Below are 576,716 nucleotides of genomic sequence, written 5' to 3'. Positions count from 1 at the left end.
GGAATGCAAATGCAAATAGAAAATAAATTATTATAATATGTTTAAGAGCATAACTCCAGGTCCTCAAGAAGCCCATATTGGGACCACATAGCTCCTGATTTATTTTAATGGTGTAAAGGAAAAGTGGAGCAACTGGACAATCCTATAATAATTAGATTCCACCTGTCAGTTGTTTATGAAAGCTGGGGGCGCTGTTGCATTAGATTCTATTGCACCTCAAAAACATTTCTAGAATTCGACCTTTTCTTACTTTTGACTCTGCAAAAACTCTTACTGTTTCTCTTATTCATTCTCGTCTCGACTATTGTAACTCTCTTCTAATCGGTCTCCCTCTTACAAAACTCTCCCCTCTCCAATCTGTCTTGAATGCTGCAGCCAGGATCATATTCCTCACCAATCGTTACACCGATGCCTCTACCTTGTGCCAGTCATTACACTGGCTACCCATCCACTCCAGAATTCAGTATAAACTTATTACCCTCACCCACAAAGCCCTCCATGGCTCAGCACCACCCTACATCTCCTCCCTTGTTTCAGTATACCACCCTACCCGCGCCCTCCGTTCTGCTGATGACCTGAGGTTAGTATCCTCAATAGTCAGAACCTCCCACTCCCGTCTCCAAGACTTTACACGTGCCGCGCCAATTCTTTGGAATGCACTTCCCAGGTCAATACGATTAGTCCCCAATCCCCACAATTTTAAGCGTGTCCTGAAAACGCATTTATTCAGACTGGCCTATCGCCTCAACACATTAACCTAACCTATCCCTGTGTGGCAGAGCCAAAAGTTTTACCATAACCAGGTTCTCAGCATCATGTTCCCACATGCTTTATGCATCCATTAGCCCTTTGTGTCTGTACTGTTACACACTTAACATTATGGCTGGTCCATACAATCAGGGCAACTGTTACCACCCACCTTTCGTGTCTACCTCTTTCCTCATAGACTGTAAGCTTGCGAGCAGGGCCCTCATTCCTCTTGGTATTTGTTATAATCTACTGTATGTGATTATTGTTATGCTGTAATGTCTATTGTCTGTACAAATCCCCTCTGAAATGTAAAGTGCTGCGGAATATGTCGGCGCTATAAAAATAAAATTTATTATTATTATTATTTTATTATTATTCTATGAAAAGGTTGTTGTTGTTTTTTTTCCACCAGCTGTGGTGAAAATCGGTACTGCAAGTGACAGCAATAAATGATAACAAGATACAAATGAATCTTCCTTAGAAATGTCTTATGTCCTATTGTAGTCAAGTGCAGATCTGCATCAATGTATATTAGATTATGTAAGAGATCAATTTTCCTAGGATGTAATATATTCTGTTTAATATTCTAGACGTGAAAAGCTTCTATAAATCTCAAGTGTCAGAGAGTGGGATGGCTGCTTCTACACTGCCTGCAACATTTACAAATACATAGAGCAATCATGTCATATTTCTAATAACATTAAAATACTATTCCTGGAGCGAACCTAAATTACAGCGACGGATTATGGATGATGGCAACCTTGTAGTAGCAATCTACGGAAAGATCAGCTGTGTAAGCACTGGGCCTGAAACGCGCAAGCCCTCACTCGTGTATCGACTGAAGTAACAGTGTGTCCGCCTCATTACAATCATCGAAGGGTTATGTAGCGGTGCAGTGAGGCACAAATGTATCACAGGAACACTGATAATGGTGAGTGTGAGTTAGCTGGCCTGAAATGCGTTTCTTCTATCGTGGTAAATTAATTTTTGAATAGATTCCGAACACAACAAATATCATAAAGAACATGATGAAAAAAGTTTCTAGAGAACGCCGCAATATGGCGTCTTAACCTTACCTGGATTAATGAAAGTTGTTTTCCATCTCTTGCTGCCTGAGGATGAGAGAACTCTCCCAAGTCACATTCTGTTCTTCTCACATTGCAAATTTATTAAAATAATAAAACTCTACAAGTACAGAATTTACATAGGAACAGTCGTTTATTGCATTTCAGATCTGCCGCACGGTGTCTCGCCTCCGGTAACGCCAAACATTAACGCGTTTTTTATTAGCAATTTAATAAAGTTGTTGTTTGATCTGCTAATTGCACGGGGCATAATTGGCATCTTCCTCCGCAGCTGATGGCTGCGCCCTCCATAAAGTAGCGTCACGCGTCCCGCTGTGCGCCCTCGTCATTCCCGTTTATGTCTCCTTCTATTAATGTAAAACGAAGGAAAAAGCCATTGGGTGGAATTATGACAATCATAAAGTAATGGTTTATTTAAGCTCGCTGAGCGGGTGACTATTTTCGGCGCGTAAGCGCAGAGATTTGTCATTCTGCTCCACTCAAATCTAGGAACAAACGTAACAGATTGCAGCTTAATAAGCTTTAAATGTGAACTTCAATTCCTTCCTTCTGCAGAATACTGAGTCACAAGGTCTACGTTATAGCTCAGCATTATGGATAATGACCTATCTCACTGCGATAAAAAAATCAATTAGTATCATTTAGCATCGTTCTAGAAAGAGATTTTTTTGTTTTATATATTGTGGGGTAGTAACCACTGTGACCGATAGGGGGCGCTGTGTGGAGGTTCCAGGGAAAAGGATGAATGGCAGAATATTGAATGGCCGTTAGGTATCTCAAAGTGGGTGGCCTTGAGATGGAGACTTATATGTGTGTGATCAGCAAGGTCTTTGCTGAGATGCTGATTTAATATGAAATAGGGAGAAGTCTCCAGGTAACTAGAGAGTTGGGTGGACCTGGTTACCTACAAACCCACCCAGGGGGTGCGTTTAAAGCACGGTTGTAAAGAGTGTGAAAATGCCTGAAGGACCTGTGATGAGGTCAGAGTCATGTGACCCAGTGGGCGTGGCTATTAACGATATAATGTGGCTGGGGTGAGTCACAAGGGGTGAATGCAGGGACGTGGTTGGTCCAGAGCAGAAGGTCCAGTGCGCAGGATTATCTCCTGGCTAACAGCCTGTGTGTGGCTGGGTGTAATGGCTGCCAGAGCCTGAAAGTTCCCAGGAGTGATATGGCCGTCTGCAGCCTGAATGAAGGAACCATGTGGAGACCCTGACGTGGGTGAGATAAATGAGGCTAGAAAGCCTCCTAAGCATAACCTGTATGATTACAGGCTTAACAGAGGGAAGCTCTGTAATGGACGCTATGCTGTGATGAACTTTATGCTGATTGCTTTGGATTATGCTACGGATAGGAACTGTATAGTGCTGCTGTGGCTCTATGATGGTGAATAAACTGCAAGGACTATGTTTTGAGTTTATGGAAAACCTGTGCCGGATCTGGTTTTGTTAGCTGCCTAGCGAGGATCCCCTAAGTAAATGACAGCACTACCTCACAATATATATAATTTCTAAACACTGTTTTTTGGTGATTCCTTTGTATCCCTGTTCATACTGCACCCACACACACACAAATGATACACCATTTGAAAGGTAAACTTGCCCCCTTCAGCAAGAAAACAACCAAACAAACCACAAATCCACGATATGATCACAAAATACAGTTTAAACATTAATTTTCATAAACCTGCAGTAAGGAAAAATGACCTGCAGGTGGCACCACAGTACCCCAAAGCACACTACCAACACATTTGTAAGCATAAATGAAAAGCTAGGTCTGAGCTGAAAAAGTAAATTAATGTGTATACAAAATGTAAATACATATAAACACATGACCTGCACACAGAGAAAACAAAAAGCAAAAAAACAAATATCCCAAAATAAAAGAGTAAAAAACAAATTGCAAAAATTGCATGAAGGTAGTAATAATAATAAGGGTATTTAGTAAACATAATTTTGATCAAAAGAATGTACAAGCCATCCCGCCTCGTCACGGCAACCCTTGTGGGACAGTCCAATTTTTGCAATTTGTTTTTTACTCTTTTATTTTAGGATATTTGTTTTTTGCTTTCACATTTGTAAACATGCACTGCTTTTTCACAGTTTACTTCGCCACACACACGATACACCATTTGAAAGGTAAACTTGTTCCCTTCAGCAAGAAAACAGCCAAACAAACCACACATTCACGATTTTATCACTAAATGCAGTTTAAACATTAATTTTCATAAACCTGCAGAAAGACACAATGACCTGCAGGTGGCACCTCAACCGGAAGACATTTTTGGCCTTTGGTTATACAATAAATTGGTTTGATAAGTAATCTACATATATAAATCCCTGTCTGTGTTCATCATCTCATGAAATACATTTACATTTGACCAGCTTGCTTTTTCTGAAATTGCCTGTGCACCCGACGACCAATGTGCAAAAAGTTTGCACTTGCCAAGCTAATATATATATATATATATATATATATATATATATATATATACACACTGTATATATCAAAAATAGGGCCCATTAAATGAATGTACAGGTGCACAAATACGCTGTGTGGCCAATGTACAAACATACACTATTTGTCCGCACACTGTGACTTAGGCCAGGTTCACATATCACGTTTTAGCAGCCCGTTCAATGCATAACGCTGACGGGCTGCTAGTGGTATAGCATAACGCGATGGCGTTATGCTATACCCGCTAGCGCAGATGAACCTAGCATCTGCGCTATCTGTGATGGAGCCTCAAACGCTGCAGGCCACGTCCGAGGCTCCATCAGCGAATGACGGCAAATCGCGAACACGTGCCACTTTACGGCATGCATCGCAATGCGCCCAACAATGGGGCTCAATGGCGGCGTTAACGGACTGCGTTATACCGCGGTGTAATGCAGTCCATCAACGGACTGCCTATAACGCAGTGTGACCCCGGTCTAATAAATACATGAACTTAATTTACTTTTTTTTTTTTTATCAAAAAGCTTAAAGCAGTCTAACCACAACAAGGTGACCCCAGTCTTGATGAATCAGGGTCTATGAGTTCTGTACAGTGGTATTATTAGAGTGTTGCTGCTTTATTTTGGGATCTGCATTGCTTTATTAGTTGAACACTATACAGAGGCATTATTTGAGTTATTTAAGAATATATTATAATAATGCTATTGTTGATCTACAGTCTATTGATTGAACATCACTTTGTCACTATATGGCGGCACTCAGTTCTGTGTAGTAATGTTATTGGTACTGTATGTTGGTATTCTGAACTCGATTACTTTTCCTTTGAAGAAGTATGGTTGTATTAGCTGGGTACTATTTCACAGTATTAATGTTGGCTCTGTGTGGAGGTTTTTGAATTATACTGTCTAGTAATATTTGAGCAGAGTATTATGGTACTAATATGTGGTCTTTGGTCACCATAGTGAAGTATAAAGCTCCATTTGGGAAGAGTGTAGTTGTATTTGCCAGCATTATTTTTGAGAATGAAGGTATTATTTGGCCACTTGGATTTGTATGAGGGTGTTATTTCAGCACTGTTGGCTTTATGGGGTTGTCCGGCCTTAAACTACAAGTCTGCAGTCCCTCTATGTGACTGCAAACTTGTGAATACTCACAGCACACGCACTGCACTCTGTGAAGATTCTTTGGTGCTGGAAGCAGCACATGTGTGACTGCACGAATGCGATTTGCATACAAGCGGTCATGTGCCGACTAGACGTGCGCAGAACTTAATGCAGGTGAATCGATAGAGGTCACGTCTAGTCGGAATGTGTCCCAAAGTATGCAAATCACACACTTGCAGTCACATCACTGTCCACCCCCAGCTCTGAAGACTCGCCGCATGCTGCGAGGATTTATAAGTCTGCTTTCACATAGTGACTGCAGACTTGAAACCTAAGGCTGGACAACCCCTTTAAGGATTGTATAGCAGGATCAGGCACTGAATAGCGGTGTTATTCAGATACTGTGCAGCTTCTTTTCCCAAGTTCTTTTTAGCTGAGGAATTTCCAATGACCTTGACTTAGTCTTTTAAATAATGTAAGAAAGTAAAAAAAAAAAAAAACTCTGCTAAAAAAAAAAAGTACACTGCGGCTCCAGGATGTGTCTGATTGGTTAACTTGTGTGATGGATTCTGGCACCTTCTGTCTGTATCCAGCCTCGTGCAGCCTGGTTCTCCTTATTCTTAAGTTATTGGATTTACTGCTCTGTGTAAATATTACAGCACTTACTATTCCTCGCGCTCACAGCTCAATTACTCCTGGTTCAGCGCTCGTCCTGACAGGCACCTTAACCAGACGTTCAATAATATATTAAAATATGAGAAGCCGTAGCAGCCGCAATCTATGGACGTTGTAAGAGTTTATTATACGGCAGCATCAATCAGCGCAGAAAAGCTGACTCTGGTTCTCCACGTAAAATGCAGATATTTCTTGTTCTACTGTTTGTTTGTTTTTTTTATTTTTTATTTTTCATGCCTTTAAGTTTCCAAGAAGTGACTCCATCTGCAAATATAATCAAGAAAATGACCGTGAGATGCCTGAATTCCTGAGCCTGCCTTTGAATAATGCTGATGGATTTTCTCTATGGTGCTGTAAGACATCCAGATATTAGTGTATCCCACCTCCATGCTCTAGTCACATCCAGAGCTGCATTTACTATATTACATGTAGCTACTTAGAAGCCACCGGCATTATACTGAGAGATGTCACTAATGGATTGGCAGAACTCCCATAGTGCACTATGAAGCAATGCATTGTGGGTATTTTAATTTTCTTTTTTTTTTCCTTTTTTCTTTAACCATCTGAATCCAATGTTACAAATCACCCATAACATTGTAAAAGAGAGCGCTGTACATTTCCTAAAGCAGCCTGGAGGTGTGAGACCTTAGGAGGTTATAGGTTTAGAAATCATGGCTGCATTCTTCCAGAAACAGCGCCCCACTTGTCCATGTGTGGTATTGCAGCTCAGTTACATTAAAGTTAATGGGGCTGAGTTGAATTAATTTATCTAGAGGGGTTAACCGGTCTTCTAATAAAATTCTACAATCACTCTATGTGGCTGCAGACTTCTGAATCCTTACAGGGTGTGCACTGCCCACTGTCAGGATCCTCCAGTACTGGCATCGAGAGTGGGCGGTATGGGGAATGTAAATATGAGATTTACCTGCACGTTGTCACATGCTCACTAGACGTCCTCGCTCAATACAAGTGAAATGAGTGAGGATATACACGTCTAGTTGGAATGCGGCCTGAAGTTAGCAAATCACATACTTGCAGTCACGTGACCACCCACTCTCACCTGACATTGTGCGGTGCACACACTGTAAGGATTCAGAAGACATAGAGGGACTGCAGACTTTTATTACAAGATCAGATAACCCCTTTAACCTGTAGACAGCTGAATCTCAAAAGCAGTCATGTTTTCTTAATCTCTGTCTCAAAAATCTTCCAGCAGTACACAGGAGAGCGGCAGGTTTGAGGTCCGCAGAATGTCATTTCATGCTGCGGATGTCAGGTTGAATTTCACCCTTTGCATTGCAAAGGGGAAAAAATGTATTGCTCATACTACAGCGGGAGATTTATAGTGAATACTTTCCGAGGGATTGTACACTTAACAGTCTGAGAGATAACCGACACGCTGCTGGATAGAGATGAGCGAATTTCCTGAAATTCAATTTGGAAGGCAGATTTGATTCGGTCCATATATATTTGGTATGCCTCGAAACCGACCCAATTCCCATAAAGAAAGGGAAGGGGTTAAAAATCAAACATAAAAACCCAAAAAAAACTTTATATTCACTTTTCCTCAACTGTTCTGTGGCAGCTCCAATCCTCCCCACCGGTCTTCTTTCTTCCATCACTTTGTTCCGGGTCTGATAAAAGCTGCAGGATAGGAAGAAAAGAAGATTGGTGAGGAGGAGCTCTGCGGTGCTGGAAAGGTGAATACAAATTCCGCTTTATTTCCATCCTTTTTAAATCAGAGTCCCCCCAAAAAGTCAGATTTTGCGGAATCCAAATTTTTTTTGAGATTTGTTTATGAATTGATTCTATCATCTCAACGGCTGGATTGTAAATGCAGCTCAGGGGGTTGCTAAAGGATAAAACATGATATGACTCTATGCAAGAAATGTTAAGTAATTGGAAGCTCTTCATTATTTTTTGAAGATTTCAATGGTAAAATGACATACATATGCACTTGGAGCAAAGGCACATTAGTGATCAGCAGCACAAACTATGGGGATGGAGATGTGACATTATTTCTTACTGATGAAAAAGGTCCCCAGAAATAGAGAAAAATAATTGATAAATGATCACAGTAGATCTAGTGGAAAAGTCTGATTACCATGTAAATGAGTCACAAAATTGAAATGATGACACAAGAGGGCATGATGAATTTTAGGTGGAGATGCCCTTTAATTATTTTTCACTGTGAGATTTCACCAATGTAGCTGATTTATGATTGATTTTGAAGGTTGCATCCAATTTAGGGAAGAATAATGCATCACAAAGGAGAGAATAATCTCTGTGGTTTACAATAAATGTGTCCAGTTCTCCAATGTCTCTGTTCTAATATTAATTATATAAAGCATGGATAAACAGAGAAGTAGCACAAATATCTTTTCTGTCGTGCTGATATTTCTTACATAAGCTGATGCATCGTAAGGCCCCCTTCATACGCCGGCTTAAAATAAAACATTCGCTTGACGAAGCCTGTTTTTACTATCCATGTGGTTTTCTGTAGGCCGTCTGGCTGTACGTGCATACTGTAATAATACTGCAGTGCAGTATAGCGCAAGCTCCACCAGGGGGAGCTGGTGAGGGAGGAGAGGCTGCACTCACAGCGTAGCACCACAGTGCGGCAGCACAGGGGCCACTAGGTGGTGAGAGAGTGGTCAGACGAGCCGGATCAGCAACAGTCTGGAAACGCAGTACCAGAGGGAAACAAACACAATACACATGGTCAAGTACAAGCCAGAGAAGTCAGAACCAGCCGGTAGCAGAGATATCAGAGAAGTTAGACAGTAAGACAGGTCAGAGGGCTAGCCAGGCCACATACCAAGAAGTCAAAGCACGGCGAACAAACACTAAGTCAAGCAGGGAAGCAGGAGTAAATGGGCAGAAGACAAACCAGGGTGTAACGGGGTCAGCTGCTCAAGCCTGGGGGCAGGAACTATAACTGACGCTGCCTGCCGGCTGCAGCTGACAGAAGTAGTAGCACAGATCCCAAAATGAGGCAGAGAAAGTTAACACTAGCATGACCAGACCAGGGAGAGGATACCAAGAAACAAACCCCAGCCTTTATCACGACACATACCATCCATGTGCCATCCGTGTGTACATGCGTACCATCCGTGTTCCATCAGCGTGTACATGTGTGCCATACGTGTTCCATCAGTGTGACACATACCGGAATAGAAATTACAGATTTTTAGGTGTTAAAGATGTGCAAAGACATAGATACTGTAGATATAAGGTAAATAGAAGATAGATAGATAGATAGATAGATAGATAGATAGATAGACAACTAGATGCCTTGCAAGTGTAGCTTACTTTACATGTATTAACCTAAAAAAAAAATAATCTGGGTTCCCAGCAAAGGTAAAGCAGATGTCAGGAACACCGCACTGCACTTGCTCACTAAGCCAGTGCGCGTGTCCTGAGTACAAAAACAGTGCTCAAAAGATACCTGTGGAGCAGGGCAGCAGCGGTGACGATGCATGCTCCAGGACCTGAACCACATGACTGCTGGGGGCGTGGCCTAAGCTCCACAGAGCTAGGAGCTGCAGGGAAACTCCTAGAAAGGTAACTACAGGACAATGTTACCAAGGGGAATAGACAGAGACAGAAACCAGATCAAGCCGGGTCAAAGCACGAGATAGCAGGACAGTACCAAAGGGTTAGACAGAGCGAATAGTCAGGACGTAGCAATAGATCAGAAAACCAGAACAGGCAATGGACGGTACAATAGGGACAAGCTGCAACGGAGTAACAATAGCCAAGCCAGAAGGTCAGAACCGGAGAAGACAATAGTACCAAAACGAGAGACGGAATACAGAGTGAGGGAACAGGCCGGGTCATACACGGGAATCAAACAAGCAATGCAGAATACACGCACACCAGGGGGGTCGGTCAGACACACAGCCAGAATAACAGTATAGCTGACAGAGAATGCTAGTCTGGAGTGAGTATAAATACCCCTCCCAGATCCAAAGAGAGGCCGGCAAAAGTTAACCCTGTGAGAACAGGACATTAACCATGTCCTAACCATGACAGCAGACATCTGAGAACTGATATTATCAGGCTGGGAAGGTCCATGGATATTGGCCCAATCCCAGCCTAAAAATACCATCCCATAGACGTCCCAGAAATAGTGCATCACATTAGATGCACCAATTCTAGTCCTTCGCCTTCGCTCTTCCCGATGCCCTGATGTATTAGCAATCAAGGTAGTGGTAGTTGGAGTTCATGTCAGCTGTGAATAGTTGTAATTATTATGAAGGTTCTATGGATTCTGATTGCATGGGATAAAACGAATCTGAGACCAAAGTTGAGACAAATAAACTGTATTAAGAAAGCAAAGAGTATAACGTAAACTAACAGAGTAATTTCTGAAATTACAGCAAAGTGCAACCAGCACAAATGGAAATGTCCAGCAACTATGCATGTGTCCAACCTCTATCATTCATCTTTGCAACATATATAATGGTATTTAACTATTTCCAGCAACTTCACTGAATCCTGTATGTGTCCAACCTCTATCATTCATCTTTGCAGCATTTATAATGGTATATAGTTATTTCAACTCACCCTGCTTGTCCCTTTATGCTATTGAGGTCAAGTAACTTTTCAAAGTGGTTTATGATCCATGTAGGCCTGGACACTTGTTTATCTGCTAAATACATTTATTGTGTGCTGCTGTCCTAGCTTAGTTTGATTGATTGCTAACGAGTAAGGAGAGAAAAAAAAGGAAGATCTTAGAACTGGCCTTCTATAAATTCAGAGCTAGCCTGCAGGGGGGCATTTATGTACATTTAATCGAAGTACATGTATCAAAGTACGCTGGCAGTTATAACATGGCAGTAAGACAGGGCAGGAGACAAGTAAGACAAATAAATAAATCTATTCCCTGTACATTTGGGCTACCGCACATATTTACCATATGCATTTGTATAATTTATATCCTGGCCGCTGCATTTACACACATCCGCTGCCCTGGCACTAACTCTCTACACTCCGTCCATATTGGCCCCTCACTCCTTTCCTCTCCTATGTATAGCACTCACACTCTTTTCACATTGCTAAACAGCACTGATCCATTCAGTCCCACCATTCAACATCAGAGACGCTTTCACAAATCACTTAACCATCTGCTCACTAATTCTATCCTCCTTCTCCTAGTCGCAGGAGACATTGCTCCCAACCCTGGTCCCCCATGTTATAGAAAGTCCAACCCCCCAACTGCTACACTCAGAAACCCCTCTAATATTATTAATATTCCCTGCCTGCCATCTGTCTCTCTTAATTGTGCCCTTTGGAATTCTCACTCAGTGTGTAACAAACTCTCCTTCATTCATGACTTTTTCCTTTCTAATTCTCTTAACCTTCTGGCTCTTACTGAAACCTGGATCCAGCGGTCAGACACTACCGCTGCTGCTGCTCTTTCATATGGTGGATTACACTTCTCTCATACCCCAAGATTAGACAATAGAGCAGGTGGAGGCGTTGGTCTGCTCCTATCACCCAAATGTACTTTTCAGGTTATCCCTCAAGTACCCTCACTTGTCTTCCCTTCTATTAAGGTCTATGCCATCAGACTCTACACCCCCTTTTCCATGCGAGTGGTGGTGGTATATCGTCCTCCCGGCCCCTCCCATCAGTTCCTGGATCATTTTGCAGCTTGGCTTCCACATTTTCTCTCCTGTGACATCCCTACCCTCATCATGGGCGATTTCAACATCCCCATTGCTCTTCCCCTCTCCCCATCTGCTGCTCACCTTTTATCTCTAACCTCCTCGTTTGGCCTTTTGCAGCTTACTAATTCTCCAACACATGAAGACGGAAACTCTCTCGACTTGGTCTCTCAGCTTTGTGCAGTGGATGATTTTGCAAACTCCCCTCTCCCACTCTCTGACCACAACCTTCTTTCATTCTCTATCAAGAACTGCCAGGCTGCTCAAGTCACCCCCACTGTCCATACTTATAGAAACATACAGGTCATTAACACCCAGAAACTTATGAAGAACTTGCAGTCTTCATTGGCCCCTATCTCCTCCCTCTCATGTCCTGATTCTGCATTGAATCATTACAATGAAACACTTCAAAGTGCCCTGGATGAATTTGCACCTCCTATACATAGAACACCACAACACAGACGGTGACAACCCTGGCACACCCTGCAAACACGTTTCCTGCAGCGGTGCTCCAGGTGCGCCGAACGTCTGTGGAGAAAATCCAACCTACCCGAAGACTTCATCCATTATAAGTTTATGCTTCGAACACACAACACTGCCCTTCACCTCTCAAAACAAACCTATTTTAACACCCTCATCACCTCACTGTCCAATAACCCTAAACGTCTCTTTGACACTTTTCATGCTCTACTAAACCCAAGAGTACAGGCCCCAACCACTGAGCTTCGAGATGACGATCTGGCCAATTACTTCAAAGAAAAAATTGACCAGATCCGACAGGAAATTATCTCCCAATCCCCTCATACCATGCACTGTCCTCCCTCCCCCACTGCATCTAGCTCACTCTCTGATTTTGAACCAGTCACAGAAGAAGAAGTAAGCAGGCTCCTTGCATTTTCTCGCCCAACCACTTGCACCAGTGACCCATTTCCGTCACATCTACTCCAGCCCCTTTCCACTGCTGTCACCACTCGCCTAACTAAAATATTTAACCTCTCTCTCTCTTCTGGTATCTTTCCCTCCTCAATTAAGCATGCCGTCATACATCCACTACTTAAAAAACCATCCCTCGACCAAAACTGTGCCGCTAACTATAGACCTATCTCTAATCTTCCCTTCATCTCTAAACTCCTGGAACACCTGGTCCACTCCCGTCTTCTCCGCTATCTCTTTGATAACTCTCTTCTTGACCCTCTCCAATCCGGTTTCCGCTCTTTACACTCTACTGAAACTGCCCTCACTAAAGTCTATAATGATCTAATAACAGCTAAATCAAATGGTCATTACTCCATGCAAATTCTCTTGGATCTCTCCACAGAATTCGACACTGTGGATCATCAGCTCCTCCTCACTATGCTCCGTTCCATTGGCCCAAAGGACACCGATCTCTCCTGGTTCTCCTCCTATCTCTCTGAGCGCTCCTTTACTGTATCTTTTGCTGGCTCCTCCTCCTCTCATCTTCCCCGTACTGTTGGGGTTCCTCAAGGATCAGTCCTAGGCCCCCTCCTCTTCTCTTTGTACACTGCCCCTATTGGTCAAACAATCAGTAGATTTGGTTTCCAGTACCACCTCTATGCTGATGACACCCAATTATATGCTTCTTCTCCTGACATCACGCCTGCCTTTCTAGAAAACACCAGCGATTGTCTAAACGCTGTGTCTAACATCATGTCCTCACTATATCTGAAACTGAACCTGTCAAAGACTGAACTCCTTGTGTTTCCTCCCGCTACTAATGTACCTATACCCGACATTGCCATTTCCGTGTGTGGTTCCACTATTACTCCCCAGCAACATGCCCACTGTCTTGGGGTCATGCTTGACTCTGAGCTTTCCTTTGTCCCCCACATACAATCACTGGCTCGGTCTTGTTATCTGCACCTCAAAAACATTTCTAAAATTCGACCTTTTCTTACTTTTGACTCTGCAAAAACTCTTACTGTTTCTCTTATTCATTCTCATCTCGACTATTGTAGCTCTCTTCTAATCGGTCTCCCTCTTACCAAACTCTCCTCTCTCCAATCTGTCTTGAATGCTGCTGCCAGGATCATATTCCTCGCCAATCGTTACACAGATGCCTCTACCTTGTGCCAGTCATTACACTGGCTACCCATCCACTCCAGAATCCAGCACAAACTTATTACCCTCACCCACAAAGCTCTTCATGGCTCAGCACCACCCTACATCTCCTCCCTTGTTTCAGTATACCATCCTACCCGCGCCCTCCATTCCGCTGATGACCTGAGGTTAGCATCCTCAATAATCAGAACCTCCCACTCCCGTCTCCAAGACTATACACGTGCTGCACCAATTCTTTGGAATGCACTTCCCAGGTCAATATGATTAGTTCCCAACCCCCACAATTTTAAGCGTGCCCTGAAAACTCATTTATTCAGACTGGCCTACCGCCTCAACACATTAACCTAATCTATCCCTATGTGGCACAGCCAAAAGTTTTACCATAACCAGCTTCCACGCATCATGCTCCCACATGCTTTATGCATCCATTAGCCCTCTGCATCTGTACTGTTACACACTTAACATTATGGCTGGTCCATACAATCAGGGCAACTGTTACCACCCACCTTTCGAGTCTCCCTTTTTTTCCTCATAGATTGTAAGCTTGCGAGCAGGGCCCTCATTACTCTTGGTATCTGTTATGATCTATGTGATTACTGTTATGCTGTAATGTCTATTGTCTGTACAAGTCCCCTCTGAAATGTAAAGTGCTGCGGAATATGTCGGCACTATAGAAGTAAAATTTATTATTATTATTATTATTATTATGCTAGTGGAGCGCAATCATTAATACAAGCAAGTTGAGAAATTATATGTGGCAAGAGTGTGACCTGCACGTGGTAGCAGGCTCTGACTGGCACACAGGGTAATAGGGGAATCCCCCGGTGGGCCCTTGATGCAGATTTGGGCCCCAAACCCCACTGTATGGGCAGTACTTGGCATAATTGACTTGATTCACTCTGTACAGAAAAAAGCAGCATCTCATCATTCATTAACGAAACTGCCCAGTTTATTATATAGAGGTAAATTTGTGAATGAGGGTAATGGAATATGTGTATGCAGGTGAAAAGTGGGCCCCCAAAGTCAGTCTTACTGGTGGGCCCTTGGCATCCCAATCCGACACTGTGTGGTAGTCCAGAAATATGCAAACAGTGAAGCCAGCACTTTTCATGGAAGTCCAGAAATATGCAGATGGTAAAAAACAAGGAGGTTTTCCAGTGTACTTTTAGGGCTGAAAAAGTCCTGCTAAATTCCAGCACCACAGCCAGTGTTGGTCTGGGGTGCCAAGCGCTCACCAATAACACTGACTTTGAGGGGCCCTCTTTTCACCTGCATACGAATATCACACTATCCTCGTTCACAAATTTACTTATATTTCTATGTAATAATACACTGTATAGTTTGGTTAATGAATGATGAGATGCTGCTTTTTTCTGTACAGAGTTAATCAAGTGAATTATGACAAGTACTACCCATATAGTGGGGTTGGAGCCCCAGATCTGCATAGGTGCCCACCGAGGTATTCCCCTGTTACCCTATGGGCCAGTCTGAGCCTGACCACAGCCTGCACAGACACAGTCCAGGAGTTAATACTCAGATAATAATGTCAAAAAGTGTTACGGACCACAGCAGTTCCAGAGATGTATAGCTCCTCTCCTTAGAAGTCTGGACAAAAGGTAAGCACAGCCTGGATCAGGAAGCAGTGCAGAGGACTGAAGGAAGCTGGAAGTGATGAGGCAGGGCACAGAGTAAACGAGCAGCAGTAGGAACTCCAGAAGCAAGGCAGGAGGAAGCTCAGAAGCCACCAGCAACAAAATACTCAGGCAAGGAATATTTCCCGACCCGGACTTAAATAATAGAACAGACAGGAAGTTCAAGGACAGGGTGAAGCACCAGACTCCATCTTGGACGAGGGCAAAACAGGCTCCATGGAACATTCGGAAACCTTACAATAGTCCAAAACACGGCCAGCTCCAGGTTTTTGAGGGCCCCGGGCGAAAGAGTCTCAGTGGGCCCTCCCCTTTAACACATACCACGATTCATGATGCACAGATGCAGCAGAGAAATACCGGTATAGTACAATGCCAGATTTCACTTCTTACATGAGTGATAGCTATTGTAAATTCTACAATACCATGCAGCAGAGGGGCTTTATATAAGTCAACCCCTTATATGCCAGGTTCCGCACCAGCTCCGCCTCCACCGTCCCACTGCCCACTCTTTGAAAAACTCACCACCACATCCTCAATGATCAGACATTAACAGTTCCCATCAAACACCAGATCACATTCATAACCAGCAGCTTTTGTTCTGGCCAAAATAATTTTTAAGCTGATAGCATGACATGGTAGACCCTTTCGGCTGGGCCCTACTCTACTCTAAATTATTAAAAATAAATATATACTTATGTATTTTTCTTTAAGGGAATGAGTCACATACTTTTACTTTTTTACACAACCATTAATACCACATACAAGGGACAAATATCATCACACCATGGCTAGACCACATATTACCACCACATAGTGACTGAATAATACCACATACAAGGAATAAATAGCGCCACACCATGAACAGACCACATATTACCACCACATAGTGACTGAATACTACAATACTGATCATTAATTAAAAAATCACAATACTAAGGGCCATTGTACACAGGAACTCTGTATTTACTGTCAGTGTACAGGTAACACACTGACTCACCAGTGACGTCTCTAGCTGAAGTCCTTCATCTTTGCTTTTCTTTTTCATCCAGCACAGACCACCATCACGTCTTCCAGCCATGTCTTGTCTCTGCATAAAATAACACAGTTACCTAAAGCACCACTTCCAGAGCACATTCCCCACTTTTTCCCTTTCTTCTACACTACACATCTGAAAACAGAGGTGCACACACAATCAATATATAATTGGTTATTATGCAACCCAACATTCCAAATATAAATTATTATTTTCCCAGAGGAGCATTGCACGGCGAATAAGCCTCCTTACCTTGACAAGCCAGAGCTGGCATGTCACTCTCCACAAAGAAAAACCTTACCCCTTAAGGTACTGTCACACTTTGTGATGTACCAGCGATCCCGACCAGCGATATGACGCGGTCAGGATCGCTGGTACATCGCTAAGTGGTCGCTAGTGAGCTGCCACACAGGCAGATCTCACCAGCGACATAGCAGCGGTCGGGGGTCGCTACTTACCTGTCACACTAGGCGATCCTGCGTCCTCCCGCCCGGCTCCACGCTTGTCGCTCGTCTCTCCACAGGAAGCCCAGCAGGAAGCTGACGACGAGAAGCGGTCCTGAACGTTCTCGCGCGATCAGGGGAGCGGGTCGTTGGTAAGTATCAGACACAGCGATATCGCTAGCAATATTGCTATAACTTCACAAGTTATAGCGATATTGCTAGCGATATCGCTTAGTGTGACAGTACCTTTAGACCTCAGTCCAGAGCCTCTCACCTAGCCAATTCAGTTCTCATACTTTGCACTGACGAAAGCCAATAGCTCGAAACACTGTGTCTGCAAATTGAGATTCTGATTTGCTGATTTGGCTTTTATCCTAAGTCATATTACAAGACTCGCTAAAGGGTTGATTGTGACTTGTAGGATCGCTACTACCAACAGGTGGCGCTATAGAGTTCAAGTCCTCTTTTTCTCTGAAGAGGCAATTTGCATATAATCCACCACTGTGCACCCACTAACTATAAATGCCACTTTCCCCATTTAAAATATAAATGAATTAGCACCTGTACTATTTCCCCCATTCATTACCAGGCACTTTAGCCTCAACGCCCCCCACTATGTACCACCCGCTCTAACCCTAACCCTGATTCATTATATTTACATGCCCCTCCCGCCTCAATTCATTGTCATGTCTTTCTCTCCCACCCTCTATTCATTATCAGCTGCTCTACCCCACATTCAATACATCACTTACTCCCCCACACTCAAAATTCTTTATTTGTTCTCCAGATAGATCATTTGCTCTCCCCAGCCCCCACCTTCAATTCATCATTTGCTCTCCTCACCCCCTCACCTTCAATTAAATTGCTGTGCCCCGTCCCTCACACTGAATTCATTATTTGCAGTCCTCCGTCCTCTCCCCCACATCATCATTTGCAGTCCCCCACTTTAATTTGAAGTCCTCTTACTTCATCCGTTGCAGTCCCCCATCACCCCTCACTTCATCTGCAGTGCCCCTTCATTATTTGCAGCCCCCATCCCCCTTCCATTTCATCATGTGCAGTCCCCCTTACCCCCCACTTCATCATGTGCAGTCACCTTTACCCCCCACTTCATCATGTGCAGCCCCACTCCCCGCCATCATGTGCAGTCACTCTTACCCCCACATCATCATGTGCAGTCCCCTTTACCCTCCAATTTATGATGTGCAGTCCCCCTTACCCCCTAATTCATCCTGTGCAGTCCCCCTTACCCTCACTTCATCCTGTGCATTCCCCCTTACCCCCACTTCATGTGCAGTCCCCCTTAACCCCACTTCATCATGTGCAGCCCCACTCCCCCCACTTCATCATGTGCAGTCCCCCTTACCCCCCAGTCATCATGTGCAGCCCCACTCCCCCTTCATCATGTGCAATCCCCCTTCATCATGTACAATCCCCCTTATCCCCCGTCATCAAGTGCAGCCACACTCCATCATGTACAGCCCACTCTCCTCACTTCATCATGTGTAGCCCCATTCCATCATGTGCAGCCCCACTCCCCCCACTTCAACACGTGCAGCCTCCGCACCCCTCTCCATCACGTACAGCTGTCCCATTCACCCCCTCCATCATGTGCTGCCCCCTCACCCACCGAATTCATTTAAAAAAAAAGTTTCCCATACTGTACTTACCTCACAGCCGCTCCCCAGCAGCGCCTCTCTGCATCCAGCGTCCAGGTACATGTCGGCGCCTGCGTGATGACATCGCGCAGGCCCGACACCTGACCCGGAAGTAGAGAGGGAGCGTAAGCTGCCCAGCCGTCAAGGTGACGGCCATGCACAGCTCCCGGCCCCGACTACTTATCTTGTGGATGTGTATACACTGTGACGCGGGCAGCTGTGTCTGCTGCCGGCCGCGTCACAGTACAGAGGGCACGGCCGTGCACAATTTGCTGTGCGGCTGGGCCGGCCATGTACAGGTGCTGGGGGAGCAGCCCAGGGGGGCATTTGCCTCTCTGCCACCAAGCCCAGCCTGTCCCTGGTGGGTCCCCCCCGTCTCGCCAGGGCCCCGGCGCTTGCCCGGGTGCTGACACTGGCCCTGGTCCAAAAACACAGCTGACATCTATCTTTAGCATAGGGTGCGCAGACTGTGCGCTGGCCGTGCGCTAGTAGGATTTTAGCGTGCGCTGCGCACTTTTGAAGGTGCGCCGAGTGTGCCAAAATGCAACATGGTGCATTCGGCGCACACCGGCGCACCTTCAAACTAGCCTTAGTAATGGAGAGGCATCTATCAGACACCCCCATTACTAACCCAGTAATCAAAAATAAAAAAATACACAAAAATATGTTATATAAATAAACACTCCCCAACACTTTCTCTGGTTCACCAGTTTATAAAAAAAAAAAAACAAATCCTCCACAGATCCGACGTAGTCCAGGGAATCCAACATAGTTCACAATGGAATACTGAAAAACATAAAAGAGAAGTAAAAGCAAGACATGGCTCAACACAGCTGTGGCTACGCTTCCAATTCCTGAATACAGGTTTTTACATTTCAGGTGAAGGCACTGTACGAATGAACCAATCCTTTAACTGAAGATTTCATTCTACAATTAAGTTTTCATTAAATAATATGTTTGTTTGCTTGTTTCAACCTCTGAGTATGGGTTTTAATATTTTTAAAGAACATATTTAAGGGTGTCCATGGATTTTTGTAAAAATCTCACGTTTTACTTGACCCCTGGATGACACAATGTTTTCCTTTTAGTTTGGTCGTCGTTCTTATTTCTTGCCTCTATCCCCTTCTTATATTACATTAACAGAACACATTTGAATGAATCCATCACTGCGACGCAGCAGAGAACATTCAGAATGGTGGCATTAAAGCGTATTTATCTGTGTAGTAAAGGCAGCGGAGGCGGTAAACGTAGCGCTAAATCTCCTTGTGTACATTCACACTAAATCACCACAACTGCCGCAAAGAACAAACTGTGTGACAGCTACATTCACATTAATGTGTTTCTTCATCGCAGGAATTAAGAGAAGTGTTGTAGCTGCGGAAATGCTGGTGGCAAGTGCCCCACAGCAACGTCTATACAAGTAGGATCTCAGTCAGACACCTATATTGAAAACGCATTTTAGACTTCATATCTAGCAAAATCATGGGTCTAATAACCTAAACTTGGAATATCATATGGATGTAGGATACTTCTAGAGTGCATTTACACTTAAAGGGGATATCCGGGACTTTACAAAACACAAAAAATGTACCCAAAGCACTAACAGGAGTTAATTGTAACTTATCTGCCTGTTGTGCACGACGCTGTTCCTCCTGGCACAGAGTGGTCACAGACCGCTCCTGCCAGAGATTCAGCTGCCTCCACTGATGCGACTGGGTGGGACTTTTGATGTCATTCTGACTGACAGCCAGTTAGGCAGCCAGGATCCGGTTGTCAATCAGAATGAAGCTGTAATTCCCGCCTGTCGTGCAATACAGGGACAACCACCAGAGGGCGAGGAAGGGAGGTAACAGGAGCTCACCTCAAAGTGAAGACCTGTAGAGCTGAGCAAACACGGCTAGGGGGCAGTAGAGAGGTCATACAAGCCAAGTCAGCAACAGCCAGGAACACAATGTCAGAGGGGAAGGCAGGAGCAAGGTCTGAAGCAAGTCAGAGGTCAAAAAGTCTGTCAGGAGCACGGTAACAAGAGGATGAGACGAAAGCACAGCCAGAAACACGCCAAAGGTCAAAGCCAGACAGAACAATCCAAAACAGGAACGGAAGACGGATGAGCAGATCAGAAGTCAAGCCGGGTCATACATTGCGGGGAACAGTAACACTGATAACACCAAGTCAGAGATAGGGAACGGGGCAAATACGGGCAGACAGGAAGCAAAGGACACACTCAGGGTACGCTAGGTCAGCTGCTCTCGCTGAAGACATGAACTATCACTGACATCAGTTGCCAGCCACAGAGCAGGGAAATAGCCACCCACACACCAGAGAGAGGCAGAGATTATCCCCTTCCTGACCAGGTTGGAAAGCAGAAAGCAAACCCCGACCTGGATCATGACACCTGCCCAGTCGACAGAGCAGAGCGGAAAAGAAGCCTACGTTGTGTAGACGTGACGTCACCAGAGGCTTCTGAATCTCCGGCAGGAGTGGTCTGTGACCGGCGTAGAATGGCGCCGTGCACAACAGGTAGATTAGTTGCAATTGCCTGCCTGTTAGTACTTAGGTACATTTTTTTTGTAAAGTCACGAATACCCCCTTTAACGACTTACATCTTTTAACAAACTGCCAATCAGCTATGTTTTCTGATTTACGGTCATATAATAGTTATTTTAGCACTTCCAATACACACAGAACAATCAGTAAAATATAGTTCTGTGCGCATAGGTTACCACTGTTTTCGGCATCGTGAGTCCTGTTTATACAGCACAATGTCCTGCTGAGAGCATTGATTTTTCGACAAGCTTAAAAAGTTCACCCACCAAAAGTACATTTTTTGCTAAGGCTAGTTAAACACTAGCGTTTTTGAGTGCAGCGACGGCCTGCGCACGGCCGCCGCTAAGCCCAGACCCCTGCCGCGCCTCCGCCGGTAGCTCCGCCTACCGGCGCATGACGCTGCATGCGCCCTGCATCCCCTATCTTTATCACTGGGGGCGCAGGCCGTGCGCAGTATGCGTTTGGCGGCGCATGCGCCTTTTTGACGGTGCGCCGGCGCAACCAAACTGCAGCAGGTTGCGTTTGGCGCAGATCGGCGCACCGTCAAAAGGACGCATGCGCCGCCAAACGCATACTGCGCACAGCCTGAGCCCCCAGTGATAAAGATAGGGGACGCAGGGTGCATGCAGCGTCATGCGCCGGTAGGCGGAGCTACCGCCGGAGGCGCGGCAGGGGGCGGGGCTTAGCAGCGGCCGTGCGCAGGCCGTCGCTGCGCTCAAAAACGCTAGTGTGAAACTAGCCTAATTTGTCTGTTATACTAGAATACCTATACTAAGAAACACAACTAACAATTAGAATAAATATTAATTTATTAGCATGATAGCGCATATAAGGACAGTAGCAATTAAAATCTCTCAACAGAATGAGGCGGGAGATAACAATATATAATAATTCAAGATAATGGACTAACGCAGCAGTATGAGGTGTAATTATACAGTAATTATACAGTAATGCCCAATAGGATAAATAATAAAGCAGAGGTTCACTAGAGGATATAACAGTAATGATAATTAAAATTATTTCATGGTACAAGAGATCAGATATATCCAAAGTGCTGGGGTTCAGTACTTGAATCCTCAGTGAAATAACCTACTGCAGAGCATAATACAAGCACATATACAGCAGCAGGCTAGGAGGAATAATGATGATAAACATGTAATGTGACTAGTGCAAAAGGATGGCAATGTAAAAGTGCCAGATAGTGCAATGGACTGCTTACCCGCTTTCACCGCCGTGCGTCGCAGCTTTGACCATGGCTCTGATCTCTTGTACCATGAAATAATTTTAATTATCATTACTGTTATATCCTCTAGTGAACCTCTGCTTTATTATTTATCCTATTGGGCATTACTGTATAATTACTGTATAATTACACCTGATACTGCTGTGTTATTCCATTATCTTGAATTACTATATATTGTTATCTCCCGTCTCCCGCATCATGTTCGGTTGAAAGATTTTAATTGTTACTACTGTCCTTATATGTTCTATCATGCTAATAATTTAAACTTTATTCTAATTTTTAGTCATTGTTCTTAGTATAGGTATTCTAGTCTTTAAAGGTCACACGACAATCATAACCTTGGTACCAGGGCTGGCCCGAGAGATTACGGCGCCCTAGGCGAAACTATTTTGTTGCGCCCCTACTATTCTTGGCAGTAGATGAAAACTTGGGATATAAATTTAGAAACAAAATAAACCACAACAACAATGATTACTTAACTCTCTCCTAACTCTTTAATCTTCTGAGAAGTTGTACAGGACAAATATATACAAAGTAATCAATAACACAAAACAAAAACGACCATAGGTAATTAAAATTTTTGTTTCCTTGCCTTTTTTTTTTTAAAAGGATGACACTAAGTCACCGAAATTAATTTGTTTAGCAACTTCAGATTCTATCGAAATTGTTGCCAACCCAACCAACCTCTCTTGCGTCATATTTGCCCTTAAATATGCACACTTTTCTTTCCATGCCTAAAACTTTTTGCCTTTTGAAAAGATTTTTTATAATTTTTTCTATTTTTTCTCTGGCGCCCCCTTTGGGTCGGATCCCTAGGCGGCCGCCTAGTTCGCCTATACGTTCGGGCCGGCCCTGCTTGGTATATATGCTTGTCTGTTGATTGGCAGCCAGTTTACACTGCCCCACTGTTGTAAAAAAATATATTATAAAAACCTAGTGTTGATCGAGCAGTGAAATGCTGGAGTGCGTGGTATTCGAATCGAGCATGTCAGACGCTCGGACGTGCTTGTCTTGAGTAGCGAGCATAATGGAAGTGAATGGCAAACAGGAGCATTTTTCTGGAAGATGGAAACATGTTCTCTCAGATAATTCACTTATGAGGATTCAAGCACCACGCGATACTCGACAATGCTCACTACTCGATAGAGCACCCCGATTCTCAATCAAGTAGTGTCGAGCCCGCTTGCCTATCACTAAAATAATATTCATGGTAATCCCTCAGTATAAATGCACCCTGAGATGTCCCTTTTTCACAGGTACAACCCACATGTATTATCATTGTGTTGTTGTTTTGCTGCCTTGCAATAGGGTTTGTCCTTTTTGGAAGTTGCCCTCCGTCTCTTTATGTGACGCTGATGTAGCTCAGATGTCAGTAACCTCTCTTCTTCCTCCTCATTCTGTATGTCAGACATGTTATGAAGCACACGTGTCTGCATCTCTGGTTCAGAAAAAGTTCTTTTAGTCTACTGTATTTGTGCATAACAACAAGGATTCAGCTGGAAAATAAATCTTCTGGACTCTTCATAGTTCCCTCCTGTAGTCGAGTTCAAGCTATTATTACTATTATTATTATGCATTTATATAGCGCCATTTATTCCGTGGTGCTTTACATGTGAAAAGGGAAATATAGACAAGTACAATAACGTGTAGGACAAGGGACACAAGTACAGAAGGAGAGAGGACCCTGCCCGCGAGGGCTTACAGTCTACAGGGATGGGTGAGGATACACTAGGAGAGGGTAGAGCTGGTTGTGCGGTGGTTCAGTAGACTGAGGATCATTGCAGGCTGTAGGCTTGTCGGAACAGGTGGGTCTTCAGGTTCTTCTTGAAGGTTTCCATTGTTGGTGAGAGTCTGATGTGTTGGGGTAGAGAGTTCCAAAGTATGGGGGAAGCACGGGAGAAGTCTTGTATGCGGTTGTGGGAATAAGAGATAAGGGGGAGTAGAGAAGGAGATCTTGAGAGCATCGAAGGTGGCGTGTAGGTAAGTACCGGCAGGCATATCATTGATGTATGGAGGAGACAGGTTGTGGATGGCTTTGTATGTCATAGTTAGGGTTTTGAACTGGAGCCTCTGGACAATATGAAGCTAATGAAGGGCTTGGCAGAGGAGAGGTTGGGAAATAATGGGGACACAGGTGGATTTGTCGGGCAGCAGAGTTTAGGATAGATTGGAGTGGTGAAAGAGTGCTAGAGGGGAGGCCAGAGAGTAAGAGGTTTCAATAGTCGAGGCAGGAGATGATGAAGGCATGCACGAGCGTTTTTGCAAATATTTTTGAGTTGGAGTCGGCTGGAGGTGGCAAGGGCTTGGATATGTGGTTTGAAAGAGAGGGCAGAGTCGAGGATCACCCCAAGGCACCGAGTGTGCGGGATTGGGGAAAGTGAGCAGCCATTGACATTGATGGATAGGTCTGGTGGAGGAGTAGAGTGAGATGGGGAAAGATGATGAATTCTGTTTTGTCCATGTTCGGTTTGTGAAAGCGAGCAGAAAAGAAGGCTGAGATAGCAGACAGATATTGTGGGATTTTTGTCAGTAAGGAGGTGAGGTCAGGTCCAGATAGGTAGATCTGCGTGTCATCGGCATAGAGATGATGTAATACCATGGCCGCCGGGGGGTAGCTTGTGCGGCCGCTCCAGTACTCACTGTGCTGGAGGCTGTTTCATCACCCGTATGCTGTTCACTTTGGGGACCCAATTGACTGCAGACAGAGGCTGGAAACAACTTTAACAACTCAGCTTTATTCTCTTCAGGGCACAGTATCTCCACAATGGATACAGGACACTTCACTTGATAACAGCAGTACATCTTCATCTACAGCAGTATGTCACTTCTTCCTTCACTTCACACATATGCACCACACAGGCAAGCTGACACGGAGCACGATGAACACGGAACACTTCCCTTCTTCCTGAGACCGACTTCAGTCCGCGAAGGTACCTGACTTTTCCGTTACAGCTCACCCCTTTACGGCACTGTTGCTGGAGCGCCCCGCAGGGCCTTAGGTCACTCGGTACCGGGCCCGTTGACTTCAATGGGGGATGTCACGGCGGCGGTGACCCGGTCCGTGGCCCTGGGCATCCAGTAATAAAATAGGGGAAAGTTGTGTGGTATTTAAATGTGACGCCACCCGTGATGTTTGGCAATGAATGGCCGACGCTGCGGTTTTGGTCCTCGGGGGCTGATGGTGACGCAGCAAAGAATGGGTCAGCTCCCCACGGGTAGAGTGGGGGCCCCAGGGCAAAGATATTTGATTAGTAGTTCAGATGGCAGTGAACGTTGTGGTGCAGAGAAATAAGAGGACACAGAGAGGTGCAGTTTCTTTACCTTTTACTGGCAAGTGGTTGCAATCCGGAGTACCACATACAGGTGATTGAGTCTGGCTCGCCTGGAGGCAATCAGGGGATCCACCCTGCCAGGTCGGGGTTTGAGACCTTCCTTCTGCACTTTGTGTGCCGGTCTCTGCTGTTTGTAACTAAGTTGCGACCCTCAATTGCGTGATGGTTTCTCTAACCTGTATGACTATCAGCATGAGCTTATTCCACGGGTACTGTCCTTTTCACAGTCAGCCCTGCGCTCCTGATCCGCTGCCGTGCCCTCAGGTGTTCAATGTCGCTCGGGAACTTGCAGTCCCCTGTACTCTCAGATTCGGCGGTCAGGACATACAGCTCCTGCCCACCCAGGACTCTGGCGTCCCTTTCTCTCTATTAGCGCTTCGCTCTGGGGTCTGCTATATGCAGTTTTTCGCTTCCCCAGAGCCTCTCTGTCTCCGCTCGTGTCCTTTCCCTCTTCACAGATCAGCTCCCCCTCACCAACTGACTGGATCTTCCAGAAAGATCCTTCACCTCAGGCTTAACTGACTTGTCATCTGCTCAGCTGGTCTCATTTCCATGACAACTCCCTGTTTACTCTCTCAGCTGACTACTTGCTGACTCACTAACCCCATCTGCTGGACAGAATTTATAAGGAAGCTCCCCTTTCTGACCTGCAGCAGGAATTGTCATGTAATATGTGTTACCTGACATGGGGGCCCCCCTCCTGCCTCCAGGCATGATTTTACCCCTTAGAGGGAGGCAATGTCACTGTGACAACCGGACTCTGGGGTGTCACATTCCCCCCCAGTGAGGTTCAGTACTCCCGGACTGAGGAAACATAACAAGAATTGCTAACATCAACAATTAATGAAAAGCTACAAAGTCTTAAAAAATGTAAAAAATATCAAAACCAGAAAACAAAAAGAAACAATAGCACAGTTACTGCAGCGCCAGTCCTTACGCTGCCATCAAGGAATTGTCTTTGTCCTTGTACCTGGAGTTTGGTTGGTGGGAACCGCCTTAGCCCACTTTGTGTGTCGTCCCTGGGCGTGGCTACAGGGGACTCTGCAGATGGGCCTGTTTTTTTGGCCACCCCGGCGGCTTATTTTCAAGGCCAAGTTGGAGTAACTATTTACAAATAAAAGTGCTGACCACACATAGTCCTGTGGCCCAACTGTCCTTTAACTGGTTATTATGAATACTTAAAAAGTTCATACAGTAAGTCTCTGCAGGCTCTCATGCTTAACGGTTACAACTATACATTCTTATTAACTTATTTACATTATGTATTCTCTATAACGGGCAGGGATCTGTCCTCTGGTACTACGAGTGGATCTACGCAGTATAGGTATCTCCTATGACCTGACCTGTTCTCTTATGTCTATTGCTGGTGCACTAGTCACTACGCTATAAGTGGACTTGTGTAATATTGGTATTCTGGACTGCCTTCTCCTGACTCTTAGACTCAACATGAGATTGACAGATTCGCTGCTAGCAGGGGACAGATTTCCGCATTCCACTGCAGATGTGGCATCTGTTACTGGAGCCCATTTCATTAAGAGTCTCTGCTTCATCCGGTGCAGTAGGCTGGTGAAAGGTTAGAACTGGTACTACGATAGTCTAATACACTTTTGTCCTCGTCCGAGGAAATTCTCCAAGGATAGTATGGATCTTCTCTTCCACCTCTACTGTGGGCCGTGGAGTGTCTTGGACTTCCTCTTTGTCTTTCAATTGATCAGGGCACAACTTTAGATGATCTCTTGAGACTGCCTCTGAGGTTTCTCCTCCATACTTGCTGATGAGGCATACCTTGGTGTTATTAAAGTCTGAAGGTATAACGGTGTATGGCTCTGCCTCCCATTGGTCATCTAGTTTGTGAACTCGTCTCTTTCTTTTGAGTACTTGTTCTCCTGGTGTCAAGGGAACTGCAGGGGCGTGTTGATTGTAATTCCTTTCCTGCCTCTGTCATGCCTGGGACAAACTTTTCTCCACACATTCTTGCACTTTGCGTTATTGTTGCTGCCGCTCTGTTTCCCAGTCTGCATCTGGTGATGTCGTCTCAGGTGTTAAGACTCCCATGTCTAAATCAATGGGTAACTTGCCAGGTCTTGCCCTCATCAGGGAGGCCGGAGTGCAATTGGTGGCGTTTACCGGTATATGATTATATAGATCTACCAGATCTGGCAACTTCTCTGGCCAATAAGTCAATGACCACCTAGTTCATCTTCTGACACATGCCATTTGTCTGTGGATGGTACGGTGTTGTCCTGATTTTCTTGCAACCGTACATGTTACAGAACTCCTGGAACACTTCTGCCTCAAAGGCTGGACCTTATTCGGTGAGCACTTGTTCAGGGTATCCGTGCGGTCGACAAAAGTGTTGCCGAAATGCTTTGGCTGCTGTCTTCGCTGTTTGGTCTTTAACAGGCACGACTACCAAGAACCTTGAGTAATGGTCGACGATGGTCAGAGCATAGGTGTAGCCATTCCTACTCGGAGGTAACTTCACGTGATCCAAGGCTACCAGTTCAAGCGGCTGTTTTGTGATAATCGGCTGTAATGGGGCTCGCTGGCTGCTACGGTCTTTCCTGCACAGGTTGCATGGGCCACATTCTCGGCACCACTTCTCAATGGCCCTCCTCATGCCAACCTAGTAGAATCTTTCACGAAGTAGGACCTCCAACTTCTTCCACCCGAAGTGTCCTGCTCCATTGTGGTACACCTCCAAGACCATTGGCGCATCCCGTCTCGGGACTACTACCTGCCAGACCAGTTCGTGTGTGCGCGAGTTGATGTTCCTCCGACACAGTTTACCCTCGTAGATGAACAGCTTGCCTCTCTCCTTCCATAACTGCTGTGCTTCTTGTGGGTCATCTGGACTAGGGTGTGAATCAGCTTGTGCCAGTCACTCCTTTACTAGGCGAACAGCTGGGTCACTATCTTGTGTCTCCGCCCACTCATGATGGGGTAATGGGTTCAACTTTACCTCTTGTACGATAAAGCGCTTATTCCTCACCCCTTGGGAGCGCTGGGCTGCAACTGGATGGTGGAAGGCTGGTAACTCGATTTCTTCGAGTTCTTCTCCCCTGTCTGGTGAATTGGACATCCGCATTAGCATTCTTATGTCCTGCTCGGTACTTGATGGTAAACTCGTAGTTGGGCATGCATCGCTGCTCAAGTGCCCCAAGCTTTGCCGTTTCAAGGTGGGTTAGCGAATTATTGTCCGTGTAGATGGTAAACTTTGCTGAAGCCAAGTAGTGCTTGAAGCGCTCTGTTACCGCCCAGACTATGGCGAGGAACTCCAGTTTAAAGGAACTGTAGTTGTCGGGGTTCATCTCAGTGGGATGAAGCTTCCTGCTGGTGTAGGCAATCACTCTCATTCTGCCTTTCTGCACTTGTGACAGTACTGCTCCCAATCCCACATTGCTGGCATCAGTATAAAGTACAAATGGTTGGTCATAGTCAGGGTAGGCTAGGACCTCATCTCCCGTGAGGGTCAATTTAAATCTGATGAAGGACTCTTCTATCCTTTTGTTCCACTCGAACGGAAGACTCTTGTTCTTGGCTTTCTTGGATTTGCCCACTAGAAGATCTTGCAGGGGTGCAGCTATTTTGGTGAAGTCCTTGATAAATCTTTGGTAGTACCCTACTAACCCAAGAAACTGCCTTCATGAATAGTGCTGCGTCTTTGCCAGTCCCGGATAACGGTGACTTTGTCAGGATAGGGTGCCACACCTTCCGCGCTCACCATATGGCCTAGGTACTGCACCTTGGGTTTCAAAAGGTGACATTTAGACGGCTTTACTTTCAAGCCAAAGTTGGACAGGGCTTCGAATACCTCGGCTAGGTGCTTCAGATGGTCTTCGTAGGTTTTGGAGAAGACGATGATGTCCAAGGCAGCATTCCATTAACCGCTGAAATGTTCCTGGCGCATTGCTGAGCCCGAACGGCATGTAGTTAAACTCGCAGAGGCCCATTGGTGTTGTAAACGCTGTCTTCTCTTTGTCTGCCTCTGCCACTGGAACCTGCCAATACCCACTGGTGAGATCTAAGGTAGAGAAATAGTTAGCAGTTCTCAGTGCAGCTAGTGATTCCTCAATTCTAGGTAATGGGTAAGCGTCCTTATGTGTAATGCTGTTAATCCGCCTTTAGTCTACACACATTCTCATAGTACCATCTTTCTTTTTAATGAGGACTAATGGAGCTGCCCAGGTGCTACATCTATCTCTGATTACCCCAGCCTTCTTCATCTCACGTAACATACTCTTGGCACATTGATAGTGTGCTGGGGGTACAGGCCGGTACCTTTCTTTAATGGGTGGATGATCTCCGGTAGGGATATGGTGTTGGACCCCTTTTGCCTGCCCAAAGTATAGAGGATGTTTGCTGAGACCCGTTCAAATTCTCGAGTCACCCTGTAAGCCCCATGTTTTTGGTGCGAAGGGGTGGAGTCAGTGCCTACTTGTAGCTGCTGACACCAATCCTCCTTCAGAGCCATTCTCTTCCACCTTGTCAGACGGATGTAAGGGTTCTAGTACCTCTATTGCATTGTTACTGACAGTGAACAGCTTAGCAAGGGTGGCATACTGGGGTAAATGGACCTCTCTCCCCCCACAATTTAAGATGCGTATTGGTACTCTCCCCTTGCGGACATCAACTACCCCTCTAGCTGTCAGGATAGTGGGCCTACTTTCAGAGTACATGGGTTCTACCAGGGCTTGGTAATCTTGACCCCTGAGGCCTATTGCTGCCCGACACCAAATTAACATTTCACTTCTGGGATGTACTGCAATGGGGAAAGGATCACTTACTCTGACACTGCCGACTTCTCCACCAGACAGCTCTATCTGTTGTTTCTGCATCAGGGCTCTGATCTCATTTTGCAGGACCCATTGCTGACTGGAGCTGGCGGTCTCGGCTACCTGTTGTAACAAAACAATAATTTCTCCGAGACAATTTTCAATTACATTAGTGCCTAAAGTGATCATAGGATGGCATTCTCGTTTGTCAATGTCAACTATAATCAAACCTCGCGATTGCAATTCTACTCGGCCAATCTTGATGGTCACCTCTTTATATCCCATTTGAGTCAAGGGCTGACCATTGCTGGCAAGTATGGCAAGGTCTTTATCTGGGCTGTGAGTAATGTCTGAATCAGTCCAGTACTGCTTAAATAGAACATATGGCATCATTGTCACCTGGGAGCCGGTGACCAGTAAAGCGTTCATCGGAAAGCCATCAATCACGACGGGCAGGACTGGCCGTCCTCCTACGTACTTGTCTCGCCAATTTGGTGGGCCTGGTCATATTACTCCTGAGGGTTGGCCCTTTGCCCCAGGGGTTGCTTGTTTAAATGACAGAATCTTGCTAGGTGTCCCGCCTTGTTGCAGCAGCGACAGATGGGCTGTGCATCCTCGTTGTAACGATCGCTATCTCTCCCTCTGGTCGGTGGGATTCTCCTCTGCTGTCGCCACGGGACATCATCTGGACTGGAGGCCAGCTGGATCTTTTTCTTTGGAGCCACTTGTAGGGACTGCACAGTTTTTGTAAGTGCAGCCACAATTTTGGTTAGTTCCTTGACTTGGAGAAGTAAGTCTGCAGCAGAGTCATCATCTTGAAACAGCGTGTCAGTCTCAATAGGGGTCTTTGGAAAGGATGCTGCCTCCTGCTGGTATGAAATTGCTGGATGCCTAGAGGGCTCTGTGCCGATAGGATTTGGTTCACGCAGCACCTGGATGGCTCTATCCTTAAATTGTGCAAAGTCCAATTCAGGATTTTGTAGGGCCATTATGCGCGGCTGTGTCCTTTGATTGTTAGACTGGAGTCCCTCTATAAACTGCTCCGTTAGTAATCTATCTTCATCTTGCACGCTCTCAGGGTCAACCTGCTTTACGGCCCGTAGTGCCTCCTGAAGGTTAAGAGCATAGTCCCGTATACTGACCTGCACCCTCTGTTTGCACCCAAAGAATCTCATTTTTATCTCTGCTGCAGTGCGCGTGTCAAAAGTGTCCTTCAGTCTGGCCAAGATTTGTTTGACAGCTCCTTTATCAGTGTCCGGCCAGGACTTTACTTCCCTCTGGGCAGCACCAGTTAACTGGCCAAGGAGGATACTGACTTTTTGACTCTCAGACAGGGGGTACACTTTGAACAAACTACATAGTCTTTCCTTAAAATCACTCAGGGTGTGTGACTCCCCTGAGTACTGTGGTAACCAGGCCCCTCCTGGTATATATGGCATTGATAGCGGCATTATGGAGGCTGCGGCTGCGACCGCCGCTGAATCTCCACCCTAGTTGGGCATTTTCTTCCTCCCTCAGTGTACCTTTAAGCGCCCGTTACACACAGCGATCTCGCTGCGAGATCGCTGATTTTGTGACACATCAGCGATCTCTCCAGCGAGATCGCTGTGTGTGACATCAAAGCAGCGATTGGCCCCCCTCCCTGATCGTGCTGGATCGTCCTGGCCCATTTTTTCATCGCTGGTCTCCCGCTGGCCAGCGCGCATCGCTGCGTGTGGCAGCGGGAGCCAGCGATCACCGACGCTGCACGCTGGTTACCAACGTAAACATCGGGTTTCTAAGGGCCGCGGGGCCCTTAGAAACCCGATGTTTACCCTAGATACCAGCGTGCACTGCAGGCAGGGCGGGAGGTGAAGGCAGAGCGGCGCACAGACCGGAGTAGCTCTGCTACTCCAGTCTGTCAGACCGGAGTAGCAGATAGCAGGGCTACGCCGGTCTGTCTGCGCCGCTCTGCCTCCACCTCCCGCCCTGCCTGCAGTGCAAGCTGGTATCTAGGGTAAACATCGGGTTTCTAAGGGCCCCGCGGCCCTTAGAAACCCGATGTTTACGTTGGTAACCAGCGTGCTCTCTGGTCCTGATCACTGGAGGGGCTGTCTATGTGACAGCTCACCAGCGATCAGCTAACAATATCCCAGTGATCCCATCCACGTCGGATCGTTAGTGGGATCGCTGGGACATCGTTATGTGTAACGGTACCCTTACTATTGTCAGCAGCTGCTCTCTGACAGGCTGAATTGAGCTCTTCCTGATCTCCAAATCCGATTTTCCTGCTTTTCACTTGCTCACAATAGAGCGCAGCTCCAGCTTCACTTTGCCGACTCACGTCAGAGCGTGGGCAGGGCTCCGCCCACAATGGCATGCCCCTCTCTGCTCGCACGCACTGTGTGACGTAGTTATGGCGGTTATTTGAAAGCTCATTAAAACCTCTAGCACTCAATTTAGTAAAGTCTATGGCACACAGTACCCAGCTTTGCTAGGCTCGATAAATCCTGTTTGTGACGCCAGTTGGAGCGCCCCGCAGGGCCTTAGGTTACTTGGTACCAGGCCCGTTGACTTCAATGGGTGATGTCACGGTGGCGGTGACCCGGTCCGTGGCCCTGGGCGTCCAGTAATAAAATAGGGGAAAGTTGTGTGGCATTTAAGTGTGATGCCACCCGTGGTGTTCAGCAATGAATGGCCGACGCTGCGGTTTTGGTCCTCTGGGGCTGAAGAATGATTCAGCTCCCCACGGGTAGAGCGGGGGCCCCAGGGCAAAGATATTTGATTAATAGTTCAGATGGCAGTGAATGTTGGGGTGCAGAGAAATAAGAGAAGGACACAGAGAGGTGCAGTTTCTTTATCCTTTACTGGCGAGTGTGTTGTGAGCTTATTTTTGGGTTTGCCTCTGGTTTCTGGTGAGGGTTATGGAGCTGGCTGTGCTGACAGAGGAGTAGTGAGTTCTCTATCTGGACTCCCTCTGTTGGTGAAGGGAGGTAATGAAGCTGATCTAAATGGCAGAGACCGGCCACCTGAAGATGAGGACTGCGATTGGACATCAGGAGTTTCTGATTGGATTTAAGGCAGCCGACTCCCTAGTTTCTTGCTGTTGATTTTTCCTGACTGTGGCTTCTGGTTTCCAGTTTGGTTCCTGCCTTCCTAAAGCTGTTTTCTCTGCTATTGTTCATATGAGTTTTGTCTGGTTTACTTAGTTTTTGCGTTCAGCCAGCCCTGGCTGGGGCTGGGCTGAATCCCCATTTTGTCTCTGATCAGTTGATCTCTTTTGCTCTGTCTTCAGAATATACCTGAGTACTGATATAGTGATTTGAAGTCTAGCGACTTCAGGGCCTTTTTCTATCAGACGTGTTGGACATTTTTTTTGGCAGGGTTTTTGCGTGATTGCAGACAGTAGCTTTCCTTTCCTGTCCTTTCTAGTTAGTGAGGGCCCCATTGTTTGCTCAGCCTATCTTTCTATCTGTGTCTGTGTTTTCATCTTGTTTCACCGACAATACATGTTGGAGGCTGTCTATTGCTTTGGGGTCTGCTCTGGGGCAGTTTAGATTTTCCCTTTCTTTCTATAGGCTTATTTAGTTCTCCGGCCATGACGATGCATCTAGGACCACCGTAGGCACGCTCCACGGCTACTGCTAGTTGTTGTGGATAGGATCAGGGGTCTGCAATCCGCTAATTACCAACCTCTCCGGTTTTCTGGGCTTAGCTTGCTTTTTTTTTTTCCTCCTCGGTGACTCATTCATAACACAAGTGGTTGCAATCCAGAGTACCACATACAGGTGATGGATTGAGTCCAGCTCGCCTGGAGGCATTCAGGGGATCTACCCTGCCAGGTCGGGGTTTGGGACCTTCCTTCTGCGCTTTGTGTGCGGGTCTCTGCTGTTTGTAACTAAGCTGCGACCCTCTAGTGCGTGATGGTTTCTCTAACCTGTATGGCTATCAGCGTGAGCCTATTCCACGGGTACTGTCCTTTTCACTATCAGCCCCGGGCTCCTGATCCTCTGCCATGCCCTCAGGTGTTCAATGTCGCTCAGGAACTTGCAGTCCCCTGTACTTCCAGATTCGGTGGTCAGGACATACAGCTCCTGCCCACCCAGGACTCTGGCGTCCCTTTCACTCTATTAGCGCTTCGCTCTGGGGTCTGCTATATGCAGTTTTTAGCTTCCCAGAGCCTCTGTCTCTGCTCGTGTCCTTACCCTCTTCACAGATTAGCTTCCCCTCACCAACTGACTGGATCTTCTAGAAAGATCCTTCACCTCAGGCATAACTGTCTTGTCATCTGCTCAGCTGCTCTCGTTTCCATGACAACTCCCTGTTTACCCTCTCAGCTGACTACTTGCTGACTCACTAACCCCATCTGCTGGCCAGAATTTATAAGGAAACTCTCCTTTCTGACCTGCAGCAAGAATTGTCATGTAATCTGTGTTACCTGGCATGGGAACCCCCTTCCTGCCCCCAGGCATGACTTTACCCCTAGAGGGAGGCAATGTCACTGTGACAACCAGACTCTGGGGTGTCACATTGCTCCTGTTCGTGTCCTAGGTTCGCAGCTCACTAAACTCTCCACAAAGCCTCCATACTCCAGCTGCTACTCCCACATGGGCTCTTCCATGGACCTCCCTGGCTTGCAATTCTCCAGACACGGGCTGGACTCAATGGACTGGCTTGGGTTGTCACTTCAGCTCTTCCTTGCTAGCTGACTTGACCGACGAGACACCTTCTCCTGTCTCTCTAGCCTTACAGTCCCCAGTCCCCGACTGCAAGGCCTCCAGCACCACTTCCTGCTGGCTACTGCTGTAGGCACTATGCTGTTCTTCACGTCTGTCCTGTTCACTTCTGTCCTGCTCGCTACCCCCAGCTCAACTCACTTATTGGAGGGAAAACTATCTCCATTCCTCCTGTCTAGCCACTCCCCTAAGTTAACCCCTCAGCAGTCTTCTCACTAGTTGAGCTCAGTGCCCCCATCTAGTGGCCCTTTTCTAATCCTACACCTAACTATATAACTAATGTTGTGTGGACGCAAACACACCCAAACAACATGTATACTGCACACAGAATATATAACAACATTTGCAGGGCGAAGCCCTTGACCTCCTTACAGTGGTACTGCAAACCGTGGGATTCTATGAGCTGTCCCAAACCGAAGGTGTAGATGGAGAAGAGTAAGGGTCCTAGGACTGAGCCTTGAGGAACACCGACATACAGGGGGCGAGGTGAGGAGGTGGTGTGTGAGAGGGAGACACTAAATGTTCGGTCTGTTAGGTATGATGAGATCCAGGATAGGGCCAAGTCTGTGATGCCAAGAGATGAGAGAATCTGTAGCAGGAGGGAATGGTCTACGGTGTCGAAGGCAGAAGACAGGTCCAGAAGAAGAAGGACAGAGTAGTGTCGCTGGCTCTTGGCGGTTAGTAAGTCATTAGTGACTTTAGTTAGGGCAGTTTCAGTTGAGTGATGCGGTCGGAAGCCAGATAGTAATCGGTCAAAGAGGGAACAGGAGGAGAGGTGGGAGGACAATTCAAGATATACATGCTGTTCCAGTAGTTTTGAGGCATAAGGGAGAAGAGATATCGGGCGATAGTTCGACACAGAGGATGGGATGAGGGAGGGCTTTTTGAGGATGGGTGTGATTGAGGCATGTTTGAAGGATGAGGGAAAGACATCTGATTATATATCTACATTTGAGTGACGGTACATAGAGGCAGCCTAGAAACGATGTCTCAACGCCCTACACTTACAGCCTATTTATGGAGTCAGAATACATGCCCTTTATAATCTGTGGTCGTTCACATCACTATGTTTTTCTCTGGGCACAGTGGTCTACAAAAAATATAAAAAGTCCAACCCACCCTGCCCCCCGAGTCACGTATCATAATCGTCCATACAACTCTATGGGTTTGTGAAAATCGCAGACAGCATATGGATGCAATTCATTTACTGTCTGTTTTTAACCCCTCATCGCAAAATTACATAATTATACATCATTTCTGGGGTGTCCGTGTTTGAAGATGGCCCAGAAGCTGAGCTCTCCCTCCACAAGAGGTAGATAGGCGGCATCTGTGTCTAACAGCAGTAGTCAATGCTGCGCTGTTAACCATTTAAATGCCACTTATAATTTCAGAGAACCTCAATACAAAGTAGAAGCAAGTCCTAAGGGGACTAAAAAATTAAGTAAAATAAAGTTTAAAAAAAAAAAGTCTAGTAGGTGCAGTACAGTCCCTGCTCTCTTCCTTTCTGAAGAGTCTACCTGTATATTTATAAAATATACCATATATATAAAATAAATATTGCTGCTGCGTCTGTAAAAGATAGGTCTATCAATATATAAAATTTAGTAACCTATAGGATAAAATGAGATACACATGAACTGCAGTCTTTCGGTTATCACTCCTCTAAAAATAAAGTACAATAAAAACCAAATAAAATGTCTTATTTACCCCATATTGGTATCAATAAAACCATCAGCTCGCCATGGAAAAAAAAGAAGCCCCCCTACAGCTCAGTTGATGGAAAAACAAACATTATGATTATGAGTCTCATAAAATGGCAACACAAACCAAATTTTTTTCACAAACATCTACAAAAAAAAGTTGTCTCTTGGAAAAAGGGAGAGGAAAAAAACCAAATCGCAAAAATGAAAAATTGTAGGAGCCCTTAAGGGATTGACATAATGGATAGGAGAAGCTTTGCAATTTCTTTTTTTCTATTAGCATATGAGAAAATCGCTGATGAAACGCTGATGGTAAAGAATAAATCAATGATGAAAATCGGGCCATTTTTGAATCCGAGAAAATTTAGACGTCTGATTGAAGACTTAGTTTGGACCATTAGAGCTACGGTTTATCCTAAAATTCCACTCATTAAGAATGGTTGTAGAAATCTTTAGCATAAGTTTATCTGCCACGAGAAAAAAAGGATAGGGTGCTGAAATTTTAGATGCTCTATCGTTCTTTTCCTCTGATATTATCAGTAATCATGGCAGTCGTCTGGGTCCTTTCAAATCGACAGGTTCAGCTGACTTTGTTCTAATGTGCAGGAATCTCTGATCACAGCTGTACGTCATGGATCACTCTCACTCATTTATTCTTCTTAGCCTAGAATAAATGTAATCTGAGAACAATAAAGTATGTTCACCTGTATAAGGGCTCGTGCAGACAACTTTTATTTTTGGTCCAACAAAACATCGGAACGCACCCGGACCAATGTTATTCTACGGATTCGAGCAAATGTCCAATTTTTTTCCTTGGACAGAGTTTGTGGAAAATATTACAGCATGTACGATTTGCAGCCAATTATCATGTCGCCCTTAGCCATGCAAGTCAACAAGTCCGTAAAAATCATCGAACTGCACTCAGAAGATATCCAAGTGTGGTGCGATTTTCACATTGGAGAAGATAGAGACTTTTCTTTTACATCTTCCCCTCATCCGAGAAACTTGGATCAAACTCTGATCAGAGGTTGATCAGAGTGGAATGTGCATTATCAACCTGATTCTCTCGAATGAGAGAAAATATGGTGATGTTGTGGTGTTTGCAGGTACGCAGGATGCAGTGACGAGTCGCGAGACAATTAGGTGCTTTCTATAATAACTAGTGTTGAGCATTCCGATACCGCAAGTATCGGGTATCGGCCGATACTTGCTGTATCGGAATTCCGATACCGACTTCCGATATTTTTTCAATATCGGAATTCGGCATCGGAATCGGAAGTTCAGTTGATTGACGGCCTGACGTCATCATGATGCGCGGTGTGTGCGCATCATGATGCGCCGTCATTTCGGGCCTTCCGGGGGTCTCTGCCGGCCTGCCGGGGGGCTGTGCCGGCCTGCCGGGGGGCTGTGTGGACTGCCCGGGGTCTGTACCGGCCTGCCGGGGGGCTGTGCCGGCCTGCCGGGGGGCTGTGCCGGCCTGCCGGTGGTCTGTGCACCCTGTGGGGGTCTGTACCGGCCTGCCGGGGGGCTGTGCCGGCCTGCCGGGGGGCTGTGCTGATGTCCGGGGGTCTGTGCAAGCATCGTCCGATGGGACTACAAGTCCCATCTGGCGATGCCTGCTACCATGACAGTGATTGACACATTAGCCAATGATGGGACAGTAGTAGTCCCATCATCCGGCTAATGTGTTAAATGTTAAAAAAAAAAAAAAATACTACATACATACTACATGCATGCTACATACATACTGCATGCTACATACATACCACATACATACTACATACATACTACATGCTACATACATACCACATATATACTACATACATACAATACATTCATACAATACATACATAGACATACAGTACATATAACATAGAGTAACATACTTACCAATACTTGTCACATTGTTCCCCGAAGCCATTGTCGTCTACGGAATAAATATTAACATAACAAACCACAAAAATACTCACCCACGATCCGAAGCAGTCCACGAGTGTGTCCCACGACGATCTTGGGTAGAGAACTGCAGCATCAGATGATGCTGCCGTTCTCTACGGGCTGCAGGAATCCAATGACGGAAGGTAGGTATCCTTCCGCACTGTATTCCTCCGCCACTTAAAAAAAAAAAAGTCCCTAGTCTCACTTTATGCCATTGCTGCGTGGGAATTTCCCACACAGCAATGGCATAAAGTGAGACTAGGGACTTTTTTTTTTTAAGTGGCGGAGGAATACAGTGCGGAAGGATACCTACCTTCCGTCATTGGATTCCTGCAGCCCGTAGAGAACGGCAGCAACAGCTGATGCTGCAGTTCTCTACCCAAGATCGTCGTGGGACACACTCGTGGACTGCTTCGGATCGTGGGTGAGTATTTTTGTGGTTTGTTATGTTAATATTTATTCCGTAGACGACAATGGCTTCGGGGAACAATGTGACAAGTATTGGTAAGTATGTTACTCTATGTTATATGTACTGTATGTCTATGTATGTATTGTATGAATGTATTGTATGTATGTAGTATATATGTGGTATGTATGTAGCATGTAGTATGTATGTAGTATGTATGTAGCATGCATGTAGTATATATGTAGCATGTATGTGGTATGTATGTAGCATGTAGTATGTATGTAGTATGTATGTGGTATGTATGTAGCATGCAGTATGTATGTAGCATGCATGTAGTATATATGTAGTATGTATGTAGCATGTAGTATGTATGTAGCATGTATGTAGTATGCATGTTGTATGTATGTAGCATGTAATTTTTTTTTTTTTTTTTTTTACATTTAACACATTAGCCGGATGATGGGACTACTACTGTCCCATCATTGGCTAATGTGTCAATCACTGTCATGGTAGCAGGCATCGCCCGATGGGACTTGTAGTCCCATCGGACGATGCCTGCACAGACCCCCGGAGCCTGCACAGACCACCGGCAGGCCGGCACAGCCCCCCGGCAGGCCGGCACAGCCCCCCGGCAGGCCGGCACAGCCCCCCGGCAGGCCGGCACAGCCCCCCGGAGCCTGCACAGACCACCGGCAGGCCGGCACAGACCACCGGAGCCTGCACAGACCCCCTGGCAGGCCGGCACAGCCCCCCGAAAGGCCCGTACAGACCCCAGAGAGGCTGTACAAGGGCAGGAAAGGGTTTTTCTTATTCCAATACCGGAAGTCCCATAGACTTGAATGGGACTTCCGGTATCGGAATCGGCGATACCGATACTTTTTTTAAAGATCGGCCGATACCATCCGATACGATACTTTGAAGTATCGGACGGTATCGCTCAACTCTAATAATAACGCTTTATAAGACTAGAGGGAACCTTCCTCAGTCCCGGCCTGATCACCAAAGGGGTAACAGGGGTTGCCTTTGCAGGGGTTCTATACAAGCACACACAAACGGTAGAAGACGACTACTTCCGGCAACAGCCGGTCACTAAAGGGCCGCAGTATGGCCGACTATGGGTCCTTAATTATAAAGTCAACTTAGCCGTCTAGACGTCCCTCGCCGTTCGGGTTGGTGGTCTTTCGGCGTAGTAGTTGCTGGGCCCAGTTGCTGAGGCGATGACGAAGTCTTTGCGCACTCCGGCGCGCTGATGACACTGGAGCCCAACAGGCTCCGGCTGAGTCCTTGGACGGTTGGGCCGCAACCCCTGGCCTGGGGCAAGCGGCAGCGAAGTGCGGTGGTGAATGACAGGCCACCTGCACAGCTAACGGCTGTGACGGGGAGTCTGCGGTCAGCAGAGGCCCGGCCCCTGCTGCGGACCAGAGCGGGTCAGTGGTGGCCGCCGGCTGTACAGTCATGGCCAAAAGTTTAGAGAATGACACAAATATTATATTTTCACATGATCTGCTGGCCTCTGGATTTATGTGTGTTTGTCAGATGTTTTTATCACATACAGAAATATAATTGCAATCATATTATGAGTAACAAAAGGTTATATTGACAGTTATAATGAGTTATTGCAGCATGTCAATATTTGCAGTGTTGACCCTTCTTCTTCAGGACCTCAGCAATTCTCCCTGGCATGCTCTCAATCAACTTCTGGATCAAATCCTGACTGATAGCAGTCCATTCTTGCAAAATCAATGCTTTTATTTTGTCTGAATTTGAAGGTTTTTGTTTGTCCACCCGTCTCTTGAGGATTGACCACAAGTTCTCAATGGGATTAAGATCTGGGGAGTTTCCAGGCCATGGTCCCAAAATCTCTATGTTTTGTTCCCTGAGCCATTTAGTTATCACCTTTGCTTTATGGCAAGGTGCTCCATCATGTTGAAAAAGGCATTGTTGATCACCAAACTGCTCTTGGACGGTTGGGAGAAGTTGCTCTTGGAGGACATTCTGGTACCATTCTTTATTCATGGCTGTGTTTTTAGGCAAGACTGAGAGAGAGCCCATTCCCTTGGCTGAGAAGCAACCCCACACATGAATGGTTTCAGGATGCTTGACAGTTGGCATGAGACAAGACTGGTGGTAGCGCTCACCTGGTCTTCTCCGAATAAGCCGTTTTCCAGATGTCCCAAACAATCGAAAAGGGGATTCATCAGAGAAAATGACTTTACCCCAGTCCTCAGCAGTCCACTCCCTGTACCTCTTGCAGAATATCAGTGTGTCCATGATGTTTTTTCTGGAGAGAAGTGGCTTCTTTGCTGCCCTCCTTGAGACCAGGCCTTGCTCCAAGAGTCTCCACCTCACAGTGCGTGCAGATGTGCAGATGCACTCACACCTACCTGCTGCCATTCCTGAGCAAGCTCTGCACTGCTGGTAGCCCGATCCCGCAGCTGAAACACTTTTAAGAGACGGTCCTGGCGCTTGCTGGTCTTTCTTGGGTGCCCTGGAGCCTTTTTGGCAACAAGGGAACCTCTCTCCTTGAAGTTCTTGATGATGCGATAGATTGTTGACTGAGGTGCAATCTTTCTAGCTGCGATACTCTTCCCTGTTAGGCCATTTTTGTGCAGTGCAATGACGACTGCACGTGTTTCTTTAGAGATAACCATGGTTAACAGAAGAGAAACAATGATGCCAAGCACCAGCCTCCTTTTAAAGTTTCCAGTGGTGTCATTCTTACTTAATCATGACAGATTGATCTCCAGCCCTGTCCTCATCAACACCTACACCTGTGTTAATGGAGCAATCACTGAAACGATGTTAGCTGGTCCTTTTAAGGCAGGGCTGCAATGATGTTGAAATGTGTTTTGGGGGATAAAGTTCATTTTCTAGGCAAATATTGACTTTGCAAGCAATTGCTGTTAAGCTGATCACTCTTTATAACATTCTGGAGTATATGCAAATTGCCATTAGAAAAAATGAAGCAGTAGACTTTGTAAAAATTAATATTTGTGTCATTCTCTAAACTTTTGGCCATGACTGTACTGTGCTTGCCGCGGCCACTGGTGAGAACAGGGCGGCTGCAGGTGGCGGGGAGCAGGCCGCAACCACGGGCTGGAACGAGATGGCAGCGGCCGTGGGTGACCGCGGGTAGGCCGCAGCCGCGGGCTGAAGGGAGGCGGCAGCGGCCGCGGCTCGAACTGGAGCTGCAGTGGCCGCGGGCTGGAGCGGGGCAGCAAGTCCCGGATAATCGCCTCGGTACCGTCCTTCTGGAGTCCTCGGTGAGCGTCCTCCCTGGCACTGGTGAGTCGCCCTCGCTTTCAGCCACTCCCGCCGTCTCCAGCTGTCTCTGTGTCGGTCTGCTGACTCATCGTCCCGGGAATTCCCCGCCTCCTTTATACTGGTCCCTCCCCCAGCCCACCTGTCAGTCACAACGGTCCATCCCGACGGCTCCCTTGGTTCCGGCCCGGACACTCGACGGGGGCCGTTCCTCCCACACTCCCCCGCCCTGTATGCTCACCAGTCCTCGGGCGAGGGTTTTTGTAGATTCGGGTTGGTTTTTTGGGACGACAGTCCTTGTTGCCATACGAACTGGTTCTGTTCGTAACGTTCGGGGGTTTGCCAGCTGTTGCCCACTCGGAGAGTCGAAGCTCGGGTGTAGTGGAGTCTTCTGGGGTGGTGGAGGGTGGTTGAATAGTTGGTTCTGGTGGGATGTCCAGGTGTACTGTAGTGCCACTACTAGGTGTCAGAGACACCGCACTGAACTTGCTCACTGAGCCAGTGCACGTGTCCTGAGTAAAGCGAACAGTGCTCAAAGCTACCTGTGGAGCGGGCAGCAACCGAATAGATGCGTACTTCAGAGCTGCAGGACCTGAAGCACGTGACTGCTGGGGGCGTGGCCTAAACTCCACAGAGCTAGGAGCTGCAAGACAATTCCTAGCAGAGTAACTGCGAGACAAAGTTACCAAGGGGAATAGACAGTGAGAATAGTCAGGACGTAGCCAATGAGTCACACACAGAGATAGCTGTAGGGTACCAAAGGGGGCGAGCAGAGAGTAGTCAGGTCACATGCAATGAGTCATACACAGATAGTTGCAAGGTACAAGAGGGACGAGCAGAGAGTAGTCAGGTCACATGCAATGAGTCATACACAGATAATAACGCAGTACAAAATCAACAGGCAAACTCACAACGGGAAACAGAATCGGGTCAGAACCATATAAACAAGCTATAGCAACAAACAGGCACACGGGGTCAGCACACTAGGCCAATGGCAAAAGTATAACTGGCAGGGATTGAAGCTACCTAGGGGTTTATGAAGCTCTCCTAGAACCAGAAAGAGGCCACAATCATTAACCCCAAGTGTGCAGGTCAAAATCTGCACAGAGCTCCAGACATTAACCCCCGGTGTGCAGCTCAAAAACCCGCACTGGGATCATGACAGTACCCCCCTCTCAACGGGGGGCCTCCGGACCCCCAGGCTTCCCCGGGTACTTGGCATGGAACGCCTGAACCAGGCGATCTGCATGTACCAAGCGAGCAGGGACCCATGAGCGCTCTTCTGGTCCATATCCCTTCCAGTGGACCAGGTACTGCAAAGAGCGGCGCACCCGCCGAGAGTCCACAATATGTCCGACCTCATACTCCAATTGACCCTCCACCAGCACTGGAGGAACATCAGTCTCAGAGTTCTCTTTGACAGATCCTGCTGGTTTCAACAGAGACTTATGGAACACATTAGATATTTTTAAGGAGGCGGGGAGACGCAACCTATATGCAACTGGGTTGACTATCTCCATAATCACGTACGGACCAATGAACTTTGGTCCCAACTTAACTGATGGTACCTTTAAGTTGATGTTACGCGTGGAGAGCCAAACCTTCTCTCCCACCTGAAACATGTCTCCCGAGGCTCTCTTTTTGTCCGCAAAATATTTGTATCTCCCCTGGGCTCGAGAGATATTACGCTGGACCTCAGCCCAGAGGTCTTTTAACCGTTGAACGGACCCCTCTGCTCCTGGACAACCGGAATCCACCCGAGAAAACTCCCCAAAATTTGGATTAAAGCCATAGTTAATCAGGAATGGGGACATGTTGGTGGACTGACTCACCCGGTTGTTAAAAGCGAATTCAGCCAACGGTAAAGCATCACACCAATCATCCTGTCTGGCGGAGGTCAGACACCTGAGAATTTGTTCCAGGGATTGATTGGTGCGTTCTGTCTGACCATTACTCTCCGGGTGATATGCCGACGAGAAGGAGAGTGAGATGCCCAATTTCATACAGAACGCCCTCCAAAATTTGGCTACAAACTGCACACCTCTGTCAGACACAACATTCAGGGGTACCCCATGCAATCGGACCACATGCTGCACAAACAATCTTGACAACGTTTCCGCTGAAGGTAATGCTGCCAAGGGAATGAAATGGGCCTGTTTAGAAAACCTATCCACCACCACCCAGATCACGGTATTGCCCCTGGAAGGTGGAAGGCCGGTAATAAAATCCATGGAAAGATGAGTCCATGGCCTATCAGGAACCGGTAAAGGTATGAGTTCCCCAGCCGGTCGGTTATGCGAGCTTTTGGAACGGGCACATATGCCACAAGCAGAAACAAATTCCTTGACATCGGACCTTAATGAAGGCCACCAAAAACCCCTGGCTACTGCCTCTCTAGTGGCCGTGATACCTGGATGAGCACTCAGCCTAGAATCATGAATCTCCTGCAGAAGTCTAGGCCGCAATGAGTCTGGAACAAACAGTTTATCGCTTGGCCTGGTTGCCGGAGCTAGGGCCTGAGCCCTTAGGATTTCTTGTTCCAACTCAGTTGAGACCCCCGCCACTACCACCCCTGGGGGAAGAATGGAGGACGGCGGCTCAGGGGGAGACACTGGATCAAAACTTCTGGACAGGGCATCCGCTTTAACATTTTTGGACCCCGGTCGAAAAGTAATTGAGAACTGAAATCGTGAAAAAAAAAAGTGACCAACGGGCCTGTCTAGGAGTAAGCCTCTTAGCAGATTCAAGGTATGCCAAATTTTTGTGATCCGTGACAACCGTGATAGGGTGAGCCGCCCCTTCCAAAAAGTGCCTCCATTCCTCAAACGCCAGCTTGACCGCAAGAAGTTCTCTATTGCCTACATCATAGTTTTTCTCAGCTGAAGAGAACTTCTTGGAGAAGAAGGCACAGGGTTTGAGATTGGTAAGGGTGGCCGGACCCTGGGACAGCACAGCCCCCACCCCCACTTCAGAAGCATCCACCTCCACAATGAATGGTTTGGACGGGTCAGGTTGCACCAACACCGGGGCAGACATAAAACATTTCTTAATCGCTGAGAAGGATTCCTTAGCGAGTACAGACCAATTTTTTACATCAGCTCCCTTCTGGGTAAGATCTGTGAGTGGTTTCACCACTTGTGAGAAACCTTTAATGAATCTCCGGTAATAGTTCGCAAATCCTAAGAAGCGCTGGAGCCCCTTGAGATCTCGAGGCTGAACCCAGTCAGCGATCACCAGCACCTTCTTAGGATCCATACGAAACCCCTCACAGGACACAATCAACCCCAAAAAAGACAGCTCCTGTACAAAAAATGAACATTTTTCCAATTTGGCGAACAATTGGTTCTCCCTGAGTCTCTGGAGAACTGTCTTTAGATGTTGCAAGTGAGATTGACTGTCCGGGGAATACACCAAAATATCATCCAAATAAATAATAACAAAACGGCCTATCAGATCAGAAAACACAACATTGATGAAATTTTGGAAAATAGCGGGTGCATTAGTTAACCCAAATGGCATTACCAGGTTCTCAAAGAGTCCTTCTGATGTGAGGAATGCTGTTTTCCACTCGTCCCCTTCCCGAACCCTTATCAGATTGTAGGCCCCCCGCAGATCTAACTTGGAGAACCATTGGGCCCCAGCTAACTGGTTACATAAGTCTGGGATGAGGGGAAGCGGGTAAGAGTTCCTTACCGTTATCTTGTTCAGTTCCCGAAAGTCGAGGCACGGCCGCAAACCACCATCTTTTTTCTTCACAAAGAAGAACCCTGCTGCCACAGAAGGCCTGATATGCCCTTTGCGGAGACTCTCAGCTATGTACTCCTTCATGGCTTGGCGCTCAGGCCCAGACAAATTGAACAATCGAGCCTTAGGTAACTTGGCTCCGGGTACTAAATCAATGGCACAATCATAGGGTCTATGCGGTGGCAGCGCCTCAGCCTCACTTTCGGAAAACACGTCTTCGAAATCTTTCAGGTACTCCGGAATACCTTCCAGATCAACAGACGACACAGACACGGATTTAACAGCGTTAACAAGATGTCCCCGGTTACCACATTTATTATTGCATCCCCATTGAGTGATTTCCCCTGTAACCCAATCAATGGTAGGATTATGGCGTTGAAGCCAAGGCATCCCCAGTACCAGTCCTGCAGGCAAGTTATCTAGCACCAGACAACTTAGTTTCTCCACATGAGTGGAACCCACTTTTAGAGAAAAAAGTTCAGACCTGCAACAGATACCGTCTTGGTTAAGAGGAGATGAGTCAATTGCCACAAGTTTAACAGGATCATGAAGCCTGACTGTCCCTATCTTATTAAGAGTCATAACCTTGGTATCAATCAGGTTCACAGCCGAACCGCAGTCAATAAAAGCAGTAGTCTGAACAGGACCATAACCAAGTTCCAGTTCCACATGCAGCACCATTTTTGCACATGAGGAAAATTGTACCTGAAGGTCTGGGTAGCATCCTCGATTACTACCCAGACCTAGTCGTTTCCCGCCATCTTGGAGGATGACGGACAGGAGGGGCAGTCCTTCTTCCAATGTCCAGATTTCCCACAATAGAAGCACAACTGCTTTTCCCAGCGGCGTCTTCTTTCCTTTCCCTCACAGGTGACAGCGCTCACCTCCATAGCCATAGGAAGAGACTGGGTCTCATCTCCACTGAAGAATAAGGGCGATTCCCGTTGCATAATGCCTCTAGCCCGCAGCCTGCGATCCATGCGAACCGCTTGGACCATGGCATCCTCCAGGGAGTCAGGCGGAGGATGGAGTGCCAAAGCATCCTTCAGACGTTCACACAGGCCTCTGTGGAACAGCCCCCGAAGGGCAGCATCACTCCAGGAAATCTCCGCTGCCCAACGTCTGAATTCAGTACAGAACCATTCGGCCGAGTGCTCCCCCTGACAGACACTCATTACTTTGTCCTCAGCCAACCGCACTCTATCAGGCTCATCATAAATAAGCCCTAAGGCTTCAAAAAATGCATCCACAGACATTCTCTCAGGGGCAGAAGAGGAAAGCGAGAACGCCCAGGCTTGTGGGGACCCCCTAAGCAGGGACATCACCACCCCCACCCTCTGTTTCTCATCCCCAGAGGAGCGGGGTCTCAAAGAAAAAAAAAGCTTACAGCCCTCCTTAAATGCCCTGAACTCATCCTTGTTACCAGAAAATATATCTGGCAATTTAACCGGGGATTCAGGTGGGATTAAAATGACATCTCTATTCCCCACCTGCTGGAAGCCTGCGGAAAGTACCCCCTGAACTGAGTCCTCAACCCGCCGTTGGGACTGGGCCAGAGCTTGGTGTTCCAAACAAAGCTTCTGCAGTGACTGAGTCAAGCTTTTCACCTGCTCAGATAAAGCACACATTGGGTCCATGCTGCAGAAGTGAGGAGAGAAAAAAAAATTGTAGGCCAGTTATAATGTCAGAGACACCGCACTGAACTTGCTCACTGAGCCAGTGCACGTGTCCTGAGTAAAGCGAACAGTGCTCAAAGCTACCTGTGGAGCGGGCAGCAACCGAATAGATGCGTACTTCAGAGCTGCAGGACCTGAAGCACGTGACTGCTGGGGGCGTGGCCTAAACTCCACAGAGCTAGGAGCTGCAAGACAATTCCTAGCAGAGTAACTGCGAGACAAAGTTACCAAGGGGAATAGACAGTGAGAATAGTCAGGACGTAGCCAATGAGTCACACACAGAGATAGCTGTAGGGTACCAAAGGGGGCGAGCAGAGAGTAGTCAGGTCACATGCAATGAGTCATACACAGATAGTTGCAAGGTACAAGAGGGGCGAGCAGAGAGTAGTCAGGTCACATGCAATGAGTCATACACAGATAATAACGCAGTACAAAATCAATAGGCAAACTCACAACGGGAAACAGAATCGGGTCAGAACCATATAAACAAGCTATAGCAACAAACAGGCACACGGGGTCAGCACACTAGGCCAATGGCAAAAGTATAACTGGCAGGGATTGAAGCTACCCAGGGGTTTATGAAGCTCTCCCAGAACCAGAAAGAGGCCACAATCATTAACCCCAAGTGTGCAGGTCAAAATCTGCACAGAGCTCCAGACATTAACCCCCGGTGTGCAGCTCAAAAACCCGCACTGGGATCATGACACTAGGGCGACCTGCAGATGCGACGGGGAAGTCCTCTTCGTCATCCAGGTCCCAGACCAGGAGCAGGGGGTCGGCGACCTGGAGGGTCGGTTCGAGCCGCGTGGGGTCGGTAGACGTACAGGGTCGTAAAATGTTATGGTGCACAACCCGAGTGAGAGGCGCGTTGTTTCCTTCGGATTGTATTTCGTACACAGGCCCGTCGGGGCTTATTCGGCGCAACACTCGGTACGAGTTCACTTCCCACCGTGGTTCTAACTTGTTTTGGGGGCGTTGATCAAGCACGAGTACCTGATCCCCAGTCTGAAAGTCAATGGGTGGGGGCAGTGCTCCCCCCTGGTGTTCTTGATTCTGGAGCTTTGTATGGATGATACGGTGGAGGGTTTGCAGCCGGTGCCGGTGGTTTCGGACCCACGAGGATACCCTGGTCCAGGGTTGGGGTTCTTCCGGGTTCAATTCCACCTCCGAAATTCCTTTACCTTTCCGTCCAAACAGCAATGAGTAGGGGGTGTAACCAGTCACTCGATGCACCCGATTATTGTATATCCACACCAGCTCGGAGACATATTCAGGCCAGCGGGCCTTGCGGTCGCTCTCCAGGGTGCGCAGCATTTGGATTAGCATATGATTGAATCATTCGCAGGCTCCGTTTCCCTGCGGGGGGTATGGCGTAGTCCGCGATTTATCGATACCGTAAAGATGTTGCAGCTCTTCCATGACTTTTCCTAGGAAGCACGCCCCTTGGTCCGAATGTATTTGTTGTGGACAGCTGTATACTTGAATAAAGTTTTAACAAATCGCATAGGCGGCCGACTCCGCTGTTTGGTCTCGGGTGGGGGTGACCACGGCAAACTTGGTGAAATGGTACACCATAAAGGGACAATGTTCATACCCCTGATAGGCAGGGCCTATGGTTAAATAGTCCACCGTAAGAAGCTACAGAGGGGCTGATGTTACAATAGTTTGCACCAGGGCTCGTTGCGCGGGGGGGTTTAACGAGCTCAGACGGGCAGCAGGTTCGACAAACTTCTTCTACAGCAGCGTGCAAGCGTGGGTGGTACACTATCTGCTGCAGCCATTGTGAAGTCTTCTGAGCACCAAAATGAGCCCCCTTTTCATGGGCTTCCCGGGCCAGTTGGTTGAGATAGGCTCCGGGCACGATCACCTGCCATATCGTAGCTGACGTGGTTCGTGACATGGCTTTCCGATATAAAAGTCCCTTTTTGATGGCTAGTTTTTCCCACTGGCGCAACATCAGCAACATATCTTGGGTCAAAGTCTGTCTTTGTGAGCCCGTGGGCAATTTACCAGTGGTCACCCATCGGCGCAGGAGTCCAATTTCTGTATCTTCTTGTTGCTGCTGGATCCAGTTGTCACAGGGCTGTTCCAGCATCCCTCCTAGGAGTCTCGGACGAGACGCTTCTTGCGTGTGGACTGTAAGCGCGGCGGTGGTGAGGGCGAACGACGTCTCATCTGCCTCTAATTCGTCGTCTCGACTTCTACCTGGGGTGGTGTGTCGGATTCGGGAGAGCGCGTCAGCGTGCACGTTTTCAGCTCCCCGTTTGTAGATGATCTTATACTTGAATTTGGCCATCCGAGCCACCCACCTCTCCTCGAGGGCCCCCAGTTTGGCATTCTCCAAATGGGCTAACGGGTTGTTATCGGTCCGCACTACTACCTCGGAGCCCGCCAGGTACTCTGCGAACCGCCCACACTACCGCGAGGAGCTCAAGCTTAAAGGGGCTGTAATTGTCCGGGTTGTGTTCTGAGTCGTGCAGCGACCTGCTACCATAGGTGATCACTTTCTCCCGGCCGTCCTGCACCTGTGACAACACAGCTCCTAGTCCCTGAAGGCTCCCGTCAGTATGCAGGTTGAACGGTTGCGAGAAATCCGCATATGCCAATACCGGGGCGTCCGAGAGAGTAGCCTTGAGATCTTGAAACGCATCCTCTTGCGGTTGCTGCCACTGGATCTTCCGTCCATTCACCCCGGTGGGAGCTCCCTTCAGCAGGTCTTGCAGGGCTCGAGCTCGGCATGCAAAATTCTTCACAAACTGACGGTAATAGCCGACCAGCCCCAAGAAGGCCCACACGTCCTTCACTGTCTCGGGGGTAGGCCACCCCTGGATGGCAGCGACCTTTTCCAGGGATGGCCAGACGCCCTCTGCCGAAATGGTATGCCCCAGGTATTCGATTTGGGTGCAGAACAGGTGGCATTTCTGGGGCTTTACCTTTAACCCGTACTTCTGCAGCCGGCCGGGCACCTGCCCCAACCGCTTCAGGTGGTCCTCAAACATGGCGGAGTAGATGATGATATCGTCCAGGTATATCAACGTGGCTTCAAAGTTGAGGTCTCCTAGACACTGCTCCATCAACTGCTGGAACGTTCCTGGGGCGTTGGCCAGCCCAAACGGCATCCGATTGAACTCGAACAGTCCCATGGGGAGGATGAATGCCGTCTTGGCCCTGTCTTCCTCCGACATCGGCACCTGCCAGTACCCACTGGCCAGGTCAAGCGTTGAAAAGTACGTCGCGTTCCCCAGGGCGGACAGAGACTCTTCTATGCGGGGCAGTGGATACGAATCCTTGATGGTGAAGGCGTTCAACTTCCGAGAATCCACGCAAAACCGCAACGTGCCATCTTTTTTCCAAACCAGGAAATAGGGGCTGCCCAAGAGCTTTGGCTTTCTCGTATGACCCACTTCCGGAGCATTTGGGCTAACAGAGTTTTCACTTCCTGGTATAGCTGCGGTGGTATTTGCCGATTTCGCTCCCGGATGGGGGCCGCTCCTGCCGTGGGGATCCCATGGGTGATGGCCGTGGTACATCCAAAGTTGTCCTCGTGGCTGGCGAAGACACTGTAAAATAGTCTAAGAAGTGTCTCTACTTGGAGAAGCTGGGCTGGCGCTAGGCCGGAAAGTTCGGCCCGCATTCGCTCCAGGATGACTCAACCTTTTCTTGGGCCAAGGATGTGGCAGCCTGTTGGGTTCATACCGTCACTGCCCAGGGATCTTCGGGTTGCACCCTCAACTGGACCGCGGGGTCCGGCAGCATCTCCTTCAATGGCCTTACTAGTTTGGCCATTTCGGCCCGGGGCTTCAGGGCGATATCCTGATCTTCCAGGTTGACACAACGTACCAAGACGGTCCCCTCCCGCACTGTGGCCAGGGAGCAGGCCACCAGGATGCCAGGGTGCAGGCGCTCCGAGTAACATGGTTCTACCTGCACCTCCACGCCCTCCAGTGGTATCGGGGCGTGGATTGGCAGAGCCACCACGAGGAAGCACGAGCGAAGGGCCCGTTGGTGCGATGACCTTGCCCAGCGCCTCACCCTCCTGACACTCCTGGAGCAGTCGCGCCTCCCGCACCAACCGCTGGAAGACCTGCCCCTGGGCCGTGCGAGAACCCCACTGACTTAGGGTCTCCTGTGTGGTATCGTTGAGGAGTAGATTGCCGAACTCCCGCAGTATGTTCATGCCCAAGATGATCGGGTGACGGTCGTTAGTCTCTCCTTGGGTTAGGACCACTCCCCGGCGGCCGAGGGATTTACCACATAATGTCATCTGAAGCCACACCACTCCGGCGACCGGTACCGGCAGTTGGTTTGCGGCCACTAGTCGTATCATGGGCCCCCATTGGGGCCTTGCCGCTTCCGGAAAATGCTGCCAGAAGAACGTTGCTGGCATGGTCGTTACCTGTGACCCTGTATCCACTAAGCACCGTACAGCACGACCCTCGACTTCGGCCCATACTATTGGGCACTTAGCGACCAGTTCTTCGGGACTTCCACCACCCCTCATTGTGGCTTCCGGCTCTGAGCGGCGTCCCCCATGCCCGGAGCCCTCTAGTTTAATGTCTGCCGAGGTGGGTATTTCCCATGCCGCAGACACTCCCGTGCGAAGTGGCCCAGTTCTCCACACTCATAACACCGGGGCGGTGAGGCTCGGCCACCCCGGGTATTGCGAGGCCTCCAGGGCCCGGAATTGTAGCCAGGTCGGCCGGGCGCGGGCTCCGTTCTTTTCTTCACTTCAGCCAGCTCGCCCCGGATACTCTTCAGTTCTTGTCTCATTTCCTCGATCCATCGAGGTTCTTCGACACCGCTTACGGAAGACTCCAGGCTCCGGGCCTTCCCCACAGGAGGCGTCATCCCCTGTTCTTGCTCTCGCACCCGGGCCTGACTCCCCACTTCGGAGAAGGCTAAACATGGGTTCACTCAGACCTGTTCCCGCAATGCCTGCTTGATTAGCGGGTCCCGGAGTCCAGTCACTAACAGGTCACACAGGGTAATGTCGATGGGCCCTACCCCTATTCCGTCCTTCCTTTCTATGGCGGTGTGTAGCTCCTGGAGGGCGTTCATATACTGGGTGATGGCCTCCCCCTCCCCCTGCATCCGAATGAACAACTGGGTTCTCAATTCCCCCATGTCTGTTGGATCCCCGTGGGTTTCTTCCAGGATCTGTAAGACCCTGGCGAAGGTGTTGCGACGCCCCGGGGGTCTCAACATAACCGACTTCCGGGCTTCCCCATCTAGCGCCATAAGGGCCACCTCAGCCTCTAAATCAGGGGTCATGGGGTGCATACGGAAGAGGCCCTGCATACGTTCGGTCCAGCTCCACAACAGGGTATCGGAGCCAGAAAACCGGGACAAGTTACTTAGCATAGCCCCCAGGGAGCTGCTGGAGCGGGGACCCCCATCATCAGCAGTGCCGCAACCCCACTCTGACCAGGTGCACCGCCGTCTGCGCTCGGAGACTGCATCCTGCCAACTACGCCAAATGTGGTGTTTGCAGGTACGCAGGATGCAGTGACGAGTCGCGAGACAATTAGCTGCTTTCTATAATAACGCTTTATAAGACTAGAGGGAACTTTCCTCAGTCCCGGCCTTATCACCAAAGGGGTAACAGGGGTTGCCCTCGAAGGGGTTCTATACAAGCACACACAAACAGTAGAACATGACTACTTCCGGCAACAGCCAGTCACTATAGGGCCACGGTATGGCCGACTACGGGTCCTTAATTATAAAGTCAACTTAGCCGTCCAGACGTCCCTCGCCATTCGGATTGGTGGTCTTTCGGCGTAGTAGTTGCTGGGCCCAGTTGCTGAGGCGATGACGAAGTCTTCGCGCACTCCGGCGCGCTGATTACACTGGAGCCCCACAGGCTTCGGCGGAGTCCTTGGACGGTTGGGCCGCAACCCCTGGCCTGGGGAAAGCGGCAGTGAAGTGCGGTGGCGAATGACAGGCCACCTGCGCAGCTAACGGCTGCGACGGGGAGTCTGCGGTCAGCAGAGGCCCGGCTCCTGCTGCGGACCGGAGCGGACAGTGGTGGCCGCCGGCGGTACTGTGCTTGCCGCGGCCACTGGTGAGAACAGGGCAGCTGCAGGTGGCAGGGAGCAGGCCACAACCGCGGGCTGGAACGAGACGGCAGCGGCCGCGGGTGACCACGGGTGGGCTGAAGGGAGGCGGCAGCGGCCACGGGTCGAACTGGGGCCGCAGTGACCGCGGGCTGGAGCGGGACAGCAAGTCCCGGATAATCGCCTCAGTACCATCCTTCTGGAGTCCTCGGTAAGCGTCCTCCCTGGCACTGGTGAGTCGCCCTCGCTTTCAGCCACTCCCACCGTCTCCAGCTGTCTCTGTGTCAGTCTGCTAACTCATCGTCCCAGGAATTCCCCGCCTCCTTTATACTGGTCCCTCCCCCAGCCCACCTGTCTGTCACAACGGTCCATCCCCGAATTCTGCCCCACGGGCACAGTTTCCCCTGGAACCCGGATGACGGCTCCCTTGGTTCCGGCCCGGACACTCGACGGGGGCCGTTCCTCCCACAATGTGACCCCAGCCTTAGAGTCGGCACCTTGCAACCTGAAATTGGAAATTTAGTCTACAAAAATGAAGACCTATCCACTAGATAGGTGATGTTAGATTGGTGTGGCTCCCAGCGCTGTGACCTCGCCTGTTTCCAAAAGGGTGGACTTTTGACCCCAGTTTTCATCCATGGCTGCAGCCTGGAGTTGTATGGACCTACAAGTCACGTGTGTGCCCCCATGATGATAGCTGAGCACAGCATCTGGCCCCTATGTAGCTCTTCCTGGCTGGTGCCAAGGGAGATTGAGGGACACAAGTCCCTATTCTGGCAGTAAGTGGAGGTCCTAGATGAGGGACCAGACTAATTTCCAATGGATAAGAGAATTTTGGTAAACTAGAAAACTCCTTTAAAGTCCCATCTTGGGAGTAGCCAGGCCTCCCATACTACAGAGTTTAGTTAGTAGTGGTATTAGTCTCCTGTCGTGCCCCTTGACGTCCGTTATAAGAGTACACCTCCCCCGGCATTGCTGCCACATTGAATTCCCATCTCTGGTTGCCTCTTTCCAGCTCGTTGTCACAAATTCTCAGTGTCAGATTTCTTTATATTTCGGTTTTCCCTCCCTCTGGCACTACAGAACTGATATTTACTCACAGAAAACAACCTTGATGAAAAACAAAGAAGTAAGCGGCGGGGTCTGTTCTCTTCCTGGAGGCGTCTCCTGTAATGTCAGGCCTCCAGCTCCCCTTTCCAACCCACATAAATAGATGTCATGTTGTGGGGGGCATGTCCATGTGGGGTGTTTGTGTTTTCTGACAGATATGAATTGCTTTGTAAACCTCTTTATTACATAGTTAATGGAGTCGCACGAACGCCACTGTATCCAAGGTAAATGCAAGACACACCGTAGAATAATGTGCAAATCTGATGTGAAGGAACAAACGTCCTGTCAAGTAGTGACAGCGCCCTCCAGGCTCAGCGTGACGACGCGCTGTAAATAATGGCTGCGCATTTATTTCATCAGAATAAACAGAGAAAAGTTAAAGCAATTTGTAATTTTTTTTTTTTGTGTTTTTAGAGCAGAGATTCAAGACTAAAGATTAAGATGGAAAAATTATTCCTGAGGTGACAGATCTTGGTGCCACATAATACTACTCTAAATACAGGGTGGTCCACGAAAAAAAGCCCCCCCCCCGCTTGTGTAGTTTTACAAGATAACTCTTACTGAGCCTCATTCATCAGAACTCTCTTAAAGTAAAACTGTCTTTGCAGAGCTTCCTCTTCCAAACTTTGCCTAATTGCTCCACATTTAAAGTAACCTAATGATTGATAAAAATGGCGTTATACAATGTCCTTACAAGGGTGGTCCGACCAAGACTGCCTTCTCCATGACTCCGTGACTGCAGACTTGTGAATCTTCATATCATGAGCTGTGAGGATTCTCGGTGCTGACGCCTCGGCGGTCATGTGTCTGCAATCTGCATAATTTGAGCCACATTCCGAATAGACTGTGTCCAATCTCGCTCAATATATATGCATTGAGCAAGGTCGCTTACGTCTAATCGGTGTGTGACCGCATGTATACAAATTGCATATTTGAGGTCACACACCACCTCCCCCTGCACTGGAGAAACCTCACGGCAAGAGATGTGAAGATTCACAAGTCTGCAGTAACATAGAGTGATTGCAGACTTGTAACCTGAGGCCGCACAGTTTCTTAAACTGTGCCAGTCATTCAACCCTGGTGCCAAAGGGAAGCAGAGTACACTCTGTGGTATGGCGACTGGTCATGTGGTTAATGGGCGGTATGTATCACAGAGATGAGTGGCCCTGTATTGAAAGCCTGGGTTTTTCTCCTTCGTCTCATTGGGGGACACAGAGACTGTGGTGTGTGCTACTGCCGTCTGGAGGCCGACACTAAGTATAGAAAAAACAAGTTAGCTCCTCCTCCGCCGCATACACCCTCGCCCCGATAGCAGGCGGAAACCAGTTTTTGCTTAGTGTCTGATGGAGGCACACGCAGTCTGGGTCTCCCCAGACTATTTTTTATTTCTCGCTACGAAGAGGAGACAGGGGCGACGGACCCTATTGAAAGGGTCCGATCTCCCCCAAACATCAACGGGCGAGCACGCGCGAGTATCGCCTCCGCGTATCCTTTCCCGCGCCAAGGGACATCTCTGGGACTTTTCCCCAGACATCTATTTTTTCTTTTTTATTTTGAGAAGATATGACAGGGGCAACGCATCCTATTGAAAGGATCCGATTTCCCCAAACCATCAATGGGCGACCACGTGCGAGTGTCCCTCCACGTTTCCTCTCCCACGACGTGGGACATTATGCCAGACTTAGCCCTGTCCACCCCTAGGTAGTGAAACCATGGGCTTGCACAGAGGCACAAGACTAGTCTGTGCGCCCCCACTGCTCCACCAACGTATGACGGCGGTGCTGCATGGCGGCGGACGGTCCCTCTCCTCACCCCCTGAAGGGGTTAGATGGAGCTAGGGTGCCTGCACCGTCCGAAGATGGATTACCTCATGGCCTCTGGGCAGAAGACAGCAGAGTGCAAGGAGGTATGGCTGGGCTGGGAGAGCGGCAGCGGCAGCTTCAATTTTTCTCTTCCTCCCTCCTCCCTCCTTCCGGGCAGCGCGCCCATACCTGTGGCCAGTGGGTTCCCAGACCGGGAAGGAGCGCGCCTCAGGGGGGTAGGGAGAAGCGCCAGGGTAGTGTGCCCGGCCGCGGCGGGCGGGCAGTGCCTAAATTTAGCCCGCGGCTTCGGCCTAGGCCGCGGGGAGAAGGCCCGCCCCCTGGCGTGACGTCAGATCCGGCGCCGCCCCCATGTCCAGGGCGGGCGCTGGATAAAATTGAAGCCCCAGCTTCAGAATGGGGTAGGCCGCTGTCAGGAAAGCATCGCAGCCTACCCAGAGAGAGCAACAGCAGGAGCAGGAGCATGAGCACGGGGAGACAGCAGGAGCTGGGTAAGTGCGACCCCGTCTCGGCCACACTAGGGCAGTTGTCCTCCTTCTCCTCATACCCCTGTATGCTTCGAAAAAAAAAAAAAAGAGAGAGGGAGAGAAAATTGGCTGTTTCTGCAGTATGTCTGGAAAAGGGAAAAAGCACACTTTCCTTTATACCGCATGCATTTCCTGTGGGGCTGTGTTCACGCGAGCGCAGACTATTAAGTTATGTGAAGCCTGCAGTTCCGAACGCGCCCAGGAGCCCTCCCCTCCAACGGAGCCCAGAGGGTCGGATCCCCCAGAATGGGCGTTATCACTTTCTCGGTCTATGGCTTCACTTACGAAGGCGATCGAGACCCTTCAGGCCCCGGATAGGGGTAGAGACAACGGCTCACCGGTTGGGGAAGGTTCATCCACCTCACAGGAGCCGCCGGCCTGCAGGGGCCGCACTCTCTCCAGGCAGACGTACAGGGAAAGATCCCATATGGCGTCTCCGGGCCCCTCCGGTGCTTCGGCATTCGTGAGTGCGGCGTCTCGCTCACCGTCACCATTGTCTGGGAGCGAGCAGAGTTCGGATGAGGATATGAAGGAATCCTTGGACCTGGATACCCCCGGGTGTCGGGAGACGGTAGACAGTCTCATTGAGGCTGTCAAACAGACTCTAGGTATTGAAGAAGATGTCTCTCTAACCGCAGGGCATAAAATATCTTTTAAAAAGGCCAGGCGACCACATAGGGTGTTTAGCACTCATCCAGAATTCGAGGACATGGTGCAACGGCACAGGGAGCATCCAGAAAAGCGTTTTTCGGGACAAAAAACGCTAGAAACGAGATACCCGTTTGCACCAGAACTCTGTAAGAGATGGGCGGAATCTCCGATTGTTGATCCCCCAGTGTCACGCCTGGCTTCAAGATCATTGTTGTCAGTACCTAGTGGTTCTTCCATTAAAGACCCCACGGATCGGCTCATAGAAGGTTTAGCCCGCTCGGTGTATGAGGCATCGGGGTCAGCGCTTTTGCCGTCATTTGCGGCAACATGGGTGGCCAAGGCCATGATATCATGGTCAGAGTCTTTGAATGGAGTCCTGCAAGATAGAGACTTGCCGATAGAGGTGTCTGAGATAGCAAAGCAGATCGCTATGGCGGGTGACTATCTAATTAATGCATCCTTGGATGCGGCGAATTGCGCGGCACTAGCGGCGGCAAACGCTATCGCCATTAGGAGAGCCTTGTGGCTAAGGCTATGGCGGGCTGATTCAATTTCTAAAAAATCGTTAACATCCCTGCCATATCAGGGTAACCGGCTTTTTGGAGAGAAGTTAGACAAACTTATTTTGGTTGCCACAGGGGGAAAGAGCAGCTTTCTCCCACAGCAGAAGAGTAGACCGCCTCTTCATCAGCCGCAGGCGCGCTTTCGAGCATTTCGCACCCCAGGATGGGCAACAGCGGCCAGTTCTACCGCCCCAGCTCACTATAACCAAGACAGAGAGCGCCAGGTCACGTATAGAGCCAACCCGCTGGGGAGAGGGCGGGGCCGTCCACCCAGGTCAAGGGGAGCCAGGCCCCAGAAGCCCTCAGCAAAATGACTCGAGGCATCAGGTACCCGAGGACAGCAGAGTAGGCGGTCGTCTGCTCAGGTTCCGCCACGTCTGGGTCAAGGTGGCACACGACGCATGGGTGGCGGAATTAGTGTCATTCGGGTACAAGATAGAGTTTATCGGACACCCTCCAAAGCGATTTTTTCGTTCCCGGCTTCCCAAATCGGAATCCCAGGCAGAGGCGTTGCTAGGAGCCATCAGGATTCTTCAGTGCAACGGGGTCATTGTTCCGGTACCAGAGGGCGAAGAGGCTCAAGGATTTTATTCCAACCTGTTCGCGGTCCCCAAGAAGGATGGAACAGTAAGACCGGTTCTGGACCTAAAGCTCCTAAACAGGTTCATCAGAGTCAGGCACTTTCGGATGGAATCCCTCCGGTCAGTGATATCGGCCATGGAGCAGGGAGAATATTTGGCCTCAATCGATGTTCAGGATGCCTACCTGCACATCCCTATTTTTCCCCCGCATCAAAACTTCCTTCGTTTTGCGATCAATGGCCGGCATTTCCAGTTTGTGGCTCTGCCGTTCGGGTTGGCCACGGCGCCCAGGGTATTCACGAAGGTAATGGCGGTCGTTATGGCCATTCTTCATTCTCGTGGCATAGTAGTGTTGCCGTACTTAGACGACCTTTTGTTAAAAGGGCCGTCCTTGTCCTTTCAAGCATGCGAGGAGAATGTCAGCATCACGCTGGATACCCTATCTCGCCTGGGATGGTTGGTCAATGGGAAGAAGTCATCTCTTACCCCGGCTCAGAGGATTCCATTCCTAGGGATGATTTTCGACACCTCCCGAGGGTAGGTAATTCTCCCTCAAGACAAGGCTCATGCGCTCCGGCAGGGAGTTCGGAGTCTTCAGCAGCCAGGCCCTCACACGATTCGATTTGGGATGAGGGTTCCAGGGAGGATGGTAGCGGCAATAGAAGCAATTCCGTTTGCGCAATTTCATCTGCGTCCCCTGCAGCACGCTCTTTTAGCAGCATGGGACAGAAGTCTGTTCTCCCTAGATCATTAGTGCAGGTTGTCCTTTCAGGTCCAGCGGGCACTTCAATGGTGGACGCACGACTCCTCTCTCCTTCAGGGGAAACCCTTTCCTCCAGATCATTGGTTGGTGGTCACAACCGACGCGAGTCTTCTCGGTTGGGGAGCAGTATTTCGTCATTACACGGCACAGGAGCAGTGGTCCCCCCAGGAGGCTCATCTTCCAATCAACTTGTTGGTGATTCGAGCAGTGCAGTTGGCGTTGCAGCATTTTCAGCACTGGCTAGCGGGTCGCCCAGTCCGGGTCCAGTCAGACAACGCCACGGCAGTGGCGTACGTAAATCACCAGGGAGGCACGCGCAGCAAGGCAGCCATGCGCGAGATAGAACATGTACTCCGTTGGGCCGAGAAGCACCACTCAGTAATCTCAGCGGTTCATATACCAGGGGTGGAAAATTGGGCAGCAGATTTCCTGAGTCGGCAGGGGGTCGTGGCCGGAGAATGGTCCCTACACCCCGAGGTATTCCAGCAGATTTGCCACTGGTGGGGAACTCCGGATGTGCATCTGATGGCCTCCAGGGAGAACGCCAAGGTGGGCAGGTTTGTTGCCCGGTCCCAGGACCCGCAAGCAATCGCAGCGGATGCTTTGGTTCTTCCATGGAGCCAGTTTCGGCTCCCATACCTGTTCCCCCCTCTGCCTCTTCTCCCGAGGGTAATCAGAAAGATCAAGATAGAGAGGGTCCCGGCAATTCTGCTGGCTCCAGACTGGCCCCGTCGAGCTTGGTACGCGGATCTAGTACAGCTCCTCGCAGACGTGCCATGGCGTCTACCGGAATGGCCAGACTTACTGTCCCAGGGGCCGATCTACCACCCGAAATTAGGGGCCCTGTGTTTGACGGTGTGGCCGTTGAATCCTGGGTTCTGACCCAGGCGGAGTTTGGGCGTGAAGTGGTGGCTACAATGGTTAGCGCCCGGAAACCGGCCTCGGCGAGGGTCTATCATAACACTTGGAAGGTTTTCTTTCTCTGGTGTCAAGAGCACGGGGTTGCGCCCTTGTCCTTCTCGGTTCCCAACATTCTGGCTTTTCTGCAGTCAGGCCTAGACGCAGGTTTGGCCCCGAGTTCTCTGAGGAGACAGATATCGGCCTTGTCTGTCCTTTTCCAGCGAAAGATTGCTACCAATATGCAGGTCAAGACATTCATTCAGGGGGTCTCGCATTTGGTGCCCCCCTTTAGGGCTCCCTTAGACGCCTGGAACCTTAATCTGGTTCTGGGTGTCCTGCAGGAAGCTCCTTTTGAGCCGTTGCAGGAAGTCGAATTGCCATACCTTACCAGGAAGGTCGTATTTTTGGTAGCCATAACTTCTATTAGGCGGGTTTCGGAATTGGCAGCCCTATCCTGTAGGGCGCCGTTTCTGACCTTTTTTAAGGATAAGGTAGTCCTGAGACCACTGCCAAAGGTTGTGTCCTCGTTCCATATTAATGAGGACATTGTTTTGCCTTCGTTTTGTCCAGCTCCGGTACACAGAATGGAGAAGGCGCTCCACACGCTGGACCTAGTAAGGGCCCTCAGAAGGTATGTGTCGAGGACAGCACCTTTTCGCCAGACAGATTCGTTGTTTGTGATCCCCGAAGGGCGCAGGAAGGGGATCGCAGCCTCACAGTCGACCATAGCCAGATGGATTCACCTTACTATTCAAGAGGCTTACCGTATTAGAGGCGCGCCGGTTCCAGCTGGAATAAGGGCGCACTCGACTCGGGCAGTGGACGCCTCTTGGGCGCTTCGGCATCAGGCTTCGGCAGAGCAAGTATGCAAGGTGGCAACTTGGTCAAGCCTGCACACGTTCTCTAAGCATTACAATGTGCATACTCAGGCTTCGTCGGATGCGAGCCTGGGTAGGAAAATTCTCCAGGCAGCGGTGGCACACCTTTAAACAGGTGGGCATGCGGTGTGGATTGGTGAGTTGCTCCCACCCAGGGACTGCTTTAGGACATCACACAGTCTCTGTGTCCCCCAATGAGACGAAGGAGAAACATGGATTTTTGTGAGTACTCACCGTAAAATCCTTTTCTCCGAGACGCTCATTGGGGGACACAGCACCCACCCTGTTAGCCAAGTTGGCTCTTGTTTATTTAGTATAATTCCTTATTTAAGGTAGGGTGGTCCTTTTTCAGACATATGATTTTCTGCGTTAAGGCTAATTTTTTGTTATGTTCTCCTACTGCTTTTGCACTAAACTGGTTTCCGCCCGCTATCGGGGCGAGGGTGTATGCGGCGGAGGAGGAGCTAACTTTTTTTGTATACTTAGTGTCGGCCTCCAGACGGCAGTAGCACACACCACAGTCTCTGTGTCCCCCAATGAGCGTCTCGGAGAAAAGGATTTTATGGTGAGTACTCACAAAAATCCATGTTTTTTTCCTCAGCAGATCTACTGCTGGGGGTTTTGCTATACATTGGGAGGCTTCCAGGTGACTTGGAGAGATGGGTGGGTCCAGTCACCTACATACCCCACCCAAGGGGGTGTGTCTGAACACCCAACATGGAGCCTGTGTGTTTGGCACATGGTCTGTGTGCAGAGATGGAGAAGCCTTCCTGTCTGTGGGGCTCCAGACCGAGCCTGCATGCTGGACATTGCCAAGCCTGTGTGCCCACAGGCCTGGGGGAGCAGAATCCGGCTAATGACATTTGTGTTGTTTTGCCTGCTCTGAAGGCCGGTTACCATTTGTTGTTACTGCTGGGTTTATGGAGTAAATAAACCCACATGGACTTTTAAAAGAAGCACGCCTCCTGTTTTCCTCGCCACCTGAGTGAGTACAACCCCTACAATTCATATTAGTGCCAAAATAATACTGCCAGGAAGAATAGTGCTACAATAATACTGCCATGAGGAATAATGCAAAAACAATACTGTCATGAGTAATAGTGCTAAAATAATACTGTCAGAAGGAATAGTGCTGCAATAATACTGCCAGGAGGAATAGTGCTACAATAATACTGCCATGAGGAATAGTGCTACAATAATACTGCTATGAGGAATAGTGCTGCAATACTACTGCCAGGAGGAATAGTGCTACAATAATACTGATATGAGGAATAGTGCTACAATAATACTGCTATGAGGAATAGTGCTGCAATACTACTGCCAGGAGGAATAGTGTTAAAATAATACTGCCAGGAAGAATAGTGCTACAATAATACTGCCATGAGGAATAATGCAAAAATAATACTGTCATGAGTAATAGTGCTAAAATAATACTGTCAGAAGGAATAGTGCTACAATAATACTGCCAGGAGGAATAGTGCTACAATAATACTGCCATGAGGAATAGTGCTACAATAATACTGCCAGGAGGAATAGTGCTACAATAATACTGCCATGAGGAATAGTGCTGCAATAATACTGCCAGGAGGAATAGTGTTAAAATAATACTGCCAGGAAGAATATTGCTACAATAATACTGCCATGAGGAATAATGCAAAAATAATACTGTCATGAGTAATAGTGCTAAAATAATACTGTCAGAAGGAATAGTGCTACAATAATACTGCCAGGAGGAATAGTGCTGCAATAATACTGCCAGGAGGAATAGTGCTGCAATAATACTGCCAGGAGGAATGCAACACTTGCAGCTTCTATGAGCCTCCAAAATAGTGATCTGATCAGCAATGATTTGTGAATAATATAGCCTGGACACCAAAATTATACGTTACCTTCACTGATGCATTGCAAGGCATGAACAGGAGTAAAATGGATGAGACGACATTGTTACTGGACAACAGCTTATTGATGTTACTCACCTGTTCCTAGTGCCAGCCTCTCCGTTCTCCTCCTGTTCTGGTTAGTTTTCTGCTTAATATTACCTCCTGATCTCTCTTGTCAGGTCATGCTCTGAGGGTAAGTGCACATGTAGTTTTTAGGTTGTGCGGATTTTGTTGAAAAATCCATAGGTAAATCCTCAGGACAAAAGTCCTGCGGTTTATCTGCGGATTAGCCTGCGGTTTTGCCCTGTGGTTTCACACCTTATAATCGATGAGGTGTGAAACCGCAGCGGAATCCGCACAAAGAATTGACATACTGCGGATTGTAAGCCGCAGCAAATCCACGTGGAAAAATCTGCAGCATGTGCACAGCGTTTTTCAGTTTACCATTGAAAACAATGGTTCTGTACAACGCACCTAAATCTGCTGCGGACCCACAGGGCCAAAACCGCTGCGGATCCACAGCAGAATCCACACCGTGTGCACATGGCCTGAGGTCTTGTAGGTCGACTCATGCAGAAACTTGCTGCCGGAGTATACAGGTAGTTAGTGTTCTCAAAACTACTTAGGACTATTATACAGCTTATCCTCTGAACACTAAGCCTCCTGACATACCCAGCTTTTCTACATTGCTGGGCTATACTACATCTCTCGACTCCTCTAAATATATTCACATTCAGCCACCATACATACCCAGCTCTGCTACATTTTTTGGATCTGCTGGATTGCATATTTCTACATTAAGCCACCTGACATACCCAGACCTTTTACATCACTGGGCTCAGCACTACTACTTCTCAGTATAGGACTCAGGCATTCTCTGTCTACTCTGCCGTGCAACTAATCTCAGCTCTGCTTCATCAGTACCCCTGCGCTGATTGCTGCTGCCTAGTATAACTTCAGTCCTAGCCACCTGGCAGAGCGTACCATGCTTGTTTGCAATTTTTGCTAGTAGCAGGAGAAGTAAAAAAAGGGCCAATAGCAAAGATCATTGTAGGCCCCCATTATGGTGCTTGGGCACGCTCTTCATGTTCCCCTGAGCAGCTGTATGGTTCAAGGATGCTTTGGTAGTTTGTCCACCCTTGTACACAAATATAAAGATACTTCTGATCCCATGTGTCAAACCGGTTAAGCATTCTTCATTTTCTATCCCTAGCACCACATCCCCTCACCCCCATATAAACCTTTTATTTGCTTGGAAAGTTGACCGGCGCAGTCAGGTTCCATGGCGAGAATCCTCAGGAGAATAAAAAGAGTGATACCTTCACAGTAAACAGTGCAAATTTCTGTGAATTTATAGAACCTTCTAAAATAATCTACGTCCTGAGAAATGTAAAGGGAGACTCTGGTCCTACAGCTAGACATTGTCCTGATGATGATATGACCATGGAGAATGCGACCCATGTCATGATAAATTGGCTGGAGACATCACTATAGATTCCTAATATGAAAATCAATATTAATAAAGTGGAATGGCATGCTCTCATTACACATTAGGGGTCAGAATAATGGATGGTTTACTAATGGACCGAGAGGATAAAACAATGACACTTCTACTCACCATAAAATGTCACTAAGGATTCATGGAAAATGTGAGTAACATAATTTTTGCCAGAGCTGTATATATTAAGAGACCACCGCAAAATTTTCAGCTCGTCTGATTTCTCTCTTTATAGGTATATTTTTGAGTAAAATGTAAATTGCTCTTTTATTCTATAAACTACTGACAACATGTCTCCGAATTTCCAAGCACTGAATTTTGTATTTATTTTCAGAAAATGAGAAATGGTCAAAATAACAAAAAAATGCAGAGTGATTTCAGACCTCAAATAATGCTAAGAAAACAAGTTCATAATCATTTAGAAACAACAATACTAATGTGTTAATTCACATATACCATAGAAGAGAAAAAGCAGGACAAAGGCACAGCTGTATGACCTCTGGTTAATGAAGCTGCACACACATCAGGGAACACGGGTGCCACTTCCAAGGAAAATAGTCTGTATATCCATAGAGAAGAACGTGGATAGGCACATTCCGTCCCGTGCAAAATAATCCTTTATTGTGGCATCAAGTTACCAACAGCAGGCAGATAAAACCATGGAGCAAGTACAGACGACGTGTTCTAGTAGTTATATTCTTGCACATAGGGGGCAGTATTATAGTAGTTATATTCTTGCACATAGGGGGCAGTATTATAGTAGTTATATTCTTGTACATAGGGGCAGTATTACAGTAGTTATATTCTTGTACATAGGGGCAGTATTATAGTAGTTATATTCTTGTACATAGGAGGCAGTATTATAGTAGTTATATTCTTGTACATAGGGGGCAGTATTATAGTAGTTATATTCTTGTACATAGGAGCAGTATTATAGTAGTTATATTCTTGTACATAGTAGCAGTATTATAGCAGTTATATTCTTGTACATAGGGGGCAATATTATAGTAGTTATATTCTTGTACATAGGAGCAGTATTATAGTAGTTATATTCTTGTACATAGGAGCAGTATTATAGTAGTTATATTCTTGCACATAGGGGTCAGTATTATAGTAGTTATATTCTTGTACATAGGAGCAGTATTATAGTAGTTATATTCTTGTACATAGGGGGCAGTATTATAGTAGTTATATTCTTGTACATAGGGGCAGTATTATAGTAGTTATATTCTGGTACATAGGAGCAGTATTATAGTAGTTATACTCCTGTACATAGGGGGCAGTATTATAGTAGTTATATTCTTGTACATAGGGGGCAGTATTATAGTAGTTATATTCTTGTACATAGGGGCAGTATTATAGTAGTTATATTCTGGTACATAGGAGCAGTATTATAGTAGTTATACTCCTGTACATAGGGGGCAGTATTATACTAGTTATATTCTTGTACATAGGGGCAGTATTATAGTAGTTATATTCTTGTACATAGGGGCAGTATTATAATAGTTATATTCTTGTACATAGGAGCAGTATTATAGTAGTTATATTCTTGTATATTGGAGCTGTATTATAGTAGTTATATTCTTGTACATAGGAGCAGTATTATGGTAGTTATATTCTTGTACATAGGGGCAGTATTATAGTAGTTATATTCTTGTACATAGGGGCAGTATTATAGTAGTTATATTCTTGTACATAGGAGCAGTATTTTAGTAGTTATATTCTTGTACATAGGAGCAGTATTTTAGTAGTTATATTCTTGTACATAGAGGCAGTATTATAGTAGTTATATTCTTGTACATAGGGGCAGTATTATAGTAGTTATATCCTTGTACATAGGGGCAGTATTATAGTAGTTATATTCTTGTACATAGGAGCAGTATTTTAGTAGTTATATTCTTGTACATAGGATCAGTATTATAGTAGTTATATTCTTGTACATAGAGGCAGTATTACAGTAGTTATATTCTTGTACACAGAAGCAGTATTATAGTAGTTATATTCTTGTACATAGGAGCAGTATTATCGTAGTTATATTCTTGTACATAGAGGCACTATTATAGTAGTTATATTCTTGAATATAGGAGCAGTATTATAGTAGTTATATTCTTGTCCATAGAGGCAGTATTATAGTAGTTATATTCTTGTACATAGGAGCAGTATTATAGCAGTTATATTGTACATAGACAGTATTATAGTAGTTATATTCTTGTACATAGGGTCAGTATCATAGCAGTTATATTCTTGTACATAGAGGCAGTATTATAGTAGTTATATTCTTATACATAGGGATCAGTATTATAGTAGTTATATTCTTGTACATAGGATCAGTATTATAGTAGTTATATTCTTGCACATAGGGGGCAGTATTATAGTAGTTATATTCTTGCACATAGGGGGCAGTATTATAGTAGTTATATTCTTGTACATAGGGGCAGTATTATAGTAGTTATATTCTTGTACATAGAGGCAGTATTATAGTAGTTATATTCTTGTACATAGGGGCAGTATTATAGTAGTTACATTCTTGTACATAGGGGCAGTATTATAGTAGTTATATTCTTGTACATAGGGGCAGTATTATAGTAGTTATATTCTTGTACGTAGGAGCAGTATTATAGCAGTTATATTCTTGCACATAGGGGGCAGTATTATAGTAGTTATATTCTTGTACATAGGAGCAGTATTATAGTAGTTATATTCTTGTACATAGGAGCAGTATTATAGTAGTTATATTCTTGTATATTGGAGCTGTATTATAGTAGTTTTATTCTTGTACATAGGAGCAGTATTTTAGTAGTTATATTCTTGTACATAGGAGCAGTATTATAGTAGTTATATTCTTGTACATAGAGGCAGTATTATAGTAGTTATATTCTTGTACATAGAGGCAGTATTATAGTAGTTATAGTGTTGTACACAGAAGCAGTATTAAAGTAGTTATATTCTTGTACATAGAGGCAGTATTATAGTAATTATATTCTTGTACATAGGAGCAGTATTATAGTAGTTATATTCTTGTACATAGAGGCAGTATTATAGTAGTTATATTCTTGCACATAGGAGCAGTATTATAGTAGTTATATTCTTGTACATAGAGGCAGTATTATAGTAGTTATATTCTTGTACATAGGAGCAGTATTATAGTAGTTATATTCTTGCACATAGGGGTCAGTATTATAGTAGTTATATTCTTGTACATAGGAGCAGTATTATAGTAGTTATATTCTTGTACATAGGGAGCAGTATTATAGTAGTTATATTCTTGCACATAGGGGTCAGTATTATAGTAGTTATATTCTTGTACATAGGAGCAGTATTATAGTAGTTATATTCTTGTACATAGGGGGCAGTATTATAGTAGTTATATTCTTGTACATAGGGGCAGTATTATAGTAGTTATATTCTGGTACATAGGAGCAGTATTATAGTAGTTATACTCCTGTACATAGGGGGCAGTATTATAGTAGTTATATTCTTGTATATAGGGGCAGTATTATAGTAGTTATATTCTTGTACATAGGGGCAGTATTATAGTAGTTATATTCTGGTACATAGGAGCAGTATTATAGTAGTTATACTCCTGTACATAGGGGGCAGTATTATAGTAGTTATATTCTTGTACATAGGGGGCAGTATTATAGTAGTTATATTCTTGTACATAGGGGCAGTATTATAGTAGTTATATTCTGGTACATAGGAGCAGTATTATAGTAGTTATACTCCTGTACATAGGGGGCAGTATTATACTAGTTATATTCTTGTACATAGGGGCAGTATTATAGTAGTTATATTCTTGTACATAGGGGCAGTATTATAGTAGTTATATTCTTGTACATAGGAGCCCGATTATAGTAGTTATATTCTTGTACATAGGGGCAGTATTATAGTAGCTATATTCTGTACATAGGAGCAGTATTATAGTAGTTATATTCTTGTACATAGGGGTGGTATTATAGTAGTTATATTCTTGTACATAGGAGCAGTATTATAGTAGTTATATTCTTGTACATAGGGGCAGTATTATAGTAGTTATATTCTTGTACATAGGGGCAGTATTATAGTAGTAGTTATATTCTTGTACATAAGGGGCCGTGTTATATTGGGTATATTCTTCTACATTTCAGAATTATTCTGATTTCTATAAGTGGCGTTTTCCCCTAAGAGCTGTATACAAGTGTGATAAAATGTTGAGGATTACAGAGAAGCAGTCAGGGGATTCATAAGTTTATGTGCAGCTTAACACTTTTCTGAGCTCCTGGTCCCCAAGTTATGTTATTTGATGTTTAACCTTCTACCCTTCCCAAGGAAATCTCTCATTCTTCTTGCCATTGGCAAAGGACACAGATAAAAGCTTGTTGCTTTCTTCACATGAATCCCTTTGATCCTTTCTGTAGGATAATTAGTAGTCTGTTGAAGTGGCACATGATAACACTGGGTAATTGGCACATTACATGTAACTCAAAATCTCATATTGTATAAGACTCCCACTTCTAAGATGAAGCATTTACCTTGGAACATAATAAAAGAAAATGTTCTCCTTCGTTGTTCGATCATTAAAATGAAACACATTAATATTGAAGAATGGATCAAATTAAGCATTAAAGTTACTTTTCAGTACATGCTGATACTTGTCATAAACCAATTATAAAGTTGGATTTTACAGTAGGTCACAATGTGACTCTTCGGTTTTTGAACAGAGTTGATGCTGGCAGAACCATTGACCGCTCTGTGGCATTATCGAGTGTCAGATGCCCCCAGAGTTGCCCCCTGAAGCAATGTACTAATTTTGACAAGCTATAAATCGATAATCTAAAATTTAAAGGGACAGCATCACATAGCAAAGGGCTGCATTTAATGAGTGGGAATAGTCAAGGAGGCGGGGTTTGACAACAGTTGAGCATACTAATAGATTGGAGCCGCAATTGATCAGCTCCTGCTGCATTAGATGACCTTTGAGGGTTAAACTACTTGACCATGCTTAAGATCCTTAATATAAGAGGATCCTCAAAAAAAAAAAAAAACGAAAAAAAAAAAATCTGCTGTGGTTTTTTTCCCTGTTGCTTTTTGTATATCGGTGCACATGTCTACTTTCCAGATGCATCCATCAGGATAGGGCATCAAAAGTTTTGGCGCCTTAAACTTTGACCAACGATATTGAACCTGCACCAACTCAATTGACTTTGTTGATGTTGTGGGTGCTGACATAATGATGATATTTTGTCTGCCATGTTTTCTTGGAGTTGGATATAATATTTTTTTGTGGTTGGCGGCCCTGGAGTTACAGATGTTTTTAATTCAGAATGTCTATGGTGTGAAAAGAAAAATGCAATGTCTGCCTCTGCTGTATGTCCCCGTCCTCCAGGACTCCGGGCAGGAGCAGCCTGTTGTACGCTCTGCCTGGGGAGGATTGGATTATTAGGAGTAGATCTACAGTTATTGCTACACATCCCACAGGACACTGTAACAAACAATAAATTCTTGTAAAAATTGGATGTTTTATCAGATTTTTGAGATTTTCACTCCAAGGCTGCTGCAGATCACACACTGTGTTGAATGCAATAAGGACATATTCAGACATCAGAGGGTTTTTTAAAATACAAAAAAATAGACCAGTTTCCGTCAGTGTTTTGGATCAGTCTTTCATCAGTGCATGATCTGTGTCAGTTTTATACACAGAATACGAGAAGGTTTCACAAGCATCTGCCAAATAATCATGAAAACAGGACCCCATCGGGCGACATGTGAGCGCTGTCCAAACTTTTAACTGACCCAAATGGGGAATTTGATCCATAACTTGGGTAAACTGGATACGTCAACGTGTTTTGGACCACAAAAACACACGGACATGTGAACAATCCCATAGACTATAACAGGTACATGTTCTATCTGTGGAAAGTACGTGAAAAATTTACATCTCAATGAGCCCTCAAACTTACAAGGAGAAGGGGAGGAATAAGCAGAGGCGATGCATTTCTATGGCGCTCAGATGACTCTGTGACTTAAGAAGAACTCTACACAGGCTAAAAATGAAAACAACTTACGGTAATAATTTCCTGTATTCTGATAGAAGACGTCAAGAATATAACTGACTGACAGAAGAAGATGATAGCAAAGAGTGATTGCTCAAAAAGTAGGAGTACCCTCTTCTCTACCACATAAAAGGTCACCACTATTATAAACGGCATGCAGAGTATAGGGGGCTTATTACAAATTTAGAAGAGGAGTTCAGGGTTTTTTATGTTACATCAATAGTCAGAAGACTAATCAGATAGGCTGGTCCCTGGTGGCTTCTCCTTGCCCTCTGCCAATGACTGACAGGTCTCTCCCTATACATGCACACAGGGAGATACTCATCACTCAAGGAGAACAGGCGAGGAGAAGTCGCCTTTTTGACAAGTTTTCTGCGTGGCTCGGTCTCTGGCAGCTTTTAAAGCCTATTTCTCACTGAAGCGCTGCATCATTTCAGAGTCCAATAAGTGTAAGGGAGGGCCAGAACCATAGTTGTGACCTGTACTCTGGTGGCTGCTGCATCCAGTCCTTCCCCTACATGAAAAATACTATGCTCCTCGGCATACCTGCATCTCCAGATTCATCTTCACCAGGGCACTTCCCAGGCCATAACGGTCCCTCTTCTAGGCGACCCCCATCAATGGAGACAAAATCCGAGACAACGTTAACACTTTTTTACTTAGGATTTTAGACATTACATCCACAGTTGTTACATCATAACATTTGCTTGCTTCCTGATCTTTCTCTTGCTTGTTGTCAATTCTGTGCAGTACACGCCCGGACTGGACTGTACTAGACTGCTTCCCAGTTCCTTCCAGGTCTGACCTCACTACAATGACATTTCGTTCAGCCTGTTTCACCCCAGACATGAATTCATCAATCACTTCGTTTGGTGACCCCCGGTGAAGCTTCCGGCCCGTCTGTACCAATCTCGTTGATGTGCCAACTTCTTTCATCTCCTTAGTCCAGCCAGCTTCTGCCCTAAAAGCATTGGCCCAGGCGGCGAGATGCCACATCTTCCTTTTCCTGTTATGACCCACTGCTAAGACCTGCAATGGCCGTGGGTAACGTGGGCAATAACGACTTATGTCACGTGACTGCCAAGATGTCCGGGCCTATAGCCCATGTGGACTCTTGGGCGCCCTGGCCCTGTCTGACTAAACCGTTCTTCAGCACTAACCTTAACTCTCAACAGCCCCTCCTACAATTAACCCTCTATGAACCTCCTATCAGATCCCACTAGTATGCCCCAATCTAGTAGCCCTGCAACATAATTGCAACTACCTAACCTATGGGGAACTATATACTAAAACTGCCCTCCTCTACTGTCCCAAGAAGGATGCACTAACTTTCCCTGCTATACATACACAAACGACACATAATATACATGCAATATTATCATACAAGAACATGAGGCAATATATACAGTTGTCTATACAATGGTAATACATTCAAGTGGCAATACCATATGCAATGAGCAGTAATACATAATTATAAATATAGAAGTACAGCAGGCAATAATCATAAAAACACGTCTGTATACATTAAGAACTGGAAGACACTCAGAGGGAAGGAAGACATGAGAGACATAATATCTTACCCTCCTACACAAGCATGGACTGAAATCATACAGCCAGTTTGAGCAACTTGTAGCCGCTGTTAGGTTCCCTTTAAGGTGTCTGCTTTGGAGTCTATTTTAGTTTAGGAGTCTGGTCTAGGTTCTGTATTTAGAGAATTTGGTCTAAGGTCTGTTTTCAGTATTTGGCCTGGGGTCTATATCAACTTTATTAGTTCATTAGGTCTGATCTGGGATCTGTATCTATTTTAGAGATTTTATTTGTATGCGGGGTCTAGAGTCTGTTTTTATTTAAGAGGTCTTCTCTGGAGAGTTGCATCGATTTAGAGGCCTTGTCTTGGGTCTGTACTTATTTGGGTTGTGATAAAGGGGTCACATATGAAATGGGGTACAGAATTGGTTGCTGTGGCTGGAACCTGGTTCTCTTCACCCTGAAACCCCTCTACTAAATAGGAGTTTGACTTGTGTGTAGTGCTGTAGGATGCATTCTGTTACCTCCCCATCCGGATACAGTTCAACAGGTTCTGTTTTACTGTACAATTCAGGTACATTAGTCCTACAGTTTGTGACAGAGTCCCCTTTGTTTGATGTTCCCTTTGCCTGGTGTGCTAACGGTTCTTGCCTCCTTTCTGCCAGACCTGCCCCGACCTCAACAGCTCCTGTTGGTACCAGGAACTCCCTGTTCGGCAGCCCAGTTTTCCTGAGGCTCACCACCGTTTCCCCTGGTTCTTCCCCAACTGGTTCCTTCCTCTTTGGAGAGAACGAGACATGCACTTCAATGCCTCTTCTGAGCCTTATGCCCCGGACCATCCTGAGATATTTTCTAGACTCTCTGTGCGCTCTTGCTGGTTGGAAGTTTGGTACTGTTAGGGCCCATCGCAGTTTGTACTTGAACTTGAACCCTTACACTGTCTGAGACTTTCACTGACTGAACCTGACTTAACTCTCTCACATTCCTATTCAACTAGGAAGTAATTCCCCTTTTAATCTGATCTAGCCCCTCCACATATGTGGGCTATTCCCAAGCTGTTAACTATATACTACCCAAAGTGCTGCAACTACAGTGTTGTGAAAAAGAGTTTGCCCCTTCCTGATTTCCTATTTTGCATGTTTGTCATAATTTAAATGTTTCAGATCACGAACAAAAATTTAAATATTAGACAAAGAGAACACAAGTAAACACAAAATCCAGTTTTTATATGAAGACCTTTTTTATTAAGGGAAAAAAGAATCCAAACCTACAGGGCCCTGTGTGAAAAAGTGATTGATCCCTCTTAAGACATACCGTAAATTAGCTGTGGTTTATCACATCTTTGGGAAGCTGAGCTTAAATTCCCTAGCCACACCCAGGTCAGATTATGGCCACACCTATTCTTAATCAAGAAAGCACTTAAATAGGACCTGCCTGACAAAGTGAAGTAGACCAAAACTCAAAGTTAGACATCATACTGTGATCCAAAGAAATTCTGGAACAAATAAGAAACAAGTAGTTGAGATCTATCAGCCTGGAAAAGGTTATAAAGCTATTTCTAAAGCTTTGGGACTCCATCAAACCACAGTGAAAGCCATTATCTACAAATGATTAAAACATGGAACAGTGCTAAATTATCCTAGGAGTAGCCGGCCAGCCAAAATTAACCCAAGAGCACAGGGATGACTCATCCAAGAGGTCACAAAGGACCCCACAACAACATTCAAAGAATCTCATTTGCCTCAGTTAAGGTTTGTGTTCAGGACTCCAGCATAAGAAAGAGATGGGCAAAAATGGCCTGCATGGCAGAATTCCAAGATGAAAACCACTGCTGAGCAATTAGAACATAAAGGCTAGTCTCAGTTTTGACAGATAATATCTTGATGATCCTCAAGACTTTTGGGAGAATACTCTGTAAACTGACGAGACAAAAGATGAACTTTTGGAAAGCGTCACCTCACCTAACTAAAATATTTAACCTCTCTCTCTCTTCTGGTATTTTTCCCTTCTCATTTAAGCATGCCATCATACATCCACTACTTAAAAACCATCCCTCGACCAAAACTGTGCCGCTAACTATAGACCTGTCTCTAATCTTCCCTTCATCTCTAAACTCCTGGAACGCCTGGTCCACTCCCGTCTTATCCGCTATCTCTCAGAAAACTCTCTTCTCGACCCTCTCCAATCCGGTTTCCTCTCTTTACACTCCACTGAAACTGCCCTCACTAAAGTCTCTAATGATCTGCTAACAGCTAAATCAAATGGTCACTACTCCATGCTAATTCTCTTGGATCTCTCTGCAGCATTCGACACTGTGGATCATCAGCTCCTCCTCACTATGCTCCGTTCCATTGGCCTCAAGGATACCGTTCTCTCCTGGTTCTCCTCCTATCTCTCCGACCGCTCCTTTACTGTATCTTTTGCCAGTTCCTCCTCCTCTCATCTTCCCCTTACTGTTGGGGTCCCCCAAGGATCGGTTCTAGGTCCCCTCCTCTTCTCCTTGTACACTGCCCCTATTGGTCAAACAATCAGTAGATTTGATTTCCAGTACCATCTCTATGCTGATGACACCCAATTATACGCTTCTTCTCCTGACATCACGCCAGCCTTTCTAGAAAACACCGGCGATTGTCTAAACGCTGTGTCTAATATCATGTCCTCACTATATCTGAAACTGAACCTGTCAAAGACTGAACTCCTGGTGTTTCCTCCCTCTACTAATGTACCTATACCCGACATTGCCATTTCTGTGTGTGGTTCCACTATTACTCCCCAGCAACAGGCCCGCTGTCTTGGGGTCATACTTGATTCCGAGCTTTCCTTTGCCCCCCACATTCGATCACTGGCTCGCTCTTGTCATCTGCACCTCAAAAACATTTCTAGAATTCGACCTTTTCTTACCTTTGACTCTGCAAAAACTCTTACTGTTTCTCTTATTCATTCTCGTCTCGACTATTGTAACTCTCTTCTAATCGGTCTCCCTCTTACCAAACTCTCCCCCCTCCAATCTGTCTTGAATGCTGCAGCCAGGATCATATTCCTCACCAATCGTTACACCGATGCCTCTACCTTGTGCCAGTCATTACACTGGCTACCCATCCACTCCAGAATTCAGTATAAACTTATTACCCTCACTCACAAAGCCCTCCATGGCTCAGCACCACCCTACATCTCCTCCCTTGTTTCAGTATACCACCCTACCCGCGCCCTCTGTTCTGCTGATGACCTGAGATTAGCATCCTCAATAGTCAGAACCTCCCACTCCCGTCTCCAAGACTTTACACGTGCCGCGCCAATTCTTTGGAATGCACTTCCCAGGTCAATACGATTAGTCCCCAATACCCACAATTTTAAGCGTGTCCTGAAAACGCATTTATTCAGACTGGCCTACCACCCCAACACATTAACCTAATCTATCCCTGTGTGGCAGAGCCAAAAGTTTTACCATAACCAGGTTCCCCGCATCATGTTCCCACATGCTTTATGCCTCCATTAGCCCTCTGTGTCTGTACTGTTACACACTTAACATTATGACTGGTCCATACAATCAGGGTAACTGTTACCACCCACCTTTCGTGTCTCCCTCTTTCCTCATAGACTGTAAGCTTGCGAGCAGGGCCCTCACTCCTCTTGGTATTTGTTATAATCTACTGTATGTGATTATTGTTATGCTGTAATGTCTATTGTCTGTACAAATCCCCTCTGAAATGTAAAGTGCTGCGGAATATGTCGGCGCTATAAAAATAAAATTTATTATTATTATTAAAGCGTATGTTCCATTATATCTGGTGTTGAAGTAACACAGTATTTCAGAAAAGGAACATCATACCAACAGTAAAATATGGTGGTGGCAGCGTGATGGTCTGGAGCTGTTTTGTTGCTTCAGAACCTGGAAGACTTGCAGTGGTAAATAAAGCCATGAATTCTGCTGTATACCAAAAAATCCTGAAGGAGAATGTCCGGCGGTCTGTTTGTGACCTCAAGCTGAAGCGCACTTCGGTCATGCAATGTAAAAATGATCCAAAACACACCAGCAAGTCCAGCTCTGAATGGCTCAAGAAAATCAAAATTAAAACGTTGGAATGGCCTAGTCAGAGTCCTGACCTTAATCAAATTGAGATGCTGCGGCATGACCTTAATAAGGTAGTTCATGCTCAGAGAACCTGCAGTGTGGCTGAATTACAAAAATTCTGCAAAAATGAGTTGCTAAATTTCCTCCAGAGCATTGTTAAAGACTCATTGCCAGTTATCAAAAACTTTTGATTGTAGTTGTTGCTGCTAAGGGGGGGAACAACCAGTTATTAGGTTTAGGGGGCACTCATTTTTTCACACAGGGCTCTGTAGGTTTGGATTTCTTTTTCCCTTAATAATAAAGACCTTCATGTATAAACTGCATTTTGTGATTACTTGTGTTATCTTTGTCTAATATTTACATTTGTTTTGTGATCTGAAATATTTCAGTGTGACAAACATGCAGAAGAATAGGAAATCAGGAAGGGAGGAAACAATTTCTCACACCACTATATATCCTCATGCCTTGTAATGGTTCTCCTATGGACAGATCTCCCCAATCCCCTGGAAAAGCCTTGAGGTAGAACCTCCAGGGAAACCAAGACCCAAACCGGCCATAAGGATAAAATGCAAATTCTTTATAAAAACAGATAACCATAAAACATTCATATTCATTACTGTTCACATTAACTTTTCTTGACTCGACATCTTCTATCCCCCTATACATATACTATTTGATTACATGATTAAGTGCCTTGGGTGGTAGGCATGGCCTATAGAAATGGAATATATGTTTAATAAGGCAAGTTTGAGAGATTGGGCTATATTCACACTTCTATCTGCATATACATTTGCTTTCTGTTCCAGGTCGCTGATCCCCATCTGATAAGCATATTGGGGTCCTGTGTTGTTGGTTTGAGCTGCACTCCTTATAATGGAGACACAAAGAAACTGGCCGAAATCTGAGGAGGACAAAGCTAAACAGGATGCATTTTAAAATCACTGGGTCTTTATGGTGTCTACCATGAAGGAGGAATGCGTTGGTCCCATAGGAGTGGATTTTCTGCACGTCCTAGCAGTAAATTTTTGGGGGAGTTGAGTGACACTTTGGAAAAACTGCCAACAGGAAAACAAAAGAAAAATCTCCTACAGGGGAATCTGCTTTGTTATTTTGACATCTCAATAAGAAAAACACGGCGGCTGTAATTTCCTGCGCGCAGTTACCTTGTAAGATAAATAAATGTGAGCGAGCGCACACAGAGAGGCCTCCCAGCCAACGCTACAAGTTAATTGATAACTCGTTCTGTACTTTGCCGGTTCTCACAATGTGACATTTCCAGGTATTGGAGCTGCCACCAACATAATGACTTCTTATATCTGATAGCAATTGTCCTATTGCCTCCGTTTAGAAAAAAAAAAGCTCCTGACCTTATGTGACCCACCAGATTGGAGAATCTTCATCTCTGGTTAGCAATAAAAGTTTAGTCCAGCGGTTCCAGAAACCGGAGATGGCAGTAAGAAGGGATATCTGGTATCCGAGTTACTGCTTGCATTACACTAAAAGTGCATTTGCTTACTTTGTTAGGGCTCATTCGGGAAACTGTGATTTTTCTCATACGAGAAAAATCAGTCTTTTTCATCATAGTTTTCCATATGCAAATTGTCTTTCCAAAGAGCAAGAGGACTAGAAATGTAGAGCCACCTATTGGAAGCAACAACAATTTCCATAATTTCCCTGAGGAGCATGCATGGCTGATAAGTCTCCTCACTCTTGACATGCCAGTCTTGGCTTGTCACTCTCTACAAGAAGAAATGTTACCTCTTAGATCATAGCTTTCCCAAGCTCTGATGGGAAAAACTGACCCTGACCGGAATTTCAGCAATTTTTTTCAGATGGAAAGAAAAACAAAAGAGATTTCTCCAGCTTCTCCTATCAAACAGTCTGGGAAAATCAGACAACACACAGTTGGCATCTGAGTGCTGTCTGATTTTTCTCACTGATCCATACACCTGCTTTGATCATTTTGATCCGAGACCCAGATCAATATCGGACAAGTCTTCGCAATTTTGTACAGATCACTCAGTCGAAAGAAAAAAATAGTGAACTACCCCTAGACTATCATAGGTATGGGTGCTATTCATGAAAAAAAAAAAAAAAAACAGATAGTGCTTGTACGAGAAAAACTGATGTCTGAAGGAGCCATTACTTCTCAGGTTTAATGGCATCGCAGCTCCTTTCTGCCCCCTTCTGGTCCAGTTTCTGTATTGCAGAAGATACTATCAGACTCAGGGTTGGACTGACTAACCAGAAAAACCAAGGTTCTACCACAACAAGGCCAAGAAGGATGAACATAGACAACCCCATGGGCAGATCAAGGGATCTATTATATTCTAGGATTGAACAACTGTCTACTTAATCAATAATGGATTGTGGAAGGTGATTAATGTATTAGACGGGATGTAATTTAGGATTGGAACAAAATTAAAGGGAATCTGTCACCCATATTTAGTGATATCATGTAAAGATATCACCCAATTGTGCGTCCCATAAGGATTCTATTCGGGCTTTTGACTCCCCCCGACCCCGCACCTTTGAGGCATAAATACCTTTTTTATCTTGTTGGGGATGTATGCAAATCGCCGCGGTCCGGTCCGATGGGCATGCCTTAGTCGCCTTCTCCCCCCCTCCTCGGCTTGCTGCACGCAATCTTCATCTGTGAATATCACTAATAACGCTGGTTTCCGCGCTTGCGCATTGTAACGCCTCCGGCGCCTGCGCAGTATGTTTTGCCCAACTGTGGACGAAGCATATAATCGCTACTGCGCATGCGCCGGTATTTTCCAGCGTGGTCTATGCCCCAGGAGTCTTCACATGCAGGACACACTTCCTGGGCATAGACCGCGCTGGAAAATACCGACGCATGCACAGTAGCGATTATATGCTTCACCCACAGTTGGGCAAAACATACTGCGCAGGCGCCGGAGGCTTTACAATGCGCAAGCGCGGAAACCAGCGTTATCTGTGATATTCACAGATGAAGATTGCGTGCAGGAGGGGGGGGAAGGGGACTAAGCCACGCCCATCAGACCGGACCACGGCGATTTGCATACTTCCCCAACAAGATAAAAAAGGTATTTATGCCTCAAAGGTGCGGGGTCGGGGGAGTCAAAAGCCCTAATAGAATCCTTATGGGATGCACAATTGGGTGATATCTTTACATGATATCACTAAATATGGGTGACAGATTCCCTTTAATAGTAGATAGTTATGGGCCCTTTACACCTTGGGACCAGTATCATTCTAGCAGAGTCCATTGCTGTCTTGTAAGTGAGTTCAAGGTTATACAACTCCTTCTTGTAAACCTCCGACGTGACATGAAACGTCTGATGCTACGACACTTGTCAGTCATAATTCACAGCTTCATTGTGTAGAATAAATGAAGACTGATTGCTGCGACTTCTAATTAACGGAGAACAATGCGCATTATTAAACCTCATCAGCCAATTAGTGCAAATTAGAATAGAATTACGGAAAGGAAAATATTGATTATTTCTCTGCAGCATCATTGCAAATTGAAATAAATGGTCTCTGCATTCTGTCTGTACGAATGATGAGAGTTCATCACTACTCTTTGTATATAGAGTCTAAAAGTAGACCTTCCCTATATCTGATATTTAAAGAAGACCTGTCACCAGGTCAAAAGTGGCCAGTTTTTGCTCTTCTTTTATTCCTTTTTTTTTTTTTAATCTGCCATACAGCTTCACAGTTATGGATCTTTTTAGTTAGTGCTAATTTTAATGAAATGTCCACAGGATAATAATGCAAATTAGTCTAAATACACGCCCGCCCCAGAGAATCCTATAATCCATGCCCCCTTGGTAAAGACCATAAAAGTTCTTAACACCATAGGGAGGGAGAAGGAGCTACTGGATCCTAGGAGACTCAGGCAGATCTGTTATGCAGCCACCACTGTAACTGGGGCTAATGTACCAACCATAGTTACAGGGGAGATCAGAGTTAGATAAAGTGTGTTTAATTGTTGAAATGCCCCCCAAAGATCTTTTACAACCTTATATAAAATAAATTAAAAATAAATACAAGAAAAAAAATAAAGTAGGAAATAAATAAAAAATTGTTGGAAACAAATGTGAAGCACACACTCATTTATTTTACAAAATTAAAAATAGAGTGTATGACATTAACATAAACATTAGGCCTCAAGATGCAGAAACTATTTTAATATAGAAAATAAAAACATTTTTTTACAGCTCCATTAAACCACATGAACAAAAAATGTGTCTGGTTAGGATCACGGGGGAAATGACCTGGAGCAATAAAAGTTTATTCTCCCTTTAATATTTTAATAGTATTTCCTTTTATTTAATACTTGCTGGCTCACAACCTGAGCTAATGCAATAGGAAATGTACTGTGAATTGAGCATGTACAATAGGCACAATGTGACCTAACACTAGATGTGAATCCGTCATGTGAATCTATGGCAATGTTCTGCAGGTGCGATTATCGTCTGACTCCATTATGTGGATTTTAATTCCCGTCATTTTCCTGATGTTTTTTTCACAGATGATTGTAAATCTCATTTTCGGATCTGTAATTACATTATACCAGGAACTTGGATTTTATAGAAAAGCATTGCCTGTGGTTAGAAGACTCCTCCGCTGGAATATTCATCCACCTCTGCCGGGAAGGACGCTGCACTCTACGTCGGATCGGCACATCTCGGCAGGTAGGGTGAAGCAATTCTGCAGAGACTGATACAAGACTAAAACGATTGGATAGAAAATCCAAAAAGCAATATTTTCAGTGTTGGGAAAGAACATTGCACAGTAGTGGTCGGGTTCACACATGAGGCTGAGAACTGCACCACTGCAGCGCAAAGAAAACGCCACCGTCCACCTGCAGAAAATCACATTTACTGACCTGCAGGAAAAAAATTCTATTCTAGGTCACCAAATAATATTTTGTGCCCCATAATGACGTTCTGGATCACAGAATGGGGTTTTGAATCCTGGTGTAGCCTCGTAGCAAAGACCTAACTGTCGTGGAGTCACATATTTCCGGCAATGACAGATCCCCCAATATTGTCCATCCATTCCAGCCCCTATAATGAGGAGTGTGTCAGGGGACAATTACCCCCCCCCTCTCAAACCTAAACCGACTCCCCCCCAGTAGACAAAAGCACCAATATCATAGATAGTGACAAGTCTATGGAACATTAGGAGGGATGATATTTTAGAAGGGAGATATTAAGGGAATTATTGGGACAGTGCTATCACTCAGGCAGCCGCAGAAAAAGGTTTTTGTAAAAGTCAAGAGAAGATTTGTTACAGCCGAGAAGAAATAAGATAATGCTCTGGAGGATGAAGCTAAATTCATTACAGGTTACAAGCGGCAGATAGATCCAACAAAAGCCGCCATCTGCTGCCGCTCTGGTAATATCGTCTTTGCCGTGTCAGTTTTCACGTCTTCATACACTCATCAGCCATAACACGAAGGCTAAGTTCACACCTCTGATTTTTCCACGTACAAGAAAAACGGACCGATTATTTTGATCAAAGTGCGGTCCGAGTGTCAACTGTTTTTCTCGTACGTGGAGAAATAAAATGAAAAATGTCTCCAACACCTCCATTCTGATATTCTTTGACAAGCAGACCGCTCTTGTATGCCATCCGAGTGCAGGCAGATTGTCACAATTTGATTGGCGAGTGACCTGGGACCAGGGGGCACCTTTCCTGTCCCTAACACTAGGGTGTGCCCTAGCTCGCCCTGTTCCCCGGGATACTTCAGATGGCGAAGATGCCGAGGCCTCCACCCTAGCCATATCTCCTACAACAGCCCTGCATCTGTCCCCTTCCCCCACCCGGGGAAGAGAGGTGCTACTGTGTAAAGCAGTACACCAACCCGACAAAATCAAGGGTACAAAGAAAACTCCACACATAAAATACACACTCACATATAACAGAGGAATTCACCAGGTTGTTTGGGGAGGGGGGAAGAAAGTAAGACGGGTAATGATGAGGAATTTCCAAGCGTACAAACCAAGCAACAGTTGCAAATAAACTCCGCCAGCTTTCCAAACACCAGCTTCTCCCACTCCAGATCTATGTAGCAAATGCTAAATTAGACAAGGACCTGGTAAACAAGCCTAGCTTTTATAGGGGAGAGCAGTGGCTAACCAAGCACAGCTGAATGCAGGAATTTCCCACATAGCTGATTAATCCCTGTTCTGCTGAAAGAAACAAACACGTTTAATATACGGGAGAAGTGCTTCTCCTCAGCGGTGGAGCAGGAGCCAACAGACTCTGCGGTCTCCTGGCTCCGCTCTGTTGCGGTAACCTCATGACACAGATTTTTTCACAGACCCATTGACTTGCATTGGTTATTTTGAATCGACCCTAGGATCAAAATCTGACAGATCCCCACGATTTTTAATTGACCTATCTGTTCACAAAAATCACGGCCAAGTGAATCCCATAGCCTATCACAGGTACCTGTGCTCTCCATGAAAACTACAGATAGCTCTCGTTTGTGAAAATCGGACGTGTGAATGAGCCCTAAGGCTAAGTTCACACTTTTAGGATTTGATGCATTTTTGATGCTGCAGATTTTCTGCATCGATTATATAAATCAGTTTACTTTATCATTTTTTAAATGGGTTTTTCAGCTGCTGTTATCATCTCCTTTTTGGTATTAGTGTTTTTGTAAAATGGTTTATACTGAACTTTTTATTACTTATCTTCATAAAACTTTATTTGTACAGTCATGTCTTTATGATGCATTTTTTATCTGCATATTTTCCTCATCTTATTCAAGTCTTTTGGGGAAAATCTGCCAAAAAAAACCTTGTATATGCCCTTCTGGATATTGATGTCCAAGAAATTAATAGACCATGGGTTGATCTCTGAGGTAAACTTCAGACCAATGTTATGCTGATTCAATTCTCGGACAAACCTAATGAAAGAGAGGACGTCTTCTGTCCAAAATATCAGAAGGGCATGGAGGGTGTTTTGGGGACCAAAATCTTTAGAAAAACAAACTCTACCAATAGTTTGTTGGACTTGGAACAGCAATCATCCCTTGAACTTAAGGGCATCCCTAAGGGACAATACTTTAGGGTCAAAAGGAACTGCTCCAATACATCAGGTTTTTACACGCAAGCCAGAGAGCTTAGGGATAGATTTCTTGATGGGGCATACCCCAGGAATGTACTCCAAGGGACAATACAAATATCTCTTCGATGATCTGTTTATACCAAGGAAGGTGACGGTCACAAGGGGGCATTCTCTGCGTCTGGAGGAGAAAAGGTGTTTCCACCAACATAGAAGAGGATTCTTTACTGTTAGAGCAATGAGAACTGGAATTCCCTGCCTGAGGAGGTGGTGATGGCGAACTCAGTCGAAGGGTTTAAGACAAAAGTTGCAGCAAAGCGGTCTATAGGAGCGCTAAAGGAGAGGCAGAAACTATAAAAAAGGTTTTAAAAATCAGCTTTATTTCTTCCTCCAATACCCTTCCTCCAATAGTGGGTATTGGAGGAAGAAATAAAGCTGATTTTTAAAACCTTTCTGCCTCCCTTTTAGCGCTCCTATAGACCGCTTTGCTGCAGCTTTTCACTTATTTTCCTCTCCTTGAGGACTAGCGGCAGGAGCAGCTTGGAGGGCAGCCGCTTGCGGGAGGGCCTGCGTTTTTTTTTGGCGACGCTGAGAAGCTCCAGGACCTTTGGTATCGCACTTACGGCTGTGGCCGGCTACAAAATATATCCGGAAGCCGATGAGAGAAGGACCGAACAGGAGAGCGGAGGTTGCCAACAGGCACGTGCAGTGCCCTCCTGGGGTGAGAGGACACGCTCCCCACCCACTACTAACATTCACACCGTGGTTGTGCAAGGGTGGCACAACCCTCTAAGGTGAGCACCCTGTTCATTTAGTTAGGGAAATCGATTTTAATACAGGTACACTCATTGCTCCTCTCATTTTATTTTTTCCTTATGAAGGGTTCAAGAGAGGCCTGGATGTCTTCCAGGAGCGTAACAATATTGTATCTTACAGTGATTAGGTTCTTTAGAATGACGTAGATCTGGGGATTTATTCTGAGGGAATATAGGCTGAACTGGATGGACACATGGCTTTTTTCGGCCTCACTAACTATGTTACTATGTTAAAAAGCTGAAATCTGTACAAGAACTAGCCTCCTGCATCCTAAAGAAAAGATATTGGATAAACATCTACGCATTATTGGCAATTATGGCAGATGCTCTGGGGAGGTTAGAAAGATTATCAGTAAGTACTGAGGGATATTGAAGGCGGATAGTGAGATATGGGACTTTGTACATGAATCACCTGTTATAACATACAGGAGAGGAAGAACAATTGGGGACCAGTTGGTGCACAGTAATTATACTCCACCACCTAAAAAGGGCGCATGGTTGGACAGGATGTTGGAACCTCTAAGGCCTCTTTCACACATCAGGTTTTCTGCTTCAGGCGCGATCCGGCGCTTTTGACTAAAACCGGATCCGTCGAAATGCAATGCCGGATCCAGTTTCCCCCCCATTGACTTGCATTAGAGCCGGATCGAGCCGGATGGCCATGCGTTTCATCCGATTTTCACCGGATCCGGCAATGTGACGCGATCCGGCGTCTGGAAAAAACGGTGACTGTAACGTTTTTTGTATCCGTCGAAAAAGCCGGACACGCCGGATCCGGCGTGTCCGGCTTTTTCATACAATGAAAGCCTATGAGCGCCGCAATGCGCTGGATCCGGCGACAGCCGGATCCGGCGGCCGGATCCGGTTTCTTTGGTCTGAGCATGCTCAGTAGCTCTGCCCACAGGACATATATAAAAGCAAGACAATGGGACCCTCAGCCACACTCAACATGCCACCCAAGCCAAGAACCAGGAGCAGGAGAAGGCAGCAGACATCTGCAGCAGCAGCACCATCAGCACCACCCCAAATGGAGCAGCATGCTGAACAACGGGAGGGGAGTCCAGCAGCAGATGAGAGACGGTAATTATCAAATCCCCCATTCCTCCAAACTAGGGCTATGGAATATCAAGATATTCATTGGCCCTTTGTTTCTCTTTATTCAACATCCGCCCAATAGATGCAGCAGCAGCAGCAATGGCAGCAGCAGAAACACCACCCACAGCCATGGAGTCTGGCCATGAGGAAGACAGCACATCTTCTGGGAGCCCTCCCTCGCATCATCAGCGTTTGACGGTAAGTTTTTATTTCCAAAATCCATCATCTCTGTAATATATGTGTATTCATTGCCTTTTATTTCAAAACAGGAATCACAAGATGAAGAGGAGCTCCCAGAAGAAGAAGGAAGGGGTGGACAGACACTTGGAGTGGGCTCACAATTAGTAAGTTTTTTGCATCAAACGAAGAAACACAACATCACACTACACACAACACATAGAAAACAATGTTCTGCAGACCACACACAGCAAACAAATGCCTACATCCAAAGACATAACATTTTTTGTTTTCTTCTCTAGTCTTCCCAATCTGGTGCTCGGCCAAGAGGTCCTCGCAGTGCTTCCCAGGGTCGTCGGCGACAGCAACGCGGCGGTCACCAGCGTGTAAGTATAAATATTTTTGCTTTGTTTTTTTTGCACTTTTTATTTCATTTCTTTTGTGGAGGCTAATTATGTTATTTTTGTCTTTTTCTTTAACAGCCTTCACAGCGTGCTCCCGACTCTGACGGTGAGGATGGAGGGATTGATGTGGACCGCCTCATCGATCTCGTCAGAGAAAGGGAGCCGCTCTGGAATATGGCTGACCGACGCCACGCTGACCTGATCGTTACCCGACGACTCTGGGAGGAAATCTGTTCGCTCCTTGTGGACCGCTGGGAGGACCTCGAAGCTCGGGCCCAGATTAAAGAGCGTAAGTATATACAGTACCGGTTGCTTGATTTAAACCAGTGTTTCCCGAACTCCAGTCCTCGTGGTCCCCACGGATCATGTGTTCAGGATTTCTATTTACTTTGGAAATCCTGAAAACATGACCCCTGGGGACCATGAGGACTGGAGTTTGGGAAACACTGATGTTGTATACTAACCACTTTGTCCTTTCTCGTTTCAGGGGAGAGAATTGTGAAGCGGTGGCGGTCTGTGAGGGATCGTTTCAAGAAGGAGTTCAATAAAGAGATGCGGGCCCCGAGTGGATCTGGAGGACGCAGGAGCAAGTACAAGTACGCACGAGCCCTGTCGTTCCTCCGGGAGACAATGCTCACCAGAAGGTAAATATTACACACCACATGTGACAAAAAAATGTTTAGATGTAACTTTTTTTTTTCAGCCAGTGCCATACCATGTCACTATTTTAATTGTTTTTTTTTCTCTTTATTCCACAGCACGGTGAGCAGCACTCGGGAGCCTGCACGATTGGACCCTTCTGAGGCGATCCCTGAGGAGACCGGCACCGAGGGACACTTCGACCGCCCCGGTACATCTGCACCTTCCCAGCCTTCCCACACATTCGACCCATCTGTCCCATCCACCAGCACAGGAGCATCGTGGCCGCCTACATTACATGAAGCTGCTGGTGAGGAGATCGCTTTCCCTTTACCCCACCCTTCTGCCCCTGCCACCTCTAGTACACCTGCGGGTACTGGGCGGCAGCGGCAGAGGGGTCAGGAAAAGACTTATGCGCCAGAGTTCTTGCATCTGAATGCATCTTTCCAGAACTGTCTAAAAGTCTTGTCAGAGCAAATCTCCGCAGGCTATCAGCAGATCAACTCCAGCATTCTGGAGGTGAAGACACTTCTGCAAACCATGCATTCAGAAGCAAGATCTTCCCCAAACCACACCTTTTTCAGGTCTGTTGTGGAGCGCATGGAAATGCTCTCTCCTGCCCAGCAGATGCATGTAATGCATTCATGCCACGCTGCTCTCCAGCAAGTTACCTCCCAACCTCCTCCTCCCACCACAGTAGTTCCTCCACCTGCACCCCCTCCAGCCACTTTCCATCCTCCCCCTCCTATTACATCTACACCCTCTCCAGCCACTTTCCATCCTCCTCCTCCTATTACATCTACACCCCCTCCAGCCACTTTCCATCCTCCCCCTCCTATTACATACCATCCACCTCCCCAGCACCATCCACCTCCCCAGCACCATCCACCTCCCCAGCACCATCCACCTCCCCAGCACCAGCAACCTCCCCAGCACCAGCAACCTCCCCAGCACCAGCAACCTCCCCAGTACCAGCAACCTCCCCAGTACCAGCAACCTCCCCAGTACCAGCAACCTCCCCAGTACCAGCAACCTCCCCAGTACCTGCAAACTCCCCAGTACCAGCAACCTCCCCAGTACCAGACATCTCCCCACTTCCAGCAACCTGCCCCGTACCAGACATCTCCCCACTTCCAGCAACCTGCCCCGTACCAGACATCTCCCCACTTCCAGCAACCTGCCCCGTACCAGACATCTCCCCACTTCCAGCAACCTGCCCCGTACCAAACTCCTTCCCCATACAACTTGCCATCAACATCATCTGCTCCTACAGTCCCTGCCCAACCCTCCACTCCACCACTCACCACCTCTTCTGCTTCCCACATGTCCACCCATTCTGTAGTTTTTTCCACACCTTCACCTCTAACTGTTCCTTCCCCACCACGATCCCAGTCCTCTCTCCACACTCCTAGTGTCGAAGTGTCCCGCAGCCCCTACAGCAGTATTTCCACCACACACTACACAGATTTATAATGTGTGTATTTAAATAAAAATGACCAGTTTTATGGTTTCAAAGCTTTATTAAACAAGTTTATTAAAATTTTAAAAAAGTTTACTAAAAAAAACATTTTTCAATAAAAGTTAAATTATTTTACACTGGTTGTCTGTCATTTCTTTCTGCGGCGAAAAAGGTTAAATACAGGGTATTTAAAAGGTGAAATGGTATTCAAAACTAGGTATATAACTGTGGGTAAATTTTAGCTTTTTGCCACAGTTGTGTTCCTGGTTGTGTTTGAAGCAAAGTATTTCACCTAAAAAGTTGTGTTTATTGTTGGTGATTTCCTAACAATGTACACAACTTTTGTTACAAGGTGAAATACTTTGCATAAAACACAACCAGGTACACACCTGTGGCCTAAAGCTAAAAATAGAGACCATGACAAGATAGCCAACTTTGGTTGGCAAAGGTATATACTGTTGGTACAGAAGGTACACAAGTTTGGTTGGGCACAAATCTTTCACACTCTGTCATCCTGCCAGTGTACTCTGCCTTGAGGTGACATAAAGTATAGTGCAAAATTGTCCCTCATTACTGAAACCGTCACAGAACTTCTAGTGGTAATGTCATGGTAATCTTGCAAGGTGGATTCTTCAGAGGTGTCCTCAATGGAAATGGGTTCCTTGCAGATAACAAAATTGTGGAGTACCACGCACGCTTTGATCACCTCGTCCACAGTTTCTGTCTTGAGGTTGATCGCAGTCAATAGGACCCGCCATTTGGCTGTCAGAATACCAAAGGTACATTCAACCATTATTCTTGCTCTTGTGAGGCGGTAATTAAAAATGCGTTTTGGTCTTGTCAATCCTCTGCTAGAGTACGGTTTCAAAAGGTGTTCTGACAGCTGGAAGGCTTCATCCCCTACACAGACAAATGGCATAGGTGGACCAGATGTTTGCGGCAGCGGTCTAGGTGGTGGGAACTGGAAGGTGTTTCCATACAGTTTACGCCCCATGGCAGACAGTTTGAAAACTTGAGAGTCATTGGAGCGGCCATAGGTCCCAATATCAACCGCAATAAATTTGTATTCCGCGTCAGCGATGGCCATGAGGACAATTGAAAAATATTTCTTGTAATTGAAATATTCCGATCCCGATCCAGCTGGCTCTACAATGCGGATATGTTTCTCGTCCACAGCGCCCAAGCAGTTGGGAAACTGACATATCTGTTGAAACTTGTCAGCAATTTCAATCCACCTCTCTGTTGTGGGCTCTGGTAAAAACTCTTCAGCTAAGGAGTCCCACAGTGCACGGCATGTGTACTTCACTATTCCAGATATGGTGGAAATCCCGAGTCTGTACTGGAAATGCAGTGACGAAAGGGATTCTCCAGTTGCAAGAAATCTGTGGGGAATTAAAAAACAATAAATTAGTTTTAAATCACAGCATTACATACCAAAACTGAGCTATAACACTTGGAGATACAAACTACCACCAACAAGATTGCAGTGAAAGTGTGCTCTGATGCGATCACATCCAATAAATGTGGCTTACCTTAAAGTCACCATCAGACGCTCTGTGGGTGAAACGGAGAAGCGGCAATAGGTATCCGCTTTTCTTATGAGGTGTGCAATGCACTCCACCAAGTAATCAAAATTCTCCATTTTCATCCTAACATATCCAAAAAATTTTTCCGGGTTTCGTCGAAGGTCCATGCAGAGTGTAGAATAGACCCCACGCGTCATTCTCTTGGCTGTGATGGGGTGGATCCACAAACGTCGTCTACGATGCCTGATGCGCTGCTGTCTCGCTCTCTCCTTCTCCAGAACAATCACCCTCAAACGATTCGCCTCCGCTATAAAATCCGCCAAATTCTTCAAAATATTTCCAATGACAACATCCATCTTCGCCAGTAACTTGCTCTTCTCTCCAACCTGCACTTTCTCCTCTACAACCTGTCAAAGAAGGGCTGTAGGAACATGCTATATATAGTTTTCCAGTAGCCAATCCCGTTCGGAAGGCCACAAGGGTCAATTTTAAAAACCGGATCCGGCGTAATCCGTCGAAAAACGGATAGAAAAACGGATGAACCGGATGAGACGGATCCGGTTTTGTCACATCCGGTTTTACTAAACATTTGCCGGATCCGGCGTTCCGGCACGACGCCGGATCGCGCCTGACGCCGAAAACCTGAAGTGTGAAAGTAGCCTAAGTGTGGTAGCTGTTCCTTCTGCAAATTCATTGAGGTTGGGAAATTTTGTAGCGCCTCGACAGGTATAATTTACCAGAGTAGACATTTTGCCAGTTTACCTGCTTAGATGCTCCTGCCCGCTAAATTATGTGGGAAATTCAAAAAGGGAGCTAAGGAGGCATATTGGTGACCATATAGGTGACCTTCGTCACGCCAGAGATACACCCATATCTAGACATGTCAGGGAAGTACATCGGGGGGGGGGGGGGAGTATCTGGAATCCTTTTCTTTTTGTGTCATTGAGGTCATCTCTCCATCAATCCGTCGCGGGAATTGGAACAAAAAGATATTGCAAAAGGAATTGAGATGGATCTGTAGGCTTGATACAGTATCCCCGACCGGATTAAATGAACAGATGCAGTTCAATTGTTTTCTCTGAGATTTCTGTCATGTTTTCTTTACTGCATTCGTTGATTGACACAGCTCTGGTGTCCTTAGGGCACTCTAAATAATGAATCTGCAACATCTAAACCTACCCGCCTATATCGGGACCAAAGGGCTATTGTGGGTTTCATCTTATTTTCCCTATCCAGGGCAAAGTGTATCCTTTCCCCCCTATTTAAGGGGACTGATTTATATATATGTAAAAGGAGTCGATGAGGCAATTTTTTATTATTTTATCTTCTTGTCTAAGCCATACAACTGTTGATATGTTTAAGTCTTATGTTATATACCGATTATATGTAGAAACTGAGGCAAGAACATATGAGTTATATCTATTTATAATGCACCTCCATTTTCAAGTGGGAGGTCCTATGGGCAGGTGCTGAGACCTAGGCGACCATTAGGTGATGGTGGAACACATGTTTTTTGTGGATGCGCAGTGATCACAGCTTTGTGGAACTCATGGCATATCCGGTCATGCGCACATACTGCCTTCACTCACTTTGTATACCTACACATATGTTCTTTTGGGTCCTTGGGAACCGTGTTCCGGTCTTTGGAACGCAGGGATGACACGTACGCAGCCCAATGGCAGCACGCTATGGATAACACATGTGAGTGTCTGATGTTATAAAGGGCAGGCATTGCCTCATTAACTCCGAGCATCATAGCGGAGAGGGGATTGACCCAGGATATCTAATACCTTTTGTCTGCCTGGCTATTCAGTATCTGGATTGGAACAACATTTAGCTAAGTACTCTGTGCTTATATCTTACTCCTGATGAACCTTGGAAGAGGGGAAACGCATTGAGTTGTAATATAGGTTGGGGTGTCGTCTAATAGACTGTAAGCTTGCGAGCAGGGCCCTCATTCCTCTTGGTATCTGTTATGATCTATGTGATTATTGTTATGCTGTAATGTCTATTGTCTGTACAAGTCCCCTCTGAAATGTAAAGTGCTGCGGAATATGTCGGCGCTATAGAAATAAAATGTATTATTATAATGTGAATTATTTCTGAGGCGGTATATTGCATTGTCAGAGGGGCCCGTCTAAATAAGAATGAGCTCTTTATTATTTGAGAAGATATTTTGGAGTGCTTCATGGTTGGAAAATGAGATTGGGGGATGATTATAGCGAATTGAGGCTGTTCCATACAATTTAGTATAGTAAAAAAAATAGACTATTTTAAAATTAATCAATTTTGTGATTTTTTTTTTTGTATATATGTCTGTGTTTATGTTTGTCGCTCCATTATATGATCACCCTATTTCTTTCACATTAGTTAAACTCACAATGAACTGAGCCAGTCTTAATGTTTGCCGTCTGTAGATTAAGAGGAGACTGTGACTCTTTATCACAACTGGAGCATAGGCGAAGATTAATAACAATGAAGAAGAATTTTTGCAAACATATGTTAGAAGATGTATATGTATACACTTACATACATTTCTTGTAGTACCTAACCACTTAACCTCCCATTATATTCCTGTTGAGAATAGTGTATAGGATTATATTCATCTTTTATAATTAGTGGGGACTCCAATCACATGGTCCCAGGGGGTCTATTCCCACGTTCAAGTACAACTGAACAGAGGTGAAGATGATCAACCAGGAAGGAGAATCGGTACTAACATAGGTATGCCTAGTGAAAGAAGTCTATGCTTACATATACAAATTTGATACTATCAATTTAAGAAGTTTAGACACCTCTTACATATACCTTCTTTCTACATTCTATCCACCTACCTAACACCTCATCACTCCCTTGTAAAACAGGGCCGTATAGGGTGAGCAGGGAGAGCCGTCATCGAGCAGGGGCGCCACTGCGCAGGTTCTAGGGTGCCAACCTCCGCTGGTAGGTAGGGAGGCTCAGGCCAGTGTAGGGACAGGCACCTCCCTATGGTGATCATCTTTGTTTGTTTTTCTGGTGGTGGTATGATGTGGTAATTTTTTATATCATTTTTAAATCTAATATATAAAGCTCAATGTGGATGTGTATGTATGTATGTCCGGGATTGGCAACTACAGCCACAAAATCTGGCACAGTCACACATCTGGACCCCGAGAGCGTCATAGGCTATGTTGTGAGGCGAAATTTTAACCCTGCGCGTTCCAATTCACCAATTTTACCCCTATCTACATAATGGGGAAAAAGTGAAAGGAGAAGTGTTGGAGGCAAATTGACAGCTGCCAGATGTGAACAAGGGGGACTTAAAGAATGAGAGCGATGGCGCCAAAGAGTATATACCGTACAGTTGCTAAGGTGGGGCCCTGACATGGGATACTCACCACACACGGGGATATGAACATACACACACACAAAAAGCGCCACACACTACCACGTGCTTCAACACATATACCACCCTCAGCACACATTTCACCACACATACACCAACCTCGCCACATCAAAGTCGAAACACAAAAGTCACCACTCAAAACTCGCCACGCTGTCCCAGAGCTGTTTAAGAGATGAAAATTGAGCTGTGATTGGTTGCTGTCAGCAACAGTTTTCTTTGTAGACAGTTGTGGTAACTGAGGCCTATTATTCTTATAATTTCTATGGTGTTATCGTCCTTCTGTAAAGCTGGAAATAGCACAATTTATTACCGTGCCAACACAGACCACCCTCTGACACAGACTGCAGGGAGAGCCCAGTATCACACAGGATAGGATTAGATACCCAGCTCAGCAGTCAGTATCACACAGGATAGGATTAGATGCACGGTTTTTATGGGCAATATAATCATTATAATTTGCTATAACTAACCACAGTTGGTTACTATGCCTAGGCAACGCCGGGCTCTTCAGCTAGTATATTATAAGTGTAAGAATATACGGTAAGCCTATTTGAAATCATCTTATGTTCTATCTTTCTAAACTGTGAAGTCATTCATTGCACCTATCAGCCTCCATGTTACTGTTGCCATTCTCCTACAATCTTTACTAAAAGATGTAAGCAAAAAAATCCTGTAAAATGTAAGGGAAGGCCTGCATGGATTGTTGTTTTTTTAGCACATTCCACAGATGTTGACCTGGATTAAGATTTGAAGAAATTGGAGGCCAAGACACTATATTGAACTCTTGTTTCTAAAACCATTCCTGAAGGACCCAAGATTTCCCTGCAGAACATTGATTGACCAAAGCATCATGCTGCCTTCACCAGCTCGTCTCCTTCCAATTATTGTATCCCGGTACCATCTACTCTGCACTGACATTCACAGCTCCTGTCCATCCACAGATGGATAGACATGGACACTTGCTCTGGTCCGTGGCTCCATACACTGTGTCCTGAGAACTTTCTATCATAGTTGTGAAAAGAGGTTTATCAATCCAGGAAAGCAAATTAAATCAAAAATGCTTTATTATGACCTAATAGTAGCATGGGCATAAAAAATATATCGAGTCTAGCTGATTCTTAATAGTTGATTTGCTAGACTCGAAACGCGTCAGATATATTTGTTATGCCCTTGCTACTATTTTAATGCAGTCATAATAAAGTGTTTTTGTTTTTAATTTGCTTTGCTGGATTGAAAGTTTGAACAGAGCTGTTTGATATCTCACAACAAGCTTTATCTGTGCATAGTGGAGTGGATTGCCCAGGAACCCGGCTGAGCAACATGCATACAGTATATAGGATGGGGTGAGCTTTAGCTACAAACTTTTTTATATAACTTTCTATCATAACCAGTTGTAAGTTGTTTAGCAATTTGTACTAGAGTAGCTTTATTTTGTGCCTTTACTCCCCATGCACATCAGTGATCCTTGGATGCCTGTGTCGCTTATTCACCAGTTGCCTTTCCTCGAACCACTTTTGATAGGTAATAACTAGTGTTGAGCATTCCGATACCGCAAGTATCGGGTATCGGCCGATACTTGCTGTATCGGAATTCCGATACCGACTTCCGATATTTTTTCAATATCGGAATTCGGCATCGGAATCGGAAGTTCAGTTGATTGACGGCCTGACGTCATCATGATGCGCGGTGTGTGCGCATCATGATGCGCCGTCATTTCGGGCCTTCCGGGGGTCTCTGCCGGCCTGCCGGGGGGCTGTGCCGGCCTGCCGGGGGGCTGTGTGGACTGCCCGGGGTCTGTACCGGCCTGCCGGGGGGCTGTGCCGGCCTGCCGGTGGTCTGTGCACCCTGTGGGGGTCTGTACCGGCCTGCCGGGGGGCTGTGCCGGCCTGCCGGGGGGCTGTGCTGATGTCCGGGGGTCTGTGCAAGCATCGTCCGATGGGACTACAAGTCCCATCGGGCGATGCCTGCTACCATGACAGTGATTGACACATTAGCCAATGATGGGACAGTAGTAGTCCCATCATCCGGCTAATGTGTTAAATGTTAAAAAAAAAAAAAAAAAAATACTACATACATACTACATGCATGCTACATACATACTACATGCTACATACATACTACATATATACTACATACATACTACATACATGCTACATACATACTACATGCATGCTACATACATACTACATGCTACATACATACTACATGCATGCTACATACATACTACATATATACTACATACATACTACATACATGCTACATACATACTGCATGCTACATACATACTACATACATACTACATACATACTACATGCATGCTACATACATACTACATATATACTACATGCATGCTACATACATACTACATACATACTACATGCATGCTACATACATACTACATACATACTACATGCATGCTACATACATACTACATGCTACATACATACTACATATATACTACATACATACTACATGCTACATACATACTACATACATACTACATGCATGCTACATGCATGCTACATACATACTACATGCTACATACATACCACATACATACTACATACATGCTACATATATACTACATGCATGCTACATACATACTACATGCTACATACATACCACATACATACTACATACATGCTACATATATACTACATGCATGCCACATACATACTACATATATACTACATGCATGCTACATACATACTACATGCATGCTACATGCATGCTACATACATACTACATGCTACATACATACCACATACAAACTACATACTACATATATACTACATGCATGCTACATACATACTACATGCTACATACATACCACATACATACTACATACATACTACATGCTACATACATACTACATATATACTACATGCATGCTACATACATACTACATGCTACATACATACCACATACATACTACATACATGCTACATATATACTACATGCATGCTACATACATACTACATATATACTACATGCATGCTACATACATACTACATGCTACATGCATGCTACATACATACTACATACATACTACATGCTACATACATACCACATATATACTACATACATACAATACATTCATACAATACATACATAGACATACAGTACATATAACATAGAGTAACATACTTACCAATACTTGTCACATTGTTCCCCGAAGCCATTGTCTTTTCCGGAATAAATATTAACATAACAAACCACAAAAATACTCACCCACGATCCGAAGCAGTCCACGAGTGTGTCCCACGACGATCTTGGGTAGAGAACTGCAGCATCAGATGATGCTGCCGTTCTCTACAGGCTGCAGGAATCCAATGACGGAAGGTAGGTATCCTTCCGCACTGTATTCCTCCGCCACTTAAAAAAAAAAAAGTCCCTAGTCTCACTTTATGCCATTGCTGCGTGGGAATTTCCCACACAGCAATGGCATAAAGTGAGACTAGGGACTTTTTTTTTTTTAAGTGGCGGAGGAATACTGTGCGGAAGGATACCTACCTTCCGTCATTGGATTCCTGCAGCCCGTAGAGAACGGCAGCAACAGCTGATGCTGCAGTTCTCTACCCAAGATCGTCGTGGGACACACTCGTGGACTGCTTCGGATCGTGGGTGAGTATTTTTGTGGTTTGTTATGTTAATATTTATTCCGGAAAAGACAATGGCTTCGGGGAACAATGTGACAAGTATTGGTAAGTATGTTACTCTATGTTATATGTACTGTATGTCTATGTATGTATTGTATGAATGTATTGTATGTATGTAGTATATATGTGGTATGTATGTAGCATGTAGTATGTATGTAGTATGTATGTAGCATGCATGTAGCATGCAGTATGTATGTAGCATGCATGTAGTATGTATGTAGCATGCATGTAGTATATATGTAGTATGTATGTAGCATGTAGTATGTATGTAGCATGCATGTAGTATGTATGTAGCATGCATGTAGTATGTATATGGTATGTATGTAGCATGTAGTATGTATGTAGCATGCATGTAGTATATATGTGTTATGTATGTGGTATGTATGTAGCATGCATGTAGCATGCATGTAGTATGTATGTAGTATGTATGTAGTATATATGTAGTATGTATGTAGCATGTAGTATGTATGTAGTATGTATGTAGCATGCATGTAGCATGCAGTATGTATGTAGCATGCATGTAGTATATATGTAGTATGTATGTAGCATGTAGTATGTAGCATGCATGTAGTATATATGTAGTATGTAGTATGTATGTAGCATGCATGTAGTATATATGTGTTATGTATGTAGCATGTAGCATGCATGTAGCATGCATGTAGTATGTATGTAGTATATATGTGGTATGTATGTAGCATGCAGTATGTATGTAGCATGCATGTAGTATATATGTAGTATGTATGTTGCATGTAGTATTTATGTAGTATGAATGTAGCATGTATGTAGTATGTAGTATGAATGTAGCATGTATGTAGTATGTAGTATGAATGTAGCATGTATGTAGTATGCATGTTGTATGTATGTAGCATGTAATTTTTTTTTTTTTTTTACATTTAACACATTAGCCGGATGATGGGACTACTACTGTCCCATCATTGGCTAATGTGTCAATCACTGTCATGGTAGCAGGCATCGCCCGATGGGACTTGTAGTCCCATCGGACGATGCCTGCACAGACCCCCGGAGCCTGCACAGACCACCGGCAGGCCGGCACAGCCCCCCGGCAGGCCGGCACAGCCCCCCGGCAGGCCGGCACAGCCCCCCCGGCAGGCCGGCACAGCCCCCCCGGCAGGCCGGCACAGCCCCCCGGCAGGCCGGCACAGCCCCCCGGAGCCTGCACAGACCACCGGCAGGCCGGCACAGACCACCGGAGCCTGCACAGACCCCCTGGCAGGCCGGCACAGCCCCCCGAAAGGCCCGTACAGACCCCAGAGAGGCTGTACAAGGGCAGGAAAGGGTTTTTCTTATTCCGATACCGGAAGTCCCATAGACTTGAATGGGACTTCCGGTATCGGAATCGGCGATACCGATACTTTTTTTAAAGATCGGCCGATACCATCCGATACGATACTTTGAAGTATCGGACGGTATCGCTCAACTCTAGTAATAACCACTGCATATCAGGTATACGCCACAAGGCTGGACATTTTGCAGATGCTCTGACCCAGTTGTCTAGCTATCTCGATTTGGCCCTTATCAAAATTTGCTTACATCCTTACACTTGCCCATTTCTTTTGCTTCCAAGACATCAACTACAAGAACTGACCGTTTACTTACTGGCTAATGCAATACACCCTTTGACAAGTGTCATTGTCGCCAGAAAATCAATGTTATATAAGCTACGTCCCGGAGGGTTTACTATTTTATGAAGAGTCACACCAATAACTAAATTGAAGTCAATAGAGAAAATCTGCAACAAAGAGTATGGGGCGTGCCGCTGAGAAAAATACTGCAAATTGCCGTTATTGTACCCTTGTGTGGCCGTTTTCAAAATCTCATTCAAGAAAATTTTATGTAAATAAGTAAATTAAAAATCAAAAGCGGGGGCACCACGGTTAAATACAGAAAGCAGGATCCAACCCAGGCCTATATATGAAGACTATAACAAAAACAAAGAAAAAGATAGGCCATAAAAGGGGGATCACCACAAACCAGGAGATAGCGTTTAGAAGCAAATTTTATTGGACATGAATGCACCAACACACACATTTAAAAACATTTAAAAGTCATCCATGTGACATAGCTATAACAACCCTAGGCTCATAATACAGCCTGCAACCTATAGCAATACTCCAAAAAAGATTGTGCAAGTGTCAGCCAAATGATCATAAAAACAGCATAACAAATAGTGATTAACAGTATAAAATGCCCTACCAAGGATACAAAAAACCATATATTATATCTGATCTGAACCTCTGAACCCTGCAAGGCAAAAGTCAGCAAGATGACAAATAATCACAAGAGCCATACACACTAGAAATATATATGAACAGTGACAAAATGGAACAATGAGTCACTGAGATCACAAAGATACATGCAGATGGAGTGCATATGGGTTCAGGAATGAGGTCATGATAGTTAGTTACCACTAGGATAGCTATTCAGATATACAGGTGTTAGAACCACAGGCTAGAAAAAACACTCATGTTAGATTCCATGAGGGAAATAGTACTACATATAAAGACCCATATGGAGTAGAGCCAAGTGCAATGTATGCCCGACGCGTGTCGCCACCCCTGACGAAGCCACTGCTTGACTGCTTGACTTTTAAATGTTTTTAAATGTGTGTGTTGGTGCATTCATGTCCAATAAAATTTGCTTCTAAACGCTATCTCCTGGTTTGTGGTGATCCCCCTTTTATGGCCTATCTTTTTCTTTGTTTTTGTTATAAATAAGTAAATTATTGGCGAGATGGATTCCCAAAGCTTTCGGTTTGGTTGAGAAGTTCAACAGCAGCACCGATGACTCTGGAGCAATTACCTCAGTGTAGCCGGATATTCAGTGAAGCAAGACAGATTAAGCACATGAGAGAAGCCCAGAAATGCCGCAGAGCTGGGAAGATTAGGATATTGGCTATAGTATACAGTCATGGCCAAAAGTTTTGAGAATGACACAAATATTAATTTTTACAAATTCTACTGCTTCATTTTTTCTAATGGCAATTTGCATATACTCCAGAATGTTATAAAGAGTGATCAGCTTAACAGCAATTACTTGCAAAGTCAATATTTGCCTAGAAAATGAACTTTATCCCCAAAACACATTTCAACATCATTGCAGCCCTGCCTTAAAAGGACCAGCTAACATCGTTTCAGTGATTGCTCCATTAACACAGGTGTGGGTGTTGATGAGGACAGGGCTGGAGATCAATCTGTCATGATTGAGTAAGAATGACACCACTGGACACTTTAAAAGGAGGCTGGTGCTTGGCATCATTGTTTCTCTTCTGTTAACCATGGTTATCTCTAAAGAAACACGTGCAGTCATCATTGCACTGCACAAAAATGGCCTAACAGGGAAGAGTATCGCAGCTAGAAAGATTGCACCTCAGTCAATAATCTATCGCATCATCAAGAACTTCAAGGAGAGAGGTTCCCTTGTTGCCAAAAAGGCTCCAGGGCGCCCAAGAAAGACCAGCAAGCGCCAGGACCGTCTCTTAAAAGTGTTTCAGCTGCGGGATCGGGCTACCAGCAGTGCAGAGCTTGCTCAGGAATGGCAGCAAGCAGGTGTGAGTGCATCTGCATGCGCTGTGAGGCGGAGACTCTTGGAGCAAGGCCTGGTCTCAAGGAGGGCAGCAAAGAAGCCACTTCTCTCCAGGAAAAACATCATGGACAGACTAATATTCTGCAAGAGGTACAGGGAGTGGACTGCTGAGAACTGGGGTAAAGTCATTTTCTCTGATGAATCCCCTTTTCGATTGTTTGGGACATCTGGAAAACGGCTTATTCGGAGAAGACCAGGTGAGCGCTACCACCAGTCTTGTCTCATGCCAACTGTCAAGCATCCTGAAACCATTCATGTGTGGGGTTGCTTCTCAGTCAAGGGAATGGGCTCTCTCTCAGTCTTGCCTAAAAACACAGCCATGAATAAAGAATGGTACCAGAATGTCCTCCAAGAGCAACTTCTCCCAACCGTCCAAGAGCAGTTTGGCGATCAACAATGCCTTTTTCAACATGATGGAGCACCTTGCCATAAAGCAAAGGTGATAACTAAATGGCTCAGGGAACAAAACATAGAGATTTTGGGACCATGGCCTGGAAACTCCCCAGATCTTAATCCCATTGAGAACTTGTGGTCAATCATCAAGAGACGGGTGGACAAACAAAAACCTTCAAATTCAGACAAAATAAAAGCATTGATTTTGCAAGAATGGACTGCTATCAGTCAGGATTTGATCCAGAAGTTGATTGAGAGCATGCCAGGGAGAATTGCTGAGGTCCTGAAGAAGAAGGGTCAACACTGCAAATATTGACTTGCTGCTTTAACTCATTCTAACTGTCAATATAACCTTTTGCTACTCATAATATGATTGCAATTATATTTCTGTATGTGATAAAAACATCTGACAAACACACATAAAAACCAGAGGCCAGCAGATCATGTGAAAATATAATATTTGTGTCATTCTCAAAACTTTTGGCCATGACTGTAGTAGAAGGACTCAACAAAAAGCAGAGTTGAGCTGTCCAGTCACTCACAGGAATGATGTAGCAGAGCCTGGCAGTGTAGCAGAACATTGGTGCAGTAAACCTTAGTAGTAGCTAGAACTCCAACTACTTGAATACCCAGGCGGGGCACTGCCACCTGAGCTGGCCTGTAAGGATGGGGACTTTGACCTCTGAAGACTGCACCAGGTTATTTCAGTAATCTGAAGTACAGAAGAACCAAAGGAGTTGGGCGAAGCAGTAGATGAAGTGGAAAGCCAGCGCTCCAGCCGGGCAGGTGAGTAAGATAAAGTTTAGTTGTAGATATTTTTTGCAGGGGCACGTACACAGATTGGATGGTCCATAGCCAGATTTATAAAGGATCTCAGATCCTGATGATTGAGAAGCAAAATATCTGCACAGCTCCAAGCACACAAATACAGCCACATACTACCCTGTTGTGAATTCGCTTTCTGGCCTACCTCTGGTTACTAGTGAAGGTAGTGGAGCTGGTTATATTGACAGAGACAAAAAAAAAACTGACTGGCACATCCAAACTAATGTGAATAGGTGCATACCAAAAGGAGCTACCCCCATATACAATATACAAAGAATGGTTGCACTCTATCATGCTAAGGCATGTCAATGTGGAATATATGTAATTAGAATTGCAATACAGCTTTAGAATTAAAGATAAAATATATGAGACTCTTAGCATAAAATTTGGCCAAATATTATCTGCCCACCAGCCAACGTCAAGGCGGCCTCAAATCTGATGGGTACCTACACAGTGGCACGGGTTGGATTTGAATAGGAAGAGCAGACTAGGAAGTAGCCAATAAAAAAAAAGTTAATCAGGGGAGGGACTAAACAGTAGCCGTGACCTTCTCTGTCCCCTCCTTCAAGGGTCTGAACTAAGAGTGCTGCTTATCTTTCTGACCAACATTTCTATATGGAGCTTTGTACTTCAGCAAGAAATTGCAACAATTATTCTTTTCTCGATCACTTACAGGTAAAACTTGAAAAGACCAACACAGTAATATCTTCATGATCCGGCATAACTTAAGAGAATCCCCAGCCTTTCTATCTACATGTTGACACCTGGGCTGCAGACGCTGGGAGTGTGCCTGTACATCCTATTACCTCCTCTCCCGTCTCCTACTTGTTCCATTAAGTGACACTGACCCCATCACCGTCCTGGACTGCATTCTCGATATAATTCGTATGACAAGCAGCAGGCTGCGCTTTTTTTTTTTCTTTTTTTTTTCCATTTTTTTTCTTCTGATAATAGGACAGAATTTAATTCAGCTTCTGCAAGCACCAAAAACCATTCCAGTCCATGACCTCGATTCTGCCGCTCCATAAATATAATGAATTCATCCGATCAACTGCAAAAAATAAAAAAGGCGAAACAAATAAAATACATATGTTAAAACTTGAAAAACATGCATCCAGGAGAACGGCCTGACCTCATTCCTGCAGCCGAGGAGCGGCTTACAGACCTGGTCTGCCGGCATGTATTTAATCTACATCCTACTCTGTGCTGCAATGAAATTATGCTGTCATGCACAACATATCTGCATTGTCGTTCAAGAAAAAAATGGAATTTACATAAAATATATATATATAAATAAGACAATGAACAGTTCCTTACCCTGTTCTATGAGACATTTTGTCAAGGATCCTTGAAAACGAAGAGAAATCTTAGACCTGTTTCACACTTCAGTTTTTTCTGTCAGTTAACCCCTTCACCCCCAAGGGTGGTTTGCACGTTCATGACCAGGCCAATTTTTACAATTCTGACCACTGTCCCTTTATGAGGTCATAACTCTGGAACGCTTCTATGGATCCCGGTGATTCTGACATTGTTTTCTCGTGACATATTGTACTTCATGATAGTGGTAAAATTTCATTCAAATAACTTGCGTTTATTTGTGAAAAAACGGAAATTTGGTGAAAATTTTGAAAATTTCGCAATTTTCCAACTTTGAATTTTTATGCCCTTAAATCACAGAGATACGGCACACAAAAAACTTGATAAGTAACATTTCCCACATGTTTATTTTACATCAGCACAATTTTGGAACCAAAATTTTTTTTGTTAGGAAGTTATAAGGGTTAAAAATTGACCAGCGATTTCTCATTTTTGCAACACCATTTTATTTTTACGGACCACATCACATTTGAAGCCACTTTAAAGGGTCTATATGATAGAAAATACCCAAAAGTGACACCATTCTAAAAACTGCACCCCTTGAGGTGCTCAAAACCACATTCAAGAAGTTTATTAACCCTTTAGGTGCGTCACAGGATTTTTTTGAATATTTAAAAAAAAAAAAATGAATATCTAACTTTTTTTCACAAAAAAAATACTTCAGGTTCAATTTTTTTTATTTTACCAAGGGTAACAGGACAAATTGGACTGCAAAAGTTATTGTGCAATTTGTCCTGAGTACGTAGATACCTGATATGTTGGGGGGAACCACTGTTTTGGCGCATGGCAGAGCTCAGAAGGGAAGGAGCACCGTTTGACTTTTTCAATGCAAAATTGGCTGGAATTCAGATCGGACGCCATGTCACGTTTGGAGAGCCCCTGATGTACCTAAACAGTGGAAACCCCCCACAAGTGACCCCATTTTGGAAACTAGACCCCCCAAGGAACTTATCTAGATATGTGGTGAGAACTTGGAACCCACAAGGGCTTCACAGAAGTTTATAACGTACAGCAGTACAATTAAAAAATCATATTTTTTCCACAAAAATGATCTTTTCACCCTCAATTCTTATTTTTCTAAGGGTAACAGGACCCTAAAAGGTATTGTGCAAATTTGTCCTGAGTACGCTGATACCCCACATGTGGGGGTAAACCACTATTTGGGCGCATGGCAGAGCTCGGAAGGGAAGCAGCGCCATTTGACGTTTTTGGCTGGAATTGAGATCGGACACCATGTCGCGTTTGGAAAGCCCCTGATGTACCAAAACAGTGGAAACCCCCCAGAAATGAAACCATTTTGGAAACTAGACCCCCCAAGGAACTTATCTAGATGTGTGGTGAGCACTTTGACCCCTCCAGTGCTTCACAGAAGTTTATAACGCCCGGGCATGAAAATAAAAAATTTGTATTTTTTCCACAAACATGATCTTTTAGTCACCAATTTTTTTTATTTTCCCAAGGGTACCAGGAGAAATTGGACCCCAAAAGTTGTTGTCCAATTTGTCCTGAGTACGCTGACACCCCATATGTGGGAGAAAACTACTGTATGGGCACATGTCGGGGCTCGGAAGGGAAGTAGTGACGTTTTGGAATGCAGACTTTGATGGAATGGTCTGCGGGTGTCATGTGCTTTTGGAGAGCCCCTGATCTACCTAAACTATTGAAACTCCCCACAAATGACCCTATTTTGGAAACTAGACCCCCTAAGGGACTTATTTAGATGTGTGGTTAGCACTTTGAACCCCCAAGTGCTTCACAGAAGTTAACGCCCGGGCGTGAAAATAAAAAAAATCATTTTTTTCCACAAAAATGATATTTTTGCCCCCAATTTTTTATTTTCCTAACTGTAACAGGAGAAATTGGACCCCAAAAGTTGTTTTGCAATTTGTCCTGAGTAGGCTGATACCCTACATGTGGGGGTAAAACACTGTTTCGGTGCATGGCAGAGCTTGTAGGGGAAGGAGCACCATTTGACTTTTTCAACTCAGAATTGGCTGGAATTGAGATCAGATGCCATGTTGCATTTGGAGAGCACCTGATGTGCCCAAACAGTGGAAACCCCAAATTCTAACTCCAACCCTAACCCCAACACACCCCTAACCCTAATCTCAGCCCTAACCCTAGCCCTAACCCTAGCCCTAATGGGAAAATGGAAATAAATACATTTTCTTTTAATTTTATTATTTTTCCCTTACTAAGGCTAGTTTCACACTTGCTTTTTTTTGCAGCGCGTTTTTCCCGCAAAAAAACGCATTGAAAAAACGCATACATAAGCATACAACTGCTGCGTTTTTTTCAAGCATTTTTATGAGCATGCATGAAAAAAACGCAGCGTTTTTATGCGTTTGTATGCGTTTTTAGTGCGTTTTTACCGCGTTTGCGTTTTTTTCCAACATTTTTAGGTGGCCCCTCACACTACCCAAACCATGACTTTACTAACCCTAACCCTGACCCTAACCCTAACCCTGACCCTAACCCTAACCCTAACCCTGACCCTAACCCTTAACCAAATCATACTTAACCCTAACCCAAACCCTAAACCCTAACTAACCCTAACCCTAACCCTGACCCTAACCCTAACCCTAACCCTGACCCTAACCCTAACCCTAACCCTGACCCTAACCCTAACCCTAACCCTTAACAAAACCATACTTAACCCTAACCCTGACCCTAACCCTAACCTTGACCCTAACCCTTAACCAAACCATACTTAACCCTAATCCTGACCCTAACCCTGACCCTAATCCTTAACAAAACCATACTTAACCCTAACCCTGACCCTAACCCTAACCCTGACCCTAACCCTAACCCTAACCCTGACCCTAACCCTAACCCTGACCCTAACCCTTAACAAAACCATACTTAACCCTAATCCTGACCCTAACCCTGACCCTAACCCTTAACAAAACCATACTTAACCCTAACCCTGACCCTAACCCTAACCCTGACCCCAACCCTAACCCTAACCCTGACCCTAACCCTAACCCTAACCCTGACCCTAACCCTTAACAAAACCATACTTAACCCTAATCCTGACCCTAACCCTGACCCTAACCCTTAACCAAACCATACTTAACCCTAACCCTGACCCAAACCCCAACCCTAACCCTGACCCTGACCCTAACCCTAACCCTAACCCTAAACCCCCTTAACTAACCCTAACTCTAACCCAAACCCCTAAATTCCATGGTTAAAAAAAAAACGCATATGCAAAAAAACGCATACATGAGCATGCCAGTGCGCACATATGCGCATCCATAGGCTATAATGGCCATTTTTAGCGCAAAACGTGCGCATATGTGCGCATGCGCTTTTTTGCAGGGCCAAAAAATGCAACATGCTGCTTCTGGAAAATACCAACGCACACCCCAAAAAAACGCAGCGCATGAAAATCGCATACATGCGCTTACCAGCGCGCAGGTATGCGCACCCATGTTAAATATAGGGGAAAAAACGCATGCGCAGGTATGCGTTTTTTTCCAGCGCTAAAAAACGCAAATGTGAAACCAGCCTCAGGGGGTGATAACGGGGGGTTTGATTTACTATTTATGGCGGTATTTATTTTTGGCGGCTGTCGCATGCTAAAAGACGCTTTTTATTGTAAAAATAGTTTTTGCATCACCACATATTGAGAGCTATAATTTTTCCGTATTTTGACTCACTTATTTTTTGCGGGACGAGTTGACATTTTTATTGGTACCATTTTCGGGCACGTGACATTTTTTGATTGCTTTTTATTCCGATTTTTGGGACGCAGAATGAACAAAAACCAGCGTTTCATGAATATCTTTTGGGGGGATGCGTTTACACCGTCCCGCGTGCGGTAAAATTGATAAAGTGGTTTTATTCTTCGGGTGAGTACGGTTACAGCGATACCTCATTTAGGTCGCTTTTTTATGTTTTAGCACTTTTATGCAATGAAAACTATTTTATATAAAAAATAATTATTTTTGCATCGCTTTATTCTGCGAGCTATAACTTGCTGTATGGAGGCTCGTTTTTTGCGGGACAAGATGACGTTTTCAGCGGTACCATGGATATTTATATGCGTCTTTTTGATCGCGCGTTATTACACTTTTTGTTTGGCGGTATGATAATAAATCATTATTTTTTGCTTCGTTTTTTATTTTTATTTTTTAAGGGGTTCGCTAAAGGGGTTAACTAATGGGATAGTTTTATAGGGCAGGTCGTTACGGACGCGGCGATACCTAATATGTGTACTTTTATTGTTTTTTTTTTTATTTCCAAAAAATGGATTTATTGGGGGAATTTTTTCTAATTTATTTGGCGATTTTTTTTTTTTTAATTATTTTAACACTTTTTTTTTTTTTAACTTTATTACATAGTCCCAGGTGGGACATCACTGTCCTGTGACAGATCGCTGATCTGTCACATCACAGATCACTGTGACAGATCAGCAATCTGTCACAGGCAGTTCTGCAGACTTCCTCATGCCTGCGCTTTGCAGGCACTGAGGAAGTCGGCTCCCTACAGGCCCCCGAAGGCCCCCGTCGCCATCTTGGATTCGGGGGCCTGTAGGGAAAGAGACCCCCGCAGCAGCGCTGCACATTGCGCTGCCGTGGGGGGCTCAGGGAAGCACGGAGGGAGCCCCCTCCCTGCCGATGCTTCCCTTTAACCCCCGGTACACCGCGATCATGTTTGATCGCGGTGTGCAAGGGGTTAACGTGTCGGGGGCGGTCCGTGACCGCCCCTGACACATTGTGCCGGGTGTCAGCTGTGATAATCAGCTGACACCCGGCCGCGATCAGCGGCGCTCACCACGTGGGCGCCGCTGATCGCGGTAGACGTACTATCCCGTCCATGGGCATAGGGGCCCGGGTCCCATGGACGGGATAGTACGTCTGATGTCAGGAAGGGGTTAAAATCCGCCAAAATAGCGGAAAACGGATCCGCAGGCGGACCGACAGAAACGGGGGTGAGTGGATTGGCGGATGAACGGATCCGCCGAAGGTAGAAATTTAAAGAGAGAGAGAGAGAGAAAATTTTCTTCCTGCAGCCAGAAAAGATTCAGGGTTAAAAAGGGAAAATGCGGATCCGCAGGGCAAAAAAAACATTACAGGCTCCGTTCGATGATCTCAGCGGACGGCAAAAATTTGGCGGATCCGCCGGTAATGCAACTCAATGGGGAAAAAAACGGCGGATTTTGACTGATGGTGACAAACGGAAGTGTGAAACAGGCCTTAGTCATCCTTATCCTTTAAAAGAGATCTGTCATGGCAATCACATCCCCACCCCCCAAAGCCACTTACATTGTCATGCAGCTTCTGGAAGGATGAGATACTCTATACCTTTATTTATAAAATTCACCGTTCAACATCTGAAAAATGCATGTTGTAACGCATATGCAAATGAGGTTGAAGTGCTCTGGGCATGATTGGAGCATTTCCTGAGACTCTGCCTCACTGCGCCTCTATTCTCCAACTGGCACCGCCTTCAGCCGCAAGCTGAGAAGGAAGAGGTGCAAGCTGGAGAAAAGAGCTGCAGAGTGTTCTGGTGATACTCAGGCTCATTTGCATATGGATTAAACGTTTAGGTTTTTTTTACCTATGAAAAAGGAGATTTTATAAATATTAATTGATTGACCCATCTTTCAAAGAGCTACATGGCAATTTAAGAGGTACACTAGAGTGCTTATCTATGCTGATAGTTAGATCCTGTATTATTTCACAGAGCTGCACTCACTAGTCTGCTGGTGCAGTCACTGTGTACATACATTACATTACAGATCCTGAGTTACATCCTGTATTATACCCCAGAGCTGCACTCACTATTCTGCTGGTGCAGTCACTGTGTACATACATTACATTACAGATCCTGAGTTACATCCTGTATTATACCCCAGAGCTGCACTCACTATTCTGCTGGTGCAGTCACTGTGTACATACATTACATTACAGATCCTGAGTTACATCCTGTATTATACTCCAGAGCTGCACTCACTATTCTGCTGGTGCAGACACTGTGTGCATACATTACTGATCCTGAGTTACACCCTGTAATATACCCCAGAGCTGCACTCTCTATTCTGCTGGTGCAGTCACTGTGTACATACATTACTGATCCTGAGTTACACCCTGTAATATACCCCAGAGCTGCACTCACTATTCTGCTGGTGCAGTCACTGTGTACATACATTACATTACATTACTGATCCTGAGTTACATCCTGTATTATACTCCAGAGCTGCACTCACTATTCTGCTGGTGCAGTCACTGTGTACATTACATTACTGATCCTGAGTTACATCCTGTATTATAACCCAGAGCTGCACTCACTATTCTGCTGGTGCAGTCACTGTGTATGTAAGAAAAAGTTCTATTGAGAGCTGGAAGAGTCGGGAAGAAGTTCCACAGACGATCTCTTATCAAGCTGAGGTTGAAGGTTTATTCGGAGATACACGGCAAAACAGATACAGAATAACAGAGGAGTTGGAATATGCGGGCAAAAACAGGAATTCAGACAGGCAGAGATTCGCTAGGAGGTCTAGCGGTGATAAGGCTCTGTGCCCTGGCCATGGTGAGGCACAGTGGCATGATGGCGATGGAATGGCCCCGATCGACAGTAACAGGGGCTTCTTATACATTATCAGAACAAAGAAAGCTGCATTTTGCCGCAGAGGGGTTAACATTATAATTCTAAGGCGTTTTCATGGTAATCTACAGAAACGTGGTTTAGAAAAGAGAATATAATGACATAATACGAAGATATTAATTAACATTTCTTCAAGCAACACTAAAACCCATAAGTCATTGGTATTTATGGCTACTGTCCTAAAATCTTATCATTGTCTCCAGTCTAGGTCCCTAAATTCTTACATCCTGACACTTTAACTACTCTACTCTTCGCTACCACACTATCACGTATAAGCATACTGACCATATATTTGTTAACCTGTGACCCTATTGATTGATCCAATCTTCCTCTACGCACATCGGCTGAGGTTGCTAGGAGACATGATCTCATTTTCCATCCTCCATTTAATACATTTTATCAGCTCTTTTGTAAAAGTTGAATCTTCTCTAACTTTCAACAAAATGGCTGCTAGAGACAACATGGCCGCTCAGTATATTATGACTGACCATTCTCTTACAAGTCCCCCTCTTGTACTCTATCCAAAGTACAACATACAGTACTGTAATATTCATGGGTGAATTACTGAAAATAAGAATATTGAGGTAATTCAGCACTTTATGCACGTGTGTGTGTAAGGCAAAAGTCCCTAAAAATAGCACAAACACATAATAAAAAAATAATTCAAATAGTCCCGAAAAAATAAGTTGCACAAATAGTCAATTCTTTTGGTCTTGTCAATTCTTTTGGTCTTTTTCTTCTCATTCTTTGTCTTCTGGATTTTCCTTATCTTCTCCCCCTCTCACACTATCAGAGTCCCACTGTATAGTGTGAAACATCTTCTCCTGATCATCCAATAGGTTCATGGTCCCAGGAGTCGAATATGAAAATCTTCAGCTGACCTGGAGAAAATAGAAAAAAAAAAAAAAAAGTGGAGTATCAGTCCTTACCAGAAATCTCAGTAAAATAATTAAGAAGTCTACACTGATTGATATGAACCATTTTAATCACCTTTTTAGCTTGAAAATTTGAGCAAAGACTTAATCATTGTTGTTGGGATGTAAAGCACTAGTCTATCATTAACCTGTTTGTAGTACAAGCACTCCCCCTCAATGGGCAGGGACTCAAGGGAATTGAACAGAGATGAGTCTCCATCCTTCTCCTGTGCTTTTACGAGATCTTGAAGAGAAGAATAAACAAGGGGGGGCTCTCGGGGTTTTTTTTAGTAACTGCAGCGATGACTTCTTGGGGATATTTGTCATCGCCTGTGAGTGCAGCCTCCTTGGCCGCGTGATCTACATATGCATTGCCAAGGATGTGAGGGTCAGGAATTAGCCTCTGGTGTCCTTTAATTTTGCAGAAGGACCATAATTTTGGAAATTCTTTACCCCGTTGCTCAATTTGTTTTAGAATGTCTGCATGCTGCAAGGGCTTGTTCTGAGAATCAACCATCCCCCTAAGGGCCCATACATTAAGATATAGAGTGAGTGACGACACGACATATGCGCTATCACTGAAGATATTCATTGGCTCTGGACACACGAGAATGACCTGTAAAGCTGCTTCCAACTCAGCTCTTTGAGCGGAGAAATGACCAGGGAGTTTATACTGCAGCAGCAATGGCTTAGCTGGAAACCACACAGAGAAGCCTGTGACGTAATGCCCCTCATGCCAATAGCGAGCTCCGTCAATATAGGCACAAGGGATTCCCTCTTGAAAGTCTGCTCGGAAGGGAGAGGGAGTAACATTAGCCTGTTTAATTCGACAATCGTGACTTTTTCCTGCATACTGCATCATCTGGGCTAAGTGATATTTCTCACCCACTTCAACTTGTAAGTCTCTAGTCTCAAAATCAATGATCCATTGGGCCATTCTCTGTGAATTGATACCTGAAGCTTTTCCTTTCAGCAAATTTTTTAAGGTGACATGTGGGGTCTGTAGAATTAAAGGAGCAAATCCCACTATATGCTTCACTTGATTCATAGTCCAGTGCACGCCCAGTAGGTGCTTCATGCACTGAGTGAATCCTTTTTCCACGGGGGTCAGCAACCTGGAGTAATAACCTAGGGCATACAACTGACTAGACACTTCTGGGCTTTCTTTGGGCCATTTTTGTAGGAGCACAGAAGAAATAGAGATATCGCCGGTGTGAGTCTGAATGTAAAAAGGCTGGGAAGGGTCAGGGTTAACCAATGTAGTAGCTGCCGTAAGGGCGCGCTTCAATCCCTCAAAAGCCTGTAAGGCGGTTCCCTCTACATTAACAGGGTCAAAGTCATTGTCAACATTTTTCTATAAATCATACAGTGGTTTAGCCAAATAAGCAAAATCTTCAATGAATTCTCTGGAAAAATTTATAAGACCCAAAAATGTTCTGAGTTCAGTAATGTTAGTTGGTATGGGGACAGCCTGAATAGCTTTAACCCTATCATGCATGGGCTTCTTTCCTTCTGCTGAGACAGACACACCCAGAAATGTAACCTCTGATTTCATCAATTGTACTTTATCTAGACTCATTTTGAGTCCTGCCTCTTGTAAAGCCTGACAAACATTTTCAAGGGTTTCTCTGTGTTCACATTCATCGACAGTTTGAATCAATAAATCATCCCCATACTGTAAGACTTTGTCTCCGTAACCAAGGTATTCTAACATCTGAGCCAATGCCTGATGGAAATACACAGGAGAACTGTGAAATCCCATGGGCAACCGCGTGCGAAGCGGAGGGCAGATTCAGGTGTTAGGGGTACTGAGAAAAAGCCATTTGCAATATCCAAACAAGAAAATACCTTACAATCACTCCTCAGCTGCGACATAACTTCAGGGACAGATGCAACAAGGTGATCAGCTGAGGGAGTGTACTTATTTACAAGTCTCAGGTCTACTACCATTCGAAAACTGCCATCTTCCTTTTTTACAGGTAGAATAGGACTGTTACATGGAGAATTTCCTTTCACAACAACACCTTGTTTCTCCAATTCACTGACTGCTACCCTTATGTAAGGGATTGCGTCCTCCGGAATACGGTACTGACGCTGGAAAGGTGGCAGTTTTTCACCATCAATTTTAACCTGAGTTTGCATTAACCCACAATCAGTTTTCTTTAAGATCCACAATTCAGGGAACTTTTGCTTCAATTCATTCTTTAAAGCATCATTGTCAGCATTTTCAACATTTTCACCAGTACATACTCTGAAACTAGCAATGGGTAATTTATGACTCTCCTCCTCCTCCTCCACAGGGACAATTACAGAACAGATAGTGGCTTCTTTGTTCCGCCACAAGACTTTGTTACATAAATCAACAACAATTCCCATTGCTCCCAAAACATCAGTTCCCAAAATAGTGTACCGTAACTGTGGGTTTACCCAAAAAGCGCATCGAAGACCCCTTTGCTTCGATCCCCCTGTGTCCTGAAATCTCAGGTTCACTGGACAACTTTTTTACTGCTTGAATACAGGAGCCCCCAAATTCTACCCAAAATGGTAGTCTCAGGCAGTCCAGGGGGTGACTGCAATTTGTGTCTTTTTTACTGAAACTGAGGCTTCTATATCGATGAGGATGTCCTTCCAAGGCAGCCCCCCTATTCTCCCTCTGACATAAGGTCTACCGTCCCCGCCCAGGGAAAGGGGGGCAAGGAGGGTAAGGGGAACAGGGGGAGCACTCCATCAATCAGTGTTACCTGCCGTGGGAAGCCCGAAAAATCCATCATCCCCATCTGGACACGGCTTCCGTCCAACAGCTGCCACCTCCGACCCAAAGAGATCCTTAGTCAGGGTCCGGTCCCCATGTTCCCGTAGCTCCTTAATCAGCGGAGCATAGGGACGAGGAGTGACCCCTCCCTGAATAGCATGGACCTCCGGGCGCGGATGAGTGAAAGCTATTGGGGAGGGAGCAGAGCAGAAGGCTCCTGTGAGACTGGGTTAACCATTTGAAGAACGTTGTACTGCTGATACTGCCTAGGGTCATTCACTGCTGGATACGGAGGTCTAACGCCGAAAGGTGGTCTAGAGAACTCCCGGGTCTGTTGGGGGTTAAATGGTGCCCGGGGTTCTCGGAGAACAATCCCTGGCACAAGGCTGGGACAAAAACGTCTAACATGTCCCAGATGTCCACAAAAATAACACAAGGGAGGACCTCTCATGGGATCCCGTGGGGGCTCTGCCGAACGGGACCTGCCCATTCTCGGCAGCTGGCCGTACACCCCCGGAACTCCTGGCCTCCCGGAATCAGCAGATACACCCCGAGGTGAATGGTATGCAAAAACATTAGACTCATCACCCCTCACCTCGGATTGCATCGTCCTAACAAAACACTCACTTACTTTCCTCCCAATTAGGCAACATTTTTTTAATAAATTTAAGATGGACCAGGAACATTTGGCCTGGGATTTTTTCTCTCGGGGTAGAAGCAGCATCACACCTAACCTAGGGTCTGCATGTGCTGGAGCTGTCGGAACAATATATCTTTCCTCAACTGTGTCTGCATAAGCTGGAGCTGTTGGGACACTATATCTTGTTATGTACTACTTCACTCATTCTCCTAACTCTCTTCTCCAGTCTACAACTGTATTTACATCAGCACTGTGTCTCAAAGCTGCAGTGTCCATCTGTGACATAACTGCTCTCAGCTGCTGCTGCTCGCACCCCTCCTCTCTGTGCTTCCGTGCTAGCTCCAGAATCTCACTCAGCTTTTCTGATCTCTCCCTATACACTGCCCCTCCCCGGGTGATCATGTTAACATATTGTTGTGTAGACTATTTATCAAGAGCCTGATCAAAGGTTATGACTGTCTTACACAAAGCCACTACTTGGCTATTAGCTTAACCTAGTGAATTCTTTCTATCCAGTTCCCTGTGGTAAACCATCGCATACAATTTAACCACGTGGTTTCCACATTAACCCCCTCCAGCTGGGGTGTGCCAGCATATTTCTCTGCCTGCTTCCGTAACCACTCCATATTTACAGTGGTCTACAAGGACGAGTTTTACTCTGTCCTAGTATCAACAAATGCAATTTAAGCAAAGTTAGATACTCACACCTCTCAGATGGAAGACCTCGCTGCAGCTGTTTGGGGTCGACCAGATATCAAAAGAGGTGCAGCCGTGATTCCAGCCTCACTCGTTACGCTTGCCAAGCGTCTCCCCACGCCCTTTTAAAGCTTCTTGCTACCCGGCACAACAAATTCTCACGTCCTTGTAGATAGCTTCTTCTTAGTTACTCATCTTTTTATAGTCTTTTTCTTTGTCCGTGGTTTTATTATAAAAAAATCGGGCAGGCGGTTTCAGAGCGATCACGAGAGGTTCTCCTTCAGGCTGGCTTCCTTTGACCGGTTTAACGTATGGCCACACGCGTTTCTTTTATTTTTTCTCTTTCTCTTCCCACCTCCAAGCCCTCATCTGCGGCTTCTTCCGGTGGTTCTTCTGGAGGCAGCTCTCCGGAGCCGCTCCTCCTGGCTGGCTCGCCACTTGTAAGAAAAAGTTCTATTGAGAGCTGGAAGAGTCGGGAAGAAGTTCCACAGACGATCTCTTATCAAGCTGAGGTTGAAGGTTTATTCGGAGATACACGGCAAAACAGATACAGAATAACAGAGGAGTTGGAATATGCGGGCAAAAACAGGAATTCAGACAGGCAGAGATTCGCTAGGAGGTCTAGCGGTGATAAGGCTCTGTGCCCTGGCCATGGTGAGGCACAGTGGCATGATGGCGATGGAATGTCCCCGATCGACAGTAACAGGGGCTTCTTATACATTATCAGAACAAAGAAAGCTGCATTTTGCCGCAGAGAGCGTTAACATTATAATTCTAAGGCGTTTTCATGGTAATCTACAGAAACGTGGTTTAGAAAAGAGAATATAATGACATAATACGAAGATATTAATTAACATTTCTTCAAGCAACACTAAAACCCATAAGTCATTGGTATCTATGGCTACTGTCCTAAAATCTTATCATTGTCTCCAGTCTAGGTCCCTAAATTCTTACATCCTGACATTTTAACTACTCTACTCTTCGCTACCACACTATCACGTATAAGCATACTGACCATATATTTGTTAACCTGTGACCCTATTGATTGATCCAATCTTCCTCTACGCACATCGGCTGAGGTTGCTAGGAGACATGATCTCATTTTCCATCCTCCATTTAATACATTTTATCAGCTCTTTTGTAAAAGTTGAATCTTCTCTAACTTTCAACAAAATGGCTGCTAGAGACAACATGGCCGCTCAGTATATTATGACTGACCATTCTCTTACAGTGTACGTACAGTGGGTAAAATAAGTATTTGATACAGTGACTATTTTGCAAGTTTTCCCACCTACAAAGAACGGAGAGGTCTGTAATTTTTATTGTAGGTACACTTTAACTGCAAGAGACAGAATCTAAAAAAAAAATGCAGAAAATCATTTTGTATGATTTTTACATAATGAACTTGTATTTTATTGCATGAAATAAGTATGATACAATAGAACAACAGAACTCAATATTATTGGTACAGAAACCTTTGCTTGCAATTCCTGTAGTTTTTGACCAAGTTTGCACACACTGCAGCAGGGATTTTGGCCCACTCGTCCATACAGATCTTCTCCAGATCTTTCAGCTTTCAGAGCTGTCGCTGGACAACATTGAGTTTCAGCTCCCTCCATATATTTTCTATTGGGTTCAGGTCTGGAGACTGGCTAGGCCACTCCAGGACCTTGAAATGCTTCTTATGGAGCCACTCCTTAGTTGCCCTGGTGGTGTGTTTCGGGTCATTGTAATGCTAGAAGACCCAGCTACAATCCATCATTGATGCTCTTACTGAGGGAAGGAGTGTCATGGCTCTGTTATTGGGTGTCCCAGGACCAGGAGCTCCTACCCTGTCCCTAGTGCTAGTGGCACCCTATCTCGTTCTGTTCCCTGGATTACTTCTGATGGTGAAGATGCTGGACCACAAACCTTGCCTTAGCTCCTGAATCCGCCCTCAGTCTGTACCCTTCCCCAACCCAGGGAAGAGGGGAGTAGTAGTGTACTGTAGTACACTAACCAGACTAACAGGGTAGTACGAACAGGGGTAATGGAAGATAATAAACATACAAATATACTAAAACAAACAACAGAGGAATGCAGCGGGGAGTGGAGGATGGGGTAAAACTAAAGTAGAAGGAGGGGAAATAAACACACACCCAAAACCTAGCAACAGTCACAGATAAGTTCAAACGCCTTCTCAAATAACAACCACCAACCAACAACCTCCCACCATGCAGCAAAAGCTAGCTCTGACAATGAGTGCTTGTCAGGGCCCAGATTACATTGGAGATGGGAGTGGCCAACAGTGAACAGCTATGGGCCTTAATGCAGTAAAGCTTCCAAGAGCTCTCAACTGAGCAGATTAACACCTTAACTGCTAAAACAAACCTGTACTGTTTAATATGATGGTGAAGTGCTTCTAATAAGATAAGATAAGATAATCCTTTAATCGGTGCTTTAATCGGTAATCCTTTAATCAGTGCAGGAGTATGAGAAATCAAACACCCCTGTCTTCTAGTTCCTCTCTGTCTCAGTAAACCCGTGACAAGGAGGTTGTTGGCCAAAATCTCACGATACATGACCCCATCCATCCTCCCTTCAATATGGTACAGTCGTCTTGTCCTCTTTGCAGAAAAGTACCTTCAACGCATAATGTTTCCTCCACCATGCTTCATGGTTGGGACAGTGTTCTTGGGGGTTGTGATCATCCTTATTCCTCCAAACACAGCGAGTGGAGGTGATGCCAAAAAATTCTATTTTGCTCTCAGCTGACTGCATGACCTATTCCCATGTCTCCTCTGGATCATCCTGATGGTCATTTGTGAATTTCAAATTGGCCTGGACATGTGCCGGCGTGAGCAGGGGGACCTTGCAAGCCCTGCAGGATTTTAATCCATGACGGCGTAGTGTGTTTTTAATGGTAATGTTTGAGAATGTGGTCCCAGCTCTTCCATGTAGTTCTGGGCTGATTCCTGACCTTTTTCAAAATCATCCTTACCCCACCAGGCGAGATCCTGCTTGGAGTCCCTGACCAAAGAAGATTGACAGTCATCTTGTGTTTCTTCCATTTTCTTATAATTGTGCCATCAGTTGTTGCCTTCTCACCAAGCTGCTTGCCTATTGTCATGTAGCCCATTCCAGCCTTGTGCAGGTCTACAATTTAGTCTCTTGCCTTCTTAAACAGTTCTTTGGTCTTGGCCATGGTGGAGAGGTTGGAGTGTGATTGAGTATGTGGACATGTGTTTTTTTCATACAGGTAATGAGTTCAAACAGGTGCAATTAATACAGGTAATGAGTGCAGAGTAGGAGGACTTCTTAAAGAAAAAAATAACAGGTCTGTGAGAGCCACGATTCTTGCTGGTTGGTAGGTGATCAAATACTAAATTCATGCAATAAAATGCTATTTAGTTATTTAAATAACATGCAATGTGATTTTCTGGTTTTTATTTTTAGATTCTGTCTCTCACAGTTGAAGTGTACCTACGATAAAAATTACAGACCTCTCCATTCTTTGCAGGTGGGAAAAATTGCAAAATCGGCAGTGGATCAAATACTTATTTTCCCCACTGTACATGACACATTGACCTATTATACTGGAGAACAATAAAGGATCTAAAACTCAATTTGCAGAACTTGTAGTTGCATAAGGCTAGTTTCACACTAGCGTTTATGAGCGCAGCGACGGCCTGCGCACGGCCGCCGCTAAGCCCCGCCCCCTGCCGCGCCTCAGCCGGTAGCTCCGCCCACCGGCGCATGACGCTGCATGCGCCCTGCGTCCCCTATCTTTATCACTGGGGGCGCAGGCCGTGCGCAGTATGCGTTTGGCGGCGCATGCGTTCTTTTGACGGTGCGCCGACCTGCGCCAAACGCAACCTGCTGCAGTTTGGTTGCGTCGGCGCACCGTCAAAAAGGCGCATGCGCTGCCAAACGCATACTGCGCACGGCCTGCGCCCCCTGTGATAAAGATAGGGGACGCAGGGCGCATGCAGCGTCATGCGCCGGTGGGCGGAGCTACTGGCGGAGGCGTGGCAGGGGGCGGGGCTTAGCAGCGGCCGTGCGCAGGCCGTCGCTGCGCTCATAAACGCTAGTGTGAAACTAGCCTTAGAACTGCGTGACTTTTTAGAATTTTAGGCCAGCTCTTCTCATTTTTGGAAGTGGTTGGAGCTTAGAGAAAGAGGCATGGCCACACACAGCTGGTCAGATCCATCCAAATTTTTACGTTTTTCGCAGTGGTGCACAGCAGGTAAAAGAGGCGCTGGTGGCGTCCCAATGACAGTTGTGATGAATTGGTCCCTTTGTTTCAATATCTATAATGATCACTAATTGCTTACATCCAGAACCTGTACAGACCTTAAATGTCTCACAGCTAAGGGTTTGTTACAATTGCATCCAGGATAGACAATCCACTAGTAACTAAATAAACGGAATCCTTCCTGATATTTTGTACGAATATATTAGGACTTGTGTGAGATTGGTGCTGCTGATGTTTTCAGCTCACAGAAGATTGTAAAGATAGGATACAGTTGTATCAAACGCCTCTGATGTGACAAGTAGTGTTGAGCATTCCGATACCGCAAGTATCGGGTATCGGCCGATACTTGCTGTATCGGAATTCCGATACCGACTTCCGATATTTTTTCAATATCGGAATTCGGCATCGGAATCGGAAGTTCAAAGTTGATTGACAGCCTGACGTCATCATGATGCGCGGTGTGTGCGCATCATGATGCGCCGTCATTTCGGGCCTTCCGGGGGTCTCTGCCGGCCTGCCGGGGGCTGTGTGGACTGCCCGGGGTCTGTACCGGCCTGCCGGGGGGCTGTGCCGGCCTGCCGGTGGTCTGTGCACCCTGTGGGGGTCTGTACCGGCCTGCCGGGGGGCTGTGCCGGCCTGCCGGTGGTCTGTGCACCCTGTGGGGGTCTGTACCGGCCTGCCGGGGGGCTGTGCCGGCCTGCCGGTGGTCTGTGCACCCTGTGGGGGTCTGTACCGGCCTGCCGGGGGGCTGTGCCGGCCTGCCGGTGGTCTGTGCACCCTGTGGGGGTCTGTACCGGTCTGCCGGGGGGCTGTGCCGGCCTGCCGGGGGGATGTGCTGATGTCCGGGGGTCTGTGCAAGCATCGTCCGATGGGACTACAAGTCCCATCTGGCGATGCCTGCTACCATGACAGTGATTGACACATTAGCCAATGATGGGACAGTAGTAGTCCCATCATCCGGCTAATGTGTTAAATGTTAAAAAAAAAAAAAAAAAAAATACTACATACATACTACATACATACTACATGCATGCTACATACATATTACATGCTACATACATACTACATATATACTACATGCATGCTACATACATACTACATGCTACATACATACTACATACATACATACTACATGCTACATGCATGCTACATACATACTACATGCTACATATATACTACATGCATGCTACATACATACTACATGCTACATACATACTACATGCTACATACTACATATATACTACATACATACTACATACTACATACATGCTACATACATACTACATACATGCTACATACATGCTACATACATGCTACATATATACTACATGCATGCTACATACATACTACATGCATGCTACATACATACTGCATGCTACATACATACTACATACATACTACATACATACTACATGCTACATACATACCACATATATACTACATACATGCTACATGCTACATACATACTACATACATGCTACATACATACTACATATATACTACATGCATGCTACATACATACTACATATATACTACATGCATGCTACATACATACTGCATGCTACATGCATGCTACATACATACTACATACATACTACATGCTACATACATACCACATATATACTACATACATACAATACATTCATACAATACATACATAGACATAAAGTACATATAACATAGAGTAACATACTTACCAATACTTGTCACATTGTTCCCCGAAGCCATTGTCTTTTCCGGAATAAATATTAACATAACAAACCACAAAAATACTCACCCATGATCCGAAGCAGTCCACGAGTGTGTCCCACGACGATCTTGGGTAGAGAACTGCAGCATCAGATGATGCTGCCGTTCTCTACGGGCTGCAGGAATCCAATGACGGAAGGTAGGTATCCTTCCACACTGTATTCCTCCGCCACTTAAAAAAAAAAAAAAGTCCCTAGTCTCACTTTATGCCATTGCTGCGTGAGAAATTCCCACACAGCAATGGCATAAAGTGAGACTAGGGACTTTTTTTTTTTTTTAAGTGGCGGAGGAATACAGTGTGGAAGGATACCTACCTTCCGTCATTGGATTCCTGCAGCCCGTAGAGAACGGCAGCATCATCTGATGCTGCAGTTCTCTACCCAAGATCGTCGTGGGACACACTCGTGGACTGCTTCGGATCGTGGGTGAGTATTTTTGTGGTTTGTTATGTTAATATTTATTCCGGAAAAGACAATGGCTTCGGGGAACAATGTGACAAGTATTGGTAAGTATGTTACTCTATGTTATATGTACTGTATGTCTATGTATGTATTGTATGAATGTATTGTATGTATGTAGTATATATGTGGTATGTATGTAGCATGTAGTATGTATGTAGCATGCATGTAGTATATATGTAGTATGTATGTGGTATGTATGTAGCATGTAGTATGTATGTAGCATGCATGTAGTATGTATGTATGTATGTAGCATGCATGTAGTATATATGTAGTATGTATGTAGCATGTAGTATGTAGCATGCATGTAGTATATATGTAGTATGTATGTAGCATGTAGTATGTATGTAGCATGCATGTAGTATATATGTAGTATGTATGTAGCATGTAGTATGTATGTAGCATGCATGTAGTATATATGTAGTATGTATGTAGCATGTAGTATGTATGTAGCATGCATGTAGTATATATGTAGTATGTAGCATGTAGTATGTATGTAGCATGCATGTAGTATGTATGTGGTATGTATGTAGCATGTAGTATGTATGTAGCATGCATGTAGTATATATGTGTTATGTATGTAGCATGTAGCATGCATGTAGCATGCATGTAGTATGTATGTAGTATGTATGTAGTATGTATGTAGCATGTAGTATGTATGTAGCATGCAGTATGTATGTAGTATATATGTTGCATGTAGTATTTATGTAGTATGAATGTAGCATGTATGTAGTATGTAGTATGAATGTAGCATGTATGTAGCATGCATGTTGTATGTATGTAGCATGTATGTAGCATGTAATTTTTTTATTTTATTTTTTTTTTTTACATTCAACACATTAGCCGGATGATGGGACTACTACTGTCCCATCATTGGCTAATGTGTCAATCACTGTCATGGTAGCAGGCATCGCCCGATGGGACTTGTAGTCCCATCGGACGATGCCTGCACAGACCCCCGAAGCCTGCACAGACCACCGGCAGGCCGGCACAGCCCCCCGGCAGGCCGGCACAGCCCCCCGGAGCCTGCACAGACCACCGGCAGGCCGGCACAGCCCCCCGGCAGGCCGGCACAGCCCCCCGGCAGGCCGGCACAGCCCCCCGGAGCCTGCACAGCCCCCCGGCAGGCCGGCACAGCCCCCCGGCAGGCCGGCACAGCCCACCGGAGCCTGCACAGACCACCGGCAGGCCGGCACAGCCCCCCGGCAGGCCGGCACAGACCACCGGAGCCGGCACAGACCCCCTGGCAGGCCGGCACAGCCCCCCGAAAGGCCCGTACAGACCCCAGAGAGGCTGTACAAGGCAAAAACAGGGTTTTTCTTATTCCGATACCGGAAGTCCCATAGACTTGAATGGGACTTCCGGTATCGGAATCGGCGATACCGATACTTTTTTTTAAGATCGGCCGATCCATTCCGATCCGATACTTTGAAGTATCGGACGGTATCGCTCAACTCTAGTGACAAGTATCAGATGAAATCAAGTATTTTTTGCCACTGGGTATAAAAAGAATATTCCAAATTATTTCCTGCAAGCAGATATCTTATAAATGGGTGAAAAATCAGAATATCCCCTAAATAGGAGTTCTATAAAATATTCCCTAATGGTAGCAACTAGTGATGAGTGAGTAGTATTGTTGCTCAGGTTTTCCCGAGCATGCTCGGGTGATCTCCGAGTATTTTGGAGTGCTCGGAGATTTCGTCTCAGCTGCATGATTTGCGACTTGTAGACAGGATGAATACATGTGGGAATTCCCTAAGAATCAGGCAATCCTCACATGTATTCAAGCTGGCTAGCAGTCGCAAATCATGTAGCTAAGGCGATGAAAACTAAATCTCCGAGCACTCCACAATACTCGAGACCACCACCCGAGCAACGAGTTTACTCGCTCATCACTAATATCACAAATATCATCACAAATATGGAGCTGTGGACAGGAAATATATTTTTTTCAATGCTAACAAACTGGAAGTGGGAAAAATGTTTTAAATTTACTTTTAAAGTTACAAATATTAATGGGAGTCTATTAACTCCAATTATTATTATTATTATTTATTTATATAGCACCATTGATTCCATGGTGCTGTACATGAGATGGGGTTACATACAAATTACAGATATCACTTACAGTAAACAAACTAACAATGACAGACTGATACAGAGGAGAGAGGACCCTGCCCTTTCGTGCTTACATGCTACAGGATGGTGGGGAAGGAGACAGTAGGTTGGTGGGTTGCAGCAGTTCCGGTGTTAGTTGAGGTGATATCACCGGTAGTGGTGATGAGGTAGTGGTGAGAGAGAAGGAGGTAACGGGGTCATTGCAGGCTGTAGGCTTTCTTGAAGAGGTGGGTTTTCAGGTTCCGTCTGAAGGATCCACATGTGGTTGATAGTCGGACTTGTTGGGGCAAAGAATTCCAGAGAATAGGGGCTATTCGGGAGAAGTCTTGGAGGCGGTTGGGTGAGGAGCAAATAAGTGTGGAGGAGAGAAGGAGGTCTTGGGAGGACCAGAGATTACGTGAGGGAAGGTATAGGGAGATTAGTTCAGAGACATATGGGGGAGACAGGTTATAGATGGCCTTGTAGGTCACAATTAGTAATTTGAACTGGATACGCAGAGGGAATGGGAGCCAGTGAAGAGATTTGCAGAGGGGAGAAGCGGAGGAGTAGCGAGGAGAGAGATGAATTAGTCGGGCGGCAGAGTTAAGGATGGACTGGAGAGGTGCGAGGGTGTTAGCAGGGAGACCACAGAAAAGGATGTTGTAGTAGTCGAGGCGGGAGATGATGAGGGCATGCACAAGCATTTTAGTAGATTGAGGGTTGAGGAAAGGACGGATTCTGGAAATATTTTTGAGCTGGAGGCGACAGGAGGTTGAAAGAGCTTGGATGTGCGGTTTGAAGGACAGGGCATAGTCAAAGGTTACTCCGAGGCAGCGGACTTCTGGTACTGGGGAAAGTGTGATGTCATTAATTGTTATAGCTAGGTCGGGTAAAGATCTGTGAGATGGAGGAAAGATGATGAGTTCAGATTTGTCTACATTGAGTTTGAGGAAGCGAGAGGAGAAGGAGGAGGATATGGCTGATAGACACTCTGGGATTCTGGACAGCAGAGAGGTGACGTCCAATGCCTAAATTAGGCCACTTATACATTTAATATAGCAGAATTAGTTTGGAAATGGCTACCTGGAAGTAGGAAGTATTCATTTGTATTCCGAGACTGTGGAAGCTATAACAGATGTATTTTATCTCTACCCTGACCTAATCTACTAGAATTACAAAGGTAGCAGCTTCTTCTTGATATGCAGGGGTGTAGCTATAGTGGCACAGAGGAACCAGTCCCACCCAGGAAATTCTGCCTGCTTGTGTCCAAAGTCACCTTGGCTGCATAAGAGTACACCAATGCTGTAAGTGGCACGATAGGTGTGATGCCCTGATATGCAGTCATTACCTATACTGAGATATGTGACAGCCTCAGGTCAAACAGTTTGGAAGCTCAGTGTTTGCTCCCCTTGCTTTTGTAAACTTTCATTTAAAGTTGAGTAGTTTTCAAGTCACTTCGGCGCTCTGTCTCCTGAGAATTGTTCAATGACTGGTGCTATAAATGTCACAACGACTTCAGCTTCATTCCATTGTCTCCGTCCCTCCAATTAATATCAATCTGCAATAAATCTCCTGGCTCCGATACATTAAACCTCTCTTCAAAAAAAGAAGACCGTGCCAGGATCAACTGGTGGCCAATATCTATTTTATGCATTGTGTACCTGATCTACAACACAAGTCAATGACAAGCGTCTTTCCTGCAAACCTCAAGGACAAATTGTGATTTACTGTGAAGGTAGAGGGTTTATGGAGTGAACACCAGCGCGTTTTACTGCTCCAGACTTTATTTGAATTAAGCATGCTCTTGAAAAACAAGGAAAGTTTCCACGGTGAGGATGTGCGACCGACACAGGGGAAAAGTCTCCAAAGTTTCCATAAACAAGTCTAAAATAAAGGATGAGGAGGTGTGATCGCAGCGGGCTGGGGGAGCAGCCATGGACAAGTTCAGCTCACACATCTAAGTAACTGGAAGAGTGAGTGCTTACTCCCAAGATAAAAGCATTTTAAAGTGCAATTACTCTGCCGAACTGGAGGTGACCTCAACCTCGACCTTCACAAATATGGAGGCTTTTTAAGAGGTTGGGGAAATCAAAATATCCACATAGCTGAAGTAAACTGCGATGGCGGATGTAAACAGCAGCATTTCGAAGGGTAACCTGTATGGTGATAAAAGTGATAAATGTACTGGTGCAATGGTATTGCAAAGGTCAACAACCCATAAGGGTCCTGGCAGGGAGGACACACAACTATAGGGGATGAAGTGCTAGCAGTCGCACCTAGGGCTTTTGTGTACGTGGGTGCATAAAAACCATCTACCACATAGGAATACCCCAGTAGGTGGGGGTGTAAGGGGGTAAGATATGATGTCTCTCATTCTTCTCTTCCCTCTGTCTTCCAGTTCCTAATGTTTACAGATGTGTTTTTATGATTATTGCTTGCGGTACTGCTACATGTGTAATGATGTATTACCGCTCGTTACTTATAGTATTGCCACTTGAACGTGTTACCATTGTATGGATGATTGTATATATTCCCTCATGTTCTTGTAAGATAATACTGCATGTATATTATATGTCATTTGTGTATGTACAGTTAGGGAACGTTAGTGAATCCTTTATTGGGACATTGGAGGAGGGCACTCTTAGTACATAGTTTCCCCATAGGCTGGGTAGTTGTAATTATGTTGCGGGCCACTATGTGGGGGTATACTAGTGGAGCCTGATAGTAGGTTCTTAGAGTGTTAATTGTAGGAGGGCCTGCCGAGAGTAAGGTTAGTGAGGATGGGTGGTTTAGTCAGATGGGGCCAGGGTACCCAAGAGTCCACATAGGCTATAGGTCTGGACAGCTTGGCAATCACGTAACATTAAGTCGTTATTGCCCACGTTACCACGGCCACTGCAGGTCTTAGCAGTGGGTCAGAACAGGAAAAGGAAGATGTGGCGCCTTACCGCCTGGGCCAATGCTTTTAGGGCAGAAGTTGGTTGGACTATGGAGATGAAAGGAGTTGGCACTTCAACGAGATCGGTACAGACGGGCCGGAAGCTTCACCGGGGGTCACCAAACGTAGTGATTGATGAATTCATGTCTGAGGCGAAACAGGCTGAATGAAATGTCATTGTAGTGAGGTCAGACCTGGAAGGAACTGGGAAGCAGTCTAGTACAGTCCGGTCCAGGGGTGTACTGCACAGAAGTGACAGCAAGCAAGGGAAAGATCAGGAATCAAGTAAATGTGATGATGTACCAACTGTGGATGTAATGTGCAAAATCCTAAATAAATAAAGTGTTAAAGTTGTCTCGGACTGTGTCTCCCTTGATGCGAGTCGCCTAGAAGAGGGACCGTTATCGCCTTGGAAGTGCCCGGGTGAAGATGTATCTGGTCCTGGCCCTCCCTTACAAGGGTCTCATACAGACTTTGCTTTGGGGCACAAAAGTTTCAAGTTACACCCTTGAGTCATCTTAGCTCTCTTTTCCATGGGTGGCGTGTTCTTGTACCAAACTCCCTTTCTTCTCTGACATTGCAATATTCAAAAGAGGGTCATGGTGGGAACCAGTATCAAAGATTACGCACTACATATACACACAGGGAAAAAAGCATCCTGATTCAGGTTAGTACATACCTCCCAACTTTTGAAGAACATAAAGAGGGGTAGATGATGCGGCGCACCGCAGCAAATTTTGACCACGCCCTTAGCCACACCTATTTACCATTTATTTCTCCTCCGGAAAGAGGTGTTGTCAGAGACGCGGTGGTAGTGAGGGAAATTCAGCAGGCTTCTGTTACTGTAGGGCATAGACCCAAATCAGGGACTGTCCACTATATCTGGGGCAGTTGGGTCTAGAGGTGAGCGAATCCATTCAGAAGTCTCTGGTCCAGAGTCCTGGTCAGTGCTACCTGGCAGCTTAAGGGGAGGCTACAAATCTCTTACCTTCCAGCGCAGCATCATCTGTGCATCCTGCTCATCTTTAGTTGGGACCTGTGGATTTAGTTATTATTCCTTCATTCACAATCAGAGCCGCCAGAACTTTATCATCTTTAAGTAGCTTTACTTTATGCCATCTGGCTTTTTGTTTCTGTAAGGTCGTGTTCACATGTTGCAGAAATACTGTATTTTCTGTTTTCTGCAGACGTCTGCACCAAACTACTGTGAGAATCATGTGGGAATAGTGGATGAGGGCAGGTATATCTCGCCCAGATTCCTTTCCTATGTGGCCTAGTCTGGTCAGTATCGCACCTGCTTACTAATGAATAATGGGAGGTGGATATAAAAGGATGCCAGGTGGTTGTGTGAGTGTCTCAGCCTGGGAACACAGAGAGCTTGTCTGTGTGAGAGACACACGTGAGTGGAAGCAGTGCCCACTGCAACTGTGGTTTGGCTGGACGGGAGAAGCCCGCCAGTTGGTAGTTAGGTTGTCCATTGTTTAGTTAGTGCCGGACAGGCAAGGATTTGTTTTATGTTTTATTTCCTTTTTTGCATTGCTTTCACCGTTAATAAACCTGACCCAGGGTCCGTTTCACCCGAACCCCAGCTCTGCGCCTGAGTTTCATGCTGAACGCATGTGACCTTTGACCCCAGCAAAGCCGATCCTGGAGGGTTTTATCACATTGTGGTGGAGAACGCGGGCATCACGTTGCAATCATGAGCATGGAGGACGTGGTGAAAGCGCTGGTACAGTCCACCGCCGTCCAGCAAGAAGCTAATCGGGTGATGATGGCCCAGCTGAAGGAGTTGGTGGACATGACAGCTACCGATCGTTCGCTTCTCCAGCAGGTGGCGCAGCGCCTGGCAAGCTTACCTGATGTTAACCTGGAAGCAGAGTCGAGAGTGATTCACGTGAGTCGGTACTGGCAGAAGATGACGACCGAAGATGACGTCGAGGCATACCTGACCACGTTTGAACGGACGGTGGTGCGAGAAAAATGGACGAAGGCACGATGGGCCGGCCAGATTGCCCCGTTTCTTTCCGGTGAGGCCCAAAAGGCTTATTATGACTTAGAGCCTGAAGCCGCGCAGGACTTTGACAAACTGAAAGCCAAGATCTTGGCCCGGCTGGGAGTGACGACCGCTGTCCGTGCACAGAGAGTGCATCAATGGACTTATCAACCGGATAAACCACCGCGGTCCCAGATGTTCGACCTGATCCACGTGACGAAGAAGTGGCTACAACCCGAGGTGTTGACAGCGCCAGAGATAATCCAGAGAGTCGTCATGGACAAGTACCTGAGAGCTCTACCTCCAGCCCTGAGGAAGTGGGTAAGCCATGGAAATCCTACGACGGCAGATCAACTGGTGGATCTGGTTGAACGTTACTCCGTGGCGGAAGGACTCCGAGACGACGCTACCCCACCTCGTTCTTCATCATCTCCACGTGGAACCGGTAAGACTGTTCCAGGGAGTAGGGGAGATGGAAAAATCCCTAAGACAGTGGGGGAGGAAAACGGGACTGCCCGCACTGTGAGGCCGAGAGTAACGAACTATGGTCTAAGCAAGGGGCCCGTTAGGTGTTTCCGCTGCCAAGAGATGGGACATATTGCTGCGAACTGTCCGGTCACTACTGAACCCATGCAGTGCGACGTCACAGACTCTAAAAACTGCATGTCTATGGTTGCACGGGTAGTGAGTGTGAATGCCGGTCAAAAGGATGTGGAAAAACACCTGTGTGATTTAACTGTTGATGGCAAAAATGTGGTGGCATTGTTAGACTCGGGAAGTGTGGTGACTCTTGACTTCCGCAGCGAGTTTGTGGTACAAACGGATGCCTCTGATACCGGTATCGGGGCCGTACTCTCACAAGTGAGGGACGGAGTGGAACACCCAGTCCTCTATCTCAGCAGAAAGCTGAATAAACACGAGCAAAGGTATGCAGTCGTAGAAAAAGAGTGCCTCGCCATTAAGTGGGCTCTAGAGGCCCTCAAATATTACCTGGTGGGCCGAAAGTTCAGGCTGATCACTGACCATGCCCCTCTCAAGTGGATGCACTTGAACAAGGAACGGAATAGCCGGGTGACCCGGTGGTTCCTTGCCCTGCAGGCCTACACTTTTACGGTGGAGCACCGCCCAGGGGTACAGATGGGGAAATGCAGATGCCCTGTCCCGAGTGCACTGTTTGGCGGGTGTCATTGCTCGACCGGAGTGGTCTGAGCAGAGGGGGGGGATAAGTGAGAATCATGTGGGAATAGTGGATGAGGGCAGGTATATCTCGCCCAGATTCCTTTCCTATGTGGCCTAGTCTGGTCAGTATCGCACCTGCTTACTAATGAATAATGGGAGGCGGATATAAAAGGATGCCAGGTGGTTGTGTGAGTGTCTCAGCCTGGGAACACAGAGAGCTTGTCTGTGTGAGAGACACACGTGAGTGGAAGCAGTGCCCACTGCAACTGTGGTTTGGCTGGACGGGAGAAGCCCGCCAGTTGGTAGTTTGGTTGTCCATTGTTTAGTTAGTGCCGGACAGGCAAGGATTTGTTTTATGTTTTATTTCCTTTTTTGCATTGCTTTCACCGTTAATAAACCTGACCCAGGGTCCGTTTCACCCGAACCCCAGCTCTGTGCCTGAGTTTCATGCTGAACGCACGTGACCTTTGACCCCAGCAAAGCCGATCCTGGAGGGTTTTATCACAATACACAATAATAATCTTCCCCTTATTTGATGCATTTTTGGTGAAGTCGTGTGTTGAATGTGTTTTTTTTTGTAGTACTTAAATGCTTTGATTTTGCTGTGGGAGGAACGGCCCCTGTCGAGTGTCCAGGCCGGAACCAAGGGAGCCGTCATCTGGGTTTCGGGGGAAACTGTCCTCGGGGGGCAGAATTCAGGGACGGACCGTTGTGACAGACAGATGGTCTGGGGGAGGGACCAGTATAAAGGAGGCGGGGAATTCCCGGGACAATGAGTCAGCAGACTGGGACAGAGACAGCAGGAGACCGTGGAAGTGGCTGAAAGCGAGAGCGACTCACCAGTGTCAGGGAGGACGCTCACCGAGGACTCCAGAAGGACAGTACCGAGGCGATCACCCGAGACTTGCTGCCCCGCTCCAGCCCACGGCCACGTCATCACCTCAGCAACTGGGCCCAGCAACTACTACACCGATAGACCACCAACCCGAACGGCGAGGGACGTCTGGACGGCTAAGTTGACTTTATAATTAAGGACCCGTAGTCGGCCATACCGCGGCCCTATAGTGACCGGCTATTGCCGAAGGTAGTCGTGTTCTACCCATTTGTGTGCGCATATAGAACCCCTGCGAGGGCAACCCGTGTTACCCCTTTTTGGTGTTCAGGCCGGGACTGAGGAAAGTTCCCTCTAGTCTTATAAACGTTATTATAGAAAGCACCAAATTGTCTCGCGACTCGTCACTGCATCCTGCGTACCTGCAAGCACCACACTGCTATTAATGAAGTATCTGCAGTTTTTTACCTACTTTTTTTAAGCTTCACATAAAAGACAAGAAAGAAAATCACCTAAACCGCACAGTTCTGCAACCTCTTTAAATCACAGGGGGCGCAGTTCTCATGAAATCACATCTTTGCTTGGACAGTTAAACAGCAGAATTGTGCAACAAAACCAGCAGAAGATACAGAGCATTTACGCTACATGTGATTCCATGAAATCGCCACCCTCTTTGGTCAGAAGGTGCTGCTGAACTCTGGTTTTGGTGCATCAAAGCTTTTCTATGCTAGTAAAAAAGTCTAAAAATTCTGCTTCATATCTTCCCCCAAATTGCATGAAATAAGTGGGAAAATGCATAAGGGTATGTGCATACGTTCAGTAATTGGAAGCGTTTTGGACAAAGCACATTTGCTGGCGGCTATTGAGCGCAGGTGATTCCGCATGTGATCACTGAACCATGTGGATTCACCGCATCCAATACATTGTACGGGTGAAATTTATCTTGCGGAGGCTCACATCTCCGCAAGATAAATAGACATGCGGTAGGAAAGACGCTGCATGTCCATCTCCGTTGGTGAGCCGTGGACCTCACACTTTGCAGCACTTGGGATTCGCGGCGGATACTGCGTCCACACTCCACAAACCACCACGCAGTGGGACGGCTTCATGTGCCTCCTCACAGGATTGGTCTATCTCACAAAGCCCAGTCACTAAGAAGTACAATATATCGTACATTGATGAAGGTCCTAGACCAAAACGTCTGTGTATGTATGTACTGTTGTATAATTAAAAATCACCTTTCTGCATCAGAAACCTTTGGTGTGTGCCAAGTTTATATATATCTGGACGCATAGCGGGCATGGGGTTTCTTGAAATCCCATCCACTATGCTGTAACATCTGGTCTCTGCGGGTTGGACGCTGCGGATGTACGCAGCGTGCAACCCGCAGCATTTGAAGATTGTCATTGTGTTCTATGATGCAGACACCTGCAGAAAAAAAGCAGGATTTATGCTACACGTGAACACAGCTTCAGCGTTAGTTTTATTACATTTTTATAGGGGTTTAATAGAGAAATAATATTACTCACGCTAATTTTTATGTCATTTACTGATCCTCGTAAATAATCTGATCTCTGTGTTGTACGGGTTGTTACGATTACAGGGACGCAAATATGTGTGTGTAATTTGATGATTTGTGATGCTTATTTTTTTCGGTAACCATCAATGAGTTTCTTACAATGCTCTGCTGGAATTTTAGACCATTCTTCTTTGGCAAACTGCTCCAGGTCCCTGATATTAGAAGGGTGCCTTCTCCAAACTGCCATTTTTAGATCTCTCCACAGGTGTTCTATGGGATTCAGGTCTGGACTCATTGCTGGCCACCTTAGAAGTCTCCAGTGCTTTATCGCAAACCATTTTCTAGTGCTTTTTGAAGTGTGTTTTGGGTCATTGTCCTGCTGGAAGACCCATGACCTCTGAGGGAGACCCAGCTTTCTCACACTGGGCCCTACATTATGCTGCAAAATTTGTTGGTAGTCTTCTGACTTCATAATGCCATGCACACGGTCAAGCAGTCCAGTGCCAGAGGCAGCAAAGCAACCCCAAAACATCAGGGAACCTCCACCATGTTTGACTGTAGGGACCGTGTTTTTTCTTTGAATGCCTCTTTTTTTCTCCTGTAAACTCTATGATGATGCCTTTGCCCAAAAAGCTCTACTTTTGTCTCATCTGACCAGAGAAAATTCTTCCAAAATGTTTTAGGCTTTTTCAGGTAAGTTTTGGCAAACTCCAGCCTGGCTTTTTTATGTCTCGGGGTAAGAAGTGGGGTCTTCCTGGATCTCCTACCATACAGTCCCTTTTCATTCAGATGGCGACGGATAGTACGGGTTGACACAGTTGTACCCTCGGACTGCAGGACAGCTTGATCTTGTTTGGATGTTAGTCGAGGTTCTTTATCCAACATCCGCACAATCTTGCGTTGAAATCTCTTGTCAATTTTTCTTTTCCGTCCATATCTAGGGAGGTTAGCCACAGTGCCATGGGCTTTAAACTTCTTGATGACACTGTGCACGGTAGACACAGGAACATTCAGGTCTTTGGAGATGGACTTGTAGCCTTGAGATTGCTCATGCTTCCTCACAATTTGGTTTCTCAAGTCCTCACACAGTTCTTTGGTCTTCTTTCTTTTCTCCATGCTCAATGTGGTACACACAAGGACACAGGACAGAGGTTGAGTCAACTTTAATCCATGTCAACTGGCTGCAAGTGTGATTTAGTTATTGCCAACACCTGTTAGGTGCCACAGGTAAGTTACAGGTGTGGTTAATTACACAAATTAGAGAAGCATCACATGATTTTTCGAACAGTGCCAATACTTTTGTCCACCCTCTTTTTATGTTTGGTGTGGAATTATATCCAATTTGGCTTTAGGACAATTCTTTTTGTGTTTTTCATTTAAGACAAATTAAATGAAGATAATAATAACAAAGAATGTATTTTCAATCATTTTCAGGAAGAAACTGAGTATTATCTGACAAAATTGCAGGGGTGTCAATACTTTTGGCCACAACTGTAGGTTTGAGACTGGGGCAAGACTCATTGAAAAAAATTGACATTTTTGTAATTGCTTATTAGTTTTACTACTTTTATAGGAACAAAAAAAAAATCTTTTTTTTTTTACCTCAGTATACTGGGACCATAGAAATACATTGTTATATAGACAATGAATCTCTATGACATGTATAATCTGTTTTTGTGTTCATTTCCTGCAATAGAGGTCAAGATTACCAAATTATCCTGTCTACAACATTATAATCTGTGGCTCATTGGTAGAGCTGCAGCTTGGAAGCATGAGTTTGAGTCCCAGGTGAGACCTGATCACAGGAGGGGGAAGCACTGAACAGAGATTTGTGGCCCTACCCCCCATTGAGAGGAGCTACAGAGAGGTGAGTATAGAAGCAGAGAAAAAAAGCTCTGATGGGATGCAAGACTGAGTCCTCAAAGTGTGACATTCCTGCAGAATCTGGGAATTCAGTCCATAACCACAAAAGCAGGCTCCAGTACTCAGGAGGGTACAAAAACAACATTGCCTTTGAAAGTAAAAGGTGACATCTTTTAATGTAGCCCAATCTATTGTCTCTACTTCCAGCATCGGTCAATGTGTAGCACCACTAGTTGACGCTGTGCCTATATTATATGTTTGAGATAATTCACTCTCCGGTTCGCCTTCTTCTGGATAACATGGTTGTTATACAAATCTAGCACTAATCTATACAAATCTAGCATCCTGGGCCGTCTCACCACTCACAAGGCTTACAGCTCTCAGGTGGAGTGACCTTTTCTCTGATCTGTTTTCGCTCCACTCCAGAACACACCACAAACACATCTTTTCCCTGCTACATATCTGTCCTGATAGTAATGCACGTCTGGCAATCTTCTGTGGCGTACTCCGTTACCTACCATGTGTCAGTCCCTCACACCCAGGCAGTGGTCTATAGACTCCCTCTGATGTGAGGACTCGGGAAGAAGTCTTTTGCCTTCCTATACTGTTGCAAGTCTTCTCTCTATGGGCTCATACTCACATGTGAGAAACGCATGTATTTCTATGCAGCTAAGCGCTCCGATCCGAGTGCCGGCGGCAGTTCGGGTATTGACGTTCGAGACTCATCCGAGTTTCTCGCATGTGAGTATGAGCCCTAAGGCAGATGCACTCATCTCTGGCAGGAATTAAGGGAGTTTGTCAGCACAAAACTACTGTCCAAAGCACAGGCGCTATGTGCACCCTTGGTATAGCTGATCAGTTCAGTGCACCTAGTTGTTTTACCGTCTATCTCTGCCCGTTTCCTGATTGACGGCTCTGACTATACAGGAGTCAGAGAACAGAGATATTTGAGCCGCTGCTTCCTCAGGCCCTACACATCGATTGACTGTTCAAACCAAGCTCAGATGCTACGTTTACCCTTAGCTGCACAGTTCAATGATTAAAATGATACGATACACTTTATTGATCCCAAGGGAAATTATCGAAACGAGTGGATTGGAATTGAACTGCTCAGCTAAGAGTGCACGCAGCATCTGAGCTTGGTCTGAACAGTCATTTTGTGCTGACAGACTCTTTTTAAGTTTCTCCACTAACTTCTGTAGATACAGGTGCTTCTCACAATATTAGAATATCATCAAAAAGTTACATTTATTTCAGTACAAAAAGAGAAACTCATATTCTATAGAGTCATTACAGAGTGATCTATTTCACCTGTTTATTTCTGTTAATGTTGATGATTATGGCTTTGGAGTGTGTGAGGAAACCCAAGAACGTGGAGAAACACGAGAACAAACAAACTCCTTGCAGATGTTGTTCTTAGTGAGGTTGAACCCAGGACCCCAGTGCTGAAAAGCAACAATGCTAACCACTGAGCCACTGTACTGCACAGTGTGAACCACTGAGCAGGGCCGGTTTTAGGCAAAGTGGGGCCCTAGGCAAAGTTTAAAATGGGGCCCCAAATGCTGACACATTGCCCATCACACAGAAGCATTTCTTTTGTATTTACATGCGCTGAGTTCAGGACGCTAAGTGAGTGTGATCGACAATACTGAAGTCGTTCAACGTTTGTTTCCCGGCCTGATCCATCATCTGAGGAAGAATGGTGGGGACAGAACGATCACTAACAGATCACAGTATACATGATACAGTATCATGTTATCAAACAGATTTAGGAGAAAAAAAGGAACAAACAAATCCAAGTTGTATAAAAATATCAAAATCCTTTAATATACATAAATAACCAGCAAGGTTGCAGATGACAAATAGACACCAATATTAAGAAGGCAGGTGGGGATGAAAAAAAAAAATGACTGCACAACATTAGCCAGGATAGTTTGTAAAATATGCCGACACAAGGGCTGTTACAAATGCCAAATAATCGCCATATAGGCTGGACAAAATATCCTCAGGGCAACCAGCCGATGTGCAATCAGGCAAGCAGAATCCATAACATTCATCATAAGTTACATCATATATCAGCGACAGTCATATGGAAAAAGCTTACCAGGTGGTGCACAGTTACCCCCAGCCGTGGAACAAGCCTCTGACGTACGTTTCGCGCTCAGGAGGCGCTTTCTCAAGGAGATGAGGCTATAATGAACTGCAGGACCTTATGTAGTCCTAGTAATGGTCACATGCAGAGTCACGTGACCCGTATCCACCAATGAGAGCGGCCATAGCGGCGCATGTGCCGCGCTGCCACCAGGTCCTCCACCATGAAACAGGCATCCAAGCGCACGCGCAGGAGGATTAACCCCCCCGCGCGAGCATCCGAGGCAAATGGACACCGGTCGCATGAAGAGGGCAACTGGGGGGCACAAACCATATGCGCACGGCCGAAATCTAAGGGCACACCTCACACTTCTGATAAAAAATATACTGGTGCATGTATGGCAACATAAATATATAAACAAAAAAAAAATTTTTTAAAACATATATAAACGCACAATTATAATCATATAACAGGTGTAACACTGAGACCACGTAATATGACAGATGGCACAGGCATATTCAGATAAGACTCAAAAACGGAGACAATGGCTGTTAATAAGCATATCTTCAAAAATCCCCAATGAGTAGAAGGTATATATGGAAATTGTCCATACACCTACAGGGGACACAGAAATAAGTTCATATCCGGAATATCATCTTCACTAGTATGACATGTCAGCCCCGCAACGAGTCCAGAGGAAACATCCACAATATAGGTCCCAGGAGGATCCCAGTAATCCAAAATAGCCACAATTAAAAAGTGACAGTGTGGGGACAGGAAGGGGACCTATCAGGGTATCCTCAGACCCAATGACTGTGTCAGCCGCAGCTGCAGTATTTGGTGGTTTGACCTGCTGTGACTCCCATCCTCCTACCATGGTCAGAGACAGATCCTGGAGCTCCTCTGCATAGAGGGTTTTATTCTCTGCTCTCAGGCTATTGCCTCCTTCTGCATCATACCTTGCTGCTGCCATGTTTATTGCTCTGTCTCCCGTGTTCTTCCTGCTCACCCCAGACATCTTCCGGGGGCTGGCTTTTCTCAGGTCTTTATGCCTATCAAAGTAATACAGGAGGTTGGTCTTTTCTCCTGACAGACACCTTTGCATCACATGCTGATGTTGGTGGTGGGCGGGCATCATCATTGCGCCCACTCTCTGGCCCCGCCCACCGCAGCACATTCCTCTCAGCTGGCTGTAATTTGACAAGCCCACACAGCCTGTGACGCAGCTATTTAACCAGCACTCAGTAACAGTGACACAGTAACCAATGGCACAGTGAGGCAATGATTTAACAGCCTAAGGCTGGGTTCACACGTAGCGGAACTCTCGCGGAAATTACCGCGAGAATTCCAGAATTCCATTCCGCGGGAAAGTTGCATTTTAAATTCCCGTGATTTTCCCACGGAAAAACTAGCATTTTGCAAGTGTAATTAGCTTGCAGAATTGCTAGCGTTTTCCAAGCAATCTGGAGCTTGGAGAACTGATTGACAGGTTGGTCACACTCGTCAAACATAGTGTTTGACGAGTGTGACCAACTTTTTACTATTGAGGCCGCCTATGCGGCGTCAATAGTAAAAGATAGAATGTAAAAAATAATAATAAAAAAAAAATATTGTTATTCTCACCTTCCGACGTCCCGCGCAGCCTTCCCGCCTCTCTCCACGCTCCCGGCCCCAGTAATCCTTTGCGACAATTACCGCGATGACGTCTGTTCTCGCGGGATCGTGAGACTTCGCGATCCCACGAGAACGGACGTCATTGCTCGCAAAGGCTTACTGGGACCGGGAGCGTGGAGAGAGGCGGGAATGCTGTGCGGGACGTCGGAAGGTAAGAATAACAATATTTTTTATTTTAAATTCTATTTTTTACAGGGATATGGTACCCCAAGCCCAGAGGACAGTCTCCTCTCCTCTGGACCGTGGGTACCATCCGCAAATGTTCTGCTTACTTTTCGCATGGTGTGCACAGCCACATGCAGAAAGTAAGCAGAACAATGCATTCCTATGGTTGCGGGATCACCGCGATTCAGCGAAATTAATGAGCATGCTGCGTTTTTTACCGCGAAGCGATTCCACTGCGGTAAAAACCGCAGCATTAGCACAGCATTGCAGAATCCCCTAGATATGCATGGGATGCTTATTTTTTGCGTTTTCACTGCAAAATCGCGCGGTTAAAACCGCCGCGGAAACGCGAAAAAAATGCCACATGTGAACTCAGCCTTACAAATTCACTATTACTCAATACAGATAATCCTTTTAGCAATGCCACAAAATCTCTTTTACACAGTATAGTAAATTTCTGTCACACTATATGTTAAAGCTTCTGGCACTCAGTATGTTACACTCTCTGGCACACAGTACTCAGCTTTGCTAGGCTCTAGGTACCCATCTTTGCCGAGCTCCAAGTACCCAGCTTTGCTGAGCTTGATGATCCTGTTCGTGACGCCAAAATGAAACACCCCCCAGGGCCAGGGGTTCTCGGTACTGGGCCTTTCAGGCTCTTTGAAGGGGAAAGTATGTCACGGTGGTGATAGTGACCCGGTCCGTGGCCCTGGGTGTCCAATGTCAATGATGGAATTGCAGATGAAGGGGAAGATTGTAGGATAGTTGCAGGGGAAAAGGGGATTCGTGACGCCACCTGTGGTATTCGGCAATACAGGTGTTAAGCCGACGCTGCTCTGCAGATCCTCTGGGACGGTGTTAGGGCAGCGGGGATGGTAAAGCTCTCCACAGGTAGAGCTGTGTCCCAGGGCAGTTGAGCCGGTGACGTGATGGTGTTTGCAGTGTGAGGCAGGCAGTTGTAAAATAACTCAAAGGACACGGTTGGGTGCAGTTTCTGTTTTTTTTTACTCACAAGTTTCGTGTACACGTTGGTCCACTTAGTGCTGCGTCCTCCGAGGGAGGGGTCCGGCAAACTTCCAGGCAGATTGGGTACACCTTTCAGGACTCCTTGTGTCTCTCTCAAGGCCATGTCTCTGCGCTGAATTCTCCTTACTTTCCCTGCCCTGCGCCTTCACAAGTAGTGCCCCCAGCTGGCAGCCACGGATCTCCTCAGGTGATGTGGGTAAGGCTCCGATGTCCGTTACTCATACCGCTGCCTTTTGGAGGGTGCTTGTGGCAGTGGCTGAGGCACTTAAAGTTACCTCAGCCTCCGGCTTCCCAGCTGAGTCCTGTAGTCCTCCACTAGCTTCAGGGGCCGGCTCCCTCGTTCTGGCCTGGTCCTTCCCTTCCAGGATGCGGGTCCCACGGGTGGCCAGTCGCACTACCCGTGCTCCTAGGACCCCTTCTTCCCAGTCCAGGAGCGTGGTTAAAATGTTTCTCTCTTTTCCACCCACAGTCCTCTACAGCAATCCTGCTCTCTCGCTGGTCCTGTCACCGACTGACTAGTTTCTGGAAGGATCTCTTTACCTCAGAACTAGCTTCTCCCACCAACTGTCACCTGTCTCACTCTGATTGGATGCCTAACTATCACTCCACTACCTAAGCTTCTCCCACTCTACCTACCTTCTACACTAACCCCCCACACCCTTTCCTAACCAGTCTGGGATGAGGCCATCCTCCCGAAGGGTACACCCAGGTGCCCTGACTAGCTAGTGTGTGTCTTGAGTGCAGTGTTAGGAGTCCTGGGTGGTAATCCTTCCTTACCTGAGGGTGGGATACCACACCTCTGGATGAAGTGCAGTACCTCTGTGGTGACCCGACCCTCAGGGGGGCCACACTAATGCTACCGGCCCCGCTGTAAACCACTGCAGAATGAATTAAATCATGTCTGCTCAGGTGCCCCGGCTGACTGGAGATGAACTGATTACCTTGGGAAAATTTCTGAACTTTTTCCCACACTGTCAGTTCACCTCAAGTCAGCCAGGAACTCTGCGCAGCCTCACTGACTTCTGCTGACGTCACTGAGGCTGCGTGGAGTCCCCGGCTGATTTTTGTTTTTCTTAAAGACATGTGGTGGCTGAAAAAAACAGCATTTCTGTTGTTTTGGATTTTCTGTATTTTCATGGCTTTTACTACATGGGTTAATTCATTTTATATATTGCTACAGCAAACTTTTACAGACAAAATGGGTCATTACAATTGTTATATTGGTATTATGATTAGGTAACCGAGGAGGATAGCAGGTGAATAGGCTAGGTAACCAGAGAGGTTGGTAGCTTAGTGGATTGCAGACTCCTAAACTGATGACACAACTAGAATTAGTCGTGGGACGTACCTACGATGCCCTAGACGCCTCGGCACAGCCAAAGAATTAACTAAGCCTAAAGAGAGAAATGGGAAAGCTAAACTGCCCTGGAGTAGAACCCCAAAGGAATAGATAGCCCCCGAACATATATTGCCAGTGAGATAAGATGAAGCACAAACACAGGCAGAAAATAGAGTAAGCAAATGATGGGGCCCAAACTGTCTAGATAGAACAGGATAGAAAAGGATACTGTCTGCAATCACGCAAAAAACTCTAAGAAAAATCCAACACGTCTGATATTCAAAAATACTGAGGCCACACAACCTCTCCCCCACTAAATCAGAACACTGGTGTGAACTGGACGCAAAACAAAGATACTGAAATAACAGGGGATTAGAGATACAGAAAAGACGGACCCAAGCTGTGGCATATGAAACAGAGTCCAGCACAGGTTCCAACAGGGAACCCGGCTGAACTCACACCAGCAGAGCAAAAATCAGAGAACAGCAAAAATGAATCAAAATGCAACCACTGAGGGAAGGTTGCTCACTTAAATGTCTCCAGTCTGTAACACCTGACCTCCAGTCATTATCCTCAGGAGGATAATTCTTGGGTGTTTGCTTCTGACATTCATGCCGAGAGATTGGTTTGCGCCTTTCACCGGGCCCATCCTGATCGGCCTGGTGGCTTGGGTGAGGGTTCGGTGACCCCTCCTCAAGGGGGTACTGTTGTGAACACCTTGGACCTGGCTTCTGAGTGTGGGCTCCCTCTGGTGGCTGCTGCTGGTAATGGAGCTGGTCTGGCTGACAGAAGTCAATCACCTGACCATAACCTTTCCACTTGACCAAGTACTGGAGTCTCCGTCTAGCCAGACGAGAGTCCAATACCTTCTCTACTTCATACTCCAGATTACCCTTAACCAATACAGGATCAGGGGGTGCAGCCATGGGAACTACTGGCTCCACAAACCTTTTCAACAAAGATTTATGAAAGACGTTATGAATATTGAATGTTCCTGGAAGAGCCAAACGGAAAGAAACGGGATTAAGGATTTCCAAAATCTTATAAGGTCCAATGAACCTTGGCTTAAATTTTGGAGAAGCATCTTTCATAGAAATATTTTTTGAGGACAGCCAAACCATGTCACCCACTTTAAACCGGGGACCAATAGTCCTATGCCGTTTGGCAAACCGTTGGACCATCTCCTGAGAGTGAGACAACTTATCCACTACTTGATTCCATATCTGCTGCATTCTCTCTACCACAGAATCAACACCTGGACAGGCCGAAGCCTCCACCTTCCCTGAAGAAAACCGAGGATGAAACTCGAAGTTGCAGAAAAAAGGAGACATCAAAGTGGCATAACTAGCCCTATTATTAAGAGCAAATTCAGGCAAGGGCAGAAAAGAGACCCAGTCATCTTGATCAGCAGACACAAAACATCTCAAATAGGTTTCCAAAGTCTGGTTTGCTCTCTGTCTGCCCATTGGTCTGAGGGTGAAATGCAGAGGAGAAGGACAACTGAATTCCCAGTTTAGAACAAAAAGCTCTCCAAGATCTGAAAACAAACTGGACTACTCTGTCAGACACAATGTTCTCCGGAATACCATGTAAACGAACCACCTGCTGTAAAACCAAGGGCACCAGCTCAGAAGAGGATGGCAACTTCGGCAGTGGTACAAGATGGACCATCTTGGAAAATCTATCACAGATCACCCAAATGACAGTCATCCTCTGAGAGACAGGGAGGTTAGAAATAAAATCCATTGAAATATGGGTCCATGGCCTCCTAGGCACCGACAGTGGCACTATCAATCCACTAGAACGAGAACAGGGTTTGGACCGAGAACAAGTCCCACAGGATCGCACAAAATTCTTGACATCACGAGATAAAGCAGGCCACCAAAAAGACCGACTCACCAAATCTCTGGTACCAAAAATACCAGGATGCCCAGCTAACGCGGAGCAATGAATTTCAAACATTACTCTTCTCCTCCACTGGTCGGGGACATACAATTTCCCCATAGGGCATCGTTCAGGTTTGTGTCCTCCTGAAATTCCTCCAGGGCAAGTCTCAAATCGGGTGAAATAGCGGAAAGAACCACACCCTCATCAAGAGAATCTGCAAAGAAACTCGTAGAGAGGGCATCCGCCTTAATATTCTTAGTGCCAGGAAGAAAGGAGACCACAAAATTAAAACACGTGAAAAACAAGGCCCACCTAGCCTGTCTAGGATTCAATCGCTTGGCTGAGATAGATCAAGTTCTTGTGATCGGTGAGGACCACAACTTGATGTCTGGCCCCCTCCAACCAATGTCTCCACTCTTCAAATGCCCACTTCATAGCCAACAATTCTCGATTCCCCACATCATAATTACGTTCAGATGGGGAAAATTTTCGAGAAAAGAAGGCACAAGAATTCATCTTAGAGGTTACCGGATCTCTTTGAGACAAAACGGTTCCTGCACCAATCTCAGAAGCATCTATCTCCACTTGAAATGGGAGAGAGACATCAGGTTGCCGTAGAACAGGAGCAGAAGTGAATCTCCATTTAAGCTCCTGAAACGCCAAGACTGCTTCTGGAGACCAATTCACCACATCAGTGCCCTTTTTGGTCAAATCCCTCAGTGGTTTAACAATACCAGAAAAATTACTTATGAATTTACGGTAGAAATTAGCAAAACCCAAACATTTCTGGAGAGCCTTCAAGGAAGTGGGCTGAACCCAATCATAAATGGCCTGGACCTTGACCGGGTCCGTTTCAATAGCAGACGGGGACAAAATGAATCCCAAAAATGAAATTTTTTGTACGCCAAAGAGACATTTCGATCCTTTAACATACGGAGCATTTTCTCTCAAAATCCAGAATACTGTCTGAACATGTTCCACATGAGAATCCCAATCATTGGAAAAATCAAAATATCGTCCAAATAAACGATCAAAAACTTGTCCACAAAATCCCAGAAAATATTGTTCATGAAAGATTGGATGATGGAAGGGGCATTAGTGAGCCCAAAAGGCATCACCAGGTACTCAAAATGCCCCTCAGGAGTATTAAATGCCATCTTCCATTCATCTGCCTGCTTGATGCAAATAAGATTATACACCCCCCTAAGGTCAAGCTTGGTAAACCAACTAACACCTTTCACTCTGGAGAATAAGTCGGAAATCAGGGGTAACGGATACTGATATTTAACAGTGATTTTATTAACAAGATGATAGTCAATACATGGCTCAATGAGCCATCTTTATTGGCCACAAAGAAAAAGCCAGCACCTAAAGATGAAGAGGACGGTCTGATATGACCTTTCTCCAATGACTCTTTAATATAAGATCGCATAGCATCATGTTCAGGTACAAATAAATTGAAGAGCCGACCCTTGGGAATTTTACAACCGGGCACTAACTTGATCGCGCATACATAACGCCTATAAGGAGGCCAAGACGCGGACTTACTCTCACTAAACACATCAGAGAATTCAGCCAAATAGTCAGGGACATCATGAGACTGGGGAGAGGTGGAGAAAACAGGAGTGTCACTAAGAATACATTGACAATCCCAACTAACCACAGACACAGATTTCCAATCAAGAACAGGATTATGGGTTTGCAACCAAGGAAAACCCAGTACAATAATGTCATGTAAATTATGCAACACCAAAAATTTACAATTCTCTTGGTGGTCCGGGGCTACCCGCATTATCACCTGGGTCCAAAACTGGGGTTTATTCTCAGCCAAAGGGGTTGCATCAATACCCCTCAAAGGAATAGGAGTCCGCAGGGGTACCTTGGGAAAACCACAACGTTTGGCAAAGTCAAAATCCATCAGGTTCAGGGCTGCTCCTGAATCAACAAAGGCTTTAGCAGAAAATGAAGATAAGGAGCAGGTCAAGGAAACCTACAAAAGGAATTTAGGCTGTATATTGCCCAAAACAAATGAGTGAGCAAAACGTTTCTCTCGCTTAGGGCAGACGGAAATAGTATGAGAGGCGTCCCCACAAAATAAGCACAAATTATTACACCTCCTAAATTCTTGTTGTTGAGCTCTAGAAAAAACCCTATCACATTGCATGGGCTCACAAGCTTGTTTGAAAGGCAACACCGCCTCTCGCATAGTTTTACATTCACGTAAACGTCTGTCAATTTGAATGGCTAATGACATAGAGTTGTTAAGACCAGAGGGGACAGGAAATCCCACCATAACATCTTTTACAGTCTCTGCCAGACCCTTCCGAAATAGATCCGCTAGGTCATCATCGTTCCATTTAGTAAGGACCGCCCACTTTCGGACTTTCTGACAATACAACTCTGCCGATTCCTGACCCTGGTTCAATGCCAATAAGGTTTTCTCAGCTTGAGCAATAACATTAGGTTCATCATAAAACAACCCCAGAGCCTGAAAAAACGCATCCGCATTAGCCAGAACAGGATCCCCAGGTGTCAGGGAAAAAGCCCAGTCCTGAGGGTCGCCGCAAAACAGGGAGATGACAATTTTAACCTGCTGCACCGAGTTCCCCAAGGAATTAGGTTTCAAGGCAAAAAACAGTTTACAATTATTCTTAAAGTTCAAAAATTTAGACCGATCCCCAGAAAATAAATCAGGAATAGGGACTTTAGGTTCCACAGCAGATGATTGAGTGAGATACTCAGAAATTCTCTGAACTTCAGCAGCGAGCTGCTCAACACGATCAGACAATTGGTTAGCATCCATTAGATAAAAAAATCCTCCTACGGCCTCCAGAGAAAAAGAGGAAAAAATATATAAAAAAAATTCTAACACTTTTTTTTACTATTCTTTCCTTCTTTAGAGTACCCTAGAATCTACAGTTAGGCCGGTGATTCTGTTATGATTAGGTAACCGAGGAGGATAGCAGGTGAATGGGCTAGGTAACCAGGTAACCAGAGAGGTTGGTAGCTTAGTGCACTGCAGACCCCTAAACTGACGACACAACTAGAATTAGCCGTGGGACGTACCTACGATGCCCTAGACGCCTCAGCACAGCCAAAGAATTAACTAAGCATAAAGAGAGAAATGGGAAAGCTAAACTGCCCTGGAGTAGAACCCCAAAGGAATAGATAGCCCCCGAACATATATTGCCGGTGAGATAAGATGAAGCACAAACACAGGCAGAAAATAGAGTAAGCAAATGATGGGGCCCAAACTGTCTAGATAGAACAGGACCGAAAAGGATACTGTCTGCAATCACGCAAAAAACTCAAAGAAAAATCCAACGCGTCTGATATTCAAAAATACTGAGGCCACACACCTCTCCCCCACTAAATCAGAACTTTGGTGTGAACTGGACGCAAAACAAAGATACTGATATAGCAGGTTATTAGAGATACAGAAAAGATGGACACAAGCTGTGGCATATGAAACAGAGTCCAGCACAGGTCCCAACAGGGAACCCGGCTGAACTCATACCAGCAGAGCAAAAATCAGAGAACAGCAAAAATGAATCAAAATGCAAAAAGGACTCAAGCAGACAAATAACTTATCTGAAAGATGCAGGATGGAGCAGGAGGCAAGCTGACTTCCAAAATGCTCAGGAAGCAAACCAAATCACCGGCAACTACTGAATGAAGGTTAGTCACTTAAATCTCTCCAGTCTGTAACACCTGACCTCCAATTATCATCCTCAGGTGATTGACTTCTGTCAGCCAGACCAGCTCCATTACCATATATACATATTAGTCCTTAAAACCCAAAAACAACTATGGGTATATTCCGTAATGATTAATTAACACTAAATGCCAAATAAACCATTAAATGGCACAAGGAATGCGAAGTACAAAGTATAAATATTTTTATTTTTACTGAAATTCGTATTACATACAATAACATATAGTAGCCTCCGGGCCCCCGGAAGAAGAACAGGCGAAACGCGCGTCGGGGTAGGTCGCGGTAACAACTTGGACACACATTCAGGTACTAATCATTTATATTTCAGTAGCGCTTTTATGGTTTATTACCCACCACATGGATAAGACCTTGTCCGCAGTGTAGGGATCCAGGCACTACGCTTAGGATACGAATTGCCATTGTGGCATTGTATATTATATGGATTTCTTAGCGGTATCATTTCTTGATTGAATGGGTAATCCATTTATGCACTGGTTTAATGTTTTTATGTAGTGAACACAGAAGTGTTTTTTGTCTTAAGCTGCCAGCGATTTTTTGATATTTTGAGACTACTATATGTTATTGTATTTAGATTAAAAAAAATTTTATTCCTTTATTCCAAAATTTAAAAAAATCATAAGATTCTCCATCATGATAAGAGAAGCATCAGGACGTGTAGTTGGACGCGTTTCGGACAAAAAACCAGATAAGAGACGCATCAGGGCGTGTAGTTGGACGCGTTTCGGACAAAAAACCAGTCCTTATTCTAAGACAACACATAACACATCTGAACACATGCTTATAAAGGGAAACAAAGGAAGTCAAGGAACAATCAAGACTAAACATAGCCAGCTGATTAATAGGAGGTAGTAAGTCAAAATCACACTTACAAAACACTCAAAATCTCACTCCTAATATTCATACCCGTTGGAACTCTGCTTTGTAACAATAACATCCATTTTGCCTCTCGGCGTAATAATAAATCATTTAAATTTCCACCTACCCTTTTTGTCTGCACCTTCTCTATGGCATTAACCCTAAAGTTGCTGAGATCTCCTTTATGTATATGCAAAAAATGTCCGAAACGCGTCCAACTACACGTCCTGATGCTTCTCTTATCATGATGGAGAATCTTATGATTTTTTTAAATTTTGGAATAAAGGAATAAAAAATTTTTTAATCTAATTACTGATCTGGATGCTGGAATTTTTTTCCATATTACGCTTTGCTGCAGAGGGATCCTGTTTCCACATTCCGTGCACCGATCGGACTTATAGCTGTCTTCTTTGGGGTGAGCTGAAAAAATTTTCTTTTTTTACCTTACTGTTTGGATTCCCTATTTTTCATGCTCCCCTTAATTTGATTGTGACATATCCATTATTATTCATAAATATGAATTTGGAGATAGCTACCAATATTTCTGATGACATTATCAGTGATGATTTTTTCAATGTGAACAGTCGGCAACGACTAGACAAGGCTGCCAACATTTTTTCTACTATCCATGCCTTTACACCTGAGGATGGAAAGGATTTGAAACCACTTATGTGGGAACTTGAAAAACTTATGTCATCACGACTCAGGGTGTGGTGGGACCACAAAACCTTACAGGCTTATATAAGCAGCAATATGATTCCAAGAGGTTTGCGCATTAAGAAGCGCCCTACTACGGAATATGACCCTGAATTTGTAAAAGAATGGGACAATATTCTTAGTGACTGTTCTACTAAGCTGATGAATTTGATTGTGAAGAGAGAGGAAGCCAAGATGTTAACTTTGGAGGAATCTATTAAAATGATTGAAAGTGATTTGGTGAAATATAAAGATTCTTCTTCTTTTATAATGGCTAGAGATAAAATTTATGACAATCTGAGCAAAATGGAGGACTCTATTACAGTGATAAAGGAAAAGAAATTCAGAAGAGATAAAACTGATTACCAGAATAATCATATTTATGACTGGCATGATTATAGAAGAAAACGTAATAACATTCACCCTTCCATTCTCAAACGCAGAGATAATAGGGTAAGCTTTTCCTCAACGGATATGGATAATACGGATGTTAATACTGACACTTCTGATACTGAGAATTTACCATCTAACAGTTCCATGTGTGCACGGGATGTGGGGCAGCGGATTTCACAAAGCAGCAGTTTTTCAAAAAACTGTTCAGGAAAAAGAAACGTCAGAGGAGATCAGGGAGGAAACACTCCCATCATAAGAGAATTCAGGAGATCAGCGCGGAACAAGCATGCTTAGATACAACTGATAATTTTACAGTCCTGAACCTTTCTGCATCGATTTTATCGAATGATCAAATTAATATCCTTGAAAGGGGTCTTAATTTTGTGCCTACAGCGAAAATGGACTTATTCAACACTATGCTTGATGTTAATCACTTTATGAGAAGATTGACTCTTAGGAGACATTTTTTTGCAGAAGATGTGGAACGTGAAAAAACTTCCAATATCAATGATGAATATGTTGATAAAGTTCCTGAGGAATTTATGCCTACTTCTTTCCAGGAGCAAGTTACCCTAAAGAATTTGAGGGACTTGTCTGAATCTGGTTCTAAGTTAATGTATTTAACTGATGTTAATTTTTCCTCTAGAGTCCCTAATCCTAGATATTATCCTGAGCAGTCAAAATTGCAAGTTATGGATGATTTTCAATTTCTTGTTGAGGATGAACTTATGAAAATCTATAATGCTAATCAGAATGGTCGTTCTAACATTTCTCGTACTGAGAAACAGGCACTTGATTTGTTATCTGCTAATGTCAATATCGTGGTAAGAAATTCTGACAAGGGGGGATCTGTGACCATATTAGATACTGGGCTGTATGAAAGAGAGGTGAGGGCTATGCTTTTTAATAGTGAGGTATACAAGGGAATTAATTATAACCCTACAGATAACATCAGAATGGAATTACAGGAATTGTTACATAGGGGTTTTAGTTTGGGAATTATTAATCAAAAACAATGTGGATTTTTCTGTCCTTTATATCCCAGAGTTCCTTTGTTACATGCACTTCCAAAAGTTCATAAGGAAGTTTTTCCACCTTTGTTTCGTCCTATCATGTCGGGCATAGGATCTCTTAATGAAAATTTGTCAGAATGGTTGGATGCAAGATTAAAACCTCTAGCCACTATTTCACCTAGCTATGTGCAGGATTCCAAGCATGTTCTCAGTATTTTTTCTCAGGTGGAATGGCGAAGTTCCTTTTGTTGGCTTACTTGTGATGTACAAAGTTTGTACACTTCCATCCCACACGATTTGGCTATTTTGGCTCTTACTACTTATTTACAGAAATACAGTAATTTTTCAGAAGATTTACAGATGTATTTGATTGAAGTGACCTATTTTTTGTTAAAAAACAATTTTTTTTCTTTTTTGGATGATCTTTATTTACAGGTGCAAGGCTGTTCCATGGGTTCCAAGTTTTCACCGTCTCTTGCTAATATTTTTATGGCCTGGTGGGAGGAGGAGTATATTTTTTCTGAAAAAAATCCTTTTTCTTCTGATATTTTTCTTTTTTTGAGATTTATTGATGATGTTATAATTGTGTGGTATGGTGATGTATTTAATATTGAGAATTTCATGTTCTATATTAATAATAATCCATGCAATATACGTTTCACATATCAATTTGATGCCAAGACAATTTCGTTTTTGGATATTCTTTTGTCGGCAAATTTGGAAGAAAAAAAGATTGATTGTGATAGTTTTAGAAAACCTACGGCAGGCAATTCACTGTTACACGCATCTAGCTGCCATCCACGTCATTTTATAGCTAATATACCTACAGGGGAGTTTGTAAGAGCAAAAAGAACATGTACCACGCCTAATTTATACGATAAACAATGTGAGATCATTGGTGAACGTTTTATAAAGAGGGGTTATACTAAGGTAGACATTCAGAAAGCTAAGCATAGAACGGATGAAAAAAGTAGAGAGGATTATTTGCAGAAGGAAAGCAGAAAAACACCAAATTCTGTGGAGGGTCGGTCACCTATTGTTTTTTCAACTAATTTTAGTACTGACTACTACAGGATTGTTCATATTATTAAAAAATTCCTCCCTATTTTGTATGTTGATGATACATTGAAGAATATACTGAAGGATGAGATTAGATTTGTTTCAAGGAGGAATAAAACTATTGCTAATAAGGTATCTCCAAGTGATCATACTAGTGCCAATAGACATGCTAATAAATTTTTTTCAGACAGTTCAGCAAGTATAACTAATTGGTTACCCACTTGTGGATCTTTTAAATGTGCTCAGAAAAACTGTGGGCTATGTAGGTTTATGTGGAACACAGAAAAAATAGTATCTTCTGTTAATGGAAAGGAATTTAAAATAAAATCTTTTTTGAACTGTGGTTCTACTGGTGTGATCTATGTCATAACATGCGTGGATTGTAATATTCAGTATGTGGGAAATACTTCACGCACCTTGAGACGTCGTATTTCCGTGCACGTTTATGACGTAGGTCACACTACCACACGCAGTTTGTCTGCTGCTTCTCGACATTTTTTGCATATACATAAAGGAGATCTCAGCAACTTTAGGGTTAATGCCATAGAGAAGGTGCAGACAAAAAGGGTAGGTGGAAATTTAAATGATTTATTATTACGCCGAGAGGCAAAATGGATGTTATTGTTACAAAGCAGAGTTCCAACGGGTATGAATATTAGGAGTGAGATTTTGAGTGTTTTGTAAGTGTGATTGTGACTTACTACCTCCTATTAATCAGCTGGCTATGTTTAGTCTTGATTGTTCCTTGACTTCCTTTGTTTCCCTTTATAAGCATGTGTTCAGATGTATTATGTGTTGTCTTAGAATAAGGACTGTTTTTTTTGTCCGAAACGCGTCCAACTACACGTCCTGATGCGTCTCTTATCATGATGGAGAATCTTATGATTTTTTTAAATTTTGGAATAAAGGAATAAAAAATTTTTTAATCTAATTACTGATCTGGATGCTGGAATTTTTTTTCCATATTACGCTTTGCTGCAGAGGGATCCTGTTTCCACATTCCGTGCACCGATCGGACTTATAGCTGTCTTCTTTGGGGTGAGCTGAAAAAATTTTCTTTTTTTACCTATGTTATTGTATGTAATACGAATTTCAGTAAAAATAAAAATATTTATACTTTGTACTTCGCATTGCTTGTGCCATTTAATGGTTTATTTGGCTTTTATTGTTAATCAGATCCATTACCAGCAGCAACCACCAGAGGGAGCCCAAACTCAGAAGCTAGGTCCAAGGTGATCACAACAGTTTTTTTTTTAATATATACCTTTGAATTTTTTTTTTTTAACTTTATTTTTAAGTCACCTGGAATAGTCAGATTGCTTATACTGTATCCTGCAACATCACCTGGCCGGGCTTCACCACAATAGCAGCCACGGGGGCCTGCTGAAGAATCCCGTGGTACCCTATTGCGGTGCCCCGTGAACACATCACGGGATGGCCGATGGGAGCCGGTATGGCTGACCTATCCTTTTAAATGCAAGCAGTATTGACAGCAGCATCTAAATGGTTAACAGCAGCGATCAGTGCTTGGCTGCGTGAGGAGGGAGATCGTCTCCTGAGCCACCTCTACTCTTGCAGACCCCAGTACAGACATATAGTTACGTTATTTTGCATGAACTGTTTAATTAGTCGTCAAGAATTTTTCCATGTAACATGGATGCACAATATAAAATACATTTGCATTGTGATAAAGCAACAGGTTCAACATTTACCCAAGAAAAGGAGTATATCCCATAACAAAGAATATGTAGCACAAGACCTCAATTCTTGTGAGAGGTCGTCAGACTCCTTTTCAACCCTCTTACAAGTGGATGTAGTTGCAGACCTGACAGCTTTTGATAAAGTAAAACATATTTGTATCCAGAGGACACAGAGTTCTGGAGCCGCAGGGTCTCGCTCCGTCACACATTACTTTCTGAGGAGCGTCTAAGCATCTGCACCACAGGAGGAGACTTTTAATGCAACAGAAGGATTATTTGTATATGCCGCCCTGCAGTGACTACAGATTGATTCTGGGAGAGGGAATGTTTCATTGTACAGGTCACGGATTCATCTCTTTAACAAAATGTTTCCTTTTGTTGAAATCTCATCTTGAATCCTAACTCCAGGTTCGCACTTTTCCATTATTATGTGCTGGTGCTCGAGAGGCAGCGACTTCATTAGTAAAGAAGCTACAGGAGGGATGCGGATGGTTCCATCATGTTTTCTATGATGCATAAAGGTCTCGTTCACACCGCACTGACTTCTGTTGTACAAACATTTGGAATTTTTGGCTCCTGTTATTAAACAGGGCAGGAAAAGAGTAGCATTGTATCGTAATATCTTCTGCACTTTGCCACTTCTTGTTTTTATAGTAAATTTGTATAGGAAAATAAAATAACATCTATCAACATGATGCAAAAATCAGATGAACCTAATCCATCAGGATAAGCATAATGTGAAGCTCTCCGAGCTTTGTGTAGAAACTAGACCTCTAGGTAGACTTGGACTGGCACACAGGAGAATCCTCCGGTGGGCCCCTGTGCAAGAGTGCACCACCACCCTCTTACATGAGCAGTACTCGGCACAATATACTTGAATCGCTGTACAGACAAATGAAGCATCTTATTCATTAAACAATCAACCCAGATAATTGTTATAATTGTTATATCAATTTGTGATTGAGGATAATGTCACATTTGAATGTAGCTGAAAAGTGGGGCCCTACAGTTGGTTACTTGTGGGCCCTTGGCACCCCAGTTTGACGCTCTAGGGAACCTGTTCTATCAGCTACAAGGTGGATCTGGAAACTATTGATTTGGCAGTATAACAGCTGTAGAAAATCCAACAAACAGATCCATAAAATCCATGATTATTGAAAGTCCATAAAAATACCTCCAAACTCTAGAAAACCGCAGAGGCGTTTCAAGTTACATCTTTACTCATTGGATTGTTTCATACAATGCCTAAAGATATACAGTGGCATGTAAAAGTTAAAAATTCGGGCACCCCTCGTCAAAGTTACAGTATCAGCTGGACATGGGAACAAAGTGATAAGGGGAGGCTGACATGACGCTGGGAGGGCGGGACGACACAGGTACAGCTGAGGGGGGGAGTGTGTAAGATGAGCCTAAAGGTGGGGGTCATAGGTAGTAGAGGTGGGGTTAGGCAGACGAAAGGACTGACCAGGGTTAGTGAAGCCCTCTTTGACCTCCGGACGACGGGACAGCAAGACCTCACCAGCCTCTCCCACCCAGAAGCCACCCATAGGACTCACCGGTATGGAGGAACTCTTAGGGAAGCTTCAGCAGGCAGCCAGCATGCATCCTCCGGGCTGGCTGGAGGATTCCATAAATAGGATCATAGGCAGCAGCGGGGGTCCCATCAGGTTCTTTGAATTTTAGGCAAAACAATATATTGCCATTTTAAAAATTACAAAAAAGAAAACGTGCTGATGCAAAAGTTTGGGCATCGTTGGAGATTTGTGTGCTCAGATAACTTTGACCAAGATTTCAGACCTTAATTAGCCTGTTAGGGTTATGGCTTATTCACTATCATCGTTAGGAAAGGCTGGGTGATGCAAATTTCCAGCTTTATAAAAACCCAGCCTCCTCTAACTTTGTGTCTAAAAACAGCAGCCATGGGTTCTTCTAAGTAGCTGCCTAGCACTCTGAAAATAAAAATGGGGGAGGTCCACAAAGCAAGAGAAGGCTATAAGAAGATAGCAAAGCATTTTCAAGTTTCCCTTTCTTCAGTTTGAAATGTAATTAACAAATGGCAGTTACTGGAGCAGTGGAGGTCAAAAAATGGTCTAGAAGACCAAGCAAAATTTCAGTGAGAGCAGCTCGTAGGATTGCTAGAGAGGCAAATCAGAACCCCTACTTGACTGCAAAATACCTTCAGAAAGATTCAGCAGATTCTGGAGTTGTACATTATTCTACTGTTCAGAGATACAGTGGGGAAAAAAAGTATTTAGTCAGTCAACAATAGTGCAAGTTCCACCACTTAAAAAGATGAGAGGCATCTGTAATTTACATCATAGGTAGACCTCAACTATGGGAGACAAACTGAGAAAAAAAAATCCAGAAAATCACATTGTCTGTTTTTTTTTCATTTTATTTGCATATTATGGTGGAAAATAAGTATTTGGTCAGAAACAAAATTTCATCTCAATACTTTGTGATATATCCTTAGTTGGCAATGACAGAGGTCAAACGTTTTCTGTAAGTCTTCACAAGGTTGCCACACACTGTTGTTGGTATGTTGGCCCATTCCTCCATGCAGGTCTCCTCTAGAGCAGTGATGTTTTTGGCTTTTCGCTTGGCAACACGGACTTTCAACTCCCTCCAAAGGTTTTCTATAGGGTTGAGATCTGGAGACTGGCTAGGCCACTCCAGGACCATGAAATGCTTCTTACGAAGCCACTCCTTCGTTGCCCTGGCGGTGTGCTTTGGATCATTGTCATGTTGAAAGACCCAGCCACGTTTCATCTTCAATGCCCTTGCTGATGGAAGGAGGTTTGCACTCAAAATCTCACGATACATGGCCCCATTCATTCTTTCATGTACCCGGATCAGTCGTCCTGGCCCCTTTGCAGAGAAACAGCCCCAAAGCATGATGTTTCCACCACCATGCTTTACAGTAGGTATGGTGTTTGATGGATGCAACTCAGTATTCTTTTTCCTCCAAACACGACAAGTTGTGTTTCTACCAAACAGTTCCAGTTTGGTTTCATCAGACCATAGGACATTCTCCCAAAACTCCTCTGGATCATCCAAATGCTCTCTAGCAAACTTCAGACGGGCCCGGACATGTACAGGCTTAAGCAGTGGGACACGTCTGGCACTGCAGGATCTGAGTCCATGGTGGCGTAGTGTGTTACTTATGGTAGGCCTTGTTACATTGGTCCCAGCTCTCTGCAGTTCATTCACTAGGTCCCCCCGCGTGGTTCTGGGATTTTTGCTCACCGTTCTTGTGATCATTCTGACCCCACGGGGTGGGATTTTGCGTGGAGCACCAGATCGAGGGAGATTATCAGTGGTCTTGTATGTCTTCCATTTTCTAATTATTGCTCCCACAGTTGATTTCTTCACTCCAAGCTGGTTGGCTATTGCAGATTCAGTCTTCCCAGCCTGGTGCAGGGCTACAATTTTGTTTCTGGTGTCCTTTGACAGCTCTTTGGTCTTCACCATAGTGGAGTTTGGAGTCAGACTGTTTGAGGGTGTGCACAGGTGTCTTTTTATACTGATAACAAGTTTAAACAGGTGCCATTACTACAGGTAATGAGTGGAGGAAAGAGGAGACTCTTAAAGAAGAAGTTACAGGTCTGTGAGAGCCAGAAATCTTGATTGCTTGTTTCTGACCAAATACTTATTTTCCACCATAATATGCAAATAAAATGAAAAAAAAACAGACAATGTGATTTTCTGGATTTTTTTTTCTCAGTTTGTCTCCCATAGTTGAGGTCTACCTATGATGTAAATTACAGACGCCTCTCATCTTTTTAAGTGGTGGAACTTGCACTATTGCTGACTGACTAAATACTTTTTTTCCCCACTGTATCTGCACAAGTATGACGTTTATGGAAGTCATCAGAAGAAAGCCTCTCCTGCGTTCTCACCATAAACATCAGCATCAGAAGTATACAAAAGAACATCTAATCAAACCTGGTGCATTTTGGAAACAAATCCTGTGGGCAGATGAGGTTAAAATAGAACTCTTTAGCCACAGTGATCAAAGGTATGTGTGAGGAAAAAAGGACACAGAATTTCAGGAGAAGAGCATCTCGACAACCATTAAGCACGGGGATGGATCAATCATTCAATCATGCTTGGGGTTGTGTTGCAGCCAATGGCACGGGGAACATTTCACGGGTAGAGGGAAGAATGGATTCAATGAAATTTCAGAAAATTCTTAATGCAAACATCACACCATATGTAAAAAAAACCTGAAGGTGAAAAGAGGATGGCTTCTACAAATGGATAATGATACTAAACACAAGTCAAAATCCGCAATAGATGACCTCAAAAGGCACAAGCTGAAGATTTTACAATGGCCCTCACAGTCCCCTGATTTGAAAATCTGTGACTACACCTCAAAATAGCAGTGTATGCAAGACCACCCAGGAGTCTCACAGAACTGGAAGAATTTTCCAAGGAAGAATAGATGAAAATCCCTCAAACATCAATTGAAAGACACTTGTTTACAAGCTGTGATACTTTTAAAATGGTACTAGGTACTATCCATGCAGGTTGCCCAAACTTTTACATTGACCCATTTTTTTTTTTGTAATTATTAAAATGTAAAAAATTGCAATAATGTTTTTTCGCCTAAAATACAAGGAAATGTGTCATCTGTAACTTTAGGCCTTTTAGAGATCACATCATCTTCAACTCACTTAACAGTTCATGATGACAGTAATTTTAACCAGGGGGGCCCAGACTTTTACATGTCACTGTAGTCTGAAACGTGACTGCGGTTTTGGATCGTTTGGATGGATTTTTAATGGACATTCAATAAACATGGATTTTATGGACCCTTTTGCTGAATTCCTCACTATTTCCTTTTAATGGAATTGTCATACCACAAGGTGTTTTCTGTGCAGCTAGGATTTTCTTTCTTTGGGTGAACTGAGCACTTTTTTTTTCTCCAACCAGGAATTAATCCGCACAGCAAGAAAATGCATTCATTGTGCATGTCTGTGTGAACTGCCGCCTAAGAGTGCGTGCAGTATAAGAAGTTCTCCATAGACCGGGGTGCCACTCCAAAGCAATAGGCACAGCAACTTCACCAGAAAAGAAATAGAGATGGCACTCACCGGTTAAAATCTTCTTTATGCCATAGGGAGGATGCTCCCATCCTCCCTATGCCGATGTTTTAAAGAAATAGAGTAAAGAAGATTTTAACCGGTGAGTGCCATCTGTATTTCTTTTCTGGTGAAGTTGTTGAGCACTTTTTTTTCCTTAGACTATTTGTAGACCTGATCAAACCTTTTTTTTTAAATCTGTGTGGCCATTGCTGAGCATCGTGCATTGATGGTATACATACATTTGCTAGAAGCGCATTGGGACATATCAGTCCACTTTCAGTTCACCAACCCTCATTCCTGTTATCCCACCTGGATCAAACTCTGATTATAATAATCTGTCCGTTTCTCTCATATGTGGAAAAATCAGACGTGAATGAGCCCTTATATTGATAAATGGTAAATTTTGGGGTCATACATCTGAGTTGGATGTTTTTGTAATACCAACGGAGGTTTCAGTCCTCGTTTTTTAAAATTGTCATTGTTCCTTTGCTATTTCAGCACTTCTTCACTTCTTTTAATAAAAATCTCTGTTACCTGTTGCCACCAGTAGAGGTCAGTGTGGGTAAAGTAGTATACAGCTTATATTACCCTGAACAGAAGGTGGCAAGAGGTCACCCCCTAGTGGTAGTAACGAGTAGCAGAGATTGGGATTGGAGGAACGGCACTAAAGAGACAAACTAGCAGCTGCTGGTCACTGTGAGCTATCGCACATTAGTCTACAGGTTTGTATTTTCAAGGTACTGATGTAAGATTTATAAAGCGCCCACAAAAGTCAGGTGCATTGCTGACCCTTATCTAGTAGGGGAGCAGATGTTCCTTTTGTTCCTGCAACATTCAAGACAGACGTTACTGTTTTACAATTTAAACAGCGACCCTTGTGTTTTTCCTCCATGGATGCGGCTCCAATACGCGTAAGGGGAAAATTTTCTGTAATTTATTGGTAAAAGGCATATAAGAGTTATCTGCACGACTGCGGCAAGGACTTCATTACGGGTTGATGCTTCTGAAACGTCTTCTTCTCCTTCACCTACATAAAAATATAAGCCACTTAATGCACATCCTATGAAAATTTAGAATGACTCACATTTGTACAAGGTTAAATACGAGAAAGAGTTGACAGCTCTGAGCTCAGTTGCCAGAGAAACTGGTTACATTTGCAAATGTAATTTTTAAGAAAAACACAGCTGCTGCCGCTATACGTTCTGCAGTCGTCACGCGGCAGACGCGGGTCTGAAAACATCTCAAGGGTTAGGCGAGACGGGACCAAATGCCAAAGGCTGCCAGGCAGAGAGGTTATGGTGACTTTTCGCCTTTTTCTCGAGAGAAGAAAAAGCAGATGGGTTAGCCATATCATTCTCAAATAACCTACCCATACAGGGTAATAAATTAGTGCAGTACAGGAACTATAAAAAATACCGTCATACAGTGCTTACAGTCGCAGTCAATTTTCATTTTTTTTCTTTCAAAGTTATAACTTTTTTTTTTTTCAATTTTTTTTTCAATTTCAATATTTTTATTGAAAATGTTTTAACATACTGAGAGAGAAAAACAAAATACAGATTAACAAACACCGTTGAGGTCGCAGATACACTAAGTGACCTAGCCAGGTCTAACTCTTCAGCACAAAAGTAGAAAAGTCCATGACTCCGCTATGATTTTCTTTTCTATACTTTTTGAAAAGGGCTTATTTTTTTGGCAAAACAAATTGAAACTTTGAATGACCATTCACTTCACCATATAATGTCATTTCTTTTACTCTGTTTATTGTGCAGCAAATATGATCTGGCACATCACCTATAGAAAGAGGCCAAACTTACCAATCATGTAATAATTGAAGGAAGGATGAATGGACAAATGTATCGAGACATTCTTTATTAAAATCCGCACCCATCTACCAGGATGATGAAAATGAAACAGGGTGGACATTTCAGCAAGACAATAATCCCAAGCACACAGCCAAGGAAACTCTCAATTGGAAAATAAAGTGGCTAGAATGGCTGAGTCGATCACTGGACCTGAATCCTATAGAAAATGAATGGAAGGAACTAAATCTTAGAGTTCATAAAAGGAGCCCACAGGACCTTCAGGATCTGAAGAGTGTTTGTGTGGAAGAATGGGCCAAAATCACACCTGAGCAATGCCTGCGACTAGTTTCTCCATTCAGAGGGGTCTTGAAGCTTCATCACCAACCAAGGCTTTTGTACAAAGTATTAACTATATTTCAGTAAGCGCATTCAATACCGGTTCCCTGTGTCATTCCTCATTATTACAAATAATTTATGGACGTCTATGGTGATTTTTTTTGCCTGTCTGGATTGGCTGGGTTGTTACCAAGATCTGATGAGAATTTGATGTTAATAGCCCCTTTAGAAATATATTTACTTAGAAAATTGGTGATGTGTTCAATACTTATTTCACCCGCTGTAGTGCATATATTCCAAGGCCATAATAACGATTGCACCGTAATACTGCTATAGAGTGCATATATACACAGCCTAAACAAAATATTTCCACTTTAAAACAAGAATTGTGTCAAGGAAGGATTAAGCAGTTCCTACAGAAATTCAGGCCCCATGATCCTTTTCAGCAAGAAAACTTTCTCATCCTTGTATTCTGGAGTTGTCTAATGCCCATACTAGAAGAAATCATTTTTTAGCCATCAGTGGTGGATCTATACGTGGGGCAGAGGTTGCAGTCACACCATCGCCCTATGGTCCAGATGGGCCAAGACAACAACATTAAAAGGACCATAAACACACACAAAAATGTTCTGCTTCGTTTTACTAACTCCCTTTGTCCTTCAGCAGAAAGGCGATCAATCACCGGACGCGGTCATTCCATCCTCTAAATGGAAAAAAAAGTAATTTTCCATCTTCTTGTGAAATCACCGCTAAAGGTCAGGACTGATCTCTCCTCTTGCGTCCGTTTCCCCTCACGGGCCGAGTCGCTTTCCTCGGATAAATCTACGTCTTGATTTTAAAAGGTTACATTTAATTAGAATAGATTGTTCCTGGCTCCACGTGCCGCGCTCTACAAGCGTTCAATTAGCTGCGCAGGATGTCAGAAATGTGAGTGTTTAAAAATCTATCTTCCATGTTACTCCGCCGTCCCGGCTCACTCATGTCTCCAAATCTGAAGTTTAAATTATAGTTTGGCAGGCGCATGAAGATGATGAGACGCTTAATATTCTGACACATGGAAGAGGTTTTGCTGTTCCGCTGCTCGGAGCTGTCAATAATGTTTTGACTTCGAGCCTATAACACATGAAGGATGTGGCAGAAACACTTGTCCGTAAAACTGCCGCCGGCGAAGAAGCCAAAAACGTGCAGGAAAAATAACCACAAAAACAAGATTATTCAGGAGAGACCCATAGAACGGGATGTAAATGGGCTCTACATTATGAGGACCCTGCAAACAGTTTCAGATATCTATATTTCCTGTACTCATGATTTAGGGGCCTTTAAATGATCGCCTGAATTATCTTTTCTTTAAATGATCGCCTGAATTATCTTTTCATTTAGGCAGGTCTATGTAGGGACATAACTAGCTGACATTTTTTGCTTCCTGCAGTCACCCCTAGGGGGAGTCATCTGCATACTGAGTAGAATGTATAACTTGTATGCATTAAACTCTTGAGCTCCCCCTACTGGTAGCTGCATGAAGCCTTTATGTGATTTCAGTATTCCGGGAATTTGGAGCTTCGTATCAGAAGGTTTGAGCTTCTATGTTCAATAACGATTTAGCTAGGTGGACATTCACTTTAAAGGGAAAAACCATGTTATGTCATATTATGAGTAGTCATAGAAAAAGAAAACAGTGGCGATGTTGTAAGGTAGAAGCCAAATCAAGCTACAGAATGAATACCACATGGTCACCACATCCCAACCATCAGCACAATATTTGCAAATAAGGGCTCTGAACAGTTGACAATGATGTCTTTGAGAATCAGATGCGGGATAGGGGTGGTGACCCAGTGGCGGAAACATCATTCATGTAACCCGGGCAGCCACACAGGGGTGCAAGAGGTAAGGGGCAGGGGCGTAACTCCAATAGGTGGAGTGGTTGCAATAGAACCTGAGCTCTGTTGCTTAAGGGGCCCAAAAAGTCCCTTTGACCTACAGTTGTGGCCAAAAGTATTGACACCCCTGCAATTTTGTCAGATAATACTCAGTTTCTTCCTGAAAATTATTGCAAACACAAATTCTTTGTTATTATTATCTTCATTTAATTTGTCTTAAATGAAAAAACACAAAAAGAATTGTCCTAAAGCCAAATTGGATATAATTCCACACCAAACATAAAAGAGAGGGTGGACAAAAGTATTGGCACTGTTCGAAAAATCATGTGATGTTTCTCTAATTTGTGTAATTAACAGCACCTGTAACTTACCTGTGGAACCTAACAGGTGTTGGCAATAACTAAATCACACTTGCAGCCAGTTGTGAAAAATGAGGATGAATGAACTCATGGAGATCAACATCCAACACTGCGGAGACACCATCACATGTTTCTCAACGCAGTGATTCTAGAGCAATGCCCCCATCCCTTATGGGAAATATGCAAAAACATGCAAAACACAAGCCGCGGAGGCACCATCACATGTTTCTCAACGCAAGCAATGGCTAGCCAGGTCTTTCCCCGGGAAGGAACAACCACGGAAAGGGCAGTCTCCAATTAAGGAAACCACCTATGCCAAAACATGGTATCCATCCACAGACAGCTGTTTCGGGGTATTACCCCTCATCAGTGTGGAGTAGGAAACTGGCTAGCAGGAGCAATGCCTAGTAAAAGACTGTGAAAAATAAGGATGAATGAACTCATGGAGATCAACATCCAACACTGCGGAGACACCATCACATGTTTAACAACGCAGTGATTCTAGAGCAATGCCCCCATCTCTGTGGCTTGTGTTTTGCACCCCGAAACAGCTGTCTGTGGATGGATACCATGTTTTGGCATAGGTGATTTCCTTCATTGGAGACTGCCCTTCCCGTGGTTGTTCCTTCCCGGGGAAAGACCTGGCTAGCCATTGCTTGCGTTGAGAAACATGTGATGGTGTCTCCGCGGCTTGTGTTTTGCATGATTTTGCATATTTCCCATAAGGGATGGGGGCATTGCTCTAGAATCACTGCGTTGAGAAACATGTGATGGTGTCTCCGCAGTGTTGGATGTTGATCTCCATGAGTTCATTCATCTTCGTTTTTCACTGTCTTTTACTAGGCATTGCTCCTGCTAGCCAGTTTCCTACTCCACACTGATGAGGGGCAATACCCCGAAACAGCTGTCTGTGGATGGATACCATGTTTTGGCATAGGTGGTTTCCTTCAATGGAGACTGCCCTTCCCATGGTTGTTCCTTCCCGGGGAAAGAGCTGGCTAGCCATTGCTTGCGTTGAGAAACATGTGATGGTGTCTCCGCGGCTTGTGTTTTGCATGTACTTGCAGCCAGTTGACATGGATTAAAGTTGACTCAACCTCTGTCCTGTGTCCTTGTGTGTACCACATTGAGCATGGAGAAAAGAAAGACCAAAGAACTGTCTGAGGACTTGAGAAACCAAATCGTGAGGAAGCATGAGCAATCTCAAGGCTACAAGTCCATCTCCAAAGACCTGAACGCTCCTGTGTCTACCGTGTGCAGTGTCATCAAGAAGTTTAAAGCCCATGACACTGTGGCTAACCTCCCTAGATGTCGACGGAAAATAAAAATTGACAAGAGATTTCAACGCAAGATTATGCGGATGTTGGATAAAGAACCTCGACTAACATCCAAACAAGTTCAAGCTGCCCTTCAGTCCGAGGGTACAACAGTGTCATCCCGTACTATCCGTCGGTGTCTGAATGAAAAGGGATTGTATGGTAGGTGACCAAGGAAGACCCCACTTCTTACCCCGAGACATAAAAAAACAAGGCTGGAGTTTGCCAAAACTTACCTGAAAAAGCCTAAAATATTTTGGAAGAATGTTCTCTGGTCAGATGAGGCAAAAATACAGCTTTTTGGGCAAAGGCATCAACATAGAGTTTAAAGGAGAAAAAAAGAGGCATTCAAAGAAAAGAACACGGTCCCTACAGTCAAACATGGTGGAGGTTCCCTGATGTCTTGGGGTTGCTTTGCTGCCTCTGGCACTGGACTGCTTGACCGTGTGCATGGCATTATGAAGTCTGAAGACCACCAACAAATTTTGCAGCATAATGTAGGGCCCAGTATGAGAAAGCTGGGTCTCCCTCAGAGGTCATGGGTCTTCCAGCAGGACAATGACCCAAAACACACTTCAAAAAGCACTAGAAAATGGTTTGAGAGAAAGCACTGGAGACTTCTAAGGTGGCCAGCAATGAGTCCAGACCTAAATCCCATAGCATACCTGTGGAGAGATCTAAAAATGGCAGTTTGGAGAAGGCACCCTTCTAATATCAGGGACCTGGAGCAGTTTGCCAAAGGAGAATGGTCTAAAATTCCAGCAGAGTATTGTAAGAAACTCATTGATGGTTACCGGAAGCGGTTGGTCGCAGTTATTTTGGCTAAAGGTTGTGCAACCAAGTATTAGGCTGAGGGTGCCAATACTTTTGTCTGGCCCATTTTTGGAGTTGTGTGAAATGATCAATGTTTTGCTTTTTGCTTCATTCTCTTTGGTGTTTTTTCATTTAAGACAAATTAAATGAAGATAATACCAAAGAATTTGTGATTGCAATCATTTTCAGGAAGAAACTGAGTATTATCTGACAGAATTGCAAGGGTGTCAATACTTTTGGCCACAACTATATATGAAAAGTCCAATACTTTTAAAGACTTACATTAATTGTGAGCCCCGTTGGAGTTTTTGCATTGCTGCCCACAAGATTCAAGTTACTTCACTGGTTAGGGGGCCACCCACTATCAGTGGCGGATTATAATGAGGTCAATTTGGGCAGTTGCCCCGGGCCCAGTGGGGTTAAGGGGCCCACAGCCCAGGCCAGTAAATTGCCCCATTATAATCCGCCACCGCGCAGGGCCGGATTATAGGCAGGGCAGGCGGGGCTTCAGCCCCGGGGCCCCCACCACAAGAGCTTCTAAGGGGGCCCCCACCACATTCCTGCTGGCTGCTGCAATGGCTCTCCATCTTCTCCCCACCTAAAAGTGAGTGACTGTGGGGGCGGCATTATGTGCTCTGCTACCAGCAGCATCTACAAGTAGCGTGAACGCTGGTGCTGCTGGTAGCGTGCAAAGGCTTGTGATGAGATCACAGGAGGTAAGGTGTCAGGGCCCCGATCATGTGACCCCTGTCTCCTCCCCTCCTGTGACCTCATCACAGGTCCTGTGCGCACAGCACTGAGAGCAGCCATGTATGTGTAGTGTTCGGCTCAGCGGGTGGAGGTCGGTGCTGGAGGCCCCATTATTCTCTGTGTGGAGTGCGGCTCTGCGGGTGGAGGTCGGTGCTGGAGGCCCCATTATTCTCTATGTGGAGAGTGGCTCTGCGGGTGGAGGTCGGTGCTGGAGGCTCCATTATTCTCTATGTGGAGTGTGGCTCTGCGGGTGGAGGTCGGTGCTGGAGGCCCCATTATTCTCTATGTGGAGTGCGGCTCTGCGGGTGGAGGTCAGTGCCGGAGGCCCCATTATTCTCTATGTGGAGTGCGGCTCTGCGGGTGGAGGTCGGTGCTGGAGGCTCCATTATTCTATATGTGGAGTGCGGCTCTGCGGGTGGAGGTCGGTGCTGGAGGCCCCATTATTCTCTATGTGGAGTGCGGCTCTGCGGGTGGAGGTCGGTGCTGGAGGCTCCATTATTCTCTATGTGGAGTGCGGCTCTGCGGGTGGAGGTCGGTGCTGGAGGCTCCATTATTCTCTATGTGGAGTGCGGCTCTGCGGGTGGAGGTCGGTGCTGGAGGCTCCATTATTCTCTATGTGGAGTGCGGCTCTGCGGGTGGAGGTCGGTGCTGGAGGCTCCATTATTCTCTATGTGGAGTGCGGCTCTGCGGGTGGAGGTCGGTGCTGGAGGCTCCATTATTCTCTATGTGGAGTGCGGCTCTGCGGGTGGAGGTCAGTGCCGGAGGCCCCATTATTCTCTATGTGGAGTGCGGCTCTGCGGGTGGAGGTCGGTGCTGGAGGCTCCATTATTCTCTATGTGGAGTGCGGCTCTGCGGGTGGAGGTCGGTGCTGGAGGCTTCATTATTCTCTATGTGGAGTGCGGCTCTGCGGGTGGAGGTCGGTGCTGGAGGCTCCATTATTCTCTATGTGGAGTGCGGCTCTGCGGGTGGAGGTCGGTGCTGGAGGCTCCATTATTCTCTATGTGGAGTGCGGCTCTGCGGGTGGAGGTCGGTGCTGGAGGCTCCATTATTCTCTATGTGGAGTGCGGCTCTGCGGGTGGAGGTCGGTGCTGGAGGCTCCATTATTCTCTATGTGGAGTGCGGCTCTGCGGGTGGAGGTCAGTGCCGGAGGCTCCATTATTCTCTATGTGGAGTGCGGCTCTGCGGGTGGAGGTCGGTGCTGGAGGCTCCATTATTCTCTATGTGGAGTGCGGGTGGTGGTCAGTGCTGGAGGCTCCATTATTCTCTATGTGGAGTGTTCGGCTCAGCGGGTGGAGGTCGGTGCTGGAGGCTCCATTATTCTCTATGTGGAGTGTTCGGCTCAGCGGGTGGAGGTCGGTGCTGGAGGCTCCATTATTCTCTATGTGGAGTGTTCGGCTCAGCGGGTGGAGGTCGGTGCTGGAGGCCCCATTATTCTCTGTGTGGAGTGCGGCTCTGCGGGTGGAGGTCGGTGCTGGAGGCCCCATTATTCTCTATGTGGAGAGTGGCTCTGCGGGTGGAGGTCGGTGCTGGAGGCTCCATTATTCTCTATGTGGAGTGTGGCTCTGCGGGTGGAGGTCGGTGCTGGAGGCCCCATTATTCTCTATCTGGAGTGCGGCTCTGCGGGTGGAGGTCGGTGCCGGAGGCCCCATTATTCTCTATGTGGAGTGCGGCTCTGCGGGTGGAGGTCGGTGCTGGAGGCTCCATTATTCTATATGTGGAGTGCGGCTCTGCGGGTGGAGGTCGGTGCTGGAGGCTCCATTATTCTCTATGTGGAGTGCGGCTCTGCGGGTGGAGGTCAGTGCCGGAGGCTCCATTATTCTCTATGTGGAGTGCGGCTCTGCGGGTGGAGGTCGGTGCTGGAGGCTCCATTATTCTCTATGTGGAGTGCGGGTGGTGGTCAGTGCTGGAGGCTCCATTATTCTCTATGTGGAGTGTTCGGCTCAGCGGGTGGAGGTCGGTGCTGGAGGCTCCATTATTCTCTATGTGGAGTGTTCGGCTCAGCGGGTGGAGGTCGGTGCTGGAGGCTCCATTATTCTCTATGTGGAGTGCGGCTCTGCGGGTGGAGGTCAGTGCCGGAGGCCCCATTATTCTCTATGTGGAGTGCGGCTCTGCGGGTGGAGGTCGGTGCTGGAGGCTCCATTATTCTCTATGTGGAGTGCGGCTCTGCGGGTGGAGGTCGGTGCTGGAGGCTCCATTATTCTCTATGTGGAGTGCGGCTCTGCGGGTGGAGGTCGGTGCCGGAGGCTCCATTATTCTCTATGTGGAGTGCGGCTCTGCGGGTGGAGGTCAGTGCCGGAGGCCCCATTATTCTCTATGTGGAGTGCGGCTCTGCGGGTGGAGGTCGGTGCTGGAGGCTCCATTATTCTCTATGTGGAGTGCGGCTCTGCGGGTGGAGGTCGGTGCTGGAGGCTCCATTATTCTCTATGTGGAGTGCGGCTCTGCGGGTGGAGGTCGGTGCTGGAGGCTCCATTATTCTCTATGTGGAGTGCGGCTCTGCGGGTGGAGGTCGGTGCTGGAGGCTCCATTATTCTCTATGTGGAGTGCGGCTCTGCGGGTGGAGGTCGGTGCTGGAGGCTCCATTATTCTCTATGTGGAGTGCGGCTCTGCGGGTGGAGGTCAGTGCCGGAGGCCCCATTATTCTCTATGTGGAGTGCGGCTCTGCGGGTGGAGGTCGGTGCTGGAGGCTCCATTATTCTCTATGTGGAGTGCGGGTGGTGGTCAGTGCTGGAGGCTCCATTATTCTCTATGTGGAGTGTTCGGCTCAGCGGGTGGAGGTCGGTGCTGGAGGCTCCATTATTCTCTATGTGGAGTGTTCGGCTCAGCGGGTGGAGGTCGGTGCTGGAGGCTCCATTATTCTCTATGTGGAGTGCGGCTCTGCGGGTGGAGGTCAGTGCCGGAGGCCCCATTATTCTCTATGTGGAGTGCGGCTCTGCGGGTGGAGGTCGGTGCTGGAGGCTCCATTCTCTATGTGGAGTGCGGGTGGTGGTCAGTGCTGGAGGCCCCATTATTCTCTATGTGGAGTGTTCGGCTCAGCGGGTGGAAGTCGGTGCTGGAGGCCCCATTATTCTCTATGTGGAGTGCGGCTCTGCGGGTGGAGGTCGGTGCTGGAGGCTCCATTATTCTCTATGTGGAGTGCGGCTCTGCGGGTGGAGGTCGGTGCTGGAGGCTCCATTATTCCCTATGTGGAGAGTGGCTCTGCGGGTGGAGGTCGGTGCTGGAGGCTCCATTATTCTCTATGTGGAGTGCGGCTCTGCGGGTGGAGGTCGGTGCTGGAGGCTCCATTATTCTCTATGTGGAGTGTTCGGCTCAGCGGGTGGAAGTCGGTGCTGGAGGCCCCATTATTCTCTATGTGGAGTGCGGCTCTGCGGGTGGAGGTCAGTGCTGGAGGCCCCATTATTCTCTATGTGGAGTGCGGCTCTGCGGGTGGAGGTAGGTGCTGGAGGCTCCATTATTCTCTATGTGGAGTGAGGCTCTGCGGGTGGAGGTCGGTGCTGGAGGCTCCATTATTCCCTATGTGGAGAGTGGCTCTGCGGGTGGAGGTCAGTGCTGGAGGCCCCATTATTCTCTATGTGGAGTGCGGCTCTGCGGGTGGAGGTCGGTGCTGGAGGCCCCATTATTCTCTATGTGGAGTGCGGCTCTGCGGGTGGAGGTCGGTGCTGGAGGCCCCATTATTCTCTATGTGGAGTGCGGCTCTGCGGGTGGAGGTCGGTGCTGGAGGCCCCATTATTCTCTATGTGGAGTGCGGCTCTGCAGGTGGAGGTCGGTGCTGGAGGCCCCATTATTCTCTATGTGGAGTGCGGCTCTGCGGGTGGAGGTCGGTGCTGGAGGCTCCATTATTCTCTATGTGGAGTGCGGCTCTGCGGGTGGAGGTAGGTGCTGGAGGCCCCATTATTCTCTATGTGGAGTGCGGCTCTGCGGGTGGAGGTCGGTGCCGGAGGCTCCATTATTCTCTATGTGGAGTGCGGCTCTGCGGGTGGAGGTCGGTGCTGGAGGCCCCATTATTCTCTATGTGGAGTGCGGCTCTGCGGGTGGAGGTCGGTGCTGGAGGCTCCATTATTCTCTATGTGGAGTGTGGCTCTGCGGGTGGAGGTCGGTGCTGGAGGCCCCATTATTCTCTATGTGGAGTGCGGCTCTGCGGGTGGAGGTCGGTGCTGGAGGCTCCATTATTCTCTATGTGGAGTGCGGCTCTGCGGGTGGAGGTCGGTGCTGGAGGCCCCATTATTCTCTATGTGGAGTGCGGCTCTGCGGGTGGAGGTCGGTGCTGGAGGCTCCATTATTCTCTATGTGGAGTGTTCGGCTCAGCGGGTGGAAGTCGGTGCTGGAGGCCCCATTATTCTCTATGTGGAGTGCGGGTGGAGGTCGGTGCTGGAGGCTCCATTATTCTCTATGTGGAGTGCGGCTCTGCGGGTGGAGGTCGGTGCCGGAGGCTCCATTATTCTCTATGTGGAGTGCGGGTGGAGGTCAGTGCTGGAGGCTCCATTATTCTTTATGTGGAGTGCGGCTCTGCGGGTGGAGGTCGGTGCTGGAGGCTCCATTATTCTCTATGTGGAGTGGGGCTCTGCAGGTGGAGGTCGGTGCTGGAGGCTCCATTATTCTCTATGTGGAGTGCGGCTCTGCGGGTGGAGGTCGGTGCCGGAGGCTCCATTATTCTCTATGTGGAGTGGGGCTCTGCGGGTGGAGGTCGGTGCTGGAGGCTCCATTATTCTCTATGTGGAGTGCGGCTCTGCGGGTGGAGGTCGGTGCTGGAGGCTCCATTATTCTCTATGTGGAGTGCGGCTCTGCGGGTGGAGGTCGGTGCCGGAGGCTCCATTATTCTCTATGTGGAGTGCGGCTCTGCGGGTGGAGGTCGGTGCTGGAGGCTCCATTATTCTCTATGTGGAGTGGGGCTCTGCAGGTGGAGGTCGGTGCTGGAGGCTCCATTATTCTCTATGTGGAGTGCGGCTCTGCGGGTGGAGGTCGGTGCTGGAGGCTCCATTATTCTCTATGTGGAGTGCGGCTCTGCGGGTGGAGGTCGGTGCTGGAGGCTCCATTATTCTCTATGTGGAGTGTGGCTCTGCGGGTGGAGGTCGGTGCTGGAGGCTCCATTATTCTCTATGTGGAGTGCGGCTCTGCAGGTGGAGGTCGGTGCTGGAGGCTCCATTATTCTCTATGTGGAGTGCGGCTCTGCGGGTGGAGGTCGGTGCTGGAGGCTCCATTATTCTCTATGTGGAGTGCGGCTCTGCGGGTGGAGGTCGGTGCTGGAGGCTCCATTATTCTCTATGTGGAGTGGGGCTCTGCAGGTGGAGGTCGGTGCTGGAGGCTCCATTATTCTCTATGTGGAGTGCGGCTCTGCGGGTGGAGGTCGGTGCTGGAGGCTCCATTATTCTCTATGTGGAGTGCGGCTCTGCGGGTGGAGGTCGGTGCTGGAGGCTCCATTATTCTCTATGTGGAGTGCGGCTCTGCGGGTGGAGGTCGGTGCTGGAGGCTCCATTATTCTCTATGTGGAGTGCGGCTCTGCGGGTGGAGGTCGGTTCTGGAGGCTCCATTATTCTCTATGTGGAGTGTGGCTCTACGATTCGTGACCCCCGTCACGTGACGAGGGGGGCCCACAGAGTCTGAACTGCCCCGGGCCCTGGCTACCCTTAATCCACCCCTGCCCACTATCACCTCCAAAGCAGGTGGAATTGTGCATTACAATGGGCTATCGGACTGCAGAGGACCCATATATTGCTCTTGCACAGGGGCCCTTTTCTGTCTGTGTCTTCTTCTGTGGTGACCTGAACTGACTCAGAAGTCAGGTGTGAACAGGTGCTTACTAAGAGTAGCCATCGCTAAATATAACCAACAAATAAAGTAGCACTCAGCCCTATAGCATGAAATATATAAAATTTGAATTGCATTACTACTTTAGAAAATTTGAAAAATTGAGAATATTTAGCGCATAAATTGGCCAATTCATGTGTACCCAGCAGCCATGATAAGGCGATTCTCATTGCTGGGAACCTGCCTAATGTGAATCCTCTCTTGGACTAAAGCCTACATCTATATGGGAACTGACTCCAGACAAAAGCCCCATTTTGATCCTTCCTAAGTGCACCCCATAACTTGCCTTGTGTACCTACCTCTACGAATACAAGGAGGAGATTGTTTCTATGTGACTACTTCCTTTATCGTCAGCTACATTAATGTGAGCCATGGTAACAGCGCTCTGAATCCCGACTAATTGCAGGTTCTCACATCTTCCCTTTCTGCTCTAATAGACAGATAGCGCTGATTCTTAGGGAACATTTCTTAAATAATTACCTGCGAGTGAAATGTTTAGTTTCAGGTCATTAATCAGAATAATATATTAATTATTAAGTGTTTCACGTTGACTTATAACAATGGTTGGGCTGCGGTTGGCGCTCAGCGGGCGCCACGTTCTATTGTGGAAACAGCAGGTGGATTTTAAATTGATCGTGATAAATGAGTTTCCGGAAAATAATGAGGATATTTTAAGGATTCTTCTCTTTTACATTATTTTCAACTTTAACAGGTGAACGGCACTGAGTACATGGGGCCAATAGCTGCTTCACCTGGTTCACGGCTGAAGAGGAGGCTGGTCACCGGTGGACAGATATCAGAGGGCACCTGCACAGAAAGAGGCTGGAACATTGACCTGTAGGTAATTATCATTAGCTTATGGTCTGACATGAACAGCTGCAATCAGACTTATTCAACCTCCTCTGCAAATTCAGTTATTTATAACATTTACCAACTTTCATCTGTTTGCAATAAACCAATTAAACGCAAACAGTTTATATAGCTGAACACAACTAACAGGACAAGTGGTTTCTCTAAATTCAGCAAAATTTGCCGCCTTTACTGACTGCTGCAGCCTCAGAATTATTTATCCCTATCATGACATGCCCCTTTAGCACTTAGTTCTTAGTAGAGGACCTGAGAGCTGTTAAGACCTTCTGCAAACGTGATGCATGGCAAGACACTGGCTACTGGTCGCGTTCCTGAGAAGTCTTATCCCATTCCTTATGGGCAATGGCTTCCAGGTAATTAATACACTAGGGTTTGCATGCTCCAACCACCGCCTTCAGATCTCACTAAAGATTTTCTATATGGGTTCAAGGTAGGAGAGTGTGACAGCTACTACAGAATCTTCTCAGACTTCTTCAGTAACTAAGCCTTGGTAGACTTTGAGGTGTGATTGGGATCATTGTCCTTTTGGAACGTACAACGGCATCCAAGTTTAAATGGAGGAATGATGAGTTCTCCTAGGTGGTCCTCATACTTGATTGAATCCATCTTGCCTTCTACACTCTGCAGTTTTCCAGAACTAGAGGAATCAAAGAAGCCCCAGAATATCTTCAAGCTACCATTATGCCTCATTGTAGCCATCATAGAGCCACCACCATGCTTCACTCTAGGCATCACCAAGCCCCAACCATACTTCACTTTTTGCATCACTGAGCCACAACAATACTTCACTGTAGGCGTCACCAAGCCAAAGTCATGCTTCACTGTAGACATCACAGAGCCACCACCATACTTCACTATAGGCATCACCGTGCCACCATCATGCTTCACTGTAAGCATCACGGAGCCACTGCCATGTATCACTCTAGGCATCACCGTGCCACCATCATGCTTCACTGTAAGCATCATTGAGCCTCCGCCATTCTTCACTTAAGGCATCACCAAGCTACCAACATGATTCAGTTTAGGCATCAACGAGACACCACCATGCATACCTGCTTACATGCAGTCATCACTGAGTCACTTACAATATTAATCAATCTGGCTGATATTAATTTGGAGCTGATGCGCAGACATCACAGTGATGTGAGTAGATGTGTTATGTTTGCCACTTCGTCACAATGCCAATAATAAGTCTCACATAACTGTAGAACCTATGCCTGACACAAAAAAACAATATTCATAACTGGACTTTGGTGCTCTAATGTTTGATATAGTTCCTTTGGAGACCAGAAGGGTTTTCTCCGGAGATGCTAAATTTGTCACCTCCCAGCCTCTAATATAGGCCGGGGTCACACTTGTGAGTGCATTGCGAGAAACTCACATCAATACCTGGCACTGACGCCGGCACTCGGGACTGGAGTGTGCGGCTGCATGTATTTCTATGCAGCCGCACACTCCGGTCCCGAGTGCCGGCAGCAGTGCCGGATATTGATGCGACAGACTCGCTCGAGTTTCTCACATTGCACTCGCAAGTGTGACCCCGGCCATACACTGAGTCCAGACCTTCTGTCTGTTTTCCAGCAGATAGCCTACTTCAATTACCTATTCATTGCAGGAGGTCATAAAGCAACCGGGGTCATGTGAAGTGCTAGCTCTTGTTCCTTTCCCAAGTTATAATTAAGCCAGGCTTCAAAGTTCAATATGAGGGTGACACATACCCTTTTAAGAGATGGCTTTCTAGATTTTACCATTAGATCTATGACACGTGGCCTTAAAGAGACGCTCCACCTTATGTTCCGCCATATGATCTGCTGATGAGCTGGTTTTAAAGTAATCAGTTAATGTAATGTGACTTCACTTAGTTATTGTCTAAATGTTTCTAAATTCCAGATAATTATAGATTCCTGAGGACAGTGATGTAGCTAAGAGAGGGGTAACAGTGGCTTTTACCCAGATGCCTCATGTCATGGGGCACCAACAAATCACTTTACCTGGTATTTAGATGCCGGGATAAGAAAACGCTTATTTTCTCCATAATTTCTGACTTTTATGTGTTTTTCATTGCTCTTGTCAATTTATTGATTGATTTAAATAACGGCTGGGGCTAAGCTGGAAAGAGATCTCCCGCTGTATGACAAACCTACACCACAATCTTTTTTTTAAAAGTTCATCAAATGAAAGTTATATTTTTTTTACTTTTTGTTATTTTGTTCGGAAGTATAAAGGTTTTTTTTTACCCTTTGTCAGTAAAAACAATGCACAACATACGGAAGATTTCAATTCATTGCTGATGAATGCAATTCATACAATAATCTGTTATTTTTTTCTGCAGCGGATTGGAGGTGCAGTATGTCACATGGTACAACTCAATGCCAATCTTTGACACGTGGAATGGCAACTGTATTGGACCAAACTCGGAAAGAAAATCAGATCCGTCCATGGTGCTGCGGGAAGCTCCGGCTTCCATAATGAGTCAGGGTTTCATAAGGAAAATGTAACATGTGAACCTGGCTACGTTCACACGTTGCATTTTTTTCCGCAGGCAAAACCAGCTCTCTTGGCAGTAAAGAAGCTGCTTACAAAAATCAGGTTTTGTTGACTTTTTAATGCATTTTTGTTGTCTCTTGTGCATGTTGATAAAGTTTAGTGGCCCCCCCCCAAAAAAAAAAATCCTAATTTAACTTCCTTAAGTTTTTGCGCCAAAAAAACAGCAAAAACTAACGCCTGCATTTTTTGCTGCGTTTTTGCATTTGCCCATTATTTCCTATGGGTGTAAAAAATGCTGCGAATATTCAGAAAAACGCTGAAAGAAGTGACGTGCTGCAGTTTTCCAAATCAGTCAGGAAGATAAAACCCAATGTGTGTACATGATATTTCCAAAATCTCATAGATTTTGCTGGCCTGCGTGCCCAATGCTAAAGATAGGGTACGCAGGTCGCATGCAGCGTCATGTGCTCATGGGCGGAGCTGACCGGAGGAGGCGCATCAGGGGGCGGAGCTTCACACAGAGCGTACACTGCGCCTCCTAACACAAGTGTGAAAGTAGCCTTATCCCGACATTTTGCCATTTTTCTGTCATTCTTGTGTCACTTTACAATGTGCCCAAATCCACCCTTATTACAATGTAGCCGCTGTGCGGAATCAGTCACAAATGTCGCCATCTCGCCCCAGCCTGCAGGGTCAGTCACTGACTTATTAGGCAGCACTACAGAGACAGCTTTTCTCATCCTGAAGGAGATCTAATTTGCATACTTTTTTACCCAGGGAGCATTGCATCATGGTCTGTAAGGGTAAAGGTAAAGCATTAGAACCATGGACATCACAGGGGTGAATGATATAAAGTGCCCCATACACCCCTCCTTTAGGGCTGAGAACCTCTCGAGACGTCTAATGGCGCTGATTGAACACAAAGACCGGACGAAAAAAACTCAGGGAAAATAAGACAACTCATACACATTTATAAGCGGCACCCTTCAGGGTTACTGGCCCTTTAAGAAGTCCCAGATGGACAGGACACACCTGACAGGTAATAGCCCTGAGCTGAAGCAGCCGCAGGCATCAGACCTTCCAGGACGTTATATACAGGAGACCCGGAGCAGCGACAGGACGACAAAACCGTAAGTGCCCTGATATTACTGCACTTATTATAAAGCTGTATTGGGGTCTAGGCGGCGGCACAGGGATGAGGCCTGGGGGGGCCACGCAGTAGGATTTAGAAGCACTCGTTTCTCTCCTGAAATACTCTGTGTTGCTGATGAATCCGCTCTTTCCTCTTTTTAACTATGTCTCTTCCAAAAATCATGGATGGTATTAGGGTTAGCAAAGTTGGCATTTACTCTAAAAAGCAACCTATCAGGCCAGGTTCACATAGCGTTATGGCAGTCCGTTTAATGCATGCGTTAATAAACGGACTGCGCTAACGCTACTCTTTTTTTTTTTTTTTTTTCTGATCGTGTTATGTGATCGCGTTAGCGCAGCTGCTCCATCTGCGCTAGCAGTGACGGACCCTCGAACGCTGCAGATCGCGTCCGAGGGTCCGTCACATCATGATGGCACATCGCTAACACATGCCGATTATGACATGGGTTAGCGATGCACCACGTTATGGCAGTCTATGGTTGCGATAATGGATGCGTCACATCGCGTTAATGCCGCTTTGCATTGCAATCCGGTAAATGGACTGCCATAACGCTATGTGAACCTGGCCTTAAGTTTCCTGATCTTGGACCCCCTAATATCTGTGAAATTAGCTCCGACAAAACGGATATATTTTTTTAAATACTCTGTGCTGCTGGGGGATTCTGCTCCTACCACTGTATAGAAGCACCCTTACTGAAATGTTCCATGCTGCTGAAATATTGTACGACGGGGTGATGAGTTCATCCTCTAATTCAGATGTCAGTTTTCCACATGCGTGTCACATGCGTGTTCTTCACAGACTATAAGTGTTGTCAACATGTCCATATATTTTTGCGGGACGCGTCTGATTTTCATCCAAGTCACCAATGGACGTTTATGGGTCTGTGAAGAAATTGCACTGCTCTTGAATGTTTGTTTGATAGGAGCTTGAGAAAACTTCTCATAAGTAAAAAAAACAAAAAACAAAAACGAACCAAACGCTAACGAGAATAATGGGGAAAAATCACTGCAGTGTGAACGAGCCCTTAGGACGATTGCTGGAGCAGATGTCATGGGTTTAATCAGAGATCATCGTCTTGCGTCCTGATCACTGATATGGCACGTTTTACGATTCGCTGGTGAGTTATGACTTCTTGTATTGCTGAGTACTCAGCACGACAGATGGCGCCGGAAGAATTTACAGGGTTTCAGAAAATTAAACTTCCAACTTGGCGGTAATGGAAGCATATGCGCGAGGATCGGTGGCCCGAGAAAGTGCTGGAGGGCGATCTGGGCTTGTGGAGCGACTGGATTAAGAGAAGTTATGTCGCTGCTAAATTTCCTTAATCCGGGATCTGATCGTCTTGAACATCTATTGTCGCCTTTCTCAAGCCGGGCCCATTTTTTTTTTTTCTGACATAATCACTAATGTCTGTGGGGAAAGAATTGCACAATGGTTTTATGAAAATCCCAAATTGCCTGAAAACTTGAAAGTGGTTTTTAGATACCTGTACTTTTCAGCTATCTGATTATTTGTGTAATTGATGCAGGAAAGATGTACCGTATATACTTGAGTATAAGTCGACCCCCCTAAATTTGCCTCAAAAACCTGGGAAAACGTATTGACTCGAGTATAAGTCTAGGGTGGGAATTGCCGAAGATACTGGTAAATTTAATGCTGCACAACATACAGTATGCCCCCAAAATGCTGCACAGTGAATGCTGGCCCAAATAATGGTGCACAACATACAGTATGCCCCCAAAATGCTGCACAGTGAATGGTGGCCCAAATAATGGTGCACAACATACAGTATGCCCCCAAAATGCTGCACAGTGAATGCTGGCCCAAATAATGGTGCACAACATACAGTATGCCCCCAAAATGCTGCACAGTGAATGCTGGCCCAAATAATGGTGCACAACATACAGTATGCCCCCAAAATGCTGCACAGTGAATGGTGGTCCAAATAATGGTGCACAACATACAGTATGCCCCCAAAATGCTGCACAGTGAATGGTGGTCCAAATAATGGTGCACAACATACAGTATGCCCCCAAAATGCTGAACAGTGAATGCTGGCCCAAATAATGCTGCACAACATACAGTATGCCCCCAAAATGCTGCACAGTGAATGGTGGCCCAAATAATGGTGCACAACATACAGTATGCCCCCAAAATGCTGCACAGTGAATGCTGGCCCAAATAATGGTGCACAACATACAGTATGCCCCCAAAATGCTGCACAGTGAATGCTGGCCCAAATAATGGTGCACAACATACAGTATGCCCCCAAAATGCTGCACAGTGAATGGTGGCCCAAATAATGCTGCACAACATACAGTATGCCCCCAAAATGCTGCACAGTGAATGGTGGTCCAAATAATGGTGCACAACATACAGTATGCCCCCAAAATGCTGAACAGTGAATGCTGGCCCAAATAATGCTGCACAACATACAGTATGCCCCCAAAATGCTGCACAGTGAATGGTGGTCCAAATAATGGTGCACAACATACAGTATGCCCCCAAAATGCTGCACAGTGAATGCTGGCCCAAATAATGCTGCACAACATACAGTATGCCCCCAAAATGCTGCACAGTGAATGGTGGTCCAAATAATGGTGCACAACATACAGTATGCCCCCAAAATGCTGCACAGTGAATGGTGGCCCAAATAATGGTGCACAACATACAGTATGCCCCCAAAATGCTGCACAGTGAATGCTGGCCCAAATAATGCTGCACAACATACAGTATGCCCCCAAAATGCTGCACAGTGAATGGTGGTCCAAATAATGGTGCACAACATACAGTATGCCCCCAAAATGCTGCACAGTGAATGCTGGCCCAAATAATGGTGCACAACATACAGTATGCCCCCAAAATGCTGCACAGTGATTGCTGGCCCAAATAATGCTGCACAACATACAGTATGCCCCCAAAATGCTGCACAGTGATTGCTGGCCCAAATAATGCTGCACAACATACAGTATGCCCCCAAAATGCTGAACAGTGAATGGTGGTCCAAATAATGGTGCACAACATACAGTATGCCCCCAAAATGCTGCACAGTGAATGCTGGCCCAAATAACGCTGCACAACATACAGTATGCCCCCAAAATGCTGCACAGTGAATGCTGGCCCAAATAATGCTGCACAACATACAGTATGCCCCCAAAATGCTGCACAGTGATTGCTGGCCCAAATAATGCTGCACAACATACAGTATGCCCCCAAAATGCTGCACAGTGAATGGTGGTCCAAATAATGGTGCACAACATACAGTATGCCCCCAAAATGCTGCACAGTGAATGCTGGCCCAAATAATGCTGCACAACATACAGTATGCCCCCAAAATGCTGCACAGTGAATGGTGGTCCAAATAATGGTGCACAACATACAGTATGCCCCCAAAATGCTGCACAGTGAATGGTGGCCCAAATAATGGTGCACAACATACAGTATGCCCCCAAAATGCTGCACAGTGAATGCTGGCCCAAATAATGCTGCACAACATACAGTATGCCCCCAAAATGCTGCACAGTGAATGGTGGTCCAAATAATGGTGCACAACATACAGTATGCCCCCAAAATGCTGCACAGTGAATGCTGGCCCAAATAATGGTGCACAACATACAGTATGCCCCCAAAATGCTGCACAGTGATTGCTGGCCCAAATAATGCTGCACAACATACAGTATGCCCCCAAAATGCTGCACAGTGATTGCTGGCCCAAATAATGCTGCACAACATACAGTATGCCCCCAAAATGCTGAACAGTGAATGGTGGTCCAAATAATGGTGCACAACATACAGTATGCCCCCAAAATGCTGCACAGTGAATGCTGGCCCAAATAACGCTGCACAACATACAGTATGCCCCCAAAATGCTGCACAGTGAATGCTGGCCCAAATAATGCTGCACAACATACAGTATGCCCCCAAAATGCTGCACAGTGATTGCTGGCCCAAATAATGCTGCACAACATACAGTATGCCCCCAAAATGCTGCACAGTGAATGCTGGCCCAAATACCGCAATGCTGCCCCCAAAGTGATAGGATTACTGGTATTCCTATCATGTTGCTGCCGCTGCCCCTGCTGGAATTAAAAAAAAAAAAAAATACACTATATACTCACCTACGCTGATGACAGCTGCTCCTGAGCGTCGCCGGCTCTTCAGTGACTCAGGCAGAGGGCGCGTGCTTTCCACGTCATCGTGCCCCCTGCACGTCACTGCCAGAGGACGGGAGAGAGCGGTGCGCAGAGATTTTGAACGCCGCCGCGGCCCTATTATCACCCGCCGACGCTACCGGGGACCGCGGAGATGACTGGGACCGCGGAGACGACGGGGTAAGTTGGCACCATGACCCAAATATAAGTCGAGGGGGGTCTTTTTCAGCCCCAAAAGGGGGCTGAAAAACACGACTTATACTCGAGTATATACCGTATATCTTTGTACCGTGTTAGCCAGTAGATAGAAGAATCTTCAGAACTGAGAGTCCTCAGTGGTTGATACCTTTTAATGACTAACTGAAAAGTTGGTAACACATTGCAAGCCTTCCAGACTACTCAGGTCTCTTCATCAGGCAAAGACTAATACAAAATCTGAAGAATCACATATATATGCACAACACAGAACAGAAATAAAGCAATAGATAAGACAAGTGACGTCAAGCAGGACTATCATTATGGGAGAGGGAGAAACATAAATATAGGACCAGTTCATAGATAAGGCGTCCGGATGTTTTATTAAATTTTCTCATCTTTATGTAACTTCACTATATGACATCCGGCTTCTAGTCTCTGTAAGGTGGTGTTCACACGTTGCAGAAATACTGTTTTCGATAACAATCTTTTCCCCTTTATTTGATGCGTTTTTAATGTGTGTTTTTTCTTTTTAAATCCTAAAAAGCTTTGATTCTGCAATTAAAATCGTATATGCAGTTTTTTTTACATAGAAGACGAGAGAGAGAAAAAAAAAAGCTTCAAAACTGCACAGCTGAGCAGCGTCTTTAGATGCACAAAGGGGGGGAAGTTTCCATTAAATCTCATCCACTTTGCTTGAACAGTTAAACAGCAGAATTTTTGTGCAGATAATGCACAGCACTTGCGCTACATGTGAGCAAGGTCTAAATTTTCAAGCAAAGTGGATGTGATTCCATGAAATCTCCGCCCTCTGTGGTCTGAATGCGCTGCTGAACTCCGCGGTTTTGTTGCTTTTTTTTCTCTATGGGCTTCTATGTTGCCTGCAATACATGGCAATTTCTACCAAATTCTCCTGTGTTTTTCATTATGAGCTGCGGTTCTTCCGTAGGGCTGCTGCCTGTGAACATAGGGATGCGAGTTGAGAACTGAACACAGAAGTGAATAAAATAATTTATGCAGAGAACAGCCCCTCCTAAGGAGAAGCTAGGGAGCAATGAAGACGTTGGAGAAATATGAGCATAAAAGCGGGGACGAAAGATCTGATGTGCCAGGATGCAGAACTAAGCCCTCAAATTGGGACAGTTGGGAGCTAGGCAGTCATCATATTGCATAGCACTGTGTACTTACAGTTGCTCATTTTGCATTTCTACCCAGTTAATTCTTCTCCTTTCTATTAGATCTACAGTTGTGGCCAAAAGTATTGACACCCCTGCAATTTTGTCAGATAATACTCAGTTTCTTCCTGAAAATTATTGCAAACGCAAATTCTTTGGTATTATTATCTTCATTTAATTTGTCTTAAATAAAAAAACACAAAGAATTGTCCTAATGCCAAATTGGATATAATTCCACACCAAACATAAAAAAGAGGGTGGACTAAAGTATTGGCACTGTTCGAAAAATCATGTGATGCTTCTCTAATTTGTGTAATTAACCACACCTGTAACTTACCTGTGGCACCTAACAGGTGTTGGCAATAACTAAATCACACTTGCAGCCAGTTGACATGGATTAAAGTTGACTCAACCTCTGTCCTGTGTCCTTGTGTGTACCACATTGAGCATGGAGAAAAGAAAGAAGACCAAAGAACTGTCTGAGGACTTGAGAAACCAAATTGTGAGGAAGCATGAGCAATCTCAAGGCTACAAGTCCATCTCCAAAGACCTGAATGTTCCTGTGTCTACCGTGCGCAGTGTCATCAAGAAGGTTAAAGCCCATGGCACTGTGGCTAACCTCCCTAGATGTGGACGGAAAAGAAAAACTGACAAGAGATTTCAATGCAAGATTGTGCGGATGTCGGATAAAGAACCTCGACTACCATCCAAACAAGTTCAAGCTGCCCTGCAGTCCGAGGGTACAACAGTGTCAACCCATACTATCCATTGGTGTCTGAATGAAAAGGGACTGTATGGTAGGAGACCCAGGAAGACCCCACTTCTTACCCCAAGACATAAAAAAGCAGGCTGGAGTTTGCCAAAACTTACCTGAAAAAGCCTAAAACGTTTTGGAAGAATGTTCTCTGGTCAGATGAGACAAAAGTAGAGCTTTTTGGGCAAAGGCATCAACATAGAGTTCACAGGAGAAAAAAAGAGGCATTCAAAGAAAAAAACTCAGTCCCTACAGTCAAACATGGCAGAGGTTCCCTGATGTTTTGGGGTTGCTTTGCTGCTTCTGGCACTGGACTGCTTGACTGTGTGCATGGCATTATGAAGTCTGAAGACTATCAACAAATTTTGCAGCATAATGTAGGGCCCAGTGTGAGAAAGCTGGGTCTCCCTCAGAGGTCTTGGGTCTTCCAGCAGGACAATGACCCAAAACACACTTCAAAAAGCACTAGAAAATGGTTTGAGAGAAAGCACTGGAGACTTCTAAGGTGGCCAGCAATGAGTCCAGACCTGAATCCCATAGAACACCTGTGGAGAGATCTAAAAATGGCAGTTTGGAGAAGGCACCCTTCAAATATCAGGGACCTGGAGCAGTTTGCCAAAGAAGAATGGTCTAAAATTCCAGAAGAGCATTGTAAGAAACTCAATGATGGTTACTGGAAGCGGTTGGTCGCTGTTATTTTGGCTAAAGGTTGTGCAACCAAGTATTAGGCTGAGGGTGCCAATACTTTTGTCTGGCCCATTTTTGGAGTTTTGTGTGAAATGATCAATGTTTTGCTTTTTGCTTCATTCTCTTTTGTGTTTTTTCATTTAAGACAAATTAAATGAAGATAATAATACCAAAGAATTTGTGTTTGCAATCATTTTCAGGAAGAAACTGAGTATTATCTGACAGAATTGCAGGGGTGTCAATACTTTTGGCCACAACTGTATGACATCATGTAATTAGAGCTGACTAGCTGAATCGTTCTAAGCTCTATGTAGTAACAGGAGGTGAATTTTCCCTGTATGAGTCATGAGTCACTGCAAAAGTCCCTGGTTTTGGGAGCAGCTGGGTCAGGAGTTGGAGGGGAGGAGTCATACAGGGACATGAGACTTCCTGTTTCTACATAGTGCAGAGAAAAGAGAATTATCTGGGTAGAAAGGCAAAATGAGCAATTGTAAGTACACAGTGCTGTATATTATGATGACTTCAATATATTAAGAGGATAGAAACTTTGATCACAGGAGGAGGAGGAGTGCTTCTTGAAACAGTTGTAATAATATGTTGCTATTATATTTTATACAATCATGAACCGGATTATCAGATTTTTTTTTTTTCTGGATGATCAAATGCAAGAGTAAAATAATTTTATTCCTGTCTATTGATTCAAAATATATTCTTAGAGGTTTCCCTTCTCCGGTCACTACTCATAGCGGTTCTCTCATAATTAGTCCAATACTCTAATTTTTCTTTTCCTCCCCCGCACTTTTCTTCTTATGCACCTGAATTGAGGTTAAAACGGAGATAAAAGAATTCTTAATAACACTTGGAAAGACGAGAGTCTGTTACCATAACGACAGTCGCACGTCTTCCAAAATACAAACCTAAAGTCTGCGGAATCTCCATTTGTGGGGAAAGTTCTCGAGATTGTACCAAAGAGAATTATCAGACTTTTTTTGTTTGTTTCCTTGTAAAATCAGATTTCTCGTCACTGTTGAACAGAGTAATTACTGGCGTCGTCTTTACTGTCGCGTCTCCTGATCTCCGGCCTTTGGGGATGTAAAAGATGTCTATAAAGGATGATGACTAGAAATGAAAGGATACAGATGGGTTCATGTAGGACGAGGAGCGCACCCGTCTGACAAGCTTCACATTTTTTTAGATACCATAATGGTCCAATGGTGAACACGTTGCGCCTATTTTTTCTTTAGCATGATAGAAAAAAAACGCCATTTTTGCCTTGGTTTTTTTATTTTTGAAGGTTTTTGCAGTAGAATTGTCAAAAAACACACTTTTACTACACCTCATACTATAATTGAAAATGCATCAAATACGTTGGTGAGATGGGATCACAATGAGGCCTCGTGCAGGCCACCATATTTTTGGTCCGAATACGATCCAATGTTTTGTCCAATGTTATTCTGTGTGGCCGTGTACATTTATTTATTTATTTTACTCATTTATATAGCGCCATTAATTCCACAGCGCTTTACAGACATTATTGGCACTGTCCCCGATGGGGCTCACAATGTAAATTCCCTATCAGTATGTCTTTGGAATGTGGGAGGAAACCCACACAAACACGGGGAGAACACACAAACTCCTTGCAGATGTTGTCCTTGGCGGGATTTGAACCCAGGACTCCAGCGCTGCAAGGCTGCAGTGCTAACCACTGAGCCACATGTCTGATTATATTTTACTTTTTTTTTTTTTTCTCGAACAAAGTCTGACCAAGCAAAAAAATCACAGCGTGCACGATTTGCATCCGATATTCAGATTACACTCGCCCGTGGAAAAATCGGACCGCACTCGGACGACATGCTAGTGTCATTTTCACGTACTGACAGAATGAAGAAGATGGAGATTTTTTTCCCCCCATCATCTTCTTATCCAAGAGAGTGTGGTCGGATCGATTTTTCTCAGATCTCACCCTCGGATGTGGGAATAGATCCATTCTACTCTACGGGTCTGAGTGCTTTCCAATGAAAAATCGGACAGCAAATATTTCATGTGGATGTGTGAATGCAGCCTAAGGCTAGTTTCACACTAGCGTTTTGAGGTGCAGTGGCGGCAGCGCCCCCTCTAGTCAGCTCCTCATATGGTCGCATGACGCTGCATGCGACCTGCGTACCCTATCATTAGTATTGGGTACGCAGGCCGTACGCTCGTATGTTTTTGGTGGCGCATGTGCCCTTTTGACAGTGCGCTGACGTGTGCCAAGCGCACCGTCAAAAGGGTGCATGCGCCGCTAAAAACATACCAGCGCTCGGCCTGCATACTCAATGCTAATGATAGGGTACGCAGGTCGCATGCAGCGTCATGCGCCCATAGGAGGAGCTGACCGGAGGGGGCGTGGCAGGGGGAGGAGCTGCACGGCGGCCATGCGCTGCGCCTCAAAACACTAGTGTGGAACTAGCCTGAGGGAGCGAGTAAAAAAATCCCAACTCTCAAGATGCCAAAAATATATTTCTAAGATAATAGTTACAGTCTATAAAATGTTAGCCTGCCCCAGCGAGACGCCGTTCAGAATACCTTCTAGTGTAATAGTCTACAGCACAACTATGGTACCTAATTATGCACAAGATTGAAAAAAAAAAAAAAAAAAAGAAAACCTCAAAATCGCCTAATAAAACCAGCATTACAAATGATAAAACGCCTCATTCCACGTTTACTCCACTAATAGATTGCTCCTCCAGTTGGATGGTCATTAAATGGAGCGGCAATGTTATTTTAGTGGGCGTAAATGTAAGATGAACGGTTTTATTGTATGTGCTGCTATTTTTATTCGAGGATATTGGCGCATTTTTTTTTTTTTTTTAGGTGACTTTGGTTTATTCCTATTGAGCATCATTAGTTTACTGTGCAGTGTACAATTATCCTTTATGGTATCTGCCATAGAAATCATGCTGGGGACAAACATTTTACAGATTTACAATGTTTCATATTTTTGCAGTAATATATGTTTGGATTCTACAAGGTCGGTGTTTATCTATTCTTAAAAAAAAAAAAAAAAAAAAAAAAATATCTATTGGCGTTGGCAGGTACCTGAAGTCATCACACCTCATACCTGCTACTTACAGATTTGTTTTTTGTATTAAATAAATATTACAAAATGTAAAACATTAATTATTTTGAGCTGTTGTTCAGTGTTTGGGCAGAATATACTTTGGTGATTTGCATTCTAGAAATGTGATCTATACAGTCAATCAGCAGAATAGCGAGTGCAGCTCTAGGGTGTAATACACACGATAAGTAATAGAGAAAAGAAAAATAATGAAGAGGTAGGATATTCAGGGGTTAGTGACCATTCATAATAAATGGTACAGCTTGACATGGATGGAAATCCGGCTTTTGCGCTCTTTGATTAGAAAATGCTAACTACAGACCTTACGATTTTAACATTTACATATTGGAGTTTGTGTATTCATTAATCGCAGTGTGCTGATGCATTGTGTATTTATATACACTGACATAGTGAGTGCAGCTCTGGAGTATAATACAAGATGTAACTCAGGATCAGTAATGTATGTGCACAGTGACTGCACCAGCAGAATAGTGAGTGCAGCTCTGGAGTATAATACAGGATGTAACTCAGGATCAGTAATGTAATGTATGTACACAGTGACTGCACCAGCAGAATAGTGAGTGCAGTTCTGGAGTATAATACAGGATGTAATTCAGGATCAGTAATGTAATGTATGTACACAGTGACTGCACCAGCAGAATAGTGAGTGCAGCTCTGGAGTATAATACCGGATGTAACTCAGGATCAGTAATGTAATGTATGTACACAGTGACTCCACCAGCAGAATAGTGAGTGCAGTTCTGGAGTATAATACAGGATGTAATTCAGGATCAGTAATGTAATGTATGTACACAGTGACTGCACCAGCAGAATAGTGAGTGCAGCTCTGGAGTATAATACAGGATGTAACTCAGGATCAGTAATGTAATGTATGTACACAGTGACTACACCAGCAGAATAGTGAGTGCAGTTCTGGAGTATAATACAGGATGTAATTCAGGATCAGTAATGTAATGTATGTACACAGTGACTGCACCAGCAGAATAGTGAGTGCAGCTCTGGAGTATAATACCGGATGTAACTCAGGATCAGTAATGTAATGTATGTACACAGTGAATGCACCAGCAGAATAGTGAGTGCAGCTCTGGGGTATAATACAGGATGTAACTCAGGATCAGTAATGTAATGTATGTACACAGTGACTCCACCAGCAGAATAGTGAGTGCGGCTCTGGAGTATAATACAGGATATAACTCAGGATCAGTAATGTAATGTATGTACACAGTGACTGCACCAGCAGAATAGTGAGTGCAGCTCTGGAGTATAATACAGGATGTAACTCAGGACCAGTGCAGGATTAGTAATGTATGTTCACGTTGACTCCACCAGCAGAATAGTGAGTGCAGCTCTGGAGTATAATACAGGTTGTAACTCAGGATCAGTAATGTAATGTATATACACAGTGACTGCACCAGCAGAATAGTGAGTGCAGCTCTGGAGGATGTAACTCAGGACCAGTGCAGGATTAGTAATGTAATGTAAGTACACGGTCACTCCATCAGCAGAATAGTGAGTGCAGCTCTGGATACAGGATGCAACTCAGGACCAGTGCAGGATTAGTAATGTAATGTATGTACACAGTGACTCCACCAGCAGAATAGTGAGTGCAGCTCTGGAGTATAATACAGGATGTAACTCAGGATCAGTACAAGATCAGTAATGTATGTACACAGTGACTGCCGCAGCAGAATAGTGAGTGCAGCTCTGGAGCATAATACAGGATGTAACTCAGGATCAGTAATGTAGTGTATGTACACAGTGACTGCACCAGCAAAATAGAGAGTGCAGCACTGGAGTATAATACAGGATATAACTCAGGACCAGTGCAGGATCAGTAATGTATGTACACAGTGACTCCACCAGCAGAATAGTGAGTGCGGCTCTGGAGTATCATACAGGAGGTAACTCAGGATCAGTAATGTAATGTATATACACAGTGACTGCACCAGCAGAATAGTGAGTGCAGCTCTGGAGTATAATACAGGATGTAACTCGGGATCAGTAATGTATTTACACAGTGACTGCACCAGCAGAATAGTGAGTGCAATTCTGGGGTAAAATACAGGATGTAACTCAGGATCAGTAATGTATTTACACAGTGACTGCACCAGCAGAATAGTGAGTGCAGCTCTGGGGTATAATACAGGAGGTAACTCAGGATCAGTAATATAATGTATGTACACAGTGACTGCACCAGCAGAATAGTGAGCGCAGCTCTGGGGTAAAATACAGGATGTAACTCCGGATCAGTAATGTATTTACACAGTGACTCCATTCTTCTGTCTTGGGATAAGTAGAAGATAAGTGATATAGAGTATTCTATAGAATGACAATTCTATTCTTTTCTTACATTAGAGTACCTTATTTGTGTTAGTAAAATTTGACAGAATTATGAGCTTGCATTGGTGGTGAGATGGCCTCATTTTGCTTTTGAGGCTCAGCACCATGCAACAGTGATTTGGGTCAGTAATATATTTTTATGTTCGGTTGGCGCTGGCTCCTCTAATACCTCACAATCCTCCCGATAGATAAGAGATGAGAATAGTTTCCTGGATAACAATACTTAATCTGACACATTGAAGAAGTAAGGTTTGGGTTCAGGCAGCAGTGACACGAGGCGCTTGTCATGCATCTTGGATGGTGGCGCAATAATCCTCTAAATGTACAGAAGTTTCTCTGTCTCACTACAAGTATCTAAAAATGAACTATGATCGCTAATATTTTGGATTATAGTTGTGTGGGGAATAGAGGAAATGATTTTATTTTATTTTCTTAAGCTATAACTAAGATATCATATGTAAACTGTTGTAGGTGTAAGCTACTGTTCGGTATAAGGGTGTCAGTGGGTCTAATAGGAGTAGGATCACCATACTAGTACATTATAGCATCGCCTACCTGCAGCCGCCAGTAGGGGGAGCATCCTTCATATTGATTATACATTGATTTCAATAATAATATACAATGTGCTCCCCCTAGTGGAGGCTGCAGACAATGGTACATTTTACTCTTGTCTATATAGGGAATTTAGCGCTGTGTATCAATGTGATGACATACTAGAAAACATGATCAGAGTCAATTTGCACTAACAATAATATTGTCTACTTGTGGACATTCCCATTTTTCTTTAGTCCAGAGATAATTGTTAGAATTAATTAAATAAATATATTGTTGAATACATATCCAGTCCCTACTGTTTGGGATTTGGAGGTCACATCATTACGGTAGACATATTAGGTGTTTTATATTCTTCTTACTGGTTCCTGAATTGTTTTCCGGACGGCGCCACGTGCTCAAGATCCATACTTCACCTCTATTTCACTTTCTTCTTGTCATCCGGGTGATTATTACAGATGACTGAAGTTCTCCACTAATCCATGTCCAATCTGAGGAGGTAATAATTTTGGATTCGACGTGTTCTCTGAGCCCGGTGTCACCCAGTCGTCGCGAGCCGCCAGGCACAACCACTTTTATTGATCGTTGCAAAATCTTTTTAGGAAACGTCTCTTCAAGAGTGAATTTTGGGAACTTTGTGGAGGTAATTGGCAGGAGCGCTCCAGCACTCAGGCACCTCTCGATGTTAACCTGTTCATTGCTGATTCTAAAAGCTCTTTACAGGTGGGAGAAAATGACAAAAAATTGTACTCAATAAAAACTTCATTTAAATAAAATTTGTCACCAGGTTAATAGTGGCTTTTTTTTCTCTTACTTTATTCCTGCCGCTCCCATGGATATTTTGTTTTTCTAAGGGTTCGCTCACATTTGCCTATTAGAATTTGCTCCGAAGTTCATCCTGAAAAGTTGGTAGAGTGTCATGCTCATATCATTCCATACATCATGCAAGTGTTTGTTTTTTTTCCTTCACCTAGCATTCGTAGGATAGATATCCTGCAGATATATAACTTCACAAGCCCCCTACATATAAACTTGCACCCTTTAGTGCCTTTCACATGAAGTTTATTGCTGAGCTATTTATGCTTGTTTAGCCAAATAAATGAAAAAAAAACAACATGGGGTCACCGCATATTTTTTGTATAACCGGCAAAGCAGACAGCTGTCTGCTGATATTATTAGGCTGGGAAGGTCCATAGATATTGGCCCCCTCCCAACCATCAGCCACCTAAGAAGTAGAGCATCAATAGATGCGCCAATTCTGGTGCTTCTTTCCTCTTCCCGGTTGCCCTTGTGCCTTGGCAATCTGGGTAATGGGGCTTGGGGTTGAAGTCAGCTGGGAATTGTGGAAAAATACAGCTGACATAAAGGATGGGTGTTAGAAATAGAAAGGTGTCTATCAGACACCCCCCATTAATAGCACAGTAATAAACAAAAAAGAGAACTAATACTATATTTGAATAAACACTCCCCGACTCTTTCCCTGGTTCACCAATTTAATTTAAAAAAAAAACAAAACAAAAAAAACACATGCAGTTGGGGTTTTTCCTTGGTTCATCAATTTATTGCAAAATAATGGTCCCACGCAGATCCGACGTAGTCCTGCACATCTCTGTGCAACTCGGCAACTCTGAGTGTTATCATTACTAATGTCACCACTGTTCGGTTGCCAGGTCTCGTGGAGCGCAGCATGAGGCTGGAGTGGCTGCTGCTAAAAGCCTATGGAGACTCGGGACAATTCTCTATAGGCTTTTAAAAACAGAATCTGAGAACGTCAATGGGAGCGCTGGATTACGTCGGATCTGCGTGGGATCCTTATTTTCTAATATATTTGTGAAAGAGGGACAGAGGTTTGCTTGTATTTCTCTCCTTTTATGGTTTTCAGGTTTCCATTTGTGGACTATGTCGGATCTGCGTGTTGTTTTTTTTTTAATAAATTGGTGCACCAGGGAAAATGTCGGGGAGTGTTTATTCATTTTTATCTAGTGCTAATTTTTATCACAATTTCTGTGTTTTTGTCTTCCCCACTTTTTGAGGACTTGCCACAGGTTCTCAATGGGATTGCGATCTGGGGGATTCTCTGGCCAGAGACCTAAAATTTCAATGTTTTGTTTACCGAGCCACTTAGTTATCACGTGCCTTGTGTCATGGTCTCGATGTGCATCACCATAATGCTCATGGATCATTGGGAGACATTGGGATCTAAACATCCTCCTACACCATTCTTCATTCATGGATGTGTTCTTGGGTAAAATTATGTGCGAGACCCCTCCATGGATGAGAAGCTCACACACCTTAGTGGTCTGAGGATGCTTTTCTGTTGGCATGACACAGGACTCATGGTAGCAATCACCATTTCTTCTCAGGACAATCAATTTTCCAGATGTCCCAAATGGTTTAGATGGTCCTTCATCAGAGAAAATAAGTTTACCCCAGTCATCTACAGTCCAATTCCTGTACTTCTGGCAGAATGTCAGTCTATCCCAGATGGTTTTCATGGAGTGAAGTGGCTTATTGTTTCCCTTCTTATCATCAGGCCAGCCAAAAGCCTTCGCCTCACTATGCATCCAAATGCAAACATCTACCTGCTGCGATTCCTGAGCAAGCCCTGCACTGGTACTGAGCTGATCCTGTAGCTGAATCTTTTTCTAGGAGACATTCCTGGCAATTGCTGAACTTTCTTGAGCACCCTGAAGCTTTCTTAAAAGCAATTGAACATATATCTTTCAAGTTATTGATGATCCGGTAAATGGTTGATTTAGGAAATTATACAAGCAGCAATGTCCTTGTTTGTAAAGCCCTTTTGATGCAAAACAATGATGACTTCACCTGTATCCTTGGAGATGACCACATTTAACTGAAGGCAATGATTTCAAGCACTTGCCCCTTTTTAAAGCAACCAGTCTGCTCTATTAATTAAAGCAACATTACATCTCTAATTATTACATGACATATCCAGAAAGAAAAAACAAGAATCATTCTCCTGTGGACTCTAGTGATGATTACAAAGCCCTGAGTTAACACAAAACAGCAGACAGTCAATTGCTGTCCATGGTCCTGAAGGCGGCTAGTATTACTGCAGGATCTTCATCTGAATCCTCCACCAGTTTTGTATCTTCTCAATACAACTCATAGGTTGGCCAGTAAAACGTCCTCTTAAGTGACAGTTTCAAGACTAGTTTGCCAATATTGAATGGAAGGTCCGTGTAGGAGCAGCTTACAGATACATTTCTATCGCTATTAAATTTAAATCACATGTCATTGTCTTCCCAAACTTCTGAATGCTAGTTTGTAATCGATCTCTTGTTTATGTATTACTGCAAAGTTGTCATCCGGATTCCAACACATTATTCCACAAACACATTTTAGCAAATAAAGTCCGTGGAGCCATGTTTAAGAGTCTCAAACACAGGACTAGCCAGATCTTCCTCCAGGGAAGGACCCAGCCAAGGAGTGGCTCCTTTCGGAAACCACCATTACCACCATATTAAGTGGCCCTTTAAGTCAATATCCAGCTCTTTACGAGTTTACAGATATGACAAGGGAAATACCAAGGCCAGGTATCCATCCACAGACAGCTGTTTCGGGGTGTTGCCCCTCATCAGTGTGGAGTAGGATTCTGGCTAGGTGGGAGCAATGCCTAGTAGACCAACATCACAAAACAATCACTGACCTCAGGGAGACTAGGGAGCATTGCACCTAGGATTTCACTGATTGAGCGCCCTTGCCGGCTGCTGCAGTGTTTTCTTTGACTGGTCTCCCTGAGGTCAGTGATTGTTTCGTGATGTTGGTCTACCAGGCATTGCTCCCACCTAGCCAGAATCCTACTCCACACTGATGAGGGGCAACACCCCGAAACAGCGGTCTGTGGATGGATACCTGGCCTTGGTATTTCCCTTGTCATATCTGTAAACTCGTAAAGAGCTGGGTATTGACTTAAAGGGCCACTTAATATGGTGGTAATGGTGGTTTCCAAAAGGAGCCACTCCTTGGCTGGGTCCTTCCCTGGAGGAAGATCTGGCTAGTCCCGTGTTTGAGACTCTTAAATGAGGCTCCACAGACTTTATTTGCATATTTGTATTTCCCAGGGAGCAATGCACCTAGGATTTAACTGATTGAGCGCCTTTGCCGGCTGCCGCAGTGTTTTCTTTGACTGGTCTCCCTGAGGTCAGTGATTGTTTCGTGACAAACACATTTTACTGAGACATGCAAGATTTGTTCTTGCTAATTAAAAGAGCCAAATCCAAACATTACCTAGGCAGTATTATAGTAGTTTCATTCTTGTACATAGGGGGCAGTTTTATAGTAGTTACAGTTAGGTCCATATATATTTGGACAGAGACAACATTTTTCTAATTTTGGTTCTAGACATTACCACAATGAATTTTAAACAAAACAATTCAGATGCAGTTGAAGTTCAGACTTTCAGCTTTCATTTGAGGGTATCCACATTAAAATTGGATGAAGGGTTTAGGAGTTTCAGCTCCTTTACATGTGCCATCTTGTTTTTAAAGGGACCAAAAGTAATTGGACAGATTAAATAATTGTAAATAAAATGTTCATTTCTAGTACTTGGTTGAAAACCCTTTGTTGGCAATGACTGCCTGAAGTCTTGAACTCATGGACATCACCAGACGCTGTGTTTCCTCCTTTTTGATGCTCTGCCAGGCCTTCACTGCGGTGGTTTTCAGTTGCTGTTTGTTTGTGGGCCTTTCTGTCTGAAGTTTAGTCTTTAACAAGTGAAATTCATGCTCAATTGGGTTGAGATCAGGTCACTTGGCCATTCAAGAATATTCCACTTTGCTTTCATAAACTCCTGGGTTGCTTTTGCTTTATGTTTTGGGTCTTGTTCATCTGTAGTATGAAACGATGACCAATAAGTTTGGCTGCATTTGGCTGGATCTGAGCACACAGTATGGCTCTGAATACCTCAGAATTCATTCGGCTGCTTCTGTCCTGTGTCGCATCATCAATAAACACTAGTGACCCAGAGTCACTGGCAGCCATGCATGCCCAAGCCATCACACTGCCTCCGCCGTGTTTCACAGATGATGTGGTATGCTTTTGATCATGAGCTGTACCACACCTTCGCCATACTTTTCTCTTTCCATCATTCTGGTAGAGGTTGATCTTGGTTTCATCTGTCCAAAGAATGTTCTTCCAGAACTGTGCTGGCTTTTTTAGATGTTTTTTAGCAAAGTCCAGTCTAGCCTTTTTATTCTTGATGCTTATGAGTGGCTTGCACCGTGCAGTGAACCCTCTGTATTTACTTTCATGCAGTCTTCTCTTTATGGTAGATTTGGATATTGATACGCCTACCTCCTGGAGAGTGTTGTTCATTTGGTTGGCTGTTGTGAAGGGGTTTCTCTTCACCATGGAGACTATTCTGTGATCATCCTCCACTGTTGTCTTCCGTGGGCGCCCAGGTCTTTTTGCATTGATGAGTTCACCAGTGCTTTCTTTTTCTCAGGATGTACCAAACTGTAGATTTTGCCACTCCTAATGTTGTAGCAATTTCTCGGATGGTTTTTTTCTGTTTTTGCAGCTTAAGGATGGCTTGTATCACCTGCATGGAGAGCTCCTTTGGCCGCATGTTTCCTTCACAGCGAAACCTTCCAAATGCAAGCACCACACCTCAAATCAACTCCAGGCCTTTTATCTGCTTAATTGAGAATGACATAACGAAGGGATTGCCCACACCTGTCCATGAAATAGCCTTGGAGTCAATTGTCCAATTACTTTTGGTCCTTTTAAAAACAGGGTGGCACATGTTAAGGAGCTGAAACTCCTAAACCCTTCATCTAATTTTAATGTGGATACCTTCAAATGAAAGTTGAAAGTATGAACTCCAACTGCATCTGAATTGTTTTGTTTAAAATTCATTGTGGTAAAGACTAGAACCAAAATCCGAAAAATGTTGTCTTTGTCCAAATATATATGGACCTAACTGTACATTCTTGTACATAGGGGGCAGTATTATAGTAGAATCATAGAATCATAGAATCATAGAAACGTAGAGTTGGAAGGGACCTCCTGGGCCATCTGGTCCAACCCCCTGCTCAAAGCAGGATTCGCTAAATCATCCCAGTCAGATGTCTGTCCAGCCTCTGTTTGAAGACTTCCATTGAAGGAGAACTCACCACTTCTCGTGGCAGCCTGTTCCACTCATTGATCACTCTAACTGTCAAAAAGTTTTTTCTAATATCTAATCTGTGTCTCCTCCCATTCAGTTTCATCCCATTGCTTCTAGTCTTTCCTTGTGCAAATGAGAATAAAGTTGATCCTTCTACAATGTGACAGCCCTTTAGATATTTGTAGACAGCTATTAAGTCTCCTCTCAGTCTTCTCTTTTGCAAACTAAACATTCCCAAATCCTGCAACCTTTCCTCATAAGACAGGGTTTGCAGACCGGTCACCATTCTGGTCGCTCTTTTCTGAACTTGCTCCAGTTTGTTGATGTCTTTTTTAAAATGTGGTGCCCAAAACTGGACACAATATTCCAGATGAGGTCTGACCAAAGAGGAGTAGAGGGAAATAATGACTTCACGTGATCTAGACTGTATGCTTCTGTTAATACATCCTAGAATTGCATTTGCCTTTTTTGCTGCTGCATCACACTGTTGACTCATATTCAGTCTGTGATCTATTAGTATACCCAAGTCTTTTTCACATGTGCTGTCACTTAGCCCTATTCCTCCCATTCTATATATGCTTTTTTCATTTTTATTGCCCAGATGTAGTACTTTGCATTTCTCCCTGTTAAAAACCATTCTGTTAGTTGCTGCCCACTTCTCCAGTTTATTTAAATCTTTTTGAATCCTCTCTCTCTCTTCTCTAGTATTAGCTATCCCTCCTAGCTTTGTGTCATCAGCAAATTTAATCAGTTTACCCTCAATTCCTTCATCTAAATCGTTGATAAAGATGTTGAACAATACAGGGCCCAGGACAGAGCCCTGTGGTACCCCACTTGAGACATTCTTCCAACTGGATGTGCAGCCATTTACGACCACTCTTTGGGTCCGATCACTAAGCCAGTTATGAATCCACCTAACAGTTGCCTTGTCCATTCCATACTTAGTCATTTTATCAATAAGGATTGTATGAGAGACTTTGTCAAATGCTTTGCTGAAGTCGAGATATACTATATCTACAGCATTTCCTTGATCCACCCAATCAGTGATACCGTCATAGAAGGAAATTAAGTTAGTCTGACATGACTTATTAGTTACAAACCCATGCTGACTCTGTTTAATCACTTCATTCTTATCCAGGTATTGACATACATGTTGTTTAATAATTTGTTCAAAGATCTTTCCTGGTATAGAAGTCAGACTCACCGGCCTATAGTTGCCTGGGTCCACCTTCTTCCCCTTTTTGAAGATAGGAACAACATTTGCTCTTCTCCAGTCTTCTGGCACTTCTCCTGTTCTCCAAGAATTTTCAAAGATTATGGAGAGGGGTTCAAAAATTTCTTCTGCTATCTCCTTCAGTACTCTGGGGTGTAATTCATCTGGACCTGGAGACTTGAATTCATTTAGGTTAGCTAAGTGTTTCCTCACTATCTTTCTGTTTATAGATATCCTGGATTCTTCTATTCCCTTAATAGGACAGTGAATAACAGTTGATGTTACATTTCCTTTCTGAGAGAAAACAGATGCAAAATAGGAATTTAAAAGTTCAGCCTTCTCAACATCCTGTCTTACCATTTCATCATTTTCATCCTGTAAAAATCCTATAGCATCTTTGACTTTTCTTTTACTTTTGACATATCCCCAAAATCCTTTATTATTGCTTTTGACATCTCTTGCAAGCCTCAATTCATTTTCAGCTTTAGATAATCTGATTTGTGCCCTGCAGGTTCTGCAGACAGCATTATATTCTTCTTTAGATATGCCTCCCTCTTTCCATTTTATAAACATTTTTTTCTTCCTTTTTAGCATGTGCTTAAGTTCTGTGTTCATCCATCCTGGTTTCCTTAAATGCTTCCTATTCTTCCCTCTTTTCGGAATTGTTAACAACTGTGCTTTGAGAATTTCATTTTTCAAGATTTCCCATCCCTCCTGGACATTTTTGTCTTTTAGGATATCCAGCCATTGGATCCCTCCAATTCTCTTTCTGAATCCCTTAAAATCTGCCTTTCTGAAATCTAACCTTGACGTCTGAGTCTTCACAGGTCTTCCGCCTCTAGTTATCCAAAATTCTAAAATAGCATGGTCGCTACCTCCTAGGGTCCCAGCCACTTTTACCTCCTCAACCATTTCCTCCCTGTTTATAAGGATTAGATCCAAGGTAGCAGTTCCCCTTGTTTTCTCCCTTACCTTTTGGAAGATAAAGTTGTCAGCAAGAGAGGATAAGAATTTCCTTGACCTGTTAGTTTTGCCTGAGAGAGATTCCCAACAAATGTCTGGATAGTTGAAATCTCCCATGACAACTATGTCATATTTTTTGGAGAACTTGGCCATTTGATGCATAAAGAGTTCATCCATATCTTCAGCTTGCACAGGCGGCCTGTAGTAAATGCCTGCAATGGTGTCCTTTCCATTGTTCTGTCCTTGTATTCTTACCCAAACAGTTTCCACAGAACTCCCAGTCTCTGAAGCTTCAATCTCTGTGCATATATACTTGTTTCTAACATACAATGCGACACCCCCTCCTCGTTTATCAAGTCTGTTTCTTGCAAATAAGTTGTATCCTTCTAGTCTTGTATTCCAATCATGTGTATTGTCCCACCAAGTTTCAGTGATTCCAATGACATCATATTTCTTTTCCTGTGTTAGTAGTTCCAATTCTCCTTGTTTGTTGCCCATGCTTTGTGCATTAGTATAGAAACATTTTAGTTTGTGATTGGTTTCTCTTTCTCCAATATTTTTATTAATTAGATTCTTTCGTCTTTGTTCTTCCTTTCCACTTCTAATAGCAGAGTTCTCGATAGCATTTGTCAGGTGTATGGCTTTTTCTGGTCTTTTGCTTCCCTTCCCATGTTGTTCTAGTTTAAAGCTCTCCTTACAAGTGTAGCAAGGCGACTTCCAAATACATGCTTTCCAGTCTTCGTAAGGTGCAGCCCATCTCTAGCAAGTAGTCCATCGTATAAGTAGTTCACTCCGTGATCCAGAAATCCAAATTGTTGCTGACGGCACCATCGATGTAGCCAGTTGTTCACCTGCAGAATCTTATTCCACCTCCTTGTTCCATGGCCATCCACTGGGAGGATGGAAGAGAAGACCACCTGCGCTCCCAGTTCTTTCACTTTCTTGCCTAAGTCTTCAAAGTCTCTGCAGATGGTTTCCAGGTCGTTTCTTGCGGTGTCATTTATCCCCACATGTAGTAGCAGGAATGGGTAGTCATCTGTAGGTCTGAAGAGTCCTGATATCCTGTCAGACACATCTTTAATTTTTGCACCTGGAAGACAGCACATTTCTCTTGAAGTTATATCCGGTCTGCAGATAGCGGCCTCTGTTCCTCTCAACAGGGAATCCCCCATGACCACCACTCTCCGTTTCTTCTTCACAACATTTTTCTTTCTCCATCCGGGAGGACTCTGAAGGCGTACAAGGTTGTTGTTTGTTGGCAAAGTCTTATCCTGATGTATTTCTTCATCGTTTTCCTGCGTGAGAGCCTGGTACTGGTTTCTGAGAAGTATGGGTGCTGACTGCCTCCTGATCCTCCTGCTTCTCTGGGTCACATGTCTCCATTCCTCTGTTTCTTCAGGTGCACTTCGAATTTCTTCTCTTTCTGTAACATGAAGAGATAATTCTGCTCTGTCCAAGAACTCTTCACCTTCCTTAATGATCTTCAACGTAGCTAACCTCTCTTCGAGATTTTGCAACTTTTCCTCCAACAGGGACACAAGCTTGCATTTGTGGCATGTGAAGTTTGGCTTTTCCACTGGTAAATCTGTGAACATGTAGCAAGAAATGCAGCTCACCAAATGGCTCCTGGCCTCTTCGATCTTGAGATTTCTTAAAAACGATCAAAGATGAGCCAAAATTCCGATTTCCTCTTTTCAGCTGCAACGGCCAAAACCCAGTGATCGTTGAGCTCGCGGAGACTCTTCACTTATCCCAGAAGGCACTGGGAATATGCAAATGATCTCAAGACTCTTCCCCTGGTTATATTCTTATACATAATGGCAGTATTATAGTAGTTATATTCTTGTATATAGAGGGCAGTATTATAGTAGTTATATTCTTGTACATAGGGGGCAGTATTATAGTAGTTATATTCTTATACATAATGGCAGTATTATAGTAGTTATATTCTTGTACATAGAGGGCAGTATTATAGTAGTTTCTGTATATTCTTCTACATAGAGGGCAGTATTATAGTAGTTATATTCTTGTACATAGGGGCAGTATTATAGTAGTTATATTCTTGTACATAGGGGCAGTATTATAGTAGTTATATTCTTGTACATAGGGGCAGTATTATAGTAGTTATATTCTTATACATAATGGCAGTATTATAGTAGTTATATTCTTATACATAATGGCAGTATTATAGTAGTTATATTCTTGTACATAGGGGCAGCATTATAGTAGTAATATTCTTGTACATAGGAGCAGTATAATAGTAGTTATATTCTTGTACATAGGAGCAGTATAATAGTAGTTATATTCTTGTACATAGGGGCAGCATTATAGTAGTTATATTCTTGTACATAGGAGCAGTATAATAGTAGTTATATTCTTGTACATAGGGACGGTATTATAGTAGTTATATTCTTGTACATAATGGGCAGCATTATAGTAGTTATTTTCTTGTACATAGGAGCAGTATAACAGTAGTTATATTCTTGTACATAGGAGCAGTATAACAGTAGTTATATTCTTGTACATAGGAGCAGTATAATAGTAGTTATATTCTTGTACATAGGGGCGGTATTATAGTCGTTATATTCTTGTACATAGGGACGGTATTATAGTAGTTATATTCTTGTACATAATGGGCAGCATTATAGTAGTTATTTTCTTGTACATGGGAGCAGTATAACAGTAGTTATATTCTTGTACATAGGAGCAGTATAACAGTAGTTATATTCTTGTACATAGGAGCAGTATTATAGTAGTTATATTCTTGTACATAGGGGGCAGTATTATAGTAGTTATATTCTTGTACATAGGGGCAGTATTATAGTAGTTATATTCTTATACATAATGGCAGTATTATAGTAGTTATATTCTTGTACATAGGGGCAGCATTATAGTAGTTATATTCTTGTACATAGGAGCAGTATAATAGTAGTTATATTCTTGTACATAGGAGCAGTATAATAGTAGTTATATTCTTGTACATAGGGGCGGTATTATAGTCGTTATATTCTTGTACATAGGGACGGTATTATAGTAGTTATATTCTTGTACATAATGGGCAGCATTATAGTAGTTATTTTCTTGTACATAGGAGCAGTATAACAGTAGTTATATTCTTGTACATAGGAGCAGTATAACAGTAGTTATATTCTTGTACATAGGAGCAGTATAACAGTAGTTATATTCTTGTACATAGGAGCAGTATAATAGTAGTTATATTCTTGTACATAGGGGCAGTATTATAGTAGTTATATTCTTGTACATAGGAGCAGTATAATAGTAGTTATATTCTTGTACATAGGAGCAGTATAATAGTAGTTATATTCTTGTACATAGGGGCGGTATTATAGTCGTTATATTCTTGTACATAGGGACGGTATTATAGTAGTTATATTCTTGTACATAATGGGCAGCATTATAGTAGTTATTTTCTTGTACATGGGAGCAGTATAACAGTAGTTATATTCTTGTACATAGGAGCAGTATAACAGTAGTTATATTCTTGTACATAGGAGCAGTATAACAGTAGTTATATTCTTGTACATAGGAGCAGTATTATAGTAGTTATATTCTTGTACATAGGGGGCAGTATTATAGTAGTTATATTCTTGTACATAGGGGCAGTATTATAGTAGTTATATTCTTATACATAATGGCAGTATTATAGTAGTTATATTCTTGTACATAGGGGCAGCATTATAGTAGTTATATTCTTGTACATAGGAGCAGTATAATAGTAGTTATATTCTTGTACATAGGAGCAGTATAATAGTAGTTATATTCTTGTACATAGGGGCGGTATTATAGTCGTTATATTCTTGTACATAGGGACGGTATTATAGTAGTTATATTCTTGTACATAATGGGCAGCATTATAGTAGTTATTTTCTTGTACATAGGAGCAGTATAACAGTAGTTATATTCTTGTACATAGGAGCAGTATTATAGTAGTTATATTCTTGTACATAGGGGGCAGTATTACAGTAGTTATATTCTTGTACATAAGGGGCAGCATTATAGTAGCTATATTCTTGTACATAGGGGCGGTATTGTAGTTATATTCTTGTACATAGGGGCGGTATTATAGTCGTTATATTCTTGTACATAGGGACGGTATTATAGTAGTTATATTCTTGTACATAATGGGCAGCATTATAGTAGTTATTTTCTTGTACATAGGAGCAGTATAACAGTAGTTATATTCTTGTACATAGGAGCAGTATAACAGTAGTTATATTCTTGTACATAGGAGCAGTATTATAGTAGTTATATTCTTGTACATAGGAGCAGTATTATCGTAGTTATATCCTTGTACATAAGGGGCAGCATTATAGTAGTTATTTTCTTGTACATAGTGGCAGTATTATAGTAGTTATATTCTTGTACATAGGGGCAGTATTATAGTAGTTATATTCTTGTACATAGGGGCAGTATTATAGTAGTTATATTCTTGTACATAGGAGCAGTATAATAGTAGTTATATTCTTGTACATAGGAGCAGTATAATAGTAGTTATATTCTTGTACATAGGGGCGGTATTATAGTCGTTATATTCTTGTACATAGGGACGGTATTATAGTAGTTATATTCTTGTACATAATGGGCAGCATTATAGTAGTTATTTTCTTGTACATAGGAGCAGTATAACAGTAGTTATATTCTTGTACATAGGAGCAGTATAACAGTAGTTATATTCTTGTACATAGGAGCAGTATTATAGTAGTTATATTCTTGTACATAGGAGCAGTATTATCGTAGTTATATCCTTGTACATAAGGGGCAGCATTATAGTAGTTATTTTCTTGTACATAGTGGCAGTATTATAGTAGTTATATTCTTGTACATAGGGGCAGTATTATAGTAGTTATATTCTTGTACATAGGGGCAGTATTATAGTAGTTATATTCTTGTACATAGGAGCAGTATAATAGTAGTTATATTCTTGTACATAGGAGCAGTATAATAGTAGTTATATTCTTGTACATAGGGGCGGTATTATAGTCGTTATATTCTTGTACATAGGGACGGTATTATAGTAGTTATATTCTTGTACATAATGGGCAGCATTATAGTAGTTATTTTCTTGTACATAGGAGCAGTATAACAGTAGTTATATTCTTGTACATAGGAGCAGTATAACAGTAGTTATATTCTTGTACATAGGAGCAGTATAACAGTAGTTATATTCTTGTACATAGGAGCAGTATTATAGTAGTTATATTCTTGTACATAGGGGGCAGTATTATAGTAGTTATATTCTTGTACATAAGGGGCAGCATTATAGTAGCTATATTCTTGTACATAGGGGCGGTATTATAGTAGTTATATTCTTGTACATAGGGGCGGTATTATAGTCGTTATATTCTTGTACATAGGGACGGTATTATAGTAGTTATATTCTTGTACATAATGGGCAGCATTATAGTAGTTATTTTCTTGTACATAGGAGCAGTATAACATTAGTTATATTCTTGTACATAGGAGCAGTATAACAGTAGTTATATTCTTGTACATAGGAGCAGTATTATAGTAGTTATATTCTTGTACATAAGGGGCAGCATTATAGCAGTTATATTCCTGTACATAGGAGCAGTATTATAGTAGTTATACTCTTGTACATTGGGGCAGTATTATAGCAGTTATATTCTTGTATATAGGGGCATTATTATAGTAGTTATATTCTTGTACATAGGGGCAGTATTATAGTAGTTATATTCTTGTACATAGGGGGCAGTATTATAGTAGTTATATTCTTGTACATAGGGGCAGTATTATAGTAGTTATATTCTTGTACATAGGGAGCAGTATTATAGTAGTTATATTCTTGTACATAGGAGCAGTATTATAGTAGTTATATTCTTGTACATAGGAGAAGTATTATAGTAGTTATATTCTTGTACATAGGAGAAGTATTATAGTAGTTATATTCTTGTACATAGGGGCAGTATTATAGTAGTTATATTCTTGTACATAGGAGCAGTATTATAGTAGTTATATTCTTGTACATAAGGGGCAGCATTATAGTAGTTATTTTCGTGTACATAGGGGCAGTATTATAGTAGTTATATTCCTGTACATAGGGAGCAGTATTATAGTAGTTATATTCCTGTACATAGGGAGCAGTATTATAGTAGTTATATTCCTGTACATAGGGAGCAGTATTATAGTAGTTATATTCTTGTACATAGGGAGCAGTATTATAGTAGTTATATTCCTGTACATAGGGAGCAGTATTATAGTAGTTATATTCCTGTACATAGGGAGCAGTATTATAGTAGTTATATTCTTGTACATAGGGAGCAGTATTATAGTAGTTATATTCCTGTACATAGGGAGCAGTATTATAGTAGTTATATTCTTGTACATAGGGAGCAGTATTATAGTAGTTATATTCCTGTACATAGGGAGCAGTATTATAGTAGTTATATTCCTGTACATAGGGAGCAGTATTATAGTAGTTATATTCCTGTACATAGGGAGCAGTATTATAGTAGTTATATTCTTGTACATAGGGAGCAGTATTATAGTAGTTATATTCCTGTACATAGGGAGCAGTATTATAGTAGTTATATTCCTGTACATAGGGAGCAGTATTATAGTAGTTATATTCTTGTACATAGGGAGCAGTATTATAGTAGTTATATTCCTGTACATAGGGAGCAGTATTATAGTAGTTATATTCTTGTACATAGGGAGCAGTATTATAGTAGTTATATTCCTGTACATAGGGAGCAGTATTATAGTAGTTATATTCCTGTACATAGGGAGCAGTATTATAGTAGTTATATTCTTGTACATAGGGAGCAGTATTATAGTAGTTATATTCTTGTACATAGGGAGCAGTATTATAGTAGTTATATTCTTGTACATAGGAGCAGTATTATAGTAGTTATATCCTTGTACATAAGGGGCAGCATTATAGTAGTTATTTTCTTGTACATAGTGGCAGTATTATAGTAGTTATATTCTTGTACATAAGAGGCCGTATTATAGTAGTTATATTCTTGTACATAGGGGCAGTATTATAGTAGTTATATTCTTGTACATAAGGAGCCGTATTATAGTAGTTATATTCTTGTACATAAGGGGCAGTATTATAATAATAGTTCGCATAGCAAGGTTCAAAGATACCTGTGTGCAGTGGATCGTCCTCCAAGGTAGTTGCTATGCGAACTATTATTATATATTTCTGTGTCTTTGGTGCTTTAGCAAGCCGGGTAATATTATTGGTTAAGCTCAGTTCTTACATGCAGTGCATTATATATGGGTTTGGCTATGTGGATACCTTGTCTCCTACGGTCTAGCTTGCCCAGGGTATGTTAAGTTGATGCTGACATCATCACTTCCACCTTTTAGCCCTGTATGTCCGTATGTCTTTTTGTCCTTGTAAATTTTTGATACAATTAATAAAGATGTCATGATAATTTGAATTTTGACTGCTTGCCTCAATGGTTATTGCATTTCTGTGCAGTTGTTCACATGATAGCCATATCATGGTGGTTTGATATAATTTGCCATAAAGATCACTTATTTATTTGATGCTCATCAGTAGTCTTATATATTTCGGCTTAATTGTAGAATCTTGGTGCATGACAAAACATTCACTATTTTTTTTCCTTTCTTTAACAGATCTAGAATAAGGCACTTTCCTCTTTTTTCCCCATTGCACTTTATTGCTTCATACAGTAAAATTTGTAACTCGCTTCATTGGGAAAATTTATGCTGTGTGAATCCAGCCTGGAGTTGCGTGTGGGCGGTGTATTCGCTGCAGGCGAGATTTCCAAGACTCTTAGTAAGGAGGCATTTATTCTGGCCAATGGTCAACCTGTTTAAACAGGCTGCCAATCACCTAGCGAATATAATATATAGCACTAGTTATATATGTAACAGGGGTGATCCTGACTATCCAGGGGGGAAGTACATGGGCTATCTGGCTTCTCTGTCTGACTTCTTCTTATGTCTGGGGGGTAAAGAGAGTTTGTAGGATGAGCTGATGCCCAATCGATCATGAAGGGTCCGCCAGGGGGGAGCAGGCAGTAATTCTGCCACCGCAGTGCTTGAGAGTCTTGGAAGGCTCTTGCATTAAAGACGCTGCTCACGCTCAGCTCCAAGCCATCTTCGCACAGATTACGATTCATTAGCCGATTTAACAATTTTCTGTGTGAAATTCGGCGAGTTAGTTATTTTTGCAGTTAACGGTCCAGTGCAATAGCGAAAAAGTAAATGTGAAAGAGCAGTGATTCCTTATCCGCAGTCACAGGTCCTAAAAACATCTGCAAATTATTTTTGCTGATTAATTTCCTAATATCTATATGAGAAAAATAGAATCTGCAAAGCTCCTAATCAACTGCACGACTATAAGGGAATCGGTCACCAGGTTTTTGCTACTTCATCTGAGAACAGCATAAGTTTTCTTATGAGGAAGGAGTTCTGTGAAACTCTGGAACACATTGAATAAAGACCACTGTATTTATTAAATCCTTGATCTAGTGATTTGCAGCGCCGATTGTCTAACCACATTTGTCCTGTCCTGTATCTTCTACGCCGGCATGTTGTGAATTCGCTTTCTGGCCTACCTCTGGTTACTAGTGAAGGTAGTGGAGCTGGTTATATTGACAGAGGGATCGAGAGTTCTCTTTCTGGGCTCCCTCTGGTGGTTACTGTAGGTAATGGAGCTGATCTGATTAACAGAGGCTTGCCACCTGATAATGAGGAGGACGATTGGAGATCTGGAGTTTCTGACTGGATTTAAGACAGCCGACTCCCTCTATCCCTGCTGGTGATTTTTTCCTACCTCCTGAGGTCTTAGTTTCCAGCTCAGTCCCTGCATGCTCAGCTAAGTGTTCTTTTGCTATTCTGTTCACATTTGATCTGGTTTTGTCTATTTCAGTTTTGTGTGGGTCAGCCAGCTCCGGCTGGGGCTGTGCTGAATCACCATCCATATGTTACTGCTTGTGCCAGTTTGTTTTTGTCCCTTATTAGATTGGCCTCTTTTTGCTCTGCTTTCAGAATATACCAGAGTGCTGATATAGTTGGCGAAGTCGTGCGACTTCAGTATTTTTCTCAGACGTGTTGGACATTTTTTGCAGGGTTTTTTGCGTGATTGCGGACAGTGTCTTTCCTTTCCTGTCCTGTCTAGTCAGTGTGGGCCCCATCGTTTGCTCAGCCTATTTTTCTACCTGTGTTTGTGTTTCATCTTGTCTCACTGACAATATATGTTTGGGGGCTATCTATTCCTTTGGGGTCTGCTCCGGGGCAGTTTAGATTTCCCCTTTCTTGCTTTGGGCTTGGTTAGCTCTCCGGCTGTGCTGAGTGTTGTGAGTTCATTTTCCCCCTTCACCATTGAGGTCTGATGAACTCCCTCTTCTGGTGAAGGAAGGTAGTGAGGCTGATTACCAAGCACCTGAGCAGAATGATGATGACTGGGTGACTGGAATTGCTGACTGGATATAAGGCAGCCGACGCCCTTCTGCCTTGCGGGTGATTTCTCTGAGGGATTCTAGGAGACCAGTCTGATTCCTGCTCCTCAAAAGCTAAGTTTTCTGCTCTGCTTTTTGCATTTGTGTTTTGGTATTGCTTTGCCTTGTTTTTCTGGATTTCTGCCATTCCCTGCTGGGGTGAGCTGAATACCTTTTTGCTCTGTCTTCAGAAAATACCTGAGTACTGATATAGTCTTTTTGAAGCATAGCGTCTTCAGGGCTTTTTTCCCTATCAGTCTGTTGGCTCTTGTTTTGATAGGGTTTTTGGCAGATTGCAGACAGCAGCTTTCTATCCTGTCCTATTTAGTTAGCTTGGTCCCCATCATTTGCTCAGCCTATCTTTCTATCTATGTGAGTGTTTTTTCATCTTGCTTCACCATCATTATATGTTGGGGGCTGCCTATTGCTTTGTGGTCTGCTCTGGGGCAGTTTAGATTTCCCTTTCTGTCTTTAGGCTATTTAGTTCTCCGGCTGTGATCGAGGGGTCTAGGGCACCGTAGGAACCCCCCACGGCTACTGCTAGTTGTTGTTGATAGGTTCAGGGGTCTGCAATCCGATAGCTGCCAACTTCTCTGGTTTTCTGGACTTAGCTAGTCTTTCTGTTTTTGCCTCCTACGGTGACTCATTCATAACAGCCGAGGCGTCTAGGATCATCGTAGGTACGCTCCACGGCTACTTGCTAGTTGTATGGATAGGATCAGGGGTCTGCAATCTGCATAGTTACCAACCTCTCTGGTTTTCTGTGGCTTAGCTTGGTCTTGCTCTTCTCCTCGGTGACCCAATCATAACACCGGTCCCTCGTGGATCAGTGGTTCTGCAGTAGCGAATCCTCAATGTTTGTTACATGCTCCATCTGGTGAATGTATTACTTACAAATTGATATCTACACACTGGATAATGCACTATTGAGCTATTTCTCTTCAATAGTATCAGCAGCATAAAGGTGGTACTGGAATCCATGGGACTTTGAGTTCTCACAGGCCAAGTGTATAGAGCTGAAACGTGTTGTGTAATATTCTAAAACCTTTGTATTATATGTCATTAAGCAGTCTTATTTTTTATTGTAATCACAGCCAATAAATTCCACCATTTTTTTATCAATTTGTGGTCCGATGTTCAATTATCATCTTTGACAAACACGCTGCCAGTCGACTCTAGAGGCATTGGGAACCCCTCATCAAACAGAAGCACCTTCGGATATCCATTTTTTTTTTTCAAAACTGCTATTATGCAAGGGATCTGGAGCTCTGGCAAATTTAAAGATTTAGGAAGAAATTAAACAGCACTTATTGTAACCCATTTAAAAAAACAAACAAACAACTAAATGGTGTTCACATCCAGACGCTCACTTTCAGACTTTTATACAGTAAATTTTTAATTGCTCCAATTCATTTAGAAATAAAGCAACTTCTCAAATGGTCTTGAGACAAACTTTCCTTGTTTTATGCTTAATTCTCTTATAAAAAACCCCCCAAAGTTATGAAATAAGATATAGAGTGGTGTGCATGCAGTGTGTAAGCGCACGTTCACACTGGCTACTAAACAGAAAAAAAATAAAGACAGAAACAGAATGATTAAATACCCTGCAGTAAATAAACAGCATAGTGCATGAAAATAATATAAGGTACTTGGTTAACATGATTTTTGATAAAAAAAAAAAAATGCTAAAGCCATCCTGCCTCGTCACGGCGACCGTAATTGGAACACACCTCACTCTTATATTAAAAAACTTAAGGGGCCTTTACACATAGCGATTTCGCTAGCAATATCGCTAAAGCATCACTGATTTGGTGACGCAGCAGCGATATCGCTATGTCTGATACTTACCTCTGACCGGCTCTCCCGCTGTCTGTCGTTGATCGCACAGCTCCATTTCTCGTCAGGCGCTTCCTGTTGGCGCTGACGAGCGACGCGTGGACGCGAACGGGAGGACGTCAGGATTGCCGCGTCTGAAAGGTAAGTAATGACCGCTGTATCGCTGGTGAGATCTGCCTGTGTGGCAGCTCACTAGCGACCATTTAGCGATGCACCGGCGAGCCTGACCGGGTCGTATCTTTGTCGGGATCGCTGGTGCATCGCGAAATGTAAGGCTGAGTGCAGACGGAGTTTTGAGCCCTGCGGATTTTTCCGTGCAGAATGGAAGAAAACCGCAGGTCAAATGACCTGCATTTTTCCTGCGGATTTCTTCCATTTTTCACGCGGTTTTTGTGCGGTTTTCCATTGCGGTCTTCCCCCTGCGGATTTGGTGACAGGGGAGATAGAAAACCACACAAAAGAAGTAACATGCTGCGGATTTTGTACCGCAGGAAAACCGCGCGGAAAAATCCGCAGCGTCTGCACAGCGTTTTTTTTTTTTTTTCATTCATTTTAAAGGTACTGTACATCATAATGCGGATATGCAACGTTTCTGCGCGGTAAAATCCGCTGCGGAAACGCTGCAAATCTGCATCGTGTGCACATGGCCTAAAGGGGCCTTTACTGATTGTCAAGTGATGTTCATGTAGATAAGGGCTGAACCCAATTAGTGGACACACAGCCAAGGGAGACCACATCAATATAATGTCCAGCTCAAGGAAAGGCAGGCCACACCTTTAGGCTATGTGCACACGCTGCGGATTCACCTGCGGATTTTTCCGTGCGGATCTGCAGGCAAAACCGCACATAAAGTGATCTGCGGTTTTCCTGCGGATTGGCCTGCGGTTTTCCCCCACGGTTTGACACCTGGACAATGGAATAGATGTCAAACCGCAGCGGAATCCGCAGAAAGAATTGACATGCTGCGGATTTCAAACCGCAGCTTTTCCTCACGGAAAAATCTGCAGCATGTGCACTGCGGATTTGAAAACCCATAGGATAACATTATACTGTACACTGCCTGCGGAACTGCTGCGGATCCGCAGCGTGTGCACATACCCTTATATGCACATGATGCAAACAGACTGAAAAAACCTAAAGGTATGAACTGGGATATAAACTGGTGTGCATGAAGTGGGTAAGCGCACGTTCACACTGGCCATTGAACAGAAAAAAACACTAGTTGGGCCCAGTACTTATCCACATGCATGTCACTTGACAAACTGTAAGGTTTTTAATATTGGAGTTAGGACTATCCCAATTACGGTCACCATGAAGTGGTGGGATGGCTTTCACATTTAAAAACATGAAAAACATGTTAGCTAACTAATGTATATTATTTTCATGCACTTTGATATTAAGTTACTGCAGGGTAACTAATCATTATGCTTCTGTCTTTTTTTTTCTTTCTAATTTTCTTATGCTGAACTATGCCTTTCCATGGTAAGTCTATCAATGAACAAACCCTGCGTAGTTTGATCCTGCCGCCATGCTACATCTGCCTCCTCTTCAACTATTTGCAAGAAGGGGCAGACGGGAAAGACATCGTTGCTGCATCAGAATACACAGGGTTTGTTTGTAGTCTGTAACCATGGAGACACATAGATTCGTGTAGGAGCTGCATACACAAAATGGTAGAAAGTGTTTTTTGTAATTTAGACTATTTCAACTCAGAAAATTATTGGATTTAAATATGGTTGTGGCGAAATTCAGTTAATTCCTGACTGTTTTGCCCTTTTTTGCGCCAATGCTCTTTTCTTCTCCCTGCATTTTCTTCTTTGGCGGAATTTCCTTTTGTTTTAGACTTCGTTCTGTTTTGGCTCGATGCCATAAAATGCTCCTGAGCTCAATCTCTAACGAAGAAGAATGGAAACTTCTAAGCATTGATCATTTTGTAATTTATTTAGCCACTACAAGGAAATCCCCGGGTAACTTGACTGTTGTAAGGATCGCAGCTGCGGCGCTGGAACTCGGGAGCCATTTACGAAATCATTTAGAAATGCATAAGTACAATACATCAAGGGAAGCTAAACACATCTGCTTTACAATTACTGCTGATTCGTACGCAGCGGGAGACGGCGCTGGCACACGCCCCAGTACACGCGCCTTTCATTTTAATTTTTTTTTTTTTGTTTTAATGCGTCTCATCCATACATAATCAAAAAAAGGCAAAAAAAATAATAATTTTGTAAGAAGTAAAACGCTGAAGGGTTCACTTTGCCGCTAATGCCTGTTTGGTGTTAGGGAAGGAAAATATAAAGTGATTATCTGTAAGACGACAAGAAGGATCCTGTTAATGTGTCAATTAAATTTCCATTTTGATTCCTCAATTAAATTGCAGGGGTGTTAAGTGTAAACCTGCCGCACATCATTTTCTATTTCATGAGGGAAGAGCCACAAACTTCTAATGAGATTTGTTTGGAAGTTGGCGGCCGTTTACATAAGGGAGAGGAGGAATAAGGCGCGTAACGGAAATAACCAGTGTTATAACCAGGGCATTGCATGACAAAGATTGTACAACTTTCTGGCGAAACGCAATGTATTCATTTACACCATGCAAGCAATGGGCTTAGAATATGGTCATTATTAGTTTTCTCTATGACATAGATGTACAATTACATTTTACCTTCAGCCACCAATAGGGGGAGCTCACAGCATACACACGTATACAGCTCTCACTGAACTGTATCATGAAGCCATCTGCAGTGAGCTACCTCTAGTGGCTGACGTAGGAAGCACATTTTTCTTTATGGCTGAACAGACTCTCATAAAAAAACTTCTTTCAACAGCTCAGATACTTCAAGTTTACCATTCCCTACCAGGGCAGTCGTTTTACTGATGACTAGTGCTCATTTGGAGACGTCAGATGGATGCTTGTGCAGCTAGACATTACATTTGGTAGTATTTTTTTTTATGAGGCTGAACACTAGTCCCCTGGTATTGCGAGGTACCGATTCCAGTGAAGACTCCCATCATGGAGGGTAATGACTGGAGCTTGCGGCGACATGTAGTCTGGAGATACTGTCGTAGTTCTGTGCAGTTGAAAACGAGGAATCAATGAGGAGGTGAATGAGAAGTGACGAAGCTGCCAGATGTCAATGGCTTAATCAAGCCAAGCACTCGTCTTCCTCTGTAACCCTGCGACGCTCTCCCAGAACGCCACAAGTTTGGACAGCAGCACATTAATGGGATTTGACGTGACGCCTACGATGAATCTGCCGCAATTTCGGAGACCGCTGCAATCAATGTCCCGTTTTCCTGTTAATGGGATGCTCGCTCTTTGCAGACGAGGTAATGAGTATTGATTCCAATTTCTCGTTAAGAGACGTAGACGACTTCTTTACTGCAAATGAGAAAACATACGGCGTGTTCTGTTGTAGCGACAATCCTCCCCACACCGGACGCTGCACGTGAGTACTCCAGGGTCTATAGACTCGTGATGGTCACATGCATAATGAAGTCACTCTGGAAATGAAGCGATCAAACATGAATGATAGGAATTGTGACCTTACACCGATCACTCTTGTTGGTTCTATATTTGATTGTTACTGCTGTAGAAATTTGGCTAGATTGTCCAGGATTATACAAAAGGTTCAGGCCCTTCTGGCTCCTCAAAAGTGGAATTCTTGTCGGTTTGCACCTGAAATTTTATGTAGCTTAGAGCCCCCATTCACTTGCATAGACCTAGAGTTACAAGATTAAATTCTGTGTTCCTGCAGCTACCACTGCAGCAAGCTCCCCCTAGTGGTGACGGCAGGCAGACAGAATTCAGTCATTTAAAGAGGACCTGTCACCAGGTCAGTTTTTTGCCCTTATTTCATTCCTGCTGTTCCATTTAGTATTCATTTTTTTTTTAAATTTCGTCATGTGGTTCTAGTTATATTGGCTTTAGCAGGAATTTTTATGGCCCTTTCAAGGTGTGGCCCACAGGATCCTTTGGGGTGTGTATTTGGCGGCTCTGCATTATCTCGTGAGCAACACCCCCCTTGTACAGACCATAAAAACAGCACTAAACAAAAAGAACCATATCTCTGCAAACATATGGCAGTTTTAACCCCCCCCTCCCAAAAAAAAAAAAAGGAGGTACAGCGGGAATAAAACTAGCCACTTTTGTCCTGTTGATTGCTCCTATTAAATATGTAGGTCAAAGTGTTAAAATGGTTTCAACAGATGCTTTAAAAATAATAAAATGAGACCTACCAGCCCTAACCCTCCTGGATCTAGCACTGTCAACTCTTGTGGTCCACCTTGGACAGGAAGTGATTGTCACTGGATGTACGTTGGATGATGTCCTGTCTCAGGCCAATCACAGGCATCATCGGTTGGTGATGTGAAGTATGTGATGTCACCACTTTCTGTGCTGGTGCCCAGAGGTGACAGAGCCATAGTTTTTTATTTTATAAAACCATCTGTCATGTGTCCAATCTGCTTTAGGACTGATAATTCATGTGCTTTAAAAAAAAAAAATCCATTACATTAAAAGGCTCATATGAGTAGGTGTAAAGATTTGTCAGAGTTTGCCATAAATTGCCTGTTTGTTGGGCCATCCCTGCATGTGTTGCGGCTGTCGAGCATTTTTTTCGAACACGCCGAACATACTGGATTGGGACATGAGTGTGCTCGGAAAACACCTCATCACTACAGGGGAAGAGCTCTACGAGGAGCCACACAGACAGATACTTAACTCTATCATGTAGTATCTATAGGACGCGGCTTCTGCTTGTGAAATGCTCTCTCTGGGCTTCCGGCGATGCTCGTCATTAATATCCGCTCTGCCAGTTAGGTAGGCGCTAGGAGGACACATTATGGGTTTTATGACTCGTTTTCTGAGCTCCGTGTCGGATTTACTAACCAGATAAGTTTCTGCTCACAGACTGAGCGATACAATGTAACATCACAAATAATACAAAACAAGTTCCAGTTGTTACATTTCCACATAAAGGCCTCGGCTCTGAGCCAATGAACGCACAGAGATCAGATAGGGTGGAAATATCCGGCCTCTTATTAATATTCTATCCAGAGATCTGCACGGAGTTTTCCTTTATGAGAAATTACTGAAAGACCCTCTGGCGTCGTGCCATACACTGTAACAGATCTGTGCAGAGCCCATCCTTATACCTCCATATATAAAAAGCCCCTTCCCATCAATTTTATTAAGACATTTTAGTCCTTCCTAAGTGTCCGTTATTGCTCGATGTTTCCACTTTCTGCTCAGTCTATGTACAGATACTGAAATGTCACTGATGCAACTCCCGCGGCCTCTGGATGATGTCTCTGCTCCCGCGATCCGTGGTCCTTTGTATATATCTTCACGCCACACCGTCATTTCCTCTAACAGTGAGGCTCGCAGACTGTAATAGATTTCTTCTTCTGATCTATGAAGCCACCGGGGGGAACATAAAACGGTCTTCAAACATTTTATCTCCAATCATAAAGAATAATTATCTGCTCGGATTATTGCTTCCGCCACTTTCCGCCTCAGAATTGAAAAGTTCTCACTGGAGATTTGCGGCGTTCGAAATGCAACGACTCCGGGTCCATCGTTCCGGATGCTCCGTCCTCCACAGTCGCTTTGTTAGTAAACATTACAGGATGTCACACGCTGATTATGATTCTTAGCACATTTTTTACATTTGGAGCGAATACTGCACCAAATAATTCTGTAGCCTCAGAGCTGAAATCACCGCCACCTTTCCAGAGCTTGATCTGATGATTTGCATTTGCACCCGACTTTCACTCTAGAAGCTCCAGTAAGCTGCTAGTTGTGTGCCTGTTGACATGCTTGCTGACAGTTTCCAATGACGGCTACACATTTAAATTAGAGGTATTCTTCGAGTCAAAAGATTGGTGATAACTTGCTGATCACTGGGGATTCAACTGCTGTGATCCCCTCAGAACCTAGCAATGCAAGTGCTCCATTTTGGATGGAACAAAATTGTACATTCTCCACCTCCGCTCCATTCATTGTCTATGGGACTGACTATAGTGCTCCACCATTTCCAGCAGTCATATAGACAATGTATCAAGCCTGCACATTTACTTTCCATTCAAGATGGGGCTGTTCAGATCTCAGTTCTCAGGATCCAGACCCCCTTTTTCCGAGCAGTCGGACCCTTGGTGATCAGTAAGTTCTCTTCTAGCCTATGGATGAGAGTTTTCTATTCTCTGAACATCCCTTTTAAGTTCTTGACTTCTTGCAACCTGTAAATTGATCTTTGAAGTTAATCTGGCACCATGCTTTTGCTGCGCCATCTGCAGCATAAAGTAGGGGCATTGAAGACCCTGCTTCCAGTATTGTTCCTTAATGGGCTTCTTGCTGTAGTTTTGATAAGATCACTGTTTGCGCTGCAGCTCTGCTAGTCCTCTCAGTGTTGTAGTCCAAGATATTCATCAGCTGTCGATCTCTCGATCTCCGCTCCCAATCTGACCGCTTTCTGCCGCTAAAGTATAAGAAGAAAGCTGTCAATTGTGTGGGTGATGTTAGACAGAGCTCGTCATGGAGAGGACTAGCAGAGCTGCAGCAGATATCAATTACAGCAAGAGTCCAATAAGAGACCTAGCGCTGGATCCCAGGGTCTCGGTCCCGATTTTATGCTGCTCTCGGGTCGGGAAGCAAATACACTGGAGAGCGATTCCCAAAACCTGCTTGGCCACTCCAGGCATCCTTTGATGGTTTTTTTTGTAGGTAAGGACATGTGAACAGACACCATTTTTTTTAAATAAAGGTAACGTAATAATTTCTATGCAGATAAACCTCCCCAAACTAGTGTATAGGGGACAGGTTCAGTGAAAAGAGGATGACACCCCCAATTCATTGCCCTTTGTAACGTTTATCTCTATGGAGGTTGTCAGTTCCTGGATCTGTCTGTCTTATCTATGTGAGTGGCTAATAGCAGAGGTTGTGGCTCCTTGGCCTTGCTTCTTGCCAGCGTACATAGCTTAGATCATGGTATTTTCTGTTTCAGCAGCTCTGGGACTCCTCCTGTGCTGCACCTTTATCCTGGACATCTTTTATCCTTTGCGTTATAGACCTATTCCCACGTTGATCAGGGCTTGTTGCAGTGTAGAAGTGTAGTAACAGCGTTGTAAGACGCCCGCAGTTCTGGGGTCTGGGTTGCTTTTGTACTTTTGAATGTCATCAGTAATCGGTGGCGTTGGGCGTTTTTAGGTCTCTTGAACAAAGTGGCTGAATTGCTAGGAAAGTGTTTGCGGCTGCACAGACAGCACTTTATAGTCAGTGACCAAGTGCAGCAGGCACAAGGCTTTCCTACATATGTCAATGTTTTTTGGTTTCTCTGAGTTTTGTAACATCAGACTGTGAGACTTTTCAATGTTGCTCCAGATTTTCTGATTCGCCAAAGAAATTCTCAGAGAAACTTGTCAGCAGCCACCGGGGGTGGAGCGCCATGGGGGAAGCGCCAAGGTTTAAGTTTTACTGGTAAACTATGATAAATATCTAAAGAAAGATAAAGATATTGTATCTGCTGCGAGGAGCATCAATTACAGGAGAGTCGGCGGAGATCACAAGATCAATTAACATCTAAATGTATCTACCATTGTGCACTAAGGTGACATGAGTAATGGGGACATATAATGTCACACAATTCAGGGGGAAATGTTACTTATTTCAGTATGGCAGCTAGATTGTGCTCTTCCCCGCAGGCAGCCTTTATACCAGCGTCTCACCAACTCTTCAAAACTACAACTCCCAGGATGTTAGGCGTCGGGTTCCTGCCACTGCACAGCAGGAATCCAGAGCCTTGCACCCAGCGGTCTCCCATTTTTCTTCGGCCGCAGTGGAGCCTGCTCAGCAGATTCGTCGGTCCCGGCGCTCTGCCCAGGCCAACTCCGTGGGTTTGCTTGCTGCTGCCACCTCTGGCACAGCTATGACAATGCATGCTGCTCAGCAGCGAGATTCTCCAGGGACTAAGTCCTCATGTTGGGCCACTGAGCATGCCCGTGGAGTGATCTCCCATTGGAGATCGAGGGTCACGTGCTCAGGTCCTGCTCGTGTTCGGCTTGGCCCATCCGAGAAGCCAGGAAGGTCCCGGACGCCCGAGGCTATAAGGCTGTGTGCACACGCTGCGGATTTTGCTGCGGTTCCGCAGCGGTTTTTGCTGCGGTGTACAGTACCATGATTCCCTATGGGAATCAAAAACCGCAGTGCAGACGGTGCGGAATTTTCCGCGCGGATTATCTGCGGTTTTCAATCCGCAGAAAGAATTGACATGTCAATTCTTTCTGCGGATTCTCCTGCGGTTTGCCATCTCCTCCATTGAGGAGATGAAAAACCGCAGGGCAAAACCGCAGAGCAATCCGCAGGTAAAACCGCAGGTATTTTGACCTGCGGTTCCACCTGCGGATTGTACAAAATCCGCACGGATGAATCCGCACCTTTTCCGCAGCGTGTGCACACAGCCTAAAAGGTTCGCATGGCCGCTCGGCCATGCACTAGGATAGACTGTATTTACAGACTATGAGGAGTGAGTGATGTATGCACGTATGAATGTCTCTGGTGAATGACTCATTAAGAAACCCCTACCCTTGGTACACATGTGTTGTGCAGCCTAGCCTGCTAGCGCCCAGGCTTAGGTGTAGGTAGGTCTGAGGTTGAGTCAGGCATCTGGCCTCACCAGGGACACGGCACGCCTCAGTGCATGTGCTCCATAGCCAGCGTCTATAGCGGTGCTCGCGGTAGCGACGCCACGCGTTCAGTGGGCCTAGAAGGACTCTAACCCCGTATCCTTGGGGTAGAGTTCTGTGGCTGTACACTCTGCGCTCTTTTGGCCGGGCTCTGTGAGTTAACAGGCTCCGGCATCTACTTTCAGCGGTGGTGCGGCTCTGTGCAGTAACAGAGTTCGCCCTGTTCACATTGGGTGACGTAACTCACGTGTGACTGGTTTCGCACCGCTTAATTCTTCTGCCATTACTTAGCAGCAGTGTACCACCTCTGCACGGTGGACCCCGGGCTGCGAACGCACCTACTATTATTTTATAATTTGGTGCGTTCCGCCAGCCCTAAGACAGGATTTCTTGACAGTCACTGGTCTCTACTAATATCATGGATGCCCTGCTATACAATGCAACTCCAACTCCATACCCAATTATAACACTTCTTCTAATCCTAGCATCCATCTAAGGCTGGAGTCGCACACAACGTATAAAAATACAGTCCGTTTATCACGGACGAGAATCGCCCAGTGATCCGTATGTCATCTGACTGTAATGCGAGGATGCGATTTTCTCGCATCTAAGCATCCGTGTGGCATCCGTATGATGAGACTTTCTCGCCGGCTTGCAAAATGGACATATAATGGATCCAAATGACAGGTTAAAACACAAACGAAAGAATATAGACTCATAGAATACATATATATATCACACACATGTCATTGAGACACATATATATAGTTCATAAGAGTTCTACATAGCATAATAGCCGCTAGATCAATTGCTGGCTTCTGTAAAATCATTACAAAACCCGACATGAAATGATACATGGTTTACATATGGTAAACCATTTCATTTAGTTTTTTTAGGTCTTTGACTAATAATTAGATTAGGGTATGTGTGTAAAATTTTGGACATGTGGGTGTTAAATTAACGGGTAAATTCGTTGAAAAAAATTGCATGGGCTCCCATGGTATTTTCACCGCCAGAGAGGGAAAGCCAGTGAGTGCAGATATTAATAGCCTAGGGAGAGACCATGGTTATTTGCCCCCCTCCAGCTACAAACATCTGCCCCCAGCCAACCCAGAAAAGGCGCATCTATAAGATGCACCTTTTCTAGCACTTAGCCTCTCTATTCCCATTGCCTTTAGCGGTGGCTCATGGGTTAATAATGGGTTAATATCACCTTGCTATTGAAAGGTGACATTAAGCCGGGTTAATAATGGAGAGGTGTCAATAAGACACCTCTCCATTATTAATCCTATAGTAGTAAAGGGTTAAAAAAGACACACACATTAATTAAAAATACTTTTAATGAAATAATGACACCAAGTTTTTGACAATTTATTATGCTGCCAATCCAAAAAAGCCCTTGTTCTCCTGTAACAAAAAAAACCCAAAACAATATCCATACCTCTCGGCAGTTCAGTCAGGTCCATCGCTGCAATCCATCACAAGGGGTTAACTAGTTTACAACCGGGACCAGTGATAATGCTACAGGCCCCTGTTGTGAATTCCTTTGCTCGGATTTCTGTGCCGAAGCTCCATCTGGTGGTTACTGAGAGTAGTGGAGCTGGCCAGGTTGATGGAAACCTGGGATTACTGGCTGGGAGCATATAACTGAGCTGGCTGCTCTTGGTGGTTGTTGGTGATTTTTCTCCTTGTGCATTTGGAGTTATTTTGTCCCATGCCTCATCTGCATGGTTCAGTTAAGTGATTCTTTTGCTAATCCTTTGCATCTAATCTGGTTGTGCCTTTTTTTTGCTTTCTGCTTTGTTGCTAGGGTTCAGCGTACTCCCTGCTGGGGGCAGCACTGGGCCCTGCTCCATATGTTACAGCTTGTGTCAGTTTATTCAGTCCCCTGTTATGTTAATATCTTTTGTTTTGCTTCCAGTTTATACCAGAGTACTGATCTAGCGGGGGTGAGGTCGTGTGGCCTCACGTTTTTTGTATATCAGAAGTGTTGGATTTTTTTAGGGTTTTGTGTGTGATTACAGACAGGATCTTTTCTGTCCTGGCTAGACAGCTTGGGCCCCACTGTTTGCTCAGTCTGTTTTCTGCCTGTGTTTGTGTCTCATCTTGTCTCACCGACAATATATGTTTGGGGGCTGTCAATTCCTTTGGTGATCTGCTCCGGGGCAGTTTAGATTTCACCTTTCTGGCTTTAGGCTTAGTTAGTTCTCCGGCTGTGACGAAGCGTCTAGGGCATCGTAGGAATGTAGGTATGGTAACCGACTGGGGGGGTGACCCACTTCTTGCCGCAGACAAACACAAGACTGAGACAGAATTTGTATTCAACAGGTCTGATTTTATTGGCTGTCTGTCGACCACCGCAATTCACCACAGCAACTTTACACTTCTCTTGTACACAGACCCGGGTACCTTCACTTCCTTTGTTACTATAATCGTGGCGTCCTCTGTGGCTCTTTTCACTGTGGCTGCCCTAGGCCCATCCACCACAGCGCTTCACCAGTCTGAGTACACCGTCCGTTCAATACATTCAGGCAGCCTTCTTCTGTGGCTACCGTCCTCTGGGCCACCCCCCCGTGACCGCCTCAACTGTCAGTCCTCTCTGGAGCCTTTCTACTGTCTCTATCTCCTCAGCAGAACTTCCTCTCTAGTGTGCTCCCCTAGCTGACTGAACCTTCCAGAACCTTCCCTCAGCCTTTTATACTCCCAGTCCTGGTAGCTCCACCCACTATCACCTGACAATTCCTCTGACCAATGGCAGTTATTCAGTCCCACTCTTACACTCTCCACTGCCCTCTAATGGTCAAACTATAATATGGCACCCTTTCTCATTATCTCGGCGCTTTCACACCTACACTGCACCACCCCTCTGCCTCTCACCACAGGCATGTCTGTCCGTCAGTCCAATTTCCGTACAGGAATGCTCTACGGCTACTGCTAGTTGTGTTGATAGGATCAGGGGTCTGCAATCCGCTTAGTTACCACCTCTCTGGTGGCTTAGCCTGTTCCTGCCATCCTCCTCGGTGACTCATTCATAACAGGCCTGGCTGTAAACCACTGCAGAATGAATTAAATCATGTCTGCGCAGGCGCCCTGCCTGACCAGAGATGACCTGATAAGCGTGGGAAAGTTTCTGAACTTTTTCCCACGCTGTCAGATCACCGCGGGTCAGGCGGAGAGTCTGCGCAACCTCAGTGACTACCGCTGACATCACTGAGGCTGCGCGGAGTCCCCAGCTGACCTGGGGTGAACTCAGGCGCGTGAGAAAAAGTTCAGAAAGTTTCCCACGCTAATCAGTCAGCCGGGGCGCCTGCGCAGACATTTCATTCATTCTGCAGTGGTTTACAGCCAAGCCGGTAGCATTAGCACTGGTCCTGGTTGTAAACTAGTTTAACCCCTTGTGATGGATTGCAGCGGGGGGCCCTGACTGAACGGCGGAGAGGTATGGATATTGTTTTTAATTTTTTTTTTTTTTTACAGAACAAGGGCTTTTGTTGGATTAGCAGAATAATATATTTTGTCAAAACCTTGGTGTCATTTCATTAAAATAATTTTTAATTAACGTGTGAGTCTTTAACCGTTTCAGACTAGTGGATTAATAATCGATAGGTGTCTTATTGACACCTCCTCCATTATTAACCCGGCTTAATGTCACCTTTCAATAGCAAGGTGACATTAACCCACTATTAACCCATGAGCCACCACTAAAGGCAATGGGAATAGAGAGGCTAAGCGCCAGAAAAGGCGCATCTTATAGATGCGCCTTTTCTGGGGGTGGCTGGGGGCAAATGTTTTTCGCCAGGGTGGGCCCAATAACCATGGTTCCTCTCTAGGCTATTAATATCTGTCCTTACTCACTGGCTTTCCCTCTCTGGCGGTAAAAATACCGTGCGAGCACACACAATTTTTTTCAACGAATTTACCCGTTAATTTAACACCTACATGTCCCAAATTTTACACACATACACTAATCTAATTATTAGTCAAAGACGTATAAAAAAATAAATGGAATGAAATGGTTTACTGTATGTAAACCATGTGCCATTTCATGTCGGGTTTTGTATTGATTTTACAGAAGCTGGCAATTGATTTAGCGGCTATTCGGCTAAGTAGAACGTTATGAAATATACCGAATAAACTTGAATATAAGCCAAGATTTTCAGCCCATTTTTTTGGGCTGAAAGTCCCCCTTTCGGCTTATATTCGAGTCATATACGCCAGGGGGACAGAGGGGGAGCGGGGGTGTCAGTTCATACTTACCCCTCCTGGCGCGGTCTCTGCAGCCCCCCTGCTTGTCCCACGGTCTCCCTTCCTTCCTTCAGCGGTCACAGGGTACTGCTCATTAAACATGAATATGCGCATATTCATGAGTTTAATGAGCAGTACCAAGTGACCACTGAAGGCAGATAGGGAGACAGTGGGAGAACGGAGCTGCAGAGACCACGCCAGGACTGGTTGATTGGGATGATGTAGGACTGGGATGATTTAGCGCCAGGACTGGGATGATTTAGCGAATCCTGCTTTGAGCAGGGGGTTGGATCAGATGGCCCAGGAGGTCCCTTCTAACTCTACGATTCTATAAGTATAGGCTATATCACCTGTCCCCGGTCCATCGCTGCTTGCTGCTGTCTGATGTGTCTTCTGTCAGTGACATTCAGACAGTAGATGTGGCAGACAGCGGTGAGCAGCATAGATGGACGCAGGACAGGTGAATGTCTCAGGTGCCGGGTCCTGAGCCAGCAGCGACACTGGCACCTCACACCCAGCGACAGAGAGGGGAGTATGTCTTTTTTTTTTTTTATTTGCAGCAGCAGTGGCAGCATATGGGGGCATAATGTATGGAACATCTAATGGGGACAGCATATGGGGGCATGATATATAGAGCATCTTATGGGGGCATAATATATGAGGCAGCATATGGGGGCATAATATATGGAGCATCTTATGGGGGCATAATATATGGAGCAGCATATGGGGGCATAATATATGGAGCAGCATATGGGAGCAGCATATGGGGGCATAATATATGAAGCAGCATATGGGGGCATAATATATGAAGCAGCATATGGGGGAATAATCCATGGAGCAGCATATGGGGGCATAATATATGGGGGCATAATATATGGGGGCATAATATATGGAGCAGCATATGGGCACATAATATATGGAGCAGCATATGGGGGCATAATGTATGTAGCAGCATATGGGGGCAGCATATGGGGGCATAATCTATGGAGCATCTTATGGGGGCATAATCTATGGAGCATTTTATGGGGCCATAACCTTTATGGAGCAGCATATGGGGCATATTATTCTAGGGAGCATCTTATGGGACCATTATTAACCTTTCTGCATTATATGGGGTGTATTTTGTATGGAGCATCTTATGAGACCCATCATGAACTGTATGGAGCATTATATGGGGCTCCTGTTTCAATATGGCTATTCAAAAACATTTATCCTACTGATGTCTCAATTAATTTTACTTTTATTGGTATCTATTTTTATTTTTGAAATTTACCAGTAGCTGCTGCATTTTCCACCCTAGGCTTATACTCGACTCAATAAGTTTTCCCAGTTTTTTGTGGCAAAATTAGGGGGGTCGGCTTATACTCGAGTATATATGGTATATGTGTGTATTCTGTGTGTCTATATCTATTCTTTCTATTCTTTATTAAACCTGTCAGTGTGATTTTACTGTATCGCGCTCTGCATTGCCGGCTTTTGTAAAGGACACCGGTGCATATTTCTCGCAAGTCACACGTATGCTCCGATTGTAATCCGTATTTTTCTCGCCCCCATAGAATTGCATTGGTGTTTTATGGGCGGAATAGTTTTCTCAGCACATATAATACGGCCGAAAAAAAAAAGAAAAAAATCGGCTGATGGGACCTGCCCCATAGATTAACATTGGGACGAGTGCTATGCAATTTTTTCTTGCATAGCACTGGTCCGTATTTCTAGCTAGTGTGACTCCGGCCTAATGGCCACTCCCCCTCTTCCCAATACACTCTGCATCCAATCACAGCCATCTCTTATTCTCCCGCCACACTTCACAGCCAATCACAACCCTTCCTTCTCCTCCCGGTATAATCCACATCTAATCACAATACTTTCTTCTCCAGCTACCACACTCCACATCCAATCACAACCCTCCTGCCTCTTCCCACCACTCTGTCCAATCACAACCTTTCCTTCTCCTCCCGCCACACTCCACATCCAAATGCAACCCTCCTTTCTCCTCCAGTGACTCTACAGCCATTCACAATGCTCCCTTTTCCTTCACCCACAACCTACATCCAATCACAATCCTTCCTTCTACTCTTGCCACACTCTACATCCAATCACAACCCTCCCTTGACCCCATCCCACCGAGTCACATAATATAACTCACAGGCAGTGATCTTTGTATCCATAAAATTTATTGTCCATTATAAATATTTAGAATTTTTTGTAACTTATTTACACTTGGATGTAAAATGTTCCCCCCTTCTCCGTCGTCCCCCCTCCACCATTCAGCAGCTTTCTAAAAACCATAAAAATATTCCTAAATAAAAAGCCTACATCCCAGTCCACATACTCACGCCATAAAAAAAAAAGTAACAACCAAACAGCAGGCAAAGTTTTATCATTTGCTACACAGTAGCAAAGGAATCAAGTAGTGTAAGGAGAACCTGTGCTGAGATTCGCTGTGAAGCCCCCATGATGGACAAGGCAGGTTTTACAGCATCCACTTCTTGCATTAGGTTGAGATGTTCTTGTGAAAGTTTGTTATACTCCACTTCTGTCCGCTGCACTTCTGAAGCACCAGCTGATAGCCAAACTCATTGTCACTGTTTTCCTGCAGCTCCAGGCAGCGCTTGGATTTCTTGTTTTGTATCGCGCCTCCCTGTGAGAAAAGAAAGGTCAGTATAACACAAAACTGGAATACATATCAATTTTTCATATGAACTAGAATAGTGCAAGTTCTGACAACCAGCTCCTGCATCTGTACTTGATGACGATCCTTTCAAACAGGATTCCAGATTAGGTTTTCCCAATTCTTCCTCCTTATGGAAGGTGAACTTTACAAGGTTCTGCCCCAGCTCAAGCCCCTTCTTGATTCCTCATGGGAGGTGTAATTTATAAGGCTCTGCTCATGCATGAGCCCCTTCATGATTCCTCATGGGAGGTATAATTTATAAGGCTCCGCCCCATCCATCGCTATAATAGGGTGTGTAACTTACAAGGGCTCCACCCCTGCACTTCTTTTTATACCTCACATGCCACCATTGTAAGTCAGGGCCAGTCTTCACAGCAGTCCTGGCTTCTGCAACAAGAACATCATCCTAATGTGTGAATAGTTGTAGATTATCTATACTAGGTATATACATATATATATATATATATATATATATATATATATATATATGTTAAAATTTATCTGTTAGCAAGGAGATAGTGCCCCTCCTGCAGGACTCTCTTGGGGCAGGGGGTGTAAGAGAGTATGTATGATTTCTAATCATCACCACTGGGCTCAATTATTTACATAATTTGCATATGTAACTGGGACAACATATCGAGAACATGCGAAGTAGTGAGAAAAAACATTTCTCATCTTGCTTGATTCTTGAAGGGTTGTTCCAGGAGACCCCACAGACTGCAACAATATTCCTGATTATAGCACTGCTCATCCTAAGCTGCAAGGCTCACAAATGCCATACCATACAGTAATATAGTGAAGACTGACACTGTTCTGTCCGTAAGAGGAAACAAGTATAGAAAAGATTATTAGGAGTCCAACCAAGAGGATCTGAGTTGTAAATCATATATTGGTGGGGTGACTCAACACAGCACTTGCTCCAGTTGTGGCCCCCCCGAGATCTCTGCTCGTGGACCGAACTAAAACATGGGGGAATATGTATGCATGGGTTACACAAAATAGCATTACATGGACCAGGCAGGAGATGAGACACATCTCTTCTTTATACCTGATCCTGAGTTACATCCTGCATTATACCCCAGAGCTTCACTCACTATTCTGCTGGTGCAGTCACTGTGTACATGCATAACAGATCCTGAGTTACATCCTGTATTATACTCCAGAGCTGCACTCACTATTCTGCTGGTGCAGTCACTGTGTACATACATTACATTACTGTTATGAATGAGTCACCAAGGAGGAAAAAACAAAAAGCAAGCTAAGCCCAGAAAACCGGAGAGGTTGGTAACTAGCGGATTGCAGACCCCTGATCCTATCCACACAACTAGCGGTAGCCGTGGAGCGTGCCTACGGTGGTCGTAGACGCCTCGTCACGGCCGGAGAACTAAATAAGCCTAAAGAAAGAAAGGGGAAATCTAAACTGCCCCAGAGCAGACCCCAAAGCAATAGACAGCCCCCAATATGTATTGTCGGTGAAACAAGATGAAAACACAAACACAGATAGAAAGGCTGAGCAAACGATGGGGCCCTCACTAACTAGAAAGGACAGTAAAGAAAAGCTGCTGTCTGCAATCATGCAAAAAACCCTGCCAAAAAATGTCCAACACGTCTGATAGAAAAAGGCCCTGAAGTCGCTAGACTTATATTCCCTATATCAGCACTCAGGTATATTCTGAAGACAGAGCAAAAGAGATCAACTGATCAGAGACAAAATGGGGATTCAGCCCAGTCCCAGCCAGGGATGGCTGAACACAAAAACTAAGTAAACCAGACAAAAACTCATATGAACAATAGCAGAGAAAACTTAGCTTTAGGAAGGCAGGAACCAAACTTAAAACCAGGAGCCACAGTCAGGAGAAATCACCAGCAAGAAACTAGGGAGTCGGCTGCCTTAAATCCAATCAGAAACTCCTGATGTCCAATCACAGTCCTCTTCCTCAGGTGACCGGGCTCTGCCATTTAAATCAGCTTCATTACCTCCCTTCACCAACAGAGTGAGTCCAGATAGAGAACTCACTACTCCTCTGTCAGCACAGCCGGCTCCATAACCCTCACCAGAAGCCAGAGGCAAACCCAAAAATGAGCTCACAACACATTACTGATCCTGAGTTACATCCTGTATTATACACCAGAGCTGCACTCACTATTCTGCTGGTGCAGTCACTGTGTACATACATTACTGATCCTGAGTTACATCCTGTATTATACACCAGAGCTGCACTCACTATTCTGCTGGTGCAGTCACTGTGTACATACATTACTGATCCTGAGTTACATCCTGTATTATACACCAGAGCTGCACTCGCTATTCTGCTGGTGCAGTCACTGTGTACATACATTACATTACTGATCCTGAGTTACATCCTGTATTATACCCCAGAGCTGCACACACTATTCTGCTGGTGCAGTCACTGTGTACATACATTACTGATCCTGAGTTACATCCTGTATTATACCCCAGAGCTGCACTCACTATTCTGCTGGTGCAGTCACTGTGTACATACATTACTGATCCTGAGTTACATCCTGTATTATACCCCAGAGCTGCACTCACTATTCTGCTGGTGCAGTCACTGTGTACATACATTACTGATCCTGAGTTACATCCTGTATTATACCCCAGAGCTGCACTCACAATTCTGCTGGTGCAGTCACTGTGTACATACATTACTGATCCTGAGTTACATCCTGTATTATACACCAGAGCTGCACTCGCTATTCTGCTGGTGCAGTCACTGTGTACATACATTACATTACTGATCCTGAGTTACATCCTGTATTATACTCCAGAGCTGCACTCACTATTCTGCTGGTGCAGTCACTGTGTACATACATTACATTACTGATCCCGAGTTACATCCTGTATTATACCCCAGAGCTGCACTCACTATTCTGCTGGTGCAGTCACTGTGTACATACATTACATTACTGATCCTGAGTTACATCCTTTATTATACTCCAGAGCTGCAGTCACTATTCTGCTGGTGCAGTCACTGTGTACATACATTACATTACTGATCCTGAGTTACATCCTGTATTATACCCCAGAGCTGCACTCACTATTGTGCTGGTGCAGTCACTGTGTACATACATTACTGATCCTGTACTGATCCTGAGTTACATCCTGTATTATACTCCAGAGCTGCACTCACTATTCTGCTATTTGTACCCAGGGCCCCTAGTGACTGCCCTTCTTACCATCCAGCAACATTTACTTTCTCTCGCAGTAAGATGTGTTCAGGGTTATGTGCACAATGCAACCACCAATAGGTTCAGTAGCCGACACCCCGGTCCCATGTCAGAGGATCTCTTTTTCCTAGTGTCTATCACTTTTTGGGTTATGTGGCATCTAGCCCTCCAATTGTTATTGATGAATTCTGTTTACCATTATAGGGGACACTCTTGGTCTGTGCTGCCGGGGGATGGGCGCCGGTAAGCCGGGATCTCTGGTGGTGTGTAAGTGACAGCGGGTATTCCTGGCCGCAGCAGAAAATAAGACGGTGCAGAATAATGAGGCTGCACTACCAGGAATTACACAGATGTCAGAGAAATGTCAATTATCAGCCGCATGTAAGAGCAGAGCCTGCAGTGCAGCTATAAGGGGTTAATGCTTCATCCATTGTGCAGCACCGAACGCGGGGGGCAGTGACGTGTCAGAACATGGGTCTCCCCCATAGCAGCCTGTTCAGTGACCACATGCAGCGCAGACATGGCGCCCCTGGCTCTGGGCTTTTACACAACTCTGCAGAAAAGTGATGAAATTCACCGCAGATCCCAGCCAGTGTAGTGCAGCCGCTCACAGCGTGTCCGCTCCGGGCAGAATTAGGCGGATTTCACACCGATAAATGATTAAAATTTCATTGCGCCAATCTGCACCGAAATTTGCTTCCTTTTAATGTCAGGAGTGGAGAGTAAAGCCGCATAAAATATGTATGTCAGCCGTCTGCTGCGGAGAGCGGAGGCCGTCTCCTGGATCATGTGAGCGAGGCGAGCGGTGGTATCCTGGTGTATCGCGTAGCAGCTGCATGAACCTGCGGTGCTGCGCTCCTGTGATCCGACAGATGAGTTCCTCATAGATCTCATGCCGGATTAACATGAATTAACTTGATAATCCAGAACTCGAGCACTGGCGTGGTGGTGGAGCATGTGCACGTTGATATTCACACGGCCAGCTCCGAACATGGGGATTAGTGGGGTCTCCCGTCATCTCATCGCCGGTCATCTTCTCCAATCAGGAGCATCTCTGTTATTCACTTGTCTAATTCTTCACCATGGACCATCCCAAAAACAGGGCCCCCCCCCTTATCTACAAGCTGTGTCTGGTACTGCGCTTTATCCTCCCGTATTATCTGACCAGCTCCATTTAATGCACCAGCTTAATACAGATAGTATATAGGTCATTTTATTCCTGGACATAATATCCGAGGACTGAGCGCCGTTCTGATGCGAGGAGATCGCTGTCTATAATGAGCTGTTAGCGCTCGCCGGTGGCCGCAGTTTAATTAAAACAAGAAAGGTCAATGGATTCTTAATGGAGGAGCTTAGATTAGGCTGAAACGATCATTATACGGCCCATCATTGCTTTATAGCCGCAGAACTGAGGCTGAGTGACAACAGTATGGCCGCCATTACAGCTCCAATCGCAGGGGGGGTGTCATCCTTTTTTGTAGACTTCTTATAAACGCTAGTGATGAGCGAACATCACCACTAGGACATCCGACTCCTATATCCAAGACTTCTCCTGTGCTGCACCTGTACTCTGGCATGGGCGCTCTACCGGTCATCCAACTCCTATATCCAAGACTTCCCCTGTGCTGCACCTGTACTCTGGAATGGGCGCTCTACCGGACATCCAACTCCTATATCCAAGACTTTCCCTGTGCTGCACCTGTACTCTGGCATGGGCGCTCTACCGGACTTCCGACTTCTATATCCAAGACTTCTCCTGTGCTGCACCTGTACTCTGGAATGGGCGCTCTACCGGTCATCCGACTCCTATATCCAAGACTTCCCCTGTGCTGCACCTGTACTCTGGAATGGGCGCTCTACCGGACATCGACTCCTATATCCAATACTTTCCCTGTGCTGCACCTTTACTCTACAATGGGCGCTCTACCTGACATCCGACTCCTATATCCAAGACTTATCCTGTGCTGCACCTGTACTCTGGAATGGGCGCTCTACCGGACATCGACTCCTATATCCAATACTTTCCCTGTGCTGCACCTTTACTCTACAATGGGCGCTCTACCTGACATCCGACTCCTATATCCAAGACTTATCCTGTGCTGCACCTGTACTCTGGAATGGGCGCTCTACCGGACATCGACTCCTATATCCAATACTTTCCCTGTGCTGCACCTTTACTCTACAATGGGCGCTCTACCGGACATCGACTCCTATATCCAATACTTTCCCTGTGCTGCACCTTTACTCTACAATGGGCGCTCTACTGGACATCCGACTCCTATATCCAAGACTTCTCCTGTGCTGCACCTTTACTCTACAATGGGCGCTCTACCGGTCATCTGACTCCTATATCCAAGACTTCCCCTGTGCTGCACCTGTACTCTGGAATGGGCGCTCTACCGGAAAATAAAAATCCACAAATATCTGCCTCTGAGAAAACTAGCTGGATATAAACATGTCCTCTACCTCAGCTGCTGTAGACCTTTTTCACCCAGCTTTCCAAAACACAGTAAGCCTGTAGCTGTCAGTTTTTCAATACTTAATGCCTGCAGTGGTTAAAGAGCTGCTTCTCACATGCAGGGGCGGCAGGCCAAGGTCGCACAGCAGAGCTGGATCAGTGGATAGCCCACCTTAATGGATGTATTAATTAGCAGCAGGTAATTACCAGCTCGCCGTCCGCAGCACAAGACCTGCTCATAAGATGAACTTACCGAGTCATTAATCAAATTACACGTAGCTGAGAATTCTGTAACAAGTGCCGAGAGGCCACGACATCGGGGAGGACGGTGAGAGCAGGAAAATAAAGGGGCATTTACTAGCTATGAGGTTATCCAGAGTTGTAAAAATGTGGATTAAACAGCGCCACACCAGGCATGGGTATCTGGGATTATTGCAGCACAGCTCTATTGCAACGGATGCGACAGATCTGCAATACCACATACATCCTGTGGACAGGAGTGGCGCTTTTCATAGAAGTAACAAAGCTTGCTCCTTAGAACGGAAATTTTAATGAGCTGTACAGCAGATGAGAACAAGACACCAATGAATGAATTCTATTAACCCAGGGCTGGTGTCCGGCAACAGCTCCCAGACCCAGGAACCGCCGTCTCAACATCCAGGCTGAGAGGAGAATAGCCAAAATTCAGCGAGGATATGCTAGGTCAGAGTCGCTCAGAATATCTCCTCCTCCATGATACAAAAACTTTGTCCTGTTACTTTGTTGCATTTCATAGTATTGGTTTGGTCTTTGGCGCTGTTCACACCACTATTGGGTTTTCATGTGGATGCCTCGATGTGCAGCACTCAGCCTCTGGCTGTAATCAGGATTCACCGACACCAAGCAGCGATCTAGAAAACGGTAATGAATTCAGGCCAATCTCTTTCCAGTCCTCAAGACTGACATTGGCGCTAGAGAACAATGTGCATCTCCCAATAGACTTGGCGCATCTTGCCGCCGCCGTAAGACATTTACTCTGGAGACTGCAGTACATATCCATCATAATTCTGGCATAAATTCTGAATTTGTCGACCAAGCCCCACCAGCTAAACGCTGTCCGCTTAAAAAATGATTAGAACCTGGCCTGTTAATGCCAAAAGTTGTGTGGGAAAAAATATGTTGTGACATTTCACACGATTGTACACCAGAGTTCTGCCTAAAAACTGTTTGCTGCATCGGAGGCTAAAGTCTATAAGAAAGTGTCAGAACTTTTCGAAACATAGTGATAAAAAGATACCGACATCTTTTGGGGGTAATTTTTTTTCTTAACTTTTGCAATGGGATTTTAATAAAAATATAGAACTGTGTGACTTCTGCAGCCTCTGTGTATCATAGTACTCTGCAAAGTGTAACCCTACCCTTTCCTTGCAGCTGCTTTATGACCGGCTGAAGGCTGAACTTGTGTGGTCACAAATCGGCTTAGAAGAATCAGGAGAAGACAGACAAGGGTTACAGGCGCTGCTCTCAGAACGAGCTCACTGATTTATTCAGCAGCATTTACGCTGGCTGACTGCGGCTTCTAAACAGAAACCGATCCGCCGTCGTTTAATGGCCTCTCTCGGACTCCTGAACTGTAAAACGGACTTCCAGGAGAAGTCCATGTTCGGAGTTCAGCACATGTGCACAGAACGATCGGTAATATGACTGTTCTGTGCGAGTAGAATATCAATCTTCTCGGCAGCACATCTGTTCACACAGGACAAGGTGCTGCTGAGACTGATTTTTAAGTGAGTTCAAAGATCGTTTTACACTTGCGTTGGGAGCTCTTGCCTGATAAATTTGGAAAAAAGAATTCCTGGGAACGCTCGCTAACGATAATCCGCCAGTGTGAATGTCACTTGATTCTGCATGCACTGTGATACATAGAGGCTGTAAAAACCAAATGATCTAATGTTTTAATGAAACCCTATAGGAAAAAAATTACGGTATCAATTTTTTTTTTTTGCCAAAAATAAAATGTGTCCATAACTTTTCAATCTTTATTTACAGACCTTTTAAGACCAGTAGGGAAAATGTATTGGACTGTAACTCGTGTAAAGGATGATCTGATGAGAGACGCGCCTACATAACATGTAGGATGACACATTAGGGTGCTTATTGCTTTCCTCCCGGGACTCCGCAGTATTACGCTCCTCCGTCTCGATAACCTCATTTATGTGATGTTATGATGCAATTTTATACAATATAAACCTCCAAATATTATACCGCCCCCCCTCTCTGCGGTGATCTCCCCACGTCTTACATAGGTATTTTCTGTCTAGAAGTCGAGATTTCTAAGTGCAAAATGATTCTGTTGAAGCAGAAAATGACAGCGGATAACAAGGCGCCAAGTGGTTTGTGGCTTCACAGCTGCAAGCCGATTGTTTCCCTGAACACGAACCGAATAGAAAATCATCTGCCACTATTTCTTTCTTGTTTGGTCTCTTAAGCCGAGATATTGTGATGCGCTGACCTCCCGCAAACAGACAGCCCGGACCGCAGCCGCCAGATGAGCCCAGATCTGGCAATTTGTCACTTTCAATATCTCCAGTCAGACGACGATCCACAAAGTCCTCCATCTGATGAGACTCGGGGAGATTTGTCCGCTTCTATTTTCAGGATATGGGAAATGGCTTCCTGCATGTGACAAGCTGTGAAATATAGGGGAGTCTACGGAGAGATGACCTGAAAACGCCGGCGTGGTGCACGGCCACCGCCACCACCGAGGCTCAATAACAGCCCAGTTATCGGGATATTGAATCTGTTAGGTCAGATAATGCACTCGTCTGTCAGGCGGAAAATCAGCAGCCTCGCAAGAGAGGCACAAAAGCGGGAGGTATATCACCTACAGACAGTGTGTGTATATGTATGTATGTGTATAGATATATGAATTATGTACAAAAAATGATCCTGAGTTACACCCTGTATTATACTCCAGAGCTGCACTCACTATTCTGCTGGTGCAGTCACTGTGTACAGACACAGTAACTGCACCAGCAGAATAGTGAGTGCAGCTCTGGAGTATAATACAGGATGTAACTCAGCACCAGTAATGTAATGTTTGTAGCAGTGACTGCACCAGCAGAATATTGAGTGCAGATCTGGAGTATAATACAGGATGTAACTCAGGATCAGTAATGTAATGTACACAGTGACTGCACCAGCAGAATAGTGAGTGCAGCTCTGGAGGATAATACAGGATGTAACTCAGGATCAGTATTGTATGTAAACATTGACTGCAGCTCTGGAGTATAATACAGGATGTAACACAGGATTTGTAATGTAATGTATGTACACAGTGACTACACCAGCAGAATAGTGAGTGCAGCTCTGGTGTATAATACAGGATGTAGCTCAGGATCAGTAATGCAATGTATGTACACAGTGACTGCATCAGCAGAATAGCGAGTGCAGCTCTGGGGTATAATACAGGATGTAACTCAGGATCAGTAATGTAATGTGTGTACATAGTGACTGCACCAGCAGAATAGTGAGTGCAGCTCTGGAGTGTAATACAGGATGTAACTCAGGATCAGTAATGTATGTACACAGTGACTGCATCAGCAGAATAGTGAGTGCAGCTCTGGGGTATAATACAGGATGTAACTCAGGATCAGTTATGTAATGTATGTACATAGTGACTGCACCAGCAGAATAGTGAGTGCATCTCTGGAGTGTAATACAGGATGTAACTGTTACACCCCAAGACTCTCACCTGGCGACGGCCTCATCCCGGCGCCCTCCCAGTCTGCTCTCACGCCGTTCCTCGTCTGGCTTTGCAGGGTCACGGCGCGTCAGAGGTCCGCGCATGCGCGCTCGCTCTTCCCCGGCCACCAGGCATCCTGGGAGCTCGTGACCCGCTGGCTCCGCCCCATCATTGCGACGCCCACCGGGTATTTCTGCTTGGCGTCTTGGCAGGTAAGACACCTGTTTGTCTATAGCTGTGGCGCTAAGCATTCTTTGCGCAGCGTCACCCCCGACTCTCAGGTCCCTGTGCACCCTCTGTGCTGCGGTCAGCTTTCTGCCTTGTTTCTCGCCTGGCTTCCCAGTCCTGTGTCTCCCTCCTCTCGCTCCCTCCTCTCGTCCTACCTCCGTCTCCTGTTCCTCCGCTAGCCATCCTGTATTACTACCGTGCCTGTTTCCTCGCCTGTACCGCTGCCTCTGTAGTTGTCTGTGTATTTCGCCTCTTCCATCTTATCTTGTGTTCTGCCAGTACCCCTTGGCCCATTGTCTCTTAGTCTCCTTGTGTCCCCCTTCTATTTCAGCCATTGGTCTTTGCTCGTCCTGATCCATCCCGGACCGCTCAGTCTTTCTCCTCCTGCCTTGGGTCCATACCCTCTCTTGTATGCTCTCCTGCACTCTGATCTTCTCTCCTGTTAACACCCCGGGTCATCCCTTTGGTTCCGGCTGTCGCGGTTCCATCTCCCTTGGGCTTGCCCCTAACACTCCCTGTATAGGGGGTGGTCATCACCTGGTCCGCTCGCCCTTGGGGGCTCTGGAGCCACGACGCAGAGGGTCCACTCTCGGGTCCCCATCTAGAACCCTAACAGTAACTCAGGATCAGTGAGTGCAAGGTCATGTGACTGCAAGGGGGCGGGGTTTAGCGTCCTGCTTTCAGAGATGGCAGGACACTATACAGAAATACTCAGTCAGGCAAAACGGAGGTGATACACAGAGATATCAGTAAAGTACCAGGGATGAGACAGGATGGATAGTCAGGGCCAGGCAGAAGTCAAAACCAAACAGACATAGACGGTACCAAGCAGAATCCAAAGCAATATCCAGACCGAGTCATACACAGAGAATCAAGCAACCAGAACACAGCACAAACACACTCAGGGGTCACCACACTATGCCAAGGACGAAAGTATAACTGATGGGGATGGGAGCGTCCTGAGGCTATAAGAAACCTCTCCCAGAACCAGGGAGAGGCCAAAATCATAGCCCCAGGTGTGCAGGTAAGCCTGCACTGGGATCACAAGCTTTAACCCCAGAAATGCCAGTCATCAGCACTGGTTCCAGACATTAACCCCACGTGTGAGAGTCAAACCCGCACTGAGATCATGACAGTACCACCCTCTCAACGGGGGGCCTCTGGACCCCCAGGCTTGCCCGGGTACTTAGCATGGAAAGCCCGCACCAGGCGATCAGCATGCATCAACCGGGCCGGTATCCAGGACCTGTCTTCTGGTCCATACCCCTTCCAATGAACCAGGTACTGTACCGACCGCCGTACCAACCTGGAATTGACGATATGACCAACCTCGTACTCCACCTGCCCCTTGACCAAAACAGGAGGAGCAGCGGACTCTGAGTCTCCCCGGACTGCTTCAGAAGGTTTCAGTATAGATTTGTGGAAGACGTTAGGGATCTTGAAAGAGAGTGGAAGGCACAGCCTATACGCCACTGGATTGATTTTTTCCACAATCTTGTATGGGCCAATGAATTTGGGCCCCAACTTGGCTGAAGGAATCTTCAACTTAATGTTTCGCGTGGAGAGCCAAACCTTGTCTCCAACCTGAAACGTGGGACCTGGTGTTCGTTTCCTGTCTGCGAAACACTTATACCTGCCCTGAGACCTATAGTAGATATACTCGGTTGAACTTCTGCCCACGTATTCTGTAATTGCTGAACAGAGCCCTCAGCCCCGGGACACCCCGAATCCAGACGAGAAATCTCACCAAAATGAGGCTGAACCCATAATTGATCAAAACAGGAGGAGTCATACCCGTGGATTGACTCACCTGACTATTGAAGGCAAATTCAGCCAACGGCAGTGCATCGCACCAGTCACTCTGTCTAGCAGAGGTTAGACACCTGAGGTTCTGTTCCAGGGACTGGTTAGTGCGCTCCGTTTGACCATTGCTCTCAGGATGGTATGCAGACGAAAAGGACAGAGACATCCCTAATTTTTTGCAGAAAGCACGCCAAAACTTAGCCACAAACTGCACACCACGATCAGACACCACATTCAGGGGTACCCCATGCAACCGGATCACATGCTGCACAAACAACCTGGACAACGTCTCAGCTGACGGTAGTGCGGACAGGGGTACAAAATGAGCCTGCTTAGAAAGCCTGTCCACCACTACCCATACCACTGTATTACCCTTAGATGGAGGGAGATTGGTAACAAAATCCATGGATAAGTGAGTCCATGGTCTTTCGGGCACTGCCAAGGGCATCAGCTCCCCTGCCGGCCGGCTATGAGAGCTTTTAGAACGAGCGCAGACCCCACAACCAGCAATGAATTTTTTATGTCCGAAACAAGGGTAGGCCACCAAAAGATCCTAGCCACCGCCAGACGCGTGGCTGAAATACCAGGGTGAGCACTCAGCTTCGATTCATGGAACTCCTGCAAGAGTTTCAGGCGAAGTTGCTCTGGGACAAACAACTTCCCCTCCAGCTTGGCCGCCGGGGCCTGCGACTGGGCCCCCTGAATCTCCTGTTCCAATTCAGACTAGACCTCTGCTATCACAACCCCAGGGTGAAGAATGGCGGACGGTGGCTCAGGGGGCGACACCGGCTGAAAATTGCGCGATAAGGCGTCAGCCTTGACATTCTTAGACCCTGGACGAAATGTAATCAAACTGAAAGCGGGAAATAAAAAGTGACCAACGGGCCTGTCTGGGCGTTAGTCTTTTAGCAGACTCAATGTATGACAAATTTTTGTGATCCGTGATCACCGTAACCGGGTGATTGGCCCCCTCCAAAAAGTGCCTCCATTCTTCAAACGCCAATTTGACCGTAAGAAGCTCTCTATTGCCTACGTCGTAATTTCTTTCGCAGCAGAGAACTTCTTGGAAAAGAAAGCACATGGCCTGAGGTTGGTTAGAGTGGCAGGCCCTTGGGACAACACCGCCCCCACCCCCACCCTCAGAGGCATCCACTTCCATGACGAATGGTTTGGAAGGATCTGGCTGTACTAACACGGGCGCAGACATAAAGCTTCTTTTCAGGGTCGCAAAGGCCTCTTTTGCGAGAGAGGACCAGTTTCTCACATCCGCACCTTTACAAGTAAGATCTGTGAGTGGTTTGAACACCTGTGAAAACCCCCGATTAAATTTGCGGTAATAATGGCGAACCCCTTGAAGCGCTGAAGACCTTTAAGGTCTCGGGGTTGCACCCAATCCGCAATGGCCCGCACCTTCTTGGGGTCCATGCGAAAACCCTCACAGGACACAATCCCAAAAAAGACAATTCTTGAACAAAAAACACACATTTCTCCAATTTGGCATACAGATGATTTTCCCTCAGTCTTTGGAGAACGGTTCGTACATGATTCAGATGAGTGACTATCGGGAGAGTATATCAGAATATCGTCTAAGTAAATAACAACAAAACGACCAATGAGATCCGAGAATACCACGTTGATGAAATTCTGAAATATGGCTGGGGCATTGGTAAGACCAAACGGCATGACTAAATTTTCAAACAGTCCCTCGGTCGTGAGGAACGCGGTTTTCCAGTCATCCCCCTCCCAGACCCTTATCAAATTATATGCCCCCTGAAGATCCAGTTTGGAGAACCATTTTGCCCCTGAAAGTCGGTTTCACAAATCGGGAATCAATGGAAGGGGGTACGTATTTTGTACAGTAATCTTGTTGAGCTCACGAAAATCGAGGCATGGACGTAAACAACCATCTTTTTTTCTTTACAAAAAAAAACCCTGCCGCCACAGGTGAGACTGAGGGACGTATTTGTACTTTGCGAAAACTCTCAGCAATGTAATCTTTCATGGCCAAGCGCTCAGGGCCGGATAAATTAAACAGACGGGCGTTAGGCAATTTAGCCCCCGGGACTAACTCGATAGACCCTTTGACTGCGCTATGTGGCGGCAACGTCTCGGCCTCGCTTTCAGAGAACACATCTTCGAATTCTTTCAGGTACTCCGGAATACCTTCCAGCTCGACAGATGACACAGATACAGATTTAACAGGTTCAACCAATAGTGCAGACTTATCACATAATATCGAATCATTAAACCCCCACTGAACAATCTCCCCTGTTTTTCAGTTAATGACTGGGTTATGGCGTTGTAACCAGGGCATGCCCAACACCAATCCTGCTGGTAGATTGTCCAGAACCAAACAACTAAATTTTTCCACATGTTTTCGCTCAAAGTGGGCGCTACCCAAGTCAGACATAAAGAGAATTCCCACTTTAGTGAGGGGGGGGAGGAGTCAATGGCCACCACTTTGATTGGAACCTTAAGTCTAACTGTCCCTATCTTACAGCGTGTGACCAATTGGGAGTCAATGAGACTGATGGATGATCCACAGTCCACAAAAGCTGTAGAGGGAAAACAACAATCGTCCACTAACAGTTCCACATGAAGCAACACCTTAGAAAATGAGGAAAAGGGTACCTGAGGGTCTGAGTAGTCTCCCTGCTGACTACCCAGACCTGGTCGTTTCCCGTCGACCGGGTTGAGGATGGACGATCAGGACACTCCCTTTTCCAATGTCCCGTTTTACCACAGTAGAAGCATAACTGCTTTTCTCTCCGGCGTTGTCTCTCCTTTTCCTTCAGGGAGAGAGCCCCTACGTCCATGGGCACAGAAACAGTCTCTTTTCCACTGGGGAACAATTGAGTCTCTGCCTGCATCACCCCCCTGGCCCGCAGCCTGCGGTCTATCCGGACGGCCTGGGTCATGGTGTCCTCGAGTGAGTTAGGTGGGGGATGTAATGCCAAGGCATCCTGTAACCGCTCGGACAAGCCTCTGCGAAAGAGTCCTCGGAGTGGGTCTTCGTCCCAAGAGACCTCTGTGGCCCAGCGGCGGAATTCTGTACAAAACCACTCAGCCGAGTGTTTCCCCTGACAGACACTCATCACCATGTCCTCTGCCAATCGCACTCGGTCCGGCTCATCATAAATGTGCCTGAGGGCCTCAAAAAACGCATTCACAGACACTCTCTCTCAGGGGCAGTGGGAGGAAGGGAGAAAGCCCAAGCTTGTGGGGACCCTCTTAACAGAGACATAATGACCCCAACCTTCTGACTTTCGTCCCCAGAGGAACGTGGCCTCAAACTAAAGAGTTTGCACCCCTCCATGAAGACCCTGAACTCCATTTTGTTCCCAGAAAAGAAATCAGGCAATTTAACAGGTGGTTCTGGGGACACCAAAACAATATCACTCGCCCCAGCCCCCAGAGACCCCCGCACTGTCTCAGAAACCTGCTGCTGAGAACGAGCCAGAGCTTGCTGCTCCAGAGATAAACCCGGAAACATCTGACTCACACTTTTCATTTGCTCAGCAAGAGATTGTATGGGATCCATATTTCTCAGCAGAGAAGGGAAAAAAAAAAAACCCCAAAAACTTAACGGTCAGTTATGATGTCAGGATCCTGTCAGCGCCGGCGTGCAGCCTCCACTGAGCAGGGACTCACCCGCACTGTAGGGGGATCCGGGGTCAGGTACAGCCGGAAAGTACAGATAAACAGGACCTACGGTGATGTGACTGCAAGGGGGCAGGGCTTAGCATCCTGCTTTCAGAGATGGCAGGACACTATACAGAAATAGTCAAGAGTCAGGCAAAACGGAGGTCATACACAGAGATATCAGTAAAGTACCAGGGATGAGACAGAACGGATAGTCAGGGCCAAGCAGAAGTCAAAACCAAACAGACATAGACGGTACCAAGCAGAATCCAAAGCAATATCCAGAGAACAGGCCGAGTCGTACACAGAGAATCAAGCAACCAGAACACAGCACAAAGACACTCAGGGGTCACCACACAATGCCAAGGGCGAAAGCATAACTGACGGGGATGGGAGCGTCCTGAGGCTATAAGAAGCCTCTCCCAGAACCAGGGAGAGGCCACAATCACAGCCCCAGGTGTGCAGGTAAGCCTGCACCGGGATCACAACCTTTAACCCCAGAAATGCCAGTCATCAGCACTGGTTCCAGACATTAACCTCACGTGTGTGAGTCAAACCCGCACTGAGATCATGACAACAGGATGTAACTCAGGATCAGTAATGTAATGTATGTACACAGTGACTGCACCAGCAGAATAGTGAGTGCAGCTCTGGTGTATAATACAGGATGTAACTCAGGATCAGTAATGTCATGTATATACACAGAGACTGCACCAGCAGAATAGTGAGTGCAGCTCTGGTGTATAATACAGGATAACTCAGGATAAGTAAAGTGTTGTGAGCTCATTTTTTGGGTTTGCTTCTGGTGAGGGTTATGGAGCTGGCTGTGCTGACAGAAGAGGAGTAGTGAGTTCTCTATCTGGACTCCCTCTGTTGGTGAAGGGAGGTAAAGAAGCTTATCTAAATGGCAGAGACCGGCCACCTGAGGAAGAGGACTGTGATTGGACATCAGGAGTTTCTGATTGGATTTAAGGCAGCCGACTCCCTAGTTTCTTGCTGGTGATTTCTCCTGACTGTGGCTTCTGGTTTTCAGTTTGGTTCCTGCCTTCCTAAAGCTAAGTTTTCTCTGCTATTGTTCATATGAGTTTTTGTCTGGTGTACTTAGTTTTTGTGTTCAGCCAGCCCTGGCTGGGACTGGGCTGAATTCCCATTTTGTCTCTGATCAGTTGATGTCTTTTGCTCTGTCTTCAGAATATACCTGAGTGCTGATATAGGGAATTGAAGTCTAGCGACTTCAGGGCCTTTTTCTATCAGACGTGTTGGACATTTTTTGGCATGGTTTTTTGCGTGATTGCAGACAGCAACTTTTCTTTCCTGTCCTTTCTAGTTAGTGAGGGCCCCATCATTTGCTCAGCCTTTCTTTCTGTGTTTGTGTTTTTATCTTGTTTCACCGACAATACATGTTGGGGGCTGTCTACTGCTTTTGGGTCTGCTCTGGGGCAGTTTAGATTTTCCTTTTCTTTCTTTAGGCTTATTTAGTTTTCCGTCGTGACGAGGCGTCTAGGACCACCATAGGCATGCTCCACGGCTACTGCTAGTTGTGTGGATAGGATCAGGGGTCTGCAATCCGCTAGTTACCAACCTCTCCGGTTTTCTGGGCTTAGCTTGCTTTTTGTTTTTTTCCTCCTCGGTGACTCATTCATAACAGTAATGTAATGTATGTACACAGTGACTGCACCAGCAGAATAGTGAGTGCAGTTCTGGGGTATAATACAGGATGCAACTCAGGATCAGTAATGTAATGTATGTACACAGTGACTGCACCAGCAGAATAGCGAGTGCAGCTCTGGAGTATAATACTGGATGTAACTCAGGATCAGTAATGTAATGTATGTACACAGTGACTGCACCAGCAGAATAGTGAGTGCAGCTCTGGGGTATAATACAGGATGTAACTCAGGATCAGTAATGTAATGAATGTACACAGTGACTGCACCAGCAGAATAGCGAGTGCAGCTCTGGAGTATAATACTGGATGTAACTCAGGATCAGTAATGTAATGTATGTACACAGTGACTGCACCAGCAGAATAGTGAGTGCAGCTCTGGAGTATAATACAGGATGTAACTCAGGATCAGTAATGTAATGAATGTACACAGTGACTGCACCAGCAGAATAGTGAGTGCAGCTCTGGAGTATAATACAGGATGTAACTCAGGATCAGTAATGTAATGAATGTACACAGTGACTGCACCAGCAGAATAGTGAGTACAGCTCTGGGGTATAATGCAGGATGTAACTCAGGATCAGGACATAACTGTGCACAGAGGAGACACAGTTGTGTGTGATATGTGACAGTCAGACTTTGTGTTTAGGTCTCTCTTTTGCCCCATAGACTGTTGTTTATATGTTATAATGGACGATTACCTGATTAAATTGCCAGTACAGTTTCATCCTCTTGGCTCTGGCGTAGTTGCATTCGATCAGTCTCGGCCGGCTGTTCACATCCACCAAGCAGCGGTTGTCGTCGTCATCCATTGTTGGACTTAAGACGCCGACGTGAAGTTGCTGGGAGCTGGAGTAGTAAACGTTCTGCAGATGGGAGCAGACAGGACTTCAGTATCGCGAGGATCTCATGCTGATCACATTCTAATGGAGTTACAATGTTTTTCTAATCTACAGTGTCTGACAATTCCTTGGTATTTCTAAGATCTCTACTCGCCAACAGTGGAGATTTCTTGATAACAGAGCGCTTGTCTTTTCTTGCTTACACGTCTGAAAATCTGATAGCGAATCTTCTGGTTTAAATGGAGACTGTCAGCACAAAATGACTGTTCAAATCAAGCACAGAGCAGTTTGCATATTCTCAGCTCTCTGACTCCAATCTCCTCTGGATTCTGTATAAATCGAGGAAGAAGAGGGCAGAGCTAGGTGGAAAACAGTAGAAGGAAGGTGCACTGAGCTCTTCGGCCACACCAAGGGTGTGCCGACCACCTCTGCTTGGTTTGAACAGTCATTTTGTGCTGACAGATTTTCAGTCTTTGAATATTTACAGATCTTGAGAATGGAACCACATGGTCTATTAGAAAATTGCCGAATTCTTCACGGCACAATCTGCAAGGTTCATTTACATCACCCCTTTAATAGAGCGAGCGGGGGGACAGGTTTACATCTTTCTCTAGATAATCTGGTTTTCTTGAGTCTTCATCTCATATCTAGTTTTTACTTTCATGTCTTTCCTGATTTAAGTGATCTGGCGCCCGGCACTCGTGTTATTCATTTTTTACCCGTCAGCGGGTGTCAGGTTTGTCACCTGAACCGTGCTCCTGGCGCCCCGGCCCCCTCCGCGAGCCTCCATCAGCGCTGTAACCGATAGAATACAATTTCCGAACAGTCACCTTTGATTCGCAGGGCTCATTAGGCAGGAGTCGGCGGGCGTCTGCACCGCGCATATTAATGACGGCGCTATGCTTTTCGTTATTGTTATCATTGTACAAAAAAATGGAGGCTGATTGCGGTACTCCATCACTGTCGGCGGGGTTTTGTATTTTTTTAAAGGGGCCATGTAGGCTTTTACGCACAGAAGCTTAGATTGCTCTTCTACATATACTCTGGGGTTTCTGTCAGGGATTTGCTTACTGCAGCACCTTCCCCGGCTCCCAGCTGATCCTGATGATGAATGTCCTCCTTTGACACCTCCTGATTTAGATGCCTCTCGTCTGAGCCATGTGACCCAATTAAAGCGACTTCTTTGCCGGCAAAGCTCTCTGTGATTTAGATAGCAAGGTTTCGATGAACATCGGGGTCCCTTTAAGAGCGCGTACTGATCGTGTTGACAGCTAGGTGCACAGACAGACGTGCAATGTGCTGCCGTATAGCTGCATTGGCAAATAACGGCATCGGATTAAAAAGTGCCGAGTCCAGAAGTTAATTAACATTTTTTTTAAAAATAATCCTAATAAAAAAAAGTAATTGCACATGAATGTTATGGACTGCAGCTCATCAGCGGCCATAGTTAAATGTCTAGATCGGCTCAGTGTGCGGGTGCATGCACGTGCGACATTTCCGCAGCAGTAAGTGCAGCCGGGGATTTCGCTGCCGGGGCGGCGCGTTTATGCTGCACCTCTCACCATTTGCACCGCAGAGACTGAAATCTGCAATGACAACTGCAGCATAAATTGCCGCTTAACATGTCCCACTCCCCGCAGGGTGCACGAGAGATTTCTTTAAAATCTCATACTAACTGCTGCTACTGTAATGTGCTGCTAATTTTCTATCTACTAAATCAGGACGGAAAATCCGCTGTATATGCACTTTACATTAACCCCTGGGGGGGGAAGCGACTCACTGCAGATTAGCTGCAGGGATTGTGCCCTTTATCTGAAAAAATATCCATGAACTAGCAGCACAAACCGGGATAATGCTATGCTTTTTTTTTAAACTTTTTTTTTTTTATTTTTAAATAAAAAGACAAATTTTTTTTGGATACATTTATGGTATGTAGAAATTAGCGAACCCAAACCGTAAAGTTCAGGGTTCGTACCGGTGTAGAATTCTGAACACGGACTTCTCCTGGAAGTCAGTTTTACAGTTCAGGAGTTCGATAGAGAGAGCGAGGACTCTAAAGTTTGGGTCCCCATTGATTTCAATGGGGTTCGGGATCAGGTTAAAGTTCGGGTACACTTCAGAGCACTGGACTAAAGGGTACCAGTACCCGAAGTTCCAGGGGTCCGCTCATCATGGAGAAAATCTGCAGAAGAAACTGAGTGGCGGCTCAGATCCTCTATGCACACGCTGTTAAAAGCAAAGAACTGCAGAAGTGACCGTTTCGTGCCGGAGGCCAGGTAACCCAAACTCTGCAGTTTTCCGCTGCATTATTTTTTTCTGCAGAAAATTTGCTGCATTTAACAAGTCAAGGACAGTTAATGCGTTTTCAAGACTCTGCCGTCCTCTGCGTCTCATGGATGACTGTTCTTTCCAGTAACTTTTCAGAATAAATGTTTACATGAGGAATAACAGGGTTTCTGCTCATTAGATAATTTTCACTAGTTTTCCCCTCGTCAGGTTCTCTTAATTTGCTGCTGGGAGGAGACAAGCTGCTATGATGATTCCCCTGCACAGGACGCAGAGACAAGAGGGATTCCTGCTCTTCATTCCTTTGTCAGACAGAGAGAAACAGCAGCAACATGGAGGACGTTATAAAGCAGTAGGGATCTGTGTACCTCAGAATCCAGCTCTGTAATGAGGGAAAAGACTTGTTGAGAGCTCAGTATGATCTTTCTGTGTCTCCCTCTGCCTGTTTCCTCATGCTGCTCCTCTCTTCTCCACAAAGTATAATGAATAGGAGGTGCAACCTGACCCCGCTCTGTGCGGACATCCACCTTGGCTTGACCAAGACAGATTTAAGCTGTTTCTTGCAGTGGATGGTGAGTGTAGGAGGCAGGGGAAGAAGGGGCTCATAAGTGGAGAAAGGAGCCTATTGCTCTGATTAAAATATATTATAAACTTTGTTTTGATTTATGCAAAGATGAGGCTGAACCGTGTGTTTGCTTTACCCTTCAGACTTCTTTTGAGGAGTCTGAAGAAAGAAACATCTTAAATTGGGTTTTTGAAGTGTAAAAATATAAAAATGCATAAAAAAGCAAGAAAAATGCATTATATATATATAACACTGTATATATAATACATATTATTGGAGAAAGAGCACACGAGCATAAAACAAGAAATCAGTATTCACTACAACCCTTTGGGGCTATTATGTAACACTTCCCCCTTAAGACTCTCCCCCCCCCCCCCCCCCGCTTTTATTCTACATAACCAGAGAAGAGCGGATGTAGGAGTCAATCATGTCGTCCTCGGTCCACATTACTGCGCTCTTTCACCTTGCCGGTGGCTGCTATCGATCGGCCCCCGTTTTATCACATCAGTTACATCTGTATTAAAAATTGATGGATGCTTCACAGTAGAGGATGAGATGGCAGCGGGGGAGGGGAGAGGGTGGGAGAGCCGCCTGCTACACGTGTCTGCAGCCTGCAACATGTGCACATCACATAATGGTTTATATAAAGGGACACCTGCAACTGTATGAGATAGTGAATATATGCACAGACGGCAATCCCTCTGGGTATCCGGACCCCAAAAAACAGCCATATAGGAATTGATACCACTTGTCTAACAAATGTGTATTATAAGACAGTAAGAAGAAACATCTGGAAATTATTGCATTGTTGGCTGCAGTACCGCTTTTCACCACTGTGGCAGCGGTAAACCCTTTCCATAGAAACGAACGCAATAGCGCCACCTGTGATGGAGAAACTTGCAATATTTTGTGGTTGGGAGGTTCATCCAGTAATGGGAGATGCCTTGCTGTAATTATGGAAAATAACTCTATAACCTAGGTATAGTTTTAGGTGATAAAATTCTTTCCCTTTAAGAAGTATATTCTATGTAAGGATTGTTATTATGCAAAGCTGAATTGAAGTGTCAGTCTCCTCACCTCCTGCGGGATTGAAAGGTCGGCGTGCGTTTTTCTCGATACAAAGGCAACGTTAGGTTTTTCCCCCCCAATGACTGAGACTGAAAGGCGTCCAACATCTGATTGTTCTCGATTGACTTTTCGCTCTGCATGACTAATCCCTATGAATGAAAACCGCGGCTATTTTCGTTGGGCTGCAATTATTCAGTTACTTCCATCCTGCGTGCTCTCGGACTTGAATGGCGTCGCAGCGGGGGCTGGGCTTTCACTCAATCTCTTGCTTAAAAGTTCATCAACCTTCTTAAGGCTGTTATTGTTGAGAGGCCGTCACATGGCGATGCCGACCCTTAAGCATATGGGGTCCCATCGCAAGAGGAGAGTCGTAATAAACGTGGGGAGGGGAGGATATCTGGTGGCGGGGGCATTGCACGGCTAGTCCCAGTGCTATATGGGACGCTATACTGTATATACCGTACGATGAAAAGTCGTAAGAGGCGAACCTGGAAGCCGATCGGCAGTAATCGCCAAAGTGGAGAAAGAGGAAAGTTATGCGGTGTGAACCTAGCCTTATTTGGTGAACATGATTTACACGCATAACATTTTTCAGCCCTAGCAAAGTGGAAAGGTGGAATCTTTTTTTCAGGGGGGCACGGAGATCAAGTTTTATTATTTTGTGTTTCTTTTTAAATCTGCAGGGTGTCAATATTTTGTGCAGAATCTGTTTAGATTTTGAGCCGTTTCAAAGGAAAGGGATAAATCTGCAGCAAAATCTCGATTAAAAAAAAAAATCTGCGCTACATGTGGGTCGCCCTCCCAGGGCTGTAGGGTACTCTGTACCGGGCCGGTATCAGCGGGATGTGTCACAGCAGCGGTGACCCGGTCCGTGGCCCTGGGCGCCCAATGTAAAAAGGGGAGATTGAATGGTGGAATGTAGTTAATGGAATAGTTTGTGACGCCACCTGTGGTGTTCGGCAAGTGAGATGTTAGGCAGACGCTGCATGCAGGTCCTCTGGGGCTGGTGGTGTGTTGCAGCCAAGATGCTGTAGCTCCCCACAGGTGGAGCTGTAGCCCCAGGGCAGTATAGATGTTGGGGTAGAGGAGAGGCGCAAGCGGTGTAGAAGCCGGTACCCAGATGTAGCGGGGCTGGATGCGTTGGCGCGAGAATGAATGGAGGACACCAGGGCTTGTAGTTCCAAAGCTTTACTCACAGTCTGTAGTACACACCGGTGCCTGCCTCCGTGCCGTGTCCTCCGGGTCAGAGACTCAGTCAACCTCCAGGCCAGATGGAATACTCCCTTCCAACACTCCGCCAACATGTGCCTTTCTGAACGTCTCCTCTTATAGCGCCATTAAGTGTGAAGTACTCCCAGTACTGAGTTACACTGGAGTGCCTCCTGACAGATGTTCCCAAGAACTCTACTTGTACGGCAGACAGCTGTAGCCTGCTTCGGGGACTCCTTACTCCTGAGTCCCGGCTCACTATCAATGTTGCTGTTGTGCCCCCAAGTCTGAGATGGGAGTAGTGCATTTACAGCCCACTACTCCACCGGTGTCTACTGCAGAACCATTAGTGTCCATACAACCTCGGGGACCGGGCCCTGGCCTTGCGCTTAGAACTTCTAGGCAGGGTTCTTCCTCTAACCCACGTCCTCTGTTCCCTTTTACTCCAACGTTCCGTACTAGTCTTTCCTTCTTATGGAAGATCAGGTTTCGGCTCAATGTCTTTCTCCTTCTTTCCTTTCCCGTGCCAGCAGACCCAGGTCACTGAGATCTGCTGCAGCACCTCCTTCCTCCATCCCTCTTCCAGGGATCTTCTTTCCTCACCCCTCTCTGAGTGACTCACTGACTGACCTCGAACTGACTGAAATTCTAAACCTTCCCGCTCTTTCATGTATTCTAACTCCACCCGCCTCCCAGCACATTTCATGTTCCAAGCAGGGAGCCACCAAAGGTTCTCTGCTACACTCCAAGCAGGGAGCCGCAATGTGGCTTTGCGGAACTACTGTTGTGTGGGATGCAGGTGTTGGAGCGTGGTCAGGAGCCTCCATCTTACCTGGATGGTGGGGTACCACACCTCAGGAGGAGGTGCAGTACCTCTGTGGCGACTGAGCCTCAGGGGCGCCACACATGTGTAATGTGTGAATACAGCCTTAAGGGTCTCTCCAGCTCCAGCCTGAGACAGACAATGGCAGGATGTGACTACGGTCTGCAATCCCTGGACTCACCGAGGGTCTCCAGACCCCAACTGACAGTCATACAAGCTGACAAGAGCCTGGAGCAGGTGACCTATGGTCACTGTGGGGGTCCGTTCATGAACTGTGAAAAACAGACTTGTGTATGGAGCCTTAGGCTACGTGCAAAAACACGGTTTTGTTTTTTTCTGCACGATGAAATATCAATTTAGTGATTTTGATTAGTGCATTTGTTCTTTTGTTGGATTTGACTCCGGTTCTTTTTTTTTTTTAAATGCATTTTTTTAGTGCCAAAACAATGGGGTAGAAACAGGGAAAAAAAAAAGTTGCTCTCAAAAACGCAAAGCTCAAAAGTATCTTTACATGCACCAGTTTTCATCAAATTACATCCACTTTTCTTGAACTGTTAAATGCATTTTTTTTTTTTTTGCACAAAAAACGCAGTGGAGAAGATTCTGAATTTACGCTACATGTGAACATGGCTCTTTATACAATGGGGCGGAGTTACTAATCCTAAGGGTGCAGTCAGACCGTATGAATCAGAATGCAATGTACGGACTGGCCGGCGGCTCTCCCCAACCAAGCAAGACAGCTGCATAGAAATACATGAAGCTGTCACCCGCAGGTAGGGAGAGCCGCCGGCCAGTCCGCGCACTGCGCTCCAATTTATACGACCGTCTGACTGCGCCCTAATATTCAGCCATAAAGTTTGAGAATCGACCATATTTATTGCAGTGGATGACGCGTCTCATGTCCCTTTGGTCTAAATCTGTCAGATAATTTATACCATTTTTTTTTACATAAAAATGTTTGCACAGCTTTTTCACTTGGCACATTTCAAATAACTACAAAAAAAAGTGTCCAAAGGGAATAATAATAAATGTGGTGAAAGGCGCGCAGTGGAAAGAACCTGTGGAGTGAGCCCATGGCAGATGTACAGGATGGGGACGTTGTCCGTGTCCGGCCCTTGGTCAAGGCACAGGTCTGTCTTCAGGGAGTTCTGCAGCTGAAAAGCAAAAAATAAAAAAAGTAAAACAACATGAGACTATGACGAGGTTCCTAAAACCCAACACTGCCCGCATCTACCGATCCATCCCGCCAAACGTCTCCACGCGGATAGGCTAATTACATAACGTATGACTCGGGGTTATAAGCGATTCCCCTCCATTTGTGTCAGGACAAATGGTGCACAGGCGTGGGGGCAACAGTAACGTTTTTATGTTTTGTTTTTTTTTTCCAAATGCCGCGTACACAGCGCAATAAAGAGTCAGCGGTGAGCGCGGCCTCTGTATTACAGTCCGTCATGGTGGAGGAATAGATAAGTATTCCGTACAACTTCTATAGGATCGGCCCAGATGGGTCTACGCTGCACAATCAGCACCAGGGTCACGTAGACGTGCGGATTACAGGGTCTGCCACTGCCGCCGTCATTCACATTGGTATAAAATGACATATTAATCAAAGACAAAGTGGACTGAGAAATTGGATCTGCTCCTTCAAGCAAAGAAAAGATATTTATTGTCCCATCTGATTAACAAACTCATTGTGACTTTAATGTGAAACTTGACTGCCGCGCGGCCGGCGAGGAGACAAGAGATTTACCGGGTGCGCGGCTGGGACCGCTCTGGAATGACACTTTAACCTTGTCCTGTGACTGTGGGCAAAGTGAATGAAGACCAGAAACTGTGCGAAAATTAGCTATGGGGCGGAAGGTCGGTCGCCTCCTCTCTGCTTGCTTTATCATGCATGAATCCGCCATGTCCGGGGACTAATGAGCGACTAAATAATGGCGCACTCAGATCGCCCCCATTTAACATTCTGCAGGCTCAATTACGGAAAGGACCATGGATGCGATTCATTCTGAAAACGATGGGAACCTCCTGGAATAAAGCAGTCTGTATGCATTTCTATGTAATGCGAGGTCTGGAAAGCTTCGTAATCAGCTTTCAGGGGCTCTGTTATGGCCGCCATAACGCAGCAGAAGACGACTGTACAGACTCCTTGCATTCCCAGGATGCAGTATATGTTGTAGGGAGCGTGCCGATGCATAGAGCAGAGCTCGCAGTGTACAGAATGGGTGCTAGCTGTGTTATACAGCCAGCAGCACCCGGAGCCAGCTCTGATCACTGCTTATTGATCAGTTAGATGTGGCTGTCAATCTCTCACAGCGGCATTTATGTTGACTGTCCCCAGCGGGGTTTACAGTATCAGTGCCCATCAGCCTCAATTGTCGAAGAGCTCCGAAGCTTCCACAAGTTGTGTTTCATAGGAGTGTTATTTCTACTATATACTGTAATAATGAAGAATTGCAGTATATGGAAGAAGTGATCAAACGAAGAGGATTAAGACCTTAAGGAGTGCTAAAAAGTGAAAAAAGTAGCAGAAAAAAAAAAAAGTTATATATATATGTCTCGAAAAAAATGGCGACATATACCAAATTATTCCTTTTTTACAAAATTATTTTTTTAACCAGTATAATAGAAAAAAAAATCCTATACAATTTTTGGTAGCGTCGCAATTGGACTGACCGAGGAAATTTTAATCGCATAAATAAACGCTGTAAAAAAACAAAAAAAAAAAAAAAACACAAAATAACGCTGGTGTATTAATAGAAGTGCGGACTGAAAGCAGCGCAAAGGATTAAAGCCGCCCCTCTGGCTGGGAGCGGATTATTCATAAACCTTCTGTTTATAAGCCGCGTGTTTCCAGCCACAGTCGTGTGACCGGCCCCTTCTCACATGTCCACACTACTCCGGTCATGTGACTGGTCAGAAAATAAGGTGCAATTCCCCTTTAATGATATGTCCCAGGGTTAAAGGAGATGACATTGTTGTGAGGCAGCTTTGATCTTTTTCATTATTCCATTTTTCGCCGGCTTTTTGATGCATTATTTAGTGCTTTGTGTCTATGGTTTTTCTTTACACAAAATGTTTCTTTCCCTTTTACAACTATTTTTAAGCTTTGTTCGTGTTCCCGTTTTGTCTTCACCAATGTAGGTAAAGTTTGTGCCCCAAAATTTTAATTTTTATAACATTTTGCAAATTATTTATATTTCTGCTACTTTTTGGCGCGAAAAGGCACAAAGATGGGTTTAAAAAAAAAAAAAAAAAAAAAAAAAAAAAAAAAAGCATTTTTGACTTGTGTGTAAAAATCAGCAAGCGAATTTCATTAATTAAAAAAAGTCAATGAATAGAAGACAAAAAGAGAAACTTATCTTTGCTTGCTGTCAGTGAACTGGGAAAAAACATCTGAGGCTAGAAGTCTAATTTAAGGCAATTTGCAGCCTGGCGCACTATTGCTACATGTAAGGATGGGATACAACTGTAGCAAAGCTTCAGCTGTGAGAGTAATTAAGCTTTGACAGGCTTTTAGTCTATGGATGTAAATATGAATGTTCCTATTCTGACAGCAAGCCGAGATCCTGAAAATGAGGCGGAACTGAAACCCAAAAACTATAAGAAAGTTGCATAACTTTTCATCATGGAAGGATTATATTTTGTTTGCAGAAAAAAATCCACCAGCGTGGAGGGGAGAGCCGTGTGCTCCTCCTGCCACTATCAGTAGAGGGTCTGTAGTTCGGACGCCACTCACCACGCCATAGGCGATGTTGTCAGAGTAGGTTCTCATCTCTGGATACACTGTGACCAGGTACCACCGAAAGGTCTTACACCGCAGCCGCTTCCTCAGGGCTTTCCTCTCCGAAATGTCACCTATGTCAATGCCGGGGTCCTGCAAGAGAGAGAAAGCAGAGAAATGAATCCAGCCCTCGCCCGGCACCTGTGATGGTTGTCAGTGAGGAGAAGATCGGATGTGACAGACGGAACGTCAGCAGAGAGAGAAGCCGTGATCCACTGGGACTAACACATCGGGGCGGCGGATTATCGCGCAGAACTACGGCAAATGTTCCACCTGAACAAATGTGTATATATATACACATGTTCAGATTTTGCAGCTGTTATTAGTTTTTCAACCATCCTTGGAAAGAAATAGTCAGGACCCGACGAAAGCTGAATCACGATCTCCTCTGTGCAGGCTTGTGGACCCCCCATCAAAGCTGGCCTGGAGGAACTCCCTCTCTAAGCTGGCCTGGAGGAACTCCCTCTCTAAGCTGGCCTGGAGGAACTCCCTCTCTAAGCTGGCCTGGAGGAACTCCCTCTCTAAGCTGGCCTGGAGGAACTCCCTCTCTAAGCTGGCCTGGAGGAACTCCCTCTCTAAGCTGGCCTGGAGGAACTCCCTCTCTAAGCTGGCCTGGAGGAACTCCCTCTCTAAGCTGGCCTGGAGGAACTCCCTCTCTAAGCTGGCCTGGAGGAACTCCCTCTCTAAGCTGGCCTGGAGGAACTCCCTCTCTAAGCTGGCCTGGAGGAACTCCCTCTCTAAGCTGGCCTGGAGGAACTCCCTCTCTAAGCTGGCCTGGAGGAACTCCCTCTCTAAGCTGGCCTGGAGGAACTCCCTCTCTAAGCTGGCCTGGAGGAACTCCCTCTCTAAGCTGGCCTGGAGGAACTCCCTCTCTAAGCTGGCCTGGAGGAACTCCCTCTCTAAGCTGGCCTGGAGGAACTCCCTCTCTAAGCTGGCCTGGAGGAACTCCCTCTCTAAGCTGGCCTGGAGGAACTCCCTCTCTAAGCTGGCCTGGAGGAACTCCCTCTCTAAGCTGGCCTGGAGGAACTCCCTCTCTAAGCTGGCCTGGTGGACCCCCCCCTATAAGTTGGCCAAACTTGCTAGCAACTGAATACAATTATCAATCATTTCTTCATTATTCCACATAAAGGACAAGTTTCGTCCTTCTACCGCTGAAGAAATTCCACCAAAAACCTTAAAAAATGGGGCCAAAGGAGCCCGATCGCTTTCCACATCATAACGGTTTATCGTCTGTGGTTTGAGCTTTCCCAGCAGCTGTTACTGCCTCTCTCCTGCGGTTGACGCTGTCGGTGCCTGGTGCTAAAGCTCAGCACGCAGAGCCGCACAGTTCTGGTGCTCCTGCAGTGCATTGTGGGATCTTGTACCGGATTCTGCAGCACGTATACCAGAATAGTATAGAGGACAGGCTTAGGGGGAAGGATTAGCAGGATAATATAGCGGCAGGCTTAGCGGGATACTATAGAGGGGCAGGTATACCAGGATAATATAGGGGCAGGCTTAGCGAGATACCAGGATAATATAGGGGGAAGGATTAGCAGGATAATATAGGCGGCCAGATTTAGTGGGACAATACTGGGGGCAGGATTAGCGGGATAATATAGGGGCAGAATTAGCAGGATACTATAGAAGAGAAAACAAGGGCGGGGGCGCAGACATAGGGCTTCACCTGGTATAAATCAATTAAAATATAAAAGTACTCTGGAGTACTCACCCTTTATGGGTTGTGTTCAGACACAACCACTCTCAACGTTTGTTGCAGTCATATAGCTGCTGCAGAGCTCGTGCAGGTGGACAGCGTCCACTAGGTATCATAAGTTGAGGATCCAAGAAAAGCACTTCTGAGCATCCGCGCTGCTTTAGTGATAAGAATTCTTCAGAAATCCATATAAATCTTTCAAGTTCTTTATTATATGTACTACAGAAACTATGCGTTTCGAGGTGACAAACCGCACCTCTTCTTCAGGTTACAGTACAGAGTTGTCAACTCTGTACTGTAACCTGAAGAAGAGGTGCGGTTTGTCACCTCGAAATGCGTAGTTTCTGTAGTACATATAATAAAGAACTTGAAAGATTTATATGGATTTCTGAAGAATTCTTATCACTAAAGCAGCGCGGATGCTCAGAAGTGCTTTTCTTGGATCCTCAACTCAGGATACTATAGAGGGGCAGGTATAGCGGGATAATATAGGCAGCAGGATACTGTAGAGGGGCAGGCTTAGCGGGATACTGTAGAGGAGCAGGCTTAGCGGGATACTGTAGAGGAGCAGGCTTAGAAGGATACTGTAGAGGGGCAGGCTTAGAAGGATACTGTAGAGGGGCAGGCTTAGCGGGATACTGTAGAGGGGCAGGCTTAGCGGGATACTGTAGAGGGGCAGGCTTAGCGGGATACTGTAGAGGGGCAGGCTTAGCGGGATGCTGTAGAGGGGCAGGCTTAGCGGGATGCTGTAGAGGGGCAGGCTTAGTGGGATACTGTAGAGGGGCAGGCTTAGTGGGATACTGTAGAGGAGCAGGCTTAGGGGAATAATGTAGAGGGGCAGGCTTAGCGGGATACTGTAGAGAGACAGGCTTAGCGGGATACTGTAGAGGGGCAGGCTTAGAAGGATACTGTAGAGGGACAGGCTTAGCGGGATACTGTAGAGACAGGCTTAGCGGGATACTGTAGAGGGGCAGGCTTAGAAGGATACTGTAGAGGAGCAGGCTTAGCGGGATACTGTAGAGGGACAGGCTTAGCGGGATACTGTAGAGGGGCAGGCTTAGAAGGATACTGTAGAGGGACAGGCTTAGCGGGATACTGTAGAGGGACAGGCTTAGCGGGATACTGTAGAGGGGTAGGCTTAGAAGGATACTGTAGAGGAGCAGGCTTAGGGGAATACTGTAGAGGGGCAGGCTTAGCGGGATACTGTAGAGAGACAGGCTTAGCGGGATACTGTAGAGGGGCAGGCTTAGAAGGATACTGTAGAGGGGCAGGCTTAGAAGGATACTGTAGAGGGGCAGGCTTAGAAGGATACTGTAGAGGGACAGGCTTAGCGGGATACTGTAGAGGGACAGGCTTAGCGGGATACTGTAGAGGGGTAGGCTTAGAAGGATACTGTAGAGGAGCAGGCTTAGGGGAATACTGTAGAGGGGCAGGCTTAGCGGGATACTGTAGAGAGACAGGCTTAGCGGGATACTGTAGAGGGGCAGGCTTAGCGGGATACTGTAGAGGGGCAGGCTTAGAAGGATACTGTAGAGGGGCAGGCTTAGAAGGATACTGTAGAGGGGCAGGCTTAGAAGGATACTGTAGAGGAGCAGGCTTAGCGGGATACTGTAGAGGGACAGGCTTAGCGGGATACTGTAGAGAGACAGGCTTAGCGGGATACTGTAGAGGGGCAGGCTTAGAAGGATACTGTAGAGGGGCAGGCTTAGAAGGATACTGTAGAGGGGCAGGCTTAGAAGGATACTGTAGAGGGACAGGCTTAGCGGGATACTGTAGAGGGACAGGCTTAGCGGGATACTGTAGAGGGGTAGGCTTAGAAGGATACTGTAGAGGAGCAGGCTTAGGGGAATACTGTAGAGGGGCAGGCTTAGCAGGATACTGTAGAGAGACAGGCTTAGCGGGATACTGTAGAGGGGCAGGCTTAGCGGGATACTGTAGAGGGGCAGGCTTAGCGGGATACTGTAGAGGGGCAGGCTTAGCGGGATACTGTAGAGGGGCAGGCTTAGAAGGATACTGTAGAGGGGCAGGCTTAGAAGGATACTGTAGAGGAGCAGGCTTAGCGGGATACTGTAGAGGGACAGGCTTAGCGGGATACTGTAGAGGGGCAGGCTTAGAAGGATACTGTAGAGGGACAGGCTTAGCGGGATACTGTAGAGGGACAGGCTTAGCGGGATACTGTAGAGGGGTAGGCTTAGAAGGATACTGTAGAGGAGCAGGCTTAGGGGAATACTGTAGAGGGGCAGGCTTAGCGGGATACTGTAGAGAGACAGGCTTAGCGGGATACTGTAGAGGGGCAGGCTTAGAAGGATACTGTAGAGGGGCAGGCTTAGAAGGATACTGTAGAGGGGCAGGCTTAGAAGGATACTGTAGAGGGACAGGCTTAGCGGGATACTGTAGAGGGACAGGCTTAGCGGGATACTGTAGAGGGGCAGGCTTAGAAGGATACTGTAGAGGAGCAGGCTTAGGGGAATACTGTAGAGGGGCAGGCTTAGCGGGATACTGTAGAGAGACAGGCTTAGCGGGATACTGTAGAGAGACAGGCTTAGCGGGATACTATAGAGGGGCAGGCTTAGTGGGAATGGGTAGGATCTCTAAGACCTATAAAATTGACCCACTCACTTGCCGCTAGGTACGCCCTCACAATTATTACAAAGTCTTGTTACATTCTTCTCTCTATATGGAATTGGCAACTAGCCCCTGTCTCGGGCGGTGGGCTTAGAGGACTTGTGCCAGTCTAGTTTTGTATGGACCCCCACCTGTACCTGTCTGGTAATACTGTAGTCTCCATTTTGGGTGGTGGGCGCTTACCTCTTGCGGTATGTTCCAAGCCATGTACACGTGACTCTTAAACTCGTCCATCCAGACCTCAGCCACCCGTAGGGCGTTCCTCCGGACGTGGGCTGTGAGGTCCTCTGTGTACGGCTTGTGCGCCCTCTCTATGTGGGCTATCCTAGAGCATGGTAGGACCTCCACGCTGCCCCCACACTGCCAAACCTAGAAGAAGCACAAAAGAAAATGGTCATGAGACTTCCCTCTTGTTATTTCCCTGCTTGTTAAGTTATTTCACAGTTGCCACAAATTAGTTCAAATTCTGAAATGCACATAGGGAAAAATAATGTTGCTGCCGCTGGCCTGCTTACTGATGGTTTCCAGATTTAGATATTTTTTTACATTGGAAAGTTACTTAAAATTACTGAAATGTCAAAAAAGGCAGTAAAGCTATATTAGGTTTTCTGGCTACTGTGGACCTATGATTTTAATAGCTGCAAAACCCAATCTATAGAGGAGCGCAGATTGTCCTGATATAGGAAAACACAATCTGTCAGAAGAAATGGAACAATCTGTTTCTAGAAATAATGACATCCCGGGCAGGGAATTCATCTTTGTCTGTGCTGGATCCTCGCTGTGCGGACACGTCTGGCAATGGAAAGCATTCCAATAACAAGTAGTGCGCGTGTGCGGTCACCCCGGCACGGCAGACGCGACTTATCCCAGAATGTAATGACAATATTGATCACTGGCAGAGATGAAAATCCTGTTTAATGCAGTCACCCGCACCGCCGAATCCACATTACAATACAAAGAAAACAAATTATACCTTCATTACCATCTGTTACGTCAATTATTTACGCTCTACCCCAGCACTGGCGAGGGGGCGGCTCACAGACTGGCATACGCCATCGTGCCCGGAATCGGCCATTACAGTGTTCAGAGGAAGTAATTGGATATCTTACAGCAGAAAATTAGAATCTATTCAAAGTATGTATGAAAGGGGTAGAATGGGTGCAGAATTAAGGAAGAAAGACTCCAACAACTCAAAAGTGTGATATCCTTGCATAACTTCACTTATGTCGATACATTTCAGTATTATACTCCAGAGCTGCACTCACTATTCTGCTGGTGCAGTCACTGTGTACATACATTACATTACTGATCCTGAGTTACCTCATGTATTATACCCCAGAGCTGCAATCACTATTCTGCTGGTGCAGTCACTGTGTACATACATTACATTACTGATCCTGAGCTACATCCTGTATTATACTCCATAGCTGCACTCACTATTCTGCTGGGGCAGTCACTGTGTACATACATTACATTACTGATCCTGAGTTACCTCATGTATTATACTCCAGAGCTGCACTCACTATTCTGCTGGTGCAGTCACTGTGTACATACATTACTGATCCTGAGCTACATCCTGTATTATACTCCATAGCTGCACTCACTATTCTGCTGATGCAGTCACTGTGTACATACATTACTGATCCTGAGTTACATCCTGTATTATACTCCAGAGCTACACTCTCTATTCTGCTGGTGCAGTCATTGTGTACATACAGGATGTAACTCAGGATCAGTAATGTATGTACACAATGACTGCACCAGCAGAATAGAGAGTGTAGCTCTGGAGTATAATACAGGATGTAACTCAGGATCAGTAATGTATTATACTCCAGAGCTACACTCTCTATTCTGCTGGTGCAGTCACTGTGTACATACATTACTGATACTGACCCTGAGTTATCTCCTGTATTATACCCCAGAGCTGCAATCACTATTCTACTGGTGTAGACACTGTGTACATACATTACTGATCCTGTACTGAACCAGAGTTACAACCTGTATTATACCCCAGAGCTGCACTCACTATTCTGCTGGTGCAGTCACTGTGTACATACATTACATTACTGATCCGGTACTGATCCTGAGTTACATCCTGTATTATACTCCAGAGCTGCACTCACTATTCTGCTGGTGCAGTCACTGTGTACATACATTACATGACTGATCCTGTACTGATCCTGAGTCACATCCTGTATTATACCTCAGGGCTGCACTCACTATTCTGCTGCTGCAGTCACTGTGTACATACATTATTGATCCTGAGTTACATCCTGTATTATACCCCAGAGCCGCACTCACTATTCTGCTGGTGCAGTCACTGTGTACATACATTACTGATCCTGAGTTACATTCTGTATTATACTCCAGAGTTGCACTCACTATTCTGCTGGTGGAGACACTGTGTACATACATACATTACTAATCCTGAGTCACATCCTGTATTATACCCCAGAGCTGCACTCACTATTCTGCTGGTGCAGTCACTGTGTACATACATTACTGATCCTGAGTTACATCCTGTATTATACTCCAGAGCTGCACTCACTATTCTGCTGGTGCAGTCACTGTGTACATACATTACTGATCCTGAGTTACATCCTGTATTATACTCCAGAGCTGCACTCACTATTCTGCTGGTGCAGTCACTGTATACATACATTACATTACTGATCCTGAGTTACATCCTGTATTATACTCCAGAGCTGCACTCACTATTCTGCTGGTGCAGTCACTGTGTACATACATTACATTACTGATCCTGAGTTACATCCTGTATTATGCTCCAGAGCTGCACTCACTATTCTGCTGGTGCAGTCACTGTGTACATACATTACATTACTGATCCTGAGTTACATCCTGTATTATACCCCAGAGCAGCACTCACTATTCTGCTGGTGCAGTCACTGTGTACATACATTACTGATCCTGAGTTACATCCTGTATTATACTCCAGAGCTGCACTCACTATTCTGTTGGTGCAGTCACTGTGTACATACATTACTGATCCTGAGTTACATCCTGTATTATACCCCAGAGCTGCACTCACTATTCTGCTGGTGCAGTCACTGTGTACATACATTACATTACTGATCCTGAGTTACATCCTGTATTATACCCCAGAGCTGCACTCACTATTCTGTTGGTGCAGTCACTGTGTACATACATTACTGATCCTGAGTTACATCCTGTATTATACTCCAGAGCTGCACTCACTATTCTGTTGGTGCAGTCACTGTGTACATACATTACTGATCCTGAGTTACATCCTGTATTATACCCCAGAGCTGCACTCACTATTCTGCTGGTGCAGTCACTGTGTGCATACATTACATTACTGATCCTGAGTGACATCCTATATTATACTCCAGAGCTGCGCTCCATAATGTTGCACATTTATCTGCAGTAATCCTGAGATACTATATGCATACACTAATGGTCAATAACACTGGTCAACAGCATTTTTGGTGCCAAAGATATTTCATCGAATTTAGGGTATTTTTGGGGTGCTGATTCTGAATATGTCATCAGTTTTGCCAGATTGGCTCAAGTTTTTGAGATTTTTGGTATCTTATTTATAGCACTTGTTGGTAAATGCGACGCATCATCTCATTAATTTCTTTGGATTAGTACTTGAACTGAGCAGTTCTCAATATAGTTTTGTGTTAATTAGTGTTCTAAAAGTTTGTTCATAGCTTGATTTTTGCACTAACTTTATGTTGTTGTCTGTTTTCCAGTGAAAAGCATGAACTCATCATGAAGAAGTTGTCTTAACGATCCAGACTCATTCTGTTACATTTGTGGTGAATATACACTGCCAAAACATAGAAGAAACATAACAGACTTCGTAAAAAAAGTGTATTTTGCCTATTTTGGGGTTATGCTTGGGGACCAAGACAAGTTTTGGGCACCACACATAGTGTGCAAAGCATGTATCGAATTATTACGAAAATGGAGCAAAGGACAAAGAAAAAGCTTCAAATTTGGTGTTCCAATGGTGTGGAGAGAGCCAAAAAATCATCATGATGACTGTTATTTATGGTAAACACAGGTACAGGCACATCTTCACAATGAGGGACAGGCCTTCTTGCAGATTCCATGTTACTCCCATTTTTGTTTCTTATGCTTATTGAATCCTTGCACTTGCACTGCACAGAAATAACAGTCATCATGATGATTTTTTGGCTCTCTCCACACCATTGGAACACCAAATTTGAAGCTTTTTCTTTGTCCTTTGCTCCATTTTCGTAATAATTCGATACATGCTTTGCACACTATGTGTGGTGCCCAAAACTTGTCTTGGTCCCCAAGCATAACCCCAAAATAGGCAAAATACACTTTTTTTACGAAGTGTGTTATGTTTCTTCTATGTTTTGGCAGTGTATATTCACCACAAATGTAACAGAATGAGTCTGGATCGTTAAGACAACTTCTTCATGATGAGTTCATGCTTTTCACTGGAAAACAGACAACAACATAAAGTTAGTGCAAAAATCAAGCTATGAACAAACTTTTAGAACACTAATTAACACAAAACTATATTGAGAACTGCTCAGTTCAAGTACTAATCCAAAGAAATTAATGAGATGATGCGTCGCATTTACCAACAAGTGCTATAAATAAGATACCAAAAATCTCAAAAACTTGAGCCAATCTGGCAAAACTGATGACATATTCAGAATCAGCACCCCAAAAATACCCCAAATTCATTAAAATATTTTGGACACCAGAAAAAAAATTTTTTTTCGTTGACCTGTGTAATTGGTCATTCTCCAGCTGTTCTGCAGCCACAGCTCCCAGCGTGACATACATGATGCAGACTCTTTGTGCATGTTGGGAAGTTTTGCAGCAGCTGGAAACCCACAGATCGGAGACCAGTGATGTAAACGCTGAGCAATCAATGGTTAATCTATGGCAGATGAATAACACTGAAGGGTGCACAGGACACCAGGCCGCACTGAGCAGTCAGACCCCCGCTCTCTTTTTGCACATGTAAGTGGCCAGCTGTGTGCTCGAGGCTGGTGATGTGGGGTCAGAGCGGGACTTGGGTGCTTTCCAGGGTCCCTGGTGCTCCGCAGCAGCTTACAGCGCGGTCAGGAGCACTTTACAAGCTGTCTCGCAGCCATCGGCCTCCAGTCTGAAGGGCTCCAGTTCCAGAACAAGCCGGGAGCCATCTGCACGGTGGGACGGCTGCCATGTCCATGGATAACACGGGGAGTGGGCCGAGCGCGGAGACGGGTACACATACTAATGTGGCCGAGGAGAAAGCCCCCGCACTATACCGTCACCTACCGAGCTGCGCTCTTCCCTGAAGAGCTGACGATCCAATGATTGGAGAACAGAACGTCCATGTATCTAAGCTTATCATGGGTGATACCGCCTCCTGAGCCACTGTATCTAATCCTTTGTGATGCTATTAGCTTCTCCTGTGTGAGAAGCTTAGATACATTGTCTTGTGACATCTCACAGTAGAAGCTGACAGTATCACATACGACAGGATTAGATACAGTGGCTCAGGAGACTATAGCACATTATTGGCTTAGATACACTGACTTATCGCTTTCATGTGTGATCTCTTCTGAGTATGTATCTAAGACCATCACGTGTGGTACTGACTGCTGCATCTAATCCGATCCCATGTAATCGTCTGAGTGACAATGTGCAGTGTGTGCTCTCTAGGAACTGAGCCAGCAGGGGGCAGCAAATAACTCGAGCAGAATAGTGATTACAGCTCTTGATGTGACTGGAGTATAGGATCTGTAACATTCATTAGGCCTCATTCACAAGTCAGTTACTTTTATGGTATGCAAAAAAAAAAAACACCACACAGGACCATTATTCACCAGTGGTGGAAAAAAATAAACGGCAAAGCTTCTCCTACTTCCTAGAATGCTAATCACGGACTGTACACGGTGGCATCGATGTCCGTTTTTGATCAGACACACGGTCATATGAGCCCCAGTGACAATAATTACTACGTGTTCTACCCGCGAAAACCGGCCGTGTGAATGAGGCCTTAAGCTGCAGAACCGGTGGAGCTGAACCTTGTCCGTCACTCCTCTGCTCGCTGGATCGTATTTGCTCTCCGTGTTTCTGGTCAGTTGTGTTTCTCTGCCCGTGCGACCAGTCTGTGTAAAGCAATAGAAAAGTAAAAAAATGGGATAAAATCCCCAGGACCCAGGGACGGCTCGTCATCTGCACAGAGCATCAATGTGGCAGCGCCGGCCAGGACGTGGCGCTCATTGCGCTCGCTCCCATTCTCTGGTTTTACTGATCGATCATTACACGAGAAAACAAGGAGCATTTCCATTATGGCATAAAATGATAAACCCGTCAGACATGGGACGTATACGTCGAGCGCCAGGAATTCCTCCGGTGTCTATCAGGAGCGGCAAGGCGCTCTATTCCCCGAGGGGCAGCCATGCCTGTAGGAGGGCAACTACATTGGTAAAGGAGCGGGTAGTTACAGCCGTGATTTGTAGCGATCTATGCGGCCACCGTAATCCCATGCACTGCAGCAGCTGAACGGATTTTTATTATTATTATTATTTATTTATATAGCGCCATTGATTCCATGGTGCTGTACATAGATTACAGATGTCCCTTACAGCAAACAAACTTACAATCACAGACTGATACAGAGGAGAGAGGACCCTGCCCTTTCGGGATTACATGCTACAGGATGGTGGGGAAGGAGACAGTAGGTTGGGGAGGTTGCAGCAGCTCCAGTAGTGGTGAGGCGGTAGCTCCAGTAGTGGTGAGGAGGCAGTGGGGATCATTGCAGGCTTTAGGCTTTCCTCAAGAGATGGGTTTTCAGGTTCTGTCTGAAGGATCCGAGTGTGGTTGATAGCCGGACGTGTTGGGGCAAAGAGTTCCAGAGGATGGGGGCTATTCGGGAGAAGTCTTGGAGGCGGTTGGGTGAGGAGCGAATAAGTGTGGAGGAGAGAAGGAGGTCTTGAGAGGACCGGAGATTACATGAGATTATACTCCTGGGATTTTTCCACAAATTTTTTGACATTTCATTGGATCATGAGTCTTTTTGTACAAAAAAAAAAATAAGGTTGTAAAATAGCTTACATTTAAGCAGCATTTCTGATTTTTGCACACAATTCATGAACCTTGTGCGCCATTTTGAAAAAACAAAGAGCAAAAAAGTCAACGAAAAATACCACAATACCAGAAAAATAAAGAGAAATGGCTAAAAAACAAACAAAAACCTGCAAATGATCAATCGGCCCAAATTTTCCCTGCTGGTCCTGACCACCTACGTGCAGTAAGCGGAGCTGTATGAACTCTGCATGTCTCTCAACTCTTTCTTGGGAAAGGAGGTAGCTATCTCTTAAGAAGTTGCTGCTTCTGCCTCTTGGTCGCCTGAAGTCCATTCGTAAGCCCCTCATACACGTTAGACCAGAGTTGGCGGAGCCCTTCGATATTGATGGGTTCAGACAATGATCTAATGTGAACAGGGGCACCAGGTGACTGATGATTGGGAGTAATGTTGTTTGGGCATGTCTAATTTTTGACAATAGCGTGGTTTTCTATAATAAAGCCACCAAATGAAACGTGGGCAGCGCTCCGCCAAATGAGCGCCCGTTTACAGGATGCTCAGCTGAGAAAGTGGTAGGTCGAATGATCGGCTGAAGCGTGGTTCAGCCAGCAGCCATCTAATGTATCACAATGTGGAGATGTGGAGAGAAGATTTGCAGGACCCTGGTCGTTGGGCTAGACCCTTGTATACCTCTTCCTACCTACTGGGATCCTTGGCGCCTCTTCTGATTACTAGACCCCGGAAAATGTTGTGTCTGTTATGCTGCAACAACCATCTTGAGCCGGATCAACTCATCCAAAGTGGCACCGGGGATCTCGGAGGAGGTTTCCAGGGTCTCTGCCCATACGACCAACGTGGCCGCTGGACTGAGGTCCTGAATATCTTTTTGGTCAACCCGGCAAATCAAACATTCCAGATCCATAACTGGAGGAAAAGAAACTTTGGTCCCTGGGTTGATCACAAACAGATGGAGCAGAGTCCAGTGTCCTCCATGACACCCGGCCCGGAGCCGTTACTGTGAAGAGCTGTTATACATGAAGTTGAGACACTTTTCTGTTTTGTTACTTTGTGTCATGCTCAGGTTTGTGAATAATTTAAAAGGCTGTAACGTAACAGATGGTCCAACGCAAGACAAGCGTTCCGTCCCGGAGAGTCGCGCTCGCTGCATGCACCGCATATTTAATCAACGCCGAGAGAAAGCCGCTGTGCGATCTAAATGCGAGAAGCCACGTTAACTAGCAGTAAATCAGCGGCACGGGCGAGGGCTGAGCAGGTGTTACTATCAGTAAACCCGACGCACGCGCCATCGCCACCGAACGATAAGTACAATCCCGCCGCGTGACAGGCAAAGCGCGGCCGAGTCCCCGAACCGCAGCATATGTGCAGCTCAAAGATGACAGCTGCTGATAACGTAGTTAGAGGGGGAATGAATCGGGCGCGGCTCCGGTAACCGCTGGATTTTAATTTTCTCTTACAAGTCCCGGGAGGACGATGAGGATTGTCATTAGGAACATGTAATCATACAGGGAAATCATACCGTGTGCTTAACGCTAAGTAACGGTTCCTATCGATCGGCGCTGTCAAGTTTTAAAACTCATCGTGGATTAAGTCATAAACTAATGAATGCTGGTGGTTGGAAAGGCGTAGGCTGCCGGATAATAGATCCTTTATCTATTAAAGGGACCAGGCGACTTTAGCGCTACTGCTTTTCTAAAAGAGCGATCCAGCTCTGCTCAGGCATTTCCTAAAGATCTCCATCAATAGCGAATTACCGACACATCAGTACTAAAGGGGTTGCCCATTACTCGGACAACCCTCTCTCAATCAGAATGTATGCCTCCAGTATAATATTATCTATACTCGCCTCCATTGCCAGCGACATTTCAGTGATGTCACGCCATCCCTGAGCCCAATCAGCGCTAACTTCATTCCCCCTGATAAGTCAGACATTGTAAAAGTGACAGCAGCAGCTCCTCTTTCACTTCTTTATGAGGTCTGATTCATCCAAAGGTGATGGGGTGAAGTTAGCACTTATTGGGCACAGGGATGGCATGACATAACGACCCAGAATCTGACCTTCAGTCTTCGCTCTGCCTCCCGCACCTCGTAGCAGTGATTTACATGCGCCAGAATGGTGATTATATCTGGTAATTAATAAGATACGAGCAATGTGGGGGCCAGCGAGATGATGAATGTGCGCTCCGGTTGTATATTATCTCATAAGTTCCTGGGGGATTCGGAAAACGGATTTTAGATTTGTGGATGAAGCAGAATTGGTCCCTTAAGAATGAAGGAAGGGAACGTACACTATATTTCACGGCAGCGAGAAGATCTCAAAGTTGTCAGTGCGATATTCCAATTCACGCCCCGTCCCTACAGTGCAGGGTGGTGTCTCAGGCGGCAGCCACAGAAGTTAGCTACTTCCTCCCTCACTCTTGCCACCATTCTACTACATTCCCCCACAGGATGCCTCAAAGAACCCCATGAACGAGAGCTGGTGAAGGCAGGAGGACTTTTTTCTTACCTGGGCATGTAACTGAGTAAAGCGTGTCCTCTACAAGCAGAGGAACCATATCTCACCATCATCATCACAGACTGGATTCTTTTGTGTAAGAGCAGTTGTAGTGCTTGATCAAGTTCTAGGTACTAGATTTCCGGAGAAGACGGGTTTATTCAGGGATTTATCCTGATTGCATATTTGGGGGTCAGAAAAAATGTTGCCTCTCCCCCCTTCCTCCTCCAAAAAAAAAAAAAATTGGACCTGCCTCATAGGAATTGTTGCCTTCCCCTGACTAAAAATGGTAATGATATAGGTTGGACTAGACTGACAGTGGCATACTAGCACCAGGACTGACAGCCAGGGGGAGTTAATAGAGGGAGAATAAGGAGCCTATGGGTGACCAGGTGACCGGGCAAGCAGCACCATGAAATGTCAGATAGCTACTTCCTGAAGACAGAAACATATAAATGAATGAGATTCATTTCTTACCCGGACTCCCAGCTCCACGTTCTCTCCTCCGTACACTTCCATCCCTTCATCCAGGAGACCAATCTCTTCAAAGTACAGTCTGTCTACGATGAAACAGCCAATCAGTGCGGGGCTTCTAAAGCAAAAAGCAAACAGAACAATGGACACTTAACCTCCGACAACTCCATCTCCACATTGTGTACACATGGACATGACTGTCCCCACTTAGAACATTGCAGTCTGCAGCCGCATACCCCCACTCTGCTGCGCTGCATTTTGGGAGATAGAGGGTTTGTGGTCATTGTGCTTCAGCTACTTTATTTAAGAGTAAAAAAAAAAAAAATCTCACAAAGCAACACAGCGAGTCATAGAACAGGTGTAGGAAAACCGGTAGGTCCGGCGTACTGAGAGCCAACAGATGGAAAGCCAAATTCTAAGTCAGATTTCAATGCAAATGGAATAGAATACTGTCTCAACTCTGTTGTTGAGTGTCCCGGGACCATGGTCTCCTTCCCTGTCCCTAACGCTAGGTGGCGCCCTAGCTCGCCCTGTTCCCCAGGTTACTTCTGATGGTGAAGACGTCGGGGCCATGTACCTTGCCTCAGCTTCTAAATCTGCCCTCCGTCTGAACCCTTTACGCACCCAGGGAAGAGGGGAGTAGTAGTATACCGTAATACACTAACCAGATTAACAAGGTAATGCGAACAGGGATAACGAAAAATACCAAACATACAAATACACACCCGCATATAACTGAAGAATGGACCGGGACTGGAGGATGGGGTAAAACTAAAGTAGGAGCAGAAAGGGAATTATCACACTCACAAAACCAAACAATAGTCACGGATACATCCAACATACACCTTCTCATATAACCACTAACACCTATTCTCCAAGCCACACAGCATAAGTTAGCTCTGACAATGTGTAAAGGACCCAGATTATATCGGCGATGGGAGTGGCTAACAGTGCGCAGCTGAGAGCCTTAGCTCCAAGAGCTCTCAACAGAGCAGAGTAACCCCTGCACTGCCCAAAGACACACTGTTTAATAAAAAGGGGAAGTGCTTCTATTCAGCTCAGGAGTAGGAGAAACCAGACGCTGCAGTCTTCTGGCTCCTCGCTGTCGTGGTAAACCCATGACAAATACGCAATGAACGCTGGAAAACCTCAGCAGAGTGAACATGTCACACAAGGGGGAGGAGGGGACCTATAGTACCTGATGGGTGCAGTCACATTCTCCATCTTCCACCAAGATTTTGGAGGGTTCAGATATCGACACCATAATTCCCAGTCGAATCCCTGAGCAGACAGAGGATATTCTTCAATTTCAAAATTGTCGTATTTGATGTTGTCAAAAGATGGAGATATAATGACTTTCCGATTCTCCTGGATCCTGCTCAGCACCGGCTCCGCCCTGGAGAAAGAAGGAGAAGATTCAGGGTCCAAACTGGACACCACGTGCTGCAAAATCACTACAAGTAGGTGGCATTTACAGAATTGGCAGCTGCGTGCTGATTCTGAAATACTTTGTACATTTTTACACTACTCCCAACCAAAGCTGCATTCACATTTCTGTTGGCTGCTACATGGTAATATTGGCCAAGATCTCCTAGCGCCCCGCTTTATAGTGCACTGTATCATGGGAGTATTAAAAACAACACACCAAACTACTGTGCAAACACCACACCTTCTTTAAGGGCAGTTTCACACGTCCAGATAATTCCGGTACCGGAAAAACCAGTACCGGAGCTACCCGTGTGTCCGTGTGCATACGGAGGTCATCCGTGTGCTATCCGTATGTCCGTGTGTACCAGCCGTGTGCTGTCCGTATGCTGTCCGTGTTTTTGAAATATTTTTAATGTTAACCCTTTGATTTTTAAAAACGCACACGGACAGCACACAGACAGCATCCGTGTGCGGTACGTGTTTACACGGACCCATTGACTTGTATGGGTCCGTGTGATCCGTGCTGTTGCACAAAAACGGACATGTCAGCGTGTTTTGCACACGGACACACGTTCCATGAAAACACGCTGACATCTGCATAGACACATTCATGAGAATGTGTCTACGTGTGTCAGGGTCTCCCGTACGTGAGAAAACTGTCACTACACGTACCGGAGACACTGACGTGTGAAACTGCCCTAAGCCTGAGAGCTAACAGGAAAACAGCAGAATTATAAACGCAGCTCCAGGTGGAACTTGAGTTTACAATTAATTAATAGAAATGAAATATAAGACACAAAGGATATATCTATTTTCATCCCAATCCCCATTACAACTCATCATGGGTTGCCTATTCTCTAGAAAGGCAATTTACGGCATATCTTGCTCTAAATGGTAACCAACCATCTGATGAGACTGAACCCCAACCTCCTGGGAGTGGAGAAAACACCGTATCATAGTTCTCCGCCAGCCTCTTTTTTTCTCCCTTTTCATTGCTGCCTCCGTCGTCTAATGGATATTTTATTGCACTTTATACATCTTCGTTTTGTAAATTGGTTTAGAAAGGATTAAAAAGTGTAGGAATCCCTGAGAATTCAACCTTTGAACACCAGAATAATTCACTTGTAGCCCGTTTCATTAATCGCATTTGTGGGTTTTTTTGCGCTTTTGATGTTTTTGCTCTTTTTCTTGCATCAAATTGATCCTTACACATGTGCCTTTTTTAGGTTTATTTTATATTTTCAACTGATTTCTTTTTTTTGCCACTGAGGACGGGGTTTATGTTTTCCATATGTTTCCGCCTCATTCATAACGTTTTCCCACCCCGCCTGAAAATCTTGAAAAATTTTTGCAACAAAAAAAAAAAAAAAAAAGTCATTTCTGACTTTGACCATATATGTGCATCATGATAATGAATGTGGCACAAAAAGAGTCAGCAACTACCACGAGCAAAAAGAAAAGGGCCTTAAAGGACTGATTCATCATTTGCAGGGTATATTTTCAATGCTATAATCTCTGTTTTCATGATCTCTGCTACCAGTCAATGAATGAAAACTTTGTGCCAATGACAGGTGATGGCACATGCGACATCTGGCACTTACCATCCCACGCTAAACTCAACATGAGCATCGAATAAAGCCACAACCGGAGCCGTCGCAGCTCGCCACCCGCTGACTCTCGATCGAATGAGCCCCTCCTGCTTGCTGTGGCGGACCACCTTAATAAATCCCGATTTCTGAGCGTTCACATCATCCACGTACTGCGCCAATTTCTCCTTCAGCTCCTCTGTAACAGAAACAGAAAGATGGTTACATGATGGCTCGTCCATCACACTGACACACATCATCGCCTTCCCCCGCCATGGCATATGTCGCAGTCACGGAGCCCCATCTGCCTTGTATGGGGCTCATCTATAAATACATTTTCATCCGGCCGTTTATTAGTAAAATGTAAATGTTATAGGCGCCGGGAACATTCCTGAGCTGCGGACTCCGTTACAATGTTGCATCCTCCTGGGAGAACACAACAAGACGAGATACATTGTAATGTAAAATGTCTATAAAGTATGATGTTTTCTGTAACCTTCAAGAATCCTTCATTCTATGAGAAAGTAGCCTGTCAGCTTTTGCAGCCCCCTCCCTGTGCCCCCCCTAGCAGCTGTGTGTGTACAGCTATCTGCCTGCATCTGAAACCTGATACCGGGCATTTCCTCTCGAAGCCTTCTCCTCCTTCCCCCCCCCCCCTGCACAGCCAAGGGAAAGCATTTCTTTTGTTCTCAGACAGGCCGAATAAAAAGTATGAGAGATATTAAACTAAGCTAGCATGGGCCCCGGTCATGGCAGAAAAATGAAACGGACATTTCTGTGATCTGAGTGGACCCGGCTTCGCTACGGAAGCTCCTGCGAGGTTCTCGGACCTCCAGAAATTGAGCTATGGATTGCTCCCAAATGGAATGCCTTAATCATGGCATGCTTGGTGTTAGTGGATTCTATTCGGTAAATCATAAAACAATGATGCCCTATGTGTGTTGGTACGGGCTTTTCTTGTTTAGATATAGTTATTCTAAGTTTTGTAGCCAAATCATAACTTGGAGAAAGGGGGATGGACCTCACCAGAACGCCCATTTCGTGAGGTCACAGACCCTAGGCTATAAGGTATTCCCTACCAAATTCCAGTCAGTTGGAGCTGGAGTTCTGATGCTGAACAGACCTACCCCATGTCTTGGGATGTTTGGTTGCAGCCCATCCCCCGAGCCACATGGTCTGCCTAATACCACCTAAGCACATGTGTTACCTTTCTGCCTTTTAATCCTTTTGTTTTATACTGCATTGTACATATTTAATGTCTCAACTTTATAACAACTTTTATCTATGTAATCACCGCCCATTTGAGGAATAAATGATAAAATTATTCAGTCTGCCTCCATGCTCTAGGAAACGAACTATGCGCCTTTTTTTAGATAATCGCTACTAATTTGGGGGTTGCCACGGACCCTCTTAATTAACTCTCTGATTAAGTAAAGCGTGGCTGGTGGCAGCGTGGTGTGTGCGGTTGGTTAGGCTGGTTGGCAGTCCGGAAGGGTCTTATATTGCTGGATGAGTGGTTGAGGCCACTGCATTGATAATTTCCTTACTGCAGTAATAGTCTAATTGGCCGTGCACAACAAGCAGCCCTTCCGGTGACTAATTATCCTAGGTGCAGTACCCTGAATGACCTGAGGGTAAGGGGGGCGCCGGAGAGCTGCGAGTTCCAAAGTGGAACTGAGAAAGTGGGATATACATAAATCCCCGCAGTTCTTGGAAGGTTGTTAGCAGTGGTGGGGCACCCAAAATACCCCCCTGCGATAAATTGTTAGAGCGAGATTAGCTTGCTGTGTTTTGGTCACATGGTGCCAGTGGTGGGATAACTAAGATAAGCCCCCACTGTGCCTGTGATAGCCGTGTGCCGGCAGTGCGTCGCCTCCCTCCGTCCGCCGACAAACCCGCGTCAGTGGTGGGATCGTGGCGTATTGGTGGCACCGATCGTGCTGTTCGTCACATACATCTTATACCATACATGAGAACGCAAGTGTAGCGTAAAATGTTCTTGACAACGAGTCGTGTATATCATATAAGATCGTCTCATTGTGGAGCTTCTCCCATTATCACTGAGACACAATATAACAGAGCAGAATATGAATAATTTGTGTTAGCGAATTACTAAGCTGAATAAATCACAAATGTACTGCTCACTACAAGAAATTTAGTATTTTTAAATAAACAAAGATTACAAGGTAACAAAGATAATGGATATATATGTACTGATCCTGAGTGACATCCTGTATTATACTCCAGAGCTGCACTCACTGTGTACATACATTACATTACTGATCCTGAGTTAAATCCTGTATTATACCCCAGAGCTGCACTCACTATTCTGCTGGTGCAGTCACTGTGTACATACATTACATTACTGATCCTGTACAGATCCTTAGTTACATTCTGTATTATACCCCAGAGCTGCACTCACTATTCTGCTGGTGCAGTCACTGTGTATATACATTACATTACTGATCCTGTACAGATCCTTAGTTACATTCTGTATTATACCCCAGAGCTGCACTCACTATTCTGCTGGTGCAGTCACTGTGTACATACATTACATTACTGATCCTGAGTTACATTCTGTATTATACTCCAGAGCTGCATTCACTATTCTGCTGGTGCAGTCACTGTGTACATACATTACATTACTGATCCTGAGTTAAATCCTGTATTATACCCCAGAGCTGCACTCACTATTCTGCTGGTGCAGTCACTGTGTACATACATTACTGATCCTGTACAGATCCTTAGTTACATTCTGTATTATACTCCAGAGCTGCACTCACTATTCTGCTGGTGCAGTCACTGTGTACATACATCACATTACTGATCCTGAGTTAAATCCTGTATTATACCCCAGAGCTGCACTCACTATTCTGCTGGTGCAGTCACTGTGTACATACATTACATTACTGATCCTGTACAGATCCTTAGTTACATTCTGTATTATACCCCAGAGCTGCACTCACTATTCTGCTGGTGCAGTCACTGTATACATACATTACATTAGTGATCCTGAGCTACAGTACATCCTGTATTATACCCCAGAGCGGCACTCACTATTCTGCTATTATATGTAACAGCCAACACATCGGTGAACAGGCGCTCCCTGTCTTAGTTTAGTCCCTATAATGCTGGGGATGGGAAGACATTTTTCCCAGCTGTATAGAGGAAATTGCCCAGAATGTAAGTCACCAGTGTACACACTTTGCAAATGCTGTATAAGAAAGCAATGCTGGGGTATTTCTGCTCTGAAGCCTGTAGTATTGAGTCTGCAGGTCTGGAGTATAATGTAGACTATTAATTGGGATCAGAAAGGTCACAATGAATCATCTAAACAGGATACAATAGTAACCATATAAGTTTTACAAACTTTAGCTCAACGCCAATAGCAACAAGTGAAATTGTGAATGCAGCTTTAGAGGTGACTAGAGTACAGGACATGATGTATTGTGAGAGCAGTACAACATCCATTATAAGTTTATGCTTAGGACATACAACACTGCCCTTCGCCTCTCCAAACAAACCTATTTCAACACCCTCATCACCTCACTGTCCAATAACCCGAAACGTCTCTTTGACACTTTTCATTCTCTACTCAACCCAAGAGTACAGGCCCCAACCACGGAGCTCCGAGCTGACGATCTGGCCAATTACTTCAAAGAAAAAATTGACCAGATCCGACAGGAAATTACCTCCCAATCCCCTCATACCATGCACTGTCCTCCCTCCCCCACTGCATCTAGCTCACTCTCTGATTTTGAACCAGTCACAGAAGAAGAAGTAAGCAGGCTCCTTGCATCTTCTCGCCCAACCACTTGCATCAGTGACCCATTTCCGTCACATCTACTCCAGCCCCTTTCCCCTGCTGTCACCCCTCACCTAACTAAAATATTTAACTTCTCTCTCTCTTCTGGTATCTTTCCCTCCTCATTTAAAAATGCCATCATACATCCACTACTTAAAAAACCATCCCTCGACCAAAACTGTGCCGCTAACTATAGACCTGTCTGTAATCTTCCCTTCATCTCTAAACTCCTGGAACGCCTGGTCCACTCCCGTCTTATCCGCTATCTCTCTGATAACTCTCTTCTCGACCCTCTCCAATCCGGTTTCCGCTCCTTACACTCTACTGAAACTGCCCTCATTAAAGTCTCTAATGATCTAACAGCTAAATCAAATGGTCATTACTCCATGCTAATTCTCTTGGATCTCTCTGCAGCATTCGACACTGTGGATCATCAGCTCCTCCTCACTATGCTCCTTTCCATTGGCCTCAAGGACACTGTTCTCTCCTGGTTCTCCCATCTCTCTGACCGCTCCTTTACTGTATCTTTTGCCGGTTCCTCCTCCTCCTCTCACCTTCCCCTTACTGTTGGGGTTCCTCAAGGATCAGTCCTAGGCCCCCTTCTCTTCTCCTTGAACACTGCCCCTATTGGTCAAACAGTAGATTTGGTTTCCAGTACCATCTCTATGCTGATGACACCCAATTATACGCTTCTTCTCCTGACATCACGTCAGCCTTTCTAGAAAACACCGGTAATTGTCTAAATGCTGTGTCTAACATCATGTCCTCACTATATCTGAAACTGAACATGTCAAAGACTGAACTCCTTGTGCTTCCTCCCTCTACAAATGTACCTATACCCCACATTGCCATTTCCGTGTGTGGTTCCACTATTACTCCCCAGCAACATGCCCGCTGTCTTGGGGTCATACATGACTCCGAGCTTTCCTTTGCCCCCCACATTCGATCACTGGCTCGCTCTTGTCATCTGCACCTCAAAAACATTTCTAGAATTCGACCTTTTCCTACTTTTGACTCTGCAAAAACTCTTACTGTTTCTCTTATTCATTCTCGTCTCGACTATTGTAACTCTTCTAATCGGTCTCCCTCTTACCAAACTCTCCCCCCTCCAATCTGTCTTGAATGCAGCTGCCAGGATCATATTCCTCGCCAATCGTTACACCGATGCCTCTACCTTGTGCCAGTCATTACACTGGCTACCCATCCACTCCAGAATTCAGTATAAACTTATTACCCTCACCCACAAAGCTCTCCATGGCTCAGCACCACCCTACATCTCCTCCCTGGTTTCAGTATACCATCCTACCCGCGCCCTCCGTTCTGCTGATGACCTGAGGTTAGCATCCTCAATAATCAGAACCTCCCACTCTCGTCTCCAAGACTGTACATGTACTGCGCCAATTCTTTGGAATGCACTTCCCAGGTCAATATGAGTAGTCCCCAATCCCCACAATTTTAAGCGTGCCCTGAAAACACATTTATTCAGACTGGCCTAACGCCTCAACACATTAACCTAATCTATCCCTGTGTGGCACAGCCAAAAGTTTTACCATAACCAGGTTCCCCACATCATGTTCCCACATGCTTTATGCATCCATTAGCCCTCTGCATCTGTACTGTTACACACTTAACATTATGGCTGGTCCATACAATCAAGGCAACTGTTAAGCCCCCGTTACACATAGCGATATCGCTAGCAATATCGCTGTAACATCACTGGTTTTGTGACGTAGTAGCGATATCGCTACATGTGACACTTACCGACGACCGGCTCCCCCGCTGATTATCGCTGATCGCGTGAGAACGTCCTGGGCCGTTTCAGCAGGAAGCCCAGCAGGAAGCTGACGACGAGCGACGCGTGGAGGCAGGCGGGAGGACGTCAGGATCGCCGCGTCTCACAGGTAAGTAGAGACCCCCGACCCCTGCGATGTCGCTGGTGAGATCTGCCTGTGTGGCAGCTCACTAGCGACCACTTAGCGATGCACCAGCGATCCATATCGTTGTCGGGATCGCTGGTGCATCGCTTAGTGTAACGGTACCCTTACCACCCACCTTTCGTGTCTACCTCTTTCCTCATAGACTGTAAGCTTGCGAGCAGGGCCCTCTTTCCTCTTGGTACTTGTTATGAGCTATGTGATTATTGTTATGCTGTAATGTCTACTGTCTGTACAAATCCCCTCTGAAATGTAAAGTGCTGCGGAATATGTCGGCGCTATAGAAATAAAATTTTTTATTATTATTGTATGTAGACTGAGACTAAGGACCTAGAATGTTGTTATAAGATGGAGCTCCCCTTTAAGAACAGTCGCCCCCTTTGTAGCGAGTGAAGCTCTGATTCGCGGATTCCTATAATACACGCGCGGCACATTAGTAATTTACTTTCTGTGGTGTTTGCTCATTTACATAGAACAGAGACAATAACTCGGCAAAACATTGTCTAAATGCAAAGTTTCCGTCCGCCCGTCCCATTCACCGCAGAGAAAATAAAGTGTTTTATCGTCTAGATTTTTTGTTAGAAAGTAATAGAAGAAAGAAGATGCAGAAAACTGCGCTCGTCTCATTAATGGCTCCTGCGAAATTCACCCAAAATGAACCTTTCCCTGGGCAGATAATTTACACCAGAGAATGTGATAATGGCGCCACCGGCTCACGATATCACCCGGATTATTCTTCTCCTCGCTGATGCGGGACATTTCTGTCTCGTCCTCTGATGCTTTGGTTCTAGGGCACACTCGCCTTTTCCTCCATAACTAGTAAAAATTGGGTAATCCAGCATAGCGGATGAGCGGAAGTCCAGAGACACACACAAGGATTCCGCCTCCTCCTCTGACAGGTCAATCCAAAATACATGGAGATCCCATCTTGTGGAGATGTCATTAAGAGCTTCTCCCACCACCATGGACATCCCAACCAAAAATCCACTTGACAATATTAGCTGGGAGATACGGTAAACTTGTGCAGAATGGAAATTGGCAGCGAGCAGAGATCTTGAAAGTTGAAAAAAAAAAGTGGCTGACAAAGAACTTTGATTGGCCGCACTATTCTACTTGCACGATTTTTATCCTGTAGAGCGCCACAGGAGGTAACTTTAATACCAGCACCATGAGGGGCCTTCAGCAGTTCTTTTCTTTTGTCCTTCTGGTTGGTCTTCATTTTTTCCTTACTTTTATTCTTTCTTTTCCACTTTGTTACATTCTTTTCCATCCACCCTTATTTTCGTCTTTTATTTCTCCCATGTTAATTCTTTCCTTCCAGTCTTCATTGTTTCTGTTCTTCATCAGTTCCCTGCTTCCTTCTTTCATTCTTCAAGCTTTCCTTTATTCTTTTAGCCTTCACTCATTCCTTTGTTTCCTTCTACCATTTATTATTTTGTAACTTCAATCTTTCTTCATTCTCTCCCTCTGTCCATCCTCATTTCATTATTCTGTCCTTCCATTCTCCTTTCTTCACTTCAACCCTACGTTATACATTACTTCCCTTATGGTTTCCTTCCATTCGTCATTCCTTCCTTCCTTGTTTCCTTTCATTCTCTCCTTTCGCAACTGAATCTTTCCTTCATTATTATTTCCTTCATTGTTTGTTATATTTTCCTTCCTTCATTCCCTCTGTCCATCCTCATTCACTTCATTGTTCTGTCCTTCATGCCTCCTTTATACATTACTTCCCTTGTGGTTTCCTTCCATTCTTCATTCCTTCCTTCCATTCTCTGTCTTTCCTTTCTCCAATCTCTCCATTCCAATCTTTATCCTTTCCTTCTGTTCTTCATTCATTCTTTCTTTGCTTCCTTTCTTCATTCCCTTCTTCCTTTCTGTACAACGCCTGAACGTCTCCGCAGCATTAATTCTGTGTACAGAACGTTCTGGGAGAAGAATAAGGCGTCTGATTTATAATTGTTTTTGCTCCTGGAGAAGTTCCTTCATTCACTTTGAACAAAGCCGATCAGATATGAACCTGCAGCAATAAAAGCGGCCGCGATCCTCAGCGCTAATTAGGATGCAGAACTTGATTGTTCTCCTGTCACCGACACAGAGCGGAGAACAAACTTCCAAGAGATGAAAGTTGTGCAGATCCCCCCCCCCCCCCCCCCCCCCCCCCCCACTTCAACTGCAAATTAAAAGCCTCATCAGAAACAAGTTGTAAAATAAAATCTATACCTGAAAAAGCTGGATGACAGGCAATATGGCCAGTCTGACAGCCATGATAAACGCTGCCACTCTAGAAAAGCTGAGCCCTGCGTTCCCTGCATCCGCGGATCTCCTTGGCCGGCAGCAGAGGGTTTAAATGTCAGGTCTTCAGATTGTTCTGATCAAACAGTTTGAGATTTCTTCTGCCAAGAGACAAGAAGACATCACAGCGATCGCCGGCTGCCTCTGACATCTGCTCCGGTTCTACTCCCTCCGAGTCTGTCCAGCTTTAATCAGGACGTCACGATCGGGACAGCGAGCAGCGAGAAGCAGATGGTAACACTAACGCAATTCACATTAACAGCACTCAACGTAAACCATCACAAGAAGCCAAAGCTGCAGACCCTCAACGAGATACAGAACTAAAGCTGCTGCAGGTGCCTATGGTGTAGCTAAGAACTTCACTGCATAGAAACAATCAGATCTGACTAACGGGAAACTTGTGCTGCATCCAATTATTGCAAGCTAGTGTTCCCTGGTATCAGCCCCCTATGTACAAGAATATAACTACTATAATACTGCCCTCTATGTACAAGATTATAACTACTATAATACTGCCCCCTATGTACAAGAATATAACTACTATAATACTGCCCCTTATGTACCAGAATATAACTACTATAATACTGCCCCCTATGTCCAAGAATATAACTACTATAATACTGCCCCTTATGTACAAGAAAATAACTACTATAATACTGCCCCTTATGTACAAGAATATAACTACTATAATACTGCCCCTTATGTACAAGAATATAACTACTATAATACTGCTCCTATGTACAAGAAAATAACTACTATAATACTGCCCCTTATGTACAAGAATATAACTACTATAATACTGCCCCTTATGTACAAGAATATAACTACTATAATACTGCCCCTTATGTACAAGAATATAACTACTATAATACTGCCCCTATGTACAAGAATATAACTACTATAATACTGCCCCCTATGTACAAGAATATAACTACTATAATACTGCTCCACTATGTACAAGAATATAACTACTATAATACTGCTCCACTATGTACAAGAATATAACTACTATAATACTGCCCCCTATTTACAAGAATACAACTACTATAATACTGCCCCCTATTTACAAGAATACAACTACTATAATACTGCCCCCTATTTACAAGAATACAACTACTATAATACTGCCCCCTATGTACAAGAATACAACTACTATAATACTGCCCCCTATGTACAAGAATACAACTACTATAATACTGCCCCCTATGTACAAGAATACAACTACTATAATACTGCCCCCTATGTACAAGAATACAACTACTATAATACTGCCCCCTATGTACAAGAATACAACTACTATAATACTGCCCCCTATGTACAAGAATAAATAATAATAATCTTTATTTTTATATAGCGCTAACATATTCCACAGCGCTTTACAGTTTGCACACATTATCATCACTGTCCCCGATGGGGCTCACAATCTAAATTCCCTATCAGTATGTCTTTAGAATGTGGGAGGAAACCGGAGTACCCGGAGGAAACCCACGCAAACACGGGGAGAACATACAAACTCCTTGCAGATTTTGTCCTTGGTGGGATATAACTACTATAATACTGGCCCTATGTACAAGAATATAACTGCTATAATACTGCCCCTATGTACAAGAATACAACTACTATAATACTGCCCCCTATGTACAAGAATATAACTACTATAATACTGCCCCTATATACAAGAATATAACTGCTATAATACTGCCCCTATGTACAAGAATATAACTACTATAATACTGCCCCTATGTACAAGAATATAACTGCTATAATACTGCCCCTATGTACAAGAATACAACTACTATAATACTGCCCCCTATGTACAAGAATATAACTACTATAATACTGCCCATATATACAAGAATATAACTGCTATAATACTGCCCCTATATACAAGAATATAACTACTATAATACTGCCCCTATGTACAAGAATATAACTACTATAATACTGCCCCTATGTACAAGAATATAACTACTATAATACTGCTCCTATGTACAAGAATATAACTACTATAATACTGCCCCCTATGTACAAGAATATAACTACTATAATACTGCCCCTATGTACAAGAATATAACTGCTATAATACTGCCCCTATGTACAAGAATATAACTACTATAATACTGCCCCCTATGTACAAGAATATAACTACTATAATACTGCCCCTATATACAAGAATATAACTGCTATAATACTGCCCCTATATACAAGAATATAACTACTATAATACTGCCCCTATGTACAAGAATATAACTACTATAATACTGCCCCTATGTACAAGAATATAACTACTATAATACTGCCCCTATGTACAAGAATATAACTACTAGAATACTGCTCCTATGTACAAGAATATAACTACTATAATACTGCCCCTATGTACAAGAATATAACTACTATAATACTGCTCCTATGTACAAGAATATAACTACTATAATACTGCCATTATGTATAAGAATATAACTACTATAATACTGCCCCTATGTACAAGAATATAACTACTATTATACTGCTCCTATGTGCAAGAAAATAACTACTATAATACTGCTCCCTATGTAAAAGAATATAACTACTATAATACTGCCATTATTTATAAGAATATAACTACTATAATACTCCTCCTATGTACAAGACTATAACTACTATAATACTGCTCCTATGTACAAGAATATAACTACTATAATACTGTCCCTATGTACAAGAATATAACTACTATAATACTGCTCCTATGTACAAGAATATAACTAATATAACACTGCTCCTATGTACAAGAATAACCACGATAATTCTCCTCTCAAGCATTAAAATCCTTTACCATATTATATAGGAGAAATATTTTTTCTTTGCGTCCATAATCTTAGTATTCTTAGAGGAGCGAGGGAAGGGAAGTGACAACTTTATCAAGACATTTCTCTGTGTGAATGCACACCTATGCATTGCACTTAAACATTTAATATGGCTCAATTTTTGGGGTTTGGTTATTTTTTTGTACAAATAGGGCAGTGCCTCCCTTTTTTGGGCTGTTCTTTTGTCTATATGGCTTTCCAGGGACAGGTGTCTGAACAGTTGGGCCTCAGGTCCTTCTCTGCCCTTATCTATTTGTATGTCTGCCGATACATAGTGAGATGAACTACAACAGTTAGGTACGGTCCCCTTGTCACGGTGGGACAGTTTTTACTTTTTTTTTTTTTTTAACAAAATAATGTTAATTAACCATTTACATGTAACATTACTATTTATTTACTTATTTAAAAGGTATTTGCTCATTGTCTTTTTATCTTAGATTTGACTCATTAAAGGGCTCGACTTCTGGCCAATCACATCTAATCTGAATAAACATACAGCTGCTTCTCACAAAATTAGAATATCATCAAAAAGTTCATTTATTTCAGTTCTTCAATGCAAAAAGGGAAACTCATTAAAGTTATTACAGACTCGGTGATGTATCGCACGTGTTTATTTCTGTTAATGTTGAGGATTATGGCTTACAGCCAATGAAAACCCAAAAGTCATTATCTCAGTAAATTAGAATTAACAAAAAACTGCAAAGGCTACTGCAGCGATTAAAAAGGTCCCTTAGTCTGTTTCAGTAGCTCCACAATCATGGGGAAGACTGCTGACTTGACAGATGTCCAGAAGGCAGGCACTGACACTCCACAAGGAGGGTAAGCCACAAAAGGTCATTGCTGAAGAAGCTGGCTGTTCACAGAGTGCTGTATCCAAGCATATTAATGGAAGGTTTAGTGGAAGGAAAAAGTGTGGTAGAAAAAGGTGCACAAGCAACCGGGATAATCGCAGCCTTGAAAGGATTGTTAAGAAAAAGCCATTGAAAAAATTGGGGGAGATTCACAAGGAGTGGACTGCTGCAGGAGTCATTGCTTCACACCACACACAGACGTGTCCAGGACATGGGCTACAAGTGTCACATTCCTTGTGTCAGCCACTCATGACCAAAAGACAACGCCAGAAGTGACCTACCTGGGCCAAGGAGAAAAAGAACTGGACTGTTGTCAGTGTCCCAAGGTGTTTTCAGATGAAAGTAAATTTTGCATTTCATTTGGAAATCAAGGTCCCAGAGTCTGGAGGAAGAGTGGAGAGGCCACAACCCAAGATGCTGGAGGTCTACTGTGACGTTTCCACAAACAGTGATGGTTTGGGGAGCCATGTCATCTGCTGGTGTAGGTCCACTGTGTTTTATCAAGACCAAAGTCAGCGCAGCCGTCTACCAGGACATTTTAGAGCACTTCATGCTTCCCTCTGCCGACAAGCTTTTTGGAGATGGAAATGTCATTCTCCAGCAGGACTTGGCCCCTGTCCACACTGCCAAAAGTACCAATACCTGGTGTAAAAACAACAGTATCACTGTGCTTGATTGGCAGCAAACTCGCCTGACCCTATCCCCATAGAGAATCTATGGAGTATTGTCAAGAGGAAGATGAGAGATACCAGACCCAACAATGCAGACAAGCTGAAGGCTGCAATCAAAGCAACCTGGGCTTCCATAACCCCTCAGCAGTGCCACAGGCTGATCGCCTCCTGCCACGCCGCATTGATGCAGTAAAATTTAAAATGAGCCCGGACCAAGTACTGAGTGCAATTACTGAACATACACTTCAGTAGGCCAACATTTCAGATTTTAAAATCATTTTTCAAGCTGGTGTTATAAAGTATTCTAATTTACTGAGATAATGACTTTTGGGTTCTCACTGGCTGTAAGCCATAATCATCAACATTAACAGAAATAAACATGTGAAATAGATCACTCTGTGTGTAATGATTCTATAGAATATAGGAGATTCACTTTTTGTATTGAAGAACTGAAATAAATTACCTTTTTGATGATATTCTAATTTTGTGAGAAGCTCCTGTATATAACATCAGCTGTAATGCAGCAGATGGCACAATACCGAAAAGGTGCCAACTAAATATAATGCGCCGCCATGATGACGTCAGGGCTCCGGCTGTGATATGTGACTGCCACAAACATTATCAGTCCCTGAAATTCTCGGTGACATCCAGGCTGATGGGTGGCGGTAACAGAAGAGGAGGGCCACTATTTTAATGAGACCTCCTCACTTCATAGGAGTCGTCAGTGCTGTTAGTAGAGCGCACCGAGCGGTAATCCCCCTCCACCTCCGCCATCATCACAGAACACGGCGCCTCTTCAGCGCGGCGCTCACTCTGACACTCGCAGACAGATCTGTGTTGGTTTTCTAAAGAAACAAACAATTTTACTCAGGAGCTGAAAATTCAATTTTCTGGCAGATTAGCTTGTCAATTTATTCCTGGTGTTTGGCGAGCAGCGCGCTGCAATGTTCATGCATCATGTAAGAATGCCGCAAGGACGATCTACAGGGAAGACTTCATACATCGCTCCTGATGACGAGGAGGCGATGGGCCATGAGAGCATCAAACCGCAGCCCCTGTAATCCTCTGTGTGAGGCCTGCGAGTCGTATAACGGAATTATCTGCGCTATGGGCGGCACATCAGCCGGTGGCAGCATCTACGCGTCTTACAGGTGGCAAAACACATTCCCGCTTTGTAAAAATGGAGTATACAACTTTCTTAAATCCTCATGTCCCTATTCATTATTTTGCCTTTTTTCCATGTAATTTTTGGTGCTTTTCTATTTTCATTTTTGCGTTATTTTTTTAAAGTCTATTTTAGTTGGGCTCAACAGTTTTTGTTTTTTTTTGGATAGTGACTGTGGGCACGGGTAAGGGGTATCCAGATATTTTTGGCCAATTCATGAATTGCAACATTTAAAGGAAGCCATAAAGTTTTTGGGCGCATATACTCCCTTCCTCCTCACTGTCACCATCCCCACAATGATATTATGTATGGCTATAGTTTATGTACAAGTTTTGCAACACTTTAAAAAGGAACAAATACCGTATTTTTCAGACTATAAGACGCACTTTTTTCACCCAAAATTTTGGGGGAAAACGGGGGTGCGTCTTCTAGTCAGAATGTACGGTACTTACACTTAGCGTGGTGGCAGCAGGAGTCGGGCGATTCTTCCGGTGGTCCTTGTGCGGCGGTGCTCGGTGGTGTCGGGGGCTCCGGCGACATTTTCTGAAAGCCAGGAGCCCCACACTTCTACTGCCTCAATGCTGTGGCCACCGGGAAAATGGCTTCCGGAGGCGGTGCATGCACAGATTGAGGTCTCGGCTCCTGAGATCTCGTTGCCGAGATTTCAATCTGGCCTCCGGTAAAATGGCGCATGCGCCGCCGGAGGCAGACATTTTCCTGGAGGCCACAGCATCGAGGCAATAGAAGTGTAGTGGCTCAGGGCTTCCAGGAAATGTCGCCGGAGCCCTCGGCACCACCCGCCCCATCATCGCCCTGCAGCGTTGGACATCAAAAAATGTCGCCGGAGCCCTCCACATCACAGAGCACTGCTGCACCAGGCTGGGATGGTTGAGAGATCAATCGCCCCGACGCGTCAGACCACCAGAAGAATCGCCCGCCTCCTGCTGCCAACAGCGCTGCTGTTGCGCCCCCCCCGGTAAGCTGAATTCAGTACTGTGAGACAGACCCCCTTTTGACGCATTAATTTTATTTCCCCATTTCCTTCTGAAAATTTGGGGTGCGTCTTATGGTCCAGTGTGTCTTATAGTCTGAAAAATACGTTAACTTTCTTGCAGTAAGTCCCAAAAAAAAGTTTAAAAACGGGAGGCACTGTTTTGTTTCTGTGCAAAATTCACGATCCACTTGTGCCACTTTAATGAATGCGGACCAACAAAAAAAATAGGTAAAATAGCATGTAAAAGTTTGGGCACCCCTGGTCAAACTTACTGTTATTGTGATGATGAAACAATCTCGAAAAGGACTAAAGTTACACATTTCTTTTGCATTTTAGGCGAAAAAAAGTCATTATTTTTCATTTTAAAAATTACAAAAGGGAAAATGGGCTGATGCAAAGGTTTGGACAACCTTGGAGATTCGTGTGCTCTGATAACTTTGACCAAGATTTCAGACGTTAATTAGTCTGATAGAGTTATGGCTTGTTTACCATCATCGTTAGGAAAGGCCAGGTGATGCAAGTTTCCCAGCTTTATAAATGTAATAACATGGACGCCAGGGGGTAGCCTCATTAGCCGCTCCAGTACTCACTGTGCTGGAGGCTGCTTCATCCCTGGTATGTTGTTCACTCCTGGGGTTCAAAACACTAGAGGCAGAGGCCGGAATAACTTTGAACAGTTCAACTTTATTTTCCTCAGGATAGTACTCTTGACACGGTACCAACAATACATCTTCTACAGCAGCTCCTAGCTTCTTCAGCTACACAGGAGTGGACTACAAAATGACAACGGAACAAGGAACCCGGTGAAAACGGCACTTTGACCTCTCTTTCTGCGACCGACTTCAGCCCACAAAAGTACCCGTCTACTAGGTCATCCACCCCCTTTTGGTGATCCTGTCCGTGCACTCGGCTGATGGACCACTCTACTACTTGATCAGCTCCCACACTCTGGCTGTCATCTCCACAGGGACTCTTCTGCTGTACACCCTGTCTCAACAGCTTCCAGATACAGGCTGACTTCTCCACAGACTGGCTTCACTGTCACAACAGCTTCCAGATACAGGCTCTGTAGGCTCCCCAGTGGCTCTCCCACTAGCTCATCAGCTCCCAGTCTCAGGCTGACGGCTCCCCAGTTGCTCTCCCACTGGCTGCTGCTGTAGGCAATACACTCCACTTCTGCAACTGCAGCGCGGCGTAGGACACTGCCGCTCGACGACAAAGCAGAAAGCAAGCGCGATGTCGGACGCTAGCGTAGCGGTGCGGTGAGCACAGTGGCTTAAGGCTTGCCACTGACTGGCGCTGACTGCGAAACTAATTCCCTATCCACATGCGTAATATCAGAGGGAAACGGTTTCAAATGAGTCAGTCACCAGAATCATGCATCCGTCACCATTCACACATAGCAAGTATACACTATACTAGCGCATGGCGGAGCGGCCATGCGCGCTTTTTATAGCCGTGCAGGACCTTCCAGATCTCCGAGATGGACCAATGAGATCTGGGACAGAACCTGGGCACATGACTCCCAATCTCCAGTGGGAGATCGTCTCGTGAGCATGCCCAGAAGGAGCACAGAGGAACTTAGTCTCTGGAGCGGTCTGTTGCAAAGTAATCTTCTCTGCAGTAGATGGGCAGCAGGAGACCGCAGAATGTGAGGCTCTGGATTCCTGCAGAGCAGACGCAGAAACCTGACGCCTAACAGAAGACAAAGCAACATTTCAGTGAGAGCTGCTCATAGGATTGCTAGAGAGGCAAATCAGAACCCCCGCTTGACTGCAAAAGACCATCACAAAGATTTAGCAGACTCTGGAGTTGTGGTACATTGTTCTACTGTTCAGAAAAACCTGCACAAATATGGCCTTCATGAAAGAGTCAAAAAACTAATAGCAAAGCCAAACGAGGACTAAAAATCCTCCAAAAATACAGCAGAAACAAGGGCAGCACCGCTTACCTGCCCAGGTCTTTGAACAAATGCACTACAGGATGCAGCCAATAGAGCAAAGATTTTGCAAAACACAGGTGTAAAATACTAAACAGACAGCCACTCACCACCTACCCATTCATGGAGGGGGTGACTGCTGAGTATACATTTGCACAATAGAGGCCTGTATAGGGTGCTGTTTACATTCAGGTAATGCATAGTGTCTGGTTCTCAGCCTATTAGTCTCGCCCCTACTATTCGATTAGGCGGGCTGGCCAGCACTCTCTAAATGCATCCCATGTGAACACCCCTGTATACAAGACCCAAAAGTGCTGGGCTTGGCTGCACCCAGAAAAATAAAGTGCACAAAATACATATCTTCATGGAAGAGTCATCAGAAGAAAGCCTCTCCTGCATCCTCACCATAAAATTCAGCATCAGAAGTATGCAAAAGAACATCTGAACAAGCCTGATGCATTTTGGAAAGAAGTCCTGTGGGCTGAGGAGGTTAAAATAGAACTCTTTAGCAAAAATGATCAATGGTATTTGTGGGGAAAAAATGGCACAGAATTTCAGAAAAATAACATCTCACCAACCATTAATCACGGCGGTGGATCAATCATGCTTTAGGGTTGTGTTGCAGCCAATGGCACGGAGAGAGGGAAGAATGGATTCAATGAAAGTTCAACCAATTCTTGATGAAAACGTCACACCATATGTAAAAAAAAAAAAGCTGAAGGTGAAAAGAGGATGGCTTCTACAAATAATATTCTGCATAAATAATAATGATTCTACATACACTTCAAAATCCACATTAGACATCCTCAATAGGCGCAAGCTGAAGGTTTGCAATGTCCCTGACAGTCCCCTGATCTTCGTGAACATCATTGAAAATCTGTGGCTAGACCTCAAAATAGCATAAGATGCAAGACGACCCAGGAATCTCAGAACTGGAAGAATGGACGAAAATCCCTCAAACAAGAACTGAAAGACTCTTGTCTGGCTGCAAAAAGTGTTTACAAGCTGTGATACTTGCAAAAGGGAGTACTACAAGGTACTAACCATGCAGGGTGCCCAAACGTTTGCATCAGCCCATTTTTCATTTTGTAATTTTTAAAATGTAAAAGACCAAAATATATATATATTTTTTTTTTTTTTTGGGGGGGGGGGCTAAAATACAAGGAAATGTGTCATCTGTAACGTTAGCCCTTTTGGAGATCACTTAATCTTCAACTTGCTTAACTGTTCACAATAACAGTAATTTTGACCAGGGGGGCCCAAACTTTTACATGTCACTAGATCAAGGAGCAGAAGAGTGGCTGCACTGTATAGAACTGTAGCAAACACTCAGCTGCGAGAAGTCTTGGGGCAGTATGGGCTGTCGGATGGATTTTTTGGCCATTGTCCGTTACACGTGAGTGACCTGATTGGCAGATGATCATCATCAGTCACTCTGTGTAAGCCCACAGGTTGCTCTTGTAGGAACGGGGTTAAGTGGCTGCCAAATAACTCTGATGCAGCTGGTTTCCATCTCCAGGAGCACCCAGCTTTCCCGGGCTCATGAACTCATCGTACTACATGGTTTTATCTTCCATGTCAGCAAGGACCCCTGGACGGCCAGACTGATCTCAGGAATTTAGGAAAGTTGGGTAATCCTCTTCCTGCAAGGGGTTAATCTATCCACTGCTCATGTTCCTTGTGCGAGTCGGTCTGTGCGAGTCGGTCATTACCTCGGACCCTCTTGTTTTAGCTCATTATGTAAATCAGTCAGATGGCGACAGAGAACCGGAATCAAATAGCGGCTACCTGGAAGAGACATCTCCTAAAATCTCTGTGCAGATGCCAAAGAAAGCTGGGTGGCGGATGTGGATGGAGATTAATTCATTAATTCTGGGATCTCAGAAATGTGAGGATTGTCTACCCCCACCCCAGATCAGACTGGACCCTCCGTGCGCCGCAGCGATGGCGGCTTGGCTCGTAGTCTGGATGAAGCCGCTTGTTTCCACTGGCGCTTCTGCCGGCAATGGTTTATAACTAATGCGGACAAAGACTGAGAGCGATCTAGAAAGAAAACGGACTGGACGGTGGAATTTATTAGCACTAGTGCAGGTTTATGGAGGCATTTGCCGCAACGATTGGACGCTTTAATGGCATTTTGCATGAAAATGTGAAGAGGAGATTCTGGTGGTGAGTTTTTAGGACTCTGGGGTCTCTTATGACAAATTAGCATTACAACTTTCCAGTAGTAATATAAAATTCCAATTCTCCAGCACGCTCGGGTTATACCGAGAAATTCCATGTGTTGATGGAAGTTTTTGCATCAGGATCCTTAGAATGTTTTAGAGCCGAGATTTCAGAGACCTTCTCTTACTGCGGCATTCACGATCAGAGCCCAGCGCCCGATTATCAAGTTTATTTGTATCATAACATGACGGAATAACAGACGGCAATATTTCATTGAGCGGCGGCAGTAATTGGTCTGCAATAGATCGTTCTTCTGAGCTGCCCTCGCCGCGTCTGAGCACATCTTATTCCAGAAGGTCCAGCGGAAAATAAAAGGCAATTTATCAACGACAAGGAATATTGTTATCATCAGCCATATTGTATCCACCGAGGCCCAAGACGAGCGGAGACCACGCAGAGCCGACAGTGCGGCTGCAACCCGGCCAAGACTCCGCGCATGGAAGAAAACATCCTCCTCTAGTCTGTACTCGATATATTAGTCAGTTGTTTAGAAGAAATATAAACCTCCATGCTTTACTCTGTATGTTGGGTATACAGTGGGTACGGAAAGTATTCAGACCCCTTTACATTTTTCACTCTTTGTTGCAGTGCAGCCATTTGGTAAATTCAAAAAAGTTCTCTTTTTTTCTCATTAATGTACACTCTGCACCCATCTAGACTGAAAAAAAAAAAAAACAAATGTACTAAAAAAGAAAAACTGAAATATCACATGGTCATAAGTATTCAGACACTTTGCTCAGACACTCATATATAAGTCACTTGCTGTCCATTTCCTTGTGATCCTCCTTGAGATGGTTCTACTCCTTCATTGGAGTCCAGCTGTGTGTAATTAAACTGATAGGACTTGATTTGTAAGGGCGCACACCTGTCTATATAAGACATCACAGCTCACAGTGCATGTCAGACCAAATGAGAATCATGAGGACAAAGGAACTGGCCAAGGAGCTCAGAGGCAGAATTGTGGCAAGGCACAGATCTGGCCAAGGTTACAAAAGAATTTCTGCAGTGCTCAAGGTTCCTAAGAGCGCAGTGGCCTCCACTATCCTGAAATGGAAGAAGTTTGGGACCACCAGAAGTCTTCCTAGACCTGGCCGTAAAGCCAAACTGAGCAATTGTGGGAGAAGAGCCTTGATGAGCGAGGTAAAGAAGAACACCAAGATCACTGTGGCTGAGCTCCACAGATGCAGTAGGGAGATGGGAGAAGGTTCCACAAAGCAAACTATCACTACAGCGCCCTCCACCAGTCGGGCCTTTATAGCAGAGTGGCCTGACGGAAGCCTCTCCTCAGTGCCAGACATATGAAAGCCTGCATAGAGTTTGCTAAAAAAAACACATGAAGGACTCCCAGATTATGAGAAATAAGATTCTCTGGTCTGATGAGATGAAGATAGAACTTTTGATGATAATTCTAAGAGGTATGTGTGGAGAACACCAGGCACTGCTCATCACCTGCCCAATACAATCCCAAAAGTGAAACATGGTGGTGGCAGCATCATGCAATGGGAGTGTTTTTCAGCTGCAGGGACAGGATGACTGGTTGCAATTGAAGGAAACATGAATGCGGTCAAGTACAGAGATGTCCTGGAGGAATCTCAGACTTGGCCGAAGGTTCACCTTCCAACAAGACAATGACTCTAAGCACACAGCTAAAATAACAAAGGAATGGCTTCAGAACAACTCTGTGACCATTCTTGACTGGCCCAGCCAGAGTCCTGACCTAATCCCAATTGAGCATCTCTGGAGAGACTTGAAAATGGCTGTCCACCAACGTTCACCATCCAACCTGACGGAACTGGAGAGGATCTGCCAGGAAGAATCTCAGAGGATCCCCAAATCCAGGGGTGAAAAACTTGTTGCATCAAACTTGTACTAGCTCAAAAGGTGCTTCTACTCAGTACTGAGCAAAGGGTCTGAATACTTATGACCACGTGATATTTCAGTTTTTCTTTTTTAATACATTTACAAAAATTTCTGCTTTTTTTCAGTCAAGATGGGGTGCAGAGTGTACATGAATGAGAAAAAATAAACTTTTTCGAACTTACCAAAAGGCTGCAATGAAACGGGAGTGAAAAATTTAAAGGGGTCTGAATACTTTCCGCACCCCCAACAAAAAGAAAGGTCCTCCAATGCGGTACAAAGATATATTTTTATTCAATACATTAGATGATAAAAATGGACACGGCAACCATATAGAAATAGGATAGCAAAAAAAACACATACACAATACATAAAAAAATAATTTATGGCACATGAAGTAGCATATGCTAGAAGATTAAGACTGTGCAAAAAGTACATAAAGTGCCTGATATCATGAGAATGTATCATATAATATGTTTCATATATCCAAAGATGCAATGTAGTAAAAAAAAAATGCATCACAAAATATGTGCAAAAATGCATAAAGTGCTTAGTGCAAAAAATATGTAGATAGATCTCAGATTGCAACAGACACTGTACTCATACACAGTAATACATAACAGTTTTTTATATATAGAAAAAAGGCATTGCTGGTTTTCCTATAACGGATCTCCTTAGAAAGGAAAAAAAAACCTTTAAATGAAGTGCAATGATGTGAATAAATTGAAAAGGAGACCAGATATGGAAAAAAATTTTTTCTCCATGACTTTAAATAACAGAAACTAATAAAGAGATTATATTTACCGTACCAAAGTGGAGTGTCACCCAGAGTCCCCCTGACGCGCGTTTCGATGTATATCTTCCTCAGAAGGGGTGCTTTCCGTACCCACTGTATACAGGGTTTACAGCTCCATCAAAAAAAATCCACTAATCTGACACATTTTGAAATCGAACGTTCTGATAATCTGGGATATTGCTGTTCGCTATTTCTGCTCACGGCAGTAAATCCCGCTGCGCCCCTCACTGTGGCCCCCGCTGTGGCTGGTGTGAGTGGCATCATATAGGCGGACATTTCCTTTACCCAGCAGTGAAAGGGGGACATTAAGGCTGTGTTCACACACAGCGTTTTTTAGCGGTATTTTTCCTATAAAACCGCTAAAAATAAGCTTCCCATGCATTTCTATGCATTTTGCACTTTTTGTGCATACTGATGCGTTTTTCACCGCGAAAAAAATGCATCGCGGTAAACGCAGCATGCTCATTAATTTCGCGGATTTTTCCACGTTTCTGGCTAGTTCAATGCGTTTTGAAAATGCGTGGAAAAAAATGCATAAAAACCGTGCATTTTCTGGGAAGGGAGTCAGGCTTTTCAGCAGAAATTTTCTGCTACGTGTGCACTTAGCCTAAATACTATGCTTTCTCCCCTCTTACTATAGTGAGCTAATGGCAGCAGCACAATAGTCCGGGCCATGAGTGGAGCAAAACAGAAGACGGCAATTCTCCTCTTATAGGATAACGAGGCGTCGCTCTTCAGATATTAAGATGGGAGTTACAGCGGAATTACCAGGTGACTTGTCACATCAGTCTCCAGATGGCATCACGCTGATGGTGGACGAGCATGTTCTGCAGTTACTACACAAGTAACATATGTAATTACCACATGTTAAGTTAGAGCAACAGAAGGAGGAAAGGCACAAGAAGCTTGGAGGGCACGGAGGAGGAAGGAGGGTGCAAGAAGCTCAGAGGGTACAGAGGGCGGAGGAGGAAGGAGGGTGCAAGAAGCTCAGAGGGTAGAGAGGTCGGAGGAGGAAGGAGGGTGCAAGAAGCTCGGAGGGCAAGGAGGGCGGAGGAAGGAGGGTGCAAGAAGCTCAGAGGGCAAGGAGGGCGGTGGGCACAAGAAGCTTGGAGTGCACAATGGGCATAGGAAGAAGGAGGGCACAAGAAGCTCAGAGGGGGTTGGAGGAAGGAGGGCAGAGAGGGTGGAGAAAAGAGGATGCAAGAAGTTCGGAGGGCGGAGGAGGAATGAGGGTGCAAGAAGCTTGGAGGGCAGAGGAATGAGGGTACAAAAAGCTCGGAGGGGAAAGGAGGAAGGAGGGTGCAAGAAGCTGGGAGGGCAGAGAGGGCAAGAAGGTCTGACGGCAGAGAGGGAGGAAGAAAGAGGGTGCAAGAAGCTCGGAGGGCAGGGAGGGCGGAGGAGGAATGCGGGTGCAAGAAGCTCAGGGGGCGGAGAAGGAATGAGGGCACAAGAAGCTCAGAGGGCTTAGGAGGAAGGAGGGCAGAGAGGGCAAAGGAGGAAGCAAGAAGCTCGGAGGGCAGAGAGGGAGGGTGCAAAAAGTTTGGAGGGCGTAGGAGGAAGGAGTGTGCAAGAAGCTCGGAGGGCAGAGAAGGAAAGAAAGTGCAAGAAGGTCGGATGGCAGAGGGAGAAGGAGGAAGGAGGGTAAAAGAAGCTTGGAGGACAGAGGAGGAAGGAGGGTGAAAGAAGCTCAGAGAACAGAGAGGAAGGAAGAAGGAAGGAGGGTGAAAGAAGATCAGAGGACAGAGGGAGAAGGAAGGAGGGAGGGTGCAAAATGCTTGGAGGGCAGAGGAGGAAGGAGAGTGCAAGAAGGTCGGACGGCAGAGAGGGAGGAGAAGGAAGGAGGGTGCAAAAAGCCCGGAGGGCAGAGAGGGCGTAGGAGGAATGAGGGCGCAAGAAGCTTGGAGGGCAGAGACAGCGGAGGGCAGAGACGGCGAAGGAGGAATGAGGGTGCAAGAAGCTTGGAGTGCAGAGAGGGAGAAGTAAGAAGGAGGGTGCAAGAATCTCGGCGGATAGAGGAGGAAGGAGGGCACAGAGGATGGAGAAGGAAGGAGAGCACAAGAAGATCAGAGGCCGTAGGAGGAAGGAGAAGGCACAAAAGCACAGAGGTCATAGGAGGAAGGAGGGTGCAAGAAGCTCGGAGGGCAAAGAGGGAGGAGGAGGGAGGAAGAATGAGGTGCCAGAAGCTCAGAGGGCAGAGGAGAAAGGAGGGTGCAAGAAGCTCGGTGGGCAAAGAGTGCAGAAGAGGAAGGAGAGTCCAAGAAGGTTGGGAGGCCGAGAGGGAGGAGAGTACAAGAAGCTCAGAGGGCAGAGAAGGAATGAGGGTGCAAGAAGCTTGGAGGGCGGAGGGGAAGGAGGGTATGTCTGATTTCAGGCCGAATGTATGTCTTATGATCGGTTCTGAACATATTCGGTAATTTTTACTCCCATTGACTTTAATGAAGTTCGGCTGTGTTCGATGAATATTGCAAAAACAATATTTTAGTCCAATCATATTCAAAATCGAATCTGAACATTCGCTCATCTCTAGTGAGAGTACGCAAGAAGCACAGAGGGTGTAGGGTGGAAGGAAGGCATAAGAAGCACAGAGGGTGTAGGGAGCAAAAAGTACAGATAATGAAAATGGAAGAACGGCACAGGGAAAAGGAGATGGGAGAGCAAAGAAGGGAGCAAAAATAGCAGGAAAAAGGGTGGTAACAAGGACACAAGAATCACGGAGAGAACAAGAAGAACAGAAGGCATAGAAGGAAAGATGCAAGGCAGGATGGAGCAAAAAGCAAGTACATTGCAGGAAGAAGGACAGCACAGAGGAAACAGGACAAAGGTGGGCACAAGAAGCTTGGAGGAAACAGGAACAATGGTGCAAGAAGCATGCATGTCACTGGAGAAAAGAGGGCACAAAAGGCATGAAAGGTGCAGAAGACTGGAGGGAGCTAAAGGCACAAAATGCATAAAAAGCATGGAGGTCACAGGTGAAAAGAGGGTACTGAGGCTTGATGTTCATTGAGCTGACCGCAATCTCTCCTGACTTCCACATACACATGCGCGTGGTGATTTCAATATGGAGAGATGAGAAAGCTGCTGCCAGAAACCTCTTCGCCGAAAACAAAAGGGTCTGTGCTGAAATTCCATCTGTCCGATCATCATCTAAAGCAGACCTGGGCAAAGTGCGGCCCGTGGGCCACATCCTGCCCTCTCTCTGTCTCAGTCCAGCCCGCGGACTGAGACAGCCGTGGAGCTGGAAACCAGAGGCCCACGGGCCGCACCGTGCCCGCCCGCTCACTGTCTCCATCTGCGCTGACGTCTTTGGTGGAGGAGGAGCCTCCGGCCACTTCCTCCTCCAATCAGCGTGTGAACAGCTGACGCAATTACATCATATCATCGCGTCCGCTGTGTACTGCGGAGTCTCAGCGCACTGGAGGCAGGGACAGATGGAGGAACAGGACCAAGTTGAGTAAGTGGTGGTCTTTATTATTTCTCTTTTTCATGTGTATGGGATGTTTGGGTGGGCATGGGGTGGCTATGGGGTGACATGCTGCACATAGTGAAGCATATGGGGGTGACATGCTGCACATGGTGCTGCATACAGTCATGGCCAAAAGTATTGACACCCCTGCAATTCTGTCAGATAATACTCAGTTTCTTCCTGAAAATGATTGCAAACACAAATTCTTTGGTATTATATTCATTTAATTTGTCTTAAATGAAAAAACACAAAAAGAATTGTCCTAAAGCCAAATTGGATATAATTCCACACCAAACATAACAAAGAGGGTGGACAAAAGTATTGGCACTGTTCGAAAAATCATGTGATGCTTCTCTAATTTGTGTAATTAACAGCACCTGTAACTTACCTGTGGCACCTAACAGGTGTTGGCAATAACTAATTCACACTTGCAGCCAGTTGACATGGATTAAAGTTGACTCAACCTCTGTCCTGTGTCCTTGTGTGTACCACATTGAGCATGGAGAAAAGAAAGAAGACCAAAGAACTGTCTGAGGACTTGAGAAACCAAATTGTGAGGAAGCATGAGCAATCTCAAGGCTACAAGTCCATCTCCAAAGACCTGAATGTTCCTGTGTCTACCGTGCGCAGTGTCATCAAGAAGTGTAAAGCCCATGGCACTGTGGCTAACCTCCCTAGATGTGGACGGAAAAGAAAAATTGACAGATTTCAACGCAAGATTGTGCGGATGTTGGATAAAGAACCTCCACTAACATCCAAACAAGTTCAAGCTGCCCTGCAGTCCGAGGGTACAACAGTGTCAACCCGTACTATCCGTCGGCATCTGAATGAAAAGGGACTGTATGGTAGGAGACCCAGGAAGACTCCACTTCTTACCCCGAGACATAAAAAAGCCAGGCTGGAGTTTGTCAAAACTTACCTGAAAAAGCCTAAAACATTTTGGAAGAATGTTCTCTGGTCAGATGAGACAAAAGTAGAGCTTTTAGGGCAAAAGCATCAACATAGAGTTTACAGGAGAAAAAATAGGCATTCAAAGAAAAGTACACGGTCCCTACAGTCAAACATGGCAGAGGTTCCCTGATGTTTTGGGGTTGCTTTGCTGCCTCTGGCACTGGACTGCTTGACCGTGTGCATGGCATTATGAAGTCAGAAGACTACCAACAAATTTTGCAGCATAATTTAGGGCCCAGTGTGAGAAAGCTGGGTCTACCTCAGAGGTCATGGGTCTTCCAGCAGGACAATAACCCAAAACACACTTCAAAAAGCACTAGAAAATGGTTTGAGAGAAAGCACTGGAGACTTCTAAGGTGGCCAGCTATGAGTCCAGACCTGAATCCCATAGAACACCTGTGGAGAGATCTAAAAATGGCAGTTTGGAGAAGGCACCCTTCTAATATCAGGGACCTGGAGCAGTTTGCCAAAGAAGAATGGTCTAAAATTCCAGCAGAGCATTGTAAGAAACTCATTGATGGTTACCGGAAGCGGTTGGTCGAAGTTATTTTGGCTAAAGGTTGTGCAACCAAGTATTAGGCTGAGGGTGCCAATACTTTTGTCCGGCCCATTTTTGGAGTTTTGTGTGAAATGATCAATGTTTTGCTTTTTGCTTCATTCTCTTTTGTGTTTTTTCATTTAAGACAAATTAAATGAAGATAATAATACCAAAGAATTTGTGTTTGTAATCATTTTCAGGAAGAAACTGAATATTATCTGACAGAATTGCAGAGGTGTCAATACTTTTGGCCATGACTGTATGGAGGTGATGTATTCAGACCCTTTGCTCAGTATTGAGAAGCCGCATATGGGGGAGGAAGGTGTGGGGCTCATGCCGCATATGGGGGAGGCTGGATGGGGCTCATGCCGCATATGGGGGAGGCTCTGTGGGGTTCATGCCGCATATGGGGGAGGAAGGTGTGGGGCTCATGCCACATATGGGGGAGGCTCTGTGGGGTTCTTGCCGCATATGGGGGAGGAAGGTGTGGGGCTCATGCCACATATGGGGGAGGCTCTGTGGGACTCATGCCGCATATGGGGGAGGAAGGTGTGGGGCTGATGCCGCATATGGGGGAGGCTCTGTGGGGCTCATGCCGCATATGGGGGAGGCTGGGTGGGGCTCATGCCGCATATGGGGGAGGCTCTGTGGGGCTCACGCCACATATGGGGGAAGGGAGGTGTGGGGCTCACGCCGCATATGGGTGAGGGAGGTGTGGGGCTCACGCCACATATGGGTGAGGGAGGTGTGGGGCTCACGCCGCATATGGGTGAGGGAGGTGTGGGGCTCACGCCGCATATGGGTGAGGGAGGTGTGGGGCTCATGCCGCATATGGGGGAGGGTGGGGCTCATACAATACACAGAAGGGGCTGTACTCGGGTTCAAACGATATATAGGGAGATGTCAGCATAGTTAATTCTGCTCAATATTAAGTGATACAATTAATATTAATATAATTATCAAGAATATAATTATTTATCAATATTAATATTGAGTATAATTAATTTCGGCCTATTGGTTCGGCCCTCCACAACAGTCACGGTCTCTCATGTGGCCCCTCGGGAAAATTAATTGCCCACCTCTGATCTAGAGCAATTCCCAGCCCGTCCGTGGATCCTTCTGGCCGGACCCTCTACTATACACTTATGAGACGTTTGTCCAGCTCAGGTTCCCGCAGTCAGACTGGGAATTGAGGCTGTAGATGGACTGTAACACGCGTATGCTATACGGTAATTGTACAGAGTTTAGAACCTCCCGACAGGATAACCAGATCCCTATGAAACGTGCGCTGAAATCCGTCCACTCTGACCACCATTATTTAATATACTTATTACTGGAAACTGTCAGCAAGGTTATTGACAGACGCCTGCAAATGTAAGGACTGAATGAGCTCCTTAAAAAAAATTACTTCACTTTGCAGTTTCATTGGTAAAACCAAGCTCTCGATTGTTAAGTGTGCGGTTTTGTGGGTTACGGAGCGTCCGCGGGGGGCCGGATGATTGTACATTGCCCATTGGCCTTTACTAGGATGCAAATAAAGCCAGTGTCACACGTGTATTTCATGACCTGAGTATGGACCACGATGTCAGGTCCATTTGTGGATCTCCAGCCCGTACACCAAGGTCTCTACTTGATGAATCTGTGAAACCAGGAAATCTCTGTGCAAATACTCGTTTTAAAGAGTTAATGTCCCTTTAAGGCGTATAATATCTCAGTGCGATGCGACTGAGTAGATCTGGCAATAGGGGTTAAACCTGTCTCCGATGCTTGCACATAGGAGAGGATCTGCCCCACCGCCGAGAACGCAATCACATAAATCCATTTCATTCAGCTTCACATGAGGCTCCCGGCCCTGATTGATAATCTAATTAACTTCTCAATCATGGCCCCAGATTGGAGAACAGACTCCCAGCGGGGGCAGCAGGCGCGAGGTGTGAGTGACGCACCTTGAATGGCAGGCTGCCTGAAGAAGACCACTTACCAAAGCACCAGAAGTTTGTGATTAACCTTACAAGTCGTGCAAAGCCTTAAAGAAGCACTGTCATTTTATTATATAAATCACTAAAACACGAGAAAATAAGAAACATTGTAATAGATTTAATCAGAGAAAGCAGCTTCTTGCTCCTCCTGGACTGATCTTTCAGTCTCAGAAGTAAAAGCTGTATTAACATATTTCCCCATAAGTGAGAGAGTACAGTTGGTGCTTATAAGATTCTATGGAGGAAGGAGGAGCTGGAAGCGGTTGGTGCCCATAAAGTTCTATGGAGAACTGTAACAGTGATCTCTTATCTCAGTTATAGGAAAATCTATGCTCACTGATGTTACCCAAAAATTCTGACCATAAAAGATCAGTCCAGGAGGAGAAAGAAGCAGATACCTCTCATTAGATATATTACAATATTTCTTTTCATGTGTACTTTTGAGTTATGAAAAAAATAAAATGACTGACTTTTTAAAGGGCTTTGCTGATCTGGTATAAAAAGGGCAGTTTTTTAGTTTTTAATGTACTTAGTGTTTGCATTCAGTATTTTCTAGATCTCTGCTTGCTGTTAGTAAAGGGGCATATGCATGGCTGCTGGGTGGTAGGTGAAGCTCGGAGGAACAGACTGCTGGGTGGTAGGTGAAGCTCGGAGGAACAGACAGCTGGGTGGTAGGTGAAGCTCGGAGGGACAGACTGCTGGGTGGTAGGTGAAGCTCGGAGGAACAGACAGCTGGGTGGTAGGTGAAGCTCGGAGGGACAGACTGCTGGGTGGTAGGTGAAGCTCAGAGGAACAGACTGCTGGGTGGTAGGTGAAGCTCGGAGGGACAGACTGCTGGGTGGTAGGTGAAGCTCGGAGGGACAGACTGCTGGGTGGTAGGTGAAGCTCGGAGGAACAGACTGCTGGGTGGTAGGTGAAGCTCGGAGGGACAGACTGCTGGGTGGTAGGTGAAGCTCGGAGGGACAGACTGCTGGGTGGTAGGTGAAGCTCGGAGGGACAGACTGCTGGGTGGTAGGTGAAGCTCAGAGGAACAGACTGCTGGGTGGTAGGTGAAGCTCAGAGGAACAGACTGCTGGGTGGTAGGTGAAGCTCAGAGGAACAGACTGCTGGGTGGTAGGTGAAGCTCGGAGGGACAGACTGCTGGGTGGTAGGTGAAGCTCGGAGGAACAGACGGCTGGGTGGTAGGTGAAGCTCGGAGGAACAGACAGCTGGGTGGTAGGTGAAGCTCGGAGGAACAGACAGCTGGGTGGTAGGTGAAGCTCGGAGGAACAGACAGCTGGGTGGTAGGTGAAGCTCGGAGGAACAGACTGCTGGGTGGTAGGTGAAGCTCGGAGGAACAGACGGCTGGGTGGTAGGTGAAGCTCGGAGGGACAGACGGCTGGGTGGTAGGTGAAGCTCGGAGGAACAGACGGCTGGGTGGTAGGTGAAGCTCGGAGGAACAGACGGCTGGGTGGTAGGTGAAGCTCGGAGGAACAGACGGCTGGGTGGTAGGTGAAGCTCGGAGGGACAGACAGCTGGGTGGTAGGTGAAGCTCGGATGGACAGACTGCTGGGTGGTAGGTGAAGCTCGGAGGGACAGACTGCTGGTGGTAGGTGAAGCTCGGAGGAACAGACAGCTGGGTGGTAGGTGAAGCTCGGAGGGACAGACTGCTGGGTGGTAGGTGAAGCTCGGAGGAACAGACTGCTGGGTGGTAGGTGAAGCTCGGAGGGACAGACTGCTGGGTGGTAGGTGAAGCTCGGAGGGACAGACTGCTGGGTGGTAGGTGAAGCTCGGAGGGACAGACTGCTTGGTGGTAGGTGAAGCTCGGAGGAACAGACTGCTGGGTGGTATGTGTTCTGCCTCTGCTTGCGGGAAGGGAGTGGAAACATTCACTACCTACATCCCAAGTAATGCATTAATGTGACCGAAGACTGCAGCTACATGGAGTTGGTATGGCTTAAACCAGACGTGGGCCACACCACACGATCAGCCATCCTCTCCCCGATTTCACAGCTATCTGTATCCTCAGGATGAGATGAATAGAATGGTGGAGGAGAGAGCCGACAGCTCCTTCCACCATTCAGCATGTGTGTGTGGGGTGGATGGCCTGACCGATGAATCTGCTTTCAGTGAGAGGCAGAGGGAATAGCTCAGTGTAGGAATAGAAGCACTGAGATGAAGAAGAATAGGGTGACCATTAGAGGGCAGTGGGGAGCACAGAAGAGAGTAGTTATGTAACTGCCACAGGTCAAGGTCACTCTCATTGGTCAAAGGTGACTGTCAGGTGACAGTGGGCGGGGATACCTAGTCTGGTAATATAAAGGCTGAGGGAAGGTTCCAGAAGAGTCAGTCAGCCAGAGGAGCTCACTGGATAGGAGGCTCTGCTGCGCAGGGAAAGGCAGTGGAGAACCTCAGAGAGAGCCTGACAGTAGAGACGGTCACGGGGGGTGATCCAAAAGTACAGTAGCATCAGACGGAGACAGTCTGAGCGAATTAAGGGACAGTGTACTCTGAACGGTGAACCGCTGTGGTGGAAGTGCCTAGGGCAGCCACAGTGAGGAGAACCGCAGAGGACAACACGACGGTGACACAGAGCAAGTAAAGGTACCCGGGTCTGTGTGAAAAGAAATTGTCAAAAGTCCTGCCATGAACTTTGGAAGTCGTCAGGAGGGTGGTGAATAAACACAGACCTGTTGAATGTAAGCTCCTGTTTCAGTCTCCAGTCTGTTTGCGTCAAGAAGTGGGTCACCCCCCCAGTTCTGTGGGATCAGCACACCTCTCCCGCCTATCAGCAGCATCACCACCGCATCATCGCCTCATCTCCCTCAGCCCTGCCCGAACCCTACATGTGACAGAGTCAGCAGACACCGACCCCGCCACATTACGTCTGCTGTGCGGAGCGTCCGTGCACTCTGAAAAGACAGGAGCAGAGCGCCGGGGAACGTGAGCAAGGCGAGTATTTATTTTTTTAACATTTGCGAATGTGTTGTGGCTCATACTGTATATAGGGGCTTGCGAGTGGGATCATACTGTATATAGGGAGGCTATGTTTGGTCTTGTACTGCATATGGGGGGTAGCTCATGCTGTATATAGGGACCTGTGTGGGAACATACTGTATATAGGGGGGTATGTGTGGGGGCTCCTATTGTAAATAGGGGGATATCCACATACATAATTCTACCCAGTAATAAATTATATAATTAATATTTTATATTGAAGTTAATATTAATTATGGAGTAGAATTAATTTCAGCCTATTGGTTTGGTCTCCACAACAGTCACGGTCTCATGTGGCCCTTCGGGAAAACTAATTACCCACCCCTGGTTTAATCAGTTTTCTATAATTTTGTCCTTATTAGTGATGAGCGAGTGTTCTCGTTACTAGAGAATTCTGAGCATGCTCGGATGATCTCCAAGTATTTGTATGTGCTCGGAGGTTTATTTTGTGTGGCTGCATGATTTGCGGCTGCTAGACAGCCTGAATACATGTGGAGATCAGGGCTGTGGAGTCGGTAAGCCAAACCTGCGACTCCGACTCCTCAATTTCCCTTACACCGACTCCGACTCCAACTCCGACTCCCACACATATTGCTTATATTTAAGTGAAAAATTTATTGTAGTACAATGTGAACCTCAGACATTTAATCATTTCTATGATCCAATAATCAAGATATTTAGATAGAACAGAATATATATTGGTGTACTATCCGGTTTTCATTCTTTTTGGTACAGATACGATATGGATAGACAGATATGGATAAATGGATAGATAGAGCAGATTTCTAATCTGCTTTTGCTATTGAAAACATTATCTATGAGCTCAAAAACCTTTCAGGTGATGCAGTTTTTTAAAAAGATGATCAGCTTTTGCAGCTGAAAAACGTATCCTCAAAAAACACAGGAAAAACGCTGTGTGTGAATGTAGCCTTAGATCAGGAATAGAACAGCCATTTATAGGACATTTCATAACTTTCCCAAACTCCTATGAAAAAATATTCAGCACATCCTGCATTGAATTACTGTACCCAATTTATTATATATTTTAGGAGTCGGAGTCGGTCCATTTTATACCGACTCCAACTCCGACTCCGACTCCACCAAAATGAGCACCGACTCCGACTCCGACTCCACAGCCCTGGTGGAGATTCCCTAACAAACAGGCATTCCTCACATGTATTTAGCCTGTGAAACAGAGTAAAGACCGCAATGTCTGACGTGACCTCAACGGCTTCATATATGCCTCGGAGGCGGTTGAGTTTGGGTCAGGAGACCCCCAGCTGGTCCGGACATCAGGGTCTACACTTGGATGTAAGAATTCAGCATCAGTGTATGTGAAGTTGAGGGATTAGATTGTCAGCTCCTGGGAACACTAACCTACGGATCAGAGTGAGATCTGACCCCAGGTCCTACGCTGCCTCCACCTCTGAAGATGTCATCATCTGGACACCAAAACGTCCTCACTAGACTGCACCCGAGTTCCCCCCTCACAGATCTGAGCCCCCCTATGACCCACCGTTATTGCTGTTGTCATCCACCAAGATGATTTCCTTGAGAAGTTTTGTGGGCGTCCTGTCGATGGCAGAATGGATGGAGCGCAGGATGACGGACAGTGCCTCATTCACAAAGATGAAGACGATGCTGACCTGGGGCAGATGTTCCGGATACGTCAGGTTCTTGCAGCTATTGGGGAAATAACACAACCGTAATGTTATCCATGCAAGAATTGCTTATTTCCAGGCAGTGTTGTCATGGGGTCTCCTCTACAGACATATGACAAGTGACATTCGTTTATCCAGTATTAAAGGGCCCGGACAGATGCCGGATTATGAAATGTTCTGCAACACAGGCTGGTCATATAAGGGCATATACAGTGTAACGGTGGGTTTTACAGAATCTCAGACTGTTACAACTCTTAACCAGGTTCTCAAAATGGGCCTCCCAGCAGCGCAGAGTATTTCTGGACCGTGCGGGTACAGGTTGTAGAACATAGGATCGGAAATCTGCATTAACTCCTTTGCTGCCAGAGTGAACTTGCGCGACCTATATAGTTACTTTTCATTGTGCCTCTTTGCTGGGACTGAGGAATGTAAATCGAGCAGGTGCTTCCACTTCGGCACGCTCCAGCAGCTTGGCATCACGTGCAGGTGAGCTGAAATAGGAATAATAGGATCTGGAGGGCTGTTCAAGTGATAGCGATGTGTGCGGCGTTCAGACATCTGGACCGCTACATTTTGGGTTTGTCTAACAGAAAATTTAATTTAAAGTACAGAGGAAAGCATATAATCATCAAAATACCCAGAGCAGCACAGAGCATTTCAGGGGAAGAAAGTCTAGATCTTTAGCAAGGTACCAGAAATGAGTTGTCTCATGAAGATAACCCCTGTCTATGTGCCCTATTAAGCCTTGATCACTTTCGCATTCAAAAAAAAGAAGGAAAGGAAAAATTGGTCTGATGTTCATCGTGAAAAATTGGAAAAAACGAATTTATTGTAGCACACGGCATAGTGGGAGCGAGACTTCAGTGCTAGGAGCAGAATCTCTTAACAGCACAGAGTATTTCTGGTTAGGAGCATGCTGATTTTGTGTGAGGAGACATACTGAATGAAGCAGGGCTCATACAACAGCGCAGAGTATTTCAGGAGAGGAGTTTTCTACTCTTGTGGTAGGTCGCAATCTGGAAATTATATAGTGGATGCTACGATGTAACCAGTGGCACAGAGTATTTCAGGACATGAGTGAGCTAGAATACCAGTGGGTCACAGTTTGGCATTACATAGTGGGAAGGAGTAAGTTCTTCTAGCAGCACAGAGCATTTCAGCAGGAGACGGATCAGTGATTATTCTCCTGGTCTCTTATTGATTACTTTTAGGATTTTTTTTTTCTTGTGCATTTGGACATCTCCACTGATCACTCAAGAGCAGCGCTGCGTGAAATCCGCATCACTGGCTTCTCCTGTTCATAGTCGTACATGTCTTTATGAAAAGGACAGAGAAATCCATGAAGTGCGGAGAGGGGAGATGCTCCAAAAGCTTGAGATGGGGGTCTACACAATATGCCTATGACAGGGAGTGTTGTCATGGGGATATAGCTGCAGAAGTATCTGCCACCATCGAGCACATACAGTATGTGTACAGTTGTGGCCAAAAGTATTGACACCCCTGCAATTCTGTCAGATAATACTCAGTTTCTTCCTGAAAATGATTGCAAACACAAATTCTTTGGTATTATCTTCATTTAATTTGTCTTAAATGAAAAAACACAAAAAGAATTGTCCTAAAGCCAAATTGGATAGAGTTCCACGCCAAACATAAAAAAAGAGGGTGGACAAAAGTATTGGCACTGTTCGAAAAATCATGTGATGCTTCTCTAATTTGTGTAATTAACAGCACCTGTAACTTACCTGTGGCACCTAACAGGTGTTGGCAATAACTAAATCACACTTGCAGCCAGTTGGCATGGATTAAAGTTGACTCGACCTCTGTCCTGTGTCCTTGTGTGTACCACATTGAGCATGGAGAAAAGAAAGAAGACCAAAGAACTGTCTGAGGACTTGAGAAACCAAATTGTGAGGAAGCATGAGCAATCTCAAGGCTACAAGTCCATCTCCAAAGACCTGAATGTTCCTGTGTCTACAGTGTGCAGTGTCATCAAGAAGTTTAAAGCCCATGGCACTGTGGCTAACCTCCCTAGATGTGGACAGAAAAGAAAAATTGACAAGAGATTTCAACGCAAGATTGTGCGGATGTTGGATAAAGAACCTCGACTAACATCCAAACAAGTTCAAGCTGCCCTGCAGTCCGAGGGTACAACAGTGTCTACCCGTACTATCCGTCGGCGTCTGAATGAAAAGGTACTGTATGGTAGGAGACCCAGGAAGACCCCACTTCTTACCCCGAGACATAAAAAAGCCAGGCTGGAGTTTGCCAAAACTTACCTGAAAAAGCCTAAAACGTTTTGGAAGAATGTTCTCTGGTCAGATGAGACAAAAGTAGAGCTTTTTGGACAAAGGCATCAACATAGAGTTTACAGGAGAAAAAAAGAGGCATTCAAAGAAAAGAACACGGTCCCTACAGTCAAACATGGCGGAGGTTCCCTGATGTTTTGGGGTTGCTTTGCTGCCTCTGGCACTGGACTGTTTGACCGTGTGCATGGCTTTATGAAGTCTGAAGACTACCAACAAATTTTGCAGTATAATGTAGGGCCCAGTGTGAGAAAGTTGGGTCTCCCAAAAAGCTATACCCTGAGTGAATTTAAAGAGAGACTGTGCAGTTTGTTTAAAGTATACCCCCTGTCTGAAAGTCAGAAAGTGAACATCCTTATTGGACAGCTAACGGGTGCAGCACAGAGAGAGGTGAAAGCCTGGCAGGACACTGACAAAGAGACTCTTAAAAAGATTCTAGCCAAGCTGAGAAGCACCTTTGACACTCGCACTGCAGCGGAAATCAAGAAGCGATTCTTTGGATGTAAGCAGAGAATGCAGGACAGTAAAAGGGACTATGCTCTTAACCTGCAGGAGGCGCTGCGAGCAGTTAAAGCAAGTTGATCCTGACAGTGTGAAGGAAGAAGATAAACTGTTAAAGGAGCAGTTCATTGAAGGACTCCTATCCAGTACCCACAGAGGACAGTTGCGCATTATAACCCTGCAAAACCCTGATCTGGACTTTGCTGATTTTAAGGACAGGGCTATTTGGGTCCTGCAGGAATCAACTGACAGCCGTCCAGCGCCCCCTAGGCTCCCAGCGATCACCTACCACCAGGAAGCAACATCTTTCCCTTCCATCCCTGTGAAGGCTGATGCACAGACTCTGGATAAAGATCCTACAGAAGATCTGCGTCTTCAGGTCCAGGAGTTGATCAAAGGGATGGCTGCACTTACTAAAACCGTGCAGTCCCTGCAGGTGTCCTCCAAAGAAAAGATCCAGCTTGCTTCCAGTCCAGAGGATGTCCCGTTGCTCCGGAGGAGGAGAGCCCCGCCACTTCGAGGAAGGAACAATGATCGCTATGACCAGGACGGACATCCCATCTGTCGTTGCTGCTATAAGGCGGGTCATCTTGCAAGATTTTGTCTTTTAAACGAGCAAACCCTGGGGCAGAGGGCCAACCCCCAGGAGTAGGACCACAAGGCCCAAGGAACTGGCGAGCCAAGTATGTGGGAGGGAGACCGATCCTACCAGTGGTGATTGACAGCATCCCCATGAACGCTTTGCTGGTCACTGGCTCCCAGGTGACCACTATGCCCTATATCCTCTACAAGCGGTATTGGGCTGATTCTGAACTCACCCGTGGCCCAACTGATGAACTAACAGTAGTTGGCAGTAATGGTCAGTTTTTGCCGCAGATAGGATGTACTGTTAAAGTGGGTCGGGTAGAGCTAAAATCTCAAGGTCTGATAGTTGTGGATATTGATTGATGTGAATATAATCCCATGATGACTCTTGGTACAAATGTAATTGAAAATTGTCTTTCCGAGGTTATTGTCTTGTTGCAACAGGTGGCTGAGACTGCTGGTTCCAGTGAACAATGAGTCCCGCAGAAGGAGATTAAGGCCCTGATGCAAAGACAGCAGGTAGAACTCTCTGGCGGAGAGATTCGCAGTGTCAGAGTGAGTGATGCTTTCCCCATTGCAATACCCCCCCCAGATGTGAAATGTTGATTTGGTGTCAGGCAGCCATAGGCCTCAGAGGGAAGGATTACCAGGCATTGGTAGAGCCAGTATACTCTGATAGCAGGCCCACTGTCCTGACAGGCAGAGGGGTGGTTGATGTACGTAAAGGGAGAGTATATGTACGCCTTTTGAATTGTGGCTAGGAGGAGGCCACGATACCTCGGTACGCCACAGTGGCTAAGCTGCTCACTGTTAACTCTTTGCAGGCAGCAGAGCCCTTGGTCTCATCCGATCAGGTGGAGGACAACGGCTCTGTGAAGCAGATGGAGGTGTGGTGCCAGCAACTGCAGGTGGGGACTGACTCTACACCTTCCTACCAGAAAAATGGGGTTTACAGAGTGACACAAGAATTCAACAAACACCCACTAGATTTTGGGCAGGCAAAAGGGGTTCAGCATCATATCCCCACTGGAGATCATTCACCCATTAAAGAAAGGTACCGGCCTATACCCCCAACACAATACCAATGTGCCAAAGGTATGTTGAGAGAGATGAAGGAAGCAGGGGTTATCAGAGACAGTTGTAGCCCCTGGGCAGCTCCCATAGTTTTTGTAAAGAAAAAGGATGGTACCATGAGAATGTGTGTTGATTACAGGAAAATTAACAGCATTACACATAAAGATCCCTACCCGTTACCCAGAATTGAAGAGTCATTAGCTGCACTTAAAACTGCTAACTACTTTTCCACCTTGGATCTCACTAGTGGGTATTGGCAGGTTCCCGTGGCAGAGGCAGACAAGGAGAAAATAGCATTTACCACTCCAATGGGTCTCTGAGTTCAACTACAGTATATGCCATTCGGGCTTTGCACTGCCCCAGGAACATTTCAACGGCTGATGGAGTGCTGCCTGGGACACATGAACTTTGGGACAGTCCTGTTGTATCTTGATGATGTCATTGTTTTCTCCAAGACTTATGAAGATCATGTGGAGCACCTGGTTGAGGTGTTTGAATCCTTGTCCAACTTTGGCCTGAAGGTGAAGCCTTCTAAATGCCACCTCCTGAAGCAAAGGTTCAGTACCTCGGTCATGTAGTGAATGCAGAAGGTGTGGCACTAGATCCTGACAAAGTCACAGTCATCCGGCACTGGCCAAAGCCCCGCACCCTTCAAGAAGTACGCCAATTCCTCGGGTTGGTAGGCTACTACCGAAGGTTCATCAGGGGCTTCACTGAAATAGCCACTCCTATGCAAAATCTCCTAGTGGGACAGTCCAAGAAAGCCAAACAGAAGAATTCCACATTTGAATGGACTGAGGAGTTGGAGAGGTCCTTCACCAGACTGAAGATGGCTCTCACAGGAGATGAAGTTCTGGCCTACCCAGATTATGACAAACCATTTGTGTTGTATACTGATGCCAGCAACGTGGGACTTGGAGCAGTACTGTCACAGGTACAAAATGGCAAAGAAAGTGTGATCTCCTACGCTAGCAGGAAGCTTCGCCCCACTGAAAGGAACCCAGACAACTATAGTTCCTTCAAGCTGGAGTTCCTCACCAAGTCTGCGCTGTGACTGAAAGATTCAAGCATTACCTAGCTTCAACCAAGTTTACCATCTTCACGGACAAAAATCCGTTGACTCACTTGGACACTGCAAAACTAGGTGCACTGGAGCAGCGATGGATGGCTCGGCTGTCTAACTATGAGTTTACCATCAAGTACCGAGCAGGGCACAAGAATGCCAATGCTGATGCGCTGTCCAGGATGCCTAATCTGCCAGATGCAGGAGAAGACCCTGAGGCTCTTGAAGAGATAGAGCTACCTCCCTTCCACCGGCCACTTGCGGCCCAGCATGCTCAAGGAGTGAGAAACAGACGGTCTGGCTTGAAAGAGGTCACTCTAAATCCATTGCCCCATCATGACTGGGCAGAAACTAAGGATAATGACCCCGCAGTCCGCCTGGTGAAGGAGCTACTGTCACAAGCTGACTCACGCCCAGAGTGTCGAATGCTCCTGAAGAAACCCAGCACATGTGGAAGGAAAGAGGTCGGCTGTTCATTTATGAAGGAAAGCTGTGTCGGAGGAGTATCAATGCCCGCACTCATGAGCTGGTTTGGGAGGTGATAGTCCCAAAGAGAGAGGCAACAATGGTCCTGGAAGCATACCACAATGGAGCTGGACACTTCGGATGGAAGAAGTTGGAAGCATTGCTCCGGGAGAGATTCTACTGGGCTGGTATGAGGAAAGCCATTGAGAAGTGGTGCCGAGAGTGTGGACAATGTAACCTGCGCAGAAAGGATCGAGACAGCCAGAGAGCTCCTCTGCAGCCAATAGTGACCAAGCAGCCACTCGAGTTGGTTGCCCTGGACCATGTGAAGTTGGTGCCAAGCCGGTCGGGCTACATCTATGCTCTTACCATCGTGGACCACTACTTAAGATTCCTGGTAGTTGTGCCTGTCAAACATCAATCAGTCAGGACAGCAGCCAGAGCATTCCAACAGCACTTCTGTAGACCATATGGATATCCTGAGCGAGTGCTTACAGATCAAGGTCCCGCCTTTGAGGCATAAGTGATCCAGGAATTCTGTAACTTGTATGGTTGTAAGAAGATCCGGACAACACCGTATCACCCACAGACCAATGGCATGTGTGAGAAGATGAACCAGGTAGTGATTGACCTACTGAAGACCTTGCCTTTGGAGGAGAGGAATCTGTGGCCAGAAAAGTTGCCAGATCTGGTAGACATCTACAACCACATCCCTGTGAATTCCACCAACTGAACTTCAGCCTACCTAATGAGAGCAAGGCCTGGTAAACTGCCTATTGATTTGGACATGGGAGTCCTGACACCTGAAGTAACATCACCAGATGCTGACTGGGATACAGAGAGGCAGCAACAGTACAGAAGAGTACAAGAATCTGTGGAAAAGATTTTAGCTCAGGCAAGACAAAAGCAAGAAAGGAACTACAATCAGCATGCACCTGCAGTTCCCTTGTCACCAGTAGAACAAGTCCTCAAGAGGAAAAGAAGATTGCATAACTGGATGATCAATGGGAAGCTGAACCCTACACCATTCTACCCTCAAACTATGACAATATCAAGGTGTGTCTTATTAGCAAAGATGGAGGAGAAACCTCAGCAGCAATATCAAGAGATCATTTGAAATTATGCCCTGATCAGCTAAAAGAAAGAATGGAAGAACAAGATAACATCCAACCCATAGAAGAAGAAAAGGTAAGCACCATACTTGGAGAATTCCCTGTTAATTGGACTAAAGTAAATGATGCGATAGTAGTGCCAGTGTTGACATTTCCCCAATGGGTAGCACAGGAAGACGTGACTCAAGAAAATTCTGAAGATCAGGAAAATCAGGCAGCAGATGCTACACCAGCAGTGGAGCCAGAGAACCCTCACCCTGCCAGTGGTGAATCTGTTATACCCATGGTGAGTCTAAGAGTTCACAGACAATCTAGTATCCCTGTGCCATGCAGAACCACCAGTAGTGTATCCAGTACATTACACACTACACCAGTATTACGCAGGTCTACCCTTACTACACAAGGTATACCACCCATCAGATATCGTATATAGCTACAGTTGTGGCCAAAAGTATTGACACCCCTGCAATTTTGTCAGATAATACTCAGTTTCTTCCTGAAAATGATTGCAAGCACAAATTCTTTGGTATTATTATCTTCATTTAATTTGTCTTAAATGAAAAAACACAAAAGAGAATGAAGCAAAAAGCAAAACATTGATCATTTCACACAAAACTACAAAAATGGGCAAGACAAAAGTATTGGCACCCTCAGCCTAATACTTGGTTGCACAACCTTTAGCCAAAATAGCTGCGACCAACTGCTTCCGGTAACCATCAATGAGTTTCTTACAATGCTTTGCTGGAATTTTAGACCATTCTTCTTTGGCAAACTGCTCCAGGTCCCTGATATTTGAAGGGTGCCTTCTCCAAACTGCCATTTTTAGATCTCTCCACAGGTGTTCTATGGGATTCAGGTCTGGACTCATTGCTGGCCACCTTAGAAGTCTCCAGTGCTTTCTCTCAAACCATTTTCTAGTGCTTTTTGAAGTGTGTTTTGGGTCATTGTCCTGCTGGAAGACCCATGACCTCTGAGGGAGAACCAGCTTTCTCACACTGGGCCCTACATTATGCTGCAAAATTTGTTGGTAGTCTTCAGACGTCATGACGCCATGCACACGGTCAAGCAGTCCAGTGCCAGAGGCAGCAAAGCAACCCCAAAACATCAGGGAACCTCCGCCATGTTTGACTGTAGGGACAGTGTTCTTTTCTTTGAATGCCTCTTTTTTTCTCCTGTAAACTCTATGTTGATGCCTTTGCCCAAAAAGCTCTACTTTTGTCTCATCTGACCAGAGAACATTCTTCCAAAACGTTTTAGGCTTTTTCAGGTAAGTTTTGGCAAGCTCCAGCTTGGCTTTTTTGTGTCTCGGGGTAAGAAGTGGGGTCTTCCTGGGTCTCCTACCATACAGTCCCTTTTCATTCAGACGCCGACGGATAGTACGGGTAGACACTGTTGGGCTTTAAACTTCTTGATGACACTGCGCACAGTAGACACAGGAACATTCAGGTCTGTGGAGATGGACTTGTAGCCTTGAGATTGCTCATGCTTCCTCACAATTTGGTTTCTCAAGTCCTCAGACAGTTCTTTGGTCTTCTTTCTTTTCTCCATGCTCAATGTGGTACACACAAGGACACAGGACAGAGGTTGAGTCAACTTTAATCCATGTCAACTGGCTGCAAGTGTGACTTAGTTATTGCCAACACCTGTTAGGTGCCACAGGTAAGTTACAGGTGCTGTTAATTACACAAATTAGAGAAGCATCACATGATTTTTCAACAGTGCCAATACTTTTGTCCACCCTCTTTTTTATGTTTGGTGTGGAATTATATCCAATTTGGCTTTAGGACAATTCTTTTCGTGTTTTTTCATTTAAGACAAATTAAATGAAGATGATAATAACAAGGAATTTGTGTTTGCAATAATTTTCAGGAAGAAACTGAGTATTATCTGACAAAATTGCAGGGGTGTCAATACTTTTGGCCACAAGTGTAAGTTCATGTGAATGTTGAAATTGTATGTATATATGTAACTGTTTTCAAGTTTTGTGCCTACAGGTAATCTGTAAGAGTTTCCTTTGGAATTTGCCAATTTTGTTTTATGGACATTGTACCACAGGACTTGTGTGGTCACCAATTTGTATATAGTTCACCATTTGCGCAGGAATGGACCATGGACACTGATGCTTGGACTTGTCATCATAGGACTATTTTTGAGCATGTGGTTTTTGTACATTTTTCAAAATCTTGTACAACTATGTTTGTTATATGTTTTTATGTTGTTCATCAACCCAGGAGTGCTGACTTGCACTAGGGGGGAATGTGGCGCCCCCAGGAGCATGGCCGCCACAGTGGCTTTGCCTTCCTCCAGGGAGGGTAGTGCCAGGCTTGGAAGCAGTTAAGGGTCTCTCTCGCAGTTAACCTATACATGCAACACAGTTCCACTCCAGGCCAGCAGGGGGACTCTGAACCGGAATTGAAAGGAGGAGTGCTCTCTGAGGGCCAAGAAGGAGTAGTCAGTTAGTGTGAGGATGTCTACGTGTGCAGACGTGTGGAGAGAAGCTGGAGGTTGAGCTGAGGAAAGAGAGCTCCCTCACAGTGGGAGCGCATGAACTGGAGCCTGGTCTCCACGGTTGTACGGATACTAATGGTCCTGCAACAGACACCAGAGTAGGAGGCTGTAAATGCCCTACTCCCATCTAAGACTCGGAGGCACAACAGCACGGAGTGAGCCAAGAGAGGAATAGCGGCTACAGCTGTCTGCCATACGAGGAGTGATAGTAGAAGAGAATTAGGAGGAACTTCAGTGTAACTCAGTACTAGGAGTACTTCACTCAAATAAGTGCTAAGAAGGAGACTGCGCAGCCCATCTGCTGAGAGAGAATCTCTGAGCTGCTTCCAGGCTAGCCTGCTCCGATACCATCTGTAATCCAGACCCTGGACTGCATTTATCAAGTAAAGGTACAGAAATTGCACCCCGCTGTGTCTTTGTCTGCTTCCTACCCTACCGGCACTGCTACATCCCCGTGTCAACCACATCTACACTGCCCTGGGACTACAGCTTCACCTGTGGGGAGCTTTTACATCTTTGCTGCACCATACCATCAGTCCCAGTGGATCTGCATGCAGCGTCGGCTTAACATCTCACTTGCCGAACACCACAGGTGGCGTCACGAACTATTCCATTAACTACATTCCACCATTCAATCTCCCCTAATTTTTGGGCGCCCAGGGCCACGGACTGGGTCACCGCTGCTGTGACACATCCCGCTGACACCGGCCCGGTACCGAGTACCCCACAGCCCTGGGAGGGCAACCCATATATAATGAGTGCACATAAGCCAAAAAGCTGCACTCACAAGTTACTGCTGCTGCTTTCCTGCTAGCTCTCAGGATGTGATCATCTCGTCCGTGTGCAGAAGCAGGTTACTATGAGCGCAGACATCGGTCAGTGACTAAAGCTCACATATTGGCGCTCACTGTACAATTTTCTCGCCCCATTAGCGATTCAGCGCCATTATAGTGACACGGGGTCAGGCGACGTCTCCGGCAGTCCCTGCCCCCAGGCGCTGGTTTCTCAGGAGTCCGTACGTGACGCGTAGCTCGCGGATACAACAGCTGGATGTTTGGAACATTGTGTTTGCGGCTTTGTTCTCCGGCTCGTACAGTAAATCTGCAGAGATGTATTTACCGCAAATATTTCCGCTCTCAGAGTAATGGCGGAACGTCACCCCCGGGGCCAGGAGTGACAGGCGCTAATGTACGACGTCCCCGACAGCCGCCACATTGTGTGGCTATAACACCGAGAGGCCACATTGTTCGCTTCAGAAAATGAAAAACAACCTTGAGAGGAAGAACGTCTGCGCAAAAAGTGCTGGTAACCATGGCGACGGACACCGCGGCTCCATTAATCCTAAGTGTTTGCGGGGAAAGCATTCAAGGAACAGAGGGCGCAGTCACCATTACAGGTCGCCTTAAAGGGGCAGCGCGACGGGGGTCACCATGTCATACAGAGAGGAATGTTCTGAAAAGTCATCAGCCGAGAGCAACACTGTATCCAGAGCACTGCATCCAATCTTATGTGTGACAGTGTGCTGACTGTATCTAACCTGTGTGATAGTCTTCTGAGTTGTGTATCTAATCTCATTTATGATACAGTGTGCTGAACTATGTATCAAATCTTATGTAATGCAATGTGCTGAGCTGTGTATCTAAACTGTGTGATACTGCCTCCTGAGCTTGTGTATCTAATCTTATGTGTGCTACAGTGTGCTGAGAGAGTTTCTACAGTGGCATATAAACGTTCGGGCCCCTTGGCCAAAATTACTGTTATTGTGAACAGTTAAGCAAGTTGAAGATGAAATTATCTCTAACAGGCCTAAAGATGACACATTTCCTTTGTATTTTGGGCAAAAAAAAATTAATCTTAAAAATTACAAGGAAAATGGGCCGATGCTAACGTTTGGGCCCCCTTGGAGATTTGTGGGCTCAGATAAACTTGACTAAGGTTTCAGACCTTAATTAGCCTGTTAGGGTTATGACTTGTTCACTATCATTCTTCGGAAAGGCCAGGTGATACAACTATCCTAGATTTATAAAAACCCAGCCTCCTCTAACCTTGTGCCAAAAACCAGCAGCCATTGGTTCTTCTAAATACAGTGGCTGCCTAGAATTCTGAAAATGATGGAGGCCGACAAAGCAGGAGAAGGCTATAAGAAGATAGCAAAGTGTTATCAAGTTGCCCTTTCCTCAGTTTGAAATGTAATTAAGAAATGGCAGTTACCAGGAAGAGTGGAGGTCAAGATAAGGTCTGGAAGACCAAGCAACATTTCACTGAGAGCTGTTAGTAGGACTGAAGGTTTTACAATGGCCCTCACAGTCCCCTGATCTGAACATAGTTAAAAATCTGTGTCTGGACCTCAAAATAGCAAAGGATCCAAGACGACTCAGGAATCTCACAGAACTGGAAGAATGTTCTAAGGAAGAATGGATGAAAATCCCTTGAAAGACCTTTGTCTGGCAATGAAAAGTGTTTACAAGCTGCGATATTTGCATAACGGGGTGCTACAAGGTATTAACATGCAAAGTTAGAAAAAAATTAGAAGATACATTTTGTTTTGCCTAAAATACAATGAGATGTGTCATCTTTAACTTTAGACCTTTTAGAGATCACATCATCTTCAACTTGCTTAACGCTTCACATTAACAGTAATTTTGACCAGGGGTGTTCAGACTTTTACACGTCACTGTAGTCTGTGAGATGATGTCTGCTAAGTGGGTGTATGTAATCTCATGTATGATACTATCTACTGAGCTGTGTATCAAATGTGTGTGATACTGTCTGCTGAGTAAGTGTACCTAATCTTATGTGTGAACAATGTGTTAAATTGTGCATCTAATCCCATTATATGTGACACTGTCTGTGGAGTTTATGTATCTAATCCTGTCATGTGTGATAGTCTGCTGAGCTGCTGCATCTAATCTCATGTTGTATGAAATGGTCTGCTAAGATGTAGTTCCCTTGGCTGCATTTTAAATGCACAATTTTGCAGCATTAATCCCTTCACGACATGAGCCGTACATGTACGGCGGTGCATGTCGTGGCCCTCCCTTTGATGTGGGCTCCAGCAGTGAGCCCACATCTTTCCCAGCACATGTCAGCCATTTTAAACAGCTAACATGTGCCAGCAACAGCCGTGGGTAAAATCGTGATCCGCCCGCGGCTGTTATCCGGTTAAATGCCACTGTCAATCATCATCACTAATCCCGCTCATCGGCGCCTGTACCACATGATCGAGGGTCACCGATTGGTTGGCATGACAACCAGAGGTCTGCAGCAGACCCCTGTGGTTGTCATTAATGGATTGCTATGAGCGCCGCCCAGTGGTCAGTACTCATAGCAAGTGAGCATTTCTGCTACTTATAGGCAATCCTATCATCGCCTGTGTAACGGGGTCTACCAAGCTGGGGTACCTCTTTCAGTACCACCCCGTGTTTTCGGAGGTCCGCTCTGCATTGGCTGGAGTCTGAATGGATGACGCTGGCTGGAATCTCTGGGTTACATGGGCGCATATAAAAGATCACCGCTTCTCCATGTATTTCCAGTCTGACAACACTTTACTCACAGGACACAGAATATATCACACAGATACAGAGGGCCGGCCAATAGAAAAGCGGCAGGCCAGACATGCATTACAAAAACAGCAGGTGGCCGGAGCCTGCCGATGTTTACTGTGGAAATTACAAAGGTGGGGGGAGGGCGGACAAAAGGGGAATGCTGATGCATTAGGGACATGCATCTCACATAGAACCTATTATACATCCATATAACTGCACAACATATTCTGGGTGCTAAGTGGTTCCGTAACACGTAACAGCCTGTATGTAGCGGAGGTGATCGGGTTATGGCAGCCTCTAGTCTCCCATGGAGACTATTGAAGCAAGTGAAAAGTAAAAAAAATAAAAAATGCAAAAAAAATAAAAAAAAAATAAAATATAAAAGCTCAAATCACCCCCCCGATTCAAAATAAAATAGAAAAAAAAAATAAAAATACACATATTTGGTATCGCCACGTTCAGAATCGCCCGATCTATCAAGATATAAAAAGAATTAATCCGATCACTAAACGGTGTAGCGAGAAAAAAGTCAAAATGTTAGAATTACATTTCTTTGGTCGCCGCAACATTGCATTAAAATTCAATAAAGGGTGATCAAAATATCGTATCTGCACCAAAATGGTATCATTAAAAACATCAGCCCGGCATACAAAAAATAACCCCTCACCCAACCGGAGATCAGGAAAAATGGAGACGCTATGGGTCTCGTCAAAAATGGCGCAATGTTTATTTAATTTATTTTTTTAAACAAAATTTTGATTTTTTTTCACCACTTAAATAAAAAATAACCTAGACATGTTTGGGGTCTATGAACTCGTAATGACCTGGAGAATCATAATAGCAGCTCAGTTTTAGCATTTAGTGAACATGGTAAGAAACAAAAAACAATTGAGGAATTCCACTTTTTTTTTTGCAATTTCACCGCACTTGGAAATTGTTTTTTTTTTTTCCTGTTTTCCAGTACATGATCTGTTAAACCAATGGTGTTGTTCAAAATTAACTCGTCCCGCAAAAAAACAAGCCCTCACACGGCCATATTGACCTAAAAATATAAAAAGTTATGGCTCTGGCAAGAAGGGGAGCGAAAAACAAAAACGAAAATGGGCTCCGGCGTGAAGGGGTTACAGCCGCTGATAGGTGAATATTTGCCAGCCACGTAATATCCTGACTACAGAGGCGTCCGCGATAAGTGATGCACACTGCGCAATCAGTAATAGATCAGTGGCAGATCGCTTGCTGGGCACTGGCCGCCATGGTTCTCCGCAGCGCGGGTGATCGGCGGCCGGTTTACACTGCAGCTTTATCATGAAACGAGCGATAAGTGCACAGTGTGCAAGGACCTTACGCCGCTCACATGTGATACAATCAACCGAGTGTTAAAGAGGTCTCTAGACCCTGCCAGAAATACTCTGTCGCTGTGGGCTTTTGGTCAATACGGTGTTTAATCTGTTCGCACACTGACAGCAGTTCGTGCTCAGGACAATCCTGTAACTCTGAACTTCTGTGTGGAGACTTACAGGCCATGCAACGCTCCTCTGAAGGGGGTCTTTGCATATTTAAATTCCCAGAGAGGAAGAATTGGACGAGACCTCTAGCGCCACCTACTGGAGGTAGAAATCCAAGATGTCCTGACCATGACCTTCCTTGGCTTCTTATCCAGACAAGTGTTTCGTGGTATTTGCTCCTCATCAGAGCAAAGCAGGAGATCTGCTTGGGTGAGAAGCTTCTGACGGGGGGGTTCAGTTTTATTCTTGTGGAAAGCGCTAACCTGGCGTAGGTTGATTTATAACTTCTGAATGTCACCTCCAGCTCATAATATCAATATTTCAGCGCACCTGCACACCTCACCATGCCGCTAGAGCATGTGGAAGGGGAAACACCTGCGATTTATTACCGGCAAGCATAACACATTCAGCCGCGACAAAGACGGTACAACTCGCACCTGGCAATCCAGGAGTTAATGCAGATTTCTTACAATCCTCTTGTACAATTTTTTTCTTTCAGAACTTCCTTATATTTACGGTAATTATAAATCACTAAATATATGTAACCCCATCCCCCATGCTTTACACTGCAGCTCTGCTTTTTCAGATTGGCTGCTGTGAGTGTATGGAGGGTGGACTGATGTGATCACTACATCTCCCGCAATGCAAAACACCAGCATGCTCTTAACAGAATGAACCAGAAGTAACATGTGAGGTTTTACCGCTATCCAGCAGGATTATGGATGCAGCTCTGGATGTGACTGTAGAGCAGGACGTGATGCCACTCCAGAAGCGGGGGATGAAGTGGAGGAAGTATATAAAGCCCCCAGTGATGGAGAGAGCACCCGCAGCTTCCAGCAGACAGGAGAGAGCGAGAAGTGAGGAGCGTCGTCCCACATTAATTCCCATTTCTCCTTTCTAAGCATTTCTCTGCCATAAACCTAAATCAAAGTGAGTGAGTGCAGCAGAGAGACAGGCCGCCATCAAGGAGGGACGTGCTGCGTACAGAGAGGAGAAAGCAGCCGGCAGCTACAGGGGGAGAATGAGGACATTTCCTCTAAGAAGTAATTAAAGAGAACATTTCCTCAAGAAAGAAGAGAAGGAACCAAATGTGGAAAGTTCTGCTAATTAATCTGATATGTGAAGCCACAGGGACCCTGTTACCGGGAGCCGAGAGAACCTGGTACCGGGCGCAGATGGGACCCTGGTACAGAGCGCAGAGGGACCCTGGTACAGAGCGCAGAGGGACCCTGGTACAGAGCGCAGAGGGGACCCTGGTACAGAGCGCAGAGGGGACCCTGGTACAGAGCGCAGAGGGGACCCTGGTACAGAGCGCAGAGGGACCCTGGTACAGAGCGCAGAGGGGACCCTGGTACAGAGCGCAGAGGGGACCCTGGTACAGAGCGCAGAGGGGACCCTGGTACAGAGCGCAGAGGGGACCCTGGTACAGAGCGCAGAGGGGACCCTGGTACAGAGCGCAGAGGGGACCCTGGTACAGAGCGCAGAGGGGACCCTGGTACAGAGCGCAGAGGGGACCCTGGTACAGAGCGCAGAGGGGACCCTGGTACAGAGCGCAGAGGGGACCCTGGTAACCGGGGCAGAGGAGGTGGCAACTGCGTAATCAGTGCTCCATGCTTTAGACACGTCGGGGGATAACCTAGAGGGCACCAAATGGTGGGCTCATCACCTGGGGACCCATCAGGGGATGGATGGGGAGCAGAGGCATTCGGTGAAAGAAAGAAGCGTCCGAGGGATGGAAGGGGGGGGAGCAGGGGCGTTAGAGGGTGGGAGGGGGGAGCAGAGGGGAATAGACGGTCTGGCTACCACGAGCCAACCATGTATGTGTATGGAGTGGGTTCCAGAGGAATAGTTGGTGGCAGTTCCCCTGTCTGAGTAGCTGTGTGGCGCTCGTCCGGGTGATGGTCGCTGGGCAGCGTCACTCTATGAAGAGGTTGTTTGCAGGTAATTTTCGTGCTGCACACTGTTGCACACACGCATTTCTTACAGGGGTCTAATACTTTTAATAAAAAATTTTTTAAAAAAGCATTTAGTTGAAAAACCAGGACAGAAGTTTCCTTTAATCTCGATTACTTGTAGATCTTTTGAGCTTCTGAATGCAGGCTGCAGTGTAAAGAATGGAGGTTTTTCTGTTGGAGGTCATGGTCTTATGGGTATGTATATGCACAGTTGGGTTTACAAGTGAAAGAAGACTTGTACATCGCTACTCACCCGGCGGGTCTCAGGTCCGGGAGGGGTCTGTCCAGTGGTAACCGGTCACTCAGATAAGCGTTATAGCCGTAGTACTGGAACTGCTTCAGGGCGACCCTCCTGTGCTCCGGGCTCAGGTCCTGACCCCAGTGTGTGAAGAGGGACGAGTCTGTGAACGGCTCGACTGCAGCCTCCTCGGCCTTCTGCGGAGCCTCTGCAAGAAAGAGGACAGAATGACATAGTAACCCAGATTGCGGAGATGACGGCCTGCGTCACCACCTCTGATAGCGGTGGAGGAGATGCCAACATATACCGCAGCGCTGTACACAACATGCGCTAATTTACATCCTGCCCCCAATCTAATCCTCTTACATTTTGCTCATGCCAAGATTTTTGCAACAGCTTTGGTTAACATGTGGATAAACCCCGACTACGCGCCGACCCCTCGTGTGCAGACATTCTGGGACTCTCCCATTCACCTCAATGGGGCATGCAGAAATCCATGCACCTGCTGCAGAAACTGCATTCACATTTCTACTGAATATATTCAAGAACCAGGAGGAACAGGATGAGCAGAGGATGAGGCTTCTGTTGAACAGTCACCTAATGCTGTGATGTATGGATCGCTCCAGTGGGCTGGAGAACTACAAGCCCCAGCATGATGCAACCCACAACCGCCGCAGACCCGGGCCTGGTGAGCCACAGTGACCCCTCCTCACAATGGATCACCTTCATAAATATTTGATCCCATTTACCTTGGCTGAACTGACTCTGCTGTCTGTTCTCTTAAAGGTACGGCGCCCACAATACAATGAATATTGGATAAAGGGAGGCAGCGCTGTAGTTCTGGCTCCTCGGTAAGAACCCTTTAATTATGCATCACCTTGTGCGCGTGCTTTGTGCTGATTCTCCAAGAATCTGGACTCGAACTTTAGAAAAATAACTTTTATGTGAAGTACTTCCAGAAAATCACATGCTGCAAATCCTGCGCTCGCGGAGTTCTGTCTTTCTGCTAAGGTCTGGAAGCTACGATCTGCATCAATTATTAACCGGACTGGAAGAGAAACTATGAACACCATTTTATAGGTTAAAACTATGTATTATGGTGAATAAATGTGCTGTTAGCAACTTAAGTGAACACTCCAGTCACATCCAGAGCTGCATTCATAATTCTGCTGGCAAAACTATGCTGACTGACACAGTACTGACCTATAATACATGTTTTTAGCGCATTCATAGCCATCCTAAGCATACAAGGAAAGCTCCTCACACTCAGCCAAAGGACTGGACAGAGGAACTCTTCTTTATTGTTGGCCAGAGCACATATTGTTAAAAAAATAACTTGTATTTTTTTCATTATTGATCAGCCTTTGCAAAGCTAGAAATCTTTGTAATATACTCCATTACTTTACTCTGCTTCCGTCTCTGTCAAACGCCATGCTGAAAGTGCTTTTCTAACTGTCTTGTTTATGCTCCTTTTAGACTCCTCTTTGATCTGCTGCTCTAGCAAAAAAAAAAAAAAAAAACACTTGCCACAACTGCTGTTTACATTCCTTTCACTGTGTGAGGGTGGAGGAAGGGAGCAGAGACACTCACACAGAGTGTCTGCAGAGTGTTTGAGTATGCGTTCTTGCTAGAGCAGCAGTTCAAAGCAGCTTCTAAAAGAAGCATGAACAAAACAATTAAAACAGTACTTTCATCATGGCCTTATATATATATAATTTTTTTTATTATTTTTCATCATTTATTTTTTTGCTTTACGGTCTGCCTTCTATAACATAAGTTCCAAACTGCAGAGTGAGGTAACTGAGAATACATCAGTGAGCTCATACAGATAGAGAATTTGCTTATTTTCCTTCTTTATGACCACATCAATGGTGCAATGAGCTTGAGATCATAATTCAGCTGAGAGTAGCTCAGAAGGATGAAGAGAATTTAGAAACTCTCCAGTCAACACGAGCTCACTGACAGATTCTCCGTTAACTCTAAAAGACACACTGTGCAAAATTATTTAAGAAACCCAATTGCAAAAAAAATTAGTTTTAGCCAAAAATCTGCATGCATTTAAAGTGTCCATATCCTTAATTATCCTTGAGCTATAATACATGATATACTGTATTTGCCTTTCCTTGTGGCTCGCACGTACGTCTAGAGCTCTGGAGCCTGATGAAAGCGCTACGTCCACCTGATGGAACACAGCAGACCGGGCTCTGAAGCGGCAGGGGCTCATCTTGCAGAATGAAAACGTGGAAAACAAAATTGTGAATGCAGCTTTGGCTGTGACTACAGTAAATAACATGATGTGATTGAGGCATTTCATAGCCGCATAGCTAGGTTCGTGCAGACATTGATGTCCCCGGACTTTTGCAAACGTGTAAAAGGGGCATTGAATTATTAAAGGAATGTTATAAATAGCGGCCCCGTCGGACTATTATATGGCTGAGCGCCTCCTGCCTATCACCCCGGCACTAACAGCTTGCTCTTAAATAGGGCTACGCCTTTAAAACGCACCGGCAGCAATTACGGAGCAGCAGTGAACATCTACAAGTGATTACCCTTTTACTGAAATTGCATATTTGCATTATACAGCTGAACTGGTATCAATTCCCTAATGTGATTAGAGCCGACGCAAGGGCAGATTAGAAGAGGTGATTTTCTGGGAGGAAAATGAGACCAAACAATGGGTTAACAGATCGACGTCTGGACCGGAGTCCATAGACCAGAGCGGGAGACAATACAGCGGAGATCACTGTGCATTCAGGGGGCTTCTGATCCTGGCGGGGGGCGCTAACGGGACTGACCAGGAGATGGATGTGTGTGACCACGGCCACCGCTGCGCGCCCTCTGTTGGCTACAATGCTAGGCAGCTGCTGTAGGATGATTGACAGCTCAGTTCTTAAAGGGGTACACCAGCCCAATTTTTTTTTTTTTTTTTTTTTTATACATTTCTTTACAAATTCACTGGATAGGCGAAAAATGCTAAATTAGTGGGTTGAGGGGGGAGTCCAACCACTGGGACCACCACAATCCACATTCACTAGATGATATTTACCCCCCCATAATGCCGAGGATTGTCCGAATATGCCCACTTTAAGGATCGTGTACAATCTACATCAACGTTGCCCCCTCCAACAAATGCGCATGGGTACAATACAAAGCAAAAATTGCTTAAGAGACAATTCCATAAAATGTTCTGTTAGCTGCAAGATGAAGCAGATCGCAAACTGCAGGGCTGTGAAGGGGTTAATCAGCCATCATCTGACTATACGGTACCGACGGTTTCACAGCAGATTGTTTAAAAAGTAACCTCCAAACATCGAATTACCTTTAAAGGAGCCTCAGTTTTCAGATACAAAGCGCCATAACTCCCGCATGCAGACACTAGAGGGAGCTCACGACATACTGTACTGTCACAGAGATTAATGGAGAAACTGTCTGCAGTGAGCTCCCCCTAGTGGTGGCTGCAGGCAGAATTTGGTTATGTGACCATCTCTGTGCAGGGGATTTGGAGCTTTGTATCAGATCTTATATAAAGATGCAATGGGAAATGAATGAGCGCAGGATTCGGAGACGAGGTGTTACAGGTGAACAATCACTTTAAGCTCAATCTAAAGAGTCCGGGGAGCGAGGAGAAGCGTTACTGAGCATAATTCACACTCGGGCCGGTCACTGGCGCTGCAATGGGACCCGGGAGGACCATGAAATTGCATCAGGAATTGATGTTACGATCCATAATCTCCTCTAGTCCAGCACGGCGCACAGACACGAGAGGTGACCCCATTCACAGTAATGGGGTCACCATCCCTCCTCGCAATCCCCAACCTCATTCAGATGTGTAAATTAATGTCCGCCACAAGGGAAAAGCACCCGATGTAGGGAGGACAACGGAGCGCCACTGTCAGAGGAAAACGCTGCACGTTACTGTATATAGAGCAAAAATGCTGCTAATTTCCCCACAGTCCTCCGCGTGCGGTGCCGTCCCCGGCCGAGCAAGGGAAGAAACACAGATTGTACAAGGAGGTGATTGATGTCGATATTACGCTCCATCAGCTTTTCATTAGCCGACATCTCTGGGCTGCAGGTTTTATAGACGAGTCTGACAAATGTGAAGCCGCGGTCAGCAGGAGACGGCAAAGTCAATGTTTGGGAACGTCAGGAAGAATCTGTATTTATATAGCAGGGAGGACAAGAAACAGTTTAATCTGAGGCTGCGGCCAGGAGCGTCCGCGTCTACGGTGATTACTATACAGCTGTCAGTGCCGACCGGAGGCACGCACCGCCATATTACCACAAGAAATATGGTCCACACCAACATACAGGAAACTGACAAACTAACAACTCCACAACGTACAGGGACTGAAAAACCAAAAACACAAATGCTCAATAAACCTGAAAGAGTGCACATCATTCACAACAGAGGGCAGTATTATAGCAGATATATTCTTGTACATAGGGGGCAGTATTATAGTAGTTATATTCTTGTACATAGGGGGCAGTATTATAGTAGTTATATTCTTGTATATAGGAGCAGTATTATAGTAGTTATATTCTTGTACATAGTGGGCAGTATTATAGTAGTTATATTCTTGTACATAGGAGCAGTATTATAGTAGTTATATTCTTGTATATAGGGGCAGTATTATAGTAGTTATATTCTTGTACATAGGGGTAGTATTATAGTAGTTATATTCTTGTACATGGGGGCAGTATTATAGTAGTTATATTCTTGTACATGGGGGCAGTAGTATAGTAGTTATACTCTTGTACATAGGAGCAGTATTATAGCAGTTATATTCTTGTACATAGGGGCAGTATTATAGTAGTTATATTCTTGTACATAAGGGCAGTATTATAGTAGTTATATTCTTGTACATAGGGGCAGTATTATAGTAGTTATATTCTTGTACATGAGGGCAGTATTATAGTAGTTATATTCTTGTACATAAGGGCAGTATTATTGTAGTTATATTCTTGTACATAAGGGCAGTATTATTGTAGTTATATTCTTGTACATAGGGGCACTATTATAGCAGTTATATTCTTGTACATAGGGGCAGTATTATAGTAGTGATATTCTTGTACATAAGGGCAGTATTATAGTAGTTATATTCTTGTACATAAGGGCAGTATTATAGTAGTTATATTCTTGTACATAGGGGGCAGTATTATAGTAGTTATATTCTTGTACATAAGGGCAGTATTATAGTAGTTATATTCTTGTACATAGGGGGCAGTATTATAGTAGTTATATTCTTGTACATAGGGGGCAGTATTATAGTAGTTATATTCTTGTACATAGGAGCAGTATTATAGTAGTTATATTCTTGTACATAGAGGAAGTATTATAGTAGTTATATTCTTGTACATAGGGGCAGTATTATAGTAGTTATATTCTTGTACATAGGGGCAGTATTATAGCAGTTATATTCTTGTACAAAGGGGGCAGTATTATAGTTATATTCTTGTACATATATTCTTATTACTCTGACTTTTCTTTATCTCTATCGCTCTTATCCATCTGAGCTCGGACAGTATCTTTGTGGCTGCGGTGACGGGATGGAAGGGCTCGCTGTGGAGGGACACTCGGGTTCTCATGTGCCAGTGGTAATACTTAATGGTGGTAATGATCAGGTACATTGTCCCCCTGTCGATGTTACCGTCAGTGGATGGGACTCCATAGATAATGTCAGGGTAATTCAGGGACAGCAGTCTGGGGATTTTCAGCTTGGTCGATACTTCCGTCCATATTTCCCTACCTCCCCAGCAATCACAAATAAAATGCTCCATGGTTTCCTCTTGCTGACAACCAAGGGGACAGTTCCGATCCAAAACACTTAAATATTTCAAGTTCCCCCTCACAAAGAGCTTCCCATGTAGCGACAGCCAAGCAATGTCAAAAAACTTTGCTGGAAGTCGCCTCCCATTGAGGAATCAGAGACTGTCCTGAAGGGTCCTGGTGGCACAATCCCTTAGGGCCAGTGGAGAGTAGAAGAAAGTCCTACATATATGAGCACACAGATCTTTCCAAAGAATTACTCTCAATGTAAGACTTCTCCAGTCCCCACTTCCTGACACACTTCAGACCATATTCCAGATACTGGGGGAGGTGGTCACCTGTCCATCTCCTCCTCTTGAGACTGCCGCCTCGCACCCAAGATTCCGCAAAAGGCAATATCCAATACCTGATACTATTCGCCCACAGGGAGCTACTGTTTGAATCCATGCTCCCAAAATTTACTTTCAGAAACAAGGAGTCAAAGAAAACCCTTGGATTCAACATATCCAGCCCGCCCTCACTCCGCCGTAGGTACGTTATTCCTCTCTTTATCAGGTTCATCCTGTTCCCCCACAAGAGCTGGAAGAACAGGCTGAGGAGCCTCGCCGAGAAGGATTCTGGCAAAGAAAAAACGACAGAGACATACAAGAAGACGGGGACCAGGTACGTCTTCAACATAGCAACCCTTTCTCTGTAAGTCAGCCTCCAGTTCTTCCATCGCTGAACCTTTGCATTTCCGGTCTCCAATTTCTCCTCCCAATTTAGGCTGGCATTATCTTCCCTCCCAAATTTAACCCCTAAGATCTTAATATGGGTGGAGGCCTTAACAAACTGCGGCAGATCAAAGTCTGGGTCAGATTGCAATGTCCACAGAGCTTGACTCTTCTCAAGGTTGACCAGAGACCCGGAGGCCCCTGAGTAACTTCTGATGGCCGCAGACAACATCTGCACCTCATGAGGATTAGATATCACCAGCGTCACATCATCCGCGTAGGCAACCACCTTCAGAGGCAAGCAGTGGGGGACCGGCACCCCCCAAAAGTTACACTCCTGCAGTGACCTCAAAAACGGGTCTAAGGCAAAAACATACAGGAGTGGACTCAGCGGGCAGCCCTGTCTCACCGCCGCCTCAACTCCAAAAGTGCCACCCTGTCAACCATTAATCAGAGGAAAGCTCACCGCCTCTCTGTACAAAATCTTCAGCCAATCCACAAATTGTCCTGGAATACCGTACTTTGACAAAGTGGCCCACAGATAATCATGATCAACTCTGTCAAAGGCTTTAGCCTGGTCCAGACTGACAACATATCTCCCACACCGCAGAGCTTTACATCTCTCAAACATCTCCCGTATCGAGATGACCGCTCCAGAGATGTTCCGCCCTTTTACCGTGCCAAACTGAGAGCCTACCAACAGTGCTGAGGACAAACAGACTAACCTAGAAAACAGGATCTTTGCCAGAATCTTCCTGTCAACATTCAAGAGGGCAATTGGCCTCCAGTTCTTGATGTCGCTCGGCTCCTTACCTTTAGACAGCAGAATTAATGAGGACACTCTCATGGATGGAGGCATCAGGTGATTTTCTAGACAATTTTTGTAAACATTCACAAGAATTGGAGCCAGGAGGTCTCTGAATTTCTTATAAAATTCTGCTGTTATACCATCCGGACCTGGTGCCTTCTTCAGATGTAACTTATCAATGGCCTCCTTAACCTCCTCCACCGTTAATTCTGCTGTCAAAGGAGAAAAGTCCAGATCATTAGCATCAGGCGCTGGAGTTGCCTCCAAGAACTGAGTCATTTTATGTTTATCCAAAGCCTTCCTCTGAAACAAGTCAGTATAATAAGATTTCACAACCCCCAGGATACCCTCCCGAGATTCCTGCAATACACCCTGGGAGTCAATGAGACCTGTGACCAATTTATTGGCCACCCGCTCCCGGCAATTCTCAAAGGGATCAGGTGCCCCTAAGACCCCATAATCCCGTTCAAGAACCAAGGAGGTATACCTGCTGTACTGATACTGCCTTATCTCAGATTTCAGCCGGTCGATCTTCTCTTGGTTACCCCCGCCCTCCGAATACAGTGACTCCAATTCTTTGCGCAGCCTTAGGTACTGGCTATACTTACTCCTGCCTTTCTTAACTGACAGTCTCTTCAAGAGGCATCTGATATCATCCTTGACGTCCTCCCACCAGTCGGCCATGTTGTCATAGAAGTCCACTCTCTGTAGATGACCCTGCAAAAGGGAGTGGACACAACTCTGGACAGAGACATCATGGCGGAGGCTAGAATTGAGTCTCCATAGCCCCCTACCAACATCAGCTCGCTTAGTGGCCCCCAGGCAGAAATATAGGGCAAGATGGTCTGAGTATGGGACGACTCTCTCACTCATGGCACCAATGACTTCCATGGGACTTACAAAAGCCAGATCTATTCTACTGCCTCTATTGGAGCAGGAATAGGTTAATTTTGGCTTTCGTCCTCCCCGTTTAAAGACGTCACCTAATCCGGCCTGCAGGACTATGTTATTCAAGATCCTACCATCCCTCGTCACGGTTCTACCTGAGGAGCTGTCACCTGATGTCAGTATGGCATTAAAGTCCCCCACCATTATCACTGGAAGAGAGGTGAACAGATAAGGCTTGACATCATTAAATAACTGTATCCTGTCAGTCACCGACTGTGGCCCATAGATGTTAATAAGCCGGAGTCGCCTCCCATGGACAGTGACTTCCAGGACCAGACACCTTCCCATAACCACCTCCGTCATCCTATGAACTGTCACATCCCTGGTGTTAAACAGAATGGCGACCCCGGCGTACGACTCCACAGCCAGTGACCAAAAAGAGGGACCAGACCGCCATTCCCTCTCAGCCTCCCTCATGAGCCCCTGAGTCATCAGCCACGTCTCCTGCAGAAAGATGACATCTGCGTCCAGGTATCGGAGATGGTCATAGACAGCGTGCCTCGTCCTCCTCACCTTAATGCTGTTCACATTACTGGATGTTATTTTTAATGAGAAATCCGCCATCACAATACCACAACAGAGGAGCAGAGATGTAAAAGCCGCCATCATAAGTCTGGGTCACAGATGTTCTGACTACCACCGGTCTCCATGTCAGACTGTATCTCAGTGTCAGCAAGTACGGGCTTCCGTTTTGTAGGGGGATGGTCCGCTACGTCCCTGTCATACTCAGTCTCTATTCTTTTTATCTCTTCCTCCAAGTCCCCATCAGACTCAGACAAAACCTCAAACTTATTGGACATGACCATCACACCTGCCGAACTCTGGACTTTTTTCCTGCCACCCTGGCTAGTGACATACTCCTCCTCAGGTTTACGGGAGGCCTTGTCCTTTTTTTTCCTTTTTACCTGATTACAGCCACTTTCTTCAGCTAGAGATGGTGATACTGAAGTGGCGGCTACATGTGGCTGCTGGACCTGAGGGACGACCTCCATGCTCCCCTCTGTACCCTCTGTGCAAAGCTGCTCTGATGTTACCTGAGCGGACCCCTGGTGGACCTCTGACCTGGTCAGTATTGTCCCTGACATTAAAGCCTCCTCCTCCTGAGCATCTGTCCCTGTCACTAACTCCTCATCAGGAAGGAGCTTGCATATATTGTGCCAGGCATCTGGACAGTCCCTATGAGGGTGGCCGATCTCCCCACAGAGATTGCACTTGATGTTCTGGCAATCTGCTGCTAAGTGGCCGACTTCCCCGCACAGGCTGCACTTTACCACGGTACAGGTGTTTGCCAGGTGACCCACTTTACCACACTTAAAACACTTTCGTGGCTGCCCAGGGTAGAAGCAAACCCCCTTCTCCCTCCCGATAAAGAAGGAGTTGGGTAAGTGAGCCGTGATATTGTTGTGCTGGCGCAATTTCACCAGCACCTTCCATCCACCGGTCCATATACTGTCCTCATCCCTGTTTTTGGTGAGGTCGGAGACAAGGTCACAATGTCTCCGGAGCCACACCACAATGTCCTGCGGGGGAACAGCCTCATTCCAAAAGATGATGTTAACCGTGGCGGTATCCGGCTTAGATATTGGAATGAAGCTGAACTTATTCCAGCCATCAGCGTCCCTGAACTTGGGGAAATTGGCCCAGAATCTGTCCAGATCAGACATAAGCTTAAAGCTGATTTCATAGCCCTGTCTGTCTGGCAGATTGATGACCGCCAAGATATTAACCGGCGCAAACCCCATCTGGCGGCACAGAAGCTCCCTGACCACCAGCCTCCTCTCTGGCAGATCCTCCTTGGCACCTCTGTGCCTGAACCGCACCACATTCCTCCTTTTGAAAGCCTGACCGGTGTAATTGGCGCCGGAGGTAAAGGATGGAGCGCCGCGGCTCCAAACATTACTGGGAGGGACCTGTGGGGCCACACTGGGCTGACTGACAGGGCGAGGGTCTGCAGCGGAGGGGCCTGTTACAACTTGTGTGCTGGAAACCAAAGGGGGAAATCACAGACATTTTGCACATTATTATCATCATCAATCTCAATAGCATCATCAGGATGCGCAATGTCCACCACAGTCTCTGTACCCCCTTCAGCCCCCATACCCACATGAACAGTATCAATATCCCCAGAATTAGTGCTCTCCTGGACACCAACAGTAGATGCAGTCTCATGTCCACTGTCTTGCTGTTGTGCTGGGCATGCTGGGACTTGTGGTACTGCTGGGATCTGAGCCTCTTGCTCCTGCTTGGGGTCTGCCGCAGGTAGTTGCGGCTGCTGGTGTAGTATCTGACCCTCCTTAAAACAGAAGCTAGCGGGCTGCAGCACCGGCCGTACCTGCTGCCGGGTCCCCCCTGGGACAATGTCTGTGCGGGAACCAGCAGAGTCCTGCGCGCAGGACCTAAACCGCTCCTGGTTCCTATATGTCTCTGCCAGGGTCCCCATCCTCGCCAGCACACAGTCTATGTCCCGCACCACAGTTGCCAGCTCTACCCCCAGTGCATTCAGTCTCTTGTCATATGCAGAGTGATCCCCAGGATTAGCAGCCTTCACCTTGTAAATGCAGTCAATTTCCATTTGCAGAAGATTCCTCTGCTGCTGCAACTCACACATCCTCCTGACCAGTCCTGGTATCTCCTCTGCCAGCTGTAGCTCTGGGGCACGCGGCGGCTCCTTCTGGGGTCTTGCTTTAGGGGTTGACACGTTGGTTTTTAATGTCGCTGGTTTTGTGACTCCAGCCTCCGCAACACTTTTACCGCTGCCACCAGCCTGCAATCTCGTGCGTCCAGAGCTCGCCATGCTGGTCACCACATGTCCCAGCTGAAGGTTCTCCTGGAGTGTTTGCTTCTCCAGAGATGTCCGTCTCTGTCTGCCTGGAGTGAGCTGCACACCTGAAGCTGGTGATGGACTCTGCCTCACCTTCTGTGCAGCCACCTGCCCTCCAGCACTTAGGTTCTCAGCAGAAGATGCCTTCTGGGATTTCCTTCCAGGCTCTGGACACTGTTTGCCTTGACTGGCCGACTGTTTAACAGAAACATCCTTGCACACAGACAAAGCTTTCTCCTGTTTCTTTCCCGTACTGAGCTTCAACACAGGATCTTTCTCCATGCTGCTGGGACTTCCATTCTGAGGTTTAATTTCCACAGAGGCAACTCTGGGATTTCCATCCACATGAGAAGGATGGGAGTTTCCTCCCAGTGTAGGCCTGGAAGCCAGGGCCTTGCTTGGGGTGCTTCCCTGCCCAGGGTGGCCCCTCCCTGGGCTTGCTCCAGACATGAGGAGAACCACAGACACACAACCTCACAGCTAGGAGGCAGTATTATAGTAGTTATATTCTTGTACATGGGGCAGTATTATAGCAGTTATATTCTTGTACAAAGGGGGCAGTATTATAGTAGTTATATTCTTGTACATAGGAGGCAGTATTATAGTAGTTATATTCTTGTACATAGGAGGCAGTATTATAGTAGTTATATTCTTGTACATAGGAGCAGTATTATAGTAGTTATATTCTTGTACATAGAGGCAGTATTATAGTAGTTATATTCTTGTACATAGGGGCAGTATTATAGTAGTTATAATCTTGTGCATGGGGCAGTATTATAGTAGTTATAATCTTGAGCATGGGGCAGTATTATAGTAGTTATAATCTTGAACATAAGGGCAGTATTATAGTAGTTATATTCTTGTACATAGGGGCAGTATTATAGTAGTTATATTCTTGTACATAGGAGGCAGTATTATAGTAGTCGTATTCTTGTACATAGGAGGCAGTATTATATTATATATTATATATATCACCCGGGACACTCCTCACTCCTCATTCCAACTACTCCCTTCAGGACGTCGCTTCAGAGTCCCCAAATGCAGTACCAACCGCCATATGAACAGCTTCTATCCACTCTCTGTTCAACAATTAAATAGTCATGTGTAGACTATATACTGTATCTGTCTTGTTAGATGTTACTTGTTGTATCTGTTGTTATATATTATGTTGCCTCTTTGCCACAAAGAATTCCTTGTATATATGTAATATGTACTTGGCGATAATAAATTTGATTGATTGATTGGTATTATAGTAGTCATATTCTTGCACATAGGAGGCAGTATTATAGTAGTTATATTCTTGTACATAGGAGCAGTATTATAGCAGTTATATTCTTGTACATAGGGGGCAGTATTACAGCAGTTATATTCTTGTCCATAAGGGCAGTATTATAGTAGCTATATTCTTGTACATAGGGGCAGTATTATAGTAGTTATATTCTTGTACATAGGGGCAGTATTATAGCAGTTATATTCTTGTCCATAAGGGCAGTATTATAGTAGCTATATTCTTGTACATAGGGGCAGTATTATAGTAGTTATATTCTTGTACATAGGGGCAGTATTATAGTAGTTATATTCTTGTACATAGGGGCAGTATTATAGCAGTTATATTCTTGTACATAGGGGCAGTATTATAGCAGTTATATTCTTGTACAAAGGGGGCAGTATTATAGTAGTTATATTCTTGTACATAGAGGAAGTATTATAGTAGTTATATTCTTGTACATAGGAGGCAGTATTATAGTAGTTATATTCTTGTACATAGGAGGCAGTATTATAGTAGTTATATTCTTGTACATAGGGGCAGTATTATAGTAGTTATATTCTTGTACATAGAGGCAGTATTATAGTAGTTATATTCTTGTACATAGGGGCAGTATTATAGTAGTTATATTCTTGTACATAGGGGCAGTATTATAGTAGTTGTATTCTTGTACATAGGAGGCAGTATTATAGTAGTTATATTCTTGTACATAGGAGGCAGTATTATAGTAGTTATATTCTTGTACATAGGAGGCAGTATTATAGTAGTCATATTCTTGTACATAGGAGGCAGTATTATAGTAGTTATATTCTTGTACATAGGGGGCAGTATTATAGTAGTTATATTCTTGTACATAGGAGCAGTATTATAGTAGTTATATTCTTGTACATAGGAGCAGTATTATAGTAGTTATATTCTTGGACATAGGGGCAGTATTATAGTAGTTATATTCTTGTACATAGGGGCAGTATTATAGTAGTTGTATTCTTGTACATAGGAGGCAGTATTATAGTAGTTATATTCTTGTACATAGGAGGCAGTATTATAGTAGTTATATTCTTGTACATAGGAGGCAGTATTATAGTAGTCATATTCTTGTACATAGGAGGCAGTATTATAGTAGTTATATTCTTGTACATAGGGGGCAGTATTATAGTAGTTATATTCTTGTACATAGGGGCAGTATTATAGTAGTTATATTCTTGTACATAGAGGCAGTATTATAGTAGTTATATTCTTGTACATAGGGGCAGTATTATAGTAGTTATATTCTTGTACATAGGGGCAGTATTATAGTAGTTGTATTCTTGTACATAGGAGGCAGTATTATAGTAGTTATATTCTTGTACATAGGAGGCAGTATTATAGTAGTTATATTCTTGTACATAGGAGGCAGTATTATAGTAGTCATATTCTTGTACATAGGAGGCAGTATTATAGTAGTTATATTCTTGTACATAGGGGGCAGTATTATAGTAGTTATATTCTTGTACATAGGAGCAGTATTATAGTAGTTATATTCTTGTACATAGGAGCAGTATTATAGTAGTTATATTCTTGGACATAGGGGCAGTATTATAGTAGTTATATTCTTGTACATAGGGGCAGTATTATAGTAGTTGTATTCTTGTACATAGGAGGCAGTATTATAGTAGTTATATTCTTGTACATAGGAGGCAGTATTATAGTAGTTATATTCTTGTACATAGGAGGCAGTATTATAGTAGTCATATTCTTGTACATAGGAGGCAGTATTATAGTAGTTATATTCTTGTACATAGGGGCAGTATTATAGTAGTTATATTCTTGTACATAGGAGGCAGTATTATAGTAGTCGTATTCTTGTACATAGGAGGCAGTATTATATTATATATTATATATATCACCCGGGACACTCCTCACTCCTCATTCCAACTACTCCCTTCAGGACGTCGCTTCAGAGTCCCCAAATGCAGCACCAACCGCCATATGAACAGCTTCTATCCACTCTCTGTTCAACAATTAAATAGTCATGTGTAGACTATATACTGTATCTGTCTTGTTAGATGTTACTTGTTGTATCTGTTGTTATATATTATGTTGCCTCTTTGCCACAAAGAATTCCTTGTATATATGTAATATGTACTTGGCGATAATAAATTTGATTGATTGATTGATTGGTATTATAGTAGTCATATTCTTGCACATAGGAGGCAGTATTATAGTAGTTATATTCTTGTACATAGGAGCAGTATTATAGCAGTTATATTCTTGTACATAGGGGGCAGTATTACAGCAGTTATATTCTTGTCCATAAGGGCAGTATTATAGTAGCTATATTCTTGTACATAGGGGCAGTATTATAGTAGTTATATTCTTGTACATAGGGGCAGTATTATAGCAGTTATATTCTTGTCCATAAGGGCAGTATTATAGTAGCTATATTCTTGTACATAGGGGCAGTATTATAGTAGTTATATTCTTGTACATAGGGGCAGTATTATAGTAGTTATATTCTTGTACATAGGGGCAGTATTATAGCAGTTATATTCTTGTACATAGGGGCAGTATTATAGCAGTTATATTCTTGTACAAAGGGGGCAGTATTATAGTAGTTATATTCTTGTACATAGAGGAAGTATTATAGTAGTTATATTCTTGTACATAGGAGGCAGTATTATAGTAGTTATATTCTTGTACATAGGAGGCAGTATTATAGTAGTTATATTCTTGTACATAGGGGCAGTATTATAGTAGTTATATTCTTGTACATAGAGGCAGTATTATAGTAGTTATATTCTTGTACATAGGGGCAGTATTATAGTAGTTATATTCTTGTACATAGGGGCAGTATTATAGTAGTTGTATTCTTGTACATAGGAGGCAGTATTATAGTAGTTATATTCTTGTACATAGGAGGCAGTATTATAGTAGTTATATTCTTGTACATAGGAGGCAGTATTATAGTAGTCATATTCTTGTACATAGGAGGCAGTATTATAGTAGTTATATTCTTGTACATAGGGGGCAGTATTATAGTAGTTATATTCTTGTACATAGGAGCAGTATTATAGTAGTTATATTCTTGTACATAGGAGCAGTATTATAGTAGTTATATTCTTGGACATAGGGGCAGTATTATAGTAGTTACCGTATATTACAGTACGTATATTCCAATATAACAGTAATTTGCAGTTACTTCTTGTAGACATATTTTCTGCACTATTAAATTTTATTTATGACTGTTGTTGCCCTTTATAGAAACCTTCTTCTAACAGGGGAAATAAGTTGTTCATTTTAAAAAGAATCCAACAAAAACTAATTTATTCCTTTCAATGAAAGAAACGACTGAACCAAAGACTAAATGTCCAAGTCGCTGTCCAAAACTTCCACACAGTAAATGTCAGGCAGGAGACGCAATGGTTGGAACCTTCAGAGACGGGAAGGGACGTATGAAACAATTGCTCCGTTACACATAAGCCCGTTCTGGTCTTAAATAGAAGGTTTATTTAGTGACATTTTGGGAAAGTGCTTATCGATTGTTTGCCGCTGTCAGGTGACTCCATGGTGCGTCTCCCTGAAGAGACAGGCAGTGAATGAGGGGGCCCAATTATCTGACTGGCATGGGAGTCATTATGCCCCCTCTGGTGCTAGATCCCATGTGAGACCTCATTTTTGTAATTGTACAAAAAAAATTGTCATTTTTGAAATTTACAAATTACAAACATATTGCATAATTTTTGAACTTTCTGCACAACACACAGGTGTGACTTGACATTCTTACGCCAGTTTGAATCAGTTGTGCAGGGCTGGGTAGGGGCAGCGCGGGGCATTTTGCATGGCAGACATGCTACTCCAGTCCTTGACAGAGGCTCGTGTCACTCAGAATAAGTGCCGAATTCATAAAGTGGCCAGAATTTGGCTCCTCCTGTATGCAATCAAAATCGCCGTAGAGCGAGTGTTCACAACGCCAGTCTTGATGACTCGGCCCCTTTATCTACGTTGTCAAATAAACCCCATAAATGAAAAGGACTTGGAAAAAAACAAAAACACAAGTGTAAAAGTGGCAACAAAAAGTTATAATAAATTTGGTGCAAAAATAAAATTTTTTATGAGGAAAAACAAGCATAAAAAGAAATATGAATCAGGAATATTCCATACTAGTATATGCAGCATTTTGATACAATTTATCAATGTGTTTGCACCGAAAAGGTTTTGCAACTTGCAACATTCTGTTGTCATGAACAGATCCATCAAAGTTATGAAATGTCTTATTCCATGTAATATATATATTTTTTTAGTCATTATGCAAAAATGTAAAGATTCAGAGAAAAGAAGGCATGGAATTGGTGCAAAGTGTGATATTGATAACTATATGGCTATAATAAAAAGTTGAGGGTGTCGTCACAACATAAACCTACCGTATTTGTTCCAAACTTGTTTTTTTGTTAACAAAATTCAGCACTGACAGGCGACGTCGGACTCCTGCTCTGCCCGGACAGGCGACGTCGGACTCCTGCTCTGCCCGGACAGGCGACGTCGGACTCCTGCTCTGCCCGGACAGGCGACGTCGGACTCCTGCTCGGCGACGTCGGACTCCTGCTCGGCGACGTCGGACTCCTGCTCGGCGACGTCGGACTCTTGCTCCGCCCCGGCAGGTGACGTCGGACTCTTGCTCCGCCCCGGCAGGCGACGTCGGACTCTTGCTCCGCCCCGGCAGGCGACGTCGGACTCTTGCTCCGCCCCGGCAGGCGACGTCGGACTCTTGCTCCGCCCCGGCAGGCGACGTCGGACTCTTGCTCCGCCCCGGCAGGCGACGTCGGACTCTTGCTCCGCCCCGGCAGGCGACGTCGGACTCTTGCTCCGCCCCGGCAGGCGACGTCGGACTCTTGCTCCGCCCCGGCAGGCGACGTCGGACTCTTGCTCCGCCCCGGCAGGCGACGTCGGACTCTTGCTCCGCCCCGGCAGGCGACGTCGGACTCTTGCTCCGCCCCGGCAGGCGACGTCGGACTCTTGCTCCGCCCCGGCAGGCGACGTCGGACTCTTGCTCCGCCCCGGCAGGCGACGTCGGACTCCAGCTCTGCCCTGACGGGTGATGTTGGACTCCTGCTATGCACTGACTCTTGGATATGTAGTAAAAATGCTTAAAAGAGGCTTAAAACTTGGCATAAATTGGGCCAAAACCCATTTTAGAGTGGCAGAATTACAATGAGTGACCTAATGATTTGGTGCACCATCTTTAATACACGTGGCCTCCGTTCTTCGCCCTCTCGGATCTTCATCGCACTCCGTGCACCAATGTCTCCCGACATCCGCTGGTGACAGCATATTCTCAGCTATAACTTCCACCTGTCATTAGGCCCCGTACGCTGCGCCCACGGGAGCCGTTATGTGGCATTCAGGGGTTTTATTACAGGATTTAACTTTTAATGTGATCCCTTCCACAAAGTAACGGAGCGGGACGGCAGCGTAACGTTATCACTGAACAAAGGTAAACAGATTCTCCAGGAGCTAATGGCCGCCATTATCATTTCTAATTAGAATAAGAGCATTAAGTAATTAACTGTCAAGTGGTAAAGTAAAGAAGCGCTCACAAAGTAATTACCCGAGCCACGGCCGGCCGAGCGATGCATCTACTCCACTGTGTGATAGTAATAGGGCCAGAGAACCAGATTGTGTAGGGTTTCCATCCACATGTGAAGGTGCAGGAGACTATATATATGACAGTTTGGGCAGGAGACCCCCAATCAGGCAGGGAAAAAGCAGCCTTAACAAGAACAGGAGCAAGCAGCGTTATATGGCCGTGTGAATAAGCCCCGAGGTCTATGGCTGTTCTCTGCCTGTGTTTGTGTTTCATCTTGTCTCACGACAATATATGTTTGGAGGCTGTCTATTCCTTAGGGGTCTGCTCCGGGGCAGTTTAGATTTCACCGTAGCACATTTTCATCATTAAACATCCGAATTTAGTGTAGATATTGAGCAGGTTTCGCGGCAGCACAGAGTATTTCAGGTGTAATATGCTGATGTTTTGGGAGGTTGCAGTCTTCGATTTTATAATGGAACCGGTAGGGACAAACCATTTACTTCAGGCAACTGTTGGCCAAGTGATTCCCCCATACATATTCATGCTTGCCCGTGTTCTGCATGGGGAGAGGGTAGTAAGCTGCTGTCAGACACTGATCTAAACTAAGAACAGATGGATCAGACATATGGAAATCGCTCTGCCCAATCCTACTTTCTCCCAAAATCTGCCGTCACTTCATAGACGATCGGTCGCTCCTGCCAAGATCACAACATTTAGCCAAACATCATCTAATGTGCAGACACCTTTACATCTTGTCTGGTGCGCACAAAGCTCTAAAAACACAGAATCTCAGCAGCACAAAGTATTTTAATAAGCTTATGTCATGGTTGTCTCATGCGCTATACCGTGACAATAATGTATACTACAGATCCTACACGGGGTGATGGCGTCACATGCAGTCATCAGTTTGGTGCTGGTCCTGCACTGGGAGTTTCCACCGTAGGAAGGTCACCATAAGTCAGTGAGTTTTCCGGCATCCTCAGGTCCTCGCTTCATTCTTGGCTACCTCCCTTCATTGACATGATGAAGTTTTAGAGCAGTGGCGGCCGCACTTCTATCCGACAATGGAGTAAATGAAAAATGAGAAGAAAAGCGAAGGAGAATCGCTGAGACCTGCAAGTGCGCTGTCACCAGATCGGGCACCGGATGCCTCGTATGTTATGAATGGGTCACCGAGGAGGATGGCAGGAACAGGCTAAGTCACCAGAAGATCAGAGAGGTTGGTAACTAAGCGGATTGCAGACCCCTGATCCTATCCGCACAACTAACAGTAGCCGTGGAGCGTACCTACGATGCCCTAGACGCCTCGGCACAGCCAGAGAGTTAACTAAGCCTAAAGCAAGAAAGGTGAAATCTAAACTGCCCCGGAGCAGACCCCAAAGGAATAGACAGCCTCCAAACATATATTGTCGTGAGACAAGATGAAACACAAACACAGGCAGAGAACAGACTGAGCAAACGGTGGGGCCCAAGCTGTCTAGACAGGACAGGATAGAAAAGACACTGTCTGCAATCATGCACAAAACCCTGAAAAAGTCCAACACTTCTGATATACAAAAAAAACCTGAGGTCACATGATCTCACCCCAGCTAGATCAGCACTCTGGTATAAACTGGCAGCAAAGCAAAAAGATACAAACATAACAGGGGACTGACTGAGCAAGCTGTAACATATGAAGCAGGGCCCAGCACTACTCCCAGCAGGGAGCATGCTGAACCCTGGCAGCAAAACAGAAAGCAAAAAAAAGAAACAACCAGTTTAGATGCAAAGGATTAGCAAAAGAATCACTTAGCTGAACCATGCAGATCAGGCAGGGGACAAAAGAGCTCCAAATGCACACTGTTGTGAGCTCATCTGTTCATTCACCTTTTGTGTCCGAGGATCTCCCTCTTCTGGTGAAGGAAGGTAGTGAGGCTGATTTAAATGAAAGAAACCAAACACCTGATCAGGTGAATTGTGACTGGGTAACAGGAACTTCAGACTGGATATAAGGCAGCCGACGCCCTTCTGAGTTGCTGGTGATTTCTCTGCTGGATTCTTGGAGACCAGTCTGATTCCTGCTTCCCAAAGATAAGTTTTTGCTCTGCTATTGAACTTATTAGTTTTGGTTTTGTTTACTTTGTTTTTTGAGTTCAGCCATCCCCGGCCGGGGGTGTGCTGGATTCTTATTCCTTGATCAGTGTTCTCTTTTGCTCTGCTTTCAGAATATTCTGAGTGCTGATATAGGGTTTGACGTCTAGTGACTTCAGGGTCCTTTTTGCTTATCAGTTGTGTTTTTAATATTTTTAGCAGGGTTTTCTCGAATTGCAGACAGCAGCTTTTCTGTCCTGTCCTTTTTAGTTAGGTTGAGCAAACGATGGGGCCCAAGCTATCTTTCTATCTGTGTTAGTGTTTTCATCTCGTTTCACCGTCATTATATGTTGGGGGCTGCCTATTGCTTTGGGGTCTGCTCTGGGTTAGTCAGTTTTTCCCTTTTCTCTCTTTAGGCTTATTTAGATCTCCGGCTGTGACGAGGTGTCTAGGATCACCGTAGGAACACTCCACGGCTACTACTAGTTGTGTGATAGGATTAGGGGTCTGCAATCCGCTAGTTTCCAACCTCTCTGATTTTCTGGGCTGAGCTTGTGTTTTGTTTTTTCCTCCTCGGTGACTCAATCATAACAGAATCACCAGCAACTCAGAAGGGCGTCGGCTGCCTTATATCCAGTCTGAAGTTCCCGTTACCCAGTCACAATCCACCTGATCAGGTGTTTGGTTTCTTTCATCCAAATCAGCCTCACTACCTTCCTTCACCAGAAGAGGGAGATCCTCAGACACAAAAGGTGAATGAACAGATGAGCTCACAACCGTACCTCCCCCTTGAGTTAGGCTAAACGCTTGAATCCGAGACAGGCCAGGTGGGCCTTTTTTTCACACGTTTTGATTTTGTGGTCTCCTTTCTTCCGGACACTAAGAACGTTAAGGCTGATGCCCTCTCTAGCAGTTTTTTGGCTGATTCTCCTATTGTGACCAAGCCTGCTACCATCTTAGGTGAGGGGGTGGTTCTTTCTGCCATCTCGCCTGATTTGAGACGTGCTCTGGAGAAGTTTCAGGAGGATAAGCCTGAGCGTTGTCCCAGTGGTAGGTTGTATGTTCCTGACCAGTGGAGGAAGAAAGTGATGTCTGAGGTTCACTGCTCCGCGTTGGCTGGTCATCCAGGTATTTTTGGTACTAGAGATTTGGTGAGTCGGTCTTTTTGCTGGCCTGCCTTGTCTCGTGATGTCAGAAATTTTGTGCAGTCCTGTGGGACTTGCTCCCGATCTAAGCCTTGTTCTCGTTCTAGTGGGTTGTTGATGCCTTTGCCAGTGCCCAGGAGGCCATGGACCCATATTTCAATGGATTTTATTTCTGATCTGCCTGTCTCTCAGAGCATGACCGTTATCTGGGTGATTTGTGATAGATTCTCTAAGATGGTCCATCTTGTACCACTCCCTAAGTTGCCATCTTCCTCAGAGTTGGTGCCCTTGTTTTTGCAACAGGTGGTTCGCTTGCACGGGATTCCTGAAAACATTGTATCGGACAGAGGAGTTCAGTTTGTCTCTAGATTCTGGAGGACCTTTTGTTCAAAGTTGGGAATTCAGCTGTCCTTCTCCTCTGCATTTCACCCTCAGACCAATGGGCAGACGGAGAGAACAAACCAGACTTTGGAGGCTTATTTGAGATGTTTTATATCTGCTGATCAGGATGATTGGGTCTCATTTTTACCCTTGGCCGAATTTGCTTTAAATAATAGAGCTAGTTCTGCCACTTTGATGTCACCCTTTTTCTGTAACTTTGGGTTTCATCCTCGATTTTCTTCAGGGCAGGTGGAGTCTTCTGCCTGTCCAGGGGTTGACACTGTGGTGGAAAGAATGCAGCAGATTTGGGACCAAGTGGTGGATAAGTTGTCTCTTTTCCAGGAAAAGGCCCAGCGGTTTTCTAACCGGCATAGGACCATTGGTCCCCGGTTTAAGGTGGGTGATATGGTCTGGTTGTCATCAAAGAATATCTCTATGAAAGTGGCTTCTCCAAAGTTTAAACCTAGATTTATTGGACCTTACAAGATTTTGGAGATTATTAATCCAGTCTCTTTTCGGTTGGCTCTTCCTGTCACATTTAAGATTCATAATGTGTTTCATAAGTCCTTGTTGAAGAGGTTTGTTGAACCAGTAGTTCCTATGGTGGCACCTCCTGACCCTGTGTTGGTTGAAGTTAACATGGAATATGAGGTAGAGAAGATACTGGATTCCCGTCTGGCTAGACGGAGACTCCAGTATTTGGTTAAGTGGAAGGGTTATGGTCAGGAGGATAATTCCTAGGTCTCTGCCTCTGATATTCATGCCGAAAGATTGGTGCGCGCTTTTCATCCTGATCGGCCTGGTGGCTTGGATGAGGGTTCAGGGACCCCTCCTCAAGGGGGAGGTACTGTTGTGAGCTCATCTGTTCATTCACCTTTTGTGTCCGAGGATCTCCCTCTTCTGGTGAAGGAAGGTAGTGAGGCTGATTTGGATGAAAGAAACCAAACACCTGATCAGGTGGATTGTGACTGGGTAACGGGAACTTCAGACTGGATATAAGGCAGCCGACGCCCTTCTGAGTTGCTGGTGCTTTCTCTGCTGGATTCTTGGAGACCAGTCTGATTCCTGCTTCCCAAAGATAAGTTTTTGCTCTGCTATTGAACTTATTAGCTTTGGTTTTGTTTACCTTGTTTTTTGAGTTCAGCCATCCCCGGCCGGGGGTGTGCTGGATTCTTATTCCTTGATCAGTGTTCTCTTTTGCTCTGCTTTCAGAATATTCTGAGTGCTGATATAGGGTTTGAAGTCTAGTGACTTCAGGGTCCTTTTTGCTTATCAGTTGTGTTGGTAATATTTTTAGCAGGATTTTCTCGGATTGCAGACAGCAGCTTTTCTGTCCTGTCCTTTTTAGTTAGCTTGGGCCCCATCGTTTGCTCAACCTATCTTTCTATCTGTATTAGTGTTTACATCTTATTTCACCGTCATTATATGTTGGGGGCTGCCTATTGCTTTGGGGTCTGCTCTGGGGCAGTTTTTCCCTTTTCTCTCTTTAGGCTTATTTAGATCTCCGGCTGTGACGAGGTGTCTAGGATCACCGTAGGAACACTCCACGGCTACTGCTAGTTGTGTGATAGGATTAGGGGTCTGCAATCCGCTAGTTTCCAACCTCTCTGATTTTCTGGGCTGAGCTTGTGTTTCGTTTTTTCCTCCTCGGTGACTCAATCATAACAGCACACTGAGGAAAAATCGCCAGCAACCTCCAAGAGCAGCTAGCTCCATTTTATGCTCCCAGCCAGCAATCCCAGATTCCCAATCATCATCGTCAGGTGGAGAACCTCCATCCACCTGGCCAGCTCCACTACTCTCAGTAACCACCAGAGGGAGCAGAGGAAGCTACGGCTCAGATGTCCGAGCAAGGGAGTTCACAACACTCGTATGGCTGAGCGCACACAGGTCCGATTTACCAGAGAATCTTTGGCCGACATGGTGGTTTCTGCTTCGGACGTGCAGTTCGCAGCCCCATCGTCATTCAGTAGGGCGAATCCTCGGCTTTTCTGTGCAGAATCCGTAGTGTGGCGCACAATCCACGCAGTGATAATCTGTTGCAGGAACGCTATTCACATGCACCGGATTACAAGTTGTGCAATGGAACGTGAATCTCGCGGTGGAAGTCATGCTGAAATCCTTCCATCTATCAACAGTACCTGAAGGGCACCACAGATCCCAGCCACACCTTACAATTTATCACCAAACCTTACTTTGAATCATGTATATTCAATGCAAAGGAAATCACAGGACAGCCGCTAGTGATGAGCGAGCGTGCTGGGATAAGGTGCCGAGTATGCTCGGGGGTCTGACAGGTAATCCCTGCATGTGTTGTGGCTGTTGAACAGCTGTGAGACACGCAGCCGAGTATGCCGAAGAAAGTTGGTTATATCCCGAGCATGCTCAGGTAACACCTTATTAGAGGACGGGTGATCATCACTAGTGGCAATGCCACCCATACAGCATGCACTGGTGCCCGCTTCTATGGCCAAAATGCAAAAGGAAGAAATCACAGAAGGAGACGACAGCGATGGAGCAGATCGCCTGAAACAGCTGCCTAGAAATGGCTATTTGTATATTTTTTACCCAGGAAGCATTGTATGGTCGGTAAGTCTCTCGGTTGCTAACTTGGTGGTCTTTACCGCTTGCGCCCTCCATTGAAGGCCTCTCACTGCAGAAACCCATAACTAATTTTTCCATTAATGACGGGAAGGAAACGCAAAACAGCTGCCTGCACATGGAGGCGTGGAGAAGAGCCAGTTTTGGCTTTATACCGCTGGTGAGGGTCTGAATTGACTTCTAGGACTGATACTTCCAGTAGGGGGCACTAGAGTCCCTTTCCTGTTTTTTTTTTTCCGGTAAAGACCCTACCTGCCTACGTTTTTTCCACCAGGGAGCATTGCACAGTGTACAAGTCGCGGTATCTTTATAGATACGGACTAGAGGGCCAGAACCGCAGTAATGACTGACACAGATAAGGGAGATTACAGGACAGTTCTGACTCCTCAGCCCTGGGGGGCGCTGGTAATAGCCGCCATCAGCCGTTAGATAGCTCCGAGCCGGATTACTTATTCTTCCCGCACACTGGAGGAATTTCCCCAGCGGTTATTGATTGCTGGAACTTTCTACTTTCCCGTCTTCTATTAGCAGGGGCTCTGGGCCATGACCGCCCCGCTGCAGGTTACTATGTGCGATTGGACTGGTAAGGCGCCAGTCGTCATCTCCGAGGCCGCTGAGCGAGAAATGGTTTTCTGATGAGCGGGATTGGACGGGGGATTAGAGCGGCCATGTTCAGGAAGTGACTTATCACGATGTCGGCGGCTGATAGCACAGGGGTCCTTTTATCTCCCCGGCCGTCACTCAGCGGACACCTCCAGACCCCGTATTACCAGGCCTTGAGGGTCCCCGAGAGATTCATTGAAAAGCCCCAGTCATTAGGAGACCGGATAGATCTGGAAATAATCTCTGGCTGCAGATGTAAGATCATGGAAACCGCCACGGAGACCCGAGATGTGACGAAGAAATGGGTGACCCCCCAATTACCGGGTCAGTACAGCTTACTTCTAATCCGAGCCATCAGTGCCCGACGGTTCCAGCTGCTGCCATGATCTCATGACAACCCTTCCTGCCCAGGCGTCTTTCAGTGTTGTCACAGGGACAAATCAGCGATCACATCAATAGATAGCTGCTGCTCTTCTTTCCTATGGATGTGGACGGTGACATTGATCCTCCCAAAAGTAAACGTTGCCAAAGTGACCAATCCAGATCCAGCGCTCATTTTCGCCAGCGATTAGTTACTCGCCGTGGCCTCATAATGTTTAGAGAAGTCCTCGTTACCACGTATCAGTCTAGGATTGAGATTTGTGCCCCTGTTGCTTTCCTTCCGTAGGAGATACCTGCACTGTCACACTGTAACGATCCATCAGCATTTCCATCCCTCTGTCACAGCTGTAGGGCTCAGACGAAAGCTCTGCTACCCGGTAACAAGCTACGGTAGCAGGACTAGGTAAGAATAGGTAATGGCTATGCTAAAGAAACGTTTCCATTTACTGACAGCAAGCAGAGCGCTTAAAGGGACCTGTGACATTGTGCAGGCAGTATGATCTGCGGACAGCAAGGAACAGAGAAGAAGAAGCTGAACACAATGATAGATAAGATTGCGGGAAAAGGTTCAGTAGAACGTGTGTTTTATCCCTGTTATATCTGGGGGTAAAGTGGGCGGTCCTAAGTGATTGACAGCCATCTCTACAGGCACAGTCCTACAGAAAAGGCTGGGTCCAGTGGGCGGTCCTAACAGTGGGTGACAGCCATCTCTACAGGCACAGTCCTATAGAAAAGGCTGGGTCCAGTGGGCAGTCCTAACAGTGGGTGACAGCCATCTCTACAGGCACAGTCCTATAGAAAAGGCTGTGTCCAGTGGGCAGTCCTAACAGTGGGTGACAGCCATCTCTACAGGCACAGTCCTATAGAAAAGGCTGGGTCCAGTGGGCGGTCCTAACAGTGGGTGACAGCCATCTCTACAGGCACAGTCCTATAGAAAAGACTGAGTTCAACGGGCGGTCCTACTAATGATTGACAGTCATCTCTACAGGCACAGTCCTATAGAAAAGACAGTCCAGTGGGCGGTCCAAATAGTGATTGTCAGCCATCTCTACAGGCAGTCATACAGAAAATACTGAGTCCAGTGGGCGGGTCTGAGTTTCCCCGCCCATTGGACTCATACATATAAACACCAGGGATTTCAATTACTAAAATGAGAGTTTTAGTGAAGCTTTTCCCATAAAGACATATCAGTCCGATCGGCGCCTCCTGCTCTATATCCTCCGGCCGTAGATCGGATACCATTATCAACATGACGGGATCCCTTTAAAACCAGTAATGAATTGGGACAGTGTATTAGGAGGCTGTGGACCTTTCCATTACATCCTTCTTCAGCTGCTCCTGATAAGTATTCAGCAGCGGCCGCCCCCCGAGTCAGGTCCGGAGCGGGCACTTATTTTTCTGATTAGGAACGTTGCCAAAAGAAGTTGAAGAGAGAAGTGTCGGTGCGAGGAGCACGCAGGACCTCAGCTTGTGTCATTGACGATACGGATAACGCACAAGGACGACTCCTGAAATAACGGGAACGTGGAACCATCGATATGTACAGTGGCCGCTGCCCGCGACGCCTCCGTGACTGGCGGCAGTGTACACTGTTCATCAAGGACAACGGGTCAAATGCCTAAATAGAGGGCTCCGATCTCAGCAGGATCATCGCTGTATGATCAGTCGGGGTCTGACCTCCGGACCCTCACCAGCACCATGTCCTTTTTATCATTTTTCCCGGTCCTAGGAACCTGCCGTATAGAGAGCAGCAGTGTGGCCCCTGTACCTGGGGCCACTGTAACATCTGGGGGTCAGAGAACTGTAAAGAACTGACGCAGAAAGAAACTTCATTATGCTTAGAATCACCTGACTTTTATAGAACCTGCTTTCTATGTATTAAGACCCCATAAAAGCCGCCCATATCGCCCACAGTCTAATGTGTATGGGGGTCTCTGACTCTTCCACCAACAAATAATATTGGGGACAGAAGGGTCCGATTATGACTGATCCTTTTGTCCTCCCGGAGATAAGTCGCCGCCGGAGACGTCAAATTGCGACTCTCATGGAGGACACAGCAGCGAACAATCCTGTGAATGGAGAAGTAGGGGAGATCGTTCAGCTGAGAGTTATCTAATGTGTATGGGGACTAAAAGTGAATCTGTCACCATGGTGCTGCTCTTAGATGGCAAAGGAAAAAAAGACCCCGATTCCAGCAATGTGTCACTTACTTGGCTGCTTGCCACAGTTTTGATAAAATTACAGTTTTCTCTGCTGCAGATCTAGCAGTTATTTAAATGCTGAGGTCTGTATAACCCCGCCCACACCTCTGATTGGCAACTTTCTGCCTATGCACAGTGTAAACAGAATCAGAGCCAATCAGTGGTGAATATGGAGGACTTACCGTACTAGTTCTCATCTCCTGCAAAACAGTGATATTAATCAAAAACTAAAGCAAGCAGCCCAGTGTCACAGGGATCAGGGTCTCTGCCTCCATATTGTTCTCAGATTAAGTGGAAAAAACCTGGCGACACGTTCCATTAAAAAAATGGGAGGAAGTTGGTGATGTGACACCTCTATGATAAACTGATTCAATCAGAGGACAACCCCTGAGGGACACTTTTGGCATATCCACGGGGGTTATCTGTTTAGAGAAACATGATCCCGCCCTCTAGGAATCAGGAATTGCTTTATGTTGGGGTTACTTCACTCAATTCTGTAGCAATGTTATTTATTTTTTATTTTTTTTAATTGCTGTAATATTGCCTCAATTATTAAAAAAACGCAGCAAAATTTTGCATTTTTCTTTCAACAATTTCAGATAAATGCAAAACGAAACCGCAGAGTGTGATTACACCGTGGTAATATAGGTTTAGATTCCTTCATGCTATCATGCGAGTCGCACTAAACTCCAGTTTACTTTTTATAACAGATTTCCAAGACCGTCTTCATTCATGAGGCTGAAGAACAAAGAAGGTTCTCCACCCCGAGATCTAAAGAAAGCCGACTGACAACCGCTGTGGGAGCTGGAACTGTAACCACATTGGTTGTCATCCCGCTATCCTGGAAACAGACACAACGGCGAGAAATCAGAAGAATCAGCCGGGACCTCAGAAGAATCAGCCGGGACCTCAGAAGAATCAGCCGGGACCTCAGAAGAATCAGCCGGGACCACAGAAGAATCAGCCGGGACCTCAGAAGAATCAGCCGGGACCTCAGAAGAATCAGCCGGGACCTCAGAAGAATCAGCCGGGACCACAGAAGAATCAGCCGGGACCACAGAAGAATCAGCCGGGACCACAGAAGAATCAGCCGGGACCACAGAAGAATCAGCCGGGACCACAGAAGAATCAGCCGGGACCACAGAAGAATCAGCCGGGACCTCAGAAGAATCAGCCGGGACCACAGAAGAATCAGCCGGGACCACAGAAGAATCAGCCGGGACCTCAGAAGAATTAGCCGGAACCACAGAAGAATCAGCCTGGACCACAGAAGAATCAGCCGGGACATTAAGGGCAGATTCATCCTTTTTGCCATCCTCGGCAGAGCAGAGGTTAAGGCTGTGTGCCCACGTTGCGTTTATGCGTTTCCGCAGCGCTTTTAGAGAAGCGTTTCTGCTGCGGAAACGCTTAAGAAAAGCATCTAATGTAATAGAATGGAAAACGCACATGTTGTGCTAATGGTGCATTTTTTTCAGCAGCGAAAAAAACGCAGCATGTTCATTAATTGTGCGGAATCGCATGTGATTCCGCATACATACACTGTAATTGCAAAAGCGCATAGGAAAACGCATGTCAAAATGCTTGAAAAAAGCGTCAAAAACGTGTGTCAAAAAGCGCATGCGTTTTCCCTGGCAAGGGCATGCGTTTCTGCTCAGGAAAAAAACGCTTGAAAAACGCTACGTTGGCACATAGCCTAAGAGTAGGGACCGCCATGACATTGCGCCTCCTCTCCCGCCAGCGAGGAGCCGCTCATTACATACAAGAGAGACTTTTTCAATTAATGCGTCAATTACTTGTAAACATTTCACACTTGAGAAATTGAATTTGTCTCATTAAATCAACTTTATAAATAGCAATTTAAAATTACAGGCGCTTCACGGCTCTGGGAACGAAACGCCTGCGCTCCGCCATGTCCCGACCAATCCCACGAGACCATCAGGATAAAGGCAGAAGACCGTATACAGGAGAGGAGAAGTGGTACTATGCAGTGTATATACACAGGACAGGAGGAGTGGTACTGTGCAGTGTATATATACAGGACAGGAGGAGTGGTACTGTGCAGTGTATATATACAGGACAGGAGGAGTGGTACTGTGCAGTGTATATATACAGGACAGGAGGAGTGGTACTGTGCAGTGTATATATACAGGACAGGAGTAGTGGTACTGTGCAGTGTATATATACAGGACAGGAGGAGTGGTGCTGTGCAGTGTATATATACAGGACAGGAGGAGTGGTACTGTGCAGTGTATATATACAGGACAGGAGGAGTGGTACTGTGCAGTGTATATATACAGGACAGGAGTAGTGGTACTGTGCAGTGTATATATACAGGACAGGAGTAGTGGTACTGTGCAGTGTATATATACAGGACAGGAGGAGTGGTACTGTGCAGTGTATATATACAGGACAGGAGGAGTGGTACTGTGCAGTGTATATATACAGGACAGGAGGAGTGGTACTGTGCAGTGTATATATACAGGACAGGAGTAGTGGTACTGTGCAGTGTATATATACAGGACAGGAGGAGTGGTGCTGTGCAGTGTATATATACAGGACAGGAGGAGTGGTACTGTGCAGTGTATATATACAGGACAGGAGGAGTGGTACTATGCAGTGTATATATACAGAACAGGAGGAGTGGTGCTGGGCAGTGTATATATACAAGAGGAGTGGTACTATGCAGTGTGTATATATACAGGACAGGAGGAGTGGTACTGTGCAGTGTATATATACAGGACAGGAGGAGTGGTACTATGCAGTGTATATATACAGGAGGAGTGGTACTGTGCAGTGTATATATACAGGAGGAGTGGTACTGTGCAGTGTATATATACAGGAGGAGTGGTACTGTGCAGTGTATATATACAGGAGGAGTGGTACTGTGCAGTGTATATATACAGGAGGAGTGGTACTGTGCAGTGTATATAGACAGGAGGAGTGGTACTGTGCAGTGTATATATACAGGACAGGAGGAGTGGTACTGTGCAGTGTATATATACAGGACAGGAGGAGTGGTACTGTGCAGTGTATATATACAGGACAGGAGGAGTGGTACTGTGCAGTGTATATATACAGGACAGGAGGAGTGGTACTGTGCAGTGTATATATACAGGACAGGAGGAGTGGTACTGTGCAGTGTATATATACAGGACAGGAGGAGTGGTACTGTGCCGTGTATATATAGAGGAGGAGTGGTACTGTGCAGTGTATATATACAGGAGGAGTGGTGCTGTGCAGTGTATATATACAGGACAGGAGGAGTGGTGCTGTGCAGTGTATATTACAGGACAGGAGGAGTGGTACTGTGCAGTGTATATATACAGGAGGAGTGGTACTGTGCAGTGTATATATACAGGAGGAGTGGTACTGTGCAGTGTATATATACAGGAGGAGTGGTACTGTGCCGTGTATATATACAGGAGGAGTGGTACTGTGCAGTGTATATATACAGGAGGAGTGGTACTGTGCAGTGTATATATACAGGAGGAGTGGTACTGTGCAGTGTATATATACAGGAGGAGTGGTACTGTGCAGTGCATATATACAGGACAGGAGGAGTGGTACTGTGCAGTGTATATATACAGGACAGGAGGAGTGGTACTGTGCAGTGTACATATACAGGACAGGAGGATTGGTACTGTGCAGTGTATATATACAGGACAGGAGGAGTGGTACTGTGCAGTGTATATATACAGGACAGGAGGAGTGGTACTGTGCAGTGTATATATACAGGAGGAGTGGTACTGTGCAGTGTATATATACAGGAGGAGTGGTACTGTGCAGTGTATATATACAGGAGGAGTGGTACTGTACAGTGTATATATACAGGAGGAGTGGTACTGTACAGTGTATATACACAGGAGGAGTGGTACTGTGCAGTGTATATATACAGGACAGGAGGAGTGGTACTGTGAAGTACATATACAGGGCAGGAGGAGTGGTACTGTGCAGTGTATATATACAGGACAGGAGGAGTGGTACTGTGCAGTGTATATATACAGGACAGGAGGAGTGGTACTGTGCAGTGTATATATACAGGACAGGAGGAGTGGTACTGTGCAGTGTCTATATACAGGAGGAGTGGTACTGTGCAGTGTATATATACAGGAGGAGTGGTACTGTGCAGTGTATATACACAGGAGGAGTGGTACTGTGCAGTGTATATATACAGGACAGGAGGAGTGGTACTGTGCAGTGTATATATACAGGACAGGAGGAGTGGTACTGTGCAGTGTATATATACAGGACAGGAGGAGTGGTACTGTGCAGTGTCTATATACAGGAGGAGTGGTACTGTGCAGTGTATATATACAGGAGGAGTGGTACTGTGCAGTGTATATATACAGGAGGAGTGGTACTGTGCAGTGTATATATACAGGAGGAGTGGTACTGTGCAGTGTATATACACAGGAGGAGTGGTACTGTGCAGTGTATATATACAGGACAGGAGGAGTGGTACTGTGCAGTGTATATATACAGGACAGGAGGAGTGGTACTGTGCAGTGTATATATACAGGACAGGAGGAGTGGTACTGTGCAGTGTATATATACAGGGCAGGAGGAGTGGTACTGTGCAGTGTATATACAGGGCAGGAGGAGTGGTACTGTGCAGTGTATATATACAGGACAGGAGGAGTGGTACTGTGAAGTATATATACAGGGCAGGAGGAGTGGTACTGTGCAGTGTATATATACAGGAGGAGCGGTACTGTGCAGTGTATATATACAGGACAGGAGGAGTGGTACTGTGCAGTGTATATATACAGGAGGAGTGGTACTGTGCAGTGTATATATACAGGAGGAGTGGTACTGTGCAGTGTATATATACAGGAGGAGTGGTACTGTGCAGTGTATATATACAGGAGGAGTGGTACTGTGCAGTGTATATAGACAGGAGGAGTGGTACTGTGCAGTGTATATATACAGGACAGGAGGAGTGGTACTGTGCAGTGTATATATACAGGACAGGAGGAGTGGTACTGTGCAGTGTATATATACAGGACAGGAGGAGTGGTACTGTGCAGTGTATATATACAGGACAGGAGGAGTGGTACTGTGCAGTGTATATATACAGGACAGGAGGAGTGGTACTGTGCAGTGTATATATACAGGACAGGAGGAGTGGTACTGTGCCGTGTATATATACAGGAGGAGTGGTACTGTGCAGTGTATATATACAGGAGGAGTGGTGCTGTGCAGTGTATATATACAGGACAGGAGGAGTGGTGCTGTGCAGTGTATATTACAGGACAGGAGGAGTGGTACTGTGCAGTGTATATATACAGGAGGAGTGGTACTGTGCAGTGTATATATACAGGAGGAGTGGTACTGTGCAGTGTATATATACAGGAGGAGTGGTACTGTGCCGTGTATATATACAGGAGGAGTGGTACTGTGCAGTGTATATATACAGGAGGAGTGGTACTGTGCAGTGTATATATACAGGAGGAGTGGTACTGTGCAGTGTATATATACAGGAGGAGTGGTACTGTGCAGTGCATATATACAGGACAGGAGGAGTGGTACTGTGCAGTGTATATATACAGGACAGGAGGAGTGGTACTGTGCAGTGTACATATACAGGACAGGAGGATTGGTACTGTGCAGTGTATATATACAGGACAGGAGGAGTGGTACTGTGCAGTGTATATATACAGGACAGGAGGAGTGGTACTGTGCAGTGTCTATATACAGGAGGAGTGGTACTGTGCAGTGTATATATACAGGAGGAGTGGTACTGTGCAGTGTATATATACAGGAGGAGTGGTACTGTACAGTGTATATACACAGGAGGAGTGGTACTGTGCAGTGTATATATACAGGACAGGAGGAGTGGTACTGTGAAGTACATATACAGGGCAGGAGGAGTGGTACTGTGCAGTGTATATATACAGGACAGGAGGAGTGGTACTGTGCAGTGTATATATACAGGACAGGAGGAGTGGTACTGTGCAGTGTATATATACAGGACAGGAGGAGTGGTACTGTGCAGTGTCTATATACAGGAGGAGTGGTACTGTGCAGTGTCTATATACAGGAGGAGTGGTACTGTGCAGTGTCTATATACAGGAGGAGTGGTACTGTGCAGTGTCTATATACAGGAGGAGTGGTACTGTGCAGTGTATATATACAGGAGGAGTGGTACTGTGCAGTGTATATATACAGGAGGAGTGGTACTGTGCAGTGTATATATACAGGAGGAGTGGTACTGTGCAGTGTATATACACAGGAGGAGTGGTACTGTGCAGTGTATATATACAGGACAGGAGGAGTGGTACTGTGCAGTGTATATATACAGGACAGGAGGAGTGGTACTGTGCAGTGTATATATACAGGACAGGAGGAGTGGTACTGTGCAGTGTATATATACAGGGCAGGAGGAGTGGTACTGTGCAGTGTATATACAGGGCAGGAGGAGTGGTACTGTGCAGTGTATATATACAGGACAGGAGGAGTGGTACTGTGAAGTATATATACAGGGCAGGAGGAGTGGTACTGTGCAGTGTATATATACAGGAGGAGCGGTACTGTGCAGTGTATATATACAGGACAGGAGGAGTGGTACTGTGCAGTGTATATATACAGGACAGGAGGAGTGGTACTGTGCAGTGTATATATACAGGACAGGAGGAGTGGTACTGTGCAGTGTATATATACAGGACAGGAGGAGTGGTACTGTGCAGTGTATATATACAGGAGGAGTGGTACTGTGCAGTGTATATACAGGAGGAGTGGTACTGTGCAGTGTATATATACAGGAGGAGTGGTACTGTGCAGTGTATATACACAGGAGGAGTGGTACTGTGCAGTGTATATATACAGGACAGGAGGAGTGGTACTGTGCAGTGTATATATACAGGACAGGAGGAGTGGTACTGTGCAGTGTATATATACAGGAGGAGTGGTACTGTGCAGTGTATATATACAGGAGGAGTGGTACTGTGCAGTGTATATACACAGGAGGAGTGGTACTGTGCAGTGTATATATACAGGACAGGAGGAGTGGTACTGTGCAGTGTATATATACAGGACAGGAGGAGTGGTACTGTGCAGTGTATATACAGGGCAGGAGGAGTGGTACTGTGCAGTGTATATATACAGGACAGGAGGAGTGGTACTGTGAAGTATATATACAGGGCAGGAGGAGTGGTACTGTGCAGTGTATATATACAGGAGGAGCGGTACTGTGCAGTGTATATATACAGGACAGGAGGAGTGGTACTGTGCAGTGTATATATACAGGACAGGAGGAGTGGTACTGTGCAGTGTCTATATACAGGAGGAGTGGTACTGTGCAGTGTATATATACAGGAGGAGTGGTACTGTGCAGTGTATATATACAGGAGGAGTGGTACTGTGCAGTGTATATACACAGGAGGAGTGGTACTGTGCAGTGTATATATACAGGACAGGAGGAGTGGTACTGTGCAGTGTATATATACAGGACAGGAGGAGTGGTACTGTGCAGTGTATATATACAGGACAGGAGGAGTGGTACTGTGCAGTGTATATATACAGGGCAGGAGGAGTGGTACTGTGCAGTGTATATATACAGGACAGGAGGAGTGGTACTGTGAAGTATATATATACAGGACAGGAGGAGTGGTACTGTGAAGTATATATACAGGGCAGGAGGAGTGGTACTGTGCAGTGTATATATACAGGAGGAGCGGTACTGTGCAGTGTATATATACAGGACAGGAGGAGTGGTACTGTGCAGCGTATATATACAGGACAGGAGGAGTGGTACTGTGCAGTGTATATATACAGGACAGGAGGAGTGGTACTGTGCAGTGTATATATACAGGACAGGAGGAGTGGTACTGTGCAGTGTATATATACAGGAGGAGTGGTACTGTGCAGTGTATATATACAGGAGGAGTGGTACTGTGCAGTGTATATATACAGGAGGAGTGGTACTGTGCAGTGTATATACACAGGAGGAGTGGTACTGTGCAGTGTATATATACAGGACAGGAGGAGTGGTACTGTGCAGTGTATATATACAGGACAGGAGGAGTGGTACTGTGCAGTGTATATATACAGGAGGAGTGGTACTGTGCAGTGTATATATACAGGAGGAGTGGTACTGTGCAGTGTATATACACAGGAGGAGTGGTACTGTGCAGTGTATATATTCAGGACAGGAGGAGTGGTACTGTGCAGTGTATATATACAGGACAGGAGGAGTGGTACTGTGCAGTGTATATACAGGGCAGGAGGAGTGGTACTGTGCAGTGTATATATACAGGACAGGAGGAGTGGTACTGTGCAGTGTATATATACAGGACAGGAGGAGTGGTACTGTGCAGTGTATATATACAGGAGGAGCGGTACTGTGCAGTGTATATATACAGGACAGGAGGAGTGGTACTGTGCAGTGTATATATACAGGACAGGAGGAGTGGTACTGTGCAGTGTCTATATACAGGAGGAGTGGTACTGTGCAGTGTATATATACAGGAGGAGTGGTACTGTGCAGTGTATATATACAGGAGGAGTGGTACTGTGCAGTGTATATACACAGGAGGAGTGGTACTGTGCAGTGTATATATACAGGACAGGAGGAGTGGTACTGTGCAGTGTATATATACAGGACAGGAGGAGTGGTACTGTGCAGTGTATATATACAGGACAGGAGGAGTGGTACTGTGCAGTGTATATATACAGGACAGGAGGAGTGGTACTGTGCAGTGTATATATACAGGACAGGAGGAGTGGTACTGTGAAGTATATATACAGGGCAGGAGGAGTGGTACTGTGCAGTGTATATATACAGGAGGAGTGGTACTGTGCAGTGTATATATACAGGAGTGGTACTGTGCAGTGTATATATACAGGACAGGAGGAGTGGTACTGTGCAGTGTATATATATACAGGAGGAGTTGTACTGTGCAATGTCCTGAAAGACCCCAGAGATTAATACATCTCTCAAGGACCCTCGTCCTCCACTCACAGGAGGGGAAATTGGCCTCCACTACTTGTAAATAAACCGCTCAGACGTCATTACCAATTTCAGTTTCCCAGCAGACGACTCCCCGCAGTATAAATAGCGCCATTCTAGGACACTCCACTAACAAGTGTTCTAAGAGGAATTCACGAATGAAAAGTGGCCATTATGTTACACATGGAAAAAACATTAAATGCAGCGTCCTGTATATGTGATGTCTGCAGCTGAATATTAACCTTATACTCCAGTCACATCCAAAGCTGCACTCACAATTCTGAAGCTTTTGTTTCTAGACTGTAGGACATCGTCAATGATCACTGGCTAGAAAAGAGTAGAACTAACATGTTTTAACAGGCAGCAAAGAAAAAAATCTCTCAGCATTCCCTGCTTTATCAGTGGCTGCACAGAGCCCTGAGATTATCATTCTGGGAAGGGTCAGTTCTAGAGATTTACTGACCTTCCCCCTCTTCATTACAGGAGTTCAGATAAGCTAAAAAGTGAGTGCAGCTCTGGGGTATAATACAGGATGTAACTCAGGATCAGTAATGTATGTACACAGTGACTGCACCAGCAGAATAGTGAGTGCAGCTCTGGAGTATAATACAGGATGTAACTCAGGATCAGTAATGTAATGTATGTACACAGTGACTGCAGCAGCAGAATAGTGAGTGCAGCTCTGGAGTATAATACAGGATGTAACTCAGGATCAGTAATGTAATGTATGTACACAGTGACTGCACCAGCAGACTAGTGAGTGCTGCTCTGGAGTATAATACAGGATGTAACTCAGGATCAATAATGTAATGTATGTACACAGTGACTGCACCAGCAGAATAGTGTGTGCAGCTCTGGACACGCCCAGGAAGAGGAGGAGCGTCGCAGCTGAGCGTCTGCAGGCTGGGAAGGGAGGTTTTTTTTTCCTGCAAGGACTTTCCATCTGCCCCCTTCCCAGGAAAGAGGACTCTCCCTGGGACTGAGCGCCGGGGCTGTGCCCCTGCCTCCCACCCCCCGGCAAGCCAGCTGGGGGTGGGGGGCCTCATCCACCACCAGGAGGCCCAAGGCACAGCCAGCCAGTCCCAGGGATGGGGAAAAAGCGGACACCAGGGGGCCGCAAGGCTCCAGGGTCCGGGACCCCTGAAGTGAAGGCAGTGGCGGGCCCTTCCCCCGGAGGTGCAGCAGCCGGCAGAGGTGAGGCGGGGCCCCCCCTTAACATCTGGGGCTCAAAGGCTGCGGGAGAGCCGGCTACCACCTACGCCTCCCGCATCCATGCCCACCTCTCCGAATATGAGGAGGCCGGGAAGCAGCTGAGGAGACTTCGGGGGGAGTTGGAGGGAGCCAAGATAATATCTAAAAACAGGCTCCGTACCTCAAAGAAAGCGGAGGTCGCCGCCACAGTCCAGCGGCTGGAAGAGGAGATTCGGGCCCTGGAGGGCCGGCAAAGTGTCATCATGGCTGGCAGCGGCCCCTTCCAGGAGAAGCTGCGGAACGAGGACCGGTTCAGGGCCATGGCCGGTGGGTCTCCTGGGGGGTCAGGAGGCCCCACCCAGGTGGAGGAAAGTGAGGAGAAGGAAGAGCAAGATGGCGCCCACGCTACACCCGGGCCGCCTCCACCTGAAGACCTGATGGACACCAGCAGGAGTCAGGTAACATGCAGCGGGATAGCCCCTGAGCAATTGGCCCTCCCGCTGGACTCCAGTAACGCGGAGGAAAGCAGGAGCGAGGGGGAGGATGGAGGGAGTGGGAGTAATACCGAGGGGGGCTGCCTCATCCTCAGGCAAGTGCGGCAGATGGAATCCCCAGCACGGTTTGGCACGCTGTTGTTTGGGGATGAAGTCTGCCCAGAGGATGAGGCAACCGGGAAGAGGAGAAACAGGAGGCGCAGGCGTAAGGCCTCTGAAGGCGTGGAGGAACAACTGGTTTTTGCTCCTCTTCCCGGGGCCCCTCTGTCCCGCTGTGTGGAACCCGCTACCCACCCCGGCTCGGGCCGTGGTGGGTCCGCAGCGAGGGAGCGGGGAGAGAGATGACTGTTGTGACCTGACTGTCGCATCTGGTGACAGTTCAGACCAGGGCAGCGACATGGAGGTCGGTGCTGGTTGTGGTGTTGGTGGTGGTGTCCAGGCTCAGCCCTCGGTGGCAGGGGGGGCTGGCCTGGCACCAGGTAAAGTTGGTACAGCCAGGGCCGCACCTCCGGCGGCGAGTGCTGGGGCTTCTGGACCCCCCACGTACGGATCCGCTAAGTCTGGATCGCTAGTGGGGGTCCAGAAGTCTAGGAAGGGTGAGCAAAAAATCAAACAACAACTGAAGCGGTGCAGGGAGCTGGTCGCTCCCATGGCGGCGCCCGTGGAAAGAGCGGGGTCTCCGGCACGTCGACCGAAAAGGGGGTCCGTGCGGGGGGCTCCGCCGCCACTGGGCGACGAGGGGGAGTGGCCGGCCCTGCCCGTGGCAAGTGGTGGGCATAGAGTGGCGGCGGTGGTCTGCGAGGGGGGCGGGGCCTCCCCGAGTGATGCCCGGCCTGCAAAGGCTGTGGCATGCGGGGGGGGCGTGTCCTCTTCGGCCGCTGTCCCACTCGCTACGTCCGCGTCACCTGGGGGGGCGTGGCCTCGCAAGGGGTCACTGCTCTGCCCGTGGTGGCCGTGACTGGCAGGGGGGCATGGCCACGGCAGGCCCGCTGCCCTCTGTCCCACCCACCCTCCCAAGCAGTGCAAGCAAGCTGCCCCCAAAAGCTGGTGGGGGGTTGTCGGGGTCCCCAGCCCACCTACCTTCATCTGAGGGTGCGGGGACTCTGGCGCCCCCTGGCAAGCCGGCAGAGGGAGTGAAGAAGGATGCAGGGCAGGGAGCTGTGCCAGAGGCCGTCCCTGCCCAGAGCAAGGAAAACAAAAGAAACTCTGAAAAAGAAAAAAAAATGGTGCTGGAGAAACCAAGAGCTGCTGCTGCTCCCAGGCACAGCCAGGGAAATGTGCAGTATGTCATCAGCGCTGAGGCACTTAAAGGGGCAGCAGCACTCTTGGCCAGTAAAGGCTATCATGGAGCACCTGGCCAGCTAGGGCCCCCAGCAGGTGGGAGGGAAAATTGCGGCAAAGGAACTGTTAATGCTGATGTAAATAAAAATGTAAATATAAATAAAATTGGTGCTGAGGAGTATGAGGAGTGCGTGAGTGAATGTGAGAGCGGGGTGACTGATATTTTTGAGGAGTTGTTTGTGGACGTGAATGGGGATGTGAGTGACATGGATGAGGGAGTGAATGTGGCTGAAAGTGCTGGAGTGAATGCTGGGGTGAGTGGGAATAATAGAGTGAATGGGAGAGTGAGTGGGAGGACGAATGGGGGTGCAGGCACAAGTGGTGGTGGGAGGGCTGGCCCATCTGCCCCCCCGGCCGCGAGACCCCAACGTAACTATGCGGGGGCCGCGGCTGGGGGTCAGGGTGGTCCTGGGGGGGTCTCCTCGCCTCCAGGTTCCAGGGACGGCGCTTTGCACCACAGTTTCCTGGAGGCCCTTAAAAGGGGAGAAAGGTCGGTAACAGTAGAGGGGAGGACAGTGGACCTGTCTTTCTGGATAGAGAGACACGGCCTTGCTGCCTTCCAAAATCAAAGGGAGGGAGGGACTGTTTGGTCTCTCCCCACAGCCGGGCAGGGGCCGCCAAGAAGGAATGTGGTCCGTCTTAGGTGGGGGGGCAATGAAGCTTGTCCACCCAGGAGCAACGTGGTAGAGCTCCTCCTAAAGATGGGCTTCGGGTCGAATGACATCTTTGCCCTGATACATCCTTCGGCGTCCCGCTTCTTTGATGTCAGTTTCGTGCGGCCAGAGGGGCTTGAGCTCTTCTGGTCGAACTACGAGCTGGTGCGAGAAGAGCCCGGATGGCGAGACTTCGTTGCGCAAGCGGTGTCTCGCCAAAATGCCGTCAAGCGAGTGACCGTGGTGACTTGTAACGAGTCGCTCGCAGGCATGGACATAATGACGTGGCTTTCTCGTTACGGGGAAGTCACCGAGGTCCCAAAAAAGAACAGGGACGAATTTGGCATCTGGTCGGGGGGCTGGACCTTCATGGTAAAGCTGAAGTTTTCCGGCGGCACGGTGACCCACATCCCTTCTTCGGCGTTCTTGGGGAGGGACAGGATCCTGGTCTTCTACCAGGGGCAACCGAAGGTCTGCCACAAGTGCGGCGACCCCACCCACTTCAGCGCCAGCTGCAAGGTGCAGAAGTGTGCGTTGTGTGGTGGGGTAGGCCACCTGGCCGCCTTGTGCAAAGACATTCGGTGCCACCTGTGTGGTGACCTAGGTCACCCGCTCAGCCGCTGCCCTCGCTCTTTCTCCAATACCGCTGCAGGCCCGGTGGGGGAAGACCGTGAGGGGGCAACCTCTGGCGGTGCTTCTGCCGTGGCAGGTGGTGGCGGAGGGGGAAGGGCTGAGGGGCCGGTGAGGAAGGGCAATGCTAAGGCAAGGGGCCCCGCTTATGAGCGGAGGCAAGAAAAACGCCATGGAGGCAAGGGGCACGTGGAGCCTCAGGAAACTGGGGTGATGCCTGCCCCTCCCTCTAGGCCCGTGGCAAAAGCCTCTGAGGCCCTGGGGGAGAGTGCGGTGAGGAGATCAGGAGGATGGAGAGAGAGGAGAAAGCGGCTGACTCAGACGACTCCTCTCGTTATGAAAGTGTCGACGAGGATGTCAGGGGGCAGCCTACAGCATCAGGTGGCAAAAACAAGCGTGCCAACCGTAAATCGGGAGGGAAGAGGGCTGACAAGTCTTCAAAGTCCCCCCCGCCCCCGACCACAAGAGTGCATACGGAAGGGCCCGCTGACCCCCCTCTGATCAGACTCTCCAACCGGTTCAGCGCCCTCGGAGGTTCAGATGATGATCCGCAAGATGAGGGTGCTGGGCCGGGGGTAACACCGGAGGGTCCTTCGGGGGATGGTGGAGTCCGTCCCTCAGGGGGCACTGTTCCTCCTGAGGGGGGGACAGGCCTGGAACCCGGGGGCGAGGACACTGGGGGGGAGGGATGGACACGTCGGGGGCTTCCCTAAAAAGGAAGGTGTCTGACCCCTCCCCAGGAGGAGGTGATAGCGGGGCAGGGAAGAAACTGGCCATCCAACTCGATCACCCATGATGGCTGAACTCGCCCCGTTGACGCTGGCGTCCATTAATGTCGCCAGCATTAAGTCAGATGCGGCTCGCTTCACGGCCTTTGGTTTTTTCTCCCGGATTGAGGCAGAAATTTTATTTTTGCAAGAGACCAGACTAACGGACATGGGGGCCATCTTTAAAGCACGGAGGGAGTGGAGGTGTGGGCCGTCATACTGGTCTCTTGCAGCTGAGCCGTATAGCGGGGTGGCAGTCCTTTTTAAGACTGCAGATGTTGAATGCCGACGGGTTACTGAGTTGGAAATGGGGAGGTGCCTGATCCTAGATGTCTTCATGAGGGGACAAGAGCTCCGGCTCATTAATATCTACGGCCCACAGTCCAAGTGGGACCGTAAATGTCTCTTCCTGAGGATCAAGCCCTTTCTTTTTACGAGCCGACAGGTGGTCTTCGGTGGGGACTTCAACACCGTTACGAGGTCCCGTGACCGGGGGGGTCCCGGAGACCGCCTGGCTTATGACAGCGTCGCGCTTAATAGCATAGCTAGTGAAGCTCGCCTGGTGGATGTCCACATCCGGCACACCCCAGGCCACGGGGGTTTCACCTACCATAGGGGTAGCAGTAGGTCTAGAATAGACAGGTTTTTTTTGAAGGAGGACACCATCTTTTCTGCTGTGTCCGCCGTTGAGGTGGAGTTCTCCGACCACTGTTTAATTTTCTTTTCTCTGAATGTTGCAGAGACTCCTCGGATGGTAAGAGGGCTGTGGAAGCTCAATTCGTCCCTGCTGGAAGAAGCGGAGGTGAGACAATCCTTCGAGGATTTTCTTCAGAGCCAGGTACCGCTGTTGGATCTCTGTAGTAGTAAGTCAGAGTGGTGGGAGATCTTCAAAAAGTGGGTGGCGGGGTTCTTCCGTCAGCTCTCGAACCTCAGAAGTCTGAACAGGCACCGCTTGTATCAGGCTCTGGGGAGGAAACTCGAGCAGCTTGTCTCGACTGGAGGTGACCGTGAGGAAATCTCCAGAGTGAAATCTTTGCTCAAGAGGTGCCAGTATGATAGACACACATCTTTAGTTTTTGAGAGGGACTTCGGGAAGTACCGCTCGCCCGACCCTTAGAGAAACTGTAAGATGTCAGTGAATTGTAAGATGGTGACAGGACTGATCGACAGTACGGGGTCCCTGAACAGATCCAAATCAGGGATCCTGGAGGTGGTCAGATCCTTCTACTCGTGCCTCTTGGAAAAGAAGGATCTGGATCGGGATAGGATGTCGGCTTTCCTGGCTGAAACCGTCCCTGAGCCAGGGGGTGATCCCTCTCTTGGTGTTTTGGCAGAAGAAATTAGGGAGGAGGAAGTGAGACTGGCCATTGATGGGCTTCGGCCCAAGAAATCGCCAGGTCCGGATGGCTTAACATCCGAGTTTTATAAGACTTTTAGGGACTCCTTGGTCCCCCTCTTGACAGGGGTCTTTAATGAGTGTCTATCCTCGGGCACTCTTCCCGACTCAATGAGGAAGTCAGCCCTAATTATTCTGTCAAAGGGTAAAGATCCGTCCCGTATCGAGAATTGGCGTCCCATAGCGCTTCTCGATACGGACCGGAAGGTTCTGGCCAAGGTGCTGTTTAATCGGCTGGTGAAGTTTGCACCCCGGCTCCTTTCGGGGGCCCAGCATTGCTCTGTTCCAGGCCACAGTACTTTTAGTGCTGTGCTCGGTGTCCGGGAGGCAGTGGAGCAGGGTAGGGCAGGCCACTGGAAGGGGTACTTGCTGTCGTTAGACCAAGCGAAAGCCTTTGACCGGGTCAACCATGAGTACCTCTGGTCCGTCCTTTTGAGGTATGGTCTGCCTGGGAGGTTTGTAAAATGGTTAGAGATCTTGTACCAAGGGGCTGAGACTTTTCCGCTGGTGAACGGTTGGTCAGGTCGCCCTTTTGAGGTGGGTTCTGGGGTCCGTCAGGGCTGTCCGCTGAGCCCGCTTTTATACGTGTTCGCGATCGATCCCTTCCTAAGGAGGGTAGATCGTGGACCGTTGGCGGGAGTCGGGATGGACCAGGCGGGCTCTGGGTCCTCTCTGAGGGTGGTGGCGTACGCCGATGATGTTTCCCTTTTCGTGTCCTCGAGGGGGGAGGCAGATTGGGTCATGTCAGAGGTAGTGCGCTACTCGGAGGCATCCGGGTCCATTATCAACCGGGATAAGTGTGAAAGTCTCTGGCTGGGAGGGGGAGATCCTAGTTTTGATCTCCCGGACACCCTTCCAGGGCCCCAGGCCACCGCCGAAATTCTAGGCATCGAATTTGGCCCCGGGGACTACCTCCAGCAAAATTGGGAGGGCAGACTTAAGATCGCTGCCCAAAAGGTGGACCATTGGAAGGGTTGGTCTTTGTCCCTAAGGGAAAGGGTTGCCCTGGCTAAAGGCTTTCTGCTTCCCTTGTTAATTTACCTAGGCAGCGTGTGCATCTTGCCAGAACCTCTCTGGACACGGGTCTATAGCCTGTTCTTCCAGCTGTTATGGGGGAATAGGCTCAACCTAATCAAGAGAGAGGTCACATACCGCACGAGGAGACTAGGTGGGTTGGGTATGGTCAACCCGGTAGTGTTCTTAGTGAACACCTTTCTTAAAGCCAACATTTCCAACCTCTGGCTAGAGAGGGCTCCTCCGTGGGTAGTCTCCTGCAAGGGTTGGCTTCGGCCCTTCTTCCAGGAATGGGAGACAGGAGGGCAAGTGAAGGACCTCCGCACACCTCATGGGCATCTCCCGGCTTATGCTACCCCGGTTCTGAAGGTGATCCGCCGGTGGGGTCTGGGAATGTGGGAAATCAGGACCATGTCGCGGCAATGCCTTGACAGGAGGGTTCTGTTGACCCATTTCCAGAAGCCCCTGGCCCTTAAGGATTGCCCAGGCTGGGATCTGGAGGTGGGGCTCGGGCTTTTAAATTCTAAGCGGATCCCCACAAAGTTTTGGGACTTGACCTGGCGCTGCTTCCACGGGAGGCTGTATGTAAAGGATAACCTGAAGTGCAGGAAATCCGATGATCGGGGTTGTCCCCGTGAGGAGTGTGGCGACGTGCTGGAAAGCATGGAGCACTTCCTGCTTCAGTGTCCCTTTAATACAGAGGTTTACAACAGGGTGGGGGCTTCCATACGTTGGCCGCGGCTGGCGTCCCTCTCCTATGCCGAGTGGGCCTATGGAGCGTTCAGAACTCTGGGTGGCCGAGACCGGGGCACTTTATTCCTAGTCAGTGTAGTGGTTAGGTTCTACATTTGGAATGCACGGTGCTTAGTTTCGACGCGGCAGAAAGCCCTCCCAAGGGAAGAGGTGGTTAGTAACATTCTGGGTGACCTGGTGAAGGTGCGTTCTTTGGAGTTCGAAAGGTTGGGTGTGAGGAGGACCTCTTGGCTTTGGAGGGGCCTTTCCTTTTAAAAACGCACTCTAGGGAGAGCTAGATTTTGTGTGAATGTGGGTAGGGACAGCATAAGGTGGTGTGGGTGGTGAGGGACAGAAGTAGGGGCAGATAGGGACAGGGAGGGACAGGCACTGAGGGACAGATAGAGAGTTAGTTATGATAAGGTAGGTAGAGTAGGGGCAGGTAAGGACAGATAGGGACAGTTTCTTTAGGGACAGAAGTAGGGACAGTCTTAGTTGTTGAGGGACAGGGTGAATGTGTTAGTGAGGGATGGGGCCTCTAGAACTCCTTTTTCCTGGTGGTGGGCTACTGCATGGCACACCTAGATTTTTGTTTTGAGATAGAGAAATAATGGATATTGGGCTTGCAGGCACTGAACTTGGGCCTGTAAGTAAAGGTTTGTGGTGTGGTATTATTCCGTAAAGCAAATGATGTAATGACATTGCATTGTAATATGTATTGTAGTATATGTATTGTAGTATGTGTTATTCTTTTCCGTAGTCAGAGGTGCATGGGGGGCGTCGTGAGGTAGGGAGGGGGGTGAATGGGGGGGGTAAGAGCGGAAAAAAAAAGTAAAAGGACCCTAAACCAAGGGGAAAGTGGCGAATGGATATACCATATACCATGGAAATTATGGAAAATGGACCATTTTTTGAGCACATCGGGGGCAAATGGGTGAGGGTTTTGCTTGTGGGCATAAACTTTCGTGCTCATCAGGCCTAGACGTGATAAGGCCATGGACATTTATGGACCTGTGGTGTGGGTGGTGGGAAAAATAATAAAAAAACAGAAAAAAAAAAAAAAAAAAAAAGGTGTATGTATGTGTATATATATATGTGTGTGTGTGTGTGTGTGTGTGTATATGTATGTATGTATGTATGTATGTATGTATGTATGTATATATATATGTGTGTATTGAGGTGTTAAGCTGGTGTAGGTACTTTTGCCAAAAAAGAATTGGCTAGGTTTATTTAAGGCAGCATGGGCCAAGAATATTATTTTTGTTTTCCTGTATATAGGTATGGGTGGAAGTGTGAATGGGGAGTGAAAGAGTGTGAATGGGGGTGAAAGATTAAAAACGGTTTTTCATTATTTTATGGGAAGAGTTTTCTGTTGGAAAGTTCCTGCTGGGGGTCCCCTAAGCTGGAAAGCTTGGGGACTATAACAAGTTGCGGTTTTGCACAAGCTTCTGTATGTCCTAAGTGTATGATTAATGTGTGTATTTTGGTTTATGTGTTTTCTTTTCTGGAATGTTGTGATGTATTGTTTTTGATATTTTATAATAAAAGAGATACAGGATGTAACTCAGGATCAGTAATGTAATGTATGTACACAGTGACTGCACCAGCAGAATAGTGAGTGCAGCTCTGGGGTATAATATAGGATGTAACTCAGGATCAGTAATGTAGTACACAGTGACTGCACCAGCAGAATAGTGAGTGCAGCTCTGGGGTATAATATAGGATGTAACTCAGGATCAGTAATGTAGTACACAGTGACTGCACCAGCAGAATAGTGAGCGCAGCTCTGGAGTATAATACAGTAGGAAACTCAGGATCAGTAATGTAATGTATGTACACAGTGACTGCACCAGCAGAATAGTGAGTGCAGCTCTGGAGTATAATACAGGATGTAATTCAGGATCAGTAATGTAATGTATGTAGACAGTGAAAGCACCAGCAGAATAGTGAGTGCAGCTCTGGAGTATAATACAGGATGTAACTCAGGATCAGTAATGTAATCTATGTACAGTGACTGCACCAGCAGAATAGTGAGTGCAGCTCTGGAGTATAATACAGGATGTAACTCAGGATCAGTAATGTAATGTATGTACAGTGACTGCACCAGCAGAATAGTGAGTGCAGCTCTGGAGTATAATACAGGATGTAACTCAGGATCAGTAATATAATGTATGTACACACTGACTACACCAGCAGAATAGTGAGTGCAGCTCTGGGGTATAATACAAGATGTAACTCAGGATCAGTAATGTATGTACACAGTGACTGCACCAGCAGAATAGTGAGTGCAGCTCTGGAGTATAATACAGGATGTAACTCAGGATCAGTAATGTAATCTATGTACAGTGACTGCACCAGCAGAATAGTGAGTGCAGCTCTGGAGTATAATACAGGATGTAACTCAGGATCAGTAATGTAATGTATGTACAGTGACTGCACCAGCAGAATAGTGAGTGCAGCTCTGGAGTATAATACAGGATGTAACTCAGGATCAGTAATATAATGTATGTACACACTGACTACACCAGCAGAATAGTGAGTGCAGCTCTGGGGTATAATACAAGATGTAACTCAGGATCAGTAATGTAATGTATGTACACAGTGACTGCACCAGCAGAATAGTGAGTGCAGCTCTGGAGTATAATACAGGATGTAACTCAGGATCAGTAATATAATGTATGTACACACTGACTACACCAGCAGAATAGTGAGTGCAGCTCTGGGGTATAATACAAGATGTAACTCAGGATCAGTAATGTATGTACACAGTGACTGCACCAGCAGAATAGTGAGTGCAGCTCTGGAGTATAATACAGGATGTAACTCAGGATCAGTAATGTAATCTATGTACAGTGACTGCACCAGCAGAATAGTGAGTGCAGCTCTGGAGTATAATACAGGATGTAACTCAGGATCAGTAATGTAATGTATGTACAGTGACTGCACCAGCAGAATAGTGAGTGCAGCTCTGGAGTATAATACAGGATGTAACTCAGGATCAGTAATATAATGTATGTACACACTGACTACACCAGCAGAATAGTGAGTGCAGCTCTGGGGTATAATACAAGATGTAACTCAGGATCAGTAATGTAATGTATGTACACAGTGACTGCACCAGCAGAATAGTGAGTGCAGCTCTGGAGTATAATACAGGATGTAACTCAGGATCAGTAATGTATGTACACTGTGACTTCTCTGATTATGCACATTGTACACAATTTGACATAATTATGTAAACTGGACCTCCACATATAGCTCTAGAGGAGTCGGGTCTGGACATCACCCAAACCATGATCGGTATATATCAGTGCTCTGATTTTCTGTTTGCCTTCTTCCCTGGGTCATCGCATACTGTGTGTTATCTGCAGCATCGATCTCCGTCTCCTCGTGGATCTGACGAGCTGATACTGATGCTTTTGATTGACAACAAGTAAATTGCAGAACAGCTTTTCTGCCAAATCAGCGCGGCCGGGTGAAGGGACAGGAGGGGAGGGAGATCTCGTCTTCTGAGGAACAGCATTTTAGTTTTGGCTTTTCCATAAATGTCATTATCTTCAATCAATCACGTAACATTCCCTTTAATGTTGCTGGAAAGTTCCCTCAAATACCGTAAGCTGATGACGTGGTGTCGCGCTGTAGATACTCCTTGCAATCAGCCATGATTCACAAAGCAGCCTGAAAGCAGAATATGCTGATCTCCTGCGGCGCCACCACAGGAAGAATTACGCATTACACAGATCGGATTTAAATCAATGGACGATCAATGTACTGTGTGGACGCGCCAAATGCTCCGGGGAAGCGGTCAATTCTTTGTAGCCATGCGAAAATTTACCCAATACAGTTTAAGAATGAAGTACTGCCCTTTTTTAAAATATTTGACCTCCCATTGATGAGATATGTTACCTATGATCATGTCATCCATTATAATCTGTAAGAATTAACCCTTTTCATGTGCTATGGCCATAAAAAAACAATAACAAAAACACAAACTAATGATGCCATATAGGTGAAAACATATGCCACAGCTGCTGCAGAATCCCCCAAACCATTCACAGCTGCTGTAGAACCTCTTTTTATGGCTTTGCATAATAATGGAAGTCCCATGAACGGGCACAGTTGGTGCAGCATCTGTCACTGCCCAAAGATGGAGAAAAGCGGCGTCAAATGTGAACAGTGCTCAATTCAAGATTTGGATTTACGCCATTCCTCTCGTAAAACTCTGAATAAATCGCCAATCGGGGTTTATGACACTCATAGTCCATAAAGGCGGCCGGCGCCTCGTCCGTTACTGAGAAGCTCATCGCCTTGTCACCAGTTATACGGACTGGATCAATAGCAATTATACGGCAAGGATAAAATTAAGGACATGTAAAGCAGTAAAGCAAAAGCAGCGCCATATTTCATCTGCTTAACGGAGACGTCACAGAGCGAAAATCAGCAGGGATTATTATTCAAGGACGCCCCAAGATCAGAGAGGCAGCAATATCTTAGCGCCACCACCGCTGGTCACGTATGGCCGACCCCCGGCCTTAGAACACTGGCGACTCCGCGCTAACTTAGAGGGAAGTGTACGAAGCGTCCACAAGGGTCTTTTTCTTCCGCATTCTTGACAATTTTTTAGGTCAGAAAGGCCGAGGTGTTGAAAACGGAGTAATTGAAACAGACATTGATTTTATAGCAAAACATTAGAAAAAATATTACATAAAGGTTGTATATCTCAGCTTGCTGTCAGTGAATGGGAAAATTCTTCTTTACTTTGAGAAGTTGATTTCATTTTTCCCTCCCAGTTACAACCATATAACCAGAGCAGAAAATCCTCTGTGAGATAAATACATCTGCAGCTCAGATCCCATCCTGATAATGACACAATGTATCAATGCAAAGAAAATGTATCCGGGCTGTTTACAAAACACAGGATTCTTTACACTGCATACAGAAGTATGAGGCTAAGTGCACACGTAGCGGAACTCTCGCGGAAGTTATCGCGAGAATTCCGGAATTCCATTCTGCGGGAAAATCACATTTAAAATTCCCGCGATTTTCCCACAGAAAAACTAGCGATTTGCAAGCGTAATTAACTTGCAGAATTGCTAGCGTTTTCCAAGCGATCTATAGCATCGCTTGGAGAACTGATTGACAGGTTGGTCACGCTCGTCATACACAGTGTTTGACGAGTGTGACCAACTTTTTACTACTGAGGCCGCCTATGCAGCCTCAGTAGTAAAAGATAAAATGTAAAAAATAATAAAAAAATTAAAAAAAAATATTGTTATTCTCACCTTCCGGCGTCCCGCGCAGCATTCCCACCTCTCTCCACACTCCCAATCCCAGTAATCGTTTGCGAGAATGACCGCGAGACGTTGCGCTCCCGCGAGATCGCGACATCATCACGGGCATTCTCGCAAACGATTACTGGGATCGGGAGCATGGAGAGAGGCGGGAATGCTGCGCGGGACGCCGGAAGGTGAGAATAACAATATTTTTTTAAATTATTTTTTACATTTCATCTTTTTCTACTGATGCTGCATAGGCGGCCTCAATAGTAAAAAGTTGGTCACACTTGTCAAACACTATGTTTGACGAGTGTGACAACCTGTCAATCAGTTCTCCAAGCGATGCTACAGATCGCTTGGGAAACGCTAGCATTCTGCAAGCCAATTCCGCTTTCAAATCACTAGTTTTTCCGCGGGAATTTAAAATGCGATTTTCCCGCAGAAAGGAATTCCGGAATTCTCGCGGTAACTTCCGCGAAAGTTCTGCTACGTGTGCACATAGCCTCATTCTTCATTTATTTTTTTCAAAGTCCTTTTTCTTTATTAATCTTGCGCCGTTTGCTAACGTTTTTGCGCCAAAATCCTTTGAAATGGCACACGAGGCTCCTGAATTTTGTGCAATATCAAAAATGTTCTTTATAATGGATTTTAATTTTTTTGGGGTGAATTTTTAGTGCAAAAATTTACATGTTCTAAAATGTGCACAAAACATTTCAGGCGGCACATAAAAATCACTCCAGGAGGGACCAGAGTCAAATCTGAGCAAAATATTTAGCAACTGTTTAAAGAGTCGCAACTGCTCAATCACCCGAAAACATCTGGACAACCCGAAACACTGCTCCCAATGACAAACCTAAAAAACAACAACATTAACACATACAAAAATAGAATTAAAAAAGGCACAAATTAGAAAACAGGCAAAAAAAAAGAAAAAAATAAACATCAAAAAGTTGCAGTCCTGAAGCGCAACGTCGAACAGACGCCCAGATCACATCTAAACCCGACTCCATCTCTTATTTATGTTGCTCACTATCAGGACTGGTGGAAACAGCCTTAGATCACAGTAATATCAGCAGCGTCTCCTCGTTCTGCCTCCTGCTATGAGCCGGCGCTGACTAGACAACAGAAAGGATACCCACAGCGCAACACAACTGTAGAGAACCCATTTACCCCGGGGAGCGAGCGCGCTCTGCGTCCCAGCATACCAATGCGCTGCTCAGGATGCAGATTATTCGCACTCAGACACTTGAAAACAAACTTAAAAAGTGCAACAAATGCCCTTCAAGAAATAAATCCGCACGCAGCGGCACGGCTGACGACCTCTACTTCACACGCACCAAACGTCCCCCGAGGCCAATGTTACCTGTAAAAAATTAATAGCTTTACTATCAGATAAGTAGAATAACACAAAAGAGAACAATTGTAGAGTTTCACCTAAAATCTAATATATAATCGTCTAATTCTGTCTGTTTGTAACGGAAATCCCGCGTCGCTGATTGGTCGCGGCCGGCCGGGCGCGACCAATCAGCGTCAGGCGCAGTCCGGCCGCGGATTGGCGCGGAATTCGAACGACGCACGCCATAGTCGGGAGATCTGCGGCGCTAGCTTGCTGCTGATCTCCCGACGGTTGCCACGGATCATCTCCTGCCGCACAGAGGTCAGCGGCAACGCCGCCGGGATCGGGATTGCGGGAGTGTCGCCAAGTGTGACGGTACACTAACACGAGCAGATATATTGAACGAAGCTGCTTCGCTGACTGGTCGCGCCCGGCCGGGCGTGACCAATCAGCGACAGGTGCAGTCCACCCGCAAATTGGCACGGGATTTCAACCACGCTTTTCTGATTGGAATTTAACCCTCACAGCGCGACGTAGTTCACTCATCTTTACTCAACAAGTTCTGTTATCATTGCATTATTCTTAAATCTTCATAAATAAACTACATACATATTCTAGAATACCCAATGCGTTAGAATCGGGCCACCATCTCGTCCTCAATAAAAAAATAACTATATGAGCAAATTAGATTGTCCCATGAACTCATCCTAATGACGTACAAGTGTCACGAAAGTTGCACATTACATTACGGTATATTCTACCCATATACCTGCAGGTCTGCGCAAGATAATGACATTTGGGATTGAAAAGGATTTGACCTAAAATACACTCACTCAGGAATGAAATGCAACGGAAATTACAGATTATTTACTATATTCTTGCACATAGGAGCAGTATTATAGTAGTCATACTCTTGTACATAGGGGGCAGTATTACAGTAGTCATATTCTTGTAAATAGGACCAGTATTATAGTAGTTATATTCTTGTACATAGGAGGCAGTATTATAGTAGTTATATTCTTGTACATAGCGGGCAGTATTATAGTAGTTATATTCTTGTACATAGGGGCAGTATTATAGTAGTTATATTCTTGCACATAGGGGCAGTATTATAGTAGTTATATTCTTGTACATAGGGGCAGTATTATAGTAGTTATATTCTTGTACATAGGAGCAGTATTATAGTAGTTATATTCTTGTACGTAGGGGCAGTATTATAGTAGTTATATTCTTGTACATAGGGGCAGTATTATAGTAGTTATATTCTTGTACATAGGAGCAGTATTATAGTAGTTATATTCTTGTACATAGGAGGCAGTATTATAGTAGTTATATTCTTGTACATAGCGGGCAGTATTATAGTAGTTATATTCTTGTACATAGGGGCAGTATTATAGTACTTATATTCTTGTACATAGGGGAAGTATTATAGTAGTTATATTCTTGTACATAGAGGGCAGTATTATAGTAGTTATATTCTTGTACATAGGGGCAGTATTATAGTAGTTATATTCTTGTACACAGGGGCAGTATTATAGTAGTTATATTCTTGTACACAGGGGCAGTATTATAGTAGTTATATTCTTGTACATAGAGGGCAGTATTATAGTAGTTATATTCTTGTACATAGGGAGCAGTATTACAGTAGCTATATTCTTGTACATAGGGGCAGTATTATAGTAGTTATATTCTTGTACATAGGGGCAGTATTATAGTAGTTATATTCTTGTATATAGGGGCAGTATTATAGTAGTTATATTCTTGTACATAGGGGGCAGTATTATAGTAGTTATATTCTTGTACATAGGGGGCAGTATTATAGTAGTTATATTCTTGTACATAGGGGGCACTATTATAGTAGTTATATTCTTGTACATAGGGGGCACTATTATAGTAGTTATATTCTTGTACATAGGGGGCACTATTATAGTAGTTATATTCTTGTACATAGGGGGCACTATTATAGTAGTTATATTCTTGTACATAGGGGGCAGTATTATAGTAGTTATATTCTTGTACATAGGGGGCACTATTATAGTAGTTATATTCTTGTACATAGGGGCAGTATTATAGTAGCTATATTCTTGCATATAGAGGCAGTATTATAGTAGTTATGTTCTTGTACATAGGGGCAGTATTATAGTAGTTATATTCTTGTACATAGGGGGCAGTATTATAGTAGTTATATTCTTGTATATAGGGGCAGTATTATAGTAGTTATATTCTTGTATATAGGGGCAGTATTATAGTAGTTATATTCTTGTACATAGGGGCAGTATTATAGTAGTTATATTCTTGTATTTAGGAGCAGTATTATAGTAGTTATATTCTTGTACATAGGGGGCTGTATTATAGTAGTTATATTCTTGTACATAGGGGCACTATTATAGTAGTTATATTCTTGTACATAGGGGGACAGTATTATAGTAGTTATATTCTTGTACATAGGGGCAGTATTATAGCAGTCACACACTTTGTTATGGGGGTTATGGGCACCATCAGCACCATAGGCAGTTTCTGATTTATTTTCCATTGGACACATGTAATCCAGGTATGATGATGACCTGCTGGTGATGATCAGTGTCCCCTCAGCCCCTTTCCCAGTCCCGGGGGACATTGTGTATTTTCTTCTCTCACCTCTTACTGATGTTTTATCGGCAGAACATTTTAGCAGAAATTGCAGCACAGATCAATATTAATGTGAACATGAAGATAAGAGCACGGGATTATAATGTGCTCGGCGTCCACATGTTGTGCTGATATTAGCAGTAAAGTAGCAAATGTAATTGCAAGAACTTCTCCGGTAGAGAAGCGAGGTCTCTCCATGGTCCTGATGCATTACACATTAATGCTCCATTAAGCTGCGGCTCTCATGGGATTTGTTGGGATGAGATAACACAGAAGCTTTTGTGACCCAACATTAGTGGAGCTCGCTGATTGTGGTATTGCTGTATTATGACAAGATGTCACTACCACCTTATCCAACCAGTCACTACAACCACAATGGGACTGTCCTCACCGGTTCCTGGGCTTTGCATATTACCCCAATATATGAATATACTAACCCATTTGTCATGATGAAAATCTGCAACAAAATTCTCAGGGGCAAAAAAACACTGCAGATTTTATTGTGGAAATTATGTGGATTGGCTGCAGATTTCACCCTTTGCACTGTGAAGAGTTAATCCACAGAATAAAATTACATATTGCAGGTTTCAAATTCCCACCACTGATCGATTTCCGCTGCACAATTTCACAAATTCTGTAAAATCTCCCCAACAATGTTGGTAATGTTACATGTAGCCGATTTTCTTCACCCAAATGCGCTTTCAAAAATTGGGCTGCGCCCCAGTCCCGTGGGCTGCGCCCCAGTCCCGTGGGCTGCGCCCCAGTCCCGTGGGCTGCGCCTCAGTCTCATGGGCTGCGCCTCAGTCCCATGTAGACTTACCCCACACAAAGTCAGAGATAAAACCAGCATTGTGTTCTCCCCTCCCATATCCCCTGACCATATCTTAAGGGGTAAGTTACTGATCCCAAAAACTAAGCTCCGGAAGCTGGAGCTGTAGGCCACCATCCACTACCTCAGTGTCTTTGTGCTAGACGGGAGAAGGAGCAGCAGGGAAATATCTGACTTTTCAGAGTAAACAGAGGCTTTCCTCCCCCAGAGAGCCCAATAGTAAGTCCAGGGGCGGCTTCTTTATTACCCACAAGCATCAGCTCAGCAGAAATATGCAGGATGTTTACTGCTCAAAGGAAGCAAACAATGTAAGAAAAAGAAGATCTCACTGCTGGCACAATGGAAACAATGTAACAAGTCAGAAGACTCAGAAGTTCTTGGCCTTCGGACCTGGGGGCACAGGATCCCCAATGGGCACCCATCCATGCACAACACAAATAGCAAGGACGCGATAACATGAACTGGCAGAATAGAGACGAAAACAAGGCCGTGCCAGATAAGGAATGAAAAGCCGACTGCTCCGCGCTCTGCTCGCCTGACATCTTCAATTATGCTTGAGAGAACCTCAGCTTTTCCACGTTTTTATAAAGTCGCCTGTAGATGCAACGACTGGAGCTAGGAAACCACTGCACAGTCCTGTTTCTGGTTAAGTTGGGTGATAACTCTGACTGCCAATACAGCTGTGACCAATACAGCACTAAAGAAGCATCCAAGTTTTCTTTCTCCCCCACTCATACACTGTGCACTTATTTCCATGTACTTCAGACTCCCATCTTGATAACTATCTTTCATCCTGCTGGTATATTCCTCCATGCTCTGCTATCAATCCCTGCTGCATCAGCACATCATCACATAAGTGGTACCGGTGTGACTATCCCCTGCTACATAATCTCTTAAATAAGCCAATATATATGTATACAGTCCAGAAGGATGCAGAGATATCTACATTATAATTGTATGACAGGAGCTGTGCAGTCATCATGATCACCTGTGATAAGAGATTCACTATTCTCCCTCTGGAGAACTTCATGGGTACAGTCCATGCAATTGCATCATACAGGAGCTTCTATACAGGGGTTTAGCACTAGGAGAGCTAAAGATCTAACTATAGAGAATGATACAATGAATTTCTAGATAGGGAAATAAAAAAAACAATAAATAGGGGAATTCTAGCTGAGTTATATTTAGTGGGGAACTGGTGATAGGATGAAAAAAATATCGATCTTGGTCTACTTTAGCAGCAGTATGAAGGCAGCGGGTCACTTCATGCAGTATCTAGAGATTGCGCTGTGTTGAGTACAGAAAAGTAGGGTGCGAGACTACTCAGGATAACTCTCTAATCACTAGGAACAAGCAGATCATACACTGTAGATAATATGTATGAGAAACTAACAGAGGAGCGCCACACCCAGCCAGCTCTGTACGGTGAGAAGTAATGAATCGTCTGTCGTCAGCTTACTCCAGTGGCATCATATAGCAGAGGGGCACATCCAGCCTGATTGCAGCCTCCGACCATTCGCTGGCGTCACTCGTGCACTTACAACCCTCGCTATCAGCCATGTTGGCAGCTGACAATGTCTTGTATCAGGTTTATTGCTGATAAAATCCATCACCTCGGGCAAATAGGATTGTTTAGCTTCTGCCAAGATGTGAGAGACAAGAGGAGAAAGTCAGGCGTATCCAGTAACTAATCCTACAACCTGCTCAGAATCTGCTGCAGACACACAGGACTTTCTCCCGCCTGGATTACTGCAACGCTCTATTAATTGGCCTCCCCATCACTCGACTATCCCCTCTCCAGTCCATACTTAATGGAGCAGCCAGGGTCGTCCATCTCGCTAATCGGTACTCGGACACGTCCGCTCTTCGCCATTCCCTACATTGGCTGCCCATTCATTATAGGATCCAATTCAAAATACTTGTTCACACCCACAAAGCTCTCCACAGTGTGGCACTCCCCCTACATCTCCTCCCTCATCTCTATCGGCCTAGCCGATCGCTGTGCTCTGCAAACGACTTTCGACTAACCTCTGCACTAATCCGTACCTCCCACTCCCGACTCTAAGACTTCTCCCGTGCTGCTCCTATCCTCTGGAATGCTCTACCCCAAGAAATTAGGACTAACCACAATTTGCACAGTTTTAGGCGCTCCCTTAAAACACATTTGTTCAGAGCAGCCTATCACGTTCACTAATCAAAGTCATTCTATGTGTAAGTGTCAGTATGTAGCCCATTCACTATCTCCATCCATCCCTCACTCCCTCAAGATGGCTGGACCTTCATTGTAAATACACACCTGTACTCTGTATCTCCCCCACCTCATTGTAGATTGTAAGCTCTCACGAGCAGGGTCGTCCTATTTCGTCTTATTTTGCTTTAATTATTGTATTGTTAACATTGTTACTTATGACTTGTGTTTTGAAACTGTTAAACTGTAGAGCGCTGCGGAATATGTTGGCGCTATATAAATAAAGATTATTATTATTCTCCATGCTTTACCGTCTCTCGGTGCTGTAATCCGAATTCTGCTTAAGCGTTTCTAAATACAAAGTTTAGCATACACTTACAGCAAGCAGAGATCTTGGAAAAGGAGAGGAAATGTTGTTATAGGTGTGAAAATCCCCCTGACTGCTGTCATGCAGCCACACGCGTCCACCTTCAGCCCCCTCCATGTACAGATCTCTAAACCTCCCATTGAAGTCATTATATTATCTGTCTTCAGACAGCTCCCTCTAGTGGTGGCCAGAGGTAGCGTTTTACCAAATAACTTTTCGCCCAAATAAATAACAGCAGGGGATTTGGAGCTAAATACATACATACATACTTAAATACATACATTCACAGTGGGGGAAATAAGTATTTGATCCCTTGCTGATTTTGTAAGTTTAAATAAAAATGACAGACCACAAGGCTGAAACAATGAAAAAAAGTTTTTTATGGTTCCAGCACACGATGTGAAAAAATTAAGAAAAGCCTTTATTTAATCCATAATTAAAAAATGCAATTCCAGTGATGATAAAAGCATGTGTAGGCTTACGCGTTTTGGATCATATTTGACCCTTAATCATAGCAGAACTAAGACACAGAAACAAATCCATTGATTTCTTGCTTATGCAAGCCTTGGGAGATCCCCGCCTCTCTCTTTTGGGACATGCACATAAAAAGCCATTTTGCCCAGCGAGCCCATACCGGGCAGCACCTTTCTGAACCCTGCTCATGAAGGTATTATTCACATGTTCAGGTTTTAAATATATTAGATAGGACTGCTCCGAGAAGGGTATGCCTTGACGTGGCGGAGTGGCTTAGCGTACATTTTTTTGCAAAAAAAAGTATCAACAAAATACCCTGGTTTTGTTAACATCTTTTACTAGCACTTGCTGCTTACTTTTACATATATTTTACAACAGAGTATTTATGCATGTTTGTTATACTGTGTTTTTGTTTCTGTGTCTTTGATTTTGTAAGTTTTCCCACTGACAAAGACATGGACAGTCTATTATTTTAAGGGTAGGTTAAGTTTAACACTGAGATAGAATATAAAAAATAAAATCCAAAGAATCACATTGTATAAATTATATAAATTTATTTGCATTTTGCAGTGAGAAATAAGTATTTGATCCCCTACCAACCATTAATAGTTCTGGCTCCTACAGACCAGATAGACGCTTCTAATCAACTCGTTACCTGCATTAAAGACGCTGTCTTACAATGTCACCTTTACAAAAGACTCCTGTCCACAGACTCAGTCAGACTCTAACCTCTACAATATGGGCAAGACCAAAGAGCTTTATAAGGATGTCAGGGAGACACCATCACATGTTTCTCAACGCAAGCAATGACCAGCCAGGTCTTTCCCCGGGAAGGAACAACCACAGGAAGGGCAGTCTCCAATGAAGGAAACCACCTATGCCAAAACATGGTATCCATCCACAGACAGCTGTTTCCTTCCCGGGGAAAGACCTGGCTGGTCATTGCTTGCGTTGAGAAACATGTGATGGTGTCTCTGCGGCTTCTGTTTTGCATATTTCCCATAAGGGATGGGGGCAGTGCTCTAGAATCACTGCGTTGAGAAACACGTGATGGTGTCTCCGCAGTGTTGGATGTTGATCTCCATGAGTCCATTCATCCTCAATTTCACAGTCTTTTACTAGGCATTGCTCCAACCAGCCAGTTTCCTACTCCACACTGATGAGGGGCAATACCCCGAAACAGCCGTCTGTGGATGGATACCATGTTTTGGCATAGGTGGTTTCCTTCATTGGAGACTGCCCTTCCCGTGGTTGTTCCTTCCCGGAGAAAGACCTGGCTGGTCATTGCTTGCGTTGAGAAACCTGTGATGGTGTCTCCACGGCTTGTGTTTTGCATGTTTTTACATATTTCCCATAAGGGATGGGGGCAGTGCTCTAGAATCACTGCGTTGAGAAACACGTGATGGTGTCTCCGCAGTGTTGGATGTTGATCTCCATGAGTTCATTCATCCTCAATTTCACAGTCTTTTACTAGGCATTGCTCCAACCAGCCAGTTTCCTACTCCACACTGATGAGGGGTAATACCCCGAAACAGCCGTCTGTGGATGGATACCATGTTTTGGCATAGGTGGTTTCCTTCATTGGAGACTGCCCTTCCCGTGGTTGTTCCTTCCCGGGGAAAGACCTGGCTGGTCATTGCTTGCGTTGAGAAACATGTGATGGTGTCTCCACGGCTTGTGTTTTGCATGTTTTTACATATTTCCCATAAGGGATGGGGGCATTGCTCTAGAATCACTGCGTTGAGAAACATGTGATGGTGTCTCCGCAGTGTTGGATGTTGATCTCCATGAGTTCATTCATCCTCAATTTCAGGGACAAGACCATAGACCTGCACAAAGCTGGAATGGGCTACAAAACCATAAGTAAGAGGCTGGGTGAGAAGGAGACAACTGTTGGTGCAATAGTAAGAAAATGGAATTAATACAAAATGACTGTCAATCGACATCGATCTGGGGCACCATGCAAAATCTCATGTCTTGTGGTATCTTTGATCATGAGGAAGGTGAGAGATCAGCCTAAAACTACACAGGAGGAACTTGTTAATGATCTCAAGGCAGATGGGACCACAGTCACCAAGAAAACCATTGGTGACACATTACGCTGTAAAGGTTTAAAATCCTTCAGTGCCCGCAAGGTCCTCCTGCTCAAGAAGGCACATGTGCAGGCCCGTCTGAAGTTTGCCAATGAACACCTGGATGATTCTGTGAGTGATTACTTCACCACATCAATGGGAAAATGGATGGAGCTAATCCTGGCTGACAATCTCTTTAACCTCAGCCAGGACATTAAAAATGGGTCGTGGCTGGATCTTCCAGCAAGACAATGACCCAAAACAAGGCAACAAAGGAGTGTCTCATAAAGAAGCCCATTATGGTCATGGGGTGGCCTAGCCAGTCTCCAGACCTTTATCCCATAGAAAACTGATGGAGGGAGTTGAAGCTCTGAGTTGCCAAGCGACAGCCTCGAAACCTTAATGATTTAGAGATGATCTGCAAAGAGGAGTGGAGCAAAATTCCGCCCGACATGTGCGCAAACCAGGGCTAAACCAGGGCTGTGGAGTCGGTAAGCCAAACCTCCGACTCAGACTCATCAATTTCCATGACTCCGACTACCTCATACATGGCTCATCTTTAAGTTTAAATAAAATGGTAGCATCAGGCACTTAATCATTATTATGATACAATAATCAAGCCATTTAGATAGAACATCAAATATATTTATTGGAATACAACTGTAGAACAAAACACCTTTTGCATATTTACAATTTATTATATATTATGCAGTAAGTGGAAAAAACATTTTTCAACAAAAACGTACAGAATAACATTTGTGCAGTCTATGAATTTGTTCTGAGATCGTATCGCCTCCATCAGCTCCTCCTTCATTGATGACCTCACATCTGACCTAATTATTTTAAGGCTAGATAACAACCTCTCTACAGTAACTTGGGTTGGTGGCAAAGCCGTAACCACATGGGCAACATCTCTAACAATTTCTGGGTGTAGAGGAATTGCCTCGTGCACAGTCAGTTTTGATGAACGATTGAACTCTCCTACTTCTTTGAGAGCAAGTGAAAAATCTTGCTGAAATATGGTCAATCTGTTTTCTGTGGGAGTGAAATCTTTTTCCCTGCGGCAACGCTTTGCCTGCTCCATGTCATCCAAATACTTGTCAAAATCAAATTCCTCATCTGATGACTGATGAAGAAACGGCAACAGCAGCTAAGATATATCTGTGCTACAGTTTATGTTCATGATAAGTAGGGAAGCTCCTCTACAGATAAGGGTACAAAATAACAAACACACAGGGAAGGAATGCCTGCTTTCATTTCAGAACTTCTGGAGTGAACAGGAAAGCAGGATTAAGGTAAGGACTTCATAAAGCATATCTATACTTTCAATAAACTGTGCGTTAATCAATAGTCCAGTATATTTTGTCTCTGTATGATTGATGTTTTAGTTTGTTTTTCCTCTTGGCTCCTGTTTGGAGAAAATATCGTAGATACTCGTGTATAAGTCGAGATTTTCAGCACATTTTTTGTGCTGAAAATGCCCCTTCGGCTTATACATGAGTCATTGTGCAGAAACCAGTGGAGGAGGGGGAGCGGCAGCAGGAGTCGGTGGCTGGGACATCATACTCACCCTCCTGTGCCATCACTGAACATCCCTGCATCCTCTGTTGTCCCAGGGTTGGCAGCTTCTTCCTGTGTTGAGCGGTCACATGGTACCGCTCATTAAAGTAATGAATATGGATGCAACTCCACAGCCCTGGCCAGAAGTACCCTGACTGTCATTAGGCACTGGGATGAGATCCTCAGACCCATTGTCAAACCAGGCGCACTGGGCCATGGGTTTCTTATGATGCATGACAATGCTAGGCCTCGTGGCTTAAGTGTGTCATCAGTTCCTGCATGATGAAGACATTGATGCTATGGACTGGCCTGCCCGTTCAACAGATCAGAATCCAATAGATAACTTCTGGGACATTATGTTTCGCCATATCCACCAATGCCACGTTGCACCACACACTTTCAAGAGATGACTGATGCTTTAAACCAGATCTAGGTGGAGATCCCTCAGAAGAACATCCGCCGTCTCATTAGGAACATGCACAGGCATTGTAGGGAGGTCATACAGGCACGTGGAGGCCACACACACTACTGAGCATCATCTTGTCTTGAGGCATTTCTACTGAAGTTGGATCAGTCTGTAATCTGATTTTCCACATTGATTTTGGGTATCATTCTAAATCCTGACCTACATGGGATATTAATGTTCATTTACGTTGATCATATTTATGTTTTATTGTTCCCAATGCATTGCACTATATAATGAATAAAGACTTGCAACTGGAATATTTCATTCAGTGATATCTAGGATGTGGGAGTTTACTGTTCCGTTTATATTTTTGTATTTTTTGAGCAACATATATAATATATATTATTATATATCTGCCACTACCCAAATGGAGGCGCTCACCCACCATTCCATTTGGCGCTCGTCCTCATGTGTCCACAGCCAGAGCAGCTCCAATCAATACAACAATCTAACCAAGAAAACAGATGATGATTATTCCATGGTACAAGCAGCTAATGACTGGCAGATATCGGCTCGGACCCCCATGACATCGCACGCCGAGAAACATAAATAATTAAGTTGGAGCGTTGCTCCTCAAATACAAAAGAAGGTTGAAAGTCATCAATATATTTACTGGAGACCGGAGTCAGAACCGCAAAAATGCAATTAGAATGGAAAGAGCAACTCTCAGGCTAATTAGCCATTCTTCTAGGATCACCGCGTCCGAGCGGCCATATTCCCACTATATAAATACATAACCGGCCTGGAAAAAAGTTCTGTGATGTGTCTGTCAGAAAGGTTTACTGTCAAGTGTGTTTACAGGCAGAAAAAGGGAAAAATCAATACGAGCAGAGGAGGAAAATCTGCAGAATTCAACAGAATAAACTAAGCAAAAATCAACTACATTACAAATATGACATCTCCAGAATATCCAGGGAAGTAAAGAAAAGCACTAACAATAATATAGATGTTAAATACGTCTATGTAAGGGAAGTGCATTATAGCAGCTATATTCTTGTACATAGGGGCAGTATTATAGTAGTCATATTCTTGTACATAGGGGCAGTATTATAGCAGTTATATTCTTGTACATAGGGGGCAGTATTATAGTAGTTATATTCTTGTACATAGGAGCAGTATTATAGTAGTTATATTCTTGTACATAGGAGGCAGTATTATAGTAGTTATATTCTTGTACATAGGGGCAGTATTATACTAGTTATATTCTTGTACATAGGGGCAGTATTATAGTAGTTATATTCTTGTACATAGGGGCAGTATTATAGTAGTCATATTCTTGTACATAGCGGCAGTATTATAGTAGTTATATTCTTGTACATAGGGGCAGTATTATAGTAGTTATATTCTTGTACATAGGGGGCAGTATTATAGTAGTTATATTCTTGTACATAGGGGGCAGTATTATAGTAGTTATATTCTTGTACATAGGAGCAGTATTATAGTAGTTATATTCTTGTACATAGGGGGCAGTATTATAGTAGATATATTCTTGTACATAGGGGCAGTATTATAGTAGGTATATTCTTGTACATAGGGGGCAGTATTATAGTAGATATATTCTTGTACATAGGAGCAGTATTATAGTAGTTATATTCTTGTACATAGGGGCAGTATTATAGTAGTTATATCCTTGTACATAGGAAGCAGTATTATAGTAGTTATATTCTTGTACATAGGGGGCAGTATTATAGTAGATATATTCTTGTACATAGGGGCAGTATTATAGTAGATATATTCTTGTACATAGGGCCAGTATTATAGTAGTTATATTCTTGTACATAGGGCCAGTATTATAGTAGTTATATTCCTGTACATAGGAGCAGTATTATAGTAGTTATATTCTTGTACATAGGGGCAGTATTATAGTAGTTATATTCTTATGCACAGGAGCAGCAATATAGTAGTTATATTCTTGTACATAGGGGGCAGTATTATAGTAGATATATTCTTGTACATAGGGGCAGTATTATAGTAGATATATTCTTGTACATAGGGCCAGTATTATAGTAGTTATATTCTTGTACATAGGAGCAGTATTATAGTAGTTATATTCTTGTACATAGGGGCAGTATTATAGTAGTTATATTCTTGTACATAGGGGCAGTATTATAGTAGTTATTGTATATAGGGGCCGCATTACAGCCGTTATATACTCCGCAAATTTCTTTTTTTGGTGTTTACAGAATGACAGGACTGAATATTTGCTGCAGATTCCGCTGTAGAGAGTAATGAATTTTTATCTGCGTTGTTAGAACTCTCCGGCTAATGATGCATCGTTCACAATTATACTTCATGACGTAGTTTGAGGATTTTATTCGTATGCCTGTAAATGAAGGGAGATATTTTTGTTTTTGCCTTGAGCCAGAATGCGGGTGGACGAGTGAATTACGACGCACAGACAGGTTATCATAAGTCTGAAACTGGAGGAGATGGGAGAAGAAAGGTCAGGTGAAGGGAAATGACAGGTTTACACCGCGGGTCTCGGGAGGAGATCTGGGTCCTGTTATCCATCACAGTCGCTGAGGCCAAATATTTATGACCCCAACTGCCAGAGGCGGGAGACATATTAGCGGTGCCGTAATTCAGCATCCTATGGCGGTTATATAAAAAGTGACAAAAAGTATCAATATACAAGCAACCACCATAATTCTCTGCTCTGGTTATAGGTGGGTCCTGTCCAGGTGTCAAGTCATGTTGGGGGTTGTAGTATTCCATTTTTGGAGCATGACAGAACGGTTTATGATCGCCATGTTGGGAGTTGTAGTGTTTCATGTGTAATAGTGTAGTAGAACAGATTTGTATGAAGGTAAAGTCCAGTTGTTCTGGTTCAGGCATGTCGGGAGTTGTAGTCTTCAATGCATATTGTGCAATAGTATGTTTTGTATGTTATGGCCAGTAATCAGGTCATGTTGGGAGTTGTAGTTCGTTTACATATGTAGCAAAATAGGATTGTATGAAAGTCAAGTCCAGTCTATAGAACACTACAACCCCCAACATGACCACGATATAAGATCATACTGTTTACTGAGGCCATGTTGTGAGTTGTAGTGTTTGGACTATGTCCAGTCATTGAGTCATATTGGGGGTTGTAGTGTTGTTACGACTAGACTTGACTTTCATACAATCCTATTACACAACATATGTAAAAGACTACAGCTCCCAACAGGATCTGACCACTGGACATGAGCATCATGCAATGCTATTATATATAGAAGACTACAACCCCCAACATGAGGCCTGTACACTGTATAGTAGGATTGGTTCCTGGGTGCCGCACCGTGCGACCCCCTCCTGATTCGGACTCCGTCTCCCGCTCGCACCTCGTCCGCCGCAGTGGAGCTCGTGGTGATGGACCATTAATAATTTAGCTCCGTCTCAGTCTTCACATTTGTAGGTTTCATCGCTGCCGTTTTCTGCTGATTATTTAAATAAATCAGAAATTCTGTTTCTCCATTTAGCGTTGTGATGGGGAGCGTTTATTGGCGTCGGCCATCTGCGCCTCGCAAACTCCTTCTAATGGGGAGAGCCCTTTGATCAATGCTCCAACCTAGACGTCCCGGTTACTCGCGTTTTGCTTTCTCGGCACAGATGATGTAGTGACTCCTTTCTTCTGCTCTTCAAAGTAAAAAAAAAATTGGCTTGTAGCGAGAAGGTAAATGGCGCATCTGTTCACAGAGGAGACGGGAGATCAAAACGCGGTTAGGAAGTATACGGACACTTCAAGGGGAACCGTGGCCCGTATACAAGCGCTGCTTGCCGAGACTAGGGGAAATAAAGCAGTAAGTCGGCATAACTTCTACAAAGCATTAATCTGCCATAGTCTGGATCATCCACACTGATGAGGGGCAATAAACCCGAAACAGCTGTATGTGGATGGATACCATGTTTTGGCATAGGTGGTCTCCTTCATTGGAGACTGCCCTTCCCGTGGTTGCTCCTTCCCGGGGAAAGACCTGGCTAGTCATTGCTTGCGTTGAGAAACATGTGATGGTGTCTCCGCGGCTTGTGTTTTGCATATTTTTACATATTTCCCATAAGGGATGGGGGCATTGCTCTAGAATCACTGCGTTGGGAAACATGTGATGGTGTCTCCGCAGTGTTGGATGTTGATCTCCATGAGTTCATTCATCCTCATTTTTCATAGTCTGGATCATCGGCATCTCTGTACCGCCAAGAGGTTCTGTAATAAAGTTGCAGACTATCAGAACTAGAGACGATTTGTGGGACTCCATCCAGGTCGGTGGTACCTGGCGGATAGACGGGAGGCCTGCAAGTCTTCTGGCGTCACTGGCATTTGACTCGAGCTGGCTGTGCCAGGTACGCCGGGAAGGTAAGGGATCCATGGTTCTCCGGTCTATCCACCAGAAACCACCAACCTGGACCGGAGTCCGGCGATCGATCTGCTCATGTCTGATCAGAACCTTTAAAAGGGGTTTCTTCCCAACATTCACATTGTCATCCATTGAATAAACAAAAGACCCCAACTCTTGGACCCTCGCTGATCCAGAAAACTGGGCTCCGCCATCACAATGGAGAGGAGGCAGCGCATGCGCACCATTATTCTCTATGGGACAGCCGGAGGTGGCCAACAACAGCGCTAGGCTTCTTCTGGCAGTGCCATAGAAAATGATTGTAGTGGAGGCTGAGAAGTTTTAAAGTCATGTTCCCAGAATTGTTGAGGGTCCGATTGTCCCAATTGGAATCTTTTCCAAGCAATCGGCCCCCCCAGAAATCAAAGCTATAAATGTTATGAATAACCCTTTATCTTCAGCTGTTATACACAGCATTCCATAAATGAAGAATATTCTCATCGCCGTCCTTTAGGTCCACATCTCGCGGGGCATGTGTGCCGTGCGGCTACCTAGAAACCACTTGATTTCCTATAGGAAGCCAGCTGTACAGGAGAATGCCTCTCCTTCTTTCGCAGACTTGTTTAACTTGGACCCTACTTAGCATGCGGCATGAGATGATAGCAGAACACAATTCGCGATGCCTGAGGATATAAAGAGGAGACGGCGCACCAAACAGACATGGGATGTTCTATGACAGCAGCTCCATTATCTTTATTTCTCCCCTAGAAAGTTCCCTGCAGACTTTTCAGGTCAGGACAAGTTGTCTAATTGACAGAGTAGTCACTGGAGACCCCTCCGAACATCGAGCCCCCTGCACAGAGAACTGGTGGACATGTTGTCGGCAGCTGTGAATGGCTGCACATCCATCTCCGGGTATTGGATGTCTGACAAAAATCGGTGTCACAGGGAAAATTAACATTGCATCTTATGGAGGTTTGGATTTGCTAACTTGATTAAAAGGAGAAGGACGATGAGAGAAAGCCAAAAATGAGCAAAATCGCCTAAAAAAGCCACCAGAGGGAGGGATCCCGGGGAAAGTCTAATCTTGGGCTGTTTTACGCAGATCACAAGTCCTCATCTCTATGTAATAAACATACAGCGACTGATCGTGGCGGCTCCATCATCACGTGGGCGCCGATAGCCGCCAATGTCAGGGAAATTGCAGCGCGTCTTATGGTCTCTGTTCATTGGTTGGTTTTTTTTAATAGTCCAGTTTGCTCTCCATCCATACCTTTTTTAACCTCCATTTTCTCTGAAACACCAGACATACCCGGCTGTAATTGTGCGACCAGGCTTGGATTCATGCCGCCCGTGGTCTCGGCATGCTGACCCACCAAAGTTTTCCAACTTAAGGAACAAGATTGCTTTTTTCTACCATGCTTTGCTGGCGGCTTTTAAGCTGCAAATAGAAAGAGTCCTGCAAGCAGAATCCACCCGAAGAATGAATATGCCGCTTCTTATAACCGTGTCACGGTTTCCGAACCCTGGACATCTGCACAGGACGTCGTTTTCACATGGCTGCATATTACGTTCACTTTTTGCACCTTTTTTTTCCAGGCAGAATTTCCCTGAGAAAGCCGCCGTGTGCACATCCAGTCATCTGAGCCATGATCGCACAGTGTCGGCTCCAGTGTATTTGCTTCTGGCAAAAAGTCAGAGCGTCCTCTAATCCTAGAAACGTCCGCCTGTCTGTCTGCTGTCACAGAATGACACGAGAGCACAGAGAGCGTCCCCTTGGCCCCAACTGATGTGTATGAACACGACTGGTCGCCTGGAGCAGCTTATGTGGCAAAAGTGCAAGACTGTCTCGTAGAAGAAGAGATAAGGCCGGAGGCACCATCCAGACAGGCGCAGGATCAAGAGGAGGCGTCACCCCGTGCCTCAAATGGGGCAGGAGATAAATGCTCCAAAATGTGAGGTCTCCATTCCATTCTAAATGCAAACACTCCAAGAAATATTACAAAAGGGGAGCTGAATCGCATGTGAGAGCGGAGAGGGCCGTTACCCCAAAAGAGGAGAGGGCCGTTACCCCAAAAGAGGAGAGGGCCGATACCCCAGAAGACGGGAGGGCCGATACCCCAGAAGACGGGAGGGCCGATACCCCAGAAGACGGGAGGGCCGATACCCCAGAAGACGGGAGGGCCGTTACCCCAGAAGACGGGAGGGCCGTTACCCCAGAAGACGGGAGGGCCGTTACCCCAGGAGACGGGAGGGCCGTTACCCCAGGAGACGGGAGGGCCGTTACCCCAGGAGACGGGAGGGCCGTTACCCCAGGAGACGGGAGGGCCGCTACCCCATAAAAAGAGAGGATGCTACCCTAGAAGAGGAGGGAGACTTTACCCCCAGAGGAGATGGCTGTTACCATACAATAGGAGGGGACATCACCCAAGAAGAGGTGAGGGCGTAACTTCAGAAAAGGAGAGAGTCGTTACCCAAGAGGGGAGGGCCATTGCCATAGAAGAGGGGAGGGCCATTACCTCAGAAGAGGAGAGGGCCATGATCCCAGAAGAGGACCGTTACCCCATAAGAAGAGAGCCGTTAGCCCAGAAGAGGGGAGGGACATTACCCCATAAGAAGAGAGGACGTTACTCCAGAAGAGGGGAGGGCCGTTACCCCATAAGAGAGGACGTTACTCCAGAAGAGGGGAGGGCCGTTACCCCATAAGAGAGGACGTTACTCCAGAAGAGGGGAGGGCCGTTACACCATAGATAGAGAGGACGTTACTCCAGAAGAGGGGAGGGCCGTTACCCCATAGATAGAGAGGACATTACCCCAGAAGGGGGATGTTACCCCAGAAGAGGAGAGGGCCATTACACCATAAGAAGAGAGGATGTTACTCCAAAAGAGGAGAGGGCTGTTACCCCAGAACAGGAGAGGGTCGTTACCCCAGAAAACAAGAGGGCAATTACCCTAGAAGAGAAGAAGAGGACGTTACTTCAGAAGAAGAGACGGATATTTACCCCAGAAAAGTTGAGGATGTTCCCTCAGAAGAGGAGACGAAATTACTCCAGAAGAGAATTTGCAAAGCTGGAAATTTTTTGCAGCCACTTTCTTGTTCTAATCATCTATAATAAATCTGCGACTCCTTTAATGTGGTTTCCCCAACAATCTTTTGGCACATTCTTTGTTGAGGCGGTGATGGACAGCTGCAGGATTCCTGACTGTTTCCAAGTCTCCATGTTAACTATTTACATGCCATGATGCACGGATAAGTGATTTTAGTGACGTGCACTGCCACATTGTAAACCGCACACAGACTAAATATTGGAGACATTTAACGCCTCTACTTTACCTTTTTAACCTAAAAGCGGATTTCATCTTAGATCCTGACGAGTCATAAATCACCGGATAGTGAAGCTGAATAGTCAGGGACCCTCCAGGCGCTGCGTAGCTTCCAGCCCGCTCAGTACACCTCCATCTCAATAAAAACTGTTCAAACAGCTCCGGCACCGGCAACTCCTCATACATATGAAAATATGGAAACGCGGACCAAGGGGGTTAAACGATGAGCGCAGCGCTGTGCTTCTCTAAAGATAGGAAAGAGCTGTACCCTCGACTCTGTGCAGCGCCAAGCTGAGGGGAACACTTGTATCTCTAATAGATCTAGACGGGGGATGGGAGGATGGAAGAGATATAGTGTGATCGCTATAGGGAAGCACGAGAAAAATCCTGCTCTGTGCACCTTCCCGAGAATAAACAACCAAAGAACGGTGCGCGGAAAACTATCTGCACAAAACGTCTGTATCACAAGAGAGAAGCCTGCAGCTAGATACAAAACATATACTGTACAGCAAGGAAGGCCTGTGTCACCACCTGTGAGCGCAGCTCTGGGGTATAATACAGGATGTAACTCAGGATCTGTAATGTATGTACACAGTGACTGCACCAGCAGAATAGTGAGTGCAGCTCTGCAGTATAATACAGGATGTAACTCAGGATCAGTAATGTAATGTATGTGCACAGTGACTGCACCAGCAGAATAGTGAGTGCAGCTCTGGAGTATAATACAGGATGTAGCTCAGGATCAGTAATGTAATGTGTGTACACAGTGACTGCACCAGCAGAATAGTGAGTGCAGCTCTGGTGTATAATACAGGATGTAACTCAGGATCAGTAATGTAATGTATGTGCACAGTGACTGCACCAGCAGAATAGTGAATGCAGCTCTGGAGTATAATACAGGATGTAGCTCAGGATCAGTAATGTAATGTGTGTACACAGTGACTGCACCAGCAGAATAGTGAGTGCAGCTCTGGTGTATAATACAGGATGTAACTCAGGATCAGTAATGTAATGTGTGTACACAGTGACTGCACCCGCAGAATAGTGAGTGCAGCTCTGGAGTATAATACAGAATGTAGCTCAGGATCAGTAATGTAATGTATGTACACAGTGACTGCACCAGCAGAATAGTGAGTGCAGCTCTGGTGTATAATACAGGATGTAACTCAGGATATGTAATGTAATGTATGTACACAGTGACTCCACCAACAGAATAGTGAGTGCAGCTCTGGTGTATAATACAGGATGTAACTCAGGATCAGTAATGTAATGTATGTGCACAGTGACTGCACCAGCAGAATAGTGAGTGCAGCTCTGGAGTATAATACAGGATGTAGCTCAGGATCAGTAATGTAATGTGTGTACACAGTGACTGCACCAGCAGAATAGTGAGTGCAGCTCTGGTGTATAATACAGGATGTAACTCAGGATCAGTAATGTAATGTGTGTACACAGTGACTGCACCCGCAGAATAGTGAGTGCAGCTCTGGAGTATAATACAGGATGTAGCTCAGGATCAGTAATGTAATGTGTGTACACAGTGACTGCACCAGCAGAATAGTGAGTGCAGCTCTGGTGTATAATACAGGATGTAACTCAGGATCAGTAATGTAATGTGTGTACACAGTGACTGCACCCGCAGAATAGTGAGTGCAGCTCTGGAGTATAATACAGGATGTAACTCAGGATCAGTAATGTAATGTATGTACACAGTGACTGCACCAGCAGAATAGTGAGTGCAGCTCTGGTGTATAATACAGGATGTAACTCAGGATATGTAATGTAATGTACACTCACTGGCCACTTTATTAGGTACACCTGTCCAACTGTGTGTTAAGACTTAATTTCTAATCAGCCAATCATATGGCGGCAACTCAGTGCATTTAGGCATGTAGACATGGTCAAGACAATCTCCTGCAGTTCAAACCGAGCATCAGTATGGGGAAGAAAGGTGATTTGAGTGCCTTTGAACGTGGCATGATTGTTGGTGCCAGAAGGGCTGGTCTGAGTATTTCAGAAACTGCTGATCTACTGGGATTTTCACGTACAACCATCTCTAGGGTTTACAGAGAATGGTCCGAAAAAGAAAAAAAATCCAGTGAGCGGCAGTTCTGTGGCCGGAAATGCCTTGTTGATGCCAGAGGTCAGAGGAGAATGGGCAGACTGGTTCGAGCTGATAGAAAGGCAACAGTGACTCAAATTGCCACCCGTTACAACCAAGGTAGGCAGAAGAGCATCTCTGAACGCACAGTGCGTCGAACTTTGAGGCAGATGGGCTACAGCAGCAGAAGACCACACTGGGTACCACTCCTCTCAGCTAAGAACAGGAAACTGAGGCTACAATTTGCACAAGCTCATCGAAATTGGACAGTAGAAGATTGGAAAAACGTTGCCTGGTCTGATGAGTCTCGATTTCTGCTGCGACATTCGGATGGTAGGGTCAGAATTTGGCGTAAACAACATGAAAGCATGGATCCATCCTGCCTTGTATCAACGGTTCAGGCTGGTGGTGGTGGTGTCATGGTGTGGGGAATTTTTTCTGGGCACTCTTTGGGCCCCTTGGTACCAATTGAGCATCGTTGCAACGCCACAGCCTACCTGAGTATTGTTGCTGACCATGTCCATCCCTTTATGACCACAATGTACCCAACATCTGATGGCTACTTTCAGCAGGATAATGCGCCATGTCATAAAGCTCGAATCATCTCAGATTGGTTTCTTGAACATGACAATGAGTTCACTGTACTCAAATGGCCTCCTCAGTCACCAGATCTCAATCCAATAGAGCATCTTTGGGATGTGGTGGAACGGGAGATTCGCATCAGGGATGTGCAGCCGACAAATCTGCGCCAACTGTGTGATGCCATCATGTCAATATGGTCCAAAATCTCTGAGGAATGCTTCCAGCACCTTGTTGAATCTCTGCCACGAAGAATTGAGGCAGTTCTGAAGGCAAAAGGGGGTCCAACCCCTTACTAGCATGGTGTACCTAATAAAGTGGCCAGTGAGTGTATGTACACAGTGACTCCACCAACAGAATAGTGAGTGCAGCTCTGGTGTATAATACAGGATGTAACTCAGGATCAGTAATGTAATGTATGTGCACAGTGACTGCACCAGCAGAATAGTGAGTGCAGCTCTGGGGTATAATACAGGATGTAACTCAGGATCAGTAATGTAATGTATGTACACAGTGACTGCACCCGCAGAATAGTGAGTGCAGCTCTGGAGTATAATACAGGATGTAACTCAGGATATGTAATGTAATGTATGTACACAGTGACTGCACCAGCAGAATAGTGAGTGCAGCTCTGCAGTATAATACAGGAGGTAACTCAGGATCAGTAATGTAATGTATGTACACAGTGACTGCACCCGCAGAATAGTGAGTGCAGCTCTGGTGTATAATACAGGAGGTAACTCAGGATCAGTAATGTAATGTATGTACACAGTGACTGCACCCGCAGAATAGTGAGTGCAGCTCTGGAGTATAATACAGGAGGTAACTCAGGATCAGTAATGTAATGTATGTACACAGTGACTGCACCCGCAGAATAGTGAGTGCAGCTCTGGTGTATAATACAGGAGGTAACTCAGGATCAGTAATGTAATGTATGTACACAGTGACTGCACCCGCAGAATAGTGAGTGCAGCTCTGGAGTATAATACAGGATGTAACTCAGGATATGTAATGTAATGTATGTACACAGTGACTCCACCAACAGAATAGTGAGTGCAGCTCTGGTGTATAATACAGGATGTAACTCAGGATCAGTAATGTAATGTGTGTACACAGTGACTGCACCAGCAGAATAGTGAGTGCAGCTCTGGTGTATAATACAGGATGTAACTCAGGATCAGTAATGTAATGTGTGTACACAGTGACTGCACCCGCAGAATAGTGAGTGCAGCTCTGGAGTATAATACAGAATGTAGCTCAGGATCAGTAATGTAATGTATGTACACAGTGACTGCACCAGCAGAATAGTGAGTGCAGCTCTGGTGTATAATACAGGAGGTAACTCAGGATCAGTAATGTAATGTATGTACACAGTGACTGCACCCGCAGAATAGTGAGTGCAGCTCTGGTGTATAATACAGGAGGTAACTCAGGATCAGTAATGTAATGTATGTACACAGTGACTGCACCCGCAGAATAGTGAGTGCAGCTCTGGTGTATAATACAGGAGGTAACTCAGGATCAGAAATGTAATGTATGTACACAGTGACTGCACCCGCAGAATAGTGAGTGCAGCTCTGCAGTATAATACAGGAGGTAACTCAGGATCAGTAATGTAATGTATGTACACAGTGACTGCACCCGCAGAATAGTGAGTGCAGCTCTGGGGTATAATACAAGAGGTAACTCAGGATCAGTAATGTAATGTATGTACACAGTGACTGCACCCGCAGAATAGTGAGTGCAGCTCTGGTGTATAATACAGGAGGTAACTCAGGATCAGAAATGTAATGTATGTACACAGTGACTGCACCCGCAGAATAGTGAGTGCAGCTCTGGGGTATAATACAGGAGGTAACTCAGGATCAGTAATGTAATGTGTGTACACAGTGACAGCACCATCAGAATAGTGAGTGCAGCTCTGGTGTATAATACAGGAGGTAACTCAGGATCAGTAATGTAATATGTGTACACAGTGACTGCACCCGCAGAATAGTGAGTGCAGCTCTGGGGTATAATACAGGAGGTAACTCGGGATCAGTAATGTAATGTATGTACACAGTGACTGAATTAGCAGAATAGTGAGTGCAGCTCTGGGGTATAATACAGGAGGTAACTCAGGATCAGTAATGTAATGTATGTACACAGTGACTGCACCCGCAGAATAGTGAGTGCAGCTCTGGTGTATAATACAGGAGGTAACTCAGGATCAGTAATGTAATGTATGTACACAGTGACTGCACCAGCAGAATGGTGAGTGCAGCTCTGGAGTATAATACATTACTGATCCCGAGTTACATCCTGTATTATACTCCAGAGCTGCACTCACTATTCTGCTGGTGCAGTCACTGTGTACATACAGGATGTAACTCAGGATCAGTAATGTAATGTATATACACAGTGACTGCACCAGCAGAATAGTGAGTGCAGCTCTGGAGTATAATACAGGAGGTAATTAAGGATCAGTAATGTAATGTATGTACACAGTGACTGCACCAGCAGAATAGTGAGTGCAGCTCTGGGATATAATACAAGATGTAACTCAGGATCCTGAACCCGTTTTTATCTTTTGGAGATGGCCGATTGAGTGGGAATAGCGACATTTAAAGGAGAAGTTCACATTAAGATAAAAATATGGTAATTGACTTTGAAAAGAAAAGCTTGTTTCTTACACTTTTACATTTTTCTTTTCTGATTAGCAGAATAAGACTAATTGGGACCCTTGTGACCCTTTTCCAGACTCATTAGACAGATGACCTCCTACAGCTTCTCTCCTGACCCCTCGTAGTCCAATCCTCGTCTTGTGTTGTCTATGAGACGCTCCTCCGGCAGCCGCTTATCTTCTCGCAGAACAAAATGATTGGCTGCTGAAATTCCAAGGGTCAGATCCTTCTCTCATCTGTCGGGGAGGAGTCGGGAGATCCCCATACACATTACAATAGTTTTCCTTGCGTTTTGAGGAAGGCAGTGGCTGTTAACAGGAGGATGCAAGAGACCTGGATTTTAGGGACTTCACCACTTTTACCCATTTCTCCCTTGTTGTTGGGTGGAGTTGCCTTTTTATTTTTTATTTTTATTCCTTTGCTCCTTTTTCTCCTCGGCCTCTGGCGATTCTCGGCTGCGCTCGCCCTCTGATGCCGCGACATATTTACACATTAAAGACACATTTTCCCTTTCTTCAATTTGCATTTAAAAGAGATGAAATCTCTCTAAAGTGGTGAGATGAAAAGACGACAAATTACTGGGAGCCGAACTTGTGAGGATTACTGCAAAATCGCATTTTTCCTTGAAGATGTGAGAAGACCGTAAAACCTTCAGTAAACATAATTCGTTTTATCTGTTTCTGGGAAAGTTGGGTGACGGTCAGTATATAGGATCCACATGCCAAATCAGCTTGATTTATGGGATTAGGTAGCAGACCCACTTTGGGGTTGTAAAATGCAGTTCGTTCGCCCTTTCAGGAGCTGAATATTCACCATATTGGTCGAAGATAACAAATGAATAGACTCTACAGTGCTGGGAAAGCTGGGTGGCTTACACCCCCTCCTATGATGGTAATCACCCAGCTTTCCCACACACCGCACTGAAATGGCTGGAAATTGGCAAAAATGTGATACCAATGTGGATTCTTCTTTCTGAGGGTTTTACCTACTGGAGGCCACCAGTAGACATGATGGAATATCAGCGATAAGTCGGAGCCGCTGACCAGTGCTCTATATCTGGTGCAGCCGCCGTCCCCGTAGATAACATTCCGGGCACATGGATCTGGACTTGGAACATTTGCCAATTAAAACATTGTGTTTTCTGAGTCATTACCTCCAAATCTGGAGTGAGGAGACGGGACACATTCCTCGGTGCAGCCGCCTGTATAATGCAGGACGCGGAAACCTATCAACAAACACAGCTCATTTCATCCTTCACCACCGAGCCGAAGCATAAACTCCCCGCAACGTCATTACAGATCGACTTATACACAAGTGAGGGGTCGGTATCTCATCCCTACAGGAGGCGACAACAGTGGAGGAGAGTGCAACGCTACATGGAATATCGGAGATTTAGTGGATGATTACATTTTATTGTGTACATTTTTTTTTATCCTCCAGAGCTGCACTCACTATTCTGCTGGTGCAGTCACTGTGTATATACATTACTGATCCTGAGTTACATCCTGTATTATACCCCAGAGCTGCACTCACTATTCTGCTGGTGCAGTCACTGTGTACATACATTACTGATCCTGAGTTACATCCTGTATTATACTCCAGAGCTGCACTCACTATTCTGCTGGTGCAGTCACTGTGTACATACATTACATTACTGATCCTGAGTTACCTCCTGTATTATACACCAGAGCTGCACTCACTATTCTGCTGGTGCAGTCACTGTGTACATACATTACATTACTGATCCTGAGTTACATCCTGTGTTATACTCCAGAGCTGCACTCACTATTCTGCTGGTGCAGTCACTGTGTACATAAATTACATTACTGATCCTGAGTTACATGCTGTATTATACCCCAGAGCTGCACTCACTATTCTGCTGGTGCAGTCACTGTGTACATACATTACTGATCCTGAGTTACATCCTGTATTATACTCCAGAGCTGCACTCACTATTCTGCTGGTGCAGTCACTGTGTACATACATTACATTACTGATCCTGAGTTACATCCTGTATTATACCCCAGAGCTGCACTCACTATTCTGCTGGTGCAGTCACTGTGTACATACATTACATTACTGATCCTGAGTTACATCCTGTATTATACCCCAGAGCTGCACTCACTATTCTGCTGGTGCAGTCACTGTGTACATACATTACATTACTGATCCTGAGTTACATCCTGTATTATACTCCAATGCTGCACTCACTATTCTGCTGGTGCAGACACTGTGTACATACATTACTGATCCTGAGTTACATCCTGTATTATACTCCAGAGCTGCACTCACTATTCTGCTGGTGCAGTCACTGTGTACATACATTACATTACTGATCCTGAGTTACATCCTGTATTATACACCAGAGCTGCACTCACTATTCTGCTGGTGCAGTCACTGTGTACACTTATTAAACAACATGTAAGTCAATACCTGGATAAGAATGAAGTGATCAAACAGAGTCAGCATGGGTTTGTAACTAATAAGTCATGTCAGACTAACTTAATTTCCTTCTATGACGGTATCACTGATTGGGTGGATCAAGGAAATGCTGTAGATATAGTATATCTTGACTTCAGCAAAGCATTTGACAAAGTCTCTCATACAATCCTTATTGAAAAAATGACTAAGTATGGAATGGACAAGGCAACTGTTAGGTGGATTCATAGCTGGCTTAGTGATCGGACCCAAAGAGTGGTCGTAAATGGCTGCACATCCAGTTGGAAGAATGTCTCAAGTGGGGTACCACAGGGCTCTGTCCTGGGCCCTGTATTGTTCAACATCTTTATCAACGATTTAGATGAAGGAATTGAGGGTAAACTGATTAAATTTGCTGATGACACAAAGCTAGGAGGGATAGCTAATACTAGAGAAGAGAGAGAGAGGATTCAAAAAGATTTAAATAAACTGGAGAAGTGGGCAGTAACTAACAGAATGGTTTTTAACAGGGAGAAATGCAAAGTACTACATCTGGGCAATAAAAATGAAAAAAGCATATATAGAATGGGAGGAATAGGGCTAAGTGACAGCACATGTGAAAAAGACTTGGGTATACTAATAGATCACAGACTGAATATGAGTCAACAGTGTGATGCAGCAGCAAAAAAGGCAAATGCAGTTCTAGGATGTATTAACAGAAGCATACAGTCTAGATCACGTGAAGTCATTATTTCCCTCTACTCCTCTTTGGTCAGACCTCATCTGGAATATTGTGTCCAGTTTTGGGCACCACATTTTAAAAAAGACATCAACAAACTGGAGCAAGTTCAGAAAAGAGCGACCAGAATGGTGACCGGTCTGCAAACCCTGTCTTATGAGGAAAGGTTGCAGGATTTGGGAATGTTTAGTTTGCAAAAGAGAAGACTGAGAGGAGACTTAATTGCTGTCTACAAATATCTAAAGGGCTGTCACATTGTAGAAGGATCAACTTTATTCTCATTTGCACAAGGAAAGACTAGAAGCAATGGGATGAAACTGAATGGGAGGAGACACAGATTAGATATTAGAAAAAACTTTTTGACAGTTAGAGTGATCAATGAGTGGAACAGGCTGCCACGAGAAGTGGTGAGTTCTCCTTCAATGGAAGTCTTCAAACAGAGGCTGGACAGACATCTGACTGGGATGATTTAGCGAATCCTGCTTTGAGCAGGGGGTTGGACCAGATGGCCCAGGAGGTCCCTTCCAACTCTACGATTCTATGATTCTATGATTCTACATACATTACATTACTGATCCTGAGTTACATCCTGTATTATACACCAGAGCTGCACTCACTATTCTGCTGGTGCAGTCACTGTGTACATACATTACATTACTGATCCTGAGTTACATCCTGTATTATACACCAGAGCTGCACTCACTATTCTGCTGGTGCAGTCACTGTGCACATACATTACTGATCCTCAGTTACATCCTGTATTATACCCCAGAGCTGCACTCACTATTCTGCTGGTGCAGTCACTGTGTACATACATTACATTGCTGATCCTGAGTTACATCCTGTATTATACTCCAGAGCTGCACTCACTATTTTGCTGGTGCAGTCACTGTGTACATACATTACATTTCTGATCCTGAGTTACATCCTGTATTATACACCAGAGCTGCACTCACTATTCTGCTGGTGCAGTCACTGTGTACATAAATTGCATTACTGATCTCATGCTACATGCTGTATTATCCTCCGGAGCAGAGCTCGGGTTTCCTTTTCTATCGCTCCTGTACTACCTCATTATTAGTGTTGGGGTCTATATCTTCAGTCACCGGTGGCCTTCGGTTACAAGTTGTGGGGCTCAGAGTCAGGGGATGTTGGCAGCAGGGGGCAGTACTGTGCTCCCTGCAGTGCTGTCTGTCTGCAGCGCTGTCTGTCTGCAGCGGTGCGGGGTTGCATTGTTTTTGCAGCATTCCCGCAGTGAATGGCCCCAGTGTGCGGCCAGAAATCCCGGCTCTGAAGGTCGTGGTGCGGCCGCGGGCTCCAGCGCTGACCTGGTAGATGGACGGATAGTGTAGGGTAACGGTCACACGCGGCTGTGCTGCGTTATCTAGGGTCGATGTCGGGTATTACGGTAATATAAGGCGCTCTGCCGCTCACCTCGTCTTCGCGGATTAAATTCCTCTCCCAAGAACAGTGGAACTAGGTGGCGGCGAGAACGGCTAAAAATATCGTAACCTGAGAGGCCGGCGCTGACCCCAAAAAGAGCGCCCGCTCCGATTACAGACTCATTTAGTAAATGACAGCATGACCCTCAGAAGAGCCAAAATTATACAGAAGACGCTGCATCTAAGCCCATCGTGTGATGCTGAGCCGCTGTATCCAAGCCGATTATGTGATACTGTCTGCTGAGATGCTACATCTTAGCCAATCGTGTGCCATACTGTCCGCAAGGGCTGCTGCATCTAAGCCTATCGTGTGCCATACTGTCCGCAGGGCTGCTGCATCTAAGCCTATCGTGTGCCATACTGTCCGCAGGTCTGCTGCATCTAAGCCTATCGTGTGCCATACTGTCCGCAGGGCTGCTGCATCTAAGCCTATCGTGTGCCATACTGTCCGCAGGGCTGCTGCATCTAAGCCTATCATGTGTGAAAGTCTGCTGAGCCGTGTATCTCAGCACGTGCATTTCTCGCTACCGAGTTGTGTATCCAATCGTATCATGTGTCAGATATACTGTCTGCTGTATCTAACTCATGATAGGATTGGAGAGCCAGAATTACACAATAGATTTACATACAGCAACTCAGAAGACCGTATCAAACAGGATGGTCTTAGATACAGCCGGTAAGCCAATACTATATTCTAAGACCATGTTTGGTACGGTATTATGAGTTGCTGTATCTAAATCTATCATGTGTAATTCTGGCTGCTGAGCTGTGTATCCAATCCTATTACGTGTTATATTGCAACTAAGCCATATCTTGGGTTAAAATGTCCACTGATCCACAGTACCTATGTCTATCACATGTGATACCATCTACTGTATCTAAGACAATTGTGTGGTACTGTATGATGGGCTAGCCTATCTATTCCTATCATGTGTGATACTGGCTGAGCTGCTGTATCTAACTATAAATAAAAGTCTGCCCAGCTACAGTATGTACCTAAGCCTATGATGTGTGATACTGTGTGCACAGCTGACGCATCTAAGCCTATGACGTGTGATACTGTGTAAAGAGCTGGTGCATCTAATCCTATGACGTGTGATGCTGTGTACAGAGCTGGCGCATCTAATCCTATGACGTGTGATACTGTGTACAGAGCTGGCGCATCTAATCCTATGACGTGTGATACTGTGTACACAGCTGGCGCATCTAATCCTATGACGTGCGATACTGCGTACACAGCTGGCGCATCTAATCCTATGACGTGTGATACTGCGTACAGAGCTGGCGCATCTAATCCTATGATGTGGGATACTGTGTACACAGCTGGCGCATCTAATCCTATTATGTGGGATACTGTGTACACAGCTGGTGCATCTAATCCTATGATGTGTGATACTGTGTACACAGCTGCTGCATCTGATCCTATGATGTGGGATACTGTGTACACAGCTGGTGCATCTAATCCTATGATGTGTGATACTGTGTGCACAGCTGCTGCATCTGATCCTATGATGTGGGATACTGTGTACAGAGCTGGCGCATCTAATCCTATGATGTGTGATTCTGTGTGCACAGCTGGCGCATCTAATCCTATGATGTGGGATACTGTGTGCACAGCTGGCGCATCTAATCCTATGATGTGGGATACTGTGTGCACAGCTGCTGCATCTGATCCTATGATGTGGGATACTGTGTACACAGCTGGCGCATCTAATCCTATGATGTGGGATACTGTGTACAGAGCTGCTGCATCTAATCCTATGATGTGGGATACTGTGCACATCTGGCGCATCTAATCCTATGATGTGTGATACTGTGTACAGAGCTGGCGCATCTAATCCTATGATGTGTGATACTGTGTACACAGCTGGCGCATCTAATCCTAAGATGTGGGATACTGTGTACAGAGCTGCTGCATCTAATCCTATGATGTGGGATACTGTGTGCACATCTGGCGCATCTAATCCTATGATGTGTGATACTGTGTGCACAGCTGCTGCATCTAATCCTATGATGTGTGATACTGTGTACACAGCTGCTGCATCTAATCCTATGATGTGGGATACTGTGTGCACAGCTGGTGCATCTTAGCCCGTCACTATAAGGAGACCCTGTATAATTCTGCCATCAGGACCGGACCGGACCGCTCACCGGTTGCTTTCACTGAACTCGGTCCTGTACACCAGTCACATGTGCAGATAATCTGAGGGGGTCCCTAAAATCTGGTAGAAATGTGGCCCCCGGTCCGAGGTTCCCAGCGGCCAACTGGCCAAGGGGGATAATGAGCGGCGTTCATGGCAGACAGCGGACGGCTCAACACTTCCCACTCGCTGCCCCCAGGACATTTAGTGTAAAGCTAGCCCTGTGGGCCTGCAGCACCCGACCACCCCCAGCAATTCCCCTGTACACCCCCTCCCTCAGCAACGGACCCCTGACCCCAGAAAAAAATAGCCATCAAGTACAATCCTGCTCCTGGTGCGATGCAACAAATGCTCCTCCAACCACATCTATGCAACAAAGTAACAATGTGATAAATAATAAACAAAGAAACTATAATAATAAACAATAGTAACAGTTAGGCTATGTGCCCACGTAGCGATTTTTAAGCGTTTTTGCCACGATTTTCGCTTAAAAATCGTGTACAGAACGCCCCCCATGCATTCCTATGGCATTCCACACATGCTGTGCGGAATCGCATTGTGGAAAAAAATCGCAGCATGCTCATTCTTTTGTGCGGAATCGCAAAGAATTGCCGCGATTCCGCACCCATAGGAATGCATGAGAATCTCTGACTTCCCGCATGTGGCTATGCCCACCATGCGGGAAGTTAAGCGTCTCATGTGCAGTTGGTACCCACGGTGTGGAGGAGAGGAGACTGTCCTCCAGGCCCTGGGTACCATACCCCTGTAAAAAAAAGAATAAAAAAATCGGGGTATATTTACCTTCCGACGTCCCGCGCTGCATTCCCGGGCCTCAGCGCTCCCTGTAATGCCTTGCGGCAAGGTCCTGTAATGACGTGGTCTCGCGAGATCGCTATAGCAACGCGAGACTACGTCATCACAGGTCTCGCAAGGCATCACCGGGAACGCTGAGGCCCGGGAATGCAGCGCGGGACGCCGGAAGGTAAATATACCCCGATTTTTTTATTTTTTTTAGCATTTTAACATTCTATCTTTTACTACTGATGCCGCATAGGCGGCCTCAATAGTAAAAACCTGGTCACACTTGTCAAACACTATGTTTGACGAGTGTGACCAACCTGTCAATCACTTTCCAAGAGATGCTTCAAATCGCTTGGAAAGAGCTTGAATATTGCACACGAAAATCGCGGCAAAATCGCGGTGAAATCGCGTGGAAAAAACTGCGCGATTTCTGGGAAGGAGTCCGGTTTTTAGTGAGCGTTTTAAAACGCTACATGGGCCCACAGCCTAACACATGGCAGAGGGCTCTCTTCTATATAATTTTCCCATTACCAATTCCTCGTGGTTTTCAGGATCTCTGCCCTCTTCGAAGACGCTTCACATAGATCTCAAGACAAGAGGCGCTCAGCAGCTAATCCTCCGATAACTCATTCTACAGTCTGCTATGCGCTGTGATAAATAGAGGATGTAGAAGACAAATAGAATTAAATTCTATCACAAGAAAACATTTAGGGAAAGAAAAATGCTTCCCCATCATTAAGGTGTCCATATTCTTTAAAGGGGGAGTCCGGGACCAGAATATTAATACGTCAGATTGATGAGGGTCTAACAACCCCCCCCACCGCCAACCAACTAACTGCGTACACTCAGCCTTCGTCGGCCTTGCAGCATATGGAATAGGTAGAACGAGTCCTGAACAGAGGACACAAACTGCATCGGAGGCCATGAGCGATGTTCCCCCACCTCATCCGATTGATGGAAGTTTCCGGTGAGGATCCACAGGTGACAGCAGCTGTCGGGGGGCGACCCGAGCGCCCGGCTTTATCACTCAAGGTACAGAATAGTCGAGCTGACTGGTTGCCAAGAGAATAAGTGCACTCAGCTCCGGAGAAGAGGCGGCGAGGGTTGCAGAGGTGGACGTCGCAAGGGAACAAACAGTACAGGTCAACAGCAGCATTCAGCCATAAATTTAACCCTCCTTTCTCCCACATCTGTTCCTGGGAAAGCTGAGTGACAGCAACCCATGCTACCTTCTGCAAATCCTGAAGGGCAGTAGTAGATCACGCAGCCATGGCTTTGCACAACTAGTGCAACCTGCTGTGCAGAATTTAGGAACCCCATGAACAAACATAGGGAAAGATTTGATAGCAGCCAATGGATGGTCAGTCAGCTGTCAAGCAGATATGACACCCAGCTTTCCCAGGTTCTTGAACGTCAAATGGGCCAAATTGGGGATATGTGGCTGCAGAAAAAGTTTGGTGGCAGCTAAGTGAAGGCTAAAACATTTGTCAACCATTTGTCTATCTACGAAGACCCAATCATTCATCTGATTACAGCGCTACAGACCATGCTGGCACTAAACCACCCCCATCCACAAAGGGGGAGCCCCACCGTGCAATCGGAATGACGCCATTACGCCCCCACACTTGGCATCCATTAGATCATATACGATTCCCATCGTGACCTTCAATACGGAGAGCGAATATTCGAGACGAGGCCGTTCTGTTATGCCCAATGCAAAAATCCTTACCAGGACCCCCCTGCCATTTCTGTCCTCCTGTGTGGGATTTGGGGGCCCCCTGTGCTCCTTACAGGGGGTCCGACCCATTACATTGTTCGCATCCTCCATTGTTATTCCCGTGGCTTCTCTGAACTTGCTGCACGTCGCTGCAGACAATTAAAGCTAAAGCATCAGCAATCAATACGAGAACTTGTCCGGTGCAGACGCCCGCGGCAGCAAACACAGCGGAAAAGATCCCACCGGGAAAGACAAGACGGTCCAGAAAGGAGAAGGTGTAGAGAATTGTTGTGTCAGCTATTAAGGATCTCATGCACCCCAGACACTGCGCTTAGCCCCTGCGGAGAAATTAAAGAGGTTGTCCACTATTATATTTTATGTTAGGGTGGTCCTAAATAAAAAAACGCCCCCTACCAGACCCCCACTGTTCCTACACCCCACTGCCCATGTTCCCTCTCCAGTCTCCTGGGCTTCCTCTTCTGCATTACATCAGGGATGCAGCCAGTCAGCAGAGAGTGATTGGCTGCAGTGCAGACGTTCCATCTGAGTCAGAAAAGAAAGGTAGGAGATGGCTCAGACCGTAAGGTCACCGCTGCAGCCAATCACTGGTCCCTGATTTTATGACTAATGTATCCAGTAAAGGACCACCGATTGGAAACGTTCCATCTGAGTCAGAAAAGAAAGGTAGGAGATGGCTCAGACCGTAAGGTTACCGCTGCAGCCAATCACTGGTCCCTGATTTTATGACTAATGTATCCAGTAAAGGACCACCGATTGGAAACGTTCCATCTGAGCCAGAAGAGAAAGGTAGGAGATGGCTCAGACTGTAAGGTCACCGCTGCAGCCAATCACTGGTCCCTGATTTTATGACTAATGTATCCAGTAGAGGACCACCGATTGGAAACATTCCATCTGAGCCAGAAGAGAAAGGTAGGAGATGGCTCAGACTGTAAGGTTACCGCTGCAGCCAATCCGTAGTCCCTGATTGGGTGCGTCAGTCATAAAAAGTCTCTATGTGATGGAAAAAGGAAATCAGGACACTGGAGAGCATTAGTTGATTTTTTATTCTAGGACCCTTTATAATGTATTAGTAGAGAACCCCTTTAATATTCATACAATGCACATGTAAGTATTTGGCCCCTACTTCTAACTAATAGATTCAGCAGAGGCACCAACATTTATGCCCGTTGGCACATACTGATGTGATGTCAGGGGTGCACATACTTTTGGCCATGGCAGAATGGAACAGAAAAGGAAGGAGTGTCCCATAATTTGCACCTGCAGATTTGGAGGGTGTCCCGCCGTCAGGTACAGGTGTACGTCAGGTGTACCTCCCGTCAGGTACAGACAAGGTTGGGACTTGTCCTGACACACACAGCAATCATTGAAGGACGTTTATGGCGCAGTTGAGCCGCCGGTACATCTCATCTCCGCTGCCGGAGGGGACGCACCGCGGGAGCCATCTGTCCGCCGTCTCATCCCGACGCACAAGCCTCCGAGCGATGACAGAGCGACTCAGCGCAGCAGAAAAATCATAAAAAACTGCGCCAAAATCACCGGCAGCCACAGCAGAGAAAGGAGAGGCCGAGGCGCACTGCCCGTAGTATCAACAGAAAACATTGCCAGTGCCCTCCTGTCACATCCAGAGCTGCAATCAAAATTCTGCTGAGTGCACTAGGAAACATGTAGACTATTCTTGCAGTCAGACTCATTTAAAGCCGAGGAGCTGACAGCTTATCTCCCACAATGCACTGCTTTATGATTAAAGGAGACCTCCAAAATTTTTAATTGCAGCTCTCGTCGGGACTAAAGCAGAAGACATTTTGCTTTTTTTATATCAGCCCCATTACAACAGGGAGCGGATGAGTGACTCCAGCTTAGATGCACTGTCTGTTGGCGTCTGATGTAGTTGTATATCTACTCCATGTGCTCAAAGATGATTATCTCCCTTGCTTTACACTGCAGCTCTGCTCCTTTAAGCATAGCTATCATGGCATGGGTGACTGAAGTTTAGCTCCACAGTCAATAACGTAAGGCAATTCATCTCCAGTCTGCTTAAAGGCTAAGAATTTGGTGCCATCCTCTATGCTTAAAAGTGCAGCTCTGCTCCTTCACATTGGTTGTTGCGTACAGATCAGGGCAAGAAACAGTCATTATTAACTGCAGGTAATAAAACTTTGTAATAAAATGAAGACCATCAGAAAGTTGGCACACAGATTGAGAAGGAGAGGCTTCAACAAAAGGGAGATATCTCTTCGAGGGAGCCTGTCCTCATGGTTTTATGTACGGCAATAATGTCAGGGCTGTGTAGGTGCTTGTCTCCCTGTAAAAACGATACCTTAATTGTAGAGATCTGATGTGCCAGTCATGAGAAATCAAGTGTAAAAGTGCACTGGGGGCGTGTCAATGTGCTTAGATGAGTTCCTCCAAGAGCTGTGACACGCCCCCAGTGCACTTCCACTCTGATTTACATATGGCTTCTACACTAGATTTCTTTTGACTGGCACATCGGATCTCTACAATAAAGGCGTCATTTTTATTGGGAACCGACCACCTACATAGCCGTACCACTATTTCTATAAGTAAAAAACCTGCCGATTTATTCCCTTTAAGTCATCTTACACTCAGGCTATGTGCACACGTTGCGGATTCTGTTGCGTTTCCGCAGCGGTTTTGCCCCTGCGGAAACGCAGCAGTTCCGCTGACCAAGTACAGTACAATGAGACCCTATGGGGTTTCAAAAACGCTGTGCCGACGGTGCGGATTTTTCCGCGCGGTTTTGCTGCGGTTTACAAACCACAGCATGTCAATTGTGCGGATTCCGCAGCGGTTTCATACTTTTACCATAGTAGAGGTGTGAAACCGCAGGGCAAAACCGCAGACCAAACCGCAGGAAAACCGCAGGTCACTTTACCTGCGGTTTTACCTGCGTTTCCGCGTGGAAAAACCCACAGCGGAATCCGCAACGTGTGCACATAGCCTCCTCCTGCGCCATCACAGGACTATGAGCATGGAGGTCTTTCTTTGCAAAGCGCAGGTGCTCAGGGACAATGAACGGATATTTACATTACTACAGATTCCATGACGGATCCAGTGTCAGCGGTGGCTGGGTAGACTGCGTTTTCCCTTTGTGACCGCACACCTGGCCGGCACGGAGGGCTCTGCGGTTACAGGTGCTGCGTGAAGAGCTTGTATAAAAAAAAAAAGCAGAAAATAAAAGGCGTGAGGCTCCGTGCACGCTCAATACACCACATATAAGGGTACAGCCATGATCAGCGACTCCTGCAGGAGTCAGAGGTACTCTCTCATATCCACGCTCCACCATGCTTTACACTGCAGCATGCTGCAGATTAGCAAAGATTTCATAAGGCACTGCAGTTTCGGTAGTCTGTTGGAGTCTGGGGAAGCATGAAGCACTTAAAGGGGACATCCATCAGATGAACGGGGAGAGTTTTGGGAAATGAATATGTAGAGAGACATGCGACCACCCTTCTTCAGCTATCATACAGTTATAGAATTTCCTGTACTGACGAGAATACTCTAGTTTTATTAGCAAAAAAAAAATAAAAAATTTGTGCAACTCCAAAAACGACTGTCATTTGTCCGATAATGCAGAAAGTCTGATTTCCAGAAGTGAGAAATAACCCAGGAGGATTCCAGGGATGAGCCAACAAGCGCCGCCGTCCCCCCGGCCGCAGTTTCCCCATTGTGCGGCCGTATTAATGATGGCGGCATGTGCGCGGTGAGCCGCAGGCTGATCCTGCAAGGGAACAGAAGAAAAGATCTCAGCAGCCGACGCGCTCACACAAGGCGGCTCCTGATCAATAATACTGAGGAGAAGAACAAAAAACAGATTGAGTTTTCAGAAGCAGAAATAAAAGAAAATCCTGCGTCTTCCAACATGTCCATTATAACCTAGAAATCCCGGAGATTTACAGCGGAGCTCCACTTCACCGCTATACACGATACTGTGCATGTTTGCAAACCATCAAACAAATATTGTCCAAATATATCCTATTCGCATCCAGAGCTGCGCTCACAATTCTGCTGTGAAAGCTAGTCATGTGACCTCGTCATTCATTTCCATCTATGTAACAGTCACAAGCGCCATTAAGTCTCCCGGAAGAGCATCTGGCGACTTGCTTTCGGAAGCCGATGGGCTCGGTCAGTAGTCAGATCTTGATTTGTGCCTTGTGGTAGATCCGCTTTAATAAACTGGTGAATGTAAAGCAGAAAGAACAGACATGGAGACATATTCCCATATTCAATTATGCCATTTAACGGCTTGTAAAAATTTGCATCCGTTCTTGAGATATTGACACTTGTTTATAGCTCGTTGCCTAGGAGACCGACCACTGCTGCTGACTAGCTTGTAAAGCACGGTGCTGCAGCTGTCCAGGATTCGGAGGTAACAGCGCACTCCAATGATACTGGCCAGGTTCAAAACAGTGCTTACAAGCTCAATGGAAAAAGAGCTCATCAGCACAGCACATGTTCTGCTGTCTAGCAGCGGTGGTCTGTTTCCAAAGTAACAACCAATAAACAAAAAAGAAAAAGGGTAATATCTCAGGAACGGCTGGAAATTTTAACAAGCAGTAAATTGCAAAATTGCTTGTAATTACAAGCTCTATCTGAAAATACTCACTTATGAAGATGGAAATAAGCCACTTTAACATTATTCCTGCGGTTTCTATCTCCTGTGACCGCCAGTTTGATCTTGATCAGCTTTAGTTCATCTTCCAAAGTGTGGGGCGCATCAATAAGTGTTAAGGTCTTTTGCTCAATATGTTCCACCCGTTCTCTAAAGGAATCGATAGCAGCCGTGACATTATTAATGGCTTTGGTTATGTCCTTTTGGAGCATCGCTTCTTTCAGAAAGGGTTTGGAGGCTGCTCGAATCTAGCGTTAAAAAGAAAAGGGGGGGAGTGTTCCTTAAAGGCGGGGGACCCAAACGGCAGCTTCCGTCAGGATTTATTGGGTGACCGTTTGGGGAAGAGTTCCCGCTTCGGTTGCAGGTCGGAGGATGAGGGCTGGGATGGCGCCAGTTGGGAGATCTTGGGGATGTCTTCTACATTCCCTTCTATTAATGTACAACCAATTCCGACTTTCACGGTTCGAGTGCGGACTTTTACGTCCTTAACGGCCGCGGCTCTTGATTGGAACTCAACACAAGCCTATACGAGACCTGCAGCCAGTCCGTGTCTACAGTAAGAACCATCCGATCATCCAAACTGTGTCCAGCTCCGAACCAGAGGATAATGGGGAACGCCATGAATCACAGTCCGATAACCGGGAATATTTATCCAGGAATCGCCATTTGGGCAGGAAAATTGGAATTTCACCGTCACCATCATCCTCATGCTAAGAAATAACCGTGCACTGCGCGACGCTGGGTGAGGGCAGCATCTATTCTATACGATGGATCCAACCCCGTGGGGCAGCCGGTCTGTAACGACATCAGCCGGATTGTGCCGGGTCTGGGACCGTCGACTGCTCCCATCGGTGGAGTTTGCAGGTTTAACCGTGGTAAAGTCAAAGTAATTAACCACACGGGACACGGAGGAATGCTCGCTGTGCCGCTTACCGTCTAATACTCCATTGGGAAAAGCCCAAATAGGGGGATGATGATCGCAACGTTCGACATGGAAGCAGCACCGTTCAGCGCAATATTTCTGCACGCCACATTCAGATTAAAGGGATATGGTCATAAAGGCGACATGTGCCACTCATTGCTTCCAAACCGCGGCATTAATGCAACGCAACCTTAATGCGCCCGTATTGCAATCTACAAGCATGTGAGTCTTTAGGAACATTCCGCAGATCCTGTACTTCCCCCGAGTCGCCATGTCTTATACTCCAGTCACATCAAAAGCTGCACGCCACAAACCTACTGAATGAACAGATGAGCCGAGATCCCAGATTGCCTGTGCAGACACTGAACACGGACGCTCCGTCCTTCATGGATTATACCGGCGGAGGGAATGGTCGCCTCACACCGCCACCCAACACCAATTCTAAGCGGATTGATAGAAAACCATTTACATTAGCCTGGAAGATAAATGGACGCCTCCTCGATGTTGGTTCGTTTCTTCAAGGACTTTGGCTTCTGGTGATTTATTTTCCGCTCCTCGACATTGTGTAACCTTACCGGGGAGTAGCGAGGAGGTGCGGAGCCGCGTCTTGGCTTTGTGCCGCTTGTCAGAGATGTCAATATTCTGATGGATCTCGCGCTGCCCTCATGCCGGGCGCCACGCTGTGCGTGACTGTTTGGGACGCAAGATCAAGAGAACGCCTCGAAGATGTTGTCATCTTCCCCGACGTGCCGCCAATCAAAACACCGGGAAAACACTGACACCGCGCTCATCAAACGCGGCGGAAACTGCTCCAAAAGTGGAGGGAAAAGAGCAAAAATAGGAATAAATGGAAAGTGGCAGAAGGCTCTAATATATATATATATACACACACACACACACACACACTGCAGCCGGGGACAAACCTCTCTCACGTCTGTATCTGGATGGCCAGGGATACAAGCATGCTGGGACCTGTAGTCCTCCAGAACTTTGCAGGTGGATAAGCTCCGCGTCCCGCGCACATCACTCCGCGGGAGCTTTTCATCTCTCCGTGAAGAGGGTTCCATTATGGCCGGACTGATGAGTTTCTATAACTACACTTTTTCCTGCCAAATGTCAGCCCCATTAAGACATCTGTCGCCGGCGCAGCTTCTCCATCCACCCGAACGCTTTGTAGATTTCCAAAGCTCCTGCACCACCGAGGTGAGGGGATCATCGGTAATGGGGGAGGGTCAGTGGCGACGTCTCCGCAGCAGGATTGGGTGTCAGGGAACGCCACCAATTTCAGGCCCTTTGAAATAAGAGATCAGGGACAGTTTGCCGCTTTGTTCGTTGCTTATAATGATGAGCTCCCCGGGGCGACGAGGGTTTCCAGAAAGATAGAACGCCTCTACCTTGGATGTCAAACTTTTCCCAAACTTTTTTTTTTTTTTTTTGAGCTTCGTGCATTCAAATTTATAATGAAATATTTGGATACAAAAATCTAATTTTTTCTATACTCACAAAAATTTGTCTTTTACTCCAGTCACATCCAGAGCTGCATGTACACGCCTGCAGAATTCTGGTTAGCTTCCAGGCGTTAGAAAAAATTCCTGCGCAGGATAAGGTGCTCGGCACTTTATATACAGCACCTCCCATAATGCAAAGCAATTAATGCATTGCACTATGGGAACTTAAAAGGGGTCTTCCAAGCTTACAATATTAAATGAGCTCTCCTTATGATAGGCCATCAATATCAAACTGGTAGGGGTCCAACACCCTGCACACCACCGATCAGCTTTTTACTGCTTCCAAGGCACCCAGAGTAATGGCGAACACGACAGCTCCATACAATGTGCAGTGGCCGTTCTTTGGTACTGCAGGTCAGCTTTCTTTCCCTTCAGTAAGATCTGAACTTCAACATAACGTAGGGGCAGAAAGCCCAATTCCAGAGATGCATCATTTATTAGTCTATGTCTTGTAGTTTCAATACAACCCGTGCTATATCAGCAGGAGATTATCAGTGAAGGACTAGGTCTCACGTGCAAACCAGTCCAGCTAATCTATATAACCCCCACTACTGATTGGCAGCTTACTGATCATTTACAGTGTAAAACAGCCAATCAGGGGTGTGGGCGGGGTTATACACCGCTCAGAATTCTGACCGCTGTTTCATCAGGGATCCTATCAAAACTGCACCAAGCAGCCCAGTAAGTGACACATTGCGGGAATCAGGATCTCTGCCCCTACATCATGCTGCTCTCAGATTACATGACAAAAACCCGCTGACAGATTCCCTTTAAAGGGAACCTGTCATTACTTTTAATAACTGTTGAAATGTCTTTGGATTTAATCTTTTCAGCAATCAATGTTCATTGTCAAAGCCGGGGGGTCTCCGAATTAAGGAGTAGAAGAGCTTAGAACTTTTTGTTTTCGCAGATGAGTTCAGGACCCTCCAGCTGCAAAGCAAGGTGCACCATCCATGGCTCCATCTAAGGGATGAACCCCATTCCGAGGGCAAGCTGAAACAGGCTGAGCACTGGGTCAATGCATCAAAGGGGGCTCCTAGCTGCTATATGGAATATGACAGGGGGCCCAAACTCTTCAGAAACGTGATGACAGCTCCGTAGACAGAACTCGGACCACCATAAAAGGGGTTTTTCCAGTTTTCTACAACAAAAAGTGGCCCATTTATAACAGGTACCAGCACTTCATCTTCAAAAAGGGGTCTTCCGGCCAAGTTATATGGCCGCTGTGAAGGGAGAGGTCACTGGGATTACAGAAAAATACTATTCTTTGGATAGGTCATCAATATCTGATCAGTGGGGTCCGGACACCTAAAACCTCCACTGATCAGGGGTTACCAAGCCCTGCAGCAACAGAAGCTACACAGTGCACAGAGCTGGCAGAGCACAGCGCCACACACTGTAGTGGCCATTGTCAGGTACTGCAGATCAATTCCAATTGAAGTGAATGTAAACTAAGTTGCATTATCAAAAGAGCCTGATGATCTCCCATGATGCTCACCCCCCCCCCCCCCCCCCCCGATCACAGAAGACCCCAGGAGAGGGTCACATTGTGATCAACTACCAAGGGATCCTTTTTAGGTCTATCCACATGTCCAGTTGAAACTAATTAAGAAAAAAAATGGATCCCTTACAAATGGAGCAAAACCGGATGCAAAGGGGAACCAAAATTTCTGTTTAAACAAATCAGTTTGCAGGAAAAGAAAAAATAAACACAAATGGACACTATGGTTTACATTTTGCATCTGTTTTTTGCTCGGTCTGATGTGTATGAACATTAGCAGTGACGTCTATGGGAAACTGATCGGAACAATGGTAAATAAATAATAAAAGATATATATATATATATATATATATATATATATGTGTGTATGTAATCTCAAAACAAATACAAAATAGGAGATAATCGATGTGTGAACAGGGCCTAACAATTAGGGCTCAGCGTCTTTTTCAGGTACGGTTATTGCATGAACATTGTGGTGACGGTGGCCTTGTGCAGGATCTGGCGGCGCACACCCAGCTCCTCTGTACACGGGTTTCAGGAACACATCGCACTCTCGTCTTTGGAATATAAAGGGCTGCTCTGTCCCTTTATAAATAATGCATGAAATCCTAATGACTGTCACCCCGCCGGCACACGGCTGCCCGCACGCTGCGCCCTTACAGTGGCCTTTCCGCTGACGCTGTGTAATTACACACAAAAGCCGGCGCCGCATTATTCCTGTACGACACAGAATCCTTCACCTTTTCAGCCCTATTCACTTCAAAAAGGGGCAGAGTTGTAATACCAAGCACAAGGTTTCTGGAAGAAAGCAACCACGATTTTCTAATTCAGGAAAAACGCAGCAACCCATTTGTTATACGCAGCTCTTCATGTAATTAGAGTAAAGATCTACTTGACAGCACTATGCAAATTTTGCACGACAATCTTCGTCACCGGTATCAGGCCAAGTGGATAAATGAGGCTGAAGAGGATGCAGGCTGGCTGCTGTAAGGAAACTGTGTGAAAGCAGCTTTGGATGTGACTGGAGTAAGAAACATAACACAATCAGTGGCTATGAGGAAGAACCAAATAAAGAAAAAAAGAAACTGGAAAAAAGCAGCACAATGGCCGAGTAAGGAACTTAAAATAACACTTAAAGCAGACCTGTCAACAGATCAATAAGGGCCACTTTTTGCCCTTATTTTATTCCCGCTGATCCTCTGGTTATTCCGATGTTTGTTTCTTTAAAATCCGCCATACGGTTCCCAGAGATGTGGGGCTTTTAATTTGGTGCTACTATTATGCTCTTCACAAAAGAGGTGTTGGCTCCAAGGGTAATTATGCAGATCAGGGTAAAGACACACCCCAGAGGATCCTGTGTGCCACGCCCTCATCAAAAGATCATTAATGATGCCACTAACTAAGGCACACATCTCTGGATCCTTATGGTGGATTAAAAAAAAAAAAAAGAATAGAGAAATACTGAAGGAAGCAGAGGATATAAAAGCGAGGCAAACACTGGTCACTTTTAATAAAAAAAAAAAAATTTGGAAGTTCTGCAAGATTTTCCCTACAAGAGAAACAATGTGCACAAGACAGATCTTAGTGGAGGGCTGTGACCTTGGAGATCTCCCGGATCCGAGGGGCAGAGATCCTGCAGGAGTTCACAGCCTTTCAGCAACAAAACAGATCTGATCTACCGTTCGTGGAAGGAAAGTTGCATTTCTTGGAAACATGGAAGATTCCTTTGCAATTTTTAAGGGACATTTTTTTTAAAAATTAAAACAGAGGGGAGTGGACTGCGCAAGACGCCACACCTTGTACATTGTAGGTCATTGCAAATCCCCCCATGTTCTAGGAGGTAATGACCCTGAGTTACCTGCTGATCGAAGACAAGGAGTCGGGAAAAGTGTCTGAGATTATAATAATCCATCATATAGAGAAGGAATTAAATATAGAGAGGGCAGGGGGCATGGTAATCAGCAGCCGGCACAGAGGGCAAGGGGTCACGGTAATAAGCAGCCGGCAGGGGGTCACGGTAATAAGCAGCTGGCACAGAGGGCAGGGGGTCACGGTAAAAAGAAGCCGGCACAGAGGGAAAGGGGAAACTGCAGTAAGCAGCCGGCACAGAGGTCATGAGGGGCTCGGTAATAAGCAGTCGGCACAGAGGTCATGAGGGGCTCGGTAATCACCAGACGGCACAGAGGGCAGGGGGTCAAGGTAATAAGCAGCCGGCACAGAGGGCAGGGGGTCACGGTAAAAAGCAGCCGGCACAGAGGGCAGGGGGCATGGTAATATGCAGGTGGCACAGAGGGCATGAGGGGCTCGGTAATAAGCAGCCGTCATAGAGGTCAGGGGGTCACGGTAAAAAGCAGCCGGCACAGAGGGAAAGGGGAAACGGCAGTAAGCAGCCGGCACAGAGGTCATGAGGGGCTCGGTAATAAGCAGTCGGCACAGAGGTCATGAGGGGCTCGGTAATCACCAGACGGCACAGAGGGCAGGGGGTCAAGGTAATAAGCAGCCGGCACAGAGGGCAGGGGGTCACGGTAAAAAGCAGCCGGCACAGAGGGCAGGGGGCATGGTAATATGCAGGTGGCACAGAGGGCATGAGGGGCTCGGTAATAAGCAGCCGTCATAGAGGTCAGGGGGTCACGGTAAAAAGCAGCCGGCACAGAGGGAAAGGGGAAACGGCAGTAAGCAGCCGGCACACAGGTCATGAGGGGCTCGGTAATAAGCAGTCGGCACAGAGGGCAGAGGGTCACGGTAATAAGCAGCCGGCACAGAGGGCAGGGGGCATGGTAAAAACCAGCCGGCACAGAGGGCAGGGGGCACGGTAATCAGCAGCCGGCACAGAGGGCATTGTAATAACCAGCCGGCACAGAGGACAGGGGGTCACGGTAATCAGCAGCCGGCACAGAGGGCAGGGGGTCACGGTAATCAGCAGCCGGCACAGAGGGCAGGGGGTCACGGTAATCAGCAGCCGGCACAGAGGGCAGGGGGTCACGGTAATCAGCAGCCAGCACAGAGGGCAGGGGGCATGGTAATAACCAGCCGGCACAGAGGGCAGGGGGCATGGTAATATGCAGGTGGCACAGAGGGCATGAGGGGCTCGGTAATAAGCAGCCGTCATAGAGGTCAGGGGGTCACGGTAAAAAGCAGCCGGCACAGAGGGAAAGGGGAAACGGCAGTAAGCAGCCGGCACACAGGTCATGAGGGGCTCGGTAATAAGCAGTCGGCACAGAGGGCAGAGGGTCACGGTAATAGGCAGCCGGCACAGAGGGCAGGGGGTCACAGTAATCAGCAGCCGGCACAGAGGGCAGGGGGCATGGTAATAACCAGCCGGCACAGAGGGCAGGGGGCACGGTAATCAGCAGCCGGCACAGAGGGCAGGGGGCACGGTAATCAGCAGCCGGCACAGAGGGCAGGGGGCATGGTAATAACCAGCCGGCACAGAGGACAGGGGGTCACGGTAATCAGCAGCCGGCACAGAGGGCAGGGGGCATGGTAATAACCAGCCGGCACAGAGGACAGGGGGTCACGGTAATCAGCAGCCGGCACAGAGGGCAGGGGGGCACGGTAATCAGCAGCCGGCACAGAGGGCAGGGGGCACGGTAATATGCAGCCGGCACAGAGGGCATGAGGGGCTCGGTAATAGGCAGCCGGCACAGAGGGCATGAGGGGCTCTGTAATAAGCAGCCCACACAGAGGGCATGAGGGGCTCGGTAATAGGCAGCCGGCACGGAGGGCATGAGGGGCTCGGTAATAAGCAGCCGGCACAGAGGGCATGAGGGGCTCGGTAATAGGCAGCCGGCACAGAGGGCATGAGGGGCTCGGTAATCAGCAGCCGGCACAGAGGGCAGGGGGCATGGTAATAACCAGCCGGCACAGAGGGCAGGGGGTCACGGTAATCAGCAGCCGGCACAGAGGGCAGGGGGTCACGGTAATCAGCAGCCGGCACAGAGGGCAGGGGGCACGGTAATCAGCAGCCGGCACAGAGGGCAGGGGGCACGGTAATACGCAGCCGGCACAGAGGGCAGGGGGCACGGTAATACGCAGCCGGCACAGAGGGCATGAGGGGCTCGGTAATAGGCAGCCGGCACAGAGGGCATGAGGGGCTCGGTAATAAGCAGCCGGCACGGAGGGCATGAGGGGCTCGGTAATAGGCAGCCGGCACAGAGGGCATGAGGGGCTCGGTAATAGGCAGCCGGCACAGAGGGCATGGGGGGGCATGGTAATTGGCAGCTGGCACAGAGCACAGGAAGGAGGGGATAGCTTTACACGGAGGGTCAGGTGCAGCACAGAGCACAACAGCCTTTTGTTGCCCTTCTGCCGTGTCGGTCCATCCTGTATTGGAAGAGCTAAGTGTGGCAGATGACTGTTGCGCTTCCTACCACGGCCTCCACCTGTTGAATATTGGATGAAGACTTTGACATGTGGGATGTTGTGGGTGTCATTTCTATTAGAATACATCTCAAGGGAATAACATTGCTTCCTTTCATAAACAGCTCCACCCTTGACCATGGATTGTGTCTGGTACCGCAACCAAGGCCCAGTGAAGTTAATGGAGCAGAGCACTAAAATAAAAAAAATAAAAAAAATGTGTCTTTCATGTTTAAAAAAAAGTGTCAAAAGCTTGTCACACAAAAAAAAAAAAAAAAAAAATTAGCAGGCTTTAGACAGAAGCAAAACGATTCACGTTACCCTGTTCCGGGTCACATGGTTGGCGACAAACGAGGTCAGGGCAAATTTCCTTGGCTGGCAATCAGCCAGGATGCAGGGCGCCACTTTCAATACTAGGACCCCGTGACGTCGGCATTAGAGTGCCACCGAGAGTTTGCTCCGTCCACAACACCAAACCGCCAGACACCGAGCAGGGTCGGGAGAATAATTCTGCTCATTTATTATGCAGATTTAGCAATTTTTGAGATGCAAACCTTAAAATGTTCAACTGAAAACAAGAAGACAGTTTGAATATATTACAGGATTGAGATGAAGTGGAGGCTTGCAGAACATTGTCCTTCTGGAGGCTTCTGACGGTCTATAATGAAGGTGGTCACCTCCCTCTGATCACTCAACAAGTGTACAAGGTCCTGCTGCGGTAATGGCGGAGGTTTATTTCGTCCCCCGAGATGACATCTCATTTCCTCAGCTGTATCCTATACATAAGGTTATAACCCCCTTCGGGGTCACTTTAGATGCCTCCTGTCCTCACACCAGGATACAGGAGAAATGACAGCCGCAGTCCACCGACATAATATTACAGCGGTGTCTATAATATATCCGACCAGCGGATCCAGAGACTAAGTGTCAGATAACAGCAGCTGATAATGTCTCCACAAACATCATCCATAAAGGCGTCATCTCCTGCCTACAATTACTAATCCAATATGGGAATACACAAAAGAAATTCACTAACACAGATATACCGACCTGAAAAATATCATTAAACCTATCAATAATAGAAATGTTTCCCTTCATAGTATAAAAGGAAATATCTACCATAACATTGACGCTTTATACAAATATACAACTACCATAATACTGCCCCCTATATGCAAGAATATAACTACTATAATACTGCTCCTATGTACAAGAATATAACTACTATAATACTGCTCCTATGTACAAGAATATAACTACTATAATACTGCTCCTATGTACAAGAATATAACTACTATAATACTGCCTCTATGTACAAGAAGATAACTACTATAATACTGCTCCTATGTACAAGAATATAACTACTATAATACTGCTCCTATGTACAAGAATGTAACTACTATAATACTGCTCCCTATGTACAAGAATGTAACTACTATAATACTGCTCCCTATGTACAAGAATGTAACTACTATAATACTGCTCCCTATGTACAAGAATATAACTACTATAATACTGCTCCCTATGTACAAGAATATAACTACTATAATACTGCTCCTATGTACAAGAATATAACTACTATAATACTGCCCCTATGTACAAGAATATAACTACTATAATACTACCCCTATGTACAAGAATATAACTACTATAATACTGCTCCAATGTACAAGAATATAACTACTATAATACTGCCTCCTAGCTGTGAGGTTGTGTGTCTGTGGTTCTCCTCATGTCTGGAGCAAGCCCAGGGAGGGGCCACCCTGGGCGGGGAAGCACCCCAAGCAAGGCCATGGCTTCCAGGCCTACACTGGGAGGAAACTCCCAACCTTCTCATGTGGATGGAAATCCCAGAGTTGCCTCTGGGGAAATTAAACCTCAGAATGGAAGACCCAGCAGCATGGAGAAAGATCCTGTGTTGAAGCTCAGCACAGGAAAGAAACAAGAGAAAGCTTTGTCTTTGTGCAAGGATGTTTCATTCAAACAGTCGGCCGGTCAAGACAAACAGTGTCCAGAGCCTGGAAGGAAATCCCAGAAGGCATCTTCTGCTGAGAACCTGAGTGCTGGAGGGCAGGTGGCTGCACAGAAGGTGAGGCAGAGTCCATTACCTGCCTCAGGTGTGCAGCTCACTCCAGGCAGACAGAGACGGACATCTCTGGAGAAGCAAACACTCCAAGAGAACCTTCAGCTGGGACATGTGGTGACCAGCATGGCGAGCTCTGGACGCACGAGGTTGCAGGCTGGTGGCAGCGGTAAAAGTGTTGCGGAGGCTGGAGTCACAAAACCAGCGACATTAAAAACCAACGTGTCAACCCCTAAAGCAAGACCCCAGAAGGAGCCGCCGCGTGCCCCAGAGCTACAGCTGGCAGAGGAGATACCAGGACTGGTCAGGAGGATGGGTGAGTTGCAGCAGCAGAGGAATCTTCTGCAAATGGAAATTGACTGTATTTACAAGGTGAAGGCTGCTAATCCTGGGGATCACTCTGTATATGACCAGAGACTGAATGCACTGGGGGTAGAGCTGGCGACTGTGGTGCGGGACATGGACTGTGTGCTGGCGAGGATGGGGCCCCTGGCAGAGACATATAGGAACCAGGAGCGGTTTAGGTCCTACACGCAGGACTCTGCTGGTTCCCGCACAGACATTGTCCCAGGTGGGACCCGGCAGCAGGTACGGCCGGTGCTGCAGCCCGCTAGCTTCTGTTTTAAGGAGGGTCAGATACTACACCAGCAGCCGCAACTACCTGCGGCAGACCCCAAGCAGGAGCAAGAGGCTCAGATCCCAGCGGTACCACAAGTCCCAGCATGCCCAGCACAACAGCAAGACAGTGGACATGAGACTGCATCTACTGTTGGTGTCCAGGAGAGCACTAATTCTGGGGACATTGATACTGTTCATGTGGGGTTGGGGGCTGAAGGGGGTACAGAGACTGTGGTGGACATTGCGCATCCTGATGATGCTATTGAGGTTGATGATGATGATGATGTTGATATTAATGTACAAAATGTTTGTGATTTCCCTCCTTTGGTTTCCAGCACACAAGGTTTAACAGGCCCCTCCGCTGCAGACCCTCGCCCTATCAGTCAGCCCAGTGTGGCCCCACAGGTCCCTCCCAGTAATGTTTGGAGCCGCGGCGCTCCGTCCTTTACCTCTGGCGCCAATTACACCGGGCAGGCTTTCAAAAGGAGGTATGTGGTGCGGTTCAGGCACAGAGGTGCCAAGGAGGACCTTCCAGACAGGAGGCTGGTGGTCAGGGAGCTTCTGTGCCGCCAGATGGGGTTTGCGCCGGTTAATATCTTGGCGGTCATCAATCTGCCAGACAGACAGGGCTATGATATCAGCTTTAAGCTCATGTCTGATCTGGACAGATTCTGGGCCAATTTCCCCAAGTTCAGGGACGCTGATGGCTGGAATAAGTTCAGCTTCATTCCAATATCTAAGCCGGCTACCGCCACGGTTAATATCTTTTGGAATGAGGCTGTTCCCCCCGCAGGACATTGTGGTGTGGCTCCGGAGGCATTGTGACCTTGTCTCCGACCTCACCAAAAACAGGGCTGAGGACGGTGTATGGACCGGTGGATGGAAGGTGCTGGTGAAATTACGCCAGCACAACAACATCACGGCTCACTTACCCAACTCCTTCTTTATCGGGAGGGAGAAGGGGGTTTGCTTCTACCCGGGGCAGCCACGAAAGTGTTTTAAGTGTGGTAAAGTGGGTCACCTGGCAAACACCTGTACCGTGGTAAAGTGCAGCCTGTGCGGGGAAGTCGGCCACTTAGCGGCAGATTGCCAGAACATCAAGTGCAACCTCTGTGGGGAGATCGGCCACCCTCACAGGGACTGTCCTGATGCCTGGCACAATATATGCAAGCTCCGTCCTGATGAGGAGTTAGTGACAGGGACAGAGGCTCAGGAGGAGGAGGCTTTAATGTCAGGGACAATACTGACCAGGTCAGAGGTCCACCAGGGGTCCGCTCAGGTAACATCAGAGCAGCTTTGCACAGAGGGGAGCATGGAGGTCGTCCCTCAGGTCCAGCAGCCACATGTAGCCACTTCTTCAGTATCACCATCTCTAGCTGAAGAAAGTGGCTGTAATCAGGTAAAAAGGAAAAAAAAGGACAAGGCCTCCCGTAAACCTGAGGAGGAGTATGTCACTAGCCAGGATGGCAGGAAAAAAGTCCAGAGTTCGGCAGGTGTGATGGTCATGTCCAATAAGTTTGATGTTTTGTCTGAGTCTGATGGGGACTTGGAGGAAGAGATAAAAAGAATAGAGACTGAGTATGACAGGGATGTAGCGGACCATCCCCCTACAAAACGGAAGCCCGTACCTGCTGACAATGAGATACAGTCTGACATGGAGACCGGTGGTAGTCAGAACATCTGTGACCCAGACTTATGATGGCGGCTTTTACATCTCTGCTCCTCTGTTGTGGCATTGTGATGGCAGACTTCTCATTAAAAGTAACATCCAGTAATGTGAACAGCATTAAGGTGAGGAGGACGAGGCACGCTGTCTATGACCATCTCCGATACCTGGACGCAGATGTCATCTTTCTGCAGGAGACGCGGCTGACGACTCAGGGGCTCATGATGGAGGCTGAGAGGGAATGGCGGTCTGGTCCCTCTTTTTGGTCACTGGCTGTGGAGCCGTACGCCGGGGTCGCCATTCTGTTTAACACCAGGGATGTGACAGTACATAGGATGACGGAGGTGGTTATGGGAAGGTGTCTGGTCCTGGAAGTCACTGTCCATGGGAGGCGACTCCGGCTTATTAACATCTATGGGCCACAGACTGTGACTGACAGGATACAGTTATTTAATGATGTCAAGCCTTATCTGTTCACCTCTCTTCCAGTGATAATGGTGGGGGACTTCAATGCCATACTGACATCTGGTGACAGCTCCTCAGGTAGAACCGTGACGGGGGATGGTAGGATCTTGAATAACATAGTCCTGCAGGCCGGATTAGGTGACGTCTTTAAACGGGGAGGACGAAAGCCAAAATTAACCTATTCCTGCTCCAATAGAGGCAGTAGAATAGATCTGGCTTTTGTAAGTCCCATGGAAGTCATTGGTGCCATGAGTGAGAGAGTCGTCCCATACTCAGACCATCTTGCCCTATATTTCTGCCTGGGGGCCACTAAGCGAGCTGATGTTGGTAGGGGGCTATGGAGACTCAATTCTAGCCTCCTCCATGATGTCTCTGTCCAGAGTTGTGTCCACTCCCTTTTGCAGGGTCATCTACAGAAAGTGGACTTCTATGACAACATGGCCGACTGGTGGGAGGACGTCAAGGATGATATCAGATACCTCTTGAAGAGACTGTCAGTTAAGAAAGGCAGGAGTAAGTATAGCCAGTACCTAAGGCTGCGCAAAGAATTGGAGTCACTGTATTCGGAGGGCGGGGGTAACCAAGAGAAGATCGACCGGCTGAAATCTGAGATAAGGCAGTATCAGTACAGCAGGTATACCTCCTTGGTTCTTGAACGGGATTATGGGGTCTTAGGGGCACCTGATCCCTTTGAGAATTGCCGGGAGCGGGTGGCCAATAAATTGGTCACAGGTCTCATTGACTCCCAGGGTGTATTGCAGGAATCTCGGGAGGGTATCCTGGGGGTTGTGAAATCTTATTATACTGACTTGTTTCAGAGGAAGGCTTTGGATAAACATAAAATGACTCAGTTCTTGGAGGCAACTCCAGCGCCTGATACTAATGATCTGGACTTTTCTCCTTTGACAGCAGAATTAACGGTGGAGGAGGTTAAGGAGGCCATTGATAAGTTACATCTGAAGAAGGCACCAGGTCCGGATGGTATAACAGCAGAATTTTATAAGAAATTCAGAGACCTCCTGGCTCCAATTCTTGTGAATGTTTACAAAAATTGTCTAGAAAGTCACCTGATGCCTCCATCCATGAGAGTGTCCTCATTAATTCTGCTGTCTAAAGGTAAGGAGCCGAGCGACATCAAGAACTGGAGGCCAATTGCCCTCTTGAATGTTGACAGGAAGATTCTGGCAAAGATCCTGTTTTCTAGGTTAGTCTGTTTGTCCTCGGCACTGTTGGTAGGCTCTCAGTTTGGCACGGTAAAAGGGCGGAACATCTCTGGAGCGGTCATCTCGATACGGGAGATGTTTGAGAGATGTAAAGCTCTGCGGTGTGGGAGATATGTTGTCAGTCTGGACCAGGCTAAAGCCTTTGACAGAGTTGATCATGATTATCTGTGGGCCACTTTGTCAAAGTACGGTATTCCAGGACAATTTGTGGATTGGCTGAAGATTTTGTACAGAGAGGCGGTGAGCTTTCCTCTGATTAATGGTTGGCAGGGTGGCACTTTTGGAGTTGAGGCGGGGGTGAGACAGGGCTGCCCGCTGAGTCCACTCCTGTATGTTTTTGCCATAGACCCGTTTTTGAGGTCACTGCAGGAGTGTAACTTTTGGGGGGTGCCGGTCCCCCACTGCTTGCCTCTGAAGGTGGTTGCCTACGTGGATGATGTGACGCTGGTGATATCTAATCCTCATGAGGTGCATATGTTGTCTGCGGCCATCAGAAGTTACTCAGGGGCCTCCGGGTCTCTGGTCAACCATGAGAAGAGTCAAGCTCTGTGGACATTGCAATCTGACCCAGACTTTGATCTGCCGCAGTTTGTTAAGGCCTCCACCCATATTAAGATCTTAGGGGTTAAATTTGGGAGGGAAGATAATGCCAGCCTAAATTGGGAGGAGAAATTGGAGACCGGAAATGCAAAGGTTCAGCGATGGAAGAACTGGAGGCTGACTTACAGAGAAGGGGTTGCTATGTTGAAGACTTACCTGGTCCCCGTCTTCTTGTATGTCTCTGTCGTTTTTCCTTTGCCAGAATCCTTCTCGGCGAGGCTCCTCAGCCTGTTCTTCCAGCTCTTGTGGGGGAACAGGATGAACCTGATAAAGAGGGGAATAACGTACCTACGGCGGAGTGAGGGCGGGCTGGATATGTTAAATCCAAGGGTTTTCTTTGACTCCTTGTTTCTGAAAGTAAATTTTGGGAGCATGGATTCAAACAGTAGCTCCCTGTGGGCGAATAGTATCAGGTATTGGATATTGCCTTTTGCGGAATCTTGGGTGCGAGGCAGCAGTCTCAAGAGGAGGAGATGGACAGGTGACCACCTCCCCCAGTATCTGGAATATGGTCTGAAGTGTGTCAGGAAGTGGGGACTGGAGAAGTCCTACATTGAGAGTAATACGAGGAAAGATCTGTGTGCTCATATATGTAGGACTTTCTTCCACTCTCCACTGGCTCTAAGGGATTGTGCCACCAGGACCCTTCAGGACAGTCTCCGATTCCTCAATGGGAGGCGACTTCCAGCAAAGTTTTTTGACATTGCTTGGCTGTCGCTACATGGGAAGCTCTTTGTGAGGGGGAACTTAAAATATTTAAGTGTTTCGGATCGGAACTGTCCCCTTGGTTGTCATCAGGAGGAAACCATGGAGCATTTTATTTGTGATTGCTGGGGAGGTAGGGAAATATGGACGAAAGTATCGACCAAGCTGAAAATCCCCAGACTGCTGTCCCTGAATTACCCTGACATTATCTATGGAGTCCCATCCACTGACGGTAACATCGACAGGGGGACAATGTACCTGATCATTACCACCATTAAGTATTACCACTGGCACATGAGAACCCGAGTGTCCCTCCACAGCGAGCCCTTCCATCCCGTCACCGCAGCCACAAAGATACTGTCCGAGCTCAGATGGATAAGAGCGATAGAGATAAAGAAAAGTCAGAGAAATGAGAAACTATGGAGGAATGTGTCTGTGGGATAATAACATGATCGTGTTACTAAAAGTGTTTATTTCATATTCTTCCATCCACAGGAGTGAACTCTAAGTTACCTTTATTCCTAATGTATTAATTTAGTTCTGTAATTATTGTCTGATGCATTCATGAGAATTTATGTTTTGTATTAAGGAAGAATTCTGTTTATTTTAATTGTATTTGTGGGTTTTATACAATAAAAATTGCCTCTATGTACAAGAATATACCTACTATAATACTGCTCCTATATATAAGAATATAACTACTATAATAATGCTGCTATGTACAAGAATATAACTACTATAATACTTCCTCTATGTATAAGAATATAACTACTATAATACTGCCCCCTATGTACAAGAATATAACTACTATAATACTGCCCCCTATATACAAGAATATAACTACTATAATACTGCCCCCTATGTACAAGAATATAACTACTATAATACTGCCCCCTATGTACAAGAATATAACTACTATAATATTGCTCCTTATGTACAAGAATATAACTACTATAATACTGCCCCTATGTACAAGAATATAACTACTATAATACTGCCCCCTATGTACAAGACTATAACTACTATAATACCGCCCCCTATGTACAAGAATATAACTACTATAATACTGCCCCTATGTACAAGAATATAACTACTATAATACTGCCTCTATGTACAAGAATATATCTACTATAATACTGCCTCCCCTATGTACAAGAATATAACTACTATAATACTGCCTCCTATGTGCAGAAATATAACTACTATAATACTGTCCCCTATGTACAAGAATATAACGACTATAATACTGCTCCTATGTACAAGAATATAACTACTATAATACTGCCTCTATGTACAAGAATATAACTACTATAATACTGCTCCTATGTACAAGAATATAACTACTATAATACTGCTCCTATGTACAAGAATATACATAGGAGAACTATGACCTCAGGGCTTAATACAATGATATAAGAAGTTTCTTTCCAGAAACCTCTCAGTAGTCCACGCTGTCGGTGCATGACGCCGTGTGTGACGCTGTTTGTGACGCTGAGTGTAAGGTGCCATAAAGCAAACAGACGGCATTAATTATCCCCCAGTTTCCGTCCCTTTCCCCCATGTCTCACAGTGTAATCTATAGGGTTTCAGAGTTTCCGACAGGTAATTTTGAGTCTAATCCGTTTGCACGATGACACAATATATTTTCTTTTCTGTAAAACTTCATTTCATAAAACAAACAGACGATGTAATAAGCTGCAACTTGATTAGTTTTAAGCCAAAATTTATTTTTACTTTATTAGAGAAGTTATTTAAGGATAATATAAATTGGATTTGATATAAAGTCAGAGATTTTATTAATGGCTTCACTACGTCGGCAGAATGCGAAGTGTTTATAGCCGGTGTCGGCCATATGCTGGGAATTTCACAATGCAGTGCTCGGTAATCAGGAGGGGTGCGGGGCGGTCGCCCACCCTTATAATAAAGCCGTATACTTTTATTATATGTAGAGAAAGCCAACAACTATAATGAACTGTGGAGAAAAAACAGGAGGTTAATAAAAGGAGGATCATTAACTCCAGAACAAGAACGATCCATCTGGACATGATTTATACAGAGGAGGCTCCGGGGTCACACTACTGTCCATGTATCAGCGCATCCATCACATGAGACAAGTGGTACTGTGCAGTGTATATATACAGGAGGAGTAGTACTGTGCAGTGTATATATACAGGAGGAGGAGTACTGTGCAGTGTATATATACAGGACAGGAGGAGTGGTACTGTGCAGTGTATATATACAGGACAGGAGGAGTGGTACTGTGCAGTGTATATATACAGGACAGGAGAAGCGGTGCTGTGCAGTGTATATATACAGGAGGAGTAGTACTGTGCAGTGTATATATACAGGACAGGAGGAGTGGTACTGTGCAGTGTATATATACAGGACAGGAGGAGTGGTACTGTGCAGTGTATATATACAGGAGGAGTAGTACTGTGCAGTGTATATATACAGGAGGAGTGGTACTGTGCAGTGTATATATACAGGAGGAGTGGTACTGTGCAGTGTATATATACAGGAGGAGTGGTACTGTGCAGTGTATATATACAGGAGGAGTGGTACTGTGCAGTGTATATATACAGGAGGAGTAGTACTGTGCAGTGTATATATACAGGACAGGAGGAGTGGTACTGTGCAGTATATATATACACAGGAGGAGTGGTACTGTGCAGTGTATATATACAGGACAGGAGGAGTGGTACTGTGCAGTATATATATATACAGGACAGGAGGAGTGGTACTGTGCAGTGTATATATACAGGACAGGAGGAGTGGTACTGTGCAGTGTATATATACAGGAGGAGTAGTACTGTGCAGTGTATATATACAGGAGGAGTGGTACTGTGCAGTGTATATATACAGGAGGAGTGGTGCTGTGCAGTGTATATATACAGGACAGGAGGAGTGGTACTGTGCAGTGTATATATATACAGGACAGGAGGAGTGGTGCTGTGCAGTGTATATATACAGGAGGAGTGGTACTGTGCAGTGTATATATACAGGAGGAGTGGTGCTGTGCAGTGTATACATACAGGAGGAGTGGTGCTGTGCAGTGTATATATACAGGAGGAGTGGTACTGTGCAGTGTATATATACAGGAGGAGTGGTACTGTGCAGTGTATATATACAGGAGGAGTGGTGCTGTGCAGTGTATATATACAGGAGGAGTGGTACTGTGCAGTGTATATATACAGGACAGGAGGAGTGGTACTGTGCAGTGTATATATACAGGAGGAGTGGTACTGTGCAGTGTATATATACAGGAGGAGTGGTACTGTGCAGTGTATATATACAGGAGGAGTGGTACTGTGCAGTGTATATATACAGGACAGGAGGAGTGGTACTGTGCAGTGTATATATACAGGAGGAGTGGTACTGTGCAGTGTATATATACAGGAGGAGTGGTACTGTGCAGTGTATACACTCACTGGCCACTTTATTAGGTACACCTGTCCAACTGTGTGTTAAGACTTAATTTCTAATCAGCCAATCACATGGCGGCAACTCAGTGCATTTAGGCATGTAGACATGGTCAAGACAATCTCCTGCAGTTCAAACCGAGCATCAGTATGGGGAAGAAAGGTGATTTGAGTGCCTTTGAACGTGGCATGATTGTTGGTGCCAGAAGGGCTGGTCTGAGTATTTCAGAAACTGCTGATCTACTGGGATTTTCACGCACAACCATCTCTAGGGTTTACAGAGAATGGTCCGAAAAAGAAAAAAAATCCAGTGAGCGGCAGTTCTGTGGCCGGAAATGCCTTGTTGATGCCAGAGGTCAGAGGAGAATGGGCAGACTGGTTCGAGCTGATAGAAAGGCAACAGTGACTCAAATTGCCACCCGTTACAACCAAGGTAGGCAGAAGAGCATCTCTGAACGCACAGTGCGTCGAACTTTGAGGCAGATGGGCTACAGCAGCAGAAGACCACACTGGGTACCACTCCTCTCAGCTAAGAACAGGAAACTGAGGCTACAATTTGCACAAGCTCATCGAAATTGGACAGTAGAAGATTGGAAAAACGTTGCCTGGTCTGATGAGTCTCGATTTCTGCTGCGACATTCGGATGGTAGGGTCAGAATTTGGCGTAAACAACATGAAAGCATGGATCCATCCAGCCTTGTATCAACGGTTCAGGCTGGTGGTGGTGGTGTCATGGTGTGGGGAATTTTTTCTGGGCACTCTTTGGGCCCCTTGGTACCAATTGAGCATCGTTGCAACGCCACAGCCTACCTGAGTATTGTTGCTGACCATGTCCATCCCTTTATGACCACAATGTACCCAACATCTGATGGCTACTTTCAGCAGGATAATGCGCCATGTCATAAAGCTCGAATCATCTCAGATTGGTTTCTTGAACATGACAATGAGTTCACTGTACTCAAATGGCCTCCTCAGTCACCAGATCTCAATCCAATAGAGCATCTTTGGGATGTGGTGGAACGGGAGATTCGCATCAGGGATGTGCAGCCGACAAATCTGCGCCAACTGTGTGATGCCATCATGTCAATATGGTCCAAAATCTCTGAGGAATGCTTCCAGCACCTTGTTGAATCTCTGCCACGAAGAATTGAGGCAGTTCTGAAGGCAAAAGGGGGTCCAACCCCTTACTAGCATGGTGTACCTAATAAAGTGGCCAGTGAGTGTATATACAGGAGGAGTGGTACTGTGCAGTGTATATATACAGGACAGGAGGAGTGGTACTGTGCAGTGTATATATACAGGACAGGAGGAGTGGTACTGTGCAGTGTATATATACAGGACAGGAGGAGTGGTGCTGTGCAGTGTATATATACAGGAGGAGTGGTACTGTGCAGTGTGTATATATACAGGACAGGAGGAGTGGTGCTGTGCAGTGTATATATACACATGACAGGAGGAGTGGTACTGTGCAGTGTATATATACAGGAGGAGTGGTACTGTGCAGTGTATATATACAGGAGGAGTGGTACTGTGCAGTGTATATATACAGGAGGAGTGGTACTGTGCAGTGTATATATACAGGAGGAGTGGTACTGTGCAGTGTATATATACAGGAGGAGTGGTACTGTGCAGTGTATATATACAGGAGTGGTACTGTGCAGTGTATATATACAGGAGGAGTGGTGCTGTGCAGTGTATATATACAGGAGGAGTGGTGCTGTGCAGTGTATATATACAGGAGGAGTGGTACTGTGCAGTGTATATATACAGGACAGGAGGAGTGGTACTGTGCAGTGTGTATATACAGGAGGAGTGGTGCTGTGCAGTGTATATATACAGGAGGAGTGGTACTGTGCAGCGTATATATACAGGAGGAGTGGTACTGTGCAGTGTATATATACAGGAGGAGTGGTACTGTGCAGTGTGTATATACAGGAGGAGTGGTGCTGTGCAGTGTATATATACAGGAGGAGTGGTGCTGTGCAGTGTATATATACAGGAGGAGTGGTACTGTGCAGTGTATATATACAGGACAGGAGGAGTGGTACTGTGCAGTGTGTATATACAGGAGGAGTGGTGCTGTGCAGTGTATATATACAGGAGGAGTGGTACTGTGCAGTGTATATATACAGGACAGGAGGAGTGGTACTGTGCAGTATATATATATATATACAGGACAGGAGGAGTGGTACTGTGCAGTGTATATATACAGGACAGGAGGAGTGGTACTGTGCAGTGTATATATACAGGAGTAGTAGTACTGTGCAGTGTATATATACAGGAGGAGTGGTACTGTGCAGTGTATATATACAGGAGGAGTGGTGCTGTGCAGTGTATATATACAGGACAGGAGGAGTGGTACTGTGCAGTGTATATATATATACAGGACAGGAGGAGTGGTACTGTGCAGTGTGTATATACAGGAGGAGTGGTGCTGTGCAGTGTATACAGTATATACAGGAGGAGTGGTACTGTGCAGTGTATATATACAGGAGGAGTGGTGCTGTGCAGTGTATATATACAGGAGGAGTGGTGCTGTGCAGTGTATATATACAGGAGGAGTGGTACTGTGCAGTGTATATATACAGGAGGAGTGGTACTGTGCAGTGTATATATACAGGAGGAGTGGTGCTGTGCAGTGTATATATACAGGAGGAGTGGTGCTGTGCAGTGTATATATACAGGAGGAGTGGTACTGTGCAGTGTATATATACAGGAGGAGTGGTACTGTGCAGTGTATATATACAGGAGGAGTGGTACTGTGCAGTGTATATATACAGGAGGAGTGGTACTGTGCAGTGTATATATACAGGAGGAGTGGTACTGTGCAGTGTATATATACAGGAGGAGTGGTGCTGTGCAGTATATATACAGGAGGAGTGGTATTGTGCAGTGTATATATACAGGACAGGAGGAGTGGTACTGTGCAGTGTATATATACAGGAGGAGTGGTACTGTGCAGTGTATATATACAGGACAGGAGGAGTGGTACTGTGCAGTGTATATATACAGGAGGAGTGGTACTGTGCAGTGTATATATACAGGAGGAGTGGTACTGTGCAGTGTATATATACAGGACAGGAGGAGTGGTACTGTGCAGTGTATATATACAGGACAGGAGGAGTGGTACTGTGCAGTGTATATATACAGGACAGGAGGAGTGGTACTGTGCAGTGTGTATATATACAGGACAGGAGGAGTGGTGCTGTGCAGTGTATATATACACATGACAGGAGGAGTGGTACTGTGCAGTGTATATATACAGGAGGAGTGGTACTGTGCAGTGTATATATACAGGACAGGAGGAGTGGTACTGTGCAGTGTATATATACAGGACAGGAGGAGTGGTACTGTGCAGTGTATATATACAGGAGGAGTGGTACTGTGCAGTGTATATATACAGGAGGAGTGGTACTGTGCAGTGTATATATACAGGAGGAGTGGTACTGTGCAGTGTATATATACAGGAGGAGTGGTGCTGTGCAGTGTATATATACAGGAGGAGTGGTACTGTGCAGTGTATATATACAGGACAGGAGGAGTGGTACTGTGCAGTGTGTATATACAGGAGGAGTGTTGCTGTGCAGTGTGTATATACAGGAGGAGTGTTGCTGTGCAGTGTATATATACAGGAGGAGTGGTGCTGTGCAGTGTATATATACAGGAGGAGTGGTACTGTGCAGTGTATATATACAGGAGGAGTGGTACTGTGCAGTGTGTATATACAGGAGGAGTGGTGCTGTGCAGTGTATATATACAGGAGGAGTGGTGCTGTGCAGTGTATATATACAGGAGGAGTGGTACTGTGCAGTGTATATATACAGGACAGGAGGAGTGGTGCTGTGCAGTGTATATATACAGGAGGAGTGGTGCTGTGCAGTGTATATATACAGGAGGAGTGGTACTGTGCAGTGTATATATACAGGAGGAGCGGTACTGTGCAGTGTATATATACAGGACAGGAGGAGTGGTGCTGTGCAGTGTATATATACAGGAGGAGTGGTGCTGTGCAGTGTATATATACAGGAGGAGTGGTACTGTGCAGTGTATATATACAGGACAGGAGGAGTGGTACTGTGCAGTGTGTATATACAGGAGGAGTGGTACTGTGCAGTGTATATATACAGGACAGGAGGAGTGGTACTGTGCAGTGTGTATATACAGGAGGAGTGGTGCTGTGCAGTGTATATATACAGGAGGAGTGGTACTGTGCAGTGTATATATACAGGAGGAGTGGTACTGTGCAGTGTGTATATACAGGAGGAGTGGTGCTGTGCAGTGTATATATACAGGAGGAGTGGTGCTGTGCAGTGTATATATACAGGAGGAGTGGTACTGTGCAGTGTATATATACAGGACAGGAGGAGTGGTACTGTGCAGTGTGTATATACAGGAGGAGTGGTGCTGTGCAGTGTATATATACAGGAGGAGTGGTACTGTGCAGTGTATATATACAGGACAGGAGGAGTGGTACTGTGCAGTATATATATATATATATACAGGACAGGAGGAGTGGTACTGTGCAGTGTATATATACAGGACAGGAGGAGTGGTACTGTGCAGTGTATATATACAGGAGTAGTAGTACTGTGCAGTGTATATATACAGGAGGAGTGGTACTGTGCAGTGTATATATACAGGAGGAGTGGTACTGTGCAGTGTATATATATATATATATATATACAGGACAGGAGGAGTGGTACTGTGCAGTGTGTATATACAGGAGGAGTGGTGCTGTGCAGTGTATACAGTATATACAGGAGGAGTGGTACTGTGCAGTGTATATATACAGGAGGAGTGGTGCTGTGCAGTGTATATATACAGGAGGAGTGGTGCTGTGCAGTGTATATATACAGGAGGAGTGGTGCTGTGCAGTGTATATATACAGGAGGAGTGGTACTGTGCAGTGTATATATACAGGAGGAGTGGTGCTGTGCAGTGTATATATACAGGAGGAGTGGTGCTGTGCAGTGTATATATACAGGAGGAGTGGTACTGTGCAGTGTATATATACAGGAGGAGTGGTACTGTGCAGTGTATATATACAGGAGGAGTGGTACTGTGCAGTGTATATATACAGGAGGAGTGGTACTGTGCAGTGTATATATACAGGAGGAGTGGTACTGTGCAGTGTATATATACAGGAGGAGTGGTGCTGTGCAGTGTATATATACAGGAGGAGTGGTGCTGTGCAGTGTATATATACAGGAGGAGTGGTGCTGTGCAGTATATATACAGGAGGAGTGGTATTGTGCAGTGTATATATACAGGACAGGAGGAGTGGTACTGTGCAGTGTATATATACAGGAGGAGTGGTACTGTGCAGTGTATATATACAGGACAGGAGGAGTGGTACTGTGCAGTGTATATATACAGGAGGAGTGGTACTGTGCAGTGTATATATACAGGAGGAGTGGTACTGTGCAGTGTATATATACAGGACAGGAGGAGTGGTACTGTGCAGTGTATATATACAGGACAGGAGGAGTGGTACTGTGCAGTGTATATATACAGGACAGGAGGAGTGGTACTGTGCAGTGTGTATATATACAGGACAGGAGGAGTGGTGCTGTGCAGTGTATATATACACATGACAGGAGGAGTGGTACTGTGCAGTGTATATATACAGGAGGAGTGGTACTGTGCAGTGTATATATACAGGACAGGAGGAGTGGTACTGTGCAGTGTATATATACAGGACAGGAGGAGTGGTACTGTGCAGTGTATATATACAGGAGGAGTGGTACTGTGCAGTGTATATATACAGGAGGAGTGGTACTGTGCAGTGTATATATACAGGAGGAGTGGTACTGTGCAGTGTATATATACAGGAGGAGTGGTGCTGTGCAGTGTATATATACAGGAGGAGTGGTACTGTGCAGTGTATATATACAGGACAGGAGGAGTGGTACTGTGCAGTGTGTATATACAGGAGGAGTGTTGCTGTGCAGTGTGTATATACAGGAGGAGTGTTGCTGTGCAGTGTATATATACAGGAGGAGTGGTGCTGTGCAGTGTATATATACAGGAGGAGTGGTACTGTGCAGTGTATATATACAGGACAGGAGGAGTGGTACTGTGCAGTGTGTATATACAGGAGGAGTGGTGCTGTGCAGTGTATATATACAGGAGGAGTGGTGCTGTGCAGTGTATATATACAGGAGGAGTGGTACTGTGCAGTGTATATATACAGGACAGGAGGAGTGGTGCTGTGCAGTGTATATATACAGGAGGAGTGGTGCTGTGCAGTGTATATATACAGGAGGAGTGGTACTGTGCAGTGTATATATACAGGAGGAGCGGTACTGTGCAGTGTATATATACAGGACAGGAGGAGTGGTGCTGTGCAGTGTATATATACAGGAGGAGTGGTGCTGTGCAGTGTATATATACAGGAGGAGTGGTACTGTGCAGTGTATATATACAGGACAGGAGGAGTGGTACTGTGCAGTGTGTATATACAGGAGGAGTGGTACTGTGCAGTGTATATATACAGGACAGGAGGAGTGGTACTGTGCAGTGTGTATATACAGGAGGAGTGGTACTGTGCAGTGTATATATACAGGACAGGAGGAGTGGTGCTGTGCAGTGTATATATACAGGAGGAGTGGTACTGTGCAGTGTATATATACAGGACAGGAGGAGTGGTACTGTGCAGTGTATATATACAGGAGGAGTGGTACTGTGCAGTGTGTATATACAGGAGGAGTGGTGCTGTGCAGTGTATATATACAGGACAGGAGGAGTGGTGCTGTGCAGTGTATATATACAGGAGGAGTGGTACTGTGCAGTGTATATATACAGGACAGGAGGAGTGGTACTGTGCAGTGTGTATATACAGGAGGAGTGGTGCTGTGCAGTGTATATATACAGGGCAGGAGGAGTGGTGCTGTGCAGTGTATATATACAGGACAGGAGGAGTGGTACTGTGCAGTGTGTATATACAGGAGGAGTGGTGCTGTGCAGTGTATATATACAGGACAGGAGGAGTGGTACTGTGCAGTGTGTATATACAGGAGGAGTGGTGCTGTGCAGTGTATATATACAGGGCAGGAGGAGTGGTGCTGTGCAGTGTATATATACAGGACAGGAGGAGTGGTGCTGTGCAGTGTATATATACAGGAGGAGTGGTACTGTGCAGTGTATATATACAGGACAGGAGGAGTGGTACTGTGCAGTGTATATATACAGGAGGAGTGGTACTGTGCAGTGTGTATATACAGGAGGAGTGGTGCTGTGCAGTGTATATATACAGGACAGGAGGAGTGGTGCTGTGCAGTGTATATATACAGGAGGAGTGGTACTGTGCAGTGTATATATACAGGACAGGAGGAGTGGTACTGTGCAGTGTGTATATACAGGAGGAGTGGTGCTGTGCAGTGTATATATACAGGGCAGGAGGAGTGGTGCTGTGCAGTGTATATATACAGGACAGGAGGAGTGGTACTGTGCAGTGTGTATATACAGGAGGAGTGGTGCTGTGCTGTGTATATATACAGGAGGAGTGGTACTGTGCAGTGTGTATATACAGGAGGAGTGGTGCTGTGCAGTGTATATATACAGGACAGGAGGAGTGGTGGACAGTGTGAGAAGACCTCCGGGTTCAGTGATGAACACTTGACTGTTACTTTTGGTCAGTTTTTGACACATTAATATTTTGAAGGTCATATTTTTCCCTGAGGAAAAGATTATTGAAGACACGGACAGCCACCATTCTCTGCAGTGGTTTTGGAGGAGCCCCCCATCGATGGAGGTGTCAGCCCCCGGGGTCACACAGACACACAGTCAGACAGGGCTCAGCAGCCGAACCGCGCATTTACCATCCAATGTTGTATCCGAGAGCGAGGCCTCACACCGAGAACCTGAAGCCATCACAATGACAGCAGTGGTCTATAAAAAGAAATCAATATTAGGGTCCTGCGTCCCCCCCCTCCCCACCAGCTCACAACCAAGTCAGCCCGGCTACACATGCAGTGTGTCTTCCAGCAGATTGATGCCTCTCACCGGGACGCGCGGTCATCAGCGGACACTCCGGCTCTCCACTCTTCCATCAGAGATTACCGCTGTGAAACTCTCACTCCTGTACAGTCCAATCAGCTCACATTTCTAAACTTTGTTTTTATCTAAATTAATCCAATGTTCTAAGCTGCTTAAAGAATTGCTCACCTTGGATGTAAAGATTTTTGCAATTTGGTTTCCTTAAAAATTTTGCTCCATTTGCTGTCTACAGTATCACAGTGTTTACACCTGACTGCGGAATGAATGAACGGAGTGGCGGCCATATAAATCTGTGTACAACGAGCTGCCCCTAGTGACGGGTGTATAAATCTGTACAAGCTGCCCCTAGTGGCGGGTGTATATATCTGTATAAGCTCCCCCTAGTGGCGGCTGCATAAATCTGTATGAGCTCCCCCTAGTGGCGGCTGCATAAATCTGTATGAGCTCCCCCTAGTGGCGGCTGCATAAATCTGTATGAGCTCCCCCTAGTGGCGGCTGCATAAATCTGTATGAGCTCCCCCTAATGGCGGCTGCATAAATCTGTATGAGCTCCCCCTATTGGCGGCTGTACAAATCTGTGCGAGTTCCCCCTAGTGGCAACTGTATAGATCTGCACGAGCTGCCCCTAGAGGCGGGTGTATAAATTTGAGTACAAGAAGCTCCCCCCTAATGGCAGGATCATAAATCTATACACAAGGAGCTCCCCCTAGTGGCGGCCGTATAAATCTATACACAAGGAGCTCCCCCTATTGGAGGCTGTATAAATCTGTACAAACAGCTCCTCCTAGTGGTCGCCATTGAACAGCATTTCTTTAATCTGAAGGGTTATTCTCAATATTTAAAGTTATGGCCTTACTAATAGACAGGTCATGTCTGTCTGATGGGGGTTAGACCACTGTGACCTCCACCAATCCCAAGAATGGGGCTCTGAAATGCGTGTGCACCACGGCTCTATTTTCTGGGACTGTTTTGTGGCTAGAGAATACAGAAATCTGCTCTCGATATTTATAAAGAGGCCACATTATTACTGTGTGAACACTGGCTTTATAAACAACTCGCCCTTCGCCTCTCAGGCTTCGGTCACCCCTATTTCCTCTCTGTCTTGTAGTCTCAAGCCCACTTTCTGCCCAGTCCTCTAACGGTCTAATCAGAGAAGTGCTCAGACCCAGTGGGGTACAAAGGAAAACTGCAGCGCGTGAGTAAACGAGATGCAGCGCTTCCACCGAGTCGCGGCAGACGCCACGCCTTTTATTGGTCACAATTAGCAGCCTGGACGGTGGGAGCGGAGGCAGGAACCAACCCGGCCTCCACCAATCCTGCAGGCATCAAACAGCTAAATGTCGGGGGGCTTCCTGCCACTCCCGCCGCTCTCTTGCCATCCTCCTTTGATGCAGTCACTATAAAAGGAGATTTTTGCTGTGATCTTCAGAGGCAAAGCCAAGTCTGAGAGATTTACAGAGTGACATATTTTACATAAAATTTTAATCCCTTGGGTCAAGAGAAGGAATTTAAAGCTCCTGCGCCGCGATGCAATATCTGGGCCGTAACCAAGAGCCCGAGTGGGATGCCTGGATCTTCGTGGATATTTACACTGGCTCAGCTACCATCAGTTTTCATAAAAACGAGCACTGCCGCCATATCCCGGGTATCACCCGCAGAGCAAAAAAAACCCCGAATATCCAGTGTTCACTGTGGAGCAGATACAACTCATTCTAAGTGGTTGTCTATTAGGCATCAGATGACCCAAGGACCAGCTAAAACCCAGGGGGCCACACCCCAAGGATGTCCGACGAATATGGTTTCTACCGGACCGTTCTCCAGTTAGGGAGACAAGCTGCAGTGTAAAGAATAGGGGTTTTCAACGCAATTGTCCAGTTACTGTCGATATTTATACATCGTAAATGCAGTCCATCTACCATACTAACTAGAGAAAGAGGGGGCGCGAGGAAAGAGGGAGCGCGAGGAAAGAGGGGGCGCACGTGAAAGAAGGGGCGCACGATAGTTGTGTGTGTATATATATATATATATATATATATATATATATATATATATATATATATATATATATATGAGACTCCACTCTTTGGGACTGTGTTCCAGTGACCAGAGCTCAGTAATCACATTGGGAGGATACATGTTGTTTACAAAATAACCTTTATAAAAACTAAATGTTTACATTCTTAGCAGCCCTTCTTGCACATATTCCAGTGGCCAGCAAACACTGCGCTTGTAGTGATTTCCCATGAGGACGATCGGCAATCGAGAGGAGCGATCATCCGCCATCACCAACACCTGTGCATCGTCCTTCATGTCTCTGAGCACAAGTGATCACATTGGCACTGACATGAACCTCCTCCGGCCGACTTTCCTGGCTCACAATGCCCCGAGTCCATTCACGTCACCCGTCACCTGCGAGTTTAAGGGTAATTGCATCGGAAACCAATTCTTGCTTTATTCCCCCAGAAGAGGTCGAGACCCTTTATAAGTCACATCGTAAGATACCCTTGTTTCTATCTCGCTTTGTTTTCTTGGAGCAGCCTGCAGTGTAAAGAATGGAGGTTTTCGTGTTGTGTTGGCCAAGTGCAGCTTTCTATCAGAAGTAAAGGCAATAACTCTGCAAAGCAAGACTCATTCCAGAATTTGCACTGGTCTCATTTTTGGCATTTTTAATTCACTTTTTACTTATTCGTCTTCCAATTTGTTCATCATTAAAATGTCTATTTTATACACGTACGCCTGCTTTGTTGCTTTATTATTTCTTTCACTATTGTGGTTTGGCATTGCTATACATTTTCAGCCGATTCATCAATTTTGAAGTTTTCAAAAATAAAACAAAAAAAAAAATCTCCAACTGATGAATCCGACTCTTCGGGGTTCATGTATGTGATTTGCAAGGAAGGGCACCGCCATTCTTTACACTGCAGGTTGCAATAAGAAAATTGCTGATTGCTTCAAAATAACAGGGGAAGATTTACGAAATAAACATGTCAGAGATCTGGCTCCAATTACTGGCGTGCATCACACTTATCGATCCTTTTTTTTTTGCCTTGCTTACTGAGAGAGAGATGTAAAAAACAAAAAACCCCTGTGGTTTAAAAGGCGTTGACGTGCAGAAGACCGCTTCAAAATAATGGCACAAAAATTGCTTTGCCTGGCTTCCACCTTGTGAAGGCGGCAAGAAGGAAATTCTTATGTAGCTCGTTAGGACATGACAATTAAATCTGGAGGGTTTATGGCTCTGTACAGAGATGACCCTCGTTCGACGCGTTTTGTACATTGCGTCCAATGCATTTCACTTAATAGGAAAGAAAAGGCCAGAAAAATGATCACCGCTGCCACTAACAGGTCATGAAAACAGGAGAATTGGCTCGTTACAGGGCGATCTGTGACCCACGCTGCGATACCAGACAACCCGTCCATCAGGAGACTGGGAAAGCTGAGTGTCAACTCGAGGACTTGACAGATTGAAGAGTGAAATTCTCATTAGGGCCGTCATCCTGCTGTGTACATAGCACTAAACATCAGAGCGGCCATGTCAACACCAGAGAAAACCGTCAAATGCAACACGAGGACGTCAAACGGCTCCGCAAACTGGAGAGGAGGGGGTGCGGGAATATCAACAAAAGTGCAGAGACCCCTGAGGATAACGAGGAGAAGATCTGCAGCAGTCTGCTCCTGTGCAGCTCTGATCCCCGTCCAAACAAACAATGAAAGAGACCTCAGCGTTACATTTAATGCCAGTAGTAATGTGCCCATAAAGCGAAAGAGAGCGCGGCCTCTCACCGGCACACCGCATATGAACCCGCCGATCATCATCGCATTTAATGATCTCTCTGCCAAGCACCAACCGTAAACCTTACAGGAGGGAAAGCAGATTGCCACATTCTGCAGGAATATGGAGGAGTTTGTAAAGGATGTGGGTAAGTATTATACAAGAGCCCAAACGACAGGAGGACAAAAAAAGTGTCCAACAGGAGTAACCCTGCTCTTCACACAGATTATATCACAGGAAGACAATACTGCCCCCTATGTACAAGAATATAAGTACTATAATACTGCCCCCTATGTACAAGAATATAACTACTATAATACTGCCCCTATGTACAAGAATATAACTACATTTAAGGAAACCAGGATGGATGAACACAGAACTTAAGCACATGCTAAAAAGGAAGAAAAAAATGTTTATAAAATGGAAAGAGGGAGGCATATCTAAAGAAGAATATAATGCTGTCTGCAGAACCTGCAGGGCACAAATCAGATTATCTAAAGCTGAAAATGAACTGAGGCTTGCAAGAGATGTCAAAAGCAATAATAAAGGATTTTGGGGATATGTCAAAAGTAAAAGAAAAGTCAGAAGATGCTATAGTATTTTTACAGGTTGAAAATGATGAAATGGTAAGACAGGATGTTGAGAAGGCTGAACTTTTAAATTCCTATTTTGCATCTGTTTTCTCTCAGAAAGGAAATGCAACATCAACTGTTATTCACTGTCCTATTAAGGGAATAGAAGAATCCAGGATATCTATAAACAGAAAGATAGTGAGGAAACACTTAGCTAACGTAAATGAATTCAAGTCTCCAGGTCCAGATGAATTACACCCCAGAGTACTGAAGGAGATAGCAGAAGAAATTTTTGAACCCCTCTCCATAATCTTTGAAAATTCTTGGAGAACAGGAGAAGTGCCAGAAGACTGGAGAAGAGCAAATGTTGTTCCTATCTTCAAAAAGGGGAAGAAGGTGGACCCAGGCAACTATAGGCCGGTGAGTCTGACTTCTATACCAGGAAAGATCTTTGAACAAATTATTAAACAACATGTATGTCAATACCTGGATAAGAATGAAGTGATTAAACAGAGTCAGCATGGGTTTGTAACTGATAAGTCATGTCAGACTAACTTAATTTCCTTCTATGACGGTATCACTGATTGGGTGGATCAAGGAAATGCTGTAGATATAGTATATCTTGACTTCAGCAAAGCATTTGACAAAGTCTCTCATACAATCCTTATTGAAAAAATGACTAAGTATGGAATGGACAAGGCAACTGTTAGGTGGATTCATAACTGGCTTAGTGATCGGACCCAAAGAGTGGTCGTAAATGGCTGCACATCCAGTTGGAAGAATGTCTCAAGTGGGGTACCACAGGGCTCTGTCCTGGGCCCTGTATTGTTCAACATCTTTATCAACGATTTAGATGAAGGAATTGAGGGTAAACTGATTAAATTTGCTGATGACACAAAGCTAGGAGGGATAGCTAATACTAGAGAGGAGAGAGAGATGATTCAAAAAGATTTAAATAAACTGGAGAAGTGGGCAGCAACTAACAGAATGGTTTTTAACAGGGAGAAATGCAAAGTACTACATCTGGGCAATAAAAATGAAAAAAGCATATATAGAATGGGAGGAATAGGGCTAAGTGACAGCACATGTGAAAAAGACTTGGGTATACTAATAGATCACAGACTGAATATGAGTCAACAGTGTGATGCAGCAGCAAAAAAGGCAAATGCAATTCTAGGATGTATTAACAGAAGCATACAGTCTAGATCACGTGAAGTCATTATTTCCCTCTACTCCTCTTTGGTCAGACCTCATCTGGAATATTGTGTCCAGTTTTGGGCACAACATTTTAAAAAAGACATCAACAAACTGGAGCAAGTTCAGAAAAGAGCGACCAGAATGGTGACCGGTCTGCAAACCCTGTCTTATGAGGAAAGGTTGCAGGATTTGGGAATGTTTAGTTTGCAAAAGAGAAGACTGAGAGGAGACTTAATAGCTGTCTACAAATATCTAAAGGGCTGTCACATTGTAGAAGGATCAACTTTATTCTCATTTGCACAAGGAAAGACTAGAAGCAATGGGATGAAACTGAATGGGAGGAGACACAGATTAGATATTAGAAAAAACTTTTTGACAGTTAGAGTGATCAATGAGTGGAACAGGCTGCCACGAGAAGTGGCGAGTTCTCCTTCAATGGAAGTCTTCAAACAGAGGCTGGACAGACATCTGACTGGGATGATTTAGCGAATCCTGCTTTGAGCAGGGGGTTGGACCAGATGGCCCAGGAGGTCCCTTCCAACTCTACGATTCTATGATTCTATATGTACAAGAATAAAACTACTATAATACTGCCCCTATGTACAAGAATTTAACTACTATAATTCTGCCCCTATGTACAAGAATATAACTACTATAATACTGCCCCTATGTACAAGAATATAACTACTATAATACTGCCCCTATGTACAAGAATATAGCTACTATAATACTGCCTCTATGTACAAGAATATAACTACTATAATACTGCCCCCCTATGTACAAGAATATAACTACTATAATACTGCCCCTATGTACAAGAATATAACTACTATAATACTGCCCCCTATGTACAAGAATATAACTACTATAATACTGCCCCCTATGTACAAGAATATAACTACTATAAGGCTACTTTCACACATCAGGTTTTCGGCGTCAGGCGCGATCCGGCGTCGTGCCGGAACGCCGGATCCGGCAAATGTTTAGTAAAACCTGATGTTCCGGATCCGGTTTTCTGCCGGATCCGTCTTTTTCTTGACAGACAAAACCGGATCCGTCTCATCCGGTTCATCCGTTTTTCTATCCGTTTTTCGACGGATTACGCCGGATCCGGTTTTTAAAATTGACCCTTGTGGCCTTCCGAACGGGATTGGCTACTGGAAAACTATATATAGCGTGTTCCTACAGCCCTTCTTTGACAGGTTGTAGAGGAGAAAGTGCAGGTTGGAGAGAAGAGCAAGTTACTGGCGAAGATGGATGTTGTCATTGGAAATATTTTGAAGAATTTGGCGGATTTTACAGCGGAGGCGAATCGTTTGAGGGTGATTGTTCTGGAGAAGGAGAGAGCGAGACAGCAGCGCATCAGGCATCGTAGACGACGTTTGTGGATCCACCCCATCACAGCCAAGAGAATGACGTGTGGGGTCTATTCTACACTATGCATGGACCTTCGACGAAACCCGGATAAATTTTTTGGATATGTTAGGATGAAAATGGAGAATTTTGATTACTTGGTGGAGCGCATTGCACACCTCATAAGAAAAGCGGACACCTATTGCCGCTTCTCAGTTTCACCCGCAGAGCGTCTGATGGTGACTTTAAGGTAAGCCACATTTATTGGATGTGATCGCATCAGAGCACACTTTCACTGCAATCTTGTTGGTGGTAGTTTGTATCTCCAAGTGTTATAGCTCAGTTTTGGTATGTAATGCTGTGATTTTAAACTAATTGAATGTTTTTTAATTCCCCACAGATTTCTTGCAACTGGAGAATCCCTTTCGTCACTGCATTTCCAGTACAGACTCGGGATTTCCACCATATCTGGAATAGTGAAGTACACATGCCGTGCACTGTGGGACTCCTTAGCTGAAGAGTTTTTACCAGAGCCCACAACAGAGAGGTGGATTGAAATTTCAGAAAAGTTTCAACAGATATGTCAGTTTCCAAACTGCTTGGGTGCTGTGGACGGGAAACATATCCGCATTGTAAAGCCAGCTGGATCGGGATCGGAATATTTCAATTACAAGAAATATTTTTCAATTGTCCTCATGGCCATCGCTGACGCGGAATACAAATTTATTGCTGTTGATATTGGGGCCTATGGCCGCTCCAATGACTCAAGTTTTCAAACTGTCTGCCATGGGGCGTAAACTGTATGGAAACACCTTCCAGTTCCCACCCCCTAGACCGCTGCCGCAAACATCTGGTCCACCTATGCCATTTGTCTGTGTAGGGGATGAAGCCTTCCAGCTGTCAGAACACCTTTTGAAACCGTACTCTAGCAGAGGATTGACAAGAACAAAACGCATTTTTAATTACCGCCTCACAAGAGCAAGAAGAATGGTTGAATGTACCTTTGGTATTCTGACAGCCAAATGGCGGGTCCTATTGACTGCGATCAACCTCAAGACAGAAACTGTGGACGAGGTGATCAAAGCGTGCGTGGTACTCCACAATTTTGTTATCTGCAAGGAACCCATTTCCATTGAGGACACCTCTGAAGAAACCACCTTGCAAGATTACCATGACATTACCACTAGAAGTTCTGTGACGGTTTCAGTAATGAGGGACAATTTTGCACTATACTTTATGTCACCTCAAGGCAGAGTACACTGGCAGGATGACAGAGTGTGAAAGATTTGTGCCCTAACCAAACTTGTGTACCTTCTGTACCAACAGTATATACCTTTGCCAACCAAAGTTGGCTATCTTGTCATGGTCTCTATTTTTAGCTTTAGGCCACAGGTGTGTACCTGGTTGTGTTTTATGCAAAGTATTTCACCTTTTAACAAAAGTTGTGTACATTGTTAGGAAATCACCAACAATAAACACAACTTTTTAGGTGAAATACTTTGCTTCAAACACAACCAGGAACACAACTGTGGCAAAAAGCTAAAATTTACCCACAGTTATATACCTGGTTTTGAATACCATTTCACCTTTTAAATACCCTGTATTTAACCTTTTTCGCAGAAAGAAATGACAGACAACCAGTGTAAAATAATTTAACTTATTGAAAAATGTTTTTTTTAGTAAACTTTTTTAAAATTTTAATAAACTTGTTTAATAAAGCTTTGAAACCATAAAACTGGTCATTTTTATTTAAATACACACATTACAATTCTGTGTACTGTGGGGTGGAAATACTGCTGGAGGGGCTGCGGGACACTTCGACACTGGGAGTGTGGAGAGAGGACTGGGATCGTTGTGGGGAAGGAACAGTTAGAGGTGATGGTGTGGAAAAAACTACAGAATGGGTGGACATGTGGGAAGCAGAAGAGGTGGTGTGTGGTGGAGTGGAGGGTTGGGCAGGGACTGTAGGAGCAGATGATGTTGATGGCAAGTTGTATGGGGAAGGAGTTTGGTACGGGGCAGGTTGCTGGAAGTGGGGAGATGTCTGGTACGGGGCAGGTTGCTGGTACTGCGGAGTTTGCAGGTGCTGGGGAGGTGGATGGTGCTGGGGAGGTGGATGGTGCTGGGGAGGTGGATGGTATGTAATAGGAGGGGGAGGATGGAAAGTGGCTGGAGGTGGATGGTATGTTATAGGAGGGGGAGGATGGAAAGTGGCTGGAGGGGGTGCAGATGTAATAGGAGGGGGAGGATGGAAAGTGGCTGGAGGGGGTGTAGATGTAATAGGAGGGGGAGGATGGAAAGTGGCTGGAGGGGGTGTAGATGTAATAGGAGGGGGAGGATGGAAAGTGGCTGGAGGGGGTGCAGGTGGAGGAACTACTGTGGTGGGAGGAGGAGGAGGTTGGGAGGTAACTTGCTGGAGAGCAGCGTGGCATGAATGCATTACATGCATCTGCTGGGCAGGAGAGAGCGTTTCCATGCGCTCCACAACAGACCTGAAAAAGGTGTGGTTTGGCGAAGATCTTGCTTCTGAATGCATGGTTTGCAGAAGTGTCTTCACCTCCAGAATGCTGGAGTTGATCTGCTGAAAGCCTGCGGAGATTTGCTCTGACAAGACTTTTAGACAGTTCTGGAAAGATGCATTCAGATGCAAGAACTCTGGCGCATAAGTCTTTTCCTGACCCCTCTGCCGCTGCCGCCCAGTACCCGCAGGTGTACTAGAGGTGGCAGGGGCAGAAGGGTGGGGTAAAGGGAAAGCGATCTCCTCACCAGCAGCTTCATGTAATGTAGGCGGCCACGATGCTCCTGTGCTGGTGGATGGGACAGATGGGTCGAATGTGTGGGAAGGCTGGGAAGGTGCAGATGTACCGGGGCGGTCGAAGTGTCCCTCGGTGCCGGTCTCCTCAGGGATCGCCTCAGAAGGGTCCAATCGTGCAGGCTCCCGAGTGCTGCTCACCGTGCTGTGGAATAAAGAGAAAAAAAAACAATTAAAATACTGACATGGTATGGCCCTGGCTGAAAAAAAAATTTACATCTAACATTTTTTTTCACATGTGGTGTGTAATATTTACCTTCTGGTGACCATTGTTTCCCGGAGGAACGACAGGGCTTCTGCGTACTTGTACTTGCTCATGCGTCCTCCAGATCCACTCGGGGCCCGCATCTCTTTATTGAACTCCTTCTTGAAACGATCCCTCACAGACCGCCACCGATTCACAATTCTGTTCCCTGAAATGAGAAAGGAGTGGTTAGTATACAACATCAGTGTTTTCCAAACTCCAGTCCTCATGGTCCCCAGGGGTCATGTTTTCAGGATTTCCATAGTAAATAGAAATCCTGAACACATGATCCGTGGGGACCACGAGGACTGGAGTTCGGGAAACACTGGTTTACATCAAGCAACCGTTACTGTATATACTTACGCTCTTTAATCTGGGCCCGAGCATCGAGGTCCTCCCAGCAGCCCACAAGGAGCGAACAGATTTCCTCCCAGAGTCGTCGGGTAACGATCAGGTCAGTGTGGCGGCGGTCAGCCATATTCCAGAGCGGCTCCCTTTCTCTGACGAGATCGATGAGGCGGTCCACATCAATCCCTCCATCCTCAACGTCAGAGTCGGGAGCACGCTGTGAAGGCTGTTAAAGAAAAAGACAAAAATAACATAATTAGCCTCCACAAAAGAAATGAAATAAAAAGTGCAAAAAAACAAAGCAAAAATATTTATACTTACACGCTGGTGACCGCCGCGTTGCTGTCGCCGACGACCCTGGGAGGCACTGCGAGGACCTCTTGGCCGAGCACCAGATTGGGAAGACTAGAGAAGAAAACAAAAAAAAAATGTTATGTCTTTGGATGTAGGCATTTGTTTGCTGTGTGTGGTCTGCAGAACATTGTTTTCTATGTGTTGTGTGTAGTGTGATGTTGTGTTTGTGCGTTTGATGCAAAAAACTTACCAATTGTGAGCCCATTCCAGGTGTCTGTCCACCCCTTCCTTCTTCTTCTGGGAGCTCCTCTTCATCTTGTGATTCCTGTTTTGAAATAAAAGCCAATGAATAGACATATATTACAGAGAAGATGGATTTTGGAAATAAAAACTTACCGTCAAACGCTGACGATGCGAGGGAGGGCTCCCAGAAGAAGATGTGCTGTCTTCCTGGTGGCCAGACTCCATGCCTGTGGGTGGTGTTTCTGCTGCTGCCATTGCTGCTGCTGCTGCATCTATTGGGCGGCTGTTGAATAAAGAGAAACAAAGGGCCAATGAGTATCTTGATATTCAATAGCCCTAGTTTGGAGGAATGGGGGATTTGATAATTACCGTCTCTCATCTGCTGCTGGACTCCCCTCCCGTTGTTCAGCATGCTGCTCCAATTGGGGTGGTGCTGATGGTGCTGCTGCAGATGTCTCCTGCCTTCTCCTGCGCCTGGTTGCTGTCTTGGGTGGCATGTTGGGTGTGGCTGTGGGTCCCACTGTCTTGCTTTTATATATGTCTTGTGGGCAGAGCTACTGAGCATGCTCAGACCAAAAAACCGGATCCGGCCGCCGGATCAGGCTTTCGCCGGATCCGGCGCATTGCGGCGCTCATAGGCTTTCATTGTGTGAAAAAGCCGGACGCGCCGGATCCGGCGTGTCCGGCTTTTTCCCTGGAGACAAAAAACGTTACAGTAGACGTTTTTTCCAGACGCCGGATCGCGACACATTGTGACACATTGCCGGATCCGGCGAAAACCGGATGAAACGCATGGCCATCCGGCGCTATCCGGCGCAAATGCAAGTCAATGGGGGGGAAACCGGATCCGGCATTGCATTTCGCTGGATCCAGTTTCTGTCAAAACCGCCGGATCGCGCCTGACGGCGAAAACCTGATGTGTGAAAGAGGCCTTATACTGCCCCTATGTACAAGAATATAACTACTATAATACTGCCCCTATGTACAAGAATATAACTACTATAATACTGCTCCCCTATGTACAAGAATATAATTACTATAATACTGCTCCCCTATGTACAAGAATATAATTACTATAATACTGCTCCCCTATGTACAAGAATATAATTACTATAATACTGCTCCTATGTACAGGAATATAATTACTATAATACTGCTCCTATGTACAAGAATATAACTACTATAATACTGCTCCTATGTACAAGAATATAACTACTATAATACTGCTCCTATGTACAAGAATATAACTACTATAACACTGCTCCCCTATGTACAAGAATATAACTACTATAATACTGCCCCTATGTACAAGAATATAATTACTATAATACTGCTCCTATGTACAAGAATATAACTACTATAATACTGCTCCTATGTACAAGAATATAACTACTAAAATACTGCCCCCTATGTACAAGAATATAACTACTATAATACTGCCCCTATGTACAAGAATATAACTAATATAATACTGCCCCCTATGTACAAGAATATAACTACTATAATACTGCCCCCTATGTACAAGAATATAACTACTATAATACTGCCCCTATGTACAAGAATATAACTAATATAATACTGCCCTGTGATATAATATAGATCTGTAAATAAAGTCCGTGGAGCCTCATTTAAGAGTCTCAAACACAGGACTAGCCAGATCTTCCTCCAGGGAAGGACCCAGCCAAGGAGTGGCTCCTTTCGGAAACCACCATTACCACCATATTAAGTGGCCCTTTAAGTCAATACCCAGCTCTTTACGAGTTTACAGATATGACAAGGGAAATACCAAGGCCAGGTATCCATCCACAGACCGCTGTTTCGGGGTGTTGCCCCTCATCAGTGTGGAGTAGGATTCTTGCTAGGTGGGAGCAATGCCTAGTAGACCAACATCACGAAACAATCACTGACCTCAGGGAGACCAGTCAAAGAAAACACTGCCGCAGCCGGCAAAGGCGCTCAATCACAGTGAAAACAAGTGGGAAACAAGAATATGCAAATAAAGTCCGTGGAGGCTGTCTGTGGATGGATACCTGGCATTGGTATTTCCCTTGTCATATCTGTAAACTCGTAAAGAGCTGGATAGTGACTTAAAGGGCCACTTAATATGGTGGTAATGGTGGTTTCCAAAAGGAGCCACTCCTTGGCTGGGTCCTTCCCTGGAGGAAGATCTGGCTAGTCCCGTGTTTGAGACTCTTAAATGAGGCTCCACGGACTTTATTTGCATATTCGTATTTCCCAGGGAGCAATGCACCTAGGATTTCACTGATTGAGCGCCTTTGCCGGCTGCCGCTGTGTTCTCTGTGACTGGTCTCCCTGAGGTCAGTGATTGTTTCGTGAATATAGTTCTGTGTCCTGCTCAGTAATTGGCGCGGTTTCCTGGATGTTTTGCAGGGATGGATGTATAGCATTTGTGTCTCGGCCTCATTAACCTTATCACGGTGTGACCTTTGCAGGCGCTGTTCTGTTCGGTGAGGTAGAGGAATCACAGAGGGCGCAGTCCATGGAAAGAAGAAGAAGGCTTCTAACATTTCCAGCAAGGACTAAATAGAATTCCTGACTGTTCACATGCCTCACATATCCCGGCTGGCAGCGGCTCCGGAGCCTTGTAGACAAGCAGTCCTGTGTTATAGGCAGAGCCGCTCCTCACACGCCAACAAGCTCTTTCCTTCCAGTAGGACCTGGAGTCGCACGTCTCCTTCTGCAGGGAGCGCACCGGTCTCCCAGAATATGGATTGCAGCCAAGAAATACAGACGAAGAAAAAAAAAAAAGTAAAAAAATCTCTCCCCGAGGGGAAGTTTAAGAAATAAAAAGACTTTACAATTTCTAGGGAGAGACACAGGTGGGAGCTGGCAGATCCTGAGAACCTCAGGGGTGGATGTGGAACCCATGAAGGTCCCATGTTGATCACTTATAATACTCGATTCCTCATCATTTCTGCTTGCTGTCAGTGAATGGTTACACTAAAAACCATCTGATGCCAGTTACAATTTATTAAACAAAATAGGCAACAAATCTCGAACACAAGAACTTACAGGGGCTTCTCACAATACAATAACTGGCAACATTGCAAAAAGAAGACATTCTGCGATTGACTTAACTAAAATCCTCTCCGGTCTCATGAATTGATGACAGTTTTTTTAACTATTGATTATTTCTCATTGCCAAGGTGACCAGCCACCTCTTCCAGTCCATCAGCTGTGGCCGGTGTCTTAGGCGAGGATCATTGCACTTGTAAGTCCTTTGTTATAGGTGCTCTTGCGCAGAACAAATAGCTGGATCGTGTGGAGACAAAAGTTGCCTCTACCAGTGGACAGTTTGGACCAGTAGCTCCATCAGGAGCGCACCCCACCGCCCTTCTACCGGCAGCACAATAATCAATGTTGCGCACTACCCTGTAAGGCGGATTACTACTTACACAGGTTTGTTACAATGTAACAGTTGAAGCAGAACTAGCCCAGGATTTGGTTTCTCCTCTGCTTGTGAATAAGATTACTTCTATTCAGTGACAGCAAGCAGAGATCTTCAAAAACAGGTCAAAGTTGATTAGATAGCGTAGGCGATAACTTGCCGATATCGTTGGGACCCTCAGCAGGCAACCCACCCATCCAGAGCACAAGGATCCCATGCATTGACTAGTAGATGACAGTCTGGTGTGCACAGTCACAGGGCCCACACAGTCACGGTGCCCACATAGCCACGGGGCCCACACAGACACGGGACTGCGGGGCCCACGCAGTCACAGGGCCCACACAGCCATGGGGCCCACACAGACACGGGGCCGCGGGGCCCACACAGACGCGGGGCCCACACAGACACGAGGCCGCGGGGCCCACACAGACACGAGGCCGCGGGGCCCACACAGACACGGGGCCGCGGGGCCCACACAGACACGGGGCCCACACAGACACAGGGCCGTGGGCCCACACAATCAAGGGGCCGCGGTGTCCACACAATCAAGGGGCCGCGGTGACCACATGAGCATTCATTAAGAACATTTTTCGACACCTCTTCATGCATCGCTTCTTAAATTACATCCGATTCTGGAAAAGCTGGGTTACGGCCATCCTGGTGGCTATCGTAGTCTTCAGCTCTCCTGAGCTCGAATGGTTCACCAGCAGTACAAGCAAATATATCGCAGTGCAAGGCAGATCTGCTAATCAGGGTTCTGGAAAAGCTGTGTGGCCACAATTATCATGGTCAGGGGTCGCTCAGCTTTTGCAGAATCTAGAGAGATTCTCATCACGAGATCAGGGGCTGCCCCAGAGACTGGTATAGAGAGAGAGGCAAATATTCGCTTCTCATATGTAGCAGAACGGAGCAATACTTGTCACACTATAAAAGGTTCTTTCAGTCACCGCCGCTGCGGCACCATCACACTTTCCACAGGCAGCCTCACATTTTCCAGATTCCTTCTGGGACACTACATGTTCACACAGGCTGCTGGCAGCCGCGTCCTCGTCTCCCGCTCTGCAGGTGTGGACCAACTGTCAAAGCGGAGGAAATGCTGAAAGACATGTAATGAAGACAGCACACCGACACCGCAATGTCAGCCACACAGGAGCAACATAGGACCCCACGTTTCACTTACGGGGGGGGGGGTCCAAGGTTATTCTGTTCAGCACAATGTGAGAAACATGAACTCTGCCATTACAGTGCCTGAGAGAGGCCGACTGTAGTGTTCATGACCTGGATGTGCAATACACTGCTGCTGGACTGTAATAAGATGTCACTGATATCAGCCGCTCCTCTTATATTACTGCTAGACTATTATAAGAGGTCACGAATATCAGCCGCCCCATCACTGCTGTATGGTAATAAGAGGTCACTGATATCGGCCACTCCTCTTATATCACTCCTGGACCATAATAAGAGGTCACTGATATCGGCCACTCCTCTTATATCACTCCTGGACCATAATAAGAGGTCACTGATATCGGCCGCTCCTCTTATATTACTGCTAGACTGTAATAAGAGGTCACTGATATCGTCCGCTCCTCTTATATTACTGCTGTACTGTAATAAGTGGTCACTGATATCGGCCGCTTCTCTTATATTACTGCTGTACTGTAATAAGAGGTCACCGATATCGGCAGCTCCTCTTATATTACTGCTGTACTGTAATAAGAGGTCACTGATATCGGCCGCTCCTCTTATATCACTGCTGTATGGTAATAAGAGGTCACAGATATCGGCCTCTGCTCTTATATTACTGCTGTACTGTAATAAGAGGTCACTGATATCAGCTGCTCCTCTTATATCACTGCTGTATGGTAATAAGAGGTCACTGATATCGGCCGCTCCTCTTATATCACTGCTGTATGGTAATAAGAGGTCACCGATATCGGCCGCTCCTCTTATATTACTGCTGTATGGTAATAAGAGGTCACTGATATCAGCCGCTCCTCTTATATCACTGCTGTACTGTAATAAGAGGTCACCAATATCAGCCGCTCCTCTTATATCACTGCTGTATGTATGTATCACTTCACTATATCTGAAACTGAACCTGTCAAAGACTGAACTCCTTGTGTTTCCTCCCTCTACTAATGTACCTCTACCCGACATTGCCATTTCCGTGTGTGGTTCCACTGTTACTCCTCAGCAACAGGCCCGCTGTCTTGGGGTCATACTTGATTCCAAGCTTTCCTTTGCCCCCACATTCGATCACTGGCTCGCTCTTGTCATCTGCACCTCAAAAACATTTCTAGAATTCGACCTTTTCTTACTTTTGACTCTGCGAAGACTCTTACTGTTTCTCTTATTCATTCTCGTCTTGACTATTGTAACTCCCTTCTAATCGGTCTCCCTCTTACCAAACTCTCCCCCCTCCAATCTGTCTTGAATGCTGCAGCCAGGATCATATTCCTCGCCAATCGTTACACTGATGCCTCTACCTTGTGCCAGTCATTAAACTGGCTACCCATCCACTCCAGAATTCAGTATAAACAATAACCCTCACCCACAAAGCCCTCCATGGCTCAGCACCACCCTACATCTCCTCCCTTGTTTCATTATACCACCCCACGCCCTCCGCTCTGCTGATGACCTGAGGTTAGCATCCTCAATAGTCAGAACCTCACACTCCCGTCTCCAAGACTTTACACGTGCCGCGCCAATTCTTTGGAATGCACTTCCCAGGTCAATACGATTAGTCCCCAATCCCCACAATTTTAAGCGTGCCCTGAAAAGGCATTTATTCAGACTGCCCTATCGCCTCAACACATTAACCTAATCTATCCCTGGGTGGCACAGCCAAAAGTTTTACCATAACCAGGTTCCCAGCATCATGTTCCCACATGCTTTATGCATCCATTAGCCCTCTGCATCTGTACTGTTACACACCTAACATTATGGCTGGTCCATACAATCAGGGCAACTATTACCACCCACCTTTCGTGTTTACCTCTTTCCTCATAGACTGTAAGCTTGCGAGCAGGGCCCTCTTTCCTCTTGGTATTTGTTATAATCTACTGTATGTGATTATTGTTATGCTGTAATGTCTATTGTCTGTACAAATCCCCTCCGAAATGTAAAGTGCTGCGGAATATGTCGGCGCTATAGAAATAAAATTTATTATTATTATAATAAGAGGTCACCGATGTCGGCAGCCCCTCTTATATCACTGCTGTACTGTAATAAGAGGTCACCGATATCGGCCTCTGCTCTTATATTACTGCTGTACTGTAATAAGAGGTCACTGATATCGGCCGCTCCTCTTATATCACTGCTGTACTGTAATAAGAGGTCACCGATATCGGCCTCTGCTCTTATATTACTGCTAGACTGTAATTACCTGATAACTTTATGCGCAATCTACAATTTCACATGAATTGAGAGGGAGGTTGCAGTTTCCTGGACCCTGAAGACCCCAACAATCCCAGCGGCATCGGATGACCCCCTATATCTACGTCTAGCGAGCAAAGATGTGATCAAAGAGAACAAAAATGCCAAGGATGAGAAGACGTCTCAAGAGCTGAACTCGCCACCCCTCCACACACAGCTACATGAGTGTGGTCAAGACCGGGGCGAGGGGGTATGATGCCGCCCATTTTAATGTCTTACATGGGGTGGTCGGAATCAAGCAAGTTAATCTAGGAAGCCTTTGTGCTATAGAACTTGATATATATCAGTGTTCTCGTGTGAAGCCTGCAGGGAAAAGTATGGAGGGCTTCAGCTAAAGTTGCTCCTTGATCCCGCAGTTTTGCAGGGTTTTTTTTTCTCCATCCCGGGTCACAAATTGTTTCTCTATAAAGATTTCAATTACCAGCAGACAGAATTCGACCAGTATTGAATGCCTCTGGCACTTGTTCCGCTATGATCACAGCCATGGCGCAGAGGCACTGACAGTTATGGGCCCCCCGGCGGCGGCCATGCTGGATGGGGTTAATCCGAAGATGCAACACGAGATCAGATCTTAGAACCTAATAGTCGCTGACGTCTTCTGAGATCTATATATGTTATATATATCTATATTATCTATTAATCTTTTCTTGCCCGCAGTTTTGCCACAGATCACAGAAATCCCGGCTCTGGGGTCGTGACACCTTTTATTAATCCATTCAGTGGTTTCTGATTGATCCCAGCTTTTCTCTGATGCTGGCTGACAACCAACTTTCCACAGACCCCGAGTGTCATACAATGCATGGGGCTCCTGGAATAGAGCAATGCCTGCAGCCCCGCAGTCACTCCTGCCACACTATGGCGGCTCCATGTACCCCGTACACTCCGCATCGCAGTCCCATGTAAAAGCTCAAGCCATAAATTGAATTTAAAGGGTTTCACGCAGAGGAGCAGCTGAACGTCTGTGCCAAAACAATGATGTAAAATGCTCGGGCCAAAGAGCTTTATAGCATCTGTACGTCAGCGCTGTAAATCAGGGAGCGGCTTCTCTAGAGCGGGCAGGAAATCCTCTGTGACTGCCAGTAAATCCGGAGGGCAGCGAAACCAGCAACTGGACCGTACACTCTCTATAAACATGTACTGCCCAGAAATAATCTTACTGCAAGAAAAACAAAATCGGATTTCTTCCTAAAACAGCGCCACTTCGGTCCAGAGGTAGCATCTGGTATTGCAGCAAAAAAACACACTGCATCCGCCACTGCCCTGGACTGTTTGGCTGCAGCGGTGATTTTTTTTTTTTTACAGAAATGCAACCAATTACCTAACTGAACCTGAAAGACCTTGTACACACAGCCCGAAAGGCTTAAAAGAGTTGTTCACTTTTGGGGAAATATAAATTTCTTCTTACTTAAACGAATGCAATTGGAGTTTAAAATCATTTTTCCAATTCGGTTTCATTACAAAATTTGCACCGTTTGTCTTCTACAGCTTAAGTGTTGCACTGTATATTGCTGGCTGCAGAATGATTTAACTGAGAATCCATCAGTGAGTTCGCAATGATGGGCTGACAGGGAGTTTGTAAGTTGAAAGAGTCTTTTTCTGGACTGATTTATGATCACAGACTGCAGCAAAGTTGAATGTGCCGAGAAACAAAGAGCTCAGAAAACGGTGCAACATTTTTAATGAAACCAAAGATCAAAAATCATATTGGCCTCAAATATATTAATTCAGCATATGCGCTTTTTTTTTCTTCTTTTTTACACTCTTTTTGAAAATGGCGCACACGGTTCATGAATTTTGCGGTCAAAAATGACTTATTTTTGCCTTTGACTATGCCGTTGCTTCTGAATGCTACTGCACTCATTCGGCCAGTGTAACAGAAGACAGAAGCGGTAATATACAGTTTCTGCCTTTACCCATGGTCCTTGGCTGTGACTGACATCTGGACGCTGGACCTGTTACTGCTACATTGCAAGCAGTTAAAGCACAGGATCCTGCTCCTATAAGGGTGAGGCACTGCATAATTATCACATTTAACAAGTTTCTAACATTTTGCTCCAGCAGAGTGTCAAACTCTTATCTAACCGAGTGAGATATGTTACAAATCCACAACTCCTGCTCTGCCTTTTTCCCTCCTTTCTCTCAGTGTAAAAGACAGCAGCAAGGAGGGGTTTGTACACAGATCTACACAATGTAGAAAGAGGGGAAAGTATCTACAGTCTCTTGGAGGGAAGAGAAAAACAGGCTGTAGAATAAAGGAAAAAAAAAAAAAAAAAAAAGGAAAGCAATTGAAGAGCAATTAAGTAGAGCACCCTGAATACAGAGACTTCACCTCCAGCCTATATTACTGGGAGAGAAACTCACACAAGAGGAGAATCTGAAACATAGGCCGTAAACTGCATATCAGTGGGTCTAAACATGAAGGAATGAAGATTGCAGAGAGACCATTTGTGCAATTTTATTAACTTAAGGCAATTTCTAATATTTGTGAAATCATTCTCCCCCATTAAAGGGCTCTCTAGGCTTTAATTGTCTATGACTCAGACTCTTGATGACTTGGTTTAGTTACCAGCAGTGCAGCATAAGACGACTTGACCATGGATTTTACAAACAAATCCGGATACACGGCCCACGCATCTTCTCAGTGACTCACCCCAAAAAGGTGGCCATACACTTCCAAAGGCTGGCACGGCCGTCTGCTACGTCTAACGATCTCCAAATGCGCATGCATGCTCCTCTGCAGAACACCCTCCGTTCCCCCTACCGTCCTCTTATTGCCCTCGAAATCAAGGGCATCCAGAGATTCGCTGCAGAGGATAAGTCCCATGTTGATTTAGTGGGTGGTCTTCTTGGCTCTGTGACCATATGAAGGTGTCGGCCCCAGCATACAGTGACCCCCATGGGCGCCCATCCCTTGTCGGCAGTGCATTATGGAAATCTAAAAATCGAATTGACCTAATCTGCCCATAATGTATCGCGTGTTTCATGTTTCGTGCCGCTTTAGCATTCGTCTTACTGTGTGCATTTCAGTGAGGCGTCCTCGCACCCTCACGCAGAGCGCTGCTGGCTCGCACAATGCAATCTCTGTCACAGCCTCACAATAATTCAGTAGGTAGATAGTCAATCAAAGAGATAATTAGCAGGTTAAATACTCTGCCCTAAGCAAGCGGCTCTACCACGAACGGACGCCGCAGCTGCTTTTTCTTTTTTTTTTGTTAAGCTGATGTATTATTTTCTGCAAGTTCATTCCAGCGGCATTTACGTGAGAGGTCATCGCTCAGCAGCGACAGGACTCTGGAGGAGCGCAGTCACTTGGCACGGGATACCTTGTAAAGATGGCTTCAATACAAATTGTGGATATTGCTTCGGTTATAGGCAGCTAAAACGGCTACTTTTTTTTTGGATCATTCTGAGATTGGCCTGCTCACACAGCTGATCAGCTTGCTACAATGCTGCAACAGAGACGAGCAGCGGCAAATCCCAAACTCACTCTGGATTAGGACCGCGCTGACCTGCACCGATACACCCAACATAAAGCAACAATACAAACGGGACTAAAAGCCAAACCAAAAATCGCAATTTTCAGACACGTGTTTGGGGTCGTTTCCCCTCCTTAGAGAAAAGCAAGATATTTGATTTCAGTTCAAATCCTTCTCTCTGAAGACGCAATTAGCTTTTTTTATTTCCCAGAGGGGCACTGCACGGCCTATAAATCTCCTTACATTGGCAAGTCAGGCATGTCACTCTCCACAAGGAAAAACGTTACCCCTTACACCACATCCATAGCCATCTTATACAGTCAAATCAGATCTCTTGCTTTGCCCTGAGGAGGGGCAACAACCCTAAAATACGAGTCTGCAAAATTGAGATTCTGGTATGGCTTTTAGCCTGTGATGCAGCAAGGTTCGCTAAAGGATCAACATTAACTTCTAGGATTGCTACTTCCAGTACAAGACCTCTTCTTCTATGAAGAGGTAATTTGCATATTTTATTTCCCAGAGGTGCAGTACATGGCCTATAGTCTCTTTACATTAACATGTCACTCTCCACGAAGAGAAACATTACCCCTTAGAACCAAAACATACCTGTAATTTCAGAATAATCTGTCGTATGACTACAAGAGGATGATCACTATTTCTGGCCATTATGTGACTGGCATCCTGAATTCTTCACCAGTTTTCCCCTCTCGAATATGCAATGGTCTTTGAGCTAGTGGGTACAGCCTGTCATGATGTCTGCCATAAACAGCATATACATACATACATCCTACTCGCCTGCCAATATGTAGAGCATGTTCAGACCGCAATATGGAAAATGTCATACTTGGGTATTGAGCAGTGTAGCTGTGAATCCAGCACCGGGGGAGAAATAAGCAATTATTGGAAACCAGCATCACGAGTCGGTATCTGGAGCAAGGTTGACTTTTTAGAGTTAATGAGGTGTTCAAAAAAGAGGAACAAAGCATAATTCTCCCTCCCAAAAAATGTTACAAAGTTTTGTATATTTGTTTGTAATATTGATTTATGCAAAAAGCAAAAATGCAGGCTTTATTTCTTTATTAATCGCATGGACCAACTGCAGAGGGCACAGATGCTCCACAGGCGCAGGGTCAGAAGTGTGGAGCGCTGACTTCAGGCTGATCTCTCAATTAAAAATCCCCAATAATTAGCTTAAACGAGCAAACATTCCTGACAAGACGAGCTCATCAACTAAACGGAGTAAGCTAATTAATCGTTTGTTCCATTTAGTCAACCCGGTACATGGATGGAGGCGGCTGCCAGGCCTCGTGCCCCGGACACCATATGTTTTTGCAGACTGGAGAGTTTTGGAACACGTGCGGGGGAGATAATGAGGGTCCGGCAGTGCCGGCAGCTTAACGGGTCATTTACCTGTGCGCGAACCCTCTACATGATGAGAGGTGAGCTGGAAAGAATGCATGCCACGGAACGCAACCTCACGGCCCCGCTCCGGACGCATCAGACCAGACGCAGCACTGCTGCACAGATACCGAAAAAAAGCAATCCTGAGCGAAAAGAGGCACATCTACACAGGAATGGACGTCAGATTGTGCGCCGCTACTGCCACACGGGAGTCCGAGACCGCTAGTCTGGAGAGTGGCGTCCTTACATCAAGGCACATCATTCAGGAAAAATGGACTGCTTCTCTGTATCATAACCCTTTGTTGTCAGAGTTAAGTTATCTACATGCTTGCTGACAGTTTCCAATAACCAGCAGAATAGCGAGTGCAGCTCTGGAGTATATTAAAGGATGTAACTCAGGATCAGTAATGTAATGTATGTACACAGTGACTGCACCAGCAGAATAGTGAGTGCAGCTCTGGAGTATAATATAGGATGTAACTCAGGATCAGTAATGTAATGTATGTACACAGTGACTGCACCAGCAGAATAGTGAGTGCAGCTCTGGAGTATAATATAGGATGTAACTCAGGATCAGTAATGTAATGTGTGTACAGAGTGACTGCACCAGCAGAATAGTGAGTGCAGCTCTGGAGTATAATACAGGATGTAACTCAGGATCAATAATGTAATGTATGTACACAGTGACTGCACCAGCAGAATAGTGAGTGCAGCTCTGGAGTATAATATAGGATGTAACTCAGGATCAGTAATGTAATGTATGTACACAGTGACTGCACCAGCAGAATAGTGAGTGCAGCTCTGGAGTATAATATAGGATGTAACTCAGGATCAGTAATGTAATGTGTGTACAGAGTGACTGCACCAGCAGAATAGTGAGTGCAGCTCTGGAGTATAATACAGGATGTAACTCAGGATCAATAATGTAATGTATGTACACAGTGACTGCACCAGCAGAATAGTGAGTGCAGCTCTGGAGTATAATATAGGATGTAACTCAGGATCAGTAATGTAATGTATGTACACAGTGACTGCACCAGCAGAATAGTGAGTGCAGCTCTGGAGTATAATATAGGATGTAACTCAGGATCAGTAATGTAATGTGTGTACAGAGTGACTGCACCAGCAGAATAGTGAGTGCAGCTCTGGAGTATAATACAGGATGTAACTCAGGATCAATAATGTAATGTATGTACACAGTGACTGCACCAACAGAATAGTGAGTGCAGCTCTGGAGTATAATACAGGACGTAACTCAGGATCAGTAATGTAATGTATGTACACAGTGACTGCACCAGCAGAATAGTGAGTGCAGCTCTGGAGTATAATACAGGACGTAACTCAGGATCAATAATGTAATGTATGTACACAGTGACTGCACCAGCAGAATAGTGAGTGCAGCTCTGGAGTATAATATAGGATGTAACTCAGGATCAGTAATGTAATGTATGTACACAGTGACTGCACCAGCAGAATAGTGAGTGCAGCTCTGGAGTATAATATAGGATGTAACTCAGGATCAGTAATGTAATGTGTGTACAGAGTGACTGCACCAGCAGAATAGTGAGTGCAGCTCTGGAGTATAATATAGGATGTAACTCAGGATCAGTAATGTAATGTGTGTACAGAGTGACTGCACCAGCAGAATAGTGAGTGCAGCTCTGGAGTATAATACAGGATGTAACTCAGGATCAGTAATGTAATGTATGTACACAGTGACTGCACCAGCAGAATAGTGAATGCAGCTCTGGAGTATAATACAGGATGTAACTCAGGATCAGTAACATAATGTTACCCCCTAAAACTTCATTATGCCAATTAGTGGACACAACACCACTCATTAGTATTAGTCGCCCTTATATAATGGGTTTATCTTGATGTTTGGTTCCCTTTAGAAACAACATCTAACAACCACAACATCAGTCTACACAAGAGCAACTCCATAAAACGTATACTTCCCATAATATTTACATAATTTACATATTTTTGCATATTTCTAATTACTTTAATGTCATGCATGTTGGTGAGGGGCTGCCCGATGAGACTTATACATGTGGGGGGAGTGGGGGATCATTTCGTAGACTTAAACCCCCCTGCAGGATTTTCTTTAATTAAAGACCATGCAGTATTCCACCCGGGATCAGTGCAGATCCGGGGGCGGATCATCGCCAATCGCTGCACCAGCGTTACACTGTACAGGAATGAAGCACGACAGCTTCAGTGTCCCGGGGACAAGAACCGAGACTGACATATATTATTCAGAGCTCAATATAAGAGCAGCGACCCTGGGGAGACGCCACTCACAGCTAATTATTCAGAAAAAAATCCCCACTAAGACCTTGAGACTTTGTCATCTTGTCAAATTCATAAAAATTGGATTTAACTGACTCTTGAGTCTTCTCTGCTCCCAGGAAAGCTGGGTGACTACCGCTATTGGTGCAGTGATTTATATCTATGAAGCTCAGGGGTCTCTGAGGTCAGACCCTTACTGCGAGAAAAAGACCGGGGCGCGAGAAAAAGACCGGGGCGCGAGAAAAAGACCGGGGCGCGAGAAAAAGACCGGGGCGCGAGAAAAAGACCGGGGCGCGAAATCTTCAGGCATAACAGTCATGGATATTATTAGTTTTAGAAACTTGAGAGACAGCCAACGTGTCCACCATTAAAGCTACATCATGTTCCCCAAACTTTTCTACAATCTACAGCACTACACAGTGATGAATCCTCCGTTCCCGTACAGAAGGGACTGGGCATTCGGAGAAGAAAACAGATTATATCTCCTACTCGTGACTTGTCACTTAACTTTTCAGATAAAGAAAAAAAAAAAATTGCTGAATTTTAACTGTGGACTGCGATGAGCTGTAATACCAGATGCAACCATGGAGAAGTGGGGGCGCCACTTCTAGAAAAATAATAGACTTTTTTCAGTTGTAGACAATCCCTTTAAGAGGGAAGGATGATGCTGGGACCTTTTTTGTACTACATTTTGGGGGTGATTGGACGTTGCCTCCTGATGAGTGTCTTCTGCTGCAGGATGTTCCATCACGTCAGCACAGACGTTAGTGTCCTACAACGAGGCCTTAAGCCAATACAGAAGATGAGATCCGAGCGCCGTCCATCACTTTCCGCTGAACTCAGTCCCTCCGAGACGATGCAGTTTGCCAGAAGTGAAAACGCAGGTTGATGTCTCTCCATCCAGCGAACACTGCGGAGCTCGGCAGAGAAATTACACCGATCATAAAGAGAAGAGCGCCGCTTGTCTGGACCAGTATGTGTCATTGCACGGTGATCGGTAGTATACTGCCCACCTGGGCAGGGCAGGTACAGCACTGGAAGACCAAGATTAGAGCCCCAGTAATGGCTGCTGCTCCAACCGATAGCACCAGGACTTGCGAGAACCGGAACCAAGCATCACAAAAAATAAAACGGGCACAGCCTGTGTATACAGGTCACATATGTCAAGCTCTGGCCCTCAGGGCGCGCACATGTGGCCAGCAACGCCAGGCCCGTGACACTGAGCAGGTCCCCCGTGTATAATTGGCCCATGACACTGAGCAGGTCCCCCGCCCGTCATCACACTTTCAGTTATATTGGCATGCTAGATGCTGATACAGTTGTAAGCGATGATAAGGAGGGAACGTTGGATGAAGCTTCTTCTCCCATCATTCCTCCTCTACGTCTGATGTCTCAGCGCAACGAGCCCGCTGTACTGAAATGTGCAGAGGATCTGAAGACACCACGAAGAAATCAGAGCAGTGAAGGAACGGACAGAGGTTTTGTGCAGCCTATTATACATTGCATTGTGTGGGGCCCATTATACTGTATGGAGCACTACGTGGGGGCCCACTATACTGTATGGTGCACTATTTGGGAGGCCATTATACTGTATGGTGCACTATTTGGGAGGCCATTATACTGTATGGAACACAATGTGGGAGGCCATTACACTGTATGGAGCACCATGTGGGAGGCCACTATACTGTATGGTGCACCATTTGGGAGGCCATTATACTGTATGGAGCACCATGTGGGAGGCCATTATACTGTATGGAGCACCATGTGGGAGGCCATTATACTGTATGGAGCACCATGTGGGAGGCCATTATACTGTATGGAGCACCATGTGGGAGGCCATTATACTGTATGGAGCACCATGTGGGAGGCCATTATACTGTATGGAGCACCATGTGGGAGGCCATTATACTGTATGGAGCACCATGTGGGAGGCCATTATACTGTATGGAGCACCATGTGGGAGGCCATTATACTGTATGGAGCACTATTTGGGAGGTCATTATACTGAATGGAGCACAATGTGGGAGAAGATTATACTGTGGAGCACCATGTGGGAGGCCATTACACTGTATGGAGCACTATGTGGGAGGCCATTACACTGTATGGAGCACTATGTGGGAGGCCATTACACTGTATAGAGCACTATGTGGGAGACAATTACACTGTATGGAGCACTATGTGGGAGGCCATTACACTGTATGGAGCACTATGTGGGAGGCCATTACACTGTATGGAGCACTATGTGGGAGGCCATTACACTGTATGGAGCACTATGTGGGAGGCCATTATACTGTATGGAGCACCATGTGGGAGGCCATTACACTGTATGGAGCACCATGTGGGAGGCCATTACACTGTATGGAGCACTATGTGGGAGGCCATTACACTGTATGGAGCACTATGTGGGAGGCCATTATACTGTATGGAGCACTATGTGGGAGGCCATTATACTGTATGGAGCACCATGTGGGAGGCCATTACACTGTATGGAGCACTATGTGGGAGGCCATTACACTGTATGGAGCACTATGTGGGAGGCCATTACACTGTATGGAGCACTATGTGGGAGGCCATTACACTGTATAGAGCACTATGTGGGAGACAATTACACTGTATAGAGCACTATGTGGGAGGCCATTATACTGTATGGAGCACTATGTGGGAGGCCATTACACTGTATGGAGCACTATGTGGGAGGCCATTACACTGTATGGAGCACTATTTGGGAGGCCATTATACTGTATGGAGCACCATGTGGGAGGCCATTATACTGTATGGAGCACTATGTGGGAGGCCATTACACTGTATGGAGCACTATGTGGGAGGCCATTACACTGTATGGAGCACTATGTGGGAGGCCATTACACTGTATGGAGCACTATGTGGGAGGCCATTACACTGTATAGAGCACTATGTGGGAGGCCATTACACTGTATAGAGCACTATGTGGGAGACAATTACACTGTATGGAGCACTATGTGGGAGGCCATTACATTGTATGGAGCACTATGTGGGAGGCCATTATACTGTATGGAGCACCATGTGGGAGGCCATTACACTGTATGGAGCACCGTGTGGGAGGCCATTACACTGTATGGAGCACCGTGTGGGAGGCCATTACACTGTATCTCCCTGCTGCTGTGTAGATATCACACTGCTCAGTACAAGCTGCAGCTATCAGTCAGGCTTGGGTGGGTGCGAGGGAGATGTAATATTGGGCGCCTGAGCTTTCTTACTCTTTAATTGGACTCGTAAAATCCTCATTTCAACATTGGGATTATACAGTCGTTCGATCATGGATTTTCACAGTAAGTACACCAGTCTCATAAGGTCCAAGAGCTCTATTCCATAACGCATGCATTTTGTATTATATGTGGTGACAGATCGGCTTTAGGCTATGTGCCCACGTAGCGATTTTTAAGCGTTTTTGCCACGATTTTCGGCGCAAAAACGTTTAAAAATCGTGTACAGAACGCCCCCCATGCATTCCTATGGCATTCCGCACATGCTGTGCTAATGCTGCGCTTTTTTTCCTCGGCGGAATCGCATCGCGGAAAAAAAAAAATCGCAGCATGATCATTCTTTTGTGCGGAATGCCATAGGAATGCATGAGAATCGCTTACTTCATGTGGCTATGCCCACCATGCGGGAAGTTAAGCGTCTCATGTGCGGTTGGTACCCACGGTGTGGAGGAGAGGAGACTGTCCTCCAGGCCCTGGGTACCATACCCCTGTAAAAAAAAGAATAAAAAATAAAAAATCGGGGTATATTTACCTTCCGATGTCCCGCGCTGCATTCCCGGCCTCAGCGCTCCCTGTAATGCCTTGCGGCAAGGCCCTGTGATGACGTGGTCTCATGAGATCGCTATAGTAACGCGAGACTACGTCATCACAGGTCTCGCAAGGCATCACTGGGAACGCTGAGGCCCGGGAATGCAGCGCGGGACGCCGGAAGGTAAATATACCCCGATTTTTTTATTTTTTTAGCGTCCTATCTTTTACTACTGATGCCGCATAGGCAGCCTCAATAGTAAAAACCTGGTCACACTTGTCAAACACTATGTTTGACGAGTGTGACCAACCTGTCAATCACTTTCCAAGAGATGCTTCAAATCGCTTGGAAAGTGCTTGAATATCGCACGCGAAAATCGCGGCAAAATCACGATCATAATCGCGGAAAAATCGCAGTGAAATCGCGTTTTCCATTCTATTACATTAGATGCTTTTCTTAAGCTTTTCCGCAGCAGAAACGCTTGTCTAACAGGGCTGCGGAAACGCTTAAAAAACGCAACGTGGGCACACAGCCTTACCGCTCCTGGCCCTCTGTGCCCCGATCGTCGCCTCTGCCTCCTGCGGGGTGACACATAGGGTTTACACGGACAGAAGACTCTGAAGCCCGGAGCGGAACGACAAGCCCTTTAATTTCCGATAACGGCGTCTTATTAGGAGGTGACATTTCACACTGGAATAATGCAGTTCACGGAGATTTGGCCGCAGTTCAGTTTTTTCTTTTCGAGAGTATTTAGCAGCGTTCATTATCAGGGCTCTCGGCATTCTGGACACTTCTGGAGTGAAGAGCCACAAAGTAAATTATTTAAGGCGATTAATTGCATAACTGTGGTGGGAACGTTTACCAGACAGTTTAACTGTTAACGACCTCAGTCTTAAAGCTACGGTACCAATTACTAGGAATGGAGGGGGGGGGGGGTCCAATGGGCAGCACGGACATCAGGGACTTTAATGAATCTTCAATAATTTCCCTGCTCATTTCTATAAATGGGATCCTTTAATTAAACGCCATTATCCAGAACATATTCAGTCTCCTGGGAGGTTTTACAGGGTTAACTCTCCAAAATCTGTTTTATAAGGAACTAGTATGTAAAATACCTAAAATCTAAGACCACCCAAGGCTGATCCTCCGTCCACCACGATGGGCGCACAGTTTGGTTTCCCCATCGTGCAGTCGTTGACCCAACCGTGCGGTCATTGTCAATATATAGCGGCATCGCTAAAATCTCCAAGTGTCAAATTCCCATTCTAGCCCTTCCCATAGCTTCTTTAAACTTTGCCCCTGTGACAACACTTCCTGCTTTTGCTCCCCAACACCAAGGTATTCTGGGCTTCACTATAGGTAAATCGACCCGAAATCAGGGATCCAATTGGCTGCTGTGACGTCCTTTGACAAAACTGAAAATACCAATTCAGGAAGTGTTGTCATAGGGACACAGATTTGGCGTAAAAACATCACAAGTCGCTGAACTTTAGGTGCACACAAAATTGCTATTTTTTTTTCACTTTTCTGGTAAAAAAGGGTTGAACGAATCGTCCTCTTTTACTTATTTTCATAAGAGAAGCCGTTATTCAGAGATCTAGATCATTCTCCTTTCACAAAGATACAACAAATAAGGGTGGCTCTCTGTTAAAGGGGTGATCCGGATTGGTTCATTGCATGGATGGCTTCTTTTCCACTGCTCTGATCCCTGGCGATCACCTGTGATCTGTTACAGAACCTGGAAGTAATTCCCCTGCAGCGCCACCACTGGATGAACAAAGTATTACAGTGTTCACTGATCAATATGCTGCTCATTAAGAAAGAGAGCATGCTGGGTCCTGCAGAGAAAAGAGGAAGACACAAAAGCGCAAACAGGGAAAGACATATATTAATGGTACAATATTTGTGGTATGTCCTGATGAAGGGGTCACCTGAACCCTGAAACGCAAAGCATAAACCACGCTGAAACCTCTACAAATTTGGAATTCTTCGTGCGGCAGCGCGGGGATGATCCTTCCTTCCTACCTAAGTGTATGGGTCCTGCAGAGAGAGACGATCTATGGAAGCCACCCTCCACTAAAGGGAAAGTGCAAGAGAATTACCTATTGTTTAAATCAAGCTTTTATATTTCAATTTTTTTTTTTTTCCTTTTTACACAAATTTTTTTTTCATTTCCACATCACAATTTTAAAGAAAACAAAATCTTGCAATTTTTACCCTGACCACTAGAGCTATTCTAGTCTCACACTTCCTGTCCCAACAATAAGATTTCAGCAGTCTCATCATCATCAGAGGCAGGATTACAAAGACAGACAACCTCTCTATGTACAGCTGGTAACACAGGATCCACCATTCACAATAGGTGATGTCACAGCTCACCTCCTCCTCCTCTACAATGACTGAAAACACCTCTATATACAGTAGATAACACAGGGTCCACTATTCACAATAGGTGATGTCACAGCTCACCTCCTTCCCCTGTACAATGACTGATAACGCCTCTATATACAGCTGGTAACACAGGATCCACCATTCACAATAAGTGATGCCACATCTCACCTCCTCCTGTACAATGACTGATAACATCTCTACAGTTGTGGCCAAAAGTATTGACACCCCTGCAATTCTGTCAGATAATACTCAGTTTCTTCCTGAAAATGATTGCAAACACAAATTCTTTGTTATTATTATCTTCATTTAATTTGTCTTAAATGAAAAAACACAAAAAGAATTGTCCTAAAGCCAAATTGGATATAATTCCACACCAAACATAAAAAAGAGGGTGGACAAAAGTATTGGCACTGTTCTAAAAATCATGTGATGCTTCTCTAATTTGTGTAATTAACAGCACCTGTAACTTACCTGTGGCAGCTAACAGGTGTTGGAATAACTAAATCACACTTGCAGCCAGTTGACATGGATTAAAGTTGACTCAACCTCTGTCCTGTGTCCTTGTGTGTACCACATTGAGCATGGAGAAAAGAAAGAAGACCAAAGAACTGTCTGAGGACTTGAGAAACCAAATTGTGAGGAAGCATGAGCAATCTCAAGGCTACAAGTCCATCTCCAAAGACCTGAATGTTCCTGTGTCTACCGTGCGCAGTGTCATCAAGAAGTTTAAAGCCCATGGCACTGTGGCTAACCTCCCTAGATGTGGACGGAAAAGAAAAACTGACAAGAGATTTCAACGCAAGATTGTGCGGATGTTGGATAAAGAACCTCGACTAACATCCAAACAAGTTCAAGCTGCCCTGCAGTCCGAGGGTACAACAGTGTCAACCCGTACTGTCCATCGGCGTCTGAATAAAAAGGGACTGTATGGTAGGAGACCCAGGAAGTCCCCACTTCTTACCCCGAGACATAAAAAAGCCAGGCTGGAGTTTGCCAAAACTTACCTGAAAAAGCCTAAAACGTTTTGGAAGAATGTTCTCTGGTCAGATGAGACAAAAGTAGAGCTTTTTGGGCAAAGGCATCAACATAGAGTTTACAGGAGAAAAAAAAGAGGCATTCAAAGAAAAGAACACGGTCCCTACAGTCAAACATGGCGGAGGTTCCCTGATGTTTTGGGGTTGCTTTGCTGCCTCTGGCACTGGACTGCTTGACCGTATGCATGGCATTATGAAGTCTGAAAACTACCAACAAATTTTGCAGCATAATGTAGGGCCCAGTGTGAGAAAGCTGGGTCTCCCTCAGAGGTCATGGGTCTTCTAGCAGGACAATGACCCAAAACACACTTCAAAAAGCACTAGAAAATGGTTTGAGAGAAAGCACTGGAGACTTCTAAGGTGGCCAGCAATGAGTCCAGACCTGAATCCCATAGAACACCTGTGGAGAGATCTAAAAATGGCAGTTTGGAGAAGGCACCCTTCTAATATCAGGGACCTGGAGCAGTTTGCCGAAGAAGAATGGTCAAAAGTTCCAGCAGAGCATTGTAAGAAACTCATTGATGGTTACCGGAAGCGGTTGGTTGCAGTTATTTTGGCTAAAGGTTGTACAACCAAGTATTAGGCTGAGGGTGCCAATACTTTTGTCTGGCCCATTTTTGGAGTTTTGTGTAAAATGATCAATGTTTTGCTTTTTGCTTCATTCTCATTTGTGTTTTTTCATTTAAGACAAAATAAATGAAGATAATAATACCAAAGAATGTGTGATTGCAATCATTTTCAGGAAGAAACTGAGAATTATCTGACAGAATTCCAGGGGTGTCAATACTTTTGGCCACAACTGTATATACAGTAGAAAACACAAGATCCACCATTTACAATAGGTGACCCCCAACCACTTTTTTTTTTTATAATTCCCTAATAAGGAGTATCGGACAATGGCGGCCCCTTTGGACAAACATTCGCAGGGTGGATAGGACCTGAACACCACAGGGTATTGATCTACGGGTGCCCCCAAGTGTCAGCGCACAGTTCTTCTGCCTCCCCTTCCCCAATGTTATTATTGCATTCAGCCTGGATACAATCAGACTTCATACATTGTAACGAACACACAAAAAAAGGAAAATAAATGATAGCTTTTGCAGAAAACGTAGAAGCAGAGCGGTCCTGCCCCGAGTAATAAACGAGCTGCTGACGAGCGGAGAAAAATACATTCTGCTAAATGAAAGTCCTCGGAGCGCGATGGGAAATTACGCGTCAATAAATATGCATTTACTTGCTGGAAATAAGAACAAGCAGTCTCTGACATTAAAAGTATTCCTGCATTAATCAGCGGCGTGTCGGGCGCTTGTCATGGCGGGAGGCATCGCTCGTACATCACGGCGACGATAAATGGCGAGGAGAGGTGAGATAAGTACTGGAGATTAATGGGCGCTAATGAGGAAGAAAAATTATTTCGCCAGGCGCTCGCATTCTCAGAAAAAAAAACAAAAAAAAAAACAAAAAACACAAGAACATCTTTCTTATGTGCGCCTCGTCCGATCCACCGGTCACAATACAGACAAGAAGAGGAGGCGAGAGGACATCATGGCCGTCATCCCCACGCGTGGCGGTAAAGAGGCGACCGGTGACGGGAAACCTGATGGAAGTCACCTTCAATCTGTAGCAAAACCGCAGGTGCAGGCTGTCAGGGCATGCTGGGAGCAGTAGTTCTATCACAGATGGAGAGATAGAAGACCAAAGCTTTAGAGATAAAAAAAATAAACCAACAACCACTTTAAGATATTTTCCTATTGTTTTTTTTTCACTCCACTGAATAATTAAGGAACCACTAGCAGTTTTTTTTTTTTTTTTTTATAAAGCAAAACAATGGAAAATGCTCCAAAAAACATCTGAGTGTCTTTGGAGTTTTCCCGCCAGAAGAATAGACCGGTAACTTGTTTTAAAGGGAATCTGTCACCGGATGTCGGCGGCCTATGTAAATGGCCTGTGTCCGGTCCGATGGGCAATGTTTCTTCTTTCTTTCTCCACCCTATCTGTGGCCCCCGTCCGCGATCTTTTCCAGAATTAGAGTTGTTCTCCTCCACAGTTCGCGCTTGCGCAAAGCAATCTTGCCTCGCGCAGTATGGTTTGCCCAACTGCGGGCAAAGCCAAAAATCATTACTGCGCATGCGCCGGTACACTAAGTCCCGGAATCATAGCCCGCCAACTTTCGGTGACAGATTCTCTTTAACCGCTTGGAGATTTTAGAAACCTGGAAAAAAGGTAAAAAAAAAAAAAAAAAAAAGTATTCAAAAGACTGAACGTGTGCACAGCCACTTGTTTTTACATAGATTTGTGTTTATTCTTAGAATCGTTTTGTGAAAAGTTTTTCACGCAGTTTCCGCCTGAAAGTGACATTGTGTTGACAGTCATATTCAGTCTTTTCGACAAGAATGTTCAAAAAAAAAAAAAAAACGGCAGGAAAAAAGGGCAGCTCACTGGAATCCATTGTAAACTGGGTAAAGTCCAATCAAAAGGCTGCAAAGAAAAATGAAATTTAAAAAAAAAAAAAAACACAACCTGTGTGAACATAGCCTTAGACCGTGTTCAAACCTTGCAGGTGTGGGGCAGATTTCCACTGCAGTAAAGTTGCAATATTTTGCAACACTTATAGAAACTAGCAGCAATCAGTGTATTTTCTGTTTTGGCAGAAAAAAAAAAAAAAAAAAAAAAAAAATCTATGAGCAGTCTGAGCTCTTCACACCGGCCGGGAAATATCTCCGCTCTATATCCATACGTTTATCTTTCACGCTGATCTCCGCTGTTGCGTATCGATCAGGTTCCCACCATTTCTCCGAGCGGCTTCTCGCTCCACACAACAAAGACTTGACAAATGTCATTACAGCGAGGGTGGCGTGCGGCCCGGATCCACCGTCGTCGCTTTACAAGCGGCACGTTTCTCTGTCATTTGCATAGATTAGAACCAATGAATATTCAGATTTTCGACAGAGCAGAACGCGTTGCCAGGAAAACCCGTCCAGATTAATCACTGCAGGGGTTATAGCAGCGATAAGCTGTTGCACTTCTCCTATATAACTGGTGGAGGCGCCACACAACACAGCGGCCTGATGATTATTACTCCTTCGTAGAACATCTCAATATGATCAAGAGCAAAGAAAACAAATCACTCATTGTACAGGAGGAGGAGGAGGTGAGCTGTGACCTCATCTAGTGTGAATGGTGGACCCTGCGTTATCTACTGTACATAGAGATGTTATCAGTCATTGTACAGGAAGAGAAGGTGAGCTGTGACATCACCTATTGTAAATGGTGAATCCTGTGTTATCTACTGTACATAGAGGTGTTATCTGGCATTGTACAGGAGGAGGAGATGAGCTGTGACATCACATATTGTGATTGGTGGATCCTGTGTTATCTACAGTCTATAGCTGTAGTGTTTGTCATCGTACAGGAGGCTGAGGCGAGCTATGATATCACATTGGGAATGGTGGATCCTGTGTTAACTACTGTATATAGTGGAGTTACTTATTGTAATCCTGTCTGTGACGATAATGAGACTGCTGAAAAGTCATCTCTGCAGAACAGAAAGTATCAGACTATTCTGAAGCTCAGTGGTCTCAGGTAAAAGCAAGATTTCACTTTTTCAATATATATATATATTTTAGAGACTAGAGATGTTCAAATCAATATGCAACTAATCAAATTAGTTTGAAGTTTCCCAAAAAGTCACAGAATCAGATTAGCAACGTTTATTTCTCAGTTTGTTGTTATGCCTCGTGACCCATTCGCTTTTTAGGACTGGAGGAGCCAGGCGGAACGATTTCTATTTCTTTCTCATTTTAAAAGGCGCAAAAGAAGAGAAGTCGCTACAGGAATTTACAAAACTTTAAAAGTCTCAGATCCTGTTGGGACACGAGGACGACTTTACCTGACGGGGAATGTGGGGAAAAAAAAAAAAAAAAAAACGCTCGGCGGTCTCAGTGACAGGTCATCAAGAATAAAGTCATGAAAAAAAGACCAAAACCTCCAGCCGAGGAGTGAACTTATCATCATAGCAACTGATGGGGAACTGCAAGGAGTTTGGGGATGGGGATCTGCAAAGACAAATTGATAGGGGTTGTAGATTGTGAGCCCCAATGGGGACAGAGATGTTAATGTCCGTAAAGCGCTGCGGAATTAATGGCGCTATGTAAATGAGTAAAATAAATAGATAGATAGGAAGGGACGTAAAGGAGAATATTCCCATTCACTGACAGCAAGCAGAGCTGGGGAGGAACTGAAACACAAAGAACATCGGAAACGCGCAGACTTGATTACACAACGATTTACTTATAAATTCCAGAAGAAAATGGAAGAACAATGTAACCCCCGCACCGCCGCCCGCAGGATTCTATTCTTGTCCTGACCTGTCGCCAATTATCATCTGCCCCATTCCGACACATTGGGGTTCGTTATCCCAGACGACTCCGCAGACACCCCCCACCGAGCGGAACGCGGCTGTTTCTTTGGTAACGACTCTGCAGATAATTAGGATTCTCTCCGAACAGTAAAGCAAATATCACGGCAGCAAATAACCCAGAAATATGAGAAAAATCATCATCGTCTCGATGTCCGGCCCATAAATACCAGCTGCGAAAATATCACTCCACCCCACGCTCGTCCTCCAATATTTACTCATCTTCCCAGACTCGAAATAGCGCCGTCCGAGCGGAGTGGAGAGCGCGGCCCAAAGTAACAGCCGGGATCACAAACACTCCAGACCAGCAGCGAGGGAACTACAACTCCCAGCAGTTTTTTGTTTTTTTGATGGCAAAATTAATTAACGCCTTTGCGCCATTTTCCGTTTTGGACTTTCTCCAGTTCGCTCGGTGTGGGCGCAGTCTGACACACCCCAATGTTTTCGGGTAACTCGTCACCCGAGATGTTTTTGTTCTATAGCAGTCTGGTGGGTTCTCTCTGGTGCAGCTGAAGACGAACGAGACCCCGAGAAGAATACAAAGTCTGTGGAAAAGTGGCAGAACTTTTCGCTATACAATTAGCAGGACCTCGATAAACTCATCACCACCGGGGATTATTAGGAGGGTGAGGGGGCGAAAACACAGCAGAAGGAGGAGCGCGGGTCACCGCCATGTAGTGTGCGGTATACCGCGGAAATCACCCTGCACAGAAGGTGGGAAATGCCTGTATACGGCCTGCAGACCACGTGTATACAGACGGCCCCTGTGTTATATACAGGTGATAAGCAGGATATGGCCACAATGTAATCAGTGCGATCTGGAGAGCGGCCGCTCGGCTGTACTAATAACTGGGTATGGGGTTATATACAGGTAGAAGGGTATACAAGTAGGGGGTGGTATATACAGGTAGGGGATGGTACAGGTCTGTACCTTGGATGTGCTGATGGATGCTATATACAGGCAGGTGCAGTGTACACAGTATATACTCCGGTCAGTACCTTGGATGTGCTGGTTGATGATGGTATATACAGGTAAGTGCAGTATATACAGATAGGAAGCAGTATATACAGGTAGTAGGCAGTGCAGACAGTATATACAGATAGGAAGCAGTATATACAGGTAGTAGGCAGTGCAGACAGTATATACAGATAGGAAGCAGTATATACAGGCAGGTACAGTCAGGGCTGTGGAGTTGGAGTCGGTATAACATGGACCGACTCCTAAAATATATAATAAATTGGGTACAGTAGTTCAATGCAGAATGTGCTGAATATTTTTTCATTGGAATTTGGGAAAGTTATGAAATGTCCTATAAATGGCTGTTCTATTCCTGATCTAAGGCTACATTCACACACAGCGTTTTTGCTGCGTTTTTTGAGGATACGTTTTTCAGCTGCAAAAGCAGATCATCTTTTTGAAGAACCGCATCACCTGAAAGGTTTTTGAACTCATAGATAATGTTTTCAGATTAGAAAACGCCACACAAACTGACATGCTCATTCAGCCCAAAAACGGATCCTCACAAAACCATGTGTCTGAATGTCATATCTTGAAACCCATTGACTTTGCTGGGATGCCCAGAGTCACTGCATTTTACTGCAAAAAACGGATCCGCAAACCGCTGTGTGTGAATCATGGCCGTAGCCAGCGAGGGGCGGGGGGGGGGCAGCTCCCCCCCCCCCCCCTAGAAGCAGGGGCACGCACCTATCAAAACTCACTTGTATGCTGCAGTGCCCCCGTCCTGCTGCAGTGCCCCCGTCCTGCACCAGCTCCAGACTGCAGGGGGCAATCTCCCCTCCTCTGTCCTGTCTTCTGCAGTCTTCACCAGAGAGAGGAGGGGGAGGGGTGCCTGCCCTGCACAGGATCCGATTCCTGGGCCCCGAGCTGGAGAAAGTTGTGCACACGCTGCAGCTGGCAATAAGAGAGCCTGCAAGAGGGACATGCTGGAAATCTGATTGGAAAAGTGAGGAAATTGGTTATTGCTGCTAGAACCCCTAAAATCGATTGCATCTTGAAGAGACGTGCTGGGAAAGGGGCAATTGTGGATCACGCCACTCGGTGGGGCAGCACCTATTTAATGATTGAGCGATTGCTGGAACTAAAACCGCTTCTTTAAGATATGGCGAACCCTCAGGTAACACTAAATGAAGGTCAATGGACACAGGTGGCTGAATTGAAGGAATTGCTTAATCACCCATTTACCGTGACTAAAAAATTACAAGCTGAGGATTTAACTCCTGGCATTTTCATAAGGGAGTGGAAGAACTTGCTATTTTGCCTGTCCCAAAGAGGAGGTTTCATCACAGATGGCATTTCTGCTTCAATGAAATGGAGAGAGACACAGCTATTGGAAAATAAAAATTTTCTGGCAGCTGTTTATGTGGACCCGAGTCACCGTATACTGCTTGATGATCAACAGCTTACTAAAGGAAAAGAAGCTCTGACTGAGGTAGCAGTTAGGATGAGTGGCCTACAGGAGGACTGCCAGGCGCAAGAGGACTCGGGTCCTGCCAGTGCTACTGCTGCCATATCTTCATCCTCATCAGATGAGGAGTTTGATTTCGACAAGTATTTGGATGACATGGAGCAGGCAAAGCTTTGCCGCAAGGAAAAAGATTTCACTCCAGCAAAATGTTTCACTTGCTCTCAAAGAAATAGAAAAATTCAACCGTTCATCAAAACTGACTGTGCATGAGGCAATTCCTTTATACCCGGAAATTGTTAGAGATGTTGCCCATGTGGTTACGGCTTTGCCACCAACCCAAGTTAGTGTAGAGAGGTTGTTCTCTGGCGGTAAAATTATTAGGTCAGATTTTAGGTCATCTATGGAGGATCTGATGGAGGCAATTCTATTTCTTAGAACAAATTCATAGACTGCACAAATGTTATTTAGTATGTTTTTGTTGAAAACTGTTTTTTGCCACTTACATAGTTGATTACATAGTGATATATAAATATTCGATATTACATATTTACAGTTTTTTGTGTTCTAAAGTTGTATTCCAATAAATAGATATTATGTTCTATCTAAATATCTTGATTATTGGATCATAGAAATGATTAAGTGTCTGATGTTCACATTGTACTAGAATAAATTTTTCACTTAAATATAAGTAATATATGTGGGAGTCGGTGTAAGGGAAATTGAGGAGTCGGAGTAGCAGGTTTGGCTTACAGACTCCACAGCCCTGGGTACAGTATATAGGTACAGTATACACAGTATATACAGGTAGGTGCAGTATACACAGTCTATCCTCCGGTCGGTACCTTGGATGTGCTGGTTGATGACGGTATATACAGGTAGGTGCAGTATATACAGTATATAGGTGCAGTATACACAGAATATACAGGCTGGTGCAGTATATACAGTATATAGGTGCAGTATACACAGTATATAGGTACAGTACACAGTGTATCCTCTTGTCGGTACTTTGGATGTGCTGGTTGATGACGGTATATACAGGTAGTAGTAGGCAGTATACACATTATATACAGGCAGGTGCAGTATACACAGTATATAGGTGCAGTACACACAGTATATAGGTGCAGTATACACAGTATATAGGTGCAGTACACACAGTATATAGATGCAGTACACACAGTATATAGATGCAGTACACACAGTATATAGATGCAGTACACACAGTATATAGGTGCAGTACACACAGTATATAGGTGCAGTACACACAGTATATAGATGCAGTACACACATTATATAGATGCAGTACACACAGTATATAGATGCAGTACACACAGTATATAGATGCAGTACACACAGTATATAGATGCAGTACACACAGTATATAGATGCAGTATACACAGTATATAGATGCAGTATACACAGTATATAGATGCAGTATACACAGTATATAGATGCAGTATACACAGTATATAGATGCAGTATACACAGTATATAGATGCAGTATACACAGTGTATCCCCGGTCGGCACCTTGGATGTGCTGGTTGATGACGGTATATACAGGTAGTAGTAGGCAGTATATACAGGCAGGTGCAGTATACACAGTATATAGGTGCAGTACACACAGTATATAGGTGCAGTACACACAGTATACAGGTAGTAGTAGGCAGTATACACAGTATACAGGTGCAGTATACACAGGGCATCCTCGGTCGGTACCTTGGATGTGCTGGTTGATGACGGTATATACAGGCAGGTGCAGTATACACAGTAAACACAGTATATAGGTGCAGTATACACAGTGTCGGTACCTTGGATGTGCTGGTTGATGACGGTATATACAGGCAGGTGCAGTATACACAGTATACACAGTATATAGGTGCAGTATACACAGTGTCGGTACCTTGGATGTGCTGGTTGATGACGGTATATACAGGCAGGTGCAGTATACACAGTATACACAGTATATAGGTGCAGTATACACAGTGTCGGTACCTTGGATGTGCTGGTTGATGACGGTATATACAGGCAGGTGCAGTATACACAGTATACAGGTGCAGTATACACAGTATATAGGTGCAGTATACACAGTGTCGGTACCTTGGATGTGCTGGTTGATGACGGTATATACAGGCAGGTGCAGTATACACAGTATACAGGTGCAGTATACACAGTATACAGGTAGTAGTAGGCAGTATACACAGTATACAGGTGCAGTATACACAGTGTCGGTACCTTGGATGTGCTGGTTGATGACGGTATATACAGGCAGGTGCAGTATACACAGTATATAGGTGCAGTATACAGGTGCAGTATACACAGTATACAGGTAGTAGTAGGCAGTATACACAGTATACAGGTGCAGTATACACAGTGTCGGTACCTTGGATGTGCTGGTTGATGACGGTATATACAGGCAGGTGCAGTATACACAGTATACAGGTGCAGTATACACAGTGTCGGTACCTTGGATGTGCTGGTTGATGACGGTATATACAGGCAGGTGCAGTATACACAGTATATAGGTGCAGTATACACAGTATACAGGTAGTAGTAGGCAGTATACACAGTATACAGGTGCAGTACACAGTGTCGGTACCTTGGATGTGCTGGTTGATGACGGTATATACAGGCAGGTGCAGTATACACAGTATATAGGTAGTAGTAGGCAGTATACACAGTATACAGGTGCAGTATACACAGTGTCGGTACCTTGGATGTGCTGGTTGATGACGGTATATACAGGCAGGTGCAGTATACACAGTATATAGGTGCAGTATACACAGTATACAGGTAGTAGTAGGCAGTATACACAGTATACAGGTGCAGTATACACAGTGTCGGTACCTTGGATGTGCTGGTTGATGACGGTATATACAGGCAGGTGCAGTATACACAGTATATAGGTGCAGTATACACAGTATACAGGTAGTAGTAGGCAGTATACACAGTATACAGGTGCAGTATACACAGTATACAGGTGCAGTATACACAGTATACAGGTGCAGTATACACAGTGTCGGTACCTTGGATGTGCTGGTTGATGACGGTATATACAGGTGCAGTATACACAGTATATAGGTGCAGTATACACAGTATACAGGTGCAGTATACAGTGTCGGTACCTTGGATGTGCTGGTTGATGACGGTATACACAGTATATAGGTGCAGTATACACAGTATACAGGTGCAGTATACACAGTGTCGGTACCTTGGATGTGCTGGTTGATGACGGTATATACAGGCAGGTGCAGTATACACAGTATACAGGTGCAGTATACACAGTATACAGGTAGTAGTAGGCAGTATACAGGTGCAGTATACACAGTGTCGGTACCTTGGATGTGCTGGTTGATGACGGTATATACAGGTGCAGTATACACAGTATATAGGTGCAGTATACACAGTATACAGGTGCAGTATACACAGTATATAGGTGCAGTATACACAGTATACAGGTAGTAGTAGGCAGTATACACAGTATACAGGTGCAGTATACACAGTATACAGGTGCAGTATACACAGTATACAGGTGCAGTATACACAGTATACAGGTGCAGTATACACAGTGTCGGTACCTTGGATGTGCTGGTTGATGACGGTATATACAGGTGCAGTATACACAGTATACAGGTGCAGTATACAGTGTCGGTACCTTGGATGTGCTGGTTGATGACGGTATATACAGGCAGGTGCAGTATACACAGTATATAGGTGCAGTATACACAGTATATAGGTGCAGTATACACAGTATACAGGTGCAGTATACACAGTATATAGGTGCAGTATACAGGTAGTAGTAGGCAGTATACACAGTATACAGGTGCAGTATACAGTGTCGGTACCTTGGATGTGCTGGTTGATGACGCTCTCCAGCCGCTCCAGGCGCTCGATGATCCTCAGGGTGTCCCCGGCTTTGTCCTCGGGGGGCTCCATCTTCGGGCGCTCCGGGGGCTCCTGGACCCGCACGTAGAGGCCGGCCATGTAGTTGGTGACCCAGCCCACATAGAGCAGGCACAGCAGGTTACTCATGCCGCTCAGGATCACGCAGGTGGACACTAGGGGTTTGGTTTTCCGTGTACACAGCATCCTCGGTTGCCTCCATAGAGCGGGGCTGAGGGTCCCGGCGACCACAGAGTACGGGCGGCGGTCAGGGCAGCGGGGGTCCCGGGAGCAGAGCGAACTCTCCGCCGCTTCTCATCACACTGAGCGGGCACCAGCTTCCAGGAGAGGAGTCCGGGCACAGCGGGCATCATGTGACAGCTCGCCCGGCCAATCAATGCTTCAGCGTCCGGATACCTGTCCAATCAAAAGCGACAGGGGCGGAGCTAAGCTTGGGGCTAAAACCTGCTTCTCTCTCCGCACATTCCTGCGCTGAGCGAGCGGACACGATACCAGAGAGAGAGAGTGAGTGAGTGAGGAGAGAGAGTGTGAGTGAGGAGAGAGAGTGTGAGTGAGGAGAGAGGGTGTGAGTGAGGAGAGAGTGTGAGTGAGGAGAGAGTGTGAGTGAGGAGAGAGAGTGTGAGTGAGGAGAGAGGGTGTGAGTGAGGAGAGAGGGTGTGAGTGAGGAGAGAGGGTGTGAGTGAGGAGAGAGAGTGTGAGTGAGGCGAGAGGGTGTGAGTGAGGAGAGAGTGTGAGTGAGGAGAGAGGGTGTGAGTGAGGAGAGAGTGTGAGTGAGGCGAGAGGGTGTGAGTGAGGAGAGAGGGTGTGAGTGAGGCGAGAGGGTGTGAGTGAGGAGAAAGAGTGTGAGTGAGGAGAGAGAGTGTGAGTGAGGAGAGAGAGTGTGAGTGAGGAGAGAGGGTGTGAGTGAGGAGAGAGGGTGTGAGTGAGGAGAGAGTGTGAGTGAGGAGAGAGGGTGTGAGTGAGGAGAGAGGGTGTGAGTGAGGAGAGAGTGTGAGTGAGGCGAGAGGGTGTGAGTGAGGAGAGAGGGTGTGAGTGAGGCGAGAGGGTGTGAGTGAGGAGAAAGAGTGTGAGTGAGGAGAGAGAGTGTGAGTGAGGAGAGAGAGTGTGAGTGAGGAGAAAGAGGGTGTGAGTGAGGAGAAAGAGTGTGAGTGAGGAGAAAGAGTGTGAGTGAGGAGAAAGAGTGTGAGTGAGGAGAAAGAGTGTGAGTGAGGAGAAAGAGTGTGAGTGAGGAGAAAGAGTGTGAGTGAGGAGAGAGTGTGAGTGAGGAGTCAGTGAGTGAGGAGAGAGAGAGTGTGAGTGAGGAGAGAGAGAGTGTGAGTGAGGAGAGAGAGTGTGAGTGAGGAGAGAGTGTGAGTGAGGAGAGAGAGAGTGTGAGTGAGGAGAGAGAGTGTGTGAGTGAGGAGTCAGTGAGTGAGGAGAGAGTGTGAGTGAGGAGAGAGTGTGAGTGAGGAGAGAGGGTGTGAGTGAGGAGAGAGGGTGTGAGTGAGGAGAGAGTGAGTGTGTGAGGAGAGAGTGTGAGTGAGGAGAGAGAGAGTGTGAGTGAGGAGAGAGAGAGTGTGAGTGAGGAGAGAGTGTGAGTGAGGAGAGAGTGTGAGTGAGGAGAGAGTGTGAGTGAGGAGAGAGTGTGAGTGAGGAGAGAGTGTGAGTGAGGAGAGAGAGTGTGTGAGTGAGGAGTCAGTGAGTGAGGAGAGAGTGTGAGTGAGGAGAGAGAGTGTGTGAGTGAGGAGAGAGAGTGTGTGAGTGAGGAGAGAGAGTGTGTGAGTGAGGAGAGAGTGAGTGTGAGTGAGGAGAGAGTGAGTGTGTGAGGAGAGAGGGTGAGTGAGGAGAGAGTGTGAGGAGAGAGTGTGAGGAGAGAGTGTGAGTGAGGAGAGAGTGTGAGGAGTCAGTGAGTGAGGAGAGAGAGAGTGTGAGTGAGGAGAGAGAGTGTGAGTGAGGAGAGAGAGTGTGAGTGAGGAGAGAGAGAGTGTGAGTGAGGAGAGAGAGAGTGTGAGTGAGGAGAGAGAGTGTGTGAGTGAGGAGTCAGTGAGTGAGGAGAGAGAGTGTGTGTGAGTGAGGAGAGAGTGTGAGTGAGGAGAGAGTGTGAGGAGTCAGTGAGTGAGGAGAGAGAGTGTGTGAGTGAGGAGAGAGTGTGAGTGAGGAGAGAGTGTGAGTGAGGAGAGTGTGAGGAGTCAGTGAGTGAGGAGAGAGAGTGTGAGTGAGGAGAGTGTGAGTGAGTGAGGAGAGAGTGTGTGGAGGGTGTGTGTGAGGAGTCAGTGTGTGAGGAGAGTGTGGGTGTGAGGAGGATGGATTTTCCACATCCTGTACGTTCTATTGTGGAAATATGTGTTGTGGAGACTAGTGTTTCTGCAACAGAAAATGACATGCTGCGGCTCGTAACCCTGCGTTGCTATTTCGGATCGTGGGCGCACAGCCTTATTTCCAGTCATATCCGTGCACTTTCCCGCCGGCCGGTTTTACATCTATCGCCACTCTCCCTCTTTGACAGCTTTGACGTCATAGAACCAGAGTAAGGCCGGGATCACACTTGTGAGAAACTCACACGAGTCTCGCATCTCAATACCCGACACCGCCGCCGGCAAGCGGGACCGGAGTGTGCAGCTGCATGTATTTCTATGCAGCCGAGTGCCGGTGGCGGTGCCAGGTAATGAGATGCGAGATTCTCGGAAGTGTGACCCCGGCCTAAGGCAGAGTATCGGTGCAATGTATCGTACGATGACTGCACCATCAACATCCCATTTCCAACCTCTTAAATGTCGCTGTCGTAACTGACTGCAGCATCTAAGGGGTTAAACTGCTCCAATCGCAGGTGTTAGAATCAGATGCCAGCTGTTCACAGTACAGCCAGCGGCACAGGGCACAGGGCAGAGTCACTTGTGCGGCTGTGCCTGGTGCTGACGCTGCTTGCCAGTGCTAATGCCGCCTCAATCTCCGCTGTTCTCCAATCTTCCGTTCTCGTCTTGCTCCGTTCTGCCAGAATGGAGAATTAAGTGATGAAAGAATGTAAGTGGGAAGAAGGTGAGGAACGAGGAATATGAATGAATGAAAGGTTGTGGGTTGTTTTTTTTTTTATTCTTTAGCCCCTCTCACCACAATTTTGGCAGGTTAGAGTTGAAAAGATTGTAATTTTCCAGCCAAATTCAGACAAATCTGCCCCAACCAAATTTCAGGAAATTCGCTCATCTCTGATTCTATGGTAATGGATGAGATTGCATCATACTTTGCTTTTGCTGCCATGTTCCACTCATGTGCTATATTCCGTATATCACACAGTGTTTACCGTTTACAGATTTTACACCCAACGCACAAAGAGTCCAAACCAACCAATCAGATCACTGCATTCTGCTCAGACTTACACCCAAAAGCAGTAACAGCCGGAATATTGATTGATTGGCACAGCAAGAATGCATGAAGGTGTGCTGGTGTTTGCCCTTTGATACATGGTTATATGTTCCAGTGCATTATTTCACCAGCTTCATGATAATCCACCTAGTGACTGGATGATGGCTGCTACATGTGGCGCCTGAAGGGTTAATGAGCTGCATTGAACATTTTCGCAGTCTCAGAGTTCACTTGCAGATCTTCCCTCAGAGCATCGATTGGTCCACAAAATCTTGCAAGTACTAAATGCTGCGATGGAAACAGGTGAGAGAAGAAATGTGAATAGAATTTTTCATCCTGCAGATAAATCCCTTCCCATCATCTTCAGTATGATGACCATCCTACAAGACAGCACCATGACAGCGAAGAGTTAAATATCCAATGATAACTTCTGATGCCCATTATACAGGCTACATGTAAACCAAATGTCTTTGTGAATTCATTCTATTACATTACTGATCCTGAGATATATCCTGTATTATACTCCAGAGCTGCACTCACTATTCTGCTGGTTCAGTCACTGTGTACATACACTACATTACTGATCCGGAGTTACATCCTGTATTACACTCCAGAGTTGCACTCACTATTCTGCTGATGTAGTCACTGTGTGCAGACATTACTGATCCTGTACTGATCCCGAGTTACATCCTGTATTATACCCCAGAGCTGCACTCACTATTCTGCTGGTGGAGTCACTGTGTACATACATTACCGATCCTGAACTGATCCTTAGTTAAATCTTGTATTATACTTCAGAGCTGCACTCACTATTCTGCTGGTGGAGTCACTGTGCAAATAGATGACATATATGACACGGGACAAGTACAGGATAAGTAATCAGTTACTGCAGCAGCAGAATACAAAGTGCAGCTCTTAAGTATAATACAGGATCAGTAATGTAATGTATGTACACAGTGACTGCACCAGCAGAATAGTGAGTGCAGCTCTGGATGATAATCTAGGATCAGTACAAGATCAGTAATGTAATGTATGTACACAGTGACTGCACCAGCAGAATTGTGAGTGCAGCTCTGGGGTATAATACAGGATGTACTGTAACTCAGGATCAGTAATGTAATGTATGTACCTAGTGTGACTGCACCAGCAGAATAGTGAGTACAGCTCTGGGGTATAATACAGGATGTAAATCAGGATCAGTAATGTATGTGCACAGTGACTGCAGCAGCAGAATAGTGAGTGCAGCTCTGGAGTATAATACAGGATGTAACTCAGGATCAGTAATGTAATGTATGTACACAGTGACTGCACCAGCAGAATAGTGAGTGCAGCTCTGGAGTATAATACAGGATGTAACTCAGGATCAGTAATGTAATGTATGTGCACAGTGACTGCAGCAGCAGAATAGTGAGTGCAGCTCTGGAGTATAATACAGGATGTAACTCAGGATCAGTAATGTAATGTATGTACACAGTGACTGCACCAGCAGAATAGTGAGTGCAGCTCTGCAGTATAATACAGGATGTAACTCAGGATCAGTAATGTATGTGCACAGTGACTGCAGCAGCAGAATAGTGAGTGCAGCTCTGGAGTATAATACAGGATGTAACTCAGGATCAGTAATGTAATGTATGTACACAGTGACTGCACCAGCAGAATAGTGAGTGCAGCTCTGGAGTATAATACAGGATGTAACTCAGGATCAGTAATGTATGTGCACAGTGACTGCAGCAGCAGAATAGTGAGTGCAGCTCTGGAGTATAATACAGGATGTAACTCAGGATCAGTAATGTATGTGCACAGTGACTGCAGCAGCAGAATAGTGAGTGCAGCTCTGGAGTATAATACAGGATGTAACTCAGGATCAGTAATGTAATGTATGTACACAGTGACTGCACTGCTTAGGCTAGGTTCACATCCGTTAAACGGATGCGCTAACGCTGATGGCCAAAATCTATTTTTTTCTACAATTGCGTTAACACATGCGCTAACGCATGGTTACCATTGCGTCGGCATGCATTAGTAATGGAGGTCTATGCACAGTGAACGCGTCCGTTCTCTGTGCGTTAGACGTAACGTACCCAAAAACGCGGTAGACCGCGTTCAAAGGCGCGTCACAAAGTAACGGAACATCGCTTGTGCATGCCGATTTTGACATGCGTTAGGATGCGTTATGATAATGGCTGGCAATGGGTGCGTTAATGCCGCTTAGTAACGGATCCGTTAAACGGATGGCATCTAACGTGATATGAACCCAGCCTTAAAGAAACGTCTTGACCCTGTGAATATTCTAGTCACTGTCAGTGTTGGGACTGGGCAGAATTTTAAGTACTGCTGTGGAAGTTAGTAGAAGATATGTAACCCAAATTATTTGCAAAGTTACTTTAACACTGCATTGTCATGGGGCTGTGTGGAAACACTGACATTCTACAGGCATGGTGGGATGGTCTCCTCTCATGTCTCCAGCACAGCGTATTCATATCTTGCATGAATTTCTGGAACCACTGATGCTCTTAGAGCTGCGATCCTCCACGCAGCACATTAACCCTTTCCTGTGCCCAGAGACTTCCCAGTCACCTGGCTAGCATTATGTATTGTAACATTCAGAATCATCTTTGGGTCATTTACCCCTTGACTGCCTGTCATGAGCTCACCACTGATTACTCCTCATGTCTAAAACTTCCATGGGACATGCAACCCAGCACTCTCAGAAATACCCCACTTTAAGCCCTTAAAACAAAGCCAGACTGTCGCTGTATGGTACCCAGAAATTAGCATCACGTTTTAAGTCTATATTGTGCACACTGCATTGTATTTTCCAGTATCACAGCAGCATTCGGAGGAAACTAATAATACACGAACAGCCCAATAACAACCGTAGGGTTCCCGTCTCCATATTTCTGTAGATAATTCTCAGTTTCAGAGTCTTTGGAGTAGATCTGCTTGTGCTATTATTAACCAAAATTCTGTCCCTGGGTGACTCTGCTGCCAACGCAAAACCCTGAACTGTGGGGCAGCAGTGCCCCTTGTGGTCATCCACATCACTGCAGAAAAGATGGTCTACGTAACAGTGGAGGTTTAATCTTGTGAGGCATTACAAGACATAATCATTGAGGTCTGTCAGATAAGACCCCCACCAATCAGAGCAAAATATCCTTCTACCGCAGAAGGTTAAATGCGTTTTGAGGATTCTTTTACAGTGCTCAGAGGCAATACACAAAAATACAGGTAGAGGATAATCTCTTGATTTTGTTCTTGGTTGAATTTAAATCCAGGACCCTATCATTGGGATGCAACAGTGCTAACTACTCAGCCACCAGGAATTTAGACTGGTAACCTAGTAGTTTCTGGAAGAAATGTTAAAGGGGATTTTAGCAAGTTTAGAACAACAGCCAGGGTACACTGTGAAGTGGCCGTTCTCAGGTACAGCAGCTGAGCTCTGTACACTGTGTAGAGGCCGTTCTCGGGTACAGCAGCTGAGCGCCGTACACTGTGTAGAGGCCGTTCTCAGGTACAGCAGCTGAGCTCCGTACACTGTAGTGGCCGTTCTCAGGTACAGCAGCTGAGCTCCATACACTGTATAGTGGCCGTTCTCAGGTACAGCAGCTGAGCTCCATACACTGTGTAGTGGCCGTTCTCATGTACAGCAACTGAGCTCCGTACACTGTGTAGTGGCCGTTCTCAGGTACAGCAGCTGAGCTCCGTACACTGTGTAGTGGCAGTTCTCTGGTACAGCAGCTGAGCTCCATACATTGTGTAGTGGCCGTTCTCTGGTACTGCAGCTGAGCTCCATACACTATGTAGTGGCTGTTCTCTGATACAGCAGCTGAGCTCCATACACTGTGTAGTGGCCATTCTCTGGTACTGCAGCTGAGCTCCGTACACTGTGTAGTGGCCATTCTCAGGTACAGCAGCGGAGCTCCATACACTGTGTATTGGCCGTTCTCAGGTACAGTAGCTGACCTCCATACACTGTGTAGTGGCCATTCTCTGGTACAGCAGCTGAGCTCCATACACTGTGTAGTGGCCGTTCTCTGGTACTGCAGCAGAGCTCCATACACTGTGTAGTGGCCATTCTCTGGTACAGCAGCTCAGCTCCATTTACTGTGTAGTGGCCGTTCTCTGGTACAGCAGAGCTTCATACACTGTGTAGTGGCCGTTCTCTGGTACTGCAGCTGAGCTCCATACACTGTGTAGTAGCCATTCTCAGATACAGCAGCTGAGCTCCATACACTGTGTAGTGGCCGTTCTCAGGTACAGCAGCTGAGCTCCATACACTGTGTATTGGCCGTTCTCAGGTACAGTAGCTGAGCTCCATACACTGTGTAGTGGCTATTCTCTGGTACAGCAGCTGAGCTCCGTACACTGTGTAGTGGCAGTTCTCTGGTACAGCAGCTGAGCTCCATACACTGTGTAGTGGCCGTTCTCTGGTACAGCAGCTGAGCTCCATACACTATGTAGTGGCTGTTCTCTGATACAGCAGCTGAGCTCCATACACTGTGTAGTGGCCGTTCTCTGGTACTGCAGCTGAGCTCCGTACACTGTGTAGTGGCCATTCTCAGGTACAGCAGCGGGGCTCCATACACTGTGTATTGGCCGTTCTCAGGTACAGTAGCTGACCTCCATACACTGTGTAGTGGCCATTCTCTGGTACAGCAGCTGAGCTCTGTATATTGGGTAGTGGCCGTTCTCTGGTACAGCAGCTGAGCTCCATACACTGTGTAGTGGATGTTCTCATGTACAGCAGCTGAGCTCCATACACTATGTAGTGGCTGTTCTCTGATACAGCAGCTGAGCTCCATACACTATGTAGTGGCCGTTCTCTGATACAGCAGCTGAGCTCCATACACTATATAGTGGCCATTCTCAGGTACAGCAGCTGAGCTCCATACACTGTGTAGTGGCCATTCTCAGGTACAGCAGCTGAGCTCCATACACTGTGTAGTGGCCGTTCTCTGATACAGCAGCTGAGCTCCGTACACTGTGTAGTGGCCGTTCTCAGGTACAGTAGCTGAGCTCCATACACTGTGTAGTGGCCGTTCTCTGGTACAGCAGATGAGCTTCATACACTATGTAGTGGCTGTTCAATGATACAGCAGCTGAGCTCCGTACACTGTGTAGTGGCCTTCCTCTGGTACAGCAGCTGAACTCCTTACACAGTGTAGTGGCTGTTCTCTGGTACAGCAGCTGAGCTCCATACACTATGTAGTGGCTGTTCTCTGGTACAGCAGCTGAGCTCCATACACTATGTAGTGGCTGTTCTCTGGTACAGCAGCTGAGCTCCGTACACTGTGTAGTGGCCTTCCTCTGGTACAGCAGCTGAACTCCTTACACTGTGTAGTGGCTGTTCTCTGGTACAGCAGCTGAGCTCCATACACTATGTAGTGGCAGTTCTCTGATACAGCAGCTGAGCTCCGTACACTGTGTAGTGGCTGTTCTCTGATACAGCAGCTGAGCTCTGTACACTGTGTAGTGGCCGTTCTCAGGTACAGCAGCTGAGCTCCATACACTGTTTAGTGGCCGTTCTCAGGTACAGCAGCTGAGCACCGTACACTGTGTAGTGGCTGTTCTCTGATACAGCAGCTGAGCTCCGTACACTGTGTAGTGGCCTTTCTCTGGAACAGCAGCTGAGCTCCATACACTATGTAGTGGCTGTTCTCTGATACAGCAGCTGAGCTCCATACACTATGTAGTGGCCGTTCTCATGTACAGCAGCTGAGTTCCATACACTATATAGTGGCTGTTCTCTGATACAGCAGCTGAGCTCCGTACACTGTTTAGTGGCCGTTCTCAGGTACAGCAGCTGAGCACCATACACTGTGTAGTGGCTGTTCTCTGATACAGCAGCTAAGCTCCATACACTATGTAGTGGCCGTTCTCATGTACAGCAGCTGAGTTCCATACACTATATAGTGGCTGTTCTCTGATACAGCAGCTGAGCTCCGTACACTGTGTAGTGGCTGTTCTCTGATACAGCAGCTGAGCTCCGTACACTGTGTAGTGGCCTTTCTCTGGTACAGCAGCTGAGCTCCATACACTATGTAGTGGCTGTTCTCTGATACAGCAGCTGAGCTCCATACACTATGTAGTGGCCGTTCTCATGTACAGCAGCTGAGTTCCATACACTATATAGTGGCTGTTCTCTGATACAGCAGCTGAGCTCCGTACACTGTTTAGTGGCCGTTCTCAGGTACAGCAGCTGAGCACCATACACTGTGTAGTGGCTGTTCTCTGATACAGCAGTGACTCGCCCCCAGAGGCCGTGGGGTACTCGGTGCCGGTCCCGTTGATTTCAATGGGAGATGTCACAGTGGCAATGACCCGGTCCGTGGCCTCAGGCAGTCAACGTAAAAGGGGTAGCATGATGGGGATAAAGTTATTGAGATGATTTGTGACGCCACCTGTGGTTTCTGGTCAGTTTGACCAGCCCTGCAGGGTTGCTTCTCTGGGACAGATGTTGTGGTGCAGCAATGATGTTGAAGCTCCCCACAGGTGGAGCTGTAGTCCCATAGCAGATGAAGAGGGTTGGTAGATGGTGAAGTAGTGTAGGGCGGAAGATGCAGCAGTGCGGGGGATGTGGCACAGAAAGAAAGCTGAGGACACAGTGGGATGTAGTTCCAAAGCTTTACTCACAGTGTGTGCAATGGCCGTTCTCTGGTACAGCAACTGAGCTCCATACACTGTGTAGTGGCCGTTCTCTGGTACAGCAGCTGAGCTCCTTACACTGTGTAGTGGCTGTTCTCTGATACAGCAGCTGAGCTCCATACACTGTGTAGTGACTGTTCTCTGATACAGCAGCTGAGCTCCATTCACTATGTAGTGGCCGTTCTCTGGTACAGCAGCTGAGCTCCTTACACTGTGTAGTGGATGTTCTCTGATACAGCAGCTGAGCTCCGTACACTGTGTAGTGGCCATTCTCTGACACAGCAGCTGAGCTCCTTACACTGTGTAGTGGCCGTTCTCAGGTACAGCAGCTGAGCTCCATACACTGCGTAGTGGCCGTTCTCAGGTACAGCAGCTGAGCTCCATACACTGCATAGTGGCCGTTCTCAGGTACAGCAGCTGAGCTCCATACACTGTGCAGTGGCCGTTCTCAGGTACAGCAGCTGAGCTCCATACACTGTGTAGTGGCCGTTCTCAGGTACAGCAGCTGAGCTCCATACACTGTGTAGTGGCCGTTCTCTGGTACAGCAGCTCAGCTCCATACACTGTGTAGTGGCCGTTCTCAGGTACAGCAGCTGAGCTCCATACACTGCGTAGTGGCCGTTCTCTGATACAGCAGCTCAGCTCTATACACTGGGTAGAGGTCGTTCTCTGGTACAGCAGCTGAGCTCCATACACTGTGTAGTGGCCGTTCTCTGGTACAGCAGCTGAGCTCCATACACTATGTAGTGGCTGTTCTCTGGTACAGCAGCTGAGCTCCTTACACTGTGTAGTGGATGTTCTCTGATACAGCAGCTGAGCTCCGTTCACTGTGTAGTGGCCGTTCTCTGGTACAGTAGCTGAGCTCCATACACTATGTAGTGGCAGTTCTCTGGCACAGCAGCTGAGCTCCATACACTGTGTAGTGACTGTTCTCTGATACAGCAGCTGAGCTCCATACACTATGTAGTGGCCGTTCTCTGGTACAGCAGCTGAGCTCCATACACTATGTAGTGGCTGTTCTCTGGTACAGCAGCTGAGCTCCGTACACTGTTTAGTGGCCGTTCTCAGGTACAGCAGCTGAGCACCATACACTGTGTAGTGGCTGTTCTCTGATACAGCAGTGACTCGCCCCCAGAGGCCGTGGGGTACTCGGTGCCGGTCCCGTTGATTTCAATGGGAGATGTCACAGTGGCAATGACCCGGTCCGTGGCCTCAGGCAGTCAACGTAAAAGGGGTAGCATGATGGGGATAAAGTTATTGAGATGATTTGTGACGCCACCTGTGGTTTCTGGTCAGTTTGACCAGCCCTGCAGGGTTGCTTCTCTGGGACAGATGTTGTGGTGCAGCAATGATGTTGAAGCTCCCCACAGGTGGAGCTGTAGTCCCATAGCAGATGAAGAGGGTTGGTAGATGGTGAAGTAGTGTAGGGCGGAAGATGCAGCAGTGCGGGGGATGTGGCACAGAAAGAAAGCTGAGGACACAGTGGGATGTAGTTCCAAAGCTTTACTCACAGTGTGTGCAATGGCCGTTCTCTGGTACAGCAACTGAGCTCCATACACTGTGTAGTGGCCGTTCTCTGGTACAGCAGCTGAGCTCCTTACACTGTGTAGTGGCTGTTCTCTGATACAGCAGCTGAGCTCCATACACTGTGTAGTGACTGTTCTCTGATACAGCAGCTGAGCTCCATACACTATGTAGTGGCCGTTCTCTGGTACAGCAGCTGAGCTCCATACACTATGTAGTGGCTGTTCTCTGGTACAGCAGCTGAGCTCCGTACACTGTTTAGTGGCCGTTCTCAGGTACAGCAGCTGAGCACCATACACTGTGTAGTGGCTGTTCTCTGATACAGCAGTGACTCGCCCCCAGAGGCCGTGGGGTACTCGGTGCCGGTCCCGTTGATTTCAATGGAAGATGTCACAGTGGCAATGACCCGGTCCGTGGCCTCAGGCAGTCAACGTAAAAGGGGTAGCATGATGGGGATAAAGTTATTGAGATGATTTGTGACGCCACCTGTGGTTTCTGGTCAGTTTGACCAGCCCTGCAGGGTTGCTTCTCTGGGACAGATGTTGTGGTGCAGCAATGATGTTGAAGCTCCCCACAGGTGGAGCTGTAGTCCCATAGCAGATGAAGAGGGTTGGTAGATGGTGAAGTAGTGTAGGGCGGAAGATGCAGCAGTGCGGGGGATGTGGCACAGAAAGAAAGCTGAGGACACAGTGGGATGTAGTTCCAAAGCTTTACTCACAGTGTGTGCAATGGCCGTTCTCTGGTACAGCAACTGAGCTCCATACACTGTGTAGTGGCCGTTCTCTGGTACAGCAGCTGAGCTCCTTACACTGTGTAGTGGCTGTTCTCTGATACAGCAGCTGAGCTCCATACACTGTGTAGTGACTGTTCTCTGATACAGCAGCTGAGCTCCATTCACTATGTAGTGGCCGTTCTCTGGTACAGCAGCTGAGCTCCTTACACTGTGTAGTGGATGTTCTCTGATACAGCAGCTGAGCTCCGTACACTGTGTAGTGGCCATTCTCTGACACAGCAGCTGAGCTCCATACACTGTGTAGTGGCCGTTCTCAGGTACAGCAGCTGAGCTCCATACACTGCGTAGTGGCCGTTCTCAGGTACAGCAGCTGAGCTCCATACACTGCATAGTGGCCGTTCTCAGGTACAGCAGCTGAGCTCCATACACTGTGCAGTGGCCGTTCTCAGGTACAGCAGCTGAGCTCCATACACTGTGTAGTGGCCGTTCTCAGGTACAGCAGCTGAGCTCCATACACTGTGTAGTGGCCGTTCTCTGGTACAGCAGCTCAGCTCCATACACTGTGTAGTGGCCGTTCTCAGGTACAGCAGCTGAGCTCCATACACTGCGTAGTGGCCGTTCTCTGATACAGAAGCTCAGCTCTATACACTGGGTAGAGGTCGTTCTCTGGTACAGCAGCTGAGCTCCATACACTGTGTAGTGGCCGTTCTCTGGTACAGCAGCTGAGCTCCATACACTATGTAGTGGCTGTTCTCTGGTACAGCAGCTGAGCTCCTTACACTGTGTAGTGGATGTTCTCTGATACAGCAGCTGAGCTCCGTACACTGTGTAGTGGCTGTTCTCTGGTACAGTAGCTGAGCTCCATACACTATGTAGTGGCAGTTCTCTGGCACAGCAGCTGAGCTCCATACACTGTGTAGTGACTGTTCTCTGATACAGCAGCTGAGCTCCATACACTATGTAGTGGCCGTTCTCTGGTACAGCAGCTGAGCTCCATACACTATGTAGTGGCTGTTCTCTGGTACAGCAGCTGAGCTCCTTACACTGTGTAGTGGATGTTCTCTGATACAGCAGCTGAGCTCCGTACACTGTGTAGTGGCCGTTCTCTGGTACAGTAGCTGAGCTCCATACACTATGTAGTGGCAGTTCTCTGGCACAGCAGCTGAGCTCCATACACTGTGTAGTGACTGTTCTCTGATACAGCAGCTGAGCTCCATACACTATGTAGTGGCCGTTCTCTGGTACAGCAGCTGAGCTCCATACACTGTGCAGTGGCCGTTCTCAGGTACAGCAGCTGAGCTCCATACACTGTGTAGTGGCCATTCTCAGGTACAGCAGCTGAGCTCCATACACTGCGTAGTGGCCGTTCTCAGGTACAGCAGCTGAGCTCCATACACTGCATAGTGGCCGTTCTCAGGTACAGCAGCTGAGCTCCATACACTGTGCAGTGGCCGTTCTCAGGTACAGCAGCTGAGCTCCATACACTGTGTAGTGGCCGTTCTCTGGTACAGCAGCTGAGCTCCTTACACTGTGTAGTGGATGTTCTCTGATACAGCAGCTGAGCTCCGTACACTGTGTAGTGGCCGTTCTCTGGTACAGTAGCTGAGCTCCATACACTATGTAGTGGCAGTTCTCTGGCACAGCAGCTGAGCTCCATACACTGTGTAGTGACTGTTCTCTGATACAGCAGCTGAGCTCCATACACTATGTAGTGGCCGTTCTCTGGTACAGCAGCTGAGCTCCATACACTATGTAGTGGCTGTTCTCTGGTACAGCAGCTGAGCTCCTTACACTGTGTAGTGGATGTTCTCTGATACAGCAGCTGAGCTCCGTACACTGTGTAGTGGCCATTCTCTGGCACAGCAGCTGAGCTCCATACACTGTGTAGTGGCCGTTTTCTGGTACAGCAGCTGAGCTCCATACACTGTGTAGTGGTCGTTCTCTGGTACAGCAGCTCAGCTCCGTACACTGTGTAGTGGCCGTTCTCTGGTACTGCAGCTCAGCTTCTATGGAAGTAAATTGGAGCTAAGCTTAAATACCTGATAACTGCAGCTACATGGAGTATGAAGTTGTGCTTTTTCAGCTCCATTCACTGTTTACACACAGCCACCACCTAAATTGAAAACCGATGATAAATGGGGTTGTCAGGTATTGGAACCTGACCAATCTGATATTGATGAACTATCCAATGGTGTCTAGGAAGCCCAGAGGTCCCTTTGACCCATATGACAATAATACTAATCAAAGTTGAATCAGTAGGGTCCCTTTATGAGATATCTTGTCTTGGGGCCATGAGATTCAGGTAACTCCACTAGATTTCATGTTCTTCCACACACCGTCGCTGAGAATCACCATATTGTCCTGCAGGAACAATGCTATAATACAGCATGGAATGGACCTGTGTGTAAAATTGGCAAAGGCACCATATTACTGACCATACAACACAACTTTATCATAGTAAAGGTCCTCATACACTAGAGATGCAATTTGGTTGAGCTCCTCGATTTCCGCAGGATTGACAAACTCTCTCCATTATATGAGGCTATCCTTACCAAATGGAAATAAACTCACAGAAAGTAGCATAAATCTTAATGTGGCTGGAAACATATGTATCTGAATTGATCTATGTGCCCCCACATGGTATTTCATTAGGTCAAGTAATCAGTTGTAAACTTCCATCATATACCGGTATGTGCACCAAAAAATGGAGTGCTGTACAACATGGTAAAATAAATATCAAATAAGTTTAACTAACACATATTTTTAAAAAATTACAATAGCAAAATATTAGAAACGATCAAGAACAAGGAAAGAAAACCTAGAGGGTGGCCAGCATACCTAGGGTGGACATGAACTAGAGAATAATCACAGAGGATGGTGATAAACGATCTAAAAATTAGCAAAAAAAAAGGTCAATAGTGCACAAGGTATTGTAAGTCCTGATGCCTTTGAAGTGAACAGGTAGGATGGTGAAGCCTAATCTAACCTGCTGATTGGTGGAAGATGGAGCCAGCGGTGCCATCATCCACCAATGTATTTACCGCTGTCTGCATCCAGAGGATGTGATGAGTGGTGACAGCGAGAGGTGGCGGATAGACAGTGGGTATTGAAGGACACAGTGTGACCCAAGGGCCATTGTTTCAGCCCTTCAGCTGTCTTTGTCCCAGGTCCGGATTGGAACAGCCAGAGGGCCGGATGTGGCCCGCGGACCACATTTTGCCCGGGTCTTGTTTAGAGGATGTTGGTCGATTCTGAATCACTTCACATCCTCCCACCTCTTCCAGCTCCGCAGTGTACTCAGTTTATATAAGACAGTGAACATTCTGGGATCTTGGCCAGGCACACACACCTGGCACCTTCCAAACCTGGCATACCATGGCAACATTTATTCTAAGATGTATGGAAAAATGTAACGAGTGTGATCTTACGTTGTATCTATTTTATTTATTTATTATGCTTTTCTTATATAGTGCCATTAATTCAACCATGCTTTACATACATCATCATCACTGTCCCCATTGGAGCTCACAATCTACATTCCCTATCAGTATATCTTTGGAGTGTGAGAGCAATTTCAAGCAAACACAAAAACATACAAACTCCTTGCAGATGTTGTTCTTGGTGGGTTGAATCCAGGACTCCGTTTATCCATCACTCCACCTATCCATTGTTCTGTCCATCCATCGCTCCTTCTATACATCGCTCTGCCTATCCATCGCTCCCACCTATCCATTGTTCCGTCTATCCATCGCTTGATCCATCCATCCATTGTATGTATCCATCTATCCATCCAACCATCCATCCATCGCTTTATCCATAGATCGCTCCTTTGTCATCCATCACGACATCCATCACTCTGTCCATCCATAGCTCCATCCATCGCTCCATCCATCCATCCATCCATCCATCCATCGTTCTATCCATCCATCACTCCATCTAACCATCAATTGCTCCAGCCATCCATTGCTCCATCCATTCATCCATCTTTCCATCCATCCATCCATCGGTCTATCCATCCATCACTCTATCCATCTATCGCTCCATACATCCATCACTCCAGCCATCCATCCTTTACAAATCGATTTGCAGAACTCTGTTACAGTAACCTTATCAGAATTCTGTGGCTGCTGGACAGGAGCCCTGATAACCAACTATTACCTGCCGGCATCCTGGACTCCTCTGTGTATTAGCCGGCGTGCTGAGACATCATCTGTGTGTGACACTGCAATGGTGCCAAACTGGATAATCAAAATAGGAGCCGGGGATGCCAGGAGGTAGTAGATGGTCCACAGGGTTCCAGTACGAAATACTGGTGTAGCCGCAGACCAAGGTCCTGTGAATCAATTCACTCAACTTGATCTTATCTATCTATCTATAAAAATCAAAGAAGCCACACACCATCATTTCAGTGCAAAAAAAGCTATTTTAATCGCACCCAAATGGGCTGTTAAAATAGCTTTTATTGCACTAAAATGATGGTGTGTAAGGGTGCGTGTGTGGCCCATTCACTATCTCCATCCATCCTTCACTCCCTCAAGATGGCTGGACCATCACTATAAATACACCACTGTAAATACACACCTGTACTCTGTATCTCCCCCACCTCATTGTAGATTGTAAGCTCTCACGAGCAGGGTCGTCTTATTTCATCTTATTTTGCTTTAACTATTGTATTGTTAACGTTGTTACTTATGACTTGTGTTTGGAACTGTTAAACTGTAAAGCGCTGCGGAATATGTTGGCGCTATATAAATAAAGATTATTATTATTATTATTATGGTGTGCTGCTTCTTTGATTTTTCTAATATAAGAACTGGTATGTAAATGTGAAGCCTTGCAACTATTGCCATTGTTCAGGTGCTGCTCTCTGCTCAGTTTTATCTATGTATCTATTACCTCCCCCGTCACGCCCTATGGTACTTACCGGTCCGCTCCCACGCCGCAGCCTGGCTTCCCCTGGCAGTCGCGGCGTCCTGTGACCGGCCCGCGGCCTGCGACGTCCTTGCATGCTTTGTGCATGCGCCATAGGCCGCGGCCGCGTTCCTCTCTCTTTCTTATGCTCCGGCGGTGCCCTGAACTGGAAGCACCGCCGGACCAATGGGGGCTGCATCCTGGGTATTTCAGGCCGCCCTCCTATAATGGAGGTGCCTGATCGTTGTTCTTTCCGCACGTTAGGTCCCCGTGCGTCTGCCCTGTGCACTGCTCCGGTTCTCATATCTACCTCTGCTTCCCTTGCAGTCCTACTCTGGTCCTGTGTGTTCCTGCTCCGTCCTGCCTGCCCGTGTCTTGCCCTTGCAGTCCTACTCCGGTCCTGTGTGTTCCTGCTCCGTCCTGCCTGCCCGTGTCTTACTCCTACAGTCCTACTCCGGTCCTGTGTGTTCCTGCTCCGTCCTGCCTGCCCGTGTCTTACTCCTACAGTCCTACTCCGATCCTGTGTGTTCCTGCTCAGTCCTGCCTGCCTGTGTCTTATTCCTGCAGTCCTACTCCGGTCCTGTGTGTTCCTGCTCCGTCCCGCCTGCCCGTGTCTTATTCCTGCAGTCCTACTCCGGTCCTGTGTGTTCCTGCTCCGTCCTGCCTGCCCATGTCTTACTCCTACAGTCCTACTCCGATCCTGTGTGTTCCTGCTCCGTCCTGCCTGCCCGTGTCTTATTCCTGCAGTCCTACTCCGGTCCTGTGTGTTCCTGCTCCGTCCCGCCTGCCCATGTCTTACTCCTACAGTCCTACTCCGGTCCTGTGTGTTCCTGCTCCGTCCCGCCTGCCCATGTCTTATTCCTGCAGTCCTACTCCGGTCCTGTGTGTTCCTGCTCCGTCCCGCCTGCCCATGTCTTACTCCTACAGTCCTACTCCGGTCCTGTGTGTTCCTGCTCCGTCCTGCCTGCCCGTGTCTTATTCCTGCAGTCCTACTCCGGTCCTGTGTGTTCCTGCTCCGTCCCACCTGCCCATGTCTTACTCCTACAGTCCTACTCTGATCCTGTGTGTTCCTGCTCCGTCCTGCCTGCCCGTGTCTTATTCCTGCAGTCCTACTCCGGTCCTGTGTGTTCCTGCTCCGTCCCGCCTGCCCATGTCTTACTCCTACAGTCCTACTCCGATCCTGTGTGTTCCTGCTCCGTCCTGCCTGCCCGTGTCTTATTTCTGCAGTCCTACTCCGATCCTGTGTGTTCCTGCTCCGTCCCGCCTGCCCTTGTCTTATTCCTACAGTGCTACTCCAATCCTGTGTGTTCCTGCTCCTTCCTGCCTGCCCGCGTCTTATTCCTGCAGTCCTACTCCGGTCCTGAGTGTTCTTGCTCCGTTCTGCCTGTTCCCTTTGTCTCCTGCTGTCCTACTCCAGTCTCCCCACCCGAGCCCTACGCCTTCTCTAAGCTTGTGGTACCAGGTACCCTGTTTTCCTTCAGTTCATTCCGAGACGCCCTTCTTGGTACCGGCTGCCGTGGCATTCGAACCTTTGGGCCTGCTCCTAACGGTCCCTGTATAGGGGTCAACCCCACCTGGTTGCTCGCCCGGGGCCCCTTGGTGCCAACGGTCCAGAGGGTCCACTCCTGGAATCCTGCCTTGCCTAGCTAAACCCTAACACTATCTATAGATCTATCGGTCTATCTATGTATCTAGACAAAAACAAATAGGAAGGAAGCACTCCAATATTCAAAGGGGAAAAAAGTGGAATTTATTCAGACCAACATAGCATGGCGACGTTTCGGCTCCTGCTTAGCCTTTCTCAGTATGAGCCGAAACGTCGCCATGCTATCTTGGTCTGAATAAATTCACTATCACCTGAAAACTAACTATGGAGTGCTGCCTTTACTTGGAATGAATATCTATGTATCAATCTATGTCTGCCTGTCTTGTCTATCCCTCTCTCGCACACATTCAGCCGCTGTAATCTGCATATTATCCCTGCAGTATTATATTGCAGTATGTGCCCCCTCCCTATGTGCAGTCCTGTGTAACATGCCGGATACCTGACTTTCTTCTAATGTTCCCTTTCATCCTTAATCTGAAGACATTGGGTGCCATTAATGAGTAATGGTGGTGCACGCAGCAATTGTTCTCTTACATCATCTGAAGTGAGACAATTGATTTTTATCTCTGAGATGATATTGTTAGAACAATGCCATTAAGTGACTGCTCAATCATCAAACCCAGAAGAAACCTTTATGACGAGATCACTGTAATAACGGAGAGAAATCTTGGAAGCGAAGAAGAACTGGGCGCCATACATTGTGGAATGGAGTGGAACTTCTCGTAGAGGAGTGTGATCTACGCAGATGGAGCAGAACTCATTGCAGCATGAGATGCACAATAAACAGAACTCTAACGGGCCATTCCAACAATTTAAAGGCAACATTGTCGCTGATGAGAATGTAACAATTTTAACCTGTGTCTTCCCACAGCTGTAGACTCTGTAGCACAAGTTCATATTCTCTTCTTTTAGCTTTAGTTTCCTGTTTTGTTTTGTTTTCTGCTGCTCCTGGATACCCGATGTTTACATTAGAAACCAGCGTCCGGCGTCGCTGATCCTGATCGCTGCAGGGACTGTCTATGTGACAGCTCACCAGCGATCAGCCTAACGATGTCCCAGCGATCCTATCATGTCGGATCGTTGGTGGGATCGCTGGGACATCGTTATGTGTAACGGGGCCTTTCCACTCCAAAGGGGCACTTTGCATAATTAAATTCACTGAAGAGCATTGCATGACTTACAAGCCTCCTCAGTCAGACTTGGCGCTCACCACAAGGACAAACTTTACTCCTTAGACCAAATGGATCATCTGAAGAATTGACTCACATGAGTAAAAAAAAGACCGACACTATACAGACCAAAAACTAGGACATCTCCACATTCCACCTACAGAAGCTTTTCCGCCCCTCTGCAGATATAACTGCTCCTGCTCTTCTGAGATGGATCTCCACACGACCTTGGAGGTGTCTGTTGGTGTTTTTTTCCCTTCATCCAGAAGAGCATTTTTGAGGTCAGACCCTGATGTTGGAGGAGACACCAGACTCACAATCTCCACTCCAGTTTATCCCAATGGTTTCTGATGGGGTTGAGGTCCGGACTCTGTGCGGCCGGTTATATTCTACCACTAAACTCCCCATTCATTGTCTTTTTGGACCTTGTGCACTGGTCACAGTCTTAGAAAACAGAATACTGTTCCAACAAAGCTGGAAGTTACAACTGGGCAAAATGTCTTGTGGCTATGCATTAACATTTCCCTTCACCAGAACTAAGGGGCCAAGGCCGCCCCTGATAACAAGCTCATAGTATTATCCTCCTCCACCTTGTGTGCAGCGGGCACAATGCAGTCAGAGGATAACGTGCTCCTGGAGTCACCAAACCCAGACTCCTCCATCAGACGTCAGACAGAGACGTGCGATACATCACTGCACAGAACACGTCTCTTCCAGAGTCCAGTGATGGCGGCTTTACATCACTCCATCCGATGTTTGCCATTGTGCTTGGTGATGTACAGCAGCATTCAGCTGCATGGCTGTGAAGGTGGCGGCAGGGGCGCAGTGTTTGGGCTGATGTTATACCAGAGGAGGTCTGGTTTCTGCAGTTATGGGGTCAGCAAATGTTGGTGACTTTTCTGCCCTCTGTTACTCAGTACTCGGCCCCCTGCTCTGTAACATTACGGGGTCTCCACTTCTTGGCTGAGTTGCTGCGGTTCCTTCCACTTCTCAATAATATCACTCACAGGTGATTGGGGGAAGATTCAGGGGTGAAGAAATGTCATGGACGGACTTGTTACCCCGGTGGCTACTATTACAGGACCACACTGGTATCAGTGATCTCTGCACCACCGGCCACACTGCCACATGTTAGTAAAGGCAGACGGTGTAACACAGGTACTATGATGCAGTAACACAGAGGCACAGAGCAAATGGTAACAGGGAAAACAATTGTTTAACAGGTAAAGGGATAGCCTCCTCGCAGGGAGCAACATGGAATAAACTAGGTGAAAACTGAGGAGTACAAAGGGGAAAAATAACTCAAGATGGGAGTTTAAAAATGTAATTTGCACTTAGCGTCACTCGGATGTTTTTCTCTTTTCCTGGATGGATGGATGGATGGCTGGTTGTTGAGGCCGGTGCTGAGCTCTTCTGGCTTTCCCGCCTAACAAGTCAGTCTCACTTCTGGCGGCAGTGGGCGGTCACCGGTCTTACCCGCTGAGCCCCTAGTCCATTATGCAGCAACGCAGCAGGGAGTCATCCACTGTGTTCCTCCACTCGGCGTACATGAGGTCCGAGAGTCCTTGCTGCACCTGACCGTAAATCTCTACCCGTGGCCCAGCACCGGTTCTCACCGACTCCTCTCACTTCTCTTTCCCCATGCAAACCCTCTTATACCCCCCTGGCTCGCCACACCCCTCTACACAGGTCAAGGGTCTGCTCCATCCTCAATCTCCTCCCCCCCCCTGCAACAGCAGTTCCGGACCCGGTGCCTTGTCAGCTCCCACAACCCGGTCTTCTCTTCTACACAGGCAAGGAGGGGAATAGAGGTTATACACTGGGGGTGAGGGGACGGATGTTATTCATCAAGGAGCAATTGGGCCTGATGTTATACACCAGAGGTGAGCGACAGGCCGGATGTTATACACTAGGAGGGGGCAAGAGGTGGGACAGATGTTATACATTGGGGTGAGCGACAGGCCGGATGTTATATATCAGGGGCTGAGTAATGGGCTGAATGTTTTACACAGAGGGCGAGAGAGACTGGGGGAGATGGGACTGAATGATAATCCGTAATACAACGATGAAGATGTGCATCCCAATACTTTTTTTCATTCAGTTTATATCAACATGAGCATGGTAATGGTAGTCACCCAAGAGTAATACACATAGCGATATCACTAGCAATATCGCTAAAGCGTCACCGATTTTGTGACGCAGCAGCGATATTGCTAGAGATATCGCTATGTGTGATACTTACCTCCGACTGGCTCCCCCACTGGTTATCGCTGATCGCGTGAGATCGGCCTGGTCCATTTCTCGTCGTCAGCTTCCTGCTGGCGCCGATGAGCGAGCCATGGACGCAGGCAGAAGACGTTCACCCTCGCCGCATCTGGAAGGTAAGTGCGACCGCCGACCGCTGCTGCATTGCTGTGAGATCTGCCTGTGTGGCAGCTCACTAGCGACCATTTAGCGATGCACCAGCGATCCTGACCGGGTCGTATTGTGGTCGGGATCACTGGTGCATCCCAACAATTAAACTTTGTAATTAAAAGTGTTTTTTTCTCCAGGTAAAGATATATTCCAAATGTGAACCCCATTCTTGCAATACACAAGTTTGGACACAGCTTCCTGCAGTGATTCTCATTGTTCTTATTGATATGTGCACTTTGTAGATTCAGACTGAAGGCGACGAAAACACAAAGGAAGGAACATGTAGAAGCAAGGAGTAACGAAACACATGTGGAACAAGCCAGACTGTGTTAAACCTTAGATTGCGCTAAGCATCCCCCATTTACTCTGGTGACAACTTTACGCCCCCTTTTCATTTGTGGCTTATACTCCAATTATCCCATAAATGCCCAGGTTCGGATATCCCATTTAGCGGCCTTTATTGTAACGTCTATATTTTTTGTAGATGTGAAAGTCACACAAATCCAGTTAGGAGTTAATTAAAGGGGGATCCCTATCATAGATTATATTGGACAGATACGAGTGGTCCCAGTTATTGATCGCAAGGGGCCAATATACCGTGTATTGGCCCCTTCCTCGCAATAACGTTCCCATGTCTCTTCTATAATCCACCAGGAATTGGGAGGTATAAAATCACTTTACATGTAATTTTATGATGTCCCTTGACTTTTAATCTGAAGCAGTACTATATCAGCAACTACAACTCCCCCCATCCACTATTGCTGTGTCTCTGTCTTACCATGTATTCACCATTCACTAGATGCAAGTGAGGCTTTACTAAGGGACACCTCTCAGTACCCGCTGGGCTCAGCTTTATCTTTGGGGTACACTGTGTTGGTTAGGTTTTGCTTTCTAGAAATAACGTTGTTGATGTCTCATTGGTGAAGGCGTCTCGTTACCCCCCACCGCTCCTCTCGGCAGTCTGTCAGTCTCGCTGCCGACTCACCAGAACAATGACTCTGATAATGAGGGTCTTATGTTCCATCGTACGCTACCATTATTAGTAATGGGCGTTCCTGCTGACGGATGGTTATTTATAGGGGGCATCACTCAGGATTTATCCTCATTATGTTATTCCACAACTGCTCAATTATAAACCCAGCAATTACTCCCTGGATGTATGATAATTCTGACCGCAAAAGGTGATCGCCGGTAATGATAATCACTTTCTATCTGTTACTTTAGGATTGATGGAAATTTTGTTTAGGTAGTTAGATTGTATTCATTTTCATTTGCAAGATGCGAAAATCATATATTCAACAGTTAGAACGATTTTCTGTATAAAAATCGCCATTATTACAATCCAGTGTATACCCCTTTAACAAGCAAATTAACAGTCATAGCACTTACAGATAATGCTATTTTTTTACTTTTAATCTGAACTGATTAATTTAACACCACAACTTTATAATGGTCAGAGCTTTGTTTTTCTGATACATAGCTCCAAATCTTCTGTAACATTCAATTTACCTTCAGCCACCACTAGAGGGTAGAGATGAGCGACTTTGCCTTTTTTCGGGTCGAGTCGGGTTTCATGAAACCTGACTTTCTCAAAAGTCGGGTCGAACGAAATCGACCGATTATCGTGAAAAGTCGAAGGCCGACTGAAACACGAAAACCCAATGCAAGTCAATGGGGAAGAAAAGTCGGCAGTGAGAGGAGGACAGGAAACACACCTACAGTGCCCATTTGAATGCCAAAAACATCAATTCTTATTACTTAAGCTTGTCAACCTTAATTTACTTTATAATAATAGTTAGGCATTGAAAACTGGGGGTTATTTGGCTAAAATTGTGGGGAGGGGGTAGGGCTGGCTCCAGTTTTTCGTGGGCCCTGGGCCAAAGAGTGTCACTGGGCTCCTTTAACACATGCCACAATTCATGATCCTCTGATACGGCAGAGAAATAGCGGTATAGTACAATGAAAAATACTTCACTTATTACATCTCATGACTGATATCCATTTTAAATTCTCCAACAGCTCCAAAAACGGACAGTATATTACTCCATACAGTATTATGGCCACCGCATAGTGCGCTATACAGAGTAATGAGGCCCATATATTTCTCCATACAGAATCATTGGTCCCATATAATGTTTGAAACAGTATATGATGAGCTCCACATAATGCTACAGTATATGTTGGTCCCCATGGATGAAGCTCCACTGTGTTATGGGCCCAAATAATGCTCCAAACATAATGGGCCCCATTTCTAATGCTCCAGTGCATAATGGGCCCTGTAAATGCTGCTCCAGTGTCTGATGTCCACCTTTGGAATGTTCCAGTGTATGGTGGGCCTCATAAATCATTCTCCGGAGTATAGTGCTCCCCAAAAATAGCTGTCCCAACATTGAAAACAATTAAATAAGTCTCCTCGCTATGGAATCCCTGTACTAGTCTGGACTCCTCGTTGTCCCCATTTTCCATCTCTCTGCACTTGGACTGTTTAGGCAGAGGGCGTACAGACGTGATGTCATCGCGCTCTCTGACCAGAATGTCACTGTCAGGAAACGCGGAAGACGTCACGGCGGTGGAGCAGGGAGAGGTAAGTATTTCAACTTTGCAAGTGCTGTGATCCTGAGCAAGCAGGGGGGGCCCACTCGTTGGCGACGGCACTGCCACAGGGCCCCTCATAGTACAGCGGTGTGTCTGACGGCGGGTGGGCCCTCCCAGCACTCCCACCGGCAGAGACACTTTTGCGTACTATGAGGGGCCCTGTGCCAGTGCTGTCGCCCATAAGTATGCCCCCCCACCTGCTCAAGGAACCTGCACTTTCATCTGCACCTTCCTTTGTCACCGTGTAAGGTGGTATAGTATGCGGGAAGGGGAACCTGAGTTTCATCAGGGTCAGATTCTGGCTGTGTAGAGTGCGAGGGGAATATAGTGGTCTGGGTCAATGTACCAGCAGAATCATCTAGCAGTGGCTGGGCATCAGTGCACTTGTGGCGCCCCCAGGAGTACGGTCGCCACAGTGGCATTACCTTCCTCCTAGGGAGTGTGATGTCATGCTTGGGAGCAACGAAGGATCTCTCTAGCAGTTAAACCAACACACAACACAGTTCCCACTCCAGGCCAGCTCGGAGACCTCTGAACTTGACTGCTGAGAAGCTGCTCTCTGTGGTCGGGAGGAGGTAAGTTAGGGCAGTCTGTGAAGTGAAGGGGAAGTGTGTGGACGTGAGAAGGGGAGCTGGAGGATGAGCAGAGTTAAGGCTCACTCCTAGCTGGAGCGCATGGTCCGGATTCCGGTCTCCGAGTTTGTAGGGACACTGACGTTTCTGCAGCAGAAACCGGAGGAAGTAGCAGCTGTAAATGCTCTGTTCCCAACTAAGGCTCGGAGGCCCCAGCAGCGACGTGTGTGAGCCAGAAGGAAAAGGCTATGGCTGCCTGCCATACGAGAAAGTTCCAAAAAAGAGTCAACAGGGGGAACTTCAATGAACTCAGTACTGCGAGTACCTCAGATAAACGCTAGAACGGAGGCCACACTACCTATCTGCAGAGAGAGAATTCCAAATTTGCTTCCAGGCTGACCAACTCCTTCTCCATCTGTACTCTGGGTCCTGGACGGCACTTACCAAGTACAGGTAAAGGAACTGCACGACTGTGTCTGTCTTCTTTCTCCTGCGCCTGGCGCACGGCTCTGCTACATCCTGCACTGCACACCATCTACCAACTCTTTCATCTGCCCTACGACTACGGCCCTACCTGTGCAGGACTTCTACATCTTAGCTGCACCACAACATCTGTCCCAGAGAAGCGACACTGCAGCGCGGATCAATCTGATCAGAAACCACAGGTGGCATCAAGTATCATTCACCTATAAACGTTATTCACCCCCTTGCATGGACGCCAAGGGCCACGGAACGGGTCATCACCAACAACGTGACACATCCCTCTGAGACACCGGCCCGGTACCGATTAACCCCATTGCTGTGGCTGGCCACCCACACTCCATGTCAGATTCATCTTGGACTGGGGAATTCACAATTTGACTTGATAACCCAGGCATGGTATGACAGAAAGAGCTACATAGACTAATGAGAAGTGTGGCCTGCTGCATCATTCACTTTTGGTGGTGGGTGAAGGACACAAGGAAAGGGGTTCTTCCTGACCAGGAGCCAGCACTTGTCGACTCAGTGCTTGCATTTTTTGAAACTTCAGAAGAGGAGGGAATACTTGCTGGAGTCTGTTTCGGCAATGTAAGCCAAAACCAGTTCCTGATGCTCCGGCTTTAGAAGCGGTTAACCTACTACCAGAAAAGGTAGCCTTCCAGGCATTCCGGAGCCAGACCATGATGCAGGCTCAACACCTCCTGCCTTAGCTGCTATTGTGCTTTTGCCACTACCAGCAGATGCACCACCACCATCAGCACCAGCTGGCCCCCCCACGCCCACATCCAAAATGTTGCAGAACATGAACCTAAAATATCATCAGATATATGGTACTGTATCAGAAGCGTACAGCTCTATACAGTCAAAGGATGATTGTCAATCTCCCTATATATTCCATCAGTCACACAGAGATGCTCACAGGCTCAGTATGGATTAGACAAGAATATAAAAAGTAGAAAAAGTGTACAGTATCATCAGATAGCAGGTATATATAGTATAGTTTAAACATTCTAAATCTCCGTAGATATTTCAGGAGGCAGACACAGATGCTCTCAGGCTCAGTATGGATTACAACACAATATAAAAAGCCGTAAACCGGTAATGGATCTGAAGAGTACAGCTGTGCACAGTGTAGGGGTCATTGTTGTCAATCTCAGTATTTATTTCCACAGTCAGAAAATAACTCTCACTTGGTCAGTTTGGATAAGACCAGAATATAAAAAGCAGTAAATGGGTAATGTATCACAAGCATAGAGCTGTATACACTAGTGTTGGGGTAATTTTTAAATGTACATCTAAATTGCAGGAGTAACCCACAGACTGTCACACGCTCAGGATGGATCACACCACGATATAACAAGAAGATCCGCAAGAAATAATCACACGTGTGGGACAATGTTCCAGGTGTCAATGATACACTTAGAGTGGTGGGTGGAGGAGGACTTCCTGGCAGAAAGGGTACAGTATCACCAGATACCAGGTATATATAGCATAGTTTAAACATTAAAAATGTACGTCTATATATTCAGGAGTAGTACTGAGCCACCCCGCTAGTGTTCCAGTTAGTTTTGGTTCGTTGAACACGAGGCAAGTTCATAGAATGTTTGTCTAACGTTCGACGAACAACGTCGAACACCATTGACAACAATGGCAGGCAAACACAAACACATACAAACATATAGAAAACAATTACAAAACACCTTAAAAGGTGTCCCAAAGCAGACAAAATGCTCAGAATACAAAAATAACATATGGAAAACGGCAACTACATATAGAAAAGAGGTGGAGGTTTAAAAGGAGGAGGAGGAGACACAGATATAGGCATGTCATGCCCTTATGAAGTCAAGAAAGGCTGTAATAAAAATGTAAAATACCAAAAAACAGTAAAAATCTGAAATCGAAGACGATCATATACCATTGTGTTATGAATGAGTCACCGAGGAGGAAAAACAGAAACAAGCTAAGCCACAGAAAACCAGAGAGGTTGGTAACTAAGCGGATTGCAGCCCCCTGATCCTATCCACACAACTAACATTAGCCGTGGAGTGTCCCTACGATGATCCTAGACGCCTCGTCACAGCCGGAGAACTAAATAAGCCTAAAGCAAGAAAAGGGGAAATCTAAACTGCAACAGAGCAGACCCCAAAGCAATAGACAGCCCCCAAACATGTATTGTCGGTGAGACAAGATGAAAACACAAACACAGATAGAAAAATAGGCTGAGCAAACGATGGGGCCCACACTAACTAGAAAGGACAGGAAAGGAAAGGAAAGATACTGTCTGCAATCACGCACAAAACCCTGCCAAAAATGTCCAACACTTTCTGATAACAAAAACCCTGAAGTCGCTAGACTTCAATTCCCTATATCAGCACTCTGGTATATTCTGAAGACAGAGCAAAAAAGAAACCAATCTGATCAGGGACAAAAAGCAAACTGGCATAAACAGAGACATAAGAATGGAAATTCAGCACAGCACCTGCAGGGGCTGGTGTTGTGAGTTCATTTTCCCCTTCATTACTGAGGCCCGAGGAACTCCCTCTTCTGGTAAAGAAAGGTAGTGAGCCTGATTGTCAAACACCTGAGGATGATGATTGTGACTGGCTGAGTGGAGTTACGGACTGGATATAATGCTGCCGACGCCCTTCTGCCCTGCGGGTGATTTCTCTGTGGGATCCTTGGAGACCAGTCTGAATTCCTGCTCCTCCAAAGCTAAATTTGCTGCTCGGCCTTTTGCTTTTGTGCTTTGACTTTGTTTTTGCTTTGTTTTTCTGGATTTCTGCCATTCCCTGCTGGGGTGTGCTGAATTCATTTAGCTCTGTCTTCTGAAAATACCTGAGTGCTGATTCAGTTTTTGAAGCCTAGCTGCTTCAGGGCCTTTTTCATATCAGCTGGTTGGCATATGTCTTTGATAGGGTTTTGGCAGATTGCAGACAGCAGCCTTCCTGTCCTTTCCTATCTAGGTAGTTTTGGGGCCCCGTCTTTGCTCAGTCTATCTTTCTGTCTGTGTTAGTGTTTTCATCTTGCTTCACCGTCATTATATGTTAGGGGCTGCCTATTGCTTTGGGGTCTGCTCTGGGGCAGTTTAGATTTCCCCTTTCTTTCTTTAGGCCTATGTATTTCTCCGGCTGTGATCGAGGGGTCTAAGGCATCGTAGGAACCCCCCACGGCTACTGCTAGTTATGTTGATAGGTTCAGGGGTCTGCAATCTGATAGTTGCCAACTTCTCTGGTTTTCTGGACTTAGCTTGTATTTCTGCTTTTGCCTCCTACGGTGACTCATTCATAACAGGCTGGCATACCAAAAAAACTGAGTAGACCAGACCAAATTTCATGTGAAAAAATAGCAGAGCACACTTAGCTTGAGAAGGCAGGAACAGAACTGGAAACCAGAACCTCAGGGCAGGAAAAAAATCACCAGCACAAAATTAGGGAGTCGGCTGTCTTAAATCCAGTCAGAGACTCCTGATGTCCACTCACAGTCCTCCTCCACAGGTGGCAGCTCTCTGCCATTTAGATCAGCTTCATTACCTGCTGTCACCACCAGAGGGAACCCGTATGGAGAACTCACGACTCCTCTGTCAACACAGCCAGCTCCACCACCCTCACCAGAAGCCAGATGTAAACCAGAAAATGAGTTCACAACAGTACCCCCCTTGACGAGGGGTCACCGAACCATCATCCACGCCACCAGGCCGATCAGGATGGGCCTGGTGAAAAGCACGAACCAATCTATCGGCATGAATGTCAGAGGTAGAGACCCAAGAATTGTCCTCCTGGCCATAACCCTTCCACTTGACCAAATACTGGAGTCTCCGTCTAGCCAGACGAGAATCCAGTATTTTCTCTACCTCATATTCCACATTACCTTCAACCAACACAGGGTCAGGAGGTGCCGCCATAGGAACCACTGGCTCAACAAACCTCTTCAACAGAGACTTATGAAACACGTTATGGATCTTAAACGTAACTGGAAGAGCCAATCGAAAAGAAACCGGGTTATGAATCTCCAAAATCCTATAAGGTCCAATAAATCTTGGCTTGAACTTTGGAGACGCAACCTTCATAGAGATATTTTTTGACGACAACCAAACCATATCACCCACTTTAAACTGGGGACCAATGGTCCTATGCCGGTTGGAAAACTGCTGGGCCTTTTCTTGAGAGAGGGACAACTTATCCACCACTTGGTCCCAAATCTGCTGCATTCTCTCTACCACAGTGTCAACACCTGGGCAGGCTGAAGATTACACTTGCCCTGAAGAAAATCGAGGATGAAACCCAAAGTTACAGAAAAAGGGCGACATCAATGTGGCAGAACTAGCTCTATTATTTAGGGCGAATTCGGCCAAGGGCAAAAATGAGGCCCAATCATCCTGATCAGCAGATATAAAACATCTCAAATAGGACTCCAAAGTCTGGTTTGTTCTCTCTGTCTGCCCATTGGTCTGTGGGTGAAACGCAGAGGAGAAGGATAACTGAATTCCCAGCTTGGAACAAAAGGCTTTCCAAAATCTGGAGACAAACTGGACTCCTCTGTCCGACACAGTGTTCTCAGGAATCCCATGCAACCGAACCACCTGTTGTAAAAACAAGGGCACCAACTCTGAGGAAGATGGCAGCTTTGGAAGTGGTACAAGATGGACCATCTTAGAAAATCTATCACAAATCACCCAGATAACAGTCATTCTCTGAGAGACAGGAAGATCAGAAATAAAATCCATTGAGATATGGGTCCATGGCCTCTTGGGCACCGGCAAGGGCATCAACAACCCACTAGAACGAGAACAGGGTTTAGACCGGGAACAAGTCCCACAAGAATGCACAAAATTCCTGACATCACGAGATAAGGCGGGCCACCAAAAAGACCGACTCACCAAATCTCTGGTACCAAAAATACCTGGATGACCAGCCAACGCGGAGCAATGAACTTCAGACATCACTCTCTTCCTCCACTGGTCAGGAACATACAATTTTCCCATAGGACAACGCTCAGGTTTGTCCTCCTGAAATTCTTCCAGGGCATGTTTCAAATCAGGCGAGATGGCAGAAAGAACTACCCCCTCACCTAGGATGGTAGTAGGTTTGGTCACAGTAGGAGAATCAGCAAAGAAACTCCTAGAAAGAGCATCTGCCTTAACATTCATAGTGCCCGGAAGAAAGGAGACCACAAAATCAAAACGCGTGAAAATCAAGGCCCACCTAGCCTGTCTAGGATTCAAGCGTTTGGCCGACTCCAAGTAAATCAAATTCTTGTGGTCAGTGAGGACCACAACTTGATGTCTAGCTCCCTCCAACCAATGTCTCCACTCCTTGAATGCCCACTTCATGGCCAACAATTCTCGATTCCCCACATCATAGTTGCGTTCAGATGGGGAGAACTTTTGGGAAAAGAAGGCACAGGGATTCATTTTAGAAGTCACCGTATCTTTTTGGGACAAAACAGCTCCTGCACCAATCTCCGAAGCATCTACCTCTACCTGAAATGGAAGTGAAACATCAGGTTGCTGTAAAACCGGAGCAGAAGTGAACCTCCGCTTCAGCTCCTGAAATGCCAAAACAGCCTCTGGAGACCAATTCAGCACATCAGCACCCTTCTTGGTCAGATCAGTCAGTGGTTTGGCAATACCAGAAAAACTAGCTATAAATTTACGATAAAAATTAGCAAAACCCAAAAACTTCTGGAGAGCCTTCAAAGAAGTGGGCTGAACTCAATCATAAATGGCCTGTACCTTGGCCGGGTCCATTTCAATAGTTGACGGAGACAAAATAAATCCCAAAAATGAAATCCTCTGTACACCAAAAAAGGCATTTCGATCCCTTAACATACAGGGAACTCCCTCAAAATACGGAACACAGTCCGAACATGTTCCACATGAGAATCCCAATCACTGGAAAAGATCAGAATATCATCCAAATAGATGATCAAAAACTTATCCACAAAGTCCAGGAAAATATCATTCATGAAGGACTGGAAGACAGAAGGGGCATTAGGGAGCCCAAAAGGCATCACCAGGTACTCAAAATGTCCCTCCGGAGTATTAAACGCCGTCTTCCATTCATCTCCATGCTGGATGCGAATAAGATTATACGCCCCCCTGATGTCAAGCTTGGTAAACCAGCAGGCACCTTTAACTCTGGAGAATAAATCCGAAATCAGGGGTAACGGATACTGATATTTAACCGTAATCTTGTTAAGGGAGCGATAATCAATACAAGGTCTTAATGAACCATCTTTCTTAGCCATGAAAAAAAAACCCAGCACCTAAGGGTGAAGAAGATGGTCGTATATGACTCTTCTCCAACGACTCCTTAATATAAGATTGCATAGCCTCGTGTTCAGGTACAGATAAGTTGAAAAGCCGACCCTTGGGAAATTTACACCCAGACCTCAACTCAATTGCACAATCATAACTCCTATGATTAGGCAGGGACGCAGACTTACTCTCACTAAATACATCATAAAAATCAGCCAAATAGTCAGGAACAACATGCGACTGGGGAGAGGTGGAGAAAACAGGAGCGTCACCAAGAGCACACCGATAACCCCAACTCACCACAGACACAGACTTCAAATCCAAAACTGGATTATGGATTTGCAACCAGGGAAAACCCAGAACAATAGTATCATGCAAATTATGCAGTAACAAAAATCTACAATTTTCTTGGTGGTCTGGAGCGACCGGGTCGCATTATCACCTGGGTCCAAAACTGAGATTTATTCTCCGCCAAAGGAGTAGCATCAATACCCCTCAAAGGAATAGGCGTCCACAGAGGTATCATGGGAAAACCACAACGCTTAGCAAAATCCAAATCCATCAGATTCAAAGCCGCTCCTGAATCCACAAAAGCCTTGGCGGAAAATGTGGATAAGGAGCAGATCAGAGTAATTGCCAAAAGAAACTTAGGTTGTACGCCATCCACAGCAAATGTGTGTGCAAAACGTTTCTCTCGTTTAGGGCAGACAGAAATAATATGAGAGGCATCTCCACAGAAAAGCACAGCTTATTGCGCCTTCTATACTCCTGACATTGCACCCTAGACAAAACTCTATCACATTGCATATGTTCAGACATTTGTTGAAAAGGTGGCAACACCTCTCATGTAGTTTTACGTTCACGTAAACGCCGATCAACTTGAATGGCTAATGACATAGAATCGTCAATAACAGAGAGAACAGGAAATCCCACCATAATATCTTTTACGGTTTCTGATAAACCCTTGCGAAAGAGAGCTGCCAAGGTACCATCATTCCATGTAGTAAGGACAGCCCACTTTCGGAATTTTTGACAGTATAACTCTGCAATATCCTGACCCTGGTTCAATGCCAATAGGGCTTTCTCAGCTTGATAAATAGCATTAGGTTCATCATACAACAACCCCAAGGCTTGAAAAAATGCATCCACATTAGTCAGAATAGGATTTTCAGGTGTCAAAGAAAACGCCCAATCCTGGGGATCGCCGCGCAGCAAGGAGATGACAATTTTAACATGCTGCGCAGAGCTCCTCGATGAGTTAGGCTTCAAGGCAAGAAACAATTTACAACTATTCTTAAAATTCAAAAATTTAGACCAATCCCCAGAAAACACATCAGGAGTAGGGATTTTTGGTTCAACAGCATGTGATTGAGCGAGATAGGCGGAAATTCCCCACACTTCAGCAGCGAGCTGCTCCACACGATCAGACAATTGCTTAATCTCCATTAAGGAAAAAATCCTCCTACATCCCCAGAGAAAAAGAAGAAAAAATACATATAAAAAAAAAAAATTCTGACACTTTTTTTTTTACAATTTTTTTTTCCTGCTTTTGAGTACCCTAGAATCTGCGGTATGGCTGGTGATTCTGTTATGAATGAGTCACCGAGGAGGAAAAACAGAAACAAGCTAAGCCCCAGAAAACCAGAGAGTTTGGTAACTAAGCGGATTGAAGACCCCTGATCCTATCCACACAACTAGCAGTAGCCGTGGAGCGTACTGTAGGGATGTGACTCACTCAGGTGCAGCGGAAGACAATCAGGAGACAGGTTCTTCCAAAGTTCCTGAGGTTTATTTCTGTCATAAACCATAAAACAGCGTATCACCAAAAATAGCCTCTAGCTTAGGCAAACAAAACATAAATGTCCGTGGTTGCAGACTCCGACCGCGAGTCTCAGCACATGCTGGGAGGTGTAGTCCTCCCCACATACAGCTACCTGTTTCAGGAAGAGAGAAGGAAGATGCGGCACTGGAGACTTAATAAAATCCACGATAAGGAAGATTTAAGGAAACCAGGATGGATGAACACAGAACTTAAGCACATGCTAAAAAGGAAGAAAAAAATGTTTATAAAATGGAAAGAGGGAGGCATATCTAAAGAAGAATATAATGCTGTCTGCAGAACCTGCAGGGCACAAATCAGATTATCTAAAGCTGAAAATGAATTGAGGTTTGCAAGAGATGTCAAAAGCAATATTAAAGGATTTTGGGGATATGTCAAAAGTAAAAGAAAAGTCAAAGATGCTATAGGATTTTTACAGGATGAAAATGATGAAATGGTAAGACAGGATGTTGAGAAGGCTGAACTTTTAAATTCCTATTTTGCATCTGTTTTCTCTCAGAAAGGAAATGTAACATCAATTGTTATTCACTGTCCTATTAAGGGAATAGAAGAATCCAGGATATCTATAAACAGAAAGATAGTGAGGAAACACTTAGCTAACCTAAATGAATTCAAGTCTCCAGGTCCAGATGAATTACACCCAAGAGTACTGAAGGAGATAGCAGAAGAAATTTTTGAACCCCTCTCCATAATCTTTGAAAATTCTTGGAGAACAGGAGAAGTGCCAGAAGACTGGAGAAGAGCAAATGTTGTTCCTATCTTCAAAAAGGGGAAGAAGGTGGACCCAGGCAACTATAGGCCGGTGAGTCTGACTTCTATACCAGGAAAGATCTTTGAACAAATTATTAAACAACATGTATGTCAATACCTGGATAAGAATGAAGTGATTAAACAGAGTCAGCATGGGTTTGTAACTAATAAGTCATGTCAGACTAACTTTATTTCCTTCTATGATGGTATCACTGATTGGGTGGATCAAGGAAATGCTGTAGATATAGTATATCTTGACTTCAGCAAAGCATTTGACAAAGTCTCTCATACAATCCTTATTGAAAAAATGACTAAGTATGGAATGGACAAGGCAACTGTTAGGTGGATTCATAACTGGCTTAGTGATCGGACCCAAAGAGTGGTCGTAAATGGCTGCACATCCAGTTGGAAGAATGTCTCAAGTGGGGTACCACAGGGCTCTGTCCTGGGCCCTGTATTGTTCAACATCTTTATCAACGATTTAGATGAAGGAATTGAGGGTAAACTGATTAAATTTGCTGATGACACAAAGCTAGGAGGGATAGCTAATACTAGAGAAGAGAGAGAGAGGATTCAAAAAGATTTAAATAAACTGGAGAAGTGGGCAGCAACTAACAGAATGGTTTTTAACAGGGAGAAATGCAAAGTACTACATCTGGGCAATAAAAATGAAAAAAGCAGATATAGAATGGGAGGAATAGGGCTAAGTGACAGCACATGTGAAAAAGACTTGGGTATACTAATAGATCACAGACTGAATATGAGTCAACAGTGTGATGCAGCAGCAAAAAAGGCAAATGCAATTCTAGGATGTATTAACAGAAGCATACAGTCTAGATCACGTGAAGTCATTATTTCCCTCTACTCCTCTTTGGTCAGACCTCATCTGGAATATTGTGTCCAGTTTTGGGCACCACATTTTAAAAAAGACATCAACAAACTGGAGCAAGTTCAGAAAAGAGCGACCAGAATGGTGACCGGTCTGCAAACCCTGTCTTATGAGGAAAGGTTGCAGGATTTGGGAATGTTTAGTTTGCAAAAGAGAAGACTGAGAGGAGACTTAATAGCTGTCTACAAATATCTAAAGGGCTGTCACATTTTAGAAGGATCAACTTTATTCTCATTTGCACAAGGAAAGACTAGAAGCAATGGGATGAAACTGAATGGGAGGAGGCACAGATTAGATATTAGAAAAAACTTTTTGACAGTTAGAGTGATCAATGAGTGGAACAGGCTGCCACGAGAAGTGGTGAGTTCTCCTTCAATGGAAGTCTTCAAACAGAGGCTGGACAGACATCTGACTGGGATGATTTAGCGAATCCTGCTTTGAGCAGGGGGTTGGACCAGATGGCCCAGGAGGTCCCTTCCAACTCTACGATTCTATGATTCTAAGTTTTATTCACATAATTTCATGATAAAACCATAAAGGGGAAAACAGACCCCCCACGCCTGACGCGTTTCGAACCTTACACAAGGTTCTTCCTCAGAGACATGAAACAAAACAGTTCACAAAATGATTATAAACATTCCTAATCAGCAGAGGGACACCACACATGTGTATAATCAAAAAGGCAGACAACTAAGCCCTCAAATCACTGGTGGAGTCACTCCTTTGCAAGAAGAAAGCAGGAGCAGGTCACATTATAAGGCTGTAGCCACACCCACGTTCCCAGCAGCTGACTGGTCACATGACTGTGACCTCACCACAGGTCCTTCAAACAAAAACAATAACAATATCTGGTATGCTTTACTTATGCCTTACATTATGGAGATAAGCCATTTATGAGACACATATCTCCCATCAATTACACGACCCTTAGCCCTGCCACATACCTCCCCCCTCTGCCTAAAGCCGTGGGGCTTGGCACTTTCACCTACCAGGCAAGGGATTCTGGAGAGGGCATCGGCATTCCCATGTAGCTTCCCGGCCCTATGCTCTACCTGGAAGCTGAAGTCTTGTAGGGCTAAGAACCAGCGGGTGACCCTAGCATTCTTGCCCTTGGTTTCCCTCATCCACCTGAGTGGGGCATGGTCGGATATTAACCTAAACTTCCGTCCCACCAGGTAGTACCGTAATGTGTCCACTGCCCATTTTATGGCCAAACACTCCTTCTCTACAACTGAGTAATTTCTCTCACAAGAAGTCAACTTCCTACTCAAGTAGAGAACAGGATGCTCCTCCCCACGTATCTCTTGGGAAAGGACAGCTCCTACCCCGACATCTGAGGCATCTGTCTGGAGGACAAATTCACGTTTAAAGTCTGGGGCCACCAAAACGGGTTGCTTACAAAGAGCTCCCTTCATTTCTTGGAAGGCTGACTCTGCTTCTTCAGACCAGCTGACCATCACTGACTTTGTCCCTTTAAGCAGATCAGTTAGAGGTGCAGCCATTGTGGCGAAGTTTGGGATGAACCTCCTGTAATATCCCACAATCCCCAGGAAGGCTTTAACTTGCTTCTTTGACAGAGGTCTCGGCCATGTTTGAATTGCCTCCACTTTATTGATTTGGGGTTTGATCTCGCCCCGCCCCACTACATATCCGAGGTACTTGGCTTCTTCTCTCCCCAAGGCACACTTCTTCGGGTTTATTGTAAACCCCGCCTCTCTTAGAGCGTCAAACACTGCTTGGACCTTTTCCAGGTGAGTCTCCCAGTCCGGAGTAAAGATGATGATATCATCCAGGTATGCGGCAGCGTATAGCTTATGAGGTGCAAGGATTCTATCCATCGCCCTCTGGAAGGTTTCTGGAGCTCCCTGTAGGCCAAACGGCATCCGGACATACTGGAAGCACCCGTCTGGTGTGGAGAATGCCGTCTTCTCCTTGGCTTCCTGTGCCATGGGGATCTGCCAATATCCCTTGGTCAGATCCAAAGTGGTTATGTACCTGGCAGGTCCAAGTCTCTCGATGAGCTCATCAACGCGTGGCATGGGATAAGCGTCGAACTTGGAGACCTCATTCAGCTTCCGGTAATCGTTGCAGAACCTCCATTCACCATCAGGTTTTGGGACCAGGACAATCGGGCTCGACCAGCCGCTCTTGGATTCCTCAATGACCCCGAGCTTCAACATACGCTGCACCTCCTTGGAGATTACCTCTCGCCGGGCCTCAGGAATACGATATGGTTTCACGTTCACCCGCACATGTGGCTCGGTCAGAATTTCGTGCTCCACCACCTTCGTGCACCCCGGCAACTCTGAGAACAGGTCGCGGTTTTTCTGGAGTAACTCCCGGCATTGCTGCTTCTGGGCCTTCGATAGAGTCTCCGCTATGGTAACGGCTCCAACCTCCCCTTCTAGGTTGCCCAGCAAGCACGGAGTTACCGCTGGCTCTCTATCTTGCCACGGCTTGATAAGGTTAACATGGTAAACCTGGTATGGCTTCCGTCTTCCGGGTTGGTGGATTTTGTAGTTTACGTCACCCAGCTTCTCCACCACCTCATATGGCCCTTGCCACTTGGCCAAGAACTTACTTTCCACCGTCGGGATTAGCACGAGAACTCGGTCTCCCGGATTGAACTGCCTCACTCTGGCTGACCGGTTGTAGACCCTGGCCTGAGCCTCTAGTGCCTGGCGGAGATGTTCTTTAACAATGGGCATCACCTTCGCAACCCTCTGCTGCATCAGTGCCACATGCTCAATGACGCTTCTGTGGGGCGTGACTTCGGCTTCCCAGGTTTCCTTGGCTATATCTAGGAGACCTCGCGGATGCCGGCCGTACAGAAGCTCGAAGGGGGAGAACCCCGTGGAGGCCTGGGGAACTTCACGGATAGAAAACAATAAATACGGTAAGAGACAATCCCAGTCTCTACCATCTTCCTCTATGACTTTTCTCAGCATGCTCTTCAGGGTCTTGTTAAACCTCTCAACCAGGCCATCTGACTGCGGATGGTACACTGAAGTCCTCAGCTGGGAAATTTGCAAGACTCTGCACAATTCTCTCATCACCTTGCTCATAAAAGGTGTCCCCTGGTTGGTCAGGATCTCCTTCGGCAAACCCGTCCGGGAAAACACATGGACCAGCTCACGGGCTATACTCTTCGCGGAGGAGTTTCTCAGGGGAATGGCCTCAGGATAGCGTGTGGCATAGTCCAGGATGACTAATATATACTGATGGCCCCGAGCTGATTTAACTAAGGGACCGACCAAGTCCATGGCAATTCTCTCAAATGGCACCTCAATAATGGGCAGTGGCACAAGAGGGTCCCGAAAATGAGATGTGGGGGCAGTTAACTGACATGTCGGGCAGGACCTGCAATAGTTTACTATTTCCCGGTGACACCCAGGCCAATAGAACCTCTGTACAATCCGTTCCTGGGTTTTTTCCACCCCCAGGTGTCCCCCCAAGATGTGTGAATGGGCCATGTCCAACACTTTTCGTCTATAGGGGCCTGGTACTATTAACTGCTCTGCCACCTCCTCCCTTATTTTCGTGACCCAGTACAACAATTCCCCACTCAACATAAAATGGGGAAACCTGGTGTCTGCTCCCGGCTCTTGTGCAATCCCATTAATGACGGTGACATTGTTAAAGGCTTCCCTTAGTGTGGGATCCCTATGTTGGGCAGTCCCAAAATTCTCCCCAGCCACCCCTAACTCCGGGATGTCAGGTACAGGGGACCCTTCCTCTTCATCCCCAACAAGGACACATAAAGGAAACTCGTCTGCCTCTGGTGGTGGCGATACCTCAGTGGGGTGGATTGGTTCCCTGCTCTTGCTAGCACACTAAGAACCCATCCCCCACAGATCCCAAAACAGACAGAAATCCCGGCCAATAATTATGGGATGCAACAAGTCTCGAACAACGCCAACTTCATGCGACTCGGTGCCATGCGCCGTTTCAATCTTCACCCTAACCATAGGGTAATCCTTTGCACCGCCATGTATGCACCGAACACCAATCTTTTTACCCGGGAGTATGTTTAGAGGAAAACTGGCCCTCACAAGGGTCACCAAGCTCCCGGAGTCCAGAAGCGCCATTACTGCTCGACCGTTCACCTTCACGGGACACGCTTGTGGCCCCTTGTTAGGTAGCGAGTTCACACTGCAAGCTGGATATGCGTAGTATGAACTACGGCGTCCCATGCTGCAGTCCATCTGCTCGGTGGTCTGGGGACAACGGGCCGCTATATGTCCTGGCCCATGACACTTCCAGCAAATAACACCCGAGGGGACCTTGGGCACCGCCTCCCCCGCCCCTTTTGACCTTGGACGCACCACCCCTTTTTGTGACTCCGCCCCCTGCTGGGACCCCCAATACGGAATGGGCTGCTTCCCTAAGGAACCTTCCATCCCCTGGTATCTCTCGACCAGCCCAACCAGTTCATCAGCATTTTGGGGATCACCCTGGGCAACCCAAGTCTGTAGAGGCCTCGGCAGAGAATGCACAAACCGATCCATCACAACTCGCTCTACCATCTGTGCAGGGGAAGCCGACTCTGGCTGCAGCCATTTCTGGACCAGGTGCAACAGGTCAAACATTTGGGAGCGCGGGAGTTTGTCCCGGTGATAGGCCCAACGATGAACTCTCTGTGCCCTGGTAGTCATTGTTACCCCCAAGCGGGCGAGAATTTCCGCTTTTAATTTGGGATACTCTCTGGCATCTTGTACCGTCAGGTCAAAGTACGCCTTCTGGGGCTCCCCCGTTAGGTATGGGGCCAGTACCTCCGCCCACCGCTCTGGCTGAAGTTTTTCCCTCTCAGCCACCCTTTCAAACACCGTCAAGAAGGCTTCAACATCATCTTCAGGGGTCATTTTTTGTAATGCGCGTCTTACCGCCTTCTCGACGTCGGTGGCATCAGCCCGACCTGGGGTTGGGGCGCTCGTCCTGCCCTCCTGACTGGCGGTTGCCAGAAGCTGCATCTGCTGCCGTTGTTCCTGCTGGCTCTGCTGGAACTGCTGCCGCTGCTCCTGCTGGCTTTGCTGGATCTGCTGTAACAACAGCTTGTTGGTTTCCTGCTGCAGTGCCTGGGACTGGACCAGGTGTTTCATGAGGTCCTCCATGATTCCCGGCAGTGCTTGTTGCCCCGCTGCAAACTTCACCCAGGACATGCAGCAACTGTCTCAAGTCTCTGCTGGGACCGCTGCCCGCACGTGTACCACCAATTGTAGGGATGTGACTCACTCAGGTGCAGCGGAAGACAATCAGGAGACAGGTTCTTCCAAAGTTCCTGAGGTTTATTTCTGTCATAAACCATAAAACAGCGTATCACCAAAAATAGCCTCTAGCTTAGGCAAACAAAACATAAATGTCCGTGGTTGCAGACTCCGACCGCGAGTCTCAGCACATGCTGGGAGGTGTAGTCCTCCCCACATACAGCTACCTGGTTCAGGAGCAGGTCACATTATAAGGCTGTAGCCACACCCACGTTCCCAGCAGCTGACTGGTCACATGACTGTGACCTCACCACAGGTCCTTCAAACAAAAACAATAACAATATCTGGTATGCTTTACTTATGCCTTACATTATGGAGATAAGCCATTTATGAGACACATATCTCCCATCAATTACACGACCCTTAGCCCTGCCACAGTACCTACGATGATCCTAGACGCCTCGTCACAGCCGCAGAACTAAAAAGCCTAAAGCAAGAAAAGGGGAAATCTAAACAGCAACAGAGCAGACCCCAAAGCAATAGACAGCCCCCAAACATGTATTGTTGGTGAGACAAGATGAAAACACACAGATAGAAAAATAGGCTGAGCATGCCCTTACATGTCCGGGGCTGCATGCGTGCTACACTGAAAGGTCCAGCGTGTGTCGCTTACAGTGCAGACAACCCGCTGAACCCCGCTAGTGATGGGGATCTGGGATTACAATTCTTCCCCGCGAACGAGGATTTCCCAGTAAGTGCAGGTCAACCGGAATTCCGGAATTAGGAGTAACCGGCATTCCAGAAAAATTGAAAAAATTAAGTGTCCAAACCACAGGTGCTGTAGCTTGCTTAATAGCTGGGCTCCTATGCTGAGTAGCACGCAGTTCTTACGTAAACAGGCGGCATAGCTTGGTTCACTGGTGGGCTCCTCTGCTGAGTAGCAGACAGTGCTACAAGGCCCAAAAGGATTTTCTGGACAAGATGCGGTAAAAAATAATTAGAAACACACACCGTATAGCTCCTTGACAGGTGTACTACACCGCTTGCTACCACACACCGCTACTATGCCATGAAACAGTCTATTAACATTTAAAAACCATTATTAATGTGAAAATGAAGTTACGCTTTGGGTGAACGAACCGTTCTCGAAGGGAACCTCGAACAGCTGAATTTTAAGCAAAGTGTTCAAGTTCGACGAACGGCTCGAACACCGCCCAAAACAGCTGGAATTTTAACTTGGCGAACAGGTCGACTCGAACACCGCTCATCTCTAATCAGGAGGCAGACTCAGACGTTCTCAGGCCCAGTATGAATTCGACAAGATTGTAGAAAGTTGAGAAAGGGTACAGTATCACCGGATAACAGGTACATATAGCATAGTTTAAACATTAAAAACCTATGTCTATATATCAGGAGGCAGACTCAGAGGGTCTCAGGCCCAGTATGGATTTGACGTGATTGTACAAAGTTGAGAAAGGGTACAGTATCACTGGATAGCAGGTATATATAGCATAGTTTAAACACTAAAAATCTGCGTGTATATTTCCGGAGTCCGACAAAGACACTCACAGCCTCAGTATGGATTAGACAAGAATCTAAAAAGTAGAAAAAGGGTTATGTATTTGAAGCGTACACCAGTATACACTGTTATGGTATTTTTCAATCTTCACATATATTTCAGTCTCAGTAAGACAGTCCAGACTCTCCGTAAGAGGAAACGAGATGGATACAAGTACAGACGATAAGTTGACTGATTGCAGAAATTTTAGAATTACTAATCACGGTAAAAACTCCCGGGAGAATTCTCAGAGGCGATGCTGACCCTCAATTACTTTGTCTGTGAAGACAGCGAATACAGTTCTTGTGAAGAAAGGTTTGCTGTCTTGCAGTACCGTGGAACCCATCACCGTTACTCATCTCCATCAAATTGTGATTAGAGGGAGAGATGTAGACATTATCCTCACAGCCTATCATGATCTGTAAGATAACTTTGGAGTGCAAAAGACACAAGCCACAGGCCGTAGGCGATTCTATTGGATTGGCATGAGAGGACACATTTAAAAATGTGGGCAGGAATGTCATACGTCTGTGAGTCGGAAAACCGTGAAAGCTGATGATAAACCACCACTGCATCTCATTGTGAGTCGACGTCCATAACAAATGGAAGCCATTGATCGTCTGAAGATAGAGCCCAGCAGGACAGGGCATAGCTACGTCTTACCCATCATCTATCATTTCACCAAATTTGTATTGGCAGTCCCAGTGAAGTATTTAACAGGCCAGACTACACAGTGGTGGAGCAGGGAGAGGTAAGTATTGCAAATGCTGGTGCCCTGAGCAAGCAGGGGGGGCTCACTCATGGGCGGAGGTACTGGCACAGGGCCCCTCATAGTACGCCGGTGTGTCTGACGGCGGGTGTGCACCCCCACTGTCAGAGACACTTGATTCTACTATGAGGGACCTTGTGCCAGTGCCATTGCCAAAGAGTGTGCCCACCCACCTGTCCAAGGCAACGGCACTCGCATGGGTGCATGCACCAGGTGGTGACCCCGGCCCTGTGGGGGGAGGCAGCCCATTTAGGGAGGTGGAAAAAATGGCATATGGTGATGTTGGACATTCATCAGCTGCAAATGGAGTAATTGGAGAAGTCCGCAGAAGAGGAGGACAAAAGCAAGCCTTTTTTCTGGCAACCTACGTGTCAGCAGGGGAGGGTGGGACAAAATCCTTGGAAACCCATGCATGGTTCATTTTAATGAAGGTTAGATCATCAACATTTTGGGTCGACAGACAGGTCCTTTTTTCTGTCAGGATTTATTCAGCAGCACTGAAGACTCGTTAATGACCGGTGAGGGAGAACATCGACATGGGAGGAGAAGTAGTTTGTTACCATACTTGACAACTGCTGTCTCCTGTCACTTTCGAGTCGACAGTATTCCCAGTCGTGTGAGCGGTAGTTGAAAAATCAGTCCACAACATGGTCATGAAACCCCTGTGTCCAACGCCACTTCGGCTGTGTGCACCACGGGCACCTCTTCCATGTTGCCCCCTATGGCTCGTTGAAAAAACATCACCGCCGCGGTGTGCTGGGAATGCCTCAAACAAACGGTTTACCAGAGTTGCTTGTTTGTTAGCCAATATTAGCTCTAGGTTCTCCTGTGGCATGATGTTTTGGAATTTGCCTTTATAGCGTGGATCCAGGATGCTGGCCAACCAGTAGTCATCATCGTTCATCATTTTGGCAATGCGGGGTTCCCTTTATAGGATCTGCAAGGCATAATCAGACATGTGGGCCAATGTTCCCGCTGTCAATGATGCACTGCGAGTGCTGGGTGGAGGAGCACTTTCTGGCATGTCAATATCCCTCCAGTCACGCACAAACCCTGTTCCTGACCTTGCCACGCCAAAATTTTTTTTGCCCCCTGAGAAGCATCGTCCTCCCCAAAATAATCATCCCCATCATCCTCCTCCTCCTCTTCCTCCACCTCGTCTGTAATGTAAAATGTCTATAAAGTATGATGTTTCTAGAACCTTCTAGAAATCTCCCATTTCACACTATTGAAGACATTGTCCACTGTCAGCTGGCAGCACTTTACCCCTCCCTTACAGCCCCCTCCTTTTGCCCCCCTTAGCAGCTGTCTGTGTGTGTGCTTTCAGCCGGCATCTGAAACCTGATACCGGGCATTTCCTCTCGAAGCACAGCTAGGGGGAAAAGATCTCTTTGTTCTGGCCGAGGGTGGATGCCAGTATATGGGAAGTATTAAAAAAAAGTCATATTGCAAAAACCATACAACTCAGAGATATAATAACCATATCATTGCGTAGGCAATAAAAGCAGCTTACCAATCTCTGATTTTCATAATCCTAATCCCTCCAGAAACTGAGATATGGATTGCTCCCAAACGGAGTGTCTTAATTATGGCATGATTGGTGTCTTCGGATTCTATTCGGTAAATCACAAACAATGATGCCCTATGTGTGTTGGTATGGGCTTTTCACGTTTAGATATAGTTATTCTAAGTTTTGTAGCCAAATCATAACTTGAAGAGAGGGAGGTTGGACCTCTACAGACCGCCCATTTCATGAGGTCACAGACCCTAGGCTATAGGTATTCCCTACCAAATTCCAGTCAGTTCAGCTGGAGTCCTCCTGCCAGAGAGACGTGCCGATGAGTGGGGATGTTTGGTTAAGCGCCCCTCCCCCAGCCACATGGTCTGTCTAATACCAACTACGCACATATGAGTATTACTTTCTGTTCTTTCATCCACTTTGTTTTATATTTGTATTTGTACATATGTAATGTCTCAATTTATTACAACTTTTGTATTTGTAATCACTGCCTGACTTTGGGGAATAAATCGTAAAATTATCAGTTTGACTCCATGCTCTAAGAAACGAACTATGCATCTTTTTTAGATAATCGCTACTAATTTCAGGGGTTTGCCGCGGACCCTCTTAATTAACTCTTGATTAAGTAAAGCATGGCTGGTGGCAGCGTGGTGTGCGTGGCTGACGAGGCTAGCTGGCAGTACAGAAGGGTCTTATATTGCTGAATGAGTGGTTGAGGCCACAGCATTGATAATTCCCTTACTGCAGTAGTCTAGTGGCCCGTGCACAACAAGCAGCCCGTCCGGCGACGAATTATCCTAGGTGCAGTTCCCTGACTGACCTGAGGGTAAGGGGGGCGCCGGAGAGCTGCGAGTTCCAAAGTGGAACTGAGAAAGTGGGATATACATAAATCCCCGCAGTTCTTGGAAGGTTGTTAGCAGTGGTGGGGCATCCAAAATACCCCCCTGCGGTAAATTGTTAGAGCAAGATTATCTTGCTGCATTTTTGTCACGTGGTGCCGGTGGTGGGATAACTAAGATAAGCCCCCACTGTGCCTGTGATAGCCGTGTGCCGGCAGTGCATCACGTCCTTCCGTCCGCTGACAAACCCGTGTCGGTGGTGGGATCGTGACGTTTTGGTGGCACCGGCCGCGCTGTCCGTCACAATTTGGCGACAGCGGTCCACCGTACCTCCCATCGTCCACGAGACTTCCCTGAGCAGACAATGGCTGACTGTCATCAAGGATTCCCTCCTCCTCTTCCTCCTTGGCTGCAGACGCCTGCTCCTTAATGTGCGTCAAAGTTTGCATGAGCAGACGCATAAGTGGGATGCTCATGCTTATGATGGCGTCGTCTGCGCTTACCAGCTGTGTGCATTCCTCAAAACACTGAAGGACTTTACAGAGGTCTTTCAGCTTCGACCACTGCACACCAGACAACTCCATGTCTGCCTGCAAACTGCCTGCCCGTGTATCCTCCCACAAATGAATTACAGCCTGCCTCTGTTCGCACAGCCTCTGAACCATGTGCAGGGTGGAGTTCCACCTTGTTGCAACGTCAATAATTAGGCGGTGCATGGGAAGGTGGAGCAATCGCTGCAGCTTCTGCATACGACTGGAGTGTACGGGCGACCGGCGGATGTGCGAGCACAGTCTTCGCACCTTATGGAGCAGTGGTGTTAACTCCGGATAATTATTGAGGAAGCACTGCACCACCAGGTTCAAGGTATGAGCCAAGCAAGGTATGTGTCTGAGTTTTGAAAGGGCTATGGCTGCCACAAAATTCCAGCCGTTATCACTAACTACCTTGCCTGCCTCAAGATGTAGACTGCCCAGCCATGACTCAGTTTGTCGCTGCAAGTAGTCGGCCAGTACCTCCGCGGTGTGTCTGTTGTCGCCCAAACACATCTTCAACACAGCCTGCTGACGCTTACCACTAGCTGTTCGATAGTGGGACAACTTGTGTGCAACACTGGCAGCTGCGGATGGAGTGCTCGTGCGACTGCGCTCTGTGGACGAGCTTTCGCTTCTGGAGGAGGAGGGTCGAACGCCTACAGCCAACTGTTTCCTATACCGTGGGCTAGGCAGCACTGTCCCACCGCCACTGTCCCCTGTGAACCCTGCATCCACCACATTAACCCAGTGCGCAGTGATGGACACGTAACGGCCCTGGCCATGCCTACTGGACCATGCATCTGTTGTGAGTTGCACCTTTCCACTCACTGATTGCTTGAGTGCATGGACAATGCGGTCTTTCACATGCACGTGGAGGGCTGGGATGGCTTTTCGCGAAAAGAAGTGCTGACTGGATAGGTCATAGAGTGGTACTGCGTAGGCCATGAGCTCGCGGAAAGCTTCGCCTTCAACCAACCAGTAGGGCATCATCTCTAACGAGATTAGTTTGGCAATGTGGTGGTTCAAAGACAGTGTACGTGGATGAGAGGATGAGTACTTTCTTGTCCTACTCAGAGTCTCTGGTAGGGTGAGCTGGACTTGAGAGCTGCATATGGTGGGACTAGCGGTGGACATGGCGGACTGAGAGAGGGTTGGTGATGGTGTTGGTGGTGTTGCTGATGGCCTAGATTCAGTCTTTCGTAGCAATAACATTGTGATTCCATGACTGCTTTGCCCTTGCGACGACACCTCGACATTTGCTGCTGGTGGTGTGCTAACCGGTGGGCTTACAGTGGGGAAAGCGATGTAGCGTTGCTGACTACCTTCATTCGGAGCAGGTGCACATGTGGTACGTGAGGTTTGGTAGACCGTCCACGCTTGCAAGTGCATGGTGGTTAAATGTCTAAGCATGCAACTGGTATTCAAATTTCTCAGGCTAAAGGTCTTTGCGCACTTCTTACAGATAACTTTTGCCTGATCATTAGGATTTTGTTCAAAAAAGTGTCACACTTGACTCTTCCGACTATGGAAGACATTTTGAGACCTTGCACGCTGTGCTAATTTGATCGTCTGGCCAAGCTGTCCTGCAACCCTTTTGGTTTTTGTAACACGTTTTTGGACTGCTACGGTCATGCCAGATAACAGCTGTTGCGATGTCGTTGCCTGCTGCGGATCCTCCTCCTCCTCTTCTGAGCTATTGGCAGCGGCACCCTCTTCCCCCAATGGATGCCAATCTGTTTCAACAACTGGGTCATCCATCACCTCCTCTTCAATTTCATGTGCACCTTCCTCTGTGTCACCGTGTAAGGTGGTATAGTATGCGGGAAGGGGCACCTGAGTTTCATCAGGGTCAGATTCTGACTCAGTACACTGCGAGGACAATGTAGTGCTCTGAGTGAATGTACCAGCAGAAAAATCTAGCAGTGGCTGTGCATCAGTGCACTCCATGTCAGATTGATCTTGGACTGGGGAATTCACAATTTGACTTGCTAACCCAGGCATGGTATATGAAAAGAGCTCCATTCAATAATCGGTAGTGTGGCCTGCGCCACATCCTTCACTCTTGGTAGGGGTGAAGGACACAAGGAAAGGTGTTGTTCCTGACCAGGAGCCTCCACTGACGACTCAGTGCTTTTATTTTTTGAAACTTCAGAAGAGGAGGCGATAGAGCTGGAGGCTGTGTCAGCAATGTAAGCCAAAACTTGTTCCTGAAGCTCCGGCTTTAAAAGTGGTTTACCTACTCCCAGAAAAGAGAGCCTTCGAGGCCTTGTGGAGCCAGACGATGAAGCAGGCTGAACACCTCCTGCCTTAGGTGCTATTGTGCTTTTGCCACAACAAGCAGAAGCACCACCACCAACACCACCATCAGGACCAGCTGGCAACCCCCGCCCACTTCCATGGCGTCTTCCACCATACTTCCTCATTTTTGTGAAAATGTACCCAAAATAACACCAGCTATATGGTACTGTAAAACAAGGTAGAAGGTGTATCTACTATTGGTGAGAATTTGGATCTCACTAGAGATTTGAGGACGCAGAACTATTGTCTCAGGCCCAGTAGAGATTACACCTCAATGTAACAGGCTGAAATTGGATGGTGTATGACAAGGTGGAGGGTGTCTATAGGATTGGTGAGAATTTGAATCTCACTAGAGATTTGAGGACGCTGACAATGATGCTCTCAGTCCAAGTATGGACGCAGGCATCCTAATAAGCAGGACTACTGCACACACAAAAGTGTGGAAAAATGAACGCTTGGTAACTGTGCAGAAAAGACGAAGAAACGTATTTTTGCTTTTAAAAAAAGCAGTTTGCACAGCAGTGTGCAAACAGCAATGCAGCTATCAGGGAGCCTTATAAGGCAGCCTAATAACCAACAGAGCTGATGCACAAAAATATAGAGCCTCCCCTGTCACTGCACACAAAGTGTTGTGTTGTAAGAGGAAATCGCTACCAGCAGAAGCAGTTTTTTTGTTCTTCTTCCCTGCCTAACGCTCTCCCTTATTCTGAATCAGCAGCAGCAACCTCTCCCTATGCTAAGATCGGCAGAAGTAAGATGGCGGTCGGCGTGCACGCCCTTTTATAGCCCCTGTGACACCACACAAAGCAAGCCAATCACTTGCATGCCCTTCTCAAATATGGTGGTGACCGCTGCCCATGTCATCGCGTTCCCCACAGTGTGCGTCCTCCATCATTGGCTGAAAAAGGGCGCTGGAAGCTTCTTTTGAAACGCGACTTTGGCGCTCTGGTCGCCGACCTCATGGCCGGCCTCACACTATGGTCGGGTTTCGTTTCATGAAACCCGACTTCAGCGAAAGTCGCCGACTTTTGAATATGACCGACCCGTTTCGCCGAACTCTACTAGAGGGAGCTCACTGCATATTGTTTATAATTTGTACTCATTGACACCGCACTTAGTGAGCTCCCTCTAGTGGTGATTATTATGTAACTTTATTCTAGCTTTGTATAAAAATAAACCTGTAATGATAGCTTAATAAAATAAATTAATTAACTCAGATTGTTGAATTTAAACAGATTGATCACTAGTAGAGTTGGTCAGTAAAGCGATTCGTAGGTCTCATTACATCAACCACGACAATGTTCTACGGCCGCTGGCTGGGAAAGGGAGTGCCGCCACTTAGCTGCTGGCCTCAGAGGCTCTTCTTTTGATTACCTGGCCTGGCATGACGTCATCATGTGACATTGCGTCAGGCCTGCTAATCAAAAGAAAAGCCTCAGATGCGACTAGTTGGTGGTGGTACTCCCTCTCCCATCCATAGGTGTTGTCGATGGAGTAGGATGTGAGAATAAATTCACATCTAGTCACAAGATTTCACAAATCCTATTGCATACATTATTAAAAGATCTCTTCTACATGATGAGGCTGCTTTTCTGACTTCGAAAATGCACGTTTGAATGACTGTATAATTCCTTCTGAATGTTTTCCTATCTGGCATTAATATGAGCAGTTTATGAGTCCAGTCCTGTTACATACAGCCATTTTAATATGGATTTTCATAGGAAATATACCAGCCTCATCAGGTCCAAAATATCTTCTTTCATAATGGATGGAGTTGGCATTGTGAAATCTGGTAACAGGTCTGCCTCAAAAGGGAACCTGACATAGTGTGATCTGTGTCCCCGTCTATCCCCTGGCCTATTTATAACACTAAAATTCTGCAACTTTCTAATAGACTTTGTTTTTCCAAATTTCTGAACTTTTTAAGTTGCTTGTATTAAATGAAATCATATTTTTCCTGTGTATTGAGAATTGCAGTCCTGACAGTGATATGTATCATAGAAACAGCTCATAAGGCAGCAACGGGATTATTGAGATCGGGCCCTACTGTTCGGTTTGGTTCTCTGGTTCCTCCTCGTGGGAACCTGCTCTTGGCTCCTCATCTTCATGAGTGTCACAGCATCCACAAATGAGGAAGAATGCAACTGGACAAGATCACCACTGACGGCGGAGAGGTGGTTAGAGATGAGCGAACGCGAACTGTAAAGATTGGGGTTTGCACTGGACTCCTACTGTCCGGTGCGGAACTCCAAACACGGACTTCTCCTGGAAGTCTGCTTTACAGGTCAGGAGTCTGGGGAGGAGAGAGAAAAAGAGAAAGAAAGAGAGAGAGATTGGGGCTCACAATCTAAATTCCCTATCAGTATGTCTTTGGAGTATGGGAGGAAACTGGAGAACCCGGAGGAAACCCACGCAAACACGGGGAGAACATACAAACTCCTTGCAGATGTTGTCCTTGGTGGGATTTGACCTCAGGACTCCAGCGCTGCAGTGCTAACCACTGAGCCACCGTGCTGCCACGGATGTGGGACTTGCATCTACTAAACATTTCAGACATATTGTAGATGCACGAGACAGGGAGACCCCTTTACCTTTAATTTCACTCAATAAATTCCATATTCTATTAAAACAGATCTCTTAGACCTGATGAGGCCAGTGAACTTACTGTGAAAGTCCATTTCAGAATCCCTATATAGTCCTCCAATAAGAACGAGCATTTTAGGAGTCCAGTGAATCTTCTGACACATTTATTATTTAGAACAGAAAAAAAAAAGAATTTTAATTTTCCAAATTTCCCTATGTCACCGGTTTGAGACGTTTGCTCCTGTCTGCGGCTCGTTACCGGCTCGCCTGTCAGGGATAATAATCACAGAGGATTCCGGACTCTACAGATTATCTCTGGGTTCTGTCTCCCATCATGTCCTGTCTTCCGCTGACACATACGCACATTGTCATTTGTCATGTTTGCCTCAAGGTCCCTCATGGAGATGAACAGTAATCAAAAGAGCCATAATGCAGCCCTGCGACGATGTAACTCCTGCCTCTGCACTGTCAGCCTTGTTAATGGCTCGTGGAGGGTTTGTTACAATGTGTCCAGCTCTGACAATCCTCTGTACAAATAAACACATCAGTAGCACAAATCTCATGTCCTATTAGTATAAGTGCTGGTGAAATGTGTCAGTCTGGAGCTCCACATGTTTGTTTTCAGACTGGATACAATGGTGAGCATATATATAATGACACATAGTCAGGTTTTCTATGTAATAATCATGTTTTGGTTTTGCAGGAAATGCAAACTAAAAGGTTACAGATTTGCAAAATTGGATCTATATGACAAAATATATTGTTTGCTTTTTATTCCTGCAAAATTTATTTTTCCGAAGTGCAAAAAAATTCTCTGTGGCAGATCAATGAGTTGTGGATCCCCTGCTTATATACGAATCTCTATGTCATAGCCTCAGGTGTGAATGGGCCCCTTATCTGTGCAAGATTTCAATTACGGTGGCTCAGTGGTTAGCACGGTTATTTGTAGCACGGTGGTCGTGGGTTCAACAATAAGAACCTATGTAAGGATTTTGGAAGTTCTCTGTGTTTCCTCCTACAGTCCAAAGACATACTGATAGGGAATTGTGAGTCTTAATGGGGACAGCGATGATTGTGTCTGTAGAGTGTGATGGATGGCGCCAAATAAGTAAATCAACTCCAAAAATGTTTCAGTTCACGAACAGCAACCAGAGATATTAGTGAGAAGTTTTCGTTGTCATTTTATCCATTGAAATATGGAAAATTCTTCCTCTACAAATTCTAGAACCCAGCGCTGAGTCCTGACCGCCATTTTCTTCTCCATGTCCTGTGAATATCAGAGGGGCAACAAAGTGGCTCCAAGCCATATGAATCCCTTCCACCTGCACGCTGGGTTATTACCGCAGTTTCAGCACCGAAGAACTGGTTGGGGAATTGCTATGTGTGCCATTGCCTAGTGTATGTCATGAAACAATCACTGACCTCAGGGAGACCAGTCAAAGAAAACACTGCGGCAGCCGGCAAAGGCGCTCAATCAGTGAAATCCTAGGTGCATTGCTCCCTGGGAAACAAGAATATGCAAATAAAGTCCGTGGAGCCTCATTTAAGAGTCTCAAACACGGGACTAGCCAGATCTTCCTCCAGGGAAGGACCCAGCCAAGGAGTGGCTCCTTTTGGAAACCACCATTACCACCATATTAAGTGACCCTTTAAGTCACTATCCAGCTCTTTACGAGTTTACAGATATGACAAGGGAAATACCAAGGCCAGGTATCCATCCACAGACAGCTGTTTCGGGGTGTTGCCCCTCATCAGTGTGGAGTAGGATTCTGGCTAGGTGGGAGCAATGCCTAGTAGACCAACATCACGAAACAATCACTGACCTCAGGTAGACCAGTCAAAGAAAACACAGCGGCAGCCGGCAAGAGGCTGGCTTGTCCCGTGTTTGAGACTCTTAAATGAGGCTCCACAGATTTTATTTGCATATTCGTATTTCCCAGGGAGCAATGCACCTAGGATTTCACTGACTGAGCGCCTTTGCCGGCTGCCGCAGTGTTTTCTTTGACTGGTCTCCCTGAGGTCAGTGATTGTTTTGTGATGTTGGTCTACTAGGCATTGCTCCCACCTAGCCAGAATCCTACTCCACACTGATGAGGGGCAACACCCCGAAACAGCTGTCTGTGGATGGATACCTGGCCTTGGTATTTCCCTTGTCATATCTGTAAACTCGTAAAGAGCTGGATATTGACTTAAAGGGCCACTTAATATGGTGGTAATGGTGGTTTCCAAAAGGAGCCACTCCTTGGCTGGGTCCTTCCCTGGAGGAAGATCTGGCTAGTCCCGTGTTTGAGACTCTTAAATGAGGCTCCACGGACTTTAATTGCTTATTGCCTAGTGTATGGACTCAGACCTTCCTTCAGAATACTATTTTTAGATGTATTTTTCTTCCTGACCGTCCACATTTCCAGCGCTTACAGCGGATCTTCCATCTCGATGAACACAACAGAATGATTATTATTGATGAAAGGATATTGTAATCAGGACGGGCGGACGGCATCAGGCCGGAATCTGCCATGATTGCACGCTATTGTAGCAAAAGCTCTGCCATTAATAGGATTTACAAATGGGGGAAGGGACCAAGTGAGTAAAGACACAAGGGGGAATAATGATTTTTGCCCCTAGATTTGGAACTTTTTAGTCAAACTGCTGCTTTATATTTTTTTTTTACAAAAATGCCACATTTGACCTTTTATCTTTATAATTATTACAGTAAATCATAAGCTTTGTTCCTGCAGCACAGTAGGGGCGAGCACACCATTGGCAAAACCTGTGCAGCTGAACAGGGGCCCAAGGGGCCACAGTTAGGTGAGGTTTGTCCCAGGTTAGAGGAGACACAGCGGAGGGGAGCAGCAGTAAGCGATGAGTGCACCTGCTAAATAGGTGAGAAGAGAACTACCAGAGAGGGATACAGACACACCAGAGGAGTCCAAAAGCTGACGACACCAGTGAGAGCTGGATACTGACACCTGTGAGGGACTGTGACACTATGACTTTCAATGGTGTGTGCAAAGTGACTAGCAGGCTACTGTAGGTTTTTATTGCTATTGATTAATGACCAACACAGAGCAGCTAGGATAGTAACCAAGAGATGGTTGTAGAGTGATGGAAGGGCTGCTGAGGAAAGTGCCAGCAAATTTTCAAAACTGAAGTGCTGCAGAGGAAAGTGCCAGCAAATTGCCAAAATCATTAGTGCATTATCACTAGTTCTAGAAAAGTGTATTATCTCTGTTTAAGTCATCCAACAGCCTTGTGTAACATTCCTGCAACCATCAAGCTCTTGGCCTCTATGTAACGTTGTGTAACCAATGAACGTGTACATCTGCATCCTCTCACCATAAGTGAGCCGGAAACCACTCTACAATCAGCGCCGCTGCATGCTAATTGTATTTAAAGGGGTATTTCATCCTATATTTCCATCTCTACAGAAATTCAATCCCCTTTAATAATCTTTTCCAAAAACAATTCTCAGGCTCACCTGGTGAGGTGGATTCACCAAGCTTGTGCTGTGTATCAGTACCTCTATGTTCTCCTCATTGTTTCTTCCTGTCATATAGAAAGAACCCATTAGGATAATTACCATATGGTAGGTGGGGGGGGGTCACATATTCTTAGATTGGGGTTGCAGAACTCTAAGTGACACCTCTGTACTTGGGGTACCTGGTAGAGTAGTGCGTTTCCAGACCATCGGATGATGTTATAATTAGCCCTTCTTCTGGCCAGACGTGTCATGTCACTGATGGAAAATGTGATTGACATTGCGGCTCCAGTCTCTTGTTACAGGAATAAATGTTCTCTGAACCTTCAGAAAAGATGAAGCATCTGTCAGTCTTGGGTCCCTGCGGTGGCGGCGGTGGTGCGACTGGTGATAGAATTCATGCCTCGGTGTCTGCACTCAGGAGCTCCTCTGGTGATAGCAATGTCTTTTGCTCCACAAACGTTATATTAGGAAGAAAAACAATTGTCTAAACCCAGGGTCAATTATGGGATAACATGGGGCCTTAGGAGATAGAGCACCTGGGGCCCCCTTATGTCTAAACGTTTTTGTCCACCCAGTAAACTTTACACCAAGAATGCTTTGTATTCATTTCCGCAGCATGATTTTATGCATTTTTTTCTTTTAAAAAGTGACAAATATATTTTTTGTCATTTTGAGTCAAAAATCGACCTTTTCTAATTTCACACATTTAGTGATGAAAATTTGGTCTCTGTATTTGCTGAGACGGTCGGAATTATTTTTCATGTTTACCTTCCCATGTTCCTAGCCATAGCATCCATAAAAAAAGCTTTATTTCCATAGACTCGGCATGATTATAATGTGTAGCCCCCCCAACACCAGCAACACTCATGCTGCCTCCTAAAAGGACACTACCACCACCATGTTTCACTGTAGGCAACATGCATTTTTCCAAATTAATTTCTTTAAATAATACCAAATTTGCATGGTGAAAAATGTATTCAGAAGCTTGGAAAAAAATGTGAGAGTCAGAGAGAGTCTTCCAGTGTGAAGGAAGTGCTGCTGAAGTGATTGCCAGCAGACTCTCACAAACACAAGTAAAGTTTTAGAATTACCAGTCCTAAGTGTCAGCACTTTGCGTTCAAGTCTGTTGCCTCATTGTAGAACTGTAGCCACTAAGCTTGTTGCCTTGTAAAAGACTATGTGAACATCAATCTCTCTGAGAATAAAGTTGAACTGTTATCTGTGTGCGCCTGAATTTCTTCTATCATCCCTGATTGGCAAAACTCTCTGTCACCAGGGGACATTGTGTCTTCTACTATTTAAGGGCAGTTTCACACGTCAGTGGCTCCGGTACGTGTAGTGACAGTTTTCTCACGTACATTCTAATGCATGGGTCTATGCAGATGTCAGCGTGTTTTCACGGACCATGTGTACGTGTGCAAAATACGCTGACATGTCCATTTTAAAACAGACACACGGCCCGCAACACATGCTGCACACGTGTACACGGAGAACAGTTCACACTGTCCTCCGTGCTCAGGGACGGCCGCCAGGAAGAAGCGGCTACAGTAAGCGCTGTTCCCGGCAGCTGGTGCTGACCGCGGCTGTCATTCTTCTCTCCTGCTCTGCTGGCAGGAGAGAAGAATGAATGAAAACCCGATGTGGGGTCCCCCTCATTTTCTGAACCAACCAGACGAAACTTACAGCTGGGGGCTGCATCCCTCAGCTGTCAGCTTCAGCCAGGTTGGCTGTGAAGAATAGAGGGGTCCCCACTCTGTTTTTTTAATTATTTAAATAAATAATTTTTTTTAAAAAAAGCGTGGGGTCTCCCCTATTTTTGACAACCAACCTGACTAAAGCCGACAGCTGAGGGCTGATATTCTCAGGCTGGTAAGGGGCCATTGACCCAGAATTCCCCCATGTGAAGGAAGCTAATTATTTCATCAAATGGACCCCACAGAAGCACAGAGCATCACAACTCACATAGTTACTGCATATTTAAAGGGGTTTTCAGGTAACCGATGTCAGGTGCAAATAGTGCCATATAGTGCAAAGAATTATCTGACTGTTTGCTTACATTATAATAAATGACCCCCCTTAGTGATAAGCATGATGCCGCTTTTAATGCAGATGCAATTTCCATATGGTTTTTTTTATGAGCAATTAAATTCCAGACATTAATGCTGAATGAAAGCGGCTAATGAAAATAGTTACAGGAGGCGATAACCTGCACACAGCAACGTGGTACGCTAGAAGAATGAACGCAAATCTCCTAATTGCAGGCTATATGATGATTATATATGACAAGGAGGAAAATAAAGACCCCACTCCCCCCAATCGAATAACTGGAAGACATAAGTCATGGGCCACATGATGTGATTTAATCTCTTTTCTGCCTTTTTTCTACCTTGGTTTCATCGTCGCTCCTCGTGGGGGGCTCGCCCATATCTGTGAATATACTGAACATATATCTAATATATAAAAAAAAAATCTTGGAAGAAAGTTCTGGCTTCGTGTCTTGCTTGAGTAAACACTTTCTGTAAATGGTATTTTACGACCTGCGCTCAGCGGTGGGCGCAGAACATACGGGATCAGCAAAGTGGCGCAGACTCTGTAACCTCAGTAAGGATGACGGATGGTACGCCATGTGCCGAGTACTCAAGGACCACCGCCGCCTATATAATGAATTGGAAGGTTTGGTAAACAAGACCCTGCCCCCCACCGCTCATAAAGCTCCCAACTCATTACACATCGCCTGCAGCTCCACATCGTGGCTCCATTTAATCAGAAGGACCAGAAAAAGCTTTTCCAAGCACAGATAAAATAAATTGGAATTTAAAGGGCAACTCCGACCGGAGCTGGTATTAACGTCTAAGATACAGGAATCATCCTTCAATCACATGGTAGCATCATTTTATGAATTGGTCTTCCTAAACATCATTTATTTTATCCTGATCCTGAATGTCCTTCTCATCATGCACAGATTTCATATTCTCTTTGCTGCTCAGGGGAAATGACAGCTGTTCTGGATCATGGCATAATTTAAGCTGGTGGACCCCAATGTAAAATATTCAATGGGGCCCCCAGCGCAAAACATTCAATGGGGCCCCCAACTTTTGCTTGTGTTTAATAGTTTTGCTCTTCTCATATGAGCCAAAAGGACTTTTTGTTGCCCCCTAAACTTCAGAGCTGCAGCCCCTACACCACTTCTTGTTACACCTCTGGTTCTAGGTACATTACTGGATTGCAAATGTCACTTTTTACACCCAATGATCCCATGAACTTCAATCTTTCATTGTCTCTTCCGATGGGATAAGCAACAATCCTTAGATGAGGAGTGTGCTGTGGGGGTGCCCACCAGCTCAAAGCCATGGGGGTCCATTGGGGTATAGTTAGAATACAAAGAGGCAAAAAAATTAGAATAGGGACCCCTGCTAGTGCTGTTTGATCCCATCTCCTATACTGAGGCAGGTGGGAGCAGCACCTGTTGTCCCTTATCCTTCCCTAAGAACCGATATGGCTCCATCACGAGGGACACAGATTAGACATTGTAAAGGATGCCAGCATAGGGGACCATGACCTTGGCTGAAAGAATACCGATCTGCTCCATTGGCCATCACTGAATCCATGGATACGTTTGGGGTAGTCAGGATTTGGACCCACCTGTCACCTCAGCCCCATGGATACTTTTGGGAAAGCCAAGATTTGGACCCGCCGGTCTCCTGACTCCATGGAGATGTTTGGAGAAGCCAGGTTGTGACCCTCCGGTCACCTGGCTTTGTATCTCAATGGACTGTCATCTTCCTAACCTTGTCGTTACCTCCTGTCTGTGTGTGCGCCACAGGTGGGGTAGTCAGCCCTGGAAGCTATGAAGTCACAGCTGCTCTTATCCCAGCAAGTCAGCAGGAGGGTGAGACGCTGTAATTTTGCACCATCTTGGGTATCTTCCTGGGACTGTTCTACATGTTATTTGCCTTTTTTGTGGTTCAATAAAGTATTGCCACACTGTTTTACCCTCATCCTGTGTTGTCGGAGTAGTATTATGCTCACAAAAAAAGGAGAGCGGGCGTTCGGTGGGATGATCCCTGGTCCATGTAGATTTGGGCTAGTGGACTAGAGCATCGACTAACTCCAGTGTCTCCACAGTAAGTTAAGGTGTATGGGAAATACAAGGCTTTTATTTGAGGAAGAACTGATTCTAATTCCAATTCTATCATACCATCATACCAAAAATGAGTGTGAACTGTCGATTTATCATCTGTAAAATCATCTGGTTGTTCCAAAATCCATACATGTATGTGGAGGAAAGACCAGTTCCTCCCACGTCACCAATGTGACGTAACTACACAGGCACAGCTCTCCGGCGCCCCCTTTATCTCTCAGGTCAGTAAGCGAACTGCACCTACAGCAAATGGCCACCGGGGAGGATGTCCTGTTACCCGCTGGGTATTCTAAGATTTGTAATCAGAGTAAAAGCATCAGCCCAAGATTAATTTTATGGTTTAATTGCCTTAAGGGCGCACTAGATAATTACAGAAGTATACAGTAAGCTATACAATGGAATTACAGTGGATTTGCAGTCAGAGTAAAATATAACAATAAGGGTACAAGACTTAGAGATATTAAGCTGGAGGTCAATTTACCAGATTGTAGGTTGCATGTGGGTGCCGGGAGCTCTGCAGTCCACAGGTACAAGAATCTTAGTTGCCGGACAGACCCCAAAGCACGGGCCGCTGCTCCCCTTGGCAGATCTGTCCCCAGTTCCTTCTTAGATCATCATCGCCTGGTTCTTCTGTGAGAGCGTGTCTCTGCCATGTGCTGCTAGTTCTTAAGCATGCTGGGTTCCTCCCCCTGTGTCAGAGGGTGGGCTAATAATCTCCACCCTTTAGCTCCCTGCAGAACTTATTCCCAATATCTAAGAAAGGGGGTAACTTTCTACAGCATGATCGGATCAGGACACGAGAGGTACCAGTGAATGCAGTTTGTTTTGCCTGTCGTGTGGAGAGCAAACATGGCCCCATTGGGTCGCTGTGGAGGGCCAATCTCTATATCTCAGGTCCCAGAGCCCTGACCAACTCAGGAGTCGCACTGCAAGATGCACAATTTCCTCAGGGTCATGCGGATATTTTTTATGAGTCTATAACTCGAAAGGTGTGCTCATAATCCATGATCCTAGGATGGAGTCGAAGAGGCTGGGAGAGACAATGGATGTGTATTTCTGTGTCCAGCTGACAGGTATATTCTAATTGAAGCCCCCAGGCACCTTCCTGCCCCTTGCTGGCGTGGCTCCTACTCAAGCTTTGAAGTTCTGCTTTGGCTTTATCTCATTATCATACTAAGCTTGCAGGCCCTGGGGCGGGGGTAGGAGCAGTTAGCTGCCTGTAATTCTTGTGAACTCAGATCAAAATGGACAGGCCAAGCTCAGACATGAGGCAAGCATTAGGCCCCATATCCAAGATGGCGGCTGCTCCTTCATCACACATTTAAACCCAGGTTGAAGAATATGATGCATTTGAGGGCAATTGGTTTTTTTTTAAATCCACTTATTTTGGGTGAAAAATATTTTTTTGCAATTGGGATTCAATTAAAATTTTGCATATTTTAACATTTACAGCCTCTATGTTGCACTGTCTGCTGCTTGTTGTAGATTGAATTAACTAAGAATCTATCAGTGAGCTGTTCAAATGTTCAGTATGTAACGCTTTTATCAGTCTTTGGCGGAGATATAAATCGGTCCGAGATCAGATAGAAATGCTTGTACTGGCCGCGGCTCTCCCAACCCGAGCGTCACAGCTGCCTACAAATATGTGACGCCGTCATGCTCCCCAGCCAGTCCGTGCATTGATTGCGCTCCAATCTATCCGGACATCTGAATGGAACCTTTTACTGAGCTCCTCATGACCACAGACCTCATCAAACGAGGGGCTGAAGGTTCATGTGATCATAAATCAACTAAAGAGGATGAGGAAAAAAATAGATAAAAGAATTACCAACTCTCCATTACAAGCAGCTTACTGACAGATTCTCAGTTAACTCTTTCTGCAACCAGCAATAGGCATTGCAACACAGAGGCTATAGAAGAAAAGCGGTGCAACATTTTTAACAAAATCCAATCGCAAAAATTAGCTGAAACCCAAAATATTTGCATTCAAACATAAAAAAAATCCGTATTCTTTAAAACCAATTTTCACAGTAAACATACAGTATACTAATTGCATTGACTTCTATCAGATGCAAAAGTTGCAAGTCACATCCTAAGACAACCCTTTAGTTCCATCACGGCTGCACGGAGTGCCAAGTCTGGCACATGGCATCATGCCCCACGTCCAAGTGTGCCACGAGCAGAGAAGCTCCATGTCGCCATCGCTTCATCAATATGAAGACTTTCTATTATATTCCGTGATGTCGTTACAAATGTATCCGCTGCTCGGAGATGTTAGAAGCCCAGAACCCGGGAGACGATCACACGATGACTTTATTATCCTGAACCAGACGCACAATCTTCTCCAAAACGGATGTTCTGAACACGACGTCAAACACCTCAACAAGTCATTCAGACTAATGATCGGAGCCCGGAGACGAGTGCGGTTTGTCATCAACTCATTAAAGCAAAGTTGGAATTACTGGCACACTTCCTAATGAACCAGACAGATACCTGCCACCGCTGTCTCGTAGGAACCATGACAGGTCCAATTATTAGGGATGCCGAGAGCGCCAAATATGGAGCATGCATACACAGAAGTGGCAGAGCTGTGTTTGCCACTGAGTTCAAACATGGTGTTGTGTTTTCATAGGACTGAGAAAACTAATTGCACTTTGTCGGCTGATCACTGTCATTGTGTTATCGGAGCGCTGCATTGGCTACAGGTTTCAAAATCAATTCAGACAGAAATGGGCCCCTGTGTAAGATCAATAATTGGGCCCCTTGTAGTCCAATAGCTCATGATAATGCACAATTCCCCCTGCACTGGAGCTGGTAGTGGCCCCCGTACCTCTTGGGCCCCTGTGCAGCTGCACAGGTGGCACCAATGATATGTCTGTCCCTGAATTCAGCTCTGCTACAAATGTAATCAAGTTTCTCTTAACACAGATAACTCAGTGGGGGGCTTCATCAGAAAAAATAACTTCACGCCAATCCTCTGCAGGCCAATCCCTGCATCGCCTGGAAATTTTAATTTCTCTGATGAAGAACCCTTAGAGTTAAAGGAACAAAAATGTTGCTTTTATTAAGATCCCCAATAAGGAAAGGAGGCGGCTATATAGGAAGAAAATCGGCTGAATAGATAGAAGGCTGGGGTATAGGAAACAGGCAGCTATAAGGGAAAAGAATCACTGTATAGGAAAAACCCTGATATATAAGGAGACAGCCTGGTGTATAAAGAGAAGTTTAACTACACTGCTCAAAAAATAAAGTCAATGTGTCTCCAAGTCAATCACACTTCCGTGAAATCATCCGGTCCAGTTATGAAGCGACACCGAGTGTGAATCAATTTCTCCTGCTATTGTGCAAATGGAATACACAACAGGTAGAAATGATAAGTAAATAGCCAGACAAACCATATAAAGGAGTGGTTCTGCAGGAGGTGACTACAGATCATTTCTCTGTTCTTATCCTTTTTGGCAGTTTTGGTCACTTTTGCATTTTGTCATTGCTCTCACCCCTACAGGTACAGTACCATGAGGTCGTGTCTACAACCCACAGAAGATGTTAAGGTAGTGCAGCACATCCAGGATGGCACATCAATGCGAGCTAAGGCAAGAAGGGTACCTGTGTCTGTCATCACAGTATCCAGAAGATGAGGCAGTACACCAGGAGACATGGAGGGGGCCGCAGGAGGGCAACAACCCAGCAGCAGGTCCACTACCTCCTCCTTTGTGCAAGGAGGAATAGGAGGCAAAGTGCCAGAGCCCTGCAAAAGGACCTCCAGCAGGTCACTAACATCCATATGTCTGCTCAAACTGTCAGAAACAAACTCCATGAGAGTGGTATGAGGGCCCGAAGTCCATAAGTGAGTGTTGTGCTTACAGCCCAACACCGTGCACGGCGACTGGAATTTTTAAGAGAACACAAAGATTGGCAGATTTGACATTGGCGCTCTGTGCTGTTCATGGATGAGAGCAGGTTCACACTGAGCACATGTGACAGACATGGCAGAGTCTGGAGACATCATGGAGAACGTTCTGCTGCCTGCAACATCCTCCAGCATAACTAGTTTGGCAGTGGGTCAGTAATGGTGTGGGGACTGGGGAGGCATTTCTTTGGAGGGCCGCACAGCCCTCCATGCGCTAGCAGGGGAACCCTGACTGTCATTAGGTACCATTATTAGATCCTCAGACCCACTGTGGGACCATAGGCATATGCAGTGGATCCTGAGTTCCTTCTGATGCATGACAATGCTAGACCTCGTGGGTAAAGTTTGTCATCAGTTCTTGCATGATGAAGGCATTGATGCTATGGACTGGCCTGCCTGTTCACTAGACCTGCATCCAATCGAGCACATCAGCAACATCATGTCTCGCTCCATCCACCAACGCCATGTTGTACCACAGACAGCTTTAATCCCGCTCTGGGAGGAGATCCATCAGGAGAACATCCGCTGCCTCATCAGGACCACGCCTAGGCATTATAGAGATGTTATACAGGGACGTGGTTGCCACGCACACTACTGAGCATCATTTCATTGTCTTGAGGAATTTCCACTGAAGTTGAATCTATCTGTAATTTGATTTTCCACTTGGATTTTGAGCATCATTCCAAATCCAGACCTCCATGGGATATTAGTTTTAATTTATAAAGATAATTTTTTAGTTTGCTTGTTCTCAACGCATGCCACTATGTAATGAATACCGATTTGAAACTGGAATATTTAATTCAGTGATATCCATGATGTGATATTTCACTGTTCCCTTTAGAAGAAGGCCCACTATATATATATATATATATATATATATATATATATGGTTAGGGGTAAGAAGATGCGCGGTGTGAACCGGTTCCGTGTATCTGCGGCTCATTAGACCGTTTCAGGCTGTGGGTTCGGCTCCTCTTTGTACGAGGGATATTAATGCATCTGCTCCTCCACAGATTCTTGCATATGGAGGAGAAGTGACTCTTTCGATGATTCTCTTGCAGTAATTGGCAGAACATTCGCTGTGATGTGTAATATTGTGAGTGAATAGACTTCCGTGTAGGTCACAGGCCGCGTCAGAGACAGGAAACAACTGCAAATAATGACTGTACTAACGGCGGCTGGCAGCGAATTACTATGATTATTATCCAAACTGACTCTTATAAAGCCGCTCGGCGCGGCCGCCTGTGCTCATGTAACGCGCGCTGCCGATCAGCATCTTATATACATATCAAATACGGTACATAATATCAGAAAAATTAGACTAAATATTTATAAAGATTTTATTATTATTTATAAACATGATGTTAGATAAAACTCTGCTCAGTCCAAGTCTAGATCCAGGCTTAGTATAAGGGGGCAAGGTACACGTTCACATATCCCCTAGACCTCTGCCTAGTTTGCCAGGCACCTATTCCTTCTAAGTCAACGACGTTCACGCTCTGTTGTGTCTCCCGGAAAACAATTGGATGAGATTTTGAAATTTTACAGACCTGGCCCCTCTTTCTCCAAACATCCTCTGGTACTACCCGAGATCTTATAATCAATCCCTTCACTACCCTAGACCGCCAGGAACTTTATCATCAACTTCACTGCCCTAGACCGCCAGGAACTTTATCATCAATCCCTTCACTGCCCTAGACCACCAGGAACTTTATCATCAATCCCTTCACTGCCCAAGACCGCCAGGGACTTTCATCAATCCCTTCACTGCCCTAGACCGCCAGGAACTTTATCATGAATCCCTTCACTGCCCTAGACCGCCAGGGACTTTATCATCAATCCCTTCACTGCCCTAGACCACCTGGCACTTTATCATCAATCCCTTCACTGCCCTAGACCACCAGGGACTTTATTATCAATCCCTTCACTGCCCTAGCCCACCAGGCACTTTATCATCAATCCCTTCACTGCCCAAGACCACCAGGCACTTTATCATCAATCCCTTCACTGCCCTAGACCACCAGGGACTTTATTATCAATCCCTTCACTGCCCTAGCCCACCAGGCACTTTATCATCAATCCCTTCACTGCCCAAGACCACCAGGCACTTTATCATCAATCCCTTCACTGCCCTAGACCACCAGGAACTTTATCATCAATCCCTTCACTGCCCTAGACCACCAGGCACTTTATCATCAATCCCTTCACTGCCCTAGACCACCAGGGACTTTATCATCAATCCCTTCACTGCCCAAGACCACCAGGGACTTTATCATCAATCCCTTCACTGCCCAAGACCACCAGGGACTTTATCATCAATCCCTTCACTGCCCTAGACCACCAGGGACTTTATCATCAATCCCTTCACTGCCCAAGACCATCAGGGACTTTATCATCAATCCCTTCACTGCCCTAGACCACCAGGGACTTTATCATCAATCCCTTCACTGCCCTAGACCACCAGGACTTTTATTATCAATCCCTCCACTGCCCTAGACCACCTGGCACTTTATCATCAATCCCTTCACTGCCCTAGACCACCAGGGACTTTATTATCAATCCCTTCACTGCCCTTGACCACCAGGACCTTTATTATCAATCCCTCCACTACCCTAGAACACCAGGAACTTTATCATCAATCCCTTCACTGCCCTAGACCACCAGGAACTTTATCATCAATCCCTTCACTGTCCTAGACCACCAGGCACTTTATCATCAATCCCTTCACTGTCCTAGACCACCAGGCACTTTATCATCAATCCCTTCACTGCCCAAGACCACCAGGCACTTTATCATCAATCCCTTCACTGCCCTAGACCACCAGGAACTTTATCATCAATCCCTTCACTGCCCTAGACCACCAGGCACTTTATCATCAATCCCTTCACTGCCCTAGACCACCAGGGACTTTATCATCAACCCATTCACTGCCCAAGACCACCAGGGACTTTATCATCAATCCCTTCACTGCCCTAGACCACCAGGGACTTTATCATCAATCCCTTCACTGCCCAAGACCACCAGGGACTTTATCATCAATCCCTTCACTGCCCTAGACCACCAGGGACTTTATCATCAATCCCTTCACTGCCCTAGACCACCAGGACTTTTATTATCAATCCCTCCACTGCCCTAGACCACCTGGCACTTTATCATCAATCCCTTCACTGCCCTAGACCACCAGGGACTTTATTATCAATCCCTTCACTGCCCTTGACCACCAGGACCTTTATTATCAATCCCTCCACTACCCTAGAACACCAGGAACTTTATCATCAATCCCTTCACTGCCCTAGACCACCAGGAACTTTATCATCAATCCCTTCACTGCCCTAGACCACCAGGCACTTTATCATCAATCCCTTCACTGCCCAAGACCACCAGGCACTTTATCATCAATCCCTTCACTGCCCTAGACCACCAGGAACTTTATCATCAATCCCTTCACTGCCCTAGACCACCAGGCACTTTATCATCAATCCATTCACTGCCCTAGACCACCAGGGACTTTATCATCAACCCATTCACTTTTTTAGATTCCCAACGAATATACTATTTGCCCATCATTATGCAACTTTATCATCATCCCATGAGCTTCACGACCCTAGAGCACTACGGATTTCATCATAAACACGCTCACTACCTTTGACCCCCAACAACTTTATTATCAATTCTTTACAACACTAGACCACCAGGCTTTTTATCATATACTAATTAACTACACTAGGCAATAAGGGAATTTCTGGTATACGCAATCACTGTCCCAGGACACTACAGACTTTATAATATTCTATCCTAGACTATCATGGACCTTACCATCAATCTGTTCCCCACCCTAGACCACTACAGACTTCATTCTTACATCCATGCAGTACTCTACACCACCAACTTTATCATCAACTCTTCACAACCCGAGACTACTTTGGATTTTGCAATCAATCTCTTAGAATCATAGAATCGTAGAGTTGGAAGGGACCTCCTGGGCCATCTGGTCCAACCCCCTGCTCAAAGCAGGATTCGCTAAATCATCCCAGTCAGATGTCTGTCCAGCCTCTGTTTGAAGACTTCCATTGAAGGAGAACTCACCACTTCTCGTGGCAGCCTGTTCCACTCATTGATCACTCTAACTGTCAAAAAGTTTTTTCTAATATCTAATCTGTGTCTCCTCCCATTCAGTTTCATCCCATTGCTTCTAGTCTTTCCTTGTGCAAATGAGAATAAAGTTGATCCTTCTACAATGTGACAGCCCTTTAGATATTTGTAGACAGCTATTAAGTCTCCTCTCAGTCTTCTCTTTTGCAAACTAAACATTCCCAAATCCTGCAACCTTTCCTCATAAGACAGGGTTTGCAGACCGGTCACCATTCTGGTCGCTCTTTTCTGAACTTGCTCCAGTTTGTTGATGTCTTTTTTAAAATGTGGTGCCCAAAACTGGACACAATATTCCAGATGAGGTCTGACCAAAGAGGAGTAGAGGGAAATAATGACTTCACGTGATCTAGACTGTATGCTTCTGTTAATACATCCTAGAATTGCATTTGCCTTTTTTGCTGCTGCATCACACTGTTGACTCATATTCAGTCTGTGATCTATTAGTATACCCAAGTCTTTTTCTTGTCTACCCTACACCACCAAGGATTTCAGCATATGCCAATTTTCTATCCTATTTCTATCCTAGACCATTATGGATTTTTTTATCAACTGTGTTGCTACTTTATAACCCCAGATCCAACACTAACAATCGCTTCACTACTGAAAACTACCAACGAATTTATCATCAACTCCTCACAAACCTAGAGCCTATGGGCTTTATTTCCTTTGTCTACTCTAGACCACCAGGGATTTCATAATATACTCACTGACTCCACTAGACAACAAGGATGATGCATCCGATCACTCTGCTAGACTACTATGGACCTATTCATCAATGCTTGGCTACCACTGACCACCTCTTATTTATAAAGGACTTTATTATATAAAAGATTAATACCCTAGACCACCAGGGTCTTTGCTATATAGTCAAATGCCATTCACAATCCTAGACCACCAGGCTGACCACTAAGACAACTTTTTATGACCTACATGCCCATATAGACGGCTTATCCTGCTGACAGATTCCCCTACAGGCTTTTTTGACCTCCTGCATCCTCAGGAATGCTGTGGCAGCAGGTGACAGTAGCGTCCTCTTCATGTCACGTTCAGGCGGTGTATCCAATGTTCCTACAACCTAGAACTTGGGCACTCTGTTTCCAGCTGTATCTCCAGGAACATTCAATTCCTTTCAATATTTTTGTTTCCTTTTCCTTGTTTATACAAAGCAATGATTTCTTCTCTTAAACATAAACTCTTGAAGTGGTGCTGCTAATCTGAGCCGAGTGTTATACTGACCTGCAGCAATCGGTACAAGTGGCGGCATTCTGTGCTGAATTTGGATAAACCACTTGTTTTATTAGTGGTGTTCAGCTATTTACATTGTTCTTGTTTCATTGGTTTATTGCAAAAAGCAGAAACATTGTGAATTTTCCTAATAGACCAAATTTGGAATATGGGGGAGGGGAGATGGCGGTGGGGTGTAAATAACTTTGATTGCATCGGTATCTAATCCCTATATATCCCTATATCATTTTTTTTCCATCCATCCATGTTTCTATCTCTCTAACATCTATCTATCATATCATCTATATACGGTATCTAATATCTACTATCTATCTATTATCTATTATGTATCAATCTATTATCTATCTATTATTTATTGTCTATCTATCTATCTATCTATCTATCTAACTATCTATCTATCTATCTATCTATCTATCTATCTATCTTCCATCAGGCTGGATCCCTGTTTTGCCTTTCCTCGGGGCATTATTTCCTCTAATTATTTCCGCTCTCCTCTCGGATGGAGGGATACGTCCATCACCAGCGTTTATAGTGTAAATGACTCAGCCCAGGTTCTCGCCGTCACTTTTAGCTGCAGTTGAGGAGCAGACAAAACTTTGTAGCTTTTTTTCTGGCTTTTTGCGGCTGTTCTCCTCATTGTCAAACATTTTTTGATTAGCATTGAAATTAAGAGCTTTTCACCTCGCGGCGGTGGCTTCCTCCCCGACTCACAGCAAAAGTGACTGAAAATCGCTAACATATGACAGCAGTTCAATGCTTGCCTCCAGTCCTTGCTGTAAGGAGGCTGATGGTTCCCTCCGGACTTGTGTCCCCATCGCCGCCCGCACTCCGCACTGTCAGCCTCAACAAAGACTGCAGAAATTTAATTAACTGGCAGCTGATCTGCAGCAGACCCCATTGCACACCCTCATAGAATTGAGTCGTTACTCGTTTTCTAGCTTAGTATTGTGTCCTGCATCTACATGAATGACCTTCAAACAATTACTGCTTCCTCAAGTAAAAGGTCTTAAATGGCCGGAGCATTCTAATGTAATGCGACACTACTCTGTCCTTCTGGACCTGTCCTCTGCCTTCGACACCGTAGACCATTCCCTCCTGCTACAGACTCTCTCATCTCTTGGCATCACAGACCTGGCCCTATCCTGGATCTCATCATATCTAACAGACCGGACATTTAGTGTCTCTCTCTCACACACCACCTCCTCACCTCGCCCCCTGTCTGTCGGTGTTCCCCAAGGCTCTGTCCTAGGACCCCTACTATTCTCCATCTATACCTTCGGCCTGGGACAGCTCATAGAATCCCACGGTTTGCAGTATCACCTCTATGCCGATGACACGCAGATCTACCTATCTGGACCCAACCTCGCCTCCTTACTGACCAAAATCCCACAATGTCTGTCTGCTATCTCAGCCTTCTTCTCTGCTCGCTTTCTCAAACTGAACATGGACAAAACAGAATTCATCATCTTTCCCCCATCTCACTCTACCCCTCCACCAGACCTAACCATCAATGTCAATGTCTGCTCGGTTTCCCCAGTCCCGCAGGCTCGGTGCCTTGGGGTGATCCTCGACTCTGCCCTCTCATTCAAACCCCATATCCAAGCCCTCGCCTCCTCCTGCCGCCTCACACTCAAAAACATTTCCCGGATCCGTGCATTCCTCCACCATGAAACCACAAAAACACTAGTGCATGCTCTTATCATCTCCCGCCTCGACTACTGCAACCTCCTACTCTCTGGCCTCCCCTCCAGCACTCTGGCACCACTCCAGTCTATCCTTCACTCTGCTGCCCTACTAATCCACCTGTCTCCCCACTATTCCCACTGGCTTCCCATTGCCCAGAGGCTCCAATTCAAAGCCCTAACCATGACATACAAAGCCATCCATGTCACGCCGTGCTCACCTGGGGGCGGGACCTCGGTCCCGACGTCATCTCTTCCGGAGCTGCGGTCACTCCGGGGGTCCCGTCGGGTGCGCACGCGCAGCTCTCGTCCCCGGGTCTCCTCCTACATGTCACGTTTGCGCTTGCGCGCTCCTGTCAGTGCTGTATAGGGCTCGGTCCTCTCTATGGTAATGGAGGACCTGACCCGGAACCCGTAGTTGTCATGTGCTTTCTGGCTAGGTCCTGACCCGGAACCAGTAGTAGTCATGTGCTATATCAGACGACCTCCCCCTAGGGGAGGTGCCTGATTATTGTTGTGCTTCCTGGCTTGGTCTGCCGTGTCCCTGCCTGGCTGTGCGCTGTATTCAGGTCCCCTGCTTTGCAGTCTGTTGTGCCTCTTGGCACACGCTCTGAATCTGCACTCTGCTTTGTACTTGGTTGTGCCTCCTGGCACACGCTCAGACCCTGTGTTCTGTCTCATACTCGGTTGTGCCTCCTGGCACACGCTCTTACCCTGTACTCTGTCTCATCCTCAGTTGTGCCTCCTGGCACACACTCTGATTCCGTGCTCTGTCTTATACTCAGTTGTGCCTCCTGGCACACACTCTGATTCCGTGCTCTGTCTTATACTCAGTTGTGCCTCCGGGCACACACTCGGACCCTGTGCTTAGTCTCATACTCAGTTGTGCCTCCTGGCACATGCGCTGATCCTGTACTCAGTCTCATACTCAGTTGTGCCTCCTGGCACACATACCAATCCTGCGCTCTGTCTTATGCTCAGTTGTGCCCTCTGGCACACACCCTGCTCCTGTACTCTGTTACACCTCCTGGCACACCTGCTGCCTGACTCAATGCTCTGACGTCCTCCTTGCACGCATCCTGCTTCACTCACACCCGGACGAACGAAGTCTCTGTATACCACGTGTTCCCGTGTCCACACTTTACACGTTCCTGCAGACACACTCACCCACTCGTGTCTCCTGTGAGCCGGCCGCCTAGTGCCAGCAGTCGTGGTGCCTCACCCCCTGGGGCTTGCCCCTGACAATCCCTGTATAGGGGGTGGTCTTCACTAGGTCAGCTCGCCCTGGGAGGGTTGGTGTCACAACCCAGAGGGTCCACTCCAGGAGTCGTCACAGTATAATCAGGCCATGGACCCCGCTGGTGCCACCACCTCCATCCAAAAGGAACTGGTGTTCCTACGGGAGAGTCAGACCAGGATTATGGTCTTTTTGAAATCCATGGAGTCTCGTTTGTCGGCCATACAATCCGTTTCTGCCCAGTCCTCGGCCCCGCACCCGATGCCGCGCCTCGGCAAGCCACCCCGATATAGCGGGGACCCTAAGTTTTGTCGAGAATTTCTGAACCAATGCCGGTTACATTTTGAGCTTTTGCCGCAGCACTATCCCACTGAGTGCGCCCAAATTGCCTTTATTGTTTCACACTTAGAGGGGGAGGCGTTAGCATGGGTGAACCCCCTCTGGGAGCGCAATGACCCACTCGTCTCTCAGCTTTCCACCTTTTTGGACACCTTCTGCAATGTGTTCGACGAGCCGGGTCGGCTGGCCTCTATCACCGAGTCCCTCTTTAACCTCCATCAGGGTACGCTACCGGTGGGACAGTATGCCATCCGTTTTCGTACCTTGGCCTCCGAACTCGGTTGGAACAACGAGGCTCTTGTAGGGATCTTTTGGCGTGGCCTGTCCAGTCGGATCAAAGACGTACTGGCAGGTTGGGATACTCCCACCTCTTTAGAGGATCTGATCTCACTGGCCACACGCATTGACCTGCGGTTTCAGGAACGCGCCCGTGAATTAGCCAGAGAGAGGAGCTCCTCTCACCTCCTCCAAGAAGCCGGGAAACTTCTCCGCCTAGGGTTGATAGGAGAGGCCTCCCTAGGTGTACGTGATTCCTCTCCTCCCCTGCTCGTGTCCGTATTATTGAATCTCGGTGCCAAGCGTTATTCTGAGGAGGCTTTCCTGGATTCTGGCGCGGAGGGGAATTTTATCACACTTGAGGCGGATAAAAAATACCGGATTCCTGTCAGATCCTTGGAGACTCCTCGGTCGATTGTTTCGGTCAATGGTACGTCCGTGCAGGAGACCGTTACCCAGGCCACCGAAGAGATCGAGCTGCAGATCGGAGCCCTGCACCTGGAGAAGATCTCCTTCCTCGTCTTGTCTACCATGTCTCACACACTTCTTCTAGGCCTCCCTTGGCTACGGACTCATGAGCCAACCCTGGACTGGCGGTCGGGCGAGATACTCCGGTGGGGACCGTTCTGTCAAGAGAAGTGCCTGTTGCCCGTCCGTTCGATGAACTCTGCCGGTCCATCCCCGGTCCATCTCCTGGCACACACTCTGATTCCGTGCTCTGTCTTATACTCAGTTGTGCCTCCGGGAACACACTCGGACCCTGTGCTTAGTCTCATACTCAGTTGTGCCTCCTGGCACATGCGCTGATCCTGTACTCAGTCTCTTACTCTGTTGTGCCTCCTGGCACACATACCAATCCTGCGCTCTGTCTTATGCTCAGTTGTGCCCTCTGGCACACACCCTGCTCCTGTACTCTGTTACACCTCCTGGCACACCTGCTGCCTGACTCAGTGCTCTGACGTGCTCCTTGCACGCATCTTGCTTCACTCACACCCGGACGAACGAAGTCTCTGTATACCACGTGTTCCCGTGTCCACACTTTACACGTTCCTGCAGACACACTCACCCACTCGTGTCTCCTGTGAGCCGGCCGCCTGGTGCCAGCAGTCGTTGTGCCTCACGCCCTGCGGCTTGCCCCTGACACTCACTGTATAGGGGGTGGTCTTCACTAGGTCAGCTCGCCCTGGGAGGGTTGGTGTCACGACCCAGAGGGTCCACTCCAGGAGTCGTCACAATCCACAACCTGTCTCCTCCATACATCTGTGACATGGTCTCTAGGTACCTACCTGTACGCAACCTTCGATCCTCTCAAGATCTCCTTCTCTACTCCCCCCTTATCTCTTCTTCCCACAACTGCATACAAGTCTTCTCCCGTGCTTCCCCCATACTCTGGAATTCTTTGCCGCAACACATCAGACTCTCACCAACAATGGAAACCTTCAAGAAGAACCTGAAGACCCACCTCTTCTGACAAGCCTACAGCCTGCAATGATCCTCGGTCTACTGAACCACCGCACAACCAGCTCTACCCTCTCCTACTGTATCCTCACCCATCCCTGTAGGCTGTGAGCCCTCACAGGCAGGGTCCCCTCTCCTTATGTACTTGTGTGTCCCTTGTCTTGCACATGTTTATTGTACTTGTCTATATTTCCCCTTTTCCCTGTAAAGCGCCACGGCGCTATATAAATGTATAATAATAATAATAATTATGTAAGCCCTCACCCAGAAATCTGCTTGCTGTCAGTGAATGGACTTGTATAGTGAGGATACTGTAAGCAGTAGGTCTGGATGAGCAGCACAGACTGCATAAAACAGATGAGCCGGATATGCTGAACGGCATCAGGAGCAGCACGGAATAGCAGAGCTGTATATGCGGTACGGCACCTAAGACAAAGAAAGGCTCAATTGAGTTTGCTAGAAGGTATCCTGGATGTAGAACAGCTGAGCTGAGAATACAGGATGACACCTTGCAATAGCAGAGCCAAGTATGTGGTGCAACAGAGATGGGTTTGTCAGGAGACTCACCTTAGGGAATATGCTGCAGAGACCAGCAGTAAAGCGGAGCTAGGCTTCACATGTGATACTCAGATAGTAGAGCCCAGAGATGTGGTAGGACAAATTACCTGAATACTCATGCACCTGAGCTGTCCTCAAATAAACCATAGGCATGTGACATCAGAGGTGCAAGCCGGATTACCATAGTAATTGCCACACACCTGTCCCAGATCCTGGCTTTGCTTCTCTCACCCCAGTCCGTTAAACTCTGGTGTGCTTCACGTCAGACTTAGCAGATGGACCAACGTGATCCCATGTGATCATCTGCCTGGGCCTATGTAAGGCTCACAAAGACACACGCCTGTGTCTTGGTATTAAGACTTTTAGTTTGTCTGTAAACAGTACTGTCACGTCGCTGTCAGACTCAGAGCCTGCTGTTCCGGCTTCGGCCACTAGGAGGCGCCGGACTGGCACGTCGCCGCCAGACTCGGGGCCTGCTGGTCCGGCTTCGGCCACTAGGAGGCGCTGGACTGACACGTCGCCGCCAGACTCGGGGCCTACTGTTCCGGTCTCAGCCACTAGGAGGCGCCGGACCGTCACTTCGCCGTCAGACTCGGGGACGGTTGTCCCTGCCTCGGCACCTGGGTGAGGGTGGTGACAGAGAAGAGGTTCCTGCTCAGGCATCTAGTGGATGCAGGCTTCGCCCCTCTGTCAGTCATGTAGGGCTTACTGCATCTCCATCTAGCCTGGTCCTGGGGGCGGTCCTAATTACATCATCAGTCCGGGAACCTGTGAGGGATGACCTGATCCCTAAAATACCTTGGGACTGGTCTTGCAAGCCGCCGGATATATTCTTGGTTCCCCTGCGTGCTACTGTGTAATTTGCTATAGTTAACTCTGACCTCAGCCTGGATTTCTGACCATTCTATTGCCTGCCGTTTTTGTACCTCTGCCTCTCTTCCGATTTTTTTACGCTGACCTTCGCTTGGATTCCTGACCCTTCTGCTGCCTGCTGATTCTGTACCTTGCTGCCCTCCTGGTTTTACTGACCCTGGCCTGGACTTTTGACTCTTCTTCTGCCTGCCTGTACCTCTGCTGCCCTCCGGCCTCCAAATCCTGACCTCGATTACGGGTTTTAGTTTTAACCCCTTGGCGGCCGTCCTGCTCTGGTGCACTGCTCCACTAGACAGCTACCCCCTGGGCCTTGCTACAATTCCAGATCCCTGTATAGGGGTTAAGGGTCTCGGGGTTACTTGGGGTGCTGTTTCTACTGCAGCCCATAATTCGTAGACGGCCGTCACAAGTACCCTGTCTGCAGCCTCTAGGACCTCAGCAACCTGTCTGTGGCTTCCAGTACCTCAGCTACCTGTCTGTGGCTTCCAATACCTCAGCTACCTATGTGCCTGTGGCTTCCAGTACCTCAGCTACCTGTCTTCAGGCTCCGGAACCTCAGCTACCTGTCTGTGGCTTCCAGTACCTGTCTTGAGCCATCTGTCTGCGGCTTCCAGTAGCTCAGCTAACTGTGTGCCTGTGGCTTCCAGTACCTCAGCTGCCTGTATTCAGGCTCCAGGACCTCAGCAACTAGTCTGCAGCTTCCAGTTCCTCAGCTACCTGTGTGTCTGTGGCTTCCAGTACCTCAGCTACCTATCTTCAGGCTCTAGGACCTCAGCAACCTGTCTGTGGCTTCCAGTACCTCAGTTACCTATCTGCCTGTGGCTTCCAGTACCTGTCTGCATGCGACTTCTAGTACCTCAGCTACCTGTATGCATGCGACTTCTAGTACCTCAGCTACCTGTCTGCCTGCCGCTTCTAGTACCTCAGCTACCTATCTGCCTGTGATTTCTAGTACCTCAGCTACCTATCTGGCTTCAGCTTCTAGTACCTCAACTACTTATCTGCCTGTGGCTTATAGTACCTCAGCTACCTATCTGGCTGCGGCTTATAGTACCTCAGCTACCTATCTGCCTGTGGCTTCTAGTACCTTAGCTACCTATATGGCTGCAGCTTCTAGCACCTCAGCTAACTATCAGCTTGGGTCATCCAGTACCTCAGCTTCCTGTCTGCGGCTACCAGTACCTTAACTACCTACAGTATCTGCCTGCGGCTTCCAGTACCTCAGCTACCTATCTGCCTGCGGCTTCCAGTACCTCAGCTACCTATCTGCCTTTGGCTTCCAGTACTTAGCTTCCTGTCTGCCTGCAGTTTCTATTACCTTAGCTATCTTCCTGCAGCTTCCAGTACCTCAGCATCTTATCTGCCTGCGGTTTCTAGTACCTCAGCTATCTATCTTCTTGTAGCTTCTGGTACCTCAGCTTTTTATCTGCCTGCAGCTTCTAGTTTCTCAGCTACCCACAGTATCTGCCTGCTGCTTCCAGTACCTCAGCTATCTGTCCGCCTGTGGCTTCCAGTACCTCAGTTACCTGTTTGCCTGGGGCTTCCAGTACCTCAGCTAACTGTCTGCCTGTGGGTTCCAGTACCTCAGCTACCTGTCTGCCTGCGGCTTCTGGTACCTCGGTTAGCTGTCTGTCTGTGGCTTTCAGTACCTCTGCTATGCGATTGCGGCTTCCAGTATTTCTGCTACCCATTTCCCACGTGCTTCATCTGCCTGCTGCACAGATGTACGTGGTCCGTGTGCCTACCTGGACCTTGAGCTTAGAGGATCCACCTTACCAGATGAGCGTAACAGTAATCTGACATACATGGGAGTAAAGGTACTCGGCCATTGGGGAAGAAGATTGCAAAGCCCGGACCTGGAGCCAGGACAGGTGAGTAATACATTCTTCATTACATCCAGCATCTGTAATCCTGCATATACCTAATATTTCACAGCTGATGTTTTCCTACAGAGAATCACTGCAGGCAATGTTCTCGGAGCTAAAAACATCAGCAACACAATTTTCTCCTCATGTCCTGATAGTTCGGTACAATGTATCAGTGCAGATATATGTAGCAATACGGCGCGCAGGTGAATTGTTTATACAGAATACAATAGTAAAAAACCCTTTATCATATTATAAAGGGTCATCTACCATTCTTGAGTCTCCAGACTTCACAAATTCCTGCTGCTTTAGATTTTGCAATGGGACTTCCAGAAAAATGCACAGCGGCTGTGAGTGTAAGTGGCAACCAGCAGCTTGGGTTGTGATTGGAGAATAACATAAATAAAGCAAAAAAAAATTTACGCACTAAATTTGTAAAATGATGTTGAGGATCAGAAGCCTCTTGTTTGCCCATTGAGGTTTGGGTTTATTTCTGGCCAAGTAGAGAACATTCCCGCTATCACTAGAGACGCAGAGTTTGTGCTTATTACAGAGCTAGTTATGAAACAGCAGATGCCGCAGGGGAATATATCATCCGCCCCTCACTATGATAATGCTCAATAAGCAACAAAATGCAAAATCATATTAGTAAATTAATTAGATCTGTGCTAATGCGATAAACACTTCCTCCTGACCGCTTGTTATTACAGTCTGCACCACACTGATAAGACACAGCTAGACCATTAAAGAAGCTGAAGTCACCAGACCCTGTATATACCGTATATATATTTATAGCCAGTCGTGTACAGTACTGTGATAAAGTTTTAGGTAGGTACAGAAACATGCTGCAAAGTATGAAGCTTTCAAATATAGACGTGTTAATAGTTTATTTTTGATAAATGAACTAAATGAAAAAGGAAATCTACAAAAGAGAATGTTATATTATACTAGATATATTCTGTACATAGAGGGCAGTATTACAGTAGTTATATTCTTGTACATAGGAGCAGTATTATAGTAGTTATATTCTTGTACAGAGGGGGCAGTATTATAGTAGTTATATTCTTGCACATAGGGGGCAGTATTATAGTAGTTATATTCTGTACATAGAGGGCAGTATTACAGTACTTATATTCTTGTACATAGGAGCAGTATTATAGTAGTTATATTCTTGTACATAGGAGCAGTATTATAGTAGTTATATTCTTGTACAGAGGGGGCAGTATTATAGTAGTTATATTCTTGCACATAGGGGGCAGTATTATAGTAGTTATATTCTGTACATAGAGGGCAGTATTACAGTACTTATATTCTTGTACATAGGAGCAGTATTATAGTAGTTATATTCTTGTACAGAGGGGCAGTATTATAGTAGTTATATTCTTGCACATAGGGGGCAGTATTATAGTAGTTATATTCTGTACATAGAGGGCAGTATTACAGTACTTATATTCTTGTACATAGGGGCAGTATTATAGTAGTTATATTCTTGTACATAGGAGCAGTATTATAGTAGTTATATTCTTGTACAGAGGGGGCAGTATTATAGTAGTTATATTCTTGCACATAGGGGGCAGTATTATAGTAGTTATATTCTGTACATAGAGGGCAGTATTACAGTACTTATATTCTTGTACATAGGAGCAGTATTATAGTAGTTATATTCTTGTACAGAGGGGCAGTATTATAGTAGTTATATTCTTGCACATAGGGGGCAGTATTATAGTAGTTATATTCTTGCACATAGGGGCAGTATTATAGTAGTTATATTCTTGCACATAGGGGAAGTATTATAGTAGTTATATTCTTGTACATAGGGGCAGTATTATAGTAGTTAGATTCTTGTACAGAGGGGCAGTATTATACTAGTTATATTCTTGCACATAGGGGGCAGTATTATAGTAGTTATATTCTTGCACATAGGGGCAGTATTATAGTAGTTATATTCTTGCACATAGGGGCAGTATTATAGTAGTTATATTCTTGTACATAGGGGCAGTATTATAGTAGTTATATTCTTGTACATAGGGGCAGTATTATAGTAATTAGATTCTTGTACATAGGAGCAGTCTTATAGTATTTATATTCTTGTACATAGGGGCAGTATTATAGTAGTTATATTCTTGCACATAGGGGGCAGTATTATAGTAGTTATATTCTTGCACATAGGGGCAGTATTATAGTAGTTATATTCTTGCACATAGGGGCAGTATTATAGTAGTTATATTCTTGTACATAGGAGCAGTATTATAGTAGTTAGATTCCTGTACATAGGGAGCAGTATTATAGTAGTTATATTCTTGCACATAGGGGGCAGTATTATAGTAGTTATATTCTTGCACATAGGGGGCAGTATTATAGTAGTTATATTCTTGCACATAGGGGCAGTATTATAGTAGTTATATTCTTGTACATAGGGGCAGTATTATAGTAATTAGATTCTTGTACATAGGAGCAGTCTTATAGTATTTATATTCTTGTACATAGGGGCAGTATTATAGTAGTTATATTCTTGCACATAGGGGGCAGTATTATAGTAGTTATATTCTTGCACATAGGGGCAGTATTATAGTAGTTATATTCTTGTACATAGGGGCAGTATTATAGTAGTTATATTCCTGTACATAGGGAGCAGTCTTATAGTATTTATATTCTTGTACATAGGGGCAGTATTATAGTAGTTATATTTTTGTACATAGGGGCAGTATTATAGTAGTTATATTCTTGTACATAGGAGCAGTATTATAGTAGTTATATTCTTGTACATAGGGGGCAGGATTATAGTAGTTATATTCTTGTACATAGGAGCAGTATTATAGTAGTTATATCCTTGTACATAGGGGGCAGTATTATAGTAGTTATATGCTTGTACATAGGGGGCAGTATAATAGTAGTTATATTCTTGTACATAGGAGCAGTATTATAGTAGTTATATTCTTGTACATAGGGGGCAGTATTATAGTAGTTATATGCTTGTACATAGGGGGCAGTATAATAGTAGTTATATTCTTGTGCATAGGGAGCAGTATTATAGTAGTTATATTCTTATACATAGGGGACAGTATTATAGTAGTTATATTTTTGTACATAGGAGCAGTATTCTAGTAGTTATATTCTTGTACATAGGGGGCAGTATTATAGTAGTTATATTCTTGTGCATAGGGAGCAGTATTATAGTAGTTATATTCTTGTACATAGGAGCAGTATTATAGTAGTTATATTCTTGTACATAGGGGGCAGTATTATAGTAGTTATATTCTTGTACATAGGAGCAGTATTATAGTAGATATATTCTTGTACATAGGGGGCAGTATTATAGTAGTTATTATCTTGTACATAGAAGCAGTATTATAGCAGTTATATTCTTGTACATAGGAGCAGTATTATAGTAGTTATATTCTTGTACATAGGAGCAGTATTATAGCAGTTATAATCTTGTACATAGGGGCAGTATTACAGTAGTTATATTCTTGTGCATAGGGGGCAGTATTATAGTATATTCTTGTGCATAGGGAGCAGTATTATAGTAGTTATATTCTTGTACATAGGGGCAGTATTATAGTAGTTATATTCTTGTACATAGGGGCAGTATTATAGTAGTTATATTCTTGTACATAGGGGCAGTATTATAGTAGTTATATTCTTGTACACAGGAGGCAGTATTATAGTAGTTATATTCTTGTACATAGAGGCAGTATTATGGTAGTTATATTCTTGTACATAGGGGCAGTATTATAGTAGTTATATTCTTGTACATAGGGGCAGTATTATAGTAGTTATAATCTTGTACATAGGGGAAGTATTATAGTAGTTATATTCTTGTACATAGGGAGCAGTATTATAGTAGTTATATTCTTGTACATAGGGGCAGCATTATAGAAGTTATATTCTTGTACATAGGAGCAGTATTATAGTAGATATATTCTTGTACATAGGGGCAGTATTAAAGTAGTTATATTCTTGTACATAGGAGCAGTATTATAGTAGTTATATTCTTGTACATAGGAGCAGTATAATAGTAATCATATTCTTGCACATAGGGGACAGTATTATAGTACTTATAATCTTGTACATAGGAGCAGTATTATAGTAGTTATATTCTTGTACATAGGGGCTGTATTATAGTAGTTATATTCTTGCACATAGGAGCAGTATTATAGTAGTTATATTCTGGTACATAGAGGGCAGTATTATAGTAGTTATACTCTTGTACATAGGGGCAGAATTATAGTAGTTATATTCTTGTACATAGGGGAAGTATTATAGTAGTTATATTCTTGTACATAGGAGCAGTATAATAGTAGTTAAATTCTTGTACATAGGGGCAGTATTATAGTAGTTTTATTCTTGTACATAGGAGCAGTATTATAGTAGTTATATTCTTGTACATAGGGGCAGTATTATAGTAGCTATATTCTTGTACATAGAGGGCAGTATTATAGTAGTTATACTCTTGTACATAGGGGCAGAATTATAGTAGTTATATTCTTGTACATAGGAGCAGTATTATAGTAGTTATATTCTGTACATAGGGAGCAGTATTATAGTAGTTATATTCTTGTACATAGGAGCAGTAATATAGTAGTTATATTCTTGTACATAGGGGGCTGTGACGTTCAGGAGCGCCAAGAGTGGACCCTCTGGGTCGCGGATCTGGAGCCCCTGGGCCGAGCACGCCAGGTGATAACCGACCCCTATACAGGGATCGTTAGGGGCAGGACCGCAGAGGTCAGAACCGCGGCAGCCGGTACCAAGAGGGACGGCTCACAGGAGGTACGGATGAGTGAAAGGTAGAGGACTGAGGATAGAATGCAGAACGGGGTAGGAAGTGCAGGTCAAGGTATAGAACGGAGACACGGAGTACAGGACTGGGTGCTGGAGTACTGGACAGAGATACGGAGTACAAGACTGGGCACTGGAGTACCGAGTGAAGACACAGAGTAGAGGACAGAGCACTGGAGCACAGGACGGGGATACGGAGCACAGAACTGGGCACTGGGGTTCAGGATGGAGAAACAGAGTACAGGACAGGACACCGAGTACAGGACGGGGCACTGGAGTACAGAACGGGGATATGAAACACGGAACTGGGCACTGAGGTACAGGACGGAGATACAGAGTACCAGACGGGAACAAGACAGGAATAGGTGGAAGGTTACAGGAAGGCTCCTGCAACCCGGCCAGAGCACCGCAGGCAAGGCACACGATAATCAGGCATCTCCACCATCTTGGAGACGCCTGATATAGCCTGTGCACAGCCCTCATTGGTGGCCTCACAGCTCTGGGCGGGTGCTGCAGGGTTAAGGAACCCTCAGGGCGCGCGCCCGCGCCCTAGAGCGAGTGCACATGGCCCGTCGGCGCCAGGAGGACGGGAGAGAGGAGGAGGCGGAACCAGCGCGAGGGGAGGATGGGTGAGTGCTGGCAGCGGCGGGCCCCGCCGCTGCTGGAGCGGCGGCGGCTACCGCCGCAGCCGTGACAGTACCCCCCCCACTCCTGAGGTTGGACAAAAACTTCTTTAAAAGAAGAGGAGCATTAACATTCTCTTTGGGTTCCCAAGACCTCTCCTCAGGACCAAAACCCTTCCAATCGACAAGGAAGAAGGTTCGCCCTCAAACTCTTTTCATGGCCAAAATATCTTTTACTTCAAAGATATCATCGGCCCCTACAGGTTGAGGAACAGGAGGTGGAAGCGGGCGATACCGATTAAGAACAACAGGTTTAAGGAGCGAGACATGGAAGGCGTTAGGAATCCGGAGTGAAGCCGGCAACCTCAATTTGTAAGACACGTTGTTAATGCGTCCAAGAACTTCGAATGGACCAATGTACCGGGGACCCAGTTTGTAGGAAGGCATCCTCAGGCGGATATGCTTAGTTGACAACCAGACTTTGTCACCAGGTTGATATGGCGGAAGGTCCCTGCGTCTCTTGTCTGCATGTTTTTTAATCCGGATGCTGGATTTTTCTAGTGCTTCTCTGGTCTCCCTCCAGACTTGAGAAAACTCAGAAAAAAGGGCATCCGCAGCGGGAACACCAGAAGGCGAGGAGAGCGGTAGCGGAACACCAGGGTTCTGGCCAGAAACTACGAAGAACGGTGTTTTGGTGGTAGACTCGTTGGGGTGGTTGTTATGGGCGAACTCTGCCCATGGCAGAAGGGACACCCAGTTGTCCTGATGGGCGTTGGAAAAATGGCGCAGGTAAGTTGCTAGTACCTGATTGATCCGCTCCACTTGCCCGTTGGACTGAGGATGATAGGCAGAAGAGAAGTCCAGAGATATCCCCATGAGCTTGCTGAGTGCCCTCCAGAACCGGGAGGTAAATTGGACCCCTCGATCGGAGACAATACGTCGAGGGAGTCCATGCAGCCTGAAGATCTGGTGGATAAAGACCTTGGCTAACTCGGATGCCGTGGGTAACCCAGCCAACGGGATAAAATGGGCCATCTTGGAGAAGCGGTCGACCACCACCAAGATAGTGGTACATCCAGAAGAGCGAGGTAAATCGGTAACAAAGTCCATACCAATCTGTTGCCAGGGGGCGTCAGGAGGAGGCAGAGCATGAAGCAGGCCGGATGGCAGACCTCTTGGTACTTTGTTCTGGGCACAAGTCGTGCAGGAGGCTACGAAATCTGTCACATCCTGATGAAGAGAAGGCCACGAGTAGTAGCGAGAGAGAAGGCAGAGAGTTTTCTTGACCCCAACGTGGCCCGCAATCTTGGAGGAGTGTCCCCAGTCTAGGATTTCCGACCTCTTACTCAATGGAACGAAGGTCTTGCCTGGTGGAGCATGGGAGAGCGTCACGGGTGCCACGGTGATCACTTTGGCAGGCTCAATGATATATGAAGGAGCCTCCTCAGACTCTGGTGATTGTAAGGACCTGGATAGGGCGTCCGCCTTGGTATTCCTATCCCCAGACCGAAAACGGAGTTCAAAGTCAAAGCGGGAAAAATACAGCGACCACCTGGCTTGCCTGGAGTTGAGTCTTTGTGCGGACTGAAGGTACGCCAAATTCTTGTGGTCTGTGAAGATTGTGAATGGATGGACTGCCCCTTCCAGAAGATATCGCCACTCTTCCAATGCCATCTTAATGGCCAGTAATTCCCGATCTCCAATAGAATAGTTGCATTCTGCGGGGGAAAAGGATTTAGAAAAGAAACCGCAAGGCACCAAGTGACCAGAAGACGACCGCTGAGAGAGGACCGCCCCGGCTCCAACGGAGGATGCATCCACTTCCAAGGTGAAGGGCCTATTAGCTGTCGGCCGATGTAATATCGGGGCGGAGGCAAAGGATCGCTTCAAGGCAAGGAAGGCCTCTTCGGCCTCTGGTGCCAAGGCATTTGCTTTGGACCCTTTTCGGGTCAGGGCAGAGATGGGCTTGGTCACAGAAGAAAAGTGGGGAATGAACTGCCTGTAATAATTTGCAAAACCCAAGAACCGTTGGATAGCCTTTACTCCAACCGGACGTGGCCATTTGAGTACTGCCGATAGTTTCTCAGGTCCATCTTCACCCCGGAGTCCGAAATAATGTACCCTAAGAAGGGTAATGAGGTTTGCTCGAACCGGCACTTCTCCAATTTAGCATAGAGTTGATTCTCCCGTAGGCGTTGCAGAACCAGTCGAACACTCCTCCGGTGGGTGGATAAATCAGGTGAGAAAATGAGGATGTCATCAAGATACACGACGACACAGGAGTATAGTAGGTTTCGGAAGATTTCGTTAACGAACTCCTGGAAAACGGCCGGGGCATTGCAGAGACCGAAAGGCATAACCAAATACTCGTAATGGCCGTCCCGAGTATTGAACGCCGTCTTCCACTCGTCCCCGGCATGGATTCGGATCAAGTTATAGGCTCCTCGCAGATCCAACTTGGTGAAGACCCGGGCTCCTCTCAGACGGTCAAAGAGCTCAGGGATCAGTGGAAGAGGATACCTATTTTTGACCGTAATGCTGTTAAGACCTCGGTAATCAATGCATGGTCGAAGGGATCCGTCTTTCTTCCGGACAAAAAAGAACCCTGCTCTGGCAGGGGATGATGACTTCCGTATGAACCCTCGAGCCAAGTTCTCCCGAATGTAATCTGACATGGCCGTGGTCTCTGCTGGAGATAATGGATAAGTTCTCCCCCTAGGGGGTTTAGCTCCTGAAATTAGCTCAATTGGGCAATCAAAGGATCGGTGCGGCGGTAGGGTCTCTGCCTCCTTCTTACTGAAGACATCGGCGTAAGCGTGGTAAGCCGAGGGAAGCCCCGGGAGATCGACAGGAGCATGCCGAGATCCAGGACGAGGTACCGATAGTAAACAATTCTCCTGACAGGAGTGTCCCCAGCGTAGAATCTCCCCGGAACGCCAGTCCAGAACAGGCTCATGAGAACGTAACCATGGTAGGCCGAGAAGCACGGCATGGGACAGATTAGGCAGGACATAAAAAGCGATCTTTTCCCGGTGAAGAGCTCCAACTTGTAGTTCCACTTCGACAGTGGCCATGGTGACGGGTTCTGGTAGCGGTTTGCCATCCACGGAGGTGATAGTGCGAGGATTTTCCAGAGTCACCACCGGAATTCGGAACTGGTCCACTTCCCTAAGCCGGATGAAATTACCTGCCGCACCCGAGTCCACATACGCCTCCACAGATCTACGCTCCCGACCTGCAACAATTAGAACAGAAATGGTAAGGGGCAGAGAGGAATCGGTATCACCTAGGGAGGCCTCTCCTACCTGGCCTAGGTGGAAGCGTTTCCCGGTCTCACTGGGCAAGTACGCACAAAATGATTGGCCCCGCCGCAGTAAAGGCACAACCCTTGCGTCCTTCTCTCCCGGCGTTGCTGCTCGGTCAACTTTACACGGTCCACCTGCATGAGCTCCGGGACGGAGCTACTAGGAGAGGCCGGAGAGCGGGGAATAGGCGCTTGGTATAGCCTAAAGGGTCTCCTCTCCCTAACTGACTCCCGAGAGCGTTCTTGAAACCGTAAGTCAATACGGGTGGCTAGGGATATGAGATCCTCCAGGGTGGTAGGAGTATCTCGCCCTGCAAGCTCATCTTTTATTTTGCCTGAGAGTCCCCTCCAAAAGGCCCCAACCAAAGCCTCATTATTCCACCCCAGCTCCGAGGACAGCGTGCGGAAGCGAATGGCATACTGTCCTACGGTGAGAGGACCCTGACGGAGATTGAAAAGAGCCTCGGTGGTGGAAGCCACGCGTCCAGGCTCATGAAATACCTTGCGGAAGGTGTCGAGAAAGTTCTGTATGTTAGACACCACGGGGTCATCTCTCTCCCATAAGGGATTGACCCAAGCCAAGGCCTCCCCTTCAAGATGGGACACAGTAAATGCCACTTTGGCTCGATCAGAGGGATATTGCTGAGGCAGGAGCTCAAAGTGCAACCGACACTGATTCAAGAACCCCCGACACAACTTGGGGTCTCCGCTGAATCTGGGAGGTTTCCCCAAGCGGGGTGGTGGGTGAGATACTGGATCCCGTGGTTGAGCTGAAGCGGCTGCAGCAGACTGCAGGGACAGAAGGCGATCATCCATATAGCTCAGAATATGGGACTGGGCGTCACGCTGCTGCGCGAGCTCCTGCTGGAGCCCAACTAGCAATGGGGCGTTCCCTGGGTCAGCAGATAGTAAGGAGGAGAGACGAGTATCCATGGATTTCATGAAGGACATTATTCTAGTCTGGTTCTCACGTAAAAAGAGCAACTCTTTTTGTGTGGCCGCCGAGGCACTAGCGGGGTCCATGGCCTGATTATACTGTGACGTTCAGGAGCGGACAACGTCCAAGAGTGGACCCTCTGGGTCGCGGATCTGGAGCCCCTGGGCCGAGCACGCCAGGTGATAACCGACCCCTATACAGGGATCGTTAGGGGCAGGACCGCAGAGGTCAGAACCGCGACAGCCGGTACCAAGAGGGACGGCTCACAGGAGGTACGGATGAGTGAAAGGTACAGGACTGAGGATAGAATGCAGAACGGGGTAGGAAGTGCAGGTCAAGGTATAGAACGGAGACACGGAGTACAGGACTGGGTGCTGGAGTACTGGACAGAGATACGGAGTACAAGACTGGGCACTGGAGTACCGAGTGAAGACACAGAGTACAGGACAGAGCACTGGAGTACAGGACGGGGATACGGAGCACAAAACTGGGCACTGGGATTCAGGACGGAGAAACAGATTACAGGACAGGACACCGAGTACAGGACGGGGCACTGGAGTACAGAACGGGGATATGAAACACGGAACTGGGCACTGAGGTACAGGACGGAGATAAAGAGTACCAGACGGGAACAAGACAGGAATAGGAGGAAGGTTACAGGAAGGCTCCTGCAACCCGGCCAGAGCACCGCAGGCAAGGCACACGATAATCAGGCGTCTCCACCATCTTGGAGACGCCTGATATAGCCTGTGCACAGTTCTCATTGGTGGCCTCACAGCTCTGGGCGGGCGCTGCAGGGTTAAGGAACCCTCAGGGCGTGCGCCCGCGCCCTAGAGCGAGTGCACATGGCCCGTCGGCGCCAGGAGGACGGGAGAGAGGAGGAGGCGGAACCAGCGCGAGGGGAGAACGGGTGAGTGCTGGCAGCGGCGTCTGCCGCCGCAGCCGTGACAGGGGCAGTATTATAGTAGTTATATTCTTGTACATAGGAGCAGTATTATAATAGTTATATTCTTGTACATAGGGGGCAGTATTATAGTAGTTATATTCTAGTACATAGGAACAGTATTATAGCAGTTATTTTCTTGTACATAGGAGCAGTATTATAGTAGTTATATTCTTGTACATAGGAGCAGTATTATAGCAGTTATATTCTTGTACATAGGAGCAGTATTATAGTAGTTATATTCTTGTACATAGGGGGCAGTATTATAGTAGTTTTATTCTTGTACATAGGAGCAGTATTATAGAAGTTATATTCTTGTACATAGGGGGGCAGTATTATAGTAGTTATATTCTGTACATAGGGGCAGTATTATAGTAGTTATATTCTTGTGCATAGGGAGCAGTATTATAGTAGTTATATTCTTGTACATAGGAGCAGTAATATAGTAGTTATATTCTTGTACATAGGGGGCAGTATTATAGTAGTTATATTCCTGTACATAGGAGCAGTATTATAGTAGTTATATTCTTGTACATAGGGGGCAGTATTATAGTAGTTTTATTCTTGTACATAGGAGCAGTATTATAGTAGTTATATTCTTGTACATAGGGGCAGTATTATAGTAGTTATATTCTTGTACATAGGAGCAGTATTATAGCAGTTATATTCTTGTACATAGGAGCAGTATTATAGTAGTTATATTCTTGTACATAGGAGCAGTATTATAGCAGTTATATTCTTGTACATAGGGGCAGTATTACAGTAGTTATATTCTTGTGCATAGGGGGCAGTATTATAGTATATTCTTGTGCATAGGGAGCAGTATTATAGTAGTTATATTCTTGTACATAGGGGCAGTATTATAGTAGTTATATTCTTGTGCATAGGGAGCAGTATTATAGTAGTTATATTCTTGTACATAGGGGCAGTATTATAGTAGTTATATTCTTGTACATAGGAACAGTATTATAGCAGTTATATTCTTGTACATAGGAGCAGTATTATAGTAGTTATATTCTTGTACATAGGAGCAGTATTATAGCAGTTATATTCTTGTACATAGGGGCAGTATTACAGTAGTTATATTCTTGTGCATAGGGGCAGTATTACAGTAGTTATATTCTTGTGCATAGGGGGCAGTATTACAGTATATTCCTGTGCATAGGGAGCAGTATTATAGTAATATTCTTGTACATAGGGGCAGTATTATAGTAGTTATATTCTTGTACATAGGGGCAGTATTACAGTAGTTATATTCTTGTACATAGGGGGCAGTATTATAGTAGTTATATTCTTGTGCATAGGGAGCAGTATTATAGTAGTTATAATCTTGTGCATAGGGGCAGTATTATAGTAGTTATATTCTTGTACATAGGGGCAGTATTATAGTAGTTATAATCTTGTACATAGGGGAAGTATTGTAGTTATATTCTTGTATATAGGGAGCAGTATTATAGTAGTTATATTCTTGTACATAGGGGCAGTATTATAGTAGTTATATTCTTGTACATAGGAGCAGTATTATTGTAGTTATATTCTTGTACATAGAGGGCAGTAATATAGTAGTTATACTCTTGTACATAGGGGCAGAATTATAGTAGTTATATTCTTGTACATAGGAGCAGTATTATAGTAGTTATATTCTTGTACATAGGACAGTATTATAGTAGTTATATTCTTGTACATAGGAGCAGTATAATATTAGTTATATTCTTGTACATAGGGGCAGTATTATAGTAGTTATATTCTTGTACATAGGGGCAGTATTATAGTAGTTATATTCTTGTACATAGGGGGCAGTATTATAGTAGTTACATGCTTGTACATAGGGGCAGTATTATAGTAGCTATATTCTTGTACATAGAGGGCAATTTTATAGCAGTTATACTCTTGTACATAGGGGAAGAATTATAGTAGTTATATTCTGTACATAGGGGCAGTATTATAGTAGTTATATTCTTGTGCATAGGGAGCAGTATTATAGTAGTTATATTCTTGTACATAGGGGGCGGAATTATAGTAGTTATATTCTTGTACATAGGAGCAGTATTATAGCAGTTATATTCTTGTACATAGCAGCAGTATTATAGGAGTTATATTCTTGTACATAGGAGCAGTATTATAGCAGTTTTATTCTTGTACATAGGGTCAGTATTACAGTAGTTATATTCTTGTGCATAGGGGGCAGTATTATAGTATATTCTTGTGCATAGGGAGCAGTATTATAGTAGTTATATTCTTGTGCATAGGGAGCAGTATTATAGTAGTTATATTCTTGTGCATAGGGGCAGTATTATAGTAGTTATATTCTTGTACACAGGGGGCAGTTTTATAGTAGTTATATTCTTGTACATAGAGGGCAGTATTATAGTAGTTATATTCTTGTGCATAGGGAGCAGTATTATAGTAGTTATATTCTTGTACATAGGGGCAGTATTATAGTAGTTATATTCTTGTACACACGGGGCAGTATTATAGTAGTTATATTCTTGTACATAGAGGCAGTATTATGGTAGTTATATTCTTGTACATAGGGGCAGTATTATAGTAGTTATAATCTTGTACATAGGGGCAGTATTATAGTAGTTATATTCTTGTACATAGGGGCAGTATTATAGTAGTTATATTCTTGTACATAGGGGCAGTATTATAGTAGTTATATTCTTGTACATAGAGGCAGTATTATGGTAGTTATGTTCTTGTACATAGGGGCAGTATTATAGTAGTTATAATCTTGTACATAGGGGTAGTATTATAGTAGTTATATTATTGTACATAGGAGCAGTATTATAGTAGTTATATTCTTGTACATAGGGGCAATTTTTATTGTATAAAACCAACAAATACAATTAAAATAAACAGAATTCTTCCTTAATACAAAACATAAATTCTCATGAATGCATCAGACAATACTTATAGAACTAAATTAATACATTAGGAATAAAGGTAACTTAGAGTTCACTCCTGTGGAAGGAAGAATATGAAATAAACACTTTTAGTAACACGATCATGTTATTATCCCACAGACACATTCCTCCATAGTTTCTCATTACTCTGACTTTTCTTTATCTCTAACGCTCTTATCCATCTGAGCTCGGACAGTATCTTTGTGGCTGCGGTGTCGGGATGGAAGGGCTCGCTGTGGAGGGACACTCGGGTTCTCATGTGCCAGTGGTAGTATTTAATGGTGGTAATGATCAGGTACATTGTCCCCCTGTCGATGGTACCGTCAGTGGATGGGACACCATAGACAATGTCAGGGTAATTCAGGGACAGCAGTCTGGGGATTTTCAGCTTGGTCGATACTTCCGTCCATATTTCCCTACCTCCCCAGCAATCACAAATAAAATGCTCAATGGTTTCCTCCTGCTGACAACCAAGGGGACAGTTCCAATCTGAAACACTTAAATATTTTAAGTTCCCCCTCACAAAGAGCTTCCCATGTAGCGACAGCCAAGCAATGTCAAAAAACTTTGCTGGAAGTCGCCTCCCGTTGAGGAATCGGAGACTGTCCTGAAGGGTCCTGGTGGCACAATCTCTTAGGGCCAGTGGAGAGTAGAAGAAAGTCCTACATATATGAGCACACAGATCTTTCCTCGTATTACTCTCAATGTAAGACTTCTCCAGTCCCCACTTCCTGACACACTTCAGACCATATTCCAGATACTGGGGGAGGTGGTCACCTGTCCATCTCCTCCTCTTGAGACTGCCGCCTCGCACCCAAGATTCCGCAAAAGGCAATATCCAATAGTTGATACTATTCGCCCACAGGGAGCTACTGTTTGAATCCATGCTCCCAAAATTTACTTTCAGAAACAAGGAGTCAAAAAAATCCCTTGGATTTAACATATCCAGCCCGCCCTCACTCCGCCATAGGTACGTTATTCCCCTCTTTATCAGGTTCATCCTGTTCCCCCACAAGAGCTGGAAGAACAGGCTGAGGAGCCTCGCCGAGAAGGATTCTGGCAAAGGAAAAACGACAGAGACATACAAGAAGAAGGGGACCAGGTACGTCTTCAACATAGCAACCCTTTCTCTGTAAGTCAGCCTCCAGTTCTTCCATCGCTGAACCTTTGCATTTCCGGTCTCCAATTTTTCCTCCCAATTTAGGCTGGCATTATCTTCCCTCCCAAATTTCACCCCTAAGATCTTAATATGGGTGAAGGCCTTAACAAACTGCGGCAGATCAAAGTCTGGGTCAGATTGCAATGTCCACAGAGCTTGACTCTTCTCAAGGTTGACCAGAGACCCGGAGGCCTCTGAGTAACTTCTGATGGCCGCAGACAACATCTGCACCTCATGAGGATTAGATATCACCAGCGTCACATCATCCACGTAGGCAACCACCTTCAGAGGCAAGCAGTGGGGGACCGGCACCCCCCAAAAGTTACACTCCTGCAGTGACCTCAGAAACGGGTCTATGGCAAAAACATACAGGAGTGGACTCAGCGGGCAGCCCTGTCTCACCCTCACCTCAACTCCAAAAGTGCCTCCCTGCCAACCATTAATCAGAGGAAAGCTCACCGCCTCTCTGTACAAAGTCTTCAGCCAATCCACCAATTGTCCTGGAATACCGTACTTTGACAAAGTGGCCCACAGATAATCATGATCAACTCTGTCAAAGGCTTTAGCCTGGTCCAGACTGACAACATATCTCCCACACCGCAGAGCTTTACATCTCTCAAACATCTCCCGTATCGAGATGACCGCTCCAGAGATGTTCCGCCCTTTTACCGTGCCAAACTGAGAGCCTACCAACAGTGCCGGGGACAAACAGACTAACCTAGAAAACAGGATCTTTGCCAGAATCTTCCTGTCAACATTCAAGAGGGTAATTGGCCTCCAGTTCTTGATGTCGCTCGGCTCCTTACCATTAGACAGCAGAATTAATGAGGACACTCTCATGGATGGAGGCATCAGATGATTTTCTAGGCAATTTTTGTAACCATCCACAAGAATTGGAGCCAGGAGGTCTCTGAATTTCTTATAAAATTCTGCTGTTATACCATCCGGACCTGGTGCCTTCTTCAGACGTAACTTATCAATGGCCTCCTTAACCTCCTCCACCGTTAATTCTGCTGTCAAAGGAGAAAAGTCCAGATCATTAGTATCAGGCGTTGGAGTTGCCTCCAAGAATTGAGTCATTTTATGTTTATCCAAAGTCTTCCTCTGAAACAAGTCAGTATAATAAGATTTCACAACCCCAAGGATACCCTCCCGAGATTCCTGCAATACACCCTGGGAGTCAATGAGACCTGTGACCAATTTATTGGCCATCCGCTCCCGGCAATTCTCAAAGGGATCAGGTGCCCCTAAGACCCCATAATCCCGTTCAAGAACCAAGGAGGTATACCTGCTGTACTGATACTGCCTTATCTCAGATTTCAACCGGTCGATCTTCTCTTTGTTACCCCCGCCCTCCGAATAGAGTGACTCCAATTCTTTGCGCAGCCTTAGGTACTGGCTATACTTACTCATGCCCTTCTTAACTGACAGTCTCTTCAAGAGGCATCTGATATCATCCTTGACGTCCTCCCACCAGTCGGCCATGTTGTCATAGAAGTCTACTCTCTGTAGATGACCCTGCAAAAGGGAGTGGACACAACTCTGGACAGAGACATCATGGAGGAGGCTGGAATTGAGTCTCCATAACCCCCTACCAACATCAGCTCGCTTAGTGGCCCCCAGGCAGAAATATAGGGCAAGATGGTCTGAGTATGGGACGACTCTCTCACTCATGGCACCAATGACTTCCATGGGACTTACAAAAGCCAGATCTATTCTACTGCCTCTATTGGAGCAGGAATAGGTTAATTTTGGCTTTCGACCTCCCCGTTTAAAGACGTCCCCTAATCCGGCCTGCAGGACTATGTTATTCAAGATCCTACCATCCCTTGTCACGGTTCTACCTGAGGAGCTGTCACCTGATGTCAGTATGGCATTAAAGTCCCCCGCCATTATGGCTTGACATCATTAAATAACTGTATCCTGTCAGTCACCGTCTGTGGCCCATAGATGTTAATAAGCCTAAGTCGCCTCCCATGGACAGTGACTTCCAGGACCAGACACCTTCCCATAACCACCTCCGTCATCCTATGTACTGTCACATCCCTGGTGTTAAACAGAATGGCGACCCCGGCGTACGACTCCACAGCCAGTGACCAAAAAGAGGGACCAGACCGCCATTCCCTCTCAGCCTCCCTCATGAGCCCCTGAGTCGTCAGCCGCGTCTCCTGCAGAAAGAGGACATCTGCGTCCAGGTATCGGACATGGTCATAGACAGCGTGCCTCGTCCTCCTCACCTTAATGCTGTTCACATTACTGGATGTCATCTTTAATGAGAAATCCGCCATCACAATGCCACATCAGAGGAGCAGAGATGTAAAAGCCGCCATCATAAGTCTGGGTCACAGATGTCCTCACTACCACCGGTCTCCATGTCAGACTGTATCTCAGTGTCAGCAGGTATGGGCTTCCGTTTTGTAGGGGGATCGTCCGCTACGTCCCTGTCATACTTAGTCTCTATTCTTTTTATCTCTTCCTCCAAGTCCCCATCAGAAACAGACAAAACATCAAACTTATTGGACACGACCATCACACCTGCCGAACTCTGGACTTTTTTCCTGCCACCCTGGCTAGTGACATACTACTCCTCAAGTTTATGGGAGGCCTTGTCCTTTTTTTTCCTTTTTACCTGATTACAGCCACTTTCTTCAGCTAGAGATGGTGATACTGAAGTGGTGGCTACATGTGGCTGCTGGACCTGAGGGACGATCTCCATGTTCCCCTCTGTACAAAGCTGCTCTGATGTTACCTGAGCGGACCCCTGGTGGACCTCTGACCTGGTCAGTACTGTCCCTGACATTAAAGCCTCCTCCTCCTGAGCCTCTGTCCCTGTCATTAACTCCTCATCAGGAAGGAGCTTGCATATATTGTGCCAGGCATCTGGACAGTCCCTGTGAGGGTGGCCGATCTCCCCACAGAGATTGCACTTGATGTTCTGGCAATCTGCCGCTAAGTGGCCGACTTCCCCGCACAGGCTGCACTTTACCATGGTACAGGTGTTTGCCAGGTGACCCACTTTACCACACTTAAAACACTTTCGTGGCTGCCCAGGGTAGAAGCAAACCCCCTTCTCCCTCTCGATAAAGAAGGAGTTGGGTAAGTGAGCCGTGATATTGTTGTGCTGGTGCAGTTTCACCAGCACCTTCCATCCACCGGTCCATATACCGTCCTCATCCCTGTTGTTGGTGAGGTCGGAGACAAGGTCACAATGCCTCCGGAGCCACACCACAATGTCCTGCGGGGCAACAGCCTCATTCCAAAAGATGATATTAACCGTGGCGGTATCCGGCTTAGATATTGGAATGAAGCTGGAATTTATTACAGCCATCAGCATCCCTGAACTTGGGGAAATTGGCCCAGAATCTGTCCAGATCAGACATAAGCTTAAAGCTGATATCATAGCCCTGTCTGTCTGGCAGATTGATGACCGCCAAGATATTAACCGGCGCAAACCCCATCTGGCGGCACAGAAGCTCCCTGACCACCAGCCTCCTCTCCGGCACATCCTCCTTGGCACCTCTGTGCCTGAACCGCAGCACATTCCTCCTTTTGAAAGCCTGCCCGGTGTAATTGGCGCTGGAGGTAAAGGATGGAGCGCCGCGGCTCCAAACATTACTGGGAGGGACCTGTGGGGCCACACTGGGCTGACTGACAGGGCGAGGGTCTGCAGAGGAGGGGCCTGTTGCACCTTGTGTGCTGGAAACCAAAGGGGGGAAATCACAGACATTTTGCACATTATTATCATCATCATCATCATCATCATCATCAATCTCAATAGCGTCATCAGGATGCGCAATGTCCATCACAGACTCTGTACCCCCTTCAGCCCCCAACCCCACATGAACAGTATCAATATCCCCAGAATTAGTGCTCTCCTGGGCTCCAACAGTAGATGCAGTCTCATGTCCACTGTCTTGCTGTTGTGCTGGGCATGCTGGGACTTGTGGTACTGCTGGGATCTGAGCCTCTTGCTCCTGCTTGGGGTCTGCCGCAGGTAGTTGCGGCTGCTGGTGCAGTATCTGACCCTCCTTAAAACAGAAGCTAGCGGGCTGCAGCACCGGCCGTACCTGCTGCTGGGTCCCACCTGGGACAATGTCTGTGTGGGAACCAGCAGAGTCCTGCGTGCAGTACCTAAACCGCTCCTGGTTCCTATATGTCTCTGCCAGGGGCCCCATCCTCGCCAGCACACAGTCTATGTCCCGCACCACAGTTGCCAGCTCTACCCCCAGTGCATTCAGTCTCTGGTCATATACAGAGTGATCCCCAGGATTAGCAGCCTTCAACTTGTAAATGCAGTCAATTTCCATTTGCAGAAGATTCCTTTGCTGCTGCAACTCACCCATCCTCCTGACCAGTCCTGGTATCTCCTCTGCCAGCTGTAGCTCCGGGGCTCGTGGCGGCTCCTTCTGGGGTCTTGCTTTAGGGGATGACACGTTAGTTTTTAATGTCGCTGGTTTTGTGACTCCAGCCTCCGCAACACTTTTACCACTGCCACCAGCCTGCAACCTCGTGCGTCCAGAGCTCGCCATGCTGGTCACCACATGTCTCAGCTGAAGGTTCTCCTGGAGTGTTTGCTTCTCCAGAGATGTCCGTCTGTGTCTGCCTGGAGTGAGCTGCACACCTGAAGCTGATGATGGACTCTGCCTCACCTTCTGTGCAGCCACCTGCCCTCCAGCACTCAGGGTCTCAGCAGAAGATGCCTTCTGGTATTTCCTTCCAGGCTCTGGACACTGTTTGCCTTGACTGGCCGACTGTTTAACTGCAACATCCTTGCACACAGACAAAGCTTTCTCTTGTTTCTTTCCTGTGCTGAACTTCAACACAGGATCTTTCTCCATGCTGCTGGGACTTCCATTCCGAGGTTTAATTTCCGCAGAGGAAACTCTGGGATTTCCATCCACATGAGAAGGTTGGGAGTTTCCTCCCAGTGTAGGCCTGGAAGCCTGGGCCTTGCTTGGGGAGCTTCCCCGCCCAGGGTGGCCCCTCCCTGGGCTTGCTCCAGACATGAGGAGAACCACAGACACACAACCTCACAGCTAGGAGGCAGTATTATAGTAGTTATATTCTTGTACATAGGAGCAGTATTATAGTAGTTATATTCTTGTACATAGGAGCAGTATTATAGTAGTTATATTCTTGTACATAGGGGGCAGTATTATAGTAGTTATATGCTTGTACATAGGGGCAGTATTATAGTAGCTATATTCTTGTACATAGAGGGCAGTTTTATAGTAGTTATACTCTTGTACATAGGGGCAGCATTATAGTAGTTATATTCTTGTACATAGGAGCAGTAATATAGTAGTTATATTCTTGTACATAGGGGGCAGTATTTTAGTAGTTATATTCTTGTACATAGGAGCAGTATTATAGCAGTTATATTCTTGTACATAGGAGCAGTATTATAGTAGTTATATTCTTGTACATAGGAGCAGTATTATAGCAGTTATATTCTTGTATGTAGGGGGCAGTATTACAGTAGTTATATTCTTGTGCATAGGGGGCAGTATTATAGTATATTCTTGTGCATAGGGAGCAGTATTATAGTAGTTATATTCTTGTACATAGGGGCAGTATTATAGTAGTTATATTCTTGTACATAGGGGCAGTATTATAGTAGTTATATTCTTGTACATAGGGGCAGTATTACAGTAGTTATATTCTTGTACATAGGGGGCAGTATTATAGTAGTTATATTCATGTGCATAGGGAGCAGTATTATAGTAGTTATATTCTTATACATAAGGGCAGTATTATAGTAGTTATATTCTTGTACACATGGGGCAGTATTATAGTAGTTATATTCTTGTACATAGAGGCAGTATTATGGTAGTAATATTCATATACATAGGGCCAGTATTATAGTAGTAATATTCTTGTACATAGGGGCAGTATTCTAGTAGTTATAATCTTGTACATGGGGAAGTATTATAGTAGTTATATTCTTGTACATAGGAGCAGTATTATAGTAGTTATATTCTTGTACATAGGGGCAGTATTATAGTAGTTATATTCTTGTACATAGGAGCAGTATTATAGTAGTTATATTCTTGTACATAGGAGCAGTATAATCGTAGTTATATTCTTGTACATAGGGGACAGTATTATAGTAGTTATATTCTTGTACATAGGGGCTGTATTATAGTAGTTATATTCTTGCACATAGCAACAGTATTATAGTAGTTATATTCTTGTACATAGAGGGCAGTATTATAGTAGTTATACTCTTGTACATAGGGGCAGAATTATAGTAGTTATATTCTTGTACAAAGGAGCAGTATTATAGTAGTTATATTATTGTACATAGGAGCAGTATTATAATAGTTATATTCTTGTACATAGGAGCAGTATAATAGTAGTTATATTCTTGTACATAGGGGCAGTATTATAGTAGTTATATTCTTGTACATAGGAGCAGTATTATAGTAGTTATATTCTTGTACATAGGGGGCAATATTATAGTAGTTATATGATTGTACATGGGGGCAGTATTATAGTAGCTATATTCTTGTACATAGAGGGCAGTATTATAGTAGTTATACTCTTGTACATAGGGGCAGAATTATAGTAGTTATATTCTTGTACATAGGAGCAGTATTATAGTAGTTATATTCTGTACATAGGGGCAGTATTATAGTAGTCATATTCTGTACATAGGGGGCAGTATTACAGTAGTTATATTCTTGTACATAGGAGCAGTATTATAGTAGTTATATTCTTGTGCATAGGGAGCAATACTATAGTAGTTATATTCTTGTACATAGGGGCAGTATTATAGTAGTTATATTCTTGTACATAGGGGCAGTATTATAGTAGTTATATTCTTGTACATAGGAACAGTATTATAGTAGTTATATTCTTGTGCATAGGGAGCAGTATTATAGTAGTTATATTCTTGTACATAGGGGCAGTTTTACAGTAGCTATATTCTTGTACATAGGGGGAAGTATTATAGTAGTTATATTCTTGTGCATAGGGAGCAGTATTATAGTAGTTATATTCTTTTATATAGGAGCAGTATTATAGTAGTTATATTCTTGTACATAGGAGCAGTATTATAGTAGTTATATTCTTGTACATAGAGGGCAGTATTATAGTAGTTATATTCTTGTGCATAGGGAGCAGTATTATAGTAGTTATATTCTTGTACATAGGGGCAGTATTATAGTAGTTATATTCTTGTACACAGGGGGCAGTATTATAGTAGTTATATTCTTGTACATAGGAGCAGTATAATAGTTATATTCTTGTACATAGGAGCAGTATAATAGTAGTTATATTCTTGTACATAGGGGACAGTATTATAGTAGTTATATTCTTGTACATAGGAGCAGTATTATAGTAGTTATATTCTTGTACATAGGGCTGTATTATAGTAGTTATATTCTTGCACATAGGGGCAGTATTATAGTAGTTATATTCTTGTACATAGGAGCAGTGTTATAGTAGTTATATTCTTGTACATAGGGGCAGTATTATAGTAGTTATATTCTTGTACATAGGAGCAGTATTATAGTAGTTATATTCTTGTACATAGGAGCAGTATTATAGTAGCTATATTCTTGTACATAGGAGCAGTATTATAGTAGTTATATTCTTGTACATAGGGGCAGTATTATAGTAGGTATATTCTTGTACATAGGAGCAGTATTATAGTAGTTATATTCTTGTACATAGGAGCAGTATTATAGTAGTTATATTCTTGTACATAGGGGGCAGTATTATAGTAGTTATATTCTTGTACATAGGAGCAGTATCATAGTAGTTATATTCTTGTACATAGGGGGCAGTATTATAGTAGTTATATTCTTGTACATAGAGGGCAGTATTATAGTAGTTATACTCTTGTACATAGGGACAGAATTATAGTAGTTATATTCTTGTACATAGGAGCAGTATTATAGTAGTTATATTCTGTACATAAGGGCAGTATTATAGTAGTTATATTCTGTACATAGGGGGCAGTATTACAGTAGTTATATTCTTGTACGTAGGAGCAGTATTATAGTAGCAATATTCTTGTGCATAGGGAGCAGTATTATAGTAGTTATATTCTTGTACATAGGAGCAGTATTATAGTAGTTATATTCTTGTACATAGAGGGCAGTATTATAGTAGTTATATTCTTGAGCATAGGGGGCAGTGTTATAGTAGTTATATTCTTGTACATAGAGGGCAGTATTATAGTAGTTATACTCTTGTACATAGGGGCAGAATTATAGTAGTTATATTATTGTACATAGGAGCAGCATTATAGTAGTTATATTCTTGAAAATAGGGGCAGTATTATAGTAGTTATATATTTGTACATAGGGATAGTATTATAGTAGTTATATTCTTGTACATAGGGAGCAGTATTATAGTACTTATATTCTTGTACATAGGGGCAGTATTATAGTAGTTATATGCTTCTACATAGGAGCAGTATTCTAGTAGTTATATTCTTCTACATAGGGGCAGTATTATAGTAGTTATATTCTTGTACATAGGAGCAGTATTCTAGTAGTTATGTTCTTGTACATAGGGGCAGTATTATAGTAGTTATATTCTTTTACATAGGAGCAGTATTACAGTAGTTATATTCTTGTACATAGGGGACAGTATTATAGTAGTTATTGTATATTCTTGTACATAGGAGCAGTATTCTAGTAGTTATATTCTTGTACATAGGGGCAATATTATATTAACTATATTCTTGTACATAGGGAGCAGTATTATATTTGTTATATTCTTGTACATAGGGGCAGTATTATAGTAGTTATATTCTTGCACATAGTGGACAGTATTCTAGTAGTTATATTCTTGTACATAGGAGCAGTATTATAGTAGTTATATTCTTGTACATAGGAGCAGTATTCTAGTAGTTATGTTCCTGTACATAGGGGCAGTATTATAGTAGTTATATTCTTTTACATAGGAGCAGTATTACAGTAGTTATATTCTTATACATAGGGGACAGTATTATAGTAGTTATTGTATATTCTTGTACATAGGAGCAGTATTCTAGTAGTTATATTCTTGTACATAGGGGCAATATTATAGTAACTATATTCTTGTACATAGGGAGCAGTATTATATTTGTTATATTCTTGTACATAGGGGCAGTATTATAGTAACTATATTCTTGTACATAGGGAGCAGTATTATATTTGTTATATTCTTGTACATAGGGGCAGTATTATAGTAGTTATATTCTTGTACATAGGAGCAGTATTATAGTAGTTATATTCTTGCACATAGGGGACAGTATTCTAGTAGTTATATTCTTGTACATGGGGGCAGTATTATATTAGTTATATTCTTGTACATAGGGGCAGTATTATAGTAGTTATATTCTTTTATATAGGTGCAGTATTATAGTAGTTATATTCTTGTACATAGGGGCAGTATTATAGTAGTTATATTCTTGTACATAGGAGCAGTATTATAGTAGTTATATTCTTGCACATAGGGGACAGTATTCTAGTAGTTATATTCTTGTACATAGGGGGCAGTATTATAGTAGTTATATTCTTGTACATAGGGGCAGTATTATAGTAGTTATATTCTTGTACATAGGGGCAATTTTTATTGTATAAAACCAACAAATACAATTAAAATAAACAAAATTCTTCCTTAATACAAAACATAAATTCTCATGAATGCATCAGACAATAATTATAGAACTAAATTAATACATTAGGAATAAAGGTAACTTAGAGTTAACTCCTGTGGAAGGAAGAATATGAAATAAACACTTTTAGTAACACGATCATGTTATTATCCCACAGACACATTCCTCCATAGTTTCTCATTACTCTGACTTTTCTTTATCTCGATCGCTCTTATCCATCTGAGCTCGGACAGTATCTTTGTGGCTGCGGTGTCGGGATGGAAGGGCTCGCTGTGGAGAGACACTCGAGTTCTCATGTGCCAGTGGTAATACTTAATGGTGGTAATGATCAGGTACATTGTCCCCCTGTCGATGTTACCGTCAGTGGATGGGACACCATAGACAATGTCAGGGTAATTCAGGGACAGCAGTCTGGGGATTTTCAGCTTGGTCGATACTTCCGTCCATATTTCCCTACCTCCCCAGCAATCACAAATAAAATGCTCCATGGTTTCCTCCTGCTGACAACCAAGGGGACAGTTCCGATCCGAAACACTTAAATATTTCAAGTTCCCCCTCACAAAGAGCTTCCCATGTAGCGACAGCCAAGCAATGTAAAAAAAACTTTGCTGGAAGTCGCCTCCCGTTGAGGAACTGGAGACTGTCCTGAAGGGTCCTGGTGGCACAATCTCTTAGGGCCAGTGGAGAGTAGAAGAAAGTCCTTCATATATGAGCACACAGATCTTTCCTCGTATAACTCTCAATGTTAGACCTCTCCAGTCCCCACTTCCTGACACACTTCAGACCATATTCCAGATACTGGGGGAGGTGGTCACCTGTCCATCTCCTCCTCTTGAGACTGCCGCCTCGCACCCAGATTCCGCAAAAGGCAATATCCAATACCTGATACTATTCGCCCACAGGGAGCTACTGTTTGAATCCATGCTCCCAAAATTTACTTTCAGAAACAAGGAGTCAAAGAAAACCCTTGGATTTAACATATCCAGCCCGCCCTCACTCCGCCGTAGGTACGTTATTCCCCTCTTTATCAGGTTCATCCTGTTCCCCCACAAGAGCTGGAAGAACAGGCTGAGGAGCCTCGCCGAGAAGGATTCTGGCAAAGGAAAAACGACAGAGACATACAAGAAGAAGGGGACCAGGTACGTCTTCAACATAGCAACCCTTTCTCTGTAAGTCAGCCTCCAGTTCTTCCATCGCTGAACCTTTGCATTTCCGGTCTCCAA

At 45.6% G+C, this 576,716-nt stretch overlaps 1 protein-coding gene and 1 long non-coding RNA gene across 5 annotated transcripts; both read right to left on the bottom strand.

Moving 5' to 3' along the window:
• Positions 1-109,606: 109,606 nt before the first annotated feature.
• On the bottom strand, positions 109,607-137,022 carry LOC141092328 (uncharacterized). Its single transcript, XR_012232767.1, has 2 exons — positions 136,752-137,022; positions 109,607-110,717 (listed from the first exon to the last, which is right to left on the bottom strand). It is a non-coding gene; the product is annotated as an uncharacterized lncRNA (long non-coding RNA).
• Positions 137,023-221,644: 84,622 nt separating this feature from the next.
• On the bottom strand, positions 221,645-475,315 carry GALNT18 (polypeptide N-acetylgalactosaminyltransferase 18). 4 transcript variants are annotated; one of them, XM_073578383.1, is made up of 11 exons: positions 474,928-475,315; positions 316,630-316,822; positions 299,616-299,782; positions 266,835-267,018; positions 265,004-265,201; positions 263,809-263,923; positions 253,955-254,140; positions 249,406-249,543; positions 246,725-246,820; positions 239,575-239,739; positions 221,645-222,130 (listed from the first exon to the last, which is right to left on the bottom strand). In XM_073578383.1, the coding sequence occupies exons 1-11, from the start codon at positions 475,169-475,171 to the stop codon at positions 221,984-221,986; spliced, it is 1,833 nt and encodes a 610-aa protein (XP_073434484.1). In that variant the 5' UTR covers positions 475,172-475,315; the 3' UTR covers positions 221,645-221,983. The 4 variants fall into 4 exon arrangements, with proteins under 4 accessions (XP_073434484.1, XP_073434482.1, XP_073434485.1 ...); XM_073578381.1 differs by lacking the exon at positions 474,928-475,315 and adding an exon at positions 471,930-472,389; XM_073578384.1 differs by lacking the exon at positions 474,928-475,315 and adding an exon at positions 355,599-355,824.
• Between the last annotated feature and the right edge of the window lie 101,401 nt (positions 475,316-576,716).

The sequence above is a fragment of the Dendrobates tinctorius genome, unplaced genomic scaffold (genome assembly GCF_039654945.1).
Source record: "Dendrobates tinctorius isolate UK_male_01 unplaced genomic scaffold, ASM3965494v1 ptg000059l, whole genome shotgun sequence".
In the NCBI taxonomy this organism is placed as follows: domain Eukaryota; kingdom Metazoa; phylum Chordata; class Amphibia; order Anura; family Dendrobatidae; genus Dendrobates; species Dendrobates tinctorius.
Note: the sequence above shows the minus strand (reverse complement) of the source record. Positions and strands in the feature narration are given on the sequence as shown.

Coding starts and splice junctions, on each gene's coding strand:
- GALNT18 (XM_073578381.1), bottom strand. CDS start 472,374: ATGTGTGTACTGCATCTATATACTGTGTGTACTGCACCTATATACTGT. Junction 299,783..316,629: donor CCGGACCTGAGACCCGCCGG/GTGAGTAGCGAT, acceptor TTTCCCCAATAG/CTGCAAGAACCTGACGTATC. Junction 265,202..266,834: donor GTTGAGTTTAGCGTGGGATG/GTAAGTGCCAGA, acceptor TTCTTTCTCCAG/GGCGGAGCCGGTGCTGAGCA.